The 547,665-nt window shown below is 49.4% G+C and overlaps 1 protein-coding gene across 1 annotated transcript; it reads right to left on the bottom strand.

Moving 5' to 3' along the window:
* Positions 1–258,400: 258,400 nt before the first annotated feature.
* Positions 258,401–544,491, bottom strand: LOC148519792 (inositol 1,4,5-triphosphate receptor associated 1-like). Its single transcript, XM_088476085.1, has 10 exons — positions 544,435–544,491; positions 542,075–542,215; positions 537,684–537,815; positions 537,463–537,604; positions 536,866–536,915; positions 531,865–531,987; positions 530,328–530,395; positions 471,441–471,563; positions 294,986–295,114; positions 258,401–258,658 (listed from the first exon to the last, which is right to left on the bottom strand). Exons 1-10 carry the CDS (start codon positions 544,489–544,491, stop codon positions 258,418–258,420), a joined length of 1,206 nt encoding a protein of 401 aa, XP_088332211.1. The 3' UTR covers positions 258,401–258,417.
* Between the last annotated feature and the right edge of the window lie 3,174 nt (positions 544,492–547,665).

Genomic DNA, 547,665 nt, shown 5'->3' with positions numbered 1-547,665 from the left:
TATACATCTGTAACATCAGCCACAGCTCAGCCAGCATAGAGACACCCACTACTGCTATCTCACATCTGTAATACCTCACAGTCCTGTGTATACATCTGTAACATCAGCCACAGCACAGCCAGCATAGAGACACCCACTACTGCTATCTCACATCTGTAATACCTCACAGTCCTGTGTATACATCTGTAACATCAACCACAGCACAGCCAGCATAGAGACACCCACTACTGCTATCTCACATCTGTAATACCTCACAGTCCTGTGTATACATCTGTAACATCAGCCACAGCTCAGCCAGCATAGAGACACCACTACTGCTATCTCACATCTGTAATACCTCACAGTCCTGTGTATACATCTGTAACATCAGCCACAGCTCAGCCAGCATAGAGACACCACTACTGCTATCTCACATCTGTAATACCTCACAGTCCTGTGTATACATCTGTAACATCAGCCACAGCACAGCCAGCATAGAGACACCCACTACTGCTATCTCACATCCGTAATACCTCACAGTCCTGTGTATACATCTGTAACATCAGCCACAGCACAGCCAGCATAGAGACACCCACTACTGCTATCTCACATCTGTAATACCTCACAGTCCTGTGTATACATCTGTAACATCAGCCACAGCACAGCCAGCATAGAGACACCCACTACTGCTATCTCACATCTGTAATACCTCACAGTCCTGTGTATACATCTGTAACATCAGCCACAGCACAGCCAGCATAGAGACCCCACGACTGCTATCTCACATCTGTAATACCTCACAGTCCTGTGTATACATCTGTAACATCAGCCACAGCAAAACCAGCATAGACACCCACTACTGCTATCTCACATCTGTAATACCTCACAGTCCTGTGTATACATCTGTAACATCAGTCACAGCATAGCCTGCATAGAGACGCCCACTACTGCTATCTCACATCTGTAATACCTCACAGTCCTGTGTATACATCTGTAACATCAGCCACAGCTCAGCCAGCATAGAGACACCCACTACTGCTATCTCACATCTGTAATACCTCACAGTCCTGTGTATACATCTGTAACATCAGCCACAGCACAGCCAGTATAGAGACACCCACTACTGCTATCTCACATCTGTATTACCTCACAGTCCTGTGTATACATCAGTAACATCAGCCACAGCACAGCCAGCATAGAGACACCCACTACTGCTATCTCACATCTGTAATACCTCACAGTCCTGTGTATACATCTGTAACATCAGCCACAGCACAGCCAGCATAGAGACCCCACGACTGCTATCTCACATCAGTAATACCTCACAGTCCTGTGTATACATCTATAACATCAGCCACAGCAAAACCAGCATAGACACCCGCTACTGCTATCTCACATCTGTAATACCTCACAATCCTGTGTATACATCTGTAACATCAGTCACAGCATAGCCTGCATAGAGATGCTCACTACTGCTATCTCACATCTGTAATACCTCACAGTCCTGTGTATACATCTGTAACATCAGCCACAGAACAGCCAGCATAGAGACACCCACTACAGCTATCTTACATCTGTAATACCTCACAGTCCTTTGTATACATCTGTAACATCAGCCACAGCACAGCCAGCATAGAGACACCCACTACTGCTATCTCACATCTGTAATACCTCACAGTCCTGTGTATACATCAGTAACATCAGCCACAGCACAGCCAGCATAGAGACCGCACTACTGCTATCTCACATCTGTAATACCTCACAGTCCTGTGTATACATCTGTAACATCAGCCACAGCACAGCCAGCATAGACACCCACTACTGCTATCTCACATCTGTAATACCTCACAGTCCTGTGTATACATCTGTAACATCAGCCACAGCATAGCCAGCATAGAGACACCCACTACTGCTATCTCACATCCGTAATACCTCACAGTCCTGTGTATACATCTGTAACATCAGCTACAGCACAGCCAGCATAGACACCCACTACTGCTATCTCACATCTGTAATACCTCACAGTCCTGTGTATACATCTGTAACATCAGCCACAGCACCGCCAGCATAGAGACATCCACTACTGCTATCTCACATCTGTAATACCTCACAGTCCTGTGTATACATCTGTAACATCAGCCACAGCACAGCCAGCATAGAGACACCCTCTACTGCTATCTCACATCTGTAATACCTCACAGTCCTGTGTATACATCTGTAACATCAGCCACAGCACAGCCAGCATAGAGACGCCCACTACTGCTATCTCACATCTGTAATACCTCACAGTCCTGTGTATACATCTGTAACATCAGCCACAGCACAGCCAGCATAGAGATACCCACTACTGCTATCTCACATCTGTAATACCTCACAGTCCAGTGTATACATCTGTAACATCAGCCACAGCACAGCCAGCATAGAGACCCCACTACTGCTATCTCACATCTGTAATACCTCACAGTCCTGTGTATACATCTGTAACATCAGCCACAGCTCAGCCAGCATAGAGACGCCCACTACTGCTATCTCACATCTGTAATACCTCACAGTCCTGTGTATACATCTGTAACATCAGCCACAGCACAACCAGCATAGAGACACCCACTACTGCTATCTCACATCTGTAATACCTAACAGTCCTGTGTATACATCTGTAACATCAGCCACAGCACAGCCAGCATAGAGACACCCACTTCTGCTATCTCACATCTGTAATACCTCACAGTCCTGTGTATACATCTGTAACATCAGCCACAGCTCAGCCAGCATGGAGACGCCCACTACTGCTATCTCACATCTGTAATACATCACAGTCCTGTGTATACATCTGTAACATCAGCCACAGCACAGCCAGCATAGAGACACCACTACTGCTATCTCACATCTGTAATACATCACAGTCCTGTGTATACATCTGTAACATCAGCCACAGCACAGCCAGCATAGAGACATCCACTACTGTTATCTCACATCTGTAATACCTCACAGTCCTGTGTATACATCTGTAACATCAGCCACAGCTCAGCCAGCATAGAGACACCACTACTGCTATCTCACATCTGTAATACCTCACAGTCCTCTGTATACATCTGTAACATCAGCCACAGCACAGCCAGCATAGAGACACCCACTACTGCTATATCACATCTGTAATACCTCACAGTCCTGTGTATACATCTGTAACATCAGCCAAAGCTCAGCCAGCATAGAGACACCCACTACTGCTATCTCACATCTGTAATACCTCACAGTCCTGTGTATACATCTGTAACATCAGCCGCAGCACAGCCAGCATAGAGACACCCACTACTTCTATCTCACATCTGTAATACCTCACAGTCCTGTGTATACATCTGTAACATCAGCCACAGCTCAGCCAGCATAGAGACAACACTACTGCTATCTCACATCTGTAATACCTCACAGTCCTGGGTATACATCTGTAACATCAGCCACAGCTCAGCCAGCATAGAGACGCCCACTACTGCTATCTCACATCTGTATTACTTCACAGTCCTGTATATACATCTGTAACATCAGCCACAGCTCAGCCTGCATAGAGACACCCACTACTGCTATCTCACATCTGTAATACCTCACAGTCCTGTGTATACATCTGTAACATCAGCCACAGCACAGCCAGCATAGAGACACCCACTACTTCTATCTCACATCTGTAATACCTCACAGTCCAGTGTATACATCTGTAACATCAGCCACAGCTCAGCCAGCATAGAGACATCACTACTGCTATCTCACATCTGTAATACCTCACAGTCCTGGGTATACATCTGTAACATCAGCCACAGCTCAGCCAGCATAGAGACGCCCACTACTGCTATCTCACATCTGTAATACTTCACAGTCCTGTATATACATCTGTAACATCAGCCACAGCTCAGCCAGCATAGAGACACCCACTACTGCTATCTCACATCTGTAATACCTCACAGTCCTGTGTATACATCTGTAACATCAGCCAGCATAGAGACCCCACTACTGCTATCTCACATCTGTAATACCTCACAGTCCTGTGTATACATCTGTAACATCAGCCAGCATAGAGACCCCACTACTGCTATCTCACATCCGTAATACCTCACAGACCTGTGTATACATCTGTAACATCATCCACAGCTCAGCCAGCATAGAGACACCCACTGTTGCTATCTCACATCTGTAATACCTCACAGTCCTGTGTATACATCTGTAACATCAGTCACAGCACAGCCAGCATAGAGACACCCACTACTGCTATCTCACATCTGTAATACCTCACAGTCATGTGTATACTTCAGTAACATCAGTCACAGCACAGCCAGCATAGAGATGCCCACTGCTGCCTTCTCACATCTTTAATACCTCACAGTCCAGTGTATACATCTGTAACATCAGTCACAGCACAGCCAGCATAGAGACGCCCACTGCTGCCTTCTCACATCTGTAATACATCACAGTCCTGTGTATACATCTGTAACATCAGCCACAGCACAGCTAGCATAGAGACACCCACTACTGCGATCTCACATCTGTAATAACTCACAGTCCTGTGTATACATCTGTAACATCAGCCACAGCACAGCCAGCATAGAGACACCCACTACTGCTATCTCACATCTGTAATACCTCACAGTCCTGTGTATACATCTGTAACATCAGCCGCAGCACAGCCAGCATAGAGACACCCACTACTTCTATCTCACATCTGTAATACCTCACAGTCCTGTGTATACATCTGTAACATCAGCCACAGCTCAGCCAGCATAGAGACAACACTACTGCTATCTCACATCTGTAATACCTCACAGTCCTGGGTATACATCTGTAACATCAGCCACAGCTCAGCCAGCATAGAGACGCCCACTACTGCTATCTCACATCTGTATTACTTCACAGTCCTGTATATACATCTGTAACATCAGCCACAGCTCAGCCTGCATAGAGACACCCACTACTGCTATCTCACATCTGTAATACCTCACAGTCCTGTGTATACATCTGTAACATCAGCCACAGCACAGCCAGCATAGAGACACCCACTACTTCTATCTCACATCTGTAATACCTCACAGTCCAGTGTATACATCTGTAACATCAGCCACAGCTCAGCCAGCATAGAGACAACACTACTGCTATCTCACATCTGTAATACCTCACAGTCCTGTGTATACATCTGTAACATCAGCCACAGCTCAGCCAGCATAGAGACGCCCACTACTGCTATCTCACATCTGTAATACTTCACAGTCCTGTATATACATCTGTAACATCAGCCACAGCTCAGCCAGCATAGAGACACCCACTACTGCTATCTCACATCTGTAATACCTCACAGTCCTGTGTATACATCTGTAACATCAGCCAGCATAGAGACCCCACTACTGCTATCTCACATCTGTAATACCTCACAGTCCTGTGTATACATCTGTAACATCAGCCAGCATAGAGACCCCACTACTGCTATCTCACATCCGTAATACCTCACAGACCTGTGTATACATCTGTAACATCATCCACAGCTCAGCCAGCATAGAGACACCCACTGTTGCTATCTCACATCTGTAATACCTCACAGTCCTGTGTATACATCTGTAACATCAGTCACAGCACAGCCAGCATAGAGACACCCACTACTGCTATCTCACATCTGTAATACCTCACAGTCATGTGTATACTTCAGTAACATCAGTCACAGCACAGCCAGCATAGAGATGCCCACTGCTGCCTTCTCACATCTTTAATACCTCACAGTCCAGTGTATACATCTGTAACATCAGTCACAGCACAGCCAGCATAGAGACGCCCACTGCTGCCTTCTCACATCTGTAATACATCACAGTCCTGTGTATACATCTGTAACATCAGCCACAGCACAGCTAGCATAGAGACACCCACTACTGCGATCTCACATCTGTAATACCTCACAGTCCTGTGTATACATCTGTAACATCAGCCACAGCACAGCCAGCATAGAGACACCCACTACTGCTATCTCACATCTGTAATACCTCACAGTCCTGTGTATACATCTGTAACATCAGCCACAGCACAGCCAGCATAGAGACCCCACTACTGCTATCTCACATCTGTAATACCTCACAGTCCTGTGTATACATCTGTAACATCAGCCACAGCTCAGCCAGCATGGACACCCACTACTGCTATCTCACATCTGTAAGACCTCACAGTCCTGTGTATACATCTGTAACATCAGCAACAGCACAGCCAGCATAGAGACACCCACTACTGCTATCTCACATCTGTAATACCTCACAGTCCTGTGTATACATCTGTAATATCAGCCACAGCACAGCCAGCATAGAGACACCCACTGCTGCTATCTCACATCTGTAATATCTCAGTCCTGTGTATACATCTGTAACATATGCCACAGCTCAGCCAGGATAGAGACGCCCTCTACTGCTATCTCACATCTGTAATACCTCACAGTCCTGTGTATACATCTGTAACATCAGCCACAGCAAAGCCAGCATAGAGCCTCCCACTACAGCTATCTCACATCTGTAATACCTCACAGTCCTGTGTATACATCTGTAACATCAGCCACAGCTCAGCCAGCATAGAGACCCTCACTACTGCTATCTCACATCTGTAATATCTCACAGTCCTGTGTATGCATCTGTAACATCAGCCACAGCTCAGCCAGCATGGACACCCACTACAGCTATCTCACATCTGTAATACCACACAGTCCTGTGTATACATCTGTAACATCAGCCACAGCACAGCCAGCATAGAGGTGCCCACTACTGCTATCTCACATCTGTAATACCTCACAGTCCTGTGTATATATCTGTAACATCATCCACAGCTCAGCCAGCATAGAGACACCCACTACTGCTATCTCACCTCTGTAATACCTCACAGTCCTGTGTATACATCTGTAACATCAGCCACAGCTCAGCCAGCATATAGACACCCACTACTGCTATCTCACATCTGTAATACCTCACAGTCCTGTGTATACATCTGTAACATCAGCCACAGCACAGCCAGCATAGAGACACCCACTACTGCTATCCCACATCTGTAATACCTCACAGTCCTGTATATTCATCTGTAACATCAGCCACAGCTCAGCCAGCATAGAGACACCCACTACTGCTATCTCACATCTGTAATACCTCACAGTCCTGTGTATACATCTGTAACATCAGCCAGCATAGAGACCCCACTACTGCTATCTCACATCTGTAATACCTCACAGTCCTTTGTATACATCTGTAACATCAGCCAGCATAGAGACCCCACTACTGCTATCTCACATCCGTAATACCTCACAGTCCTGTGTATACATCTGTAATATCAGCCAGCATAGAGACACCCACTGCTGCTATCTCACATCTGTAATATCTCAGTCCTGTGTATACATCTGTAACATCAGCCACAGCACAGCCAGCATAGAGATGCCTACTACTGCTATCTCACATCTGTAATACCTCACAGTCCTGTGTATACATCTGTAACATCAGCCACAGCTCAGCCAGCATAGAGATGCCTACTACTGCTATCTCACATCTGTAATACCTCACAGTCCTGTGTATACATCTGTAACATCAGCCACAGCACAGCCAGCATAGACTCCCACTACTGCTATCTCACATCTGTAATACCTCACAGTCCTGTGTATACATCTGTAACATCAGTCACAGCACAGCTAGCATAGAGACACCCACTACTGCTATCTCACATCTGTAATACCTCACAGTCCTGTGTATACAACTGTAACATCAGTCACAGCACAGCCAGCATAGAGACATCCACTACTGCTATCTCACATCTGTAATACCTCACAGTCCTGTGTATACATCTGTAACATCAGCCACAGCACAGCTAGCATAGAGACACCCACTACTGCGATCTCACATCTGTAATAACTCACAGTCCTGTGTATACATCTGTAACATCAGCCACAGCTCAGCCAGCATAGAGACACCCACTACTGCTATCTCACATCTGTAATACCTCACAGTCCTGTGTATACATCTGTAACATCAGCAACAGCACAGCCAGCATAGAGACACCCACTACTGCTATCTCACATCTGTAATACATCACAGTCCTGTGTATACATCTGTAATATCAGCCAGCATAGAGACACCCACTACTGCTATCTCACATCTGTAATACCTCACAGTCCTGTGTATACATCTGTAATATCAGCCGGCATAGAGACACCCACTGCTGCTATCTCACATCTGTAATATCTCAGTCCTGTGTATACATCTGTAACATATGCCACAGCTCAGCCAGCATAGAGACACCCACTACTGCTATCTCACATCTGTAACACCTCCCAGTCCTGTGTATACATCTGTAACATCAGCCACAGCTCAGCCAGCATAGAGACACCCACTACTGCTATCTCACATCTGTAATACCTCACAGTCCTTTGTATACATCTGTAACATCAGCCACAGCACAGCCAGCATAGAGACACCCACTACTGCTATCTCACATCTGTAACACCTCCCAGTCCTGTGTATACATCTGTAACATCAGCCACAGCTCAGCCAGCATAGAGACACCCACTACTGCTATCTCACATCTGTAATACCTCACAGTCCTGTGTATACATCTGTAACATCAGCCACAGCTCAGCCAGCATGGAGACACCCACTACTGCTATCTCACATCTGTAATACCTCACAGTCCTGTGTATACATCAGTAACATCAGCCACAGCACAGCCAGCATAGAGCCTCCCACTACAGCTATCTCACATCTGTAATACCTCACAGTCCTGTGTATACATCTGTAACATCAGCCACAGCTCAGCCAGCATAGAGACCCCCACTACTGCTATCTCACATCTGTAATATCTCACAGTCCTGTGTATGCATCTGTAACATCAGCCACAGCTCAGCCAGCATGGACACCCACTACAGCTATCTCACATCTGTAATACCACACAGTCCTGTGTATACATCTGTAACATCAGCCAGCATAGAGACCCCACTACTGCTATCTCACATCCGTAATACCTCACAGACCTGTGTATACATCTGTAACATCAGCCACAGCACAGCCAGCATAGAGATGCCTACTACTGCTATCTCACATCCGTAATACCTCACAGACCTGTGTATACATCTGTAACATCAGCCACAGCACAGCCAGCATAGAGACACCCACTACTGCTATCTCACATCAGTAATACCTCACTGTCCTGTGTATACTTCAGTAACATCAGTCACAGCACAGCCAGCATAGAGATGCCCACTGCTGCCTTCTCACATCTTTAATACCTCACAGTCCTGTGTATACATCTATAACATCAGTCACAGCACAGCCAGCATAGAGACGCCCACTGCTGCCTTCTCACATCTGTAATACCTCACAGTCCTGTGTATACATCTGTAACATCAGCCACAGCACAGCCAGCATAGAGACACCCACTACTGCGATCTCACATCTGTAATAACTCACAGTCCTGTGTATACATCTGTAACATCAGCCACAGCTCAGCCAGCATAGAGACACCCACTACTGCTTTCTCACATCTATAATACCTCACAGTCCTGTGTATACATCTGTAACATCAGCCACAGCTCAGCCAGCATAGAGACACCCACTACTGCTATCTCACATCTGTAAAACCTCACAGTCCTGTGTATACATCTGTAACATCAGCAACAGCACAGCCAGCATAGAGACACCCACTACTGCTATCTCACATCTGTAATACCTCACAGTCCTGTGTATACATCTGTAATATCATCCTGCATAGAGACACCCACTACTGCTATCTCACATCTGTAATACCTCACAGTCCTGTGTATACATCTGTAACATCAGCCACAGCTCAGCCAGCATGGACACCCACTACTGCTATCTCACATCTGTAATACCTCACAGTCCTGTGTATACATCTGTAACATCAGCCACAGCACAGCTAGCATAGAGACACCCACTACTGCGATCTCACATCTGTGATAACTCACAGTCCTGTGTATACATCTGTAACATCAGCCACAGGTCAGCCAGCATAGAGACACCCACTACTGCTTTCTCACATCTATAATACCTCACAGTCCTGTGTATACATCTGTAACATCAGCCATAGCACAGCCAGCATAGAGACACCCACTACTGCTATCTCACATCTGTAATACCTCACAGTCCTGTGTATACATCTGTAATATCAGCCACAGCACAGCCAGCATAGAGACTCCCACTACTGCTATCTCACATCTGTAATACCTCACAGTCCTGTGTATCCATCTGTATCAGCCACAGCTCAGCCAGCATAGAGACACCCACTACTGCTATCTCACATCTGTAATACCTCACAGTCCTGTGTATACATCTGTAATATCAGCCAGCATAGAGACACCCACTGCTGCTATCTCACACCTGTAATATCTCAGTCCTGTGTATACATCTGTAACATATGCCACAGCTCAGCCAGGATAGAGACACCCACTACTGCTATCTCACATCTGTAATACCTCACAGTCCTGTGTATACATCTGTAACATCAGCCACAGCACAGCCAGCATAGAGACACCCACTACTGCTATCTCACATCTGTAATACCTCACAGTCCTGTGTATACATCTGTAACATCAGCCACAGCACAGCCAGCATAGAGACACCCACTACTGCTATCTCACATCTGTAATACATCACAGTCCTGTGTATACATCTGTAACATCAGCCACAGCTCAGCCAGCATAGAGACACCCACTACTGCTATCTCACATCTGTAACACCTCACAGTCCTGTGTATACATCTGTAACATCAGCCACAGCTCAGCCAGCATAGAGACACCCACTACTGCTATCTCACATCTGTAATACATCACAGTCCTGTGTATACATCAGTAACATCAGCCACAGCACAGCCAGCATAGATACACCCACTACTGCTATCTCACATCCGTAATACCTCACAGTCCTGTGTATACATCTGTAACATCAGCCACAGCTCAGACAGAATAGAGACATCCACTACTGCTATCTCACATCTGTAATACCTCACAGTCCTGTGTATACATCTGTAACATCAGCCACAGCACAGCCAGCATAGAGACACCCACTACTGCTATCCCACATCTGTAATACCTCACAGTCCTGTGTATACATCTGTAACATCAGCCACAGCTCAGCCAGCATAGAGACACCCACTACTGCTATCTCACATCTGTAATACCTCACAGTCCTGTGTATACATCTGTAACATCAGCCAGCATAGAGACCCCACTACTGCTATCTCACATCTGTAATACCTCACAGTCCTGTGTATACATCTGTAACATCAGCCAGCATAGAGACCCCACTACTGCTATCTCACATCCGTAATACCTCACAGACCTGTGTATACATCTGTAACATCATCCACAGCTCAGCCAGCATAGAGATACCCACTACTGCTATCTCACATCTGTAATACCTCACAGTCATGTGTATACATCTGTAACATCAGCCACAGCTCAGCCAGCATAGAGACACCCACTGTTGCTATCTCACATCTGTAATACCTCACAGTCCTGTGTATACATCTGTAACATCAGCCACAGCACAGCCAGCATAGAGATGCCTACTACTGCTATCTCACATCTGTAATACCTCACAGTCCTGTGTATACATCTGTAACATCAGCCACAGCACAGCCAGCATAGAGCCTCCCAGTACTGCTATCTCACATCTGTAATACCTCACAGTCCTGTGTATACATCTGTAACATCAGTCACAGCACAGCCAGCATAGAGACACCCACTACTGCTGCCTTCTCACATCTGTAATACCCAACTGTCCTGTGTATACATCTGTAACATCAGCCACAGCACAGCGAGCATAGACTCCCACTACTGCTATCTCACATCTGTAATACCTCACAGTCCTGTGTATACATCTGTAACATCAGTCACAGCTCAGCCAGCATAGAGACACCCACTACTGCTATCTCACATCTGTAATACCTCACAGTCCTGTGTATACATCTGTAACATTAGCCACAGCACAGCCAGCATAGAGACACCCACTACTGCTATCTCACATCTGTAATACCTCACAGTCCTGTGTATACATCTGTAACATCAGCCACAGCACAGCCAGCATAGAGACACCCACTACTGCTATCTCACATCTGTTATACCTCACAGTCCTGTGTATACATCTGTAACATCAGCCACAGCACAGCCAGCATAGAGACGCCCACTACTGCTATCTCACATCTGTAATACCTCACTGTCCTGTGTATACTTCAGTAACATCAGTCACAGCACAGCCAGCATAGAGACACCCACTACTGCTATCTCACATCTGTAATACCTCACAGTCCTGTGTATACATCTGTAACATCAGCCACAGCTCAGCCAGCATGGACACCCACTACTGCTATCTCACATCTGTAAAACCTCACAGTCCTGTGTATACATCTGTAACATCAGCCACAGCTCAGCCAGCATAGAGACACCCACTACTGCTTTCTCACATCTATAATACCTCACAGTCCTGTGTATACATCTGTAACATCAGCCACAGCTCAGCCAGCATAGAGACACCCACTACTGCTATCTCACATCTGTAATACCTCAGAGTCCTGTGTATACATCTGTAATATCAGCCACAGCACAGCCAGCATAGAGACTCCCACTACTGCTATCTCACATCTGTAATATCTCAGTCCTGTGTATACATCTGTAACATATGCCACAGCTCAGCCAGGATAGAGACACCCACTACTGCTATCTCACATCTGTAATACCTCACAGTCCTGTGTATACATCTGTATCAGCCACAGCTCAGCCAGCATAGAGACACCCACTACTGCTATCTCACATCTGTAATATCTCAGTCCTGTGTATACATCTGTAACATATGCCACAGCTCAGCCAGGATAGAGACACCCACTACTGCGATCTCACATCTGTAATAACTCACAGTCCTGTGTATACATCTGTAACATCAGCCACAGCACAGCCAGCATAGAGACACCCACTACTGCTATCTCACATCTGTAATACATCACAGTCCTGTGTATACATCTGTAACATCAGCCACAGCTCAGCCAGCATAGAGACACCCACTACTGCTATCTCACATCTGTAACACCTCACAGTCCTGTGTATACATCTGTAACATCAGCCACAGCTCAGCCAGCATAGAGACACCCACTACTGCTATCTCACATCTGTAATACCTCACAGTCCTGTGTATACATCAGTAACATCAGCCACAGCACAGCCAGCATAGATACACCCACTACTGCTATCTCACATCCGTAATACCTCACAGTCCTGTGTATACATCTGTAACATCAGCCACAGCTCAGACAGAATAGAGACATCCACTACTGCTATCTCACATCTGTAATACCTGACAGTCCTGTGTATACATCTGTAACATCAGACACAGCACAGCCAGCATAGAGACGCCCACTACTGCTATCTCACATCTGTAATACCTCACAGTCCTGTGTATACATCTGTAACATCAGCCACAGCACAGCCAGCATAGAGCCTCCCACTACAGCTATCTCACATCTGTAATACCTCACAGTCCTGTGTATACATCTGTAACATCAGCCACAGCTCAGCCAGCATGGACACCCACTACAGCTATCTCACATTTGTAATACCACACAGTCCTGTGTATACATATGTAACATCAGCCACAGCTCAGACAGCATAGAGACACCCACTACTGCTATCTCACCTCTGTAATACCTCACAGTCCTGTGTATACATCTGTAACATCAGCCACAGCACAGCCAGCATATAGACACCCACTACTGCTATCTCACCTCTGTAATACCTCACAGTCCTGTGTATACATCTGTAACATCAGCCACAGCTCAGCCAGCATATAGACACCCACTACTGCTATCTCACATCTGTAATACCTCACAGTCCTGTGTATATATCTGTAACATCAGCCACAGCTCAGCCAACATAGAGACACCCACTACTGCTATCTCACATCTGTAATACCTCACAGTCCTGTGTATACATCAGTAACATCAGCCACAGCACAGCCAGCATAGAGCCTCCCACTACAGCTATCTCACATCTGTAATACCTCACAGTCCTGTGTATACATCTGTAACATCAGCCACAGCTCAGCCAGCATAGAGACACCCACTACTGCTATCTCACATCTGTAAAACCTCACAGTCCTGTGTATACATCTGTAACATCAGCAACAGCACAGCCAGCATAGAGACACCCACTACTGCTATCTCACATCTGTAATACCTCACAGTCCTGTGTATACATCTGTAATATCAGCCACAGCACAGCCAGCATAGAGACTCCCACTACTGCTATCTCACATCTGTAATACCTCACAGTCCTGTGTATACATCTGTATCAGCCACAGCTCAGCCAGCATAGAGACACCCACTACTGCTATCTCACATCTGTAATATCTCAGTCCTGTGTATACATCTGTAACATATGCCACAGCTCAGCCAGGATAGAGACACCCACTACTGCTATCTCACATCTGTAATACCTCACAGTCCTGTGTATACATCTGTAACATCAGCCACAGCACAGCCAGCATAGAGACACCCACTACTGCTATCTCACATCTGTAATACATCACAGTCCTGTGTATACATCTGTAACATCAGCCACAGCTCAGCCAGCATAGAGACACCCACTACTGCTATCTCACATCTGTAACACCTCACAGTCCTGTGTATACATCTGTAACATCAGCCACAGCTCAGCCAGCATAGAGACCCCCACTACTGCTATCTCACATCTGTAATATCTCACAGTCCTGTGTATGCATCTGTAACATCAGCCACAGCTCAGCCAGCATGGACACCCACTACAGCTATCTCACATCTGTAATACCACACAGTCCTGTGTATACATATGTAACATCAGCCACAGCTCAGACAGCATAGAGACACCCACTACTGCTATCTCACCTCTGTAATACCTCACAGTCCTGTGTATACATCTGTAACATCAGCCACAGCTCAGCCAGCATATAGACACCCACTACTGCTATCTCACATCTGTAATACCTCACAGTCCTGTGTATATATCTGTAACATCAGCCACAGCTCAGCCAACATAGAGACACCCACTACTGCTATCTCACATCTGTAATACCTCACAGTCCTGTGTATATATCTGTAACATCAGCCACAGCTCAGCCAGCATAGAGACACCCACTACTGCTATCTCACATCTGTAAAAAAATCACAGTCCTGTATATTCATCTGTAACATCAGACACAGCTCAGCCAGCATAGAGACACCCACTACTGCTATCTCACATCTGTAATACCTCACAGTCCTGTGTATACATCTGTAACATCAGCCACAGCTCAGCCAGCATAGAGACACCCACTGCTGCTATCTCACATCTGTAATACCTCACAGTCCTGTGTATACATCTGTAACATCAGCCACAGCTCAGCCAGCATAGAGACACCCACTGCTGCTATCTCACATCTGTAATACCTCACAGTCCTGTGTATACATCTGTAACATCAGCCACAGCACAGCCAGCATAGAGATGCCTACTACTGCTATCTCACATCTGTAATGCCTCACAGTCCTGTGTATACATCTGTAACATCAGCCACAGCACAGCCAGCATAGAGCCTCCCAGTACTGCTATCTCACATCTGTAATACTTCTCAGTCCTGTGTATACATCTGTAACATCAGTCACAGCACAGCCAGCATAGAGACGCCCACTGCTGCCTTCTCACATCTGTAATACCTCACCGTCCTGTGTATACATCTGTAACATCAGTCACAGCACAGCCAATATTGAAACGCCCACTGCTGCCTTCTCACATCTGTAATACCTCAGAGTCCTGTGTATACATCTGTAACATCAGCCACAGCACAGCCAGCATAGAGACACCCACTACTGCTATCTCACATCTGTAATACCTCACAGTCCAGTGTATACATCTGTAACATCAGCCACAGCACAGCCAGCATAGAGACACCCACTACTGCTATCTCACATCTGTAATACCTCACAGTCCAGTGTATACATCTGTAACATCAGCCACAGCACAGTCAGCATAGAGACACCCACTACTGCTATCTCACATCTGTAATACCTCACAGTCCTGTGTATACATCTGTAACATCAGCCACAGCTCAGAAAGCATAGAGACCCCCACTACTGCTATCTCACATCTGTAATACCTCACAGTCCTGTGTATACATCTGTAACATCAGCCGCAGCTCAGCTAGCATGGACACCCACTACAGCTATCTCACATCTGTAATACCACACAGTCCTGTGTATAGATCTGTAACATCAGCCACAGCACAGCCAGCATAGAGACACCCACTACTGCTATCTCACATCTGTACTACCTCACAGTCCTTTGTATACATCTGTAACATCAGCCACAGCACAGCCAGCATAGAGATGCCCACTACTGCTATCTCACATCTGTAATACCTCACAGTCCTCTGTATACATCTGTAACATCAGCCACAGCACAGCCAGCATAGAGACACCCACTACTGCGATCTCACATCTGTAATAACTCACAGTCCTGTGTATACATCTGTAACATCAGCCACAGCTCAGCCAGCATAGAGACACCCACTACTGCTTTCTCACATCTATAATACCTCACAGTCCTGTGTATACATCTGTAACATCAGCCACAGCTCAGCCAGCATAGAGACACCCACTACTGCTATCTCACATCTGTAAAACCTCACAGTCCTGTGTATACATCTGTAACATCAGCAACAGCACAGCCAGCATAGAGACACCCACTACTGCTATCTCACATCTGTAATACCTCACAGTCCTGTGTATACATCTGTAACATCAGCCACAGCACAGCTAGCATAGAGACACCCACTACTGCGATCTCACATCTGTAATAACTCACAGTCCTGTGTATACATCTGTAACATCAGCCACAGCTCAGCCAGCATAGAGACACCCACTACTGCTATCTCACATCTGTAATACCTCACAGTCCTGTGTATACATCTGTAATATCAGCCACAGCACAGCCAGCATAGAGACTCCCACTACTGCTATCTCACATCTGTAATACCTCACAGTCCTGTGTATACATCTGTATCAGCCACAGCTCAGCCAGCATAGAGACACCCACTACTGCTATCTCACATCTGTAATACCTCACAGTCCTGTGTATACATCTGTAATATCAGCCAGCATAGAGACACCCACTACTGCTTTCTCACATCTATAATACCTCACAGTCCTGTGTATACATCTGTAACATCAGCCATAGCACAGCCAGCATAGAGACACCCACTACTGCTATCTCACATCTGTAATACCTCACAGTCCTGTGTATACATCTGTAATATCAGCCACAGCACAGCCAGCATAGAGACTCCCACTACTGCTATCTCACATCTGTAATACCTCACAGTCCTGTGTATACATCTGTATCAGCCACAGCTCAGCCAGCATAGAGACACCCACTACTGCTATCTCACATCTGTAATACCTCACAGTCCTGTGTATACATCTGTAATATCAGCCAGCATAGAGACACCCACTGCTGCTATCTCACACCTGTAATATCTCAGTCCTGTGTATACATCTGTAACATATGCCACAGCTCAGCCAGGATAGAGACACCCACTACTGCTATCTCACATCTGTAATACCTCACAGTCCTGTGTATACATCTGTAACATCAGCCACAGCACAGCCAGCATAGAGACACCCACTACTGCTATCTCACATCTGTAATACCTCACAGTCCTGTGTATACATCTGTAACATCAGCCACAGCACAGCCAGCATAGAGACACCCACTACTGCTATCTCACATCTGTAATACCTCACAGTCCTGTGTATACATCTGTAACATCAGCCACAGCTCAGCCAGCATAGAGACACCCACTACTGCTATCTCACATCTGTAATACATCACAGTCCTGTGTATACATCAGTAACATCAGCCACAGCACAGCCAGCATAGATACACCCACTACTGCTATCTCACATCCGTAATACCTCACAGTCCTGTGTACACATCTGTAACATCAGCCACAGCTCAGACAGAATAGAGACATCCACTACTGCTATCTCACATCTGTAATACCTCACAGTCCTGTGTATACATCTGTAACATCAGCCACAGCACAGCCAGCATAGAGACACCCACTACTGCTATCCCACATCTGTAATACCTCACAGTCCTGTGTATACATCTGTAACATCAGCCACAGCTCAGCCAGCATAGAGACACCCACTACTGCTATCTCACATCTGTAATACCTCACAGTCCTGTGTATACATCTGTAACATCAGCCAGCATAGAGACCCCACTACTGCTATCTCACATCTGTAATACCTCACAGTCCTGTGTATACATCTGTAACATCAGCCAGCATAGAGACCCCACTACTGCTATCTCACATCCGTAATACCTCACAGACCTGTGTATACATCTGTAACATCATCCACAGCTCAGCCAGCATAGAGATACCCACTACTGCTATCTCACATCTGTAATACCTCACAGTCATGTGTATACATCTGTAACATCAGCCACAGCTCAGCCAGCATAGAGACACCCACTGTTGCTATCTCACATCTGTAATACCTCACAGTCCTGTGTATACATCTGTAACATCAGCCACAGCACAGCCAGCATAGAGATGCCTACTACTGCTATCTCACATCTGTAATACCTCACAGTCCTGTGTATACATCTGTAACATCAGCCACAGCTCAGCCAGCATAGAGACACCCACTACTGCTGCCTTCTCACATCTGTAATACCTCACTGTCCTGTGTATACATCTGTAACATCAGCCACAGCACAGCGAGCATAGACTACCACTACTGCTATCTCACATCTGTAATACCTCACAGTCCTGTGTATACATCTGTAACATCAGTCACAGCTCAGCCAGCATAGAGACACCCACTACTGCTATCTCACATCTGTAATACCTCACAGTCCTGTGTATACATCTGTAACATCAGCCACAGCACAGCCAGCATAGAGACACCCACTACTGCTATCTCACATCAGTAATACCTCACTGTCCTGTGTATACTTCAGTAACATCAGTCACAGCACAGCCAGCATAGAGACGCCCACTGCTGCCTTCTCACATCTGTAATACTTCACAGTCCTGTGTATACATCTGTAACATCAGTCACAGCACAGCCAGCATAGAGACGCCCACTGCTGCCTTCTCACATCTGTAATACCTCACAGTCCTGTGTATACATCTGTAACATCAGTCACAGCACAGCCAGCATAGAGACGCCCACTGCTGCCTTCTCACATCTGTAATACCTCACAGTCCTGTGTATACATCTGTAACATTAGCCACAGCACAGCCAGCATAGAGACGCCCACTGCTGCCTTCTCACATCTGTAATACCTCACAGTCCTGTGTATACATCTGTAACATCAGCCACAGCTCAGCCAGCATAGAGACACCCACTACTGCGATCTCACATCTGTAATAACTCACAGTCCTGTGTATACATCTGTAACATCAGCCACAGCTCAGCCAGCATAGAGACACCCACTACTGCTTTCTCACATCTGTAATACCTCACTGTCCTGTGTATACATCTGTAACATCAGCAACAGCACAGCCAGCATAGAGACACCCACTACTGCTATCTCACATCTGTAATACCTCACTGTCCTGTGTATACATCTGTAACATCAGCAACAGCACAGCCAGCATAGAGACACCCACTACTGCTATCTCTCATCTGTAATACCTCACAGTCCTGTGTATACATCTGTAACATCAGCAACAGCACAGCCAGCATAGAGACACCCACTACTGCTATCTCACATCTGTAATACCTCACTGTCCTGTGTATACATCTGTAACATCAGCAACAGCACAGCCAGCATAGAGACACCCACTACTGCTATCTCACATCTGTAATACCTCACAGTCCTGTGTATACATCTGTAACATCAGCAACAGCACAGCCAGCATAGAGACACCCACTACTGCTATCTCTCATCTGTAATACCTCACAGTCCTGTGTATACATCTGTAACATCAGCAACAGCACAGCCAGCATAGAGACACCCACTACTGCTATCTCACATCTGTAATACCTCACAGTCCTGTGTATACATCTGTAATATCATCCTGCATAGAGACACCCACTACTGCTATCTCACATCTGTAATACCTCACAGTCCTGTGTATACATCTGTAACATCAGCCACAGCTCAGCCAGCATAGAGACACCCACTACTGCTATCTCACATCTATAAAACCTCACAGTCCTGTGTATACATCTGTAACATCAGCCACAGCTCAGCCAGCATAGAGACACCCACTACTGCTATCTCACATCTGTAATACCTCACAGTCCTGTGTATACATCTGTAACATCAGCCACAGCACAGCCAGCATAGAGACACCCACTACTGCGATCTCACATATGTAATAACTCACAGTCCTGTGTATACATCTGTAACATCAGCCACAGCTCAGCCAGCATAGAGACACCCACTACTGCTATCTCACATCTGTAATACCTCACAGTCCTGTGTATACATCTGTAATATCAGCCACAGCACAGCCAGCATAGAGACACCCACTACTGCTATCTCACATCTGTAATACCTCACAGTCCTGTGTATACATCTGTATCAGCCACAGCTCAGCCAGCATAGAGACACCCACTACTGCTATCTCACATCTGTAATATCTCAGTCCTGTGTATACATCTGTAACATATGCCACAGCTCAGCCAGGATAGAGACACCCACTACTGCTATCTCACATCTGTAATACCTCACAGTCCTGTGTATACATCTGTAACATCAGCCACAGCTCAGCCAGCATAGAGACACCCACTACTGCTATCTCACATCTGTAATACCTCACAGTCCTGTGTATACATCTGTAACATCAGCCACAGCTCAGCCAGCATAGAGACACCCACTACTGCTATCTCACATCTGTAATACCTCACAGTCCTGTGTATACATCAGTAACATCAGCCACAGCACAGCCAGCATAGATACACCCACTACTGCTATCTCACATCCGTAATACCTCACAGTCCTGTGTATACATCTGTAACATCAGCCACAGCTCAGACAGAATAGAGACATCCACTACTGCTATCTCACATCTGTAATACCTGACAGTCCTGTGTATACATCTGTAACATCAGACACAGCACAGCCAGCATAGAGACGCCCACTACAGCTATCTCACATCTGTAATACCTCACAGTCCTGTGTATACATCTGTAACATCAGCCACAGCACAGCCAGCATAGAGCCTCCCACTACAGCTATCTCACATCTGTAATACCTCACAGTCCTGTGTATACATCTGTAACATCAGCCACAGCTCAGCCAGCATAGAGACCCCCACTACTGCTATCTCACATCTGTAATATCTCACAGTCCTGTGTATGCATCTGTAACATCAGCCACAGCTCAGCCAGCATGGACACCCACTACAGCTATCTCACATCTGTAATACCACACAGTCCTGTGTATACATATGTAACATCAGCCACAGCTCAGACAGCATAGAGACACCCACTACTGCTATCTCACCTCTGTAATACCTCACAGTCCTGTGTATACATCTGTAACATCAGCCACAGCTCAGCCAGCATATAGACACCCACTACTGCTATCTCACATCTGTAATACCTCACAGTCCTGTGTATATATCTGTAACATCAGCCACAGCTCAGCCAACATAGAGACACCCACTACTGCTATCTCACATCTGTAATACCTCACAGTCCTGTGTATATATCTGTAACATCAGCCACAGCTCAGCCAGCATAGAGACACCCACTACTGCTATCTCACATCTGTAAAAAATCACAGTCCTGTATATTCATCTGTAACATCAGACACAGCTCAGCCAGCATAGAGACACCCACTACTGCTATCTCACATCTGTAATACCTCACAGTCCTGTGTATACATCTGTAACATCTGCCAGCATAGAGACCCCACAACTGCTATCTCACATCAGTAATACCTCACAGTCCTGTGTATACATCTGTAACATCAGGCAGCATAGAGACCCCACTACTGCTATCTCACATCCGTAATACCTCACAGTCCTGTGTATACATTTGTAACATCAGCCACAGCTCAGCCAGCATAGAGACACCCACTACTGCTATCTCACATCTGTATTACCTCACAGTCCTGTGTATACATCTGTAACATCAGCCACAGCTCAGCCAGCATAGAGACACCCACTACTGCTATCTCACATCTGTAATGCCTCACAGTCCTGTGTATACATCTGTAACATCAGCCACAGCACAGCCAGCATAGAGCCTCCCAGTACTGCTATCTCACATCTGTAATACTTCTCAGTCCTGTGTATACATCTGTAACATCAGTCACAGCACAGCCAGCATAGAGACACCCACTACTGCTGCCTTCTCACATCTGTAATACCTCACAGTCCTGTGTATACATCTGTAACATCAGTCACAGCACAGCCAGCATAGAGACGCCCACTGCTGCCTTCTCACATCTGTAATACCTCAATGTCCTGTGTATACATCTGTAACATCAGTCACAGCACAGCCAATATTGAAACGCCCACTGCTGCCTTCTCACATCTGTAATACCTCAGAGTCCTGTGTATACATCTGTAACATCAGCCACAGCACAGCCAGCATAGAGACACCCACTACTGCTATCTCACATCTGTAATACCTCACAGTCCAGTGTATACATCTGTAACATCAGCCACAGCACAGCTAGCATAGAGACACCCACTACTGCGATCTCACATCTGTAATACCTCACAGTCCTGTGTATACATCTGTAACATCAGCCACAGCTCAGCCAGCATAGAGACACCCACTACTGCTATCTCACATCTATAATACCTCACAGTCCTGTGTATACATCTGTAACATCAGCCACAGCTCAGAAAGCATAGAGACCCCCACTACTGCTATCTCACATCTGTAATACCTCACAGTCCTGTGTATACATCTGTAACATCAGCCACAGCTCAGCTAGCATGGACACCCACTACAGCTATCTCACATCTGTAATACCACACAGTCCTGTGTATAGATCTGTAACATCAGCCACAGCACAGCCAGCATAGAGACACCCACTACTGCTATCTCACATCTGTACTACCTCACAGTCCTTTGTATACATCTGTAACATCAGCCACAGCACAGCCAGCATAGAGACGACCACTACTGCTATCTCACATCTGTAATACCTCACAGTCCTCTGTATACATCTGTAACATCAGTCACAGCACAGCCAGCATAGAGACACCCACTACTGCTATCTCACATCTGTAATACCTCACAGTCCTGAGTATACATCTGTAACATCAGACACAGCTCAGCCAGCATAGAGACACACACTACTGCTATCTCACATCCGTAATACCTCACAGTCCTGTGTGTACATCTGTAACATCAGCCACAGCACAGCGAGCATAGAGACACCGACTACTGCTATCTCACATCTGTAATACCTCACAGTCCTCTGTATACATCTGTAATATCAGCCACAGCACAGCCAGCATAGAGACACCCACTACTGCTATCTCACATCTGTAATACCTCACAGTCCTGTGTATACATCTGTAACATCAGCCACAGCTCAGCCAGCATAGAGACACCCACTACTGCTATCTCACATCTGTAATACCTCACAGTCCTGTGTATACATCTGTGACATCAGCCACAGCTCAGCCAGCATAGAGACACCCACTACTGCTATCTCACATCTGTAATACCTCACAGTTCTGTGTATACATCTGTAACATCAGCCACAGCACCGCCAGCATAGAGACACCCACTACTTCTATCTCACATTTGTAATACTTCACAGTCCTGTGTATACATCTGTAACATCAGCCACAGCACAGCAAGCATAGAAACACCCACTACTGCTATCTCACATCTGTAATACCTCACAGTCCTGTGTATACATCTGTAACATCAGTCACAGCTCAGCCAGCATAGATACCCACTACTGCTATCTCACATCCATAATACCTCACAGTCCTGTGTATACATCTGTAACATCAGCCACAAAACAGCCAGCATAGAGACACCCACTACTGCTATCTCACATCTGTAATACCTCACAGTCCTGTGTATACATCTGTAACATCAGCCACAGCTCAGCCAGCATAGGGACACCCACTACTGCTATCTCACATCTGTAATACCTCACAGTCCTGTGTATAAATCTGTAACATCAGCCACAGCTCAGCCAGCATAGAGACACCCACTACTGCTATCTCACATCTGTAATACCTCACAGTCCTGTGTATACATCTGTAACATCAGCCACAGCACAGCCAGCATAGAAACACCCACTACTGCTATCTCACATCTTTAATACCTCACAGTCCTGTGTATACATCTGTAACATCAGCCACAGCTCAGCCAGCATAGAGACACCCACTACTGCTATCTCACATCTGTAATACCTCACAGTTCTGTGTATACATCTGTAACATCAGCCACAGCACAGCCAGCATAGAGACACCCACTACTGCTATCTCACATCTGTAATACCTCACAGTCCTGTGTATACATCTGTAACATCAGCCACAGCACAGCCAGCATAGAGACACCCACTACTGCTATCTCACATCTGTAATACCTCACAGTCCTGTGTATACATCTGTAATATCAGCCACAGCAGAGCCAGCATAGAGACACCCACTACTGCTATCTCACATCTGTAAGACCTCACAGTCCTGTGTATACATCTGTAACATCAGCCACAGCTCAACCAGCATAGAGACACCCACTACTGCTATCTCACATCTGTAATACCTCACAGTCCTGTGTATACATCTGTAACATCAGCCACAGCTCAGCCAACATAGAGACTCCCACTACTGTTATCTCACATCTGTAATACCTCACAGTCCTCTGTATACATCAGTAACATCAGCCACAGCACAGCCAGCATAGAGACACCCACTACTGCTATCTCACATCTGTAATACCTCACAGTCCTGTGTATACATCTGTAACATCAGCCACAGCTCAGCCAGCAAAGAGACACCCACTACTTCTATCTCACATCTGTAAAAAATCACAGTCCTGTATATTCATCTGTAACATCAGCCACAGCTCAGCCAGCATAGAGACACCCACTACTGCTATCTCACATCTGTAATACCTCACAGTCCTGTGTATACATCTGTAACATCTGCCAGCATAGAGACCCCACAACTGCTATCTCACATCTGTAATACCTCACAGTCCTGTGTATACATCTGTAACATCAGGCAGCATAGAGACCCCACTACTGCTATCTCACATCCGTAATACCTCACAGTCCTGTGTATACATCTGTAACATCAGCCACAGCTCAGCCAGCATAGAGACACCCACTACTGCTATCTCACATCTGTATTACCTCACAGTCCTGTGTATACATCTGTAACATCAGCCACAGCTCAGCCAGCATAGAGACACCCACTGCTGCTATCTCACATCTGTAATACCTCACAGTCCTGTGTATACATCTGTAACATCAGCCACAGCACAGCCAGCATAGAGATGCCTACTACTGCTATCTCACATCTGTAATACCTCACAGTCCTGTGTATACATCTGTAACATCAGCCACAGCACAGCCAGCATAGAGCCTCCCAGTACTGCTATCTCACATCTGTAATACTTCTCAGTCCTGTGTATACATCTGTAACATCAGTCACAGCACAGCCAGCATAGAGACACCCACTACTGCTGCCATCTCACATCTGTAATACCTCACAGTCCTGTGTATACATCTGTATCATCAGTCACAGCACAGCCAGCATAGAGACTCCCACTACTGCTATCTCACATCTGTAATACCTCACAGTCCTGTGTATACATCAGTAACATCAGTCACAGCACAGGCAGCATAGAGACACCCACTACTGCTATCTCACATCTGTACTACCTCACAGTCCTGTGTATACATCTGTAACATCAGCCACAGCTCAGCCAGCATAGAGACGCCCACTGCTGCCTTCTCACATCTGTAATACCTCACAGTCCTGTGTATACATCTGTAACATCAGTCACAGCACAGCCAGCATAGAGGCGCCCACTGCTGCCTTCTCACATCTGTAATACCTCACCGTCCTGTGTATACATCTGTAACATCAGTCACAGCACAGCCAATATTGAAACGCCCACTGCTGCCTTCTCACATCTGTAATACCTCAGAGTCCTGTGTATACATCTGTAACATCAGCCACAGCACAGCCAGCATAGAGACACCCACTACTGCTATCTCACATCTGTAATACCTCACAGTCCAGTGTATACATCTGTAACATCAGCCACAGCACAGCTAGCATAGAGACACCCACTACTGCGATCTCACATCTGTAATACCTCACAGTCCTGTGTATACATCTGTAACATCAGCCACAGCTCAGCCAGCATAGAGACACCCACTACTGCTATCTCACATTTATAATACCTCACAGTCCTGTGTATACATCTGTAACATCAGCCACAGCTCAGCCAGCATGGACACCCACTACAGCTATCTCACATCTGTAATACCACGCAGTCCTGTGTATAGATCTGTAACATCAGCCACAGCACAGCCAGCATAGAGACACCCACTACTGCTATCTCACATCTGTACTACCTCACAGTCCTTTGTATACATCTGTAACATCAGCCACAGCACAGCCAGCATAGAGATGCCCACTACTGCTATCTCACATCTGTAATACCTCACAGTCCTCTGTATACATCTGTAACATCAGCCACAGCTCAGCCAGCATAGAGACGCCCACTACTGCTATCTCACATCCGTAATACCTCACAGTCCTGTGTATACATCTGTAACATCAGTCACAGCTCATCCAGCATAGAGACACCCACTACTGCTATGTCACATCTGTAATACCTCACAGTCCTGTGTATACATCTGTAACATCAGTCACAGCACAGCCAGCATAGAGACACCCACTACTGCTATCTCACATCTGTAATACCTCACAGTCCTGAGTATACATCTGTAACATCAGACACAGCTCAGCCAGCATAGAGACACACACTACTGCTATCTCACATCCGTAATACCTCACAGTCCTGTGTGTACATCTGTAACATCAGCCACAGCACAGCGAGCATAGAGACACCGACTACTGCTATCTCACATCAGTAATACCTCACAGTCCTGTGTATACATCTGTAACATCAGGCAGCATAGAGACCCCACTACTGCTATCTCACATCCGTAATACCTCACAGTCCTGTGTATACATTTGTAACATCAGCCACAGCTCAGCCAGCATAGAGACACCCACTACTGCTATCTCACATCTGTATTACCTCACAGTCCTGTGTATACATCTGTAACATCAGCCACAGCTCAGCCAGCATAGAGACACCCACTACTGCTATCTCACATCTGTAATGCCTCACAGTCCTGTGTATACATCTGTAACATCAGACACAGCTCAGCCAGCATAGAGACACACACTACTGCTATCTCACATCCGTAATACCTCACAGTCCTGTGTGTACATCTGTAACATCAGCCACAGCACAGCGAGCATAGAGACACCGACTACTGCTATCTCACATCTGTAATACCTCACAGTCCTCTGTATACATCTGTAATATCAGCCACAGCACAGCCAGCATAGAGACACCCACTACTGCTATCTCACATCTGTAATACCTCACAGTCCTGTGTATACATCTGTAACATCAGCCACAGCTCAGCCAGCATAGAGACACCCACTACTGCTATCTCACATCTGTAATACCTCACAGTCCTGTGTATACATCTGTGACATCAGCCACAGCTCAGCCAGCATAGAGACACCCACTACTGCTATCTCACATCTGTAATACCTCACAGTTCTGTGTATACATCTGTAACATCAGCCACAGCACCGCCAGCATAGAGACACCCACTACTTCTATCTCACATTTGTAATACTTCACAGTCCTGTGTATACATCTGTAACATCAGCCACAGCACAGCAAGCATAGAAACACCCACTACTGCTATCTCACATCTGTAATACCTCACAGTCCTGTGTATACATCTGTAACATCAGTCACAGCTCAGCCAGCATAGATACCCACTACTGCTATCTCACATCCATAATACCTCACAGTCCTGTGTATACATCTGTAACATCAGCCACAAAACAGCCAGCATAGAGACACCCACTACTGCTATCTCACATCTGTAATACCTCACAGTCCTGTGTATACATCTGTAACATCAGCCACAGCTCAGCCAGCATAGGGACACCCACTACTGCTATCTCACATCTGTAATACCTCACAGTCCTGTGTATAAATCTGTAACATCAGCCACAGCTCAGCCAGCATAGAGACACCCACTACTGCTATCTCACATCTGTAATACCTCACAGTCCTGTGTATACATCTGTAACATCAGCCACAGCACAGCCAGCATAGAAACACCCACTACTGCTATCTCACATCTTTAATACCTCACAGTCCTGTGTATACATCTGTAACATCAGCCACAGCTCAGCCAGCATAGAGACACCCACTACTGCTATCTCACATCTGTAATACCTCACAGTTCTGTGTATACATCTGTAACATCAGCCACAGCACAGCCAGCATAGAGACACCCACTACTGCTATCTCACATCTGTAATACCTCACAGTCCTGTGTATACATCTGTAACATCAGCCACAGCACAGCCAGCATAGAGACACCCACTACTGCTATCTCACATCTGTAATACCTCACAGTCCTGTGTATACATCTGTAATATCAGCCACAGCAGAGCCAGCATAGAGACACCCACTACTGCTATCTCACATCTGTAAGACCTCACAGTCCTGTGTATACATCTGTAACATCAGCCACAGCTCAACCAGCATAGAGACACCCACTACTGCTATCTCACATCTGTAATACCTCACAGTCCTGTGTATACATCTGTAACATCAGCCACAGCTCAGCCAACATAGAGACTCCCACTACTGTTATCTCACATCTGTAATACCTCACAGTCCTCTGTATACATCAGTAACATCAGCCACAGCACAGCCAGCATAGAGACACCCACTACTGCTATCTCACATCTGTAATACCTCACAGTCCTGTGTATACATCTGTAACATCAGCCACAGCTCAGCCAGCAAAGAGACACCCACTACTTCTATCTCACATCTGTAAAAAATCACAGTCCTGTATATTCATCTGTAACATCAGCCACAGCTCAGCCAGCATAGAGACACCCACTACTGCTATCTCACATCTGTAATACCTCACAGTCCTGTGTATACATCTGTAACATCTGCCAGCATAGAGACCCCACAACTGCTATCTCACATCTGTAATACCTCACAGTCCTGTGTATACATCTGTAACATCAGGCAGCATAGAGACCCCACTACTGCTATCTCACATCCGTAATACCTCACAGTCCTGTGTATACATCTGTAACATCAGCCACAGCTCAGCCAGCATAGAGACACCCACTACTGCTATCTCACATCTGTATTACCTCACAGTCCTGTGTATACATCTGTAACATCAGCCACAGCTCAGCCAGCATAGAGACACCCACTGCTGCTATCTCACATCTGTAATACCTCACAGTCCTGTGTATACATCTGTAACATCAGCCACAGCACAGCCAGCATAGAGATGCCTACTACTGCTATCTCACATCTGTAATACCTCACAGTCCTGTGTATACATCTGTAACATCAGCCACAGCACAGCCAGCATAGAGCCTCCCAGTACTGCTATCTCACATCTGTAATACTTCTCAGTCCTGTGTATACATCTGTAACATCAGTCACAGCACAGCCAGCATAGAGACACCCACTACTGCTGCCATCTCACATCTGTAATACCTCACAGTCCTGTGTATACATCTGTATCATCAGTCACAGCACAGCCAGCATAGAGACTCCCACTACTGCTATCTCACATCTGTAATACCTCACAGTCCTGTGTATACATCAGTAACATCAGTCACAGCACAGGCAGCATAGAGACACCCACTACTGCTATCTCACATCTGTACTACCTCACAGTCCTGTGTATACATCTGTAACATCAGCCACAGCTCAGCCAGCATAGAGACGCCCACTGCTGCCTTCTCACATCTGTAATACCTCACAGTCCTGTGTATACATCTGTAACATCAGTCACAGCACAGCCAGCATAGAGACGCCCACTGCTGCCTTCTCACATCTGTAATACCTCACCGTCCTGTGTATACATCTGTAACATCAGTCACAGCACAGCCAATATTGAAACGCCCACTGCTGCCTTCTCACATCTGTAATACCTCAGAGTCCTGTGTATACATCTGTAACATCAGCCACAGCACAGCCAGCATAGAGACACCCACTACTGCTATCTCACATCTGTAATACCTCACAGTCCAGTGTATACATCTGTAACATCAGCCACAGCACAGCTAGCATAGAGACACCCACTACTGCGATCTCACATCTGTAATACCTCACAGTCCTGTGTATACATCTGTAACATCAGCCACAGCTCAGCCAGCATAGAGACACCCACTACTGCTATCTCACATTTATAATACCTCACAGTCCTGTGTATACATCTGTAACATCAGCCACAGCTCAGCCAGCATGGACACCCACTACAGCTATCTCACATCTGTAATACCACGCAGTCCTGTGTATAGATCTGTAACATCAGCCACAGCACAGCCAGCATAGAGACACCCACTACTGCTATCTCACATCTGTACTACCTCACAGTCCTTTGTATACATCTGTAACATCAGCCACAGCACAGCCAGCATAGAGATGCCCACTACTGCTATCTCACATCTGTAATACCTCACAGTCCTCTGTATACATCTGTAACATCAGCCACAGCTCAGCCAGCATAGAGACGCCCACTACTGCTATCTCACATCCGTAATACCTCACAGTCCTGTGTATACATCTGTAACATCAGTCACAGCTCATCCAGCATAGAGACACCCACTACTGCTATGTCACATCTGTAATACCTCACAGTCCTGTGTATACATCTGTAACATCAGTCACAGCACAGCCAGCATAGAGACACCCACTACTGCTATCTCACATCTGTAATACCTCACAGTCCTGAGTATACATCTGTAACATCAGACACAGCTCAGCCAGCATAGAGACACACACTACTGCTATCTCACATCCGTAATACCTCACAGTCCTGTGTGTACATCTGTAACATCAGCCACAGCACAGCGAGCATAGAGACACCGACTACTGCTATCTCACATCTGTAATACCTCACAGTCCTCTGTATACATCTGTAACATCAGCCACAGCACAGCCAGCATAGAGACACCCACTACTGCTATCTCACATCTGTAATACCTCACAGTCCTGTGTATACATCTGTAACATCAGCCACAGCTCAGCCAGCATAGAGACACCCACTACTGCTATCTCACATCTGTAACACCTCACAGTCCTGTGTATACATCTGTGACATCAGCCACAGCACCGCCAGCATAGAGACACCCACTACTTCTATCTCACATTTGTAATACTTCGCTGTCCTGTGTATACATCTGTAACATCAGCCACAGCACAGCAAGCATAGAAACACCCACTACTGCTATCTCACATCTGTAATACCTCACAGTCCTGTGTATACATCTGTAACATCAGTCACAGCTCAGCCAGCATAGATACCCACTACTGCTATCTCACATCCATAATACCTCACAGTCCTGTGTATACATCTGTAACATCAGCCACAAAACAGCCAGCATAGAGACACCCACTACTGCTATCTCACATCTGTAATACCTCACAGTCCTGTGTATACATCTGTAACATCAGCCACAGCTCAGCCAGCATAGGGACACCCACTACTGCTATCTCACATCTGTAATACCTCACAGTCCTGTGTATACATCTGTAACATCAGCCACAGCTCAGCCAGCATAGAGACACCCACTACTGCTATCTCACATCTGTAATACCTCACAGTCCTGTGTATACATCTGTAACATCAGCCACAGCACAGCCAGCATAGAGACACCCACTACTGCTATCTCACATCTGTAATACCTCACAGTCCTGTGTATACATCTGTAACATCAGCCACAGCTCAGCCAGCATAGAGACACCCACTACTGCTATCTCACATCTGTAATACCACACAGTTCTGTGTATACATCTGTAACATCAGCCACAGCACAGCCAGCATAGAGACACCCACTACTGCTATCTCACATCTGTAATACCTCACAGTCCTGTGTATACATCTGTAACATCAGCCACAGCACAGCCAGCATAGAGACACCCACTACTGCTATCTCACATCTGTAATACCTCACAGTCCTGTGTATACATCTGTAACATCAGCCACAGCAGAGCCAGCATAGAGACACCCACTACTGCTATCTCACATCTGTAAGACCTCACAGTCCTGTGTATACATCTGTAACATCAGCCACAGCTCAGCCAGCATAGAGACACCCACTACTGCTATCTCACATCTGTAATACCTCACAGTCCTGTGTATACATCTGTAACATCAGCCACAGCTCAGCCAACATAGAGACTCCCACTACTGCTATCTCACATCTGTAATACCTCACAGTCCTCTGTATACATCAGTAACATCAGCCACAGCACAGCCAGCATAGAGACACCCACTACTGCTATCTCACATCTGTAATACCTCACAGTCCTGTGTATACATCTGTAACATCAGCCACAGCACAGCCAGCATAGAGACACCACTACTGCTATCTCACATCTGTAATACCTCACAGTCCTGTGTATACATCTGTAACATCAGCCACAGCTCACCCATCATAGAGACGCCCACTACTGCTATCTCACATCTGTAATACCTCACAGTCCTGTGTATACATCTGTAATATTAGCCACAGCACAGCCAGCATAGAGACGCCCACTACTGCTATCTCACATCTGTAATACCTCACAGTCCTGTGTATACATCTGTAACATCAGCCACAGCACAGCCAGCATAGAGACACCCACTACTGCTATCTCACATCTGTAATACCTCACAGTCCTGTGTATACATCTGTAACATCAGCCACAGCACAGCCAGCATAGAGACACCCACTACTGCTATCTCACATCTGTAAACCTCACAGTCCTGTGTATACATCTGTAACATCAGCCACAGCTCAGCCAGCATTGAGACACCCACTACTGCTATCTCACATCTGTAATACCTCACAGTCCTGTGTTTACATTAGAAACATCAGCCACAGCTCAGCCAGCATGGACACCCACTACAGCTATCTCACATCTGCAATACCACACAGTCCTGTGTATACATCTGTAACATCAGCCACAGCACAGCCAGCATAGAGACACCACTACTGCTATCTCATATCTGAAATACCTCACAGTCCTGTGTATACATCTGTAACATCAGCAACAGCTCAGCCAGCATAGACACCCACTACTGCTATCTAACATCTGTAATACCTCACAGTCCTGTGTATACATCTGTAACATCAGCCACAGCACAGCCAGCATAGAGACACCCACTACTGCTATCTCACATCTGTAATACCTCACAGTCCTGTGTATACATCTGTAACATCAGCCACAGCTCAGCCAACATAGAGACTCCCACTACTGCTATACCACATCTGTAATACCTCACAGTCCTGTGTATACATCAGTAACTTCAGCCACAGCACAGCCAGCATAGAGACACCCACTACTGCTATCTCACATCTGTAATACCTCACAGTCCTGTGTATACATCTGTAACATCAGCCACAGCACAGCCAGCATAGAGACACCCACTACTGCTATCTCACATCTGTAAACCTCACAGTCCTGTGTATACATCTGTAACATCAGCCACAGCTCAGCCAGCATAGAGACACCCACTACTGCTATCTCACATCTGCAATACCACACAGTCCTGTGTATACATCTGTAACATCAGCCACAGCACAGCCAGCATAGAGACACCGACTACTGCTATCTCACATCTGTAATACCTCACAGTCCTGTGTATACATCTGTAACATCAGCCACAGCTCAGCCAGCATAGAGACACCACTACTGCTATCTCACATCTGTAATACCTCACAGTCCTGTGTATACATCTGTAACATCAGCCACAGCTCAGCCAGCATAGACACCCACTACTGCTATCTAACATCTGTAATACCTCACAGTCCTGTGTATACATCTGTAACATCAGCCACAGCACAGCCAGCATAGACACCCACTACTGCTATCTCACATCTGTAATATCTCACAGTCCTGTGTATACATCTGTAACATCAGCCACAGCACAGCCAGCATAGACACCCACTACTGCTATCTCACATCTGTAATACCTCACAGTGCTGTGTATACATCTGTAACATCAGACACAGCACAGCCAGCATAGACACCCACTACTGCTATCTCACATCTGTAATACCTCACAGTCCTGTGTATACATCTGTAACATCAGCCACAACACAGCCAGCATAGAGACACCCACTACTGCTATCTCACATCTGTAATACCTCACAGTCCTGTGTATACATCTGTAACATCAGCCACAGCTCAGCCAGCATAGAGACACCCACTACTGCTATCTCACATCTGTAATACCTCACAGTCCTGTGTATACATCTGTAACATCAGCCACAGCACAGCCAGCATAGAGACACCCACTACTGCTATCTCACATCTGTAATATCTCACAGTCCTGTGTATACATCTGTAACATCAGCCACAGCTCAGCCAGCATAGAGACACCCACTACTGCTATCTCACATCTGTAATACCTCACAGTCCCTACAGAACAATACAAAAGGTAATAGGCAGTGCTAAAGATAAATAATACATATAAAATGTAATAATATAATTCATATAAAACCAATAGCGATGATGAGCACATTTGGAAAAATTAGAGTAGATACATGTATCCAAACATCGATTTAAAAAATCATACAAAAGTCATACATAATATGCACCCTGTAGGCACTATGATAATGAATAGGACAATTCAAGGCACCAGACAGAAGTCTTTGAATGGCAAGTGTCCAGCAAAGAGAGTTTTAGTTCACCGGCTTGTAGTATAGCCTCAGAGTACTCCTTAATTAGCGATGGTCTCACACTGAAGATTATTCCAACGAAAGCATGCGGATCCTCATTATAGCCAGTAGCTGGAAATAATGCACAGTGCCCCAAATTCAGACAGTGCCACAAGATGCTGAGTTGTAAAGTGCCACTAATCAGGGTAAGTCCACCGACCGACGCTGATATTTGCTGCATATACACTACAAGCAGCAATATTTCTGTACCTTAAGTCAGTGATTTATACTGCCGGTTCCAGGCTTGTGCACGGCTGTTCTGATGGACAAATCCTGATGTACGTGTCCTACGTCCTTATATGAAAAATGGGGGGATGGGGGGCACCAGTGCTCTATCTGGCCAAATAGTCTAGTTACGGCATTGACTATCGCAAGCATCATCCATGTGAGCAGGGCAGTAACTAGGGTAGTGCGACTAGTGCCGTGGCACAGTGCACCGCAGGGCAGGGGGCGCTGTTTGGGCCTGTCAATTATCATTCTCACTTGTAGCTTCCTCTTCTTTTATCCCCAGCATCTCCTGGCCTCCCCTATCTCTTCCCTGGCCCTTCCCCATGAGGCCATGGCCCTCTCTCAGGTGCATTATATTATGTCCCTATTTATACCCAGCATCTCCTGGTCTCCCCTATCTCTTCCCTGGCCCTTCCCCATGAGGCCATGGCCCTCTCTCAGGTGCATTATATTATGTCCCTATTTATACCCAGCATCTCCTGGTCTCCCCTATCTCTTCCCTGGCCCTTCCCCATGAGGCCATGGCCCTCTCTCAGGTGCACTATATTATGTCCCTATTTATCCCCAGCATCTCCTGGCCTCTCCTATCTCTTCCCTGGCCCTTCCCCATGAGGCCATGGCCCTCTCTCAGGTGCACTATATTATGTCCCTATTTATCCCCAGCATCTCCTGGCCTCCCCTATCTCTTCCCTGGCCCTTCCCCATGAGGCCATGGCCCTCTCTCAGGTGCACTATATTATGTCCCTATTTATCCCCAGCATCTCCTGGCCTCCCCTATCTCTTCCCTGGCCCTTCCCCATGAGGCCATGGCCCTCTCTCAGGTGCACTATATTATGTCCCTATTTATCCCCAGCATCTCCTGGCCTCCCCTATCTCTTCCCTGGTCCTTCCCCATGAGGCCATGGCCCTCTCTCAGGTGCACTATATTATGTCCCTATTTATCCCCAGCATCTCCTGGCCTCCCCTATCTATTCCCTGTCCCTTCCCCATGAGGCCATGGTCCTCTCTCAGGTGCGCTACATTATGTCCCTATTTATCCCCAGCATCTCCTGGCCTCTCCTATCTCTTCCCTGGCCCTTCCCCATGAGGCCATGGCCCTCTCTCAGGTGCGCTATATTATGTCCCTATTTATCCCCAGCATCTCCTGGCCTTCCCTATCTCTTCCCTGGCCCTTCCCCATGAGGCCATGGCCCTCTCTCAGGTGCACTATATTATGTCCCTATGTATCCCCAGCGTCTCCTGGCCTCCCCTATCTCTTCCCTGCCCCTTCCCCATGAGGCCAGGGCCCTCTCTCAGGTGCACTATATTATGTCCCTATTTATCCCCAGCATCTCCTGGCCTCCCCTATCTCTTCCCTGGCCCTTCCCCATGAGGCCACAGCCCTCTCTCAGGTGCACTATATTATGTCCCTAATTATCCCCAGCATCTCCTGGCCTCCCCTATTTCTTCCCTGCCCCTTCCCCATGAGGCCATGGCCCTCTCTCAGGTGCACTATATTATGTCCCTATGTATCCCCAGCGTCTCCTGGCCTCCCCTATCTCTTCCCTGCCCCTTCCCCATGAGGCCATGGCCCTCTCTCAGGTGCACTATATTATGTCCCTATGTATCCCCAGCGTCTCCTGGCCTCCCCTATCTCTTCCCTGCCCCTTCCCCATGAGGCCAGGGCCCTCTCTCAGGTGCGCTATATTATGTCCCTATTTATCCCCAGCATCTCCTGGCCTCCCCTATCTCTTCCCTGGCCCTTCCCCATGAGGCCATGGCCCTCTCTCAGGTGCACTATAGCATGTCCCTATTTATCCCCAGCATCTCCTGGCCTCCCCTATCTCTTCCCTTGCCCTTCCCCATGAGGCCATGGCCCTCTCTCAGGTGCACTATATTATGTCCCTATGTATCCCCAGCGTCTCCTGGCCTCCCCTATCTCTTCCCTGCCCCTTCCCCATGAGGCCATGGCCCTCTCTCAGGTGCACTATATTATGTCCCTATGTATCCCCAGCATCTCCTGGCCTCCCCTATCTCTTCCCTGCCCCTTCCCCATGAGGCCAGGGCCCTCTCTCAGGTGCACTATATTATGTCCCTATTTATCCCCAGCATCTCCTGGCCTCCCCTATCTCTTCCCTGGCCCTTCCCCATGAGGCCACAGCCCTCTCTCAGGTGCACTATATTATGTCCCTATTTATCCCCAGCATCTCCTGGCCTCCCCTATCTCTTCCCTGCCCCTTCCCCATGAGGCCATGGCCCTCTCTCAGGTGCACTATATTATGTCCCTATGTATCCCCAGCGTCTCCTGGCCTCCCCTATCTCTTCCCTGCCCCTTCCCCATGAGGCCATGGCCCTCTCTCAGGTGCACTATATTATGTCCCTTTATATCCCCAGCATCTCCTGGCCTCCCCTATCTCTTCTCTGGCCATTCCTGATGAGGCCATGGCCCTCTCTCAGGTGCACTATATTATGTCCCTATGTATCCCCAGCGTCTCCTGGCCTCCCCTATCTCTTCCCTGCCCCTTCCCCATGAGGCCAGGGCCCTCTCTCAGGTGCACTATATTATGTCCCTATTGATCCCGAGCATCTCCTGGCCTCCCCTATCTCTTCCCTGGCCCTTCCCCATGAGGCCACAGCCCTCTCTCAGGTGCACTATATTATGTCCCTATTTATCCCCAGCATCTCCTGGCCTCCCCTATCTCTTCCCTGCCCCTTCCCCATGAGGCCATGGCCCTCTCTCAGGTGCACTATATTATGTCCCTATTTATCCCCAGCATCTCCCGGCCTCCCCTATCTCTTCCCTGGCCTTTCCCCATGAGGCCATGGCCCTCTCTCAGGTGCACTATATTATGTCCCTATGTATCCCCAGCGTCTCCTGGCCTCCCCTATCTCTTCCCTGCCCCTTCCCCATGAGGCCATGGCCCTCTCTCAGGTGCGCTATATTATGTCCCTATTTTTCCCCAGCATCTCCTGGCCTCTCCTATCTCTTCCCTGGCCCTTCCCCATGAGGCCATGGCCCTCTCTCAGGTGCGCTATATTATGTCCCTATGTATCCCCAGCGTCTCCTGGCCTCCCCTATCTCTTCCCTGCCCCTTCCCCATGAGGCCATGGCCCTCTCTCAGGTGCACTATATTATGTCCCTTTATATCCCCAGCATCTCCTGGCCTCCCCTATCTCTTCTCTGGCCATTCCCGATGAGGCCATGGCCCTCTCTCAGGTGCACTATATTATGTCCCTATTTATCCCCAGCATCTCCTGGCCTCCCCTATCTCTTCCCTGGCCCTTCCCCATGAGGCCATGGCTCTCTCTCTCAGGTGCACTATATTATGTCCCTATTTATCCCCAGCATCTCCTGGCCTCCCCTATCTCTTCCCTGCCCCTTCCCCATGAGGCCAGGGCCCTCTCTCAGGTGCACTATATTATGTCCCTATTTATCCCCAGCATCTCCTGGCCTCCCCTATCTCTTCCCTGGCCCTTCCCCATGAGGCCACAGCCCTCTCTCAGGTGCACTATATTATGTCCCTATGTATCCCCAGCGTCTCCTGGCCTCCCCTATCTCTTCCCTGCCCCTTCCCCATGAGGCCATGGCCCTCTCTCAGGTGCACTATATTATGTCCCTTTATATCCCCAGCATCTCCTGGCCTCCCCTATCTCTTCCCTGGCCATTCCCGATGAGGCCATGGCCCTCTCTCAGGTGCACTATATTATGTCCCTATTTATCCCTATCATCTCCTGGACTCCCCTATCTCTTCCCTGGCCCTTCCCCATGAGGCCAGGGCCCTCTCTCAGGTGCACTATATTATGTCCCTATTTATCCCCAGCATCTCCTGGCCTCCCCTATCTCTTCCCTGCCCCTTCCCCATGAGGCCATGGCCCTTGTTACCCTTCGTTACCAGATTTGTATTTGATATAAATTATCTATGCTAACCTGGGAAAGCCCATACTATGTAATGACAGTATTATACTTGGGGTGTATAGTGTTAGTGTATATTGTATTAGGATACAATTTCAATACATTACATTCCCAATCACTTATCTTTTCTTTCAGGTTCTGGCTCCTCAACAGTTTCTCTACATTCCTTCAGGTAAGTAAATCATGCAATATATATATATTAGTTATTCTTTTATCAAAGAAAATCACATATAGTTGCAAAAGTAACCTATGCTATTAAGTTTCAATTATAACACTCCTACCAATATAATTATACTATTATAACACTCCTACCAATATAATTATACTATTATAACACTCCTACCAATATAATTATACTATTATAACACTCCTACCAATATAATTATACTATTATAACACTCCTACCAATATAATTATACTATTATAACACTCCTACCAATATAATTATACTATTATAACACTCCTACCAATATAATTATACTATTATAACATCAAGCAGTATTTTGACAATATAACAATACACATATAAATATACAATTGATTGGATAAACTCTCGGGATTCCCTATAACTTATAATGTTCTTCTCACAGTTCTGGTTTCTTTTTGTTATAGTCACTTACTATATAAGTCAGAGTCTTGAATACGGCCTCCTGGCAGAATAGATAGTTCCCGTCGTCCTCTTTTACGGACCAAATAATATCTGCGCTTAAAGGTGAACCCTGTTCTCAGCTTACGGTATCAGTTACACTCTTATTAAACAGCATAAATATACAATATACAGGCTCCGATAGAGGGACAAAAGTCATAGTGAGAGTTTATAGGTGAAATATTTACAATATCCCCAGATTTCTGTAAAACTAATTCCTTACTAGTTGTTCCTCTCTCTCTGGGTCTGATGTCCATGAAAGATGTAATTGTTACATTGTTGCAGCCTTGAATCCTCTGTAGACTGAATAAGTGATTCTGTAACAAGTTATATTCAGCTGCATCAGAGTCTTATTTCATTAGGAGCCTTAACTCACCCTACTTTCCGCTGGTGTACTTCTGCTCCACTTTCTCTTTCACTATTATTGCTCCTCAGTGATATATATATATATAATCCACAGCAAACAAAGCAGCACTCAGGAGACTTTACACTGTGGTGAAATAACGTGTTTTACTTTAACGTTTTGGGATATGGAGAACCCGTCTTCAGGAACACACAGAAACATTGAAGTAAAACACGTTATTTCACCCCAGTGTAAAGTCTCCTGAGTGCCACTTTGTTTGCTGTGGATTAGATAGAGGGGAGTGATCTCCGCCTCATTGAGGGCACCTGGAGCAAGGTATTTGCCCAGCTTGGGGCTTATGGAGTGCCGGGACTTTCTCATGAATATATATATATATGTGTATTTAGCTATCAGTTTACATATGTTGGCAATAGGTGGTATATAAATGCTCAAAGAGAGTGGGCAACAATACTGTTTGAAGTATAAGTCACTATCACTATCCTAGCTGAGACAAATGAGGACTTCCCCTATATCTCTATATATTCTGGGTTGTTAACTTGCTCCTCTTTAATGGTCCTGGCCTTTGGCTGATCCCTCTGTTCTGTATTAGCAAAGCTTACTGGGCTTTTGTATAAGCAAAGTGATTTATATATGTTGGTACCCTCAATCGGTAAAGCAAGGTTGCTATACCTATCCAGGTCCCATGCAGCCTTTATGGCTACTACGGCTCTTAGATTAAACTGACTACTGCGGCTTGCACTTCACCGGCTTACATAACTGTCTGGCCAGCCGGCCATCTACTTCATTCACTCCCCCGGCCTGGAGTCTTCTCTGACGCGGCTGCCTGCCCTGGAAACCACGCCCCCTGGAGATCTCAGGCTACCTTAACAACTGCAGGCTCCCACCATCAAGCGCCTGCTGGGAGCCTCTTACTTCTCTTCCGCCACAAAGTCCAGCGACTACAGTTCGGCAGCTGCCACTGAAGATACCAGAAATACCAGAAAGCCCCACACTGGCCTGTCACTATCCGACTACTGGCTGCCGCTAGGTTTTTTCTCTCATCGCAGCGCTGGTAAGTCTGTTGTACAGCTCTGGAGGGGGGAACCACCAACTGACCCAACCACCGCTGTCACTTCCTGTACCCCTCCGGTCATCATGTGACCAGCTCCTTTCCTATGGCACTAACCTCTACCCTGAGTGTTTGTGCTCCAACAATGACTTTTACCACCCTGTACAAAATATACACATTTCCTATAACATCCTGTTATCTATATATACATTAACATAAATATAACATATTTTCTGTATTCAAAAGGGTTATTCTGTTTACCAATGACTGGTGCGGGTCCCTATTATAGGGGTAGTGTTGCTACCACCCAGCCCTTTTAGACTAAATACCCCAATGCTGGCTACACTCTCCCCCTGGTGATCAAATCAATTACATACTTTCTGTTACTAATTGATGATGAATCACCATACTAACCCCTGTTTCCCTTTCAGTTACTCAGTCTGACTGACTCTCATTTATCCTATAGTCTATCCCCCACATATCCAAAAAAAGGCCAGGTAAATATGTTTGGATGGATAATCCTAGTAGTGTTACTGGGTATTCCCAATTGATCATAAGTGAGTATCTGTGGGGGTCCACATTGTCTTTTCTCTTGATGCTGGGGAATACACTCCCTTTCTTCTTCCCTACAGCTTGGTAATGACTCTGGGGTATATGCAGAATCATTCTCAGCAATACTACTCTCAGGAGATTCACATTCACTTCTACCCTCTAGAACATTTTCACCCTCCGTAGTATCAGTACTATGATCAATCGTACCACTATCCTGATGTTCCGCTGTCAATGCTTCGGAGTAGAAATATCCCCCAGTATCCACATTTTCGTTATTAGGATCTATAATATCATGGTCCTCCGACTGATATTCATAATAGTTGTAAATGTTATTTCCTTTCTTCATTCGGGTAACTCCCGACCCAACACTCGTTCGGGAAGTAGAAGAGTCTTTCTCAGTGAACCGAACATCTTGACGTATAGGTAATAGATGTTGTCTATGATATGTCAGTACAGGTCCTGTCTGGGTTTCCGAAATTAATTGATATACAGGCAAATTAGGTAATTGTTTAACAACTACATAGGGAATTTCTCGCCAACGATTGGCTAACTTTTGTCTTCTGGGAATGCCTGTCTTATTAATACTCGATCTCCGGGAAGTAACAGATGTTCCTTAACCTTGGAATCATAATGTCTCTTTTTCTTTCTTTCTAACTTCCGGGCTGTTCTCTGCGCAGTATCGTAAGCTGTTTTTAAATCTTGCCGTAACTGAGAGATATATTTAGTGTAGGACGATGACTTCGGGGAAGATGATAAAGTTCCCAGACTTACATCTATAGGCAATTTAGCCTCTCACCCAAACATTAGAGCATATGGTGAGTATCCAGTGGCTTCGTTGGTGGTACAGTTATATGCATGCACCAGATGCGAGATAAGACGGCTCCATTGATATTTTTTCTTCTAATCTAGTGTACCCAGCATATTTAATAGAGTTCTATTGAATCGTTCAGGCTATGGGTCTCCCTGAGGGTGGTATGGCGTGGTACGAGATTTCTTTATACCACAGCATAGGCACAGTTCTTTTACAATTCGACTCTCAAAATCTCGTCCCTGGTCAGAATGAATGCGTGCAGGTAATCCATAATGGATAAAAAACTTTTCCCAAAGTGTTTTGGCGACGGTAATGGCCTTTTGATCACGAGTGAGGTAGGCCTGAGCATACCGAGTAAAATGATCAGTAATGATCAAAATTTGGTTTTCTTTCCGGTCGGGACCTTCTAGAGATAAAAAATCAATGCAAATGAGATCCATGGGTCCATTACTATTTATGTTCACAAGGGATGCAGAATGCATAGGCAAAGTCTTTCGGAGTAGACAATTACCACAAGTTTTGCAGTGAGTTTCTACATCATAATTCATATAAGGCCAATAAAACCTTTCTGCTATTAATCCTTGAGTTTTGTCATACCCTAAATGACCATGATGATCATGCAATTCAGTTAGAACAGTTTTTCGATATTTATATGGTAAAACTAGTTGATATCTATATTTCCCATTGGGCCTCTGAGTCTTTCTGTATAATACATTACTTTGGAATATTAATTTGGATTTCTGCCTAACCAAAACTTTTACCATTCCTGTCCTATCACTGGGAATAGTTTGCCCAGGATTTCCTTCTAGTAAGTTTATTACATGCATAATGTCAGGATCTTTACGTTGCTCCCTCGCCATCTCTCCTCTGGATACAACTTCTAACCCTCTCAATTCAGTGGTAGTCACTCTACAATACAGTACAGGTAATGCAGTATCTGCAGCTCCAAGTGCACTAATGAGTTCTCGTTCTGCCGAAACCATACAAGAAAGTTGATGACATAATCCCTGGACAGTAGAAGCAGGGACTTCAACCCATTCATCATTACCAGACAAGGGTTCCGTATTGGGTCAGCGAGAAAGGGCATCAGTCTCTACATTATTTACCCCGGGTTTATACTTGATGGTGAAATGATAGCTCGACAAAGCCACTAACCATCTATGTCCTGTGGCATCCAATTTAGCTGTGGTACTCACATAGGTAAGAGGGTTATTGTCAGTATGTATTGTGAAAGTAACTCCATATAGGTAATCATGAAATTTTTCTACTATGGCCCATTTTAATGCCAAGAATTCCAATTTATGCACTGGATAGCGTTTTTCACTGCAGGAGAGCCCCCTACTCACATAGTAGATGGGTTTCAAATGATCATCATATTTTTGGTATAACACTCCACCTAATCCGTCGAATGAAGCATCTACATGCACTTCATAAGGGAGTTCAGGATTGGCATAAGCCAAAATGGGTGATTCTGTTAAAAGTTGTTTCAATAGTTGGAAAGATCATTCACATGATTCACTCCACCTTTCTCCAAAAGTTTCCTGCGGTTTGAAATAACCAATGGTGCTATTATGGGTAGAGCCAGTAGAGATTGTTGTTGTTTTTTTTTATTATTGGGAGGATATCCTTTGGTGAGGTCCGTTAATGGTTTTGCAATGGTTGAGTAATGAGAGACAAACTTTATGTAATAACCGCAAAACCCCAAAAAGGATCTTAATTCTTTGAGATTTTTAGGACATGGCCATTGCTTCACAGCCTTTACCTTCTCAGGGTCAGTAGCAATCCCCTCTCTACTTACTACATGTCCCAGATACTTCACCGAGGGTTGACAGAACTTACATTTGTCAATGGAGAGTTTCAGTCCTCGTGTTTTCAACCGATCTAATACTTTAAGAAGCCGAGCATTGTGTTCCTCTAAAGTCTTCCCGAAAACAATAATGTCATCTAAATAGACCAACACTTCTCGGTAGCACATGTCTCCTATGGTTTTTTCCATGGTACGTTGAAAGGTAGCAGGGGCACCTTTTATGCCCTGAGGCATTTTCAAAAGCTCAAAAAACCCAATGGGACATATAAAAGCAGTCTTTTGGTGGTCCTCTGCACTCATTGGCATTTGGTAAAATCCACTTCGCAGGTCTAATACGGAAAACCATTTGCTTCCCTGTAGACAATCCAACGCCTCATCCACTTTAGGCACCGTATATTGATCGGGGACAGTACGATTGTTTAAAGTTCGGTAATCAATACACAATCTTATTTCACCCGTTTTCTTTCTGGCCATAACAAGAGGGACTCTCTGAATCAGCTATCACCTGATTTTACAGTAACATACGCAAATGTTGCCTTACGTCGTCAAAGTCAGCTGGGGCCAATCTGCGTGAACGTTCTCGGAAAGGGGTGTTATCCATTAATTTAATGTGATGTTCTACGTCGGTTGCTGTGCCTAAATCCCAATTCCCTAATGAAAAAGCTTGTTGTCTTTGTTGAATTTCATTAGCCAACCATTCCTGTTGACCATCCTCTATATCACTACCATAGAAACATGGTCTAATTAACTCTTTGAACCCGGTGTCCTTGCGATATTCTCTTTCCTTTTACTCCATGTTTTGATTTTGCCCAGAGATTTTTTTTACAAACTCCACTCTCCCTTGTAGAATGATCATTATTTGCAAGTAAGTAAGAACTACCTTTCTCATTACACCATTGGGTCAGTGCGTTGAATAAATAAGTGTTAGTTCCTACTATTACAGACACATCTCCTCTATCCCCTGGTGCGTTAGGACATACTAACGCAATCATGGGGACTGTTTCCGGGGGCATTAATTCTAAATTGGGAAAACTGATATGGATGATTACATAACCCAGATAGAGATACTTCTGCTCACTCAGCCCCCAAATGGTAAGTCCACTTAATGAGAGAAGTGGTACATCAGATAGATGGGAATGATACCAATCTTCAAAGATTATGGATACTTGAGACCCACTATCTAATAGAACATTACAGTCATACCCGTTAAGTAGAGCTTTCACAAGTGGAGCAGGTCCCATAATGCCTTCAGGTATAGTACCCATCCACGTAACACTCCCCATTACATCTATATTTATTGTCTGGGAGTCTGTGAGGGGCTCATAGACCTCCCTTCTGAGTTTCCCAAGTGTGAGTTATTCCTCCTTCCAAAGTAATTAGACTTTCTATGGGAATCTTCATTCTGGGGACATTCGAAAGACCGGTGTCCTAATTGTCCACATCGATAGCATGTGATGGGAGGCCTAGACTCCACTCTACGATTTACTCCCCTACCGAACCCAGATGGCAGATTAGTAGTGTTGTTACTATTAGTTTGCAGAGCAATTAATTGATCAAGTTTCTTATTTTGCTCCTCAATCAATTTGACTATACGGTTATCTAGGCTGGTGGTATCAGTGGAAGATAATACTATTTTGACTATCTTTAAATATTTCTCTCTATTTTCAACTTGAACCTCATCCAATTTGACATCTTTAATTAGATCATTTAAGGTAGGAGGGGAGGCCCTATGAATACTAAATCTTAGCCGCTGGGCCACAGGGTCCGTAGTCAAAGCTCCACGTAAGAATTGTTTCATATGACGCTCGTCCACATCAACTCTTTCCATACCCTCTTTCTCAACTATTTTATAAATTAATCTATCAATTCTATAAATATAGTTGGTTAGTGTTTCTCCAGGTTCTTGATATGTGCAATTTAATCTAGCCAACAAATCTCCTACATCTTCCAAGGTACCATAGGAATAATCCAATGCCTCAAAATAATCAATCAAGGTAGCATTAGAATTATATCTACGTGTAGCCTGGATTATTCGCATAGCTGGACCCCTTAAACTTTCAACTATTCTTTGTTTTTTGATATGTTCAGGGCACTGCCTTTCCTCGGAGTGTTGAATGGTGGCCTCTCTCCATGCATCATATATCTCTTCCCCAGCTGGTATCGGAACTATTGCTGAAAAAATCCGTAGCCTGCGATATCCACCTTCGTAATGCCACCTTTCAAAATGACTCACAACTTTATCTACAAAAGCTTCTACTTGTGACCCTAAATTTTCTTCTCCAGAAGAGGAAGGTTCATTATTTGATTGTACAGTGTTATCCCCTCCCTCAACCTGTAACTCATCTGTTCCTCCAGTATTATCTTCTGTGGCCTCTTCTCCATTTTCAATACCATCATTGGGCCACACTATTTGCCACCTTCTACCGGATATGCTAGCTACAGCTACTATGGCTGGGATAAGTTCGGACTTTAAATAATTTTTGTTATAGACTAAAAGAGCACAGGTCCCTCCATATTTCCCTTTCCATCTATCTATTACTCTTGGCTGATGTACTCCATACAACTTTTGTACTTGTTCCAGTACTTCTTCATCAGTCGAGTCGGTTACATTTCCACAAATTCCCATGCTACATTTGGGATCTACATCTCTTCTCCTACACCACAATAAGATATCCTTCCCATTGATAACCTCCATGACTACACTGAGTATTACTCTCGTCTCAGCAGTGCCTCCAAATGTAACCCTTCGTTACCAGTTAGTAAACAGTGCCTCCACCCAGATTTGTATTTGATATAAATTATCTATGCTAACCTGGGAAAGCCCATACTATGTAATGACAGTATTATACTTGGGGTGTATAGTGTTAGTGTATATTGTATTAGGATACAATTTCAATACATTACATTCCCAATCACTTATCTTTTCTTTCAGGTTCTGGCTCCTCAACAGTTTCTCTACATTCCTTCAGGTAAGTAAATCATGCAATATATATATATTAGTTATTCTTTTATCAAAGAAAATCACATATAGTTGCAAAAGTAACCTATGCTATTAAGTTTAAGTTATAACACTCCTACCAATATAATTATACTATTATAACACTCCTACCAATATAATTATACTATTATAACACTCCTACCAATATAATTATACTATTATAACACTCCTACCAATATAATTATACTATTATAACACTCCTACTAATATAATTATACTATTATAACACTCCTACCAATATAATTATACTATTATAACACTCCTACCAATATAATTATACTATTATAACACTCCTACCAATATAATTATACTATTATAACACTCCTACCAATATAATTATACTATTATAACATCAAGCAGTATTTTGACAATATAACAATACACATATAAATATACAATTGATTGGATAAACTCTCGGGATTCCCTATAACTTATAATGTTCTTCTCACAGTTCTGGTTTCTTTTTGTTATAGTCACTTACTATATAAGTCAGAGTCTTGAATACGGCCTCCTGGCAGAATAGATAGTTCCCGTCGGTCCTCTTTTACGGACCAAATAATATCTGCGCTTAAAGGTGAACCCTGTTCTCAGCTTACGGTATCAGTTACACTCTTATTAAACAGCATAAATATACAATATACAGGCTCCGATAGAGGGACAAAAGTCATAGTGAGAGTTTATAGGTGAAATATTTACAATATCCCCAGATTTCTGTAAAACTAATTCCTTACTAGATGTTCCTCTCTCTCTGGGTCTGATGTCCATGAAAGATGTAATTGTTACATTGTTGCAGCCTTGAATTCTCTGTAGACTGAATAAGTGATTCTGTAACAAGTTATATTCAGCTGCATCAGAGTCTTATTTCCTTCGGAACCTTAACTCACCCTACTTTCCACTGGTGTACTTCTGCTCCACTTTCTCTTTCACTATTATTGCTCCTCAGTGATAGCTAAATACATATATATATATATATATATATATATATATATATAGGCAGGGAAAACTATCTATTTCCTGAAAAGTTGTCATCGCAAAAATGACAGCTTTTCGGAATAGATAGTTATAGGGAGGAGGAATGATGGATTCCCCCGGTAATTAGGTTGAACGTTCTAAACCTAATTACCTCCCTCGATATTTTAGGGATGATGAATAGGCCCCTAAGGCTCTTTGATGTACGTCTGCCCCAGGGCCGGACTGGCCATCGGGCTCTGCTGGCATATGCCAGAAGGGCCAATGGCCTAAGGACCGGCTCGAGGAGGGGTGAAGCAAAAGACCCCCCACCCTCCACCCAATGGCTCTGAAATAATTAAGATTTCACGGAGACGGAAGGGGTGGAGGCATAGATGGTCCGGGGAGAGACGGGGGTGTGACTTGCGGAACGCTCCCTTGATTAAACCATGCCCCCCTTCACACGTGAATGCAGGGCGGACTGCCAGGGCTGAAATACAGCCCCAGTCCGTCCCTGGTCTGCCCTGATCATGGTGTCAGTTCCCAGTCTCCTCATGATTTTCTGAGTGTTTGCTGTGTTGGTTTCCTTGTATACTCCCAGTACCACCCAGATCACCTGCACTGCTCTATAGCATACTTACCTACTCTCCCAAATATTTGGGGAGCCACCCGCACCCCCGTAAGAGTATCCGGATCTCCTGCATTCTGCCCACTTCCTAGTGAAGCGGGTAGCCAGCTTTGGGCAGAGGCGGATTAAGGGGGGTGCCGTTGTTACCTCCAGGCCCCACTCTCTCAGGGGCCCCCTTACCCTCATACAGAAAAAAAACTGCTACACAGTTATGGACATAAAAGATTATGGATACAGTTACAAGTATGAGTGATGTATGGAACGAGTTTGTATCAGTTGTGGCTTAGATTCCCTAAAGGGCACGGCTCTAATTTCTTGGTGCTAATTTTAACATATTGTATTTATTCAATTTATTTTAGATATATGTTCAGTGTATGTATATGTAATTCTGTGTACATGGGTATATGTTGTTCAATTTTTATAGAATTTTTTTATTATTGTGAGTCTGAATAAAACCTATTTTGGGTTATAAAAACGGGTCTCATGTTCATTAATGAAGAGCAGATTTATTACCAAGAGATTCTATTAATGTAATTTATCCCACCTAAGCGCAGTAATCTATTTGTTTTCAATTTGTCTATGAGAGTTTTTTTCACCTTTTTGGTCTGAATGGGACCATTATGTGTGTGTGTATATATATGTGTGTGTGTGTGTGTGTATATATATTAAATATTTTTTTTTTTCAACAGCGCCCGGGTACAGGCACTTTGTGCTAGGGACAATACTTCCAAATGATGATGATAGCTCTCTTCCATGACATCTCTTCTACAGACACCCCAGCAATTTTACTGTCTACAGATGCTGAGAAGGCGTTTGATAGGATAGACTGGAGTTTTATGGCCGGGGTGCTGGGACACTTGGGACTGGATCCTGTACGCTTCCAGCGTATTCTGGCCCTTTATCGTTCCCCCTCTGCTAGGATTAGAATGAATGGATCCCTCTCTAACTCCTTTAAATTAACAATGGAATAAGACAAGGTTGCCCTTTGTCCCCCCTGATCCTCATCCTTTGCATGGAAGCTCTGGCAAATTCAATAAGGCTGAACCTGGATATTTCGGGTTTTATGTTGCACAACAAGTAGTATAAATTGGCTCTATTTGCCGATGATTTATTGGTCACGATCTCGAACCCCATAATTTCCCTACCAAATCTACTATAGGAATTCAAAGTCTTTGGTGACTTCTCTAATTTCAAAGTAAACTACTCTAATTTGGTAGCCTTGAATATTACGGCACCTCCTCAAATGGTTTCCACATTCCCCTTTACATGGCATGCTTCTCAACTAAAATATCTGGGTTGTTCTTACTAGAGATCTCTTCCGATTATTTGAGGTTAATTTTACCCCTCTCTTAAACAAAAAACACGCGGATTTACAGTCCTGGAAATACAGACCCTTTTTTTGGTTTGGGAGGTTGGGTATTCTTAAAATTTATTCCCTTCCTAAGATTCTATATCTATTGCAGACTTTGCCTATGAAAATACCTCCCAGATGGTTTTTGGACGTTCAGGCCCTGATTAGAGACTTTGGACCTCATTCAGAGTCTGTCATTGTGGCCGCACGGTCGTAAGGTAAAAGAGGCTGGATATGCAAATGAAGCGCTCGCAAGTTGCATCGTTAAGATGGGATCGTTAGCTGGACGAGCGAGGGGAGGATGCGGCCGTAAGACTAAAAAAACGCCCCCTTCTCGTTCCCATTACACGTCATCTCCAGGCATATAAGGATTAATCGAGACCATCGGAGCTGGTCGTAGACCTTAAGGTTGACCATACCCTCTCTTAAGCACTACGATCAGGTCAGTGTAAAATCCTCCCATGTCACATGTGCCATGACACTACTTAGTTAATTATGCACTCCCATAAAACGCCATTTGCATAGTCAGGCACGCCTGCGTTCGGATCTCCACACCCCCGTTCACAAGCACCTTCCCCTGTTACCACCCACAAACGCCTCATCCTGTCACTCAAACTAACGACCTGGTCAAGTTGAAGGAGAGAGCAATTTCTGATCATAATAGCTATTTTGCGCATGCGCATTGCAAATTGTACGCATGCGCAGTTTAGCGAACATCAGTGGCGTACGACCGTGCGGCCGCAACGACCGACTCTGAATGAGGTCCTTCGTGTGGGACGGTAATAGGCCCAACTAAGAGGCTAACAAATAAAGAAAAAAGAAAACAGCGCTGTGGGCCACAGAAAGAAAATAAATAACCGTAAACTAAATAAATGTGATGTATAGATAAATAAAAAGAAAAACCGTTATGACTTAAAGGTTATTTCAGTTTATTAATACATACACTACATCAATATCTTACATATAAAAAAACACCAAAAATTGATGCATATAAAAATACACTAGTGTGGGATCACCTAAAGATGTTATGTGGTATCTGCAGTCACATACCACAGCGGATAATATCACATATCACATACCACAGCGGATAATGCCACATATCACATACCACAGCGGATAATGCCACATACCACAGTGGATAATATCACATACCACAGTGGATAATATCACATACCACAGCGGATAATGCCACATATCACATACCACAGCGGATAATGCCACATATCACATACCACAGCGGATAATGTCACATACCACAGCGGATAATGTCACATACCACAGCGGATAATATCACATACCACAGCGGATAATATCACATACCACAGCGGATAATGCCACATAACACAGCGGATAATATCACATACCACAGCGGATAATATCACATACCACAGCGGATAATATCACATACCACAGCGGATAATATCACATACCACAGCGGAAAATATCACATACCACAGCGGATAATATCACATATCACAGCGGATAATATCACATACCACAGCGGATAATGCCACTTATCACATACCACAGCGGATAATATCACATACCACAGCTGATAATATCACATATCACATACCACAGCTGATAATATCACATACCACAGAGGATAATGCCACATATCACAGCGGATAATATCACATACCACAGCGGATAATGCCACATATCACAGCGGATAATGCCACATATCACAGCGGATAATATCACATACCACAGCGGATAATATCACATACCACAGCTGATAATATCACATACCACAGCGGATAATATCACATATCACAGCGGATAATATCACATACCACAGCGGATAATGTCACATACCACAGCGGATAATATCACATACCACAGCTGATAATACCACATATCACATACCACAGCGGATAATGCCACATATCACATACCACAGCTGATAATGCCACATATCACATACCACAGCTGCTAATACCACATATCACAGCGGATAATGCCACATATCACATACCACAGCTGATAATACCACATATCACAGCGGATAATATCACATACCACAGCGGATAATGCCACATATCACATACCACAGCGGATAATGCCACATATCACATACCACAGCAGATAATATCACATATCACAGCGGATAATATCACATACCACAGCGGATAATATCACATATCACATACCACAGCGGATAATATCACATACCACAGCTGATAATACCACATATCACATATCACAGCGGATAATATCACATGCCACAGCGGATAATGCCACATATCACATACCACAGCGGATAATATCACATATCACAGCGGATAATGGCCCTCATTCAGAGCCGTACGCTCTGAGCAGAGCGCACGCTCTGAATGAGGGCCGTCCTCCATAACTATGGAGCGTCCTCCTGGACGCTCGTATAGCTGTGTGTCACCACCCACAGCCTATACGAGCGTGCAGTTTGATGGGCGCGATGGTCTTGACCATCGCGACCATCGAAACTATGAGCCGGAGCCTGCGGTTGAGGTTTTCAACCGCAAGGCCCGGAGTGATTTTGGCTCTATCAGAGACAAAATCACTCCCACTGACATCACTAGTGATGTCGGTGGGCCGGCTTCTGATGGTAGGCGTTCCCTTAGGAACGCCCCCGTCAGGGAGGCACGCCCCCGGCACGCCCACCAAAGGGGGCGTGCTGTCAATCAACATCGACAGCACGCCCCCTTTGATCAGACACAACGAGCGAAGGACTTTCCTTCGCTCGTCGCGCCTGGCGCATGCGCACGACGGAGCTCCCTCCGTCATGTGCATGCTCAGTGCAGAACATCGACCCACTTGCGAGCGGACAGCCGCTCGCGAGTGGGTCTGAATCAGGCCCAATATCACATACCACAGCGGATAATATCACATATCACATACCACAGCGGATAATATCACATATCACATACCACAGCGGATAATATCACATATCACATACCACAGTGGATAATTTCACATACCACAGCTGATAATGCCACATATCACATACCACAGCGGATAATGCCACATATCACATACCACAGCGGATAATGCCACATACCACAGTGGATAATATCACATACCACAGTGGATAATATCACATACCACAGCGGATAATTCCACATATCACATACCACAGCGGATAATGCCACATATCACATACCACAGCGGATAATATCACATACCACAGCGGATAATGTCACATACCACAGCGGATAATATCACATACCACAGCGGATAATGCCACATATTACATACCACAGCAGATAATATCACATACCACAGCGGATAATGCCACATATCACATACCACAGCGGATAATATCACATACCACAGCGGATAATGCCACATATCACATACCACAGCGGATAATATCACATACCACAGCGGATAATATCACATACCACAGCGGATAAGATCACATTTTTCTTCTGTGTGTGCTTGGGTGTTAGGCTTAACCATATTAGCGCACAAGCAGATCCAGTGACTACAGTACAGTCGTGTTCAATCAAAAAAAAACAATACAAGTGTCACTGATTATATATATATATATTATTTTTTTTTTAATTATTTTTTTTCTTCTGTGTGTGCGTGGCTGTTAGGCTTAACCACATTAGCGCACAAGATACAGCGACTACAGTCATGTTCAATAAAAAGAAAAACAATGAAACAATGAAAGTGTCATATTTTTTTCTTGTTTGTGTGGGTGGGTTTTCAGCTTAACCCCATTAGTGCACAAGATCCAGAAAATAACGCTATTTGCAACCTTGTGCTGCCCGACTCCAGTCGTGATCAATTGTTACTCTGGGGCCAAGTTCTTCTGGAGCTGACACAAAATATAAATCATCATTTGTCATTGTTTCTAATATTTTTGTGTGTGCGCACGACTGCACGTGTGTTAATTTTGTAACCGCACCTTGGCTACACTATTGGTGATTGTGACACTGCTTCTAGACTGCAGAAAATATGGAGTGCTGTCACATGACAGGAGAGCAAGGCCAAGAACCACATGTTGTAGCTGCCGTCAGCAGTGCAAGGCCATCAACTTCCTCATCCTCTATGAAGGCCCATCCCCCAGGGCTTAAGTCACACCATCGATATGGTAAAGCAGGTTTTACTGAAATTAAGAAAAAAAATTGAAAGGATATTTGACTTTAGATAAACAAAAAATTGGCAATATGCCATTCACTACACGAAGTGGCACGGAAAGGATAATGCCCTGGCCTTCTTACTTTATGAAGAAGACTGCGGATTCTGATAGCCCTTCTGCTTGTAGTAGTAGTGGTGGTGGTCCAATTAAAAATTTTAAAGTTGTTAAGACAGCTCCAGAAAAACCAACTGTGTGCCCTGAGAAATCAAAATCACAAATCCCAGAGGAGAGTGCAAGTGTGTCCGTGTGTCCGCGGTTGCCATGTGTGAGCCCGACCTAAATACTAGTGTACTGGAGCCTCCAAGTTCCAACATTTGTGTTCCCTCTGTAAATGTGGGGAAGGGCAGTCAACATCTTGCTCACATAGTCATTGAGGATGCTTCTGTGGAATTGCACATGGAGGAGGAAGATATTTTGGTGGATGAAGGCGCTAAGGATGATGAGGATGTTGATGATGAAGGTGTTGGTGATGAGGATGTTGATGCCGAGGATGTCCTTTGTGTAAGTAAGGGAACAGCTATTGCCCATGGTTTGAAAAGCCAAAGCCCATTGCTGTCATGCCGGGACAAAAGACTTCTCACGTTTGGAATTATTTCCATCCCGATCCGGACAACAGTTGTCAAGCCATCTGTGCCCATTGTCATGCAAGAGTGAGTAGAGGGAGGGACCTAAACCACCTAGGAACCTCCTCCTTGTTACGTCACTCGGAGCGCATTCATCAAATATCAAAGTGTACGTTGCCAAGTTCCAAAACTTAAAACGTAACCACAAGTCCAGTGTCACCTACCTGCTCCCTGTCTGTGAGATCCAAGCACCTTCGATCTCCAACACCAACACCTGCATCATCAACATCCTCATTCGTCATCGGGAGTAGTCCTGCTGCATCCAATGTTTTTATTCCAAACATGATTGACTCCTCTCCTATCCGTGATTCCTCAGAAGGATTCTTGATGACTACGCATGTTGCTGCTACTGCTGCTGCTGTTGCTGTCAGTGGATCTTCATCCCAGAAGGGGACCAGGAGGGAGACTACTTGTAGCGTATCCTCCAAAAATCAATTAACTGTTAAACAATTGTTTGCAAGGGCAAACAAGTAGGACAGCAATCACACAGTTGCACAGCGGATTACTGACGCCATGACAGCTATGCTGGTATTAGATGTGCGTCCAGTATCCGACATTACTGCAGTGGGTTTTCAACAGTTAATTCAGGTTCTGTGTCCTCACTACCAGATCCCTTCTAGATTCCACTTCGCTAGAAGAGCAATTCCATATCTGTACAAAGATATTAAAAAAAACCTTATTAATGTCCTCAGAAATGCCGTTGTACCCACTGTCCACTTGACCACTGATATGTGGACAAGTGGGACAGGGCGAACTAAGGATTACATGACTGTGACAGCCCACTGGTTAGGTGTATTGCCTACAACAGCAGCAGCAACATCTTCCAAAAGACAGCTAATACAGAGGCAGCTACTCTTTGTATAACTGGTTTCACTAAGGGGCATACCACTGAGAACCTCTTAGAAAAACTCAGGGAAATCATTGCTAAACGGCTTACCCCAATTGGACTCTTCTCGGGATTTGTGATTTCGGACAATGCCACCAATATTGTGAGAGCATTACATCTGGGCGAATTCCAACACGTCCCATGATTTGCTCACACAATTAATTTGATGGTGCAACATTTTTTAAAAAGTGACAGGGGCGTGCAGGAGATGCTCTCGGTGGCACGCAAAATATCCGGACATTTTAGACATTAGGCGGCCGCTTGTCGAAGATTGCATGACCAGCAGGTACAGTTAAATTTGCCCTTCCATCAGCTGAAGCAAGAGGTAGTAGCTCGGTGGAATTCTACCCTCTATATGCTTCAGTAGATGGAGGAACAGCAAAAGGCCATCCAGGACCATCCAGGACTATACAGCGGACTATGACATAGGCCGTGGAGGGGGAATGCACCTTACTCAAGCGCAGTGAAATAATTTCTGTGTTGTGCAAGGTTCTCAAACCCTTTGAACTAGCCACACGTGAAGTTAGTTCAGACACTGCCAGCTTGAGTCAGGTCATTCCCCTCATCAGACTTTTGTAAAAACAGCTGGAGAAACTGAAGGAGGAGCTGAAATGGAGCGATTGCGCAAAGTATGTCGGACTGGTGGATCAAGCCCTTGATTCACTTCACCAGGATCCAAGAGTCGTCAATCTGTTGAAATCTGAAAAATATATTTTAGCCGCCATTCTGGATCCTAGGTTTAAATCCTACCTTTTGAGTTTTATTCCAAAAGACCAAAATCTAAAACTATGCAAAGAGCTGTTGGTCAAAAAATTGTCAGCTGCGCCGCATGTGAAACGCCTTCATCTCCTCCTTCAGTTTCTGCAGCTGCCAGTAAAAAAATAAATTTTCCTTACAGAATGCCTGCTGGTCATGCAGATCGTTCACCAAAAAATGACATCTGTTTGGGCCTGAGAGAACTGCATACTAGTGACATCTCTTCTACGGTGACTATGTGTGATACAGTCTCCATTCACAGAATGGTGGAGGACTATTTCAAAGATAACATCCTAATAGACATGTCAGACAGTCCCTTTCAGTTCTGGCAGGAAAAAGAGGCAATTTGGAGTTCCATACACAAAGTTGCCCACCCTCCAGTGTGTACTCCAAAAGAGTTTTCAGTGCAGCTGGCAACCTTGTCAGTGATCGGTGCAGGAGGTTACTTCCTCAAAATGTGGAAAAGATGATGTTCATTAAAATGAATTACAAATTCCACAAGGAAGACCTCTACCGACAATTACATAAAAAAATACAGAGGTGCCTATGGTGGAATCCAGCGGGGATGAATTAATATTGTGTGAAGGAGAGGATGTACACACTGATGGGGATGACGAGGATGAGGATGACAACTTGTAATGTAAAGCCAGTTTGTGTATGGGATCATTTTCTTTTCCATGTCCAAAGCACATTGGCAGCTTGTTTTATGGGGGTCCAAACAAACCAATCATTTCAGTGGCAATTGACAGTCCTTGTTGCTGAAATGATTGGTTTGTTAAACTGTGAAAGTCCTGTTACATATAAAACATAAGGGTGGGTGGAAGGGCCCAAGGACTATTCCATCTTGCACCTTTTTCCTTTCCATTATGTGCTGGTTGGGGCATTGCTGCTGACATTTTAAATTAATGTTATGGTTGGTTTAGGAACCAATGATTTTTTTAAATTAATTTATGATCAATTTAACAGCCAGGGGCTGCAACTAATTAATTGTTTTTTAATTAATTTATTATCAATTTTATACCAGGCTGTCACTGTCATCGGTGTAGCTGCACAGGGGTGCTGTGCTCCTGTCTGTTGAGGGGCTGCTGCCCAAAATAATAAATAAACATTTTTTATGTGCATGTCAGCCACACCTGTCATTGGCATAGCTGCGCAGGGGTGCTGTGCTGCTGTCTGGTAAGGGGCTGCATGAATATTGCAATGAAAACTTTTTTTTTAAGTTATTGGGTTACAAAAAGTTTATTTTGTTTTAATCTTAAACATAGCAGAAATGTTATCCTAACAGCTTATAAAGTTATATGCTCTAAAAAACTAAGGGGGAGATGTATTAACGGCAAAATGCGGTAAAACCCCCGAAAATGCCGTTTTCGGGGGTTTTACCGCATTCCCCGTATGTATTAAGCAGCAGAATGCAGCGCATTCTGCTGCTTCGCGTCGCTAGGTAACGCCACCTTCAGGAGGCGTTACCCAATAGAAGCCTATGGGCTTCTTAGCGCGACGCTCGGGGCCGGGAGGGATCCGATTGGATCCCTCCCATGAGCCCCCGCGGCCCGCGTCCTTCTGCGCATGCGCAGAAGGACTTCTGGGTGTTCAACCCGGAAGTCCCTCTGCCCAGCCGCATCGCAAAGGACAGCTCTCATCGAGAGGGCTGTCCTTTGTGAAATCCTTGGTACATACCGCGGTAATGAACCGCGGTTTTTACTCGAAGTCGGGGGGGATGTACCGCAACGGCGATGTCGTCGTTAATACATCTCCCCCTAAAGCCTATATTTATAATATTTGTAAAAAACTAAAGCCTAATTCAGCCAAAAGAGAGACAGACACCATGGCTAAACATAAGAGTCACCAGCTGGATGTGAATTGTCTCATTTGCATGGGGAAAACACAACCTCAACCCTCAGATGAGATGGATCTCAGCCAGTGGACAACATTGAAATCACCATTAAAAAGTCACAATGGAAGACTACAGTGTGGAGAATCTTTCTTCACAGTCAGGAGAGGCCTCAGAGAACATGAAAAAAGATGCTCTAGGTGCTGAACTTCAAGGGATTTCTCCATCATGTTCTGCAATGTGGAAAGGTTTCATTCACATGTTTTCTATAAAGCAGTTGAAAGTTACAGCCTTCAAAGTGTCTGGTAATTCCTGGCAAAGGTGGGTGTTATAGCCAAAGATTATTACAAGCAAAGTATTCATCTGTCCGGAATCTGTCTGGGAATTCATGGATCATATTTTGCCTGAATGCACTAAGACATCCAGTGATTCTGTCACTGTGTTCTGTAGCTGACTTTATTCCTACCTGAATGGCAAACTGAAATACGGAATAGTAAGCACAGATAACATGGAGGCCTTTGTTATTCCGCTGCCTGCATGTCAACCAATACCTACCAGACTACACCCACTGGGCTGACCAGGTCTTGATAATGACCATCCCCATCTGTTGCTAGGCCTTCTTCTTCCAAACCATCCATGCTGGACTTACTGTCCAAAAAGGGTAAGCAGGGTACAGAAAGAGGAGCTAGATGTCCCCAATGACATTTTTTTTCTTCTATCATAGATGATGTAGAGAGAATAAGAGCTTCAAATGTTAGACTAGGAACAGGGGCTCCCACCTATTTGGCTTCTGTCCAGAGAACAGAGCTCTGTTCCTCAGGAACTGTCTATGCCTGAGCTGATAGGTAGGTAGTCTCTGCCTGTTGGTAAACACCCTTCAGGAGATGGAAACCCAGAATAACAAAATCTATAATTAATGTGTCCACTGATATAACCAGCCTGATCCCTTAACAGCAACATACCCCATATGGCCAACTCATAACATGACACCCAGTTTGCAGCCTCCTCAAGTTATGACACTAATTCAGTTGCCATCGTTGCTCCAGTCCAAGAATAAGTGGACAGTGGGAACAATGGCAATTTGAAGGCCACTAACCAACTGTTTTTTTTAATGTATCTTTACAGGTTGGAAAATTCCGTTACAGAACAGAAGATTTATTTTTGGAAAGCACACTTCCTGGTCCCCTTCTGGGATGAAAAAAAATGCCAGCAAGCAGGCATGGCGCAGCCACACAACGTAATACTTAAACCTTAGGTCAGAAATGTTGCCTTTGCAAACACGGAGGTGAGGTTTTGGCAAAACCAATCCAGATCCAAAACTAGGGGAGATCCAGACCTAAAACCAAAACACGGGGGTCGGCGCACATCTCTATTCTGAACCACTGTTTATTTGCAGATTTCCGGTTCCATCGGCAAGGAAATCGCAACATGCGCCTGGGAATTATGGATCATAGAGAGATAGGCATTGAAATGTACTATGTTCATGTAATGTAATTAGAAAGTTTAGACTTGTTCTTCGGCGGGAAAATGGACACAAAGAAGCTGTTGGAGTCTGAACTATTACAATACAAACTGACCTATGAACTGCATCGTAACAGGAGAACCAGGAAGAAGAACCAATGGGATTATGCCAACTTCTTCTATTGTATTACCTATCTCTGCAAGGGTTTATATGCAAGCACCCTGAATCTGATAGTCAGTCATCTTTTCTTTGCTGTTAACGGAGGTTTCATAATTGATGCCGGGAATCTGGATTCAGAGCGCATGCGTATGTATTCGACTGTACCTAGTGATTGTATAATTTGTTTGCGCTAATTGTATTTAGATCACAGCGTGTAACTATCTGCTTTTTGGTGAATAATATCTTTTTGTGCTTTGGAAACACAAAGTCTGGAGAGTAATTATTTCCTGTGCGACTTATAACGCTAAATAGTGACATTTAGGGTGTATAGATAGGTAGGAATTCATAGCTTCATGGCTTCCCACCCTCCCCAATATCACCCATCCTACAGTAGGGACTACCTTAACTGATTGAGAACACTAAGAGTCCCCCTCAATATCCTCATTAGCTCCCTCCTATATGTCGTTTTTATTTAATGAACGGTTCCATCCTGGTACAGATATTAGAGCTTTTCAATTATTATATGATATGGGGCTTTTCTGAGTTGGACAGCTGGTGAGTGAGGGCAAAATTTTCCCTTCAGTGATTTACGTGATAAGTGGAAATTATCACTGGGAGAGAATTGGCGCTATCTACAGGTTTGCCATTTCCTACAATCTCTTGGTCCTCCGGCCAAGTTTATGGCTCCTGCACCTTTTGAAAAATTATTTGCCAACTCTGCCACTCCGGCACACGCCATTTCTTTGATTTATAATCTTTTGTCGGCAGATACTAACTTAACCCTTCCTCATTTCCCTAAACTCTGGGACCGTGAGACTGGTGAGGAATTGGGTGAGGGCCAGAGGGAAAAAATATTCCGATTGGCTCATGCCTGATTCTCCAGTGTGTGTGTTGCAGAGACCCAATACAAGTTGCTGTGCCGGTGGTGCAGATGCCCAGATAACGTTTCTAAGATGGGGATCGGAGGGCCTAATATTTGCTGGCGCTGTTCCAGTGGCCTGAGTAACCCGCTTCATATTTGTTGGCAATGCCCTAAACTTCAAAGCTTTTGGAAAGAGGAGCTCAACCTTTCTGCTAAAATGCTGGGTGAGTCTGTACCTGTGGAACATGGGCTGTTTCATTCATCATCTAGAGCCATCTGGAAATAATATAAGAAATCACTGTTATGCCATTTGAATAAGGTAGCTAAATCAGTAATTCCTGTATGCTGGCGCTGCTCCTCTCCTCCAACAGTGCTGTAATGAAAAAGAATGTTATATGGAAATGGATGATATTGTGACTTCTGCAGATGGGGCTAAACGTCCTTTAGAGACATCTGGTTCCGATGGATGGACTTCAAAAACTCCGCAGCCTTCAAAGTCATCCTTTCCTCCAACTCCAGTAATATTGGACCCGGCGCTAGCAGTAAGTGTCACAATGCTGCACACCTTGTGCCTGACACCATCCTTTCCTCCAACTCCAGTAATATTGGACCCGGCGCTAGCAGTAAGTGTCACAATGCTGCACACCTTGTGCCTGACACCATCCTTTCCTCCAACTCCAGTAATATTGGACCTGGCACTAGCAGTAAGTGTCACAATTCTCAACACCTTGTGCCTGACACCATCCTTTCCTCCAACTCCAGTAATATTGGACCCGGCGCTAGCAGTAAGTGTCACAATGCTGCACACCTTGTGCGTGACAACATCCTTTCCTCCAACTCCAGTAATATTGGACCCGGCGCTAGCAGTAAGTGTCACAATGCTGCACACCTTGTGCCTGACACCATCCTTTCCTCCAACTCCAGTAATATTGGACCTGGCACTAGCAGTAAGTGTCACAATGCTGCACACCTTGTGCGTGACAACATCCTTTCCTCCAACTCCAGTAATATTGGACCCGGCACTAGCAGTAAGTGTCACAATGCTGCACACCTTGTGCGTGACAACATCCTTTCCTCCAACTCCAGTAATATTGGACCTGGCACTAGCAGTAAGTGTCACAATGCTGCACACCTTGTGCGTGACAACATCCTTTCCTCCAACTCCAGTAATATTGGACCCGGCGCTAGCAGTAAGTGTCACAATGCTGCACACCTTGTGCCTGACACCATCCTTTCCTCCAACTCCAGTAATATTGGACCCGGCGCTAGCAGTAAGTGTCACAATGCTGCACACCTTGTGCCTGACACCATCCTTTCCTCCAACTCCAGTAAAATTGGACCCGGCGCTAGCAGTAAGTGTCACAATGCTGCACACCTTGTGCCTGACACCATCCTTTCCTCCAACTCCAGTAATATTGGACCCGGCGCTAGCAGTAAGTGTCACAGTGCTGCACAACTTGTGCCTGACACCATCCTTTCCTCCAACTCCAGTAATATTGGACCCGGCACTAGCAGTAAGTGTCACAATGCTGCACACCTTGTACCTGATACCATCCTTTCCTCCAACTCCAGTAATATTGGACCCAGCACTAGCAGTAAGTGTCACAATGCTGCACACCTTGTGCCTGACAGCATCCATTCCTCCAACTCCAGTAATATTGGACCTGGCACTAGCAGTAAGTGTCACAATGCTGCACACCTTGTGCCTGACACCATCCTTTCCTCCAACTCCAGTAATATTGGACCCGGCGCTAGCAGTAAGTGTCACAGTGCTGCACACCTTGTGCCTGACACCATCCTTTCCTCCAACTCCAGTAATATTGGACCCGGAGCTAGCAGTAAGTGTCACAATGCTGCACACCTTGTTCCTGACACCATCCTTTCCTCCAACTCCAGTAAAATTGGACCCGGCACTAGCAGTAAGTGTCACAATGCAGCACACTTTGTGCCTGACACCATCCTTTCCTCCAACTCCAGTAATATAGGACCCGGTGCTAGCAGTAAGTGTCGCAGTGCTGCACACCTTGTGCCTGACACCATCCATTCCTCCAACTCCAGTAATATTGGACCCGGCACTAGCAGTAAGTGTCACAATGCTGCACACCTTGTACCTGATACCATCCTTTCCTCCAACTCCAGTAATATTGGACCCAGCACTAGCAGTAAGTGTCACAATGCTGCACACCTTGTGCCTGACAGCATCCATTCCTCCAACTCCAGTAATATTGGACCTGGCACTAGCAGTAAGTGTCACAATGCTGCACACCTTGTGCCTGACACCATCCTTTCCTCCAACTCCAGTAATATTGGACCCGGCGCTAGCAGTAAGTGTCACAGTGCTGCACACCTTGTGCCTGACACCATCCTTTCCTCCAACTCCAGTAATATTGGACCCGGAGCTAGCAGTAAGTGTCACAATGCTGCACACCTTGTTCCTGACACCATCCTTTCCTCCAACTCCAGTAAAATTGGACCCGGCACTAGCAGTAAGTGTCACAATGCAGCACACTTTGTGCCTGACACCATCCTTTCCTCCAACTCCAGTAATATAGGACCCGATGCTAGCAGTAAGTGTCGCAGTGCTGCACACCTTGTGCCTGACACCATCCATTCCTCCAACTCCAGTAATATAGGACCCGGCTCTAGCAGTAAGTGTCACAATGCTGCACACCTTGTGCCTGACACCATCCTTTCCTCCAACTCCAGTAATATTGGATCCGGCAATAGCAGTAATTGTCGCAGTGCTGCACACCTTGTGCCTGACACCATCCATTCCTCCAACTCCAGTAATATTGGATCCGGCACTAGCAGTAAGTGTCACAGTGCTGCACACCTTGTGCCTGACACCATCCTTTCCTCCAACTCCAGTAATATTGGATCCGGCACTAGCAGTAAGTGTCACAATGCTGCACACCTTGTGCCTGACACCATCCTTTCCTCCAACTCCAGTAATATTGGACCCGGCGCTAGCTGTAAGTGTCACAGTGCTGCACACCTTGTGCCTGACACCATCCTTTCCTCCAACTCCAGTAATATTGGATCCGGCACTAGCAGTAAGTGTCACAGTGCTGCACACCTTGTGCCTGACACCATCCTTTCCTCCAACTCCAGTAATATTGGATCCGGCACTAGCAGTAAGTGTCACAGTGCTGCACACCTTGTGCCTGACACCATCCATTCCTCCAACTCCAGTAATATTGGACCCGGCGCTAGCAGGAAGTGTCACAATGCTGCACACCTTGTGCCTGACACCATCCTTTCCTCCAACTCCAGTAATATTGGACCTGGCACTAGCAGTAAGTGTCACAATGCTGCACACCTTGTGCCTGACACCATCCATTCCTCCAACTCCAGTAATATTGGACCCGGCACTAGCAGTAAGTGTCACAATGCTGCACACCTTGTGCCTGACACCATCCTTTCCTCCAACTCCAGTAATATTGGACCTGGCACTAGCAGTAAGTGTCACAATGCTGCACACCTTGTGCCTGACATCATCCTTTCCTCCAACTCCAGTAATATAGGACCCGGCGCTAGCAGTAAATGTCACAATGCTGCACACCTTGTGCCTGACACCATCCTTTCCTCCAACTCCAGTAATATTGGACCCGGCACTAGCAGTAAGTGTCACAATGCTGCACACCTTGTGCCTGACACCATCCATTCCTCCAACTCCAGTAATATTGGACCCGGCACTAGCAGTAAGTGTCACAATGCTGCATACCTTGTGCCTGACACCATCTTTTCCTCCAACTCCAGTAATATTGGACCCGGCACTAGCAGTAAGTGTCACAATGCTGCACACCTTGTGCCTGACACCATCTTTTCCTCCAACTCCAATAATATTGGACCAGGCACTAGCAGTAAGTGTCACAGTGCTGCACACCTTGTGCCTGACACCATCCTTTCCTCCAACTCCTGTAATATTAGACTCAGCGCTAGCAGTAAGTGTCACAATGCTGCACACCTTGTGCCTGACACCATCCTTTCCTCCAACTCCAGTAATATTGGATCCGGCAATAGCAGTAATTGTCGCAGTGCTGCACACCTTGTGCCTGACACCATCCATTCCTCCAACTCCAGTATTATTGGAACCGGCGCTAGCAGTAAGAGTCACAATGCTGCACACCTTGTGCCTGACACCATCCTTTCCTCCAACTCCAGTAATATTGGATCCGGCACTAGCAGTAAGTGTCTCAGTGCTGCACACCTTGTGCCTGACACCATCCTTTCCTCCAACTCCAGTAATATTGGATCCGGCACTAGCAGTAAGTGTCACAGTGCTGCACACCTTGTGCCTGACACCATCCATTCCTCCAACTCCAGTAATATTGGACCCGGCGCTAGCAGGAAGTGTCACAATGCTGCACACCTTGTGCCTGACACCATCCTTTCCTCCAACTCCAGTAATATTGGACCTGGCACTAGCAGTAAGTGTCACAATGCTGCACACCTTGTGCCTGACACCATCCTTTCCTCCAACTCCAGTAATATAGGACCCGGCGCTAGCAGTAAGTGTCACAATGCTGCACACCTTGTGCCTGACACCATCCTTTCCTCCAACTCCAGTAATATAGGACCCGGCGCTAGCAGTAAGTGTCACAATGCTGCACACCTTGTGCCTGACACCATCCTTTCCTCCAACTCCAGTAATATTGGACCCGGCACTAGCAGTAAGTGTCACAATGCTGCACACCTTGTGCCTGACACCATCCATTCCTCCAACTCCAGTAATATTGGACCCGGCACTAGCAGTAAGTGTCACAATGCTGCATACCTTGTGCCTGACACCATCTTTTCCTCCAACTCCAGTAATATTGGACCCGGCACTAGCAGTAAGTGTCACAATGCTGCACACCTTGTGCCTGACATCATCTTTTCCTCCAACTCCAGTAATATTGGACCAGGCACTAGCAGTAAGTGTCACAGTGCTGCACACCTTATGCCTGACACCATCCTTTCCTCCAACTCCAGTAATATTAGACTCGGCCCTAGCAGTAAGTGTCACAATGCTGCACACCTTGTGCCTGACACCATCCTTTCCTCCAACTCCAGTAATATTGGACCCGGCGCTAGCAGTAAGTGTCACAATGCTGCACACCTTGTGCCTGACACCATCCTTTCCTCCAACTCCAGGAATATTGGACCCGGCACTAGCAGTAAGTGTCACAATGCTGCACACCTTGTGCCTGACACCATCCTTTCCTCCAACTCCAGTGATATTGGACCTGGCACTAGCAGTAAGTGTCACAATGCTGCACACCTTGTGCCTGACACCATCCTTTCCTGCAACTCCAGTAATATTGGACCCGGCGCTAGCAGTAAGTGTCACAATGATGCACACCTTGTGCCTGACACCATCCTTTCCTCCAACTCCAGTAATATTGGACCCGGCACTAGCAGTAAGTGTCACAATGCTGCAAACCTTGTGACTGACACCATCCTTTCCTCCAACTCCAGTAATATTGGACCCGGCGCTAGCAGGAAGTGTCACAATGCTGCACACCTTGTGCCTGACACCATCCTTTCCTCCAACTCCAGTAATTTTGGACCCGGCGCTAGCAGTAAGTGTCACAGTGCTGAACACCTTGTGCCTGACACCATCCTTTCCTCCAACTCCAGTAATATTGGAACCGGCACTAGCAGTAAGTGTCACAATGCTGCACACCTTGTGCCTGACACCATCCATTCCTCCAACTCCAGTAATATTGGACCCGGCGCTAGCAGTAAGTGTCACAGTGCTGCACACCTTGTGCCTGACACCATCCTTTCCTCCAACTCCAGTAATATTGGACCCGGCGCTAGCAGTAAGTGTCACAATGCTGCACACCTTGTGCCTGACACTATCCTTTCCTCCAACTCCAGTAATATTGGACCCGGCGCTAGCAGTAAGTGTCACAATGCTGCACACCTTGTGCCTGACACCATCCTTTCCTCCAACTCCAGTAATATTGGACCCGGCGCTAGCAGTAAGTGTCACAATGCTGCACACCTTGTGCCTGACACCATCCTTTCCTCCAACTCCAGTAATATTGGACCCGGCGCTAGCAGTAAGTGTCACAATGTTGCACACCTTGTGCCTGACACCATCCTTTCCTCCATCTCCAGTAATATTGGACCTGACACTAGCAGTAAGTGTCACAGTGCTGCACACCTTGTGCCTGACACCATCCTTTCCTCCAACTCCAGTAATATTGGACCCGGCGCTAGCAGTAAGTGTCACAATGCTGCACACATTGTGCCTGACACCATCCTTTCCACCAACTCCAGTAATATTGGACCCGGCGCTAGCAGTAAGTGTCACAATGCTGCACACCTTGTGCCTGACACCATCCTTTCCTCCAACTCCAGTAATATTGGACCCGGTGCTAGCAGTAAGTGTCACAGTGCTGCACACCTTGTGCCTGACACCATCCTTTCTTCCAACTCCAGTAATATTGGACCCGGCACTAGCAGTAAGTGTCACAGTGCTGCACACCTTGTGCCTGACACCATCCTTTCCTACAACTCCAGTAATATTGGACCCGGCACTAGCAGTAAGTGTCACAATGCTGCACACCTTGTGCCTGACACCATCTTTTCCTCCAACTCCAGTAACATTGGTCCCGGCACTAGCAGTAAGTGTCACAGTGCTGCACACCTTGTGCCTGACACCATCCTTTCCTCCAACTCCAGTAATATTGAATCCGGCACTAGCAGTAAGTGTCACAATGCAGCACACCTTGTGCCTGACACCATCCTTTCCTCCAACTCCTGTAATATAGTACCCGGTGCTAGCAGTAAGTGTCACAATGCTGCACACCTTGTGCCTGACACCATCCTTTCCTCCAACTCCAGTAATATTGGACTTGGCACTAGCAGTAAGTGTCACAATGCTGCACACCTTGTGCCTGACACCATCCTTTCCTCCAACTCCAGTAATATTGGACCCGGCACTAGCAGTAAGTGTCACAGTGCTGCACACCTTGTGCCTGACACCATCCTTTCCTCCAACTCCAGTAATATTGGACACGGCACTAGCAGTAAGTGTCACAATGCTGCACACCTTGTGCCTGACACCATCCTTTCCTCCAACTCCAGTAATATTGGACCTGGCACTAGCAGTAAGTGTAACAATGCTGCACACCTTGTGCCTGACACCATCCTTTCCTCCAACTCCTGTAATATAGGACCCGGCACTAGCAGTAAGTGTCACAGTGCTGCACACCTTGTGCCTGACACCATCCTTTCCTCCAACTCCAGTAATATTGGACCCGGCACTAGCAGTAAGTGTCACAGTGCTGCACACCTTGTGCCTGACACCATCCTTTCCTCCAACTCCAGTAATATTGGACCTGGCACTAGCAGTAAGTGTCACAATGCTGCACACCTTGTGCCTGACACCATCCTTTCCTCCAACTCCTGTAATATAGGACCCGGCGCTAGCAGTAAGTGTCACAGTGCTGCACACCTTGTGCCTGACACCATCCTTTCCTCCAACTCCAGTAATATTGGACCCGGCACTAGCAGTAAGTGTCACAGTGCTGCACACCTTGTGCCTGACACCATCCTTTCCTCCAACTCCAGTAATATTAGACTCGGCCCTAGCAGTAAGTGTCACAATGCTGCACACCTTGTGCCTGACACCATCCTTTCCTCCAACTCCAGTAATATTGGACCCGGCACTAGCAGTAAGTGTCACAATGCTGCACACCTTGTGCCTGACACCGTCCTATCCTCCAACTCCAGTAATATTGGACCTGGCACTAGCAGTAAGTGTCACAATGCTGCACACCTTGTGCCTGACATCATCTTTTCCTCCAACTCCAGTAATATTGGACCCGGCACTAGCAGTAAGTGTCACAGTGCTGCACACCTTATGCCTGACACCATCCTTTCCTCCAACTCCAGTAATATTAGACTCGGCCCTAGCAGTAAGTGTCACAATGCTGCACACCTTGTGCCTGACACCATCCTTTCCTCCAACTCCAGTAATATTGGACCCGGCGCTAGCAGTAAGTGTCACAATGCTGCACACCTTGTGCCTGACACCATCCTTTCCTCCAACTCCAGGAATATTGGACCCGGCACTAGCAGTAAGTGTCACAATGCTGCACACCTTGTGCCTGACACCATCCTTTCCTGCAACTCCAGTAATATTGGACCCGGCGCTAGCAGTAAGTGTCACAATGATGCACACCTTGTGCCTGACACCATCCTTTCCTCCAACTCCAGTAATATTGGACCCGGCACTAGCAGTAAGTGTCACAATGCTGCAAACCTTGTGCCTGACACCATCCTTTCCTCCAACTCCAGTAATTTTGGACCCGGCGCTAGCAGTAAGTGTCACAGTGCTGAACACCTTGTGCCTGACACCATCCTTTCCTCCAACTCCAGTAATATTGGACCCGGCGCTAGCAGTAAGTGTCACAATGCTGCACACCTTGTGCCTGACACCATCCATTCCTCCAACTCCAGTAATATTGGACCCGGCGCTAGCAGTAAGTGTCACAGTGCTGCACACCTTGTGCCTGACACCATCCTTTCCTCCAACTCCAGTAATATTGGACCCGGCGCTAGCAGTAAGTGTCACAATGCTGCACACCTTGTGCCTGACACTATCCTTTCCTCCAACTCCAGTAATATTGGACCCGGCGCTAGCAGTAAGTGTCACAATGCTGCACACCTTGTGCCTGACACCATCCTTTCCTCCAACTCCAGTAATATTGGACCCGGCGCTAGCAGTAAGTGTCACAATGCTGCACACCTTGTGCCTGACACCATCCTTTCCTCCAACTCCAGTAATATTGGACCCGGCGCTAGCAGTAAGTGTCACAATGTTGCACACCTTGTGCCTGACACCATCCTTTCCTCCAACTCCAGTAATATTGGACCCGGTGCTAGCAGTAAGTGTCACAATGCTGCACACCTTGTGCCTGACACCATCCTTTCCTCCAACTCCAGTAATATTGGACCAGGCGCTAGCAGTAAGTGTCACAGTGCTGCACACCTTGTGCCTGACACCATCCTTTCCTCCAACTCCAGTAATATTGGACCCGGCGCTAGCAGTAAGTGTCATAATGCTGCACACCTTGTGCCTGACACCATCCTTTCCTCCAACTCCAGTAATATTGGACCCGGCGCTAGCAGTAAGTGTCACAATGCTGCACACCTTGTGCCTGACACCATCCTTTCCTCCAACTCCAGTAATATTGGACCCGGTGCTAGCAGTAAGTGTCACAGTGCTGCACACCTTGTGCCTGACACCATCCTTTCTTCCAACTCCAGTAATATTGGACCCGGCACTAGCAGTAAGTGTCACAGTGCTGCACACCTTGTGCCTGACACCATCCTTTCCTACAACTCCAGTAATATTGGACCCGGCACTAGCAGTAAGTGTCACAATGCTGCACACCCTGTGCCTGACACCATCTTTTCCTCCAACTCCAGTAACATTGGTCCCGGCACTAGCAGTAAGTGTCACAGTGCTGCACACCTTGTGCCTGACACCATCCTTTCCTCCAACTCCAGTAATATTGAATCCGGCACTAGCAGTAAGTGTCACAATGCAGCACACCTTGTGCCTGACACCATCCTTTCCTCCAACTCCTGTAATATAGTACCCGGTGCTAGCAGTAAGTGTCACAATGCTGCACACCTTGTGCCTGACACCATCTTTTCCTCCAACTCCAGTAATATTGGACCCGGCGCTAGCAGTAAGTGTCACAATGCTGCACACCTTGTGCCTGACACCATCCTTTCCTCCAACTCCAGTAATATTGGACCTGGCGCTAGCAGTAAGTGTCACAATGCTGCACACCTTGTGCCTGACACCATCCTTTCCTCCAACTCCAGTAATATTGGACTTGGCACTAGCAGTAAGTGTCACAATGCTGCACACCTTGTGCCTGACACCATCCTTTCCTCCAACTCCAGTAATATTGGACCCGGCACTAGCAGTAAGTGTCACAGTGCTGCACACCTTGTGCCTGACACCATCCTTTCCTCCAACTCCAGTAATATTGGACCCGGCACTAGCAGTAAGTGTCACAATGCTGCACACCTTGTGCCTGACACCATCCTTTCCTCCAACTCCAGTAATATTGGACCTGGCACTAGCAGTAAGTGTCACAATGCTGCACACCTTGTGCCTGACACCATCCTTTCCTCCAACTCCAGTAATATTGGACCCGGCACTAGCAGTAAGTGTCACAATGCTGCAAACCTTGTGCCTGACACCATCCTTTCCTCCAACTCCAGTAATATTGGTCCCGGCGCTAGCAGTAAGTGTCACAATGCTGCACACCTTGTGCCTGACACCATCCTTTCCTCCAACTCCAGTAATATTGGACCCGGCGCTAGCAGTAAGTGTCACAATGCTGCACACCTTGTGCCTGACACCATCCTTTCCTCCAACTCCAGTAATATTGGACCTGGCACTAGCAGTAAGTGTCACAGTGCTGCACACCTTGTGCCTGACATCATCCTTTCCTCCAACTCCAGTAATATTGGACCCGGCGCTAGCAGTAAGTGTCACAGTGCTGCACACCTTGTGCCTGACACCATCCTTTCCTCCAACTCCAGTAATATTGGACCCGGCAGTAGCAGTAAGTGTCACAATGCTGCACACCTTGTGCCTGACACCATCCTTTCCTCCAACTCCAGTAATATTGGACCCGGCACTAGCAGTAAGTGTCACAATGCTGCACACCTTGTGCCTGACACCATCCTTTCCTCCAACTCCAGTAATATTGGACCCGGCACTAGCAGTAAGTGTCACAATGCTGCACACCTTGTGCCTGACACCGTCCTATCCTCCAACTCCAGTAAAATTGGACCCGGCACTAGCAGTAAGTGTCACAGTGCTGCTCACCTTGTGCCTGACACCATCCTTTCCTCCAACTCCAGTAATATTGGACCCGGTGCTAGCAGTAAGTGTCACAATGCTGCACACCATGTGCGTGACAACATCCTTTCCTCCAACTCCAGTTATATTGGACTTGGCACTAGCAGTAAGTGTCACAATGCTGCACACCTTGTGCCTGACACCATCCTTTCCTCCAACTCCAGTAATATAGGACCCGGCGCTAGCAGTAAATGTCACAATGCTGCACACCTTGTGCCTGACACCATCCTTTCCTCCAACTCCAGTAATATTGGACCCGGCACTAGCAGTAAGTGTCACAATGCTGCACACCTTGTGCCTGACACCATCCATTCCTCCAACTCCAGTAATATTGGACCCGGCACTAGCAGTAAGTGTCACAATGCTGCATACCTTGTGCCTGACACCATCTTTTCCTCCAACTCCAGTAATATTGGACCCGGCACTAGCAGTAAGTGTCACAATGCTGCACACCTTGTGCCTGACACCATCTTTTCCTCCAACTCCAGTAATATTGGACCAGGCACTAGCAGTAAGTGTCACAGTGCTGCACACCTTGTGCCTGACACCATCCTTTCCTCCAACTCCTGTAATATTAGACTCAGCGCTAGCAGTAAGTGTCACAATGCTGCACACCTTGTGCCTGACACCATCCTTTCCTCCAACTCCAGTAATATTGGATCCGGCAATAGCAGTAATTGTCGCAGTGCTGCACACCTTGTGCCTGACACCATCCATTCCTCCAACTCCAGTATTATTGGAACCGGCGCTAGCAGTAAGAGTCACAATGCTGCACACCTTGTGCCTGACACCATCCTTTCCTCCAACTCCAGTAATATTGGATCCGGCACTAGCAGTAAGTGTCTCAGTGCTGCACACCTTGTGCCTGACACCATCCTTTCCTCCAACTCCAGTAATATTGGATCCGGCACTAGCAGTAAGTGTCACAGTGCTGCACACCTTGTGCCTGACACCATCCATTCCTCCAACTCCAGTAATATTGGACCCGGCGCTAGCAGGAAGTGTCACAATGCTGCACACCTTGTGCCTGACACCATCCTTTCCTCCAACTCCAGTAATATTGGACCTGGCACTAGCAGTAAGTGTCACAATGCTGCACACCTTGTGCCTGACACCATCCTTTCCACCAACTCCAGTAATATAGGACCCGGCGCTAGCAGTAAGTGTCACAATGCTGCACACCTTGTGCCTGACACCATCCTTTCCTCCAACTCCAGTAATATAGGACCCGGCGCTAGCAGTAAGTGTCACAATGCTGCACACCTTGTGCCTGACACCATCCTTTCCTCCAACTCCAGTAATATTGGACCCGGCACTAGCAGTAAGTGTCACAATGCTGCACACCTTGTGCCTGACACCATCCATTCCTCCAACTCCAGTAATATTGGACCCGGCACTAGCAGTAAGTGTCACAATGCTGCATACCTTGTGCCTGACACCATCTTTTCCTCCAACTCCAGTAATATTGGACCCGGCACTAGCAGTAAGTGTCACAATGCTGCACACCTTGTGCCTGACATCATCTTTTCCTCCAACTCCAGTAATATTGGACCAGGCACTAGCAGTAAGTGTCACAGTGCTGCACACCTTATGCCTGACACCATCCTTTCCTCCAACTCCAGTAATATTAGACTCGGCCCTAGCAGTAAGTGTCACAATGCTGCACACCTTGTGCCTGACACCATCCTTTCCTCCAACTCCAGTAATATTGGACCCGGCGCTAGCAGTAAGTGTCACAATGCTGCACACCTTGTGCCTGACACCATCCTTTCCTCCAACTCCAGGAATATTGGACCCGGCACTAGCAGTAAGTGTCACAATGCTGCACACCTTGTGCCTGACACCATCCTTTCCTCCAACTCCAGTGATATTGGACCCGGCACTAGCAGTAAGTGTCACAATGCTGCACACCTTGTGCCTGACACCATCCTTTCCTGCAACTCCAGTAATATTGGACCCGGCGCTAGCAGTAAGTGTCACAATGATGCACACCTTGTGCCTGACACCATCCTTTCCTCCAACTCCAGTAATATTGGACCCGGCACTAGCAGTAAGTGTCACAATGCTGCAAACCTTGTGACTGACACCATCCTTTCCTCCAACTCCAGTAATATTGGACCCGGCGCTAGCAGGAAGTGTCACAATGCTGCACACCTTGTGCCTGACACCATCCTTTCCTCCAACTCCAGTAATTTTGGACCCGGCGCTAGCAGTAAGTGTCACAGTGCTGAACACCTTGTGCCTGACACCATCCTTTCCTCCAACTCCAGTAATATTGGACCCGGCACTAGCAGTAAGTGTCACAATGCTGCACACCTTGTGCCTGACACCATCCTTTCCTCCAACTCCAGTAATATTGGAACCGGCACTAGCAGTAAGTGTCACAATGCTGCACACCTTGTGCCTGACACCATCCATTCCTCCAACTCCAGTAATATTGGACCCGGCGCTAGCAGTAAGTGTCACAGTGCTGCACACCTTGTGCCTGACACCATCCTTTCCTCCAACTCCAGTAATATTGGACCCGGCGCTAGCAGTAAGTGTCACAATGCTGCACACCTTGTGCCTGACACTATCCTTTCCTCCAACTCCAGTAATATTGGACCCGGCGCTAGCAGTAAGTGTCACAATGCTGCACACCTTGTGCCTGACACCATCCTTTCCTCCAACTCCAGTAATATTGGACCCGGCGCTAGCAGTAAGTGTCACAATGCTGCACACCTTGTGCCTGACACCATCCTTTCCTCCAACTCCAGTAATATTGGACCCGGCGCTAGCAGTAAGTGTCACAATGTTGCACACCTTGTGCCTAACACCATCCTTTCCTCCATCTCCAGTAATATTGGACCTGACACTAGCAGTAAGTGTCACAGTGCTGCACACCTTGTGCCTGACACCATCCTTTCCTCCAACTCCAGTAATATTGGACCCGGCGCTAGCAGTAAGTGTCACAATGCTGCACACATTGTGCCTGACACCATCCTTTCCACCAACTCCAGTAATATTGGACCCGGCGCTAGCAGTAAGTGTCACAATGCTGCACACCTTGTGCCTGACACCATCCTTTCCTCCAACTCCAGTAATATTGGACCCGGTGCTAGCAGTAAGTGTCACAGTGCTGCACACCTTGTGCCTGACACCATCCTTTCTTCCAACTCCAGTAATATTGGACCCGGCACTAGCAGTAAGTGTCACAGTGCTGCACACCTTGTGCCTGACACCATCCTTTCCTACAACTCCAGTAATATTGGACCCGGCACTAGCAGTAAGTGTCACAATGCTGCACACCTTGTGCCTGACACCATCTTTTCCTCCAACTCCAGTAACATTGGTCCCGGCACTAGCAGTAAGTGTCACAGTGCTGCACACCTTGTGCCTGACACCATCCTTTCCTCCAACTCCAGTAATATTGAATCCGGCACTAGCAGTAAGTGTCACAATGCAGCACACCTTGTGCCTGACACCATCCTTTCCTCCAACTCCTGTAATATAGTACCCGGTGCTAGCAGTAAGTGTCACAATGCTGCACACCTTGTGCCTGACACCATCCTTTCCTCCAACTCCAGTAATATTGGACTTGGCACTAGCAGTAAGTGTCACAATGCTGCACACCTTGTGCCTGACACCATCCTTTCCTCCAACTCCAGTAATATTGGACCCGGCACTAGCAGTAAGTGTCACAGTGCTGCACACCTTGTGCCTGACACCATCCTTTCCTCCAACTCCAGTAATATTGGACACGGCACTAGCAGTAAGTGTCACAATGCTGCACACCTTGTGCCTGACACCATCCTTTCCTCCAACTCCAGTAATATTGGACCTGGCACTAGCAGTAAGTGTCACAATGCTGCACACCTTGTGCCTGACACCATCCTTTCCTCCAACTCCTGTAATATAGGACCCGGCACTAGCAGTAAGTGTCACAGTGCTGCACACCTTGTGCCTGACACCATCCTTTCCTCCAACTCCAGTAATATTGGACCCGGCACTAGCAGTAAGTGTCACAGTGCTGCACACCTTGTGCCTGACACCATCCTTTCCTCCAACTCCAGTAATATTGGACCTGGCACTAGCAGTAAGTGTCACAATGCTGCACACCTTGTGCCTGACACCATCCTTTCCTCCAACTCCTGTAATATAGGACCCGGCGCTAGCAGTAAGTGTCACAGTGCTGCACACCTTGTGCCTGACACCATCCTTTCCTCCAACTCCAGTAATATTGGACCCGGCACTAGCAGTAAGTGTCACAATGCTGCACACCTTGTGCCTGACACCATCCTTTCCTCCAACTCCAGTAATATTGGACCCGGCGCTAGCAGTAAGTGTCACAATGCTGCACACCTTGTGCCTGACACCATCCTTTCCTCCAACTCCAGTAATATTGGACCCGGCACTAGCAGTAAGTGTCACAGTGCTGCACACCTTGTGCCTGACACCATCCTTTCCTCCAACTCCAGTAATATTGGACCTGGCACTAGCAGTAAGTGTCACAATGCTGCACACCTTGTGCCTGACACCATCCTTTCCTCCAACTCCAGTAATATTGGACCTGGCACTAGCAGTAAGTGTCACAATGCTGCACACCTTGTGCCTGACACCATCCTTTCCTCCAACTCCAGTAATATAGGACCCGGCGCTAGCAGTAAGTGTCACAATGCTGCACACCTTGTGCCTGACACCATCCTTTCCTCCAACTCCAGTAATATTGGACCCGGCACTAGCAGTAAGTGTCACAATGCTGCACACCTTGTGCCTGACACCGTCCTATCCTCCAACTCCAGTAATATTGGACCTGGCACTAGCAGTAAGTGTCAGAATGCTGCACACCTTGTGCCTGACATCATCTTTTCCTCCAACTCCAGTAATATTGGACCCGGCGCTAGCAGTAAGTGTCACAGTGCTGCACACCTTATGCCTGACACCATCCTTTCCTCCAACTCCAGTAATATTAGACTCGGCCCTAGCAGTAAGTGTCACAATGCTGCACACCTTGTGCCTGACACCATCCTTTCCTCCAACTCCAGTAATATTGGACCCGGCGCTAGCAGTAAGTGTCACAATGCTGCACACCTTGTGCCTGACACCATCCTTTCCTCCAACTCCAGGAATATTGGACCCGGCACTAGCAGTAAGTGTCACAATGCTGCACACCTTGTGCCTGACACCATCCTTTCCTGCAACTCCAGTAATATTGGACCCGGCGCTAGCAGTAAGTGTCACAATGATGCACACCTTGTGCCTGACACCATCCTTTCCTCCAACTCCAGTAATATTGGACCCGGCACTAGCAGTAAGTGTCACAATGCTGCAAACCTTGTGCCTGACACCATCCTTTCCTCCAACTCCAGTAATTTTGGACCCGGCGCTAGCAGTAAGTGTCACAGTGCTGAACACCTTGTGCCTGACACCATCCTTTCCTCCAACTCCAGTAATATTGGACCCGGCGCTAGCAGTAAGTGTCACAATGCTGCACACCTTGTGCCTGACACCATCCATTCCTCCAACTCCAGTAATATTGGACCCGGCGCTAGCAGTAAGTGTCACAGTGCTGCACACCTTGTGCCTGACACCATCCTTTCCTCCAACTCCAGTAATATTGGACCCGGCGCTAGCAGTAAGTGTCACAATGCTGCACACCTTGTGCCTGACACTATCCTTTCCTCCAACTCCAGTAATATTGGACCCGGCGCTAGCAGTAAGTGTCACAATGCTGCACACCTTGTGCCTGACACCATCCTTTCCTCCAACTCCAGTAATATTGGACCCGGCGCTAGCAGTAAGTGTCACAATGCTGCACACCTTGTGCCTGACACCATCCTTTCCTCCAACTCCAGTAATATTGGACCCGGCGCTAGCAGTAAGTGTCACAATGTTGCACACCTTGTGCCTGACACCATCCTTTCCTCCAACTCCAGTAATATTGGACCCGGTGCTAGCAGTAAGTGTCACAATGCTGCACACCTTGTGCCTGACACCATCCTTTCCTCCAACTCCAGTAATATTGGACCAGGCGCTAGCAGTAAGTGTCACAGTGCTGCACACCTTGTGCCTGACACCATCCTTTCCTCCAACTCCAGTAATATTGGACCCGGCGCTAGCAGTAAGTGTCACAATGCTGCACACCTTGTGCCTGACACCATCCTTTCCTCCAACTCCAGTAATATTGGACCCGGCGCTAGCAGTAAGTGTCACAATGCTGCACACCTTGTGCCTGACACCATCCTTTCCTCCAACTCCAGTAATATTGGACCCGGTGCTAGCAGTAAGTGTCACAGTGCTGCACACCTTGTGCCTGACACCATCCTTTCTTCCAACTCCAGTAATATTGGACCCGGCACTAGCAGTAAGTGTCACAGTGCTGCACACCTTGTGCCTGACACCATCCTTTCCTACAACTCCAGTAATATTGGACCCGGCACTAGCAGTAAGTGTCACAATGCTGCACACCCTGTGCCTGACACCATCTTTTCCTCCAACTCCAGTAACATTGGTCCCGGCACTAGCAGTAAGTGTCACAGTGCTGCACACCTTGTGCCTGACACCATCCTTTCCTCCAACTCCAGTAATATTGAATCCGGCACTAGCAGTAAGTGTCACAATGCAGCACACCTTGTGCCTGACACCATCCTTTCCTCCAACTCCTGTAATATAGTACCCGGTGCTAGCAGTAAGTGTCACAATGCTGCACAACCTGTGCCTGACACCATCTTTTCCTCCAACTCCAGTAATATTGGACCCGGCGCTAGCAGTAAGTGTCACAATGCTGCACACCTTGTGCCTGACACCATCCTTTCCTCCAACTCCAGTAATATTGGACCTGGCGCTAGCAGTAAGTGTCACAATGCTGCACACCTTGTGCCTGACACCATCCTTTCCTCCAACTCCAGTAATATTGGACTTGGCACTAGCAGTAAGTGTCACAATGCTGCACACCTTGTGCCTGACACCATCCTTTCCTCCAACTCCAGTAATATTGGACCCGGCACTAGCAGTAAGTGTCACAGTGCTGCACACCTTGTGCCTGACACCATCCTTTCCTCCAACTCCAGTAATATTGGACCCGGCACTAGCAGTAAGTGTCACAATGCTGCACACCTTGTGCCTGACACCATCCTTTCCTCCAACTCCAGTAATATTGGACCTGGCACTAGCAGTAAGTGTCACAATGCTGCACACCTTGTGCCTGACACCATCCTTTCCTCCAACTCCAGTAATATTGGACCCGGCACTAGCAGTAAGTGTCACAATGCTGCAAACCTTGTGCCTGACACCATCCTTTCCTCCAACTCCAGTAATATTGGTCCCGGCGCTAGCAGTAAGTGTCACAATGCTGCACACCTTGTGCCTGACACCATCCTTTCCTCCAACTCCAGTAATATTGGACCCGGCGCTAGCAGTAAGTGTCACAATGCTGCACACCTTGTGCCTGACACCATCCTTTCCTCCAACTCCAGTAATATTGGACCTGGCACTAGCAGTAAGTGTCACAGTGCTGCACACCTTGTGCCTGACATCATCCTTTCCTCCAACTCCAGTAATATTGGACCCGGCGCTAGCAGTAAGTGTCACAGTGCTGCACACCTTGTGCCTGACACCATCCTTTCCTCCAACTCCAGTAATATTGGACCCGGCACTAGCAGTAAGTGTCACAATGCTGCACACCTTGTGCCTGACACCATCCTTTCCTCCAACTCCAGTAATATTGGACCCGGCACTAGCAGTAAGTGTCACAATGCTGCACACCTTGTGCCTGACACCATCCTTTCCTCCAACTCCAGTAATATTGGACCCGGCACTAGCAGTAAGTGTCACAATGCTGCACACCTTGTGCCTGACTCCGTCCTATCCTCCAACTCCAGTAAAATTGGACCCGGCACTAGCAGTAAGTGTCACAATGCTGCACACCATGTGCGTGACAACATCCTTTCCTCCAACTCCAGTTATATTGGACCCGGCACTAGCAGTAAGTGTCACAATGCTGCACACCTTGTGCCTGACACCATCCTTTCCTCCAACTCCAGTTATATTGGACCCGGCACTAGCAGTAAGTGTCACAATGCTGCACACCTTGTGCCTGACACCATCCTTTCCTCCAACTCCAGTAATATTGGACCCGGCGCTAGCAGTAAGTGTCACAGTGCTGCACACCTTGTGCCTGACACCATCCTTTCCTCCAACTCCAGTAATATTGGACCCGGCACTAGCAGTAAGTGTCACAATGCTGCACACCTTGTGCCTGACACCATCCTTTCCTCCAACTCCAGTAATATTGGACCCGGCACTAGCAGTAAGTGTCACAATGCTGCACACCTTGTGCCTGACACCATCCTTTCCTCCAACTCCAGTAATATTGGACCCGGCACTAGCAGTAAGTGTCACAATGCTGCACACCTTGTGCCTGACACCGTCCTATCCTCCAACTCCAGTAAAATTGGACCCGGCACTAGCAGTAAGTGTCACAGTGCTGCTCACCTTGTGCCTGACACCATCCTTTCCTCCAACTCCAGTAATATTGGACCCGGTGCTAGCAGTAAGTGTCACAATGCTGCACACCATGTGCGTGACAACATCCTTTCCTCCAACTCCAGTTATATTGGACCCGGCACTAGCAGTAAGTGTCACAATGCTGCAAACCTTGTGCCTGACACCATCCTTTCCTCCAACTCCAGTAATATTGGACCCGGCGCTAGCAGTAAGTGTCACAGTGCTGCACACCTTGTGCCTGACACCATCCTTTCCTCCAACTCCAGTAATATTGGACCCGGCACTAGCAGTAAGTGTCACAATGCTGCACACCTTGTACCTGATACCATCCTTTCCTCCAACTCCAGTAATATTGGACCCAGCACTAGCAGTAAGTGTCACAATGCTGCACACCTTGTGCCTGACACCATCCTTTCCTCCAACTCCAGTAATATTGGACCTGGCACTAGCAGTAAGTGTCACAATGCTGCACACCTTGTGCCTGACAACATCCTTTCCTCCAACTCCAGTAATATTGGACCCGGCGCTAGCAGTAAGTGTCACAGTGCTGCACACCTTGTGCCTGACACCATCCTTTCCTCCAACTCCAGTAATATTGGACCCGGAGCTAGCAGTAAGTGTCACAATGCTGCACACCTTGTTCCTGACACCATCCTTTCCTCCAACTCCAGTAAAATTGGACCCGGCACTAGCAGTAAGTGTCGCAGTGCTGCACACCTTGTGCCTGACACCATCCATTCCTCCAACTCCAGTAATATAGGACCCGGCACTAGCAGTAAGTGTCACAATGCTGCACACCTTGTGCCTGACACCATCCTTTCCTCCAACTCCAGTAATATTGGATCCGGCAATAGCAGTAATTGTCGCAGTGCTGCACACCTTGTGCCTGACACCATCCATTCCTCCAACTCCAGTAATATTGGATCCGGCACTAGCAGTAAGTGTCACAGTGCTGCACACCTTTTGCCTGACACCATCCTTTCCTCCAACTCCAGTAATATTGGATCCGGCACTAGCAGTAAGTGTCACAATGCTGCACACCTTGTGCCTGACACCATCCTTTCCTCCAACTCCAGTAATATTGGACCCGGCGCTAGCTGTAAGTGTCACAGTGCTGCACACCTTGTGCCTGACACCATCCTTTCCTGCAACTCCAGTAATATTGGATCCGGCACTAGCAGTAAGTGTCACAATGCTGCACACCTTGTGCCTGACACCATCCTTTCCTCCAACTCCAGTAATATTGGATCCGGCACTAGCAGTAAGTGTCACAGTGCTGCACACCTTGTGCCTGACACCATCCATTCCTCCAACTCGAGTAATATTGGACCCGGCGCTAGCAGGAAGTGTCACAATGCTGCACACCTTGTGCCTGACACCATCCTTTCCTCCAACTCCAGTAATATTAGACTCGGCCCTAGCAGTAAGTGTCACAATGCTGCACACCTTGTGCCTGACACCATCCTTTCCTCCAACTCCAGTAATATTGGACCCGGCGCTAGCAGTAAGTGTCACAATGCTGCACACCTTGTGCCTGACACCATCCTTTCCTCCAACTCCAGGAATATTGGACCCGGCACTAGCAGTAAGTGTCACAATGCTGCACACCTTGTGCCTGACACCATCCTTTCCTGCAACTCCAGTAATATTGGACCCGGCGCTAGCAGTAAGTGTCACAATGCTGCAAACCTTGTGCCTGACACCATCCTTTCCTCCAACTCCAGTAATTTTGGACCCGGCGCTAGCAGTAAGTGTCACAGTGCTGAACACCTTGTGCCTGACACCATCCTTTCCTCCAACTCCAGTAATATTGGACCCGGCGCTAGCAGTAAGTGTCACAATGCTGCACACCTTGTGCCTGACACCATCCTTTCCTCCAACTCCAGTAATATTGGAACCGGCACTAGCAGTAAGTGTCACAATGCTGCACACCTTGTGCCTGACACCATCCATTCCTCCAACTCCAGTAATATTGGACCCAGCGCTAGCAGTAAGTGTCACAGTGCTGCACACCTTGTGCCTGACACCATCCTTTCCTCCAACTCCAGTAATATTGGACTCGGCGCTAGCAGTAAGTGTCACAATGCTGCACACCTTGTGCCTGACACTATCCTTTCCTCCAACTCCAGTAATATTGGACCCGGCGCTAACAGTAAGTGTCACAATGCTGCACACCTTGTGCCTGACACCATCCTTTCCTCCAACTCCAGTAATATTGGACCCGGCGCTAGCAGTAAGTGTCACAATGCTGCACACCTTGTGCCTGACACCATCCTTTCCTCCAACTCCAGTAATATTGGACCCGGCGCTAGCAGTAAGTGTCACAATGTTGCACACCTTGTGCCTGACACCATCCTTTCCTCCAACTCCAGTAATATTGGACCCGGTGCTAGCAGTAAGTGTCACAATGCTGCACACCTTGTGCCTGACACCATCCTTTCCTCCAACTCCAGTAATATTGGACCCGGAGCTAGCAGTAAGTGTCACAATGCTGCACACCTTGTGCCTGACAACATCCTTTCCTCCAACTCCAGTAATATTGGACCCGGCGCTAGCAGTAAGTGTCACAGTGCTGCACACCTTGTGCCTGACACCATCCTTTCCTCCAACTCCAGTAATATTGGACCCGGAGCTAGCAGTAAGTGTCACAATGCTGCACACCTTGTTCCTGACACCATCCTTTCCTCCAACTCCAGTAAAATTGGACCCGGCACTAGCAGTAAGTGTCGCAGTGCTGCACACCTTGTGCCTGACACCATCCATTCCTCCAACTCCAGTAATATAGGACCCGGCACTAGCAGTAAGTGTCACAATGCTGCACACCTTGTGCCTGACACCATCCTTTCCTCCAACTCCAGTAATATTGGATCCGGCAATAGCAGTAATTGTCGCAGTGCTGCACACCTTGTGCCTGACACCATCCATTCCTCCAACTCCAGTAATATTGGATCCGGCACTAGCAGTAAGTGTCACAGTGCTGCACACCTTTTGCCTGACACCATCCTTTCCTCCAACTCCAGTAATATTGGATCCGGCACTAGCAGTAAGTGTCACAATGCTGCACACCTTGTGCCTGACACCATCCTTTCCTCCAACTCCAGTAATATTGGACCCGGCGCTAGCTGTAAGTGTCACAGTGCTGCACACCTTGTGCCTGACACCATCCTTTCCTGCAACTCCAGTAATATTGGATCCGGCACTAGCAGTAAGTGTCACAATGCTGCACACCTTGTGCCTGACACCATCCTTTCCTCCAACTCCAGTAATATTGGATCCGGCACTAGCAGTAAGTGTCACAGTGCTGCACACCTTGTGCCTGACACCATCCATTCCTCCAACTCGAGTAATATTGGACCCGGCGCTAGCAGGAAGTGTCACAATGCTGCACACCTTGTGCCTGACACCATCCTTTCCTCCAACTCCAGTAATATTAGACTCGGCCCTAGCAGTAAGTGTCACAATGCTGCACACCTTGTGCCTGACACCATCCTTTCCTCCAACTCCAGTAATATTGGACCCGGCGCTAGCAGTAAGTGTCACAATGCTGCACACCTTGTGCCTGACACCATCCTTTCCTCCAACTCCAGGAATATTGGACCCGGCACTAGCAGTAAGTGTCACAATGCTGCACACCTTGTGCCTGACACCATCCTTTCCTGCAACTCCAGTAATATTGGACCCGGCGCTAGCAGTAAGTGTCACAATGCTGCAAACCTTGTGCCTGACACCATCCTTTCCTCCAACTCCAGTAATTTTGGACCCGGCGCTAGCAGTAAGTGTCACAGTGCTGAACACCTTGTGCCTGACACCATCCTTTCCTCCAACTCCAGTAATATTGGACCCGGCGCTAGCAGTAAGTGTCACAATGCTGCACACCTTGTGCCTGACACCATCCTTTCCTCCAACTCCAGTAATATTGGAACCGGCACTAGCAGTAAGTGTCACAATGCTGCACACCTTGTGCCTGACACCATCCATTCCTCCAACTCCAGTAATATTGGACCCGGCGCTAGCAGTAAGTGTCACAGTGCTGCACACCTTGTGCCTGACACCATCCTTTCCTCCAACTCCAGTAATATTGGACTCGGCGCTAGCAGTAAGTGTCACAATGCTGCACACCTTGTGCCTGACACTATCCTTTCCTCCAACTCCAGTAATATTGGACCCGGCGCTAACAGTAAGTGTCACAATGCTGCACACCTTGTGCCTGACACCATCCTTTCCTCCAACTCCAGTAATATTGGACCCGGCGCTAGCAGTAAGTGTCACAATGCTGCACACCTTGTGCCTGACACCATCCTTTCCTCCAACTCCAGTAATATTGGACCCGGCGCTAGCAGTAAGTGTCACAATGTTGCACACCTTGTGCCTGACACCATCCTTTCCTCCAACTCCAGTAATATTGGACCCGGTGCTAGCAGTAAGTGTCACAATGCTGCACACCTTGTGCCTGACACCATCCTTTCCTCCAACTCCAGTAATATTGGACCAGGCGCTAGCAGTAAGTGTCACAGTGCTGCACACCTTGTGCATGACACCATCCTTTCCTCCAACTCCAGTAATATTGGACCCGGCGCTAGCAGTAAGTGTCACAATGCTGCACACCTTGTGCCTGACACCATCCTTTCCTCCAACTCCAGTAATATTGGACCCGGCGCTAGCAGTAAGTGTCACAGTGCTGCACACCTTGTGCCTGACACCATCCATTCTTCCAACTCCAGTAATATTGGACCCGGCACTAGCAGTAAGTGTCACAGTGCTGCACACCTTGTGCCTGACACCATCCTTTCCTACAACTCCAGTAATATTGGACCCGGCACTAGCAGTAAGTGTCACAATGCTGCACACCCTGTGCCTGACACCATCTTTTCCTCCAACTCCAGTAACATTGGTCCCGGCACTAGCAGTAAGTGTCACAGTGCTGCACACCTTGTGCCTGACACCATCCTTTCCTCCAACTCCAGTAATATTGAATCCGGCACTAGCAGTAAGTGTCACAATGCAGCACACCTTGTGCCTGACACCATCCTTTCCTCCAACTCCTGTAATATAGTACCCGGTGCTAGCAGTAAGTGTCACAATGCTGCACACCTTGTGCCTGACACCATCTTTTCCTCCAACTCCAGTAATATTGGACCAGGCGCTAGCAGTAAGTGTCACAATGCTGCACACCTTGTGCCTGACACCATCCTTTCCTCCAACTCCAGTAATATTGGACCTGGCGCTAGCAGTAAGTGTCACAATGCTGCACACCTTGTGCCTGACACCATCCTTTCCTCCAACTCCAGTAATATTGGACTTGGCACTAGCAGTAAGTGTCACAATGCTGCACACCTTGTGCCTGACACCATCCTTTCCTCCAACTCCAGTAATATTGGACCCGGCACTAGCAGTAAGTGTCACAGTGCTGCACACCTTGTGCCTGACACCATCCTTTCCTCCAACTCCAGTAATATTGGACCCGGCACTAGCAGTAAGTGTCACAATGCTGCACACCTTGTGCCTGACACCATCCTTTCCTCCAACTCCAGTAATATTGGACCTGGCACTAGCAGTAAGTGTCACAATGCTGCACACCTTGTGCCTGACACCATCCTTTCCTCCAACTCCAGTAATATTGGACCCGGCACTACCAGTAAGTGTCACAATGCTGCAAACCTTGTGCCTGACACCATCCTTTCCTCCAACTCCAGTAATATTGGTCCCGGCGCTAGCAGTAAGTGTCACAATGCTGCACACCTTGTGCCTGACACCATCCTTTCCTCCAACTCCAGTAATATTGGACCCGGCGCTAGCAGTAAGTGTCACAATGCTGCACACCTTGTGCCTGACACCATCCTTTCCTCCAACTCCAGTAATATTGGACCTGGCACTAGCAGTAAGTGTCACAGTGCTGCACACCTTGTGCCTGACATCATCCTTTCCTCCAACTCCAGTAATATTGGACCCGGCGCTAGCAGTAAGTGTCACAGTGCTGCACACCTTGTGCCTGACACCATCCTTTCCTCCAACTCCAGTAATATTGGACCCGGCACTAGCAGTAAGTGTCACAATGCTGCACACCTTGTGCCTGACACCATCCTTTCCTCCAACTCCAGTAATATTGGACCCGGCACTAGCAGTAAGTGTCACAATGCTGCACACCTTGTGCCTGACACCATCCTTTCCTCCAACTCCAGTAATATTGGACCCGGCACTAGCAGTAAGTGTCACAATGCTGCACACCTTGTGCCTGACTCCGTCCTATCCTCCAACTCCAGTAAAATTGGACCCGGCACTAGCAGTAAGTGTCACAATGCTGCACACCATGTGCGTGACAACATCCTTTCCTCCAACTCCAGTTATATTGGACCCGGCACTAGCAGTAAGTGTCACAATGCTGCACACCTTGTGCCTGACACCATCCTTTCCTCCAACTCCAGTAATATTGGACCCGGCGCTAGCAGTAAGTGTCACAATGCTGCACACCTTGTGCCTGACACCATCCTTTCCTCCAACTCCAGTAATATTGGACCCGGCGCTAGCAGTAAGTGTCACAGTGCTGCACACCTTGTGCCTGACACCATCCTTTCCTCCAACTCCAGTAATATTGGACCCGGCACTAGCAGTAAGTGTCACAATGCTGCACACCTTGTGCCTGACACCATCCTTTCCTCCAACTCCAGTAATATTGGACCCGGCACTAGCAGTAAGTGTCACAATGCTGCACACCTTGTGCCTGACACCATCCTTTCCTCCAACTCCAGTAATATTGGACCCGGCACTAGCAGTAAGTGTCACAATGCTGCACACCTTGTGCCTGACACCGTCCTATCCTCCAACTCCAGTAAAATTGGACCCGGCACTAGCAGTAAGTGTCACAGTGCTGCTCACCTTGTGCCTGACACCATCCTTTCCTCCAACTCCAGTAATATTGGACCCGGTGCTAGCAGTAAGTGTCACAATGCTGCACACCATGTGCGTGACAACATCCTTTCCTCCAACTCCAGTTATATTGGACCCGGCACTAGCAGTAAGTGTCACAATGCTGCACACCTTGTGCCTGACACCATCCTTTCCTCCAACTCCAGTAATATTGGACCCGGCGCTAGCAGTAAGTGTCACAGTGCTGCACACCTTGTGCCTGACACCATCCTTTCCTCCAACTCCAGTAATATTGGACCCAGCACTAGCAGTAAGTGTCACAATGCTGCACACCTTGTGCCTGACACCATCCTTTCCTCCAACTCCAGTAATATTGGACCTGGCACTAGCAGTAAGTGTCACAATGCTGCACACCTTGTGCCTGACAACATCCTTTCCTCCAACTCCAGTAATATTGGACCCGGCGCTAGCAGTAAGTGTCACAGTGCTGCACACCTTGTGCCTGACACCATCCTTTCCTCCAACTCCAGTAATATTGGACCCGGAGCTAGCAGTAAGTGTCACAATGCTGCACACCTTGTTCCTGACACCATCCTTTCCTCCAACTCCAGTAAAATTGGACCCGGCACTAGCAGTAAGTGTCACAATGCAGCACACTTTGTGCCTGACACCATCCTTTCCTCCAACTCCAGTAATATAGTACCCGGTGCTAGCAGTAAGTGTCGCAGTGCTGCACACCGTGTGCCTGACACCATCCATTCCTCCAACTCCAGTAATATAGGACCCGGCACTAGCAGTAAGTGTCACAATGCTGCACACCTTGTGCCTGACACCATCCTTTCCTCCAACTCCAGTAATATTGGATCCGGCAATAGCAGTAATTGTCGCAGTGCTGCACACCTTGTGCCTGACACCATCCATTCCTCCAACTCCAGTAATATTGGATCCGGCACTAGCAGTAAGTGTCACAGTGCTGCACACCTTTTGCCTGACACCATCCTTTCCTCCAACTCCAGTAATATTGGATCCGGCACTAGCAGTAAGTGTCACAATGCTGCACACCTTGTGCCTGACACCATCCTTTCCTCCAACTCCAGTAATATTGGACCCGGCGCTAGCTGTAAGTGTCACAGTGCTGCACACCTTGTGCCTGACACCATCCTTTCCTCCAACTCCAGTAATATTGGATCCGGCACTAGCAGTAAGTGTCACAATGCTGCACACCTTGTGCCTGACACCATCCTTTCCTCCAACTCCAGTAATATTGGACCCGGCGCTAGCTGTAAGTGTCACAGTGCTGCACACCTTGTGCCTGACACCATCCTTTCCTCCAACTCCAGTAATATTGGATCCGGCACTAGCAGTAAGTGTCACAATGCTGCACACCTTGTGCCTGACACCATCCTTTCCTCCAACTCCAGTAATATTGGATCCGGCACTAGCAGTAAGTGTCACAGTGCTGCACACCTTGTGCCTGACACCATCCATTCCTCCAACTCCAGTAATATTGGACCCGGCGCTAGCAGGAAGTGTCACAATGCTGCACACCTTGTGCCTGACACCATCCTTTCCTCCAACTCCAGTAATATTAGACTCGGCCCTAGCAGTAAGTGTCACAATGCTGCACACCTTGTGCCTGACACCATCCTTTCCTCCAACTCCAGTAATATTGGACCCGGCGCTAGCAGTAAGTGTCACAATGCTGCACACCTTGTGCCTGACACCATCCTTTCCTCCAACTCCAGGAATATTGGACCCGGCACTAGCAGTAAGTGTCACAATGCTGCACACCTTGTGCCTGACACCATCCTTTCCTCCAACTCCAGTAATATTGGACCCGGCACTAGCAGTAAGTGTCACAATGCTGCAAACCTTGTGCCTGACACCATCCTTTCCTCCAACTCCAGTAATTTTGGACCCGGCGCTAGCAGTAAGTGTCACAGTGCTGAACACCTTGTGCCTGACAACATCCTTTCCTCCAACTCCAGTAATATTGGACCCGGCGCTAGCAGTAAGTGTCACAATGCTGCACACCTTGTGCCTGACACCATCCTTTCCTCCAACTCCAGTAATATTGGAACCGGCACTAGCAGTAAGTGTCACAATGCTGCACACCTTGTGCCTGACACCATCCATTCCTCCAACTCCAGTAATATTGGACCCGGCGCTAGCAGTAAGTGTCACAGTGCTGCACACCTTGTGCCTGACACCATCCTTTCCTCCAACTCCAGTAATATTGGACCCGGCGCTAGCAGTAAGTGTCACAATGCTGCACACCTTGTGCCTGACACTATCCTTTCCTCCAACTCCAGTAATATTGGACCCGGCGCTAGCAGTAAGTGTCACAATGCTGCACACCTTGTGCCTGACACCATCCTTTCCTCCAACTCCAGTAATATTGGACCCGGCGCTAGCAGTAAGTGTCACAATGCTGCACACCTTGTGCCTGACACCATCCTTTCCTCCAACTCCAGTAATATTGGACCCGGCGCTAGCAGTAAGTGTCACAATGTTGCACACCTTGTGCCTGACACCATCCTTTCCTCCAACTCCAGTAATATTGGACCCGGTGCTAGCAGTAAGTGTCACAATGCTGCACACCTTGTGCCTGACACCATCCTTTCCTCCAACTCCAGTAATATTGGACCAGGCTCTAGCAGTAAGTGTCACAGTGCTGCACACCTTGTGCCTGACACCATCCTTTCCTCCAACTCCAGTAATATTGGACCCGGCGCTAGCAGTAAGTGTCACAATGCTGCACACCTTGTGCCTGACACCATCCTTTCCTCCAACTCCAGTAATATTGGACCAGGCGCTAGCAGTAAGTGTCACAATGATGCACACCTTGTGCCTGACACCATCCTTTCCTCCAACTCCAGTAATATTGGACCCGGTGCTAGCAGTAAGTGTCACAGTGCTGCACACCTTGTGCCTGACACCATCCTTTCTTCCAACTCCAGTAATATTGGACCCGGCACTAGCAGTAAGTGTCACAGTGCTGCACACCTTGTGCCTGACACCATCCTTTCCTACAACTCCAGTAATATTGGACCCGGCACTAGCAGTAAGTGTCACAATGCTGCACACCTTGTGCCTGACACCATCCTTTCCTCCAACTCCAGTAATATTGGATCCGGCACTAGCAGTAAGTGTCACAGTGCTGCACACCTTGTGCCTGACACCATCCTTTCCTCCAACTCCAGTAATATTAGACTCGGCCCTAGCAGTAAGTGTCACAATGCTGCACACCTTGTGCCTGACACCATCCTTTCCTCCAACTCCAGTAATATTGGACCCGGCGCTAGCAGTAAGTGTCACAATGCTGCACACCTTGTGCCTGACACCATCCTTTCCTCCAACTCCAGGAATATTGGACCCGGCACTAGCAGTAAGTGTCACAATGCTGCACACCTTGTGCCTGACACCATCCTTTCCTGCAACTCCAGTAATATTGGACCCGGCGCTAGCAGTAAGTGTCACAATGATGCACACCTTGTGCCTGACACCATCCTTTCCTCCAACTCCAGTAATATTGGACCCGGCACTAGCAGTAAGTGTCAAAATGCTGCAAACCTTGTGCCTGACACCATCCTTTCCTCCAACTCCAGTAATTTTGGACCCGGCGCTAGCAGTAAGTGTCACAGTGCTGAACACCTTGTGCCTGACACCATCCTTTCCTCCAACTCCAGTAATATTGGACCCGGCGCTAGCAGTAAGTGTCACAATGCTGCACACCTTGTGCCTGACACCATCCTTTCCTCCAACTCCAGTAATATTGGAACCGGCACTAGCAGTAAGTGTCACAATGCTGCACACCTTGTGCCTGACACCATCCATTCCTCCAACTCCAGTAATATTGGACCCGGCGCTAGCAGTAAGTGTCACAGTGCTGCACACCTTGTGCCTGACACCATCCTTTCCTCCAACTCCAGTAATATTGGACCCGGCGCTAGCAGTAAGTGTCACAATGCTGCACACCTTGTGCCTGACACTATCCTTTCCTCCAACTCCAGTAATATTGGACCCGGCGCTAGCAGTAAGTGTCACAATGCTGCACACCTTGTGCCTGACACCATCCTTTCCTCCAACTCCAGTAATATTGGACCCGGCGCTAGCAGTAAGTGTCACAATGCTGCACACCTTGTACCTGACACCATCCTTTCCTCCTACTCCAGTAATATAGGACCCGGTGCTAGCAGTAAGTGTCACAATGTTGCACACCTTGTGCCTGACACCATCCTTTCCTCCAACTCCAGTAATATTGGACTCGGTGCTAGCAGTAAGTGTCACAATGCTGCACACCTTGTGCCTGACACCATCCTTTCCTCCAACTCCAGTAATATTGGACCAGGCGCTAGCAGTAAGTGTCACAGTGCCGCACACCTTGTGCCTGACACCATCCTTTCCTCCAACTCCAGTAATATTGGACCCGGCGCTAGCAGTAAGTGTCACAATGCTGCACACCTTGTGCCTGACACCATCCTTTCCTCCAACTCCAGTAATATTGGACCCGGCGCTAGCAGTAAGTGTCACAATGCTGCACACCTTGTGCCTGACACCATCCTTTCCTCCAACTCCAGTAATATTGGACCCGGTGCTAGCAGTAAGTGTCACAGTGCTGCACACCTTGTGCCTGACACCATCCTTTCTTCCAACTCCAGTAATATTGGACCCGGCACTAGCAGTAAGTGTCACAGTGCTGCACACCTTGTGCCTGACACCATCCTTTCCTACAACTCCAGTAATATTGGACCCGGCACTAGCAGTAAGTGTCACAATGCTGCACACCCTGTGCCTGACACCATCTTTTCCTCCAACTCCAGTAACATTGGTCCCGGCACTAGCAGTAAGTGTCACAGTGCAGCACACCTTGTGCCTGACACCATCCTTTCCTCCAACTCCAGTAATATTGAATCCGGCACTAGCAGTAAGTGTCACAATGCAGCACACCTTGTGCCTGACACCATCCTTTCCTCCAACTCCTGTAATATAGTACCCGGTGCTAGCAGTAAGTGTCACAATGCTGCACACCTTGTGCCTGACACCATCTTTTCCTCCAACTCCAGTAATATTGGACCCGGCGCTAGCAGTAAGTGTCACAATGCTGCACACCTTGTGCCTCACACCATCCTTTCCTCCAACTCCAGTAATATTGGACCTGGCGCTAGCAGTAAGTGTCACAATGCTGCACACCTTGTGCCTGACACCATCCTTTCCTCCAACTCCAGTAATATTGGACCCGGCACTAGCAGTAAGTGTCACAATGCTGCACACCTTGTGCCTGACACCATCCTTTCCTCCAACTCCAGTAATATTGGACCCGGCACTAGCAGTAAGTGTCACAGTGCTGCACACCTTGTGCCTGACACCATCCTTTCCTCCAACTCCAGTAATATTGGACCCGGCACTAGCAGTAAGTGTCACAATGCTGCACACCTTGTGCCTGACACCATCCTTTCCTCCAACTCCAGTAATATTGGACCCGGCACTAGCAGTAAGTGTCACAATGCTGCAAACCTTGTGCCTGACACCATCCTTTCCTCCAACTCCAGTAATATTGGTCCCGGCGCTAGCAGTAAGTGTCACAATGCTGCACACCTTGTGCCTGACACCATCCTTTCCTCCAACTCCAGTAATATTGGACCCGGCGCTAGCAGTAAGTGTCACAATGCTGCACACCTTGTGCCTGACACCATCCTTTCCTCCAACTCCAGTAATATTGGACCTGGCACTAGCAGTAAGTGTCACAGTGCTGCACACCTTGTGCCTGACATCATCCTTTCCTCCAACTCCAGTAATATTGGACCCGGCGCTAGCAGTAAGTGTCACAGTGCTGCACACCTTGTGCCTGACACCATCCTTTCCTCCAACTCCAGTAATATTGGACCCGGCACTAGCAGTAAGTGTCACAATGCTGCACACCTTGTGCCTGACACCATCCTTTCCTCCAACTCCAGTAATATTGGACCCGGCACTAGCAGTAAGTGTCACAATGCTGCACACCTTGTGCCTGACACCATCCTTTCCTCCAACTCCAGTAATATTGGACCCGGCACTAGCAGTAAGTGTCACAATGCTGCACACCTTGTGCCTGACTCCGTCCTATCCTCCAACTCCAGTAAAATTGGACCCGGCACTAGCAGTAAGTGTCACAATGCTGCACACCATGTGCGTGACAACATCCTTTCCTCCAACTCCAGTTATATTGGACCCGGCACTAGCAGTAAGTGTCACAATGCTGCACACCTTGTGCCTGACACCATCCTTTCCTCCAACTCCAGTAATATTGGACCCGGCGCTAGCAGTAAGTGTCACAATGCTGCACACCTTGTGCCTGACACCATCCTTTCCTCCAACTCCAGTAATATTGGACCCGGCGCTAGCAGTAAGTGTCACAGTGCTGCACACCTTGTGCCTGACACCATCCTTTCCTCCAACTCCAGTAATATTGGACCCGGCACTAGCAGTAAGTGTCACAATGCTGCACACCTTGTGCCTGACACCATCCTTTCCTCCAACTCCAGTAATATTGGACCCGGCACTAGCAGTAAGTGTCACAATGCTGCACACCTTGTGCCTGACACCATCCTTTCCTCCAACTCCAGTAATATTGGACCCGGCACTAGCAGTAAGTGTCACAATGCTGCACACCTTGTGCCTGACACCGTCCTATCCTCCAACTCCAGTAAAATTGGACCCGGCACTAGCAGTAAGTGTCACAGTGCTGCTCACCTTGTGCCTGACACCATCCTTTCCTCCAACTCCAGTAATATTGGACCCGGTGCTAGCAGTAAGTGTCACAATGCTGCACACCATGTGCGTGACAACATCCTTTCCTCCAACTCCAGTTATATTGGACCCGGCACTAGCAGTAAGTGTCACAATGCTGCACACCTTGTGCCTGACACCATCCTTTCCTCCAACTCCAGTAATATTGGACCCGGCACTAGCAGTAAGTGTCACAGTGCTGCACACCTTGTGCCTGACACCATCCTTTCCTCCAACTCCAGTAATATTGGACCCGGCACTAGCAGTAAGTGTCACAATGCTGCACACCTTGTACCTGATACCATCCTTTCCTCCAACTCCAGTAATATTTGACCCAGCACTAGCAGTAAGTGTCACAGTGCTGCACACCTTGTGCCTGACACCATCCTTTCCTCCAACTCCAGTAATATTGGACCCGGCACTAGCAGTAAGTGTCACAATGCTGCACACCTTGTACCTGATACCATCCTTTCCTCCAACTCCAGTAATATTTGACCCAGCACTAGCAGTAAGTGTCACAATGCTGCACACCTTGTGCCTGACACCATCCTTTCCTCCAACTCCAGTAATATTGGACCTGGCACTAGCAGTAAGTGTCACAATGCTGCACACCTTGTGCCTGACAACATCCTTTCCTCCAACTCCAGTAATATTGGACCCGGCGCTAGCAGTAAGTGTCACAGTGCTGCACACCTTGTGCCTGACACCATCCTTTCCTCCAACTCCAGTAATATTGGACCCGGAGCTAGCAGTAAGTGTCACAATGCTGCACACCTTGTTCCTGACACCATCCTTTCCTCCAACTCCAGTAAAATTGGACCCGGCACTAGCAGTAAGTGTCACAATGCAGCACACTTTGTGCCTGACACCATCCTTTCCTCCAACTCCAGTAATATAGGACCCGGTGCTAGCAGTAAGTGTCGCAGTGCTGCACACCTTGTGCCTGACACCATCCATTCCTCCAACTCCAGTAATATAGGACCCGGCACTAGCAGTAAGTGTCACAATGCTGCACACCTTGTGCCTGACACCATCCTTTCCTCCAACTCCAGTAATATTGGATCCGGCAATAGCAGTAATTGTCGCAGTGCTGCACACCTTGTGCCTGACACCATCCATTCCTCCAACTCCAGTAATATTGGATCCGGCACTAGCAGTAAGTGTCACAGTGCTGCACACCTTTTGCCTGACACCATCCTTTCCTCCAACTCCAGTAATATTGGATCCGGCACTAGCAGTAAGTGTCACAATGCTGCACACCTTGTGCCTGACACCATCCTTTCCTCCAACTCCAGTAATATTGGACCCGGCGCTAGCTGTAAGTGTCACAGTGCTGCACACCTTGTGCCTGACACCATCCTTTCCTCCAACTCCAGTAATATTGGATCCGGCACTAGCAGTAAGTGTCACAATGCTGCACACCTTGTGCCTGACACCATCCTTTCCTCCAACTCCAGTAATATTGGATCCGGCACTAGCAGTAAGTGTCACAGTGCTGCACACCTTGTGCCTGACACCATCCATTCCTCCAACTCCAGTAATATTGGACCCGGCGCTAGCAGGAAGTGTCACAATGCTGCACACCTTGTGCCTGACACCATCCTTTCCTCCAACTCCAGTAATATTGGACCTGGCACTAGCAGTAAGTGTCACAATGCTGCACACCTTGTGCCTGACATCATCCTTTCCTCCAACTCCAGTAATATAGGACCCGGCGCTAGCAGTAAATTTCACAATGCTGCACACCTTGTGCCTGACACCATCCTTTCCTCCAACTCCAGTAATAGTGGACCCGGCACTAGCAGTAAGTGTCACAATGCTGCACACCTTGTGCCTGACACCATCCATTCCTCCAACTCCAGTAATATTGGACCCGGCACTAGCAGTAAGTGTCCAATGCTGCATACCTTGTGCCTGACACCATCTTTTCCTCCAACTCCAGTAATATTGGACCCGGCACTAGCAGTAAGTGTCACAATGCTGCACACCTTGTGCCTGACACCATCTTTTCCTCCAACTCCAGTAATATTGGACCAGGCACTAGCAGTAAGTGTCACAGTGCTGCACACCTTGTGCCTGACACCATCCTTTCCTCCAACTCCAGTAATATTGGATCCGGCAATAGCAGTAATTGTCGCAGTGCTGCACACCTTGTGCCTGACACCATCCATTCCTCCAACTCCAGTAATATTGGACCCGACACTAGCAGTAAGTGTCACAATGCTGCACACCTTGTGCCTGACACCATCCTTTCCTCCAACTCCAGTAATATTGGATCCAGCAATAGCAGTAATTGTCGCAGTGCTGCACACCTTGTGCCTGACACCATCCATTCCTCCAACTCCAGTAATATTGGATCCGGCACTAGCAGTAAGTGTCACAGTGCTGCACACCTTGTGCCTGACACCATCCTTTCCTCCAACTCCAGTAATATTGGATCTGGCACTAGCTGTAAGTGTCACAGTGCTGCACACCTTGTGCCTGACACCATCCTTTCCTCCAACTCCAGTAATATTGGATCCGGCACTAGCAGTAAGTGTCACAGTGCTGCACACCTTGTGCCTGACACCATCCTTTCCTCCAACTCCAGTAATATTGGATCCGGCACTAGCAGTAAGTGTCACAGTGCTGCACACCTTGTGCCTGACACCATCCTTTCCTCCAACTCCAGTAATATTGGATCCGGCACTAGCAGTAAGTGTCACAGTGCTGCACACCTTGTGCCTGACACCATCCATTCCTCCAACTCCAGTAATATTGGACCCGGCGCTAGCAGGAAGTGTCACAATGCTGCACACCTTGTGCCTGACACCATCCTTTCCTCCAACTCCAGTAATATTGGACCTGGCACTAGCAGTAAGTGTCACAATGCTGCACACCTTGTGCCTGACACCATCCTTTCCTCCAACTCCTGTAATATAGGACCCGGCACTAGCAGTAAGTGTCACAATGCTGCACACCTTGTGCCTGACATCATCCTTTCCTCCAACTCCAGTAATATAGGACCCGGCGCTAGCAGTAAATGTCACAATGCTGCACACCTTGTGCCTGACACCATCCTTTCCTCCAACTCCAGTAATATTGGACCCGGCACTAGCAGTAAGTGTCACAATGCTGCACACCTTGTGCCTGACACCATCCATTCCTCCAACTCCAGTAATATTGGACCCGGCACTAGCAGTAAGTGTCACAATGCTGCACACCTTGTGCCTGACACCATCCTTTCCTCCAACTCCAGTAATATTGGACCCGGCACTAGCAGTAAGTGTCACAATGCTGCACACCTTGTGCCTGACACCATCCTTTCCTCCAACTCCAGTAATATTGGACCCGGCACTAGCAGTAAGTGTCACAATGCTGCACACCTTGTGCCTGACACCATCCATTCCTCCAACTCCAGTAATATTGGACCCGGCACTAGCAGTAAGTGTCACAATGCTGCACACCTTGTGCCTGACACCATCTTTTCCTCCAACTCCAGTAATATTGGACCCGGCACTAGCAGTAAGTGTCACAATGCTGCACACCTTGTGCCTGACACCATCTTTTCCTCCAACTCCAGTAATATTGGACCAGGCACTAGCAGTAAGTGTCACAGTGCTGCACACCTTGTGCCTGACACCATCTTTTCCTCCAACTCCAGTAATATTGGACCCGGCGCTAGCAGTAAGTGTCACAGTGCTGCACACCTTGTGCCTGACACCATCCTTTCCTCCAACTCCTGTAATATTAGACTCAGCGCTAGCAGTAAGTGTCACAATGCTGCACACCTTGTGCCTGACACCATCCTTTCCTCCAACTCCAGTAATATTGGATCCGGCAATAGCAGTAATTGTCGCAGTGCTGCACACCTTGTGCCTGACACCATCCATTCCTCCAACTCCAGTATTATTGGAACCGGCGCTAGCAGTAAGAGTCACAATGCTGCACACCTTGTGCCTGACACCATCCTTTCCTCCAACTCCAGTAATATTGGATCCGGCACTAGCAGTAAGTGTCACAGTGCTGCACACCTTGTGCCTGACACCATCCTTTCCTCCAACTCCAGTAATATTGGATCCGGCACTAGCAGTAAGTGTCACAGTGCTGCACACCTTGTGCCTGACACCATCCATTCCTCCAACTCCAGTAATATTGGACCCGGCGCTAGCAGGAAGTGTCACAATGCTGCACACCTTGTGCCTGACACCATCCTTTCCTCCAACTCCAGTAATATTGGACCTGGCACTAGCAGTAAGTGTCACAATGCTGCACACCTTGTGCCTGACACCATCCTTTCCTCCAACTCCAGTAATATAGGACCCGGCGCTAGCAGTAAGTGTCACAATGCTGCACACCTTGTGCCTGACACCATCCTTTCCTCCAACTCCAGTAATATTGGACCTGGCACTAGCAGTAAGTGTCACAATGCTGCACACCTTGTGCCTGACACCATCCTTTCCTCCAACTCCAGTAATATAGGACCCGGCGCTAGCAGTAAGTGTCACAATGCTGCACACCTTGTGCCTGACACCATCCTTTCCTCCAACTCCAGTAATATTGGACCCGGCACTAGCAGTAAGTGTCACAATGCTACACACCTTGTGCCTGACACCATCCATTCCTCCAACTCCAGTAATATTGGACCCGGCACTAGCAGTAAGTGTCACAATGCTGCATACCTTGTGCCTGACACCATCTTTTCCTCCAACTCCAGTAATATTGGACCCGGCACTAGCAGTAAGTGTCACAATGCTGCACACCTTGTGCCTGACATCATCTTTTCCTCCAACTCCAGTAATATTGGACCAGGCACTAGCAGTAAGTGTCACAGTGCTGCACACCTTATGCCTGACACCATCCTTTCCTCCAACTCCAGTAATATTAGACTCGGCCCTAGCAGTAAGTGTCACAATGCTGCACACCTTGTGCCTGACACCATCCTTTCCTCCAACTCCAGTAATATTGGACCCGGCGCTAGCAGTAAGTGTCACAATGCTGCACACCTTGTGCCTGACACCATCCTTTCCTCCAACTCCAGGAATATTGGACCCGGCACTAGCAGTAAGTGTCACAATGCTGCACACCTTGTGCCTGACACCATCCTTTCCTCCAACTCCAGTGATATTGGACCCGGCACTAGCAGTAAGTGTCACAATGCTGCACACCTTGTGCCTGACACCATCCTTTCCTGCAACTCCAGTAATATTGGACCCGGCGCTAGCAGTAAGTGTCACAATGATGCACACCTTGTGCCTGACACCATCCTTTCCTCCAACTCCAGTAATATTGGACCCGGCACTAGCAGTAAGTGTCACAATGCTGCAAACCTTGTGACTGACACCATCCTTTCCTCCAACTCCAGTAATATTGGACCCGGAGCTAGCAGGAAGTGTCACAATGCTGCACACCTTGTGCCTGACACCATCCTTTCCTCCAACTCCAGTAATTTTGGACCCGGCGCTAGCAGTAAGTGTCACAGTGCTGAACACCTTGTGCCTGACACCATCCTTTCCTCCAACTCCAGTAATATTGGACCCGGCGCTAGCAGTAAGTGTCACAATGCTGCACACCTTGTGCCTGACACCATCCTTTCCTCCAACTCCAGTAATATTGGAACCGGCACTAGCAGTAAGTGTCACAATGCTGCACACCTTGTGCCTGACACCATCCATTCCTCCAACTCCAGTAATATTGGACCCGGCGCTAGCAGTAAGTGTCACAGTGCTGCACACCTTGTGCCTGACACCATCCTTTCCTCCAACTCCAGTAATATTGGACCCGGCGCTAGCAGTAAGTGTCACAATGCTGCACACCTTGTGCCTGACACTATCCTTTCCTCCAACTCCAGTAATATTGGACCCGGCGCTAGCAGTAAGTGTCACAATGCTGCACACCTTGTGCCTGACACCATCCTTTCCTCCAACTCCAGTAATATTGGACCCGGCGCTAGCAGTAAGTGTCACAATGCTGCACACCTTGTGCCTGACACCATCCTTTCCTCCAACTCCAGTAATATTGGACCCGGCGCTAGCAGTAAGTGTCACAATGTTGCACACCTTGTGCCTGACACCATCCTTTCCTCCATCTCCAGTAATATTGGACCTGACACTAGCAGTAAGTGTCACAATGCTGCACACCTTGTGCCTGACACCATCCTTTCCTCCAACTCCAGTAATATTGGACCAGGCGCTAGCAGTAAGTGTCACAGTGCTGCACACCTTGTGCCTGACACCATCCTTTCCTCCAACTCCAGTAATATTGGACCCGGCGCTAGCAGTAAGTGTCACAATGCTGCACACCTTGTGCCTGACACCATCCTTTCCTCCAACTCCAGTAATATTGGACCCGGCGCTAGCAGTAAGTGTCACAATGCTGCACACCTTGTGCCTGACACCATCCTTTCCTCCAACTCCAGTAATATTGGACCCGGTGCTAGCAGTAAGTGTCACAGTGCTGCACACCTTGTGCCTGACACCATCCTTTCTTCCAACTCCAGTAATATTGGACCCGGCACTAGCAGTAAGTGTCACAGTGCTGCACACCTTGTGCCTGACACCATCCATTCCTACAACTCCAGTAATATTGGACCCGGCACTAGCAGTAAGTGTCACAATGCTGCACACCTTGTGCCTGACACCATCTTTTCCTCCAACTCCAGTAACATTGGTCCCGGCACTAGCAGTAAGTGTCACAGTGCTGCACACCTTGTGCCTGACACCATCCTTTCCTCCAACTCCAGTAATATTGAATCCGGCACTAGCAGTAAGTGTCACAATGCAGCACACCTTGTGCCTGACACCATCCTTTCCTCCAACTCCTGTAATATAGTACCCGGTGCTAGCAGTAAGTGTCACAATGCTGCACACCTTGTGCCTGACACCATCTTTTCCTCCAACTCCAGTAATATTGAATCCGGCACTAGCAGTAAGTGTCACAATGCAGCACACCTTTTGCCTGACACCATCCTTTCCTCCAACTACTGTAATATAGTACCCGGTGCTAGCAGTAAGTGTCACAATGCTGCACACCTTGTGCCTGACACCATCCTTTCCTCCAACTCCAGTAATATTGGACCTGGCGCTAGCAGTAAGTGTCACAATGCTGCACACCTTGTGCCTGACACCATCCTTTCCTCCAACTCTAGTAATATTGGACCTGGCGCTAGCAGTAAGTGTCACAATGCTGCACACCTTCTGCCTGACACCATCCTTTCCTCCAACTCCAGTAATATTGGACTTGGCACTAGCAGTAAGTGTCACAATGCTGCACACCTTGTGCCTGACACCATCCTTTCCTCCAACTCCAGTAATATTGGACCCGGCACTAGCAGTAAGTGTCACAGTGCTGCACACCTTGTGCCTGACACCATCCTTTGCTCCAACTCCAGTAATATTGGACCCGGCACTAGCAGTAAGTGTCACAATGCTGCACACCTTGTGCCTGACACCATCCTTTCCTCCAACTCCAGTAATATTGGACCTGGCACTAGCAGTAAGTGTCACAATGCTGCACACCTTGTGCCTGACACCATCCTTTCCTCCAACTCCAGTAATATTGGACCCGGCACTTGCAGTAAGTGTCACAATGCTGCACACCTTGTGCCTGACACCATCCTTTCCTCCAACTCCAGTAATATTGGACCTGGCACTAGCAGTAAGTGTCACAATGCTGCACACCTTGTGCCTGACACCATCCTTTCCTCCAACTCCAGTAATATTGGACCCGGCACTAGCAGTAAGTGTCACAGTGCTGCACACCTTGTGCCTGACACCATCCTTTCCTCCAACTCCAGTAATATTGGACCTGGCACTAGCAGTAAGTGTCACAATGCTGCACACCTTGTGCCTGACACCATCCTTTCCTCCAACTCCAGTAATATTGGACCTGGCACTAGCAGTAAGTGTCACAATGCTGCACACCTTGTGCCTGACACCATCCTTTCCTCCAACTCCAGTAATATAGGACCCGGCGCTAGCAGTAAGTGTCACAATGCTGCACACCTTGTGCCTGACACCATCCTTTCCTCCAACTCCAGTAATATAGGACCCGGCGCTAGCAGTAAGTGTCACAATGCTGCACACCTTGTGCCTGACACCATCCTTTCCTCCAACTCCAGTAATATTGGACCCGGCACTAGCAGTAAGTGTCACAATGCTGCACACCTTGTGCCTGACACCATCCATTCCTCCAACTCCAGTAATATTGGACCCGGCACTAGCAGTAAGTGTCACAATGCTGCACACCTTCTGCCTGACATCATCCTTTCCTCCAACTCCAGTAATATTGGATCAGGCACTAGCAGTAAGTGTCACAGTGCTGCACACCTTGTGCCTGACACCATCTTTTCCTCCAACTCCTGTAATATTGGACCTGGCACTAGCAGTAAGTGTCACAGTGCTGCACACCTTGTGCCTGACACCATCTTTTCCTCCAACTCCAGTAATATTGGACCCGGCACTAGCAGTAAGTGTCACAATGCTGCACACCTTGTGCCTGACATCATCTTTTCCTCCAACTCCAGTAATATTGGACCAGGCACTAGCAGTAAGTGTCACAGTGCTGCACACCTTATGCCTGACACCATCCTTTCCTCCAACTCCAGTAATATTAGACTCGGCCCTAGCAGTAAGTGTCACAATGCTGCACACCTTGTGCCTGACACCATCCTTTCCTCCAACTCCAGGAATATTGGACCCGGCACTAGCAGTAAGTGTCACAATGCTGCACACCTTGTGCCTGACACCATCCTTTCCTCCAACTCCAGTGATATTGGACCCGGCACTAGCAGTAAGTGTCACAATGCTGGACACCTTGTGCCTGACACCATCCTTTCCTGCAACTCCAGTAATATTGGACCCGGCGCTAGCAGTAAGTGTCACAATGATGCACACCTTGTGCCTGACACCATCCTTTCCTCCAACTCCAGTAATATTGGACCCGGCACTAGCAGTAAGTGTCACAATGCTGCAAACCTTGTGACTGACACCATCCTTTCCTCCAACTCCAGTAATATTGGACCCGGCGCTAGCAGGAAGTGTCACAATGCTGCACACCTTGTGCCTGACACCATCCTTTCCTCCAACTCCAGTAATTTTGGACCCGGCGCTAGCAGTAAGTGTCACAGTGCTGAACACCTTGTGCCTGACACCATCCTTTCCTCCAACTCCAGTAATATTGGACCCGGCGCTAGCAGTAAGTGTCACAATGCTGCACACCTTGTGCCTGACACCATCCTTTCCTCCAACTCCAGTAATATTGGAACCGGCACTAGCAGTAAGTGTCACAATGCTGCACACCTTGTGCCTGACACCATCCATTCCTCCAACTCCAGTAATATTGGACCCGGCGCTAGCAGTAAGTGTCACAGTGCTGCACACCTTGTGCCTGACACCATCCTTTCCTCCAACTCCAGTAATATTGGACCCGGCGCTAGCAGTAAGTGTCACAATGCTGCACACCTTGTGCCTGACACTATCCTTTCCTCCAACTCCAGTAATATTGGACCCGGCGCTAGCAGTAAGTGTCACAATGCTGCACACCTTGTGCCTGACACCATCCTTTCCTCCAACTCCAGTAATATTGGACCCGGCACTAGCAGTAAGTGTCACAATGCTGCACACCTTGTGCCTGACACCATCCTTTCCTCCAACTCCAGTAATATTGGACCCGGCGCTAGCAGTAAGTGTCACAATGTTGCACACCTTGTGCCTGACACCATCCTTTCCTCCATCTCCAGTAATATTGGACCTGACACTAGCAGTAAGTGTCACAATGCTGCACACCTTGTGCCTGACACCATCCTTTCCTCCAACTCCAGTAATATTGGACCAGGCGCTAGCAGTAAGTGTCACAGTGCTGCACACCTTGTGCCTGACACCATCCTTTCCTCCAACTCCAGTAATATTGGACCCGGCGCTAGCAGTAAGTGTCACAATGCTGCACACCTTGTGTGAGGAGACAAGGGAAAAGGACTTCTAGGACTTGCCTGCATGTTGAAAAGAGTTATGACCCAGTTCTGTGTTCTTAAATTGAAACCCTCAGTCTGCATGTCTCATACAGGAAGTTTGCCAGCAGCAGACAGCAAAGGTGTGTTCCTATTACAGCCCTCCTTCCTCTCTGCAACGACTGACACCTGAGCCCACCAATGAGTGAGAGAGAGGGAAGTAGGGTGGTGCAGCAAGAGGAATTGTGGGATAGTGTGTGACTACAGTGTGACTCTGAAGGTTGGGGTGTTGTCCCCTCTCAGTGTCTTTAGATATATAGCAGCTCTGTGTTCCCTGTTACAGCTGACCAGGTAGGGAAGAGATATACAGCAGCTGGAAAAGACTTTGCTGAACTCTGAGTGGACTGTAATGATATAACCCTGCTTACTGTTTGCTGAATTTCTGTGTCTCCATGAATAAAGTTCATCATTCCTTCATTATAACCTGCTCCACTGTGTGATCCCTGAACCCCAGGATACCCAGGACACCCGGTATCCTCACATTTGGCGGCAGCGGTGGGACGTCACACAGTTCCTGCAGTAATTCCAGGGGAGTGAGTAGAAGCAACGCTAATACCAGAGAATATCAGCATGGAGAGTCAGCAGTTGCAACCGGCGGCCAAATTGAAAACGTCATGAGAGAGCAGGAGAAGTTTTACCGGACAGCCCGGAAACCGCACCTGCAAGGATTTTGCAGGATGAAGGGAATTGCTTATAATGGGACTGACACCCGGGAGATTCTGGTACTACGGTTGTTGGAGTGGGATCGTGCACACCCAGAGGATCCCGACCACCTGAGTGATGATGAAGAAGGACCGACAGGCAGTGGAAGCACTTCCAGTCGGTTACCCGAGTCAACCACCGCTACTCCCGCCCTACTACAGAGCTGGCTGGGGGCACTAGGTGAAAGTGCAACTACACAAGAGAGAGCTGGAGTGATCCAAGCAATATTAGGGGTACAAATCCCTACTAGCAGCGGAACTGTGCTGTCGCCCAGAGGGGCTGAACAAGAGAACCGGCGCTTGGGATTTAAGGATGTTCCCACATTTTGAGAGAATGAAACTGACATTGACACTCACCTGCAGATCTTTGAGAATCTCATGGGAGTGCACGGGATAGAGCCAGCTGAATGGCCCAAGTACTTGGGGCCAAGTCTCACCGGTAGGGCTTTGGAAGCCTACAGGGCTCTAACTTCCCAGGAATGTGGAATCTACACCTGCATAAAGAAGGCATTGCTGGCTAAGTTTCAGATCACTGCAGAATCTTATCGTCTCAAATTCAGGACACTGAGCAAAAGTGGGACTGCTTCCTACCAAGAGTTTGCCAGTCAGCTACGGCAAGCTTGTGGAAAATGGCTCGAGGGTAGACAGGCCTCTACCGTGGAGCAGATCATCAACCTAATTGTGGTAGAACAACTAATGATTAAGATGGCACCAGAGATACAGGAGTGGGTCGCAGACCGGAAGCCCAGCACGCCTGAACAAGCTGCAGAATGGGCTGATGAATATATAGCTAACCGTCCTCAATGGAGAGTCTTCAGTGCAACAGGTGGTACAAGAACCCCACGAGCGGAGAAGCTCCCTGACAGAGAACCACGCATAAATGATAGTAGTAAAGGAGGCCCTATCAAAAACATTTCTTATCAACCACCCAGATTCAAAGTGGCTAACCCAGAACCTCGGAAGTGCTACCGCTGCAATCAACCAGGACACTTGTTGAGGGACTGTCCACGCACGCGAGGGCCATTCCCTGGGGCTAGACCGGCCCCAGTCTCTGTGGTATGTTACCCCATGGAGGATTATTGCGAGGAGGTCATCCATTCAGATGCGACCGAGATGATGGATGGGGTGTATATTGTAGACCTGGTTCTGGGGGAGGAGCAGGCAACTCCTCAGAATATGCAGGGGCACTTACAGCCTGTGTTGGTAGAGGACCAGCGGGTACAGGGCCTACGAGATTCTGGGGCCTCACTCACATTGATTGAGCCAGACCTGATTCCCACCTCCCGGGTGATTCCTGGACAGTATGTACGAATTGCCACCGCCGGGGGACAACAGACCGATATCCCCGTCGCCAAGATACATCTCGACTGGGGAGCTGATCAAGGAATCGTGGAGGTCGGAGTACTCAAGGGGCTACCAGCCAAGGTCATCCTCGGGAATGATCTGGGACAGGGACTGGTGACACACTTCGTTCAAGTGGTGACCCGGAGCCAAACCCAAAGAGCAGTGACCCAGGTGACAGATTCAGAACAGAACCAACCTACCCCGACCACAATGGTGAGTGAAGTACTGGACAAGAAACTGGAATCAGAGTTAGACTTGGGGGAGGTGGACCGGAGCGAGTTTCGACAGGCCCAACGGACAGACCCTTCCCTAAGTAAATTAAGGAGTGCAGCCGACCTGGGGTTGGAAACAGCTGATGGGAGCAAGATAGTTTGGGAAGAGGAATTGCTGTACCGAGTGGTCGTTCTTCAGTCTGGACAGGAAACAGTAATGCCTACTAAACAGTTGGTGGTACCTACACCGTACAGAGCACAATTACTAGCCCTTGCTCATGACATTCCAGCGGCCGGGCATTTTGGCACCCGTAAAACACTGGCACGATTGTTGCGGAATTTCTTCTGGCCACGAATCTCTAGAGACGTTAAGCAGTATCGAGACACCTGCAATACCTGCCAGAGGCTCGGGAAGCCCCAGCGAAAAGCTCCTCTGCACCCATTACCTATTATAGGGGAGCCCTTTGCCCGTGTTGCCATAGACCTAATTGGACCATTAGCTATTCCCAGTCATACGGGAAAGAAGTACATCCTAACACTGGTGGACTTTGCTACACGCTATCCTGAGGCTGTGGCCCTATCATCTATTGACACAGAACACGTTGCGCAAGCATTAACAGACATATTCAGTCGGCTTGGATACCCACAGGAAGTCATCACAGATCAAGGGCCCCAATTCCAAGGTGAACTAATGCAAACCCTGTGGGAAAAGTGGGGGGTTCGACCTCTTCGGACCACCTCTTACCATCCACAGACCAACGGACTCTGTGAACGTTTCAATGGGACGCTAAAAAGACTTCTACAAGCTTAGGTGCTGTCCGAGGGGAGGGACTGGGAGAGAGCCCTTCAACAGCTTCTCTTCGCTTATCGGGAAGTCCCACAGGCGTCTACTGGATATTCCCCATTTGAACTTTTGTACGGCCGGAAAGTGCGGGGGCCTCTAGACCTGGTCAAAGAGAGCTGGGAGGGAACTTTCCAAGAACACCAGCAGCCCATTTTACAATATGTAGAGAATATGCGGAACCGCATGAGAAGATTGCTACAGTTAACCCAAGAGCATCTCAGGGAATCACAAGAGAGACAAAAGGAATGGTATGACGCCCATGCTCAAGACCGAGAGTTGCATCCAGGGCAAAAAGTAATGGTGCTTATCCCAGTGCGAAGAAACAAACTGCAGGCTACGTGGGAAGGACCGTATACCGTGGTAAGGCGCACCGGGCCGGTCAATTACGTGATTGCCCTGGATAAGGGAGGGAAGTACCTACGCACCTTCCATATAAATCGAATTAAGGCCTATCGTGATCGTCAAGTAGTAACAATGGCGGTATGTTGTCCTCCGATGGAGGCACCAGAAACTGATCCATTGCTTGACCTTTTGGGAGCTGCTAAAGAGAAGAAAGGAGTGGAATCAGTCCAGGTGGGACAACAGTTGAATGCAGCCCAGCAGCAAGAGATGTGGAGGATCTTAGAGGCTGAACAGGCCCAGTTTTCTTGTCTACCTGGTCGAACTCATCTGACCGCCCACCATGTGGACACTGGGAGTGCTAGGCCCATCCGACAAGTCGCTTACCGGATGACTCCAGGTGTTATGAGGCAGGTAAAGGCTGAGATCGAGGAGATGCTAGCTTTGGGGGTCATAGTGCCATCTAAAAGCCCATGGGCTGCTGGGGTTGTGTTGGTTCCCAAGAAAGATGGGACCACACGGTTTTGTGTGGACTATCGCAAATTGAACGAAGTCACCACCACTGATGCTTACCCTATGCCCCGTGTTGATGAGCTACTGGATCGGATTGGAGGGGCTGAGTTTGTCTCAACATTGGATTTGAGCAAAGGCTACTGGCAAATCCCACTTACCAAAGAGGCCCAGGAGCGTTCTGCCTTCATCACACCGGAAGGACTCTTTGAGTGGACTACAATGCCTTTCGGGATGAAGAACGCCCCTGCCACATTCCAGCGAATGGTTAATGACCTCTTGGAGGGGTGTCAAGACTTTTCCCAAGCCTACTTAGATGACATTGCCATCTTCAGCCATACCTGGGAGGAGCATTTAATTCAGGTGACAGAAGTGCTGAAGAGGATTAGACAGGCTGGACTCACCATACGCCCAGATAAGTGTCAAATGGGGATGGCTGAGGTTCAGTACCTAGGACATCGGGTCGGAGGAGGTGCTATCAGACCTGATCCGGCAAAGGTGGAGGCTATTTCCAATTGGCCCCAACCTGTCAACCAAAAACAAGTGCGGGCGTTCCTTGGAGTCGCTGGCTATTACAGGAAATTTATACCACATTACAGCACTGTGGCCAAGGCTCTGACAGACTTGACCAAAAAGAGATATGCTCGGAATATTGAATGGACTGTTGAATGTGAGCAAGCTTTCAACACCTTAAAAGACTTGCTGACTCGAGCCCCAGTGTTGGCTGCCCCTGACTACAACAGAAAGTTTATTGTGCAGACAGACGCATCAGGGTGTGGACTTGGGGCAGTGTTGAGTCAAGTTGGAGCAGATGGTAGGGAACATCCAATTGTGTATCTATCCCGTAAACTAGCTGACCGAGAGATAGCCTACGCCACTATTGAAAAAGAATGTCTAGCCATAGTCTGGGCCTTAAAGAAGCTACAACCATATCTTTATGGGAAAGAATTTACTGTTGTCACTGACCATAACCCGTTGTATTGGCTAAACAGAACCTCGGGGGAAAATGGGAGGTTGTTGAGGTGGAGTCTGGCGTTACAAAGTTTCAACTTTTCCATTTCTCACAAAAAGGGACGAGAACATCACAATGCTGATGGGCTATCCAGATGTGAGGAAACAAATATCAAGCTTCGCAGACCCTCGGGCCGAGTCGACAGTCAGGACTCCAACATTGGGACCATGTCTGTCTCCTCGATTTAAGAAGGGGGAGGTATGTGAGGAGACAAGGGAAAAGGACTTCTAGGACTTGCCTGCATGTTGAAAAGAGTTATGACCCAGTTCTGTGTTCTTAAATTGAAACCCTCAGTCTGCATGTCTCATACAGGAAGTTTGCCAGCAGCAGACAGCAAAGGTGTGTTCCTGTTACAGCCCTCCTTCCTCTCTGCAACGACTGACACCTGAGCCCACCAATGAGTGAGAGAGAGGGAAGTAGGGTGGTGCAGCAAGAGGAATTGTGGGATAGTGTGTGACTACAGTGTGACTCTGAAGGTTGGGGTGTTGTCCCCTCTCAGTGTCTTTAGATATATAGCAGCTCTGTGTTCCCTGTTACAGCTGACCAGGTAGGGAAGAGATATACAGCAGCTGGAAAAGACTTTGCTGAACTCTGAGTGGACTGTAATGATATAACCCTGCTTACTGTTTGCTGAATTTCTGTGTCTCCATGAATAAAGTTCATCATTCCTTCATTATAACCTGCTCCACTGTGTGATCCCTGAACCCCAGGATACCCAGGACACCCGGTATCCTCACACCTTGTGCCTGACACCATCCTTTCCTCCAACTCCAGTAATATTGGACCCGGTGCTAGCAGTAAGTGTCACAATGCTGCACACCTTGTGCCTGACACCATCCTTTCCTCCAACTCCAGTAATATTGGACCCGGCGCTAGCAGTAAGTGTCACAATGTTGCACACCTTGTGCCTGACACCATCCTTTCCTCCATCTCCAGTAATATTGGACCTGACACTAGCAGTAAGTGTCACAATGCTGCACACCTTGTGCCTGACACCATCCTTTCCTCCAACTCCAGTAATATTGGACCAGGCGCTAGCAGTAAGTGTCACAGTGCTGCACACCTTGTGCCTGACACCATCCTTTCCTCCAACTCCAGTAATATTGGACCCGGCGCTAGCAGTAAGTGTCACAATGCTGCACACCTTGTGCCTGACACCATCCTTTCCTCCAACTCCAGTAATATTGGACCCGGTGCTAGCAGTAAGTGTCACAATGCTGCACACCTTGTGCCTGACACCATCCTTTCCTCCAACTCCAGTAATATTGGACCCGGCACTAGCAGTAAGTGTCACAATGCAGCACACCTTGTGCCTGACACCATCCTTTCCTCCAACTCCTGTAATATAGTACCCGGTGCTAGCAGTAAGTGTCACAATGCTGCACACCTTGTGCCTGATACCATCTTTTCCTCCAACTCCAGTAATATTGGACCCGGCACTAGCAGTAAGTGTCACAATGCTGCACACCTTGTGCCTGACACCATCCTTTCCTCCAACTCCAGTAATATTGGACCTGGCGCTAGCAGTAAGTGTCACAGTGCTGCACACCTTGTGCCTGACACCATCCTTTCCTCCAACTCCAGTAATATTGGACCCGGCGCTAGCAGTAAGTGTCACAATGCTGCACACCTTGTGCCTGACACCATCCTTTCCTCCATCTCCAGTAATATTGGACTTGGCACTAGCAGTAAGTGTCACAATGCTGCACACCTTGTGCCTGACACCATCTTTTCCTCCAACTCCAGTAATATTGGACCCGGCACTAGCAGTAAGTGTCACAGTGCTGCACACCTTGTGCCTGACACCATCCTTTCCTCCAACTCCAGTAATATTGGACCCGGCACTAGCAGTAAGTGTCACAATGCTGCACACCTTGTGCCTGACACCATCCTTTCCTCCAACTCCAGTAATATTGGACCTGGCACTAGCAGTAAGTGTCACAATGCTGCACACCTTGTGCCTGACACCATCCTTTCCTCCAACTCCAGTAATATTGGACCCGGCACTAGCAGTAAGTGTCACAATGCTGCACACCTTGTGCCTGACACCATCCATTCCTCCAACTCCAGTAATATTGGACCCGGCACTAGCAGTAAGTGTCACAATGCTGCATACCTTGTGCCTGACACCATCTTTTCCTCCAACTCCAGTAATATTGGACCCGGCACTAGCAGTAAGTGTCACAATGCTGCACACCTTGTGCCTGACATCATCTTTTCCTCCAACTCCAGTAATATTGGACCAGGCACTAGCAGTAAGTGTCACAGTGCTGCACACCTTATGCCTGACACCATCCTTTCCTCCAACTCCAGTAATATTAGACTCGGCCCTAGCAGTAAGTGTCACAATGCTGCACACCTTGTGCCTGACACCATCCTTTCCTCCAACTCCAGTAATATTGGACCCGGCGCTAGCAGTAAGTGTCACAATGCTGCACACCTTGTGCCTGACACCATACTTTCCTCCAACTCCAGGAATATTGGACCCGGCACTAGCAGTAAGTGTCACAATGCTGCACACCTTGTGCCTGACACCATCCTTTCCTCCAACTCCAGTGATATTGGACCCGGCACTAGCAGTAAGTGTCACAATGCTGCACACCTTGTGCCTGACACCATCCTTTCCTGCAACTCCAGTAATATTGGACCCGGCGCTAGCAGTAAGTGTCACAATGATGCACACCTTGTGCCTGACACCATCCTTTCCTCCAACTCCAGTAATATTGGACCCGGCACTAGCAGTAAGTGTCACAATGCTGCAAACCTTGTGACTGACACCATCCTTTCCCCCAACTCCAGTAATATTGGACCCGGCGCTAGCAGGAAGTGTCACAATGCTGCACACCTTGTGCCTGACACCATCCTTTCCTCCAACTCCAGTAATTTTGGACCCGGCGCTAGCAGTAAGTGTCACAGTGCTGAACACCTTGTGCCTGACACCATCCTTTCCTCCAACTCCAGTAATATTGGACCCGGCGCTAGCAGTAAGTGTCACAATGCTGCACACCTTGTGCCTGACACCATCCTTTCCTCCAACTCCAGTAATATTGGAACCGGCACTAGCAGTAAGTGTCACAATGCTGCACACCTTGTGCCTGACACCATCCATTCCTCCAACTCCAGTAATATTGGACCCGGCGCTAGCAGTAAGTGTCACAGTGCTGCACACCTTGTGCCTGACACCATCCTTTCCTCCAACTCCAGTAATATTGGACCCGGCGCTAGCAGTAAGTGTCACAATGCTGCACACCTTGTGCCTGACACTATCCTTTCCTCCAACTCCAGTAATATTGGACCCGGCGCTAGCAGTAAGTGTCACAATGCTGCAAAATTGTGCCTGACACCATCCTTTCCTCCAACTCCAGTAATATTGGACCCGGCGCTAGCAGTAAGTGTCACAATGCTGCACACCTTGTGCCTGACACCATCCTTTCCTCCAACTCCAGTAATATTGGACCCGGCGCTAGCAGTAAGTGTCACAATGTTGCACACCTTGTGCCTGACACCATCCTTTCCTCCATCTCCAGTAATATTGGACCTGACACTAGCAGTAAGTGTCACAATGCTGCACACCTTGTGCCTGACACCATCCTTTCCTCCAACTCCAGTAATATTGGACCAGGCGCTAGCAGTAAGTGTCACAGTGCTGCACACCTTGTGCCTGACACCATCCTTTCCTCCAACTCCAGTAATATTGGACCCGGCGCTAGCAGTAAGTGTCACAATGCTGCACACCTTGTGCCTGACACCATCCTTTCCTCCAACTCCAGTAATATTGGACCCGGTGCTAGCAGTAAGTGTCACAGTGCTGCACACCTTGTGCCTGACACCATCCTTTCTTCCAACTCCAGTAATATTGGACCCGGCACTAGCAGTAAGTGTCACAGTGCTGCACACCTTGTGCCTGACACCATCCTTTCCTACAACTCCAGTAATATTGGACCCGGCACTAGCAGTAAGTGTCACAATGCTGCACACCTTGTGCCTGACACCATCTTTTCCTCCAACTCCAGTAACATTGGTCCCGGCACTAGCAGTAAGTGTCACAGTGCTGCACACCTTGTGCCTGACACCATCCTTTCCTCCAACTCCAGTAATATTGAATCCGGCACTAGCAGTAAGTGTCACAATGCAGCACACCTTGTGCCTGACACCATCCTTTCCTCCAACTCCTGTAATATAGTACCCGGTGCTAGCAGTAAGTGTCACAATGCTGCACACCTTGTGCCTGACACCATCTTTTCCTCCAACTCCAGTAATATTGAATCCGGCACTAGCAGTAAGTGTCACAATGCAGCACACCTTGTGCCTGACACCATCCTTTCCTCCAACTCCTGTAATATAGTACCCGGTGCTAGCAGTAAGTGTCACAATGCTGCACACCTTGTGCCTGACACCATCCTTTCCTCCAACTCCAGTAATATTGGACCTGGCGCTAGCAGTAAGTGTCACAATGCTGCACACCTTGTGCCTGACACCATCCTTTCCTCCAACTCCAGTAATATTGGACCTGGCGCTAGCAGTAAGTGTCACAATGCTGCACACCTTCTGCCTGACACCATCCTTTCCTCCAACTCCAGTAATATTGGACTTGGCACTAGCAGTAAGTGTCACAATGCTGCACACCTTGTGCCTGACACCATCCTTTCCTCCAACTCCAGTAATATTGGACCCGGCACTAGCAGTAAGTGTCACAATGCTGCACACCTTGTGCCTGACACCATCCTTTCCTCCAACTCCAGTAATATTGGACCTGGCACTAGCAGTAAGTGTCACAATGCTGCACACCTTGTGCCTGACACCATCCTTTCCTCCAACTCCAGTAATATTGGACCCGGCACTAGCAGTAAGTGTCACAGTGCTGCACACCTTGTGCCTGACACCATCCTTTCCTCCAACTCCAGTAATATTGGACCTGGCACTAGCAGTAAGTGTCACAATGCTGCACACCTTGTGCGTTACACCATCCTTTCCTCCAACTCCAGTAATATTGGACCTGGCACTAGCAGTAAGTGTCACAATGCTGCACACCTTGTGCCTGACACCATCCTTTCCTCCAACTCCAGTAATATAGGACCCGGCGCTAGCAGTAAGTGTCACAATGCTGCACACCTTGTGCCTGACACCATCCTTTCCTCCAACTCCAGTAATATAGGACCCGGCGCTAGCAGTAAGTGTCACAATGCTGCACACCTTGTGCCTGACACCATCCTTTCCTCCAACTCCAGTAATATTGGACCCGGCACTAGCAGTAAGTGTCACAATGCTGCACACCTTGTGCCTGACACCATCCATTCCTCCAACTCCAGTAATATTGGACCCGGCACTAGCAGTAAGTGTCACAATGCTGCACACCTTGTGCCTGACACCATCTTTTCCTCCAACTCCTGTAATATTGGACCTGGCACTAGCAGTAAGTGTCACAGTGCTGCACACCTTGTGCCTGACACCATCTTTTCCTCCAACTCCAGTAATAATGGACCCGGCACTAGCAGTAAGTGTCACAATGCTGCACACCTTGTGCCTGACATCATCTTTTCCTCCAACTCCAGTAATATTGGACCAGGCACTAGCAGTAAGTGTCACAGTGCTGCACACCTTATGCCTGACACCATCCTTTCCTCCAACTCCAGTAATATTAGACTCGGCCCTAGCAGTAAGTGTCACAATGCTGCACACCTTGTGCCTGACACCATCCTTTCCTCCAACTCCAGTAATATTGGACCCGGCGCTAGCAGTAAGTGTCACAATGCTGCACACCTTGTGCCTGACACCATCCTTTCCTCCAACTCCAGGAATATTGGACCCGGCACTAGCAGTAAGTGTCACAATGCTGCACACCTTGTGCCTGACACCATCCTTTCCTCCAACTCCAGTGATATTGGACCCGGCACTAGCAGTAAGTGTCACAATGCTGGACACCTTGTGCCTGACACCATCCTTTCCTGCAACTCCAGTAATATTGGACCCGGCGCTAGCAGTAAGTGTCACAATGATGCACACCTTGTGCCTGACACCATCCTTTCCTCCAACTCCAGTAATATTGGACCCGGCACTAGCAGTAAGTGTCACAATGCTGCAAACCTTGTGACTGACACCATCCTTTCCTCCAACTCCAGTAATATTGGACCCGGCGCTAGCAGGAAGTGTCACAATGCTGCACACCTTGTGCCTGACACCATCCTTTCCTCCAACTCCAGTAATTTTGGACCCGGCGCTAGCAGTAAGTGTCACAGTGCTGAACACCTTGTGCCTGACACCATCCTTTCCTCCAACTCCAGTAATATTGGACCCGGCGCTAGCAGTAAGTGTCACAATGCTGCACACCTTGTGCCTGACACCATCCTTTCCTCCAACTCCAGTAATATTGGAACCGGCACTAGCAGTAAGTGTCACAATGCTGCACACCTTGTGCCTGACACCATCCATTCCTCCAACTCCAGTAATATTGGACCCGGCGCTAGCAGTAAGTGTCACAGTGCTGCACACCTTGTGCCTGACACCATCCTTTCCTCCAACTCCAGTAATATTGGACCCGGCGCTAGCAGTAAGTGTCACAATGCTGCACACCTTGTGCCTGACACTATCCTTTCCTCCAACTCCAGTAATATTGGACCCGGCGCTAGCAGTAAGTGTCACAATGCTGCACACCTTGTGCCTGACACCATCCTTTCCTCCAACTCCAGTAATATTGGACCCGGCGCTAGCAGTAAGTGTCACAATGCTGCACACCTTGTGCCTGACACCATCCTTTCCTCCAACTCCAGTAATATTGGACCCGGCGCTAGCAGTAAGTGTCACAATGCTGCACACCTTGTGCCTGACACCATCCTTTCCTCCATCTCCAGTAATATTGGACCCGGCGCTAGCAGTAAGTGTCACAATGTTGCACACCTTGTGCCTGACACCATCCTTTCCTCCATCTCCAGTAATATTGGACCTGACACTAGCAGTAAGTGTCACAATGCTGCACACCTTGTGCCTGACACCATCCTTTCCTCCAACTCCAGTAATATTGGACCAGGCGCTAGCAGTAAGTGTCACAGTGCTGCACACCTTGTGCCTGACACCATCCTTTCCTCCAACTCCAGTAATATTGGACCCGGCACTAGCAGTAAGTGTCACAATGCTGCACACCTTGTGCCTGACACCATCCTTTCCTCCAACTCCAGTAATATTGGACCCGGTGCTAGCAGTAAGTGTCACAATGCTGCACACCTTGTGCCTGACACCATCCTTTCCTCCAACTCCAGTAATATTGGACCAGGCGCTAGCAGTAAGTGTCACAGTGCTGCACACCTTGTGCCTGACACCATCCTTTCTTCCAACTCCAGTAATATTGGACCCGGCACTAGCAGTAAGTGTCACAATGCAGCACACCTTGTGCCTGACACCATCCTTTCCTCCAACTCCTGTAATATAGTACCCGGTGCTAGCAGTAAGTGTCACAATGTTGCACACCTTGTGCCTGATACCATCTTTTCCTCCAACTCCAGTAATATTGGACCCGGCACTAGCAGTAAGTGTCACAATGCTGCACACCTTGTGCCTGACACCATCCTTTCCTCCAACTCCAGTAATATTGGACCTGGCGCTAGCAGTAAGTGTCACAGTGCTGCACACCTTGTGCCTGACACCATCCTTTCCTCCAACTCCAGTAATATTGGACCCGGCGCTAGCAGTAAGTGTCACAATGCTGCACACCTTGTGCCTGACACCATCCTTTCCTCCATCTCCAGTAATATTGGACTTGGCACTAGCAGTAAGTGTCACAATGCTGCACACCTTGTGCCTGACACCATCTTTTCCTCCAACTCCAGTAATATTGAACCCGGCACTAGCAGTAAGTGTCACAGTGCTGCACACCTTGTGCCTGACACCATCCTTTCCTCCAACTCCAGTAATATTGGACCCGGCACTAGCAGTAAGTGTCACAATGCTGCACACCTTGTGCCTGACACCATCCTTTCCTCCAACTCCAGTAATATTGGACCTGGCACTAGCAGTAAGTGTCACAATGCTGCACACCTTGTGCCTGACACCATCCTTTCCTCCAACTCCAGTAATATTGGACCCGGCACTAGCAGTAAGTGTCACAATGCTGCAAACCTTGTGCCTGACACCATCCTTTCCTCCAACTCCAGTAATATTGGACCCGGCGCTATCAGTAAGTGTCACAATGCTGCAAACCTTGTGCCTGACACCATCCTTTCCTCCAACTCCAGTAATATTGGTCCCGGCGCTAGCAGTAAGTGTCACAATGCTGCACACCTTGTGCCTGACACCATCCTTTCCTCCAACTCCAGTAATATTGGACCCGGCGCTAGCAGTAAGTGTCACAATGCTGCACACCTTGTGCCTGACATCATCCTTTCCTCCAACTCCAGTAATATTGGACCCGGCGCTAGCAGTAAGTGTCACAGTGCTGCACACCTTGTGCCTGACACCATCCTTTCCTCCAACTCCAGTAATATTGGACCCGGCACTAGCAGTAAGTGTCACAATGCTGCACACCTTGTGCCTGACACCATCCTTTCCTCCAACTCCAGTAATATTGGACCCGGCACTAGCAGTAAGTGTCACAATGCTGCAAACCTTGTGCCTGACACCATCCTTTCCTCCAACTCCAGTAATATTGGTCCCGGCGCTAGCAGTAAGTGTCACAATGCTGCACACCTTGTGCCTGACACCATCCTTTCCTCCAACTCCAGTAATATTGGACCCGGCGCTAGCAGTAAGTGTCACAATGCTGCACACCTTGTGCCTGACATCATCCTTTCCTCCAACTCCAGTAATATTGGACCCGGCGCTAGCAGTAAGTGTCACAGTGCTGCACACCTTGTGCCTGACACCATCCTTTCCTCCAACTCCAGTAATATTGGACCCGGCACTAGCAGTAAGTGTCACAATGCTGCACACCTTGTGCCTGACAACATCCTTTCCTCCAACTCCAGTTATATTGGACCCGGCACTAGCAGTAAGTGTCACAATGCTGCACACCTTGTGCCTGACACCATCCTTTCCTCCAACTCCAGTAATATTGGACCCGGCACTAGCAGTAAGTGTCACAATGCTGCACACCTTGTGCCTGACACCATCCTTTCCTCCAACTCCAGTAATATAGGACCCGGCGCTAGCAGTAAGTGTCACAATGCTGCACACCTTGTGCCTGACACCATCCTTTCCTCCAACTCCAGTAATATTGGACCCGGCGCTAGCAGCAAGTGTCACAATGCTGCATACCTTGTGCCTGACACCATCCTTTCCTCCAACTCCAGTAATATTGGACCCGGCGCTAGCAGTAAGTGTCACAATGCTGCACACCTTGTGCCTGACATCATCCTTTCCTCCAACTCCAGTAATATTGGACCCGGCGCTAGCAGTAAATGTCACAGTGCTGCACACCTTGTGCCTGACACCATCCTTTCCTCCAACTCCAGTAATATTGGACCCGGCACTAGCAGTAAGTGTCACAATGCTGCACACCTTGTGCCTGACACCATCCTTTCCTCCAACTCCAGTAATATTGGACCCGGCACTAGCAGTAAGTGTCACAATGCTGCACACCATGTGCCTGACACCATCCTTTTCTCCAACTCCTGTAATATTGGACCTGGCTCTAGCAGTAAGTGTCACAATGCTGCACACCTTGTGCCTGACACCATCCTTTTCTCCAACTCCTGTAATATTGGACCTGGCTCTAGCAGTAAGTGTCACAATGCTGCACACCTTGTGCCTGACACCATCCTTTCCTCCAACTCCTGTAATATTGGACCTGGCACTAGCAGTAAGTGTCACAATGCTGCACACCTTGTGCCTGACACCATCCTTTCCTACAACTCCAGTAATATTGGACCCGGCACTAGCAGTAAGTGTCACAATGCTGCACACCTTGTGCCTGACACCATCCTTTCCTCCAACTCCAGTAATATAGGACCCGACGCTAGCAGTAAGTGTCACAATGCTGCACACCTTGTGCCTGACACCATTCTTTCCTCCAACTCCAGTAATATTGGACCCGGCGCTAGCAGTAAGTGTCACAATGCTGCACACCTTGTGCCTGACACCATCCTTTCCTCCAACTCCAGTAATATAGGACCCGACGCTAGCAGTAAGTGTCACAATGCTGCACACCTTGTGCCTGACACCATTCTTTCCTCCAACTCCAGTAATATTGGACCCGGCGCTAGCAGTAAGTGTCACAATGCTGCACACCTTGTGCCTGACACCATCCTTTCCTCCAACTCCAGTAATATTGGACCCGGCGCTAGCAGTTAGTGTCACAATGCTGCACACCTTGTGCCTGACATCTTCCTTTCCTCCAACTCCAGTAATATTGGACCCGGCACTAGCAGTAAGTGTCACAATGCTGCACACCTTGTGCCTGACACCATCCTTTCCTCCAACTCCAGTAATATAGGACCCGACGCTAGCAGTAAGTGTCACAATGCTGCACACCTTGTGCCTGACACCATTCTTTCCTCCAACTCCAGTAATATTGGACCCGGCGCTAGCAGTAAGTGTCACAATGCTGCACACCTTGTGCCTGACACCATCCTTTCCTCCAACTCCAGTAATATTGGACCCGGCGCTAGCAGTAAGTGTCACAATGCTGCACACCTTGTGCCTGACATCTTCCTTTCCTCCAACTCCAGTAATATTGGACCCGGCGCTAGCAGTAAGTGTCACAGTGCTGCACACCTTGTGCCTGACACCATCCTTTCCTCCAACTCCAGTAATATTGGACCCGGCACTAGCAGTAAGTGTCACAATGCTGCACACCTTGTGCCTGACACCATCCTTTCCTCTGACACCATCCTTTCCTCCAACTCCAGTAATATTGGACCCGGCGCTAGCAGTAAGTGTCACAATGCTGCACACCTTGTGCCTGACACCATAATTTCCTCCAACTGAGTAATATTGGACTTGGCACTAGCAGTAAGTGTCACAATGATGCACACCTTGTGCCTGACACCATCTTTTCCTCCAACTCCAGTAATATTGGTCCCGTCGCTAGCAGTAAGTGTCACAGTGCTGCACACCTTGTGCCTGACATCATCCTTTCCTCCAACTCCAGTAATATTGGACCCGGCGCTAGCAGTAAGTGTCACAATGCTGCACACCTTGTGCCTGACACCATCCTTTCCTCCAACTCCTGTAATATAGGACCCGGTGCTAGCAGTAAGTGTCACAATGCTGCACACCTTGTGCCTGACACCATCCTTTCCTACAACTAAAGTAATATAGGACCCGGTGCTAGCAGTAAGTGTCACAATGCTGCACAACTTGTGCCTGACACCATCCTTTCCTCTGACACCATCCTTTCCTCCAACTCCAGTAATATTGGACCCTGCACTAGTAGTAAGTGTCACAATGCTGCACACCTTGTGCCTGACACCATACTTTCCTCCAACTCCAGTAATATTGGACCCGGCACTAGCAGTAAGTGTCACAATGCTGCACACCTTGTGCCTGACACCATCCTTTCCTCCAACTCCAGTAATATTGGACCCAGCGCTAGCAGTAAGTGTCACAATGCTGCACACCTTGTGCCTGACACCATCCTTTCCTCCAACTCCAGTAATATTGGACCCAGCGCTAGCAGTAAGTGTCACAGTGCTGCTCACCTTGTGCCTGACACCATCCTTTCCTCCAACTCCAGTAATATTGGACCTGGCACTAGCAGTAAGTGTCACAATGCTGCACACCTTGTGCCTGACACCATCCTTTCCTCCAACTCCAGTAATATTGGACCTGGCATTAGCAGTAAGTGTCACAATGCTGCACACCTTGTGCCTGACACCATCCTTTCCTCCAACTCCAGTATTATTGGACCCGGCGCTAGCAGTAAGTGTCACAATGCTGCACACCTTGTGCCTGACACCATCCTTTCCTCCAACTCTAGTAATATTGGACCCGGTGCTAGCAGTAAGTGTCACAATGATGCACACCTTGTGCCTGACACCATCTTTTCCTCCAACTCCAGTAATATTGGTCCCGGCACTAGCAGTAAGTGACACAGTGCTGCACACCTTGTGCCTGACACCATCCTTTCCTCCAACTCCTATAATATTGAATCCGGCACTAGCAGTAAGTGTCACAATGCAGCACACCTTGTGCCTGAAACACCATCTTTTCCTCCAACTCCAGTAATATTGGTCCCGGCACTAGCAGTAAGTGTCACAATGCTGCACACCTTGTGCCTGACATCATCCTTTCCTCCAACTCCAGTAATATTGGACCCGGCGCTAGCAGTAAGTGTCACAATGCTGCACACCTTGTGCCTGACACCATCCTTTCCTCCAACTCCAGTAATATTGGACCCGGCACTAGCAGTAAGTGTCACAATGCTGCACACCTTGTGCCTGACACCATCCTTTCCTCCAACTCCAGTAATATAGGACCCGGTGCTAGCAGTAAGTGTCACAATGCTGCACACCTTGTGCCTGACACCATCCTTTCCTCCAACTCCAGTAATATAGGACCCGGCGCTAGCAGTAAGTGTCACAATGCTGCACACCTTGTGCCTGACACCATCCTTTCCTCCAACTCCAGTAATATTGGACCCGGCGCTAGCAGTAAGTGTCACAATGATGCACACCTTGTGCCTGACACCATCTTTTCCTCCAACTCCAGTAATATTGGACCCGGCGCTAGCAGTAAGTGTCACAGTGCTGCACACCTTGTGCCTGACACCATACTTTCCTCCAACTCCAGTAATATTGAATCCGGCACTAGCAGTAAGTGTCGCAGTGCTGCTCACCTTGTGCCTGACACCATCCTTTCCTCTGACACCATCCTTTCCTCCAACTCAAGTAATATTGGACCCGGCGCTAGTAGTAAGTGTCACAATGCTGCACACCTTGTGCCTGACACCATCTTTTCCTCCAACTCCAGTAATATTGGACCCGGCGCTAGCAGTAAGTGTCACAATGCTGCACACCTTGTGCTTGACACCATCCTTTCCTCTAACTCCTGTAATATAGGACCCGGTGCTAGCAGTAAGTGTCACAATGCTGCACACCTTGTGCCTGACACCATCCTTTCCTCCAACTCCAGTAATATAGGACCCGGTGCTAGCAGTAAGTGTCACAATGCTGCACACCTTGTTCCTGACACCATCCTTTCCTCCAACTCCAGTAATATTGGACCTGGCACTAGCAGTAAGTGTCACAATGCTGCACACCTTGTGCCTGACACCATCCTTTCCTCCAACTCCTGTAATATAGTACCCGGTGCTAGCAGTAAGTGTCACAATGCTGCACACCTTGTTCCTGACACCATCCTTTCCTCCAACTCCAGTAATATAGGACCCGGTGCTAGCAGTAAGTGTCACAATGCTGCACACCTTGTTCCTGACACCATCCTTTCCTCCAACTCCAGTAATATTGGACCTGGCACTAGCAGTAAGTGTCACAATGCTGCACACCTTGTGCCTGACACCATCCTTTCCTCCAACTCCTGTAATATTGGACCCAGCGCTAGCAGTAAGTGTCACAATGCTGCACACCTTGTGCCTGACACCATCCTTTCCTCCAACTCCAGTAATATAGGACCCGGCGCTAGCAGTAAGTGTCACAATGCTGCACACTTTGTGCCTGACACCATCCTTTCCTCCAACACCAGTAATATTGGACCCGGCACTAGCAGTAAGTGTCACAATGCTGCACACCTTGTGCCTGACACCATCCTTTCCTCCAACTCCAGTAATATTGGACCCGGCGCTAGCAGTAAGTGTCACAGTGCTGCACACCTTGTGCCTGACACCATCCTTTCCTCCAACTCCAGTAATATTGGACCCAGCGCTAGCAGTAAGTGTCGCAGTGCTGCTCACCTTGTGCCTGACACCATCCTTTCCTCTGACACCATCCTTTCCTCCAACTCCAGTAATATTGGACCCGGCGCTAGCAGTCAGTGTCACAATGCTGCACACCTTGTGCCTGACACCATCCTTTCCTCCAACTCCAGTAATATAGGACCCGGCGCTAGCAGTAAGTGTCACAATGCTGCACACCTTGTGCCTGACACCATCCATTCATCCAACTCCAGTAATATAGGACCCGGCGCTAGTAGTAAGTGTCACAGAGCTGCACACCTTGTGCCTGACACCATCCTTTCCTCCAACTCCAGTAATATAGGACCCGGGGCTAGCAGTAAGTGTCACAGTGCTGCACACCTTGTGCCTGACACCATCCATTCCTCCAACTCCAGTAATATAGGACCCGGCACTAGCAGTAAGTGTCACAGTGCTGTACAGCTTGTGCCTGACACCATCCTTTCCTCCAACTCCTGTAATACTGGACCCGGCGCTAGCAGTAAGTGTCACAATGCTGCACACCTTGTGCCTGACACCATCCTTTCCTCCAACTCCAGTAATATTGGACCCGGCATTAGCAGTAAGTGTCACAATGCTGCACACCTTGTGCCTGACATCATCCATTCCTCCAACTCCAGTAATATTGGACCCGGCGCTAGCAGTAAGTGTCACAATGACGCACACCTTGTGCCTGACACCATCTTTTCCTCCAACTCCAGTAATATTGGACCCGGCACTAGCAGTAAGTGTCACAATGCTGCACACCTTCTGCCTGACACCATCCTTTCCTCTGACACCATCCTTTCCTCCAACTCCAGTAATATTGGACCCGGCGCTAGCAGTAAGTGTCACAATGCTGCACACCTTGTGCCTGCCACCATCCTTTCCTCCAACTCCAGTAATATTGGACCCGGCACTAGCAGTAAGTGTCACAATGCTGCACACCTTCTGCCTGACACCATCCTTTCCTCCAACTCCAGTAATATTGGACCCGGTGCTAGCAGTAAGTGTCACAGTGCTGCACACCTTGTGCCTGACACCATCCTTTCCTCCAACTCCAGTAATATTGGACCCGGTGCTAGCAGTAAGTGTCAAAGTGCTGCACACCTTGTGCCTGACACCATCCTTTCCTCTGACACCATCCTTTCCTCCAACTCCAGTAATATTGGACCCGGCGCTAGCAGTAAGTGTCACAATGCTGCACACCTTGTGCCTGCCACCATCCTTTCCTCCAACTCCAGTAATATTGGACCCGGCGCTAGTAGTAAGTGTCACAATGCTGCACACCTTGTGCCTGACACCATCCTTTCCTCCAACTCCAGTAATATTGGACCCGGCGCTAGCAGTAAGTGTCACAATGCTGCACACCTTGTGCCTGACACCATCCTTTCCTCCAACTCCAGTAATATAGGACCCGGCGCTAGTAGTAAGTGTCACAGTGCTGCACACCTTGTGCCTGACACCATCCTTTCCTCCAACTCCAGTAACATTGGACCCTGCGCTAGCAGTAAGTGTCACAATGCTGCACACCTTCTGCCTGACACCATCCTTTCCTGCAACTACAGTAATATTGGACCCGGCGCTAGCAGTAAGTGTCACAATGCTGCACACCTTGTGCCTGACACCATCCATTCCTCCAACTCCAGTAATATTGGACCCGGCGCTAGCAGTGTCACAATGCTGCACACCTTGTGCCTGACACCATCCATTACTCCAACTCCAGTAATATTGGACCCGGCGCTAGCAGTAAGTGTCACAATGACGCACACCTTGTGCCTGACACCATCTTTTCCTCCAACTCCAGTAATATTGGACCCGGCACTAGCAGTAAGTGTCCCAGTGCTGCACACCTTGTGCCTGACACCATCCTTTCCTCCAACTCCAGTAACATTGGTCCCGGCGCTAGCAGTAAGTGTCACAATGCTGCACACCTTCTGCCTGACACCATCCTTTCCTGCAACTACAGTAATATTGGACCCGGCGCTAGCAGTAAGTGTCACAATGCTGCACACCTTGTGCTTGACACCATCCTTTCCTCCAGCTCCAGTAATATAGGACCTGGCACTAGCAGTAAGTGTCACAGTGCTGCACACCTTGTGCCTGACACCATCCTTTCCTCCAACTCCAGGAATTTTGGACCCGGCGCTAGCAGTAAGTGTCACAGTGCTGCACACCATGTGCCTGACACCATCCTTTCCTCCAACTCCAGTAATATTGGACCCGGCGCTAGCAGTAAGTGTCACAGTGCTGCACACCTTGTGCCTGACACCATCCTTTCCTCCAACTCCAGTAATATTGGACCCGGCGCTAGCAGTAAGTGTCTCAATGCTGCACACCTTGTGCCTGACACCATCCTTTCCTCCAATTCCAGTAATATTGGACCCGGCGCTAGCAGTAAGTGTCACAGTGCTGCACACCTTGTGCCTGACATCATCCTTTCCTCCAACTCCAGTTATATTGGACCCGGCGCTAGCAGTAAGTGTCACAATGCTGCACACCTTGTGCCTGACATCATCCTTTCCTCCAACTCCAGTAATATTGGACCCGGCGCTAGCAGTAAGTGTCACAGTGCTGCACACCTTGTGCCTCACACCATCCTTTCCTCCAACTCCAGTTATATTGGACTCGGTGCTAGCAGTAAGTGTCACAGTGCTGTACACCTTGTGCCTGACACCATCCTTTCCTCCAACTCCAGTAATATTGGACCCGGCGCTAGCAGTAAGTGTCACAGTGCTGCACACCTTGTGCCTGACACCATCTTTTCCTCCAACTCCAGAATTATTGGTCCCGGCACTAGCAGTAAGTGTCACAGTGCTGCACACCTTGTGCCTGACACCATCCTTTCCTCCAATTCCAGTAATATTGGACCCGGGTCTAGCAGTAAGTGTCACAATGCTGCACACCTTGTGCCTGACACCATCCTTTCCTCCAATTCCAGTAATATTGGACCCGGCGTTAGCAGTAAGTGTCACAGTGCTGCACACCTTGTGCCTGACACCATCCTTTCCTCCAATTCCAGTAATATTGGACCCGGGTCTAGCAGTAAGTGTCACAATGCTGCACACCTTGTGCCTAACACCATCCTTTCCTCCAACTCCAGTAATATTGGACCCGGGTCTAGCAGTAAGTGTCACAATGCTGCACACCTTGTGCCTGACATCATCCTTTCCTCCAACTCCAGTAATATTGGACCCGGCGCTAGCAGTAAGTGTCACAGTGCTGCACACCTTGTGCCTCACACCATCCTTTCCTCCAACTCCAGTTATATTGGACCCGGCGTTAGCAGTAAGTGTCACAATGCTGCACACCTTGTGCCTGACATCATCCTTTCCTCCAACTCCAGTAATATTGGACCCGGCGCTAGCAGTAAGTGTCACAGTGCTGCACACCTTGTGCCTCACACCATCCTTTCCTCCAACTCCAGTTATATTGGACCCGGCGCTAGCAGTAAGTGTCACAGTGCTGCACACCTTGTGCCTGACACCATCTTTTCCTCCAACTCCAGAATTATTGGTCCCGGCATTAGCAGTAAGTGTCACAATGCTGCACACCTTGTGCCTGACACCATCCTTTCCTCCAACTCCAGTAATATTGGACCCGGCGCTAGCAGTAAGTGTCACAGTGCTGCACACCTTGTGCCTGACACCATCCTTTCCTCCAACTCCAGTAATATTGGACCCGGCGCTAGCAGTAAGTGTCACAATGCTGCACACCTTGTGCCTGACACCATCCTTTCCTCCAACTCCAGTAATATTGGACCCGGCGTTAGCAGTAAGTGTCACAATGCTGCACACCTTGTGCCTCACACCATCCTTTCCTCCAACTCCAGTTATATTGGACCCGGCGTTAGCAGTAAGTGTCACAATGCTGCACACCTTGTGCCTGACATCATCCTTTCCTCCAACTCCAGTAATATTGGACCCGGCGCTAGCAGTAAGTGTCACAGTGCTGCACACCTTGTGCCTCACACCATCCTTTCCTCCAACTCCAGTTATATTGGACCCGGCGCTAGCAGTAAGTGTCACAGTGCTGCACACCTTGTGCCTCACACCATCCTTTCCTCCAACTCCAGTTATATTGGACCCGGCGCTAGCAGTAAGTGTCACAGTGCTGCACACCTTGTGCCTGACACCATCCTTTCCTCCAACTCCAGTAATATTGATTCCGGGACTAGCAGTAAGTGTCACAATGCAGCACACCTTGTGCCTGACACCATCCTTTTTCTCCAACTCCAGTAATATAGGACCCGGTGCTAGCAGTAAGTGTCACAATGCTGCACACCTTGTGCCTGACACCATCCTTTCCTCCAACTCCAGTAATATTGGACCTGGCACTAGCAGTAAGTGTCACAGTGCTGCACACCTTATGCCTGACACCATCCTTTCCTCCAACTCCAGTAATATTGGACCTGGCACTAGCAGTAAGTGTCACAATGCTGCACACCTTGTGCCTGACACCATCCTTTCCTCCAACTCCAGTAATATTGGACCTGGCACTAGCAGTAAGTGTCACAATGCTGCACACCTTGTGCCTGACACCATCCTTTCCTCCAACTCCAGTAATATTGGACCCGGCGCTAGCAGTAAGTGTCACAGTGCTGCACACCTTGTGCCTGACACCATCCTTTCCTCCAAATCCAGTAATGAAGGACCCGGCGCTAGCAGTAAGTGTCACAATGCTGCACACCTTGTGCCTGACACCATCCTTTCCTCCAACTCCAGTAATATTGGACCCGGCGCTAGAAGTAAGTGTCACAGTGCTGCACACCTTGTGCCTCACACCATCCTTTCCTCCAACTCCAGTAATATTGGACACGGCGCTAGCAGTAAGTGTCACAATGCTGCACACCTTGTGCCTGACATCATCCTTTCCTCCAACTCCAGTAATATTGGACCCGGCGCTAGCAGTAAGTGTCACAATGCTGCACACCTTGTGCCTGACACCATCCTTTCCTCCAACTCCAGTAATATTGGACACGGCGCTAGCAGTAAGTGTCACAATGCTGCACACCTTGTGCCTGACACCATCCTTTCCTCCAACTCCAGTAATATTGGACCCGGCGCTAGCAGTAAGTGTCACAATGCTGCACACCTTGTGCCTGACACCATCCTTTCCTCCAACTCCAGTAATATTGGACCCGGCGCTAGCAGTAAGTGTCACAATGCTGCACACCTTGTGCCTGACATCATCCTTTCCTCCAACTCCAGTAATATTGGACCCGGCGCTATCAGTAAGTGTCACAGTGCTGCACACCTTGTGCTTGACACCATCCTTTCCTCCAACTCCAGTAATATTGGACCCGGTGCTAGCAGTAAGTGTCAAAGTGCTGCACACCTTGTGCCTGACACCATCCTTTCCTCCAACTCCAGTAATATTGGACCCGGCGCTATCAGTAAGTGTCACAGTGCTGCACACCTTGTGCTTGACACCATCCTTTCCTCCAACTCCAGTAATATTGGACCCGGTGCTAGCAGTAAGTGTCAAAGTGCTGCACACCTTGTGCCTGACACCATCCTTTCCTCTGACACCATCCTTTCCTCCAACTCCAGTAATATTGGACCCGGGGCTAGCAGTAAGTGTCAAAGTGCTGCACACCTTGTGCCTGACACCATCCTTTCCTCTGACACCATCCTTTCCTCCAACTCCAGTAATATTGGACCCGGCGCTAGCAGTAAGTGTCACAATGATGCACACCTTGTGCCTGACACCATCCTTTCCTCCAACTCCAGTAATATTGAATCCGGCACTAGCAGTAAGTGTCACAGTGCTGCACACCTTGTGCCTGACACCATCCTTTCCTCCAACTCCTGTAATATTGGACCCGGCACTAGCAGTAAGTGTCACAATGCTGCACACCTTGTGCCTGACACCATCCTTTCCTCCAACTCCAGTAATATTGGACCCGGCAATAGCAGTAAGTGTCACAATGCTGCACACCTTGTGCCTGACACCATCCTTTCCTCCAACTCCAGTAATATTGGACCCGGCAATAGCAGTAATTGTCGCAGTGCTGCACACCTTGTGCCTGACACCATCCATTCCTCCAACTCCAGTAATATTGGATCCGGCACTAGCAGTAAGTGTCACAGTGCTGCACACCTTGTGCCTGACACCATCCTTTCCTCCAACTCCAGTAATATTGGACCCGGCGCTAGCAGGAAGTGTCACAATGCTGCACACCTTGTGCCTGACACCATCTTTTCCTCCAACTCCAGTAATATAGGACCCGGCACTAGCAGTAAGTGTCACAGTGCTGCACACCTTGTGCCTGACACCATCCTTTCCTCCAACTCCAGTAATATTGGACCCGGCACTAGCAGTAAATGTCACAATGCTGCACACCTTTTGCCTGACATCATCCTTTCCTCCAACTCCAGTAATATTGGACCCGGCGCTATTAGTAAGTGTCACAGTGCTGCACACCTTGTGCCTGACACCATCCTTTCCTCCAACTCCAGTAATATTGGACCCGGCACTTGCAGTAAATGTCACAATGCTGCACACCTTGTGCCTGACACCATCCTTTCCTCCAACTCCAGTAATATAGGACCCGGCGCTAGCAGTAAGTGTCACAATGCTTCACACCTTGTGCCTGACACCATCCTTTCCTCCAACTCCTGTAATTTTGGTCCCGGCACTAGCAGTAAGTGTCACAATGCTGCACACCTTGTGCCTGACACCATCCTTTCCTCCAACTCCAGTAATATTGGACCCGGCACTAGCAGTAAGTGTCACAGTGCTGCACACCTTGTGCCTGACACCATCCTTTCCTCCAACTCCAGTAACTTTGGACCCGGCGCTAGCAGTAAGTGTCACAATGCTGCACACCTTCTGCCTGACACCATCCTTTCCTGCAACTCCAGTAACATTGGACCCGGCGCTAGCAGTAAGTGTCACAATGCTGCACACCTTGTGCCTGACACCATCCTTTCCTCCAACTCCAGTAATATTGGTCCCGGCGCTAGCAGTAAGTGTCACAATGCTGCACACCTTGTGCCTGACACCATCCTTTCCTCCAACTCCATTAATATTGGACCCGGCGCTAGCAGTAAGTGTCACAATGCTGCACACCTTGTGCATGACACCATCCTTTCCACCAACTCCAGTAATATAGGACCCAGCGCTTGCAGTAAGTGTCACAATACTGCACACCTTGTGCCTGACACCATCCTTTCCTCCAACTCCAGTAATATTGGACCCGGCGCTAGCAGTAAGTGTCACAATGCTGCACACCTTGTTCCTGACACCATCCTTTCCTCCAACTCCAGTAATATTGGACCCGGCGCTAGCAGTAAGTGTCACAATGCTGCACACCTTGTGCCTGACATCATCCTTTCCTCCAACTCCAGTAATATTGGACCCGGCGCTATCAGTAAGTGTCACAGTGCTGCACACCTTGTTCTTGACACCATCCTTTCCTCCAACTCCAGTAATATTGGACCCGGCACTAGCAGTAAGTGTCACAATGCTGCACACCTTGTGCCTGACACCATCCTTTCCTCCAACTCCAGTAATATTGGACCCGGTGCTAGCAGTAAGTGTCACAGTGCTGCACACCTTGTGCCTGACACCATATTTTCCTCTGACACCATCCTTTCCTCCAACTCCAGTAATATTGGACCTGGCGCTAGCAGTAAGTGTCACAATGCTGCACACCTTGTGTCTGACACCATCCTTTCCTCCAACTCCAGTAATATTGGACCCGGTGCTAGCAGTAAGTGTCAAAGTGCTGCACACCTTGTGCCTGACACCATCCTTTCCTCTGACACCATCCTTTCCTCCAACTCCAGTAATATTGGACCCGGCGCTAGCAGTAAGTGTCACAATGATGCACACCTTGTGCCTGACACCATCCTTTCCTCCAACTCCAGTAATATAGGACCCGGTGCTAGCAGTAAGTGTCACAATGCTGCACACCTTGTGCCTGACACCATCCTTTCCTCCAACTCCAGTAATATTGGACCTGGCACTAGCAGTAAGTGTCACAATGCTGCACACCTTGTGCCTGACACCATCCTTTCCTCCAACTCCTGTAATATAGGACCCGGCACTAGCAGTAAGTGTCACAATGCTGCACACCTTGTGCCTGACACCATCCTTTCCTCCAACTCCAGTAATATTGGACCCGGCGCTAGCAGTAAGTGTCACAATGCTGCACACCTTGTGCCTGACACCATCCTTTCCTCCAACTCCAGTAATATTGGACCCGGCGCTAGCAGTAAGTGTCACAATGCTGCACACCTTGTGCCTGACTCCATCCTTTCCTCCAACTCCAGTAATATTGGACCCGGCGCTAGCAGTAAGTGTCACAATGCTGCACACCTTGTGCCTGACTCCATCCTTTCCTAAAAACTCCAGTAATATAGGACCCGGCGCTAGCAGAAAGTGTCACAATGCTGCACACCTTGTGCCTGACACCATCCTTTCCTCCAACTCCAGTAATATTGGACCCAGCGCTAGCAGTAAGTGTCGCAGTGCTGCTCACCTTGTGCCTGACACCATCCTTTCCTCTGACACCATCCTTTCCTCCAACTCCAGTAATATTGGACCCTGCGCTAGCAGTAAGTGTCACAGTGCTGCACACCTTGTGCCTGACACCATCCTTTCCTCCAACACCAGTAATATTGGACCCGGCACTAGCAGTAAGTGTCACAATGCTGCACACCTTGTGCCTGACACCATCCTTTCCTCTGACACCATCCTTTCCTCCAACTCCAGTAATATTGGACCCTGCGCTAGCAGTAAGTGTCACAGTGCTGCACACCTTGTGCCTGACACCATCCTTTCCTCCAACTCCAGTAATATTGGACCCGGCGCTAGCAGTAAGTGTCACAATGCTGCACACATTGTGCCTGACACCATCCTTTCCTCCAACTCCAGTAATATTGGAACCAGCGCTAGCAGTAAGTGTCGCAGTGCTGCTCACCTTGTGCCTGACACCATCCTTTCCTCTGACACCATCCTTTCCTAAAAACTCCAGTAATATAGGACCCGGCGCTAGCAGAAAGTGTCACAATGCTGCACACCTTGTGCCTGACTCCATCCTTTCCTCCAACTCCAGTAATATTGGACCCGGCACTAGCAGTAAGTGTCACAGTGCTGCACACCTTGTGCCTGACACCATCCTTTCCTCCAACTCCAGTAATATTGGACCCGGCACTAGCAGTAAGTGTCACAATGCTGCACACCTTGTGCCTGACACCATCCTTTCCTCCAACTCCAGTAATATTGGACCCGGCACTAGCAGTAAGTGTCACACTGCTGCACACCTTGTGCCTGTCACCATCCATTCCTCCAACTCCAGTAATATTGGACCCGGCATTAGCAGTAAGTGTCACAATGCTGCACACCTTGTGCCTGACACCAGCCATTCCTCCAACTCCAGTAATATTGGACCCGGCGCTAGCAGTATGTGTCACAATGATCCACACCTTGTGCCTGACACCATCTTTTCCACCAACTCCAGTAATATTGGACCCGGCACTAGCAGTAAGTGTCACAGTGCTGCACACCTTGTGCCTGACACCATCCTTTCCTCCAACTCCAGTAACATTGGACCCGGCGCTAGCAGTAAGTGTCACAATGCTGCACACCTTCTGCCTGACACCATCCTTTCCTCCAACTCCAGTAATATTGGACCCGGCGCTAGCAGTAAGTGTCACAATGCTGCACACCTTCTGCCTGACACCATCCTTTCCTCCAACTCCAGAAAAATTGGACCCGGCGCTAGCAGTAAGTGTCACAATGCTGCACACCTTCTGCCTGACACCATCCTTTCCTCCAACTCCAGTAACATTGGACCCGGAGCTAGCAGTAAGTGTCACAATGCTGCACACCTTGTGCCTGACACCATCCTTTCCTGCAACTCCAGTAATATTGGACCCGGCGCTAGCAGTAAGTGTCACAATGCTGCACACCTTGTGCCTGACACCATCCATTCCTCCAACTCCAGTAATATTGGACCCGGCGCTAGCAGTAAGTGTCACAATGCTGCACACCTTGTACCTGACACCATCCTTTCCTCCTACTCCAGTAAAATTGGACCCGGAGCTAGCAGTAAGTGTCACAATGCTGCACACCTTGTGCATGACACCATCCATTCCACCAACTCCAGTAATATAGGACCCGGCGCTAGCAGTAAGTGTCACAATGCTGCACACCTTGTGCCTGACACCATCCTTTCCTCCAACTCCAGTAATATTGGACCCGGCACTAGCAGTAAGTGTCACAGTGCTGCACACCTTGTGCCTGACACCATCCTTTCCTCCAACTCCAGTAATATTGGACCCGGCGCTAGCAGTAAGTGTCACAATGCTGCACACCTTGTGCATGACACCATCCTTTCCACCAACTCCAGTAATATAGGACCCGGCGCTAGCAGTAAGTGCCACAATGCTGCACACCTTGTGCCTGACACCATCCTTTCCTCCAACTCCAGTAATATTGGACCCGGCACTAGCAGTAAGTGTCACAGTGCTGCACACCTTGTTCCTGACACCATCCTTTCCTCCAACTCCAGAAATATTGGACCCGGCACTTGCAGTAAGTGTCACAATGCTGCACACCTTGTGCCTGACACCATCCTTTCCTCCAACTCCAGTAATATTGGACCCGGCGCTAGCAGTAAATGTCACAATGCTGCACACCTTGTGCCTGACACCATCCTTTCCTCCAACTCCAGTAATATTGGACCCGGCGCTATTAGTAAGTGTCACAGTGCTGCACACCTTGTGCCTGACACCATCCTTTCCTCCAACTCCAGTAATATTGGACCCGGCACTTGCAGTAAGTGTCACAATGCTGCACACCTTGTGCCTGACACCATCCTTTCCTCCAACTTCAGTAATATTGGTCCCGGCACTAGCAGTAAGTGTCACAATGCTGCACACCTTGTGCCTGACACCATCCTTTCCTCCAACTCCAGTAATATTGGACCCGGCGCTAGCAGTAAGTGTCACAATGCTGCACACCTTGTGCTTGACACCATCCTTTCCTCCAACTCCAGTAATATTGGACCCAGCGCTAGCAGTAAGTGTCACAATGCTGCACACCTTGTGCCTGACACCATCCTTTCCTCCAACTCCAGTAATATTGGACCCGGCGCTAGCAGTAAGTGTCACAGTGCTGCACACCTTGTGTCTGACACCATCCTTTCCTCCAACTCCTGTAATATTGGACCCGGTGCTAGCAGTAAGTGTCAAAGTGCTGCACACCTTGTGCCTGACACCATCCTTTCCTCCAACTCCAGTAATATTGGACCCGGTGCTAGCAGTAAGTGTCAAAGTGCTGCACACCTTGTGCCTGACACCATCCTTTCCTCTGATACCATCCTTTCCTCCAACTCCAGTAATATTGGACCCGGCGCTAGCAGTAAGTGTCACAATGATGCACACCTTGTGCCTGACACCATCCTTTCCTCCAACTCCAGTAATATTGAATCCGGCACTAGCAGTAAGTGTCACAATGCAGCACACCTTGTGCCTGACACCATCCTTTCCTCCAACTCCTGTAATATAGGACCCGGTGCTAGCAGTAAGTGTCACAATGCTGCACACCTTGTGCCTGACACCATCCTTTCCTCCAACTCCAGTAATATAGGACCCGGCGCTAGCAGTAAGTGTCACAATGCTGCACACCTAGTGCCTGACACCATCTTTTCCTCCAACTCCAGTAATATTGGACCCGGCACTAGCAGTAAGTGTCACACTGCTGCACACCTTGTGCCTGTCACCATCCTTTCCTCCAACTCCAGTAATATTGGACCCGGCGCTAGCAGTAAGTGTCACAATGCTGCACACCTTGTGCCTGACACCAGCCATTCCTCCAACTCCAGTAATTTTGGACCCGGCGCTAGCAGTATGTGTCACAATGATCCACACCTTGTGCCTGACACCATCTTTTCCACCAACTCCAGTAATATTGGACCCGGCACTAGCAGTAAGTGTCACAGTGCTGCACACCTTGTGCCTGACACCATCCTTTCCTCCAACTCCAGTTACATTGGACCCGGCGCTAGCAGTAAGTGTCACAATGCTGCACACCTTCTGCCTGACACCATCCTTTCCTCCAACTCCAGTAATATTGGACCCGGCGCTAGCAGTAAGTGTCACAATGCTGCACACCTTCTGCCTGACACCATCCTTTCCTCCAACTCCAGTAACATTGGACCCGGCGCTAGCAGTAAGTGTCGCAGTGCTGCACACCTTGTGCCTGACACCATCCATTCCTCCAACTCCAGTAATATAGGACCCGGCTCTAGCAGTAAGTGTCACAATGCTGCACACCTTGTGCCTGACACCATCCTTTCCTCCAACTCCAGTAATATTGGATCCGGCAATAGCAGTAATTGTCGCAGTGCTGCACACCTTGTGCCTGACACCATCCATTCCTCCAACTCCAGTAATATTGGATCCGGCACTAGCAGTAAGTGTCACAGTGCTGCACACCTTGTGCCTGACACCATCCTTTCCTCCAACTCCAGTAATATTGGATCCGGCACTAGCAGTAAGTGTCACAATGCTGCACACCTTGTGCCTGACACCATCCTTTCCTGCAACTCCAGTAATATTGGACCCGGCGCTAGCAGTAAGTGTCACAATGCTGCACACCTTGTGCCTGACACCATCCATTCCTCCAACTCCAGTAATATTGGACCCGGCGCTAGCAGTAAGTGTCACAATGCTGCACACCTTGTGCATGACACCATCCATTCCACCAACTCCAGTAATATAGGACCGGCGCTAGCAGTAAGTGCCACAATGCTGCACACCTTGTGCCTGACACCATCCTTTCCTCCAACTCCAGTAATATTGGACCCGGCACTAGCAGTAAGTGTCACAGTGCTGCACACCTTGTGCCTGACACCATCCTTTCCTCCAACTCCAGTAATATTGGACCCGGCGCTAGCAGTAAGTGTCACAATGCTGCACACCTTGTGCATGACACCATCCTTTCCACCAACTCCAGTAATATAGGACCCGGCGCTAGCAGTAAGTGCCACAATGCTGCACACCTTGTGCCTGACACCATCCTTTCCTCCAACTCCAGTAATATTGGACCTGGCACTAGCAGTAAGTGTCACAGTGCTGCACACCTTGTGCCTGACACCATCCTTTCCTCCAACTCCAGTAATATTGGACCCGGCACTAGCAGTAATTGTCACAATGCTGCACACCTTGTGCCTGACACCATCCTTTCCTCCAACTCCAGTAATATTTGACCCGGCGGTAGCAGTAAGTGTCACAATGCTGCACACCTTGTGCCTGACACCATCCTTTCCTCCAACTCCAGTAATATTGGACCCGGCGCTAGCAGTAAATGTCACAATGCTGCACACCTTGTGCCTGACATCATCCTTTCCTCCAACTCCAGTAATATTGGACCCGGCGCTATTAGTAAGTGTCACAGTGCTGCACACCTTGTGCCTGACACCATCCTTTCCTCCAACTCCAGTAATATAGGACCCGGTGCTAGCAGTAAGTGTCACAATGCTGCACACCTTGTGCCTGACACCATCCTTTCCTCCAACTCCAGTAATATAGGACCCGGCGCTAGCAGTAAGTGTCACAATGCTGCACACCTTGTGCCTGACACCATCCTTTTCTCCAACTCCTGTAATATTGGTCTCGGCACTAGCAGTAAGTGTCACAATGCTGCACACCTTGTGCCTGACACCATCCTTTCCTCCAACTCCAGTAATATTGGACCCGGCGCTAGCAGTAAGTGTCACAATGCTGCACACCTTGTGCTTGACACCATCCTTTCCTCCAACTCCAGTAATATTGGACCCAGCGCTAGCAGTAAGTGTTGCAGTGCTGCACACCTTGTGCCTGACACCATCCTTTCCTCTGACACCATCCTTTCCTCCACCTCCAGTAATATTGGACCCGGCGCTAGCAGTAAGTGTCACAGTGCTGCACACCTTGTGCCTGACCCCATCCTTTCCACCAACTCCAGTAATATTGGACCCGGTGCTAGCAGTAAGTGTCACAGTGCTGCACACCTTGTGCCTGACACCATCCTTTCCTCCAACTCCTGTAATATTGGACCCGGTGCTAGCAGTAAGTGTCAAAGTGCTGCACACCTTGTGCCTGACACCATCCTTTCCTCCAACTCCTGTAATATTGGACCCGGTGCTAGCAGTAAGTGTCAAAGTGCTGCACACCTTGTGCCTGACACCATCCTTTCCTCTGACACCATCCTTTCCTCCAACTCCAGTAATATTGGACCCGGTGCTAGCAGTAAGTGTCAAAGTGCTGCACACCTTGTGCCTGACACCATCCTTTCCTCTGACACCATCCTTTCCTCCAACTCCAGTAATATTGGACCCGGCGCTAGCAGTAAGTGTCACAATGATGCACACCTTGTGCCTGACACCATCCTTTCCTCCAACTCCAGTAATATTGAATCCGGCACTAGCAGTAAGTGTCACAATGATGCACACCTTGTACATGACACCATCCTTTCCTCCAACTCCAGTAATATAGGACCCGGTGCTAGCAGTAAGTGTCACAATGCTGCACACCTTGTGCCTGACACCATCCTTTCCTCCAACTCCAGTAATATAGGACCCGGCGCTAGCAGTAAGTGTCACAGTGCTGCACACCTAGTGCCTGACACCATCTTTTCCTCCAACTCCAGTAATATTGGACCCGGCACTAGCAGTAAGTGTCACAGTGCTGCACACCTTGTGCCTGACACCATCCTTTCCTCCAACTCCAGTAACTTTGGACCCGGCGCTAGCAGTAAGTGTCACAATGCTGCACACCTTCTGCCTGACACCATCCTTTCCTGCAACTCCAGTAACATTGGACCCGGCGCTAGCAGTAAGTGTCACAATGCTGCACACCTTGTGCCTGACACCATCCATTCCTCCAACTCCAGTAATATTGGACCCGGCGCTAGGAGTAAGTGTCACAATGCTGCACACCTTGTGCCTGACACCATCCTTTCCTCCAACTCCAGTAATATTGGTCCCGGCGCTAGCAGTAAGTGTCACAATGCTGCACACCTTGTGCCTGACACCATCCTTTCCTCCAACTCCAGTAATATTGGACCCGGCGCTAGCAGTAAGTGTCACAATGCTGCACACCTTGTGCCTGACACCATCCTTTCCTCCAACTCCAGTAATATTGGACCCGGCGCTAGCAGTAAGTGTCACAATGCTGCACACCTTGTGCCTGACATCATCCTTTCCTCCAACTCCAGTAATATTGGTCCCGGCACTAGCAGTAAGTGTCACAGTGCTGCACACCTTGTGCTTGACACCATCCTTTCCTCCAACTCCAGTAATATTGGACCCGGCGCTATCAGTAAGTGTCACAGTGCTGCACACCTTGTGCTTGACACCATCCTTTCCTCCAACTCCAGTAATATTGGACCCGGCACTAGCAGTAAGTGTCACAATGCTGCACACCTTGTGCCTGACACCATCCTTTCCTCTGACACCATCCTTTCCTCTAACTCCAGTAATATTGGACCCGGCGCTAGCAGTAAGTGTCACAATGCTGCACACCTTGTGCCTGACACCATCCTTTCCTCCAACTCCAGTAATATAGGACCCGGCGCTAGCAGTAAGTGTCACAGTGCTGCACACCTTGTGCCTGACACCATCCTTTCCTCCAACTCCAGTAATATAGGACCCGGCGCTAGCAGTAAGTGTCACACTGCTGCACACCTTGTGCCTGTCACCATCCTTTCCTCCAACTCCAGTAATATTGGACCCGGCATTAGCAGTAAGTGTCACAATGCTGCACACCTTGTGCCTGACACCATCCTTTCCTCCAACTCCAGTAATATTGGACCCGGCGCTAGCAGTAAGTGTCACAATGCTGCACACCTTGTGCCGGACACCAGCCATTCCTCCAACTCCAGTAATATTGGACCCGGCGCTAGCAGTATGTGTCACAATGATCCACACCTTGTGCCTGACACCATCTTTTCCACCAACTCCAGTAATATTGGACCCGGCACTAGCAGTAAGTGTCACAGTGCTGCACACCTTGTGCCTGACACCATCCTTTCCTCCAACTCCAGTAACATTGGACCCGGCGCTAGCAGTAAGTGTCACAATGCTGCACACCTTCTGCCTGACACCATCCTTTCCTCCAACTCCAGTAATATTGGACCCGGCGCTAGCAGTAAGTGTCACAATGCTGCACACCTTCTGCCTGACACCATCCTTTCCTCCAACTCCAGTAACATTGGACCCGGCGCTAGCAGTAAGTGTCACAATGCTGCACACCTTGTGCCTGACACCATCCTTTCCTGCAACTCCAGTAATATTGGACCCGGCGCTAGCAGTAAGTGTCACAATGCTGCACACCTTGTGCCTGACACCATCCATTCCTCCAACTCCAGTAATATTGGACCCGGCGCTAGCAGTAAGTGTCACAGTGCTGCACACCTTGTGCCTGACACCGTCCTATCCTCCAACTCCAGTAAAATTGGACCCGGCACTAGCAGTAATTGTCACAATGATGCACACCTTGTGCCTGACACCATCCTTTCCTCCAACTCCAGTAATATTGGACCCGGCGCTAGCAGTAAGTGTCACAATGCTGCACACCTTGTGCCTGACACCATCCTTTCCTCCAACTCCAGTAATATTGGACCCGGCGCTAGCAGTAAGTGTCACAATGATGCACACCTTGTGCCTGACACCATCCTTTCCTCCAACTCCAGTAATATTGGACCCGGCGCTAGCAGTAAGTGTCACAGTGCTGCACACCTTGTGCCTGACACCGTCCTATCCTCCAACTCCAGTAAAATTGGACCCGGCACTAGCAGTAAGTGTCACAATGATGCACACCTTGTGCCTGACACCATCCTTTCCTCCAACTCCAGTAATATTGGACCTGGCGCTAGCAGTAAGTGTCACAATGCTGCACACCTTGTGCCTGACACCATCCTTTCCTCCAACTCCAGTAATATTGGACCCGGCGCTAGCAGTAAGTGTCACAATGCTGCACACCTTGTGCCTGACACCATCCTTTCCTCCAACTCCAGTAATATTGGACCCGGCGCTATTAGTAAGTGTCACAGTGCTGCACACCTTGTGCCTGACACCATCCTTTCCTCCAACTCCAGTAATATTGGACCCGGCACTTGCAGTAAGTGTCACAATGCTGCACACCTTGTGCCTGACACCATCCTTTCCTCCAACTCCAGTAATATAGGACCCGGCGCTAGCAGTAAGTGTCACAATGCTGCACACCTTGTGCCTGACACCATCCTTTCCTCCAACTCCAGTAATATTGGACCCAGCGCTAGCAGTAAGTGTTGCAGTGCTGCACACCTTGTGCCTGACACCATCCTTTCCTCCAACTCCAGTAATATTGGACCCGGCGCTAGCAGTAAGTGTCACAATGCTGCACACCTTGTGCTTGACACCATCCTTTCCTCCAACTCCAGTAATATTGGACCCAGCGCTAGCAGTAAGTGTTGCAGTGCTGCACACCTTGTGCCTGACACCATCCTTTCCTCTGACACCATCCTTTCCTCCACCTCCAGTAATATTGGACCCGGCGCTAGCAGTAAGTGTCACAGTGCTGCACACCTTGTGCCTGACCCCATCCTTTCCACCAACTCCAGTAATATTGGACCCGGTGCTAGCAGTAAGTGTCACAGTGCTGCACACCTTGTGCCTGACACCATCCTTTCCTCCAACTCCTGTAATATTGGACCCGGTGCTAGCAGTAAGTGTCAAAGTGCTGCACACCTTGTGCCTGACACCATCCTTTCCTCCAACTCCTGTAATATTGGACCCGGTGCTAGCAGTAAGTGTCAAAGTGCTGCACACCTTGTGCCTGACACCATCCTTTCCTCTGACACCATCCTTTCCTCCAACTCCAGTAATATTGGACCCGGCGCTAGCAGTAAGTGTCACAATGATGCACACCTTGTGCCTGACACCATCCTTTCCTCCAACTCCAGTAATATTGAATCCGGCACTAGCAGTAAGTGTCACAATGATGCACACCTTGTACATGACACCATCCTTTCCTCCAACTCCAGTAATATAGGACCCGGTGCTAGCAGTAAGTGTCACAATGCTGCACACCTTGTGCCTGACACCATCCTTTCCTCCAACTCCAGTAATATTGGACCCGGCGCTAGCAGTAAGTGTCACAATGCTGCACACCTTGTGCATGACACCATCCTTTCCACCAACTCCAGTAATATAGGACCCGGCGCTAGCAGTAAGTGCCACAATGCTGCACACCTTGTGCCTGACACCATCCTTTCCTCCAACTCCAGTAATATTGGACCTGGCACTAGCAGTAAGTGTCACAGTGCTGCACACCTTGTGCCTGACACCATCCTTTCCTCCAACTCCAGTAATATTGGACCCGGCACTAGCAGTAATTGTCACAATGCTGCACACCTTGTGCCTGACACCATCCTTTCCTCCAACTCCAGTAATATTTGACCCGGCGGTAGCAGTAAGTGTCACAATGCTGCACACCTTGTGCCTGACACCATCCTTTCCTCCAACTCCAGTAATATTGGACCCGGCGCTAGCAGTAAATGTCACAATGCTGCACACCTTGTGCCTGACATCATCCTTTCCTCCAACTCCAGTAATATTGGACCCGGCGCTATTAGTAAGTGTCACAGTGCTGCACACCTTGTGCCTGACACCATCCTTTCCTCCAACTCCAGTAATATAGGACCCGGCGCTAGCAGTAAGTGTCACAATGCTGCACACCTTGTGCCTGACACCATCCTTTTCTCCAACTCCTGTAATATTGGTCTCGGCACTAGCAGTAAGTGTCACAATGCTGCACACCTTGTGCCTGACACCATCCTTTCCTCCAACTCCAGTAATATTGGACCCGGCGCTAGCAGTAAGTGTCACAATGCTGCACACCTTGTGCTTGACACCATCCTTTCCTCCAACTCCAGTAATATTGGACCCAGCGCTAGCAGTAAGTGTTGCAGTGCTGCACACCTTGTGCCTGACACCATCCTTTCCTCTGACACCATCCTTTCCTCCACCTCCAGTAATATTGGACCCGGCGCTAGCAGTAAGTGTCACAGTGCTGCACACCTTGTGCCTGACCCCATCCTTTCCACCAACTCCAGTAATATTGGACCCGGTGCTAGCAGTAAGTGTCACAGTGCTGCACACCTTGTGCCTGACACCATCCTTTCCTCCAACTCCTGTAATATTGGACCCGGTGCTAGCAGTAAGTGTCAAAGTGCTGCACACCTTGTGCCTGACACCATCCTTTCCTCCAACTCCTGTAATATTGGACCCGGTGCTAGCAGTAAGTGTCAAAGTGCTGCACACCTTGTGCCTGACACCATCCTTTCCTCTGACACCATCCTTTCCTCCAACTCCAGTAATATTGGACCCGGTGCTAGCAGTAAGTGTCAAAGTGCTGCACACCTTGTGCCTGACACCATCCTTTCCTCTGACACCATCCTTTCCTCCAACTCCAGTAATATTGGACCCGGCGCTAGCAGTAAGTGTCACAATGATGCACACCTTGTGCCTGACACCATCCTTTCCTCCAACTCCAGTAATATTGAATCCGGCACTAGCAGTAAGTGTCACAATGATGCACACCTTGTACATGACACCATCCTTTCCTCCAACTCCAGTAATATAGGACCCGGTGCTAGCAGTAAGTGTCACAATGCTGCACACCTTGTGCCTGACACCATCCTTTCCTCCAACTCCAGTAATATAGGACCCGGCGCTAGCAGTAAGTGTCACAGTGCTGCACACCTAGTGCCTGACACCATCTTTTCCTCCAACTCCAGTAATATTGGACCCGGCACTAGCAGTAAGTGTCACAGTGCTGCACACCTTGTGCCTGACACCATCCTTTCCTCCAACTCCAGTAACTTTGGACCCGGCGCTAGCAGTAAGTGTCACAATGCTGCACACCTTCTGCCTGACACCATCCTTTCCTGCAACTCCAGTAACATTGGACCCGGCGCTAGCAGTAAGTGTCACAATGCTGCACACCTTGTGCCTGACACCATCCATTCCTCCAACTCCAGTAATATTGGACCCGGCGCTAGGAGTAAGTGTCACAATGCTGCACACCTTGTGCCTGACACCATCCTTTCCTCCAACTCCAGTAATATTGGTCCCGGCGCTAGCAGTAAGTGTCACAATGCTGCACACCTTGTGCCTGACACCATCCTTTCCTCCAACTCCAGTAATATTGGACCCGGCGCTAGCAGTAAGTGTCACAATGCTGCACACCTTGTGCCTGACACCATCCTTTCCTCCAACTCCAGTAATATTGGACCCGGCGCTAGCAGTAAGTGTCACAATGCTGCACACCTTGTGCCTGACATCATCCTTTCCTCCAACTCCAGTAATATTGGTCCCGGCACTAGCAGTAAGTGTCACAGTGCTGCACACCTTGTGCTTGACACCATCCTTTCCTCCAACTCCAGTAATATTGGACCCGGCGCTATCAGTAAGTGTCACAGTGCTGCACACCTTGTGCTTGACACCATCCTTTCCTCCAACTCCAGTAATATTGGACCCGGCACTAGCAGTAAGTGTCACAATGCTGCACACCTTGTGCCTGACACCATCCTTTCCTCTGACACCATCCTTTCCTCTAACTCCAGTAATATTGGACCCGGCGCTAGCAGTAAGTGTCACAATGCTGCACACCTTGTGCCTGACACCATCCTTTCCTCCAACTCCAGTAATATAGGACCCGGCGCTAGCAGTAAGTGTCACAGTGCTGCACACCTTGTGCCTGACACCATCCTTTCCTCCAACTCCAGTAATATAGGACCCGGCGCTAGCAGTAAGTGTCACACTGCTGCACACCTTGTGCCTGTCACCATCCTTTCCTCCAACTCCAGTAATATTGGACCCGGCATTAGCAGTAAGTGTCACAATGCTGCACACCTTGTGCCTGACACCATCCTTTCCTCCAACTCCAGTAATATTGGACCCGGCGCTAGCAGTAAGTGTCACAATGCTGCACACCTTGTGCCGGACACCAGCCATTCCTCCAACTCCAGTAATATTGGACCCGGCGCTAGCAGTATGTGTCACAATGATCCACACCTTGTGCCTGACACCATCTTTTCCACCAACTCCAGTAATATTGGACCCGGCACTAGCAGTAAGTGTCACAGTGCTGCACACCTTGTGCCTGACACCATCCTTTCCTCCAACTCCAGTAACATTGGACCCGGCGCTAGCAGTAAGTGTCACAATGCTGCACACCTTCTGCCTGACACCATCCTTTCCTCCAACTCCAGTAATATTGGACCCGGCGCTAGCAGTAAGTGTCACAATGCTGCACACCTTCTGCCTGACACCATCCTTTCCTCCAACTCCAGTAACATTGGACCCGGCGCTAGCAGTAAGTGTCACAATGCTGCACACCTTGTGCCTGACACCATCCTTTCCTGCAACTCCAGTAATATTGGACCCGGCGCTAGCAGTAAGTGTCACAATGCTGCACACCTTGTGCCTGACACCATCCATTCCTCCAACTCCAGTAATATTGGACCCGGCGCTAGCAGTAAGTGTCACAGTGCTGCACACCTTGTGCCTGACACCGTCCTATCCTCCAACTCCAGTAAAATTGGACCCGGCACTAGCAGTAATTGTCACAATGATGCACACCTTGTGCCTGACACCATCCTTTCCTCCAACTCCAGTAATATTGGACCCGGCGCTAGCAGTAAGTGTCACAATGCTGCACACCTTGTGCCTGACACCATCCTTTCCTCCAACTCCAGTAATATTGGACCCGGCGCTAGCAGTAAGTGTCACAATGATGCACACCTTGTGCCTGACACCATCCTTTCCTCCAACTCCAGTAATATTGGACCCGGCGCTAGCAGTAAGTGTCACAGTGCTGCACACCTTGTGCCTGACACCGTCCTATCCTCCAACTCCAGTAAAATTGGACCCGGCACTAGCAGTAAGTGTCACAATGATGCACACCTTGTGCCTGACACCATCCTTTCCTCCAACTCCAGTAATATTGGACCTGGCGCTAGCAGTAAGTGTCACAATGCTGCACACCTTGTGCCTGACACCATCCTTTCCTCCAACTCCAGTAATATTGGACCCGGCGCTAGCAGTAAGTGTCACAATGCTGCACACCTTGTGCCTGACACCATCCTTTCCTCCAACTCCAGTAATATTGGACCCGGCGCTATTAGTAAGTGTCACAGTGCTGCACACCTTGTGCCTGACACCATCCTTTCCTCCAACTCCAGTAATATTGGACCCGGCACTTGCAGTAAGTGTCACAATGCTGCACACCTTGTGCCTGACACCATCCTTTCCTCCAACTCCAGTAATATAGGACCCGGCGCTAGCAGTAAGTGTCACAATGCTGCACACCTTGTGCCTGACACCATCCTTTCCTCCAACTCCAGTAATATTGGACCCAGCGCTAGCAGTAAGTGTTGCAGTGCTGCACACCTTGTGCCTGACACCATCCTTTCCTCCAACTCCAGTAATATTGGACCCGGCGCTAGCAGTAAGTGTCACAATGCTGCACACCTTGTGCTTGACACCATCCTTTCCTCCAACTCCAGTAATATTGGACCCAGCGCTAGCAGTAAGTGTTGCAGTGCTGCACACCTTGTGCCTGACACCATCCTTTCCTCTGACACCATCCTTTCCTCCACCTCCAGTAATATTGGACCCGGCGCTAGCAGTAAGTGTCACAGTGCTGCACACCTTGTGCCTGACCCCATCCTTTCCACCAACTCCAGTAATATTGGACCCGGTGCTAGCAGTAAGTGTCACAGTGCTGCACACCTTGTGCCTGACACCATCCTTTCCTCCAACTCCTGTAATATTGGACCCGGTGCTAGCAGTAAGTGTCAAAGTGCTGCACACCTTGTGCCTGACACCATCCTTTCCTCCAACTCCTGTAATATTGGACCCGGTGCTAGCAGTAAGTGTCAAAGTGCTGCACACCTTGTGCCTGACACCATCCTTTCCTCTGACACCATCCTTTCCTCCAACTCCAGTAATATTGGACCCGGCGCTAGCAGTAAGTGTCACAATGATGCACACCTTGTGCCTGACACCATCCTTTCCTCCAACTCCAGTAATATTGAATCCGGCACTAGCAGTAAGTGTCACAATGATGCACACCTTGTACATGACACCATCCTTTCCTCCAACTCCAGTAATATAGGACCCGGTGCTAGCAGTAAGTGTCACAATGCTGCACACCTTGTGCTTGACACCATCCTTTCCTCCAACTCCAGTAATATAGGACCCGGCGCTAGCAGTAAGTGTCACAGTGCTGCACACCTAGTGCCTGACACCATCTTTTCCTCCAACTCCAGTAATATTGGACCCGGCACTAGCAGTAAGTGTCACAGTGCTGCACACCTTGTGCCTGACACCATCCTTTCCTCCAACTCCAGTAACTTTGGACCCAGCGCTAGCAGTAAGTGTCACAATGCTGCACACCATCTGCCTGACACCATCCTTTCCTGCAACTCCAGTAACATTGGACCCGGCGCTAGCAGTAAGTGTCACAATGCTGCACACCTTGTGCCTGACACCATCCATTCCTCCAACTCCAGTAATATTGGACCCGGCGCTAGGAGTAAGTGTCACAATGCTGCACACCTTGTGCCTGACACCATCCTTTCCTCCAACTCCAGTAATATTGGACCCAGCGCTAGCAGTAAGTGTTGCAGTGCTGCACACCTTGTGCCTGACCCCATCCTTTCCACCAACTCCAGTAATATTGGACCCGGTGCTAGCAGTAAGTGTCACAGTGCTGCACACCTTGTGCCTGACACCATCCTTTCCTCCAACTCCTGTAATATTGGACCCGGTGCTAGCAGTAAGTGTCAAAGTGCTGCACACCTTGTGCCTGACACCATCCTTTCCTCTGACACCATCCTTTCCTCCAACTCCAGTAATATTGGACCCGGTGCACGCAGTAAGTGTCAAAGTGCTGCACACCTTGTGCCTGACACCATCCTTTCCTCTGATACCATCCTTTCCTCCAACTCCAGTAATATTGGACCCGGCGCTAGCAGTAAGTGTCACAATGATGCACACCTTGTGCCTGACACCATCCTTTCCTCCAACTCCAGTAATATTGAATCCGGCACTAGCAGTAAGTGTCACAATGCAGCACACCTTGTGCCTGACACCATCCTTTCCTCCAACTCCTGTAATATAGGACCCGGTGCTAGCAGTAAGTGTCACAATGCTGCACACCTTGTGCCTGACACCATCCTTTCCTCCAACTCCAGTAATATAGGACCCGGTGCTAGCAGTAAGTGTCACAATGCTGCACACCTTGTGCCTGACACCATCCTTTCCTCCAACTCCAGTAATATAGGACCCGGCGCTAGCAGTAAGTGTCACAGTGCTGCACACCTAGTGCCTGACACCATCTTTTCCTCCAACTCCAGTAATATTGGACCCGGCACTAGCAGTAAGTGTCACAGTGCTGCACACCTTGTGCCTGACACCATCCTTTCCTCCAACTCCAGTAATATTGGACCCGGCGCTAGCAGTAAGTGTCACAATGCTGCACACCTTGTGCCTGACACCAGCCATTCCTCCAACTCCAGTAATATTGGACCCGGCGCTAGCAGTATGTGTCACAATGATCCACACCTTGTGCCTGACACCATCTTTTCCACCAACTCCAGTAATATTGAACCCGGCACTAGCAGTAAGTGTCACAGTGCTGCACACCTTGTGCCTGACACCATCCTTTCCTCCAACTAGAGTAACATTGGACCCGGCGCTAGCAGTAAGTGTCACAATGCTGCACACCTTCTGCCTGACACCATCCTTTCCTCCAACTCCAGTAACATTGGACCCGGCGCTAGCAGTAAGTGTCACAATGCTGCACACCTTGTGCCTGACACCATCCTTTCCTGCAACTCCAGTAATATTGGACCCGGCGCTAGCAGTAAGTGTCACAATGCTGCACACCTTGTGCCTGACACCATCCATTCCTCCAACTCCAGTAATATTGGACCCGGCGCTAGCAGTAAGTGTCACAATGCTGCACACCTTGTACCTGACACCATCCTTTCCTCCTACTCCAGTAAAATTGGACCCGGAGCTAGCAGTAAGTGTCACAATGCTGCACACCTTGTGCATGACACCATCCATTCCACCAACTCCAGTAATATAGGACCCGGCGCTAGCAGTAAGTGCCACAATGCTGCACACCTTGTGCCTGACACCATCCTTTCCTCCAACTCCAGTAATATTGGACCCGGCACTAGCAGTAAGTGTCACAGTGCTGCACACCTTGTGCCTGACACCATCCTTTCCTCCAACTCCAGTAATATTGGACCCGGCGCTAGCAGTAAGTGTCACAATGCTGCACACCTTGTGCATGACACCATCCTTTCCACCAACTCCAGTAATATAGGACCCGGCGCTAGCAGTAAGTGCCACAATGCTGCACACCTTGTGCCTGACACCATCCTTTCCTCCAACTCCAGTAATATTGGACCCGGCACTAGCAGTAAGTGTCACAGTGCTGCACACCTTGTGCCTGACACCATCCTTTCCTCCAACTCCAGTAATATTGGACCCGGCACTAGCAGTAAGTGTCACAGTGCTGCACACCTTGTGCCTGACACCATCCTTTCCTCCAACTCCAGTAATATTGGACCCGGCACTAGCAGTAAGTGTCACAGTGCTGCTCACCTTGTGCCTGACACCATCCTTTCCTCCAACTCCAGTAATATTTGACCCGGCGCTAGCAGTAAGTGTCACAATGCTGCACACCTTGTGCCTGACACCATCCTTTCCTCCAACTCCAGTAATATTGGACCCGGCGCTAGCAGTAAGTGTCACAGTGCTGCACACCTTGTGCCTGACATCATCCTTTCCTCCAACTCCAGTAATATTGGACCCGGCGCTATTTGTAAGTGTCACAGTGCTGCACACCTTGTGCCTGACACCATCCTTTCCTCCAACTCCAGTAATATTGGACCCGGCACTAGCAGTAAGTGTCACAATGCTGCACACCTTGTGCCTGACACCATCCTTTCCTCCAACTCCAGTAATATAGGACCCGGCGCTAGCAGTAAGTGTCACAATGCTGCACACCTTGTGCCTGACACCATCCTTTCCTCCAACTCCAGTAACATTGGACCTGGCGCTAGCAGTAAGTGTCACAGTGCTGCACACCTTCTGCCTGACACCATCCTTTCCTGCAACTCCAGTAATATTGGACCCGGCGCTAGCAGTAAGTGTCACAATGCTGCACACCTTGTGCCTGACACCATCCTTTCCTCCAACTCCAGTAATATTGGACCCGGCGCTAGCAGTAAGTGTCACAATGCTGCACACCTTGTGCCTGACACCATCCTTTCCTCCAACTCCAGTAATATTGGAACCGGCACTAGCAGTAAGTGTCACAATGCTGCACACCTTGTGCCTGACACCATCCATTCCTCCAACTCCAGTAATATTGGACCCGGCGCTAGCAGTAAGTGTCACAGTGCTGCACACCTTGTGCCTGACACCATCCTTTCCTCCAACTCCTGTAATATTGGTCCCGCACTAGCAGTAAGTGTCACAATGCTGCACACCTTGTGCCTGACACCATCCTTTCCTCCAACTCCAGTAATATTGGACCCGGCGCTAGCAGTAAGTGTCACAATGCTGCACACCTTGTGCCTGACACCATCCTTTCCTCCAACTCCAGTAATATTGGACCCGGCGCTAGCAGTAAGTGTCACAATGCTGCACACCTTGTGCTTGACACCATCCTTTCCTCCAACTCCAGTAATATTGGACCCAGCGCTAGCAGTAAGTGTTGCAGTGCTGCACACCTTGTGCATGACACCATCCTTTCCTCTGACACCATCCTTTCCTCCAACTCCAGTAATATTGGACCCGGCGCTAGCAGTAAGTGTCACAGTGCTGCACACCTTGTGCCTGACCCCATCCTTTCCACCAACTCCAGTAATATTGGACCCGGTGCTAGCAGTAAGTGTCACAGTGCTGCACACCTTGTGCCTGACACCATCCTTTCCTCCAACTCCTGTAATATTGGACCCGGCACTAGCAGTTAGTGTCAAAGTGCTGCACACCTTGTGCCTGACACCATCCTTTCCTCTGACACCATCCTTTCCTCCAACTCCAGTAATATTGGACCCGGTGCTAGCAGTAAGTGTCAAAGTGCTGCACACCTTGTGCCTGACACCATCCTTTCCTCTGACACCATCCTTTCCTCCAACTCCAGTAATATTGGACCCGGCACTAGCAGTAAGTGTCACAATGCTGCACACCTTGTGCCTGACACCATCCTTTCCTCCAACTCCAGTAATATTGGACCCGGAGCTAGCAGTAAGTGTCACAATGCAGCACACCTTGTGCCTGACACCATCCTTTCCTCCAACTCCTGTAATATAGGACCCGGTGCTAGCAGTAAGTGTCACAATGCTGCACACCTTGTGCCTGACACCATCCTTTCCTCCAACTCCAGTAATATAGGACCCGGTGCTAGCAGTAAGTGTCACAATGCTGCACACCTTGTGCCTGACACCATCCTTTCCTCCAACTCCAGTAATATAGGACCCGGCGCTTGCAGTAAGTGTCACAGTGCTGCACACCTTGTGCCTGACACCATCCTTTCCTCCAACTCCAGTAATATAGGACCCGGCGCTTGCAGTAAGTGTCACAATGCTGCACACCTAGTGCCTGACACCATCTTTTCCTCCAACTCCAGTAATATTGGACCCGGCACTAGCAGTAAGTGTCACAGTGCTGCACACCTTGTGCCTGACACCATCCTTTCCTCCAACTCCAGTAATATTGGTCCCGGCGCTAGCAGTAAGTGTCACAATGCTGCACACCTTGTGCCTGACACCATCCTTTCCTCCAACTCCAGTAATATTGGACACGGCGCTAGCAGAAAGTGTCTCAATGCTGCACACCATGTGCATGACACCATCCTTTCCACCAACTCCAGTAATATTGGATCCGGCACTAGCAGTAAGTGTCACAATGCTGCACACCTTGTGCCTGACACCATCCTTTCCTCCAACTCCAGTAATATTGGACCCGGCGCTAGCAGTAAGTGTCACAATGCTGCACACCTTGTGCCTGACACCATCCTTTCCTCCAACTCCAGTAATATTGGACCCGGCGCTAGCAGTAAGTGTCACAATGCTGCACACCTTGTGCCTGACTCCATCCTTTCCTCCAACTCCAGTAATATTGGACCCGGCGCTAGCAGTAAGTGTCACAATGCTGCACACCTTGTGCCTGACACCATCCTTTCCTCCAACTCCAGTAATATTGGACCCGGCACTAGCAGTAAGTGTCACAATGCTGCACACCTTGTGCCTGACACCATCCTTTCCTCCAACTCCAGTAATATTGGACCCGGCACTAGCAGTAAGTGTCACAGTGCTGCACACCTTGTGCCTGACACCATCCTTTCCTCCAACTCCAGTAATATTGGAACCAGCGCTAGCAGTAAGTGTCGCAGTGCTGCTCACCTTGTGCCTGACACCATCCTTTCCTCTGACACCATCCTTTCCTCCAACTCCAGTAATATTGGACCCGGCACTAGCAGTAAGTGTCACAATGCTGCACACCTTGTGCCTGACACCATCCTTTCCTCCAACTCCAGTAATATTGGACCCGGCACTAGCAGTAAGTGTCACAATGCTGCACACCTTGTGCCTGACACCATCCTTTCCTCCAACTCCAGTACTATTGGACCCGGCGCTAGCAGTAAGTGTCACAATGCTGCACACCTTGTGCCTGACACCATCCTTTCCTCCAACTCCAGTAATATTGGACCCGGCGCAAGCAGTAAGTGTCACAATGCTGCACACCTTGTGCCTGACACCATCCTTTCCTCCAACTCCAGTAATATAGGACCCGGCGCTAGCAGTAAGTGTCACAGTGCTGCACACCTTGTGCCTGACTCCATCCTTTCCTCCAACTCCAGTAATATAGGACCCGGCGCTAGCAGTAAGTGTCACACTGCTGCACACCTTGTGCCTGTCACCATCCTTTCCTCCAACTCCAGTAATATTGGACCCGGCATTAGCAGTAAGTGTCACAATGCTGCACACCTTGTGCCTGACACCATCCTTTCCTCCAACTCCAGTAATATTGGACCCGGCGCTAGCAGTAAGTGTCACAGTGCTGCACACCTTGTGCCTGACACCAGCCATTCCTCCAACTCCAGTAATATTGGACCCGGCGCTAGCAGTAAGTGTCACACTGCTGCACACCTTGTGCCTGTCACCATCCTTTCCTCCAACTCCAGTAATATTGGACCCGGCATTAGCAGTAAGTGTCACAATGCTGCACACCTTGTGCCTGACACCATCCTTTCCTCCAACTCCAGTAATATAGGACCCGGCGCTAGCAGTAAGTGTCACAGTGCTGCACACCTTGTGCCTGACACCAGCCATTCCTCCAACTCCAGTAATATTGGACCCGGCATTAGCAGTAAGTGTCACAATGCTGCACACCTTGTGCCTGACACCATCTTTTCCTCCAACTCCAGTAATATTGGACCCGGCACTAGCAGTAAGTGTCACAGTGCTGCACACCTTGTGCCTGACACCATCCTTTCCTCCAACTCCAGTAACATTGGACCTGGCGCTAGCAGTAAGTGTCACAGTGCTGCACACCTTCTGCCTGACACCATCCTTTCCTGCAACTCCAGTAATATTGGACCCGGCGCTAGCAGTAAGTGTCACAATGCTGCACACCTTGTGCCTGACACCATCCAATCCTCCAACTCCAGTAATATTGGACCCGGCGCTAGCAGTAAGTGTCACAATGCTGCACACCTTGTACCTGACACCATCCTTTCCTCCTACTCCAGTAAAATTGCACCCGGAGCTAGCAGTGTGTCACAATGCTGCACACCTTGTGCATGACACCATCCTTTCCACCAACTCCAGTAATATAGGACCCGGCGCTAGCAGTAAGTGCCACAATGCTGCACACCTTGTGCCTGACACCATCCTTTCCTCCAACTCCAGTAATATTGGACCCGGCACTAGCAGTAAGTGACACAGTGCTGCACACCTTGTGCCTGACACCATCCTTTCCTCCAACTCCAGTAATATTGGACCCGGCGCTAGCAGTAAGTGTCACAATGCTGCACACCTTGTGCATGACACCATCCTTTCCACCAACTCCAGTAATATTGGACCCGGTGCTAGCAGTAAGTGTCACAATGCTGCACACCTTGTGTCTGACACCATCCTTTCCTCCAACTCCAGTAATATTGGACCCGGTGCTAGCAGTAAGTGTCACAATGCTGCACACCTTGTGCCTGACACCATCCTTTCCTCCAACTCCAGTAATATTGGACCCGGCGCTAGCAGTAAGTGTCACAATGCTGCACACCTTGTGCCTGACACCATCCTTTCCTCCAACTCCAGTAATATTGGACCCGGCGCTAGCAGTAAGTGTCACAATGCTGCACACCTTGTGCCTGACACCATCCTTTCCTCCAACTCCAGTAATATTGGACCCGGCACTAGCAGTAAGTGTCACAATGCTGCACACCTTGTGCCTGACACCATCCTTTCCTCCAACTCCAGTAATATAGGACCCGGTGCTAGCAGTAAGTGTCACAATGCTGCACACCTTGTGCCTGACACCATCCTTTCCTCCAACTCCAGTAATATTGGACCTGGCACTAGCAGTAAGTGTCACATTGCTGCACACCTTGTGCCTGACACCATCCTTTCCTCCAACTCCAGTAATATTGGTCCCGGCACTAGCAGTAAGTGTCACAATGCTGCACACCTTGTGCCTGACACCATCCTTTCCTCCAACTCCAGTAATATTGGACCCGGCACTAGCAGTAAGTGTCACAATGCTGCACACCTTGTGCCTGACACCATCCTTTCCTCCAACTCCAGTAATATTGGACCCGGCACTAGCAGTAAGTGTCACAGTGCTGCACACCTTGTGCCTGACACCATCCTTTCCTCCAACTCCAGTAATATTGGAACCAGCGCTAGCAGTAAGTGTCGCAGTGCTGCTCACCTTGTGCCTGACACCATCCTTTCCTCTGACACCATCCTTTCCTCCAACTCCAGTAATATTGGACCCGGCACTAGCAGTAAGTGTCACAATGCTGCACACCTTGTGCCTGACACCATCCTTTCCTCCAACTCCAGTAATATTGGACCCGGCACTAGCAGTAAGTGTCACAATGCTGCACACCTTGTGCCTGACACCATCCTTTCCTCCAACTCCAGTACTATTGGACCCGGCGCTAGCAGTAAGTGTCACAATGCTGCACACCTTGTGCCTGACACCATCCTTTCCTCCAACTCCAGTAATATTGGACCCGGCGCAAGCAGTAAGTGTCACAATGCTGCACACCTTGTGCCTGACACCATCCTTTCCTCCAACTCCAGTAATATAGGACCCGGCGCTAGCAGTAAGTGTCACAGTGCTGCACACCTTGTGCCTGACTCCATCCTTTCCTCCAACTCCAGTAATATAGGACCCGGCGCTAGCAGTAAGTGTCACACTGCTGCACACCTTGTGCCTGTCACCATCCTTTCCTCCAACTCCAGTAATATTGGACCCGGCATTAGCAGTAAGTGTCACAATGCTGCACACCTTGTGCCTGACACCATCCTTTCCTCCAACTCCAGTAATATTGGACCCGGCGCTAGCAGTAAGTGTCACAGTGCTGCACACCTTGTGCCTGACACCAGCCATTCCTCCAACTCCAGTAATATTGGACCCGGCGCTAGCAGTAAGTGTCACAATGCTGCACACCTTGTGCCTGACACCATCTTTTCCTCCAACTCCAGTAATATTGGACCCGGCACTAGCAGTAAGTGTCACAGTGCTGCACACCTTGTGCCTGACACCATCCTTTCCTCCAACTCCAGTAACATTGGACCTGGCGCTAGCAGTAAGTGTCACAGTGCTGCACACCTTCTGCCTGACACCATCCTTTCCTGCAACTCCAGTAATATTGGACCCGGCGCTAGCAGTAAGTGTCACAATGCTGCACACCTTGTGCCTGACACCATCCAATCCTCCAACTCCAGTAATATTGGACCTGACACTAGCAGTAAGTGTCACAGTGCTGCACACCTTGTGCCTGACACCATCCATTCCTCCAACTCCAGTAATATTGGACCCGGCACTAGCAGTAAGTGTCACAATGCTGCACACCTTGTACCTGACACCATCCTTTCCTCCTACTCCAGTAAAATTGCACCCGGAGCTAGCAGTGTGTCACAATGCTGCACACCTTGTGCATGACACCATCCTTTCCACCAACTCCAGTAATATAGGACCCGGCGCTAGCAGTAAGGGCCACAATGCTGCACACCTTGTGCCTGACACCATCCTTTCCTCCAACTCCAGTAATATTGGACCCGGCACTAGCAGTAAGTGTCACAGTGCTGCACACCTTGTGCCTGACACCATCCTTTCCTCCAACTCCAGTAATATTGGACCCGGCACTTGCAGTAAGTGTCACAATGCTGCACACCTTGTGCCTGACACCATCCTTTCCTCCAACTCCAGTAATATTGGACCCGGCGCTAGCAGTAAGTGTCACAATGCTGCACACCTTGTGCCTGACACCATCCTTTCCTCCAACTCCAGTAATATTGGACCCGGCGCTAGCAGTAAATGTCACAATGCTGCACACCTTGTGCCTGACATCATTCTTTCCTCCAACTCCAGTAATATTGGACCTGGCGCTATTAGTAAGTGTCACAGTGCTGCACACCTTGTGCCTGACACCATCCTTTCCTCCAACTCCAGTAATATTGGTCCCGGCACTAGCAGTAAGTGTCACAATGCTGCACACCTTGTGCCTGACACCATCCTTTCCTCCAACTCCAGTAATATTGGTCCCGGCACTAGCAGTAAGTGTCACAGTGCTGCACACCTTGTGCCTGACACCATCCTTTCCTCCAACTCCAGAAATATTGGACCCGGCGCTAGCAGTAATTGTCACAATGCTGCACACCTTGTGCCTGACACCATCCTTTCCTCCAACTCCAGTAATATTGGACCCGGTGCTAGCAGTAAGTGTCACAGTGCTGCACACCTTGTGCCTGACACCATCCTTTCCTCCAACTCCAGTAATATTGGACCCGGCGCTAGCAGTAATTGTCACAATGCTGCACACCTTGTGCCTGACACCATCCTTTCCTCCAACTCCAGTAATATTGGACCCGGCGCTAGCAGTAAGTGTCACAGTGCTGCACACCTTGTGCCTGACACCATCCTTTCCTCCAACTCCAGTAATATTGGACCCGGCGCTAGCAGTAAGTGTCACAGTGCTGCACACCTTGTGCTTGACACCATCCTTTCCTCCAACTCCAGTAATATTGGACCCAGCGCTAGCAGTAAGTGTCACAATGCTGCACACCTTGTGCCTGACACCATCCTTTCCTCTGACACCATCCTTTCCTCCAACTCCAGTAATATTGGACCCGGCGCTAGCAGTAAGTGTCACAGTGCTGAACACCTTATGCCTGACCCCATCCTTTCCACAAACTCCAGTAATATTGGACCCGGCGCTAGCAGTAAGTGTCACAATGCTGCACACCTTGTGCCTGACACCATCCTTTCCTCCAACTCCTGTAATATTGGACCCGGCGCTAGCAGTAAGTGTCACAATGCTGCACACCTTGTGCCTGACACCATCCTTTCCTCCAACTCCAGTAATATAGGACCCGGCGCTAGCAGTAATTGCCACAATGCTGCACACCTTGTGCCTGACACCATCCTTTCCTCCAACTCCAGTAATATTGGACCCGGCACTAGCAGTAAGTGTCACAATGCTGCACACCTTGTGCCTGACACCATCCTTTCCTCCAACTCCAGTAATATTGGACGCGGCGCTAGCAGTAAGTGTCACAATGCTGCACACCTTGTGCCTGACACCATCCTTTCCTCCAACTCCAGTAATATTGGACCCGGCGCTAGCAGTAAGTGTCACAATGCTGCACACCTTGTGCCTGACATCATCCTTTCCTCCAACTCCAGTAATATTGGACCCGGCGCTATTAGTAAGTGTCACAGTGCTGCACACCTTGTGCCTGACACCATCCTTTCCTCCAACTCCAGTAATATTGGACCCAGCAATAGCAGTAAGTGTCACAATGCTGCACACCTTGTGCCTGACACCATCCTTTCCTCCAACTCCAGTAATATTGGTCCCGGCACTAGCAGTAAGTGTCACAATGCTGCACACCTTGTGCCTGACACCATCCTTTCCTCCAACTCCAGTAATATTGGACCCGGCGCTAGCAGTAAGTGTCACAATGCTGCACACCTTGTGCCTGCCACCATCCTTTCCTCCAACTCCTGTAATATTGGTCCCGGCACTAGCAGTAAGTGTCACAATGCTGCACACCTTGTGCCTGACACCATCCTTTCCTCCAACTCCAGTAATATTGGACCCGGCGCTAGCAGTAAGTGTCACAATGCTGCACACCTTGTGCCTGACACCATCCTTTCCTCCAACTCCAGTAATATTGGACCCGGCGCTAGCAGTAAGTGTCACAATGCTGCACACCTTGTGCTTGACACCATCCTTTCCTCCAACTCCAGTAATATTGGACCCAGCGCTAGCAGTAAGTGTTGCAGTGCTGCACACCTTGTGCCTGACCCCATCCTTTCCACCAACTCCAGTAATATTGGACCCGGTGCTAGCAGTAAGTGTCACAGTGCTGCACACCTTGTGCCTGACACCATCCTTTCCTCCAACTCCTGTAATATTGGACCCGGCACTAGCAGTTAGTGTCAAAGTGCTGCACACCTTGTGCCTGACACCATCCTTTCCTCTGACACCATCCTTTCCTCCAACTCCAGTAATATTGGACCCGGTGCTAGCAGTAAGTGTCAAAGTGCTGCACACCTTGTGCCTGACACCATCCTTTCCTCTGACACCATCCTTTCCTCCAACTCCAGTAATATTGGACCCGGAGCTAGCAGTAAGTGTCACAATGATGCACACCTTGTGCCTGACACCATCCTTTCCTGCAACTCCAGTAACATTGGACCCGGCGCTAGCAGTAAGTGTCACAATGCTGCACACCTTGTGCCTGACACCATCCATTCCTCCAACTCCAGTAATATTGGACCCGGCGCTAGCAGTAAGTGTCACAATGCTGCACACCTTGTGCCTGACACCATCCTTTCCTCCAACTCCAGTAATATTGGTCCCGGCGCTAGCAGTAAGTGTCACAATGCTGCACACCTTGTGCCTGACACCATCCTTTCCTCCAACTCCAGTAATATTGGACACGGCGCTAGCAGTAAGTGTCTCAATGCTGCACACCTTGTGCATGACACCATCCTTTCCACCAACTCCAGTAATATAGGACCCAGCGCTTGCAGTAAGTGTCACAATGCTGCACACCTTGTGCCTGACACCATCCTTTCCTCCAACTCCAGTAATATTGGATCCGGCACTAGCAGTAAGTGTCACAATGCTGCACACCTTGTGCCTGACACCATCCTTTCCTCCAACTCCAGTAATATTGGACCCGGCGCTAGCAGTAAGTGTCACAATGCTGCACACCTTGTGCCTGACACCATCCTTTCCTCCAACTCCAGTAATATTGGACCCGGCGCTAGCAGTAAGTGTCACAATGCTGCACACCTTGTGCCTGACACCATCCTTTCCTCCAACTCCAGTAATATTGGACCCGGCGCTAGCAGTGTCACAATGCTGCACACCTTGTGCCTGACATCATCCTTTCCTCCAACTCCAGTAATATTGGACCCGGCGCTATCAGTAAGTGTCACAGTGCTGCACACCTTGTGCTTGACACCATCCTTTCCTCCAACTCCAGTAATATTGGACCCGGCACTAGCAGTAAGTGTCACAATGCTGCACACCTTGTGCCTGACACCATCCTTTCCTCCAACTCCAGTAATATTGGACCCGGTGCTAGCAGTAAGTGTCACAGTGCTGCACACCTTGTGCCTGACACCATCCTTTCCTCCAACTCCAGTAATATTGGACCCGGTGCTAGCAGTAAGTGTCAAAGTGCTGCACACCTTGTGCCTGACACCATCCTTTCCTCTGACACCATCCTTTCCTCCAACTCCAGTAATATTGGACCCGGCGCTAGCAGTAAGTGTCACAATGCTGCACACCTTGTGTCTGACACCATCCTTTCCTCCAACTCCAGTAATATTGGACCCGGTGCTAGCAGTAAGTGTCAAAGTGCTGCACACCTTGTGCCTGACACCATCCTTTCCTCTGACACCATCCTTTCCTCCAACTCCAGTAATATTGGACCCGGCGCTAGCAGTAAGTGTCACAATGCTGCACACCTTGTGTCTGACACCATCCTTTCCTCCAACTCCAGTAATATTGGACCCGGTGCTAGCAGTAAGTGTCACAATGCTGCACACCTTGTGCCTGACACCATCCTTTCCTCCAACTCCAGTAATATTGGACCCGGCACTAGCAGTAAGTGTCACAATGCTGCACACCTTGTGCCTGACACCATCCTTTCCTCCAACTCCAGTAATATAGGACCCGGTGCTAGCAGTAAGTGTCACAATGCTGCACACTTTGTGCCTGACACCATCCTTTCCTCCAACTGCAGTAATATTGGACCTGGCACTAGCAGTAAGTGTCACATTGCTGCACACCTTGTGCCTGACACCATTCTTTCCTCCAACTCCAGTAATATTGGACCCGGCGCTAGCAGTAAGTGTCACAGTGCTGCACACCTTGTGCCTGACAACATCCTTTCCTCCAACTCCAGTAATATTGGACCCGGCGCTAGCAGTAAGTGTCACAATGCTGCACACCTTGTGCCTGACTCCATCCTTTCCTCCAACTCCAGTAATATTGGACCCGGCGCTAGCAGTAAGTGTCACAATGCTGCACACCTTGTGCCTGACACCATCCTTTCCTCCAACTCCAGTAATATTGGTCCCGGCACTAGCAGTAAGTGTCACAATGCTGCACACCTTGTGCCTGACACCATCCTTTCCTCCAACTCCAGTAATATTGGACCCGGCACTAGCAGTAAGTGTCACAATGCTGCACACCTTGTGCCTGACACCATCCTTTCCTCCAACTCCAGTAATATTGGACCCGGCACTAGCAGTAAGTGTCACAATGCTGCACACCTTGTGCCTGACACCATCCTTTCCTCCAACTCCAGTAATATTGGACCCGGCACTAGCAGTAAGTGTCACAATGCTGCACACCTTGTGCCTGACACCATCCTTTCCTCCAACTCCAGTAATATTGGACCCGGCGCTAGCAGTAAATGTCACAATGCTGCACACCTTGTGCCTGACATCATCCTTTCCTCCAACTCCAGTAATATTGGACCCGGCGCTATTAGTAAGTGTCACAGTGCTGCACACCTTGTGCCTGACACCATCCTTTCCTCCAACTCCAGTAATATTGGTCCCGGCACTAGCAGTAAGTGTCACAATGCTGCACACCTTGTGCCTGACACCATCCTTTCCTCCAACTCCAGTAATATTGGACCCGGCGCTAGCAGTAATTGTCACAATGCTGCACACCTTGTGCCTGACACCATCCTTTCCTCCAACTCCAGTAATATTGGACCCGGCGCTAGCAGTAAGTGTCACAATGCTGCACACCTTGTGCTTGACACCATCCTTTCCTCCAACTCCAGTAATATTGGACCCAGCGCTAGCAGTAAGTGTCGCAGTGCTGCACACCTTGTGCCTGACACCATCCTTTCCTCTGACACCATCCTTTCCTCCAACTCCAGTAATATTGGACCCGGCGCTAGCAGTAAGTGTCACAGTGCTGAACACCTTGTGCCTGACCCCATCCTTTCCACAAACTCCAGTAATATTGGACCCGGCACTAGCAGTAAGTGTCACAATGCTGCACACCTTGTGCCTGACACCATCCTTTCCTCCAACTCCTGTAATATTGGACCCGGCGCTAGCAGTAAGTGTCACAATGCTGCACACCTTGTGCCTGACACCATCCTTTCCTCCAACTCCAGTAATATAGGACCCGGCGCTAGCAGTAATTGCCACAATGCTGCACACCTTGTGCCTGACACCATCCTTTCCTCCAACTCCAGTAATATTGGACCCGGCACTAGCAGTAAGTGTCACAATGCTGCACACCTTGTGCCTGACACCATCCTTTCCTCCAACTCCAGTAATATTGGACCCGGCGCTAGCAGTAAGTGTCACAATGCTGCACACCTTGTGCCTGACACCATCCTTTCCTCCAACTCCAGTAATATTGGACCCGGCGCTAGCAGTAAGTGTCACAATGCTGCACACCTTGTGCCTGACATCATCCTTTCCTCCAACTCCAGTAATATTGGACCCGGCGCTATTAGTAAGTGTCACAGTGCTGCACACCTTGTGCCTGACACCATCCTTTCCTCCAACTCCAGTAATATAGGACCCGGCGCTTGCAGTAAGTGTCACAATGCTGCACACCTAGTGCCTGACACCATCTTTTCCTCCAACTCCAGTAATATTGGACCCGGCACTAGCAGTAAGTGTCACAGTGCTGCACACCTTGTGCCTGACACCATCCTTTCCTCCAACTCCAGTAATATTGGTCCCGGCGCTAGCAGTAAGTGTCACAATGCTGCACACCTTGTGCCTGACACCATCCTTTCCTCCAACTCCAGTAATATTGGACACGGCGCTAGCAGTAAGTGTCTCAATGCTGCACACCTTGTGCATGACACCATCCTTTCCACCAACTCCAGTAATATTGGATCCGGCACTAGCAGTAAGTGTCACAATGCTGCACACCTTGTGCCTGACACCATCCTTTCCTCCAACTCCAGTAATATTGGACCCGGCGCTAGCAGTAAGTGTCACAATGCTGCACACCTTGTGCCTGACACCATCCTTTCCTCCAACTCCAGTAATATTGGACCCGGCGCTAGCAGTAAGTGTCACAATGCTGCATACCTTGTGCCTGACACCATCCTTTCCTCCAACTCCAGTAATATTGGACCCGGCGCTAGCAGTAAGTGTCACAATGCTGCACACCTTGTGCCTGACATCATCCTTTCCTCCAACTCCAGTAATATTGGACCCGGCGCTATCAGTAAGTGTCACAGTGCTGCACACCTTGTGCTTGACACCATCCTTTCCTCCAACTCCAGTAATATTGGACCCGGCACTAGCAGTAAGTGTCACAATGCTGCACACCTTGTGCCTGACACCATCCTTTCCTCCAACTCCAGTAATATTGGACCCGGTGCTAGCAGTAAGTGTCACAGTGCTGCACACCTTGTGCCTGACACCATCCTTTCCTCCAACTCCAGTAATATTGGACCCGGTGCTAGCAGTAAGTGTCAAAGTGCTGCACACCTTGTGCCTGACACCATCCTTTCCTCTGACACCATCCTTTCCTCCAACTCCAGTAATATTGGACCCGGCGCTAGCAGTAAGTGTCACAATGCTGCACACCTTGTGTCTGACACCATCCTTTCCTCCAACTCCAGTAATATTGGACCCGGTGCTAGCAGTAAGTGTCAAAGTGCTGCACACCTTGTGCCTGACACCATCCTTTCCTCTGACACCATCCTTTCCTCCAACTCCAGTAATATTGGACCCGGCGCTAGCAGTAAGTGTCACAATGCTGCACACCTTGTGTCTGACACCATCCTTTCCTCCAACTCCAGTAATATTGGACCCGGTGCTAGCAGTAAGTGTCACAATGCTGCACACCTTGTGTCTGACACCATCCTTTCCTCCAACTCCAGTAATATTGGACCCGGTGCTAGCAGTAAGTGTCACAATGCTGCACACCTTGTGCCTGACACCATCCTTTCCTCCAACTCCAGTAATATTGGACCCGGCGCTAGCAGTAAGTGTCACAATGCTGCACACCTTGTGTCTGACACCATCCTTTCCTCCAACTCCAGTAATATTGGACCCGGTGCTAGCAGTAAGTGTCACAATGCTGCACACCTTGTGTCTGACACCATCCTTTCCTCCAACTCCAGTAATATTGGACCCGGTGCTAGCAGTAAGTGTCACAATGCTGCACACCTTGTGCCTGACACCATCCTTTCCTCCAACTCCAGTAATATAGGACCCGGTGCTAGCAGTAAGTGTCACAATGCTGCACACCTTGTGCCTGACACCATCCTTTCCTCCAACTCCAGTAATATTGGACCTGGCACTAGCAGTAAGTGTCACATTGCTGCACACCTTGTGCCTGACACCATTCTTTCCTCCAACTCCAGTAATATTGGACCCGGCGCTAGCAGTAAGTGTCACAATGTTGCACACCTTGTGCCTGACACCATCCTTTCCTCCAACTCCAGTAATATTGGACCCGGCGCTAGCAGTAAGTGTCACAATGCTGCACACCTTGTGCCTGACTCCATCCTTTCCTCCAACTCCAGTAATATTGGACCCGGCGCTAGCAGTAAGTGTCACAATGCTGCACACCTTGTGCCTGACACCATCCTTTCCTCCAACTCCAGTAATATTGGTCCCGGCACTAGCAGTAAGTGTCACAATGCTGCACACCTTGTGCCTGACACCATCCTTTCCTCCAACTCCAGTAATATTGGACCCGGCACTAGCAGTAAGTGTCACAATGCTGCACACCTTGTGCCTGACACCATCCTTTCCTCCAACTCCAGTAATATTGGACCCGGCACTAGCAGTAAGTGTCACAGTGCTGCACACCTTGTGCCTGACACCATCCTTTCCTCCAACTCCAGTAATATTGGAACCAGCGCTAGCAGTAAGTGTCGCAGTGCTGCTCACCTTGTGCCTGACACCATCCTTTCCTCTGACACCATCCTTTCCTCCAACTCCAGTAATATTGGACCCGGCACTAGCAGTAAGTGTCACAATGCTGCACACCTTGTGCCTGACACCATCCTTTCCTCCAACTCCAGTAATATTGGACCCGGCACTAGCAGTAAGTGTCACAATGCTGCACACCTTGTGCCTGACACCATCCTTTCCTCCAACTCCAGTACTATTGGACCCGGCGCTAGCAGTAAGTGTCACAATGCTGCACACCTTGTGCCTGACACCATCCTTTCCTCCAACTCCAGTAATATTGGACCCGGCGCAAGCAGTAAGTGTCACAATGCTGCACACCTTGTGCCTGACACCATCCTTTCCTCCAACTCCAGTAATATAGCACCCGGCGCTAGCAGTAAGTGTCACAGTGCTGCACACCTTGTGCCTGACTCCATCCTTTCCTCCAACTCCAGTAATATAGGACCCGGCGCTAGCAGTAAGTGTCACACTGCTGCACACCTTGTGCCTGTCACCATCCTTTCCTCCAACTCCAGTAATATTGGACCCGGCATTAGCAGTAAGTGTCACAATGCTGCACACCTTGTGCCTGACACCATCCTTTCCTCCAACTCCAGTAATATTGGACCCGGCGCTAGCAGTAAGTGTCACAGTGCTGCACACCTTGTGCCTGACACCAGCCATTCCTCCAACTCCAGTAATATTGGACCCGGCGCTAGCAGTAAGTGTCACACTGCTGCACACCTTGTGCCTGTCACCATCCTTTCCTCCAACTCCAGTAATATTGGACCCGGCATTAGCAGTAAGTGTCACAATGCTGCACACCTTGTGCCTGACACCATCCTTTCCTCCAACTCCAGTAATATAGGACCCGGCGCTAGCAGTAAGTGTCACAGTGCTGCACACCTTGTGCCTGACACCAGCCATTCCTCCAACTCCAGTAATATTGGACCCGGCATTAGCAGTAAGTGTCACAATGCTGCACACCTTGTGCCTGACACCATCTTTTCCTCCAACTCCAGTAATATTGGACCCGGCACTAGCAGTAAGTGTCACAGTGCTGCACACCTTGTGCCTGACACCATCCTTTCCTCCAACTCCAGTAACATTGGACCTGGCGCTAGCAGTAAGTGTCACAGTGCTGCACACCTTCTGCCTGACACCATCCTTTCCTGCAACTCCAGTAATATTGGACCCGGCGCTAGCAGTAAGTGTCACAATGCTGCACACCTTGTGCCTGACACCATCCAATCCTCCAACTCCAGTAATATTGGACCCGGCGCTAGCAGTAAGTGTCACAATGCTGCACACCTTGTACCTGACACCATCCTTTCCTCCTACTCCAGTAAAATTGCACCCGGAGCTAGCAGTGTGTCACAATGCTGCACACCTTGTGCATGACACCATCCTTTCCACCAACTCCAGTAATATAGGACCCGGCGCTAGCAGTAAGTGCCACAATGCTGCACACCTTGTGCCTGACACCATCCTTTCCTCCAACTCCAGTAATATTGGACCCGGCACTAGCAGTAAGTGTCACAATGCTGCACACCTTGTGCCTGACACCATCCTTTCCTCCAACTCCAGCAATATTGGACCCGGCGCTAGCAGTAATTGTCACAATGCTGCACACCTTGTGCCTGACACCATCCTTTCCTCCAACTCCAGTAATATTGGACCCGGCGCTAGCAGTAAGTGTCACAATGCTGCACACCTTGTGCTTGACACCATCCTTTCCTCCAACTCCAGTAATATTGGACCCAGCGCTAGCAGTAAGTGTCGCAGTGCTGCACACCTTGTGCCTGACACCATCCTTTCCTCTGACACCATCCTTTCCTCCAACTCCAGTAATATTGGACCCGGCGCTAGCAGTAAGTGTCACAGTGCTGAACACCTTGTGCCTGACCCCATCCTTTCCACAAACTCCAGTAATATTGGACCCGGTGCTAGCAGTAAGTGTCACAATGCTGCACACCTTGTGCCTGACACCATCCTTTCCTCCAACTCCAGTAATATAGGACCCGGCGCTAGCAGTAATTGCCACAATGCTGCACACCTTGTGCCTGACACCATCCTTTCCTCCAACTCCAGTAATATTGGACCCGGCACTAGCAGTAAGTGTCACAATGCTGCACACCTTGTGCCTGACACCATCCTTTCCTCCAACTCCAGTAATATTGGACCCGGCGCTAGCAGTAAGTGTCACAATGCTGCACACCTTGTGCCTGACACCATCCTTTCCTCCAACTCCAGTAATATTGGACCCGGCGCTAGCAGTAAGTGTCACAATGCTGCACACCTTGTGCCTGACATCATCCTTTCCTCCAACTCCAGTAATATTGGACCCGGCGCTATTAGTAAGTGTCACAGTGCTGCACACCTTGTGCCTGACACCATCCTTTCCTCCAACTCCAGTAATATAGGACCCGGCGCTTGCAGTAAGTGTCACAATGCTGCACACCTAGTGCCTGACACCATCTTTTCCTCCAACTCCAGTAATATTGGACCCGGCACTAGCAGTAAGTGTCACAGTGCTGCACACCTTGTGCCTGACACCATCCTTTCCTCCAACTCCAGTAATATTGGTCCCGGCGCTAGCAGTAAGTGTCACAATGCTGCACACCTTGTGCCTGACACCATCCTTTCCTCCAACTCCAGTAATATTGGACACGGCGCTAGCAGTAAGTGTCTCAATGCTGCACACCTTGTGCATGACACCATCCTTTCCACCAACTCCAGTAATATTGGATCCGGCACTAGCAGTAAGTGTCACAATGCTGCACACCTTGTGCCTGACACCATCCTTTCCTCCAACTCCAGTAATATTGGACCCGGCGCTAGCAGTAAGTGTCACAATGCTGCACACCTTGTGCCTGACACCATCCTTTCCTCCAACTCCAGTAATATTGGACCCGGCGCTAGCAGTAAGTGTCACAATGCTGCATACCTTGTGCCTGACACCATCCTTTCCTCCAACTCCAGTAATATTGGACCCGGCGCTAGCAGTAAGTGTCACAATGCTGCACACCTTGTGCCTGACATCATCCTTTCCTCCAACTCCAGTAATATTGGACCCGGCGCTATCAGTAAGTGTCACAGTGCTGCACACCTTGTGCTTGACACCATCCTTTCCTCCAACTCCAGTAATATTGGACCCGGTGCTAGCAGTAAGTGTCACAGTGCTGCACACCTTGTGCCTGACACCATCCTTTCCTCCAACTCCAGTAATATTGGACCCGGTGCTAGCAGTAAGTGTCAAAGTGCTGCACACCTTGTGCCTGACACCATCCTTTCCTCTGACACCATCCTTTCCTCCAACTCCAGTAATATTGGACCCGGCACTAGCAGTAAGTGTCACAATGCTGCACACCTTGTGCCTGACACCATCCTTTCCTCCAACTCCAGTAATATTGGACCCGGTGCTAGCAGTAAGTGTCACAGTGCTGCACACCTTGTGCCTGACACCATCCTTTCCTCCAACTCCAGTAATATTGGACCCGGTGCTAGCAGTAAGTGTCAAAGTGCTGCACACCTTGTGCCTGACACCATCCTTTCCTCTGACACCATCCTTTCCTCCAACTCCAGTAATATTGGACCCGGCGCTAGCAGTAAGTGTCACAATGCTGCACACCTTGTGTCTGACACCATCCTTTCCTCCAACTCCAGTAATATTGGACCCGGTGCTAGCAGTAAGTGTCAAAGTGCTGCACACCTTGTGCCTGACACCATCCTTTCCTCTGACACCATCCTTTCCTCCAACTCCAGTAATATTGGACCCGGCGCTAGCAGTAAGTGTCACAATGCTGCACACCTTGTGTCTGACACCATCCTTTCCTCCAACTCCAGTAATATTGGACCCGGTGCTAGCAGTAAGTGTCACAATGCTGCACACCTTGTGTCTGACACCATCCTTTCCTCCAACTCCAGTAATATTGGACCCGGTGCTAGCAGTAAGTGTCACAATGCTGCACACCTTGTGCCTGACACCATCCTTTCCTCCAACTCCAGTAATATTGGACCCGGCGCTAGCAGTAAGTGTCACAATGCTGCACACCTTGTGTCTGACACCATCCTTTCCTCCAACTCCAGTAATATTGGACCCGGTGCTAGCAGTAAGTGTCACAATGCTGCACACCTTGTGTCTGACACCATCCTTTCCTCCAACTCCAGTAATATTGGACCCGGTGCTAGCAGTAAGTGTCACAATGCTGCACACCTTGTGCCTGACACCATCCTTTCCTCCAACTCCAGTAATATTGGACCCGGCACTAGCAGTAAGTGTCACAATGCTGCACACCTTGTGCCTGACACCATCCTTTCCTCCAACTCCAGTAATATAGGACCCGGTGCTAGCAGTAAGTGTCACAATGCTGCACACCTTGTGCCTGACACCATCCTTTCCTCCAACTCCAGTAATATTGGACCTGGCACTAGCAGTAAGTGTCACATTGCTGCACACCTTGTGCCTGACACCATTCTTTCCTCCAACTCCAGTAATATTGGACCCGGCGCTAGCAGTAAGTGTCACAATGTTGCACACCTTGTGCCTGACACCATCCTTTCCTCCAACTCCAGTAATATTGGACCCGGCGCTAGCAGTAAGTGTCACAATGCTGCACACCTTGTGCCTGACTCCATCCTTTCCTCCAACTCCAGTAATATTGGACCCGGCGCTAGCAGTAAGTGTCACAATGCTGCACACCTTGTGCCTGACACCATCCTTTCCTCCAACTCCAGTAATATTGGTCCCGGCACTAGCAGTAAGTGTCACAATGCTGCACACCTTGTGCCTGACACCATCCTTTCCTCCAACTCCAGTAATATTGGACCCGGCACTAGCAGTAAGTGTCACAATGCTGCACACCTTGTGCCTGACACCATCCTTTCCTCCAACTCCAGTAATATTGGACCCGGCACTAGCAGTAAGTGTCACAGTGCTGCACACCTTGTGCCTGACACCATCCTTTCCTCCAACTCCAGTAATATTGGAACCAGCGCTAGCAGTAAGTGTCGCAGTGCTGCTCACCTTGTGCCTGACACCATCCTTTCCTCTGACACCATCCTTTCCTCCAACTCCAGTAATATTGGACCCGGTACTAGCAGTAAGTGTCACAATGCTGCACACCTTGTGCCTGACACCATCCTTTCCTCCAACTCCAGTAATATTGGACCCGGCACTAGCAGTAAGTGTCACAATGCTGCACACCTTGTGCCTGACACCATCCTTTCCTCCAACTCCAGTACTATTGGACCCGGCGCTAGCAGTAAGTGTCACAATGCTGCACACCTTGTGCCTGACACCATCCTTTCCTCCAACTCCAGTAATATTGGACCCGGCGCAAGCAGTAAGTGTCACAATGCTGCACACCTTGTGCCTGACACCATCCTTTCCTCCAACTCCAGTAATATAGGACCCGGCGCTAGCAGTAAGTGTCACAGTGCTGCACACCTTGTGCCTGACTCCATCCTTTCCTCCAACTCCAGTAATATAGGACCCGGCGCTAGCAGTAAGTGTCACACTGCTGCACACCTTGTGCCTGTCACCATCCTTTCCTCCAACTCCAGTAATATTGGACCCGGCATTAGCAGTAAGTGTCACAATGCTGCACACCTTGTGCCTGACACCATCCTTTCCTCCAACTCCAGTAATATTGGACCCGGCGCTAGCAGTAAGTGTCACAGTGCTGCACACCTTGTGCCTGACACCAGCCATTCCTCCAACTCCAGTAATATTGGACCCGGCGCTAGCAGTAAGTGTCACACTGCTGCACACCTTGTGCCTGTCACCATCCTTTCCTCCAACTCCAGTAATATTGGACCCGGCATTAGCAGTAAGTGTCACAATGCTGCACACCTTGTGCCTGACACCATCCTTTCCTCCAACTCCAGTAATATAGGACCCGGCGCTAGCAGTAAGTGTCACAGTGCTGCACACCTTGTGCCTGACACCAGCCATTCCTCCAACTCCAGTAATATTGGACCCGGCATTAGCAGTAAGTGTCACAATGCTGCACACCTTGTGCCTGACACCATCTTTTCCTCCAACTCCAGTAATATTGGACCCGGCACTAGCAGTAAGTGTCACAGTGCTGCACACCTTCTGCCTGACACCATCCTTTCCTGCAACTCCAGTAATATTGGACCCGGCGCTAGCAGTAAGTGTCACAATGCTGCACACCTTGTGCCTGACACCATCCAATCCTCCAACTCCAGTAATATTGGACCCGGCGCTAGCAGTAAGTGTCACAATGCTGCACACCTTGTACCTGACACCATCCTTTCCTCCTACTCCAGTAAAATTGCACCCGGAGCTAGCAGTGTGTCACAATGCTGCACACCTTGTGCATGACACCATCCTTTCCACCAACTCCAGTAATATAGGACCCGGCGCTAGCAGTAAGTGCCACAATGCTGCACACCTTGTGCCTGACACCATCCTTTCCTCCAACTCCAGTAATATTGGACCCGGCACTAGCAGTAAGTGTCACAGTGCTGCACACCTTGTGCCTGACACCATCCTTTCCTCCAACTCCAGTAATATTGGAACCAGCGCTAGCAGTAAGTGTCGCAGTGCTGCTCACCTTGTGCCTGACACCATCCTTTCCTCTGACACCATCCTTTCCTCCAACTCCAGTAATATTGGACCCGGTACTAGCAGTAAGTGTCACAATGCTGCACACCTTGTGCCTGACACCATCCTTTCCTCCAACTCCAGTAATATTGGACCCGGCACTAGCAGTAAGTGTCACAATGCTGCACACCTTGTGCCTGACACCATCCTTTCCTCCAACTCCAGTACTATTGGACCCGGCGCTAGCAGTAAGTGTCACAATGCTGCACACCTTGTGCCTGACACCATCCTTTCCTCCAACTCCAGTAATATTGGACCCGGCGCAAGCAGTAAGTGTCACAATGCTGCACACCTTGTGCCTGACACCATCCTTTCCTCCAACTCCAGTAATATAGGACCCGGCGCTAGCAGTAAGTGTCACAGTGCTGCACACCTTGTGCCTGACTCCATCCTTTCCTCCAACTCCAGTAATATAGGACCCGGCGCTAGCAGTAAGTGTCACACTGCTGCACACCTTGTGCCTGTCACCATCCTTTCCTCCAACTCCAGTAATATTGGACCCGGCATTAGCAGTAAGTGTCACAATGCTGCACACCTTGTGCCTGACACCATCCTTTCCTCCAACTCCAGTAATATTGGACCCGGCGCTAGCAGTAAGTGTCACAGTGCTGCACACCTTGTGCCTGACACCAGCCATTCCTCCAACTCCAGTAATATTGGACCCGGCGCTAGCAGTAAGTGTCACACTGCTGCACACCTTGTGCCTGTCACCATCCTTTCCTCCAACTCCAGTAATATTGGACCCGGCATTAGCAGTAAGTGTCACAATGCTGCACACCTTGTGCCTGACACCATCCTTTCCTCCAACTCCAGTAATATAGGACCCGGCGCTAGCAGTAAGTGTCACAGTGCTGCACACCTTGTGCCTGACACCAGCCATTCCTCCAACTCCAGTAATATTGGACCCGGCATTAGCAGTAAGTGTCACAATGCTGCACACCTTGTGCCTGACACCATCTTTTCCTCCAACTCCAGTAATATTGGACCCGGCACTAGCAGTAAGTGTCACAGTGCTGCACACCTTGTGCCTGACACCATCCTTTCCTCCAACTCCAGTAACATTGGACCTGGCGCTAGCAGTAAGTGTCACAGTGCTGCACACCTTCTGCCTGACACCATCCTTTCCTGCAACTCCAGTAATATTGGACCCGGCGCTAGCAGTAAGTGTCACAATGCTGCACACCTTGTGCCTGACACCATCCAATCCTCCAACTCCAGTAATATTGGACCCGGCGCTAGCAGTAAGTGTCACAATGCTGCACACCTTGTACCTGACACCATCCTTTCCTCCTACTCCAGTAAAATTGCACCCGGAGCTAGCAGTGTGTCACAATGCTGCACACCTTGTGCATGACACCATCCTTTCCACCAACTCCAGTAATATAGGACCCGGCGCTAGCAGTAAGTGCCACAATGCTGCACACCTTGTGCCTGACACCATCCTTTCCTCCAACTCCAGTAATATTGGACCCGGCACTAGCAGTAAGTGACACAGTGCTGCACACCTTGTGCCTGACACCATCCTTTCCTCCAACTCCAGTAATATTGGACCCGGCGCTAGCAGTAAGTGTCACAATGCTGCACACCTTGTGCATGACACCATCCTTTCCTCCAACTCCAGTAATATAGGACCCGGCGCTAGCAGTAAGGGCCACAATGCTGCACACCTTGTGCCTGACACCATCCTTTCCTCCAACTCCAGTAATATTGGACCCGGCACTAGCAGTAAGTGTCACAGTGCTGCACACCTTGTGCCTGACACCATCCTTTCCTCCAACTCCAGTAATATTGGACCCGGCACTTGCAGTAAGTGTCACAATGCTGCACACCTTGTGCCTGACACCATCCTTTCCTCCAACTCCAGTAATATTGGACCCGGCGCTAGCAGTAAGTGTCACAATGCTGCACACCTTGTGCCTGACACCATCCTTTCCTCCAACTCCAGTAATATTGGACCCGGCGCTAGCAGTAAATGTCACAATGCTGCACACCTTGTGCCTGACATCATTCTTTCCTCCAACTCCAGTAATATTGGACCTGGCGCTATTAGTAAGTGTCACAGTGCTGCACACCTTGTGCCTGACACCATCCTTTCCTCCAACTCCAGTAATATTGGTCCCGGCACTAGCAGTAAGTGTCACAATGCTGCACACCTTGTGCCTGACACCTTCCTTTCCTCCAACTCCAGAAATATTGGACCCGGCGCTAGCAGTAATTGTCACAATGCTGCACACCTTGTGCCTGACACCATCCTTTCCTCCAACTCCAGTAATATTGGACCCGGCGCTAGCAGTAAGTGTCACAGTGCTGCACACCTTGTGCCTGACACCATCCTTTCCTCCAACTCCAGTAATATTGGACCCGGCGCTAGCAGTAAGTGTCACAATGCTGCACACCTTGTGCTTGACACCATCCTTTCCTCCAACTCCAGTAATATTGGACCCAGCGCTAGCAGTAAGTGTCACAATGCTGCACACCTTGTGCCTGACACCATCCTTTCCTCTGACACCATCCTTTCCTCCAACTCCAGTAATATTGGACCCGGCGCTAGCAGTAAGTGTCACAGTGCTGAACACCTTGTGCCTGACCCCATCCTTTCCACAAACTCCAGTAATATTGGACCCGGCGCTAGCAGTAAGTGTCACAATGCTGCACACCTTGTGCCTGACACCATCCTTTCCTCCAACTCCTGTAATATTGGACCCGGCGCTAGCAGTAAGTGTCACAATGCTGCACACCTTGTGCCTGACACCATCCTTTCCTCCAACTCCAGTAATATAGGACCCGGCGCTAGCAGTAATTGCCACAATGCTGCACACCTTGTGCCTGACACCATCCTTTCCTCCAACTCCAGTAATATTGGACGCGGCGCTAGCAGTAAGTGTCACAATGCTGCACACCTTGTGCCTGACACCATCCTTTCCTCCAACTCCAGTAATATTGGACCCGGCGCTAGCAGTAAGTGTCACAATGCTGCACACCTTGTGCCTGACATCATCCTTTCCTCCAACTCCAGTAATATTGGACCCGGCGCTATTAGTAAGTGTCACAGTGCTGCACACCTTGTGCCTGACACCATCCTTTCCTCCAACTCCAGTAATATTGGACCCGGCAATAGCAGTAAGTGTCACAATGCTGCACACCTTGTGCCTGACACCATCCTTTCCTCCAACTCCAGTAATATTGGACCCGGCATTAGCAGTAAGTGTCACAATGCTGCACACCTTGTGCCTGACACCATCCTTTCCTCCAACTCCAGTAATATTGGACCCGGCGCTAGCAGTAAGTGTCACAGTGCTGCACACCTTGTGCCTGACACCAGCCATTCCTCCAACTCCAGTAATATTGGACCCGGCGCTAGCAGTAAGTGTCACACTGCTGCACACCTTGTGCCTGTCACCATCCTTTCCTCCAACTCCAGTAATATTGGACCCGGCATTAGCAGTAAGTGTCACAATGCTGCACACCTTGTGCCTGACACCATCCTTTCCTCCAACTCCAGTAATATAGGACCCGGCGCTAGCAGTAAGTGTCACAGTGCTGCACACCTTGTGCCTGACACCAGCCATTCCTCCAACTCCAGTAATATTGGACCCGGCATTAGCAGTAAGTGTCACAATGCTGCACACCTTGTGCCTGACACCATCCTTTCCTCCAACTCCAGTAACATTGGACCTGGCGCTAGCAGTAAGTGTCACAGTGCTGCACACCTTCTGCCTGACACCATCCTTTCCTGCAACTCCAGTAATATTGGACCCGGCGCTAGCAGTAAGTGTCACAATGCTGCACACCTTGTGCCTGACACCATCCAATCCTCCAACTCCAGTAATATTGGACCCGGCGCTAGCAGTAAGTGTCACAATGCTGCACACCTTGTACCTGACACCATCCTTTCCTCCTACTCCAGTAAAATTGCACCCGGAGCTAGCAGTGTGTCACAATGCTGCACACCTTGTGCATGACACCATCCTTTCCACCAACTCCAGTAATATAGGACCCGGCGCTAGCAGTAAGTGCCACAATGCTGCACACCTTGTGCCTGACACCATCCTTTCCTCCAACTCCAGTAATATTGGACCCGGCACTAGCAGTAAGTGTCACAGTGCTGCACACCTTGTGCCTGACACCATCCTTTCCTCCAACTCCAGTAATATTGGAACCAGCGCTAGCAGTAAGTGTCGCAGTGCTGCTCACCTTGTGCCTGACACCGTCCTTTCCTCTGACACCATCCTTTCCTCCAACTCCAGTAATATTGGACCCGGTACTAGCAGTAAGTGTCACAATGCTGCACACCTTGTGCCTGACACCATCCTTTCCTCCAACTCCAGTAATATTGGACCCGGCACTAGCAGTAAGTGTCACAATGCTGCACACCTTGTGCCTGACACCATCCTTTCCTCCAACTCCAGTACTATTGGACCCGGCGCTAGCAGTAAGTGTCACAATGCTGCACACCTTGTGCCTGACACCATCCTTTCCTCCAACTCCAGTAATATTGGACCCGGCGCAAGCAGTAAGTGTCACAATGCTGCACACCTTGTGCCTGACACCATCCTTTCCTCCAACTCCAGTAATATAGGACCCGGCGCTAGCAGTAAGTGTCACAGTGCTGCACACCTTGTGCCTGACTCCATCCTTTCCTCCAACTCCAGTAATATAGGACCCGGCGCTAGCAGTAAGTGTCACACTGCTGCACACCTTGTGCCTGTCACCATCCTTTCCTCCAACTCCAGTAATATTGGACCCGGCATTAGCAGTAAGTGTCACAATGCTGCACACCTTGTGCCTGACACCATCCTTTCCTCCAACTCCAGTAATATTGGACCCGGCGCTAGCAGTAAGTGTCACAGTGCTGCACACCTTGTGCCTGACACCAGCCATTCCTCCAACTCCAGTAATATTGGACCCGGCGCTAGCAGTAAGTGTCACACTGCTGCACACCTTGTGCCTGTCACCATCCTTTCCTCCAACTCCAGTAATATTGGACCCGGCATTAGCAGTAAGTGTCACAATGCTGCACACCTTGTGCCTGACACCATCCTTTCCTCCAACTCCAGTAATATAGGACCCGGCGCTAGCAGTAAGTGTCACAGTGCTGCACACCTTGTGCCTGACACCAGCCATTCCTCCAACTCCAGTAATATTGGACCCGGCATTAGCAGTAAGTGTCACAATGCTGCACACCTTGTGCCTGACACCATCTTTTCCTCCAACTCCAGTAATATTGGACCCGGCACTAGCAGTAAGTGTCACAGTGCTGCACACCTTGTGCCTGACACCATCCTTTCCTCCAACTCCAGTAACATTGGACCTGGCGCTAGCAGTAAGTGTCACAGTGCTGCACACCTTCTGCCTGACACCATCCTATCCTGCAACTCCAGTAATATTGGACCCGGCGCTAGCAGTAAGTGTCACAATGCTGCACACCTTGTGCCTGACACCATCCAATCCTCCAACTCCAGTAATATTGGACCCGGCGCTAGCAGTAAGTGTCACAATGCTGCACACCTTGTACCTGACACCATCCTTTCCTCCTACTCCAGTAAAATTGCACCCGGAGCTAGCAGTGTGTCACAATGCTGCACACCTTGTGCATGACACCATCCTTTCCACCAACTCCAGTAATATTGGACCCGGCGCTAGCAGTAAGTGCCACAATGCTGCACACCTTGTGCCTGACACCATCCTTTCCTCCAACTCCAGTAATATTGGACCCGGCACTAGCAGTAAGTGACACAGTGCTGCACACCTTGTGCCTGACACCATCCTTTCCTCCAACTCCAGTAATATTGGACCCGGCGCTAGCAGTAAGTGTCACAATGCTGCACACCTTGTGCATGACACCATCCTTTCCACCAACTCCAGTAATATAGGACCCGGCGCTAGCAGTAAGGGCCACAATGCTGCACACCTTGTGCCTGACACCATCCTTTCCTCCAACTCCAGTAATATTGGACCCGGCGCTAGCAGTAAGTGTCACAATGCTGCACACCTTGTGCCTGACACCATCCTTTCCTCCAACTCCAGTAATATTGGACCCGGCGCTAGCAGTAAATGTCACAATGCTGCACACCTTGTGCCTGACATCATTCTTTCCTCCAACTCCAGTAATATTGGACCTGGCGCTATTAGTAAGTGTCACAGTGCTGCACACCTTGTGCCTGACACCATCCTTTCCTCCAACTCCAGTAATATTGGTCCCGGCACTAGCAGTAAGTGTCACAATGCTGCACACCTTGTGCCTGACACCATCCTTTCCTCCAACTCCAGAAATATTGGACCCGGCGCTAGCAGTAATTGTCACAATGCTGCACACCTTGTGCCTGACACCATCCTTTCCTCCAACTCCAGTAATATTGGACCCGGCGCTAGCAGTAAGTGTCACAGTGCTGCACACCTTGTGCCTGACACCATCCTTTCCTCCAACTCCAGTAATATTGGACCCGGCGCTAGCAGTAAGTGTCACAATGCTGCACACCTTGTGCTTGACACCATCCTTTCCTCCAACTCCAGTAATATTGGACCCAGCGCTAGCAGTAAGTGTCACAATGCTGCACACCTTGTGCCTGACACCATCCTTTCCTCTGACACCATCCTTTCCTCCAACTCCAGTAATATTGGACCCGGCGCTAGCAGTAAGTGTCACAGTGCTGAACACCTTGTGCCTGACCCCATCCTTTCCACAAACTCCAGTAATATTGGACCCGGCGCTAGCAGTAAGTGTCACAATGCTGCACACCTTGTGCCTGACACCATCCTTTCCTCCAACTCCTGTAATATTGGACCCGGCGCTAGCAGTAAGTGTCACAATGCTGCACACCTTGTGCCTGACACCATCCTTTCCTCCAACTCCAGTAATATAGGACCCGGCGCTAGCAGTAATTGCCACAATGCTGCACACCTTGTGCCTGACACCATCCTTTCCTCCAACTCCAGTAATATTGGACGCGGCGCTAGCAGTAAGTGTCACAATGCTGCACACCTTGTGCCTGACACCATCCTTTCCTCCAACTCCAGTAATATTGGACCCGGCGCTAGCAGTAAGTGTCACAATGCTGCACACCTTGTGCCTGACATCATCCTTTCCTCCAACTCCAGTAATATTGGACCCGGCGCTATTAGTAAGTGTCACAGTGCTGCACACCTTGTGCCTGACACCATCCTTTCCTCCAACTCCAGTAATATTGGACCCGGCAATAGCAGTAAGTGTCACAATGCTGCACACCTTGTGCCTGACACCATCCTTTCCTCCAACTCCAGTAATATTGGTCCCGGCACTAGCAGTAAGTGTCACAATGCTGCACACCTTGTGCCTGACACCATCCTTTCCTCCAACTCCAGTAATATTGGACCCGGCGCTAGCAGTAAGTGTCACAATGCTGCACACCTTGTGCCTGACACCATCCTTTCCTCCAACTCCTGTAATATTGGTCCCGGCACTAGCAGTAAGTGTCACAAAGCTGCACACCTTGTGCCTGACACCATCCTTTCCTCCAACTCCAGTAATATTGGACCCGGCGCTAGCAGTAAGTGTCACAATGCTGCACACCTTGTGCCTGACACCATCCTTTCCTCCAACTCCAGTAATATTGGACCCGGCGCTAGCAGTAAGTGTCACAATGCTGCACACCTTGTGCTTGACACCATCCTTTCCTCCAACTCCAGTAATATTGGACCCAGCGCTAGCAGTAAGTGTTGCAGTGCTGCACACCTTGTGCCTGACCCCATCCTTTCCACCAACTCCAGTAATATTGGACCCGGTGCTAGCAGTAAGTGTCACAGTGCTGCACACCTTGTGCCTGACACCATCCTTTCCTCCAACTCCTGTAATATTGGACCCGGCACTAGCAGTTAGTGTCAAAGTGCTGCACACCTTGTGCCTGACACCATCCTTTCCTCTGACACCATCCTTTCCTCCAACTCCAGTAATATTGGACCCGGTGCTAGCAGTAAGTGTCAAAGTGCTGCACACCTTGTGCCTGACACCATCCTTTCCTCTGACACCATCCTTTCCTCCAACTCCAGTAATATTGGACCCGGAGCTAGCAGTAAGTGTCACAATGATGCACACCTTGTGCCTGACACCATCCTTTCCTGCAACTCCAGTAACATTGGACCCGGCGCTAGCAGTAAGTGTCACAATGCTGCACACCTTGTGCCTGACACCATCCATTCCTCCAACTCCAGTAATATTGGACCCGGCGCTAGCAGTAAGTGTCACAATGCTGCACACCTTGTGCCTGACACCATCCTTTCCTCCAACTCCAGTAATATTGGTCCCGGCGCTAGCAGTAAGTGTCACAATGCTGCACACCTTGTGCCTGACACCATCCTTTCCTCCAACTCCAGTAATATTGGACACGGCGCTAGCAGTAAGTGTCTCAATGCTGCACACCTTGTGCATGACACCATCCTTTCCACCAACTCCAGTAATATAGGACCCAGCGCTTGCAGTAAGTGTCACAATGCTGCACACCTTGTGCCTGACACCATCCTTTCCTCCAACTCCAGTAATATTGGATCCGGCACTAGCAGTAAGTGTCACAATGCTGCACACCTTGTGCCTGACACCATCCTTTCCTCCAACTCCAGTAATATTGGACCCGGCGCTAGCAGTAAGTGTCACAATGCTGCACACCTTGTGCCTGACACCATCCTTTCCTCCAACTCCAGTAATATTGGACCCGGCGCTAGCAGTAAGTGTCACAATGCTGCACACCTTGTGCCTGACACCATCCTTTCCTCCAACTCCAGTAATATTGGACCCGGCGCTAGCAGTAAGTGTCACAATGCTGCACACCTTGTGCCTGACATCATCCTTTCCTCCAACTCCAGTAATATTGGACCCGGCGCTATCAGTAAGTGTCACAGTGCTGCACACCTTGTGCTTGACACCATCCTTTCCTCCAACTCCAGTAATATTGGACCCGGCACTAGCAGTAAGTGTCACAATGCTGCACACCTTGTGCCTGACACCATCCTTTCCTCCAACTCCAGTAATATTGGACCCGTTGCTAGCAGTAAGTGTCACAGTGCTGCACACCTTGTGCCTGACACCATCCTTTCCTCCAACTCCAGTAATATTGGACCCGGTGCTAGCAGTAAGTGTCAAAGTGCTGCACACCTTGTGCCTGACACCATCCTTTCCTCTGACACCATCCTTTCCTCCAACTCCAGTAATATTGGACCCGGCGCTAGCAGTAAGTGTCACAATGCTGCACACCTTGTGTCTGACACCATCCTTTCCTCCAACTCCAGTAATATTGGACCCGGTGCTAGCAGTAAGTGTCAAAGTGCTGCACACCTTGTGCCTGACACCATCCTTTCCTCTGACACCATCCTTTCCTCCAACTCCAGTAATATTGGACCCGGCGCTAGCAGTAAGTGTCACAATGCTGCACACCTTGTGTCTGACACCATCCTTTCCTCCAACTCCAGTAATATTGGACCCGGTGCTAGCAGTAAGTGTCACAATGCTGCACACCTTGTGTCTGACACCATCCTTTCCTCCAACTCCAGTAATATTGGACCCGGTGCTAGCAGTAAGTGTCACAATGCTGCACACCTTGTGCCTGACACCATCCTTTCCTCCAACTCCAGTAATATTGGACCCGGCACTAGCAGTAAGTGTCACAATGTTGCACACCTTGTGCCTGACACCATCCTTTCCTCCAACTCCAGTAATATAGGACTCGGTGCTAGCAGTAAGTGTCACAATGCTGCACACCTTGTGCCTGACACCATCCTTTCCTCCAACTCCAGTAATATTGGACCTGGCACTAGCAGTAAGTGTCACATTGCTGCACACCTTGTGCCTGACACCATTCTTTCCTCCAACTCCAGTAATATTGGACCCGGCACTAGCAGTAAGTGTCACAATGCTGCACACCTTGTGCCTGACACCATCCTTTCCTCCAACTCCAGTAATATAGGACCCGGTGCTAGCAGTAAGTGTCACAATGCTGCACACCTTGTGCCTGACACCATCCTTTCCTCCAACTCCAGTAATATTGGACCTGGCACTAGCAGTAAGTGTCACATTGCTGCACACCTTGTGCCTGACACCATTCTTTCCTCCAACTCCAGTAATATTGGACCCGGCACTAGCAGTAAGTGTCACAATGCTGCACACCTTGTGCCTGACACCATCCTTTCCTCCAACTCCAGTAATATTGGACCCGGCGCTAGCAGTAAATGTCACAATGCTGCACACCTTGTGCCTGACATCATCCTTTCCTCCAACTCCAGTAATATTGGACCCGGCGCTATTAGTAAGTGTCACAGTGCTGCACACCTTGTGCCTGACACCATCCTTTCCTCCAACTCCAGTAATATTGGTCCCGGCACTAGCAGTAAGTGTCACAATGCTGCACACCTTGTGCCTGACACCATCCTTTCCTCCAACTCCAGTAATATTGGACCCGGCGCTAGCAGTAATTGTCACAATGCTGCACACCTTGTGCCTGACACCATCCTTTCCTCCAACTCCAGTAATATTGGACCCGGCGCTAGCAGTAAGTGTCACAATGCTGCACACCTTGTGCTTGACACCATCCTTTCCTCCAACTCCAGTAATATTGGACCCAGCGCTAGCAGTAAGTGTCGCAGTGCTGCACACCTTGTGCCTGACACCATCCTTTCCTCTGACACAATCCTTTCCTCCAACTCCAGTAATATTGGACCCGGCACTAGCAGTAAGTGTCACAGTGCTGAACACCTTGTGCCTGACCCCATCCTTTCCACAAACTCCAGTAATATTGGACCCGGCGCTAGCAGTAAGTGTCACAATGCTGCACACCTTGTGCCTGACACCATCCTTTCCTCCAACTCCTGTAATATTGGACCCGGCGCTAGCAGTAAGTGTCACAATGCTGCACACCTTGTGCCTGACACCATCCTTTCCTCCAACTCCAGTAATATAGGACCCGGCGCTAGCAGTAATTGCCACAATGCTGCACACCTTGTGCCTGACACCATCCTTTCCTCCAACTCCAGTAATATTGGACCCGGCACTAGCAGTAAGTGTCACAATGCTGCACACCTTGTGCCTGACACCATCCTTTCCTCCAACTCCAGTAATATTGGACCCGGCGCTAGCAGTAAGTGTCACAATGCTGCACACCTGGTGCCTGACACCATCCTTTCCTCCAACTCCAGTAATATTGGACCCGGCGCTAGCAGTAAGTGTCACAATGCTGCACACCTTGTGCCTGACATCATCCTTTCCTCCAACTCCAGTAATATTGGACCCGGCGCTATTAGTAAGTGTCACAGTGCTGCACACCTTGTGCCTGACACCATCCTTTCCTCCAACTCCAGTAATATTGGACCCGGCAATAGCAGTAAGTGTCACAATGCTGCACACCTTGTGCCTGACACCATCCTTTCCTCCAACTCCAGTAATATTGGTCCCGGCACTAGCAGTAAGTGTCACAATGCTGCACACCTTGTGCCTGACACCATCCTTTCCTCCAACTCCAGTAATATTGGACCCGGCGCTAGCAGTAAGTGTCACAATGCTGCACACCTTGTGCATGACACCATCCTTTCCACCAACTCCAGTAATATAGGACCCGGCGCTAGCAGTAAGTGTCACAATGCTGCACACCTTGTGCATGACACCATCCTTTCCTCCAACTCCAGTAATATTGGACCCGGCAATAGCAGTAAGTGTCACAATGCTGCACACCTTGTGCATGACACCATCCTTTCCACCAACTCCAGTAATATTGGACCCGGCGCTAGCAGTAAGTGTCACAATGCTGCACACCTTGTGCATGACACCATCCTTTCCTCCAACTCCAGTAATATTGGACCCGGCAATAGCAGTAAGTGTCACAATGCTGCACACCTTGTGCCTGACACCATCCTTTCCTCCAACTCCAGTAATATTGGTCCCGGCACTAGCAGTAAGTGTCACAATGCTGCACACCTTGTGCCTGACACCATCCTTTCCTCCAACTCCAGTAATATTGGACCCGGCACTAGCAGAAAGTGTCACAATGCTGCACACCTTGTGCCTGACACCATCCTTTCCTCCAACTCCAGTAATATTGGACCCGGCTCTAGCAGTAATTGTCACAATGCTGCACACCTTGTGCCTGACACCATCCTTTCCTCCAACTCCAGTAATATTGGACCCGGCGCTAGCAGTAAGTGTCACAATGCTGCACACCTTGTGCCTGACACCATCCTTTCCTCCAACTCCTGTAATATTGGACCCGGCGCTAGCAGTAAGTGTCACAATGCTGCACATCTTGTGCCTGACACCATCCTTTCCTCCAACTCCAGTAATATAGGACCCGGCGCTAGCAGTAAGTGTCACAGTGCTGCACACCTTGTGCCAGACACCATCCTTTCCTCCAACTCCAGTAATATTGGACCCGGCACTAGCAGTAAGTGTCACAATGCTGCACACCTTGTGCCTGACACCATCCATTCCTCCAACTCCAGTAATATTGGACCCGGCGCTAGCAGTAAGTGTCACAGTGCTGCACACCTTGTGCCTGACACCATCCTTTCCTCCAACTCCAGTAATATTGGACCCGGCGCTAGCAGTAAGTGTCACAATGCTGCACACCTTGTGCCTGACACCATCCTTTCCTCCAACTCCAGTAATATTGGACCCGGCACTAGCAGTAAGTGTCACAATGCTGCACACCTTGTGCCTGACACCATCCTTTCCTGCAACTCCAGTAATATTGGTCCCGGCAATAGCAGTAAGTGTCACAATGCTGCACACCTTGTGCCTGACAGCATCCATTCCTCCAACTCCAGTAATATTGGTCCCGGCACTAGCAGTAAGTGTCACAATGCTGCACACCTTGTGCCTGACACCATCCTTTCCTCCAACTCCAGTAATATTGGACCCGGCACTAGCAGTAAGTGTCACAATGCTGCACACCTTGTGCCTGACACCATCCTTTCCTCCAACTCCAGTAATATTGGACCCGGCACTAGCAGTAAGTGTCACAATGCTGCACACCTTGTGCCTGACACCATCCTTTCCTCCAACTCCAGTAATATTGGTCCCGGCAATAGCAGTAAGTGTCACAGTGCTGCACACCTTGTGCCTGACACCATCCTTTCCTCCAACTCCAGTAATATTGGACCCGGCGCTAGCAGTATGTGTCACAATGCTGCACACCTTGTGCCTGACACCATCCTTTCCTCCAACTCCAGTAATATTGGACCCGGCGCTAGCAGTAAGTGTCACAATGCTGCACACCTTGTGCCTGACACCATCCTTTCCTCCTACTCCTGTAATATTGGACCCGGCGCTAGCAGTAAGTGTCACAGTGCTGCACACCTTGTGCCTGACACCATCCTTTCCTCCAACTCCAGTAATATTGGACCCGGCGCTAGCAGTAAGTATCACAATGCTGCACACCTTGTGCCTGACACCATCCTTTCCTCCAACTCCAGTAATATTGGACCTGGCACTAGCCGTAAGTGTCACAGTGCTGCACACCTTGTGCCTGACACCATCCTTTCCTCCAACTCCAGTAATATTGGACCCGGCGCTAGCAGTAAGTATCACAATGCTGCACACCTTGTGCCGGACACCATCCTTTCCTCCAACTCCAGTAATATAGGACCCGGCGCTAGCAGTAAGTGTCACAATGCTGCACACCTTGTGCCGGACACCATCCTTTCCTCCAACTCCAGTAATATTGGACCTGGCACTAGCAGTAAGTGTCACAATGATGCACACCTTATGCCTGACACCATCCTTTCCTCTGACACCATCCTTTCCTGCAACTCCAGTAATATTGGACCTGGCACTAGCAGTAAGTGTCACAATGCTGCACACCTTGTGCCTGACACCATCCTTTCCTCCAACTCCAGTAATATTGGACCCGGCGCTAGCAGTAAGTGTCACAGTGCTGCACACCTTGTGCCTGACACCATCCTTTCCTCCAACTCCAGGAATATTGGACCCGGCGCTAGCAGTAAGTGTCACAATGCTGCACACCTTGTGCCTGACACCATCCTTTCCTCCAACTCCAGTAATATAGGACCCGGCGCTAGCAGTAAGTGTCACAATGCTGCACACCTTGTGCCTGACACCATCCTTTCCTCCAACTCCAGTAATATTGGACCTGGCACTAGCAGTAAGTGTCACAATGATGCACACCTTGTGCCTGACACCATCCTTTCCTCCAACTCCAGTAATATTGGACCTGGCACTAGCAGTAAGTGTCACAATGATGCACACCTTGTGCCTGACACCATCCTTTCCTCTGACACCATCCTTTCCTCCAACTCCAGCAATATTGGACCTGGCACTAGCAGTAAGTGTCACAATGATGCACACCTTGTGCCTGACACCATCCTTTCCTCTGACACCATCCTTTCCTCCAACTCCAGCAATATTGGACCCGGCACTAGCAGTAAGTGTCACAGTGCTGCACACCTTGTGCCTGACACCATCCTTTCCTCCAACTCCAGTAATATTGGACCCGGCGCTAGCAGTATGTGTCACAATGCTGCACACCTTGTGCCTGACACCATCCTTTCCTCCAACTCCAGTAATATTGGACCCGGCGCTAGCAGTAAGTGTCACAATGCTGCACACCTTGTGCCTGACACCATCCTTTCCTCCAACTCCTGTAATATTGGACCCGGCGCTAGCAGTAAGTGTCACAGTGCTGCACACCTTGTGCCTGACACCATCCTTTCCTCCAACTCCAGTAATATTGGACCCGGCGCTAGCAGTAAGTGTCACAATGCTGCACACCTTGTGCCTGACACCATCCTTTCCTCCAACTCCAGTAATATTGGACCTGGCACTAGCCGTAAGTGTCACAGTGCTGCACACCTTGTGCCTGACACCATCCTTTCCTCCAACTCCAGTAATATTGGACCCGGCGCTAGCAGTAAGTATCACAATGCTGCACACCTTGTGCCGGACACCATCCTTTCCTCCAACTCCAGTAATATAGGACCCGGCGCTAGCAGTAAGTGTCACAATGCTGCACACCTTGTGCCGGACACCATCCTTTCCTCCAACTCCAGTAATATTGGACCTGGCACTAGCAGTAAGTGTCACAATGATGCACACCTTATGCCTGACACCATCCTTTCCTCTGACACCATCCTTTCCTGCAACTTCAGTAATATTGGACCTGGCACTAGCAGTAAGTGTCACAATGCTGCACACCTTGTGCCTGACACCATCCTTTCCTCCAACTCCAGTAATATTGGACCCGGCGCTAGCAGTAAGTGTCACAATGCTGCACACCTTGTGCCTGACACCATCCTTTCCTCCAACTCCAGTAATATAGGACCCGGCGCTAGCAGTAAGTGTCACAATGCTGCACACCTTGTGCCTGACACCATCCTTTCCTCCAACTCCAGTAATATTGGACCTGGCACTAGCAGTAAGTGTCACAATGATGCACACCTTGTGCCTGACACCATCCTTTCCTCCAACTCCAGTAATATTGGACCTGGCACTAGCAGTAAGTGTCACAATGATGCACACCTTGTGCCTGACACCATCCTTTCCTCTGACACCATCCTTTCCTCCAACTCCAGTAATATTGGACCAGGCGCTAGCAGTAAGTGTCACAATGCTGCACACCTTGTGCCTGACACCATCCTTTCCTCCAACTCCAGTAATATTGGACCCGGCGCTAGCAGTAAGTGTCACAATGCTGCACACCTTGTGTGAGGAGACAAGGGAAAAGGACTTCTAGGACTTGCCTGCATGTTGAAAAGAGTTATGACCCAGTTCTGTGTTCTTAAATTGAAACCCTCAGTCTGCATGTCTCATACAGGAAGTTTGCCAGCAGCAGACAGCAAAGGTGTGTTCCTGTTACAGCCCTCCTTCCTCTCTGCAACGACTGACACCTGAGCCCACCAATGAGTGAGAGAGAGGGAAGTAGGGTGGTGCAGCAAGAGGAATTGTGGGATAGTGTGTGACTACAGTGTGACTCTGAAGGTTGGGGTGTTGTCCCCTCTCAGTGTCTTTAGATATATAGCAGCTCTGTGTTCCCTGTTACAGCTGACCAGGTAGGGAAGAGATATACAGCAGCTGGAAAAGACTTTGCTGAACTCTGAGTGGACTGTAATGATATAACCCTGCTTACTGTTTGCTGAATTTCTGTGTCTCCATGAATAAAGTTCATCATTCCTTCATTATAACCTGCTCCACTGTGTGATCCCTGAACCCCAGGATACCCAGGACACCCGGTATCCTCACATTTGGCGGCAGCGGTGGGACGTCACACAGTTCCTGCAGTAATTCCAGGGGAGTGAGTAGAAGCAACGCTAATACCAGAGAATATCAGCATGGAGAGTCAGCAGTTGCAACCGGCGGCCAAATTGAAAACGTCATGAGAGAGCAGGAGAAGTTTTACCGGACAGCCCGGAAACCGCACCTGCAAGGATTTTGCAGGATGAAGGGAATTGCTTATAATGGGACTGACACCCGGGAGATTCTGGTACTACGGTTGTTGGAGTGGGATCGTGCACACCCAGAGGATCCCGACCACCTGAGTGATGATGAAGAAGGACCGACAGGCAGTGGAAGCACTTCCAGTCGGTTACCCGAGTCAACCACCGCTACTCCCGCCCTACTACAGAGCTGGCTGGGGGCACTAGGTGAAAGTGCAACTACACAAGAGAGAGCTGGAGTGATCCAAGCAATATTAGGGGTACAAATCCCTACTAGCAGCGGAACTGTGCTGTCGCCCAGAGGGGCTGAACAAGAGAACCGGCGCTTGGGATTTAAGGATGTTCCCACATTTTGAGAGAATGAAACTGACATTGACACTCACCTGCAGATCTTTGAGAATCTCATGGGAGTGCACGGGATAGAGCCAGCTGAATGGCCCAAGTACTTGGGGCCAAGTCTCACCGGTAGGGCTTTGGAAGCCTACAGGGCTCTAACTTCCCAGGAATGTGGAATCTACACCTGCATAAAGAAGGCATTGCTGGCTAAGTTTCAGATCACTGCAGAATCTTATCGTCTCAAATTCAGGACACTGAGCAAAAGTGGGACTGCTTCCTACCAAGAGTTTGCCAGTCAGCTACGGCAAGCTTGTGGAAAATGGCTCGAGGGTAGACAGGCCTCTACCGTGGAGCAGATCATCAACCTAATTGTGGTAGAACAACTAATGATTAAGATGGCACCAGAGATACAGGAGTGGGTCGCAGACCGGAAGCCCAGCACGCCTGAACAAGCTGCAGAATGGGCTGATGAATATATAGCTAACCGTCCTCAATGGAGAGTCTTCAGTGCAACAGGTGGTACAAGAACCCCACGAGCGGAGAAGCTCCCTGACAGAGAACCACGCATAAATGATAGTAGTAAAGGAGGCCCTATCAAAAACATTTCTTATCAACCACCCAGATTCAAAGTGGCTAACCCAGAACCTCGGAAGTGCTACCGCTGCAATCAACCAGGACACTTGTTGAGGGACTGTCCACGCACGCGAGGGCCATTCCCTGGGGCTAGACCGGCCCCAGTCTCTGTGGTATGTTACCCCATGGAGGATTATTGCGAGGAGGTCATCCATTCAGATGCGACCGAGATGATGGATGGGGTGTATATTGTAGACCTGGTTCTGGGGGAGGAGCAGGCAACTCCTCAGAATATGCAGGGGCACTTACAGCCTGTGTTGGTAGAGGACCAGCGGGTACAGGGCCTACGAGATTCTGGGGCCTCACTCACATTGATTGAGCCAGACCTGATTCCCACCTCCCGGGTGATTCCTGGACAGTATGTACGAATTGCCACCGCCGGGGGACAACAGACCGATATCCCCGTCGCCAAGATACATCTCGACTGGGGAGCTGATCAAGGAATCGTGGAGGTCGGAGTACTCAAGGGGCTACCAGCCAAGGTCATCCTCGGGAATGATCTGGGACAGGGACTGGTGACACACTTCGTTCAAGTGGTGACCCGGAGCCAAACCCAAAGAGCAGTGACCCAGGTGACAGATTCAGAACAGAACCAACCTACCCCGACCACAATGGTGAGTGAAGTACTGGACAAGAAACTGGAATCAGAGTTAGACTTGGGGGAGGTGGACCGGAGCGAGTTTCGACAGGCCCAACGGACAGACCCTTCCCTAAGTAAATTAAGGAGTGCAGCCGACCTGGGGTTGGAAACAGCTGATGGGAGCAAGATAGTTTGGGAAGAGGAATTGCTGTACCGAGTGGTCGTTCTTCAGTCTGGACAGGAAACAGTAATGCCTACTAAACAGTTGGTGGTACCTACACCGTACAGAGCACAATTACTAGCCCTTGCTCATGACATTCCAGCGGCCGGGCATTTTGGCACCCGTAAAACACTGGCACGATTGTTGCGGAATTTCTTCTGGCCACGAATCTCTAGAGACGTTAAGCAGTATCGAGACACCTGCAATACCTGCCAGAGGCTCGGGAAGCCCCAGCGAAAAGCTCCTCTGCACCCATTACCTATTATAGGGGAGCCCTTTGCCCGTGTTGCCATAGACCTAATTGGACCATTAGCTATTCCCAGTCATACGGGAAAGAAGTACATCCTAACACTGGTGGACTTTGCTACACGCTATCCTGAGGCTGTGGCCCTATCATCTATTGACACAGAACACGTTGCGCAAGCATTAACAGACATATTCAGTCGGCTTGGATACCCACAGGAAGTCATCACAGATCAAGGGCCCCAATTCCAAGGTGAACTAATGCAAACCCTGTGGGAAAAGTGGGGGGTTCGACCTCTTCGGACCACCTCTTACCATCCACAGACCAACGGACTCTGTGAACGTTTCAATGGGACGCTAAAAAGACTTCTACAAGCTTAGGTGCTGTCCGAGGGGAGGGACTGGGAGAGAGCCCTTCAACAGCTTCTCTTCGCTTATCGGGAAGTCCCACAGGCGTCTACTGGATATTCCCCATTTGAACTTTTGTACGGCCGGAAAGTGCGGGGGCCTCTAGACCTGGTCAAAGAGAGCTGGGAGGGAACTTTCCAAGAACACCAGCAGCCCATTTTACAATATGTAGAGAATATGCGGAACCGCATGAGAAGATTGCTACAGTTAACCCAAGAGCATCTCAGGGAATCACAAGAGAGACAAAAGGAATGGTATGACGCCCATGCTCAAGACCGAGAGTTGCATCCAGGGCAAAAAGTAATGGTGCTTATCCCAGTGCGAAGAAACAAACTGCAGGCTACGTGGGAAGGACCGTATACCGTGGTAAGGCGCACCGGGCCGGTCAATTACGTGATTGCCCTGGATAAGGGAGGGAAGTACCTACGCACCTTCCATATAAATCGAATTAAGGCCTATCGTGATCGTCAAGTAGTAACAATGGCGGTATGTTGTCCTCCGATGGAGGCACCAGAAACTGATCCATTGCTTGACCTTTTGGGAGCTGCTAAAGAGAAGAAAGGAGTGGAATCAGTCCAGGTGGGACAACAGTTGAATGCAGCCCAGCAGCAAGAGATGTGGAGGATCTTAGAGGCTGAACAGGCCCAGTTTTCTTGTCTACCTGGTCGAACTCATCTGACCGCCCACCATGTGGACACTGGGAGTGCTAGGCCCATCCGACAAGTCGCTTACCGGATGACTCCAGGTGTTATGAGGCAGGTAAAGGCTGAGATCGAGGAGATGCTAGCTTTGGGGGTCATAGTGCCATCTAAAAGCCCATGGGCTGCTGGGGTTGTGTTGGTTCCCAAGAAAGATGGGACCACACGGTTTTGTGTGGACTATCGCAAATTGAATGAAGTCACCACCACTGATGCTTACCCTATGCCCCGTGTTGATGAGCTACTGGATCGGATTGGAGGGGCTGAGTTTGTCTCAACATTGGATTTGAGCAAAGGCTACTGGCAAATCCCACTTACCAAAGAGGCCCAGGAGCGTTCTGCCTTCATCACACCGGAAGGACTCTTTGAGTGGACTACAATGCCTTTCGGGATGAAGAACGCCCCTGCCACATTCCAGCGAATGGTTAATGACCTCTTGGAGGGGTGTCAAGACTTTTCCCAAGCCTACTTAGATGACATTGCCATCTTCAGCCATACCTGGGAGGAGCATTTAATTCAGGTGACAGAAGTGCTGAAGAGGATTAGACAGGCTGGACTCACCATACGCCCAGATAAGTGTCAAATGGGGATGGCTGAGGTTCAGTACCTAGGACATCGGGTCGGAGGAGGTGCTATCAGACCTGATCCGGCAAAGGTGGAGGCTATTTCCAATTGGCCCCAACCTGTCAACCAAAAACAAGTGCGGGCGTTCCTTGGAGTCGCTGGCTATTACAGGAAATTTATACCACATTACAGCACTGTGGCCAAGGCTCTGACAGACTTGACCAAAAAGAGATATGCTCGGAATATTGAATGGACTGTTGAATGTGAGCAAGCTTTCAACACCTTAAAAGACTTGCTGACTCGAGCCCTAGTGTTGGCTGCCCCTGACTACAACAGAAAGTTTATTGTGCAGACAGACGCATCAGGGTGTGGACTTGGGGCAGTGTTGAGTCAAGTTGGAGCAGATGGTAGGGAACATCCAATTGTGTATCTATCCCGTAAACTAGCTGACCGAGAGATAGCCTACGCCACTATTGAAAAAGAATGTCTAGCCATAGTCTGGGCCTTAAAGAAGCTACAACCATATCTTTATGGGAAAGAATTTACTGTTGTCACTGACCATAACCCGTTGTATTGGCTAAACAGAACCTCGGGGGAAAATGGGAGGTTGTTGAGGTGGAGTCTGGCGTTACAAAGTTTCAACTTTTCCATTTCTCACAAAAAGGGACGAGAACATCACAATGCTGATGGGCTATCCAGATGTGAGGAAACAAATATCAAGCTTCGCAGACCCTCGGGCCGAGTCGACAGTCAGGACTCCAACATTGGGACCATGTCTGTCTCCTCGATTTAAGAAGGGGGAGGTATGTGAGGAGACAAGGGAAAAGGACTTCTAGGACTTGCCTGCATGTTGAAAAGAGTTATGACCCAGTTCTGTGTTCTTAAATTGAAACCCTCAGTCTGCATGTCTCATACAGGAAGTTTGCCAGCAGCAGACAGCAAAGGTGTGTTCCTGTTACAGCCCTCCTTCCTCTCTGCAACGACTGACACCTGAGCCCACCAATGAGTGAGAGAGAGGGAAGTAGGGTGGTGCAGCAAGAGGAATTGTGGGATAGTGTGTGACTACAGTGTGACTCTGAAGGTTGGGGTGTTGTCCCCTCTCAGTGTCTTTAGATATATAGCAGCTCTGTGTTCCCTGTTACAGCTGACCAGGTAGGGAAGAGATATACAGCAGCTGGAAAAGACTTTGCTGAACTCTGAGTGGACTGTAATGATATAACCCTGCTTACTGTTTGCTGAATTTCTGTGTCTCCATGAATAAAGTTCATCATTCCTTCATTATAACCTGCTCCACTGTGTGATCCCTGAACCCCAGGATACCCAGGACACCCGGTATCCTCACACCTTGTGCCTGACACCATCCTTTCCTCCAACTCGCCCTAGTTTCGCTGGCTCTGCCCTTATTTGCAGGAATATGTTGCACTTGCAAATAATGTGAGTATTGAGTCTCTATGGCAGCATTGTGTTCAACCCATTTCTTTTATATTGGTTCTGGTTATCGCTAATACTGTATATACCATCTCTGATTCAGAGCAATTTCATTTTCATCTCTTTTTCTTGCTTGTCTTCCTACACTCTTTCTTCCTCTCTATTCCTCTCCGCCTATCTCTTACTTTCCTTTTCTCATGATTTTATTGTTTTTATTTTTCTATTCACTTATAAAGATTCACATACATGTATTAAAAGACCATATAAGACTCGCTGATCTTGTTTTTTCATATATTTCACTGTATTTAATATATAATCCAGTGTATGTGCACCTTCTGATGTTATTTATGTGGACCCTGTCTGTTTCTGAAAATAGGTTTTCCTTTTTTTTATGCTAAACTTGAATACAAATATTTTTACACTACAATGTGCATCTTATTTGCATTAATAAAGTTACTGGGAGTGATAAAACTACATTGCTAGATTACACTGATCATCTGTCTGTGTGCTACTGAGTCTCTGTATAGGAAGTGCTGTTATATTAGATTACACTGATCATCTGTCTGTGTGCTACTGAGTCTCTGTATAGGAAGTGCTGTTATATTGGATTACACTGATCATCTGTCTGTGTGCTACTGAGTCTCTGTATAGGAAGTGCTGTTATACTAGATTACACTGATCATCTGTCTGTGTGCTACTGAGTCTCTGTATAGGAAGTGCTGTTATACTAGATTACACTGATCATCTGTCTGTGTGCTACTGAGTCTCTGTATAGGAAGTGCTGTTTTGCTAGATTACACTGATCATCTGTCTGTGTGCTACTGAGTCTCTGTATAGGAAGTGCTGTTATACTAGATTACACTGATCATCTGTCTGTGTGCTACTGAGTCTCTGTATAGGAAGTGCTGTTATACAAGATTACACTGATCATCTGTCTGTGTGCTACTGAGTCTCTGTATAGGAAGTGCTGTTATACTAGATTACACTGATCATCTGTCTGTGTGCTACTGAGTCTCTGTATAGGAAGTGCTGTTATACTAGATTACACTGATCATCTGTCTGTGTGCTACTGAGTCTCTGTATAGGAAGTGCTGTTATACTAGATTACACTGATCATCTGTCTGTGTGCTACTGAGTCTCTGTATAGGAAGTGCTGTTATACTAGATTACACTGATCATCTGTCTGTGTGCTACTGAGTCTCTGTATAGGAAGTGCTGTTATACTAGATTACACTGATCATCTGTCTGTGTGCTACTGAGTCTCTGTATAGGAAGTGCTGTTATATTAGATTACACTGATCATCTGTCTGTGTGCTACTGAGTCTCTGTATAGGAAGTGCTGTTATATTAGATTACACTGATCATCTGTCTGTGTGCTACTGAGTCTCTGTATAGGAAGTGCTGTTATATTAGATTACACTGATCATCTGTCTGTGTGCTACTGAGTCTCTGTATAGGAAGTGCTGTTATATTAGATTACACTGATCATCTGTCTGTGTGCTACTGAGTCTCTGTATAGGAAGTGCTGTTATACTAGATTACACTGATCATCTGTCTGTGTGCTACTGAGTCTCTGTATAGGAAGTGCTGTTATACTAGATTACACTGATCATCTGTCTGTGTGCTACTGAGTCTCTGTATAGGAAGTGCTGTTTTGCTAGATTACACTGATCATCTGTCTGTGTGCTACTGAGTCTCTGTATAGGAAGTGCTGTTATACTAGATTACACTGATCATCTGTCTGTGTGCTACTGAGTCTCTGTATAGGAAGTGCTGTTATACAAGATTACACTGATCATCTGTCTGTGTGCTACTGAGTCTCTGTATAGGAAGTGCTGTTATACTAGATTACACTGATCATCTGTCTGTGTGCTACTGAGTCTCTGTATAGGAAGTGCTGTTATACTAGATTACACTGATCATCTGTCTGTGTGCTACTGAGTCTCTGTATAGGAAGTGCTGTTATACTAGATTACACTGATCATCTGTCTGTGTGCTACTGAGTCTCTGTATAGGAAGTGCTGTTATACTAGATTACACTGATCATCTGTCTGTGTGCTACTGAGTCTCTGTATAGGAAGTGCTGTTATACTAGATTACACTGATCATCTGTCTGTGTGCTACTGAGTCTCTGTATAGGAAGTGCTGTTATACTAGATTACACTGATCATCTGTCTGTGTGCTACTGAGTCTCTGTATAGGAAGTGCTGTTATATTAGATTACACTGATCATCTGTCTGTGTGCTACTGAGTCTCTGTATAGGAAGTGCTGTTATATTAGATTACACTGATCATCTGTCTGTGTGCTACTGAGTCTCTGTATAGGAAGTGCTGTTATATTAGATTACACTGATCATCTGTCTGTGTGCTACTGAGTCTCTGTATAGGAAGTGCTGTTATACTAGATTACACTGATCATCTGTCTGTGTGCTACTGAGTCTCTGTATAGGAAGTGCTGTTATACTAGATTACACTGATCATCTGTCTGTGTGCTACTGAGTCTCTGTATAGGAAGTGCTGTTTTGCTAGATTACACTGATCATCTGTCTGTGTGCTACTGAGTCTCTGTATAGGAAGTGCTGTTATACTAGATTACACTGATCATCTGTCTGTGTGCTACTGAGTCTCTGTATAGGAAGTGCTGTTATACAAGATTACACTGATCATCTGTCTGTGTGCTACTGAGTCTCTGTATAGGAAGTGCTGTTATACTAGATTACACTGATCATCTGTCTGTGTGCTACTGAGTCTCTGTATAGGAAGTGCTGTTATACTAGATTACACTGATCATCTGTCTGTGTGCTACTGAGTCTCTGTATAGGAAGTGCTGTTATACTAGATTACACTGATCATCTGTCTGTGTGCTACTGAGTCTCTGTATAGGAAGTGCTGTTATACTAGATTACACTGATCATCTGTCTGTGTGCTACTGAGTCTCTGTATAGGAAGTGCTGTTATACTAGATTACACTGATCATCTGTCTGTGTGCTACTGAGTCTCTGTATAGGAAGTGCTGTTATACTAGATTACACTGATCATCTGTCTGTGTGCTACTGAGTCTCTGTATAGGAAGTGCTGTTATACTAGATAACACTGATCATCTCTCTGTGTGCTACTGAGTCTCTGTATAGGAAGTGCTGTGATGCTAGATTACACTGATCATCTGTCTGTGTGCTACTGAGTGTCTGTATAGGAAGTGCTGCGATACTAGATTACACTGATCATCTGTCTGTGTGCTACTGAGTCTCTGTATAGGAAGTGCTGCGATACTAGATTACACTGATCATCTGTCTGTGTGCTACTGAGTCTCTGTATAGGAAGTGCTGTTATGCTAGATTACACTGATCATCTGTCTGTGTACTACTGAGTGTCTGTATAGGAAGTGCTGCAATACTAGATTACACTGATCATCTGTCTGTGTGCTACTGAGTCTCTGTATAGGAAGTGCTGCGATACTAGATTACACTGATCATCTGTCTGTGTGCTACTGAGTCTCTGTATACGAAGTGCTGTTATACTAGATAACACTGATCATCTGTCTGTGTGCTACTGAGTCTCTGTATAGGAAGTGCTGTGATGCTAGATTACACTGATCATCTGTCTGTGTGCTACTGAGTCTCTGTATAGGAAGTGCTGCAATACTAGATTACACTGATCATCTGTCTGTGTGCTACTGAGTCTCTGTATAGGAAGTGCTGTGATGCTAGATTACACTGATCATCTGTCTGTGTGCTACTGAGTCTCTGTATAGGAAGTGCTGCAATACTAGATTACACTGATCATCTGTCTGTGTGCTACAGAGTCTTTGTATAGGAAGTGCTGCGATGCTAGATTACACTGATCATCTGTCTGTGTGCTTCTGAGTCTCTGTATAGGAAGTGCTGTTATATTAGATTACACTGATCATCTGTCTGTGTGCTACTGAGTCTCTGTATAGGAAGTGCTGTTATATTAGATTACACTGATCATCTGTCTGTGTGGTACTGAGGACCTCATTCAGAGTCGGTTATTGTGGCTGCACGGTCGTACGCCACCGATGTTCGCTAAACTGCGCATGCATAAAATTCACAATGCGTGTGCGCAAACTAGCTATTACGATCAGAAATTGCTCTCTCTTTCAACTTCGCCAGGTCGTTAGTTTGAGTGACAGAATGAGGTGTTTGTGGGTGGTAACAGGGGAAGGTGCTTGTGAATAGGGGTGTGGAGATCTGAACGCAGGCGTGCCTGACTATGCAAACGGTGTTTTATGGGAGTGCATAATTAACTAAATAGTGTCATGACACATGTGACATGGGAGGTTTTTACTTGATCGTAGTGCTTAAGAGTGCTTGTAACGTAGCCCCAGCTCCACACTGAACTGTAATAATCTCTGCGCACGTGTGTGAGTTCGCTTGTAACGTAGCCCCAGCGTCTAGTACACTGAGGGAGGGAATAATGTTGCAGCCCAGCGTCTAGTACACTGAGGGCTGGAATAATGTTGCAGCCCAGCGTCTAGTACACTGAGGGCGGGAATAATGTTGCAGCCCAGCATCTAGTACACTGAGGGAGGGAATAATGTTGCAGCCCAGCGTCTAGTACACTGAGGGTGGAAATAATGTTGCAGCCCAGCATCTAGTACACTGAGGGAGGGAATAATGTTGCAGCCCAGCGTCTAGTACACTGAGGGCAGGAATAATGTTGCAGCCCAGCGTTTAGTACACTGAGGGTGGAAATAATGTTGCAGCCCAGCATCTAGTACACTGAGGGTGGAAATAATGTTGCTGCCCAGCGTCTAGTACACTGAGGGTGGAAATAATGTTGCAGCCCAGCATCTAGTACACTGAGGGCAGGAATAATGTTACAGCCCAGCATCTAGTACACTGAGGGTGGGAATAATGTTGCAGCCCAGCATCTAGTACACTGAGGGTGGAAATAATGTTGCAGCCCAGCGTCTAGTAGACTGAGGGTGGGAATAATGTTGCAGCTCAGCGTCTAGTAGACTGAGGGTGGGAATAATGTTGCAGCTCAGCGTCTAGTACACTGAGGGAGGGAATAATGTTGCAGCCCAGCGTCTAGTACACTGAGGGAGGGAATAATGTTGCAGCCCAGCGTCTAGTAGACTGAGGGTGGGAATAATGTTGCAGCTCAGCGTCTAGTACACTGAGGGAGGGAATAATGTTGCAGCCCAGCGTCTAGTACACTGAGGGAGGGAATAATGTTGCAGCCCAGCGTCTAGTAGACTGAGGGTGGGAATAATGTTGCAGCTCAGCGTCTAGTACACTGAGGGTGGGAATAATGTTGCAGCCCAGCGTCTAGTACACTGAGGGAGGGAATAATGTTGCAGCCCAGCATCTAGTACACTGAGGGAGGGAATAATGTTGCAGCCCAGCTTCTAGTACTCTGAGGGAGAGATGTACTAAATGGTGAAATGGGAGGTTTGACTGGATATCCATATGCACCAGCTCCACGATACGATACATTCCAGAGCTTGGACCGGGTGGGGATCGCCATCTGTAGAGCTGTTACCCAATAGCAGGTTATATTCTTCCTGTATTTCCCCCTGAGAGGGATCCATTTGGGTCCATCCCATCACCCCCGTGGTGCACACATACTTCAGCACATATAGATTAGGATCACATCATATTGCTGCCTCTGATTATTATTATGGGTGAATACAAAATTAGTGGCACTGTTATTATTTAATTATTCAGTAATGTAAATTACCTGCAACCATTGTATCATTCACACACTTCCCATAATTGATCTCACAGCAATATGTAATGTAATAATCTCTGTGCGCGTGTGTGAGTGCACTTGTAACGTAGCCCCAGCTCCACACTGTACTGTAATAATCTCTGCGCACGTGTGTGAGTGAGCGTGTAACGTAGCCCAAGCTCCACACTGTACTATAATAATCTCAGCGCACGTGTGTGAGTGCGCTTGTAACGTAGCCCCAGCTCCACACTATACTGTAATAATCTCTGCGCACGTGTGTGAGTGCGCTTGTAGCGTAGCCCAAGCTCCACACTGTACTGTAATAATCTCTGTGCGCGTGTGTGAGTGAGCATGTAACGTAGCCCCAGCTCCACACTGTACTGTAATAATCTCTGTGCGCGTGAGTGAGTGCGCGTGTAACGTAGCCCCAGCTCCACACTGTACTGTAATAATCTCTGTGCGCGTGTGTGAGTGAGAGTGTAACGTAGCCCCAGCTCCACACTGTACTGTAATAATCTCTGTGCGCGTGTGTGAGTGCGCGTGTAACGTAGCCCCAGCTCCACACTGTACTGTAATAATCTCTGTGCACGTGTGTGAGTGCGCGTGTAACGTAGCCCCAGCTCCACACTGTACTGTAATAATCTCTGTGCGCGTGTGTGAGTGCGCGTGTAACGTAGCCCCAGCTCCACACTGTACTGTAATAATCTCTGTGCGCGTGTGTGAGTGCGCGTGTAACATAGCCCCAGCTCCACACTGGACTGTAATAATCTCTTTGCGCGTGTGTGAGTGCGCTTGTAACGTAGCCCCAGCTCCACACTGTACTGTAATAATCTCTGCGTGCGTGTGTGAGTGCGCATGTAACGTAGCCCCAGCTCCACACTGTACTGTAATAATCTCTGTGCGCATGTGTGAGTGCGCGTGTAATGTAGCCCCAGCTCCACACTGTACTGTAATAATCTCTGCGCACTTGTGTGAGTGCACTTGTAACGTAGCCCCAGCTCCACACTGTACTGTAATAATCTCTGTGCACCTGTGTGAGTGCGCTTGTAACGTAGCGCCAGCTCCACACTGTACTGTAATCGTCTCTGCGCACGTGTGTGAGTGCGCGTGTAACATAGCCCCAGCTCCACACTGTACTGTAATAATCTCTGTGCGCATGTGTGAGTGAGCGTGTAACGTAGCCCCAGCTCCACACTGTACTGTAATAATCTCTGCGTGCGTGTGTGAGTGCGCATGTAATGTAGCCCCAGCTCCACACTGTACTGTAATAATCTCTGTGCGCGTGTGTGAGTGCATGTGTAACGTAGCCCCAGCTCCACACTGTACTGTAATAATCTCTGTGCACTTGTGTGAGTGCGCTTGTAATGTAGCCCCAGCTCCACACTGTACTGTAATAATCTCTGCGCGTGTGTGAGTGTGCTTGTAACATAGCCCCAGCTCCACACTGTACTGTAATAATCTCTGTGGACGTGTGTGAGTGAGCGTGTAACGTAGCCCCAGCTCCACACTGTACTGTAATAATCTCTGCGCACGTGTGTGAGTGCGCTTGTAATGTAGCCCCAGCTCCACACTGTACTGTAATAATCTCTGCGCGTTTGTGAGTGCGCTGGTAACATAGCCCCAGCTCCACACTGTACTGTAATAATCTCTGTGCACGTGTGTGAGTAAGCATGTAACATAGCCCCAGCTCCACACTGTACTGTTATAATCTATGTGCGCGTGTGTGAGTGCGCTTGTAATGTAGCCCCAGCTCCACACTGTACTGTAATAATCTCTGTGCGCGTGTGTGAGTGCGCTTGTAACATAGCCCCAGCTCCACACTGTACTGTAATAATCTCTGTGCGCGTGTGTGAGTGCGCTTGTAACGTAGCCCCAGCTCCACACTGTACTGTAATAATCTCTGTGCGCGTGTGTGAGTGCATGTGTAACGTAGCCCCAGCTCCACACTGTACTGTAATAATCTCTGTGCACGTGTGTGAGTGCGCTTGTAATGTAGCCCCAGCTCCACACTGTACTGTAATAATCTCTGCGCGTGTGTGAGTGCGCTTGTAACATAGCCCCAGCTCCACAATGTACTGTAATAATCTCTGTGCACGTGTGTGAGTGAGCGTGTAACGTAGCCCCAGCTCCAAACTGTACTGTAATAATCTCTGTGCACGTGTGTGAGTGCGCTTGTAACATAGCCCCAGCTCCACACTGTACTGTAATAATCTCTGTGCACATGTGTGAGTGCACGTGTAATGTAGCCCCAGCTCCACACTGTACTGTAATAATCTCTGCGCACGTGTGTGAGTGCGCGGGTAACGTAGCCCCAGCTCCACACTGGACTGTAATAATCTCTGCGCACGTGTGTGAGTGCGCGTGTAACGTAGCCCCAGCTCCACACTGGACTGTAATAATCTCTGGGCACGTGTGTGAGTGCACGTGTAATGTAGCCCCAGCTCCACACTGTACTGTAATAATCTCTGCGCACGTGTGTGAGTGCGCGTGTAACGTAGCCCCAGCTCCACACTGTACTGTAATAATCTCTGCGCACGTGTGTGAGTGCGCGTGTAACGTAGCCCCAGCTCCACACTGTACTGTAATAATCTCTGCGCACGTGTGTGAGTGCGCGTGTAACGTAGCCCCAGCTCCACACTGTACTGTAATAATCTCTGCGCACGTTTGTGAGTGCGCGTGTAATGTAGCCCCAGCTCCACACTGTACTGTAGTAATCTCTGCACACGTGTGTGAGTGCACGTGTAATGTAGCCCCAGCTCCACACTGGACTGTAATAATCTCTGTGCACCTGTGTGAGTGCGCATGTAACGTAGCCCCAGCTCCACACTGTACTGTAATAATCTCTGTGCATGTGTGTGAGTGCGCTAGTAACGTAGCCCCAGCTCCACACTGTACTGTAATCATCTCTGCGCACGTGTGTGAGTGCGCATGTAACATAGCCCCAGCTCCACACTGTACTGTAATAATCTCTGTGCACGTGTGTGAGTGCGCTTGTAACGTAGCCCCAGCTCCACACTGGACTGTAATAATCTCTGTGCGCGTGTGTGAGTGCGCTTGTAACGTAGCCCCAGCTCCACTCTGGACTGTAATAATCTCTGTGCGCGTGTGTGAGTGCGCTTGTAACGTAGCCCCAGCTCCACACTGTACTGTAATAATCTCTTTGCGCGTGTGTGAGTGCATGTGTAACGTAGCCCCAGCTCCACACTGTACTGTAATAATCTCTTTGCGCGTGTGTGAGTGCGCTTGTAACGTAGCCCCAGCTCCTCACTGGACTGTAATAATCTCTGTGCGCGTGTGTGAGTGCGCTTGTAACGTAGCCCCAGCTCCACACTGTACTGTAATAATCTATGCGCGTGTGTGAGTGCGCTTGTAACGTAGCCCCAGCTCCACACTGTACTGTAATAATCTCTGTGTGCGTGTGTGAGTGCGCGTGTAACGTAGCCCCAGCTCCACACTGTACTGTAATCATCTCTGTGCGCGTGTGTGAGTGAGCATGTATCGTAGCCCCAGCTCCACATTGTACTGTAATAATCTCTGCGCACGTGTGTGAGTGCGCATGTAACGTAGCCCCAGCTCCACACTGTACTGTTATAATCTCTGTGCGCTTGTGTGAGTTCGCTTGTAACGTAGCCCCAGCTCCACACTGTACTGTAATAATCTCTGTGCGCGTGTGTGAGTGCGTGTGTAACGTAGCCCCAGCTCCACACTGTACTGTAATCATCTCTGTGCGTGTGTGTGAGTGCGCGTGTAAAGTAGCCCCAGCTCCACACTGTACTGTAATCATCTCTGTGCGCGTGTGTGAGTGCGCGTGTAACGTAGCCCCAGCTCCACACTGTACTGTAATTATCTCTGTGCGTGTGTGTGAGTGCGCATGTAACATAGCCCCAGCTCCACACTGTACTGTAATAATCTCTGTGCGCGTGTGTGAGTGCGCGTGTAATGTAGCCCCAGCTCCACAGTGTACTGTAATAATCTCTGCGCACGTGTGTGAGTGCGCTTGTAACGTAGCCCCAGCTCCACACTGTACTGTAATAATCTCTGTGTGCGTGTGTGCGTGTGTGAGTGCGCTTGTAACGTAGCCCCAGCTCCACACTGTACTGTAATAATCTCTGTGCCTGATTCAGAGCCTCCTGGCCGCTCGCATAGCTGTGGGTGACCATTTTATGAAACACAGCCTGTAAAGTGACAGTTAGGAACTGATTGGTTGGTACTTTATCTTCTCCAAGGCTTAGTACATCTGCCCATAACCACTTACCCTCCAGGGCTCTATCTATAGATTTTTCTTTCTACATAACATTTCATTTATTTACCTTTTCCTTTGAGAGATAAAACATTGGTCAGTGATTGACATCTCGAGTAGCCAATCTGGAATGTCATTCATGAAAATGAGACTCACAAGCTGCCAATCATTGCGTTGTTGTGAAATCCGTCACAGAGGTCTCTGGGCCTGATTCAGAGCCGGACGCTATTTGCGCTCGCTCGTTCAGAAAAAGGGGCCGGCTATTTAAATTGAGCGCTCGCTCTTTGTGGTCTGTTGACGCCTCTATGTGTGAGCGAGTGAACGAAACATGCGCTCGCTATTTTGTAAAGATGCCCCCTGGCCGCTCGCATCCTACGTCATCTCCGCTATTTATTAGATTAATCGAGTACATCGAAAGGCGTCTGAACTGCTCGCAGTGCTTGTGGTTGGATTTTCCTACCGCAATCATGCGAGCAGTTCAGGCTAAAAGACAACCAAGTGACGTGGTCGATGACGCTGCTTTGTTAATTATGCGCACCCTTAAAACGCCCGTTTTGACCATTTGGCACGCCTGCGTTCGGATCTCCACTCCCCGTTTTCAAGCACCTTCCCCTGTTACCACCCACAAACGCCTCATCCTGTCAGTCAAATTAGCAGGCACTCGCTATTTTGCGAGCACTCGATTTCCGACCGCACTGACTGGTTGGCGCATGCGCATTACGACCCATACGCATGCGCAGATGTGCGAACATCGCTCGGAGCGAACGAGCGGCCGCTTATGAGCGGCTCTGAATCAGGCCCTCTATTACCATGTTATAATAGTGCATTATATCTATAATAAAACCACAGTGTCTACATATAAATTATAGCTTAATAGAATCTCTACTACTCTCTTCTCGCTGTTCATTAACCATTTAATCTGACTAATATTTTTTCCAAAAAGTCCTCAAAATTGTTGATTTTTAAAAAAAATCAAATTATGGAATTAATAGCTATTTAAACCTGATTCAGTATACATTGTTTCTTTATTAAAAAATAAGCAGATTTGTTAATAAAATTTATACTGAACTAGGGTTAAAAAGGTATTTACATGATTTGATTAAACCGTTTTTGTAAAGTGGCCCCAAAATGTCGTTTTTAACTGTATAAAATATATATATGATATTTAACATTTAAAAAAAATATATATATATTTAAATTTTAACTATATAAAACATTTTACCTACACTTCTTACGAGAGCATCCAGCAGTAGGGGGCGATCCTGAGGATGACTCGCTGCTGACTGGGAGAGGGAGAGCGCAGGGAGAGGCGGTAGGGAGACTGCAGCGCACTCAGTTTAGGCTGGTGGGTGATCCGATCAGAAGATCCAATCCCAGCCGCCCCCGGCAGCGTCTGTAGCTGGGAGAGACAGAAGCCTCAGCTTCCCTGAGCCCGTCCTGCAGGAAGACCGCAGCAGATGCCACAGGTATCTCTGACACTGTCGCATCTGATGTGACCACGTCAGGCAACTGGATAAATCTCTGTTTTAGTGAGAGTGCCTATAATTTATGGACCAGTGTGATCATAGTCAGAGCCGTAGCTAGACTTTTTGGTGCCCTGTGCCAGAAAGAGCATTGGCGCTCCCCTATTTTTTCTAAGGGACATAATGCACCCAATAAAGGGGAATTTACTCATGGGGAAGGGCCAGAGAAGAGATAGGGGAGGCCAGGAGATGCTGGGGATAAATAGGGACATAATATAGAGCACCTGAGAGAGGGCCATGGCCTCATGGGGAAGGGCCAGGGAAGATATAGGGGAGGCCAGGAGATGCTGGGGATAAATAGGGACATAATATAGTGCACCTGAGAGAGGGCCATGGCCTCATGGGGAAGGGCCAGGGAAGAGATAGGGGAGGCCAGGAGATGCTGGGGATATATAGGGACATAATATAGCGCACCTGAGAGAGGGCCATGTCCTCATGGGGAAGGGGCAAGGGAAGAGATAGGGGAGGCCAGGAGATGCTGGGGATAAATAGGGACATAATATAGCGCACCTGAGAGAGGGCCATGGCCTCATGGGGAAGGGCCAGGGAAGAGATAGGGGAGGCCAGGAGATGCTGGGGATAAATAGGGACATAATATAGTGCACCTGAGAGAGGGCCATGGCCTCATGGGGAAGGGCCAGGGAAGAGATTGGGGAGGCCAGGAGATGCTGGGGATAAATAGGGACATAATATAGTGCACCTGAGAGAGGGCCATGGCCTCATGGGGAAGGGCCAGGGAAGAGATTGGGGAGGCCAGGAGATGCTGGGGATAAATAGGGACATAATATAGTGCACCTGAGAGAGGGCCATGGCCTCATGGGGAAGGGCCAGGGAAGAGATAGGGGAGGCCAGGAGATGCTGGGGATAAATAGGGACATAATATAGCGCACCTGAGAGAGGGCCATGTCCTCATGGGGAAGGGGCAGGGAAGAGATAGGGGAGGCCAGGAGATGCTGGGGATAAATAGGGACATAATATAGCGCACCTGAGAGAGGGCCATGGCCTCATGGGGAAGGGCCAGGGAAGAGATAGGGGAGGCCAGGAGATGCTGGGGATAAATAGGGACATAATATAGCGCACCTGAGAGAGGGCCATGGCCTCATGGGGAAGGGCCAGGGAAGAGATAGAGGAGGCTAGGAGAAGCTGGGGATAAATAGGGACATAATATAGTGCACCTGAGAGAGGGCCATGGCCTCATGGGAAGGGCCAGGGAAGAGATAGGGGAGGCCAGGACATGCTGGGGATAAATAGGGACATAATATAGTGCACCTGAGAGAGGGCCATGGCCTCATGGGGAAGGGGCAGGGAAGAGATAGGGGAGGCCAGGAAATGCTGGGGATAAATAGGGACATAATATAGTGCACCTGAGAGAGGGCCATGGCCTCATGGGGAAGGGCCAGGGAAGAGATAGGGGAGGCCAGGAGATGCTGGGGATAAATAGGGACATAATATAGTGCACCTGAGAGAGGGCCATGGCCTCATGGGGAAGGGCCAGGGAAGAGATAGAGGAGGCCAGGAGATGCTGGGGATAAATAGGGACATAATATAGTGCACCTGAGAGAGGGCCATGGCCTCATGGGGAAGGGCCAGGGAAGAGATAGGGGAGGCCAGGACATGCTGGGGATAAATAGGGACATAATATAGCGCACCTGAGAGAGGGCCATGGCCTCATGGGGAAGGGCCAAGGAAGAGATAGGGGAGGCCAGGAGATGCTGGGGATATATAGGGACAAAATATAGCGCACCTGAGAGAGGGCCATGGCCTCATGGGGAAGGGCCAGGGAAGAGATAGGGGAGGCCAGGAGATGCTGGGGATAAATAGGGACATAATATAGTGCACCTGAGAGAGGGCCATGGCCTCATGGGGAATGGCCAGGGAAGAGATAGGGGAGGCCAGGAGATGCTGGGGATAAATAGGGACATAATATATTGCACCTGAGAGAGGGCCATGGCCTCATGGGGAAGGGGCAGGGAAGAGATAGGGGAGGCCAGGAAATGCTGGGCATAAATAGGGACGTAATATAGCGCACCTGAGAGGGGGCCATGGCCTCATGGGGAAGAGCCAGGGAAGAGATAGGGGAGGCCAGGAGATGCTGGGGATAAATAGGGACATAATATAGTGCACCTGAAAGAGGACCATGGCCTCATGGGGAAGGGGCAGGGAAGAGATAGGGGAGGCCAGGAAATGCTGGAGATAAATAGGGATATAATATAGCGCACCTGAGAGAGGGCCATGGCCTCATGGGGAAGGGACAGGGAAGAGATAGGGGAGGCCAGGAGACGCTGGGGATAAATAGGGACATAATATAGCGCACCTGAGAGAGGGCCATGGCCTCATGGGGAAGGGACAGGGAAGAGATAGGGGAGGCCAGGAGATGCTGGGGATAATTAGGGACATAATATAGTGCACCTGAGAGAGGGCCATGGCCTCATGGGGAAGGGCCAGGGAAGAGATGGGAGAGGCCAGGAGATGCTGGGGATAAATAGGGACATAATATAGTGCACCTGAGAGAGGGCCATGGCCTCATGGGGAAGAGCCAGGGAAGAGATAGGGGAGGCCAGGAGATGCTGGGGATAAATAGGGAGATAATATAGGTCACCTGAGAGAGGGCCATGGCTTCATGGGGAAGGGCCAGGGAAGAGATAGGGGAGGTCAGGAGACGCTGGGGATAAATAGGGACATAATATAGTGTACCTGAGTGAGGGCTATGGCCTCATGGGGAAGGGACAGGGAAGAGATAGGGGAGGCCAGGAGATGCTGGGGATAAATAGGGACATAATATAGTGCACCTGAGAGAGGGCCATGGCCTCATGGGGAAGAGCCAGGGAAGAGATAGGGGAGGCCAGGAGATGCTGGGGATAAATAGGGACATAATATAGGTCACCTGAGAGAGGGCCATGGCCTCATGGGGAAGAGCCAGGGAAGAGATAGGGGAGGCCAGGAGCTGCTGGGGATATATAGGGACATAATATAGTGCACCTGAGAGAGGGCCATGGCCTCATGGGGAAGAGCCAGGGAAGAGATAGGGGAGGCCAGGAGATGCTGGGGATAAATAGGGACATAATATAGTGCACCTGAGAGAGGGCCATGGTATCATGGGGAAGGGCCAGGGAAGAGATAGGAGAGGCCAGGAGATGCTGGGGATAAATAGGGACATAATATAGTGCACTTGAGAGAGGGCCATGGCCTCATGGGGAAGGGCCAGGGAAGAGATAGAGGAGGCCAGGAGACGCTTTGGATAAATAGGGACATAATATAGTGTACCTGAGAGAGGGCCATGGCTTCATGGGGAAGGGCCAGGGAAGAGATAGGGGAGGCCAGGAGATGCTGGGGATAAATAGGGACATAATATAGTGCACCTGAGAGAGGGCCATGGCCTCATGGGGAAGGGCCAGGGAAGAGATAGGGGAGGCCAGGAGATGCTGGGGATAAATAGGGACATAATATAGTGCACCTGAGAGAGAGCCATGGCCTCATGGGGAAGGGCCAGGGAAGAGATAGGGAAGGCCAGGAGATGCTGGGGATAAATAGGGACATAATATAGTGCACCTCAGAGAGGACCATAGCCTCATGGGGAAGAGCCAGGGAAGGCCAGGAGATGCTGGGGATAAATAGGGACATAATATAGTGCACCTGAGAGAGGGCCAATGCCTCATGGGGAAGGGCCAGGGAAGAGATAGGGGAGACCAGGAGATGCTGGGGATGAAATAAGAGGAAGCTACAAGTGAGAATGATAATAAACAGAAATTTCACAGACCCAAACAACACCCCTGACCTGTGGTGCCCTGTGCCATGGCACCGGACGCACTACCCTAGCTACGGCCCTGATCATAGTCCAGGAGTGTCCAGACTATAAGGACCTGTCCATTGCCAATTGTCCTGTGTTACTGAAGTATTTTCCGCGAGTTGCAACAGCAGCAGATATAATGCAACCGAAGCAACACAATATTACTCAGGGCTGTATTTATTAACATTATTTTTACTAAAATAAAGTGAAAAAGGGTGTTTTCACACCCTTTTCACATTATTTTAGTTTCACCTGTAGTTATTACAGGGCAATTGGAGTAGAATTAGTAAAATTCTACTCCAACCCCTAGTATCACTTATTTTTAGTAAAGCAGATCGCATTTCCCATAATTGTAATGGGAAATGTGATCCCACCATAGTTACTAAAAATAAATTGTAAAAAAATACCGGGGGAAGCCCTGTGTTAATAACGCCACCTGGAGGTGGCGTTATCCAGGGTCTCCCCCGGTTATCGGGCTCCCACTCTGCTCTAACGGGGAGAGCAGAGCCGGGAGCCGGTACCAGTAATCAGCTATGTGGTCTAAACAGACCGCAAGCTGATTGCTGTAAAAAAAAGAAAAAAAAAAAATGAAAATTTTTTTTTTCCTTACCTGACTCCAGGGACCGGTGATCGGGCCTCCGGTGATGGCTCCTCTCCGGTCAGCTGGTCTCCCACAGTGCACTGCTGCCCGGTCATCAGGTGATCGGGCACCAGTGCAGTATGGGAGATCACCTGATCGGGAAGCCCGGAGAAGATCACCGGAGGCCAGGAGGATGCAGGTAAGTGAGGGGGGGTCGTGGGGGTCCGCGATCGCGGGGGCGGGGCTTAGCATCGGGGGCGGGGCTTAACGTCGGTGGGGGCAGCAGCGACGATGGGTCGGCGCATGCGCGGGCTCTTAGTAGCGGTATTTTTTCCGAAAATACCGCGACTAGAGTGCGGATGGGATCCGCAGGGACAGAGCTTTATCGCAAGCTCTGTCCCTGCAAGGGATTTATAGTAAATCCCTGTGATATTGCCTGAATTCGCAATCGAATTCACTCGGTAATATCACACTACAATCCGCATTCAGTATGCGGATTGTAGTAAATAGAGCCCTCAGAGAGCTTACACTGATAACACCACTGCTATGTAGTCTGCAATTTGCAATCGATTGAAAAAGGGAAAGACTTTTATACACAATCGATTGCAAATGGCAGAATTGCTGATGTATGGGGCCTCTACCTACTGCTGCACAATTATGAACAGAGTTTACCATGAAACCACAACCAGCACCCTAAACGCCCCTTCTTGCTGCCACCACGGAGGAGAAATGCCCTTTAATGCAGGTGTATGTGAACAGGGACAGTTCTAGACCAAATGGAGCCCAAGGCAAAAATTTCCTTTGGTGCCCCCCTCCCCCCCCCCCTAAAAACAAAACAAAACAGACATAGGGCGACAGGGAGAGGCAGTGGGTAACAAGGGTAATGTCACAACTCACGGAAGGGTATTGGATTTTGCCCCATAATCGAGATCGGCGAAGACCTAGAACAGAGACGTGAAGTCTAACTAGCCGATGGTATTCACCAGGCAGGGCCGTAACTAGGGTGGAGCGGCCAGTGTACCCGCACAGAGCGCACATGCCCTATGAGCGGAACCCGCCGCCTGCACCTGCAATCATCCCCTCTAACGCGCCTCAGTCTGATCTTCTGTGGCTGCCCGCTGCAATGTATAATAGTAGCGGTGTGCCCGGCTCTTTCTCTGCAGGGCGCATCGCTACTGATATACATTACAGCCGGCAGCTGCCTTCCTCCGGTGCTCAGCCTACTCCCCTATCTCCTGCAGTGTCTTTAGGGATAGGAGAGACATCATGAAGTCTCTCCCAGTCCATTTCCATGGTGCCCTGTGTACTGTGCAGCATAATGTGTAAGGGGGGCTTTGTACTGTGCAGCATAATGTGTAAGGGGGGCTTTGTACTGTGCAGCATAATGTGAAAGGGGGGGGCTTTGTACTGTGCAGCATAATGTGTAAGGGGGGCTTTGTACTGTGCAGCATAATGTGTAAGGGGGGCTTTGTACTGTGCAGCATAATATGTAAGGGGGGGGCTTTGTACTGTGCAGCATAATGTGTAAGGGGGGCTTTGTACTGTGCAGCATAATGTGAAAGGGGGGGGCTTTGTACTGTGCAGCATAATGTGTAAGGGGGGCTTTGTACTGTGCAGCATAATGTGTAAGGGGGGCTTTGTACTGTGCAGCATAATATGTAAGGGGGGGATTTGTACTGTGCAGCATAATGTGTAAGGGGGGCTTTGTACTGTGCAGCATAATGTGTAGGGGGGGCTTTGTACTGTGCAGCATAATGTGTAAGGGGGGCTTTGTACTGTGCAGCATAATATGTAAGGGGGGCTTTGTGCTGTGCAGTATAATGTGTAAGGGGGGCTTTGTGCTGTGCAGCATAATGTGTAACGGGGGCTTTGTACTGTGCAGTATAATGTGTAAGGAAGGGGGCTTTGTACTGTGCAGTATAATATATAAGGGGGCTTTGTACTGTGCAGTATAATGTGTAAGGAAGGGGGCTTTGTACTGTGCAGTATAATGTGTAAGGAAGGAGACTTTGTACTGTGCAGTATAATGTGTAAGGGAGGGGGCTTTGTACTGTGCAGTATAATGTGTAAGGGGGGGGCTTTGTACTGTGCAGTATAATGTGTAAGGAAGGAGACTTTGTACTGTGCAGCATAATGTGTAAGGGGGGGCTTTGTACTATGCAGTATAATGTGTAAGGGGGGGGCTTTGTACTGTGCAGCATAATGTGTAAGGGGGGGCTTTGTACTGTGCAGCATAATGTGTAAGGGGGGCTTTGTACTATGCAGTATAATGTGTAAGGAAGGAGACTTTGTACTGTGCAGTATAATGTGTAAGGGGGGGGGCTTTGTACTGTGCAGTATAATGTGTTAGGGGGGCATTGTACTGTGCAGCATAATGTGTAAGGGGGGCATTGTACTGTGCAGTATAATGTGTAAGGGGGGGCTTTGTACTGTGCAGTATAATGTGTAAGGAAGGGGGCTTTGTACTGTGCAGTATAATGTGTAAGGGGGGGCTTTGTACTGTGCAGTATAATGTGTAAGGGAGGGGGCTTTGTACTGTGCAGTATAATGTGTAAGGAAGGGGGCTTTGTACTGTGCAGCATAATGTGTAAGGAAGGGGGCTTTGTACTGTGCAGCATAATGTGTAAGGAAGGGGGCTTTGTACTGTGCAGTATAATGTGTAAGGGGGGGGCTTTGTACTGTGCAGTATAATGTGTAAGGGGGGGCTTTGTACTGTGCAGTATAATGTGTAAGGAAGGGGGCTTTGTACTGTGCAGTATAATGTGTAAGGGGGGGGGCTTTGTACTGTGCAGTATAATATGTAAGGGGGGGGCTTTGTGCTGTGCAGCATAATGTGTAAGGGGGCTTTGTACTATGCAGTATAATGTGTAAGGAAGGGGGCTTTGTACTGTGCAGTATAATGTGTAAGGGGGGGGCTTTGTACTGTGCAGTATAATGTGTAAGGGGGGGGGATTTGTACTGTGCAGCATAATGTGTAAGGAAGGGGGCTTTGTACTGTGCAGCATAATGTGTAAGGAAGGCGGCTTTGTACTGTGCAGTATAATGTGTAAGGGGGGGCTTTGTACTGTACAGTATAATGTGTAAGGGGGGGCTTTGTACTATGCAGTATAATGTGTAAGGAAGGAGACTTTGTACTGTGCAGTATAATGTGTAAGGGGGGATTTGTACTGTGCAGCATAATGTGTAAGGAAGGGGGCTTAGTTCTGGGCAGTATAATGTGTATGGGGGGGGCTTTGTACTGTGCAGTATAATGTGTAAGGGGGGGCTTTGTACTGTGCAGTATAATGTGTAAGGGGGGGCTTTGTACTGTGCAGTATAATGTGTAAGGAAGGGGGCTTTGTACTGTGCAGTATAATGTGTAAGGGGGGGCTTTGTACTGTGCAGTATAATGTGTAAGGGAGGGGGCTTTGTACTGTGCAGTATAATGTGTAAGGAAGGGGGCTTTGTACTGTGCAGCATAATGTGTAAGGAAGGGGGCTTTGTACTGTGCAGTATAATGTGTAAGGGGGGCTTTGTACTGTGCAGCATAATGTGTAAGGAAGGGGGCTTTGTACTGTGCAGTATAATGTGTAAGGGGGGATTTGTACTGTGCAGCATAATGTGTAAGGAAGGGGGCTTTGTACTGTGCAGTATAATGTGTAAGGGGGGGGCTTTGTACTGTGCAGTATAATATGTAAGGGGGGGCTTTGTACTGTGCAGTATAATGTGTAAGGAAGGGGGCTTTGTACTGTGCAGTATAATGTGTAAGGGGGGGGCTTTGTACTGTGCAGTATAATATGTAAGGGGGGGGCTTTGTGCTGTGCAGCATAATGTGTAAGGGGGCTTTGTACTATGCAGTATAATGTGTAAGGGGGGGGGCTTTGTACTGTGCAGCATAATGTGTAAGGAAGGGGGCTTTGTACTGTGCAGTATAATGTGTAAGAGGGGGGCTTTGTACTATGCAGTATATTGTGTAAGGGGGGGGCTTTGTACTGTGCAGCATAATGTGTAAGGGGGGGCTTTGTACTGTGCAGCATAATGTGTAAGGGGGGGCATTGTACTATGCAGTATAATGTGTAAGGGGGGGGCTTTGTACTGTGCAGCATAATGTGTAAGGAAGGAGACTTTGTACTGTGCAGCATAATGTGTAAGGGGGGGCTTTGTATTGTGCAGTATAATGTATAAGGAAGGGGGCTTTGTACTGTGCAGCATAATGTGTAAGGGGAGCTTTGTACTGTGCAGTATAATGTGTAAGGGGGGGGCTTTGTACTGTGCAGTATAATGTGTAAGGGGGGGGGATTTGTACTGTGCAGCATAATGTGTAAGGAAGGGGGCTTTGTACTGTGCAGCATAATGTGTAAGGGGGGCTTTGTACTGTGCAGTATAATGTGTAAGGGGGGGCTTTGTACTGTACAGCATAATGTGTAAGGGGGGCTTTGTACTGTGCAGCATAATGTGTAAGGAAGGGGGCTTTGTACTGTGCAGCATAATGTGTAAGGAAGGGGGCTTTGTACTGTGCAGTATAATGTGTAAGGGGGGGCTTTGTACTGTGCAGTATAATGTGTAAGGGGGGCTTTGTACTGTGCAGCATAATGTGTAAGGAAGGGGGCTTTGTACTGTGCAGCATAATGTGTAAGGGGGGGCTTTGTACTGAGCAGTATAATGTGTAAGGGGGGGCTTTGTACTGAGCAGTATAATGTGTAAGGAAGGGGGCTTTGTACTGTGCAGCATAATGTGTAAGGAAGGGGGCTTTGTACTGTGCAGTATAATGTGTAAGGGGGGGCTTTGTACTGTGCAGTATAATGTGTAAGGGGGGGCTTTGTACTGTACAGTATAATGTGTAAGGAAGGGGGCTTTGTACTGTGCAGTATAATGTGTAAGGGGGGGGCTTTGTGCTGTGCAGCATAATGTGTAAGGAAGGGGGCTTTGTACTGTGCAGTATAATGTGTAAGGAAGGGGGCTTCGTACTGAGCAGTATAATGTGTAAGGGGGGCTTTGTACTGTGCAGCATAATGTGTAAGGAAGGGGGCTTTGTACTGTGCAGTATAATGTGTAAGGGGGGCTTTGTACTGTGCAGCATAATGTGTAAGGAAGGGGGCTTTGTACTGAGCAGTATAATGTGTAAGGAAGGGGGCTTTGTACTGTACAGTATAATGTGTAAGGGGGGCTTTGTACTGTGCATTATAATGTGTAAGGAAGGAGGCTTTGTACTGTGCAGTATAATGTGTAAGGGGGGGTTTTGTACTGTGCATTATAATGTGTAAGGAAGGGGGCTTTGAACTGTGCAGTATAATGTGTAAGGGGGGGCTTTGAACTGTGCAGCATAATGTGTGAGGAAGGGGGCTTTGTACTGTGCAGTATAATGTGAAAGGGGGGCTTTGTACTGTGCAGTATAATGTGTAAGGGGGGCTTTGTACTGTGCAGCATAATGTGTAAGGGGGGGCTTTGTACTGTGCAGCATAATGTGTAAGGAAGGGGGCTTTGCACGGTGCAGCATAATATGTAAGGGGGGCTTTGTACTGTGCAGCATAATGTGTAAGGGGGGCTTTGTACTGTGCAGCAAAATGTGTAAGGGGGGCTTTGTAATCTGAAGCATAATGTGTAGGGAAGGGGGCTTTGTACTGTGCAGCATAATGTGTAAGGGGGGTTTTGTACTGTGCAGCATAATGTGTAAGGGGGGTTTTGTACTGTGCAGCATAATATGTAAGGGGGGTTTTGTACTGTGCAGCATAATATGTAAGGGGGGCTTTGTACGGTGCAGCATAATATGTAAGGAAGGAGACTGTACTGTGCAGCATAATATGTAAGGGGGGCTTTGTACTGTGAAGCATAATGTGTAAGGGGGGCTTTGTACTGTGCAGCATATTGTGAAAGGAAGGGGGCTTTGTACGGTGCAGCATAATATATAAGGGGGGCTTTGTACTGTGCAGTATAATGTGTAAGGAAGGAGACTTTGTACTGTGCAGTATAATGTGTAAGGAAGGGGGCTTTGTACTGTGCAGTATAATGTGTAAGGGGGGCTTTGTACTGTACAGTATAATGTGTAAGGAAGGGGGCTTTGTACTGTGCAGTATAATGTGTAAGGAAGGGGGCTTTCTACTGTGCAGTATAATGTGTAAGGAAGGGGGCTTTGTACTGTGCAGTATAATGTGTTAGGGGGGCATTGTATTGTGCAGTATAATTTGTAAGGGGGGCTTTGTACTGTGCAGCATAATGTGTAAGGGGGGCATTGTACTGTGCAGTATAATGTGTAAGGGGGGCTTTGTTCTGTGCAGCATAATGTGTAAGGAAGGAGACTTTGTACTGTGCAGTATAATGTGTAAGGGGGGCATTGTACTGTGCAGTATAATGTGTAAGGGGGGCTTTGTACTGTGCAGCATAATGTGTAAGGAAGGGGGCTTTGTACTGTGCAGTATAATGTGTAAGGGGGGGTTTGTACTGTGCAGTATAATGTGTTAGGGGGGGCTTTGTACTGTGCAGTATAATGTGTAAGGAAGGGGGCTTTGTACTGTGCAGTATAATGTGTAAGGGGGTCTTTGTACTGTGCAGTATAATGTGTAAGGAAGGGGGCTTTGTACTGTGCAGTATAATGTGTAAGGGGGGCTTTGTACTGTGCAGTTTAATGTGTAAGGAAGGGGGCTTTGTACTGTGCAGCATAATGTGTAAGGGGGGCTTTGTACTGTGCAGCATAATGTGTAAGGGGGGCTTTGTACTGTGCAGTATAATGTGTAAGGAAGGAGACTTTGTACTGTGCAGCATAATGTGTAAGGAAGGGGGCTTTGTACTGTGCAGCATAATGTCTAAGGAAGGGGGCTTTGTACTGTGCCATATAATGTGTAAGGGGGGGCTTTGTACTGTGCAGTATAATGTGTAAGGAAGGGGGCTATGTACTGTACCATATAATGTGTAAGGGGGGGCTTTGTACTGTGCAGTATAATGTGTAAGGGGGGCTTTGTACTGTGCAGTATAATGTGTAAGGGGGGCTTTGTACTGTGCAGTATAATGTGTAAGGGGAGGCTTTGTACTGTGTAGTATAATGTGTAAGGGGGGCTTTGTACTGTGCAGTATAATGTGTAAGGGGGGCTTTGTACTGTGCAGTATAATGTGTAAGGGGAGACTTTGTACTGTGCAGCATAATGTGTAAGGGGGGCTTTGTACTGTGTAGCATAATGTATAAGGGGGGCTTTGTACTGTGAAGCATAATGTGTAAGGAAGGAGACTGTACTGTGCAGCATAATATGTAAGGGGGGGCTTTGTACTGTGAAGCATAATGTGTAAGGGGGGCTTTGTACTGTGCAGTATAATGTGTAAGGAAGGAGACTGTACTGTGCAGCATAATATGTAAGGGGGGCTTTGTACTGTGAAGCATAATGTGTAAGGGGGGCTTTGTACTGTGCAGTATAATGTGTAAGGAAGGAGACTGTACTGTGCAGCATAATATGTAAGGGGGGCTTTGTACTGTGAAGCATAATGTGAAAGGAAGGGGGCTTTGTACGGTGCAGCATAATATGTAAGGGGGGCTTTGTACTGTGCAGCATATTGTGAAAGGAAGGGGGCTTTGTACGGTGCAGCATAATATGTAAGGGGGGCTTTGTACTGTGCAGTATAATGTGTAAGGAAGGAGACTTTGTACTGTGCAGTATAATGTGTAAGGAAGGGGGCTTTGTACTGTGCAGTATAATGTGTAAGGGGGCTTTGTACTGTACAGTATAATGTGTAAGGAAGGGGGCTTTGTACTGTGCAGTATAATGTGTAAGGAAGGGGGCTTTCTACTGTGCAGTATAATGTGTAAGGATGGGGGCTTTGTACTGTGCAGTATAATGTGTTAGGGGGGCATTGTACTGTGCAGCATAATGTGTAAGGGGGGCATTGTACTGTGCAGTATAATGTGTAAGGGGGGCTTTGTTCTGTGCAGCATAATGTGTAAGGAAGGAGACTTTGTACTGTGCAGTATAATGTGTAAGGGGGGCTTTGTACTGTGCAGTTTAATGTGTAAGGGGGGGCTTTGTACTGTGCAGTATAATGTATAAGGGGGGCTTTGTACTGTGCAGTTTAATGTGTAAGGGGGGCTTTGTACTGTGCAGTATAATGTGTAAGGAAGGGGGCTTTGTACTGTGCAGTATAATGTGTAAGGGGGGCTTTGTACTGTGCAGTTTAATGTGTAAGGAAGGGGGCTTTGTACTGTGCAGCATAATGTGTAAGGGGGGCTTTGTACTGTGCAGCATAATGTGTAAGGGGGGCTTTGTACTGTGCAGTATAATGTGTAAGGAAGGAGACTTTGTACTGTGCAGCATAATGTGTAAGGAAGGAGGTTTTGTACTGTGCCATATAATGTGTAAGGGGGGGCTTTGTACTGTGCAGCATAATGTGTAAGGAAGGGGGCTTTGTACTGTGCCATATAATGTGTAAGGGGGGGCTTTGTACTGTGCAGCATAATGTGTAAGGAAGGGGGCTTTGTACTGTGCAGCATAATGTCTAAGGAAGGGGGCTTTGTACTGTGCCATATAATGTGTAAGGGGGGGCTTTGTACTGTGCAGTATAATGTGTAAGGAAGGGGGCTTTGTACTGTGCAGCATAATGTCTAAGGAAGGGGGCTTTGTACTGTGCCATATAATGTGTAAGGGGGGGCTTTGTACTGTGCAGTATAATGTGTAAGGGGGGCTTTGTACTGTGCAGTATAATGTGTAAGGGGGGCTTTGTACTGTGCAGTATAATGTGTAAGGGGAGGCTTTGTACTGTGTAGTATAATGTGTAAGGAAGGGGGCTTTGTACTGTGCAGCATAATGTATAAGGGGGGCTTTGTACTGTGAAGCATAATGTGTAAGGGGGGCTTTGTACTGTGCAGCATAATGTGTAAGGAAGGGGGCTTTGTACTGTGCAGCATAATGTGTAAGGGGGGCTTAGTACTGTGAAGCATAATGTGTAAGGGGGGCTTTGTACTGTGCAGCATAATATGTAAGGAAGGAGACTGTACTGTGCAGCATAATATGTAAGGGGGGCTTTGTACTGTGAAGCATAATGTGTAAGGGGGGCTTTGTACTGTGCAGTATAATGTGTAAGGAAGGAGACTGTACTGTGCAGCATAATATGTAAGGGGGGCTTTGTACTGTGAAGCATAATGTGTAAGGGGGGCTTTGTACTGTGCAGTATAATGTGTAAGGAAGGAGACTGTACTGTGCAGCATAATATGTAAGGGGGGTTTGTACTGTGAAGCATAATGTGTAAGGGGGGCTTTGTACTGTGCAGCATATTGTGAAAGGAAGGGGGCTTTGTACGGTGCAGCATAATATGTAAGGGGGGCTTTGTACTGTGCAGTATAATGTGTAAGGAAGGAGACTTTGTACTGTGCAGTATAATGTGTAAGGAAGGGGGCTTTGTACTGTGCAGTATAATGTGTAAGGAAGGGGGCTTTCTACTGTGCAGTATAATGTGTAAGGATGGGGGCTTTGTACTGTGCAGTATAATGTGTTAGGGGGGCATTGTACTGTGCAGCATAATGTGTAAGGGGGGCATTATACTGTGCAGTATAATGTGTAAGGGGGGCTTTGTTCTGTGCAGTATAATGTGTTAGGGGGGCATTGTACTGTGCAGCATAATGTGTAAGGGGGGCATTGTACTGTGCAGCATAATGTGTAAGGGGGGCATTGTACTGTGCAGTATAATGTGTAAGGGGGGCTTTGTTCTGTGCAGCATAATGTGTAAGGAAGGAGACTTTGTACTGTGCAGTATAATGTGTAAGGGGGGCTTTGTACTGTGCAGTTTAATGTGTAAGGGGGGCTTTGTACTGTGCAGCATAATGTGTAAGGAAGGGGGCTTTGTACTGTGCAGTATAATGTGTAAGGGGGGCTTTGTACTGTGCAGTATAATGTGTTAGGGGGGGCTTTGTACTGTGCAGTATAATGTATAAGGGGGGCTTTGTACTGTGCAGTTTAATGTGTAAGGGGGGCTTTGTACTGTGCAGTATAATGTGTAAGGAAGGGGGCTTTGTACTGTGCAGTATAATGTGTAAGGGGGGCTTTGTACTGTGCAGTTTAATGTGTAAGGAAGGGGGCTTTGTACTGTGCAGCATAATGTGTAAGGGGGGCTTTGTACTGTGCAGCATAATGTGTAAGGGGGGCTTTGTACTGTGCAGTATAATGTGTAAGGAAGGAGACTTTGTACTGTGCAGCATAATGTGTAAGGGGGGCTTTGTACTGTGCAGCATAATGTCTAAGGAAGGGGGCTTTGTACTGTGCCATATAATGTGTAAGGGGGGGCTTTGTACTGTGCAGTATAATGTGTAAGGGGGGCTTTGTACTGTGCAGTATAATGTGTAAGGGGGGCTTTGTACTGTGCAGTATAATGTGTAAGGGGAGGCTTTGTACTGTGTAGTATAATGTGTAAGTAAGGGGGCTTTGTACTGTGCAGCATATTGTGTAAGGGGGGGGCTTTGTACTGTGTAGTATAATGTGTAAGGAAGGGGGCTTTGTACTGTGAAGCATAATGTGTAAGGGGGGCTTTGTACTGTGCAGCATAATGTGTAAGGAAGGGGGCTTTGTACTGTGCAGCATAATGTGTAAGGGGGGCTTAGTACTGTGAAGCATAATGTGTAAGGGGGGCTTTGTACTGTGCAGCATAATGTGTAAGGAAGGGGGCTTTGTACGGTGCAGCATAATATGTAAGGAAGGAGACTGTACTGTGCAGCATAATATGTAAGGGGGGCTTAGTACTGTGAAGCATAATGTGTAAGGGGGGGCTTTGTACTGTGAAGCATAATGTGTAAGGGGGCTTTGTACTGTGCAGCATAATATGTAAGGGGGGCTTTGTACTGTGAAGCATAATGTGTAAGGGGGGCTTTGTACTGTGCAGCATATTGTGAAAGGAAGGGGGCTTTGTACGGTGCAGCATAATATGTAAGGGGGGCTTTGTACTGTGCAGTATAATGTGTAAGGAAGGAGACTTTGTACTGTGCAGTATAATGTGTAAGGAAGGGGGCTTTGTACTGTGCAGTATAATGTGTAAGGGGGGCTTTGTACTGTACAGTATAATGTGTAAGGAAGGGGGCTTTGTACTGTGCAGTTTAATGTGTAAGGAAGGGGGCTTTCTACTGTGCAGTATAATGTGTAAGGATGGGGGCTTTGTACTGTGCAGTATAATGTGTTAGGGGGGCATTGTATTGTGCAGTATAATTTGTAAGGGGGGCTTTGTACTGTGCAGTATAATGTGTAAGGGGGTTTTGTTCTGTGCAGCATAATGTGTAAGGAAGGAGACTTTGTACTGTGCAGTATAATGTGTAAGGGGGGCTTTGTACTGTGCAGTTTAATGTGTAAGGGGGGCTTTGTACTGTGCAGCATAATGTGTAAGGAAGGGGGCTTTGTACTGTGCAGTATAATGTGTAAGGGGGGCTTTGTACTGTGCAGTATAATGTGTTAGGGGGGCTTTGTACTGTGCAGTATAATGTGTAAGGGGGGCTTTGTACTGTGCAGTTTAATGTGTAAGGGGGGCTTTGTACTGTGCAGTATAATGTGTAAGGAAGGGGGCTTTGTACTGTGCAGTATAATGTGTAAGGGGGGCTTTGTACTGTGCAGTTTAATGTGTAAGGAAGGGGGCTTTGTACTGTGCAGCATAATGTGTAAGGGGGGCTTTGTACTGTGCAGTATAATGTGTAAGGAAGGAGACTTTGTACTGTGCAGCATAATGTGTAAGGAAGGGGGCTTTGTACTGTGCAGCATAATGTCTAAGGAAGGGGGCTTTGTACTGTGCCATATAATGTGTAAGGGGGGGCTTTGTACTGTGCAGTATAATGTGTAAGGAAGGGGGCTATGTACTGTGCCATATAATGTGTAAGGGGGGGCTTTGTACTGTGCAGTATAATGTGTAAGGGGGGCTTTGTACTGTGCAGTATAATGTGTAAGGGGAGGCTTTGTACTGTGTAGTATAATGTGTAAGGAAGGGGGCTTTGTACTGTGCAGCATAATGTGTAAGGGGGGGGCTTTGTACTGTGTAGTATAATGTGTAAGGAAGGGGGCTTTGTGCTGTGAAGCATAATGTGTAAGGGGGGCTTTGTACTGTGCAGCATAATGTGTAAGGAAGGGGGCTTTGTACTGTGCAGCATAATGTGTAAGGGGGGCTTAGTACTGTGAAGCATAATGTGTAAGGGGGGCTTTGTACTGTGCAGCATAATGTGTAAGGAAGGGGGCTTTGTACGGTGCAGCATAATATGTAAGGAAGGAGACTGTACCGTGCAGCATAATATGTAAGGGGGGCTTTGTACTGTGAAGCATAATGTGTAAGGGGGGCTTTGTACTGTGCAGTATAATGTGTAAGGAAGGAGACTGTACTGTGCAGCATAATATGTAAGGGGGGCTTTGTACTGTGAAGCATAATGTGTAAGGGGGGCTTTGTACTGTGCAGCATAATATGTAAGGGGGGCTTTGTACTGTGAAGCATAATGTGTAAGGGGGGCTTTGTACTGTGCAGCATATTGTGAAAGGAAGGGGGCTTTGTACGGTGCAGCATAATATGTAAGGGGGGCTTTGTACTGTGCAGCATAATGTGTAAGGGGGGCTTTGTACTGTGCAGCATAATGTGTAAGGGGGTTTTGTACTGTGCAGCATAATATGTAAGGGGGGCTTTGTACTGTGCAGCATAATGTGTAAGGAAGGAGACTTTGTACTGTGTAGTATAATGTGTAAGGGGGGCTTTGTACTGTGCAGCATAATGTGTAAGGGGGGCTTTGTACTGTGCAGCATAATGTGAAAGGGGGGGGCTTTGTACTGTGCAGCATAATGTGTAAGGGGGGCTTTGTACTGTGCAGCATAATGTGTAAGGGGGGCTTTGTACTGTGCAGCATAATATGTAAGGGGGGGCTTTGTACTGTGCAGCATAATGTGTAAGGGGGGCTTTGTACTGTGCAGCATAATGTGTAAGGGGGGGGCTTTGTACTGTGCAGCATAATGTGTAAGGGGGGCTTTGTACTGTGCAGCATAATATGTAAGGGGGGCTTTGTGCTGTGCTGTATAATGTGTAAGGGGGGCTTTGTACTGTGCAGTATAATATGTAAGGGGGCTTTGTACTGTGCAGTATAATGTGTAAGGAAGGGGGCTTTGTACTGTGCAGTATAATGTGTAAGGGGGGATTTGTACTGTGAAGCATAATACGTAAGGGGGGCTTTGTGCTGTGCAGCATAATGTGTAAGGGGGGCTTTGTACTGTGCAGTATAATGTGTAAGGGGGGCTTTGTACTGTGCAGTGTAATGTGTAAGGAAGGAGACTTTGTACTGTGCAGCATAATGTGTAAGGGGGGCTTTGTACTGTGCAGTATAATGTGTAAGGGGGGCTTTGTACTGTGCAGTATAATGTGTAAGGAAGGGGGCTTTGTACTGTGCAGTATAATATATAAGGGGGGCTTTGTACTGTGCAGTGTAATGTGTAAGGAAGGGGGCTTTGTACTGTGCAGTATAATGTGTAAGGGGGGCTTTGTACTGTGCAGTATAATGTGTAAGGGAGGGGGCTTTGTACTGTGCAGTATAATGTGTAAGGGGGGGGCTTTGTACTGTGCAGTATAATGTGTAAGGAAGGAGACTTTGGCAGTCATTCAGAGCCGTACGCTCTGAGTAGAGCGCACGCTCTGAATGAGGGCCGGGCTCCATTTTCATGGAGCGTCCTCCTGGACGCTCGTATAGCTGTGGGTCACCACCCACAGGCTATACGAGCGTGCTTTGTGATGGCCGCGATGGTCGTGACCATCTCGACCATCGAAATTGCGAGCCGGAGCCTGCGGTTGAGGTTTTCAACTGCAAGCTCCGGAGTGATTTTGGCTCTATCAGAGCCAAAATCTCTCCCACTGACATCACTAGTGATGTCAGTGGGCCGGCTTCTGACGGGAGGCGTTCCCGTGGGAACGCCCCCGTCAGGGAGGCACGCCCCCGGCACGCCCACCAAAGGGGGCGTGCTGTCAATCAACATTGACAGCACGGCCCCTTTGATCGGACACAACGAGCGAAGGACATTCCTTTGCTCGTCGCGTCTGGCTCATGCGCACGACGGAGCTCCCTCCGTCGTGCGCATGCTCAGTGCATAACATCGACCCACTTGCGAGCGGACAGCCGCTCGCGAGTGGGTCTGAATCAGGCCCTTTGTTCTGTGCAGTATAATGTGTAAGGGGGGGCTTTGTACTGTGCAGTATAATGTGTAAGGAAGGGGGCTTTGTACTGTGCAGTTTAATGTGTAAGAGGGGGGCTTTGTACTATGCAGTATAATGTGTAAGGGGGGGGCTTTGTACTGTGCAGCATAATGTGTAAGGGGGGGCTTTGTACTGTGCAGCATAATGTGTAAGGGGGGGCTTTGTACTGTGCAGCATAATGTGTAAGGGGGGGCTTTGTACTGTGCAGTATAATGTGTAAGGAAGGGGGCTTTGTACTGTGCAGTTTAATGTGTAAGAGGGGCTTTGTACTATGCAGTATAATGTGTAAGGGGGGCTTTGTACTATGCAGTATAATGTGTAAGGGGGGGGCTTTGTACTGTGCAGCATAATGTGTAAGGGGGGGCTTTGTACTGTGCAGCATAATGTGTAAGGGGGGGCTTTGTACTATGCAGTATAATGTGTAAGGGGGGCTTTGTACTGTACATTATATTGTGTAAGGGGGGATTTGTACTGTGAAGCATAATACGTAAGGGGGGCTTTGTGCTGTGCAGCATAATGTGTAAGGGGGGCTTTGTACTGTGCAGCATAATGTGTAAGGGGGGCTTTGTACTGTGCAGTATAATGTGTAAGGAAGGAGACTTTGTACTGTGCAGTATAATGTGTAAGGAAGGAGACTTTGTACTGTGCAGTATAATGTGTAAGGGGGGCTTTGTACTGTGCAGTATAATGTGTAAGGAAGGGGGCTTTGTACTGTGCAGCATAATGTGTAAGGAAGGGGGCTTTGTACTGTGCAGTATAATGTGTAAGGAAGGGGGATTTGTACTGTGCAGCATAATGTGTAAGGGGGGCTTTGTACTGTGCAGTATAATGTGTAAGGGGGGCTTTGTACTGTGCAGCATAATGTGTAAGGGGGGCTTTGTACTGTGCAGCATAATGTGTAAGGAAGGGGGCTTTGTACTGTGCAGTATAATGTGTAAGGGGGGGCTTTGTACTGTGCAGCATAAAGTGTAAGGAAGGGGGCTTTGTACTGTGCAGCATAATGTGTAAGGGGGGTGCTTTGTACTGTGCAGTATAATGTGTAAGGGGGGGCTTTGTACTGTGCAGTATAATGTGTAAGGGAGGGGGCTTTGTACTGTGCAGTATAATGTGTAAGGAAGGGGGCTTTGTATTGTGCAGCATAATGTGTAAGGAAGGGGGCTTTGTACTGTGCAGTATAATGTGTAAGGGGGGCTTTGTACTGTGCAGCATAATGTGTAAGGAAGGGGGCTTTGTACTGTGCAGTATAATGTGTAAGGGGGGCTTTGTACTGTGCAGTATAATGTGTAAGGAAGGAGACTTTGTACTGTGCAGTATAATGTGTAAGGAAGGGGGCTTTGTACTGTGCAGTATAATGTGTAAGGAAGGGGGCTTTGTACTGTGCAGCATAATGTGTAAGGAAGGGGGCTTTGTACTGTGCAGTATAATGTGTAAGGAAGGGGGCTTTGTACTGTGCAGTATAATGTGTAAGGAAGGGGGCTTTGTACTGTGCAGCATAATGTGTAAGGAAGGGGGCTTTGTACTGTGCAGTATAATGTGTAAGGGGGGGCTTTGTACTGTGCAGTATAATGTGTAAGGGGGGTGCTTTGTACTGTGCACTATAATGTGTAAGGGGGGGCTTTGTACTGTGCAGTATAATGTGTAAGGAAGGAGGCTTTGTACTGTGCAGTATAATGTGTAAGGGGGGCTTTGTACTGTGCAGCATAATGTGTAAGGAAGGGGGCTTTGTACTGTGCAGTATAATGTGTAAGGGGGGCTTTGTACTGTGCAGTATAATGTGTAAGGAAGGAGACTTTGTACTGTGCAGTATAATGTGTAAGGGGGGTGCTTTGTACTGTGCAGTATAATGTGTAAGGGGGGGCTTTGTACTGTGCAGTATAATGTGTAAGGAAGGAGGCTTTGTACTGTGCAGTATAATGTGTAAGGAAGGGGGCTTTGTACTGTGCAGCATAATGTGTAAGGGGGGCTTTGTACTGTGCAGTATAATGTGTAAGGGGGGCTTTGTACTGTGCAGCATAATGTGTAAGGGGGGCTTTGTACTGTGCAGCATAATGTGTAAGGAAGGGGGCTTTGTACTGTGCAGCATAATGTGTAAGGAAGGGGGCTTTGTACTGTGCAGCATAATGTGTAAGGAAGGGGGCTTTGTACTGTGCAGTATAATGTGTAAGGAAGGGGGCTTTGTACTGTGCAGTATAATGTGTAAGGAAGGGGGCTTTGTACTGTGCAGCATAATGTGTAAGGAAGGGGGCTTTGTACTGTGCAGTATAATGTGTAAGGAAGGGGGCTTTGTACTGTGCAGCATAATGTGTAAGGAAGGGGGCTTTGTACTGTGCAGCATAATGTGTAAGGAAGGGGGCTTTGTACTGTGCAGTATAATGTGTAAGGGGGGCTTTGTACTGTGCAGTATAATGTGTACGGAAGGGGGCTTAGTTCTGGGCAGTATAATGTGTAAGGGGGGCTTTGTACTGTGCAGCATAATGTGTAAGGAAGGAGGCTTTGTACTGTGCAGCATAATGTGTAAGGAAGGGGGCTTTGTACTGTGCAGCATAATGTGTAAGGAAGGGGGCTTTGTACTGTGCAGCATAATGTGTAAGGAAGGGGGCTTTGTACTGTGCAGTATAATGTGTAAGGGGGGCTTTGTACTGTGCAGTATAATGTGTAAGGAAGGAGGCTTTGTACTGTGCAGTATAATGTGTAAGGAAGGGGGCTTTGTACTGTGCAGCATAATGTGTAAGGGGGGCTTTGTACTGTGCAGTATAATGTGTAAGGGGGGCTTTGTACTGTGCAGCATAATGTGTAAGGGGGGCTTTGTACTGTGCAGCATAATGTGTAAGGAAGGGGGCTTTGTACTGTGCAGCATAATGTGTAAGGAAGGGGGCTTTGTACTGTGCAGCATAATGTGTAAGGAAGGGGGCTTTGTACTGTGCAGTATAATGTGTAAGGGGGGCTTTGTACTGTGCAGTATAATGTGTACGGAAGGGGGCTTAGTTCTGGGCAGTATAATGTGTAAGGGGGGATTTGTACTGTGCAGTATAATGTGTAAGGAAGGAGGCTTTGTACTGTGCAGTATAATGTGTAAGGAAGGGGGCTTTGTACTGTGCAGCATAATGTGTAAGGGGGGGCTTTGTACTGTGCAGCATAATGTGTAAGGAAGGGGGCTTTGTACTGTGCAGTATAATGTGTAAGGGGGGCTTTGTACTGTGCAGCATAATGTGTAAGGAAGGGGGATTTGTACTGTGCAGCATAATGTGTAAGGGGGGCTTTGTACTGTGCAGTATAATGTGTAAGGGGGGCTTTGTACTGTGCAGTATAATGTGTAAGGAAGGGGGCTTTGTACTGTGCAGTATAATGTGTAAGGGGGGCTTTGTACTGTGCAGCATAATGTGTAAGGAAGGGGGCTTTGTACTGTGCAGTATAATGTGTAAGGGGGGCTTTGTACTGTGCAGCATAATGTGTAAGGAAGGGGGATTTGTACTGTGCAGCATAATGTGTAAGGGGGGCTTTGTACTGTGCAGTATAATGTGTAAAGGGGGCTTTGTACTGTGCAGTATAATGTGTAAGGAAGGGGGCTTTGTACTGTGCAGTATAATGTGTAAGGGGGGTGCTTTGTACTGTGCAGTATAATGTGTAAGGGGGGGCTTTGTACTGTGCAGTATAATGTGTAAGGAAGGGGGCTTTGTACTGTGCAGTATAATGTGTAAGGGGGGCTTTGTACTGTGCAGTATAATGTGTAAGGGGGGCTTTGTACTGTGAAGCATAATGTGTAAGGAAGGGGGCTTTGTACTGTGCAGTATAATGTGTAAGGGGGGCTTTGTACTGTGCAGTATAATGTGTAAGGAAGGGGGCTTTGTACTGTGCAGTATAATGTGTAAGGAAGGTGGGCTTTGTACTGTGCAGTATAATATGTAAGGGGGGCTTTGTACTGTGCAGCATAATGTGTAAGGAAGGGGGCTTTTTACTGTACATTATATTGTGTAAGGAAGGAGACTTTGTACTGTGCAGCATAATGTGTAAGGAAGGGGGCTTTGTACTGTACATTATATTGTGTAAGGAAGGAGGGTTTGTACTGTGCAGTATAATGTGTAAGGAAGGAGACTTTGTACTGTGCAGTATAATGTGTAAGGAAGGAGGCTTTGTACTGTGCAGTATAATGTGTAAGGAAGGAGGCTTTGTACTGTGCAGCATAATGTGTAAGGGGGGCTTTGTACTGTGCAGCATAATGTGTATGGAAGGAGGCTTTGTACTGTGCAGTATAATGTGTAAGGAAGGAGGCTTTGTACTGTGCAGCATAATGTGTAAGGGGGGCTTTGTACTGTGCAGCATAATGTGTAAGGGGGGCTTTGTACTGTGCAGCATAATATGTAAGGGGGGCTTTGTACTGTGCAGCATAATGTGTAAGGAAGGAGGCTTTGTACTGTGCAGTATAATGTGTATGGAAGGAGGCTTTGTACTGTGCAGTATAATGTGTAAGGAAGGGGGCTTTGTACTGTGCAGCATAATGTGTAAGGAAGGGGGCTTTGTACTGTGCAGTATAATGTGTAAGGGGGGCTTTGTACTGTGCAGCATAATGTGTAAGGAAGTGGGCTTTGTACTGTGCAGTATAATGTGTAAGGGGGGCTTTGTACTGTGCAGTATAATGTGTAAGGAAGGGGGCTATGTACTGTACAGTATAATGTGTAAGGGGGGTGCTTTGTACTGTGCAGTATAATGTGTAAGGGGGGCTTTGTACTGTGCAGTATAATGTGTAAGGAAGGGGGCTTTGTACTGTGCAGCATAATGTGTAAGGAAGGGGGCTTTGTACTGTGCAGTATAATGTGTAAGGAAGGAGACTTTGTACTGTGCAGTATAATGTGTAAGGGGGGGCTTTGTACTGTGCAGTATAATGTGTAAGGGGGGTGCTTTGTACTGTGCAGTATAATGTGTAAGGGGGGCTTTGTACTGTGCAGTATAATGTGTAAGGAAGGGGGCTTTGTACTGTGCAGTATAATGTGTAAGGGGGGTGCTTTGTACTGTGCAGTATAATGTGTAAGGGGGGCTTTGTACTGTGCAGTATAATGTGTAAGGAAGGGGGCTTTGTACTGTGCAGCATAATGTGTAAGGAAGGGGGCTTTGTACTGTGCAGTATAATGTGTAAGGAAGGAGACTTTGTACTGTGCAGTATAATGTGTAAGGGGGGGCTTTGTACTGTGCAGTATAATGTGTAAGGAAGGAGGCTTTGTACTGTGCAGTATAATGTGTAAGGAAGGAGGCTTTGTACTGTGCAGTATAATGTGTAAGGAAGGGGGCTTTGTACTGTGCAGTATAATGTGTAAGGGGGGCTTTGTACTGTGCAGTATAATGTGTAAGGGGGGCTTTGTACTGTGAAGCATAATGTGTAAGGAAGGGGGCTTTGTACTGTGCAGTATAATGTGTAAGGGGGGCTTTGTATTGTGCAGTATAATGTGTAAGGAAGGGGGCTTTGTACTGTGCAGTATAATGTGTAAGGAAGGGGGGCTTTGTACTGTGCAGTATAATGTGTAAGGAAGGTGGGCTTTGTACTGTGCAGTATAATATGTAAGGGGGGCTTTGTACTGTGCAGCATAATGTGTAAGGAAGGGGGCTTTTTACTGTACATTATATTGTGTAAGGAAGGAGACTTTGTACTGTGCAGTATAATGTGTATGGAAGGGGGCTTTGTACTGTGCAGTATAATGTGTAAGGGGGGGCTTTGTACTGTGCAGTATAATGTGTAAGGAAGGAGGCTTTGTACTGTGCAGCATAATGTGTAAGGAAGGGGGCTTTGTACTGTGCAGTATAATGTGTAAGGGGGGGCTTTGTACTGTGCAGTATAATGTGTAAGGAAGGAGGCTTTGTACTGTGCAGTATAATGTGTAAGGAAGGGGGCTTTGTACTGTGCAGCATAATGTGTAAGGGGGGCTTTGTACTGTGCAGTATAATGTGTAAGGGGGGCTTTGTACTGTGCAGCATAATGTGTAAGGGGGGCTTTGTACTGTGCAGCATAATGTGTAAGGAAGGGGGCTTTGTACTGTGCAGCATAATGTGTAAGGAAGGGGGCTTTGTACTGTGCAGCATAATGTGTAAGGAAGGGGGCTTTGTTCTGTGCAGTATAATGTGTAAGGAAGCGGGCTTTGTACTGTGCAGTATAATGTGTAAGGGGGGCTTTGTACTGTGCAGTATAATGTGTAAGGGGGGGCTTTGTACTGTGCAGTATAATGTGTAAGGAAGGGGGCTTTGTACTGTGCAGCATAATGTGTAAGGAAGGGGGCTTTGTACTGTGCAGTATAATGTGTAAGGGGGGGCTTTGTACTGTGCAGTATAATGTGTAAGGAAGGAGGCTTTGTACTGTGCAGTATAATGTGTAAGGAAGGGGGCTTTGTACTGTGCAGCATAATGTGTAAGGGGGGCTTTGTACTGTGCAGTATAATGTGTAAGGGGGGCTTTGTACTGTGCAGCATAATGTGTAAGGGGGGCTTTGTACTGTGCAGCATAATGTGTAAGGAAGGGGGCTTTGTACTGTGCAGCATAATGTGTAAGGAAGGGGGCTTTGTACTGTGCAGCATAATGTGTAAGGAAGGGGGCTTTGTACTGTGCAGTATAATGTGTAAGGAAGGGGGCTTTGTACTGTGCAGTATAATGTGTAAGGGGGGCTTTGTACTGTACAGTATAATGTGTAAGGAAGGGGGCTTAGTTCTGGGCAGTATAATATGTAAGGGGGCTTTGTACTGTGCAGCATAATGTGTAAGGAAGGAGGCTTTGTACTGTGCAGCATAATGTGTAAGGAAGGAGGCTTTGTACTGTGCAGCATAATGTGTAAGGAAGGAGGCTTTGTACTGTGCAGCATAATGTGTAAGGAAGGGGGCTTTGTACTGTGCAGTATAATGTGTAAGGAAGGAGGCTTTGTACTGTGCAGCATAATGTGTAAGGAAGGAGGCTTTGTACTGTGCAGCATAATGTGTAAGGAAGGAGGCTTTGTACTGTGCAGCATAATGTGTAAGGAAGGGGGCTTTGTACTGTGCAGTATAATGTGTAAGGAAGGAGGCTTTGTACTGTGCAGTATAATGTGTATGGAAGGAGGCTTTGTACTGTGCAGCATAATGTGTAAGGAAGGAGGCTTTGTACTGTGCAGCATAATGTGTAAGGAAGGGGGCTTTGTACTGTGCAGTATAATGTGTAAGGAAGGAGGCTTTGTACTGTGCAGTATAATGTGTAAGGAAGGGGGCTTTGTACTGTGCAGCATAATGTGTAAGGGGGGCTTTGTACTGTGCAGTATAATGTGTAAGGGGGGCTTTGTACTGTGCAGTATAATGTGTATGGAAGGAGGCTTTGTACTGTGCAGTATAATGTGTAAGGAAGGGGGCTTTGTACTGTGCAGCATAATGTGTAAGGAAGGGGGCTTTGTACTGTGCAGTATAATGTGTAAGGGGGGCTTTGTACTGTGCAGCATAATGTGTAAGGAAGGGGGATTTGTACTGTGCAGCATAATGTGTAAGGGGGGCTTTGTACTGTGCAGTATAATGTGTAAGGAAGGGGGCTTTGTACTGTGCAGTATAATGTGTAAGGGGGGCTTTGAACTGTGCAGCATAATGTGTAAGGAAGGGGGATTTGTACTGTGCAGCATAATGTGTAAGGGGGGCTTTGTACTGTGCAGTATAATGTGTAAGGGGGGCTTTGTACTGTGCAGTATAATGTGTAAGGAAGGGGGCTTTGTACTGTGCAGTATAATGTGTAAGGGGGGTGCTTTGTACTGTGCAGTATAATGTGTAAGGAAGGAGACTTTGTACTGTGCAGTATAATGTGTAAGGGGGGGCTTTGTACTGTGCAGTATAATGTGTAAGGAAGGAGACTTTGTACTGTGCAGTATAATGTGTAAGGGGGGGCTTTGTACTGTGCAGTATAATGTGTAAGGAAGGAGGCTTTGTACTGTGCAGTATAATGTGTAAGGAAGGAGGCTTTGTACTGTGCAGTATAATGTGTAAGGAAGGGGGCTTTGTACTGTGCAGTATAATGTGTAAGGGGGGCTTTGTACTGTGAAGCATAATGTGTAAGGAAGGGGGCTTTGTACTGTGCAGTATAATGTGTAAGGGGGGCTTTGTACTGTGCAGTATAATGTGTAAGGAAGGGGGCTTTGTACTGTGCAGTATAATGTGTAAGGAAGGGGGGCTTTGTACTGTGCAGTATAATGTGTAAGGAAGGTGGGCTTTGTACTGTGCAGTATAATATGTAAGGGGGGCTTTGTACTGTGCAGCATAATGTGTAAGGAAGGGGGCTTTTTACTGTACATTATATTGTGTAAGGAAGGAGACTTTGTACTGTGCAGCATAATGTGTAAGGAAGGGGGCTTTGTACTGTACATTATATTGTGTAAGGAAGGAGGGTTTGTACTGTGCAGTATAATGTGTAAGGAAGGAGGGTTTGTACTGTGCAGTATAATGTGTATGGAAGGAGGCTTTGTACTGTGCAGCATAATGTGTAAGGGGGGCTTTGTACTGTGCAGCATAATGTGTAAGGGGGGCTTTGTACTGTGCAGCATAATATGTAAGGGGGGCTTTGTACTGTGCAGTATAATGTGTAAGGAAGGAGGCTTTGTACTGTGCAGTATAATGTGTAAGGGGGGGCTTTGTACTGTGCAGTATAATGTGTATGGAAGGAGGCTTTGTACTGTGCAGTATAATGTGTATGGAAGGAGGCTTTGTACTGTGCAGCATAATGTGTAAGGAAGGGGGCTTTGTACTGTGCAGTATAATGTGTATGGAAGGAGGCTTTGTACTGTGCAGTATAATGTGTAAGGGGGGCTTTGTACTGTGAAGCATAATGTGTAAGGAAGGGGGCTTTGTACTGTGCAGTATAATGTGTAAGGGGGGCTTTGTACTGTGCAGTATAATGTGTAAGGAAGGGGGCTTTGTACTGTGCAGTATAATGTGTAAGGAAGGGGGGCTTTGTACTGTGCAGTATAATGTGTAAGGAAGGTGGGCTTTGTACTGTGCAGTATAATATGTAAGGGGGGCTTTGTACTGTGCAGCATAATGTGTAAGGAAGGGGGCTTTTTACTGTACATTATATTGTGTAAGGAAGGAGACTTTGTACTGTGCAGCATAATGTGTAAGGAAGGGGGCTTTGTACTGTACATTATATTGTGTAAGGAAGGAGGGTTTGTACTGTGCAGTATAATGTGTAAGGAAGGAGGGTTTGTACTGTGCAGTATAATGTGTATGGAAGGAGGCTTTGTACTGTGCAGCATAATGTGTAAGGGGGGCTTTGTACTGTGCAGCATAATGTGTAAGGGGGGCTTTGTACTGTGCAGCATAATATGTAAGGGGGGCTTTGTACTGTGCAGTATAATGTGTAAGGAAGGAGGCTTTGTACTGTGCAGCATAATGTGTAAGGAAGGAGGCTTTGTACTGTGCAGTATAATGTGTATGGAAGGAGGCTTTGTACTGTGCAGTATAATGTGTAAGGAAGGGGGCTTTGTACTGTGCAGTATAATGTGTAAGGAGGGGGCTTTGTACTGTGCAGTATAATGTGTAAGGAAGGGGGCTTTGTACTGTGCAGTATAATGTGTAAGGAAGGGGGCTTTGTACTGTGCAGCATAATGTGTAAGGAAGGGGGCTTTGTACTGAGCAGTATAATGTGTAAGGAAGGGGGCTTTGTACTGTGCAGTATAATGTGTAAGGAAGGGGGCTTTGTACTGTGCAGTATAATGTGTAAGGGGGGCTTTGTACTGTGCAGCATAATGTGTAAGGAAGGGGGCTTTGTACTGTGCAGTATAATGTGTAAGGGGGGCTTTGTACTGTGCAGTATAATGTGTAAGGAAGGGGGCTTTGTACTGTGCAGTATAATGTGTAAGGGGGGTGCTTTGTACTGTGCAGTATAATGTGTAAGGGGGGCTTTGTACTGTGCAGTATAATGTGTAAGGAAGGAGACTTTGTACTGTGCAGTATAATGTGTAAGGGGGGTGCTTTGTACTGTGCAGTATAATGTGTAAGGGGGGCTTTGTACTGTGCAGTATAATGTGTAAGGAAGGAGGCTTTGTACTGTGCAGTATAATGTGTAAGGAAGGGGGCTTTGTACTGTGCAGCATAATGTGTAAGGAAGGGGGCTTTGTACTGAGCAGTATAATGTGTAAGGAAGGGGGCTTTGTACTGTGCAGTATAATGTGTAAGGAGGGGGCTTTGTACTGTGCAGTATAATGTGTAAGGAAGGGGGCTTTGTACTGTGCAGTATAATGTGTAAGGAAGGGGGCTTTGTACTGTGCAGCATAATGTGTAAGGAAGGGGGCTTTGTACTGAGCAGTATAATGTGTAAGGAAGGGGGCTTTGTACTGTGCAGTATAATGTGTAAGGGAGGGGGCTTTGTACTGTGCAGTATAATGTGTAAGGAAGGGGGCTTTGTACTGTGCAGTATAATGTGTAAGGGGGGCTTTGTACTGTGCAGCATAATGTGTAAGGAAGGGGGCTTTGTACTGTGCAGTATAATGTGTAAGGGTGGCTTTGTACTGTGCAGTATAATGTGTAAGGAAGGGGGCTTTGTACTGTGCAGTATAATGTGTAAGGGGGGTGCTTTGTACTGTGCAGTATAATGTGTAAGGGGGGCTTTGTACTGTGCAGTATAATGTGTAAGGAAGGAGACTTTGTACTGTGCAGTATAATGTGTAAGGGGGGTGCTTTGTACTGTGCAGTATAATGTGTAAGGGGGGCTTTGTACTGTGCAGTATAATGTGTAAGGAAGGAGGCTTTGTACTGTGCAGTATAATGTGTAAGGAAGGGGGCTTTGTACTGTGCAGTATAATGTGTAAGGGGGGCTTTGTACTGTGCAGTATAATGTGTAAGGGGGGCTTTGTACTGTGAAGCATAATGTGTAAGGAAGGGGGCTTTGTACTGTGCAGTATAATGTGTAAGGGGGGCTTTGTACTGTGCAGTATAATGTGTAAGGAAGGGGGCTTTGTACTGTGCAGTATAATGTGTAAGGAAGGGGGGCTTTGTACTGTGCAGTATAATGTGTAAGGAAGGGGGCTTTGTACTGTGCAGTATAATATGTAAGGGGGGCTTTGTACTGTGCAGCATAATGTGTAAGGAAGGAGACTTTGTACTGTGCAGTATAATGTGTAAGGAATGGGGCTTTGTACTGTGCAGTATAATGTGTAAGGGGGGGGCTTTGAACTGTGCAGTATAATGTGTGAGGAAGGGGGCATTGTACTGTGCAGTATAATATGTAAGGAAGGGGGCTTTGTACTGTGCAGTATAATGTGAAAGAGGGGCTTTGTACTGTGCAGTATAATGTGTAAGGGGGGGCTTTGTACTGTGCAGTATAATGTGTAAGGGGGGCTTTGTACTGTGCAGCATAATGTGTAAGGGGGGCTTTGTACTGTGCAGCATAATGTGTAAGGAAGGGGGCTTTGTACTGTGCAGTATAATGTGCAAGGAAGGGGGCTTTGTACGGTGCAGCATAATATGTAAGGGGGGCTTTGTAATGTGAAGCATAATGTGTAGGGAAGGGGGCTTTGTACTGTGCAGCATAATGTATAAGGGGGGCTTTGTACTGTGCAGCAAAATGTGTAAGGAAGGGGGCTTTGTACGGTGCAGCATAATATGTAAGGGGGGCTTTGTAATGTGAAGCATAATGTGTAGGGAAGGGGGCTTTGTACTGTGCAGCATAATGTGTAAGTGGGGCTTTGTACTGTGCAGTATAATGTGTAAGGGGGGCTTTGTACTGTGCAGCAAAATGTGTAAGGAAGGGGGCTTTGTACTGTGCAGCATAATGTGTAAGGGGGGCTTTGTAATGTGAAGCATAATGTGTAAGGGGGGCTTTGTACTGTGCAGCATAATGTGTAAGGGGGGTTTTGTACTGTGCAGCATAATATGTAAGGGGGGCTTTGTACTGTGCAGCATAATGTGTAAGGGGGGCTTTGTACTGTAAAGCATAAAATGTAAGGGGGGCTTTGTACTGTGCAGTATAATGTGTAAGGAAGGAGACTTTGTACTGTGCAGTATAATGTGTAAGGAAGGGGGCTTTGTACTGTGCAGTAGAATGTGTAAGGAAGGGGGCTTTGTACTGTGCAGTATAATGTGTAAGGGGGGCTTTGTACTGTGCAGTATAATGTGTAAGGAAGGGGGCTTTATACTGTGCAGTATAATGTGTAAGGATGGGGGCTTTGTACTGTGCAGTATAATGTGTTAGGGGGGCATTGTATTGTGCAGTATAATGTGTAAGGATGGGGGCTTTGTACTGTGCAGTATAATGTGTTAGGGGGCATTGTATTGTGCAGTATAATGTGTAAGGGGGGCTTTGTACTGTGCAGCATAATGTGTAAGGGGGGCATTGTACTGTGCAGTATAATGTGTAAGGGAGGGGGCTTTGTACTGTGCAGTATAATGTGTAAGGAAGGAGACTTTGTACTGTGCAGTATAATGTGTAAGGGGGGCTTTGTACTGTGCAGTTTAATGTGTAAGGGGGGCTTTGTACTGTGCAGCATAATGTGTAAGGAAGGGGGCTTTGTACTGTGCAGTATAATGTGTAGGGGGGCTTTGTACTGTGCAGCATAATGTGTAAGGGGGGCTTTGTACTGTGCTGTATAATGTGTAAGGAAGGGGGCTTTGTACTGTGCAGTATAATGTGTAGGGGGGCTTTGTACTGTGCAGCATAATGTGTAAGGGGGGCTTTGTACTGTGCAGCATAATGTGTAAGAAAGGAGACTTTGTACTGTGCAGCATAATGTGTAAGGGGGGCTTTGTACTGTGCAGCATAATGTGTAAGGGGGGCTTTGTACTGTGCCATATAATGTGTAAGGGGGGGCTTTGTACTGTGCAGCATAATGTGTAAGGGGGGCTTTGTACTGTGCAGTATAATGTGTAAGGGGGGCTTTGTACTGTGCAGCATAATGTGTAAGGAAGGGGGCTTTGTACTGTGCAGTGTAATGTGTAAGGAAGGGGGCTTTGTACTGTGCCATATAATGTGTAAGGGGGGGCTTTGTACTGTGTAGTATAATGTGTAAGGGGAGGCTTTGTACTGTGTAGTATAATGTGTAAGGAAGGGGGCTTTGTACTGTGCAGCATAATGTGTAAGGGGGGCTTTGTACTGTGAAGCATAATGTGTAAGGGGGGCTTTGTACTGTGCAGCATAATGTGTAAGGAAGGGGGCTTTGTACTGTGCAGCATAATGTGTAAGGGGGGCTTTGTACTGTGAAGCATAATGTGTAAGGGGGGCTTTGTACTGTGCAGCATAATGTGTAAGGAAGGGGGCTTTGTACTGTGTAGTATAATGTGTAAGGGGGGCTTTGTACTGTGCAGCATAATGTGTAAGGAAGGAGACTTTGTACTGTGTAGTATAATGTGTAAGGGGGGCTTTGTACTGTGCAGTATAATGTGTAAGGGGGGCTTTGTACTGTGCAGTATAATGTGTAAGGAAGGGGTCTTTGTACTGTGCAGTATAATGTGTAAGGAAGGGGTCTTTGTACTGTGCAGTATAATGTGTAAGGAAGGGGGCTTTGTACTGTGCAGCATAATGTGTAAGGGGGGCTTTGTACTGTGCAGTATAATGTGTAAGGAAGGGGGCTTTGTACTGTGCAGTATAATATGTAAGGAAGGGGGCTTTGTACTGTGCAGTATAATGTGTAAGGGGGGCTTTGTACTGTGCTGTATAATGTGTAAGGGGGCTTTCTACTGTGCAGCATAATGTGTAATGAAGGGGGCTTTGTACTGTGCAGCATAATGTGTAATGAAGGGGGCTTTGTACTGTGCAGCATAATGTGAAAGGGGGGCTTTGTACTGTGCAGTATAATGTGTAAGGAAGGGGGCTTTGTACTGTGCAGTATAATGTGTAAGGGGGGCTTTGTACTGTGCAGTATAATGTGTAAGGGGTGGCTTTGTACTGTGCAGTATAATGTGTAAGGGGGGCTTTGTACTGTGCAGTATAATGTGTAAGGGGGGCTTTGTACTGTGCAGTATAATGTGTAAGGGGGGCTTTGTACTGTGCAGCATAATGTGTAATGAAGGGGGCTTTGTACTGTGCAGTATAATATGTAAGGAAGGGGGCTTTGTACTGTGTCGTATAATGTGTAAGGGGTGGCTTTGTACTGTGCAGTATAATGTGTAAGGGGGGCTTTGTACTGTGCAGTATAATGTGTAAGGGGAGGCTTTGTACTGTGCAGCATAATGTGTAATGAAGGGGGCTTTGTACTGTGCAGCATAATGTGTAATGAAGGGGGCTTTGTACTGTGCAGCATAATGTGTAAGGGGGGCTTTGTACTGTGCAGTATAATGTGTAAGGAAGGGGGCTTTGAACTGTGCAGTATAATGTGTAAGGGGGGCTTTGTACTGTGCAGTATAATGTGTAATGAAGGGGGCTCTGTACTACGCAGTATAATGTGTAAGGAAGGGGGCTTTGTACTGTGCAGTATAATGTGTAAGGAAGGAGACTTTGTACTGTGCAGTATAATGTGTAAGGAAGGAGACTTTGTACTGTGCAGTATAATGTGTAAGGAAGGGGGCTTTGTACTGTGCAGTATAATGTGTAAGGAAGGAGACTTTGTACTGTGCAGTATAATGTGTAAGGGGGGCTTTGTACTGTGCAGTATAATGTGTAAGGAAGGGGGCTTTGTACTGTGCAGTATAATGTGTAAGGAAGGGGGCTTTGTACTGTGCAGTATAATGTGTAAGGAAGGGGGCTTTGTACTGTGCAGTATAATGTGTAAGGAAGGGGGCTTTGTACTGTGCAGTATAATATGTAAGGAAGGGGGCTTTATACTGTGCCGTATAATGTGTAAGGGGGGGCTTTGTACTGTGCAGTATAATGTGTAAGGGGGGCTTTGTACTGTGCAGTATAATGTGTAAGGGGGGCTTTGTACTGTGCAGTATAATGTGTAAGGAAGGGGTCTTTGTACTGTGCAGTATAATGTGTAAGGAAGGGGGCTTTGTACTGTGCCGTATAATGGGTAAGGAAGGGGGCTTTGTACTGTGCCGTATAATGTGTAAGAGGGGGCTTTGTACTGTGCAGTATAATGTGTAAGGTGGGCTTTGTACTGTGCAGTATAATGTGTAAGGAAGGTGGCTTTGTACTGTGCAGTATAATGTGTAAGGTGGGCTTTGTACTGTGCAGTATAATGTGTAAGGGGGGCTTTGTACTGTGCAGTATAATGTGTAAGGAAGGATACTTTGTACTGTGCAGTATAATGTGTAAGGGGGGGTTGTACTGTGCAGCATAATGTGTAAGGAAGGGGGCTTTGTACTGTGCAGTACAATGTGTAAGGGGGGCTTTGTTCTGGGCAGTATAATGTGTAAGGGGGGCTTTGTACTGTGTAGTATAATGTGTAAGGAAGGGGGCTTTGTACTGTGCAGCAAAATGTGTAAGGAAGGGGGCTCTGTACTGTGCAGCATAATAAGTAAGGGGGGCTTTGTACTGTGCAGCATAATGTGTAAGGAAGGGGGCTTTGTACTGTGCAGCATAATGTGTAAGGGGGGCTTTGCACTGTGAAGCATAATGTGTAAGGGGGCTTTGTACTGTGCAGCATAATGTGTAAGGAAGGGGGCTTTGTACGGCGCAGCATAATGTGTAAGGGGGGCTTTGTACTGTGCAGCATAATGTGTAAGGGGGGCTTTGTACTGTGAAGCATAATGTGTAAAGGGGACTTTGTGCTGTGCAGCATAATGTGTAAGGGGGGCTTTGTGCTGTGCAGCAAAATATGTAAGGGGGGGCATTATACTGTGCAGCATAATATGTAAGGAAGGGGGCTTTGTACTGTGCAGTATAATGTGTAAGGGGGCTTTGTACTGTGCAGCACAAAGTGTAAGGGGGGTTTTGTACTGTGCAGCATAATGTGTAAGGGGGGCTTTGTACTGTGCAGCATAATGTGTAAGGAAGGGGGCTTTGTACTGTGCAGTATAATATGTAAGGGGGGGCTTTTTACTGTGCAGCATAATATGTAAGGAAGGGGGCTTTGTACTGTGCCGTATAATGTGTAAGGGGGGGCTTTGTACTGTGCAGTATAATGTGTAAGGGGGGCTTTGTACTGTGCAGTATAATGTGTAAGGAAGGTGGCTTTGTACTGTGCAGTATAATGTGTAAGGGGGGCTTTGTACTGTGTAGTATAATGTGTAAGGAAGGAGGCTTAGTACTGTGCAGTATAATGTGTAAGGGGGGGCTTTGTACTGTGCAGTATAATGTGTAAGGAAGGGGGCTTTGTACTGTGCAGCATAATGTGTAAGGAAGTGGGCTTTGTACTGTGCAGCATAATGTGTAAGGGGGGCTTTGTACTGTGAAGCATAATGTGTAAGGGGGGCTTTGTACTGTGCAGCATAATGTGTAAGGAAGGGGGCTTTGTACTGTGCAGCATAATGTGTAAGGGGGGGCTTTGTACTGTGCAGCATAATGTGTAAGGGGGGCTTTGTACTGTGCAGCATAATGTGTAAGGGGGGCTTTGTACTGTGCAGCATAATGTGTAAGGAAGGGGGCTCTGTACTGTGCAGTATAATGTGTAAGGGGAGGCTTTGTACTGTGCAGTATAATGTGTAAGGGGAGGCTTTGTACTGTGCAGTATAATGTGTAAGGGGGGGCTTTGTACTGTGCAGTATAATGTGTAAGGAAGGGGGCTTTGTACTGTGCAGTATAATGTGTAAGGGGGGGCTTTGTACTGTGCAGCATAATGTGTAAGGAAGGGGGCTTTGTACTGTGCAGTATAATGTGTAAGGGGGGGCTTTGTACTGTGCAGCATAATGTGTAAGGGGGGCTTTGTACTGTGCAGCATAATGTGTAAGGAAGGGGGCTTTGTACTGTGCAGTATAATGTGTAAGGGAGGGGGCTTTGTACTGTGCAGTATAATGTGTAAGGAAGGGGGCTTTGTACTGTGCAGCATAATGAGTAAGGGGGGCTTTGTACTGTGCAGTATAATGTGTAAGGAAGGGGGCTTTGTACTGTACAGTATAATGTGTAAGGAAGGGGGCTTTGTACTGTGCAGCATAATGTGTAAGGAAGGGGGCTTTGTACTGTGCAGTATAATGTGTAATGAAGGGGCCTTTGTACTGTACAGTATAATGTGTAAGGAAGGAGGCTTTGTACTGTGGAGCATAATGTGTAAGGGGGGGCTTTGTACTGTGCAGCATAATGTGTAAGGAAGGGGGCTTTGCACTGTGCAGCATAATGTGTAAGGGGGGCTTTGTACTGTGCAGCATAATGTGTAAGGAAGGGGGCTTTGTACGGTGCAGCATAATATGTAAGGGGAGCTTTGTACGGTGCAGTATAATGTGTAAGGGGGGCTTTGTACTGTGCAGTATAATGTGTAAGGGGAGGCTTTGTACTGTGCAGTATAATGTGTAAGGAAGGGGGCTTTGTACTGTGCAGTATAATGTGTAAGGAAGGAGGCTTTGTACTGTACAGTATAATGTGTAAGGAAGGGGGCTTTGTACTGTGCAGCATAATGTGTAAGGGGGGCTTTGTACTGTGCAGCATAATGTGTAAGGAAGGGGGCTTTGTACTGTGCAGCATAATGTGTAAGGAAGGGGGCTTTGTACTGTGCAGCATAATGTGTAAGGAACGGGGCTTTGTACTGTGCAGCATAATGTGTAAGGAAGGGGGCTTTGTACTGTGCAGCATAATGTGTAAGGGGGGCTTTGTACTGTGAAGCATAATGTGTAAGGAAGGGGGCTTTGTACTGTGCAGCATAATGTGTAAGGGGGGCTTTGTACTGTGCAGCATAATGTGTAAGGGGGGCTTTGTACTGTGCAGCATAATAAGTAAGGGGGGCTTTGTACTGTGCAGCATAATGTGTAGGGGGGCTTTGTACTGTGAAGCATAATATGTAAGGGGGACTTTGTGCTGTGCAGTATAATGTGTAAGGGGGGCTTTGTACTGTGAAGCATAATATGTAAAGGGGGCTTTGTACAGTGCAGCATAACATGTAAGGGGGGCTTTGTACTGTGCAGCATAATGTGTAAGGGGGGGTTTGTACTGTGCAGCATAATGTGTAAGGGGGGCTTTGTACTGTGCAGTATAATGTGTAAGGAAGGGGGCTTTGTACTGTGCAGTATAATGTGTAAGGGGGGCTTTGTACTGTGCAGCATAATGTGTAAGGGGGGGCTTTGTACTGTGCAGCATAATATGTAAGGAAGGGGGCTTTGTACTGTGCAGTATAATGTGTAAGGGGGGCTTTGTTCTGTGCAGCATAATGTGTAAGGAAGGGGGCTTTGTACTGTGCAGTATAATATGTAAGGAAGGGGGCTTTGTACTGTGCAGTATAATGTGTAAGGGGGGCTTTGTACTGTGCAGTATAATGTGTAAGGAAGGGGGCTTTGTACTGTGCAGTATAATGTGTAAGGGGGGCTTTGTTCTGTGCAGCATAATGTGTAAGGGGGGCTTTGTACTGTGCAGTATAATGTGTAAGGGGAGGCTTTGTACTGAGCAGCATAATGTGTAAGGGGGGCTTTGTACTGTGCAGCATAATGTGTAAGGAAGGGGGCTTTGTACGGTGCAGCATAATATGTAAGGGGGGCTTTGTACGGTGCAGCATAATGTGTAAGGAAGGAGACTTTGTACTGTGCAGCTTAATGTGTAAGGGGGGCTTTGTACTGTGAAGCATAATGTGTAAGGGGGGCTTTGTACTGTACAGTATAATGTGTAAGGAAGGCGGCTTTGTACTGTGCAGCATAATGTGTAAGGGGGGCTTTGTACTGTGCAGCATAATGTCTAAGGAAGGGGGCTTTGTACAGTGCAGCATAATATGTAAGGAAGGGGGCTTTGTACGGTGCAGTATAATGTGTAAGGGGGGCTTTGTACTGTGCAGCATAATGTGTAAGGGGGGCTTTGTACTGTGAAGCATAATGTGTAAGGGGGCTTTGTACTGTGCAGCATAATATCTAAGGGGGGCTTTGTACTGTGCAGCATAATATGTAAGGAAGGGGGCTTTGTACTGTGCAGTATAATGTGTAAGGAAGGGGGCTTTGTACTGTGCAGTATAATGTGTAAGGGGGGCTTTGTTCTGTGCAGCATAATGTGTAAGGAAGGGGGCTTTGTACTGTGCAGTATAATATGTAAGGAAGGGGGCTTTGTACTGTACAGTATTATGTGTAAGGGGGGGCTTTCTACTGTGCAGTATAATGTGTAAGGGGGGCTTTGTACTGTGCAGTATAATGTGTAAGGAAGGGGGCTTTGTACTGTACAGTATAATGTGTAAGGGGGGGCTTTCTACTGTGCAGTATAATGTGTAAGGGGGGCTTTGTACTGTGCAGTATAATGTGTAAGGGGAGGCTTTGTACTGTGCAGCGTAATGTGTAAGGAAGGGGGCTTTGTACTGTACAGTATAATGTGTAAGGAAGGGGGCTTTGTACTGTGCAGCATAATGTATAACGGGGGCTTTGTACTGTGCAGCATAATATGTAAGGGGGGCTTTGTACTGTGCAGCATTATATGTAAGGGGGGCTTTGTACTGTGCAGCATAATATCTAAGGGGGGCTTTGTACTGTGCAGTATAATGTGTAAGGGGGGCTTTGTACTGTGCAGCATAATGTGTAAGGGGGGCTTTGTACTGTGAAGCATAATGTGTAAGGGGGGCTTTGTACTGTGCAGCATAATGTGTAAGGAAGGGGGCTTTGAACTGTGCAGTATAATGTGTAAGGGGGGCTTTGTACTGTGCAGTATAATGTGTAAGGGGGGGCTTTGTACTGTGCAGTATAATGTGTAAGGAAGGGGGCTTTGTACTGTGAAGCATAATGTGAAAGGAAGGGGGCTTTGTACTGTGCAGCATAATGTGAAAGGGGGGCTTTGTACTGTGCAGCATAATGTGTAAGGAAGGGGGCTTTGAACTGTGCAGTATAATGTGTAAGGGGGGCTTTGTACTGTGCAGTATAATGTGTAAGGGGGGCTTTGTACTGTGCAGTATAATGTGTAAGGAAGGGGGCTTTGTACTGTGCAGTATAATGTGAAAGGAAGGGTGCTTTGTACTGTGAAGCATAATGTGTAAGGAAGGGGGCTTTGCACTGTGCAGCATAATGTGAAAGGAAGGGGGCTTTGTACTGTGCAGCATAATATGTAAGGGGGGCTTTGTACTGTGAAGCATAATGTGTAAGGGGGGCTTTGTTCTGTGCAGCATAATGTGTAAGGAAGGGGGCTTTGTACGGTGCAGCATAATATGTAAGGGGGACTTTGTACTGTGCAGCATAATGTGTAAGGGGGGCTTTGTACTGTGCAGCATAATGTGTAAGGGGGGTTTTGTACTGTGCAGCATAATATGTAAGGGGGGCTTTGTACTGTGCAGCATAATGTGGAAGGGGGGCTTTGTAATGTGAAGCATAATATGTAAGGGGGGCTTTGTACTGTGCAGCATAATGTGGAAGGGGGGCTTTGTACTGTGCAGTATAATGTGTAAGGGGGGCTTTGTACTGTGCAGTATAATGTGTAAGGAAGGGTGCTTTGTGCTGTGCAGCATAATGTGTAAGGGGGGCTTTGTACTGTGCAGTATAATGTGTAAGGGAGGAGACTGTACTGTGCAGCATAATGTGTAAGGGGGGCTTTGTACTGTGCAGTATAATGTGTAAGGAAGGGGGCTTTGTACTGTGCAGCATAATGTGTAAGGGGGGCTTTGTACTGTGCAGCATATTGTGTAAGGAATGAGACTGTACTGTGCAGTATAATGTGTAAGGAAGGGGGCTTTGTACTGTCCAGCATAATGTGTAAGGGGGGCTTTGTACTGTGCAGCATATTGTGTAAGGAAGGAGACTGTACTGTACAGTATAATGTGTAAGGGGGGGTTTGTACTGTACAGTATAATGTGTAAGTGGGGGCCTTTGTACTGTGCAGCATAATATGTAAGGGGGGCTTTGTACTGTGCAGTATAATGTGTAAGGGGGGCTTTGTAATATGCAGTAGAATGTGTAAGGAAGGGGGCTTTGTACTGTGCAGCATAATAAGTAAGGGGGGCTTTGTACTGTGCAGCATAATGTGTAAGGAAGGAGACTGTACTGTGCAGCATAATGTGTAAGGGGGGGGTTTGTACTGTACAGTATAATGTGTAATTGGGGGTCTTTGTTCTGTGCAGTATAATGTGTAAGGGGGGCTTTGTAATATGCAGTATAATGTGTAAGGAAGGGGGCTTTGTAATATGCAGTATAATGTGTAAGGAAGGGGGCTTTGTACTGTGCAGTATAATGTGCAAGGGGGGGCTTTGTACTGTACAGTATAATGTGTAAGGAAGGAGACATTGTACTGTGCAGTATAATGTGTAAGGGGGGCTTTGTACTGTACAGTATAATGTGTAAGGAAGGGGGCTTTGTACTGTGCAGCATAATGTGTAAGGGGGGGCTTTGTACTGTGCAGTATAATGTGTAAGGGGGGCTTTGTACTGTACAGTATAATGTGTAAGGAAGGGGGCTTTGTACTGTGCAGCATAATGTGTAAGGGGGGGCTTTGTACTGTGCTGTATCATGTGTAAGGAAGGGGGCTTTGTACTGTGCAGCATAATGTGTAAGGGGGGGCTTTGTACTGTGCAGTATAATATTTTTAAGGGGGGCTTTGTACTGTACAGTATAATGTGTAAGGAAGGGGGCTTTGTACTGTGCTGTACAATGTGTAAGGAAGGGGGCTTTGTACTGTGCCGTATAATGTGTGAGGGGGTGCTTTGTACTGTGCAGTATAATGTGTAGGGGGGGGCTTTGTACTGTGCAGTATAATGTGTAAGGGGGGTTTTGTACTGTGCAGTATAATGTGTAAGGAAGGGGGCTTTGTACTGTGCAGTATAATGTGTAAGGATGGAGACTGTACTGTGCAGCATAATATGTAAGGGGGGCTTTGTACTGTGCAGCATAATGTGTAAGGGGGGCTTTGTACTGTGCAGCATAATGTGTAAGGAAGGGGGCTTTGTACTGTGCAGTATAATGTGTAAGGGGGGCTTTGTACAGTGCAGTATAATGTGTAAGGAAGGGGGCTTTGTACTGTGCAGCATAATGTGTAAGGGGGGCTTTGTACTGTGCAGCATATTGTGTAAGGAAGGGGGCTTTGTACTGTGCAGCATAATGTGTAAGGGGGGGGGCTTTGTACTGTACAGCATAATGTGTAAGGAAGGAGACTTTGTACTGTGCAGTATAATGTGTAAGGGGGGCTTTGTACTGTGCAGTATAATGTGTAAGGAAGGGGGATTAGTTCTGGGCAGTATAATGTGTAAGGGGGGGCTTTGTACTGTGCAGTATAATGTGTAAGGGGGGGGCTTTGTACTGTGCAGCATAATGTGTAAGGGGGGCTTTGTATTGTGCAGCATAATGTGTAAGGGGGGGCTTTGTACTGTGCAGCATAATGTGTAAGGAAGGGGGCTTTGTACTGTGCAGCATAATGTATAAGGGGGGCTTTGTACTGTGCAGCATAATGTGTAAGGGGGGCTTTGTACTGTGCAGCATAATATGTAAGGGGGGCTTTGTGCTGTGCAGTATAATGTGTAAGGGGGGCTTTGTACTCTGCAGCATAATGTGTAAGGGGGGTGCTTTGTACTGTGCAGCATAATGTGTAAGGAAGGGGGCTTTGTACTGTGCAGCATAATGTGTAAGGGGGGCTTTGTACTGTGCAGTATAATGTGTAAGGAAGGTGGCTTTGTACTGTGCAGCATAATGTGTAAGGGGGGGCTTTGTACTGTGCAGCATAATGTGTAAGGAAGGGGGCTTTGTACTGTGCAGCATAATGTATAAGGGGGGCTTTGTACTGTGCAGTATAATGTGTAAGGGGGGCTTTGTACTGTGCAGTATAATGTGTAAGGAAGGGGGCTTTGTACTGTGCAGTATAATGTGTAAGGAAGGGGGCTTTGTACTGTGCAGCATAATGTGTAAGGGGGGCTTTGTACTCTGTAGCATAATGTGTAAGGAAGGGGGATTTGTACTGTGCAGCATAATGTGTAAGGGGGGGGCTTTGTACTGTGCAGCATAATGTGTAAGGAAGGGGGCTTTGTACTGTGCAGCATAATGTATAAGGGGGGCTTTGTACTGTGCAGCATAATGTGTAAGGGGGGCTTTGTACTGTGCAGCATAATATGTAAGGGGGGCTTTGTGCTGTGCAGTATAATGTGTAAGGGGGGATTTGTACTCTGCAGCATAATGTGTAAGGGGGATGCTTTGTACTGTTCAGCATAATGTGTAAGGAAGGGGGCTTTGTACTGTGCAGCATAATGTGTAAGGGGGGGCTTTGTACTGTGCAGCATAATGTGTAAGGAAGGGGGCTTTGTACTGTGCAGCATAATGTGTAAGGGGGGGCTTTGTACTGTGTAGCATAATGTGTAAGGAAGGGGGCTTTGTACTGTGCAGCATAATGTATAAGGGGGGCTTTGTACTGTGCAGCATAATGTGTAAGGGGAGCTTTGTACTGTGAAGCATAATATGTAAGGGGGGCTTTGTGCTGTGCAGTATAATGTGTAAGGTGGGCTTTGTACTCTGCAGCATAATGTGTAAGGGGGGGGGCTTTGTACTGTGCAGCATAATGTGTAAGGAAGGGGGCTTTGTACTGTGCAGTATAATGTGTAAGGAAGGGGGCTTTGTACTGTGCAGCATAATGTGTAAGGGGGGGCTTTGTACTGTGCAGCATAATGTGTAAGGAAGGGGGCTTTGTACTGTGCAGCATAATGTGTAAGGGGGGGCTTTGTACTGTGCAGCATAATGTGTAAGGAAGGGGGCTTTGTACTGTGCAGCATAATGTGTAAGGGGGGCTTTGTACTGTGCAGCATATTGTGTAAGGAAGTGGGCTTTGTACTGTGCAGCATAATGTGTAAGGGGGGGGGGCTTTGTACTGTACAGCATAATGTGTAAGGAAGGAGACTTTGTACTGTGCAGTATAATGTGTAATGGGGGCTTTGTACTGTGCAGTATAATGTGTAAGGAAGGAGACTTTGTACTGTGCAGTATAATGTGTAATGGGGGCTTTGTACTGTGCAGTATAATGTGTAAGGAAGGGGGCTTAGTTCTGGGCAGTATAATGTGTAAGGGGGGGGCTTTGTACTGTGCAGTATAATGTGTAAGGGGGGGGCTTTGTACTGTGCAGCATAATGTGTAAGGGGGGCTTTGTATTGTGCAGCATAATGTGTAAGGGGGGGCTTTGTACTGTGCAGCATAATGTGTAAGGAAGGGGGCTTTGTACTGTGCAGCATAATGTATAAGGGGGGCTTTGTACTGTGCAGCATAATGTGTAAGGGGGGCTTTGTACTGTGCAGCATAATATGTAAGGGGGGCTTTGTGCTGTGCAGTATAATGTGTAAGGGGGGCTTTGTACTCTGCAGCATAATGTGTAAGGGGGGTGCTTTGTACTGTGCAGCATAATGTGTAAGGAAGGGGGCTTTGTACTGTGCAGCATAATGTGTAAGGGGGGGCTTTGTACTGTGCAGTATAATGTGTAAGGAAGGTGGCTTTGTACTGTGCAGCATAATGTGTAAGGGGGGGGCTTTGTACTGTGCAGCATAATGTGTAAGGAAGGGGGCTTTGTACTGTGCAGCATAATGTATAAGGGGGGCTTTGTACTGTGCAGCATAATGTGTAAGGGGGGCTTTGTACTGTGCAGCATAATATGTAAGGGGGGCTTTGTGCTGTGCAGTATAATGTGTAAGGGGGGCTTTGTGCTGTGCAGCATAATGTGTAAGGGGGGGCTTTGTACTGTGCAGCATAATGTGTAAGGAAGGGGGCTTTGTACTGTGCAGTATAATGTGTAAGGAAGGGGGCTTTGTACTGTGCAGCATAATGTGTAAGGGGGGCTTTGTACTCTGTAGCATAATGTGTAAAGAAGGGGGATTTGTACTGTGCAGCATAATGTGTAAGGGGGGGCTTTGTACTGTGCAGTATAATGTGTAAGGAAGGTGGCTTTGTACTGTGCAGCATAATGTGTAAGGGGGGGGCTTTGTACTGTGCAGCATAATGTGTAAGGAAGGGGGCTTTGTACTGTGCAGCATAATATGTAAGGGGGGCTTTGTGCTGTGCAGTATAATGTGTAAGGGGGGCTTTGTACTCTGCAGCATAATGTGTAAGGGGGGGGGCTTTGTACTGTGCAGCATAATGTGTAAGGGGGGCTTTGTACTGTGAAGCATAATATGTAAGGGGGGCTTTGTACTCTGCAGCATAATGTGTAAGGGGGGCTTTGTACTCTGCAGCATAATGTGTAAGGGGGGGGGCTTTGTACTGTGCAGCATAATGTGTAAGGAAGGGGGCTTTGTACTGTGCAGTATAATGTGTAAGGAAGGGGGCTTTGTACTGTGCAGCATAATGTGTAAGGGGGGCTGTGTACTGTGTAGCATAATGTGTAAGGAAGGGGGATTTGTACTGTGCAGCATAATGTGTAAGGGGGGGCTTTGTACTGTGCAGTATAATGTGTAAGGAAGGGGGATTTGTACTGTGCAGCATAATGTGTAAAGGGGGGGCTTTGTACTGTGCAGTATAATGTGTAAGGAAGGGGGCTTTGTACTGTGCAGCATAATGTGTAAGGGGGGGCTTTGTACTGTGCAGCATAATGTGTAAGGGGGGGCTTTGTACTGTGCAGCATAATGTGTAAGGGGGGGGCTTTGTACTGTGCAGTATAATGTGTAAGGAAGGGGGCTTTGTACTGTGCAGCATAATGTGTAAGGGGGGGGGCTTTGTACTGTGCAGCATAATGTGTAAGGGGGGGGCTTTGTACTGTGCAGTATAATGTGTAAGGAAGGGGGCTTTGTACTGTGCAGTATAATGTGTAAGGAAGTGGGCTTTGTACTCTGCAGCATAATGTGTAAGGGGGGGGCTTTGTACTGTGCAGCATAATGTGTAAGGAAGGGGGCTTTGTACTGTGCAGCATAATGTGTAAGGGGGGCTTTGTACTCTGTAGCATAATGTGTAAGGAAGGGGGCTTTGTACGGTGCAGCATAATGTGTAAGGGGGGGGCTTTGTACTGTGCAGCATAATGTGTAAGGAAGGGGGCTTTGTACTGTGCAGTATAATGTGTAAGGAAGGGGGCTTTGTACTGTGCAGCATAATGTGTAAGGGGGGCTTTGTACTCTGTAGCATAATGTGTAAGGAAGGGGGCTTTGTACTGTGCAGCATAATGTATAAGGGGGGCTTTGTACTGTGCAGCATAATGTGTAAGGGGGGCTTTGTACTGTGCAGCATAATATGTAAGGGGGGCTTTGTGCTGTGCAGTATAATGTGTAAGGGGGGCTTTGTACTCTGCAGCATAATGTGTAAGGGGGGTGCTTTGTACTGTGCAGCATAATGTGTAAGGAAGGGGGCTTTGTACTGTGCAGCATAATGTGTAAGGGTGGGCTTTGTACTGTGCAGTATAATGTGTAAGGAAGGTGGCTTTGTACTGTGCAGCATAATGTGTAAGGAAGGGGGCTTTGTACTGTGCAGCATAATGTATAAGGGGGGCTTTGTACTGTGCAGCATAATGTGTAAGGGGGGCTTTGTACTGTGCAGCATAATATGTAAGGGGGGCTTTGTGCTGTGCAGTATAATGTGTAAGGGGGGCTTTGTACTCTGCAGCATAATGAGTAAGGGGGGGGCTTTGTACTGTGCAGCATAATGTGTAAGGAAGGGGGCTTTGTACTGTGCAGTATAATGTGTAAGGAAGGGGGCTTTGTACTGTGCAGCATAATGTGTAAGGGGGGCTTTGTACTCTGTAGCATAATGTGTAAGGAAGGGGGATTTGTACTGTGCAGCATAATGTGTAAGGGGGGGGCTTTGTACTGTGCAGCATAATGTGTAAGGAAGGGGGCTTTGTACTGTGCAGCATAATGTATAAGTCGGGCTTTGTACTGTGCAGCATAATGTGTAAGGGGGGCTTTGTACTGTGCAGCATAATGTGTAAGGGGGGATTTGTACTCTGCAGCATAATGTGTAAGGGGGGTGCTTTGTACTGTGCAGCATAATGTGTAAGGAAGGGGGCTTTGTACTGTGCAGCATAATGTGTAAGGGGGGGCTTTGTACTGTGCAGTATAATGTGTAAGGAAGGGGGCTTTGTACTGTGCAGCATAATGTGTAAGGGGGGGGCTTTGTACTGTGCAGCATAATGTGTAAGGAAGGGGGCTTTGTACTGTGCAGCATAATGTATAAGGGGGGCTTTGTACTGTGCAGCATAATGTGTAAGGGGGGCTTTGTTCTGTGAAGCATAATATGTAAGGGGGGCTTTGTGCTGTGCAGTATAATGTGTAAGGGGGGCTTTGTACTCTGCAGCATAATGTTTAAGGGGGGGCTTTGTACTGTGCAGCATAATGTGGAAGGAAGGGGGCTTTGTACTGTGCAGTATAATGTGTAAGGAAGGGGGCTTTGTACTGTGGAGTATAATGTGTAAGGAAGGGGGCTTTGTACTGTGCAGCATAATGTGTAAGGGGGGCTTTGTACTGTGTAGCATAATGTGTAAGGAAGGGGGATTTGTACTGTGCAGCATAATGTGTAAGGGGGGCTTTGTACTGTAAAGCATAATGTGTAAGGGGGGGGCTTTGTACTGTGCAGTATAATGTGTAAGGAAGGGGGCTTTGTACTGTGCAGCATAATGTGTAAGGGGGGCTTTGTACTGTGTAGCATAATGTGTAAGGGGGTGCTTTGTACTGTACAGCATAATGTGTAAGGGGGGCTTTGTACTGTACAGTATAATGTGTAAGGAAGGGGGCTTTGTACTGTGCAGCATAATGTGTAAGGGGGGGCTTTGTACTGTGCAGCATAATGTGTAAGGAAGGGGGCTTTGTACTGTGCAGCATAATGTGTAAGGGGGGCTTTGTACTGTTCAACATAATGTGTAAGGGGGGGCTTTGTACTGTGCAGTATAATGTTTAAGGAAGGGGGCTTTGTACTGTGCAGCATAATGTGTAAGGTGGGGCTTTGTACTGTGCAGCATAATGTGTAAGGTGGGCTTTGTACTGTGTAGCATAATGTGTAAGGAAGGGGGATTTGTACTGTGCAGCATAATGTGTAAGGGGGAGCTTTGTACTGTACAGCATAATGTGTAAGGGGGGGGCTTTGTACTGTGCAGTATAATGTGTAAGGGGGGGCTTTGTACTGTGCAGTATAATGTGTAAGGGGGGGTTGTACTGTACAGCATAATGTTTAAGGGGGGGCTTTGTACTGTGCAGCATAATGTGTAAGGGGGGTCTTTGTACTGTGCAGCATAATGTGTAAGGAAGGAGACTTTGTACTGTGCAGTATAATGTGTAAGGAAGGGGGCTTTGAACTGTGCAGCATAATGTGTAAGGGGGGGCTTTGTACTGTGCAGCATAATGTGTAAGGAAGGGTGCTTTGTACTGTACAGTATAATGTGTAAGGGGGGGCTTTGTACTGTACAGCATAATGTGTAAGGGGGGTCTTTGTACTGTGCAGCATAATGTGTAAGGAAGGAGACTTTGTACTGTGCAGTATAATGTGTATGGAAGGGGGCTTTGTACTGTGCAGCATAATGTGTAAGGGGGGGCTTTGTACTGTGCAGCATAATGTGTAAGGAAGGGTGCTTTGTACTGTACAGTATAATGTGTAAGGGGGGGCTTTGTACTGTACAGCATAATGTGTAAGGGGGGGCTTTGTACAGTGCAGCATAATGTATAAGGGGGGGCTTTGTACTGTGCTGCATAATGTGTAAGGAAGGGTGCTTTGTACTGTACAGTATAATGTATAAGGGGGCTTTGTACTGTGCAGAATAATGTGTAAGGGGGGGGCTTTGTACTGTGCAGCATAATGTGTAAGAAAGGGGGCTTTGTACTGTGCAGTATAATGTGTAAGGGGGGGCTTTGTACTGTGCAGCATAATGTGTAAGGAAGGGGGCTTTGTGCTGTGCAACATTATGTGTAAGGGGGGGCTTTGTACTGTACAGCATAATGTGTAAGGGGGGGCTTTGTACTGTGCAGCATAATGTGTAAGGAAGGGGGCTTTGTACTGTGCAGCATAATGTGTAAGGGGGGCTTTGTACTGTGGAACATAATGTGTAAGGAAGGGGGCTTTGTACTGTGCAGCATAATGTGTAAGGGGGGGCTTTGTACTGTGCAGCATAATGTGTAAGGAAGGGGGCTTTGTACTGTGCAGCATAATGTGTAAGGGGGGGCTTTGTACTGTGCAGCATAATGTGTAAGGAAGGGGGCTTTGTACTGTGCAGCATAATGTGTAAGGGGGGGCTTTGTACTGTGCAGCATAATGTGTAAGGAAGGGGGCTTTGTACTGTGCAGCATAATGTGTAAGGGGGGCTTTGTACTGTGCAACATAATGTGTAAGGGGGGGCTTTGTACTGTGCAGTATAATGTGTAAGGAAGGGGGCTTTGTACTGTGCAGCATAATGTGTAAGGAAGGGGGCTTTGTACTGTGCAACATTATGTGTAAGGGGGGGCTGTGTACTGTACAGCATAATGTGTAAGGGGGGGGCTTTGTACTGTGCAGCATAATGTGTAAGGAAGGGGGCTTTGTACTGTGCAGTATAATGTGTAAGGGGGGCTTTGTACTGTACAGCATAATGTGTAAGGGGGTGGACTTTGTACTGTGCAGTATAATGTGTAAGTGGGGGGCTTTGTACTGTGCAGCATAATGTGTAAGGGGGGCTTTGTACTATACAGCATATTGTGTAAGGGGGGGCTTTGTACTGTGCAGCATAATGTGTAAGGAAGGGGGCTTTGTACTGTGCAGTATAATGTGTAAGGAAGGGGGCTTTGTACTGTGCAGTATAATGTGTAAGGAAGGGGGCTTTGTACTGTGCAGCATAATGTGTAAGGGGGGCTTTGTACTGTACAGCGTAATGTGTAAGGGGGGGCTTTGTACTGTGCAGCATGATGTGTAAGGGGGGCTTTGTATTGTGCAGCATAATGTGTAAGGGGGGCTTTGTATTGTGCAGCATAATGTGTAAGGGGGGGCTTTGTACTGTGCAGTATAATGTGTAAGGGGGGCTTTGTACTGTGCAGCATAATGTGTAAGGGGGGCTTTGTATTGTGCAGCATAATGTGTAAGGGGGGGCTTTGTACTGTGCAGCATAATGTGTAAGGAAGGGGGCTTTGTACTGTGCAGTATAATGTGTAAGGGGGGGCTTTGTACTGTGCAGTATAATGTGTAAGGGGGGGCTTTGTACTGTGCAGCATAATGTGTAAGGGGGGGGCTTTGTACTGTGCAGCATAATGTGTAAGGAAGGGGGCTTTGTACTGTACAGTATAATGTGTAAGGGGGGCTTTGTACTGTGCAGCATAATGTGTAAAGGGGGGGCTTTGTACTGTACAGCATAATGTGTAAGGGGGGGCTTTGTACTGTACAGTATAATGTGTAAGGGGGGCTTTGTACTGTGCAGCATAATGTGTAAGGAAGGGGGCTTTGTACTGTACAGTATAATGTGTAAGGGGGTCTTTGTACTGTGCAGCATAATGTGTAAGGGGGGGATGGGGCTTTGTTCTGTACAGGTCACAAGGAGTAGCCAAGGTCAGGAACAATAGCACAAGATCAGGGTACGCTGGAGCAAGGTGTGAGCTTATACTCAGGCACTGGAGTGCTCCCAGGAACTTCCTTATATAGGTCAAGGTTCAATTCTGGTGACAATCAATTTCCCCCACTCAGTGCCTGGCCATTTAAATCTAAAACACAGAGGTGCGCACGCCATATGGGAGCCGCGACCGCCTGCATGCAGTAGCCGGAGGAGAGGCAGAAGAGACGCTGACAGCGGGCCCTGGGATCTCTAGTCCGCTGTCCCCTGCTGGCCAGGACCCCAGTGTCGCCGGACCCAGTAAGTGATTGCTGGTGGGGTGACTGCGGCTGCGCCTCCAGGACACTGTGCCCTGGGCAATAGCCCTGCCAGCCTGCCCTTGGAAGTGAATAAACACAGATACGGCGTTTAAACTACACTCAGTTTATTTTCACAGTCAAGTACGTGGTATTTTACAGTACAACACCGGCATGGCTTGTGCAACATTCAACTCTACTAAAAATTTAAATATTCTTTACAAAAATGTGACTTCTGTTTTCAGATCAATAAAATTCAGTGCTGTGCAGGTCAGGAACATCAATAAATCAGTAATAACAATACATGGTTATAAATCGGCAAATAATTAAATATCTGACATAGAGGAAGACTTTGGGCAAGTCCCAAATAATAGTAACAGGCGGCAATTGTTTGGACCACTGACATTAAAATGCAGATTGCTGCACAGGTGAGAAGTCCACACGCTGAATATCTTGATGACCATTTTGGTCTGAAAGAAGATGCAACAATTACTCCAGAAGGGGGTCATTGGGATGTGCCCCCCACAATATTGTTAGTTAGAATGAAGATGTTGTTTTTGGCTGGAAATATTTAAATTTGTTGGTAACAAAATACAGATTCTAATTCCATTGGGAGAAACGCTGGACTCGAAGGTCGGGCTCTGCTAAAGCAGCCAAATCTCATTTCAACACAATATCACTGTTTAATTATGTTTACTGACTGAATTATACAGCTGTTCTCATATTGCTGATTGCTCCTGGGGCAAATAATAAATATATATACAAAGGGCCAGATTAACATTGGGGCACATGGAGCTACAACTCAAGGCCTCCGCATAAAAATTGGCCACATAGGCAGCTGGTTGCCATGATGATGTGGCTAACAGTCACCATAAATCATAAGTATTACATTGAGAAAATGGGAGAGGGAGGAAGAGAGAGAGAGAGAAAGCGAGATGGAGAGAAGGACGGGGAGAGAGGGAGATAGTGAGAAGGAGGAAGAGGGATAGAGAAAGCAAGACAGAGAAGGAGGAGGGGGGGAAGAGAGTGAGAAGGAGAGAGAGTGTGGAATGGAGAGAGAGAAAGCAAGATGGAGAGAAGGAGGAGAGGAAAGGGGAGGGAGAGAGAGAAGAGGATGAGAGAGGGGGAGAGGAAGGGGTTGGGAGTAAGTGAGTAGGACAGAGGAAGGGGAAGTGTGAGAGGAAGGGGGAGTGAGCAGGAAGGAGAGAGGAATTAGGAGGGAGGGAGAGAGAAAGAAAGAAGAAATCTGAGGGATAAAGAGGAAGGGGGTGGGAGAAAAAGGAAGAGAGCAAGATGAGAGAGAGGAATGGGGAGGGAGAGTAGGAGAGAAAGGCAGAGGGAGAGAGAAAGGGGGAGCGAGAACAAGGAGAGAAAGGAGGACAAGAGGAGAGAAAGGCAGAGAGAAAGGGGGAGCGAGAACAAGGAGAGAAAGGAGGACAAGAGGAGAGAAAGGCAGAGAGAAAGGGGGAGCGAGAACAAGGAGAGAAAGGAGGACAAGAGAAGGAGAGAAAGGCAGAGAGAAAGGGGGAGCGAGAACAAGGAGAGAAAGGAGGACAAGAGAAGGAGAGAAAGGCAGAGAGAAAGGGGGAGCGAGAGCAAGGCGAGAAAGGAGGACAAGAGAAGGAGAGAAAGGCAGAGAGAAAGGGGGAGCGAGAACAAGGAGATAAAGGAGGACAAGAGAAGGAGAGAAAGGCAGAGAGAAAGGGGGAGCGAGAACAATGAGAGAAAGGAGGACAAGAGAAGGAGAGAAAGGCAGAGGGAAAGGGGGAGCGAGAACAAGGAGAGAATGGAGGACAAGAGAAGGAGAGAAAGGCAGAGGGAGAAAGGGGAAACGAGAACAAGGAGAGAAAGGAGGACAAGAGAAGGAGAGAAAGGCAGAGAGAAAGGGGGAGCGAGAACAAGGAGAGAAAGGAGGACAAGAGGAGAGAAAGGCAGAGAGAAAGGGGGAGCGAGAACAAGGCAAGAAAGGAGGACAAGAGGAGAGAAAGGCAGAGAGAAAGGGGGAGCGAGAACAAGGAGAGAAAGGAGGACAAGAGGAGAGAAAGGCAGAGAGAAAGGGGGAGCGAGAACAAGGAGAGAAAGGAGGACAAGAGAAGGAGAGAAAGGCAGAGAGAAAGGGGGAGCGAGAACAAGGAGATAAAGGAGGACAAGAGAAGGAGAGAAAGGCAGAGAGAAAGGGGGAGCGAGAGCAAGGCGAGAAAGGAGGACAAGAGAAGGAGAGAAAGGCAGAGAGAAAGGGGGAGCGAGAACAAGGAGATAAAGGAGGACAAGAGAAGGAGAGAAAGGCAGAGAGAAAGGGGGAGCGAGAACAATGAGAGAAAGGAGGACAAGAGAAGGAGAGAAAGGCAGAGGGAAAGGGGGAGCGAGAACAAGGAGAGAATGGAGGACAAGAGAAGGAGAGAAAGGCAGAGGGAGAAAGGGGAAACGAGAACAAGGAGAGAAAGGAGGACAAGAGAAGGAGAGAAAGGCAGAGAGAAAGGGGGAGCGAGAACAAGGAGAGAAAGGAGGACAAGAGGAGAGAAAGGCAGAGAGAAAGGGGGAGCGAGAACAAGGCAAGAAAGGAGGACAAGAGGAGAGAAAGGCAGAGAGAAAGGGGGAGCGAGAACAAGGAGAGAAAGGAGGACAAGAGGAGAGAAAGGCAGAGAGAAAGGGGGAGCGAGAACAAGGAGAGAAAGGAGGACAAGAGAAGGAGAGAAAGGCAGAGAGAAAGGGGGAGCGAGAACAAGGCAAGAAAGGAGGACAAGAGAAGGAGAGAAAGGCAGAGAGAAAGGGGGAGCGAGAACAAGGAGAGAAAGGAGGACAAGAGAAGGAGAGAAAGGCAGAGAGAAAGGGGGAGCGAGAACAAGGCAAGAAAGGAGGACAAGAGAAGGAGAGAAAGGCAGAGAGAAAGGGGGAGCGAGAACAAGGAGAGAAAGGAGGACAAGAGAAGGAGAGAAAGGCAGAGGGAAAGGGGGAGCGAGAACAAGGAGAGAAAGGAGGACAAGAGAAGGAGAGAAAGGCAGAGGGAGAGAGAAAGAAAGAGTGAGCGAGGGGGGCCATTTGGAGAGAATTACCCCAGGGAACGCGGGGGACAACAGCTAGTATATATAACAGTTTACACTTTTAATGCTGAAACAATTTATATTTTAGGGTTAGTGATAGTTTAAATTAAATGTGGTCTTAAAAACTGTGTGTGTACATTGCTATATACAGTACAAGTATCTGATCCATGCACCATCGGGGTGCCACCATGGTTCTAGCTGGTGTGATAGAAAGTCCAGCCTTTTATTACATTATTATAGCTACCAGTGTTGCCCCTAACATAGTAAATACACAGCTCTAGTCTAGTGCAATAGTAGGAAAAGCCATTGACCATCTACACGTAGAACCATCAGCCATGGTAACCTCATGGTGCTTAGCCCCGCCCTCCTTCTCTGATTGGCCCACCACATTCACGTGTCTTCCAGCTAGTGATGCCCATTAATGGCTCTCTGTTTTCCTGCCATTGATGTAAAATACCAATGACGGGCAGATCTGCGGTGAAATTGTGGCGGCGTCATTTTGTTGGCGATTTCTGGGGTCCCAGCGGAGACGTTGGTATACTCAGTGGGTGCAGGGTGTTTAGTGTGGGACTCACTGGACCCAGGGGCCCGTGTACACTTCACAATGATAGGGATCTCTAAACTATCGGAGCGGTGAATGGTACGGGACATTTAGCATTATAAGGGCTCAATTCAATTAGGTGTGTCTATGCCTGTGAGTAAGTGCAGCTCTATGCAGCCCTGCGCACAAAAATGCACAAGTCTGGGGCGAGAATGGGTTGCGAGTGAGGTGATTTCCACTGCCTGTGTCGCTGTTTCTGCGCCATTGCAACAGCAACTCACTCCCCTCACTTGAACGGAGGGCCTGATTCAGATCCGTACGCTCTGACAGAGCGCTCGCTCTGAGGGCCGTCCTTGCACTCAGCGTCACTTGCTCTGCACCAGCCCCTGTATGTACAGTATATAGTGCAGCATAGCACTCAGCGTCACTTGCTCTGCACCAGCCCCTGTATGTACAGTATATAGTGCAGCATAGCACTCAGTGTCACTTGCTCTACACCAGCCCCTGTATGTACAGTATATAGTGCAGCATAGCACTCAGTGTCACTTGCTCTGCACCAGCCCCTGTATGTACAGTATATAGTGCAGCATAGCACTCAGTGTCACTTGCTCTGCACCAGCCCCTGTATGTACAGTATATAGTGCAGCATAGCACTCAGTGTCACTTGCTCTGCACCACCCCCTGTATGTACAGTATATAGTGCAGCATAGCACTCAGTGTCACTTGCTCTGCACCAGCCCCTGTATGTACAGTATATAGTGCAGCATAGCACTCAGTGTCACTTACTCTGCACCAGCCCCTGTATGTACAGTATATAGTGCAGCACACGTCCATCTTGTGTATTTACAACAATAGGTGGGATTATGAGCAACAACAAATGTGTTAATGGGTAAATTGCTGGGGCTACATACAATGGGGGCTACATACAATGGGGGCTATACATAGAAGTGCCTTACTGCCACGTGAGTGGGGTATTTATGGCTGTGCTGCACTATATCTGCAGCACATTAGGCAGAAGCCTCCTCTGACTATTTTACTGACGTGGAGATGGGGCCTTACTCAGAATTACGCTCCAATAATGACCTTAACAACTTTCCAACATACACTACACCTCTCAGCCTGTCCCCAGCGTTTGTCTCTGCGCCCTGGACAACCATTGCCATGAGGACACTTTCCTTCTGTGTGAGCTGATTGAAGATGATCACTGACATATGTAATAAGTGATATAAGTTACACTGTAGTTACACATATGTAATAAGTGATATAAGTTACAGTGTAGTTACACATATGTAATAAGTGATATAAGTTACACTGTAGAATGCATCTATCGCTTATTACATATATTACTTTCCAGCCGCTTCTCCTACATTCTTTATCTGACTAATTGGAACCTACAACTTCCATAATCTCACTGTGCACTGTCCGCTAGAACACACTGTAGAAGTTATATATAACATTATCCATGTTATACGTGTCACATTTTCTCTTCCTGCTTTATATATTAGTGAACTAAAACTCATTACGTTGGTGAATTATTACAACCAGGTGAAATGGAGACTTGACGTCAGACGCCGCAGTACCTGTGAGATTCCTATGTGTCCCTTAGTACAGGGATGAGGTGGCCACGCTAGGCACATACATTACACAGGAGGCGCTGGTGTGATAGAGACTCATGGCATCAGTACTGGAAATGGGCCGGGCGGTGACTGGGAGGTGACACCTGGTCCTTATCGCCACAACATCTGGCCAGGTTGGCAGCTAAATGACAAATCTTGAAAAGCTCTTTATTAATGATAGTGGGTTCAAACCCAGGGACATCGGGATTGTGAAGTGCTCAGGGGGGGGGGGGGCTCAGGATAGTCAGGGGACTGCATATCAAGAGCCTGTTGAATAAGGTCTCACTACAAATGTATCTATCCAATAGTTAGATAAAGGATACGTATTATATTTGCTAAATATATCCTTTGGAACTTGACGATGATTGATGTTCAGTCGTATTATTTTAGTACAATGCCCACATGTCTGTCACCCTGCCTTAAATATACAATGAGAGATGCACTTTTTGCAATGTATCTGGAACCCCCCCTATGGCAGTGCAGGTCAGCTTTGGTCAGGGGTCACTGCATGGCCAGGCCCTATTGGTAATATATTAGGGAGAGCCCAGCATTGCAGCTCCAGCCTCCCAAGCCCCGCTCTTAGTAGAGCAATAGGGTCTACTGAACTTGAGCTGGAACCCTGAGAGGTCGTCCTGGCAGGACCCAAAGCGGCACAGTAGGAAAACCACTGGCTTTAATTTATACACACAGCCTTAAAGGAGACAAAGTAGACTCAAACAACGTACAGTAGGGAGCAGTCTTAGACTCTTTGACCCATGGCTTCCACCATTATATTGTTCTGGATGACCTGAGCATTAGAGGCCAGACACCCCAAATGTGGTCATGACAAAGACTTTTTCTCATTATATTTGTGATGAAGCAAAATTTTGTCTTGTGCAAGAAATTGGAATATAATCTAAAAATAACCCTATTTGTCCAACCATTTATCCGACCATACACAGTTGTCATTCCACAGTGTTGTATGGTCCCGTCTTGTGAACACCTGGTGCTACCACCGCCACGTACACCTAGTGTCTTCTACTGCCTCCGTTGTTTGTGCTGAGAACCTGAAGTCCACCAGGAATATTTCTGAGACACGGAGCAGGTGGCCTTGCCGTGGCCACCATCTGGCATTTCAGTGCATGAAGAGAAGGAATTGTAAATACTCAGCAGGACGGCCAGGAGGACTATCCCAGCTGCCAGAATGGAGAAGACGCTCCAGTGCTTGAGTAGTTTGGGATACAGCATATGCAAATAGTCAATGCATTCCTCCATTATACTGAAAAACAGCAATACGGACATCATGTAAATGACAATTTACAGATTATTAGATAGCCTGCTATTATTTCATTTATTTTTCTGTGATGACCAGATCTGAATATTGAAGCCCCAAATCTCTCCTTTGCTTTTCCTTATCATATTATATGTGTCCTATATTAATGTCCCCAAGAAACAAGGACCTGGGGTAACACTGATCAGGCGGCACTGGTTGGCTTCGTATTAACAGCTGATACAGGTGTCGGGATTCCGGCGCCAGTATTCTAAGCGCCAGCATCGCATGTGCTGGGATATTAACCGTATCCCATATTTCCATATAATAATTGTTCTTACAATATCTATGAATCCTACATCAATGAGATAAAACTTCACAAGTAGATATGAGATGAAAAAAACCTGGTGATACAAGTAAGTTCCTTGTGAAGTTTAGGAGCAGACACCCACTTTCCACCACAAAGGACGGGAATTTGGCCAAACGCTTCCAATGTTTATGTTGCACATTGGTAAGAAGTATATTTCTAGGTGTACTCCAAGCAATGTAATAAGAAATGTGCCAAGTGTAACATACACAGTGTCCTAGAGAAGTACAGACCTGTGCATTCATACTACCAGCTAGGATTTGCGCAACCAATAATAAGGGCTCAGAGTTTAACGTACTAGTGGTTTTCACCAGGGACCGTCACATGGTGTTTTGGGCTTCGCTGCACCCTGTTGTGGCCCCCTAAGCTGGTTCCTATTGGTAGGCAGAAGAAGTCTAAGCAAACAAAAGAATGGCCGGGTTAGGTCAGGAACAGACCAGGTCTAAGAGAGCCAGTAAGCGCTGGAGCCGGGGTATGGAGGCAGATTTCTGCGCAGGACGCCAGCAAGGAGGAGATCCCACAGATTCATCAGAGCGGGGAGAGCTTGCAGGCAGAAAGCAGCGTTGGATCTTCCCAAATCCCTCCCCCATACCCCCTCTTGTTCCCTCTCAGACATTTTGTTCTGTCAGCCATTTTCCTTGGTCTTTGATGTTTTAGTAATGGAGTCGCCTCTCCCAATGAGATCGGCTCCTTATTGGTTTCCTTTTCTGGCTTAACGCCGCGCTATTGTTCTGTTCTGGTTTTGCTTCAAAATTAATAACAATTACATTGTAAAAAAAATAAAGCAACGTTGGATGTGATAAATGCCCACTAAGCTCAGCGCTACCTGACACACAGGTTCCCCAACTCTCATCAATGAATATGTCACCTAAAGAAAGTGAATAGTATTTTGTGAGTCACACAGGAATATAAAACTGTGTATGTGGCTGCTTAGCTTATAGATCATTTCTTACTCCTCTCACCCTGTGTATTCTCATCTGTGCTAATAATAGTACCAGGACAGAGGTGGGAGATATGTACGTACACCAGGTACAGGGCAGAGATAGGAGATATGTACGTACACCAGGCACAGGGCAGAGAAGGGAGATATGTACGTACACCAGGCACCGGGCAGAGATGGGAGATATGTACGTACACCAGGCACAGGGCAGAGGTGGGAGATATGTACGTACACCAGGCAGAGGGCAGAAGTGGGAGATATGTACGTACACCAGGTACAGGGCAGAGATAGGAGATATGTACGTACACCAGGTACAGGGCAGAGATAGGAGATATGTACGTACACCAGGCACAGGGCAGAGAAGGGAGATATGTACGTACACCAGGCACCGGGCAGAGATGGGAGATATGTACGTACACCAGGCACAGGGCAGAGGTGGGAGATATGTACGTACACCAGGTACAGGGCAGAGAAGGGAGATATGTACGTACACCAGGTACAGGGCAGAGAAGGGAGATATGTACGTACACCAGGCAGAGGGCAGAAGTGGGAGATATGTACGTACACTAGGTACAGGGCAGAGAAGGGAGATATGTACGTACACCAGGCACAGGGCAGAGATAGGAGATATGTACGTACACCAGGCACAGGGCAGAGAAGGGAGATATGTACGTACACCAGGCACCGGGCAGAGATGGGAGATATGTACGTACACCAGGCACAGGGCAGAGGTGGGAGATATGTACGTACACCAGGTACAGGGCAGAGAAGGGAGATATGTACGTACACCAGGTACAGGGCAGAGAAGGGAGATATGTACGTACACCAGGCACAGGGCAGAGGTGGGAGATATGTACGTACAACAGGCACAGGGCAGAGGTGGGAGATATGTACGTACACCAGGCACAGGGCAGAAGTGTGAGATATGTACGTACACCAGGCACAGGGCAGAGATGGGAGATATGTACGTACACCAGGCAGAGGGCAGAAGTGGGAGATATGTACGTACACCAGGCACAGGACAGAGGTGGGAGATATGTACGTACACCAGGTACAGGGCAGAGGTGGGAGATATGTACGTACAACAGGCACAGGGCAGAGGTGGGAGATATGTACGTACACCAGGCACAGGACAGAGGTGGGAGATATGTACGTACAACAGGCACAGGGCAGAGGTGGGAGATATGTACGTACACCAGGCAGAGGGCAGAAGTGGGAGATATGTACGTACACCAGGCACAGGACAGAGGTGGGAGATATGTACGTACACCAGGTACAGGGCAGAGAAGGGAGATATGTACGTACACCAGGCACAGGGCAGAGGTGGGAGATATGTACGTACAACAGGCACAGGGCAGAGGTGGGAGATATGTACGTACACCAGGCACAGGGCAGAAGTGGGAGATATGTACGTACACCAGGCAGAGGGCAGAAGTGGGAGATATGTACGTACACCAGGCACAGGGCAGAGATGGGAGATATGTACGTACACCAGGCACAGGGCAGAGGTGGGAGATATGTACGTACACCAGGCACAGGGCAGAGATAGGAGATATGTACGTACACCAGGTACAGGGCAGAGATGGGAGATATGTACGTACACCAGGCACAGGGCAGAGAAGGGAGATATGTACGTACACCAGGCACCGGGCAGAGATGGGAGACATGTGTACACCAGGCACAGGGCAGAGATGGGAGATATGTACATACACCAGGCACAGGGCAGAGATGGGAGATATGTACGTACAACAGGCACAGGGCAGAGGTGGGAGATATGTACGTACACCAGGCACAGGGCAGAGAAGGGAGATATGTACGTACACCAGGCACAGGGCAGAGGTGGGAGATATGTACATACACCAGGCACAGGGCAGAGATGGGAGATATGTGTACACCAGGCACAGGGCAGAGATGGGAGATATGTACATACACCAGGCACAGGGCAGAGATGGGAGATATGTAAGTACAACAGGCACAGGGCAGAGGTGGGAGATATGTACGTACACCAGGCACCGGGCAGAGATAGGAGAGACGTGTGTACACCAGGCACAGGGCAGAGATGGGAGATATGTACATACACCAGGCACAGGGCAGAGATGGGAGATATGTACGTACACCAGGCACAGGGCAGAGGTGGGAGATATGTACGTACACCAGGCACCGGGCAGAGATGGGAGACATGTGTACACCAGGCACAGGGCAGAGATGGGAGATTTGTACGTACACCAGGCACAGGGCAGAGGTGGGAGATATGTACGTACACCAGGCACAGGGCAGAGGTGGGAGATATGTACATTCACCAGGCACAGGGCAGAGGTGGGAGAGACGTGTGTACACCAGGCACAGGAAAGAGGTGGGAGATATGTACGTACACCAGGCCCAGGGCAGAGATGGGAGATATGTATACGTACACCAGGCACAGGGCAGAGATGGGAGACATGTGTACACCAGGCACAGGGCAGAGATGGGAGACATGTGTACAACAGGCACAGGGCAGAGGTGGGAGATATGTACGTACACCAGGCACAGGGCAGAGGTGGGAGATATGTACGTACACCAGGCACAGGACAGAGGTGGGAGATATGTACGTACACCAGGCACAGGGCAGAGGTGGGAGATATGTATGTACACCAGGCACAGGGCAGAGGTGGGAGAGACGTGTGTACACCAGGCACAGGGCAGAGAAGGGAGATATGTACGTACACCAGGCACAGGGCAGAGGTGAGAGATATGTACGTACACCAGGCACAGGGCAGAGATGGGAGATATGTACGTACACCAGGGACAGGGCAGAGGTGGGAGATATGTATGTACACCAGGCGCAGGGCAGAGATGGTAGAAATGTACATACACCAGGCGCAGGGCAGAGATGGGAGATATGTACGTACACCAGGCACAGCGCAGAGAAGTATGTACGTACACCAGGCACAGGGCAGAGAAGGGAGATATGTACGTACACCAGGCACAGGGCAGAGATCGGAGATATGTACGTACACCAGGCACAGGGCAGAGGTGGGAGATATGTACATACACCAAGCGCAGGGCAGAGATGGGAGATATGTACGTACAGCAGGCACAGGGCAGAGATGGGAGAGACGTGTGTACACCAGGCACAGGGCAGAGGTGGGAGATATGTACGTACACCAGGCACAGGGCAGAGGTGGGAGAGACGTGTGTACACCAGGAGCAGGGCAGAGATGGGAGATATGTACGTACACCAGGCACAGGGCAGAGGTGGGAGATATGTACATACACCAGACACAGGGCAGAGATGGGAGATATGTACGTACACCAGGCACAGGGCAGAGGTGGGAGATATGTACGTACACCAGGCACAGGGCAGAGGTGGGAGATATGTACGTACACCAGGCACAGGGCAGAGATGGGAGAAATGTACGTACACCAGGCACAGGGCAGAGATGGGAGATATGTACGTACACCAGGCACAGGGCAGAGGAAGGAGATATGTACGTACACCAGGCACAGGGCAGATATGGGAGAGACGTGTGTACACCAGGCACAGGGCAGAGGTGGGAGAGAAGTGTGTACACCAGGAGCAGGGCAGAGGTGGGAGATATGTACGTACACCAGGCACAGGGCAGAGGTGGGAGAGACGTGTTTACACCAGGAGCATGGCAGAGGTGGGAGATATGTACGTACACCAGGCACAGGGCAGAGATGGGAGATATGTACGTACACCAGGCACAGGGCAGAGATGGGAGATATGTACGTACACCAGGTACAGGGCAGAGATGGGAGATATGTACGTACACCAGGCACAGGGCAGAGGTGGGAGAGACGTGTTTACACCAGGAGCATGGCAGAGGTGGGAGATATGTACGTACACCAGGCACAGGGCAGAGGTGGGAGATATGTACGTACACCAGGCACAGGGCAGAGATAGGAGATATGTACGTACACCAGGTACAGGGCAGAGATGGGAGATATGTACGTACACCAGGCACAGGGCAGAGAAGGGAGATATGTACGTACAACAGGCACAGGGCAGAGGTGGGAGATATGTACGTACACCAGGCACAGGGCAGAGGTGGGAGATATGTACGTACACCAGGCACCGGGCAGAGATGGGAGACATGTGTACACCAGGCACAGGGCAGAGATGGGAGATATGTACGTACACCAGGTACAGGGCAGAGATAGGAGATATGTACGTACACCAGGTACAGGGCAGAGATGGGAGATATGTACGTACACCAGGCACAGGGCAGAGAAGGGAGATATGTACGTACAACAGGCACAGGGCAGAGGTGGGAGATATGTACGTACACCAGGCACAGGGCAGAGGTGGGAGATATGTACGTACACCAGGCACCGGGCAGAGATGGGAGACATGTGTACACCAGGCACAGGGCAGAGATGGGAGATATGTACATACACCAGGCACAGGGCAGAGATGGGAGATATGTACGTACAACAGGCACAGGGCAGAGGTGGGAGATATGTACGTACACCAGGCACCGGGCAGAGATAGGAGAGACGTGTGTACACCAGGCACAGGGCAGAGATGGGAGATATGTACATACACCAGGCACAGGGCAGAGATGGGAGATATGTACGTACACCAGGCACAGGGCAGAGGTGGGAGATATGTACGTACACCAGGCACCGGGCAGATATGGGAGACATGTGTACACCAGGCACAGGGCAGAGATGGGAGATATGTACGTACACCAGGCACAGGGCAGAGGTGGGAGATATGTACGTACACCAGGCACAGGGCAGAGGTGGGAGATATGTACATTCACCAGGCACAGGGCAGAGGTGGGAGAGACGTGTGTACACCAGGCACAGGAAAGAGGTGGGAGATATGTACGTACACCAGGCACAGGGCAGAGAAGGGAGATATGTACGTACAACAGGCACAGGGCAGAGGTGGGAGATATGTACGTACACCAGGCACAGGGCAGAGGTGGGAGATATGTACGTACACCAGGCACCGGGCAGAGATGGGAGACATGTGTACACCAGGCACAGGGCAGAGATGGGAGATATGTACATACACCAGGCACAGGGCAGAGATGGGAGATATGTACGTACACCAGGCACAGGGCAGAGGTGGGAGATATGTACGTACACCAGGCACAGGGCAGAGGTGGGAGATATGTACATTCACCAGGCACAGGGCAGCGGTGGGAGAGACGTGTGTACACCAGGCACAGGAAAGAGGTGGGAGATATGTACGTACACCAGGCCCAGGGCAGAGATGGGAGATATGTATACGTACACCAGGCACAGGGCAGAGATGGGAGACATGTGTACACCAGGCACAGGGCAGAGATGGGAGACATGTGTACAACAGGCACAGGGCAGAGATGGGAGATATGTACGTACACCAGGCACAGGGCAGAGGTGGGAGATATGTACGTACACCAGGCACAGGGCAGAGGTGGGAGATATGTACGTACACCAGGCACAGGGCAGAGGTGGGAGATATGTACGTACACCAGGCACAGGGCAGAGGTGGGAGATATGTATGTACACCAGGCACAGGGCAGAGATGGGAGATATGTACGTACACCAGGCACAGGGCAGAGGTGAGAGATATGTACGTACACCAGGCACAGGGCAGAGATGGGAGATATGTACGTACACCAGGGACAGGGCAGAGGTGGGAGATATGTATGTACACCAGGCGCAGGGCAGAGATGGTAGAAATGTACATACACCAGGCGCAGGGCAGAGATGGGAGATATGTACGTACACCAGGCACAGCGCAGAGAAGTATGTACGTACACCAGGCCCAGGGCAGAGAAGGGAGATATGTACGTACACCAGGCCCAGGACAGAGAAGGGAGATATGTACGTACACCAGGCACAGGGCAGAGGTGGGAGATATGTACATACACCAGGCACAGGGCAGAGGTGGGAGATATGTACATACACCAGGCACAGGGCAGAGATGGGAGATATGTACATACACCAGGCACAGGGCAGAGGTGGGAGATATGTACGTACACCAGGCGCAGGGCAGAGATGGTAGATATGTACGTACACCAGGCACAGGGCAGAGATGGGAGATATGTACGTACACCAGGCACAGGGCAGAGGTGGGAGATATGTATGTACACCAGGCACAGGGCAGAGGTGGGAGATATGTACGTACACCAGGCACAGGGCAGAGGTAGGAGATATGTACGTACACCAGGCACAGGGCAGATATGGGAGAGACGTGTGTACACCAGGCACAGGGCAGAGGTGGGAGAGACGTGTGTACACCAGGAGCAGGGCAGAGATGGGAGATATGTACGTACACCAGGCACAGGGCAGAGATCGGAGATATGTACGTACACCAGGCACAGGGCAGAGGTGGGAGATATGTACATACACCAAGCGCAGGGCAGAGATGGGAGATATGTACGTACAGCAGGCACAGGGCAGAGATGGGAGAGACGTGTGTACACCAGGCACAGGGCAGAGGTGGGAGATATGTACGTACACCAGGCACAGGGCAGAGGTGGGAGAGACGTGTGTACACCAGGAGCAGGGCAGAGATGGGAGATATGTACGTACACCAGGCACAGGGAAGAGGTGGGAGATATGTACATACACCAGACACAGGGCAGAGGTGGGAGATATGTACGTACACCAGGCACAGGGCAGAGATGGGAGAAATGTACGTACACCAGGCACAGGGCAGAGATGGGAGATATGTACGTACACCAGGCACAGGGCAGAGGAAGGAGATATGTACGTACACCAGGCACAGGGCAGAGGTGGGAGATATGTACGTACACCAGGCACAGGGCAGAGATGGGAGATATGTACGTACACCAGGCACAGGGCAGAGATGGGAGAGATGTGTGTACACCAGGCACAGGGCAGAGGTGGGAGAGACATGTGTACACCAGGACCAGGGCAGAGGTGGGAGATATGTACGTATACCAGGCACAGGGCAGAGGTGAGAGATATGTACGTATACCAGGCACAGGGCAGAGGTGGGTGCCAGAGGTGGGAGATATGTACGTACACCAGGCACAGGGCAGAGATGGGAGAGACGTGTGTACACCAGGCACAAGGCAGAGGTAGGAGAGTCGTGTGTACACCAGGCACAGGGCAGAGATAGGAGAGATGTGTGTACACCAGGCACAGGGCAGAGATGGGAGAGACGTGTGTACACCAGGCACAGGGCAGAGGTGGGAGAGACGTGTGTAAACCAGGCACAAGGCAGAGGTGGGAGAGACGTGTGTACACCAGGCACAGGGCAGAGGTAGGAGAGACGTGTGTACACCAGGCACAGGGCAGAGGTGGGAGAGTCGTGTGTACACCATTCACATGGCAGAGATAGGAGAGACGTGTGTACACCAGGCACAGGGCAGAGGTGGGAGAGACGTGTATACACCAGGCACAGGGCAGAGGTGGGAGATATGTACGAACACCAGGCACAGGGCAGAGGTGGGAGATATGTACGTACACCAGGCACAGGGCAGAGGTGGGAGATATGTATGTACACCAGGCACAGGGCAGAGAAGGGAGAGACGTGTGTACACCAGGCGCAGGGAAGAGATAAGAGATATGTACGTACACCAGGCACAGGGCAGAGGAGGGAGAGACGTGTGTACACCAGGCACAGGGCAGAGATGGGAGAGACGTGTGTACACCTGGCGCAGGACAGAGGTAGGAGAGACGTGTGTACACCAGGCACAGGGCAGAGGTGGGAGAGACATGTGTACACCAGGAGCAGGGCAGAGGTTGGAGATATGTACGTACACCAGGCACAGGGCAGAGGTGGGAGATATGTACGTATACCAGGCACAGGGCAGAGGTGGGAGATATGTACGTACACCAGGCGCAGGGCAGAGATGGTAGATATGTACGTACACCAGGCACAGGGCAGAGGTGGGAGATATGTACGTACACCAGGCACAGGGCAGAGGTGGGAGATATGTACGTACACCAGGCACAGGGCAGAGGTAGGAGATATGTACGTACACCAGGCACAGGGCAGATATGGGAGAGACGTGTGTACACCAGGCACAGGGCAGAGGTGGGAGAGACGTGTGTACACCAGGAGCAGGGCAGAGATGGGAGATATGTACGTACACCAGGCACAGGGCAGAGATCGGAGATATGTACGTACACCAGGCACAGGGCAGAGGTGGGAGATATGTACATACACCAAGCGCAGGGCAGAGATGGGAGATATGTACGTACAGCAGGCACAGGGCAGAGATGGGAGAGACGTGTGTACACCAGGCACAGGGCAGAGGTGGGAGATATGTACGTACACCAGGCACAGGGCAGAGGTGGGAGAGACGTGTGTACACCAGGAGCAGGGCAGAGATGGGAGATATGTACATACACCAGGCACAGGGCAGAGGTGGGAGATATGTACATACACCAGACACAGGGCAGAGATGGGAGATATGTACGTACACCAGGCACAGGGCAGAGGTGGGAGATATGTACGTACACCAGGCACAGGGCAGAGGTGGGAGATATGTACGTACACCAGGCACAGGGCAGAGATGGGAGAAATGTACGTACACCAGGCACAGGGCAGAGATGGGAGATATGTACGTACACCAGGCACAGGGCAGAGGAAGGAGATATGTATGTACACCAGGCACAGGGCAGATATGGGAGAGACGTGTGTACACCAGGCACAGGGCAGAGGTGGGAGAGAAGTGTGTACACCAGGAGCAGGGCAGAGGTGGGAGATATGTACGTACACCAGGCACAGGGCAGAGTTGGGAGAGACGTGTTTACACCAGGAGCATGGCAGAGGTGGGAGATATGTACGTACACCAGGCACAGGGCAGAGATGGGAGATATGTACGTACACCAGGCACAGGGCAGAGATCGGAGATATGTACGTACACCAGGCACAGGGCAGAGGTGGGAGATATGTACATACACCAAGCGCAGGGCAGAGATGGGAGATATGTACGTACAGCAGGCACAGGGCAGACATGGGAGAGACGTGTGTACACCAGGCACAGAGCAGAGGTGGGAGAGATGTGTGTACACCAGGCACAGGGCAGAGATGGGAGAGACGAGTATACACCAGGCACAGGGCAGAGATGGGAGATATGTACGTACACCAGGCACAGGGCAGAGATGGGAGATATGTACGTACACCAGGCACAGGGCAGAGATGGGAGAGACGTGTGTGCACCAGGCGCAGGGCAGAGGAGGGAGATATGTACATACACCAGGCACAGGGCAGAGGTGGGAGATATGTACGTACACCAGGCACAGGGCAGAGATGGGAGAGACGTGTGTACACCAGGCACAGGGCAGAGGTTGGAGAGACGTGTGTACACCAGGAGCAGGGCAGAGGTGGGAGATATGTACGTACACCAGGCACAGGGCAGAGATGGGAGATATGTACGTACACCAAGCACAGGGCAGAGATGGGAGATATGTACGTACACCAGACACAGGGCAGAGGTGGGAGATATGTACGTACACCAGGCGCAGGGCAGAGATGGGAGATATGTACGTAATCCAGGCACACGGCAGAGATAGGAGAGACGTGTGTACACCAGGCACAGGGCAGAGATAGGAGAGACGTGTGTACACCAGGCACAGGGCAGAGGTGGGAGAGACGTGTGTACACACGGCACAGGGCAGAGATGGGAGAGACGTGTGTACACCAGGCACAGGGCAGAGATGGGAGAGACGTGTGTACACCAGGCACAGGGCAGAGGTGGGAGTGAAGTGTGTACACCATGCACAGGGCAGAGGTGGGAGAGACGTGTGTACACCAGGCACAGGGCAGAGATAGGAGATATGTACGTACACCAGGCACAGGGCAGAGGTGGGAGATATGTACATACACCATGCACAGGGCTGAGGTGGGAGATATGTACGTACACCAGGCACAGGGCAGAGATGGAAGAGACGGGTGTACACCAGGCACAGGGCAGAGAGGGGATATATGTACGTACACCAGGCACAGGGCAGAGGTGGGAGATATGTACGTACACCAGGCACAGGGCAGAGATGGGATATATGTACGTACACCAGGCGCAGGGCAGAGATAAGAGATATGTACGTACACCAGGCACAGGGCAGAGGTGGGAGAGACGTGTGTACACCAGGCACAGGGCAGAGATGTGAGAGACGTGTGTACACCAGGCGCAGGACAGAGGTAGGAGAGACGTGTGTACACCAGGCACAGGGCAGAGGTGGGAGATATGTACGTACACCAGGCACAGGGCAGAGGTGGGAGATATGTACGTACACCAGGCACAGGGCAGAGGTGGGAGAGATGTGTGTACACCAGGCACAGGGCAGAGGTGGGAGAGACATGTGTACACCAGGACCAGGGCAGAGGTGGGAGATATGTACGTATACCAGGCACAGGGCAGAGGTGAGAGATATGTACGTATACCAGGCACAGGGCAGAGGTGGGAGAGACGTGTGTACACCAGGCACAAGGCAGAGGTAGGAGAGTCGTGTGTACACCAGGCACAGGGCAGAGATAGGAGAGACGTGTGTACACCAGGCACAGGGCAGAGGTGGGAGAGACGTGTGTACACACGGCACAGGGCAGAGATGGGAGAGACGTGTGTACACCAGGCACAGGGCAGAGATGGGAGAGACGTGTGTACACCAGGCACAGGGCAGAGGTGGGAGTGAAGTGTGTACACCATGCACAGGGCAGAGGTGGGAGAGACGTGTGTACACCAGGCACAGGGCAGAGATAGGAGATATGTACGTACACCAGGCACAGGGCAGAGGTGGGAGATATGTACATACACCATGCACAGGGCAGAGGTGGGAGATATGTACGTACACCAGGCACAGGGCAGAGATGGAAGAGACGTGTGTACACCAGGCACAGGGCAGAGAGGGGATATATGTACGTACACCAGGCACAGGGCAGAGGTGGGAGATATGTACGTACACCAGGCACAGGGCAGAGATGGGATATATGTACGTACACCAGGCGCAGGGCAGAGATAAGAGATATGTACGTACACCAGGCACAGGGCAGAGGTGGGAGAGACGTGTGTACACCAGGCACAGGGCAGAGATGTGAGAGACGTGTGTACACCAGGCGCAGGACAGAGGTAGGAGAGACGTGTGTACACCAGGCACAGGGCAGAGGTGGGAGATATGTACGTACACCAGGCACAGGGCAGAGGTGGGAGATATGTACGTACACCAGGCACAGGGCAGAGGTGGGAGAGATGTGTGTACACCAGGCACAGGGCAGAGGTGGGAGAAACATGTGTACACCAGGACCAGGGCAGAGGTGGGAGATATGTACGTATACCAGGCACAGGGCAGAGGTGAGAGATATGTACGTATACCAGGCACAGGGCAGAGGTGGGTGCCAGAGGTGGGAGATATGTACGTACACCAGGCACAGGGCAGAGATGGGAGAGACGTGTGTACACCAGGCACAAGGCAGAGGTAGGAGAGTCGTGTGTACACCAGGCACAGGGCAGAGATAGGAGAGATGTGTGTACACCAGGCACAGGGCAGAGATGGGAGAGACGTGTGTACACCAGGCACAGGGCAGAGGTGGGAGAGACGTGTGTACACCAGGCACAGGGCAGAGGTGGGAGAGACGTGTGTAAACCAGGCACAAGGCAGAGGTGGGAGAGACGTGTGTACACCAGGCACAGGGCAGAGGTAGGAGAGACGTGTGTACACCAGGCACAGGGCAGAGGTGGGAGAGTCGTGTGTACACCATTCACATGGCAGAGATAGGAGAGACGTGTGTACACCAGGCACAGGGCAGAGGTGGGAGATATGTACGTACACCAGGCACAGGGCAGAGGTGGGAGATATGTATGTACACCAGGCACAGGGCAGAGAAGGGAGAGACGTGTGTACACCAGGCGCAGGGAAGAGATAAGAGATATGTACGTACACCAGGCACAGGGCAGAGGAGGGAGAGACGTGTGTACACCAGGCACAGGGCAGAGATGGGAGAGACGTGTGTACACCTGGCGCAGGACAGAGGTAGGAGAGACGTGTGTACACCAGGCACAGGGCAGAGGTGGGAGAGACATGTGTACACCAGGAGCAGTGCAGAGGTTGGAGATATGTACGTACACCAGGCACAGGGCAGAGGTGGGAGATATGTACGTATACCAGGCACAGGGCAGATGTGGGTGCCAGATGTGGGAGATATGTACGTACACCAGGCACAGGGCAGAGGTGGGAGATATGTACGTACACCAGGCACAGGGCAGAGATGGGAGAGACGTGTGTACACCAGGCACAAGGCAGAGGTGGGAGAGACTTGTGTACACCAGGCGCAGGGCAGAGGTGGGAGAGACGTGTGTACACCAGGCGCAGGGCAGAGGTGGGAGAGATGTGTGTACACCAGGCGCAGGGCAGAGGTGGGAGAGACGTGTGTACTCCAGGCACAGGGCAGAGATAGGAGAGACGTGTGTACACCAGACACAGGGCAGAGATGGGAGATATGTACGTACAACAGGCACAGGGCAGAGGTGGGAGATATGTACGTACACCAGGCACAGGGCAGAGGTGGGAGATATGTACGTACACCAGGCACAGGGCAGAGGTGGGAGATATGTACGTACACCAGGCACAGGGCAGAGGTGGGAGATATGTACGTACACCAGGCACAGGGTAGAGTTGGGAGATATGTACGTACACCAGGCACAGGGCAGAGATGGGAGAGACGTGTGTACTCCAGGCACAGGGCAGAGGTGGGAGATATGTACGTACACCAGGCACAGGGCAGAGATGGGCGATATGTATGTACACCAGGCACAGGGCAGAGGTGGGAGATATGTACGTACACCAGGCACAGGGCAGAGGTGGGAGATATGTAGGGCAGAGATGGGAGATATGTACGTACACCAGGCACAGGGCAGAGATGGGAGATATGTACGTACACCAGGCACAGGGCAGAGATGGGAGATACACCAGGCACAGGGCAGAGGTGGGAGATATGTACGTACACCAGGCACAGGGCAGAGATAGGAGATATGTACGTACACCAGGCACAGGGCAGAGATAGGAGATATGTACGTACACCAGGCACAGGGCAGAGGTTGGAGAAATGTACATACACCAGGCACAGGGCAGAGGAGGGAGAGACATACGTACACCAGGCACAGGGCAGAGGAGGGAGAGACGTACATACACCAGGCACAGGGCAGAGGTGGGAGAGACGTGTGTACACCAGGCACAGGGCAGAGGTGGGAGAGACGTGTGTACACCAGGCACAGGGCAGAGGCAGAGGTGGGAGAGAGGCACAGGCAGAGATGGGAGATATGTACATACACCAGGCACAGGGCAGAGATGGGCGATACGTACGTACACCAGGCACAGGGCAGAGGTGGGAGATATGTACGTAAACCAGGCACAGGGCAACGGTGGGAGATATGTACGTACACCAGGCACATGGCAGAGATGGGAAATATTTACGTACACCAGGCACAGGGCAGAGGTGGGAGATATGTACGTACACCAGGCACAGGGCAGAGGAGGGACATATGTACGTACACCAGGCACAAGGCAGAGATGGGAGATATGTACGTACACCAGGCACAGGGCAGAGGTAGGAGAAATGTACGTACACCAGGCACAGGGCAGAGGAGGGAGATATGTACATACACCAGGCACAGGGCAGAGGTGGGAGAGACGTACATACACCAGGCACAGGGCAGAGGTGGGAGAGACGTGTGTACACCAGGCCCAGGGCAGAGATGGGAGAGATGTGTGTACACCAGGCGCAGGGCAGAGGTGGGAGATATGTACGTACACCAGGCGCAGGGCAGAGGTGGGAGATATGTACGTACACAAGGCACAGGGCAGAGGTGGGAGAGACGTGTGTACACCAGGCACAGAGCAGAGATGGGAGATATGTACGTACACCTGGCCCACGGCAGAGGTAGGAGATATGTACGTACACCAGGCACAGGGCAGAGATGGGAGATATGTACGTACACCAGGCGCAGGGCAGAGGTGGGTGAAATGTACGTACACCAGGCGCAGGTCCGAGATGGGAGATATGTACGTACACCAGGCACAGGGCAGAGATGGGAGAGACGTGTGTACACCAGGCACAGGGCAGAGGCAGAGGTGGGAGAGAGGCACAGGCAGAGATGGGAGATATGTACATACACCAGGCACAGGGCAGAGATGGGCGATACGTACGTACACCAGGCACAGGGCAGAGGTGGGAGATATGTACGTAAACCAGGCACAGGGCAACGGTGGGAGATATGTACGTACACCAGGCACATGGCAGAGATGGGAGATATGTACGTACACCAGGCACAGGGCAGAGGTGGGAGATATGTACGTACACCAGGCACAGGGCAGAGGAGGGACATATGTACGTACACCAGGCACAAGGCAGAGATGGGAGATATGTACGTACACCAGGCACAGGGCAGAGGTAGGAGAAATGTACGTACACCAGGCACAGGGCAGAGGAGGGAGATATGTACATACACCAGGCACAGGGCAGAGGTGGGAGAGACGTACATACACCAGGCACAGGGCAGAGGTGGGAGAGACGTGTGTACACCAGGCCCAGGGCAGAGATGGGAGAGATGTGTGTACACCAGGCGCAGGGCAGAGGTGGGAGATATGTACGTACACCAGGCGCAGGGCAGAGGTGGGAGATATGTACGTACACAAGGCACAGGGCAGAGGTGGGAGATATGTACGTACACCAGGCGCAGGGCCGAGATGGGAGATATGTACGTACAGCAGGCACAGGGCAGAGATGGGAGAGACGTGTGTACACCAGGCACAGAGCAGAGATGGGAGATATGTACGTACACCTGGCCCACGGCAGAGGTAGGAGATATGTACGTACACCAGGCACAGGGCAGAGATGGGAGATATGTACGTACACCAGGCACAGGGCAGAGGTGGGAGATATGTACGTACACCAGGCGCAGGGCAGAGGTGGGTGAAATGTACGTACACCAGGCGCAGGTCCGAGATGGGAGATATGTACGTACACCAGGCACAGGGCAGAGATGGGAGAGACGTGTGTACACCAGGCACAGGGCAGAGGTGGGAGATATGTACGTACACCAGGCACAGGGCAGAGATGGGAGATATGTACGTACACCAGGCACAGGGCAGAGGTGGGAGAGATGTGTGTACACCAGGCACAGGGCAGAGGTGGGAGAGACATGTGTACACCAGGAGCAGGGCAGAGGTGGGAGATATGTATGTACACCAGGCACAGGGCAGAGGTGGGAGATATGTACGTATACTAGGCACAGGGCAGAGGTGGGAGATATGTACGTACACCAGGCACAGGGCAGAAGTGGTAGATATGTACGTACACCAGGCACAGGGCAGAGATGGGAGAGACGTGTGTACACCAGGCACAGGGTAGAGGTGGGAGAGACGTGTGTACACCAGGCACAGGGCAGAGGTGGGAGAGACGTGTGTACACCAGGCACTGGGCAGAGGTAGGAGAGACTTGTGTACACCAGGCACAGGGCAGAGGTGGGAGAGACGTGTGTACACCAGGCACAGGGCAGAGGTGGGAGATATGTACGTACACCAGGCACAGGGCAGAGGTGGGAGATATGTACGTACACCAGGCACAGGGCAGAGATGGGAGAGACGTGTGTACACCAGGCGCAGGGCAGAGGTAGGAGAGACGTGTGTACACCAGGCACAGGGCAGAGGTGGGAGATATGTGCGTACACCAGGCACAGGGCAGAGATGGGAGATATGTACATACACCAGGCACAGGGCAGAGGTGGGAGATATGTACGTACACCAGGCACAGGGCAGAGATAGGAGAGACGTGTGTACACCAGACACAGGGCAGAGATGGGAGATATGTACGTACACCATGCACAGGGCAGAGGTGGGAGATATGTACGTACACCAGGCACAGGGCAGAGGTGGGAGATATGTACGTACACCAGGCACAGGGCAGATGTGGGAGATATGTATGTACACCAGGCACAGGGCAGAGGCGGGAGATATGTACGTACACCAGGCACAGGGCAGAGGCGGGAGATATGTACGTACACCAGGCACAGGGCAGAGGTGGGAGATATGTACGTACACCAGGCACAGGGTAGAGGTGGGAGATATGTACGTACACCAGGCACAGGGCAGAAGTGGGAGATATGTACGTACACCAGGCACAGGGCAGAGATGGGTGAGACGTGTGTACACCAGGCACAGGGCAGAGGTGGGAGATATGTACGTACTCCACGCACAGGGCAGAGATGGGCGATATGTATGTACACCATGCACAGGGCAGAGGTGGGAGATATGTACGTACACCAGGCACAGGGCAACGGTGGGAGATATGTACGTACACCAGGCACAGGGCAGAGATGGGAGATATGTACGTATACCAGGCACAGGGCAGAGATGGGAGATATGTACGTACACCAGGCACAGGGCTGAGATGGGAGATATGTACGTACACCAGGCACAGGGCAGAGGTGGGAGATATGTACGTACACCAGGCACAGGGCAGAGGTGGGAGATATGTACGTACACCAGGCACAGGGCAGAGGTGGGAGATATGTACGTACACCAGGCACAGGGCAGAGGTGGTAGATATGTACGTACACCAGGCACAGGGCAGAGGTGGGAGATATGTACGTACACCAGGCACAGGGCAGAGGAGGGAGATATGTACGTACACCTGGCACAGGACAGAGGTGGGAGATATGTACGTACACCAGGCACAGGGCAGAGGTGGGAGATATGTACGTACACCAGGCACAGGGCAGAGGAGGGAGAGACGTACGTACACCAGGCACAGGGCAGAGGAGGGAGAGACGTACGTACACCAGGCACAGGGCAGAGGTGGGAGAGACGTGTGTACACCAGGCACAGGGCAGAGGCAGAGGTGGGAGAGAGGCACAGGGCAGAGATGGGAGATATGTACATACACCAGGCACAGGGCAGAGATGGGCGATACGTGCGTACACCAGGCACAGGGCAGAGGTGGGAGATATGTACATACACCAGGCACAGGGCAACGGTGGGAGATATGTACGTACACCAGGCACAGGGCAGAGATGGGAGATATGTACGTACACCAGGCACAGGGCAGAGGTGGGAGATATGTATGTACACCAGGCACAGGGCAGAGGTGGGAGATATGTACGTACACCAGGCACAGGGCAGAGATGGGAGATATGTACGTACACCAGGCACAGGGCAGAGGTAGGAGAAATGTACGTACACCAGGCACAGGGCAGAGGAGGGAGAGACGTACATACACCAGGCACAGGGCAGAGGTGGGAGAGACGTACATACACCAGGCACAGGGCAGAGGTGGGAGAGACGGGTGTACACCAGGCCCAGGGCAGAGATGGGAGAGATGTGTGTACACCAGGCACAGCGCAGAGATGGGAGAGACGTGTGTACACCAGGAGCAGGGCAGAGGTGGGAGATATGTACGTACACCAGGTGCAGGGCAGAGGTGGGAGATATGTACGTACACAAGGCACAGGGCAGAGGTGGGAGATATGTACGTACACCAGGCGCAGGGCCGAGATGGGAGATATGTACGTACAGCAGGCACAGGGCAGAGATGGGAGAGACGTGTGTACACCAGGCACAGAGCAGATGTGGGAGAGACGTGTGTACACCAGGCACAGGGCAGAGATAGGAGATATGTATGTACACCAGGCACAGAGCAGATGTGGGAGAGACGTGTGTACACCAGGCACAGGGCGGAGGTGGGAGAGACGTGTGTACACCAGGCACAGGGCGGAGATGGGAGAGACGTGTGTACACCAGGCACAGGGCAGAGGTGGGAGAGACGTGTGTACACCAGGAGCAGGGCAGAGGTGGGAGATATGTACGTACACCAGGCGCAGGGCAGAGGTGGGAGATATGTACGTACACAAGGCACAGGGCAGAGGTGGGAGATATGTACGTACACCAGGCGCAGGGCAGAGGTGGGAGATATGTACGTACACCAGGCGCAGGGCCGAGATGGGAGATATGTACGTACTGCAGGCACAGGGCAGAGATGGGAGAGATGTGTGTACACCAGGCACAGAGCAGAGGTGGGAGAGATGTGTGTACACCAGGCACAGGGCAGATGTGGGAGAGACTTGTATACACCAGGCACAGGGCAGAGATAGGAGATATGTACGTACACCAGGCACAGGGCAGAGGTGGGAGATATGTACGTACACCAGGCATAGGGCAGAGGTGGGAGATATGTACGTACACAAGGCACAGGGTAGAGATGGGAGATATGAACGTACACCAGGCACAGGGCAGAGGTGGGAGATATGTACGTACACCAGGCGCAGGGGAGAGATGGGAGATATGTACGTACACCAGGCGCAGGGCAGAGGTGGGAGATATGTGTGTACACCAGGCGCAGGGCAGAGATGGGAGATATGTACGTACACCAGGCGCAGGGCAGAGGTGGGAGATATGTACGTACACCAGGCACAGGGCAGAGGTGGGAGATATGTACGTACACCAGGCACAGGGCAGAGGTGGGAGATATGTACGTACACCAGGCGCAGGGCAGGGAGGGAGATATGTACGTACACCAGGCGCAGGGCAGAGATGGGAGATATGTACGTACACCAGGCGCAGGGCAGAGATGGGAGATATGTACGTACACCAGGCGCAGGGCAGAGGTGGGAGATATGTACGTACACCAGGCGCAGGGCAGAGGTGGGAGAAATGTACGTACACCAGGCGCAGGTCAGAGATGGGAGATATGTACGTACACCAGGCACAGGGCAGAGATGGGAGAGACGTGTGTACACCAGGCACAGGGCAGAGGTGGGAGATATGTACGTACACCAGGCACAGGGCAGAGATGGGAGAGACGTGTGTACACCAGGCACAGGGCAGAGATGGGAGAGACGTGTGTACTCCAGGCACAGGGCAGAGATGGGAGAGACGTGTGTACACCAGGCACAGGGCAGAGATGGGAGAGACGTGTGTACACCAGGCACAGGGCAGAGATGGGAGAGACGTGTGTACACCAGGCACAGGGCAGAGGTGGGAGAGACGTGTGTACACCAGGCACAGGGCAGTGGTGGGAGAGACGTGTGTACACCAGGCGCAGGACAGAGGTAGGAGAGACGTGTGTACACCAGGCGCAGGGCAGAGGTGGGAGATATGTACGTACACCAGGCACAGGGCAGAGGTGGGAGAGATGTGTGTACACCAGGCACAGGGCAGAGGTGGGAGAGACATGTGTACACCAGGAGCAGGGCAGAGGTGGGAGATATGTATGTACACCAGGCACAGGGCAGAGGTGGGAGATATGTACGTATACCAGGCACAGGGCAGAGGTGGGAGATATGTACGTACACCAGGCACAGGGCAGAAGTGGTAGATATGTACGTACACCAGGCACAGGGCCGAAGTGGGAGATATGTACGTACACCAGGCACAGGGCAGAGATGGGAGGGACGTGTGTACACCAGGCAGAAGGCAGAGATGGGAGAGACGTGTGTACACCAGGTGCAGGGCAGAGATGGGAGATATGTACGTACACCAGGCACAGAACAGAGGTGGGAGAGATGTGTGTACACCAGGCACAGGGCAGAGACAGGAGAGACGTGTGTACACCAGGCACAGGGCAGAAATGGGAGAGACGTGTGTACACCAGGCACAAGGCAGAGGTAGGAGAGACGTGTGTACACCAGGCACAGGGCAGAGATGGGAGAGACGTGTGTACACCAGGCACAGGGTAGAGGTGGGAGAGGCGTGTGTACACCAGGCACAGGGCAGAGGTGGGAGAGACGTGTGTACACCAGGCACAGGGCAGAGTTGGGAGAGACGTGTGTACACCAGGCACAGGGCAGAGGTGGGAGAGACGTGTGTACACCAGGCACAGGGCAGAGGTGGGAGAGACGTGTGTACACCAGGCACAGGGCAGAGGTGGGAGATATGTTCGTACACCAGGCACAGGGTAGAGGTGGGAGAAATGTACGTACACCAGGCACAGGGCAGAGGTGGGAGATATGTACGTACACCAGGCACAGGGCAGAGATGGGAGAGACGTGTGTACACCAGGCGCAGGGCAGAGATAAGAGATATGTATGTACACCAGGCACAGGGCAGAGGTGGGAGCGACGTGTGTACACCAGGCACAGGGCAGAGATGGGAGGGACGTGTGTACACCAGGCGCAGGACAGAGGTAGGAGAGACGTGTGTACACCAGGCACAGGGCAGAGGTGGGAGATATGTACGTACACCAGGCACAGGGCATAAATGGGAGATATGTACGTACACCAGGCACAGGGCAGAGGTGGGAGAGATGTGTGTAAACCAGGCACAGGGCAGAGGTGGGAGAGACATGTGTACACCAGGAGAAGGACAGAGGTGGGAGATTTGTACGTACACCAGGCACAGGGCAGAGGTGGGAGATATGTACGTATACCAGGCACAGGGCAGAGGTGGGTGCCAGAGGTGGGAGATATGAACCTACACCACGCACAGGGCAGAAGAGGGAGATATGTACGTACACCACCATCAGGGCAGAGATGGGAGAGACGTGTGTACACCAGGCAAAGGGCATAGGTGGGTGACACGGGTGTACACCAGGCACAGGGCAGAGATGGGAGAGACGTGTATACACCAGGCACAGGGCAGAGGTGGGTGCCAGAGGTGGGAGATATGTACATACACCCGGCACAGGGCAGAAGTGGGAGATATGTACGTACACCAAGCACAGGGCAGAGGTAGGATAGACGTGTGTACACCAGGCACAGGGCAGAGATGGGAGAGACGTGTGAACACCAGGCACAAGGCGGAGGTAGGAGAGACGTGTGTACACCAGGCACAGGGAAGAGATGGGAGAGACGTGTGTACACCAGGCACAGGGCAGAGGTGGGTGCCAGAGGTGGGAGAAATGTACGGACACCAGACACAGGGCAGAAGTTGGAGATATGTATGTACACCAGGCACAGGGCAGAAATGGGAGAGACGTGTGTACACCAGGCACAGGGCAGAGATAGGAGAGACGTGTGTACACCAGGCACAGGGCAGAGGTGGGAGAGACGTGTGTACACCAGGCACAGGGCAGAGGTGGGAGAGACGTGTGTACACCAGGCACAGGGCAGAGGTGGGAGAGACGTGTGTACACCAGGCACAGGGCAGAGGTAGTAGAGACGTGTGTACACCAGGCACAGGGCAGAGGTAGGAGAGACGTGTGTACACCAGGCACAGGGCAGAGGTGGGAGAAACGTGTGTACACCAGGCACAGGGCAGAGATGGGAGAGACGTGTGTACACCAGGCACAGGGCAGAGATGGGAGAGACGTGTGTACACCAGGCACAGGGCAGAGATGGGAGAGACGTGTGTACACCAGGCACAGGGCAGAGGTGGGAGAGACGTGTATACACCAGGCACAGGGCAGAGATAGGAAATATTTAGTACACCAGGCACAGGGCAGAGGTGGGAGATATGTACGTACACCAGGCACAGGGCAGAGGTGGGAGATATCTACGTACACCAGGCACAGGGCAGAGGTGGGAGAGACGTGTGTACACCAGGTGCAGGGCAGAGATAAGAGATATGTACGTACACCAGGCACAGGGCAGAGATGGGAGAGACGTGTGTACACCAGGCACAGGGCAGAGATGGGAGAGACGTGTGTACACCAGGCACAGGGCAGAGGTGGGAGATATGTACGTACACCAGGCACAGGGCAGAGATGGGAGATATGTACGTACACCAGGCACAGGGCAGAGGTGGGAGAGATGTGTGTACACCAGGCACAGGGCAGAGGTGGGAGAGACATGTGTACACCAGGAGCAGGGCAGAGGTGGGAGATATGTACGTACACCAGGCACAGGGCAGAGGTGGGAGATATGTACGTATACCAGGCACAGGGCAGAGGTGGGTGCCAGAGGTGGGAGATATGTACGTACACCAGGCACAGGGCAGAATTAGGAGATATGTACATACACCAGGCACAGGGCAGAGATGGGAGAGACGTGTGTACACCAGGCACAAGGCAGAGGTAGGAGAGACGTGTGTACACCAGGCATAGGGCAGAGATAGGAGAGACGTGTGTACACCAGGCACAGGGCAGCGATGGGAAAGACGTGTGTACACCAGGCACAGGGCAGAGGTGGGAGAGACGTGTGTACACCAGGCACAGGGCAGAGGTGGGAGAGACGGGTGTACACCAGGCACAGGGCAGAGATAGGAGAGACGTGTGCACACCAGGCACAGGGCAGAGATGGGAGAGACCTGTGTACACCAGGCACAGGGCAGAGGTGGGAGAGACGTGTATACACCAGGCACAGGGCAGAGATAGGAGATGTGTACGTACACCAGGCACAGGGCAGAGGTGGGAGATATGTACGTACACCAGGCACAGAGCAGAGGTGGGAGATATGTACGTACACCAGGCACAGAACAGAGGTGGGAGAGATGTGTGTACACCAGGCACAGGGCAGAGGTGGGAGAGACGTGTGTACACCAGGAGCTGGGCAGAGGTGGGAGATATGTACGTACACCAGTCACAGGGCAGAGGTGGGAGATATGTACGTACACCAGGCACAGGGCCGAAGTGGGAGATATGTACGTACACCAGGCACAGGGCAGAGATGGGAGGGACGTGTGTACACCAGGCAGAAGGCAGAGATGGGAGAGACGTGTGTACACCAGGTGCAGGGCAGAGATGGGAGATATGTACGTACACCAGGCACAGAACAGAGGTGGGAGAGATGTGTGTACACCAGGCACAGGGCAGAGGTGGGAGATATGTACGTATACCAGGCACAGGGCAGAGGTGGGAGATATGTATGTACACCAGGCACAGGGCAGAAGTGGGAGATATGTACGTACACCAGGCACAGGGCAGAGATGGGAGGGACGTGTGTACACCAGGCACAAGGCAGAGGTAGGAGAGACATGTGTACACCAGGCACAGGGCAGAGATGGGAGAGACGTGTGTACACCAGGCACAGGGCAGAGGTAGGAGAGATGTGTGTACACCAGGCACAGGGCAGAGGTGGGAGAGACGTGTGTACACCAAGCCCAAGGCAGAGGTGGGAGAGACGTGTGTATACCAGGCACAGCTCAGAGGTAGGAGACGTGTGTACACCAGGCACAGGGCAGAGGTGGGAGAGACCGGTGTGCACCAGGCACAGGGCAGAGATAGGAGAGACGTGTGTACACCAGGCACAGGGCAGAGATAGGAGAGACGTGTGTACACCAGGCACAGGGCAGAGATGGGAGAGATGTGTGTACACCAGGCACAGGGCAGAGGTGGGAGAGATGTGTATATACCAGGCACAGGGCAGAGATAGGAGATATGTACGTACACCAGGCACAGGGCAGAGGTGGGAGATATGTACGTACACCAGGCACAGGGCAGAGGTGGGAGATATGTACGTACACCAGGCACAGGGCAGAGATGGGAGAGACGTGTGTACACCAGGCACAGTGCAGAGGTAGGAGAGACATGTGTTCACCAGGCACAGGGCAGAGATAGGAGAGACGTGTGTACACCAGGCACAGCTCAGAGGTAGGTGAGACGTGTGTACACCAGGCACAGGGCAGAGGTGGGAGAGACGTGTGTGCACCAGGCACAGGGCAGAGATGGGAGAGACGTGTGTACACCAGGCACAGGGCAGAGATAGGAGAGACGTGTGTACACCAGGCACAGGGCAGAGATGGGAGAGACGTGTGTACACCAGGCACAGGGCAGAGTTGGGAGAGACGTGTATACACCAGGCACAGGGCAGAGATAGGAGAGATGTGTGTACACCAGGCACAGGGCAAAGATAGGAGAGACGTGTGTACACCAGGCACAGGGCAGAGATGGGAGAGACGTGTGTACACCAGGCACAGGGCAGAGGTGGGAGAGACGTGTGTACACCAGGCACAGGGCAGAGATAGGAGATATGTACGTACACCAGGCACAGGGCAGAGGTGGGAGATATGTACGTACACCAGGCACAGGGCAGAAGTGGGAGATATGTACGTACACCAGGCACAGGGCAGAGATGGGAGAGACGTGTGTACACCAGGCACAAGGCAGAGGTGGGAGAGACGTGTGTACACCAGGCACAGGGCAGAGATGGGAGAGACGTGTGTACACCAGGCACAGGGCAGAGGTAGGAGAGACGTGTGTTCACCAGGCACAGGGCAGAGGTGGGAGAGACGTGTGTACACCAGGCACAGGGCAGAGGTAGGAGAGACGTGTGTACACCAGGCACAGCTCAGAGGTAGGAGAGACGTGTGTACACCTGGCACAGGGCAGAGGTGGGAGAGACGTGTGTGCACCAGGCACAGGGCAGAGATAGGAGAGACGTGTGTACACCAGGCACAGGGCAGAGATAGAAGAGATATGTGTGTACACCTGGCACAGGGCAGAGAAGGGAGAGAGACTTGTGTACACCAGGCACAGGGCAGAGGTGGGAGAGACATGTATACACCAGGCACAGGGCAGAGATAGGAGATATGTACGTACACCAGGCACAGGGCAGAGGTGGGAGAGACATGTGTACACCAGGCACAGGGCAGAGGTAGGAGAGACGTGTGTACACCAGGCACAGGGCAGAGATGGGAGATATGGACGTACACCAGGCACAGGGCAGAGATGGGAGATATGTATGTATACCAGGCACAGGGCAGAGGTAGGAGAGACGTGTATACACCAGGCACAGGGCAGAGATAGGAGAGATGTGTGTACACCAGGCACAGGGTAGAGGTGGGAGAGAAGTGTGTACACCAGGCACAGGGCAGATGTAGGAGAGATGTGTGTACACCAGGCACAGGGCAGAGATAGGAGAGACGTGTGTACACCAGGCACAGGGCAGAGATGGGAGAGACGTGTGTACACCAGGCACAGGGCAGAGATGGGAGATATGTACGTACACCAGGCACAGGGCATAGGTAGGAGAGACATGTGTACACCAGGTGCAGGTCAGAGGTAGGAGAGATGTGTGTACACCAGGCGCAGGGCAGAGATGGGAGAGACGCGTGTACACCAGGAGCAGGGCAGAGGTGGGAGATATGTACGTACACCAGGCACAGGGCAGAGATAGGAGATATTTAGTATACCAGGCACAGGGCAGAGGTGGGATATATGTACCTACACCAGGTACAGGGCAGAGGTGGGAGATATCTACGTACACCAGGCACAGGGCAGAGGTGGGAGAGACGTGTGTACACCAGGTGCAGGGCAGAGATAAGAGATATGTACGTACACCAGGCACAGGGCAGAGATGGGTGAGACGTGTGTACACCAGGCACAGGGCAGAGATGGGAGAGACGTGTGTACACCAGGCACAGGGCAGAGGTGGGAGATATGTACGTACACCAGGCACAGGGCAGAGATGGGAGATATGTACGTACACCAGGCACAGGGCAGAGGTGGGAGAGATGTGTGTAGACCAGGCACAGGGCAGAGGTGAGAGATATGTACGTATACCAGGCACAGGGCAGAGGTGGGTTCCAGAGGTGGGAGATATGTACGTACACCAGGCACAGGGCAGAGATGGGAGATATGTATGTATACCAGGCACAGGGCAGAGGTAGGAGAGACGTGTATACACCAGGGACAGGGCAGAGATAGGAGAGATGTGTGTACACCAGGCACAGGGTAGAGGTGGGAGAGAAGTGTGTACACCAGGCACAGGGCAGATGTAGGAGAGATGTGTGTACACCAGGCACAGGGCAGAGATGGGAGAGACGCGTGTACACCAGGAGCAGGGCAGAGGTGGGAGATATGTACGTACACCAGGCACAGGGCAGAGATAGGAGATATTTAGTACACCAGGCACAGGGCAGAGGTGGGAGATATGTACCTACACCAGGCACAGGGCAGAGGTGGGAGATATCTACGTACACCAGGCACAGGGCAGAGGTGGGAGAGACGTGTGTACACCAGGTGCAGGGCAGAGATAAGAGATATGTACGTACACCAGGCACAGAGCAGAGATGGGTGAGACGTGTGTACACCAGGCACAGGGCAGAGATGGGAGAGACGTGTGTACACCAGGCACAGGGCAGAGGTGTTAGATATGTACGTACACCAGGCACAGGGCAGAGATGGGAGATATGTACTTACACCAGGCACAGGGCAGAGGTGGGAGAGATGTGTGTACACCAGGCACAGGGCAGAGGTGAGAGATATGTACGTATACCAGGCACAGGGCAGAGGTGGGTTCCAGAGGTGGGAGATATGTACGTACACCAGGCACAGGGCAGAAGTGGGAGATATGTAAGTACACCAGGCACAGGGCAGAGGTAGGAGAGACGTGTGTACACCAGGCACAGGGAAGAGATGGGAGAGACGTGTGTACACCAGGCACAGGGCAGAGGTGGGTGCCAGAGGTGGGAGAAATGTACGTACACCAGACACAGGGCAGAAGTGGGAGATATGTATGTACACCAGGCACAGGGCAGAAATGGGAGAGACGTGTGTACACCAGGCACAAGGAAGAGGTTTGAGAGACGTGTGTACACCAGGCACAGGGCAGAGATAGGAGAGACGTGTGTACACCAGGCACAGGGCAGAGGTGGGAGAGACGTGTGTACACCAGGCACAGGGCAGAGGTGGGAGAGACGTGTGTACACCAGGCACAGGGCAGAGGTGGGAGAGACGTGTGTACACCAGGCACAGGGCAGAGGTGGGAGAGACGTGTGTACACCAGGCACAGGGCAGAGGTAGGAGAGACTTGTGTACACCAGGCACAGTGCAGAGGTGGGAGAGACGTGTGTACACCAGGCACAGGGCAGAAATGGGAGAGACGTGTGTACACCAGGCACAGGGCAGAGATGGGAGAGACGTGTGTACACCAGGCACAGGGCAGAGGTGGGAGAGACGTGTATACACCAGGCACAGGGCAGAGATAGGAGATATTTAGTACACCAGGCACAGGGCAGAGGTGGGAGATATGTACCTACACCAGGCACAGGGCAGAGGTGGGAGATATCTACGTACACCAGGCACAGGACAGAGGTGGGAGAGACGTGTGTACACCAGGTGCAGGGCAGAGATAAGAGATATGTACGTACACCAGGCACAGGGCAGAGATGGGAGAGATGTGTGTACACCAGGCACAGGGCAGAGATGGGAGAGACGTGTGTACACCAGGCACAGGGCAGAGGTGGGAGATATGTACGTACACCAGGCACAGGGTAGAGATGGGAGATATGTACGTACACCAGGCACAGGGCAGAGGTGGGAGAGATGTGTGTACACCAGGCACAGGGCAGAGGTGGGAGAGACATGTGTACACCAGGAGCAGGGCAGAGGTGGGAGATATGTACGTATACCAGGCACAGGGCAGAGGTGGGTGCCAGAGGTGGGAGATATGTACGTACACCAGGCACAGGGCAGAATTAGGAGATATGTACATACACCAGGCACAGGGCAGAGATGGGAGATATCTATGTACACCAGGCACAGGGCAGAGGTGGGAGAGACGTGTGTACACCAGGTGCAGGGCAGAGATAAGAGATATGTACGTACACCAGGCACAGGGCAGAGATGGGAGAGACGAGTGTACACCAGGCACAGGGCAGAGATGGGAGAGACTTGTGTACACCAGGCACAGGGCAGAGGTGGGAGATATGTATGTACACCAGGCACAGGGCAGAGATGGGAGATATGTACGTACACCAGGCACAGGGCAGAGGTGGCAGAGATGTGTGTAAACAAGGCACAGGGCAGAGGTGAGAGATATGTACGTATACCAGGCACAGGGCAGAGGTGGGTTCCAGAGGTGGGAGATATGTACGTACACCAGGCACAGGGCAGAAGTGGGAGATATGTAAGTACACCAGGCACAGGGCAGAGGTAGGAGAGACGTGTGTACACCAGGCACTGGGAAGAGATGGGAGAGACGTGTGTACACCAGGCACAGGGCAGAGGTGGGTGCCAGAGGTGGGAGAAATGTACGTACACCAGACACAGGGCAGAAGTGGGAGATATGTATGTACACCAGGCACAGGGCAGAAATGGGAGAGACGTGTGTACACCAGGCACAAGGAAGAGGTTTGAGAGACGTGTGTACACCAGGCACAGGGCAGAGATAGGAGAGACGTGTGTACAGCAGGCACAGGGCAGAGGTGGGAGAGACGTGTGTACACCAGGCACAGGGCAGAGGTGGGAGAAACGTGTGTACACCAGGCACAGGGCAGAGGTGGGAGAGACGTGTGTACACCAGGCACAGGGCAGAGGTAGGAGAGACGTGTGTACACCAGGCACAGGGCAGAGGTAGGAGAGACGTGTGTACACCAGGCACAGTGCAGAGGTGGGAGAGACGTGTGTACACCAGGCACAGGGCAGAGATGGGAGAGACGTGTGTACACCAGGCACAGGGCAGAGATGGGAGAGACGTGTGTACACCAGGCACAGGGCAGAGATGGGAGAGACGTGTGTACACCAGGCACAGGGCAGAGGTGGGAGAGACGTGTATACACCAGGCACAGGGCAGAGATAGGAGATATTTAGTACACCAGGCACAGGGCAGAGGTGGGAGATATGTACCTACACCAGGCACAGGGCAGAGGTGGGAGATATCTACGTACACCAGGCACAGGGCAGAGGTGGGAGAGACGTGTGTACACCAGGTGCAGGGCAGAGATAAGAGATATGAACGTACACCAGGCACAGGGCAGAGATGGGAGAGACGTGTGTACACCAGGCACAGGGCAGAGATGGGAGAGACGTGTGTACACCAGGCACAGGGCAGAGGTGGGAGATATGTACGTACACCAGGCACAGGGTAGAGATGGGAGATATGTACGTACACCAGGCACAGGGCAGAGGTGGGAGAGATGTGTGTACACCAGGCACAGGGCAGAGGTGGGAGTGACATGTGTACACCAGGAGCAGGGCAGAGGTGGGAGATATGTACGTACACCAGGCACAGGGCAGAGGTGGGAGATATGTACGTATACCAGGCACAGGGCAGAGGTGGGTGCCAGAGATGGGAGATATGTACGTACACCAGGCACAGGGCAGAGGTTGGAGATATGTACGTATACCAGGCACAGGGCAGAGGTGGGAGATATGTACGTACACCAGGCACAGGGCAGAAGTGGGAGATATGTACGTACACCAGGCACAGGGCAGAGATGGGAGGGACGTGTGTACACCAGGCACAAGGCAGAGGTAGGAGAGACATGTGTACACCAGGCACAGGGCAGAGATGGGAGAGACGTGTGTACACCAGGCACAGGGCAGAGGTAGGAGAGATGTGTGTACACCAGGCACAGGGCAGAGGTGGGAGAGACGTGTGTACACCAAGCCCAAGGCAGAGGTGGGAGAGACATGTGTATACAAGGCACAGCTCAGAGGTAGGAGACGTGTGTACACCATGCACAGGGCAAAGGTGGGAGAGACCGGTGTGCACCAGGCACAGGGCAGAGATAGGAGAGACGTGTGTACACCAGGCACAGGGCAGAGATAGGAGAGACGTGTGTACACCAGGCACAGGGCAGAGATGGGAGAGACGTGTGTACACCAGGCACAGGGCAGAGGTGGGAGAGACGTGTGTACACCAGGCACAGGGCAGAGATAGGAGATATGTACGTACACCAGGCACAGGGCAGAGGTGGGAGATATGTACGTACACCAGGCACAGGGCAGAGGTGGGAGATATGTACGTACACCAGGCACAGGGCAGAGATAGGAGAGACGTGTGTACACCAGGCACAGGGCAGAGGTAGGAGAGACGTGTGTACACCAGGCACAGGGCAGAGATAGGAGAGATGTGTGTACACCAGGCACAGCTCAGAGGTAGGAGAGACGTGTGTACACCAGGCACAGGGCAGAGATAGGAGAGACGTGTGTACACCAGGCACAGGGCAGAGATGGGAGAGACGTGTGTACACCAGGCACAGGGCAGAGGTGGGAGAGACGTGTATACACCAGGCACAGGGCAGAGATAAGAGAGACGTGTGTACACCAGGCACAGGGCAGAGATAGGAGAGACGTGTGTACACCAGGCACAGGGTAGAGGTGGGAGAGAAGTGTGTACACCAGGCACAGGGCAGATGTAGGAGAGATGTGTGTACACCAGGCACAGGGCAGAGATAGGAGAGACGTGTGTACACCAGGCACAGGGCAGAGATGGGAGAGACGTGTGTACACCAGGCACAGGGCAGAGATGGGAGATATGTACGTACACAAGGCACAGGGCATAGGTAGGAGAGACATGTGTACACCAGGTGCAGGTCAGAGGTAGGAGAGATGTGTGTACACCAGGCGCAGGGCAGAGATGGGAGAGATGCGTGTACACCAGGAGCAGGGCAGAGGTGGGAGATATGTACGTACACCAGGCACAGGGCAGAGATAGGAGATATTTAGTACACCAGCCACAGGGCAGAGGTGGGAGATATGTAACTACACCAGGCACAGGGCAGAGGTGGGAGATATCTACGTACACCAGGCACAGGGCAGAGGTGGGAGAGACGTGTGTACACCAGGTGCAGGGCAGAGATAAGAGATATGTACGTACACCAGGCACAGGGCAGAGATGGGAGAGACGTGTGTACACCAGGCACAGGGCAGAGATGGGAGAGACGTGTGTACACCAGGCACAGGGCAGAGGTGGGAGATATGTACGTACACCAGGCACAGGGCAGAGATGGGAGATATGTACGTACACCAGGCACAGGGCAGAGGTGGGAGAGATGTGTGTACACCAGGCACAGGGCAGAGGTGAGAGATATGTACGTATACCAGGCACAGGGCAGAGGTGGGTGCCAGAGGTGGGAGATATGTACGTACACCAGGCACAGGGCAGAAGTGGGAGATATGTAAGTACACCAGGCACAGGGCAGAGGTAGGAGAGACGTGTGTACACCAGGCACAGGGAAGAGATGGGAGAGACGTGTGTACACCAGGCACAGGGCAGAGGTGGGTGCCAGAGGTGGGAGAAATGTACGTACACCAGACACAGGGCAGAAGTGGGAGATATGTATGTACACCAGGCACAGGGCAGAAATGGGAGAGACGTGTGTACACCAGGCACAAGGAAGACGTTTGAGAGACGTGTGTACACCAGGCACAGGGCAGAGGTGGGAGAGACGTGTGTACACCAGGCACAGGGCAGAGGTGGGAGAGACGTGTGTACACCAGGCACAGGGCAGAGATGGGAGAGACGTGTGTACACCAGGCACAGGGCAGAGGTAGGAGAGACGTGTGTACACCAGGCACAGGGCAGAGGTAGGAGAGATGTGTGTACACCAGGCACAGGGCAGAGGTGGGAGAGACGTGTGTACACCAGGCACAGGGCAGAGATGGGAGAGACGTGTGTACACCAGGCACAGGGCAGAGATGGGAGAGACGTGTGTACACCAGGCACAGGGCAGAGATGGGAGAGACGTGTGTACACAAGGCACAGGGCAGAGGTGGGAGAGACGTGTATACACCAGGCACAGGGCAGAGATAGGAGATATTTAGTACACCAGGCACAGGGCAGAGGTGGGAGATATGTACCTACACCAGGCACAGGGCAGAGGTGGGAGATAACTACGTAGACCAGGCACAGGGCAGAGGTGGGAGAGACGTGTGTACACCAGGTGCAGGGCAGAGATAAGAGATATGTACATACACCAGGCACAGGGCAGAGATGGGAGAGACGTGTGTACACCAGGCACAGGGCAGAGGTCGGAGAGACGTGTGTACACCAGGCACAGGGCAGAGATGGGAGAGACGTGTGTACACCAGGTGCAGGGCAGAGATAAGAGATATGTACGTACACCAGGCACAGGGCAGAGATGGGAGAGACGTGTGTACACCAGGCACAGGGCAGAGATGGGAGAGACGTGTGTACACCAGGCACAGGGCAGAGGTGGGAGATATGTACGTACACCAGGCACAGGGCAGAGATGGGAGATATGTACGTACACCAGGCACAGGGCAGAGGTGGGAGAGATGTGTGTACACCAGGCACAGGGCAGAGGTGAGAGATATGTACGTATACCAGGCACAGGGCAGAGGTGGGTGCCAGAGCTGGGAGATATGTATGTACACCAGGCACAGGGCAGAAGTGGGAGATATGTAAGTACACCAGGCACAGGGCAGAGGTAGGAGAGACGTGTGTACACCAGGCACAGGGAAGAGATGGGAGAGACGTGTGTACACCAGGCACAGGGTAGAGGTGGGTGCCAGAGGTGGGAGAAATGTACGTACACCAGACACAGGGCAGAAGTGGGAGATATGTATGTACACCAGGCACAGGGCAGAAATGGGAGAGACGTGTGTACACCAGGCACAAGGAAGAGGTTTGAGAGACGTGTGTACACCAGGCACAGGGCAGAGATAGGAGAGACGTGTGTACACCAGGCACAGGGCAGAGGTGGGAGAGACGTGTGTACACCAGGCACAGGGCAGAGGTGGGAGAGACGTGTGTACACCAGGCACAGGGCAGAGATGGGAGAGACGTGTGTACACCAGGCACAGGGCAGAGGTAGGAGAGACGTGTGTACACCATGCACAGGGCAGAGGTAGGAGAGACGTGTGTACACCAGGCCCAGGGCAGAGGTGGGAGAGACGTGTGTACACCAGGCACAGGGCAGAGATGGGAGAGACGTGTGTACACCAGGCACAGGGCAGAGATGGGAGAGACGTGTGTACACCAGGCACAGGGCAGAGATGGGAGAGACGTGTGTACACCAGGCACAGGGCAGAGGTGGGAGAGACGTGTATACACCAGGCACAGGGCAGAGATAGGAGATATTTAGTACACCAGGCACAGGGCAGAGGTGGGAGATATGTACCTACACCAGGCACAGGGCAGAGGTGGGAGATATCTACGTAGACCAGGCACAGGGCAGAGGTGGGAGAGACGTGTGTACACCAGGTGCAGGGCAGAGATAAGAGATATGTACGTACACCAGGCACAGGGCAGAGATGGGAGAGACGTGTGTACACCAGGCACAGGGCAGAGATGGGAGAGACGTGTGTACACCAGGCACAGGGCAGAGGTGGGAGATATGTACGTACACCAGGCACAGGGCAGAGATGGGAGATATGTACGTACACCAGGCACAGGGCAGAGATGGGAGAGATGTGTGTACACCAGGCACAGGGCAGAGGTGGGAGAGACATGTGTACACCAGGAGCAGGGCAGAGGTGGGAGATATGTACGTACACCAGGCACAGGGCAGAGGTGGGAGATATGTACGTATACCAGGCACAGGGCAGAGGTGGGTGCCAGAGGTGGGAGATATGTACATACACCAGGCACAGGGCAGAATTAGGAGATATGTACATACACCAGGCACAGGGCAGAGATGGGAGAGACGTGTGTACACCAGGCACAAGGCATAGGTAGGAGAGACGTGTGTACACCAGGCATAGGGCAGAGATAGGAGAGACGTGTGTACACCAGGCACAGGGCAGAGATGGGAAAGACGTGTGTACACCAGGCACAGGGCAGAGATAGGAGAGACGTGTGTAAACCAGGCACAGGGCAGAGATAGGAGAGACGTGTGTACACCAGGCACAGGGCAGAGATGGGAGAGACATGTGTACACCAGGCTCAGGGCAGAGGTGGGAGAGACGTGTATACACCAGGCACAGGGCAGAGATAGGAGATATGTACGTACACCAGGCACAGGGCAGAGGTTGGAGATATGTACATATACCAGGCACAGGGCAGAGGTGGGAGATATGTACGTACACCAGGCACAGGGCAGAAGTGGGAGATATGTACGTACACCAGGCACAGGGCAGAGATGGGAGAGACGTGTGTACACCTGGCACAAGGCAGAGGTGGGAGAGACGTGTGTACACCAGGCACAGGGAAGAGATGGGAAAGACGTGTGTACACCAGGCACAGGGCAGAGGTAGGAGAGACATGTGTTCACCAGGCACAGGGCAGAGGTGGGAGAGACGTGTGTACACCAGGCACAGGGCAGAGGTAGGAGAGACGTGTGTACACCAGGCACAGCACAGAGGCAGGAGAGACGTGTGTACACCAGGCACAGGGCAGAGGTGGGAGAGACGTGTGTGCACCAGTCACAGGGCAGAGATAGGAGAGACGTGTGTACACCAGGCACAGGGCAGAGATAGAAGAGATATGTGTGTACACCAGGCACAGGGCAGAGATGGGAGAGACGTGTGTACACCAGGCACAGGGCAGAGGTGGGAGAGACATGTATACACCAGGCACAGGGCAGAGATAGGAGATATGTACGTACACCAGGCACAGGGCAGAGGTGGGAGATATGTACGTACACCAGGCACAGGGCAGAGGTGGGAGATATGTACGTACACCAGGCAAAGGGCAGAGATGGGAGAGACATGTGTACACCAGGCACAGGGCAGAGGTAGGAGAGACGTGTGTACACCAGGCACAGGGCAGAGATAGGAGAGACGTGTGTACACCAGGCACAGGGCAGAGAAGGGAGATATGGACGTACACCAGGCACAGGGCAGAGATGGGAGATATGTATGTACACCAGGCACAGGGCAGAGGTAGGAGAGACGTGTATACACCAGGCACAGGGCAGAGATAGGAGAGACGTGTGTACACCAGGCACAGGGCAGAGGTGGGACAGACGTGTGTACACCAGGCACAGGGCAGAGATGGGAGATATGTACGTACACCAGGCACAGGGCATAGGTAGGAGAGACATGTGTACACCAGGCGCAGGTCAGAGGTAGGAGAGATGTGTGTACACCAGGCGCAGGGCAGAGATGGGAGAGACGCGTGTACACCAGGAGCAGGGCAGAGGTGGGAGATATGTACGTACACCAGGCACAGGGCAGAGATGGGAGATATGTACGTACACCAGGCACAGGGCAGAGGTGGGAGAGATGTGTGTACACCAGGTACAGGGCAGAGGTGGGAGAGACGTGTGTACACCAGGCGCAGGGCAATGGTGGGAGAGACGTGTGTACACCAGGCGCAGGGCAGAGGTAGGAGAGACGTGTGTACACCAGGCGCAGGGCAAAGGTGGGAGAGACGTGTGTACACCAGACGCAGAGGCAGAGGTAGGAGAGACGTGTGTACACCAGGCGCAGGGCAATGGTGGGAGAGACGTGTGTACACCAGGTGCAGTGACACAAGCACAATGTTACACACTTGGGAGTCGCCTCAGAATTTGCTATGTGATTATTACACATATATATTACATAGTTATTACGTTGGAGTCCCACCTGCCCCTCAGCTTGGGGAAGTCGTCTTTCTCTTCTTCTTTACACTCCGCTGGATTTTCACTTATCTTCTCCTCATCTTCCTCTTTAAATTCCTGAAGAACTTGAACCTTTTTCAAACCTTCTTGATACCTTATGAGATGGAGGATAAATTGAGGGTGAGAGAGAACCTCACTGGCATAGAGACCTATAGCACCAGTCAGAAAATATTAAACTAACATTCTAATTCTAGACACCGGGCATAATTCAGAGTTATAGGCTAATGCTGGCGCAACTGCGGATATGCAAAGTTATGCTAATGCCACAGCGGCCGGGACTGAGGCGCCCACCTCTGCCATCGCAGCTGTCTGCAACTACATACACATACGCAGCATCTGACGCCAACCATGCAAACATCGACTTCCTGAGTGAGTCTATGAGCACTGAGAATGGGCGCCATAACTGAGACGCCAGCGAACTGGATCACAGGCGCAGGATGTCACAAACACGAAACGGTCTCAAAACACTATATCTCCCCCAAATGCTCCTGACGGTCACTCACAAAGCAAAAAAAATCTTACAGCGAGTGACTACAGTAATAAACCCCAACGCATATGCAGTGCGATCGGACATGTGCGCAGTGGCAAAACAATCGCTCTATTTGCTTAAGCAGCAGCAAAGTGTACAACTCTAAATCACGCCCATTGTACGCTGAGACCAGATTCAGTCATCGTCTGCTCAGACCGTATCTATGTGACGTCAATTAGCAGCTGCAAGATATATAGGAATGTTCTATGTAACTGGTCAAGCAGGAAGTAACGGTCTCTCCTACCAGTGTGTGATCACACGGTCTCTCCTACCAGTGTGTGATCACACGGTCTCTCCTACCAGTGTGTGATCACACGGTCTCTCCTACCAGAGTGTGATCAAACGGTCTCTCCTACCAGTGTGTGTTCACACGGTCTCTAATATCAGTGTGTGATCACACGGTCTCTCCTACCAGTGTGTGATCACACGGTCTCTCCTACCAGTGTGTGATCACACGGTCTCTCCTACCAGTGTGTGTTCACACGGTCTCTAATACCAGTGTGTGATCACACGGTCTCTCCTATCAGTGTGCGATCACACGGTCTCTCCTACCAGTGTGCGATCACAAGGTCTCTCCTACCAGTGTGCGATCACACGGTCTCTCCTACCAGTGTGCGATCACACGGTCTCTCCTACCAGTGTGCGATCACACGGTCTCTCCTACCAGTGTGCGATCACACGGTCTCTCCTACCAGTGTGCGATCACACGGTCTCTCCTACCAGTGTGCGATCACACGGTCTCTCCTACCAGTGTGAGTTCACACGGTCTCTCCTACCAGTGGGCGATCACACGGTCTCTCCTACCAGTGTGTGATCAAACGGTCTCTCCTACCAGTGTGTGATCACACGGTCTCTCCTACCAGTGTGTGATCACACGGTCTCTCCTACCAGAGTGTGATCACATGGTCTCTCCTACCAGTGTGTGATCACACGGTCTCTCCTACCAGTGTGTGATCACACGGTCTCTCCTACCAGTGTGTGATCACACGGTCTCTCCTACCAGTGTGTGATCAAACGGTTTCCTACCAGTGTGTGATCACACGGTCTCTCCTACCAGTGTGTGATCACACGGTCTCTCCCACCAGTGTGTGATCACACGGTCCGTCCCACCAGTGTGTGATCACACGGTCTCTCCTACCAGTGTGTGATCAAACGGTCTCTCCTACCAGTGTGTGATCACACGGTCTCTCCTACCAGTGTGTGATCAAACGGTCTCTCCTACCAGTGTGTGATCACACGGTCTCTCCTACCAGTGTGCGATCAAACGGTCTCTCCTACCAGTGTGCGATCACACGGTCTCTCCTACCAGTGTGTGATCACACGGTCTCTCCTACCAGTGTGTGATCACACGGTCTCTCCTACCAGTGTGTGATCACACGGACTCTCCTACCAGTGTGTGATCACACGGTCTCTCCTACCACTGTGTGATCAAACGGTTCCTACCAGTGTGTGATCACACGGTCTCTCCTACCAGTGTGTGATCAAACGGTCTCTCCTACCAGTGTGTGATCACACGGTCTCTCCTACCAGTGTGTGATCACACGGTCTCTCCTACCAGTGTGAGTTCACACGGTCTCTAATACCAGTGTGCGATCACACGGTCTCTCCTACCAGTGTGCGATCACACGGTCTCTCCTACCAGTGTGCGATCACACGGTCTCTCCTTCCAGTGTGCGATCACACGGTCTCTCCTACCAGTGTGCGATCACACGGTCTCTCCCACCAGTGTGTGATCACACGGTCCGTCCCACCAGTGTGTGATCACACGGTCTCTCCTACCAGTGTGTGATCAAACGGTCTCTCCTACCAGTGTGTGATCACACGGTCTCTCCTACCAGTGTGTGATCAAACGGTCTCTCCTACCAGTGTGTGATCACACGGTCTCTCCTACCAGTGTGTGATCAAATGGTCTCTCCTACCAGTGTGTGATCACACGGTCTCTCCTACCAGTGTGTGATCACACGGTCTCTCCTACCAGTGTGTGATCACACGGTCTCTCCTACCAGTGTGTGATCACACGGTCTCTCCTACCAGTGTGTAATAAAATGGTCTCTCCTACCAGTGTGTGATCACACGGTCTCTCCTACCAGTGTGTGATCACACGGTTTATTACCAGTGTGTGATCACACGTTCTCTCCTACCAGTGTGTGATCACATGGTCTCTCCTACCAGTGTGTGATAAAACGGTCTCTCCTACCAGTGTGTGATAAAACGGTCTCTCCTACCAGTGTGTGATAAAACGGTCTCTCTTACCAGTGTGTGATCACACGGTCTCTCCTACAAGTGTGTGATCACATGGTCTCTCCTACCAGTGTGTGATCACACGGTCTCTCCTACCAGTGTGTGATCACACGGTCTCTCCTACCAGTGTGTGATCAAATGGTCTCTCCTACCAGTGTGTGATAAAACGGTCTCTCCTACCAGTGTGTGATAAAACGGTCTCTCCTACCAGTGTGTGATAAAACGGTCTCTCCTACCAGTGTGTGATAAAACGGTCTCTCCTACCAGTGTACGATAAAACGGTCTCTCCTACCAGTGTGCGATCACACGGTCTCTCCTACCAGTGTGTTATAAAATGTTCTCTCCTACCAGTGTGTGATCACACGGTCTCTCCTACCAGTGTGTGATCACACGGTCTCTCCTACCAGTGTGTGATCACACGGTCTCTCCTACCAGTGTGTGATCACACGGTCTCTCCTACCAGTGTGTGATCACACTGTCTCTCCTACCAGAGTGTGATCAAACGGTCTCTCCTACCAGTGTGCGATCACACGGTCTCACCTACCAGTGTGTGATCACACGGTCTCTCCTACCAGAGTGTGATCAAACGGTCTCTCCTACCAGTGTGTGATCACACGGTCTCTAATACCAGTGTGTGATCACACGGTCTCTCCTACCAGTGTGTGATCACACGGTCTCTCCTACCAGTGTGTGATCACACGGTCTCTCCTACCAGTGTGTGTTCACACGGTCTCTAATACCAGTGTGCGATCACACGGTCTCTCCTACCAGTGTGCGATCACACGGTCTCTCCTACCAGTGTGCGATCACACGGTCTCTCCTACCAGTGTGCGATCACACGGTCTCTCCTACCAGTGTGCGATCACACGGTCTCTCCTACCAGTGTGAGTTCACACGGTCTCTCCTACCAGTGTGCGATCACACGGTCTCTCCTACCAGTGTGCGATCAAACGGTCTCTCCTACCAGTGTGCGATCACACGGTCTCTCCTACCAGTGTGTGATCACACGGTTTCTCCTACCAGTGTGTGATCACACGGTCTCTCCTACCAGTGTGTGATCACACGGTCTCTCCTACCAGTGTGTGATCAAACGGTTCCTACCAGTGTGTGATCACACAGTCTCTCCTACCAGTGTGTGATCACACGGTCTCTCCTACCAGTGTGTGATCACACGGTCTCTCCTACCAGTGTGTGATCACACGGTCTCTCCGACCAGTGTGAGATCACACGGTCTCTCCTACCAGTGTGCGATCACACGGTCTCTCCTACCAGTGTGCGATCACACGGTCTCTCCTACCAGTGTGCGATCACACGGTCTCTCCTTCCAGTGTGCGATCACACGGTCTCTCCTACCAGTGTGTGATCACACGGTCTGTCCCACCAGTGTGTGATCACACGGTCTCTCCTACCAGTGTGTGATCAAACGGTCTCTCCTACCAGTGTGTGATCACACGGTCTCTCCTATTAGTGTGTGATCAAACGGTCTCTCCTACCAGTGTGTGATCACATGGTCTCTCCTACCAGTGTGTGATCAAATGGTCTCTCCTACCAGTGTGCGATCACACGGTCTCTCCTACCAGTGTGTGATCACACGGTCTCTCCTACCAGTGTGTGATCAAACGGTTTCCTACCAGTGTGTGATCACACGGTCTCTCCTACCAGTGTGTGATCACATGGTCTCTCCTACCAGTGTGTGATCAAATGGTCTCTCCTACCAGTGTGTGATCACACGGTCTCTCCTACCAGTGTGTGTTATCACACGGTCTCTCCTACCAGTGTGTGATCACACGGTCTCTCCTACCAGTGTGTAATAAAATGGTCTCTCCTACCAGTGTGTGATCACACGGTCTCTCCTACCAGTGTGTGATCACACGGTTTATTACCAGTGTGTGATCACACGTTCTCTCCTACCAGTGTGTGATCACATGGTCTCTCCTACCAGTGTGTGATAAAACGGTCTCTCCTACCAGTGTGTGATAAAACGGTCTCTCCTACCAGTGTGTGATAAAATGGTCTCTCTTACCAGTGTGTGATCACACGGTCTCTCCTACCAGTGTGTGATCACATGGTCTCTCCTACCATTGTGTGATCACACGGTCTCTCCTACCAGTGTGTGATCAAATGGTCTCTCCTACCAGTGTGTGATAAAACGGTCTCGCCTACCAGTGTCAGTGTGTGATCAGACGGTCTCTCCTACCAGTGTGTGATCAGACGGATTCTCCTACCAGAGTGGGATCAAACGGTCTCTACTACCAGTGTGCGATCAAACGGTCTCTCCTATCAGTGTGCGATCAAACGGTCTCTCCTATCAGTGTGCGATCAAACGGTCTCTCCTACCAGTGTGCGATAAAACGGTCTCTCCTACCAGTGTGCGATCACACGGTCTCTCCTACCAGTGTGCGATCACACGGTCTCTCCTACCAGTGTGCGATCACACGGTCTCTCCTACCAGTGTGTGATCAAACGGTCTCTCCTACCAGTGTGTGATCACACGGTCTCTCCTACCAGTGTGTGATCAAACGGTCTCTCCTACCAGTGTGTGATCACACGGTCTCTCCTACCAGTGTGTGATCACACGGTCTCTCCTACCAGTGTGCTATAAAATGGTCTCTGCTACCAGTGTGCGATCACACGGTCTCTCCTACCAGTGTGCGATCAAACGGTCTCTCCTATCAGTGTGCGATCAAAGGGTCTCTCCTACCAGTGTGCGATCAAACGGTCTCTCCTACCAGTGTGCGATAAAACGGTCTCTCCTACCAGTGTGCGATCACACGGTCTCTCCTACCAGTGTGCGATCACACTGTCTCTCCTACCAGTGTGCGATCACACGGTCTCTCCTACCAGTGTGCGATCACACGGTCTCTCCTACCAGTGTGCGATCACACGGTCTCTCCTACCAGTGTGCGATCAAACGGTCTCTCCTACCAGTGTGTGATCACACGGTCTCTCCTACCAGTGTGTGATCACACGGTCTCTCCTACCAGTGTGTGATCACACGGTCTCTCCTACCAGTGTGTGATCAAACGGTCTCTCCTACCAGTGTGTGATCAAACGGTCTCTCCTTCCAGAGTGGGAACAAATGGTCTCTCCTACCAGTGTGCGATCAAACGGTCACTCCTACCAGTGTGCGATCAAACGGTCTCTCCTAGCAGTGTGCGATCAAACGGTCTCTCCTACCAGTGTGCGATAAAACGGTCTCTCCTACCAGTGTGCGATAAAAGGGTCTCTCCTACCAGTGTGCGATAAAATGGTCTCTCCTACCAGTGTGCGATCAAACGGTCTCTCCTACCAGTGTGCGATCAAACGGTCTCTCCTATCAGTGTGTGATAAATCGGTCTCTCCTATCAGTGTGTGATAAATCGGTCTCTCCTACCAGTGTGCGATAAAACGGTCTCTCCTACCAGTGTGCGATCAAACGGTCTCTCCTACCAGTGTGCGATCACACGGTCTCTCCTACCAGTGTGTGGTCAAACGGTCTCTCCTACCAGTGTGTAATAAAACGGTCTCTCCTACCAGTGTGTGATCACACGGTCTCTCCTACTAGTGTGCGATCAAACGGTCTCTCCTACCAGTGTGCGATTAAACGGTCTCTCCTACCAGTGTGCGATCAAACGGTCTCTCCTGCCAGTGTGCGATCAAACGGTCTCTCCTGCCAGTGTGCGATCACACGGTCTCTCCTACCAGTGTGCGATCACACGGTCTCTCCTACCAGTGTGCGATCACACGGTCTCTCCTACCAGTGTGTGATCAAACGATCTCTCCTACCAGTGTGTGATCACACGGTCTCTCCTACCAGTGTGTGATCACACGGTCTCTCCTACCAGTGTGTGATCAAACGGTCTCTCCTACCAGTGTGTGATCAAACGGTCTCTCCTTCCAGAGTGGGAACAAACGGTCTCTCCTACCAGTGTGCGATCCAACGGTCACTCCTACCAGTGTGCGATCAAACGGTCTCTCCTACCAGTGTGCGATCAAACGGTCTCTCCTACCAGTGTGCGATAAAACGGTCTCTCCTACCAGTGTGCGATCTCCTACCAGTGTGCGATCAAACGGTCTCTCCTACCAGTGTGCGATAAAACGGTCTCTCCTACCAGTGTGTTACAAAACGGTCTCTCTTACCAGTGTGTGATCACACGGTCTCTCCTACCAGTGTGTGAACACACGGTCCCTCCTACCAGTGTGTGATCACACGGTCTCTCCTACCAGTGTGTGATCACACGGTCTCTCCTACCAGTGTGTGATCAAACGGTCTCTCCTACCAGTGTGTGATTACACGGTCTCTCCTACCAGTGTGTGATCACACGGTCTCTCCTACCAGTGTGCGATCAAACGGTCTCTCCTACCAGTGTGCGATCACCCGGTCTCTCCTCCCAGTGTGTGGTCAAACGGTCTCTCCTACCAGTGTGTAATAAAACGGTCTCTCCTACCAGTGTGTGATCACACGGTCTCTCCTACTAGTGTGCGATCAAACGGTCTCTCCTACCAGTGTGCGATTAAACGGTCTCTCCTACCAGTGTGCGATCAAACGGTCTCTCCTGCCAGTGTGCGATCAAACGGTCTCTCCTGCCAGTGTGCGATCACACGGTCTCTCCTACCAGTGTGCGATCACACGGTCTCTCCTACCAGTGTGCGATCACACGGTCTCTCCTACCAGTGTGCGATCAAACGGTCTCTCCTAGCAGTGTGCGATCAAACCTTCTCTCCTACCAGTGTGCGATAAAACGGTCTCTCCTACCAGTGTGCGATAAAACGGTCTCTCATACCAGTGTGTGATAAAACGGTCTCTCCTACCAGTGTGTGATCAAACGGCCTCTCCTACCAGTGTGTGATCAAATGGCCTCTCCTACCAGTGTGTGATCAAATGGCCTCTCCTACCAGTGTGTGATAAAATGGTCTCTCCTACCAGTGTGCGATCACACGGTCTCTCCTACCAGTGTATGATCACACGGTCTCTCCTACCAGTGTGTGATCACACGGTCTCTCCTACCAGTGGGTGATCACACGGTCTCTCCTACCAGTGGGTGATCACACGGTCTCTCCTACCAGTGTGTGATCACACGGTCTCTCCTACCAGTGTGTGATCAAACGGTCTCTCCTACCAGTGTGTGATCACACGGTCTCTCCTACCAGTGTGTGATAAAACGGTCTCTCCTACCAGTGTGCGATCACACGGTCTCTCCTACCAGTGTGCGATCACACGGTCTCTCCTACCAGTGTGCGATCACACGGTCTCTCCCACCAGTGTGCGATCACACGGTCTCTCCCTCCAGTGTGCGATCACACGGTCTCTCCCACCAGTGTGCGATCACACGGTCTCTCCCACCAGTGTGTGATCACACGGTCTGTCCCACCAGTGTGTGATCACACGGTCTCTCCTACCAGTGTGTGATCAAACGGTCTCTCCTACCAGTGTGTGATCACACGGTCTCTCCTACCAGTGTGTGATCAAACGGTCTCTCCTACCAGTGTGTGATCACACGGTCTCTCCTACCAGTGTGTGATCAAATGGTCTCTCCTACCAGTGTGTGATCACACGGTCTCTCCTACCAGTGTGTGATCACATGGTCTCTCCTACCAGTGTGTGATCAAACGGTTTCCTACCAGTGTGTGATCACACGGTCTCTCCTACCAGTGTGTGATCACACGGTCTCTCCTACCAGTGTGTGATCAAATGGTCTCTCCTACCAGTGTGTGATCACACGGTCTCTCCTACCAGTGTGTGATCACACGGTCTCTCCTACCAGTGTGTGATCACACGGTCTCTCCTACCAGTGTGTGATCACACGGTCTCTCCTACCAGTGTGTAATAAAATGGTCTCTCCTACCAGTGTGTGATCACACGGTCTCTCCTACCAGTGTGTGATCACACGGTTTATTACCAGTGTGTGATCACACGTTCTCTCCTACCAGTGTGTGATCACATGGTCTCTCCTACCGGTGTGTGATAAAACGGTCTCTCCTACCGGTGTGTGATAAAACGGTCTCTCCTACCAGTGTGTGATAAAACGGTCTCTCTTACCAGTGTGTGATCACACAGTCTCTCCTACCAGTGTGTGATCATACGGTCTCTCCTACCAGTGTGTGATCACACGGTCTCTCCTACCAGTGTGTGATAAAACGGTCTCTCCTACCAGTGTGTGATAAAACGGTCTCTCCTACCAGTGTGTGATAAAACGGTCTCTCCTACCAGTGTGTGATAAAACGGTCTCTCCTACCAGTGTACGATAAAACGGTCTCTCCTACCAGTGTGCGATCACACGGTCTCTCCTACCAGTGTGTTATAAAACGTTCTCTCCTACCAGTGTGCGATAAAATGGTCTCTCCTACCAGTGTGCGATAAAATGGTCTCTCCTACCAGTGTGCGATCACACGGTCTCTCCTACCTGTGTGCGATCAAACGGTCTCTCCTACCAGTGTGTGATCAAACGGCCTCTCCTACCAGTGTGTGATCAAATGGCCTCTCCTACCAGTGTGTGATCAAATGGCCTCTCCTACCAGTGTGTGATCAAATGGCCTCTCCTATCAGTGTGTGATCAAACGGTCTCTCCTTCCAGTGTGTGATCAAACTGTCTCTCCTACCAGTGTGTGATCAAACTGTCTCTCCTACCAGTGTGCGATCAAACTGTCTCTCCTACCAGTGTGCGATCAAACGGTCTCTCCTACCAGTGTGCGATCAAACGGTCTCTCCTACTAGTGTGCGATCAAACGGTCTCTCCTACCAGTGTGCGATTAAACGGTCTCTCCTACCAGTGTGCGATCAAACGGTCTCTCCTGCCAGTGTGCGATCAAACGGTCTCTCCTGCCAGTGTGCGATAAAACGGTCTCTCCTACCAGTGTGCGATCACACGGCCTCTCCTACCAGTGTGCGATCACACGGTCTCTCCTACCAGTGTGCGATCACACGGTCTCTCCTACCAGTGTGCGATCAAACGGTCTCTCCTAGCAGTGTGCGATCAAACCTTCTCTCCTACCAGTGTGCGATCAAACGGTCTCTCCTACCAGTGTGCGATAAAACGGTCTCTCATACCAGTGTGTGATAAAACGGTCTCTCCTACCAGTGTGTGATCAAACGGCCTCTCCTACCAGTGTGTGATCAAATGGCCTCTCCTACCAGTGTGTGATCAAATGGCCTCTCCTACCAGTGTGTGATAAAATGGTCTCTCCTACCAGTGTGCGATCACACGGTCTCTCCTACCAGTGTATGATCACACGGTCTCTCCTACCAGTGTGTGATCACACGGTCTCTCCTACCAGTGGGTGATCACACGGTCTCTCCTACCAGTGTGTGAACACACGGTTTCTCCTACCAGTGTGTGATCAAACGGTCTCTCCTACCAGCGTGTGATCACATGGTCTCTCCTACCAGCGTGTGATCAAACGGTCTCTCCTACCAGTGTGTGGTCAAACGGTCTCTCCTACCAATGTGTAATAAAACGGTCTCTCCTACCAGTGTGTGATCACACGGTCTCTCCTACCAGTGTGTGATCACACGGTTTATTACCAGTGTGTGATCACACGTTCTCTCCTACCAGTGTGTGATCACACGGTCTCTCCTACCAGTGTGTGATCAAACGGTCTCTCCTACCAGTGTGTGATCACACGGTCTCTCCTACCAGTGTGTGATCAAACTATCTCTCCTACCAGTGTGTAATAAAACGGTCTATCCTACCAGTGTGTGATCACACGGTCTCTCCTACCAGTGTATGATCACACGGTCTCTCCTACCAGTGTGTGATCACACGGACTCTCCTACCAGAGTGTGATCAAATGGTCTCTCCTACCAGTGTGTGATCACACGGTCTCTAATACCAGTGTGTGATCACACGGTCTCTCCTACCAGTGTGTGATCACACGGTCTCTCCTACCAGTGTGTGATCACACGGTCTCTCCTACCAGTGTGTGTTCACACAGTCTCTAATACCAGTGTGCGATCACACGGTCTCTCCTACCAGTGTGCGATCAAACGGTCTCTCCTACCAGTGTGCGATCACACGGTCTCTCCTACCAGTGTGTGATCACACGGTCTCTCCTACCAGTGTGTGATCACACGGCCTCTCCTACCAGTGTGTGATCACACGGTCTCTCCTACCAGTGTGTGATCACACGGTCTCTCCTACCAGTGTGTGATCAAACGGTTCCTACCAGTGTGTGATCACACGGTCTCTCCTACCAGTGTGTGATCAAACGGTCTCTCCTACCAGTGTGTGATCACACGGTCTCTCCTACCAGTGTGTGATCACATGGTCTCTCCTACCAGTGTGAGTTCACACGGTCTCTAATACCAGTGTGCGATCACACGGTCTCTCCTACCAGTGTGCGATCACACGGTCTCTCCTACCAGTGTGCGATCACACGGTCTCTCCTACCAGTGTGCGATCACACGGTCTCTCCTACCAGTGTGCGATCACAGTGTCTCTCCTACCAGTGTGCGATCACACGGTCTCTCCCACCAGTGTGTGATCACACGGTCTGTCCCACCAGTGTGTGATCACACTGTCTCTCCTACCAGTGTGTGATCAAACGGTCTCTCCTACCAGTGTGTGATCACACGGTCTCTCCTACCAGTGTGTGATCAAACGGTCTCTCCTACCAGTGTGTGATCACACGGTCTCTCCTACCAGTGTGTGATCAATTGGTCTCTCCTACCAGTGTGCGATCACACGGTCTCTCCTACCAGTGTGTGATCACATGGTCTCTCCTACCAGTGTGTGATCAAACAGTTTCCAACCAGTGTGTGATCAAACGGTCTCTCCTACCAGTGTGCGATCAAACGGTCTCTCCTACCAGTGTGCGATAAAACGGTCTCTCCTACCAGTGTGCGATCACACGGTCTCTCCTACCAGTGTGCGATCACACGGTCTCTCCTACCAGTGTGCTATCACACGGTCTCTCCTACCAGTGTGTGATCAAACGGTCTCTCCTACCAGTGTGTGATCACACGGTCTCTCCTACCAGTGTGTGATCAAATGGTCTCTCCTACCAGTGTGTGATCACACGGTCTCTGCTACCAGTGTGTGATCACACGGTTTCTCCTACCAGTGTGCTATAAAACGGTCTCTGCTACCAGTGTGCGATCACACGGTCTCTCCTACCAGTGTGCGATCAAACGGTCTCTCCTACCAGTGTGCGATCAAAGGGTCTCTCCTACCAGTGTGCGATCAAATGGTCTCTCCTACCAGTGTGCGATAAAATGGTCTCTCCTACCAGTGTGCGATCACACGGTCTCTCCTACCAGTGTGCGATCACACGGTCTCTCCTACCAGTGTGCGATCACACGGTCTCTCCTACCAGTGTGCGATCACACGGTCTCTCCTACCAGTGTGTGATCAAACGGTCTCTCCTACCAGTGTGTGATCACACGGTCTCTCCTACCAGTGTGTGATCACACGGTCTCTCCTACCAGTGTGTGATCAAACGGTCTCTCCTACCAGTGTGTGATCAAACGGTCTCTCCTTCCAGAGTGGGAACAAACGGTCTCTCCTACCAGTGTGCGATCCAACGGTCACTCCTACCAGTGTGCGATCAAACGGTCTCTCCTACCAGTGTGCGATCAAACGGTCTCTCCTACCAGTGTGTGATAAAACGGTCTCTCCTACCAGTGTGTGATCAAACGGCCTCTCCTACCAGTGTGTGATCAAACGGCCTCTCCTACCAGTGTGTGATCAAATGGCCTCTCCTACCAGTGTGTGATCAAATGGCCTCTCCTACCAGTGTGTGATCAAATGGCCTCTCCTACCAGTGTGCGATCAAACGGTCTCTCCTTCCAGTGTGCGATCAAACGGTCTCTCCTACCAGTGTGCGATCAAACTGTCTCTCCTACCAGTGTGCGATCAAACTGTCTCTCCTACCAGTGTGCGATCAAACGGTCTCTCCTACCAGTGTGCGATCAAACGGTCTCTCCTACCAGTGTGCGATCAAACGGTCTCTCCTACCAGTGTGCGATTAAACGGTCTCTCCTACCAGTGTGCGATCAAACGGTCTCTCCTACCAGTGTGCGATCAAACGGTCTCTCCTACCAGTGTGCGATAAAACGGTCTCTCCTACCAGTGTGCGATCTCCTACCAGTGTGCGATCAAACGGTCTCTCCTACCAGTGTGCGATAAAACGGTCTCTCCTACCAGTGTGTTATAAAACGGTCTCTCTTACAAGTGTGTGATCACACGGTCTCTCCTACCAGTGTGTGAACACACGGTCCCTCCTACCAGTGTGTGATCACACGGTCTATCCTACCAGTGTGTGATCACACGGTCTCTCCTACCAGTGTGTGATCAAACGGTCTCTCCTACCAGTGTGTGATTACACGGTCTCTCCTACCAGTGTGTGATCACACGGTCTCTCCTACCAGTGTGTGATCAAACGGTCTCTCCTACCAGTGTGTGATCACACGGTCTCTCCTACCAGTGTGTGATCAAACGGTCTCCCCTACAAGTGTGTGATCAAACGGTCTCCCCTACCAGTGTGTGATCAAACGGTCTCCCCTACCAGTGTGTGATCAAACGGTCTCCCCTACCAGTGTGTGATCAGACGGTCTCTCCTACCAGTGTGTGATCAGACGGTTTCTCCTACCAGAGTGGGATCAGACTGTCTCTACTACCAGTGTGCGATCAAACGGTCTCTCCTATCAGTGTGCGATCAAACGGTCTCTCCTACCAGTGTGCGATCAAACGGTCTCTCCTACCAGTGTGCGATAAAACGGTCTCTCCTACCAGTGTGCGATCACACGGTCTCTCCTACCAGTGTGTGATCACATGGTTTATTACCAGTGTGTGATCACACGTTCTCTCCTACCAGTGTGTGATCACATGGTCTCTCCTACCAGTGTGTGATAAAACGGTCTCTCCTACCAGTGTGTGATAAAACGGTCTCTCCTACCAGTGTGTGATAAAACGGTCTCTCTTACCAGTGTGTGATCACACGGTCTCTCCTACCAGTGTGTGATCACACGGTCTCTCCTACCAGTGTGTGATCACACGGTCTCTCCTACCAGTGTGTGATCAAATGGTCTCTCCTACCAGTGTGTGATAAAACGGTCTCTCCTACCAGTGTCAGTGTGTGATCAGACGGTCTCTCCTACCAGTGTGTGATCAGACGGATTCTCCTACCAGAGTGGGATCAAACGGTCTCTACTACCAGTGTGCGATCAAACGGTCTCTCCTATCAGTGTGCGATCAAACGGTCTCTCCTACCAGTGTGCGATCAAACGGTCTCTCCTACCAGTGTGCGATAAAACGGTCTCTCCTACCAGTGTGCGATCACACGGTCTCTCCTACCAGTGTGCGATCACACGGTCTCTCCTACCAGTGTGCGATCACACGGTCTCTCCTACCAGTGTGCGATCACACGGTCTCTCCTACCAGTGTCTGATCAAACGGTCTCTCCTACCAGTGTGTGATCACACGGTCTCTCCTACCAGTGTGTGATCAAACGGTCTCTCCTACCAGTGTGTGATCACACGGTCTCTCCTACCAGTGTGTGATCACACGGTCTCTCCTACCAGTGTGCTATAAAATGGTCTCTGCTACCAGTGTGCGATCACACGGTCTCTCCTACCAGTGTGCGATCAAACGGTCTCTCCTATCAGTGTGCGATCAAAGGGTCTCTCCTACCAGTGTGCGATCAAATGGTCTCTCCTACCAGTGTGCAATCACACGGTCTCTCCTACCAGTGTGCGATCACACGGTCTCTCCTACCAGTGTGCGATCACACGGTCTCTCCTACCAGTGTGCGATCACACTGTCTCTCCTACCAGTGTACGATCACACGGTCTCTCCTACCAGTGTGCGATCACACGGTCTCTCCTACCAGTGTGCGATCACACGGTCTCTCCTACCAGTGTGCGATCAAACGGTCTCTCCTACCAGTGTGTGATCACACGGTCTCTCCTACCAGTGTGTGATCACACGGTCTCTCCTACCAGTGTGTGATCACACGGTCTCTCCTACCAGTGTGTGATCAAACGGTCTCTCCTACCAGTGTGTGATCAAACGGTCTCTCCTTCGAGAGTGGGAACAAACGGTCTCTCCTACCAGTGTGCGATCAAACGGTCTCTCCTGCCAGTGTGCGATCAAACGGTCTCTCCTACCAGTGTGCGATCACACGGTCTCTCCTACCAGTGTGCGATCACACGGTCTCTCCTACCAGTGTGCGATCACACGGTCTCTCCTACCAGTGTGCGATCAAACGGTCTCTCCTAGCAGTGTGCGATCAATCCTTCTCTCCTACCAGTGTGCGATAAAACGGTCTCTCCTACCAGTGTGCGATAAAACGGTCTCTCATACCAGTGTGTGATAAAACGGTCTCTCCTACCAGTGTGTGATCAAACGGCCTCTCCTACCAGTGTGTGATCAAATGGCCTCTCCTACCAGTGTGTGATCAAATGGCCTCTCCTACCAGTGTGTGATAAAATGGTCTCTCCTACCAGTGTGCGATCACACGGTCTACCAGTGTGTGATCACACGGTCTCTCCTACCAGTGTGTGATCAAATGGTCTCTCCTACCAGTGTGTGATCAAACGGTCTCTCCTACCAGTGTGTGATCACACGGTCTCTCCTACCAGTGTGTGAACACACGGTTTCTCCTACCAGTGTGTGATCAAACGGTCTCTCCTACCAGCGTGTGATCACATGGTCTCTCCTACCAGCGTGTGATCAAACGGTCTCTCCTACCAGTGTGTGGTCAAACGGTCTCTCCTACCAGTGTGTAATAAAACGGTCTCTCCTACCAGTGTGTGATCACACGGTCTCTCCTACCAGTGTGCGATCAAACGGTCTCTCCTACCAGTGTGCGATCACACGGTCTCTCCTACCAGTGTGTGATCACACGGTCTCTCCTACCAGTGTGTGATCACACGGTCTCTCCTACCAGTGTGTGATCACACGGTCTCTCCTACCAGTGTGTGATCACACGGTCTCTCCTACCAGTGTGTGATCAAACGGTTCCTAACAGTGTGTGATCACACGGTCTCTCCTACCAGTGTGTGATCAAACGGTCTCTCCTACCAGTGTGTGATCACACGGTCTCTCCTACCAGTGTGTGATCACATGGTCTCTCCTACCAGTGTGAGTTCACACGGTCTCTAATACCAGTGTGCGATCACACGGTCTCTCCTACCAGTGTGCGATCACACGGTCTCTCCTACCAGTGTGCGATCACACGGTCTCTCCTACCAGTGTGCGATCACAGTGTCTCTCCTACCAGTGTGCGATCACACGGTCTCTCCCACCAGTGTGTGATCACACGGTCTGTCCCACCAGTGTGTGATCACACTGTCTCTCCTACCAGTGTGTGATCAAACGGTCTCTCCTACCAGTGTGTGATCACACGGTCTCTCCTACCAGTGTGTGATCAATTGGTCTCTCCTACCAGTGTGCGATCACACGGTCTCTCCTACCAGTGTGTGATCACATGGTCTCTCCTACCAGTGTGTGATCAAACAGTTTCCAACCAGTGTGTGATCAAACGGTCTCTCCTACCAGTGTGCGATCAAACGGTCTCTCCTACCAGTGTGCGATAAAACGGTCTCTCCTACCAGTGTGCGATCACACGGTCTCTCCTACCAGTGTGCGATCACACGGTCTCTCCTACCAGTGTGCTATCACACGGTCTCTCCTACCAGTGTGTGATCAAACGGTCTCTCCTACCAGTGTGTGATCACACGGTCTCTCCTACCAGTGTGTGATCAAACGGTCTCTCCTACCAGTGTGTGATCACACGGTCTCTGCTACCAGTGTGTGATCACACGGTTTCTCCTACCAGTGTGCTATAAAACGGTCTCTGCTACCAGTGTGCGATCACACGGTCTCTCCTACCAGTGTGCGATCAAACGGTCTCTCCTATCAGTGTGCGATCAAAGGGTCTCTCCTACCAGTGTGCGATCAAATGGTCTCTCCTACCAGTGTGCGATAAAACGGTCTCTCCTACCAGTGTGCGATCACACGGTCTCTCCTACCAGTGTGCGATCACACGGTCTCTCCTACCAGTGTGCGATCACACGGTCTCTCCTACCAGTGTGCGATCACACGGTCTCTCCTACCAGTGTGTGATCAAACGGTCTCTCCTACCAGTGTGTGATCAAACGGTCTCTCCTACCAGTGTGTGATCACACGGTCTCTCCTACCAGTGTGTGATCACACGGTCTCTCCTACCAGTGTGTGATCAAACGGTCTCTCCTACCAGTGTGTGATCAAACGGTCTCTCCTTCCAGAGTGGGAAAAAACGGTCTCTCCTACCAGTGTGCGATCCAACGGTCACTCCTACCAGTGTGCGATCAAACGTTCTCTCCTACCAGTGTGCGATCAAACGGTCTCTCCTACCAGTGTGTGATAAAACGGTCTCTCCTACCAGTGTGTGATCAAACGGCCTCTCCTACCAGTGTGTGATCAAACGGCCTCTCCTACCAGTGTGTGATCAAATGGCCTCTCCTACCAGTATGTGATCAAATGGCCTCTCCTACCAGTGTGTGATCAAACGGCCTCTCCTACCAGTGTGTGATCAAACGGTCTCTCCTTCCAGTGTGCGATCAAACGGTCTCTCCTACCAGTGTGCGATCAAACTGTCTCTCCTACCAGTGTGCGATCAAACTGTCTCTCCTACCAGTGTGCGATCAAACGGTCTCTCCTACCAGTGTGCGATCAAACGGTCTCTCCTACCAGTGTGCGATCAAACGGTCTCTCCTACCAGTGTGCGATTAAACGGTCTCTCCTACCAGTGTGCGATCAAACGGTCTCTCCTACCAGTGTGCGATCAAACGGTCTCTCCTACCAGTGTGCGATAAAACGGTCTCTCCTACCAGTGTGCGATCTCCTACCAGTGTGTGATCAAACGGTCTCTCCTACCAGTGTGCGATAAAACGGTCTCTCCTACCAGTGTGTTATAAAACGGTCTCTCTTACCAGTGTGTGATCACACGGTCTCTCCTACCAGTGTGTGAACACACGGTCCCTCCTACCAGTGTGTGATCACACGGTCTCTCCTACCAGTGTGTGATCACACGGTCTCTCCTACCAGTGTGTGATCAAACGGTCTCTCCTACCAGTGTGTGATTACACGGTCTCTCCTACCAGTGTGTGATCACACGGTCTCTCCTACCAGTGTGTGATCAAACGGTCTCTCCTACCAGTGTGTGATCACACGGTCTCTCCTACCAGTGTGTGATCAAACGGTCTCCCCTACAAGTGTGTGATCAAACGGTCTCCCCTACCAGTGTGTGATCAAACGGTCTCCCCTACCAGTGTGTGATCAAACGGTCTCCCCTACCAGTGTGTGATCAGACGGTCTCTCCTACCAGTGTGTGATCAGACGGTTTCTCCTACCAGAGTGGGATCAGACGGTCTCTACTACCAGTGTGCGATCAAACGGTCTCTCCTATCAGTGTGCGATCAAACGGTCTCTCCTACCAGTGTGCGATCAAACGGTCTCTCCTACCAGTGTGCGATAAAACGGTCTCTCCTACCAGTGTGCGATCACATGGTCTCTCCTACCAGTGTGTGATCACACGGTTTATTACCAGTGTGTGATCACACGTTCTCTCCTACCAGTGTGTGATCACATGGTCTCTCCTACCAGTGTGTGATAAAACGGTCTCTCCTACCAGTGTGTGATAAAACGGTCTCTCCTACCAGTGTGTGATAAAACGGTCTCTCTTACCAGTGTGTGATCACACGGTCTCTCCTACCAGTGTGTGATCACACGGTCTCTCCTACCAGTGTGTGATCACACGGTCTCTCCTACCAGTGTGTGATCAAATGGTCTCTCCTACCAGTGTGTGATAAAACGGTCTCTCCTACCAGTGTCAGTGTGTGATCAGACGGTCTCTCCTACCAGTGTGTGATCAGACGGATTCTCCTACCAGAGTGGGATCAAACGGTCTCTACTACCAGTGTGCGATCAAACGGTCTCTCCTATCAGTGTGCGATCAAACGGTCTCTCCTATCAGTGTGCGATCAAACGGTCTCTCCTACCAGTGTGCGATAAAACGGTCTCTCCTACCAGTGTGCGATCACACGGTCTCTCCTACCAGTGTGCGATCACACGGTCTCTCCTACCAGTGTGTGATCAAAGGTCTCTCCTACCAGTGTGTGATCACACGGTCTCTCCTACCAGTGTGTGATCAAACGGTCTCTCCTACCAGTGTGTGATCACACGGTCTCTCCTACCAGTGTGTGATCACACGGTCTCTCCTACCAGTGTGCTATAAAATGGTCTCTGCTACCAGTGTGCGATCACACGGTCTCTCCTACCAGTGTGCGATCAAACGGTCTCTCCTATCAGTGTGCGATCAAAGGGTCTCTCCTACCAGTGTGCGATCAAACGGTCTCTCCTACCAGTGTGCGATCACACGGTCTCTCCTACCAGTGTGCGATCACACGGTCTCTCCTACCAGTGTGCGATCACACTGTCTCTCCTACCAGTGTGCGATCACACGGTCTCTCCTACCAGTGTGCGATCACACGGTCTCTCCTACCAGTGTGCGATCACACGGTCTCTCCTACCAGTGTGCGATCAAACGGTCTCTCCTACCAGTGTGTGATCACACGGTCTCTCCTACCAGTGTGTGATCACACGGTCTCTCCTACCAGTGTGTGATCACACGGTCTCTCCTACCAGTGTGTGATCAAACGGTCTCTCCTACCAGTGTGTGATCAAACGGTCTCTCCTTCCAGAGTGGGAACAAACGGTCTCTCCTACCAGTGTGCGATCAAACGGTCACTCCTACCAGTGTGCGATCAAACGGTCTCTCCTAGCAGTGTGCGATCAAACGGTCTCTCCTACCAGTGTGCGATAAAACGGTCTCTCCTACCAGTGTGCGATAAAATGGTCTCTCTTACCAGTGTGCGATAAAATGGTCTCTCCTACCAGTGTGCGATCAAACGGTCTCTCCTACCAGTGTGCGATCAAACGGTCTCTCCTATCAGTGTTTGATCACCCGGTCTCTCCTATCAGTGTGCGATAAATCGGTCTCTCCTACCAGTGTGCGATAAAACGGTCTCTCCTACCAGTGTGCGATCAAACGGTCTCTCCTACCAGTGTGCGATCACACGGTCTCTCCTACCAGTGTGTGGTCAAACGGTCTCTCCTACCAGTGTGTAATAAAACGGTCTCTCCTACCAGTGTGTGATCACACGGTCTCTCCTACCAGTGTGTGATCACACGGTCTCTCCTACCAGTGTGCGATCACACGGTCTCTCCTACCAGTGTGTGATCACACGGTCTCTCCTACCAGTGTGCGATCACACGGTCTCTCCCTCCAGTGTGCGATCACACGGTCTCTCCCACCAGTGTGCGATCACACGGTCTCTCCCACCAGTGTGTGATCACACGGTATGTCCCACCAGTGTGTGATCACACGGTCTCTCCTACCAGTGTGTGATCAAACGGTCTCTCCTACCAGTGTGTGATCACACGGTCTCTCCTACCAGTGTGTGATCAAACGGTCTCTCCTACCAGTGTGTGATCACACGGTCTCTCCTACCAGTGTGTGATCAAATGGTCTCTCCTACCAGTGTGTGATCACACGGTCTCTCCTACCAGTGTGTGATCACATGGTCTCTCCTCCCAGTGTGTGATCAAACGGTTTCCTACCAGTGTGTGATCACACGGTCTCTCCTACCAGTGTGTGATCACACGGTCTCTCCTACCAGTGTGTGATCAAATGGTCTCTCCTACCAGTGTGTGATCACACGGTCTCTCCTACCAGTGTGTGATCACACGGTCTCTCCTACCAGTGTGTGATCACACGGTCTCTCCTACCAGTATGTGATCACACGGTCTCTCCTACCAGTGTGTAATAAAATGGTCTCTCCTACCAGTGTGTGATCACACGGTCTCTCCTACCAGTGTGTGATCACACGGTTTATTACCAGTGTGTGATCACACGTTCTCTCCTACCAGTGTGTGATCACATGGTCTCTCCTACCAGTGTGTGATAAAACGGTCTCTCCTACCAGTGTGTGATAAAACGGTCTCTCCTACCAGTGTGTGATAAAACGGTCTCTCTTACCAGTGTGTGATCACACGGTCTCTCCTACCAGTGTGTGATCATACGGTCTCTCCTACCAGTGTGTGATCACACGGTCTCTCCTACCAGTGTGTGATAAAACGGTCTCTCCTACCAGTGTGTGATAAAACGGTCTCTCCTACCAGTGTGTGATAAAACGGTCTCTCCTACCAGTGTGTGATAAAACGGTCTCTCCTACCAGTGTACGACAAAACGGTCTCTCCTACCAGTGTGCGATCACACGGTCTCTCCTACCAGTGTGTTATAAAACGTTCTCTCCTACCAGTGTGCGATAAAATGGTCTCTCCTACCAGTGTGCGATAAAACGGTCTCTCCTACCAGTGTGCGATCACACGGTCTCTCCTACCTGTGTGCAATCAAACGGTCTCTCCTACCAGTGTGTGATCAAACGGCCTCTCCTACCAGTGTGTGATCAAATGGCCTCTCCTACCAGTGTGTGATCAAATGGCCTCTCCTACCAGTGTGTGATCAAACGGCCTCTCCTACCAGTGTGTGATCAAATGGCCTCTCCTACCAGTGTGTGATCAAATGGCCTCTCCTATCAGTGTGTGATCAAACGGTCTCTCCTTCCAGTGTGTGATCAAACTGTCTCTCCTACCAGTGTGTGATCAAACTGTCTCTCCTACCAGTGTGCGATCAAACTGTCTCTCCTACCAGTGTGCGATCAAACGGTCTCTCCTACCAGTGTGTGATCAAACGGTCTCTCCTACTAGTGTGCGATCAAACGGTCTCTCCTACCAGTGTGCGATTAAACGGTCTCTCCTACCAGTGTGCGATCAAACGGTCTCTCCTGCCAGTGTGCGATCAAACGGTCTCTCCTGCCAGTGTGCGATAAAACGGTCTCTCCTACCAGTGTGCGATCACACGGTCTCTCCTACCAGTGTGCGATCACACGGTCTCTCCTACCAGTGTGCGATCACACGGTCTCTCCTACCAGTGTGCGATCAAACGGTCTCTCCTAGCAGTGTGCGATCAAACCTTCTCTCCTACCAGTGTGCGATAAAACGGTCTCTCCTACCAGTGTGCGATAAAACGGTCTCTCATACCAGTGTGTGATAAAACGGTCTCTCCCAAAAGTGTGTGATCAAACGGCCTCTCCTACCAGTGTGTGATCAAATGGCCTCTCCTACCAGTGTGTGATCAAATGGCCTCTCCTACCAGTGTGTGATAAAATGGTCTCTCCTACCAGTGTGCGATCACACGGTCTCTCCTACCAGTGTGTGATCACACGGTCTCTCCTACCAGTGTGTGATCACACGGTCTCTCCTACCAGTGGGTGATCACACGGTCTCTCCTACCAGTGGGTGATCACACGGTCTCTCCTACCAGTGGGTGATCACACGGTCTCTCCTACCAGTGTGTGATCACACGGTCTCTCCTACCAGTGTGTGATCAAACGGTCTCTCCTACCAGTGTGTGATCACACGGTCTCTCCTACCAGTGTGTGATCAAACGGTCTCTCCTACCAGTGTGTGATCACACGGTCTCTCCTACCAGTGTGTGGTCAAACGGTCTCTCCTACCAGTGTGTAATAAAACGGTCTCTCCTACCAGTGTGTGATCACACGGTCTCTCCTACCAGTGTGTGATCACACGGTTTATTACCAGTGTGTGATCACACGTTCTCTCCTACCAGTGTGTGATCACACGGTCTCTCCTACCAGTGTGTGATCAAACGGTCTCTCCTACCAGTGTGTGATCACACGGTCTCTCCTACCAGTGTGTGATCAAACGGTCTCTCCTACCAGTGTGTAATAAAACGGTCTCTCCTACCAGTGTATGATCACATGGTCTCTCCTACCAGTGTGTGATCACACGGACTCTCCTACCAGAGTGTGATCAAACGGTCTCTCCTACCAGTGTGTGATCACACGGTCTCTAATACCAGTGTGTGATCACACGGTCTCTCCTACCAGTGTGTGATCACACGGTCTCTCCTACCAGTGTGTGATCACACGGTCTCTCCTACCAGTGTGTGTTCACACGGTCTCTAATACCAGTGTGCGATCACACGGTCTCTCCTACCAGTGTGCGATCACACGGTCTCTCCTAAAAGTGTGCGAACACACGGTCTCTGCTACCAGTGTGCGATCACACAGTCTCTCCTACCAGTGTGCGATCACACGGTCTCTCCTACCAGTGTGAGTTCACACGGTCTCTCCTACCAGTGTGCGATCACACGGTCTCTCCTACCAGTGTGCGATCAAACGGTCTCTCCTACCAGTGTGCGATCACACGGTCTCTCCTACCAGTGTGTGATCACACGGTCTCTCCTACCAGTGTGTGATCACACGGTCTCTCCTACCAGTGTGTGATCACACGGTCTCTCCTACCAGTGTGTGATCACATGGTCTCTCCTACCAGTGTGTGATCAAACGGTTCCTACCAGTGTGTGATCACACGGTCTCTCCTACCAGTGTGTGATCAAACGGTCTCTCCTACCAGTGTGTGATCACACGGTCTCTCCTACCAGTGTGTGATCACATGGTCTCTCCTACCAGTGTGAGTTCACACGGTCTCTAATACCAGTGTGTGATCACACGGTCTCTCCTACCAGTGTGCGATCACACGGTCTCTCCTACCAGTGTGCGATCACACGGTCTCTCCTACCAGTGTGCGATCACAGTGTCTCTCCCACCAGTGTGCGATCACACGGTCTCTCCCACCAGTGTGTGATCACACGGTCTGTCCCACCAGTGTGTGATCACACTGTCTCTCCTACCAGTGTGTGATCAAACGGTCTCTCCTACCAGTGTGTGATCACACGGTCTCTCCTACCAGTGTGTGATCAAACGGTCTCTCCTACCAGTGTGTGATCACACGGTCTCTCCTACCAGTGTGTGATCAATTGGTCTCTCCTACCAGTGTGTGATCACACGGTCTCTCCTACCAGTGTGTGATCACATGGTCTCTCCTACCAGTGTGTGATCAAACAGTTTCCAACCAGTGTGTGATCAAACGGTCTCTCCTACCAGTGTGCGATCAAACGGTCTCTCCTACCAGTGTGCGATAAAACGGTCTCTCCTACCAGTGTGCGATCACACGGTCTCTCCTACCAGTGTGCGATCACACGGTCTCTCCTACCAGTGTGCTATCACACGGTCTCTCCTACCAGTGTGTGATCAAACGGTCTCTCCTACCAGTGTGTGATCACACGGTCTCTCCTACCAGTGTGTGATCAAACGGTCTCTCCTACCAGTGTGTGATCACACGGTCTCTGCTACCAGTGTGTGATCACACGGTCTCTCCTACCAGTGTGCTATAAAACGGTCTCTGCTACCAGTGTGCGATCACACGGTCTCTCCTACCAGTGTGCGATCAAACGGTCTCTCCTATCAGTGTGCGATCAAAGGGTCTCTCCTACCAGTGTGCGATCAAATGGACTCTCCTACCAGTGTGCGATAAAACGGTCTCTCCTACCAGTGTGCGATCACACGGTCTCTCCTACCAGTGTGCGATCACACGGTCTCTCCTACCAGTGTGCGATCACACGGTCTCTCCTACCAGTGTGCGATCACACGGTCTCTCCTACCAGTGTGTGATCAAACGGTCTCTCCTACCAGTGTGTGATCACACGGTCTCTCCTACCAGTGTGTGATCACACGGTCTCTCCTACCAGTGTGTGATCAAACGATCTCTCCTACCAGTGTGTGATCAAACGGTCTCTCCTTCCAGAGTGGGAACAAACGGTCTCTCCTACCAGTGTGCGATCCAACGGTCACTCCTACCAGTGTGCGATCAAACGGTCTCTCCTACCAGTGTGCGATCAAACGGTCTCTCCTACCAGTGTGTGATAAAACGGTCTCTCCTACCAGTGTGTGATCAAACGGCCTCTCCTACCAGTGTGTGATCAAACGGCCTCTCCTACCAGTGTGTGATCAAATGGCCTCTCCTACCAGTGTGTGATCAAATGGCCTCTCCTACCAGTGTGTGATCAAATGGCCTCTCCTACCAGTGTGTGATCAAACGGTCTCTCCTTCCAGTGTGTGGTCAAACGGTCTCTCCTGCCAGTGTGCGATCAAACTGTCTCTCCTGCCAGTGTGCGATCAAACTGTCTCTCCTACCAGTGTGCGATCAAACTGTCTCTCCTACCAGTGTGCGATCAAACGGTCTCTCCTACCAGTGTGCGATCAAACGGTCTCTCCTACCAGTGTGCGATCAAACGGTCTCTCCTACCAGTGTGCGATTAAACGGTCTCTCCTACCAGTGTGCGATCAAACGGTCTCTCCTACCAGTGTGCGATCAAACGGTCTCTCCTACCAGTGTGCGATAAAACGGTCTCTCCTACCAGTGTGCGATCTCCTACCAGTGTGCGATCAAACGGTCTCTCCTACCAGTGTGCGATAAAACGGTCTCTCCTACCAGTGTGTTATAAAACGGTCTCTCTTACCAGTGTGTGATCACACGGTCTCTCCTACCAGTGTGTGAACACACGGTCCCTCCTACCAGTGTGTGATCACACGGTCTCTCCTACCAGTGTGTGATCACACGGTCTCTCCTACCAGTGTGTGATCAAACGGTCTCTCCTACCAGTGTGTGATCACACGGTCTCTCCTACCAGTGTGTGATCACACGGTCTCTCCTACCAGTGTGTGATCAAACGGTCTCTCCTACCAGTGTGTGATCACACGGTCTCTCCTACCAGTGTGTGATCAAACGGTCTCCCCTACAAGTGTGTGATCAAACGGTCTCCCCTACCAGTGTGTGATCAAACGGTCTCCCCTACCAGTGTGTGATCAAACGGTCTCCCCTACCAGTGTGTGATCAGACGGTCTCTCCTACCAGTGTGTGATCAGACGGTTTCTCCTACCAGAGTGGGATCAGACGGTCTCTACTACCAGTGTGCGATCAAACGGTCTCTCCTATCAGTGTGCGATCAAACGGTCTCTCCTACCAGTGTGCGATCAAACGGTCTCTCCTACCAGTGTGCGATAAAACGGTCTCTCCTACCAGTGTGCGATCACACGGTCTCTCCTACCAGTGTGCGATCACACGGTCTCTCCTACCAGTGTGCGATCACACGGTCTCTCCTACCAGTGTGTGATCAAACGGTCTCTCCTACCAGTGTGTGATCACACGGTCTCTCCTACCAGTGTGTGATCATACGGTCTCTCCTACCAGTGTGTGATCACACGGTCTCTCCTACCAGTGTGTGATCACACGGTCTCTCCTACCAGTGTGCTATAAAACGGTCTCTGCTACCAGTGTGCGATCACACGGTCTCTCCTACCAGTGTGCGATAAAACGGTCTCTCCTATCAGTGTGCGATCAAAGGGTCTCTCCTACTAGTGTGCGATCAAACGGTCTCTCCTACCAGTGTGCGATAAAACGGTCTCTCCTACCAGTGTGCGATCACACGGTCTCTCCTATCAGTGTGCGATCAAAGGGTCTCTCCTACCAGTGTGCGATGAAACGGTCTCTCCTACCAGTGTGCGATAAAACGGTCTCTCCTACCAGTGTGCGATCACACGGTCTCTCCTACCAGTGTGCGATCACACGGTCTCTCCTACCAGTGTGCGATCAAACGGTCTCTCCTACCAGTGTGCGATCACACGGTCTCTCCTACCAGTGTGTGATCAAATGGCCTCTCCTACCAGTGTGTGATCAAATGGCCTCTCCTACCAGAGTGTGATCAAACTGTCTCTCCTACCAGTGTGTGATCACACGGTCTCTCCTACCAGTGTGTGATCACACGGTCTCTCCTACCAGTGTGTGTTCACACGGTCTCTAATACCAGTGTGCGATCACACGGTCTCTCCTACCAGTGTGTGATCACACGGTCTCTCCTACCAGTGTGCGATCACACGGTCTCTCCTACCAGTGTGCGATCACACGGTCTCTCCTACCAGTGTGAGTTCACACGGTCTCTCCTACCAGTGTGCGATCACACGGTCTCTCCTACCAGTGTGCGATCAAATGGTCTCTCCTACCAGTGTGCGATCACACGGTCTCTCCTACCAGTGTGCGATCACACGGCCTCTCCTACCAGTGTGTGATCACACGGTCTCTCCTACCAGTGTGTGATCACACGGTCTCTCCTACCAGTGTGTGATCACACGGTCTCTCCTACCAGTGTGTGATCACACGGTCTCTCCTACCAGTGTGTAATAAAACGGTCTCTCCTACCAGTGTGTGATCACACGATCTCTCCTACCATTGTGTGATCACACGGTTTATTACCAGTGTGTGATCACACGTTCTCTCCTACCAGTGTGTGATCACACGGTCTCTCCTACCAGTGTGTGATAAAACGGTCTCTCCTACCAGTGTGTGATAAAACGGTCTCTCCTACCAGTGTGTGATAAAACGGTCTCTCCTACCAGTGTGTGATCACACGGTCGTTCCTACCAGTGTGTGATCACACGGTCTCTCCTACCAGTGTGTGATCACACGGTCTCTCCTACCAGTGTGTGATCAAACGGTCTCTCCTACCAGTGTGTGATAAAACGGTCTCTCCTACCAGTGTGTGATAAAACGGTCTATCCTACCAGTGTGTGATAAAACGGTCTCTGCTACCAGTGTACGATAAAACGGTCTCTCCTACCAGTGTGCGATCACACGGTCTCTCCGAACCAGTGTGTTATAAAACATTCTTTCCTACCAGTGTGCGATAAAACGGTCTCTCCTACCAGTGTGCGATAAAACGGTCTCTCCTACCAGTGTGTGATCACACGGTCTCTCCTACCAGTGTGCTATAAAACGGTCTCTGCTACCAGTGTGCGATCACACGGTCTCTCCTACCAGTGTGCGATAAAACGGTCTCTCCTATCAGTGTGCGATCAAAGGGTCTCTCCTACCAGTGTGCGATCCAACGGTCTCTCCTACCAGTGTGCGATAAAACGGTCTCTCCTACCAGTGTGCGATCACACGGTCTCTCCTACCAGTGTGCGATCACACGGTCTCTCCTACCAGTGTGCGATCACACGGTCTCTCCTACCAGTGTGTGATCAAACGGTCTCTCCTACCAGTGTGTGATCACACGGTCTCTCCTACCAGTGTGTGATCACACGGTCTCTCCTACCAGTGTGTGATCACACGGTCTCTCCTACCAGTGTGTGATCACACGGTCTCTCCTACCAGTGTGTGATCAAACGGTTCCTACCAGTGTGTGATCAAACGGTCTCTCCTACCAGTGTGTGATCAAACGGTCTCTCCTACCAGTGTGTGATCAAACGGTCTCTCCTACCAGTGTGTGATCAAACGGTCTCTCCTACCAGTTTGTGATCAACCGGTCTCTCCTACCAGTGTGTGATCAAACGGTCTCTCCTACTAGTGTGTGATCACACGGTCTCTCCTTCCAGAGTGGGAACAAACGGTCTCTCCTACCAGTGTGCGATCAAACGGTCTCTCCTACCAGTGTGCGATCAAACGGTCTCTCCTAGCAGTGTGCGATCAAACGGTCTCTCCTACCAGTGTGCGATAAAACGGTCTCTCCTACCAGTGTGCGATAAAATGGTCTCTCCTACCAGTGTGCGATAAAATGGTCTCTCCTACCAGTGTGCGATCAAACGGTCTCTCCTACCAGTGTGCGATCAAACGGTCTCTCCTATCAGTGTGTGATCACACGGTCTCTCACACGGTCTCTCCTACCAGTGTGCGATCACACGGTCTCTCCTACCAGTGTGTGATCAAACGGTCTCTCCTACCAGTGTGTGATCACACGGTCTCTCCTACCAGTGTGTGATCACACGGTCTCTCCTACCAGTGTGTGATCACACGGTCTCTCCTACCAGTGTGCTATAAAACGGTCTCTGCTACCAGTGTGTGATCACACGGTCTCTCCTACCAGTGTGCGATCAAACGGTCTCTCCTATCAGTGTGCGATCAAAGGGTCTCTCCTACCAGTGTGCGATCAAACGGTCTCTCCTACCAGTGTGCGATAAAACGGTCTCTCCTACCAGTGTGCGATCACACGGTCTCTCCTACCAGTGTGCGAAAACGCGGTCTCTCCTGCAGTGTGCGATCACGCGGTCTCTCCTATCAGTGTGCGATCAAAGGGTCTCTCCTACCAGTGTGCGATCAAACGGTCTCTCCTACCAGTGTGCGATAAAACGGTCTCTCCTACCAGTGTGCGATCACACGGTCTCTCCTACCAGTGTGCGATCACACGGTCTCTCCTACCAGTGTGCGATCACACGGTCTCTCCTACCAGTGTGTGATCACACGGTCTCTCCTACCAGTGTGTGATCACACGGTCTCTCCTACCAGTGTGTGATCACACGGCCTCTCCTACCAGTGTGTGATCACACGGTCTCTCCTACCAGTGTGTGATCACACGGTCTCTCCTACCAGTGTGTGATCAAACGGTTCCTACCAGTGTGTGATCAAACGGTCTCTCCTACCAGTGTGTGATCAAACGGTCTCTCCTACCAGTGTGTGATCAAACGGTCTCTCCTACCAGTGTGTGATCAAACGGTCTCTCCTACCAGTGTGTGATCACACGGTCTCTCCTACCAGAGTGTGATCACACGGTCTCTCCTACCAGTGTGTGATCAAACGGTCTCTCCTACCAGTGTGTGATCACACGGTCTCTCCTACCAGTGTGTGATCACACGGTCTCTCCTACCAGTGTGTGATCAAACGGTCTCTCCTACCAGTGTGTGATCACACGGTCTCTCCTACCAGTGTGTGATCACACGGTCTCTCCTACCAGTGTGCTATAAAACGGTCTCTGCTACCAGTGTGCGATCACACGGTCTCTCCTACCAGTGTGCGATCAAACGGTCTCTCCTACCAGTGTGCGATCAAACGGTCTCTCCTACCAGTGTGCGATCAAACGGTCTCTTCTACCAGTGTGTAATCAAATGGCCACTCCTACCAGTGTGTGATCAAATGGCCTCTCCTACCAGAGTGTGATCAAACTGTCTCTCCTACCAGTGTGTGATCACACGGTCTCTCCTACCAGTGTGTGATCACACGGTCTCTCCTACCAGTGTGTGATCACACGGTCTCTCCTACCAGTGTGTGTTCACACGGTCTCTAATACCAGTGTGCGATCACACGGTCTCTCCTACCAGTGTGCGATCACACGGTCTCTCCTACCAGTGTGCGATCACACGGTCTCTCCTACCAGTGTGAGTTCACACGGTCTCTCCTACCAGTGTGCGATCACACGGTCTCTCCTACCAGTGTGCGATCAAATGGTCTCTCCTACCAGTGTGCGATCACATGGTCTCTCCTACCAGTGTGTGATCACACGGCCTCTCCTACCAGTGTGTGATCAGACGGTCTCTCCTACCAGTGTGTGATCACACGGTCTCTCCTACCAGTGTGTGATCACACGGTCTCTCCTACCAGTGTGTGATCAAACGATTCCTACCAGTGTGTGATCACACGGTCTCTCCTACCAGTGTGTGATCAAACGGTCTCTCCTACCAGTGTGTGATCACACGGTCTCTCCTACCAGTGTGTGATCACACGGTCTCTCCTACCAGTGTGAGTTCACACGGTCTCTAATACCAGTGTGCGATCACACGGTCTCTCCTACCAGTGTGCGATCACACGGTCTCTCCTACCAGTGTGCGATCACACGGTCTCTCCCACCAGTGTGCGATCACATGGTCTCTCCCACCAGTGTGCGATCACACGGTCTCTCCCACCAGTGTGTGATCACAAGGTCTGTCCCACCAGTGTGTGATCACACGGTCTCTCCTACCAGTGTGTGATCAAACAGTCTCTCCTACCAGTGTGCGATCACACGGTCTCTCCTACCAGTGTGCGATCAAATGGTCTCTCCTACCAGTGTGTGATCAAACGGTCTCTCCTACCAGTGTGCGATCACATGGTCTCTCCTACCAGTGTGCGATAAAATGGTCTCTCCTACCCGTGTGTGATCACATGGTTTATTACCAGTGTGTGATCACACGTTCTCTCCTACCAGTGTGTGATCAAACGGTCTCTCCTACCAGTGTGTGATCACACGGTCTCTCCTACCAGTGTGTGATCACACGGTCTCTCATACCAGTGTGTGATCACACGGTCTCTCCTACCAGTGTGTGATCACATGGTCTCTCCTACCAGCGTGTGATCAAACGGTCTCTCCTACCAGTGTGTGGTCAAACGGTCTCTCCTACTAGTGTGTAATAAAACCGTCTCTCCTACCAGTGTGTGATCACACGGTCTCTCCTACCAGTGTGTGATCACACGGTTAATTACCAGTGAGTGATCACACGTTCTCTCCTACCAGTTTGTGATCACACGGTCTCTCCTACCAGTGTGTGATCAAACGGTCTCTCCTACCAGTGTGTGATCACACGGTCTCTCCTACCAGTGTGTGATCAAACGGTCTCTCCTACCAGTGTGTGATCACACGGTCTCTCCTACCAGTGTGTGATCAAACGGTCTCTCCTACCAGTGTGTAATAAAACGGTCTCTCCTACCAGTGTGTGATCACACGGTCTCTCCTACCAGTGTGCGATCACACGGTTTCCTACCAGTGTGCGATCACACGTTCTCTCCTACCAGTGTGCGATCAAACGGTCTCTCCTAGCAGTGTGCGATCAAACGGTCTCTCCTAGCAGTGTGCGATCAAACGGTCTCTCCTAGCAGTGTGCGATCAAACGGTCTCTCCTACCAGTGTGCGAAAAAACGGTCTCTCCTACCAGTGTGCGATCAAACGGTCTCTCCTACCAGTGTGCGATCAAATGGTCTCTCCTACCAGTGTGCGATCAAACGGTCTCTCCTACCAGTGTGTGATCACCCGGTCTCTCCTACCAGTGTGTGATAAAACGGTCTCTCCTACCAGTGTGTGATAAAACGGTCTCTCCTACCAGTGTGCGATCAAACGGTCTCTCCTACCAGTGTGCGATCAAACGGTCTCTCCTACCAGTGTGCGATCAAACAGTCTCTCCTACCAGTGTGCGATCACATGGTCTCTCCTACCAGTGTGCGATCAAAAGGTCTCTCCTACCAGTGTGAGATCAAACGCTCTCTCCTACCAGTGTGTGATAAAACGCTTTCTCCTACCAGTGTGTGATCACACGGTCTCTCCTATCAGTGTGTGATAAAACGGTCTCTCCTACCAGTGTGTGATAAAACGGTCTCTCTTACCAGTGTGTGATAAAACGGTCTCTCCTACCAGTGTGTGATAAAACGGTCTCTCCTACCAGTGTGTGATCACATGGTCTCTCCTACCAGTGTGTGATCAAACGGTCTCTCCTACCAGTGTGCGATAAAACGGTCTCTCCTACCAGTGTGCGATAAAACGGTCTCTCCTACCAGTGTGCGATCACACGGTCTCTCCTACCAGTGTGCGATCAAACGGTCTCTCCTACCAGTGTGCGATCAAACGGTCTCTCCTACCAGTGTGCGATCAAACGGTCTCTCCTACCAGTGTGCGATCAAACGGTCTCTCCTACCAGTGTGCGATCAAACGTTCTCTCCTACCAGTGTGCGATCAAACGGTCTCTCCCAGCAGTGTGCGATCAAACGGTCTCTCCTACCAGTGTGCGAAAAAACGGTCTCTCCTACCAGTGTGCGATCAAACGGTCTCTCCTACCAGTGTGCGATCAAACGGTCTCTCCTACCAGTGTGCGATCAAACGGTCTCTCCTACCAGTGTGCGAACAAACGGTCTCTCCTATCAGTGTGTGATCACCCGGTCTCTCCTATCAGTGTGTGATCACACGGTCTCTCCTACCAGTGTGTGATCAAACGGTCTCTCATACCAGTGTGTAATAAAACGGTCTCTCCTACCAGTGTGTGATCACACGGTCTCTCCTACCAGTGTGCGATCACATGGTTTCCTACCAGTGTGCGATCACACGTTCTCTCCTACCAGTGTGCGATCAAACGGTCTCTCCTACCAGTGTGCGATCAAACGGTCTCTCCTACCAGTGTGCGATCAAACGGTCTCTCCTACCAGTGTGCGATCAAACGGTCTCTCCTACCAGTGTGCGATAAAACGGTCTCTCCTACCAGTGTGCGATAAAACGGTCTCTCCTACCAGTGTGCGATAAAACGGTCTCTCCTACCAGTGTGTGATCACACGGTCTCTCCTACCAGTGTGTGATCAAACGGTCTCTCCTACCAGTGTGTGATCACACGGTCTCTCCTACCAGTGTGTGATCACACGGTCTCTCCTACCAGTGTGCGATCAAACGGTCTCTCCTACCAGTGTGCGAACAAACGGTCTCTCCTATCAGTGTGTGATCACCCGGTCTCTCCTATCAGTGTGTGATCACACGGTCTCTCCTACCAGTGTGTGATCAAACGGTCTCTCATACCAGTGTGTAATAAAACGGTCTCTCCTACCAGTGTGTGATCACACGGTCTCTCCTACCAGTGTGCGATCACATGGTTTCCTACCAGTGTGCGATCACACGTTCTCTCCTACCAGTGTGCGATCAAACGGTCTCTCCTACCAGTGTGCGATCAAACGGTCTCTCCTACCAGTGTGCGATCAAACGGTCTCTCCTACCAGTGTGCGATCAAACGGTCTCTCCTACCAGTGTGCGATAAAACGGTCTCTCCTACCAGTGTGCGATAAAACGGTCTCTCCTACCAGTGTGCGATAAAACGGTCTCTCCTACCAGTGTGTGATCACACGGTCTCTCCTACCAGTGTGTGATCAAACGGTCTCTCCTACCAGTGTGTGATCACACGGTCTCTCCTACCAGTGTGTGATCACACGGTCTCTCCTACCAGTGTGTGATCAAACGGTCTCTCCTACCAGTGTGTGATCAAACGGTCTCTCCTACCAGTGTGTGATCAAACGGTCTCTCCTACCAGTGTGGGATCAAACGGTCTCTCCTACTAGTGTGTGATCACACGGTCTCTCCTTCCAGAGTGGGATCAAACGGTCTCTCCTACCAGTGTGTGATAAAACGGTCTCTCCTACCAGTGTGTGATCACACGGTCTCTCCTACCAGTGTGTGATCAAACGGTTTCCTACCAGTGTGTGATCACACGGTCTCTCCTACCAGTGTGAGATCACACGGTCTCTAATACCAGTGTGCGATCACATGGTCTCTCCTACCAGTGTGTAATAAAACGGTCTCTCCTACCAGTGTGTGATCACACGGTCTCTCCTACCAGTGTGCGATCACACGGTTTCCTACCAGTGTGCGATCACACGTTCTCTCCTACCAGTGTGTGATCAAACGGTCTCTCCTAGCAGTGTGCGATCAAACGGTCTCTCCTACCAGTGTGTGATCAAACGATTCCTACCAGTGTGTGATCACACGGTCTCTCCTACCAGTGTGTGATCAAACGGTCTCTCCTACCAGTGTGTGATCACACGGTCTCTCCTACCAGTGTGTGATCACACGGTCTCTCCTACCAGTGTGAGTTCACACGGTCTCTAATACCAGTGTGCGATCACACGGTCTCTCCTACCAGTGTGCGATCACACGGTCTCTCCTACCAGTGTGCGATCACACGGTCTCTCCCACCAGTGTGCGATCACACGGTCTCTCCCACCAGTGTGCGATCACACGGTCTCTCCCACCAGTGTGTGATCACAAGGTCTGTCCCACCAGTGTGTGATCACACGGTCTCTCCTACCAGTGTGTGATCAAACGGTCTCTCCTACCAGTGTGCGATCACACGGTCTCTCCTACCAGTGTGTGATCACACGGTCTCTCCTACCAGTGTGTGATCACACGGTCTCTCCTACCAGTGTGTGATCACATGGTCTCTCCTACCAGTGTGCGATAAAATGGTCTCTCCTACCCGTGTGTGATCACACGGTTTATTACCAGTGTGTGATCACACGTTCTCTCCTACCAGTGTGTGATCAAACGGTCTCTCCTACCAGTGTGTGATCACACGGTCTCTCCTACCAGTGTGTGATCACACGGTCTCTCATACCAGTGTGTGATCACACGGTCTCTCCTACCAGTGTGTGATCAAACGGTCTCTCATACCAGTGTGTAATAAAACGGTCTCTCCTACCAGTGTGTGATCACACGGTCTCTCCTACCAGTGTGCGATCACATGGTTTCCTACCAGTGTGCGATCACACGTTCTCTCCTACCAGTGTGCGATCAAATGGTCTCTCCTACCAGTGTGCGAACAAACGGTCTCTCCTATCAGTGTGTGATCACCCGGTCTCTCCTATCAGTGTGTGATCACACGGTCTCTCCTACCAGTGTGTGATCAAACGGTCTCTCCTACCAGTGTGTGATCACACGGTTAATTACCAGTGAGTGATCACACGTTCTCTCCTACCAGTTTGTGATCACACGGTCTCTCCTACCAGTGTGTGATCAAACGGTCTCTCCTACCAGTGTGTGATCACACGGTCTCTCCTACCAGTGTGTGATCAAACTGTCTCTCCTACCAGTGTGTGATCACACGGTCTCTCATACCAGTGTGTAATAAAACGGTCTCTCCTACCAGTGTGTGATCACACGGTCTCTCCTACCAGTGTGCGATCACATGGTTTCCTACCAGTGTGCGATCACACGTTCTCTCCTACCAGTGTGCGATCAAATGGTCTCTCCTACCAGTGTGCGATCAAACGGTCTCTCCTACCAGTGTGCGATCAAACGGTCTCTCCTACCAGTGTGCGATCAAACGGTCTCTCCTACCAGTGTGCGATCAAACGGTCTCTCCTACCAGTGTGCGATAAAACGGTCTCTCCTACCAGTGTGTGATCACACGGTCTCTCCTACCAGTGTGTGATCACACGGTCTCTCCTACCAGTGTGTGATCAAACGGTCTCTCCTGCCAGTGTGTGATCAAACGGTCTCTCCTACCAGTGTGTGATCAAACGGTCTCTCCTACCAGTGTGTGATCAAATGGTCTCTCCTACCAGTGTGTGATCAAACGGTCTCTCCTACTAGTGTGTGATCACACGGTCTCTCCTTCCAGAGTGGGATCAAACGGTCTCTCCTACCAGTGTGTGATAAAACGGTCTCTCCTACCAGTGTGTGATCACACGGTCTCTCCTACCAGTGTGTGATCACACGGTCTCTCCTACCAGTGTGTGATCAAATGGTCTCTCCTACCAGTGTGTGATCACACGGTCTCTCCTACCAGTGTGTGATCACACGGTCTCTCCTACCAGTGTGTGATCACACAGTCTCTCCTACCAGTGTGTGATCAAACGGTCTCTCCTACCAGTGTGTGATCACACGGTCTCTCCTACCAGTGTGTGATCAAACTGTCTCTCCTACCAGTGTGTGATCACATGGTCTCTCCTACCAGCGTGTGATCAAACGGTCTCTCCTACCAGTGTGTGGTCAAACGGTCTCTCCTACCAGTGTGTAATAAAACCGTCTCTCCTACCAGTGTGTGATCATACGGTCTCTCCTACCAGTGTGTGATCACACGGTTAATTACCAGTGAGTGATCACACGTTCTCTCCTACCAGTTTGTGATCACACGGTCTCTCCTACCAGTGTGTGATCAAACGGTCTCTCCTACCAGTGTGTGATCACACGGTCTCTCCTACCAGTGTGTGATCAAACTGTCTCTCCTACCAGTGTGTGATCACACGGTCTCTCCTACCAGTGTGTGATCAAACGGTCTCTCCTACCAGTGTGTAATAAAACGGTCTCTCCTACCAGTGTGTAATAAAACGGTCTCTCCTACCAGTGTGTGATCACACGGTCTCTCCTACCAGTGTGCGATCACATGGTTTCCTACCAGTGTGCGATCACACGTTCTCTCCTACCAGTGTGCGATCAAACGGTCTCTCCTACCAGTGTGCGATCAAACGGTCTCTCCTACCAGTGTGCGATCAAACGGTCTCTCCTACCAGTGTGCGATCAAACGGTCTCTCCTACCAGTGTGCGATCAAACGGTCTCTCCTACCAGTGTGCGATCAAACGTTCTCTCCTACCAGTGTGCGATCAAACGGTCTCTCCCAGCAGTGTGCGATCAAACGGTCTCTCCTACCAGTGTGCGAAAAAACGGTCTCTCCTACCAGTGTGCGATCAAACGGTCTCTCCTACCAGTGTGCGATCAAACGGTCTCTCCTACCAGTGTGCGATCAAACGGTCTCTCCTACCAGTGTGCGAACAAACGGTCTCTCCTATCAGTGTGTGATCACCCGGTCTCTCCTATCAGTGTGTGATCACACGGTCTCTCCTACCAGTGTGTGATCAAACGGTCTCTCATACCAGTGTGTAATAAACCGGTCTCTCCTACCAGTGTGTGATCACACGGTCTCTTCTACCAGTGTGCGATCACATGGTTTCCTACCAGTGTGCGATCACACATTCTCTCCTACCAGTGTGCGATCAAACGGTCTCTCCTACCAGTGTGCGATCAAACGGTCTCTCCTACCAGTGTGCGATCAAACGGTCTCTCCTACCAGTGTGCGATCAAACGGTCTCTCCTACCAGTGTGCGATAAAACGGTCTCTCCTACCAGTGTGCGATAAAACGGTCTCTCCTACCAGTGTGCGATAAAACGGTCTCTCCTACCAGTGTGTGATCACACGGTCTCTCCTACCAGTGTGTGATCAAACGGTCTCTCCTACCAGTGTGTGATCACACGGTCTCTCCTACCAGTGTGTGATCACACGGTCTCTCCTACCAGTGTGCGATCAAACGGTCTCTCCTACCAGTGTGCGAACAAACGGTCTCTCCTATCAGTGTGTGATCACCCGGTCTCTCCTATCAGTGTGTGATCACACGGTCTCTCCTACCAGTGTGTGATCAAACGGTCTCTCATACCAGTGTGTAATAAAACGGTCTCTCCTACCAGTGTGTGATCACACGGTCTCTCCTACCAGTGTGCGATCACATGGTTTCCTACCAGTGTGCGATCACACGTTCTCTCCTACCAGTGTGCGATCAAACGGTCTCTCCTACCAGTGTGCGATCAAACGGTCTCTCCTACCAGTGTGCGATCAAACGGTCTCTCCTACCAGTGTGCGATCAAACGGTCTCTCCTACCAGTGTGCGATAAAACGGTCTCTCCTACCAGTGTGCGATAAAACGGTCTCTCCTACCAGTGTGCGATAAAACGGTCTCTCCTACCAGTGTGTGATCAAACGGTCTCTCCTACCAGTGTGTGATCACACGGTCTCTCCTACCAGTGTGTGATCACACGGTCTCTCCTACCAGTGTGTGATCAAACGGTCTCTCCTACCAGTGTGTGATCAAACGGTCTCTCCTACCAGTGTGTGATCAAACGGTCTCTCCTTCCAGAGTGGTATCAAACGGTCTCTCCTACCAGTGTGTGATAAAACGGTCTCTCCTACCAGTGTGGGATCACACGGTCTCTCCTACCAGTGTGTGATCAAACGGTTTCCTACCAGTGTGTGATCACACGGTCTCTCCTACCAGTGTGAGATCACACGGTCTCTCCTACCAGTGTGTGATCAAATGGTCTCTCCTACCAGTGTGTGATCACACGGTCTCTCCTACCAGTGTGTGATCACACGGTCTCTCCTACCAGTGTGTGATCACACGGTCTCTCCTACCAGTGTGTGATCACACGGTTTCTCCTACCAGTGTGTGATCACACGGTCTCTCCTACCAGTGTGTGATCACACGGTCTCTCCTACCAGTGTGTGATCAAACGGTCTCTCCTACCAGTGTGTGATCACACGGTCTCTCCTACCAGTGTGTGATCACACGGTCTCTCCTACCAGTGTGTGATCACACGGTCTCTCCTACCAGTGTGTGATCACACGGTCTCGCCTACCAGTGTGTGATCACATGGTTAATTACCAGTGAGTGATCACATGTTCTCTCCTACCAGTTTGTGATCACACGGTCTCTCCTACCAGTGTGTGATCAAACGGTCTCTCCTACCAGTCTGTGATCACACGGTCTCTACTACCAGTGTGTGATCAAACGGTCTCTCCTACCAGTGTGTGATCACACGGTCTCTCCTACCAGTGTGTGATCAAACGGTCTCTCCTACCAGTGTGTAATAAAACGGTCTCTCCTACCAGTGTGTGATCACACGGTCTCTCCTACCAGTGTGCGATCACACGGTTTCCTACCAGTGTGCGATCACACGTTCTCTCCTACCAGTGTGTGATCAAACGGTCTCTCCTAGCAGTGTGCGATCAAACGGTCTCTCCTACCAGTGTGCGAAAAAACGGTCTCTCCTACCAGTGTGCTATCAAACGGTCTCTCCTACCAGTGTGCGATCAAACGGTCTCTCCTAGCAGTGTGCGATCAAACGGTCTCTCCTACCAGTGTGCGATCAAACGGTCTCTCCTATCAGTGTGTGATCACCCGGTCTCTCCTATCAGTGTGTGTTAAAACGGTCTCTCCTACCAGTGTGCGATAAAACGGTCTCTCCTACCAGTGTGCGATCAAACGGTCTCTCCTACCAGTGTGCGATCAAACGGTCTCTCCTACCAGTGTGCGATCAAACGGTCTCTCCTACCAGTGTGCGATCACACGGTCTCTCCTACCAGTGTGCGATCAAACGGTCTCTCCTACCAGTGTGAGATCAAACGCTCTCTCCTACCAGTGTGTGATAAAACGCTCTCTCCTACCAGTGTGTGATCACACGGTCTCTCCTATCAGTGTGTGATAAAACGGTCTCTCCTACCAGTCTGTGATAAAACGGTCTCTCCTACCAGTGTGTGATAAAACGGTCTCTCCTACCAGTGTGTGATAAAACGGTCTCTCCTACCAGTGTGTGATCACATGGTCTCTCCTACCAGTGTGTGATCAAACGGTCTCTCCTACCAGTGTGCGATAAAACGGTATCTCCTACCAGTGTGCGATCACACGGTCTCTCCTACCTGTGTGCGATCACATGGTTTCCTACCAGTGTGCGATCACATGTTCTCTCCTACCAGTGTGCGATCAAACGGTCTCTCCTACCAGTGTGCGATCAAACGGTCTCTCCTACCAGTGTGCCATCAAACGGTCTCTCCTACCAGTGTGCCATCAAACGGTCTCTCCTACCAGTGTGCGATCACACGGTCTCTCCTACCAGTGTGCGATAAAACGGTCTCTCCTACCAGTGTGCGATAAAACGGTCTCTCCTACCAGTGTGTGATCACATGGTCTCTCCTACCAGTGTGTGATCAAACGGTCTCTCCTACCAGTGTGTGATCAAACGGTCTCTCCTACCAGTGTGTGATCAAACGGTCTCTCCTACCAGTGTGTGATCAAACGGTCTCTCCTACCAGTGTGTGATCAAACGGTCTCTCCTACTAGTGTGTGATCACAAGGTCTCTCCTTCCAGAGTGGGATCAAACGGTCTCTCCTACCAGTGTGTGATCACACGGTCTCTCCTACCAGTGTGTGATCAAACGGTTTCCTACCAGTGTGTGATCACACGGTCTCTCCTACCAGTGTGTGATCACACGGTCTCTCCTACCAGTGTGTGATCAAATGGTCTCTCCTACCAGTGTGTGATCACACGGTCTCTCCTACCAGTGTGTGATCACACGGTCTCTCCTACCAGTGTGTGATCACACGGTCTCTCCTACCAGTGTGTGATCACACGGTCTCTCCTACCAGTGTGTGATCAAACGGTCTCTCCTACCAGTGTGTGATCACACGGTCTCTCCTACAAGTGTGTGATCAAACGGTCTCTCCTACCAGTGTGTGATCACATGGTCTCTCCTACCAGCGTGTGATCAAACGGTCTCTCCTACCAGTGTGTGGTCAAACGGTCTCTCCTACTAGTGTGTAATAAAACCGTCTCTCCTACCAGTGTGTGATCACACGGTCTCTCCTACCAGTGTGTGATCACACGGTTAATTACCAGTGAGTGATCACACTTTCTCTCCTACCAGTTTGTGATCACACGGTCTCTCCTACCAGTGTGTGATCAAACGGTCTCTCCTACCAGTGTGTGATCACACGGTCTCTCCTACCAGTGTGTGATCAAACGGTCTCTCCTACCAGTGTGTGATCACACGGTCTCTCCTACCAGTGTGTGATCAAACGGTCTCTCCTACCAGTGTGTAATAAAACGGTCTCTCCTACCAGTGTGTGATCACACGGTCTCTCCTACCAGTGTGCGATCACACGGTTTCCTACCAGTGTGCGATCACACGTTCTCTCCTACCAGTGTGCGATCAAACGGTCTCTCCTAGCAGTGTGCGATCAAACGGTCTCTCCTAGCAGTGTGCGATCAAACGGTCTCTCCTAGCAGTGTGCGATCAAACGGTCTCTCCTACCAGTGTGCGAAAAAACGGTCTCTCCTACCAGTGTGCGATCAAACGGTCTCTCCTACCAGTGTGCGATCAAACGGTCTCTCCTACCAGTGTGCGATCAAACGGTCTCTCCTACCAGTGTGTGATCACCCGGTCTCTCCTACCAGTGTGTGATAAAACGGTCTCTCCTACCAGTGTGTGATAAAACGGTCTCTCCTACCAGTGTGCGATCAAACGGTCTCTCCTACCAGTGTGCGATCAAACGGTCTCTCCTACCAGTGTGCGATCAAACAGTCTCTCCTACCAGTGTGCGATCACATGGTCTCTCCTACCAGTGTGCGATCAAACGGTCTCTCCTACCAGTGTGAGATCAAACGCTCTCTCCTACCAGTGTGTGATAAAACGCTTTCTCCTACCAGTGTGTGATCACACGGTCTCTCCTATCAGTGTGTGATAAAACGGTCTCTCCTACCAGTGTGTGATAAAACGGTCTCTCCTACCAGTGTGTGATAAAACGGTCTCTCCTACCAGTGTGTGATAAAATGGTCTCTCCTACCAGTGTGTGATCACATGGTCTCTCCTACCAGTGTGTGATCAAACGGTCTCTCCTACCAGTGTGCGATAAAACGGTCTCTCCTACCAGTGTGCGATAAAACGGTCTCTCCTACCAGTGTGCGATCACACGGTCTCTCCTACCAGTGTGCGATCAAACGGTCTCTCCTACCAGTGTGTTATAAAACGTTCTCTCCTACCAGTGTGTGATAAAACGGTCTCTCCTACCAGTGTGTGATAAAACGGTCTCTCCTACCAGTGTGCGATCACACGGTCTCTCCTACCAGTGTGCGATCAAACGGTCTCTCCTAGCAGTGTGCGATAAAATGGTCTCTCCTACCAGTGTGAGATCAAACGGCCTCTCCTACCAGTGTGCGATCAAACGGTCTCTCCTACCAGTGTGCGATCAAACGGTCTCTCCTACCAGTGTGCGATCACACGGTCTCTCCTACCAGTATGCGATCAAACGGTCTCTCCTACCAGTGTGAGATCAAACGCTCTCTCCTACCAGTGTGTGATCAAACTGTATCTCCTACCAGTGTGTGATCAAACTGTCTCTCCTACCAGTGTGTGATCAAACGGTCTCTCCTACCAGTGTGTGATCAAACGGTCTCTCCTACCAGTGTGTGATCAAACGGTCTCTCCTACCAGTGTGTGATCAAACGGTCTCTCCTACCAGTGTGTGATCAAACGGTCTCTCCTACTAGTGTGTGATCAAATGGTCTCTCCTACCAGTGTGTGATCAAACGGTCTCTGCTACCAGTGTGTGATTAAACGGTCTCTCCTACCAGTGTGTGATCACACGGTCTCTCCAACCAGTGTGTGATCAAACGGTCTCTCCTACCAGTGTGTGATCACATGGTCTCTCCTACAAGTGTGTGATCACACGGTCTTTCCTACAAGTGTGTGATCACACGGTCTCTCCTACCAGTGTGTGATCACACGGTCTCTCCTACCAGTGTGTGATCACACGGTCTCTCCTACCAGTGTGTGATCACATGGTCTCTCCTACCAGTGTGTGATCACACGGTCTCTCTTACCAGTGTGTGATCACACGGTCTCTCCTACCAGTGTGTGATCAAACGGTCTCTCCTACCAGTGTGTGATCAAATGGTCTCTCCTACCAGTGTGTGATAAAACGGTCTCTCCTACCAGTGTGTGATAAAACTGTCTCTCCTACCAGTGTACGATAAAACGGTCTCTCCTACCAGTGTGCGATCACACGGTCTCTCCTACCAGTGTGTTATAAAACGTTCTCTCCTACCAGTGTGCGATAAAACGGTCTCTCCTACCAGTGTGCGAAAAAAATGTCTCTCCTACAAGTGTGCGATCACACGGTCTCTCCTACCAGTGTGCGATCAAACGGTCTCTCCTACCAGTGTGTGATCACACGGTCTCTCCTACCAGTGTGTGATCAAACGGTCTCTCCTACCAGTGTGTGATCACACGGTCTCTCCTACCAGTGTGTGATCAAACAGTCTCTCCTACCAGTGTGTGATCAAACGGTCTCTCCTACCAGTGTGTGATCAAACGGTCTCTCCTACCAGTGTGTGATCAAACGGTCTCTCCTACTAGTGTGTGATCACAAGGTCTCTCCTTCCAGAGTGGGATCAAACGGTCTCTCCTACCAGTGTGTGATCACACGGTCTCTCCTACCAGTGTGTGATCAAACGGTTTCCTACCAGTGTGTGATCACACGGTCTCTCCTACCAGTGTGTGATCACACGGTCTCTCCTACCAGTGTGTGATCAAATGGTCTCTCCTACCAGTGTGTGATCACACGGTCTCTCCTACCAGTGTGTGATCACACGGTCTCTCCTACCAGTGTGTGATCACATGGTCTCTCCTACCAGTGTGTGATCACACGGTCTCTCCTACCAGTGTGTGATCAAACGGTCTCTCCTACCAGTGTGTGATCACACAGTCTCTCCTACCAGTGTGTGATCAAACGGTCTCTCCTACCAGTGTGTGATCACATGGTCTCTCCTACCAGCGTGTGATCAAACGGTCTCTCCTACCAGTGTGTGGTCAAACGGTCTCTCCTACCAGTGTGTAATAAAACCGTCTCTCCTACCAGTGTGTGATCACACGGTCTCTCCTACCAGTGTGTGATCACACGGTTAATTACCAGTGAGTGATCACACGTTCTCTCCTACCAGTTTGTGATCACACAGTCTCTCCTACCAGTGTGTGATCAAATGGTCTCTCCTACAAGTGTGTGATCACACGGTCTCTCCTACCAGTGTGTGATCAAACGGTCTCTCCTACCAGTGTGTGATCACACGGTCTCTCCTACCAGTGTGTGATCAAACGGTCTCTCCTACCAGTGTGTAATAAAACGGTCTCTCCTACCAGTGTGTGATCACACGGTCTCTCCTACCAGTGTGCGATCACACGGTTTCCTACCAGTGTGCGATCACACGTTCTCTCCTACCAGTGTGCGATCAAACGGTCTCTCCTAGCAGTGTGCGATCAAACGGTCTCTCCTAGCAGTGTGCGATCAAACGGTCTCTCCTACCAGTGTGCGAAAAAACGGTCTCTCCTACCAGTGTGCGATCAAACGGTCTCTCCTACCAGTGTGCGATCAAACGGTCTCTCCTACCAGTGTGTGATCACCCGGTCTCTCCTATCAGTGTGTGATAAAACGGTCTCTCCTACCAGTGTGTGATAAAACGGTCTCTCCTACCAGTGTGCGATCAAACGGTCTCTCCTACCAGTGTGCGATCAAACGGTCTCTCCTACCAGTGTGCGATCAAATAGTCTCTCCTACCAGTGTGCGATCACACGGTCTCTCCTACCAGTGTGCGATCAAACGGTCTCTCCTACCAGTGTGAGATCAAACGCTCTCTCCTACCAGTGTGTGATAAAATGCTTTCTCCTACCAGTGTGTGATCACACGGTCTCTCCTATCAGTGTGTGATAAAACGGTCTCTCCTACCAGTGTGTGATAAAATGGTCTCTCCTACCAGTGTGTGATAAAATGGTCTCTCCTACCAGTGTGTGATAAAACGGTCTCTCCTACCAGTGTGTGATCACATGGTCTCTCCTACCAGTGTGTGATCAAACGGTCTCTCCTACCAGTGTGTGATCAAACGGTCTCTCCTACCAGTGTGCGATAAAACGGTCTCTCCTACCAGTGTGCGATAAAACGGTCTCTCCTACCAGTGTGCGATCACACGGTCTCTCCTACCAGTGTGCGATCAAACGGTCTCTCCTACCAGTGTGTTATAAAACGTTCTCTCCTACCAGTGTGTGATCAAACGGTCTCTCCTACCAGTGTGTGATCAAACGGTCTCTCCTACCAGTGTGTGATCAAACGGTCTCTGCTACCAGTGTGTGATTAAACGGTCTCTCCTACCAGTGTGTGATCACACGGTCTCTCCTACCAGTGTGTGATCAAACGGTCTCTCCTACCAGTGTGTGATCACACGGTCTCTCCTACCAGTGTGTGATCACATGGTCTCTCCTACAAGTGTGTGATCACACGGTCTTTCCTACCAGTGTGTGATCACACGGTCTCTCCTACCAGTGTGTGATCACACGGTCTCTCCTACCAGTGTGTGATCACACGGTCTCTCCTACCAGTGTGTGATCACACGGTCTCTCCTACCAGTGTGTGATCACACGGTCTCTCCTACCAGTGTGTGATCACACGGTCTCTCCTACCAGTGTGTGATCACACGGTCTCTCCTACCAGTGTGCGATCAAATGGTCTCTCCTATCAGTGTGTGATCACCCGGTCTCTCCTATCAGTGTGTGATAAATCGGTCTCTCCTACCAGTGTGTGATAAAACTGTCTCTCCTACCAGTGTACGATAAAACGGTCTCTCCTACCAGTGTGCGATCACACGGTCTCTCCTACCAGTGTGTTATAAAACGTTCTCTCCTACCAGTGTGCGATAAAATGGTCTCTCCTACCAGTGTGCGAAAAAACGGTCTCTCCTACAAGTGTGCGATCACACGGTCTCTCCTACCAGTGTGCGATCAAACGGCCTCTCCTACCAGTGTGCAATAAAACGGTCTCTCCTACCAGTGTGTGATCAAACGGCCTCTCCTACCAGTGTGTGATCAAACGGCCTCTCCTACCAGTGTGTGATCAAATGGCCTCTCCTACCAGTGTGTGATCAAATGGCATCTCCTACCAGTGTGTGATCAAATGGCCTCTCCTTCCAGTGTGTGATCAAACTGTCTCTCCTACCAGTGTGTGATCAAACTGTCTCTCCTACCAGTGTGCGATCAAACGGTCTCTCCTACCAGTGTGTGATCAAACGGTCTCTCCTACCAGTGTGTAATAAAACGGTCTCTCCTACCAGTGTGTGATCACACGGTCTCTCCTGCCAGTGTGCGATCACACGGTTTCCTACCAGTGTGCGATCACACGTTCTCTCCTACCAGTGTGTGATCAAACGGTCTCTCCTAGCAGTGTGCGATCAAACGGTCTCTCCTACCAGTGTGCGAAAAAACGGTCTCCCCTACCAGTGTGCGATCAAACGGTCTCTCCTACCAGTGTGCGATCAAACGGTCTCTCCCACCAGTGTGCGATCAAACGGTCTCTCCCACCAGTGTGCGATCACACGGTCTCTCCTTCCAGTGTGTGATCAAACTGTCTCTCCTACCAGTGTGTGATCAAACTGTCTCTCCTACCAGTGTGCGATCAAATGGTCTCTCCTACCAGTGTGCGATCAAACGGTCTCTCCTACCAGTGTGCGATCAAACGGTCTCTCCAACCAGTGTGCTATTAAATGGTCTCTCCTACCAGTGTGCGATCAAATGGTCTCTCCTACCAGTGTGCGATCAAACGGTCTCTCCTTCCAGTGTGCGATCAAATGGTCTCTCCTACCAGTGTGCGATCAAACGGTCTCTCCTACCAGTGTGCGATAAAACGGTCTCTCCTACCAGTGTGTTATAAAACGGTCTCTCTTACCAGTGTGTGATCACACGGTCTCTCCTACCAGTGTGTGAACACACGGTCCCTCCTACCAGTGTGTGATCACACGGTCTCTCCTACCAGTGTGTGATCACACGGTCTCTCCTACCAGTGTGTGATCAAACGGTCTCTCCTAAATGTGTGTGATCACACGGTCTCTCCTACCAGTGTGTGATCACACGGTCTCTCCTACAAGTGTGCGATCAAACGGTCTCTCCTACCAGTGTGCGATCAAACGGTCTCCCCTACCAGTGTGCGATCAAACGGTCTCTCCTATCAGTGTGCGATCAAACGGTCTCTCCTACCAGTGTGCGATCAAACGGTCTCTCCTACCAGTGTGCGATCAAACGGTCTCTCCTACCAGTGTGCGATCACACGGTCTCTCCTACCAGTGTGCGATCACACGGTCTCTCCTACCAGTGTGTGAACAAATGGTCTCTCCTACCAGTGTGTGATCACACGGTCTCTCCTACCAGTGTGTGATCAAACGGTCTCTCCTACCAGTGTGTGATCACACGGTCTCTCCTACCAGTGTGTGATCACACGGTCTCTCCTACCAGTGTGCTATAAAACGGTCTCTGCTACCAGTGTGCGATCACACGGTCTCTCCTACCAGTGTGCGATCAAACGGTCTCTCCTACCAGTGTGCGATCAAAGGGTCTCTCCTACCAGTGTGTGATCAAACGGTCTCTCCTACCAGTGTGTGATCAAACGGTCTCTCCTACCAGTGTGTGATCAAACGGTCTCTCCTACCAGTGTGTGATCAAATGGTCTCTCCTACTAGTGTGTGATCACACGGTCTCTCCTTCCAGAGTGGGAACAAACTGTCTCTCCTACCAGTGTGCGATCAAACGGTCTCTCCTACCAGTGTGCGATCAAACGGTCTCTCCTAGCAGTGTGCGATCAAACGGTCTCTCCTACCAGTGTGCGATAAAACGGTCTCTCCTACCAGTGTGTGATAAAATGGTCTCTCCTACAAGTGTGCGATAAAATGGTCTCTCCTACCAGTGTGCGTTCAAACAGTCTCTCCTACCAGTGTGCGATCAAATGGTCTCTCCTATCAGTGTGTGATCACCCGGTCTCTCCTATCAGTGTGTGATAAATCGGTCTCTCCTACCAGTGTGTGATAAAACGGTCTCTCCTACCAGTGTGCGATCAAACGGTCTCTCCTTCCAGTGTGCGATCACACGGTCTCTCCTACCAGTGTGTTTTAAAACGTTTTCTCCTACCAGTGTGCGATAAAACGGAATCTCCTACCAGTGTGCGATCAAACGGTCTCTCCTACCAGTGTGTTATAAAACGGTCGCTCCTACCAGTGTGTTATAAAACGGTCTCTCCTACCAGTGTGCGATCAAACGGTCTCTCCTACCAGTGTGCGATCAAACGGTCTCTCCTACCAGTGTGTGATCACACGGTCTCTCCTACAAGTGTGTGATCAAACGGTCTCTCCTACCAGTGTGTGATCAAACGGTCTCTCCTACCAGTGTGTGATCACACGGTCTCTCCTACCAGTGTGTGACCAAACGGTTTCCTACCAGTGTGTGATCACATGGTCTCTCCTACCAGTGTGTGATCACACGGTCTCTCCTACCAGTGTGTGATCAAACGGTCTCTCCTACCAGTGTGCGATCAAATGGTCTCTCCTACCAGTGTGTGATCACACGGTCTGTCCTACCAGTGTGTGATCACACGGTCTCTCCTACCAGTGTGTGATCACACGGTCTCTCCTACCAGTGTGTGATCACACGGTCTCTCCTACCAGTGTGCGATCAAACTGTCTCTCCTACCAGTGTGCGATCAAACGGTCTCTCCTACCAGTGTGCGATCAAACGGTCTCTCCTACCAGTGTGCGATCAAACGGTCTCTCCTACCAGTGTGCGATCAAACGGTCTCTCCTACCAGTGTGTTATAAAATGGTCTCTCCTACCAGTGTGTTTTAAAACGGTCTCTCTTACCAGTGTGTGATCACACGGTCTCTCCTACCAGTGTGTAAACACACGGTCCCTCCTACCAGTGTGTGATCACACGGTCTCTCCTACCAGTGTGCGATCACACGGTCTCTCCTACCAGTGTGCGATCAAACGGTCTCTCCTACCAGTGTGCGATCAAACGGTCTCTCCTACCAGTGTGCGATCAAACGGTCTCTCCTACCAGTGTGCGATCAAACGGTCTCTCCTACCAGTGTGCGATCAAACGGTCTCTCCTACCAGTGTGCGATCAAACGGTCTCTCCTACCAGTGTGTGATCAAACGGTCTCTCCTACCAGTGTGTGATCACATGGTCTCTCCTACCAGTGTGCGATAAAATGGTCTCTCCTACCCGTGTGTGATCACACGGTTTATTACCAGTGTGTGATCACACGTTCTCTCCTACCAGTGTGTGATCAAACGGTCTCTCCTACCAGTGTGTGATCACACGGTCTCTCCTACCAGTGTGTGATCAAACGGTCTCTCCTACCAGTGTGTGATCACACGGTCTCTCCTACCAGTGTGTGATCAAACGGTCTCTCATACCAGTGTGTAATAAAACGGTCTCTCCTACCAGTGTGTGATCACATGGTCTCTCCTACCAGTGTGCGATCACATGGTTTCCTACCAGTGTGCGATCACACGTTCTCTCCTACCAGTGTGCGATCAAACGGTCTCTCCTACCAGTGTGCGATCAAACGGTCTCTCCTACCAGTGTGCGATCAAACGGTCTCTCCTACCAGTGTGCGATCAAACGGTCTCTCCTACCAGTGTGCGATAAAACGGTCTCTCCTACCAGTGTGCGATAAAACGGTCTCTCCTACCAGTGTGTGATCACACGGTCTCTCCTACCAGTGTGTGATCAAACGGTCTCTCCTACCAGTGTGTGATCACACGGTCTCTCCTACCAGTGTGTGATCAAACGGTCTCTCCTACCAGTGTGTGATCAAACGGTCTCTCCTACCAGTGTGTGATCAAACGGTCTCTCCTACCAGTGTGTGATCAAACGGTCTCTCCTACCAGTGTGTGATCAAACGGTCTCTCCTACTAGTGTGTGATCACACGGTCTCTCCTTCCAGAGTGGGATCAAACGGTCTCTCCTACCAGTGTGTGATAAAACGGTCTCTCCTACCAGTGTGTGATCACACGGTCTCTCCTACCAGTGTGTGATCAAACGGTTTCCTACCAGTGTGTGATCACACGGTCTCTCCTACCAGTGTGTGATCAAACAGTCTCTCCTACCAGTGTGTGATCAAACGGTCTCTCCTACCAGTGTGTGATCAAACGGTCTCTCCTACCAGTGTGTGATCAAACGGTCTCTCCTACCAGTGTGTGATCAAACGGTCTCTCCTACTAGTGTGTGATCACACGGTCTCTCCTTCCAGAGTGGGATCAAACGGTCTCTCCTACCAGTGTGTGATCAAATGGTCTCTCCTACTAGTGTGTGATCACACGGACTCTCCTTCCAGAGTGGGAACAAACTGTCTCTCCTACCAGTGTGCGATCAAACGGTCTCTCCTACCAGTGTGCGATCAAACGGTCTCTCCTAGCAGTGTGCGATCAAACGGTCTCTCCTACCAGTGTGCGATAAAACGGTCTCTCCTACCAGTGTGTGATAAAATGGTCTCTCCTACAAGTGTGCGATAAAATGGTCTCTCCTACCAGTGTGCGTTCAAACAGTCTCTCCTACCAGTGTGCGATCAAATGGTCTCTCCTATCAGTGTGTGATCACCCGGTCTCTCCTATCAGTGTGTTATAAATCGGTCTCTCCTACGAGTGTGTGATAAAACGGTCTCTCCTACCAGTGTGCGATCAAACGGTCTCTCCTTCCAGTGTGCGATCACACGGTCTCTCCTACCAGTGTGTTTTAAAACGTTCTCTCCTACCAGTGTGCGATAAAACGGAATCTCCTACCAGTGTGTGATCAAACGGTCTCTCCTACCAGTGTGTTATAAAACGGTCGCTCCTACCAGTGTGTTATAAAACGGTCTCTCCTACCAGTGTGCGATCAAACGGTCTCTCCTACCAGTGTGCGATCAAACGGTCTCTCCTACCAGTGTGTGATCACACGGTCTCTCCTACAAGTGTGTGATCAAACGGTCTCTCCTACCAGTGTGTGATCAAACGGTCTCTCCTACCAGTGTGTGATCACACGGTCTCTCCTACCAGTGTGTGACCAAATGGTTTCCTACCAGTGTGTGATCACATGGTCTCTCCTACCAGTGTGTGATCACACGGTCTCTCCTACCAGTGTGTGATCAAACGGTCTCTCCTACCAGTGTGCGATCAAATGGTCTCTCCTACCAGTGTGCGATCACACGGTCTCTCCTACCAGTGTGTGATCACACGATCTGTCCTACCAGTGTGTGATCACACGGTCTCTCCTACCAGTGTGTGATCAAACGGTTTCCTACCACTGTGTGATCACATGGTCTCTCCTACCAGTGTGTGATCACACGGTCTCTCCTACCAGTGTGCGATCAAACTGTCTCTCCTACCAGTGTGCGATCAAACGGTCTCTCCTACCAGTGTGTTATAAAATGGTCTCTCCTACCAGTGTGTTTTAAAACGGTCTCTCCTACCAGTGTGCGATCAAACGGTCTCTCCTACCAGTGTGCGATCAAACAGTCTCTCCTACCAGTGTGCGATCAAACGGTCTCTCCTACCAGTGTGTGATCAAACGGTCTCTCCTACCAGTGTGCGATCACATGGTCTCTCCTACCAGTGTGCGATAAAATGGTCTCTCCTACCCGTGTGTGATCACACGGTTTATTACCAGTGTGTGATCACACGTTCTCTCCTACCAGTGTGTGATCAAACGGTCTCTCCTACCAGTGTGTGATCACACGGTCTCTCCTACCAGTGTGTGATCAAACGGTCTCTCCTACCAGTGTGTGATCACACGGTCTCTCCTACCAGTGTGTGATCAAACGGTCTCTCATACCAGTGTGTAATAAAACGGTCTCTCCTACCAGTGTGTGATCACACGGTCTCTCCTAACAGTGTGCGATCACATAGTTTCCTACCAGTGTGCGATCACACGTTCTCTCCTACCAGTGTGCGATCAAACGGTCTCTCCTACCAGTGTGCGATCAAACGGTCTCTCCTACCAGTGTGCGATCAAACGGTCTCTCCTACCAGTGTGCGATCAAACGGTCTCTCCTACCAGTGTGCGATAAAACGGTCTCTCCTACCAGTGTGCGATAAAACGGTCTCTCCTACCAGTGTGTGATCACACGGTCTCTCCTACCAGTGTGTGATCAAACGGTCTCTCCTACCAGTGTGTGATCACACGGTCTCTCCTACCAGTGTGTGATCAAACGGTCTCTCCTACCAGTGTGTGATCAAACGGTCTCTCCTACCAGTGTGTGATCAAACGGTCTCTCCTACCAGTGTGTGATCAAACGGTCTCTCCTACCAGTGTGTGATCAAACGGTCTCTCCTACCAGTGTGTGATCAAACGGTCTCTCCTACTAGTGTGTGATCACACGGTCTCTCCTTCCAGAGTGGGATCAAACGGTCTCTCCTACCAGTGTGTGATAAAACGGTCTCTCCTACCAGTGTGTGATCACACGGTCTCTCCTACCAGTGTGTGATCAAACGGTTTCCTACCAGTGTGTGATCACACGGTCTCTCCTAAAAGTGTGTGATCACACGGTCTCTACTACCAGTGTGTGATCACACGGTCTCTCCTACCAGTGTGTGATCACACGGTCTCTCCTACCAGTGTGTGATCACACGGTCTCTCCTACCAGTGTGTGATCACACGGTCTCTCCTACCAGTGTGTGATCAAACGGTCTCTCCTACCAGTGTGTGATCACACGGTCTCTCCTACCAGTGTGTGATCACACGGTCTCTCCTACCAGTGTGTGATCAAATGGTCTCTCCTACCAGTGTGTGATCACACGGTCTCTCCTACCAGTGTGTGATCACACGGTCTCTCCTACCAGTGTGTGATCACATGGTCTCTCCTACCAGTGTGTGATCAAACGGTCTCTCCTACCAGTGTGTGATCACACGGTCTCTCCTACCAGTGTGTGATCAAACGGTCTCTCCTACCAGTGTGTGATCACACGGTTAATTACCAGTGAGTGATTACACGTTCTCTCCTACCAGTTTGTGATCACACGGTCTCTCCTACCAGTGTGTGATCAAACGGTCTCTCCTACCAGTGTGTGATCACACGGTCTCTCCTACCAGTGTGTGATCAAACGGTCTCTCCTACCAGTGTGTGATCACACGGTCTCTCCTACCAGTGTGTGATCACACGGTCTCTCCTACCAGTGTGTGATCAAACGGTCTCTCCTACCAGTGTGTAATAAAACGGTCTCTCCTACCAGTGTGTGATCACACGGTCTCTCCTACCAGTGTGCGATCACACGGTTTCCTACCAGTGTGCGATCACACGTTCTCTCCTACCAGTGTGTGATCAAACGGTCTCTCCTAGCAGTGTGCGATCAAACGGTCTCTCCTACCAGTGTGCGATCAAACGGTCTCTCCTACCAGTGTGCGATCAAACGGTCTCTCCTACCAGTGTGAGATCAAACAGTCTCTCCTACCAGTGTGCGATCAAACGGTTTCTCCTATCAGTGTGTGATCACCCGGTCTCTCCTATCAGTGTGTGATAAAACGGTCTCTCCTACCAGTGTGTGATAAAACGGTCTCTCCTACCAGTGTGCGATCAAACGGTCTCTCCTACCAGTGTGCGATCAAACGGTCTCTCCTACCAGTGTGCGATCAAACGGCCTCTCCTACCAGTGTGTGATCAAACGGCCTCTCCTACCAGTGTGTGATCAAACTGTCTCTCCTACCAGTGTGTGATCAAACTGTCTCTCCTACCAGTGTGTGATCAAACGGTCCCTCCTACCAGTGTGTGATCAAACGGTCTCTCCTACCAGTGTGTGATCAAACGGTCTCTCCTACCAGTGTGTGATCAAACGGTCTCTCCTACCAGTGTGTGATAAAACGGTCTCTCCTACCAGTGTGTGATAAAACGGTCTCTCCTACCAGTGTGTGATAAAACGGTCTCTCCTACCAGTGTACGATAAAACGGTCTCTCCTACCAGTGTGCGATCACACGGTCTCTCCTACCAGTGTGTTATAAAATGTTCTCTCCTACCAGTGTGCGATAAAATGGTCTCTCCTACCAGTGTGCGAAAAAACGGTCTCTCCTACAAGTGTGCGATCACACGGTCTCTCCTACCAGTGTGCGATCAAACGGTCTCTCCTACCAGTGTGTGATAAAACGGTCTCTCCTACCAGTGTGTGATCAAACGGCCTCTCCTACCAGTGTGTGATCAAATGGCCTCTCCTACCAGTGTGTGATCAAATGGCCTCTCCTACCAGTGTGTGATCAAATGGCCTCTCCTACCAGTGTGTGATCAAACGGTCTCTCCTTCCAGTGTGTGATCAAACTGTCTCTCCTACCAGTGTGCGATCAAACTGTCTCTCCTACCAGTGTGCGATCAAACGGTCTCTCCTACCAGTGTGTGATCAAACGGTCTCTCCTACCTGTGTGTGATCACACGGTCTCTCCTACCAGTGTGCGATCACATGGTTTCCTACCAGTGTGCGATCACACGTTCTCTCCTACCAGTGTGCGATCAAACGCTCTCTCCTACCAGTGTGCGATCAAACGGTCTCTCCTACCAGTGTGTGATCAAATGGTCTCTCCTACCAGTGTGTGATCAAACGGTCTCTCCTACCAGTGTGTGATCAAACGGTCTCTCCTACCAGTGTGTGATCAAACGGTCTCTCCTACTAGTGTGTGATCACACGGTCTCTCCTTCCAGAGTGGGATCAAACGGTCTCTCCTACCAGTGTGTGATCACACGGTCTCTCCTACCAGTGTGTGATCACATGGTCTCTCCTACCAGTGTGTGATCACACGGTCTCTCCTACCAGTGTGTGATCACACGGTCTCTCCTACCAGTGTGTGATCACACGGTCTCTCCTACCAGTGTGTGATCAAATGGTCTCTCCTACCAGTGTGTGATCACACGGTCTCTCCTACCAGTGTGTGATCACACGGTCTCTCCTACCAGTGTGTGATCACACGGTCTCTCCTACCAGTGTGTGATCACACGGTCTCTCCTACCAGTGTGTGATCAAACGGTCTCTCCTACCAGTGTGTGATCACACGGTCTCTCCTACCAGTGTGTGATCACACGGTCTCTCCTACCAGTGTGTGATCAAATGGTCTCTCCTACCAGTGTGTGATCACACGGTCTCTCCTACCAGTGTGTGATCACACGGTCTCTCCTACCAGTGTGTGATCACACGGTCTCTCCTACCAGTGTGTGATCACATGGTCTCTCCTACCAGTGTGTGATCAAACGGTCTCTCCTACCAGTGTGTGATCAAACGGTCTCTCCTACCAGTGTGTGATCAAACGGTCTCTCCTACCAGTGTGTGATAAAACGGTCTCTCCTACCAGTGTGTGATAAAACGGTCTCTCCTACCAGTGTACGATAAAACGGTCTCTCCTACCAGTGTGCGATCACACGGTCTCTCCTACCAGTGTGTTATAAAACGTTCTCTCCTACCAGTGTGCGATAAAATGGTCTCTCCTACCAGTGTGCGAAAAAACGGTCTCTCCTACAAGTGTGCGATCACACGGTCTCTCCTACAAGTGTGCGATCACACGGTCTCTCCTACCAGTGTGCGATCAAACGGTCTCTCCTACCAGTGTGTGATAAAACGGTCTCTCCTACCAGTGTGTGATCAAACGGCCTCTCCTACCAGTGTGTGATCAAACGGCCTCTCCTACCAGTGTGTGATCAAATGGCCTCTCCTACCAGTGTGTGATCAAATGGCCTCTCCTACCAGTGTGTGATCAAACTGTCTCTCCTACCAGTGTGCGATAAAACGGTCTCTCCTACCAGTGTGCGATCACACGGTCTCTCCTACCAGTGTGTTATAAAACGTTCTCTCCTACCAGTGTGCGATAAAATGGTCTCTCCTACCAGTGTGCGAAAAAACGGTCTCTCCTACAAGTGTGCGATCACACGGTCTCTCCTACAAGTGTGCGATCACACGGTCTCTCCTACCAGTGTGCGATCAAACGGTCTCTCCTACCAGTGTGTGATCAAATGGCCTCTCCTACCAGTGTGTGATCAAACGGTCTCTCCTACCAGTGTACGATAAAACGGTCTCTCCTACCAGTGTGCGATCACACGGTCTCTCCTACCAGTGTGTTATAAAACGTTCTCTCCTACCAGTGTGCGATAAAATGGTCTCTCCTACCAGTGTGCGAAAAAACGGTCTCTCCTACAAGTGTGCGATCACACGGTCTCTCCTACAAGTGTGCGATCACACGGTCTCTCCTACCAGTGTGCGATCAAACGGTCTCTCCTACCAGTGTGTGATAAAACGGTCTCTCCTACCAGTGTGTGATCAAACTGTCTCTCCTACCAGTGTGCGATCAAACGGTCTCTCCTACCAGTGTGCGATCAAACGTTCTCTCCTACCAGTGTGCGATCAAACGGTCTCTCCTACCAGTGTGCGATCAAACGGTCTCTCCTACCAGTGTGCGATCAAACGGTCTCTCCTACCAGTGTGCGATCAAACGGTCTCTCCTACCAGTGTGCGATAAAACGGTCTCTCCTACCAGTGTGCGATAAAACGGTCTCTCCTACCAGTGTGTGATCACACGGTCTCTCCTACCAGTGTGTGATCAAACGGTCTCTCCTACCAGTGTGTGATCACACGGTCTCTCCTACCAGTGTGTGATCAAACGGTCTCTCCTACCAGTGTGTGATCAAACGGTCTCTCCTACCAGTGTGTGATCAAACGGTCTCTCCTACCAGTGTGTGATCAAACGGTCTCTCCTACCAGTGTGTGATCAAACGGTCTCTCCTACCAGTGTGTGATCAAACGGTCTCTCCTACTAGTGTGTGATCACACGGTCTCTCCTTCCAGAGTGGGATCAAACGGTCTCTCCTACCAGTGTGTGATCAAACGGTCTCTCCTACCAGTGTGTGATAAAACGGTCTCTCCTACCAGTGTGTGATCACACGGTCTCTCCTACCAGTGTGTGATCAAACGGTTTCCTACCAGTGTGTGATCACACGGTCTCTCCTAAAAGTGTGTGATCACACGGTCTCTACTACCAGTGTGTGATCACACGGTCTCTCCTACCAGTGTGTGATCACACGGTCTCTCCTACCAGTGTGTGATCACACGGTCTCTCCTACCAGTGTGTGATCACACGGTCTCTCCTACCAGTGTGTGATCAAACGGTCTCTCCTACCAGTGTGTGATCACACGGTCTCTCCTACCAGTGTGTGATCACACGGTCTCTCCTACCAGTGTGTGATCAAATGGTCTCTCCTACCAGTGTGTGATCACACGGTCTCTCCTACCAGTGTGTGATCACACGGTCTCTCCTACCAGTGTGTGATCACATGGTCTCTCCTACCAGTGTGTGATCAAACGGTCTCTCCTACCAGTGTGTGATCACACGGTCTCTCCTACCAGTGTGTGATCAAACGGTCTCTCCTACCAGTGTGTGATCACACGGTTAATTACCAGTGAGTGATTACACGTTCTCTCCTACCAGTTTGTGATCACACGGTCTCTCCTACCAGTGTGTGATCAAACGGTCTCTCCTACCAGTGTGTGATCACACGGTCTCTCCTACCAGTGTGTGATCAAACGGTCTCTCCTACCAGTGTGTGATCACACGGTCTCTCCTACCAGTGTGTGATCACACGGTCTCTCCTACCAGTGTGTGATCAAACGGTCTCTCCTACCAGTGTGTAATAAAACGGTCTCTCCTACCAGTGTGTGATCACACGGTCTCTCCTACCAGTGTGCGATCACACGGTTTCCTACCAGTGTGCGATCACACGTTCTCTCCTACCAGTGTGTGATCAAACGGTCTCTCCTAGCAGTGTGCGATCAAACGGTCTCTCCTACCAGTGTGCGATCAAACGGTCTCTCCTACCAGTGTGCGATCAAACGGTCTCTCCTACCAGTGTGAGATCAAACAGTCTCTCCTACCAGTGTGCGATCAAACGGTTTCTCCTATCAGTGTGTGATCACCCGGTCTCTCCTATCAGTGTGTGATAAAACGGTCTCTCCTACCAGTGTGTGATAAAACGGTCTCTCCTACCAGTGTGCGATCAAACGGTCTCTCCTACCAGTGTGCGATCAAACGGTCTCTCCTACCAGTGTGCGATCAAACGGCCTCTCCTACCAGTGTGTGATCAAACGGCCTCTCCTACCAGTGTGTGATCAAACTGTCTCTCCTACCAGTGTGTGATCAAACTGTCTCTCCTACCAGTGTGTGATCAAACGGTCCCTCCTACCAGTGTGTGATCAAACGGTCTCTCCTACCAGTGTGTGATCAAACGGTCTCTCCTACCAGTGTGTGATCAAACGGTCTCTCCTACCAGTGTGTGATAAAACGGTCTCTCCTACCAGTGTGTGATAAAACGGTCTCTCCTACCAGTGTGTGATAAAACGGTCTCTCCTACCAGTGTACGATAAAACGGTCTCTCCTACCAGTGTGCGATCACACGGTCTCTCCTACCAGTGTGTTATAAAATGTTCTCTCCTACCAGTGTGCGATAAAATGGTCTCTCCTACCAGTGTGCGAAAAAACGGTCTCTCCTACAAGTGTGCGATCACACGGTCTCTCCTACCAGTGTGCGATCAAACGGTCTCTCCTACCAGTGTGTGATAAAACGGTCTCTCCTACCAGTGTGTGATCAAACGGCCTCTCCTACCAGTGTGTGATCAAATGGCCTCTCCTACCAGTGTGTGATCAAATGGCCTCTCCTACCAGTGTGTGATCAAATGGCCTCTCCTACCAGTGTGTGATCAAACGGTCTCTCCTTCCAGTGTGTGATCAAACTGTCTCTCCTACCAGTGTGCGATCAAACTGTCTCTCCTACCAGTGTGCGATCAAACGGTCTCTCCTACCAGTGTGTGATCAAACGGTCTCTCCTACCTGTGTGTGATCACACGGTCTCTCCTACCAGTGTGCGATCACATGGTTTCCTACCAGTGTGCGATCACACGTTCTCTCCTACCAGTGTGCGATCAAACGCTCTCTCCTACCAGTGTGCGATCAAACGGTCTCTCCTACCAGTGTGTGATCAAATGGTCTCTCCTACCAGTGTGTGATCAAACGGTCTCTCCTACCAGTGTGTGATCAAACGGTCTCTCCTACCAGTGTGTGATCAAACGGTCTCTCCTACTAGTGTGTGATCACACGGTCTCTCCTTCCAGAGTGGGATCAAACGGTCTCTCCTACCAGTGTGTGATCACACGGTCTCTCCTATCAGTGTGTGATCACATGGTCTCTCCTACCAGTGTGTGATCACACGGTCTCTCCTACCAGTGTGTGATCACACGGTCTCTCCTACCAGTGTGTGATCACACGGTCTCTCCTACCAGTGTGTGATCAAATGGTCTCTCCTACCAGTGTGTGATCACACGGTCTCTCCTACCAGTGTGTGATCACACGGTCTCTCCTACCAGTGTGTGATCACACGGTCTCTCCTACCAGTGTGTGATCACACGGTCTCTCCTACCAGTGTGTGATCAAACGGTCTCTCCTACCAGTGTGTGATCACACGGTCTCTCCTACCAGTGTGTGATCACACGGTCTCTCCTACCAGTGTGTGATCAAATGGTCTCTCCTACCAGTGTGTGATCACACGGTCTCTCCTACCAGTGTGTGATCACACGGTCTCTCCTACCAGTGTGTGATCACACGGTCTCTCCTACCAGTGTGTGATCACACGGTCTCTCCTACCAGTGTGTGATCACATGGTCTCTCCTACCAGTGTGTGATCAAACGGTCTCTCCTACCAGTGTGTGATCAAACGGTCTCTCCTACCAGTGTGTGATCAAACGGTCTCTCCTACCAGTGTGTGATAAAACGGTCTCTCCTACCAGTGTGTGATAAAACGGTCTCTCCTACCAGTGTACGATAAAACGGTCTCTCCTACCAGTGTGCGATCACACGGTCTCTCCTACCAGTGTGTTATAAAACGTTCTCTCCTACCAGTGTGCGATAAAATGGTCTCTCCTACCAGTGTGCGAAAAAACGGTCTCTCCTACAAGTGTGCGATCACACGGTCTCTCCTACAAGTGTGCGATCACACGGTCTCTCCTACCAGTGTGCGATCAAACGGTCTCTCCTACCAGTGTGTGATAAAACGGTCTCTCCTACCAGTGTGTGATCAAACGGCCTCTCCTACCAGTGTGTGATCAAACGGCCTCTCCTACCAGTGTGTGATCAAATGGCCTCTCCTACCAGTGTGTGATCAAATGGCCTCTCCTACCAGTGTGTGATCAAACTGTCTCTCCTACCAGTGTGCGATCAAACGGTCTCTCCTACCAGTGTGCGATCAAACGGTCTCTCCTACCAGTGTGTAATAAAACGGTCTCTCCTACCAGTGTGTAATAAAACGGTCTCTCCTACCAGTGTGCGATCACACGGTCTCTCCTACCAGTGTGCGATCACACAGTTTCCTACCAGTGTGCGATCTCACGTTCTCTCCTACCAGTGTGCGATCAAACGGTCTCTCCTAGCAGTGTGCGATCAAACGGTCTCTCCTACCAGTGTGCGAAAAAACGGTCTCCCCTACCAGTGTGCGATCAAACGGTCTCTCCTACCAGTGTGCGATCAAACGGTCTCTCCTACCAGTGTGCGATCAAACGGTCTCTCCTTCCAGTGTGTGATCAAACTGTCTCTCCTACCAGTGTTCTCTCCTACCAGTGTGCGATCAAACGGTCTCTCCTACCAGTGTGTGATCAAATGGTCTCTCCTACCAGTGTGTGATCAAACGGTCTCTCCTACCAGTGTGTGATCAAACGGTCTCTCCTACCAGTGTGTGATCAAACGGTCTCTCCTACTAGTGTGTGATCACACGGTCTCTCCTTCCAGAGTGGGATCAAACGGTCTCTCCTACCAGTGTGTGATCACACGGTCTCTCCTACCAGTGTGTGATCACACGGTCTCTCCTACCAGTGTGTGATCAAACGGTTTCCTACCAGTGTGTGATCACACGGTCTCTCCTACCAGTGTGTGATCAAACGGTCTCTCCTACCAGTGTGTGATCAAACGGTCTCTCCTACCAGTGTGTGATCAAATGGTCTCTCCTACCAGTGTGTGATCACACGGTCTCTCCTACTAGTGTGTGATCACACGGTCTCTCCTACCAGTGTGTGATCACACGGTCTCTCCTACCAGTGTGTGATCACACGGTCTCTCCTACCAGTGTGTGATCAAACGGTCTCTCCTACCAGTGTGTGATCACACGGTCTCTCCTACCAGTGTGTGATCACACGGTCTCTCCTACCAGTGTGTGATCACACGGTCTCTCCTACCAGTGTGTGATCACACGGTCTCTCCTACCAGTGTGTGATCACACGGTCTCTCCTACCAGTGTGTGATCACACGGTCTCTCCTACCAGTGTGTGATCAAACGGTCTCTCCTACCAGTGTGTGATCAAACGGTCTCTCCTACCAGTGTGTGATCAAACGGTCTCTCCTACCAGTGTGTGATAAAACGGTCTCTCCTACCAGTGTGTGATAAAACGGTCTCTCCTACCAGTGTACGATAAAACGGTCTCTCCTACCAGTGTGCGATCACACGGTCTCTCCTACCAGTGTGTTATAAAACGTTCTCTCCTACCAGTGTGCGATAAAATGGTCTCTCCTACCAGTGTGCGAAAAAACGGTCTCTCCTACAAGTGTGCGATCACACGGTCTCTCCTACCAGTGTGTGATAAAAAGGTCTCTCCTACCAGTGTGTGATCAAACGGCCTCTCCTACCAGTGTGTGATCAAACGGTCTCTCCTACCAGTGTGTGATCACACGGTCTCTCCTACCAGTGTGTGATCACACGGCCTCTCCTACCAGTGTGTGATCACACGGTCTCTCCTACCAGTGTGTGATCACACGGTCTCTCCTACCAGTGTGTGATCACACGGTCTCTCCTACCAGTGTGTGATCACACGGTCTCTCCTACCAGTGTGTGATCAAACGGTCTCTCCTACCAGTGTGCGATCAAACGGTCTCTCCTATCAGTGTGTGATCACCCGGTCTCTCCTATCAGTGTGTTATAAATCGGTCTCTCCTACCAGTGTGTGATAAAACGGTCTCTCCTACCAGTGTGCGATCAAACGGTCTCTCCTTCCAGTGTGCGATCACACGGTCTCTCCTACCAGTGTGTTTTAAAACGTTCTCTCCTACCAGTGTGCGATAAAACGGAATCTCCTACCAGTGTGTGATCAAACGGTCTCTCCTACCAGTGTGTTATAAAACGGTCGCTCCTACCAGTGTGTTATAAAACGGTCTCTCCTACCAGTGTGCGATCAAACGGTCTCTCCTACCAGTGTGCGATCAAACGGTCTCTCCTACCAGTGTGTGATCACACGGTCTCTCCTACAAGTGTGTGATCAAACGGTCTCTCCTACCAGTGTGTGATCAAACGGTCTCTCCTACCAGTGTGTGATCACACGGTCTCTCCTACCAGTGTGTGACCAAATGGTTTCCTACCAGTGTGTGATCACATGGTCTCTCCTACCAGTGTGTGATCACACGGTCTCTCCTACCAGTGTGTGATCAAACGGTCTCTCCTACCAGTGTGCGATCAAATGGTCTCTCCTACCAGTGTGCGATCACACGGTCTCTCCTACCAGTGTGTGATCACACGATCTGTCCTACCAGTGTGTGATCACACGGTCTCTCCTACCAGTGTGTGATCAAACGGTTTCCTACCACTGTGTGATCACATGGTCTCTCCTACCAGTGTGTGATCACACGGTCTCTCCTACCAGTGTGCGATCAAACTGTCTCTCCTACCAGTGTGCGATCAAACGGTCTCTCCTACCAGTGTGTTATAAAATGGTCTCTCCTACCAGTGTGTTTTAAAACGGTCTCTCCTACCAGTGTGCGATCAAACGGTCTCTCCTACCAGTGTGCGATCAAACAGTCTCTCCTACCAGTGTGCGATCAAACGGTCTCTCCTACCAGTGTGTGATCAAACGGTCTCTCCTACCAGTGTGCGATCACATGGTCTCTCCTACCAGTGTGCGATAAAATGGTCTCTCCTACCCGTGTGTGATCACACGGTTTATTACCAGTGTGTGATCACACGTTCTCTCCTACCAGTGTGTGATCAAACGGTCTCTCCTACCAGTGTGTGATCACACGGTCTCTCCTACCAGTGTGTGATCAAACGGTCTCTCCTACCAGTGTGTGATCACACGGTCTCTCCTACCAGTGTGTGATCAAACAGTCTCTCATACCAGTGTGTAATAAAACGGTCTCTCCTACCAGTGTGTGATCACACGGTCTCTCCTAACAGTGTGCGATCACATAGTTTCCTACCAGTGTGCGATCACACGTTCTCTCCTACCAGTGTGCGATCAAACGGTCTCTCCTACCAGTGTGCGATCAAACGGTCTCTCCTACCAGTGTGCGATCAAACGGTCTCTCCTACCAGTGTGCGATCAAACGGTCTCTCCTACCAGTGTGCGATAAAACGGTCTCTCCTACCAGTGTGCGATAAAACGGTCTCTCCTACCAGTGTGTGATCACACGGTCTCTCCTACCAGTGTGTGATCAAACGGTCTCTCCTACCAGTGTGTGATCACACGGTCTCTCCTACCAGTGTGTGATCAAACGGTCTCTCCTACCAGTGTGTGATCAAACGGTCTCTCCTACCAGTGTGTGATCAAACGGTCTCTCCTACCAGTGTGTGATCAAATGGTCTCTCCTACCAGTGTGTGATCAAACGGTCTCTCCTACCAGTGTGTGATCAAACGGTCTCTCCTACTAGTGTGTGATCACACGGTCTCTCCTTCCAGAGTGGGATCAAACGGTCTCTCCTACCAGTGTGTGATAAAACGGTCTCTCCTACCAGTGTGTGATCACACGGTCTCTCCTACCAGTGTGCGATCACACGGTTTCCTACCAGTGTGCGATCACACGTTCTCTCCTACCAGTGTGTGATCAAACGGTCTCTCCTAGCAGTGTGCGATCAAACGGTCTCTCCTACCAGTGTGCGATCAAACGGTCTCTCCTACCAGTGTGCGATCAAACGGTCTCTCCTACCAGTGTGAGATCAAACAGTCTCTCCTACCAGTGTGCGATCAAACGGTTTCTCCTATCAGTGTGTGATCACCCGGTCTCTCCTATCAGTGTGTGATAAAACGGTCTCTCCTACCAGTGTGTGATAAAACGGTCTCTCCTACCAGTGTGCGATCAAACGGTCTCTCCTACCAGTGTGCGATCAAACGGTCTCTCCTACCAGTGTGCGATCAAACGGCCTCTCCTACCAGTGTGTGATCAAACGGCCTCTCCTACCAGTGTGTGATCAAACTGTCTCTCCTACCAGTGTGTGATCAAACTGTCTCTCCTACCAGTGTGTGATCAAACGGTCCCTCCTACCAGTGTGTGATCAAACGGTCTCTCCTACCAGTGTGTGATCAAACGGTCTCTCCTACCAGTGTGTGATCAAACGGTCTCTCCTACCAGTGTGTGATAAAACGGTCTCTCCTACCAGTGTGTGATAAAACGGTCTCTCCTACCAGTGTGTGATAAAACGGTCTCTCCTACCAGTGTACGATAAAACGGTCTCTCCTACCAGTGTGCGATCACACGGTCTCTCCTACCAGTGTGTTATAAAATGTTCTCTCCTACCAGTGTGCGATAAAATGGTCTCTCCTACCAGTGTGCGAAAAAACGGTCTCTCCTACAAGTGTGCGATCACACGGTCTCTCCTACCAGTGTGCGATCAAACGGTCTCTCCTACCAGTGTGTGATAAAACGGTCTCTCCTACCAGTGTGTGATCAAACGGCCTCTCCTACCAGTGTGTGATCAAATGGCCTCTCCTACCAGTGTGTGATCAAATGGCCTCTCCTACCAGTGTGTGATCAAATGGCCTCTCCTACCAGTGTGTGATCAAACGGTCTCTCCTTCCAGTGTGTGATCAAACTGTCTCTCCTACCAGTGTGCGATCAAACTGTCTCTCCTACCAGTGTGCGATCAAACGGTCTCTCCTACCAGTGTGTGATCAAACGGTCTCTCCTACCTGTGTGTGATCACACGGTCTCTCCTACCAGTGTGCGATCACATGGTTTCCTACCAGTGTGCGATCACACGTTCTCTCCTACCAGTGTGCGATCAAACGCTCTCTCCTACCAGTGTGCGATCAAACGGTCTCTCCTACCAGTGTGTGATCAAATGGTCTCTCCTACCAGTGTGTGATCAAACGGTCTCTCCTACCAGTGTGTGATCAAACGGTCTCTCCTACCAGTGTGTGATCAAACGGTCTCTCCTACTAGTGTGTGATCACACGGTCTCTCCTTCCAGAGTGGGATCAAACGGTCTCTCCTACCAGTGTGTGATCACACGGTCTCTCCTACCAGTGTGTGATCACATGGTCTCTCCTACCAGTGTGTGATCACACGGTCTCTCCTACCAGTGTGTGATCACACGGTCTCTCCTACCAGTGTGTGATCACACGGTCTCTCCTACCAGTGTGTGATCAAATGGTCTCTCCTACCAGTGTGTGATCACACGGTCTCTCCTACCAGTGTGTGATCACACGGTCTCTCCTACCAGTGTGTGATCACACGGTCTCTCCTACCAGTGTGTGATCACACGGTCTCTCCTACCAGTGTGTGATCAAACGGTCTCTCCTACCAGTGTGTGATCACACGGTCTCTCCTACCAGTGTGTGATCACACGGTCTCTCCTACCAGTGTGTGATCAAATGGTCTCTCCTACCAGTGTGTGATCACACGGTCTCTCCTACCAGTGTGTGATCACACGGTCTCTCCTACCAGTGTGTGATCACACGGTCTCTCCTACCAGTGTGTGATCACACGGTCTCTCCTACCAGTGTGTGATCACATGGTCTCTCCTACCAGTGTGTGATCAAACGGTCTCTCCTACCAGTGTGTGATCAAACGGTCTCTCCTACCAGTGTGTGATCAAACGGTCTCTCCTACCAGTGTGTGATAAAACGGTCTCTCCTACCAGTGTGTGATAAAACGGTCTCTCCTACCAGTGTACGATAAAACGGTCTCTCCTACCAGTGTGCGATCACACGGTCTCTCCTACCAGTGTGTTATAAAACGTTCTCTCCTACCAGTGTGCGATAAAATGGTCTCTCCTACCAGTGTGCGAAAAAACGGTCTCTCCTACAAGTGTGCGATCACACGGTCTCTCCTACAAGTGTGCGATCACACGGTCTCTCCTACCAGTGTGCGATCAAACGGTCTCTCCTACCAGTGTGTGATAAAACGGTCTCTCCTACCAGTGTGTGATCAAACGGCCTCTCCTACCAGTGTGTGATCAAACGGCCTCTCCTACCAGTGTGTGATCAAATGGCCTCTCCTACCAGTGTGTGATCAAATGGCCTCTCCTACCAGTGTGTGATCAAACTGTCTCTCCTACCAGTGTGTGATCAAACTGTCTCTCCTACCAGTGTGCGATCAAACGGTCTCTCCTACCAGTGTGTGATCAAACGGTCTCTCCTACCAGTGTGTAATAAAACGGTCTCTCCTACCAGTGTGTAATAAAACGGTCTCTCCTACCAGTGTGCGATCACACGGTCTCTCCTACCAGTGTGCGATCACACAGTTTCCTACCAGTGTGCGATCTCACATTCTCTCCTACCAGTGTGCGATCAAACGGTCTCTCCTAGCAGTGTGCGATCAAACGGTCTCTCCTACCAGTGTGCGAAAAAACGGTCTCCCCTACCAGTGTGCGATCAAACGGTCTCTCCTACCAGTGTGCGATCAAACGGTCTCTCCTACCAGTGTGCGATCAAACGGTCTCTCCTTCCAGTGTGTGATCAAACTGTCTCTCCTACCAGTGTGTGATCAAACTGTCTCTCCTACCAGTGTGCGATCAAACGGTCTCTCCTACCAGTGTGCGATCAAACGGTCTCTCCTACCAGTGTGTGATCAAATGGTCTCTCCTACCAGTGTGTGATCAAACGGTCTCTCCTACCAGTGTGTGATCAAACGGTCTCTCTTACCAGTGTGTGATCAAACGGTCTCTCCTACTAGTGTGTGATCACACGGTCTCTCCTTCCAGAGTGGGATCAAACGGTCTCTCCTACCAGTGTGTGATCACACGGTCTCTCCTACCAGTGTGTGATCACACGGTCTCTCCTACCAGTGTGTGATCAAACGGTTTCCTACCAGTGTGTGATCACACGGTCTCTCCTACCAGTGTGTGATCAAACGGTCTCTCCTACCAGTGTGTGATCAAACGGTCTCTCCTACCAGTGTGTGATCAAATGGTCTCTCCTACCAGTGTGTGATCACACGGTCTCTCCTACTAGTGTGTGATCACACGGTCTCTCCTACCAGTGTGTGATCACACGGTCTCTCCTACCAGTGTGTGATCACACGGTCTCTCCTACCAGTGTGTGATCAAACGGTCTCTCCTAACAGTGTGTGATCACACGGTCTCTCCTACCAGTGTGTGATCACACGGTCTCTCCTACCAGTGTGTGATCACACGGTCTCTCCTACCAGTGTGTGATCACACGGTCTCTCCTACCAGTGTGTGATCACACGGTCTCTCCTACCAGTGTGTGATCACACGGTCTCTCCTACCAGTGTGTGATCAAACGGTCTCTCCTACCAGTGTGTGATCAAACGGTCTCTCCTACCAGTGTGTGATCAAACGGTCTCTCCTACCAGTGTGTGATAAAACGGTCTCTCCTACCAGTGTGTGATAAAACGGTCTCTCCTACCAGTGTACGATAAAACGGTCTCTCCTACCAGTGTGCGATCACACGGTCTCTCCTACCAGTGTGTTATAAAACGTTCTCTCCTACCAGTGTGCGATAAAATGGTCTCTCCTACCAGTGTGCGAAAAAACGGTCTCTCCTACAAGTGTGCGATCACACGGTCTCTCCTACCAGTGTGTGATAAAAAGGTCTCTCCTACCAGTGTGTGATCAAACGGCCTCTCCTACCAGTGTGTGATCAAACGGCCTCTCCTACCAGTGTGTGATCAAATGGCCTCTCCTACCAGTGTGTGATCAAATGGCCTCTCCTACCAGTGTGTGATCAAATGGCCTCTCCTTCCAGTGTGTGATCAAACTGTCTCTCCTACCAGTGTGTGATCAAACTGTCTCTCCTACCAGTGTGCGATCAAATGGTCTCTCCTACCAGTGTGTGATCAAACGGTCTCTCCTACCAGTGTGTAATAAAACGGTCTCTCCTACCAGTGTGTAATAAAACGGTCTCTCCTACCAGTGTGCGATCACACGGTCTCTCCTACCAGTGTGCGATCACACGGTTTCCTACCAGTGTGCGATCACACGTTCTCTCCTACCAGTGTGTGATCAAACGGTCTCTCCTAGCAGTGTGCGATCAAACGGTCTCTCCTACCAGTGCGAAAAAACGGTCTCCCCTACCAGTGTGTGATCAAACGGTCTCTCCTACCAGTGTGCGATCAAACGGTCTCTCCTACCAGTGTGCGATCAAACGGTCTCTCCCACCAGTGTGTGATCACACGGTCTCTCCTTCCAGTGTGTGATCAAACTGTCTCTCCTACCAGTGTGTGATCAAACTGTCTCTCCTACCAGTGTGCGATCAAACGGTCTCTCCTACCAGTGTGCGATCAAACGGTCTCTCCTACCAGTGTGCGATCAAACGGTCTCTCCTACCAGTGTGCTATTAAATGGTCTCTCCTACCAGTGTGCGATCAAACGGTCTCTCCTACCAGTGTGCGATCAAACGGTCTCTCCTACCAGTGTGCGATCAAACGGTCTCTCCTACCAGTGTGCGATCAAATGGTCTCTCCTACCAGTGTGCGATAAAACGGTCTCTCCTACCAGTGTGTTATAAAACGGTCTCTCTTACCAGTTTGTGATCACACAGTCTCTCCTACCAGTGTGTGAACACACGGTCCCTCCTACCAGTGTGTGATCACACGGTCTCTCCTACCAGTGTGTGATCACACGGTCTCTCCTACCAGTGTGTGATCAAACGGTCTCTCCTAAAAGTGTGTGATCACACGGTCTCTTCTACCAGTGTGTGATCACACGGTCTCTCCTACAAGTGTGCGATCAAACGGTCTCTCCTACCAGTGTGCGATCAAACGATCTCTCCTACCAGTGTGCGATCAAACGGTCTCTCCTACCAGTGTGCGATAAAACGGTCTCTCCTACCAGTGTGCGATCACACGGTCTCTCCTACCAGTGTGCGATCACACGGTCTCTCCTACCAGTGTGCGATCACACGGTCTCTCCTACCAATGTGCGATCAAACGGTCTCTCCTACCAGTGTGTGATCACACGGTCTCTCCTACCAGTGTGTGATCAAACGGTCTCTCCTACTAGTGTGTGATCACACGGTCTCTCCTACCAGTGTGTGATCACACGGTCTCTCCTACCAGTGTGCTATAAAACGGTCTCTGCTACCAGTGTGCGATCACACGGTCTCTCCTACCAGTGTGCGATCAAAGGGTCTCTCCTACCATTGTGCGATCAAACGGTCTCTCCTACCAGTGTGCGATAAAACGGTCTCTCCTACCAGTGTGCGATAAAACGGTCTCTCCTACCAGTGTGCGATCACACGGTCTCTCCTACCAGTGTGCGATCACACGGACTCTCCTACCAGTGTGCGATCACACGGTCTCTCCTACCAGTGTGCGATCAAACGGTCTCTCCTACCAGTGTGTGATCACACGGTCTCTCCTACCAGTGTGTGATCACACGGTCTCTCCTACCAGTGTGTGATCACACGGTCTCTCCTACCAGTGTGTGATCACACGGTCTCTCCTACCAGTGTGTGATCAAACGGTTCCTACCAGTGTGTGATCAAATGGTCTCTCCTACCAGTGTGTGATCAAACGGTCTCTCCTACCAGTGTGTGATCAAACGGTCTCTCCTACCAGTGTGTGATCAAACGGTCTCTCCTACCAGTGTGTGATCAAACGGTCTCTCCTACCAGTGTGTGATCAAATGGTCTCTCCTACTAGTGTGTGATCACACGGTCTCTCCTTCCAGAGTGGGAACAAACGGTCTCTCCTACCAGTGTGCGATCAAACGGTTTCTCCTACCAGTGTGCGATCAAACGGTCTCTCCTAGCAGTGTGCGATCAAACGGTCTCTCCTACCAGTGTGCGATAAAACGGTCTCTCCTACCAGTGTGCGATAAAATGGTCTCTCCTACAAGTGTGCGATAAAATGGTCTCTCCTAAAAGTGTGCGTTCAAATGGTCTCTCCTACCAGTGTGCGATCAAACGGTCTCTCCTATCAGTGTGTGATCACCCGGTCTCTCCTATCAGTGTGTGATAAATCGGTCTCTCCTACCAGTGTGTGATAAAACGGTCTCTCCTACCAGTGTGCGATCAAACGGTCTCTCCTTCTAGTGTGCGATCACACGGTCTCTCCTACCAGTGTGTTTTAAAACGTTCTCTCCTACCAGTGTGCGATAAAACGGAATCTCCTACCAGTGTGCGATCAAACGGTCTCTCCTACCAGTGTGTTATAAAACGGTCTCTCCTACCAGTGTGTTATAAAACGGTCTCTCCTACCAGTGTGCGATCAAATGGTCTCTCCTACCAGTGTGCGATCAATCGGTCTCTCCTACCAGTGTGTGATCACACGGTCTCTCCTACAAGTGTGTGATCAAACGGTCTCTCCTACCAGTGTGTGATCAAACGGTCTCTCCTACCAGTGTGTGATCACACGGTCTCTCCTACCAGTGTGTGACCAAACGGTTTCCTACCAGTGTGTGATCACACGGTCTCTCCTACCAGTGTGTGATCACACGGTCTCTCCTACCAGTGTGTGATCAAACGGTCTCTCCTACCAGTGTGCGATCAAATGGTCTCTCCTACCAGTGTGCGATCACACGGTCTCTCCTACCAGTGTGTGATCACACGGTCTGTCCTACCAGTGTGCGATAAAATGGTCTCTCCTACCAGTGTGTGATCAAACGGTTTCCTACCACTGTGTGATCACACGGTCTCTCCTACCAGTGTGTGATCACACGGTCTCTCCTACCAGTGTGCAATCAAACTGTCTCTCCTACCAGTGTGCGATCAAACGGTCTCTCCTACCAGTGTGCGATCAAACGGTCTCTCCTACCAGTGTGCGATCAAACGGTCTCTCCTACCAGTGTGTTATAAAATGGTCTCTCCTACCAGTGTGTTATAAAACGGTCTCTCCTACCAGTGTGCGATCAAACGGTCTCTCCTACCAGTGTGCAATCAAACGGTCTCTCCTACCAGTGTGCGATCAAACGGTCTCTCCTACCAGTGTGTGATCAAACGGTCTCTCCTACCAGTGTGCGATCACATGGTCTCTCCTACCAGTGTGCGATAAAATGGTCTCTCCTACCCGTGTGTGATCACACGGTTTATTAACAGTGTGTGATGACACGTTCTCTCCTACCAGTGTGTGATCAAACGGTCTCTCCTACCAGTGTGTGATCACACGGTCTCTCCTACCAGTGTGTGATCAAACGGTCTCTCCTACCAGTGTGTGATCACACGGTCTCTCCTACCAGTGTGTGATCAAACGGTCTCTCCTACCAGTGTGTAATAAAACGGTCTCTCCTACCAGTGTGTGATCACACGGTCTCTCCTACCAGTGTGCGATCACATGGTTTCCTACCAGTGTGCAATCACACGTTCTCTCCTACCAGTGTGCGATCAAACGGTCTCTCCTACCAGTGTGCGATCAAACGGTCTCTCCTACCAGTGTGCGATCAAACGGTCTCTCCTACAAGTGTGCGATCAAACGGTCTCTCCTACCAGTGTGCGATCAAACGGTCTCTCCTACAAGTGTGCGATCAAACGGTCTCTCCTACCAGTGTGCGATCAAACGGTCTCTCCTACCAGTGTGCGATAAAACGGTCTCTCCTACCAGTGTGTGATCACACGGTCTCTCCTACCAGTGTGTGATCAAACGGTCTCTCCTACCAGTGTGTGATCACACGGTCTCTCCTACCAGTGTGTGATCAAACGGTCTCTCCTACCAGTGTGTGATCAAACGGTCTCTCCTGCCAGTGTGTGATCAAACGGTCTCTCCTACCAGTGTGCGATCAAACGGTCTCTCCTACAAGTGTGCGATCAAACGGTCTCTCCTACCAGTGTGCGATCAAACGGTCTCTCCTACAAGTGTGCGATCAAACGGTCTCTCCTACCAGTGTGCGATAAAACGGTCTCTCCTACCAGTGTGCGATAAAATGGTCTCTCCTACCAGTGTGTGATCACACGGTCTCTCCTACCAGTGTGTGATCAAACGGTCTCTCCTACCAGTGTGTGATCACATGGTCTCTCCTACCAGTGTGTAATAAAACGGTCTCTCCTACCAGTGTGCGATCACACGGTCTCTCCTACCAGTGTGCGATCACATGGTTTCCTACCAGTGTGCGATCACACGTTCTCTCCTACCAGTGTGTGATCAAACGGTCTCTCCTAGCAGTGTGCGATCAAACGGTCTCTCCTACCAGTGCGAAAAAACGGTCTCCCCTACCAGTGTGTGATCAAACGGTCTCTCCTACCAGTGTGCGATCAAACGGTCTCTCCTACCAGTGTGCGATCAAACGGTCACTCCCACCAGTGTGTGATCACACGGTCTCTCCTTCCAGTGTGTGATCAAACTGTCTCTCCTACCAGTGTGTGATCAAACTGTCTCTCCTACCAGTGTGCGATCAAATGGTCTCTCCTACCAGTGTGCGATCAAACGGTCTCTCCTACCAGTGTGCGATCAAACGGTCTCTCCTACCAGTGTGCTATTAAATGGTCTCTCCTACCAGTGTGCGATCAAACGGTCTCTCCTACCAGTGTGCGATCAAATGGTCTCTCCTACCAGTGTGCGATCAAACGGTCTCTCCTACCAGTGTGCGATCAAACGATCTCTCCTACCAGTGTGCGATCAAACGGTCTCTCCTACCAGTGTGCGATAAAACGGTCTCTCCTACCAGTGTGCGATCACACGGTCTCTCCTACCAGTGTGCGATCACACGGTCTCTCCTACCAGTGTGCGATCACACGGTCTCTCCTACCAATGTTCGATCAAACGGTCTCTCCTACCAGTGTGTGATCACACGGTCTCTCCTACCAGTGTGTGATCAAACGGTCTCTCCTACTAGTGTGTGATCACACGGTCTCTCCTACCAGTGTGTGATCACACGGTCTCTCCTACCAGTGTGCTATAAAACGGTCTCTGCTACCAGTGTGCGATCACACGGTCTCTCCTACCAGTGTGCGATCAAAGGGTCTCTCCTACCATTGTGCGATCAAACGGTCTCTCCTACCAGTGTGCGATAAAACGGTCTCTCCTACCAGTGTGCGATCACACGGTCTCTCCTACCAGTGTGCGATCACACGGTCTCTCCTACCAGTGTGCGATCACACGGTCTCTCCTACCAGTGTGCGATCAAACGGTCTCTCCTACCAGTGTGTGATCACACGGTCTCTCCTACCAGTGTGTGATCACGCGGTCTCTCCTACCAGTGTGTGATCACACGGTCTCTCCTACCAGTGTGTGATCACACGGTCTCTCCTACCAGTGTGTGATCAAACGGTTCCTACCAGTGTGTGATCAAATGGTCTCTCCTACCAGTGTGTGATCAAACGGTCTCTCCTACCAGTGTGTGATCAAACGGTCTCTCCTACCAGTGTGTGATCAAACGGTCTCTCCTACCAGTGTGTGATCAAACGGTCTCTCCTACCAGTGTGTGATCAAATGGTCTCTCCTACTAGTGTGTGATCACACGGTCTCTCCTTCCAGAGTGGGAACAAACGGTCTCTCCTACCAGTGTGCGATCAAACGGTTTCTCCTACCAGTGTGCGATCAAACGGTCTCTCCTAGCAGTGTGCGTTCAAACGGTCTCTCCTACCAGTGTGCGATAAAACGGTCTCTCCTACCAGTGTGCGATAAAATGGTCTCTCCTACAAGTGTGCGATAAAATGGTCTCTCCTAAAAGTGTGCGTTCAAATGGTCTCTCCTACCAGTGTGCGATCAAACGGTCTCTCCTATCAGTGTGTGATCACCCGGTCTCTCCTATCAGTGTGTGATAAATCGGTCTCTCCTACCAGTGTGTGATAAAACGGTCTCTCCTACCAGTGTGCGATCAAACGGTCTCTCCTTCTAGTGTGCGATCACACGGTCTCTCCTACCAGTGTGTTTTAAAACGTTCTCTCCTACCAGTGTGCGATAAAACGGAATCTCCTACCAGTGTGCGATCAAACGGTCTCTCCTACCAGTGTGTTATAAAACGGTCTCTCCTACCAGTGTGTTATAAAACGGTCTCTTCTACCAGTGTGCGATCAAATGGTCTCTCCTACCAGTGTGCGATCAATCGGTCTCTCCTACCAGTGTGTGATCACACGGTCTCTCCTACAAGTGTGTGATCAAACGGTCTCTCCTACCAGTGTGTGATCAAACGGTCTCTCCTACCAGTGTGTGATCACACGGTCTCTCCTACCAGTGTGTGACCAAACGGTTTCCTACCAGTGTGTGATCACACGGTCTCTCCTACCAGTGTGTGATCACACGGTCTCTCCTACCAGTGTGTGATCAAACGGTCTCTCCTACCAGTGTGCGATCAAATGGTCTCTCCTACCAGTGTGCGATCACACGGTCTCTCCTACCAGTGTGTGATCACACGGTCTGTCCTACCAGTGTGCGATAAAATGGTCTCTCCTACCAGTGTGTGATCAAACGGTTTCCTACCACTGTGTGATCACACGGTCTCTCCTACCAGTGTGTGATCACACGGTCTCTCCTACCAGTGTGCAATCAAACTGTCTCTCCTACCAGTGTGCGATCAAACGGTCTCTCCTACCAGTGTGCGATCAAACGGTCTCTCCTACCAGTGTGCGATCAAACGGTCTCTCCTACCAGTGTGTTATAAAATGGTCTCTCCTACCAGTGTGTTATAAAACGGTCTCTCCTACCAGTGTGCGATCAAACGGTCTCTCCTACCAGTGTGCGATCAAACGGTCTCTCCTACCAGTGTGCGATCAAACGGTCTCTCCTACCAGAGTGTGATCAAACGGTCTCTCCTACCAGTGTGCGATCACATGGTCTCTCCTACCAGTGTGCGATAAAATGGTCTCTCCTACCCGTGTGTGATCACACGGTTTATTAACAGTGTGTGATGACACGTTCTCTCCTACCAGTGTGTGATCAAACGGTCTCTCCTACCAGTGTGTGATCACACGGTCTCTCCTACCAGTGTGTGATCAAACGGTCTCTCCTACCAGTGTGTGATCACACGGTCTCTCCTACCAGTGTGTGATCAAACGGTCTCTCCTACCAGTGTGTAATAAAACGGTCTCTCCTACCAGTGTGTGATCACACGGTCTCTCCTACCAGTGTGCGATCACATGGTTTCCTACCAGTGTGCAATCACACGTTCTCTCCTACCAGTGTGCGATCAAACGGTCTCTCCTACCAGTGTGCGATCAAACGGTCTCTCCTACCAGTGTGCGATCAAACGGTCTCTCCTACAAGTGTGCGATCAAACGGTCTCTCCTACCAGTGTGCGATCAAACGGTCTCTCCTACAAGTGTGCGATCAAACGGTCTCTCCTACCAGTGTGCGATCAAACGGTCTCTCCTACCAGTGTGCGATAAAACGGTCTCTCCTACCAGTGTGTGATCACACGGTCTCTCCTACCAGTGTGTGATCAAACGGTCTCTCCTACCAGTGTGTGATCACACGGTCTCTCCTACCAGTGTGTGATCAAACGGTCTCTCCTACCAGTGTGTGATCAAACGGTCTCTCCTACCAGTGTGTGATCAAACGGTCTCTCCTACCAGTGTGCGATCAAACGGTCTCTCCTACAAGTGTGCGATCAAACGGTCTCTCCTACCAGTGTGCGATCAAACGGTCTCTCCTACAAGTGTGCGATCAAACGGTCTCTCCTACCAGTGTGCGATAAAACGGTCTCTCCTACCAGTGTGCGATAAAATGGTCTCTCCTACCAGTGTGTGATCACACGGTCTCTCCTACCAGTGTGTGATCAAACGGTCTCTCCTACCAGTGTGTGATCACATGGTCTCTCCTACCAGTGTGTAATAAAACGGTCTCTCCTACCAGTGTGCGATCACACGGTCTCTCCTACCAGTGTGCGATCACACGGTTTCCTACCAGTGTGCGATCACACGTTCTCTCCTACCAGTGTGTGATCAAAGGGTCTCTCCTAGCAGTGTGCGATCAAACGGTCTCTCCTACCAGTGCGAAAAAACGGTCTCCCCTACCAGTGTGTGATCAAACGGTCTCTCCTACCAGTGTGCGATCAAACGGTCTCTCCTACCAGTGTGCGATCAAACGGTCACTCCCACCAGTGTGTGATCACACGGTCTCTCCTTCCAGTGTGTGATCAAACTGTCTCTCCTACCAGTGTGTGATCAAACTGTCTCTCCTACCAGTGTGCGATCAAATGGTCTCTCCTACCAGTGTGCGATCAAACGGTCTCTCCTACCAGTGTGCGATCAAACGGTCTCTCCTACCAGTGTGCTATTAAATGGTCTCTCCTACCAGTGTGCGATCAAACGGTCTCTCCTACCAGTGTGCGATCAAATGGTCTCTCCTACCAGTGTGCGATCAAACGGTCTCTCCTACCAGTGTGCGATCAAACGATCTCTCCTACCAGTGTGCGATCAAACGGTCTCTCCTACCAGTGTGCGATAAAACGGTCTCTCCTACCAGTGTGCGATCACACGGTCTCTCCTACCAGTGTGTGATCACACGGTCTCTCCTACCAGTGTGCGATCACACGGTCTCTCCTACCAATGTGCGATCAAACGGTCTCTCCTACCAGTGTGTGATCACACGGTCTCTCCTACCAGTGTGTGATCAAACGGTCTCTCCTACCAGTGTGTGATCACACGGTCTCTCCTACCAGTGTGTGATCACACGGTCTCTCCTACCAGTGTGCTATAAAACGGTCTCTGCTACCAGTGTGCGATCACACGGTCTCTCCTACCAGTGTGCGATCAAACGGTCTCTCCTACCAGTGTGCGATCAAAGGGTCTCTCCTACCATTGTGCGATCAAACGGTCTCTCCTACCAGTGTGCGATAAAACGGTCTCTCCTACCAGTGTGCGATCACACGGTCTCTCCTACCAGTGTGCGATCACACGGTCTCTCCTACCAGTGTGCGATCACACGGTCTCTCCTACCAGTGTGCGATCAAACGGTCTCTCCTACCAGTGTGTGATCACACGGTCTCTCCTACCAGTGTGTGATCACACGGTCTCTCCTACCAGTGATTGATCACACGGTCTCTCCTACCAGTGTGTGATCAAACAGTTCCTACCAGTGTGTGATCAAATGGTCTCTCCTACCAGTGTGTGATCAAACGGTCTCTCCTACCAGTGTGTGATCAAACGGTCTCTCCTACCAGTGTGTGATCAAACGGTCTCTCCTACCAGTGTGTGATCAAACGGTCTCTCCTACCAGTGTGTGATCAAATGGTCTCTCCTACTAGTGTGTGATCACACGGTCTCTCCTTCCAGAGTGGGAGCAAACGGTCTCTCCTACCAGTGTGCGATCAAACGGTCTCTCCTACCAGTGTGCGATCAAACGGTCTCTCCTAGCAGTGTGCGATCAAACGGTCTCTCCTACCAGTGTGCGATAAAACGGTCTCTCCTACCAGTGTGCGATAAAATGGTCTCTCCTACAAGTGTGCGATAAAATGGTCTCTCCTACCAGTGTGCGTTCAAATGGTCTCTCCTACCAGTGTGCGATCAAACGGTCTCTCCTATCAGTGTGTGATCACCCGGTCTCTCCTATCAGTGTGTGATAAATCGGTCTCTCCTACCAGTGTGTGATAAAACGGTCTCTCCTACCAGTGTGCGATCAAACGGTCTCTCCTTCTAGTGTGCGATCACACGGTCTCTCCTACCAGTGTGTTTTTAAACGTTCTCTCCTACCAGTGTGCGATAAAACGGAATCTCCTACCAGTGTGCGATCAAACGGTCTCTCCTACCAGTGTGTTATAAAACGGTCTCTCCTACCAGTGTGTTATAAAACGGTCTCTCCTACCAGTGTGCGATCAAATGGTCTCTCCTACCAGTGTGCGATCAAACGGTCTCTCCTACCAGTGTGTGATCACATGGTCTCTCCTACAAGTGTGTGATCAAACGGTCTCTCCTACCAGTGTGTGATCAAACGGTCTCTCCTACCAGTGTGTGATCACACGGTCTCTCCTACCAGTGTGTGACCAAACGGTTTCCTACCAGTGTGTGATCACACGGTCTCTCCTACCAGTGTGTGATCACGCGGTCTCTCCTACCAGTGTGTGATCAAACGGTCTCTCCTACCAGTGTGCGATCAAATGGTCTCTCCTACCAGTGTGCGATCACACGGTCTCTCCTACCAGTGTGTGATCACACGGTCTGTCCTACCAGTGTGCGATAAAATGGTCTCTCCTACCAGTGTGTGATCAAACGGTTTCCTACCACTGTGTGATCACACGGTCTCTCCTACCAGTGTGTGATCACACGGTCTCTCCTACCAGTGTGCGATCAAACTGTCTCTCCTACCAGTGTGCGATCAAACGGTCTCTCCTACCAGTGTGCGATCAAACGGTCTCTCCTACCAGTGTGCGATCAAACGATCTCTCCTACCAGTGTGCGATCAAACGGTCTCTCCTACCAGTGTGCGATAAAACGGTCTCTCCTACCAGTGTGCGATCACACGGTCTCTCCTACCAGTGTGCGATCACACGGTCTCTCCTACCAGTGTGCGATCACACGGTCTCTCCTACCAATGTGCGATCAAACGGTCTCTCCTACCAGTGTGTGATCACACGGTCTCTCCTACCAGTGTGTGATCAAACGGTCTCTCCTACCAGTGTGTGATCACACGGTCTCTCCTACCAGTGTGTGATCACACGGTCTCTCCTACCAGTGTGCTATAAAACGGTCTCTGCTACCAGTGTGCGATCACACGGTCTCTCCTACCAGTGTGCGATCAAACGGTCTCTCCTACCAGTGTGCGATCAAAGGGTCTCTCCTACCATTGTGTGATCAAACGGTCTCTCCTACCAGTGTGCGATAAAACGGTCTCTCCTACCAGTGTGCGATCACATGGTCTCTCCTACCAGTGTGCGATCACACGGTCTCTCCTATCAGTGATTGATCACACGGTCTCTCCTACCAGTGTGTGATCAAACGGTTCCTACCAGTGTGTGATCAAATGGTCTCTCCTACCAGTGTGTGATCAAACGGTCTCTCCTACCAGTGTGTGATCAAACGGTCTCTCCTACCAGTGTGTGATCAAACGGTCTCTCCTACCAGTGTGTGATCAAACGGTCTCTCCTACCAGTGTGTGATCAAATGGTCTCTCCTACTAGTGTGTGATCACACGGTCTCTCCTTCCAGAGTGGGAACAAACGGTCTCTCCTACCAGTGTGCGATCAAACGGTCTCTCCTAGCAGTGTGCGATCAAACGGTCTCTCCTAGCAGTGTGCGATCAAACGGTCTCTCCTACCAGTGTGCGATAAAACGGTCTCTCCTACCAGTGTGCGATAAAATGGTCTCTCCTACAAGTGTGCGATAATATGGTCTCTCCTACCAGTGTGCGTTCAAATGGTCTCTCCTACCAGTGTGCGATCAAACGGTCTCTCCTATCAGTGTGTGATCACCCGGTCTCTCCTATCAGTGTGTGATAAATCGGTCTCTCCTACCAGTGTGTGATAAAACAGTCTCTCCTACCAGTGTGCGATCAAACGGTCTCTCCTTCTAGTGTGCAATCACACGGTCTCTCCTACCAGTGTGTTTTAAAACGTTCTCTCCTACCAGTGTGCGATAAAACGGAATCTCCTACCAGTGTGCGATCAAACGGTCTCTCCTACCAGTGTGTTATAAAACGGTCTCTCCTACCAGTGTGTTATAAAACGGTCTCTCCTACCAGTGTGCGATCAAATGGTCTCTCCTACCAGTGTGCGATCAAACGGTCTCTCCTACCAGTGTGTGATCAAACGGTCTCTCCTACCAGTGTGTGACCAAACGGTTTCCTACCAGTGTGTGATCACACGGTCTCTCCTACCAGTGTGTGATCACGCGGTCTCTCCTACCAGTGTGTGATCAAACGGTCTCTCCTACCAGTGTGCGATCAAATGGTCTCTCCTACCAGTGTGCGATCACACGGTCTCTCCTACCAGTGTGTGATCACACGGTCTGTCCTACCAGTGTGCGATAAAATGGTCTCTCCTACCAGTGTGTGATCAAACGGTTTCCTACCACTGTGTGATCACACGGTCTCTCCTACCAGTGTGTGATCACACGGTCTCTCCTACCAGTGTGCGATCAAACTGTCTCTCCTACCAGTGTGCGATCAAACGGTCTCTCCTACCAGTGTGCGATCAAACGGTCTCTCCTACCAGTGTGCGATCAAACGGCCTCTCCTACCAGTGTGTTATAAAATGGTCTCTCCTACCACTGTGTTATAAAACGGTCAATCCTACCAGTGTGCGATCAAACGGTCTCTCCTACCAGTGTGCGATCAAACGGTCTCTCCTACCAGTGTGCGATCAAACGGTCTCTCCTACCAGTGTGTGATCAAACGGTCTCTCCTACCAGTGTGCGATCACATGGTCTCTCCTACCAGTGTGTGATAAAATGGTCTCTCCTACCCGTGTGTGATCACACGGTTTATTACCAGTGTGTGATGACACGTTCTCTCCTACCAGTGTGTGATCAAACGGTCTCTCCTACCAGTGTGTGATCACACGGTCTCTCCTACCAGTGTGTGATCAAACGGTCTCTCCTACCAGTGTGTGATCACACGGTCTCTCCTACCAGTGTGTGATCAAACGGTCTCTCATACCAGTGTGTGATCACACGGTCTCTCCTACCAGTGTGTGATCAAACGGTCTCTCCTACCAGTGTGTGATCACACGGTCTCTCCTACCAGTGTGTAATAAAACGGTCTCTCCTACCAGTGTGCGATCACACGGTCTCTCCTACCAGTGTGCGATCACACGGTTTCCTACCAGTGTGCGATCACACGTTCTCTCCTACCAGTGTGTGATCAAACGGTCTCTCCTACCAGTGTGTGATCACACGGTCTCTCCTACAAGTGTGCGATCAAACGGTCTCTCCTACCAGTGTGCGATAAAACGGTCTCTCCTACCAGTGTGCGATAAAACGGTCTCTCCTACCAGTGTGTGATCACACGGTCTCTCCTACCAGTGTGTGATCAAACGGTCTCTCCTACCAGTGTGTGATCACACGGTCTCTCCTACCAGTGTGTGATCAAACGGTCTCTCCTACCAGTGTGTGATCAAACGGTCTCTCCTACCAGTGTGTGATCAAACGGTCTCTCCTACCAGTGTGTGATCAAACGGTCTCTCCTACCAGTGAGTGATCAAACGGTCTCTCCTACTAGTGTGCGATCACACGGTCTCTCCTACCAGTGTGCGATCAAACGGTCTCTCCTACCAGTGTGTGATCACACGGTCTCTCCTACCAGTGTGTGATCACACGGTCTCTCCTACCAGTGTGTGATCACACGGTCTCTCCTACCAGTGTGTGATCAAACGGTTCCTACCAGTGTGTGATCAAATGGTCTCTCCTACTAGTGTGTGATCACACGGTCTCTCCTTCCAGAGTGGGAACAAACGGTCTCTCCTACCAGTGTGCGATCAAACGGTCTCTCCTACCAGTGTGCGATCAAACGGTCTCTCCTAGCAGTGTGCGATCAAACGGACTCTCCTACCAGTGTGCGATAAAACGGTCTCTCCTACCAGTGTGCGATAAAATGGTCTCTCCTACAAGTGTGCGATAAAATGGTCTCTCCTACCAGTGTGCGTTCAAATGGTCTCTCCTACCAGTGTGCGATCAAACGGTCTCTCCTATCAGTGTGTGATCACCCGGTCTCTCCTATCAGTGTGTGATAAATCGGTCTCTCCTACCAGTGTGTGATAAAACGGTCTCTCCTACCAGTGTGCGATCAAACGGTCTCTCCTTCTAGTGTGCGATCACACGGTCTCTCCTACCAGTGTGTTTTAAAACGTTCTCTCCTACCAGTGTGCGATAAAACGGAATCTCCTACCAGTGTGCGATCAAACGGTCTCTCCTACCAGTGTGTTATAAAACGGTCTCTCCTACCAGTGTGTTATAAAACGGTCTCTCCTACCAGTGTGCGATCAAATGGTCTCTCCTACCAGTGTGCGATCAAACGGTCTCTCCTACCAGTGTGTGATCACACGGTCTCTATTACAAGTGTGTGATCAAACGGTCTCTCCTACCAGTGTGTGATCAAACGGTCTCTCCTACCAGTGTGTGATCACACGGTCTCTCCTACCAGTGTGTGACCAAACGGTTTCCTACCAGTGTGCGATCAAATGGTCTCTCCTACCAGTGTGCGATCAAACGGTCTCTCCTACCAGTGTGTGATCACACGGTCTCTCCTACCAGTGTGTGATCAAACGGTTTCTCCTACCATTGTGAGATCAAACGGTCTCTCCTACCAGTGTGCGATCAAACGGTCTCTCCTACCAGTGTGTGATAAATCGGTCTTTCCTACCAGTGTGTTATAAAACGGTCTCTCCTACCAGTGTGCGATCAAACGGTCTCTCCTACCAGTGTGCGATCAAACGGTCTCTCCTACCAGTGTGTGATCACACGGTCTCCTTTACCAGTGTGTGATCACACGGTCTCTTCTACCAGTGTGTGATCACACGGTCTCTCCTACAATTGTGTGTGATCAAACGGTCTCTCCTACCAGTGTGTGATCAAACGGTCTCTCCTACCAGTGTGTGATCACACGGTCTCTCCTACCAGTGTGTGATCAAACGGTTTCCTACCAGTGTGTGATCACATGGTCTCTCCTACCAGTGTGTGATCACACGGTCTCTCCTACCAGTGTGTGATCAAACGGTCTCTCCTACCAGTGTGTGATCACACGGTCTCTCCTACCAGTGTGTGATCACACGGTCTCTCCTACCAGTGTGTGATCACACGGTCTCTCCTACCAGTGTGTGATCACACGGTCTCTCCTACCAGTGTGTGATCACACGGTCTCTGCTACCAGTGTGTGATCAAACGGTCTCTCCTACCAGTGTGTGATCACACGGTCTCTCCTACCAGCGTGTGATCAAACGGTCTCTCCTACCAGTGTGTAATAAAACGGTCTCTCCTACCAGTGTGTGATCACACGGTCTCTCCTACCAGTGTGTGATCACATGGTTTATTACCAGTGTGTGATCACACGTTCTCTCCTACCAGTGTGTGATCACACGGTCTCTCCTACCAGTGTGTGATCAAATGGTCTCTCCTACCAGTGTGTGATCACACGGTCTCTCCTACCACTGTGTGATCAAACGGTCTCTCCTACCAGTGTGTAATAAAACGTTCTCTCCTACCAGTGTGTGATCACACGGTCTCTCCTACCAATGTGTGATCACACGGTTTCCTACCAGTGTGTGATCACATGTTCTCTCCTACCAGTGTGTGATCACACGGTCTCTCCTACCAGTGTGTGATCAATCAGTCTCTCCTACCAGTGTGTGATCACACGGTCTCTCCTACCAGTGTGTGATCACACGGTCTCTCCTACCAGTGTGTGATCACACGGTCTCTCCTACCAGTGTGTGATCACACGGTCTCTCCTACCAGTGTGTGATCCAATGGTCTCTCCTACCAGTGTGTGATCACACGGTCTCTCCTACCAGTGTGTGATCAAACGGTCTCTCCTACCAGTGTGTGATCAAACGGTCTCTCCTACCAGTGTGTGATCAAACGGTCTCTCCTACCAGTGTGTGATCAAACGGTCTCTCCTACCAGTGTGTGATCACACGGTTTCTCCTACCAGAGTGGGATCAAACGGTCTCTCCTTCCAGTGTGCGATCAAACGGTCTCTCCTACCAGTGTGCGATCAAACGGTCTCTCCTACCAGTGTGTGATCACATGGTCTCTCCTACCAGTGTGTGATCACACGGTCTCTCCTACCAGTGTGTGATCAAACGGTTTCCTACCAGTGTGTGATCACACGGTCTCTCCTACCAGTGTGTGATCAAATGGTCTCTCCTACCAGTGTGTGATCAAATGGTCTCTCTTACCAGTGTGTGATCACTCGGTCTCTCCTACCAGTGCGTTATCAAATGGTCTCTCTTACCAGTGTGTGATCACACGGCCTCTCCTACCAGTGTGTGATCAAACGGTCTCTCCTACCAGTGTGTGATCACACGGTCTCTCCTACCAGTGTGTGATCACACGGTCTCTCCTACCAGTGTGTGATCACACGGTCTCTGCTACCAGTGTGTGATCAAACGGTCTCTCCTACCAGTGTGTGATCACTCGGTCTCTCCTACCAGCGTGTGATCAAACGGTCTCTCCTACCAGTGTGTAATAAAACGGTCTCTCCTACCAGTGTGTGATCACACGGTCTCTCCTACCAGTGTGTGATCACATGGTTTATTACCAGTGTGTGATCACACGTTCTCTCCTACCAGTGTGTGATCACATGGTCTCTCCTACCAGTGTGTGATCAAACGGTCTCTCCTACCAGTGTGTGATCAAACGGTCTCTCCTACCAGTGTGTGATCACACGGTCTCTCCTACCAGGGTGTGATCAAACGGTCTCTCCTACCAGTGTGTAATAAAACGTTCTCTCCTACCAGTGTGTGATCACACGGTCTCTCCTACCAGTGTGTGATCACACGGTTTCCTACCAGTGTGTGATCACATGTTCTCTCCTACCAGTGTGTGATCACACGGTCTCTCCTACCAGTGTGTGATCACACGGTCTCTCCTACCAGTGTGTGATCAAACGGTCTCTCCTACCAGTGTGTGATCACACGGTCTCTCCTACCAGTGTGTGATCCAACGGTCTCTCCTACCAGTGTGTGATCCAATGGTCTCTCCTACCAGTGTGTGATCAAACGGTCTCTCCTACCAGTGTGTTATAAAACGGTCTCTCCTACCAGTGTGTTATAAAACGGTCTCTCCTACCAGTGTGTTATAAAATGGTCTCTCCTACCAGTGTGTGATCACACGGTCTCTCCTACCAGTGTGTGATCACACGGTCTCTCCTACCAGTGTGTGATCACACGGTCTCTCCTACCAGTGTGTGATCAAACGGTCTTCCTACCAGTGTGTGATGAAATGGTCTCTCCTACCAGTGTGTGATCAAATGGTCTCTCCTACCAGTGTGTGATCAAATGGTCTCTCTTACCAGTGTGTGATCACTCGGTCTCTCCTACCAGTGCGTGATCAAATGGTCTCTCTTACCAGTGTGTGATCACACGGTCTCTCCTACCAGTGTGTGATCACACGGTCCCTCCTACCAGTGTGTGATCACACGGTCTCTCCTACCAGTGTGTGATCACACGGTCTCTCCTACCAGTGTGTGATCAAACGGTCTATCCTACCAGTGTGTGATCACACGGTCTCTCCTACCAGTGTGTGATCACACGGTCTCTCCTACCAGTGTGCGATCAAACGGTCTCTCCTACCAGTGTGCGATCAAACGGTCTCTCCTACAAGTGTGCGATCAAACGGTCTCTCCTACCAGTGTGCGATCAAACGGTCTCTCCTACCAGTGTGCGATCAAACGGTCTCTCCTACCAGTGTGCGATCAAACGGTCTCTCCTACCAGTGTGCGATCAAACGGTATCTCCTACCAGTGTGCGATCAAACGGTCTCTCCTACCAGTGTGCGATAAAACGGTCTCTCCTACCAGTGTGTGATCACACGGTCTCTCCTACCAGTGTGTGATCAAACGGTCTCTCCTACCAGTGTGTGATCACATGGTCTCTCCTACCAGTTTGTGATGAAACGGTCTCTCCTACAAGTGTGTGATCAAACGGTCTCTCCTACCAGTGTGCGATCAAACGGTCTCTCCTACCAGTGTGTGATCAAACGGTCTCTCCTACCAGTGTGTGATCAAATGGTCTCTCCTACCAGTGTGTGATCACACGGTCTCTTCTACCAGTGTGTGATCACACGGTCTCTCCTACCAGTGTGTGATCACACGGTCTCTCCTACCAGTGTGTGATCAAACGGTTTCTCCTACCAGTGTGTGATCACACGGTCTCTCCTACCAGTGTGTGATCACACGGTCTCTCCTACCAGTGTGTGATCAAATGGTCTCTCCTACCAGTGTGTGATCACACGGTCTCTCCTACCAGTGTGTGATAAAACGGTCTCTACTACCAGTGTGTGATCACACGGTCTCTCCTACCAGTGTGTGATCACACGGTCTCTCCTACCAGTGTGTGATCAAACGGTCTCTCCTACCAGTGTGTGATCACACGGTCTCTCCTACCAGTGGGTGATCAAACGGTCTCTCCTACAAGTGTGAGATCAAACGTCTCTCCTACCAGTGTGCGATCAAACGGTCTCTCCTACCAGTGTGTGATCACACGGTCTCTCCTACCAGTGTGTGATCACACGGTCTCCTTTACCAGTGTGTGATCACACGGTCTCTTCTACCAGTGTGTGATCACATGGTCTCTCCTACCAGTGTGTGATCACACGGTCTCTCCTACCAGTGTGTGATCAAACGGTTTCTCCTACCAGTGTGTGATCACACGGTCTCTCCTACCAGTGTGTGATCACACGGTCTCTCCTACCAGTGTGTGATCAAATGGTCTCTCCTACCAGTGTGTGATCACACGGTCTCTCCTACCAGTGTGTGATAAAACGGTCTCTCCTACCAGTGTGTGATCACATGGTCTCTCCTACCAGTGTGTGATCACACGGTCTCTCCTACCAGTGTGTGATCAAACGGTCTCTCCTACCAGTGTGTGATCACACGGTCTCTCCTACCAGTGTGTTATCAAACGGTCTCTCCTACCAGTGTGAGGTCAAACGGTCTCTCCTACCAGTGTGCGATCAAACGGTCTCTCCTTCCAGTGTGCGATAAATCGGTCTCTCCTACCATTGTGTTATAAAACGGTCTCTCCAACCAGTGTGCGATCAAACGGTCTCTCCTACCAGTGTGCGATCAAACGGTCTCTCCTACCAGTGTGTGATCAAACGGTCTCTCCTACCAGTGTGTGATCACAAGGTCTCTCTTACCAGTGTGTGATCAAACGGTCTCTCCTACCAGTGTGTAATAAAATGTTCTCTCCAACCAGTGTGTGATCACACGGTCTCTCCTACCAGTGTGTGATCACACGGTTTCCTACCAGTGTGTGATCACATGTTCTCTCCTACCAGTGTGTGATCACACGGTCTCTACTACCAGTGTGTGATCAATCAGTCTCTCCTACCAGTGTGTGATCACATGGTCTCTCCTACCAGTGTGTGATCACACGGTCTCTCCTACCAGTGTGTGATCCAACGGTCTCTCCTACCAGTGTGTGATCCAATGGTCTCTCCTACCAGTGTGTGATCAAACGGTCTCTCCTACCAGTGTGTGATCACACGGTCTCTCCTACCAGTGTGTGATCAAACGGTCTCTCCTACCAGTGTGTGATCAAACGGTCTCTCCTACCAGTGTGTGATCAAACGGTCTCTCCTACCAGTGTGTGATCAAACGGTCTCTGCTACCAGTGTGTGATCACACGGTTTCTCCTACCAGAGTGGGATCACACCTTCTCTCCTTCCAGTGTGCGATCAAACGGTCTCTCCTACCAGTGTGCGATCAAACGGTCTCTCCTACCAGTGTGCGATCAAACGGTCTCTCCTACCAGTGTGCGATCAAATGGTCTCTCCTACCAGTGTGCGATCACACCGTCTCTCCTACCAGTGTGTTATAAAACGGTCTCTCCTACCACTGTGTTATAAAACGGTCTCTCCTACCAGTGTGTTATAAAACGGTCTCTCCTACCAGTGTGTAATCACACGGTCTCTCCTACCAGTGTGTGATCACACGGTCTCTCCTACCAGTGTGTGATCAAACGGTCTTCCTACCAGTGTGTGATCAAATGGTCTCTCCTACCAGTGTGTGATCACACGGTCTCTCCTACCAGTGTGTGATCACACGGTCTCTCCTACCAGTGTGTGATCACACGGTCTCTCCTACCAGTGTGTGATCAAACGGTTTCCTACCAGTGTGTGATCACACGGTCTCTCCTACCAGTGTGTGATCAAATGGTCTCTCCTACCAGTGTGTGATCAAATGGTCTCTCTTACCAGTGTGTGATCACACGGTCTCTCCTACCAGTGTGTGATCAAATGGTCTCTCTTACCAGTGTGTGATCACACGGTCTCTCCTACCAGTGTGTGATCACACGTTCCCTCCTACCAGTGTGTGATCACACGGTCTCTCCTACCAGTGTGTGATCACATGGTCTCTCCTACCAGTGTGTGATCACACGGTCTCTCCTACCAGTGTGTGATCACACGGTCTCTCCTACCAGTGTGTGATCAAACGGTCTCTCCTACCAGTGTGTGATCAAACGGTCTCTCCTACCAGTGTGTGATCACACGGTCTCTCCTACCAGTGTGTGATCAAACGGTCTCTCCTACCAGTGTGTGATCACATGGTCTCTCCTACCAGTGTGTGATCAAACGGTCTCTCCTACCAGTGTGTAATAAAACGGTCTCTCCTACCAGTGTGTGATCACACGGTCTCTCCTACCAGTGTGTGATCACACGGCCTCTCCTACCAGTGTGTGATCACACGGTCTCTCCTACAAGTGTGTGATCCAACGGTCTCTCCTACCAGTGTGTGATCAAACGGTCTCTCCTACCAGTGTGTGATCACACGGTCTCTCCTACCAGTGTGTGATCAAACGGTTTGCTACCAGTGTGTGATCACACGGTCTCTCCTACCAGTGTGTGATCACACTGTCTCTCCTACCAGTTTGTGATCAAACGGTTTCCTACCAGTGTGTGATCACACGGTCTCTCCTACCAGTGTGTGATCACACGGTCTCTCCTACCAGTGTGTGATCAAACGGTCTCCCCTACCAGTGTGTGATCACACGGTCTCTCCTACCAGTGTGTGATCACACGGTCTCTCCTACCAGTGTGTGATCACACGGTCTCTCCTACCAGTGTGTGATCAAACGGTCTCTCCTACCAGTGTGTGATCACACGGTCTCTCCTACCAGCGTGTGATCAAACGGTCTCTCCTACCAGCGTGTGATCACACGGTCTCTCCTACCAGCGTGTGATCAAACGGTCTCTCCTACCCGTGTGTGATCACACGGTCTCTCCTACCCGTGTGTGATCAAATGGCCTCTCCTACCCGTGTGTGATCAAACTGTCTCTCCTACCAGTGCGTGATCAAACTGTCTCTCCTACCAGTGCGTGATCAAACTGTCTCTCCTACCAGTGTGCGATCAAACGGTCTCTACTACCAGTGTGCGATCAAACGGTCTCTACTACCAGTGTGCGATCAAACAGTCTCTCCTACCAGTGTGCGATCAAACGGTCTCTCCTACCAGTGTGCGATCAAATGGTCTCTCCTACCAGTGTGCGATCAAACGGTCTCTCCTACCAGTGTGCGATCAAACGGTCTCTCCTACCAGTGTGCGATCAAACGGTCTCTCCTAAAAGTGTGCGATCAAACGGTCTCTCCTACCAGTGTGCGATCAAACGGTCTCTCCTACCAGTGTGTGATCACACGGTCTCTCCTACCAGTGTGTGATCAAACGGTTTCCTACCAGTGTGTGATCACATGGTCTCTCCTACCAGTGTGTGATCACACGGTCTCTCCTACCTGTGTGTGATCACACGGTCTCTCCTACCAGTGTGTGATCAAACGGTCTCTCCTACCAGTGTGTGATCAAATGGTCTCTCCTACCAGTGTGTGATCACACGGTGTCTCCTACCAGTGTGTGATCACACGGTCTCCTTTACCAGTGTGTGATCACATGGTCTCTTCTACCAGTGTGTGATCACATGGTCTCTCCTACCAGTGTGTGATCACACGGTCTCTCCTACCAGTGTGTGATCAAACGGTTTCTCCTACCAGTGTGTGATCACACGGTCTCTCCTACCAGTGTGTGATCACACGGTCTCTCCTACCAGTGTGTGATCAAATGGTCTCTCCTACCAGTGTGTGATCACACGGTCTCTCCTACCAGTGTGTGATCACACGGTCTCTCCTACCAGTGTGTGATCACACGGTCTCTCCTACCAGTGTGTGATCAAACGGTCTCTCCTACCAGTGTGTGATCAAACGGTCTCTCCTACCAGTGTGTGATCACACGGTCTCTCCTACCAGCGTGTGATCAAACGGTCTCTCCTACCAGCATGTGATCACACGGTCTCTCCTACCAGCGTGTGATCAAACGGTCTCTCCTACCAGTGTGTGATCACACGGTCTCTCCTACCCGTGTGTGATCAAATGGCCTCTCCTACCCGTGTGTGATCAAACTGTCTCTCCTACCAGTGCGTGATCAAACTGTCTCTCCTACCAGTGCGTGATCAAACTGTCTCTCCTACCAGTGTGCGATCAAACGGTCTCTACTACCAGTGTGCGATCAAACGGTCTCTACTACCAGTGTGCGATCAAACGGTCTCTCCTACCAGTGTGCGATCAAACGGTCTCTCCTACCAGTGTGCGATCAAATGGTCTCTCCTACCAGTGTGCGATCAAACGGTCTCTCCTACCAGTGTGCGATCAAACGGTCTCTCCTACCAGTGTGCGATCAAACGGTCTCTCCTAAAAGTGTGCGATCAAACGGTCTCTCCTACCAGTGTGCGATCAAACGGTCTCTCCTACCAGTGTGTGATCACACGGTCTCTCCTACCAGTGTGTGATCAAACGGTTTCCTACCAGTGTGTGATCACATGGTCTCTCCTACCAGTGTGTGATCACACGGTCTCTCCTACCTGTGTGTGATCACACGGTCTCTCCTACCAGTGTGTGATCAAACGGTCTCTCCTACCAGTGTGTGATCAAATGGTCTCTCCTACCAGTGTGTGATCACACGGTGTCTCCTACCAGTGTGTGATCACACGGTCTCCTTTACCAGTGTGTGATCACATGGTCTCTTCTACCAGTGTGTGATCACATGGTCTCTCCTACCAGTGTGTGATCACACGGTCTCTCCTACCAGTGTGTGATCAAACGGTTTCTCCTACCAGTGTGTGATCACACGGTCTCTCCTACCAGTGTGTGATCACACGGTCTCTCCTACCAGTGTGTGATCAAATGGTCTCTCCTACCAGTGTGTGATCACACGGTCTCTCCTACCAGTGTGTGATAAAACGGTCTCTCCTACCAGTGTGTGATCACACGGTCTCTCCTACCAGTGTGTGATCACACGGTTTCCTACCAGTTTGTGATCACACGGTCTCTCCTACCAGTGTGTGATCACACGGTCTCTCCTACCTGTGTGTGATCACACGGTCTCTCCTACCAGTGTGTGATCAAACGGTCTCTCCTACCAGTGTGTGATCAAATGGTCTCTCCTACCAGTGTGTGATCAAACGGTCTCTCCTACCAGTGTGTGATCACATGGTCTCCTTTACCAGTGTGTGATCACACGGTCTCTTCTACCAGTGTGTGATCACACGGTCTCTCCTACCAGTGTGTGATCAAACTGTCTCTACCAGTGCGCGATCAAACTGTCTCTCCTACCAGTGCGTGATCACATGGTCTCTCCTACCAGTGTGTGATCACACGGTCTCTCCTACCAGTGTGTGATCAAACGGTTTCTCCTACCAGTGTGTGATCACACGGTCTCTCCTACCAGTGTGTGATCACACGGTCTCTCCTACCAGTGTATGATCAAATGGTCTCTCCTACCAGTGTGTGATCACACGGTCTCTCCTACCAGTGTGTGATAAAACGGTCTCTCCTACCAGTGTGTGATCACACGGTCTCTCCTACCAGTGTGTGATCACACGGTTTCCTACCAGTTTGTGATCACACGGTCTCTCCTACCAGTGTGTGATCACACGGTCTCTCCTACCTGTGTGTGATCACACGGTCTCTCCTACCAGTGTGTGATCAAACGGTCTCTCCTACCAGTGTGTGATCAAATGGACTCTCCTTCCAGTGTGTGATCACACGGTCTCTCCTACCAGTGTGTGATCACACGGTCTCCTTTACCAGTGTGTGATCACACGGTCTCTTCTACCAGTGTGTGATCACACGGTCTCTCCTACCAGTGTGTGATCACACGGTTTCTCCTACCAGTGTGTGATCACACGGTCTCTCCTACCAGTGTGTGATCACACGGTCTCTCCTACCAGTGTGTGATCACACGGTCTCTCCTACCAGTGTGTGATAAAACGGTCTCTCCTACCAGTGTGTGATCACACGGTCTCTCCTACCAGTGTGTGATCACACGGTCTCTCCTACCAGTGTGTGATCAAACGGTCTCTCCTACCAGTGTGTGATCACACGGTCTCTCCTACCAGTGTGTGATCAAACGGTCTCTCCTACCAGTGTGAGATCAAACGGTCTCTCCTACCAGTGTGCGATCAAACGGTCTCTCCTACCAGTGTGTGATAAATCGGTCTCTCCTACCAGTGTGTTATAAAACGGTCTCTCCTACCAGTGTGCGATCAAACGGTCTCTCCTACCAGTGTGCGATCAAACGGTCTCTCCTACCAGTGTGTGATCACACGGTCTCCTTTACCAGTGTGTGATCACACGGTCTCTCCTACCAGTGTGTGATCACACGGTCTCTCCTACCAGTGTGTGATCACAAGGTCTCTCCTACAAGTGTGTGATCAAACGGTCTCTCCTACCAGTGTGTGATCACACGGTCTCTCCTACCAGTGTGTGATCACACGGTCTCTCCTACCAGTGTGTGATCACACGGTCTCTCCTACCAGTGTGTGATCAAACGGTCTCTCCTACCAGTGTGTGATCAAACGGTCTCTCCTACCAGTGTGTGATCAAATGGTCTCTCCTACCAGTGTGTGATCACACGGTCTCTCCTACCAGTGTGTGATCACACAGTCTCTCCTACCAGTGTGTGATCACACGGTCTCTCCTACCAGTGTGTGATCACATGGTCTCTCCTACCAGTGTGTGATCACACGGCCTCTCCTACCAGTGTGTGATCAAACGGTCTCTCCTACCAGTGTGTGATCACACGGTCTCTCCTACCAGTGTGTGATCCAACGGTCTCTCCTACCAGTGTGTGATCAAATGGTCTCTCCTACCAGAGTGGGATCAAACGGTCTCTCCTACCAGTGTGCGATAAAACGGTCTCTCCTACCAGTGTGCGATCAAACGGTCTCTCCTACCAGTGTGCGATCAAACGGTCTCTCCTACCAGTGTGCGATCACACGGTCTCTCCTACCAGTGTGTTATAAAACGGTCTCTCATACCAGTGTGTTATGAAACGGTCTCTCCTACCAGTGTGTTATAAAACGGTCTCTCCTACCAGTGTGTGACAAAAAGGTTTCCTACCAGTGTGTGATCGCACGGTCTCTCCTACCAGTGTGTGATCACACGGTCTCTCCTACCAGTGTGTGATCACACGGTCTCTCCTACCAGTGTGTGATCACACGGTCTCTCCTACCAGTGTGTGATCAAATGGACTTCCTACCAGTGTGTGATCAAATGGTCTCTCCTACCAGTGTGTGATCACACGGTCTCTCCTACCAGTGTGTGATCACACGGTCTCTCCTACCAGTGTGTGATCAAACGGTTTCCTACCAGTGTGTGATCACACGGTCTCTCCTATCAGTGTGTGATCAAATGGTCTCTCCTACCAGTGTGTGATCAAATGGTCTCTCTTACCAGTGTGTGATCACACGGTCTCTCCTACCAGTGCGTGATCAAATGGTCTCTCTTACCAGTGTGTGATCACACGGTCTCTCCTACCAGTGTGTGATCACACGGTCCCTCCTACCAGTGTGTGATCACACGGTCTCTCCTACCAGTGTGTGATCACACGGTCTCTCCTACCAGTGTGCGATCAAACGGTCTATCCTACCAGTGTGTGATCACACGGTCTCTCCTACCAGTGTTTGATCACACGGTCTCTCCTTCCAGTGTGTGATCAAACGGTCTCTCCTACCAGTGTGTGATCACATGGTCTCTCCTACCAGTGTGCGATCACATGGTCTCTCCTACCTGTGTGCGATCAAACGGTCTCTCCTACAAGTGTGCGATCAAACGGTCTCTCCTACCAGTGTGCGATCAAACGGTCTCTCCTACCAGTGTGCGATCAAACGGTCTCTCCTACCAGTGTGCGATCAAACGGTCTCTCCTACCAGTGTGTGATAAAACGGTCTCTCCTACCAGTGTGTGATCACACGGTCTCTCCTACCAGTGTGTGATCACACGGTCTCTCCTACCAGTGTGTGATCAAACGGTCTCTCCTACCAGTGTATGATCACACGATCTCTCCTACCAGTGTGTGATCAAACGGTCTCTCCTACCAGTGTGAGATCAAACGGTCTCTCCTACCAGTGTGCGATCAAACGGTCTCTCCTACCAGTGTGCGATAAATCGGTCTCTCCTACCAGTGTGTTATAAAACGGTCTCTCCTACCAGTGTGCGATCAAACGGTCTCTCCTACCAGTGTGCGATCAAACGGTCTCTCCTACCAGTGTGTGATCACACGGTCTCCTTTACCTGTGTGTGATCACACGGTCTCTTCTACCAGTGTGTGATCACACGGTCTCTCCTACCAGTGTGTGATCACACGGTCTCTCCTACAAGTGTGTGATCAAATGGTCTCTCCTACCAGTGTGTGATCAAACGGTCTCTCCTACCAGTGTGTGATCACACGGTCTCTCCTACCAGTGTGTGATCAAACGGTTTCCTACCAGTGTGTGATCACACGGTCTCTCCTACCAGTGTGTGGTCACACGGTCTCTCCTACCAGTGTGTGATCAAACGGTCTCCCCTACCAGTGTGTGATCACACGGTCTCTCCTACCATTGTGTGATCACATGGTCTCTCCTACCAGTGTGTGATCACACGGTCTCTCCTACCAGTGTGTGATCACACGGTCTCTCCTACCAGTGTGTGATCAAACGGTCTCTCCTACCAGTGTGTGATCCCACGGTCTCTCCTACCAGTGTGTGATCAAACGGTCTCTCCTACCAGTGTGTGATCACATGGTCTCTCCTACCAGCGTGTGATCAAACGGTCTCTCCTACCAGTGTGTAATAAAACGGTCTCTCCTACCAGTGTGTGATCACACGGTCTCTCCTACCAGTGTGTGATCACATGGTTTATTACTAGTGTGTGATCACACATTCTCTCCTACCAGTGTGTGATCACACGGTCTCTCCTACCAGTGTGTGATCAATCAGTCTCTCCTACCAGTGTGTGATCACACGGTCTCTCCTACCAGTGTGTGATCATACGGTCTCTCCTACCAGTGTGTGATCACACGGTCTCTCCTACCAGTGTGTGATCACACGGCCTCTCCTACCAGTGTGTGATCACACGGTCTCTCCTACAAGTGTGTGATCAAACGGTCTCACCTACCAGTGTGTGATCAAACGGTCTCTCCTACCAGTGTGTGATCACATGGTCTCTCCTACCAGTGTGTGATCAAACGGTTTCCTACCAGTGTGTGATCACACGGTCTCTCCTACCAGTGTGTGATCACATGGTCTCCCCTACCAGTGTGTGATCAAACGGTCTCCCCTACCAGTGTGTGATCACACGGTCTCTCCTACCAGTGTGTGATCACACGGTCTCTCCTACCAGTGTGTGATCACACGGTCTCTCCTACCAGTGTGTGATCACACGGTCTCTCCTACCAGTGTGTGATCACATGGTCTCTCCTACCAGTGTGTGATCAAACGGTCTCTCCTACCAGTGTGTGATCAAACGGTCTCTCCTACCAGTGTGTGATCACACGGTCTCTCCTACCAGTGTGTGATCAAACGGTCTCTCCTACCAGTGTGTGATCACATGGTCTCTCCTACCAGCGTGTGATCAAACGGTCTCTCCTTCCAGTGTGTAATAAAACGGTCTCTCCTACCAGTGTGTGATCACACGGTCTCTCCTACCAGTGTGTGATCAAATGGCCTCTCCTACCAGTGTGTGATCAAACTGTCTCTCCTACCAGTGTGCGATCAAACGGTCTCTGCTACCAGTGTGCGATTAAACGGTCTCTCCTACCAGTGTGCGATCAAACGGTCTCTCCTACTAGTGTGCGATCAAACGGTCTCTCCTACCAGTGTGCGATCAAACGGTCTCTCCTACCAGTGTGCGATCAAACGGTCTCTCCTACCAGTGTGCGATCAAACGGTATCTCCTACCAAACGGTCTCTCCTACCAGTGTATGATCAAACGGTCTCTCCTACCAGTGTGTTATAAAACGGTCTCTCCTACCAGTGTGTTATAAAACGGTCTCTCCTACCAGTGTGTTATAAAACGGTCTCTCCTACCAGTGTGTGACCAAACGGTTTCCTACCAGTGTGTGATCACACGGTCTCTCCTACCAGTGTGTGATCAAATGGTCTCTCTTACCAGTGTGTGATCACACGGTCTCTCCTACCAGTGTGTGATCACACTGTCCCTCCTACCAGTGTGTGATCACACGGTCTCTCCTACCAGTGTGTGATCACACGGTCTCTCCTACCAGTGTGTGATCACACGGTCTCTCCTACCAGTGTGTGATCAAACGGTCTCTCCTACCAGTGTGTGATCAAACGGTCTCTCCTACCAGTGTGCGATCAAACGGTCTCTCCTACCAGTGTGCGATCAAACGGTCTCTCCTACCAGTGTGCGATCAAACGGTCTCTCCTACCAGTGTGCGATCAAACGGTCTCTCCTACCAGTGTGCGATCAAACGGTGTCTCCTACCAGTGTGCGATCAAACGGTCTCTCCTACCAGTGTGCGATCAAATGGTCTCTCCTACCAGTGTGTTATAAAATGGTCTCTCCTACCAGTGTGTTATAAAACGTTCTCTCCTACCAGTGTGTTATAAAACGGTCTCTCCTACCAGTGTGTGACCAAACAGTTTCCTACCAGTGTGTGATCACACGTTCTCTCCTACCAGTGTGTGATCACACGGTCTCTCCTACCAGTGTGTTATCACACGGTCTCTCCTACCAGTGTGTGATCAAACGGTCTTCATACCAGTGTGTGATCAAATGGTCTCTCCTACCAGTGTGTGATCACACGGTCTCTCCTACCAGTGTGTGATCACACGGTCTCTCCTACCAGTGTGTGATCACACGGTCTCTCCTACCAGTGTGTGATCACACGGTCTCTCCTACCAGTGTGTGATCAAACGGATTCCTACCAGTGTGTGATCACACGGTCTCTCCTACCAGTGTGTGATCAAATGGTCTCTCCTGCCAGTGTGTGATCAAATGGTCTCTCTTACCAGTGTGTGATCAAATGGTCTCTCTTACCAGTGTGTGATCAAATGGTCTCTCTTACCAGTGTGTGATCACACGGTCTCTCCTACCAGTGTGTGATCACACGGTCCATCCTACCAGTGTGTGATCACACGGTCTCTCCTACCAGTGTGTGATCACACGGTCTCTCCTACCAGTGTGTGATCACACGGTCTCTCCTACCAGTGTGTGATCACACGGTCTCTCCTACCAGTGTGTGATCAAACGGTCTCTCCTACCAGTGTGTGATCAAATGGTCTCTCCTACCAGTGTGTGATCACACTGTCTCTCCTACCAGTGTGTGTTCAAACGGTTTCCTACCAGTGTGTGATCACACGGTCTCTCCTACCAGTGTGTGATCAAATGGTCTCTCCTACCAGTGTGTGATCAAATGGTCTCTCTTACCAGTGTGTGATCACACGGTCTCTCCTACCAGTGTGTGATCAAATGGTCTCTCTTACCAGTGTGTGATCACACGGTCTCTCCTACCAGTGTGTGATCACACGGTCCCTCCTACCAGTGTGTGATCACACGGTCTCTCCTACCAGTGTGTGATCACACGATCTCTCCTACCAGTGTGATCACACGGTCTCTCCTACCAGTGTGTGATCAAACGGTCTCTCCTACCAGTGTGTGATCAAACGGTCTCTCCTACCAGTGTGTGATCACACGGTCTCTCCTACCAGTGTGTGATCACACGATCTCTCCTACCAGTGTGATCACACGGTCTCTCCTACCAGTGTGTGATCAAACGGTCTCTCCTACCAGTGTGTGATCAAACGGTCTCTCCTACCAGTGTGTGATCACACGGTCTTTCCTACCAGCGTGTGATCACATGGTCTCTCCTACCAGCGTGTGATCAAACGGTCTCTCCTACCAGTGTGTAATAAAACGGTCTCTCCTACCAGTGTGTGATCAAACGGTCTCTCCTACCAGTGTGTGATCACACGGTCTCTCCTACCAGTGTGTGATCAAACGGTCTCTCCTACCAGTGTGTGATCACACGGTCTCTCCTACCAGTGTGTGATCACACGGTCTCTCCTACCAGTGTGTGATCAAACGGTCTCTCCTACCAGTGTGTGATCACATGGTCTCTCCTACCAGTGTGTGATCAAACGGTCTCTCCTACAAGTGTGCGATCAAACGGTCTCTCCTACCAGTGTGCGATCAAACGGTCTCTCCTACCAGTGTGCGATCAAACGGTCTCTCCTAAAAGTGTGCGATCAAACGGTCTCTCCTACCAGTGTGCGTTCAAACGGTCTCTCCTACCAGTGTGCGATAAAACGGTCTCTCCTACCAGTGTGTGATCACACGGTCTCTCCTACCAGTGTGTGATCAAACGGTTTCCTACCAGTGTGTGATCACACGGTCTCTCCTACCAGTGTGTGATCACACGGTCTCTCCTACCTGTGTGTGATCACACGGTCTCTCCTACCAGTGTGTGATCAAATGGTCTCTCCTACCAGTGTGTGATCAAATGGTCTCTCCTACCAGTGTGTGATCACACGGTCTCTCCTACCAGTGTGTGATCACACGGTCTCCTTTACCAGTGTGTGATCACACGGTCTCTCCTACCAGTGTGTGATCACACGGTCTCTCCTACCAGTGTGTGATCACACGGTCTCTCCTACCAGTGTGTGATAAAACGGTCTCTCCTACCAGTGTGTGATCACACGGTCTCTCCTACCAGTGTGTGATCACACGGTTTCCTACCAATGTTTGATCACACGGTCTCTCCTACCAGTGTGTGATCACATGGTCTCTCCTACCTGTGTGTGATCACACGGTCTCTCCTACCAGTGTGTGATCAAACAGTCTCTCCTACCAGTGTGTGATCAAATGGTCTCTCCTACCAGTGTGTGATCACACGGTCTCTCCTACCAGTGTGTGATCACACGGTCTCCTTTACCAGTGTGTGATCACACGATATCTTCTACCAGTGTGTGATCACACGGTCTCTCCTACCAGTGTGTGATCACATGGTCTCTCCTACCAGTGTGTGATCAAATGGTTTCTCCTACCAGTGTGTGATCACACGGTCTCTCCTACCAGTGTGTGATCAAACGGTCTCTCCTACCAGTGTGTGATCACACGGTCTCTCCTACCAGTGTGTGATCAAACGGTCTCTCCTACCAGTGTGAGATCAAACGGTCTCTCCTACCAGTGTGCGATAAATCGGTCTCTCCTACCAGTGTGTTATAAAACGGTCTCTCCTACCAGTGTGCGATCAAACGGTCTCTCCTACCAGTGTGCGATCAAACCGTCTCTCCTACCAGTGTGTGATCACACGGTCTCCTTTACCAGTGTGTGGTCACACGGTCTCATCTACCAGTGTGTGATCACACGGTCTCTCCTACCAGTGTGTGATCACACGGTCTCTCCTACAAGTGTGTGATCAAACGGTCTCTCCTACCAGTGTGTGATCAAACGGTCTCTCCTACCAGTGTGTGATCACACGGTCTCTCCTACCAGTGTGTGATCAAACGGTTTCCTACCAGTGTGTGATCACACGGTCTCTCCTACCAGTGTGTGATCACACGGTCTCTCCTACCAGTGTGTGATCAAATGGTCTCCCCTACCAGTGTGTGATCACACGGTCTCTCCTACCAGTGTGTGATCACACGGTCTCTCCTACCAGTGTGTGATCACACGGTCTCTCCTACCAGTGTGTGATCAAACGGTCTCTCCTACCAGTGTGTGATCACACGGTCTCTCCTACCAGTGTGTGATCAAACGGTCTCTCCTACCAGTGTGTGATCACATGGTCTCTCCTACCAGCGTGTGATCAAACGGTCTCTCCTACCAGTGTGTAATAAAACGGTCTCTCCTACCAGTGTGTGATCACATGGTTTATTACCAGTGTGTGATCACACGGTCTCTCCTACCAGTGTGTGATCACACGGTCTCTCCTACCAGTGTGTGATCAAACGGTCTCTCCTACCAGTGTGTGATCAAACGGTCTCTCCTACCAGTGTGTGATCACACGGTCTCTCCTACCAGTGTGTGATCAAACGGTATCTCCTACCAGTGTGTAATAAAACGTTCTCTCCTACCAGTGTGTGATCACACGGTCTCTCTTACCAGTGTGTGATCACACGGTTTCCTACCAGTGTGTGATCACACGTTCTCTCCTACCAGTGTGTGATCACACGGTCTCTCCTACCAGTGTGTGATCAATCGGTCTCTCCTACCAGTGTGTGATCACACAGTCTCTCCTACCAGTGTGTGATCACACGGTGTCTCCTACCAGTGTGTGATCACACGGCCTCTCCTACCAGTGTGTGATCAAACGGTCTCTCCTACCAGTGTGTGATCACACGGTCTCTCCTACCAGTGTGTGATCCAATGGTCTCTCCTACCAGTGTGTGATCCAATGGTCTCTCCTACCAGTGTGTGATCAAATGGTCTCTCCTACCAGTGTGTGATCACACGGTCTCTCCTACCAGTGTGTGATCAAACGGTCTCTCCTACCAGTGTGTGATCAAACGGTCTCTCCTACCAGTGTGTGATCAAACGGTCTCTCCTACCAGTGTGTGATCAAACGGTCTCTCCTACCAGTGTGTGATCACACGGTTTCTCCTACCAGAGTGGGATCAAACAGTCTCTCCTTCCAGTGTGCGATCAAACGGTCTCTCCTACCAGTGTGCGATAAAACGGTCTCTCCTACCAGTGTGCGATCAAACGGTCTCTCCTACCAGTGTGTGATCACATGGTTTATTACCAGTGTGTGATCACACGTTCTCTCCTACCAGTGTGTGATCACACGGTCTCTCCTACCAGTGTGTGATCAACCGGTCTCTCCTACCAGTGTGTGATCAAACGGTTTCTCCTACCAGTGTGTGATCACATGGTTTATTACCAGTGTGTGATCACACGTTCTCTCCTACCAGTGTGTGATCACACGGTCTCTCCTACCAGTGTGTGATCAAACGGTCTCTCCTACCAGTGTGTGATCAAACGGTCTCTCCTACCAGTGTGTGATCACACGGTCTCTCCTACCAGTGTGTGATCAAACGGTCTCTCCTACCAGTGTGTAATAAAACGTTCTCTCCTACCAGTGTGTGATCACACGGTCTCTCCTACCAGTGTGTGATCACACGGTTTCCTACCAGTGTGTGATCACACGTTCTCTCCTACCAGTGTGTGATCACACGGTCTCTCCTACCAGTGTGTGATCAATCAGTCTCTCCTACCAGTGTGTGATCACACGGTCTCTCCTACCAGTGTGTGATCACATGGTCTCTCCTACCAGTGTGTGATCACACGGCCTCTAATACCAGTGTGTGATCACACGGCCTCTCCTACCAGTGTGTGATCAAACGGTCTCTCCTACCAGTGTGTGATCACACGGTCTCTCCTACCAGTGTGTGATCCAACGGTCTCTCCTACCAGTGTGTGATCCAATGGTCTCTCCTACCAGTGTGTGATCAAACGGTCTCTCCTACCAGTGTGTGATCACACGGTCTCTCCTACCAGTGTGTGATCAAACGGTCTCTCCTACCAGTGTGTGATCAAATGGTCTCTCCTACCAGTGTGTGATCAAACGGTCTCTCCTACCAGTGTGTGATCAAACGGTCTCTCCTACCAGTGTGTGATCACACTGTTTCTCCTACCAGAGTGGGATCAAACGGTCTCTCCTTCCAGTGTGCGATCAAACGGTCTCTCCTACCAGTGTGCAATAAAACGGTCTCTCCTACCAGTGTGCGATCAAACGGTCTCTCCTACCAGTGTGCGATCAAACGGTCTCTCCTACCAGTGTGCAATCAAACGGTCTCTCCTACCAGTGTGCGATCAAACGGTCTCTCCTACCAGTGTGCGATCACACGGTCTCTCCTACCAGTGTGTTATAAAACGGTCTCTCCTACCAGTGTGTTATAAAACGGTCTCTCCTACCAGTGTGTTATAAAACGGTCTCTCCTACCAGTGTGTGACCAAATGGTTTCCTACCAGTGTGTGATCACACGGTCTCTCCTACCAGTGTGTGATCACACGGTCTCTCCTACCAGTGTGTGATCACACTGTCTCTCCTACCAGTGTGTGATCAAATGGTCTTCCTACCAGTGTGTGATCAAATGGTCTCTCCTACCAGTGTGTGATCACACGGTCTCTCCTACCAGTGTGTGATCACACGGTCTCTCCTACCAGTGTGTGATCACACGGTCTCTCCTACCAGTGTGTGATCAAATGGTCTCTCCTACCAGTGTGTGATCAAATGGTCTCTCTTACCAGTGTGTGATCACACGGTCTCTCCTACCAGTGTGTGATCAAATGGTCTCTCTTACCAGTGTGTGATCACACGGTCTCTCTAACCAGTGTGTGATCACACGGTCCCTCCTACCAGTGTGTGATCAAACGGTCTCTCCTACCAGTGTGTGATCACACGGTCTCTCCTACCAGTGTGTGATCAAACGGTCTCTCCTACCAGTGTGTGATCACACGGTCTCTCCTACCAGTGTGTATTCACACGGTCTCTCCTACCAGTGTGTGATCAAACGGTCTCTCCTACCAGTGTGTGATCACATGGTCTCTCCTACCAGTGTGTGATCAAACGGTCTCTCCTACAAGTGTGTGATCAAACGGTCTCTCCTACCAGTGTGAGATCAAACGGTCTCTCCTACCAGTGTGCGATCAAACGGTGTCTCCAACCAGTGTGCGATCAAACGGTCTCTCCTACCAGTGTGCGATCAAACGGTCTCTCCTACCAGTGTGCGATAAAACGGTCTCTCCTACCAGTGTGTGATCACACGGTTTCCTACCAGTGTGTGATCACACGGTCTCTCCTACCTGTGTGTGATCACACGGTCTCTCCTACCAGTGTGTGATCAAACGGTCTCTCCTACCAGTGTGTGATCAAATGGTCTCTCCTACCAGTGTGTGATCACACGGTCTCTCCTACCAGTGTGTGATCACACGGTCTCCTTTACCAGTGTGTGATCACACGGTCTCTTCTACCAGTGTGTGATCACACGGTCTCTCCTACCAGTGTGTGATCACACGGTCTCTCCAACCAGTGTGTGATCAAACGGTTTCTCCTACCAGTGTGTGATCACATGGTCTCTCCTACCAGTGTGTGATCACACGGTCTCTCCTACCAGTGTGTGATCAAATGGCCTCTCCTACCAGTGTGTGATCACATGGTCTCTCCTACCAGTGTGTGATAAAACGGTCTCTCCTACCAGTGTGTGATCACATGGTCTCTCCTACCAGTGTGTGATCACATGGTATCTCCTACCAGTGTGTGATCAAACGGTCTCTCCTACCAGTGTGTGATCACACGGTCTCTCCTACCAGTGTGTGATCAAACGGTCTCTCCTACCAGTGTGGGATCAAACGTTCTCTCCTACCAGTGTGCGATCAAACGGTCTCTCCTACCAGTGTGCGATAAATCGGTCTCTCCTACCAGTGTGTTATAAAACGGTCTCTCCTACCAGTGTGCGATCAAACGGTCTCTCCTACCAGTGTGTAATAAAACGGTCTCTCCTACCAGTGTGTGATCACACGGTCTCTCCTACCAGTGTGTGATCACATGGTATATTACCAGTGTGTGATCACACGTTCTCTCCTACCAGTGTGTGATCACACGGTCTCTCCTACCAGTGTGTGATCAAACGGTCTCTCCTACCAGTGTGTGATCAAACGGTCTCTCCTACCAGTGTGTGATCACACGGTCTCTCCTACCAGTGTGTGATCAAACGGTCTCTCCTACCAGTGTGTAATAAAACGGTCTCTCCTACCAGTGTGTGATCACACGGTCTCTCCTACCAGTGTGTGATCACACGGTTTCCTACCTGTGTGTGATCACACGTTCTCTCCTACCAGTGTGTGATCACACGGTCTCTCCTACCAGTGTGTGATCAATCAGTCTCTCCTACCAGTGTGTGATCACACGGTCTCTCCTACCAGTGTGTGATCACACGCTCTCTCCTACCAGTGTGTGATCACACGGTCTCTCCTACCAGTGTGTGATCACACGGCCTCTCCTACCAGTGTGTGATCAAACGGTCTCTCCTACCAGTGTGTGATCACACGGTCTCTCCTACCAGTGTGTGATCCAACGGTCTCTCCTACCAGTGTGTGATCCAACGGTCTCTCCTACCAGTGTGTGATCAAATGGTCTCTCCTACCAGTGTGTGATCACACGGTCTCTCCTACCAGTGTGTGATCAAACGGTCTCTCCTACCAGTGTGTGGTCAAACGGTCTCTCCTACCAGTGTGTGATCAAACGGTCTCTCCTACCAGTGTGTGATCACACGGTTTCTCCTACCAGAGTGGGATCAAACGTTCTCTCCTTCCAGTGTGCGATCAAACGGTCTCTCCTACCAGTGTGCGATAAAACGGTCTCTCCTACCAGTGTGCGATCAAACGGTCTCTCCTACCAGTGTGCGATCAAACGGTCTCTCCTACCAGTGTGCGATCAAACGGTCTCTCCTACCAGTGTGCGATCAAACGGTCTCTCCTACCAGTGTGTGATCACACGGTCTCTCCTACCAGTGTGTGATCAAACGGTCTCTCCTACCAGCGTGTGATCACATGGTCTCTCCTACCAGCGTGTGATCAAACGGTCTCTCCTACCACTGTGTGATCAAACGGTCTCTCCTACCAGTGTGTGATCACACGGTCTCTCCTACCAGTGTGTGATCAAACGGTCTCTCCTACCAGTGTGTGATCAAACGGTCTCTCCTACCAGTGTGTGATCACACGGTCTCTCCTACCAGTGTGTGATCAAACGGTTTCCTACCAGTGTGTGATCACACGGTCTCTCCTACCAGTGTGTGATCACACGGTCTCTCCTACCAGTGTGTGATCAAACGGTCTCCCCTACCAGTGTGTGATCACACGGTCTCTCCTACCAGTGTGTGATCACACGGTCTCTCCTACCAGTGTGTGATCACACGGTCTCTCCTACCAGTGTGTGATCAAACGGTCTCTCCTACCAGTGTGTGATCACACGGTCTCTCCTACCAGTGTGTGATCAAACGGTCTCTCCTACCAGTGTGTGATCACATGGTCTCTCCTACCAGCGTGTGATCAAACGGTCTCTCCTACCAGTGTGTAATAAAACGGTCTCTCCTACCAGTGTGTGATCACATGGTTTATTACCAGTGTGTGATCACACGTTCTCTCCTACCAGTGTGTGATCACACGGTCTCTCCTACCAGTGTGTGATCAAACGGTCTCTCCTACCAGTGTGTGATCAAACGGTCTCTCCTACCAGTGTGTGATCACACGGTCTCTCCTACCAATGTGTGATCAAACGGTATCTCCTACCAGTGTGTAATAAAACGTTCTCTCCTACCAGTGTGTGATCACACGGTCTCTCTTACCAGTGTGTGATCACACGGTTTCCTACCAGTGTGTGATCACACGTTCTCTCCTACCAGTGTGTGATCACACGGTCTCTCCTACCAGTGTGTGATCAATCGGTCTCTCCTACCAGTGTGTGATCACACAGTCTCTCCTACCAGTGTGTGATCACACGGTCTCTCCTACCAGTGTGTGATCACACGGCCTCTCCTACCAGTGTGTGATCAAACGGTCTCTCCTACCAGTGTGTGATCACACGGTCTCTCCTACCAGTGTGTGATCCAATGGTCTCTCCTACCAGTGTGTGATCCAATGGTCTCTCCTACCAGTGTGTGATCAAATGGTCTCTCCTACCAGTGTGTGATCACACGGTCTCTCCTACCAGTGTGTGATCAAACGGTCTCTCCTACCAGTGTGTGATCAAACGGTCTCTCCTGCCAGTGTGTGATCAAACGGTCTCTCCTACCAGTGTGTGATCAAACGGTCTCTCCTACCAGTGTGTGATCACACGGTTTCTCCTACCAGAGTGGGATCAAACAGTCTCTCCTTCCAGTGTGCGATCAAACGGTCTCTCCTACCAGTGTGCGATAAAACGGTCTCTCCTACCAGTGTGCGATCAAACGGTCTCTCCTACCAGTGTGTGATCACATGGTTTATTACCAGTGTGTGATCACACGTTCTCTCCTACCAGTGTGTGATCACACGGTCTCTCCTACCAGTGTGTGATCAAACGGTCTCTCCTACCAGCGTGTGATCAAACGGTCTCTCCTACCAGTGTGTAATAAAACGGTCTCTCCTACCAGTGTGTGATCACATGGTTTATTACCAGTGTGTGATCACACGTTCTCTCCTACCAGTGTGTGATCACACGGTCTCTCCTACCAGTGTGTGATCAAACGGTCTCTCCTACCAGTGTGTGATCAAACGGTCTCTCCTACCAGTGTGTGATCACACGGTCTCTCCTACCAGTGTGTGATCAAACGGTATCTCCTACCAGTGTGTAATAAAACGTTCTCTCCTACCAGTGTGTGATCACACGGTCTCTCTTACCAGTGTGTGATCACACGGTTTCCTACCAGTGTGTGATCACACGTTCTCTCCTACCAGTGTGTGATCACACGGTCTCTCCTACCAGTGTGTGATCAATCGGTCTCTCCTACCAGTGTGTGATCACACAGTCTCTCCTACCAGTGTGTGATCAAACGGTCTCTCCTACCAGTGTGTGATCACACGGTCTCTCCTACCAGTGTGTGATCCAATGGTCTCTCCTACCAGTGTGTGATCCAATGGTCTCTCCTACCAGTGTGTGATCAAATGGTCTCTCCTACCAGTGTGTGATCACTTGGTCTCTCCTACCAGTGTGTGATCAAACGGTCTCTCCTACCAGTGTGTGATCAAACGGTCTCTCCTACCAGTGTGTGATCAAACGGTCTCTCCTACCAGTGTGTGATCAAACGGTCTCTCCTACCAGTGTGTGATCACACGGTTTCTCCTACCAGAGTGGGATCAAACAGTCTCTCCTTCCAGTGTGCGATCAAACGGTCTCTCCTACCAGTGTGCGATAAAACGGTCTCTCCTACCAGTGTGCGATCAAACGGTCTCTCCTACCAGTGTGTGATCACATGGTTTATTACCAGTGTGTGATCACACGTTCTCTCCTACCAGTGTGTGATCACACGGTCTCTCCTACCAGTGTGTGATCAAACGGTCTCTCCTACCAGTGTGTGATCAAACGGTCTCTCCTACCAGTGTGTGATCACATGGTTTATTACCAGTGTGTGATCACACGTTCTCTCCTACCAGTGTGTGATCAAACGGTCTCTCCTACCAGTGTGTGATCAAACGGTCTCTCCTACCAGTGTGTGATCAAACGGTCTCTCCTACCAGTGTGTGATCACACGGTCTCTCCTACCAGTGTGTGATCAAACGGTATCTCCTACCAGTGTGTAATAAAACGTTCTCTCCTACCAGTGTGTGATCACACGGTCTCTCTTACCAGTGTGTGATCACACGGTTTCCTACCAGTGTGTGATCACACGTTCTCTCCTACCAGTGTGTGATCACACGGTCTCTCCTACCAGTGTGTGATCAATCGGTCTCTCCTACCAGTGTGTGATCACACAGTCTCTCCTACCAGTGTGTGATCAAACGGTCTCTCCTACCAGTGTGTGATCACACGGTCTCTCCTACCAGTGTGTGATCCAATGGTCTCTCCTACCAGTGTGTGATCCAATGGTCTCTCCTACCAGTGTGTGATCAAATGGTCTCTCCTACCAGTGTGTGATCACTTGGTCTCTCCTACCAGTGTGTGATCAAACGGTCTCTCCTACCAGTGTGTGATCAAACGGTCTCTCCTACCAGTGTGTGATCAAACGGTCTCTCCTACCAGTGTGTGATCAAACGGTCTCTCCTACCAGTGTGTGATCACACGGTTTCTCCTACCAGAGTGGGATCAAACAGTCTCTCCTTCCAGTGTGCGATCAAACGGTCTCTCCTACCAGTGTGCGATAAAACGGTCTCTCCTACCAGTGTGCGATCAAACGGTCTCTCCTACCAGTGTGTGATCACATGGTTTATTACCAGTGTGTGATCACACGTTCTCTCCTACCAGTGTGTGATCACACGGTCTCTCCTACCAGTGTGTGATCAAACGGTCTCTCCTACCAGTGTGTGATCAAACGGTCTCTCCTACCAGTGTGTGATCACATGGTTTATTACCAGTGTGTGATCACACGTTCTCTCCTACCAGTGTGTGATCAAACGGTCTCTCCTACCAGTGTGTGATCAAACGGTCTCTCCTACCAGTGTGTGATCAAACGGTCTCTCCTACCAGTGTGTGATCACACGGTCTCTCCTACCAGTGTGTGATCAAACGGTCTCTCCTACCAGTGTGTAATAAAATGTTCTCTCCTACCAGTGTGTGATCACACGGTCTCTCCTACCAGTGTGTGATCACACGGTTTCCTACCAGTGTGTGATCACACATTCTCTCCTACCAGTGTGTGATCACACGGTCTCTCCTAGCAGTGTGTGATCAATCAGTCTCTCCTACCAGTGTGTGATCACACGGTCTCTCCTACCAGTGTGTGATCACATGGTCTCTCCTACCAGTGTGTGATCACACGGCCTCTAATACCAGTGTGTGATCACACGGCCTCTCCTACCAGTGTGTGATCAAACGGTCTCTCCTACCAGTGTGTGATCACACGGTCTCTCCTACCAGTGTGTGATCCAACGGTCTCTCCTACCAGTGTGTGATCCAATGGTCTCTCCTACCAGTGTGTGATCAAACGGTCTCTCCTACCAGTGTGTGATCACACGGTCTCTCCTACCAGTGTGTGATCAAACGGTCTCTCCTACCAGTGTGTGATCAAACGGTCTCTCCTACCAGTGTGTGATCAAACGGTCTCTCCTACCAGTGTGTGATCAAACGGTCTCTCCTACCAGTGTGTGATCACACTGTTTCTCCTACCAGAGTGGGATCAAACGGTCTCTCCTTCCAGTGTGCGATCAAACGGTCTCTCCTGCCAGTGTGCGATAAAACGGTCTCTCCTACCAGTGTGCGATCAAACGGTCTCTCCTACCAGTGTGCGATCAAACGGTCTCTCCTACCAGTGTGCGATCAAACGGTCTCTCCTACCAGTGTGCGATCACACGGTCTCTCCTACCAGTGTGTTATAAAACGGTCTCTCCTACCAGTGTGTTATAAAACGGTCTCTCCTACCAGTGTGTTATAAAACGGTCTCTCCTACCAGTGTGTGACCAAATGGTTTCCTACCAGTGTGTGATCACACGGTCTCTCCTACCAGTGTGTGATCACTTGGTCTCTCCTACCAGTGTGTGATCAAACGGTCTCTCCTACCAGTGTGTGATCAAACGGTCTCTCCTACCAGTGTGTGATCAAACGGTCTCTCCTACCAGTGTGTGATCAAACGGTCTCTCCTACCAGTGTGTGATCACACGGTTTCTCCTACCAGAGTGGGATCAAACAGTCTCTCCTTCCAGTGTGCGATCAAACGGTCTCTCCTACCAGTGTGCGATAAAACGGTCTCTCCTACCAGTGTGCGATCAAACGGTCTCTCCTACCAGTGTGTGATCACATGGTTTATTACCAGTGTGTGATCACACGTTCTCTCCTACCAGTGTGTGATCACACGGTCTCTCCTACCAGTGTGTGATCAAACGGTCTCTCCTACCAGTGTGTGATCAAACGGTCTCTCCTACCAGTGTGTGATCACATGGTTTATTACCAGTGTGTGATCACACGTTCTCTCCTACCAGTGTGTGATCAAACGGTCTCTCCTACCAGTGTGTGATCAAACGGTCTCTCCTACCAGTGTGTGATCAAACGGTCTCTCCTACCAGTGTGTGATCACACGGTCTCTCCTACCAGTGTGTGATCAAACGGTCTCTCCTACCAGTGTGTAATAAAATGTTCTCTCCTACCAGTGTGTGATCACACGGTCTCTCCTACCAGTGTGTGATCACACGGTTTCCTACCAGTGTGTGATCACACATTCTCTCCTACCAGTGTGTGATCACACGGTCTCTCCTAGCAGTGTGTGATCAATCAGTCTCTCCTACCAGTGTGTGATCACACGGTCTCTCCTACCAGTGTGTGATCACATGGTCTCTCCTACCAGTGTGTGATCACACGGCCTCTAATACCAGTGTGTGATCACACGGCCTCTCCTACCAGTGTGTGATCAAACGGTCTCTCCTACCAGTGTGTGATCACACGGTCTCTCCTACCAGTGTGTGATCCAACGGTCTCTCCTACCAGTGTGTGATCCAATGGTCTCTCCTACCAGTGTGTGATCAAACGGTCTCTCCTACCAGTGTGTGATCACACGGTCTCTCCTACCAGTGTGTGATCAAACGGTCTCTCCTACCAGTGTGTGATCAAACGGTCTCTCCTACCAGTGTGTGATCAAACGGTCTCTCCTACCAGTGTGTGATCAAACGGTCTCTTCTACCAGTGTGTGATCACACTGTTTCTCCTACCAGAGTGGGATCAAACGGTCTCTCCTTCCAGTGTGCGATCAAACGGTCTCTCCTGCCAGTGTGCGATAAAACGGTCTCTCCTACCAGTGTGCGATCAAACGGTCTCTCCTACCAGTGTGCGATCAAACGGTCTCTCCTACCAGTGTGCGATCAAACGGTCTCTCCTACCAGTGTGCGATCACACGGTCTCTCCTACCAGTGTGTTATAAAACGGTCTCTCCTACCAGTGTGTTATAAAACGGTCTCTCCTACCAGTGTGTTATAAAACGGTCTCTCCTACCAGTGTGTGACCAAATGGTTTCCTACCAGTGTGTGATCACACGGTCTCTCCTACCAGTGTGTGATCACACGGTCTCTCCTACCAGTGTGTGATCACACTGTCTCTCCTACCAGTGTGTGATCAAATGGTCTTCCTACCAGTGTGTGATTAAATGGTCTCTCCTACCAGTGTGTGATCACACGGTCTCTCCTACCAGTGTGTGATCACACGGTCTCTCCTACCAGTGTGTGATCACACGGTCTCTCCTACCAGTGTGTGATCAAATGGTCTCTCCTACCAGTGTGTGATCAAATGGTCTCTCTTACCAGTGTGTGATCACACGGTCTCTCCTACCAGTGTGTGATCAAATGGTCTCTCTTACCAGTGTGTGATCACACGGTCTCTCCTACCAGTATGTGATCACACGGTCCCTCCTACCAGTGTGTGATCAAACGGTCTCTCCTACCAGTGTGTGATCACACGGTCTCTCCTACCAGTGTGTGATCAAACGGTCTCTCCTACCAGTGTGTGATCACACGGTCTCTCCTACCAGTGTGTATTCACACGGTCTCTCCTACCAGTGTGTGATCAAACGGTCTCTCCTACCAGTGTGTGATCACATGGTCTCTCCTACCAGTGTGTGATCAAACGGTCTCTCCTTCAAGTGTGTGATCAAACGGTCTCTCCTACCAGTGTGCGATCAAACGGTCTCTCCTACCAGTGTGCGATCAAATGGTCTCTCCAACCAGTGTGCGATCAAACGGTCTCTCCTACCAGTGTGCGATCAAACGGTCTCTCCTACCAGTGTGCGATAAAACCGTCTCTCCTACCAGTGTGTGATCACACGGTTTCCTACCAGTGTGTGATCACACGGTCTCTCCTACCTGTGTGTGATCACACGGTCTCTCCTACCAGTGTGTGATCAAACGGTCTCTCCTACCAGTGTGTGATCAAATGGTCTCTCCTACCAGTGTGTGATCACACGGTCTCTCCTACCAGTGTGTGATCACACGGTCTCCTTTACCAGTGTGTGATCACACGGTCTCTTCTACCAGTGTGTGATCACACGGTCTCTCCTACCAGTGTGTGATCACACGGTCTCTCCAACCAGTGTGTGATCAAACGGTTTCTCCTACCAGTGTGTGATCACACGGTCTCTCCTACCAGTGTGTGATCACACGGTCTCTCCTACCAGTGTGTGATCAAATGGCCTCTCCTACCAGTGTGTGATCACATGGTCTCTCCTACCAGTGTGTGATAAAACGGTCTCTCCTACCAATGTGTGATCACACGGTCTCTCCTACCAGTGTGTGATCACATGGTATCTCCTACCAGTGTGTGATCAAACGGTCTCTCCTACCAGTGTGTGATCACACGGTCTCTCCTACCAGTGTGTGATCAAACGGTCTCTCCTACCACTGTGAGATCAAACGTTCTCTCCTACCAGTGTGCGATCAAACGGTCTCTCCTACCAGTGTGCGATAAATCGGTCTCTCCTACCAGTGTGTTATAAAACGGTCTCTCCTACCAGTGTGCGATCAAACGGTCTCTCCTACCAGTGTGTAATAAAATGGTCTCTCCTACCAGTGTGTGATCACACGGTCTCTCCTACCAGTGTGTGATCACATGGTATATTACCAGTGTGTGATCACACGTTCTCTCCTACCAGTGTGTGATCACACGGTCTCTCCTACCAGTGTGTGATCAAACGGTCTCTCCTACCAGTGTGTGATCAAACGGTCTCTCCTACCAGTGTGTGATCACACGGTCTCTCCTACCAGTGTGTGATCAAACGGTCTCTCCTACCAGTGTGTAATAAAACGGTCTCTCCTACCAGTGTGTGATCACACGGTCTCTCCTACCAGTGTGTGATCAATCAGTCTCTCCTACCAGTGTGTGATCACACGGTCTCTCCTACCAGTGTGTGATCACACGGTCTCTCCTACCAGTGTGTGATCAATCAGTCTCTCCTACCAGTGTGTGATCACACGGTCTCTCCTACCAGTGTGTGATCAATCAGTCTCTCCTACCAGTGTGTGATCACACGGTCTCTCCTACCAGTGTGTGATCACACGGTCTCTCCTACCAGTGTGTGATCAATCAGTCTCTCCTACCAGTGTGTGATCACACGGTCTCTCCTACCAGTGTGTGATCACACGGTCTCTCCTACCAGTGTGTGATCACACGGTCTCTCCTACCAGTGTGTGATCACACGGCCTCTCCTACCAGTGTGTGATCAAACGGTCTCTCCTACCAGTGTGTGATCACACGGTCTCTCCTACCAGTGTGTGATCCAACGGTCTCTCCTACCAGTGTGTGATCCAACGGTCTCTCCTACCAGTGTGTGATCAAACGGTCTCTCCTACCAGTGTGTGATCACACGGTCTCTCCTACCAGTGTGTGATCAAACGGTCTCTCCTACCAGTGTGTGATCAAACGGTCTCTCCTACCAGTGTGTGATCAAACGGTCTCTCCTACCAGTGTGTGATCACACGGTTTCTCCTACCAGAGTGGGATCAAACGTTCTCTCCTTCCAGTGTGCGATCAAATGGTCTCTCCTACCAGTGTGCGATAAAACGGTCTCTCCTACCAGTGTGCGATCAAACGGTCTCTCCTACCAGTGTGCGATCAAACGGTCTCTCCTACCAGTGTGCGATCAAATGGTCTCTCCTACCAGTGTGCAATCAAACGGTCTCTCCTACCAGTGTGCGATCACACGGTCTCTCCTATCAGTGTGTGATAAAACGGTCTCTCTTACCAGTGGGCTATAAAACGGTCTCTCCTACCAGTGGGCGATAAAACAGTCTCTCCTACCAGTGTGCGATCAATCGGTCTCTCCTACCAGTGTGCGATCAAACGGTCTCTCCTACCAGTGTGTGATCACACGGTCTCTCCTACCAGTGTGTGATCAAACGGTCTCTCCTACCAGTGTGTGATCAAATGGTCTCTCCTACCAGTGTGTGATCACACGGTCTCTCCTATCAGTGTGTGATCAAACGGTCTCTCCTACCAGTGTGTAATAAAACGTTCTCTCCTACCAGTGTGTGATCACACGGTCTCTCCTACCAGTGTGTGATCACACAGTTTCCTACCAGTGTGTGATCACACGTTCTCTCCTACCAGTGTGTGATCACACGGTCTCTCCTACCAGTGTGTGATCAATCAGTCTCTCCTACCAGTGTGTGATCACACGGTCTCTCCTACCAGTGTGTGATCAAACGGTCTCTCCTACCAGTGTGTGATCACACGGTCTCTCCTACCAGTGTGTGATCCAACGGTCTCTCCTACCAGTGTGTGATCCAATGGTCTCTCCTACCAGTGTGTGATCAAACGGTCTCTCCTACCAGTGTGTGATCACACGGTCTCTCCTACCAGTGTGTGATCAAACGGTCTCTCCTACCAGTGTGTGATCAAACGGTCTCTCCTACCAGTGTGTGATCAAACGGTCTCTCCTACCAGTGTGTGATCAAACGGTCTCTCCTACCAGTGTGTGATCACACGGTTTCTCCTACCAGAGTGGGATCACACAGTTTCCTACCAGTGTGTGATCACACGTTCTCTCCTACCAGTGTGTGATCACACGGTCTCTCCTACCAGTGTGTGATCAATCAGTCTCTCCTACCAGTGTGTGATCACACGGTCTCTCCTACCAGTGTGTGATCAAACGGTCTCTCCTACCAGTGTGTGATCACACGGTCTCTCCTACCAGTGTGTGATCCAACGGTCTCTCCTACCAGTGTGTGATCCAATGGTCTCTCCTACCAGTGTGTGATCAAACGGTCTCTCCTACCAGTGTGTGATCACACGGTCTCTCCTACCAGTGTGTGATCAAATGGTCTCTCCTACCAGTGTGTGATCAAACGGTCTCTCCTACCAGTGTGTGATCAAACGGTCTCTCCTACCAGTGTGTGATCAAACGGTCTCTCCTACCAGTGTGTGATCACACGGTTTCTCCTACCAGAGTGGGATCAAATGGTCTCTCTTTCCAGTGTGCGATCAAACGGTCTCTCCTACCAGTGTGCGATAAAACGGTCTCTCCTACCAGTGTGCGATCAAACGGTCTCTCCTACCAGTGTGCGATTAAACGGTCTCTCCTACCAGTGTGCGATCAAACGGTCTCTCCTACCAGTGTGCGATCAAACGGTCTCTCCTACCAGTGTGCGATCACACGGTCTCTCCTACCAGTGTGTTATAAAACGGTCTCTCCTACCAGTGTGTTATAAAACGGTCTCTCCTACCAGTGTGTTATAAAACGGTCTCTCCTACCAGTGTGTGACCAAACGGTTTCCTACCAGTGTGTGATCACACGGTCTCTCCTACCAGTGTGTGATCACACGGTCTCTTCTACCAGTGTGTGATCAAACGGTCTTCCTACCAGTGTGTGATCAAATGGTCTCTCCTACCAGTGTGTGATCACACGGTCTCTCCTACCAGTGTGTGATCACACGGTCTCTCCTACCAGTGTGTGATCACACGGTCTCTCCTACCAGTGTGTGATCAAACGGTTTCCTACCAGTGTGTGATCACACGGTCTCTCCTACCAGTGTGTGATCAAATGGTCTCTCCTACCAGTGTGTGATCAAATGGTCTCTCTTACCAGTGTGTGATCACACGGTCTCTCCTACCAGTGTGTGATCAAATGGTCTCTCTTACCAGTGTGTGATCACACGGTCTCTCCTACCAGTGTGCGATCAAACGGTCTCTCCTACCAGTGTGCGATCAAACGGTCTCTCCTACCAGTGTGCGATCAAACGGTCTCTCCTACCAGTGTGCGATAAAACGGTCTCTCCTACCAGTGTGTGATCACACGGTCTCTCCTACCAGTGTGTGATCAAACGGTTTCCTACCAGTGTGTGATCACACGGTCTCTCCTACCAGTGTGTGATCACACGGTGTCTCCTACCTGTGTGTGATCACACGGTCTCTCCTACCAGTGTGTGATCAAACGGTCTCTCCTACCAGTGTGTGATCAAATGGTCTCTCCTACCAGTGTGTGATCACACGGTCTCTCCTACCAGTGTGTGATCACACGGTCTCCTTTACCAGTGTGTGATCACACGGTCTCTTCTACCAGTGTGTGATCACACGGTCTCTCCTACCAGTGTGTGATCACATGGTCTCTCCTACCAGTGTGTGATCAAACGGTTTCTCCTACCAGTGTGTGATCACACGGTCTCTCCTTCCAGTGTGTGATCACACGGTCTCTCCTACCAGTGTGTGATCAAATGGCCTCTCCTACCAGTGTGTGATCACACGGTCTCTCCTACCAGTGTGTGATAAAACGGTCTCTCCTACCAGTGTGTGATCACACGGTCTCTCCTACCAGTGTGTGATCACACGGTATCTCCTACCAGTGTGTGATCAAACGGTCTCTCCTACCAGTGTGTGATCACACGGTCTCTCCTACCAGTGTGTGATCAAACGGTCTCTCCTACCAGTGTGAGATCAAACGTTCTCTCCTACCAGTGTGCGATCAAACGGTCTCTCCTACCAGTGTGCGATAAATCGGTCTCTCCTACCAGTGTGTTATAAAACGGTCTCTCCTACCAGTGTGCGATCAAACGGTCTCTCCTACCAGTGTGTAATAAAACGGTCTCTCCTACCAGTGTGTGATCACACGGTCTCTCCTACCAGTGTGTGATCACATGGTATATTACCAGTGTGTGATCACACGTTCTCTCCTACCAGTGTGTGATCACACGGTCTCTCCTACCAGTGTGTGATCAAACGGTCTCTCCTACCACTGTGTGATCAAACGGTCTCTCCTACCAGTGTGTGATCACACGGTCTCTCCTACCAGTGTGTGATCAAACGGTCTCTCCTACCAGTGTGTAATAAAACGGTCTCTCCTACCAGTGTGTGATCACACGGTCTCTCCTACCAGTGTGTGATCACACGGTTTCCTACCTGTGTGTGATCACACGTTCTCTCCTACCAGTGATCACACGGTCTCTCCTACCAGTGTGTGATCACACGGTCTCTCCTACCAGTGTGTGATCACACGGTCTCTCCTACCAGTGTGTGATCACACGGCCTCTCCTACCAGTGTGTGATCAAACGGTCTCTCCTACCAGTGTGTGATCACACGGTCTCTCCTACCAGTGTGTGATCCAACGGTCTCTCCTACCAGTGTGTGATCCAACGGTCTCTCCTACCAGTGTGTGATCCAACGGTCTCTCCTACCAGTGTGTGATCACACGGTCTCTCCTACCAGTGTGTGATCAAACGGTCTCTCCTACCAGTGTGTGATCAAACGGTCTCTCCTACCAGTGTGTGATCACACGGTTTCTCCTACCAGAGTGGGATCAAACGTTCTCTCCTTCCAGTGTGCGATCAAACGGTCTCTCCTACCAGTGTGCGATAAAACGGTCTCTCCTACCAGTGTGCGATCAAACGGTCTCTCCTACCAGTGTGCGATCAAACGGTCTCTCCTACCAGTGTGCGATCAAACGGTCTCTCCTACCAGTGTGCGATCACACGGTCTCTCCTATCAGTGTGTGATAAAACGGTCTCTCTTACCAGTGGGCTATAAAACGGTCTCTCCTACCAGTGGGCGATATAACAGTCTCTCCTACCAGTGTGCGATCAATCGGTCTCTCCTACCAGTGTGCGATCAAACGGTCTCTCATACCAGTGTGTGATCACACGGTCTCTCCTACCAGTGTGTGATCAAACGGTCTCTCCTACCAGTGTGTGATCAAATGGTCTCTCCTACCAGTGTGTGATCACACGGTCTTTCCTACCAGTGTGTGATCAAATGGTCTCTCCTACCAGTGTGTAATAAAACATTCTCTCCTACCAGTGTGTGATCACACAGTCTCTCCTACCAGTGTGTGATCACACGGTTTCCTACCAGTGTGTGATCACACGTTCTCTCCTACCAGTGTGTGATCACACGGTCTCTCCTACCAGTGTGTGATCAATCAGTCTCTCCTACCAGTGTGTGATCACACGGTCTCTCCTACCAGTGTGTGATCAAACGGTCTCTCCTACCAGTGTGTGATCACACGGTCTCTCCTACCAGTGTGTGATCCAACGGTCTCTCCTACCAGTGTGTGTTCCACTGGTCTCTCCTACCAGTGTGTGATCAAACGGTCTCTCCTACCAGTGTGTGATCACACGGTCTCTCCTACCAGTGTGTGATCAAACGGTCTCTCCTACCAGTGTGTGATCAAACGGTCTCTCCTACCAGTGTGTGATCAAACGGTCTCTCCTACCAGTGTGTGATCAAACGGTCTCTCCTACCAGTGTGTGATCACACGGTTTCTCCTACCAGAGTGGGATCAAATGGTCTCTCTTTCCAGTGTGCGATCAAACGGTCTCTCCTACCAGTGTGCGATAAAACGGTCTCTCCTACCAGTGTGCGATCAAACGGTCTCTCCTACCAGTGTGCGATCAAACGGTCTCTCCAACCAGTGTGCGATCAAACGGTCTCTCCTACCAGTGTGCGATCACACGGTCTCTCCTACCAGTGTGTTATAAAACCGACTCTCCTACCAGTGTGTTATAAAACGGTCTCTCCTACCAGTGTGTTATAAAACGTTCTCTCCTACCAGTGTGTGACCAAACGGTTTCCTACCAGTGTGTGATCACACGGTCTCTCCTACCAGTGTGTGATCACACAGTCTCTTCTACCAGTGTGTGATCAAACGGTCTTCCTACCAGTGTGTGATCAAATGGTCTCTCCTACCAGTGTGTGATCACACGGTCTCTCCTACCAGTGTGTGATCACACGGTCTCTCCTACCAGTGTGTGATCACACGGTCTCTCCTACCAGTGTGTGATCAAACGGTTTCCTACCAGTGTGTGATCACACGGTCTCTCCTACCAGTGTGTGATCAAATGGTCTCTCCTACCAGTGTGTGATCAAATGGTCTCTCTTACCAGTGTGTGATCACACGGTCTCTCCTACCAGTGTGTGATCAAATGGTCTCTCTTACCAGTGTGTGATCACACGGTCTCTCCTACCAGTGTGTGATCACACGGTCTCTCCTACCAGTGTGCGATCAAACGGTCTCTCCTACCAGTGTGCGATCAAACGGTCTCTCCTACCAGTGTGCGATCAAACGGTCTCTCCTACCAGTGTGCGATAAAACGGTCTCTCCTACCAGTGTGTGATCACATGGTCTCTCCTACCAGTGTGTGATCAAACGGTTTCCTACCAGTGTGTGATCACACGGTCTCTCCTACCAGTGTGTGATCACACGGTCTCTCCTACCAGTGTGTGATCAAATGGTCTTCCTACCAGTGTGTGATCAAATGGTCTCTCCTACCAGTGTGTGATCACACGGTCTCTCCTACCAGTGTGTGATCACACGGTCTCTCCTACCAGTGTGTGATCACACTGTCTCTCCTACCAGTGTGTGATCAAATGGTCTTCCTACCAGTGTGTGATCAAATGGTCTCTCCTACCAGTGTGTGATCACACGGTCTCTCCTACCAGTGTGTGATCACACGGTCTCTCCTACCAGTGTGTGATCACACGGTCTCTCCTACCAGTGTGTGATCAAATGGTCTCTCCTACCAGTGTGTGATCAAATGGTCTCTCTTACCAGTGTGTGATCACACGGTCTCTCCTACCAGTGTGTGATCAAATGGTCTCTCCTACCAGTGTGTGATCACACGGTCTCTCCTACCAGTGTGTGATCACACGGTCCCTCCTACCAGTGTGTGATCAAACGGTCTCTCCTACCAGTGTGTGATCACACGGTCTCTCCTACCAGTGTGTGATCAAACGGTCTCTCCTACCAGTGTGTGATCACACGGTCTCTCCTATCAGTGTGTGATCACACGGTCTCTCCTACCAGTGTGCGATCAAACGGTCTCTCCAACCAGTGTGCGATCAAACGGTCTCTCCTACCAGTGTGCGATCAAACGGTCTCTCCTACCAGTGTGCGATAAAACGGTCTCTCCTACCAGTGTGTGATCACACGGTTTCCTACCAGTGTGTGATCACACGGTCTCTCCTACCTGTGTGTGATCACACGGTCTCTCCTACCAGTGTGTGATCAAACGGTCTCTCCTACCAGTGTGTGATCACACGGTCTCTCCTACCAGTGTGTGATCACACGGTCTCCTTTACCAGTGTGTGATCACACGGTCTCTTCTACCAGTGTGTGATCACACGGTCTCTCCTACCAGTGTGTGATCACACGGTCTCTCCAACCAGTGTGTGATCAAACGGTTTCTCCTACCAGTGTGTGATCACACGGTCTCTCCTACCAGTGTGTGATCACACGGTCTCTCCTACCAGTGTGTGAACAAATGGCCTCTCCTACCAGTGTGTGATCACATGGTCTCTCCTACCAGTGTGTGATAAAACGGTCTCTCCTACCAGTGTGTGATCACACGGTCTCTCCTACCAGTGTGTGATCACATGGTATCTCCTACCAGTGTGTGATCAAACGGTCTCTCCTACCAGTGTGTGATCACACGGTCTCTCCTACCAGTGTGTGATCAAACGGTCTCTCCTACCAGTGTGAGATCAAACGTTCTCTCCTACCAGTGTGCGATCAAACGGTCTCTCCTACCAGTGTGCGATAAATCGGTCTCTCCTACCAGTGTGTTATAAAACGGTCTCTCCTACCAGTGTGCGATCAAACGGTCTCTCCTACCATTGTGTAATAAAACGGTCTCTCCTACCAGTGTGTGATCACACGGTCTCTCCTACCAGTGTGTGATCACATGGTATATTACCAGTGTGTGATCACACGTTCTCTCCTACCAGTGTGTGATCACACGGTCTCTCCTACCAGTGTGTGATCAAACGGTCTCTCCTACCAGTGTGTGATCAAACGGTCTCTCCTACCAGTGTGTGATCACACGGTCTCTCCTACCAGTGTGTGATCAAACGGTCTCTCCTACCAGTGTGTAATAAAACGGTCTCTCCTACCAGTGTGTGATCACACGGTCTCTCCTACCAGTGTGTGATCACATGGTTTCCTACCTGTGTGTGATCACACGTTCTCTCCTACCAGTGTGTGATCACACGGTCTCTCCTACCAGTGTGTGATCAATCAGTCTCTCCTACCAGTGTGTGATCACACGGTCTCTCCTACCAGTGTGTGATCACACGGTCTCTCCTACCAGTGTGTGATCACACGGCCTCTCCTACCAGTGTGTGATCAAACGGTCTCTCCTACCAGTGTGTGATCACACGGTCTCTCCTACCAGTGTGTGATCCAACGGTCTCTCCTACCAGTGTGTGATCCAACGGTCTCTCCTACCAGTGTGTGATCAAACGGTCTCTCCTACCAGTGTGTGATCACACGGTCTCTCCTACCAGTGTGTGATCAAACGGTCTCTCCTACCAGTGTGCGATCAAACGGTCTCTCCTACCAGTGTGCGATCAAACGGTCTCTCCTACCAGTGTGCGATCACACGGTCTCTCCTACCAGTGTGCGATCAAACGGTCTCTCCTACCAGTGTGCGATCAAACGGTCTCTCCTGCCAGTGTGCGATCACACGGTCTCTCCTATCAGTGTGTGATAAAACAGTCTCTCTTAACAGTGGGCTATAAAACGGTCTCTCCTACCAGTGGGCGATAAAACAGTCTCTCCTACCAGTGTGCGATCAATCGGTCTCTCCTACCAGTGTGCGATCAAACGGTCTCTCCTACCAGTGTGTGATCACACGGTCTCTCCTACCAGTGTGTGATCAAACGGTCTCTCCTACCAGTGTGTGATCAAATGGTCTCTCCTACCAGTGTGTGATCACACGGTCTCTCCTATCAGTGTGTGATCAAACGGTCTCTCCTACCAGTGTGTAATAAAACGTTCTCTCCTACCAGTGTGTGATCACACGGTCTCTCCTACCAGTGTGTGATCACAGTTTCCTACCAGTGTGTGATCACACGTTCTCTCCTACCAGTGTGTGATCACACGGTCTCTCCTACCAGTGTGTGATCAATCAGTCTCTCCTACCTTTGTGTGATCACACGGTCTCTCCTACCAGTGTGTGGTCAAACGGTCTCTCCTACCAGTGTGTGATCACACGGTCTCTCCTACCAGAGTGTGATCCAACGGTCTCTCCTACCAGTGTGTGATCCAATGGTCTCTCCTACCAGTGTGTGATCAAACGGTCTCTCCTACCAGTGTGTGATCACACGGTCTCTCCCACCAGTGTGTGATCAAATGGTCTCTCCTACCAGTGTGTGATCAAACGGTCTCTCCTACCAGTGTGTGATCAAACGGTCTCTCCTACCAGTGTGTGATCAAACGGTCTCTCCTACCAGTGTGTGATCACACGGTTTCTCCTACCAGAGTGGGATCAAATGGTCTCTCTTTCCAGTGTGCGATCAAACGGTCTCTCCTACCAGTGTGCGATAAAACGGTCTCTCCTACCAGTGTGCGATCAAACGGTCTCTCCTACCAGTGTGCGATTAAACGGTCTCTCCTACCAGTGTGCGATCAAACGGTCTCTCCTACCAGTGTGCGATCAAACGGTCTCTCCTACCAGTGTGCGATCACACGGTCTCTCCTACCAGTGTGTTATAAAACGGTCTCTCCTACCAGTGTGTTATAAAACGGTCTCTCCTACCAGTGTGTTATAAAACGGTCTCTCCTACCAGTGTGTGACCAAACGGTTTCCTACCAGTGTGTGATCACACGGTCTCTCCTACCAATGTGTGATCACACGGTCTCTTCTACCAGTGTGTGATCAAACGGTCTTCCTACCAGTGTGTGATCAAATGGTCTCTCCTACCAGTGTGTGATCACACGGTCTCTCCTACCAGTGTGTGATCACACGGTCTCCCCTACCAGTGTGTGATCACACGGTCTCTCCTACCAGTGTGTGATCAAACGGTTTCCTACCAGTGTGTGATCACACGGTCTCTCCTACCAGTGTGTGATCAAATGGTCTCTCCTACCAGTGTGTGATCAAATGGTCTCTCTTACCAGTGTGTGATCACACGGTCTCTCCTACCAGTGTGTGATCAAATGGTCTCTCTTACCAGTGTGTGATCACACGGTCTCTCCTACCAGTGTGCGATCAAACGGTCTCTCCTACCAGTGTGCGATCAAACGGTCTCTCCTACCAGTGTGCGATCAAACGGTCTCTCCTACCAGTGTGCGATAAAACGGTCTCTCCTACCAGTGTGTGATCACACGGTCTCTCCTACCAGTGTGTGATCAAACGGTTTCCTACCAGTGTGTGATCACACGGTCTCTCCTACCAGTGTGTGATCACACGGTGTCTCCTACCTGTGTGTGATCACACGGTCTCTCCTACCAGTGTGTGATCAAACGGTCTCTCCTACCAGTGTGTGATCAAATGGTCTCTCCTACCAGTGTGTGATCACACGGTCTCTCCTACCAGTGTGTGATCACACGGTCTCCTTTACCAGTGTGTGATCACATGTTCTCTTCTACCAGTGTGTGATCACACGGTCTCTCCTACCACTGTGTGATCACATGGTCTCTCCTACCAGTGTGTGATCAAACGGTTTCTCCTACCAGTGTGTGATCACACGGTCTCTCCTACCAGTGTGTGATCACACGGTCTCTCCTACCAGTGTGTGATCAAATGGCCTCTCCTACCAGTGTGTGATCACACGGTCTCTCCTACCAGTGTGTGATAAAACGGTCTCTCCTACCAGTGTGTGATCACACGGTCTCTCCTACCAGTGTGTGATCACACGGTATCTCCTACCAGTGTGTGATCAAACGGTCTCTCCTACCAGTGTGTGATCACACGGTCTCTCCTACCAGTGTGTGATCAAACGGTCTCTCCTACCAGTGTGAGATCAAACGTTCTCTCCTACCAGTGTGCGATCAAACGGTCTCTCCTACCAGTGTGCGATAAATCGGTCTCTCCTACCAGTGTGTTATAAAACGGTCTCTCCTACCAGTGTGCGATCAAACGGTCTCTCCTACCAGTGTGTAATAAAACGGTCTCTCCTACCAGTGTGTGATCACACGGTCTCTCCTACCAGTGTGTGATCACATGGTATATTACCAGTGTGTGATCACACGTTCTCTCCTACCAGTGTGTGATCACACAGTCTCTCCTACCAGTGTGTGATCAAACGGTCTCTCCTACCAGTGTGTGATCAAACGGTCTCTCCTACCAGTGTGTGATCACACGGTCTCTCCTACCAGTGTGTGATCAAATGGTCTCTCCTACCAGTGTGTAATAAAACGGTCTCTCCTACCAGTGTGTGATCACACGGTCTCTCCTACCAGTGTGTGATCACACGGTTTCCTACCTGTGTGTGATCACACGTTCTCTCCTACCAGTGTGTGATCACACGGTCTCTCCTACCAGTGTGTGATCACACGGTCTCTCCTACCAGTGTGTGATCACACGGTCTCTCCTACCAGTGTGTGATCACACGGCCTCTCCTACCAGTGTGTGATCAAACGGTCTCTCCTACCAGTGTGTGATCCAACGGTCTCTCCTACCAGTGTGTGATCCAACGGTCTCTCCTACCAGTGTGTGATCAAAAGGTCTCTCCTACCAGTGTGTGATCACACTGTCTCTCCTACCAGTGTGTGATCAAATGGTCTCTCCTACCAGTGTGTGATCAAACGGTCTCTCCTACCAGTGTGTGATCAAACGGTCTCTCCTACCAGTGTGTGATCACACGGTTTCTCCTACCAGAGTGGGATCAAACGTTCTCTCCTTCCAGTGTGCGATCAAACGGTCTCTCCTACCAGTGTGCGATAAAACGGTCTCTCCTACCAGTGTGCGATCAAACGGTCTCTCCTACCAGTGTGCGATCAAACGGTCTCTCCTACCAGTGTGCCTTCAAATGGTCTCTCCTACCAGTGTGCGATCAAACGGTCTCTCCTACCAGTGTGCGATCACACGGTCTCTCCTATCAGTGTGTGATAAAACGGTCTCTCTTACCAGTGGGCTATAAAACGGTCTCTCCTACCAGTGGGCGATAAAACAGTCTCTCCTACCAGTGTGCGATCAATCGGTCTCTCCTACCAGTGTGCGATCAAACAGTCTCTCCTACCAGTGTGTGATCACACGGTCTCTCCTACCAGTGTGTGATCAAACGGTCTCTCCTACCAGTGTGTGATCAAATGGTCTCTCCTACCAGTGTGTGATCACACGGTCTCTCCTACCAGTGTGTGATCAAACGGTCTCTCCTACCAGTGTGTAATAAAACATTCTCTCCTACCAGTGTGTGATCACACAGTCTCTCCTACCAGTGTGTGATCACACGGTTTCCTACCAGTGTGTGATCACACGTTCTCTCCTACCAGTGTGTGATCACACGGTCTCTCCTACCAGTGTGTGATCAATCAGTCTCTCCTACCAGTGTGTGATCACACGGTCTCTCCTACCAGTGTGTGATCAAACGGTCTCTCCTACCAGTGTGTGATCACACGGTCTCTCCTACCAGTGTGTGATCCAACGGTCTCTCCTACCAGTGTGTGTTCCAATGGTCTCTCCTACCAGTGTGTGATCACACGGTCTCTCCTACCAGTGTGTGATCAAACGGTCTCTCCTACCAGTGTGTGATCAAACGGTCTCTCCTACCAGTGTTTGATCAAACGGTCTCTCCTACCAGTGTGTGATCAAACGGTCTCTCCTACCAGTGTGTGATCACACGGTTTCTCCTACCAGAGTGGGATCAAATGGTCTCTCTTTCCAGTGTGAGATCAAACGTTCTCTCCTACCAGTGTGCGATCAAACGGTCTCTCCTACCAGTGTGCGATAAATCGGTCTCTCCTACCAGTGTGTTATAAAACGGTCTCTCCTACCAGTGTGCGATCAAACGGTCTCTCCTACCAGTGTGTAATAAAACGGTCTCTCCTACCAGTGTGTGATCACACGGTCTCTCCTACCAGTGTGTGATCACATGGTATATTACCAGTGTGTGATCACACGTTCTCTCCTACCAGTGTGTGATCACACGGTCTCTCCTACCAGTGTGTGATCAAACGGTCTCTCCTACCAGTGTGTGATTAAACGGTCTCTCCTACCAGTGTGTGATCACACGGTCTCTCCTACCAGTGTGTGATCAAACGGTCTCTCCTACCAGTGTGTAATAAAACGGTCTCTCCTACCAGTGTGTGATCACACGGTCTCTCCTACCAGTGTGTGATCACTCGGTTTCCTACCTGTGTGTGATCACACGTTCTCTCCTACCAGTGTGTGATCACACGGTCTCTCCTACCAGTGTGTGATCACACGGTCTCTCCTACCAGTGTGTGATCACACGGTCTCTCCTACCAGTGTGTGATCACACGGCCTCTCCTACCAGTGTGTGATCAAACGGTCTCTCCTACCAGTGTGTGATCACACGGTCTCTCCTACCAGTGTGTGATCCAACGGTCTCTCCTACCAGTGTGTGATCCAACGGTCTCTCCTACCAGTGTGTGATCAAACGGTCTCTCCTACCAGTGTGTGATCACACGGTCTCACCTACCAGTGTGTGATCAAACGGTCTCTCCTACCAGTGTGTGATCAAACGGTCTCTCCTACCAGTGTGTGATCAAACGATCTCTCCTACCAGTGTGTGATCACACGGTTTCTCCTACCAGAGTGGGATCAAACGTTCTCTCCTTCCAGTGTGCGATCAAACGGTCTCTCCTACCAGTGTGCGATAAAACGGTCTCTCCTACCAGTGTGCGATCAAACGGTCTCTCCTACCAGTGTGCGATCAAACGGTCTCTCCTACCAGTGTGCGATCAAACGGTCTCTCCTACCAGTGTGCGATTACACGGTCTCTCCTATCAGTGTGTGATAAAACGGTCTCTCTTACCAGTGGGCTATAAAACGGTCTCTCCTACCAGTGGGCGATAAAACAGTCTCTCCTACCAGTGTGCGATCAATCGGTCTCTCCTACCAGTGTGCGATCAAAGGGTCTCTCCTACCAGTGTGTGATCACACGGTCTCTCCTACCAGTGTGTGATCAAACGGTCTCTCCTACCAGTGTGTGATCAAATGGTCTCTCCTACCAGTGTGTGATCACACGGTCTCTCCTACCAGTGTGTGATCAAACGGTCTCTCCTACCAGTGTGTAATAAAACATTCTCTCCTACCAGTGTGTGATCACACAGTCTCTCCTACCAGTGTGTGATCACACGGTTTCCTACCAGTGTGTGATCACACGTTCTCTCCTACCAGTGTGTGATCACACGGTCTCTCCTACCAGTGTGTGATCAATCAGTCTCTCCTACCAGTGTGTGATCACACGGTCTCTTCTACCAGTGTGTGATCAAACGGTCTCTCCTACCAGTGTGTGATCACACGGTCTCTCCTACCAGTGTGTGATCCAACGGTCTCTCCTACCAGTGTGTGTTCCAATGGTCTCTCCTACCAGTGTGTGATCAAACGGTCTCTCCTTCCAGTGTGTGATCACACGGTCTCTCCTACCAGTGTGTGATCAAACGGTCTCTCCTACCAGTGTGTGATCAAACGGTCTCTCCTACCAGTGTGTGATCAAACGGTCTCTCCTACCAGTGTGTGATCACACGGTTTCTCCTACCAGAGTGGGATCAAATGGTCTCTCTTTCCAGTGTGCGATCAAACGGTCTCTCCTACCAGTGTGCGATCAAACGGTCTCTCCGACCAGTGTGCGATCAAACGGTCTCTCCTACCAGTGTGCGATCAAACGGTCTCTCCAACCAGTGTGCGATAAAACGGTCTCTCCTACCAGTGTGCGATCAAACGGTCTCTCCTACCAGTGTGCGATCACACGGTCTCTCCTACCAGTGTGTTATAAAACCGTCTCTCCTACCAGTGTGTTATAAAACGGTCTCTCCTACCAGTGTGTTATAAAACGGTCTCTCCTACCAGTGTGTGACCAAACGGTTTCCTACCAGTGTGTGATCACACGGTCTCTCCTACCAGTGTGTGATCACACGGTCTCTTCTACCAGTGTGTGATCAAATGGTCTTCCTACCAGTGTGTGATCAAATGGTCTCTCCTACCAGTGTGTGATCACACGGTCTCTCCTACCAGTGTGTGATCACACGGTCTCTCCTACCAGTGTGTGATCACACGGTCTCTCCTACCAGTGTGTGATCAAAAGGTTTCCTACCAGTGTGTGATCACACGGTCTCTCCTACCAGTGTGTGATCAAATGGTCTCTCCTACCAGTGTGTGATCAAATGGTCTCTCTTACCAGTGTGTGATCACACGGTCTCTCCTACCAGTGTGTGATCAAATGGTCTCTCTTACCAGTGTGTGATCACACGGTCTCTCCTACCAATGTGTGATCACACGGTCTCTCCTACCAGTGTGCGATCAAACGGTCTCTCCTACCAGTGTGCGATCAAACGGTCTCTCCTACCAGTGTGCGATCAAACGGTCTCTCCTACCAGTGTGCGATAAAACGGTCTCTCCTACCAGTGTGTGATCACATGGTCTCTCCTACCAGTGTGTGATCAAACGGTTTCCTACCAGTGTGTGATCACACGGTCTCTCCTACCAGTGTGTGATCACACGGTCTCTCCTACCTGTGTGTGATCACATGGTCTCTCCTACCAGTGTATGATCAAACGGTCTCTCCTACCAGTGTGTGATCAAATGGTCTCTCCTACCAGTGTGTGATCACACGGTCTCTCCTGCCAGTGTGTGATCACACGGTCTCCTTTACCAGTGTGTGATCACACGGTCTCTTCTACCAGTGTGTGATCACACGGTCTCTCCTACCAGTGTGTGATCACATGGTCTCTCCTACCAGTGTGTGATCAAACGGTTTCTCCTACCAGTGTGTGATCACACGGTCTCTCCTACCAGTGTGCGATCAAACGGTCTCTCCTACCAGTGTGCGATCAAACGGTCTCTCCTACCAGTGTGCGATCAAACGGTCTCTCCTACCAGTGTGCGATCACACGGTCTCTCCTATCAGTGTGTGATAAAACGGTCTCTCTTACCAGTGGGCTATAAAACGGTCTCTCCTACCAGTGGGCGATAAAACAGTCTCTCCTACCAGTGTGCGATCAATCGGTCTCTCCTACCAGTGTGCGATCAAACGGTCTCTCCTACCAGTGTGTGATCACACGGTCTCTCCTACCAGTGTGTGATCAAATGGTTTCCTACCAGTGTGTGATCACACGGTCTCTCCTACCAGTGTGTGATCAAATGGTCTCTCCTACCAGTGTGTGATCAAATGGTCTCTCTTACCAGTGTGTGATCACACGGTCTCTCCTACCAGTGTGTGATCAAATGGTCTCTCTTACCAGTGTGTGATCACACGGTCTCTCCTACTAATGTGTGATCACAAGGTCTCTCCTACCAGTGTGCGATCAAACGGTCTCTCCTACCAGTGTGCGATCAAACGGTCTCTCCTACCAGTGTGCGATCAAACAGTCTCTCCTACCAGTGTGCGATAAAACGGTCTCTCCTACCAGTGTGTGATCACGTGGTCTCTCCTACCAGTGTGTGATCAAACGGTTTCCTACCAGTGTGTGATCACACGGTCTCTCCTACCAGTGTGTGATCACACGGTCTCTCCTACCTGTGTGTGATCACACGGTCTCTCCTACCAGTGTATGATCAAACGGTCTCTCCTACCAGTGTGTGATCAAATGGTCTCTCCTACCAGTGTGTGATCACACGGTCTCTCCTGCCAGTGTGTGATCACACGGTCTCCTTTACCAGTGTGTGATCACACGGTCTCTTCTACCAGTGTGTGATCACACGGTCTCTCCTACCAGTGTGTGATCACACAGTCTCTCCTACCAGTGTGTGATCACACGGTCTCTCCTACCAGTGTGTGATCAAATGGCCTCTCCTACCAGTGTGTGATCACACGGTCTCTCCTACCAGTGTGTGATAAAACGGTCTCTCCTACCAGTGTGTGATCACACGGTCTCTCCTACCAGTGTGTGATCACACGGTATCTCCTACCAGTGTGTGATGAAACGGTCTCTCCTACCAGTGTGTGATCACACGGTCTCTCCTACCAGTGTGTGATCAAACGGTCTCTCCTACCAGTGTGAGATCAAACGGTCTCTCCTAGCAGTGTGTGATCAAACGGTCTCTCCTACCAGTGTGCGATAAATCGGTCTCTCCTACCAGTGTGCGATCAAACGGTCTCTCCTACCAGTGTGCGATCAAACGGTCTCTCCTACCAGTGTGTGATCACACGGTCTCCTTTACCAGTGTGTGATCACACGGTCTCTTCTACCAGTGTGTGATCACACGGTCTCTCCTACCAGTGTGTGATCACACGGTCTCTCCTACCAGTGTGTGATCACACGGTTTCCTACCTGTGTGTGATCACACGTTCTCTCCTACCAGTGTGTGATCACACGGTCTCTCCTACCAGTGTGTGATCACACGGTCTCTCCTACCAGTGTGTGATCACACGGTCTCTCCTACCAGTGTGTGATCACACGGCCTCTCCTACCAGTGTGTGATCAAACGGTCTCTCCTACCAGTGTGTGATCACACGGTCTCTCCTACCAGTGTGTGATCCAACGGTCTCTCCTACCAGTGTGTGATCCAACGGTCTCTCCTACCAGTGTGTGATCAAACGGTCTCTCCTACCAGTGTGTGATCACACGGTCTCTCCTACCAGTGTGTGATCAAACGGTCTCTCCTACCAGTGTGTGATCAAACGGTCTCTCCTACCAGTGTGTGATCAAACGGTCTCTCCTACCAGTGTGTGATCACACGGTTTCTCCTACCAGAGTGGGATCAAACGTTCTCTCCTTCCAGTGTGCGATCAAACGGTCTCTCCTACCAGTGTGCGATAAAACGGTCTCTCCTACCAGTGTGCGATCAAACGGTCTCTCCTACCAGTGTGCGATCAAACGGTCTCTCCTACCAGTGTGCGATCAAACGGTCTCTCCTACCAGTGTGCGATCAAACAGTCTCTCCTACCAGTGTGCGATCACACGGTCTCTCCTATCAGTGTGTGATAAAATGGTCTCTCTTACCAGTGGGCTATAAAACGGTCTCTCCTACCAGTGGGCGATAAAACAGTCTCTCCTACCAGTGTGTGATCAATCGGTCTCTCCTACCAGTGTGCGATCAAACGGTCTCTCCTACCAGTGTTTGATCACACGGTCTCTCCTACCAGTGTGTGATCAAATGGTCTCTCCTACCAGTGTGTGATCAAATGGTCTCTCCTACCAGTGTGTGATCACACGGTCTCTCCTACCAGTGTGTGATCAAACGGTCTCTCCTACCAGTGTGTAATAAAACATTCTCTCCTACCAGTGTGTGATCACACAGTCTCTCCTACCAATGTGTGATCACACGGTTTCCTACCAGTGTGTGATCACACGTTCTCTCCTACCAGTGTGTGATCACACGGTCTCTCCTACCAGTGTGTGATCAATCAGTCTCTCCTACCAGTGTGTGATCACACGGTCTCTCCTACCAGTGTGTGATCAAACGGTCTCTCCTACCAGTGTGTGATCACACGGTCTCTCCTACCAGTGTGTGATCCAACGGTCTCTCCTACCAGTGTGTGTTCCAATGGTCTCTCCTACCAGTGTGTGATCAAACGGTCTCTCCTACCAGTGTGTGATCACACGGTCTCTCCTACCAGTGTGTGATCAAACGGTCTCTCCTACCAGTGTGTGATCAAACGGTCTCTCCTACCAGTGTGTGATCAAACGGTCTCTCCTACCAGTGTGTGATCACACGGTCTCTCCTACCAGTGTGTGATCAAACGGTCTCTCCTACCAGTGTGAGATCAAACGGTCTCTCCTAGCAGTGTGTGATCAAACGGTCTCTCCTACCAGTGTGCGATAAATCGGTCTCTCCTACCAGTGTGCGATCAAACGGTCTCTCCTACCAGTGTGCGATCAAACGGTCTCTCCTACCAGTGTGTGATCACACGGTCTCCTTTACCAGTGTGTGATCACACGGTCTCTTCTACCAGTGTGTGATCACACGGTCTCTCCTACCAGTGTGTGATCACACGGTCTCTCCTACCAGTGTGTGATCACACGGTTTCCTACCTGTGTGTGATCACACGTTCTCTCCTACCAGTGTGTGATCACACGGTCTCTCCTACCAGTGTGTGATCACACGGTCTCTCCTACCAGTGTGTGATCACACGGTCTCTCCAACCAGTGTGTGATCACACGGCCTCTCCTACCAGTGTGTGATCAAACGGTCTCTCCTACCAGTGTGTGATCACACGGTCTCTCCTACCAGTGTGTGATCCAACGGTCTCTCCTACCAGTGTGTGATCCAACGGTCTCTCCTACCAGTGTGTGATCAAACGGTCTCTCCTACCAGTGTGTGATCACACGGTCTCTCCTACAAGTGTGTGATCAAACGGTCTCTCCTACCAGTGTGTGATCAAACGGTCTCTCCTACCAGTGTGTGATCAAACGGTCTCTCCTACCAGTGTGTGATCACACGGTTTCTCCTACCAGAGTGGGATCAAACGTTCTCTCCTTCCAGTGTGCGATCAAACGGTCTCTCCTACCAGTGTGCGATAAAACGGTCTCTCCTACCAGTGTGCGATCAAACGGTCTCTCCTACCAGTGTGCGATCAAACGGTCTCTCCTACCAGTGTGCGATCAAACGGTCTCTCCTACCAGTGTGCGATCAAACAGTCTCTCCTACCAGTGTGCGATCACACGGTCTCTCCTATCAGTGTGTGATAAAATGGTCTCTCTTACCAGTGGGCTATAAAACGGTCTCTCCTACCAGTGGGCGATAAAACAGTCTCTCCTACCAGTGTGCGATCAATCGGTCTCTCCTACCAGTGTGCGATCAAACGGTCTCTCCTACCAGTGTTTGATCACACGGTCTCTCCTACCAGTGTGTGATCAAACGGTCTCTCCTACCAGTGTGTGATCAAATGGTCTCTCCTACCAGTGTGTGATCACACGGTCTCTCCTACCAGTGTGTGATCAAACGGTCTCTCCTACCAGTGTGTAATAAAACATTCTCTCCTACCAGTGTGTGATCACACAGTCTCTCCTACCAGTGTGTGATCACACGGTTTCCTACCAGTGTGTGATCACACGTTCTCTCCTACCAGTGTGTGATCACACGGTCTCTCCTACCAGTGTGTGATCAATCAGTCTCTCCTACCAGTGTGTGATCACACGGTCTCTCCTACCAGTGTGTGATCAAACGGTCTCTCCTACCAGTGTGTGATCACACGGTCTCTCCTACCAGTGTGTGATCCAACGGTCTCTCCTACCAGTGTGTGTTCCAATGGTCTCTCCTACCAGTGTGTGATCAAACGGTCTCTCCTACCAGTGTGTGATCACACGGTCTCTCCTACCAGTGTGTGATCAAACGGTCTCTCCTACCAGTGTGTGATCAAACGGTCTCTCCTACCAGTGTGTGATCAAACGGTCTCTCCTACCAGTGTGTGATCAAACGGTCTCTCCTACCAGTGTGTGATCACACGGTTTCTCCTACCAGAGTGGGATCAAATGGTCTCTCTTTCCAGTGTGCGATCAAACGGTCTCTCCTACCAGTGTGCGATAAAACGGTCTCTCCTACCAGTGTGCGATCAAACGGTCTCTCCTACCAGTGTGCGATCAAACGGTCTCTCCAACCAGTGTGCGATCAAACGGTCTCTCCTACCAGTGTACGATCAAACGGTCTCTCCTACCAGTGTGCGATCACACGGTCTCTCCTACCAGTGTGTTATAAAACCGTCTCTCCTACCAGTGTGTTATAAAACGGTCTCTCCTACCAGTGTGTTATAAAACGGTCTCTCCTACCAGTGTGTGACCAAACGGTTTCCTACCAGTGTGTGATCACACGGTCTCTCCTACCAGTGTGTGATCACACGGTCTCTTCTACCAGTGTGTGATCAAACGGTCTTCCTACCAGTGTGTGATCAAATGGTCTCTCCTACCAGTGTGTGATCACACGGTCTCTCCTACCAGTGTGTGATCACATGGTCTCTCCTACCAGTGTGTGATCACACGGTCTCTCCTACCAGTGTGTGATCAAAAGGTTTCCTACCAGTGTGTGATCACACGGTCTCTCCTACCAGTGTGCGATAAAACGGTCTCTCCTACCAGTGTGTGATCACATGGTCTCTCCTACCAGTGTGTGATCAAACGGTTTCCTACCAGTGTGTGATCACACGGTCTCTCCTACCAGTGTGTGATCACACGGTCTCTCCTACCTGTGTGTGATCACACGGTCTCTCCTACCAGTGTGTGATCAAACGGTCTCTCCTACCAGTGTGTGATCAAATGGTCTCTCCTACCAGTGTGTGATCACACGGTCTCTCCTGCCAGTGTGTGATCACACGGTCTCCTTTACCAGTGTGTGATCACACGGTCTCTCCTACCAGTGTGTGATCAAATGGCCTCTCCTACCAGTGTGTGATCACACGGTCTCTCCTACCAGTGTGTGATAAAACGGTCTCTCCTACCAGTGTGTGATCACACGGTCTCTCCTACCAGTGTGTGATCACACGGTATCTCCTACCAGTGTGTGATCAAACGGTCTCTCCTACCAGTGTGTGATCACACGGTCTCTCCTACCAGTGTGTGATCAAACGGTCTCTCCTACCAGTGTGAGATCAAACGGTCTCTCCTACCAGTGTGTGATCAAACGGTCTCTCCTACCAGTGTGCGATAAATCGGTCTCTCCTACCAGTGTGCGATCAAACGGTCTCTCCTACCAGTGTGTGATCACACGGTCTCCTTTACCAGTGTGTGATCACACGGTCTCTCCTACCAGTGTGTGATCACACGGTCTCTCCTACCAGTGTGTGATCACACGGTCTCTCCTACAAGTGTGTGATCAAACGGTCTCTCCTACCAGTGTGTGATCAAACGGTCTCTCCTACCAGTGTGTGATCACACGGTCTCTCCTACCAGTGTGTGATCAAACGGTTTCCTACCAGTTTGTGATCACACGGTCTCTCCTACCAGTGTGTGATCACACGGTCTCTCCTACCAGTGTGTGATCAAACGGTCTCCCCTACCAGTGTGTGATCACACGGTCTCTCCTACCAGTGTGTGATCACACGGTCTCTCCTACCAGTGTGTGATCACACGGTCTCTCCTACCAGTGTGTGATGACACGGTCTCTCCTACCAGTGTGTGATCAAACGGTCTCTCCTACCAGTGTGTGATCACACGATCTCTCCTACCAGTGTGTGATCAAACGGTCTCTCCTACCAGTGTGTGATCACATGGTCTCTCCTACCAGCGTGTGATCAAACGGTCTCTCCTACCAGTGTGTAATAAAATGGTCTCTCCTACCAGTGTGTGATCACACAGTCTCTCCTACCAGTGTGTGATCACATGGTATATTACCAGTGTGTGATCACACGTTCTCTCCTACCAGTGTGTGATCACACGGTCTCTCCTACCAGTGTGTGATCAAACGGTCTCTCCTACCAGTGTGTGATCACACGGTATCTCCTACCAGTGTGTGATCAAACGGTCTCTCCTACCAGTGTGTGATCACACGGTCTCTCCTACCAGTGTGTGATCAAACGGTCTCTCCTACCAGTGTGAGATCAAACGTTCTCTCCTACCAGTGTGTGATCAAACGGTCTCTCCTACCAGTGTGCGATAAATCGGTCTCTCCTACCAGTGTGCGATCAAACGGTCTCTCCTACCAGTGTGCGATCAAACGGTCTCTCCTACCAGTGTGTGATCACACGGTCTCCTTTACCAGTGTGTGATCACACGGTCTCTCCTACCAGTGTGTGATCACACGGTCTCTCCTACCAGTGTGTGATCACACGGTCTCTCCTACAAGTGTGTGATCAAACGGTCTCTCCTACCAGTGTGTGATCAAACGGTCTCTCCTACCAGTGTGTGATCACACGGTCTCTCCTACCAGTGTGTGATCAAACGGTTTCCTACCAGTTTGTGATCACACGGTCTCTCCTACCAGTGTGTGATCACACGGTCTCTCCTACCAGTGTGTGATCAAATGGTCTCCCCTACCAGTGTGTGATCACACGGTCTCTCCTACCAGTGTGTGATCACACGGTCTCTCCTACCAGTGTGTGATCACACGGTCTCTCCTACCAGTGTGTGATGACATGGTCTCTCCTACCAGTGTGTGATCAAACGGTCTCTCCTACCAGTGTGTGATCACACGATCTCTCCTACCAGTGTGTGATCAAACGGTCTCTCCTACCAGTGTGTGATCACATGGTCTCTCCTACCAGCGTGTGATCAAACGGTCTCTCCTACCAGTGTGTAATAAAATGGTCTCTCCTACCAGTGTGTGATCACACAGTCTCTCCTACCAGTGTGTGATCACATGGTATATTACCAGTGTGTGATCACACGTTCTCTCCTACCAGTGTGTGATCACACGGTCTCTCCTACCAGTGTGTGATCAAACGGTCTCTCCTACCAGTGTGTGATCACACGGTATCTCCTACCAGTGTGTGATCAAACGGTCTCTCCTACCAGTGTGTGATCACACGGTCTCTCCTACCAGTGTGTGATCAAACGGTCTCTCCTACCAGTGTGAGATCAAACGTTCTCTCCTACCAGTGTGTGATCAAACGGTCTCTCCTACCAGTGTGCGATAAATCGGTCTCTCCTACCAGTGTGCGATCAAACGGTCTCTCCTACCAGTGTGCGATCAAACGGTCTCTCCTACCAGTGTGTGATCACACGGTCTCCTTTACCAGTGTGTGATCACACGGTCTCTCCTACCAGTGTGTGATCACACGGTCTCTCCTACCAGTGTGTGATCACACGGTCTCTCCTACAAGTGTGTGATCAAACGGTCTCTCCTACCAGTGTGTGATCAAACGGTCTCTCCTACCAGTGTGTGATCACACGGTCTCTCCTACCAGTGTGTGATCAAACGGTTTCCTACCAGTTTGTGATCACACGGTCTCTCCTACCAGTGTGTGATCACACGGTCTCTCCTACCAGTGTGTGATCAAATGGTCTCCCCTACCAGTGTGTGATCACACGGTCTCTCCTACCAGTGTGTGATCACACGGTCTCTCCTACCAGTGTGTGATCACACGGTCTCTCCTACCAGTGTGTGATGACATGGTCTCTCCTACCAGTGTGTGATCAAACGGTCTCTCCTACCAGTGTGTGATCACACGATCTCTCCTACCAGTGTGTGATCAAACGGTCTCTCCTACCAGTGTGTGATCACATGGTCTCTCCTACCAGCGTGTGATCAAACGGTCTCTCCTACCAGTGTGTAATAAAATGGTCTCTCCTACCAGTGTGTGATCACACAGTCTCTCCTACCAGTGTGTGATCACATGGTATATTACCAGTGTGTGATCAAACGGTCTCTCCTACCAGTGTGTGATCACACGATCTCTCCTACCAGTGTGTGATCAAACGGTCTCTCCTACAAGTGTGTGATCAAACGGTCTCTCCTACCAGCGTGTGATCAAACGGTCTCTCCTTCCAGTGTGTGATCAAACGGTCTCTCCTACCAGTGTGTGATCAAACGGTCTCTCCTACCAGTGTGTGATCACACGGTTTCTCCTACCAGAGTGGGATCAAACGTTCTCTCCTTCCAGTGTGCGATCAAATGGTCTCTCCTACCAGTGTGCGATAAAACGGTCTCTCCTACCAGTGTGCGATCAATCGGTCTCTCCTACCACTGTACGATCAAACTGTCTCTCCTACCAGTGTGCGATCAAACGGTCTCTCCTACCAGTGTGCGATCAAACGGTCTCTCCTACCAGTGTGCGATCACACGGTCTCTCCTATCAGTGTGTGATAAAACGGTCTCTCTTACCAGTGGGCTATAAAACGGTCTCTCCTACCAGTGGGCGATAAAACGGTCTCTCCTGCCAGTGTGTGATCACACGGTCTCCTTTACCAGTGTGTGATCACACGGTCTCTTCTACCAGTGTGTGATCACACGGTCTCTCCTACCAGTGTGTGATCACATGGTCTCTCCTACCAGTGTGTGATCAAACGGTTTCTCCTACCAGTGTGTGATCACACGGTCTCTCCTACCAGTGTGTGATCACACGGTCTCTCCTACCAGTGTGTGATCAAATGGCCTCTCCTACCAGTGTGTGATCACACGGTCTCTCCTACCAGTGTGTGATCAAACGGTCTCTCCTACCAGTGTGTGATCACACGGTCTCTCCTACCAGTGTGTGATCAAACGGTCTCTCCTACCAGTGTGAGATCAAACGGTCTCTCCTACCAGTGTGTGATCAAACGGTCTCTCCTACCAGTGTGCGATAAATCGGTCTCTCCTACCAGTGTGCGATCAAACGGTCTCTCCTACCAGTGTGCGATCAAACGGTCTCTCCTACCAGTGTGTGATCACACGGTCTCCTTTACCAGTGTGTGATCACACGGTCTCTTCTACCAGTGTGTGATCACACGGTCTCTCCTACCAGAGTGTGATCACACGGTCTCTCCTACAAGTGTGTGATCAAACGGTCTCTCCTACCAGTGTGTGATCAAACGGTCTCTCCTACCAGTGTGTGATCACACGGTCTCTCCTACCAGTGTGTGATCAAACGGTTTCCTACCAGTGTGTGATCACACGGTCTCTCCTACCAGTGTGTGATCACACGGTCTCTCCTACCAGTGTGTGATCAAACGGTCTCCCCTACCAGTGTGTGATCACACGGTCTCTCCTACCAGTGTGTGATCACACGGTCTCTCCTACCAGTTTGTGATCACACGGTCTCTCCTACCAGTGTGTGATGACACGGTCTCTCCTACCAGTGTGTGATCAAACGGTCTCTCCTACCAGTGTGTGATCACACGATCTCTCCTACCAGTGTGTGATCAAACGGTCTCTCCTACCAGTGTGTGATCACATGGTCTCTCCTACCAGCGTGTGATCAAACGGTCTCTCCTACCAGTGTGTAATAAAATGGTCTCTCCTACCAGTGTGTGATCACACGGTCTCTCCTACCAGTGTGTGATCATATGGTATATTACCAGTGTGTGATCACACGTTCTCTCCTACCAGTGTGTGATCACACGGTCTCTCCTACCAGTGTGTGATCACACGGTCTCTCCTACCAGTGTGTGATCACACGGCCTCTCCTACCAGTGTGTGATCAAATGGTCTCTCCTACCAGTGTGTGATCACACGGTCTCTCCTACCAGTGTGTGATCCAACGGTCTCTCCTACCAGTGTGTGATCCAACGGTCTCTCCTACCAGTGTGTTATCAAACGGTCTCTCCTACCAGTGTGTGATCACACGGTCTCTCCTACCAGTGTGTGATAAAATGGTCTCTCCTACCAGTGTGTGATCAAACGGTCTCTCCTACCAGTGTGTGATCAAACGGTCTCTCCTACCAGTGTGTGATCAAACGGTCTCTCCTACCAGTGTGTGATCACACGGTTTCTCCTACCAGAGTGGGATCAAACGTTCTCTCCTTCCAGTGTGCGATCAAATGGTCTCTCCTACCAGTGTGCGATAAAACGGTCTCTCCTACCAGTGTGCGATCAATCGGTCTCTCCTACCACTGTACGATCAAACGGTCTCTCCTACCAGTGTGCGATCAAACGGTCTCTCCTACCAGTGTGCGATCAAACGGTCTCTCCTACCAGTGTGCGATCACACGGTCTCTCCTATCAGTGTGTGATAAAACGGTCTCTCTTACCAGTGGGCTATAAAACGGTCTCTCCTACCAGTGGGCGATAAAACGGTCTCTCCTACCAGTGTGCGATCAAACGGTCTCTCCTACCAGTGTGCGATCAAACGGTCTCTCCTACCAGTGTGTGATCACATGGTCTCTCCTACCAGTGTGTGATCAAACGGTCTCTCCTACCAGTGTGTGATCAAATGGTCTCTCCTACCAGTGTGTGATCACACGGTCTCTCCTACCAGTGTGTGATCAAACGGTCTCTCCTACCAGTGTGTAATAAAACGTTCTCTCCTACCAGTGTGTGATCACACGGTCACTCCTACCAGTGTGTGATCACACGGTTTCCTACCAGTGTGTGATTACACGTTCTCTCCTACCAGTGTGTGATCACACGGTCTCTCCTACCAGTGTGTGATCAATCAGTCTCTCCTACCAGTGTGTGATCACACGGTCTCTTCTACCAGTGTGTGATCAAACGGTCTCTCCTACCAGTGTGTGATCACACGGTCTCTCCTACCAGTGTGTGATCCAACGGTCTCTCCTACCAGTGTGTGATCCAATGGTCTCTCCTACCAGTGTGTGATCAATTGGTCTTTCCTACCAGTGTGTGATCACACGGTCTCTCCTACCAGTGTGTGATCAAACGGTCTCTCCTACCAGTGTGTGATCAAACGGTCTCTCCTACCAGTGTGTGATCAAACGGTCTCTCCTACCAGTGTGTAATCAAACGGTCTCTCCTACCAGTGTGTGATCACATGGTTTCTCCTACCAGAGTGGGATCAAATGGTCTCTCTTTCCAGTGTGCGATCAAACGGTCTCTCCTACCAGTGTGCGATAAAACGGTCTCTCCTACCAGTGTGCGATCAAACGGTCTCACCTACCAGTGTGCGATCAAACGGTCTCTCCTACAAGTGTGCGATCAAACGGTCTCTCCTACCAGTGTGCGATCACACGGTCTCTCCTACCAGTGTGTTATAAAACGGTGTCTCCTACCAGTGTGTTATAAAACGGTCTCTCCTACCAGTGTGTTATAAAACGGTCTCTCCTACCAGTGTGTGACCAAACGGTTTCCTACCAGTGTGTGATCACATGGTCTCTCCTACCAGTGTGTGATCACACGGTCTCTTCTACCAGTGTGTGATCAAACGGTCTTCCTACCAGTGTGTGATCAAATGGTCTCTCCTACCAGTGTGTGATCACACGGTCTCTCCTACCAGTGTGTGATCACACGGTCTCTCCTACCAGTGTGTGATCACACGGTCTCTCCTACCAGTGTGTGATCAAACGGTTTCCTACCAGTGTGTGATCACACGGTCTCTCCTACCAGTGTGTGATCAAATGGTCTCTCCTACCAGTGTGTGATCAAATGGTCTCTCTTACCAGTGTGTGATCACACGGTCTCTCCTACCAGTGTGTGATCAAATGGTCTCTCTTACCAGTGTGTGATCACACGGTCTCTCCTACCAGTGTGTGATCACACGGTCCCTCCTACCCGTGTGTGATCACATGGTCTCTCCTACCAGTGGGTGATCAAACGGTCTCTCCTACCAGTGTGTGATCACACGGTCTCTCCTACCAGTGTGTGATCACATGGTCTCTCCTACCAGTGTGTGATCACACGGTCTCTCCTACCAGTGTGTGATCACATGGTATATTACCAGTGTGTGATCACACGTTCTCTCCTACCAGTGTGTGATCACACGGTTTCTCCTACCAGTGTGTGATCAAACGGTCTCTCCTACCAGTGTGTGATCAAACGGTCTCTCCTACCAGTGTGTGATCACACGGTCTCTCCTACCAGTGTGTGATCAAACGGTCTCTCCTACCAGTGTGTAATAAAACGGTCTCTCCTACCAGTGTGTGATCACACTGTTTCTCTCCTACCAGTGTGTGATCACACGGTTTCCAACCTGTGTGTGATCACACGTTCTCTCCTACCAGTGTGTGATCACACGGTCTCTACTACCAGTGTGTGATCACACGGTCTCTCCTACCAGTGTGTGATCACACGGTCTCTCCTACCAGTGTGTGATCACACGGCCTCTCCTACCAGTGTGTGATCAAACGGTCTCTCCTACCAGTGTGTGATCACACGGTCTCTCCTACCAGTGTGTGATCCAACGGTCTCTCCTACCAGTGTGTGATCCAATGGTCTCTCCTACCAGTGTGTGATCAAACGGTCTCTCCTACCAGTGTGTGATCACACGGTCTCTCCTACCAGTGTGTGATCAAACGGTCTCTCCTACCAGTGTGTGATCAAACGGTCTCTCCTACCAGTGTGTGATCAAACGGTCTCTCCTACCAGTGTGTGATCACACGGTTTCTCCTACCAGAGTGGGATCAAACGTTCTCTCCTTCCAGTGTGCGATCAAACGGTCTCTCCTACCAGTGTGCGGTAAAACGGTCTCTCCTACCAGTGTGCGATCAAACGGTCTCTCCTACCAGTGTGCGATCAAACGGTCTCTCCTACCAGTGTGCCTTCAAACGGTCTCTCCTACCAGTGTGCGATCAAACGGTCTCTCCTACCAGTGTGCGATCACACGGTCTCTCCTATCAGTGTGTGATAAAACGGTCTCTCTTACCAGTGGGCTATAAAACGGTCTCTCCTACCAGTGGGCGATAAAACAGTCTCTCCTACCAGTGTGCGATCAATCGGTCTCTCCTACCAGTGTGCGATCAAACAGTCTCTCCTACCAGTGTGTGATCACACGGTTTCTCCTACCAGTGTGTGATCAAACGGTCTCTCCTACCAGTGTGTGATCAAATGGTCTCTCCTACCAGTGTGTGATCACACGGTTTCCTACCAGTGTGTGATCACACGTTCTCTCCTACCAGTGTGTGATCACACGGTCTCTCCTACCAGTGTGTGATCAATCAGTCTCTCATACCAGTGTGTGATCACACGGTCTCTCCTACCAGTGTGTGATCAAGCGATCTCTCCTACCAGTGTGTGATCACACGGTCTCTCCTACCAGTGTGTGATCCAACGGTCTCTCCTACCAGTGTGTGTTCCAATGGTCTCTCCTACCAGTGTGTGATCAAACGGTCTCTCCTACCAGTGTGTGATCACACGGTCTCTCCTACCAGTGTGTGATCAAACGGTCTCTCCTACCAGTGTGTGATCAAACGGTCTCTCCTACCAGTGTGTGATCAAACGGTCTCTCCTACCAGTGTGTGATCAAACGGTCTCTCCTACCAGTGTGTGATCACACGGTTTCTCCTACCAGAGTGGGATCAAATGGTCTCTCTTTCCAGTGTGAGATCAAACGTTCTCTCCTACCAGTGTGCGATCAAACGGTCTCTCCTACCAGTGTGCGATAAATCGGTCTCTCCTACCAGTGTGTTATAAAACGGTCTCTCCTACCAGTGTGCGATCAAACGGTCTCTCCTACCAGTGTGTAATAGAACGGTCTCTCCTACCAGTGTGTGATCACACGGTCTCTCCTACCAGTGTGTGATCACATGGTATATTACCAGTGTGTGATCACACGTTCTCTCCTACCAGTGTGTGATAACGCGGTCTCTCCTACCAGTGTGTGATCAAACGGTCTCTCCTACCAGTGTGTGATCAAACGGTCTCTCCTACCAGTGTGTGATCACACGGTCTCTCCTACCAGTGTGTGATCAAACGGTCTCTCCTACCAGTGTGTAATAAAACGGTCTCTCCTACCAGTGTGTGATCACACGGTCTCTCCTACCAGTGTGTGATCACACGGTTTCAAACCTGTGTGTGATCACACGTTCTCTCCTACCAGTGTGTGATCACACGGTCTCTCCTACCAGTGTGTGATCACACGGTCTCTCCTACCAGTGTGTGATCACACGGTCTCTCCTACCAGTGTGTGATCACACGGCCTCTCCTACCAGTGTGTGATCCAACGGTCTCTCCTACCAGTGTGTGATCACATGGTCTCTCCTACCAGTGTGTGATCCAACGGTCTCTCCTACCAGTGTGTGATCCAACGGTCTCTCCTACCAGTGTGTGATCAAACGGTCTCTCCTACCAGTGTGTGATCACACGGTCTCTCCTACCAGTGTGTGATCAAACGGTCTCTCCTACCAGTGTGTGATCAAACGGTCTCTCCTACCAGTGTGTGATCAAACGGTCTCTCCTACCAGTGTGTGATCACACGGTTTCTCCTACCAGAGTGGGATCAAACGTTCTCTCCTTCCAGTGTGCGATCAAACGGTCTCTCCTACCAGTGTGCGATAAAACGGTCTCTCCTACCAGTGTGCGATCAAACGGTCTCTCCTACCAGTGTGCGATCAAACGGTCTCTCCTACCAGTGTGCGATCAAATGGTCTCTACTACCAGTGTGCGATCAAACGGTCTCTCCTACCAGTGTGCGATTACACGGTCTCTCCTATCAGTGTGTGATAAAACGGTCTCTCTTACCAGTGGGCTATAAAACGGTCTCTCCTACCAGTGGGCGATAAAACAGTCTCTCCTACCAGTGTGCGATCAATCGGTCTCTCCTACCAGTGTGCGATCAAACGGTCTCTCCTACCAGTGTGTGATCACACGGTCTCTCCTACCAGTGTGTGATCAAACGGTCTCTCCTACCAGTGTGTGATCAAATGGTCTCTCCTACCAGTGTGTGATCAAACGGTCTCTCCTACCAGTGTTTAATAAAACATTCTCTCCTACCAGTGTGTGATCACACAGTCTCTCCTACCAGTGTGTGATCACACGGTTTCCTACCAGTGTGTGAACACACGTTCTCTCCTACCAGTGTGTGATCACACGGTCTCTCCTACCAGTGTGTGATCAATCAGTCTCTCCTACCAGTGTGTGATCACACGGTCTCTCCTACCAGTGTGTGATCAAACGGTCTCTCCTACCAGTGTGTGATCACACGGTCTCTCCTACCAGTGTGTGATCCAACGGTCTCTCCTACCAGTGTGTGTTCCAATGGTCTCTCCTACCAGTGTGTGATCAAACGGTCTCTCCTTCCAGTGTGTGATCACACGGTCTCTCCTACCAGTGTGTGATCAAACGGTCTCTCCTACCAGTGTGTGATCAAACGGTCTCTCCTACCAGTGTGTGATCAAACGGTCTCTCCTACCAGTGTGTGATCAAACGGTCTCTCCTACCAGTGTGTGATCACACGGTTTCTCCTACCAGAGTGGGATCAAATGGTCTCTCTTTCCAGTGTGCGATCAAACGGTCTCTCCTACCAGTGTGCGATAAAACGGTCTCTCCGACCAGTGTGCGATCAAACGGTCTCTCCTACCAGTGTGCGATCAAACGGTCTCTCCAACCAGTGTGCGATCAAACGGTCTCTCCTACCAGTGTGCGATCAAACGGTCTCTCCTACCAGTGTGCGATCACACGGTCTCTCCTACCAGTGTGTTATAAAACCGTCTCTCCTACCAGTGTGTTATAAAACGGTCTCTCCTACCAGTGTGTTATAAAACGGTCTCTCCTACCAGTGTGTGACCAAACGGTTTCCTACCAGTGTGTGATCACAGGGTCTCTCCTACCAGTGTGTGATCACACGGTCTCTTCTACCAGTGTGTGATCAAACGATCTTCCTACCAGTGTGTGATCAAATGGTCTCTCCTACCAGTGTGTGATCACATGGTCTCTCCTACCAGTGTGTGATCACACGGTCTCTCCTACCAGTGTGTGATCACACGGTCTCTCCTACCAGTGTGTGATCAAACGGTCTCTCCTACCAGTGTGTGATCACACGGTCTCTCCTACCAGTGTGTGATCAAACGGTCTCTCCTACCAGTGTGAGATCAAACGGTCTCTCCTACCAGTGTGTGATCAAATGGTCTCTCCTACCAGTGTGCGATAAATCGGTCTCTCCTACCAGTGTGCGATCAAACGGTCTCTCCTACCAGTGTGCGATCAAACGGTCTCTCCTACCAGTGTGTGATCACACGGTCTCCTTTACCAGTGTGTGATCACACGGTCTCTTCTACCAGTGTGTGATCACACGGTCTCTCCTACCAGTGTGTGATCACACGGTCTCTCCTACCAGTGTGTGATCACACGGTTTCCTACCTGTGTGTGATCACACGTTCTCTCCTACCAGTGTGTGATCACACGGTCTCTCCTACCAGTGTGTGATCACACGGTCTCTCCTACCAGTGTGTGATCACACGGTCTCTCCTACCAGTGTGTGATCACACGGCCTCTCCTACCAGTGTGTGATCAAACGGTCTCTCCTACCAGTGTGTGATCACACGGTCTCTCCTACCAGTGTGTGATCCAACGGTTTCTCCTACCAGTGTGTGATCCAACGGTCTCTCCTACCAGTGTGTGATCAAATGGTCTCTCCTACCAGTGTGTGATCACACGGTCTCTCCTACCAGTGTGTGATCAAACGGTCTCTCCTACCAGTGTGTGATCAAACGGTCTCTCCTACCAGTGTGTGATCAAACGGTCTCTCCTACCAGTGTGTGATCACACGGTTTCTCCTACCAGAGTGGGATCAAACGTTCTCTCCTTCCAGTGTGCGATCAAACGGTCTCTCCTACCAGTGTGCGATAAAACGGTCTCTCCTACCAGTGTGCGATCAAACGGTCTCTCCTACCAGTGTGCGATCAAACGGTCTCTCCTACCAGTGTGCGATCAAACGGTCTCTCCTACCAGTGTGCGATCACACGGTCTCTCCTATCAGTGTGTGATAAAACGGTCTCTCTTACCAGTGGGCTATAAAACGGTCTCTCCTACCAGTGGGCGATAAAACAGTCTCTCCTACCAGTGTGCGATCAATCGGTCTCTCCTACCAGTGTGCGATCAAACGGTCTCTCCTACCAGTGTGTGATCACACGGTCTCTCCTACCAGTGTGTGATCAAACGGTCTCTCCTACCAGTGTGTGATCAAATGGTCTCTCCTACCAGTGTGTGATCACACGGTCTCTCCTACCAGTGTGTGATCAAACGGTCTCTCCTACCAGTGTGTAATAAAACATTCTCTCCTACCAGTGTGTGATCACACAGTCTCTCCTACCAGTGTGTGATCACACGGTTTCCTACCAGTGTGTGATCACACGTTCTCTCCAACCAGTGTGTGATCACACGGTCTCTCCTACCAGTGTGTGATCAATCAGTCTCTCCTACCAGTGTGTGATCACACGGTCTCTCCTACCAGTGTGTGATCAAACGGTCTCTCCTACCAGTGTGTGATCACACGGTCTCTCCTACCAGTGTGTGATCCAACGGTCTCTCCTACCAGTGTGTGTTCCAATGGTCTCTCCTACCAATGTGTGATCAAACGGTCTCTCCTACCAGTGTGTGATCACACAGTCTCTCCTACCAGTGTGTGATCAAACGGTCTCTCCTACCAGTGTGTGATCAAATGGTCTCTCCTACCAGTGTGTGATCAAACGGTCTCTCCTACCAGTGTGTGATCAAACGGTCTCTCCGACCAGTGTGTGATCACACGGTTTCTCCTACCAGAGTATGATCAAATGGTCTCTCTTTCCAGTGTGCGATCAAACGGTCTCTCCTACCAGTGTGCGATAAAACGGTCTCTCCTACCAGTGTGCGATCAATCGGTCTCTCCTACCAGTGTGCGATCAAACGGTCTCTCCAACCAGTGTGCGATCAAACGGTCTCTCCTACCAGTGTGCGATCAAACGGTCTCTCCTACCAGTGTGCGATCACACGGTCTCTCCTACCAGTGTGTTATAAAACCGTCTCTCCTACCAGTGTGTTATAAAACGGTCTCTCCTACCAGTGTGTTATAAAACGGTCTCTCCTACCAGTGTGTGACCAAACGGTTTCCTACCAGTGTGTGATCACACGGTCTCTCCTACCAGTGTGTGATCACACGGTCTCTCCTACCAGTGTGTGATCACACGGTTTCTCCTACCAGAGTATGATCAAATGGTCTCTCTTTCCAGTGTGCGATCAAACGGTCTCTCCTACCAGTGTGCGATAAAACGGTCTCTCCTACCAGTGTGCGATCAAACGGTCTCTCCTACCAGTGTGCGATCAAACGGTCTCTCCAACCAGTGTGCGATCAAACGGTCTCTCCTACCAGTGTGCGATCAAACGGTCTCTCCTACCAGTGTGCGATCACACGGTCTCTCCTACCAGTGTGTTATAAAACGGTCTCTCCTACCAGTGTGTTATAAAACGGTCTCTCCTACCAGTGTGTTATAAAACGGTCTCTCCTACCAGTGTGTGACCAAACGGTTTCCTACCAGTGTGTGATCACACGGTCTCTCCTACCAGTGTGTGATCACACGGTCTCTTCTACCAGTGTGTGATCAAACGGTCTTCCTACCAGTGTGTGATCAAATGGTCTCTCCTACCAGTGTGTGATCACACGGTCTCTCCTACCAGTGTGTGATCACACGGTCTCTCCTACCAGTGTGTGATCACACGGTCTCTCCTACCAGTGTGTGATCAAAAGGTTTCCTACCAGTGTGTGATCACACGGTCTCTCCTACCAGTGTGTGATCAAATGGTCTCTTCTACCAGTGTGTGATCAAATGGTCTCTCTTACCAGTGTGTGATCACACGGTCTCTCCTACCAGTGTGTGATCAAATGGTCTCTCTTACCAGTGTGTGATCACACGGTCTCTCCTACCAGTGTGTGATCACACGGTCTCTTCTACCAGTGTGTGATCAAACGGTCTTCCTACCAGTGTGTGATCAAATGGTCTCTCCTACCAGTGTGTGATCACACGGTCTCTCCTACCAGTGTGTGATCAAATGGTCTCTCCTACCAGTGTGTGATCAAATGGTCTCTCTTACCAGTGTGTGATCACACGGTCTCTCCTACCAGTGTGTGATCAATGGTCTCTCTTACCAGTGTGTGATCACACGGTCTCTCCTACCAATGTGTGATCACACGGTCTCTCCTACCAGTGTGCGATCAAACGGTCTCTCCTACCAGTGTGCGATCAAACGGTCTCTCCTACCAGTGTGCGATCAAACGGTCTCTCCTACCAGTGTGCGATAAAACGGTCTCTCCTACCAGTGTGTGATCACATGGTCTCTCCTACCAGTGTGTGATCAAACGGTTTCCTACCAGTGTGTGATCACACTGTCTCTCCTACCAGTGTGTGATCACACGGTCTCTCCTACCTGTGTGTGATCACACGGTCTCTCCTACCAGTGTATGATCAAACGGTCTCTCCTACCAGTGTGTGATCAAATGGTCTCTCCTACCAGTGTGTGATCACACGGTCTCTCCTGCCAGTGTGTGATCACACGGTCTCCTTTACCAGTGTGTGATCACACGGTCTCTTCTAACAGTGTGTGATCACACGGTCTCTCCTACCAGTGTGTGATCACATGGTCTCTCCTACCAGTGTGTGATCAAACGGTTTCTCCTACCAGTGTGTGATCACACGGTCTCTCCTACCAGTGTGTGATCACACGGTCTCTCCTACCAGTGTGTGATCAAATGGCCTCTCCTACCAGTGTGTGATCACACGGTCTCTCCTACCAGTGTGTGATAAAACGGTCTCTCCTACCAGTGTGTGATCACACGGTCTCTCCTACCAGTGTGTGATCACACGGTATCTCCTACCAGTCTGTGATCAAACGGTCTCTCCTACCAGTGTGTGATCACACGGTCTCTCCTACCAGTGTGTGATCAAACGGTCTCTCCTACCAGTGTGAGATCAAACGGTCTCTCCTACCAGTGTGTGATCAAACGGTCTCTCCTACCAGTGTGCGATAAATCGGTCTCTCCTACCAGTGTGCGATCAAACGGTCTCTCCTACCAGTGTGTGATCACACGGTCTCCTTTACCAGTGTGTGATCACACGGTCTCTTCTACCAGTGTGTGATCACACGGTCTCTCCTACCAGTGTGTGATCACACGGTCTCTCCTACCAGTGTGTGATCACACGGTTTCCTACCTGTGTGTGATCACACGTTCTCTCCTACCAGTGTGTGATCACACGGTCTCTCCTACCAGTGTGTGATCACACGGTCTCTCCTACCAGTGTGTGATCACACGGTCTCTCCTACCAGTGTGTGATCACACGGTCTCTCCTACCAGTGTGTGATCACACGGCCTCTCCTACCAGTGTGTGATCAAACGGTCTCTCCTACCAGTGTGTGATCACACGGTCTCTCCTACAAGTGTGTGATCCAACGGTCTCTCCTACCAGTGTGTGATCCAACGGTCTCTCCTACCAGTGTGTGATCACATGGTCTCTCCTACCAGTGTGTGATCAAACGGTTTCTCCTACCAGTGTGTGATCACACGGTCTCTCCTACCAGTGTGTGATCACACGGTCTCTCCTACCAGTGTGTGATCAAATGGCCTCTCCTACCAGTGTGTGATCACACGGTCTCTCCTACCAGTGTGTGATAAAACGGTCTCTCCTACCAGTGTGTGATCACACGGTCTCTCCTACCAGTGTGTGATCACACGGTATCTCCTACCAGTCTGTGATCAAACGGTCTCTCCTACCAGTGTGTGATCACACGGTCTCTCCTACCAGTGTGTGATCAAACGGTCTCTCCTACCAGTGTGAGATCAAACGGTCTCTCCCACCAGTGTGTGATCAAACGGTCTCTCCTACCAGTGTGCGATAAATCGGTCTCTCCTACCAGTGTGCGATCAAACGGTCTCTCCTACCAGTGTGTGATCACACGGTCTCCTTTACCAGTGTGTGATCACACGGTCTCTTCTACCAGTGTGTGATCACATGGTCTCTCCTACCAGTGTGTGATCACACGGTCTCTCCTACCAGTGTGTGATCACACGGTTTCCTACCTGTGTGTGATCACACGTTCTCTCCTACCAGTGTGTGATCACACGGTCTCTCCTACCAGTGTGTGATCACACGGTCTCTCCTACCAGTGTGTGATCACACGGTCTCTCCTACCAGTGTGTGATCACACGGCCTCTCCTACCAGTGTGTGATCAAACGGTCTCTCCTACCAGTGTGTGATCACACGGTCTCTCCTACCAGTGTGTGATCCAACGGTCTCTCCTACCAGTGTGTGATCCAACGGTCTCTCCTACCAGTGTGTGATCAAACGGTCTCTCCTACCAGTGTGTGATCACACGGTCTCTCCTACCAGTGTGTGATCAAACGGTCTCTCCTACCAGTGTGTGATCAAACGGTCTCTCCTACCAGTGTGTGATCAAACGGTCTCTCCTACCAGTGTGTGATCAAACGGTCTCTCCTACCAGTGTGTGATCACACGGTTTCTCCTACCAGAGTGGGATCAAACGTTCTCTCCTTCCAGTGTGCGATCAAACGGTCTCTCCTACCAGTGTGCGATAAAACGGTCTCTCCTACCAGTGTGCGATCAAACGGTCTCTCCTACCAGTGTGTGATCAAATGGCCTCTCCTACCAGTGTGTGATCACACGGTCTCTCCTACCAGTGTGTGATAAAACGGTCTCTCCTACCAGTGTGTGATCACACGGTCTCTCCTACCAGTGTGTGATCACACGGTATCTCCTACCAGTCTGTGATCAAACGGTCTCTCCTACCAGTGTGTGATCACATGGTCTCTCCTACCAGTGTGTGATCAAACGGTCTCTCCTACCAGTGTGAGATCAAACGGTCTCTCCCACCAGTGTGTGATCAAACGGTCTCTCCTACCAGTGTGCGATAAATCGGTCTCTCCTACCAGTGTGCGATCAAACGGTCTCTCCTACCAGTGTGTGATCACACGGTCTCCTTTACCAGTGTGTGATCACACGGTCTCTTCTACCAGTGTGTGATCACATGGTCTCTCCTACCAGTGTGTGATCACACGGTCTCTCCTACCAGTGTGTGATCACACGGTTTCCTACCTGTGTGTGATAACACGTTCTCTCCTACCAGTGTGTGATCACACGGTCTCTCCTACCAGTGTGTGATCACACGGTCTCTCCTACCAGTGTGTGATCACACGGTCTCTCCTACCAGTGTGTGATCACACGGCCTCTCCTACCAGTGTGTGATCAAACGGTCTCTCCTACCAGTGTGTGATCACACGGTCTCTCCTACCAGTGTGTGATCCAACGGTCTCTCCTACCAGTGTGTGATCCAACGGTCTCTCCTACCAGTGTGTGATCAAACGGTCTCTCCTACCAGTGTGTGATCACACGGTCTCTCCTACCAGTGTGTGATCAAACGGTCTCTCCTACCAGTGTGTGATCAAATGGTCTCTCCTACCAGTGTGTGATCAAACGGTCTCTCCTACCAGTGTGTGATCACACGGTTTCACCTACCAGAGTGGGATCAAACGTTCTCTCCTTCCAGTGTGCGATCAAACGGTCTCTCCTACCAGTGTGCGATAAAACGGTCTCTCCTACCAGTGTGCGATCAAACGGTCTCTCCTACCAGTGTGCGATCAAACGGTCTCTCCTACCAGTGTGCGATCAAACGGTCTCTCCTACCAGTGTGCGATCAAACGGTCTCTCCTACCAGTGTGCGATCACACGGTCTCTCCTATCAGTGTGTGATAAAACGGTCTCTCTTACCAGTGGGCTATAAAACGGTCTCTCCTACCAGTGGGCGATAAAACAGTCTCTCCTACCAGTGTGCGATCAATCGGTCTCTCCTACCAGTGTGCGATCAAACGGTCTCTCCTACCAGTGTGTGATCACACGGTCTCTCCTACCAGTGTGTGATCAAACGGTCTCTCCTTCCAGTGTGTGATCAAATGGTCTCTCCTACCAGTGTGTGATCACACGGTCTCTCCTACCAGTGTGTGATCAAATGGTCTCTCCTACCAGTGTGTAATAAAACATTCTCTCCTACCAGTGTGTGATCACACAGTCTCTCCTACCAGTGTGTGATCACACGGTTTCCTACCAGTGTGTGATCACACGTTCTCTCCAACCAGTGTGTGATCACACGGTCTCTCCTACCAGTGTGTGATCAATCAGTCTCTCCTACCAGTGTGTGATCACACGGTCTCTCCTACCAGTGTGTGATCAAACGGTCTCTCCTACCAGTGTGTGATCACATGGTCTCTCCTACCAGTGTGTGATCCAACGGTCTCTCCTACCAGTGTGTGTTCCAATGGTCTCTCCTACCAGTGTGTGATCAAACGGTCTCTCCTACCAGTGTGTGATCACACGGTCTCTCCTACCAGTGTGTGATCAAACGGTCTCTCCTACCAGTGTGTGATCAAATGGTCTCTCCTACCAGTGTGTGATCAAACGGTCTCTCCTACCAGTGTGTGATCAAACGGTCTCTCCTACCAGTGTGTGATCACACGGTTTCTCCTACCAGAGTATGATCAAATGGTCTCTCTTTCCAGTGTGCGATCAAACGGTCTCTCCTACCAGTGTGCGATAAAACGGTCTCTCCTACCAGTGTGCGATCAAACGGTCTCTCCTACCAGTGTGCGATCAAACGGTCTCTCCAACCAGTGTGCGATCAAACGGTCTCTCCTACCAGTGTGCGATCAAACGGTCTCTCCTACCAGTGTGCGATCACACGGTCTCTCCTACCAGTGTGTTATAAAACCGTCTCTCCTACCAGTGTGTTATAAAACGGTCTCTCCTACCAGTGTGTTATAAAACGGTCTCTCCTACCAGTGTGTGACCAAACGGTTTCCTACCAGTGTGTGATCACACTGTCTCTCCTACCAGTGTGTGATCACACGGTCTCTTCTACCAGTGTGTGATCAAACGGTCTTCCTACCAGTGTGTGATCAAATGGTCTCTCCTACCAGTGTGTGATCACACGGTCTCTCCTACCAGTGTGTGATCACACGGTCTCTCCTACCAGTGTGTGATCACACGGTCTCTCCTACCAGTGTGTGATCAAAAGGTTTCCTACCAGTGTGTGATCACACGGTCTCTCCTACCAGTGTGTGATCAAATGGTCTCTCCTACCAGTGTGTGATCAAATGGTCTCTCTTACCAGTGTGTGATCACACGGTCTCTCCTACCAGTGTGTGATCAAATGGTCTCTCTTACCAGTGTGTGATCACACGGTCTCTCCTACCAGTGTGTGATCACACGGTCTCTCCTACCAGTGTGCGATCAAACGGTCTCTCCTACCAGTGTGCGATCAAACGGTCTCTCCTACCAGTGTGCGATCAAACGGTCTCTCCTACCAGTGTGCGATAAAACGGTCTCTCCTACCAGTGTGTGATCACATGGTCTCTCCTACCAGTGTGTGATCAAACGGTTTCCTACCAGTGTGTGATCACACGGTCTCTCCTACCAGTGTGTGATCACACGGTCTCTCCTACCTGTGTGTGATCACACGGTCTCTTCTACCAGTGTGTGATCAAACGGTCTCTCCTACCAGTGTGTGATCAAATGGTCTCTCCTACCAGTGTGTGATCACACGGTCTCTCCTGCCAGTGTGTGATCACACGGTCTCCTTTACCAGTGTGTGATCACACGGTCTCTTCTACCAGTGTGTGATCACACGGTCTCTCCTACCAGTGTGTGATCACATGGTCTCTCCTACCAGTGTGTGATCAAACGGTTTCTCCTACCAGTGTGTGATCACACGGTCTCTCCTACCAGTGTGTGATCACACGGTCTCTCCTACCAGTGTGTGATCAAATGGCCTCTCCTACCAGTGTGTGATCACACGGTCTCTCCTACCAGTGTGTGATAAAACGGTCTCTCCTACCAGTGTGTGATCACACGGTCTCTCCTACCAGTGTGTGATCACACGGTATCTCCTACCAGTGTGTGATCAAACGGTCTCTCCTACCAGTGTGTGATCACACGGTCTCTCCTACCAGTGTGTGATCAAACGGTCTCTCCTACCAGTGTGAGATCAAACGGTCTCTCCTACCAGTGTGTGATCACACGGTCTCTCCTACCAGTGTGCGATAAATCGGTCTCTCCTACCAGTGTGCGATCAAACGCTCTCTCCTACCAGTGTGCGATCAAACGGTCTCTCCTACCAGTGTGTGATCACACGGTCTCCTTTACCAGTGTGTGATCACACGGTCTCTTCTACCAGTGTGTGATCACACGGTCTCTCCTACCAGTGTGTGATCACACGGTCTCTCCTACAAGTGTGTGATCAAACAGTCTCTCCTACCAGTGTGTGATCAAACGGTCTCTCCTACCAGTGTGTGATCACACGGTCTCTCCTACCAGTGTGTGATCAAACGGTTTCCTACCAGTTTGTGATCACACGGTCTCTCCTACCAGTGTGTGATCACACGGTCTCTCCTACCAGTGTGTGATCAAACGGTCTCCCCTACCAGTGTGTGATCACACGGTCTCTCCTACCAGTGTGTGATCACACGGTCTCTCCTACCAGTGTGTGATGACACGGTCTCTCCTACCAGTGTGTGATCAAACGGTCTCTCCTACCAGTGTGTGATCACACGATCTCTCCTACCAGTGTGTGATCAAACGGTCTCTCCTACCAGTGTGTGATCACATGGTCTCTCCTACCAGCGTGTGATCAAACGGTCTCTCCTACCAGTGTGTAATAAAACAGTCTCTCCTACCAGTGTGTGATCACACGGTCTCTCCTACCAGTGTGTGATCACATGGTATATTACCAGTGTGTGATCACACGTTCTCTCCTACCAGTGTGTGATCACACGGTCTCTCCTACCAGTGTGTGATCACACGGTCTCTCCTACCAGTGTGTGATCACACGGCCTCTCCTACCAGTGTGTGATCAAACGGTCTCTCCTACCAGTGTGTGATCACACGGTCTCTCCTACCAGTGTGTGATCCAACGGTCTCTCCTACCAGTGTGTGATCCAATGGTCTCTCCTACCAGTGTGTTATCAAACGGTCTCTCCTACCAGTGTGTGATCACACGGTCTCTCCTACCAGTGTGTGATAAAATGGTCTCTCCTACCAGTGTGTGATCAAACGGTCTCTCCTACCAGTGTGTGATCAAACGGTCTCTCCTACCAGTGTGTGATCAAACGGTCTCTCCTACCAGTGTGTGATCACACGGTTTCTCCTACCAGAGTGGGATCAAACGTTCTCTCCTTCCAGTGTGCGATCAAATGGTCTCTCCTACCAGTGTGCGACAAAACGGTCTCTCCTACCAGTGTGCGATCAACCGGTCTCTCCTACCACTGTACGATCAAACGGTCTCTCCTACCAGTGTGTGATCAAATGGTCTCTCCTACCAGTGTGCGATCAAATGGTCTCTCCTACCAGTGTGCGATCACACGGTCTCTCCTATCAGTGTGTGATAAAACGGTCTCTCTTACCAGTGGGCTATAAAACGGTCTCTCCTACCAGTGGGCGATAAAACGGTCTCTCCTACCAGTGTGCGATCAAACGGTCTCTCCTACCAGTGTGCGATCAAACGGTCTCTCCTACCAGTGTGTGATCACACGGTCTCTCCTACCAGTGTGTGATCAAACGGTCTCTCCTACCAGTGTGTGATCAAATGGTCTCTCCTACCAGTGTGTGATCACACGGTCTCTCCTACCAGTGTGTGATCAAACGGTCTCTCCTACCAGTGTGTAATAAAACGTTCTCTCCTACCAGTGTGTGATCACACGGTCACTCCTACCAGTGTGTGATCACACGGTTTCCTACCAGTGTGTGATCACACGTTCTCTCCTACCAGTGTGTGATCACACGGTCTCTCCTACCAGTGTGTGATCAATCAGTCTCTCCTACCAGTGTGTGATCACACGGTCTCTCCTACCAGTGTGTGATCAAACGGTCTCTCCTACCAGTGTGTGATCACACGGTCTCTCCTACCAGTGTGTGATCCAACGGTCTCTCCTACCAGTGTGTGATCCAATGGTCTCTCCTACCAGTGTGTGATCAAACGGTCTCTCCTACCAGTGTGTGATCACACGGTCTCCTACCAGTGTGTGATCAAACGGTCTCTCCTACCAGTGTGTGATCAAACGGTCTCTCCTACCAGTGTGTAATCAAACGGTCTCTCCTACCAGTGTGTGATCACACGGTCTCTCCTACCAGTGTGTGATCAAACGGTCTCTCCTACCAGTGTGTGATCACACGGTCTCTCCTACCAGTGTGTGATCCAACGGTCTCTCCTACCAGTGTGTGTTCCAATGGTCTCTCCTACCAGTGTGTGATCAAACGGTCTCTCCTACCAGTGTGTGATCACACGGTCTCTCCTACCAGTGTGTGATCAAACGGTCTCTCCTACCAGTGTGTGATCAAATGGTCTCTCCTACCAGTGTGCGATCAAATGGTCTCTCCTACCAGTGTGCGATCACACGGTTTCTCCTACCAGAGTTTGATCAAATGGTCTCTCTTTCCAGTGTGCGATCAAACGGTCTCTCCTACCAGTGTGCGATCAACCGGTCTCTCCTACCACTGTACGATCAAACGGTCTCTCCTACCAGTGTGTGATCAAATGGTCTCTCCTACCAGTGTGCGATCAAATGGTCTCTCCTACCAGTGTGCGATCACACGGTCTCTCCTATCAGTGTGTGATAAAACGGTCTCTCTTACCAGTGGGCTATAAAACGGTCTCTCCTACCAGTGGGCGATAAAACGGTCTCTCCTACCAGTGTGCGATCAAACGGTCTCTCCTACCAGTGTGCGATCAAACGGTCTCTCCTACCAGTGTGTGATCACACGGTCTCTCCTACCAGTGTGTGATCAAACGGTCTCTCCTACCAGTGTGTGATCAAATGGTCTCTCCTACCAGTGTGTGATCACACGGTCTCTCCTACCAGTGTGTGATCAAACGGTCTCTCCTACCAGTGTGTAATAAAACGTTCTCTCCTACCAGTGTGTGATCACACGGTCACTCCTACCAGTGTGTGATCACACGGTTTCCTACCAGTGTGTGATCACACGTTCTCTCCTACCAGTGTGTGATCACACGGTCTCTCCTACCAGTGTGTGATCAATCAGTCTCTCCTACCAGTGTGTGATCACACGGTCTCTCCTACCAGTGTGTGATCAAACGGTCTCTCCTACCAGTGTGTGATCACACGGTCTCTCCTACCAGTGTGTGATCCAACGGTCTCTCCTACCAGTGTGTGATCCAATGGTCTCTCCTACCAGTGTGTGATCAAACGGTCTCTCCTACCAGTGTGTGATCACACGGTCTCCTACCAGTGTGTGATCAAACGGTCTCTCCTACCAGTGTGTGATCAAACGGTCTCTCCTACCAGTGTGTAATCAAACGGTCTCTCCTACCAGTGTGTGATCACACGGTCTCTCCTACCAGTGTGTGATCAAACGGTCTCTCCTACCAGTGTGCGATAAAACGGTCTCTCCTACCAGTGTGTGATCACATGGTCTCTCCTACCAGTGTGTGATCAAACGGTTTCCTACCAGTGTGTGATCACACGGTCTCTCCTACCAGTGTGTGATCACACGGTCTCTCCTACCTGTGTGTGATCACACGGTCTCTTCTACCAGTGTGTGATCAAACGGTCTCTCCTACCAGTGTGTGATCAAATGGTCTCTCCTACCAGTGTGTGATCACACGGTCTCTCCTGCCAGTGTGTGATCACACGGTCTCCTTTACCAGTGTGTGATCACACGGTCTCTTCTACCAGTGTGTGATCACACGGTCTCTCCTACCAGTGTGTGATCACATGGTCTCTCCTACCAGTGTGTGATCAAACGGTTTCTCCTACCAGTGTGTGATCACACGGTCTCTCCTACCAGTGTGTGATCACACGGTCTCTCCTACCAGTGTGTGATCAAATGGCCTCTCCTACCAGTGTGTGATCACACGGTCTCTCCTACCAGTGTGTGATAAAACGGTCTCTCCTACCAGTGTGTGATCACACGGTCTCTCCTACCAGTGTGTGATCACACGGTATCTCCTACCAGTGTGTGATCAAACGGTCTCTCCTACCAGTGTGTGATCACACGGTCTCTCCTACCAGTGTGTGATCAAACGGTCTCTCCTACCAGTGTGAGATCAAACGGTCTCTCCTACCAGTGTGTGATCACACGGTCTCTCCTACCAGTGTGCGATAAATCGGTCTCTCCTACCAGTGTGCGATCAAACGCTCTCTCCTACCAGTGTGCGATCAAACGGTCTCTCCTACCAGTGTGTGATCACACGGTCTCCTTTACCAGTGTGTGATCACACGGTCTCTTCTACCAGTGTGTGATCACACGGTCTCTCCTACCAGTGTGTGATCACACGGTCTCTCCTACAAGTGTGTGATCAAACAGTCTCTCCTACCAGTGTGTGATCAAACGGTCTCTCCTACCAGTGTGTGATCACACGGTCTCTCCTACCAGTGTGTGATCAAACGGTTTCCTACCAGTTTGTGATCACACGGTCTCTCCTACCAGTGTGTGATCACACGGTCTCTCCTACCAGTGTGTGATCAAACGGTCTCCCCTACCAGTGTGTGATCACACGGTCTCTCCTACCAGTGTGTGATCACACGGTCTCTCCTACCAGTGTGTGATGACACGGTCTCTCCTACCAGTGTGTGATCAAACGGTCTCTCCTACCAGTGTGTGATCACACGATCTCTCCTACCAGTGTGTGATCAAACGGTCTCTCCTACCAGTGTGTGATCACATGGTCTCTCCTACCAGCGTGTGATCAAACGGTCTCTCCTACCAGTGTGTAATAAAACAGTCTCTCCTACCAGTGTGTGATCACACGGTCTCTCCTACCAGTGTGTGATCACATGGTATATTACCAGTGTGTGATCACACGTTCTCTCCTACCAGTGTGTGATCACACGGTCTCTCCTACCAGTGTGTGATCACACGGTCTCTCCTACCAGTGTGTGATCACACGGCCTCTCCTACCAGTGTGTGATCAAACGGTCTCTCCTACCAGTGTGTGATCACACGGTCTCTCCTACCAGTGTGTGATCCAACGGTCTCTCCTACCAGTGTGTGATCCAATGGTCTCTCCTACCAGTGTGTTATCAAACGGTCTCTCCTACCAGTGTGTGATCACACGGTCTCTCCTACCAGTGTGTGATAAAATGGTCTCTCCTACCAGTGTGTGATCAAACGGTCTCTCCTACCAGTGTGTGATCAAACGGTCTCTCCTACCAGTGTGTGATCAAACGGTCTCTCCTACCAGTGTGTGATCACACGGTTTCTCCTACCAGAGTGGGATCAAACGTTCTCTCCTTCCAGTGTGCGATCAAATGGTCTCTCCTACCAGTGTGCGACAAAACGGTCTCTCCTACCAGTGTGCGATCAACCGGTCTCTCCTACCACTGTACGATCAAACGGTCTCTCCTACCAGTGTGTGATCAAATGGTCTCTCCTACCAGTGTGCGATCAAATGGTCTCTCCTACCAGTGTGCGATCACACGGTCTCTCCTATCAGTGTGTGATAAAACGGTCTCTCTTACCAGTGGGCTATAAAACGGTCTCTCCTACCAGTGGGCGATAAAACGGTCTCTCCTACCAGTGTGCGATCAAACGGTCTCTCCTACCAGTGTGCGATCAAACGGTCTCTCCTACCAGTGTGTGATCACACGGTCTCTCCTACCAGTGTGTGATCAAACGGTCTCTCCTACCAGTGTGTGATCAAATGGTCTCTCCTACCAGTGTGTGATCACACGGTCTCTCCTACCAGTGTGTGATCAAACGGTCTCTCCTACCAGTGTGTAATAAAACGTTCTCTCCTACCAGTGTGTGATCACACGGTCACTCCTACCAGTGTGTGATCACACGGTTTCCTACCAGTGTGTGATCACACGTTCTCTCCTACCAGTGTGTGATCACACGGTCTCTCCTACCAGTGTGTGATCAATCAGTCTCTCCTACCAGTGTGTGATCACACGGTCTCTCCTACCAGTGTGTGATCAAACGGTCTCTCCTACCAGTGTGTGATCACACGGTCTCTCCTACCAGTGTGTGATCCAACGGTCTCTCCTACCAGTGTGTGATCCAATGGTCTCTCCTACCAGTGTGTGATCAAACGGTCTCTCCTACCAGTGTGTGATCACACGGTCTCCTACCAGTGTGTGATCAAACGGTCTCTCCTACCAGTGTGTGATCAAACGGTCTCTCCTACCAGTGTGTAATCAAACGGTCTCTCCTACCAGTGTGTGATCACACGGTCTCTCCTACCAGTGTGTGATCAAACGGTCTCTCCTACCAGTGTGTGATCACACGGTCTCTCCTACCAGTGTGTGATCCAACGGTCTCTCCTACCAGTGTGTGTTCCAATGGTCTCTCCTACCAGTGTGTGATCAAACGGTCTCTCCTACCAGTGTGTGATCACACGGTCTCTCCTACCAGTGTGTGATCAAACGGTCTCTCCTACCAGTGTGTGATCAAATGGTCTCTCCTACCAGTGTGCGATCAAATGGTCTCTCCTACCAGTGTGCGATCACACGGTTTCTCCTACCAGAGTTTGATCAAATGGTCTCTCTTTCCAGTGTGCGATCAAACGGTCTCTCCTACCAGTGTGCGATCAACCGGTCTCTCCTACCACTGTACGATCAAACGGTCTCTCCTACCAGTGTGTGATCAAATGGTCTCTCCTACCAGTGTGCGATCAAATGGTCTCTCCTACCAGTGTGCGATCACACGGTCTCTCCTATCAGTGTGTGATAAAACGGTCTCTCTTACCAGTGGGCTATAAAACGGTCTCTCCTACCAGTGGGCGATAAAACGGTCTCTCCTACCAGTGTGCGATCAAACGGTCTCTCCTACCAGTGTGCGATCAAACGGTCTCTCCTACCAGTGTGTGATCACACGGTCTCTCCTACCAGTGTGTGATCAAACGGTCTCTCCTACCAGTGTGTGATCAAATGGTCTCTCCTACCAGTGTGTGATCACACGGTCTCTCCTACCAGTGTGTGATCAAACGGTCTCTCCTACCAGTGTGTAATAAAACGTTCTCTCCTACCAGTGTGTGATCACACGGTCACTCCTACCAGTGTGTGATCACACGGTTTCCTACCAGTGTGTGATCACACGTTCTCTCCTACCAGTGTGTGATCACACGGTCTCTCCTACCAGTGTGTGATCAATCAGTCTCTCCTACCAGTGTGTGATCACACGGTCTCTCCTACCAGTGTGTGATCAAACGGTCTCTCCTACCAGTGTGTGATCACACGGTCTCTCCTACCAGTGTGTGATCCAACGGTCTCTCCTACCAGTGTGTGATCCAATGGTCTCTCCTACCAGTGTGTGATCAAACGGTCTCTCCTACCAGTGTGTGATCACACGGTCTCCTACCAGTGTGTGATCAAACGGTCTCTCCTACCAGTGTGTGATCAAACGGTCTCTCCTACCAGTGTGTAATCAAACGGTCTCTCCTACCAGTGTGTGATCACACGGTCTCTCCTACCAGTGTGTGATCAAACGGTCTCTCCTACCAGTGTGTGATCACACGGTCTCTCCTACCAGTGTGTGATCCAACGGTCTCTCCTACCAGTGTGTGTTCCAATGGTCTCTCCTACCAGTGTGTGATCAAACGGTCTCTCCTACCAGTGTGTGATCACACGGTCTCTCCTACCAGTGTGTGATCAAACGGTCTCTCCTACCAGTGTGTGATCAAATGGTCTCTCCTACCAGTGTGTGATCAAACGGTCTCTCCTACCAGTGTGTGATCAAACGGTCTCTCCTACCAGTGTGTGATCACACGGTTTCTCCTACCAGAGTTTGATCAAATGGTCTCTCTTTCCAGTGTGCGATCAAACGGTCTCTCCTACCAGTGTGCGATAAAACGGTCTCTCCTACCAGTGTGCGATCAAACGGTCTCTCCAACCAGTGTGCGATCAAACGGTCTCTCCTACCAGTGTGCGATCAAACGGTCTCTCCTACCAGTGTGCGATCACACGGTCTCTCCTACCAGTGTGTTATAAAACCGTCTCTCCTACCAGTGTGTTATAAAACGGTCTCTCCTACCAGTGTGTTATAAAACGGTCTCTCCTACCAGTGTGTGACCAAACGGTTTCCTACCAGTGTGTGATCACACGGTCTCTCCTACCAGTGTGTGATCACACGGTCTCTTCTACCAGTGTGTGATCAAACGGTCTTCCTACCAGTGTGTGATCAAATGGTCTCTCCTACCAGTGTGTGATCACACGGTCTCTCCTACCAGTGTGTGATCACACGGTCTCTCCTACCAGTGTGTGATCACACGGTCTCTCCTACCAGTGTGTGATCAAAAGGTTTCCTACCAGTGTGTGATCACACGGTCTCTCCTACCAGTGTGTGATCAAATGGTCTCTCCTACCAGTGTGTGATCAAATGGTCTCTCTTACCAGTGTGTGATCACACGGTCTCTCCTACCAGTGTGTGATCAAATGGTCTCTCTTACCAGTGTGTGATCACACGGTCTCTCCTACCAGTGTGTGATCACACGGTCTCTCCTACCAGTGTGCGATCAAACGGTCTCTCCTACCAGTGTGCGATCAAACGGTCTCTCCTACCAGTGTGCGATCAAACGGTCTCTCCTACCAGTGTGCGATAAAACGGTCTCTCCTACCAGTGTGTGATCACATGGTCTCTCCTACCAGTGTGTGATCAAACGGTTTCCTACCAGTGTGTGATCACACGGTCTCTCCTACCAGTGTGTGATCACACGGTCTCTCCTACCTTTGTGTGATCACACGGTCTCTTCTACCAGTGTGTGATCAAACGGTCTCTCCTACCAGTGTGTGATCAAATGGTCTCTCCTACCAGTGTGTGATCACACGGTCTCTCCTGCCAGTGTGTGATCACACGGTCTCCTTTACCAGTGTGTGATCACACGGTCTCTTCTACCAGTGTGTGATCACACGGTCTCTCCTACCAGTGTGTGATCACATGGTCTCTCCTACCAGTGTGTGATCAAACGGTTTCTCCTACCAGTGTGTGATCACACGGTCTCTCCTACCAGTGTGTGATCACACGGTCTCTCCTACCAGTGTGTGATCAAATGGCCTCTCCTACCAGTGTGTGATCACACGGTCTCTCCTACCAGTGTGTGATAAAACGGTCTCTCCTACCAGTGTGTGATCACACGGTCTCTCCTACCAGTGTGTGATCACACGGTATCTCCTACCAGTGTGTGATCAAACGGTCTCTCCTACCAGTGTGTGATCACACGGTCTCTCCTACCAGTGTGTGATCAAACGGTCTCTCCTACCAGTGTGAGATCAAACGGTCTCTCCTACCAGTGTGTGATCACACGGTCTCTCCTACCAGTGTGCGATAAATCGGTCTCTCCTACCAGTGTGCGATCAAACGGTCTCTCCTACCAGTGTGCGATCAAACGGTCTCTCCTACCAGTGTGCGATAAAACGGTCTCTCCTACCAGTGTGTGATCACATGGTCTCTCCTACCAGTGTGTGATCAAACGGTTTCCTACCAGTGTGTGATCACACGGTCTCTCCTACCAGTGTGTGATCACACGGTCTCTCCTACCTTTGTGTGATCACACGGTCTCTTCTACCAGTGTGTGATCAAACGGTCTCTCCTACCAGTGTGTGATCAAATGGTCTCTCCTACCAGTGTGTGATCACACGGTCTCTCCTGCCAGTGTGTGATCACACGGTCTCCTTTACCAGTGTGTGATCACACGGTCTCTTCTACCAGTGTGTGATCACACGGTCTCTCCTACCAGTGTGTGATCACATGGTCTCTCCTACCAGTGTGTGATCAAACGGTTTCTCCTACCAGTGTGTGATCACACGGTCTCTCCTACCAGTGTGTGATCACACGGTCTCTCCTACCAGTGTGTGATCAAATGGCCTCTCCTACCAGTGTGTGATCACACGGTCTCTCCTACCAGTGTGTGATAAAACGGTCTCTCCTACCAGTGTGTGATCACACGGTCTCTCCTACCAGTGTGTGATCACACGGTATCTCCTACCAGTGTGTGATCAAACGGTCTCTCCTACCAGTGTGTGATCACACGGTCTCTCCTACCAGTGTGTGATCAAACGGTCTCTCCTACCAGTGTGAGATCAAACGGTCTCTCCTACCAGTGTGTGATCACACGGTCTCTCCTACCAGTGTGCGATAAATCGGTCTCTCCTACCAGTGTGCGATCAAACGCTCTCTCCTACCAGTGTGCGATCAAACGGTCTCTCCTACCAGTGTGTGATCACACGGTCTCCTTTACCAGTGTGTGATCACACGGTCTCTTCTACCAGTGTGTGATCACACGGTCTCTCCTACCAGTGTGTGATCACACGGTCTCTCCTACAAGTGTGTGATCAAACGGTCTCTCCTACCAGTGTGTGATCAAATGGTCTCTCCTACCAGTGTGTGATCACACGGTCTCTCCTACCAGTGTGTGATCAAACGGTTTCCTACCAGTTTGTGATCACACGGTTTCTCCTACCAGTGTGTGATCACACGGTCTCTCCTACCAGTGTGTGATCAAACGGTCTCCCCTACCAGTGTGTGATCACACGGTCTCTCCTACCAGTGTGTGATCACACGGTCTCTCCTACCAGTGTGTGATCACACGGTCTCTCCTACCAGTGTGTGATGACACGGTCTCTCCTACCAGTGTGTGATCAAACGGTCTCTCCTACCAGTGTGTGATCACACGATCTCTCCTACCAGTGTGTGATCAAACGGTCTCTCCTACCAGTGTGTGATCACATGGTCTCTCCTACCAGCGTGTGATCAAACGGTCTCTCCTACCAGTGTGTAATAAAACAGTCTCTCCTACCAGTGTGTGATCACACGGTCTCTCCTACCAGTGTGTGATCACATGGTATATTACCAGTGTGTGATCACACGGTCTCTCCTACCAGTGTGTGATCACATGGTATATTACCAGTGTGTGATGACACGGTCTCTCCGACCAGTGTGTGATCACACGGTCTCTCCTACCAGTGTGTGATCACACGGTCTCTCCTACCAGTGTGTGATCAAATGGCCTCTCCTACCAGTGTGTGATCACACGGTCTCTCCTACCAGTGTGTGATAAAACGGTCTCTCCTACCAGTGTGTGATCACACGGTCTCTCCTACCAGTGTGTGATCACACGGTATCTCCTACCAGTGTGTGATCAAACGGTCTCTCCTACCAGTGTGTGATCACACGGTCTCTCCTACCAGTGTGTGATCAAACGGTCTCTCCTACCAGTGTGAGATCAAACGGTCTCTCCTACCAGTGTTTGATCACACGGTCTCTCCTACCAGTGTGCGATAAATCGGTCTCTCCTACCAGTGTGCGATCAAACGCTCTCTCCTACCAGTGTGCGATCAAACGGTCTCTCCTACCAGTGTGTGATCACACGGTCTCCTTTACCAGTGTGTGATCACACGGTCTCTTCTACCAGTGTGTGATCACACGGTCTCTCCTACCAGTGTGTGATCACACGGTCTCTCCTACAAGTGTGTGATCAAACGGTCTCTCCTACCAGTGTGTGATCAAACGGTCTCTCCTACCAGTGTGTGATCACACGGTCTCTCCTACCAGTGTGTGATCAAACGGTTTCCTACCAGTTTGTGATCACACGGTCTCTCCTACCAGTGTGTGATCACACGGTCTCTCCTACCAGTGTGTGATCAAACGGTCTCCCCTACCAGTGTGTGATCACACGGTCTCTAATACCAGTGTGTGATCACACGGTCTCTCCTACCAGTGTGTGATCACACGGTCTCTCCTACCAGTGTGTGATGACACGGTCTCTCCTACCAGTGTGTGATCAAACGGTCTCTCCTACCAGTGTGTGATCACACGATCTCTCCTACCAGTGTGTGATCAAACGGTCTCTCCTACCAGTGTGTGATCACATGTTCTCTCCTACCAGCATGTGATCAAACGGTCTCTCCTACCAGTGTGTAATAAAACAGTCTCTCCTACCAGTGTGTGATCGCACGGTCTCTCCTACCAGTGTGTGATCACATGGTATATTACCAGTGTGTGATCACACGTTCTCTCCTACCAGTGTGTGATCACACGGTCTCTCCTACCAGTGTGTGATCACACGGTCTCTCCTACCAGTGTGTGATCACACGGCCTCTCCTACCAGTGTGTGATCAAACGGTCTCTCCTACCAGTGTGTGATCACACGGTCTCTCCTACCAGTGTGTGATCCAACGGTCTCTCCTACCAGTGTGTGATCCAATGGTGTCTCCTACCAGTGTGTTATCAAACGGTCTCTCCTACCAGTGTGTGATCACACGGTCTCTCCTACCAGTGTGTGATAAAATGGTCTCTCCTACCAGTGTGTGATCAAACGGTCTCTCCTACCAGTGTGTGATCAAACGGTCTCTCCTACCAGTGTGTGATCAAACGGTCTCTCCTACCAGTGTGTGATCACACGGTTTCTCCTACCAGAGTGGGATCAAACGTTCTCTCCTTCCAGTGTGTGATCAAATGGTCTCTCCTACCAGTGTGCGACAAAACGGTCTCTCCTACCAGTGTGCGATCAACCGGTCTCTCCTACCACTGTACGATCAAACGGTCTCTCCTACCAGTGTGCGATCAAACGGTCTCTCCTACCAGTGTGCGATCAAACGGTCTCTCCTACCAGTGTGCGATCACACGGTCTCTCCTATCAGTGTGTGATAAAACGGTCTCTCTTACCAGTGGGCTATAAAACGGTCTCTCCTACCAGTGGGCGATAAAACGGTCTCTCCTACCAGTGTGCGATCAAACGGTCTCTCCTACCAGTGTGCGATCAAACGGTCTCTCCTACCAGTGTGTGATCACACGGTCTCTCCTACCAGTGTGTGATCAAACAGTCTCTCCTACCAGTGTGTGATCAAATGGTCTCTCCTACCAGTGTGTGATCACACGGTCTCTCCTACCAGTGTGTGATCAAACGGTCTCTCCTACCAGTGTGTAATAAAACGTTCTCTCCTACCAGTGTGTGATCACACGGTCACTCCTACCAGTGTGTGATCACACGGTTTCCTACCAGTGTGTGATCACACGTTCTCTCCTACCAGTGTGTGATCACACGGTCTCTCCTACCAGTGTGTGATCAATCAGTCTCTCCTACCAGTGTGTGATCACACGGTCTCTCCTACCAGTGTGTGATCAAACGGTCTCTCCTACCAGTGTGTGATCACACGGTCTCTCCTACCAGTGTGTGATCCAACGGTCTCTCCTACCAGTGTGTGATCCAATGGTCTCTCCAACCAGTGTGTGATCAAACGGTCTCTCCTACCAGTGTGTGATCACACAGTCTCCTACCAGTGTGTGATCAAACGGTCTCTCCTACCAGTGTGTGATCAAACGGTCTCTCCTACCAGTGTGTAATCAAACGGTCTCTCCTACCAGTGTGTGATCACACGGTTTCTCCTACCAGAGTGGGATCAAATGGTCTCTCTTTCCAGTGTGCGATCAAACGGTCTCTCCTACCAGTGTGCGATAAAACGGTCTCTCCTACCAGTGTGCGATCAAACGGTCTCACCTACCAGTGTGCGATCAAACGGTCTCTCCTACCAGTGTGCGATCAAACGGTCTCTCCTACCAGTGTGCGATCACACGGTCTCTCCTACCAGTGTGTTATAAAACGGTGTCTCCTACAAGTGTGTTATAAAACGGTCTCTCCTACCAGTGTGTTATAAAACGGTCTCTCCTACCAGTGTGTGACCAAACGGTTTCCTACCAGTGTGTGATCACACGGTCTCTCCTACCAGTGTGTGATCACACGGTCTCTCCTACCAGTGTGTGATCACACGGTCTCTTCTACCAGTGTGTGATCAAACGGTCTTCCTACCAGTGTGTGATCAAATGGTCTCTACTACCAGTGTGTGATCACACGGTCTCTCCTACCAGTGTGTGATCACACGGTCTCTCCTACCAGTGTGTGATCACACGGTCTCTCCTACCAGTGTGTGATCAAACGGTTTCCTACCAGTGTGTGATCACACGGTCTCTCCTACCAGTGTGTGATCAAATGGTCTCTCCTACCAGTGTGTGATCAAATGGTCTCTCTTACCAGTGTGTGATCACACGGTCTCTCCTACCAGTGTGTGATCAAATGGTCTCTCTTACCAGTGTGTGATCACACGGTCTCTCCAACCAGTGTGTGATCACACGGTCCCTCCTACCCGTGTGTGATCACACGGTCTCTCCTACCAGTGTGTGATCAAACGGTCTCTCCTACCAGTGTGTGATCACACGGTCTCTCCTACCAGTGTGTGATCACACGGTCTCTCCTACCAGTGTGTGATCAAACGGTCTCTCCTACCAGTGTGTGATCAAACGGTCTCTCCTACCAGTGTGTGATCACATGGTCTCTCCTACCAGTGTGTGATCAAACGGTCTCTCCTACAAGTGTGCGATCAAACGGTCTCTCCTACCAGTGTGCGATCAAACGGTCTCTCCTACCAGTGTGCGATCAAACGGTCTCTCCTACCAGTGTGCGATCAAACGGTCTCTCCTACCAGTGTGCAATAAAACGGTCTCTCCTACCAGTGTGTGATAAAACGGTCTCTCCTACCAGTGTGTGATCACACGGTCTCTCCTACCAGTGTGTGATCAAACGGTTTCCTACCAGTGTGTGATCACACGGTCTCTCCTACCAGTGTGTGATCACACGGTCTCTCCTACCAGTGTGTGATCACACAGTCTCCTTTACCAGTGTGTGATCACACGGTCTGTTCTACCAGTGTGTGATCACACGGTCTCTCCTACCAGTGTGTGATCACATGGTCTCTCCTACCAGTGTGTGATAAAACGGTCTCTCCTACCAGTGTGTGATCACACGGTCTCTCCTACCAGTGTGTGATCACACAGTATCTCCTACCAGTGTGTGATCAAACGGTGTCTCCTACCAGTGTGTGATCACACGGTCTCTCCTACCAGTGTGTGATCAAACGGTCTCTCCTACCAGTGTGAGATCAAACGGTCTCTCCTACCAGTGTGTGATCAAACGGTCTCTCCTACCAGTGTGCGATAAATCGGTCTCTCCTACCAGTGTGTTATAAAACGGTCTCTCCTACCAGTGTGCGATCAAACGGTCTCTCCTACCAGTGTGCGATCAAACGGTCTCTCCTACCAGTGTGTGATCACACGGTCTCCTTTACCAGTGTGTGATCACACGGTCTGTTCTACCAGTGTGTGATCACACGGTCTCTCCTACCAGTGTGTGATCACATGGTCTCTCCTACCAGTGTGTGATAAAACGGTCTCTCCTACCAGTGTGTGATCACACGGTCTCTCCTACCAGTGTGTGATCACACGGTATCTCCTACCAGTGTGTGATCAAACGGTGTCTCCTACCAGTGTGTGATCACACGGTCTCTCCTACCAGTGTGTGATCAAACGGTCTCTCCTACCAGTGTGAGATCAAACGGTCTCTCCTACCAGTGTGTGATCAAACGGTCTCTCCTACCAGTGTGCGATAAATCGGTCTCTCCTACCAGTGTGTTATAAAACGGTCTCTCCTACCAGTGTGCGATCAAACGGTCTCTCCTACCAGTGTGCGATCAAACGGTCTCTCCTACCAGTGTGTGATCACACGGTCTCCTTTACCAGTGTGTGATCACACGGTCTCTTCTACCAGTGTGTGATCACACGGTCTCTCCTACCAGTGTGTGATCACACGGTCTCTCCTGCAAGTGTGTGATCAAACGGTCTCTCCTACCAGTGTGCGATCAAACGGTCTCTCCTACCAGTGTGCGATCACACGGTCTCTCCTACCAGTGTGTGATCAAACGGTTTCCTACCAGTGTGTGATCACATGGTCTCTCCTACCAGTGTGTGATCACACTGTCTCTCCTACCAGTGTGTGATCAAATGGTCTCCCCTACCAGTGTGTGATCACACGGTCTCTCCTACCAGTGTGTGATCAAATGGTCTCTCCTACCAGTGTGTGATCACATGGTCTCTCCTACCAGTGTGTGATCACACTGTCTCTCCTACCAGTGTGTGATCAAATGGTCTCCCCTACCAGTGTGTGATCACACGGTCTCTCCTACCAGTGTGTGAACACACGGTCTCTCCTACCAGTGTGTGATCACACGGTCTCTCCTACCAGTGTGTGATCACACGGTCTCTCCTACCAGTGTGTGATCAAACGGTCTCTCCTACCAGTGTGTGATCACACGATCTCTCCTACCAGTGTGTGATCAAACGGTCTCTCCTACCAGTGTGTGATCACACGGTCTCTCCTACCAGTGTGTGATCACACGTTCTCTCCTACCAGTGTGTGATCACACGGTCTCTCCTACCAGTGTGTGATCAAACGGTCTCTCCTACCAGTGTGTGATCAAACGGTCTCTCCTATAAGTGTGTGATCTCACGGTCTCTCCTACCAGTGTGTGATCATACGGTCTCTCCTACCAGTGTATAATAAAATGGTCTCTCCTACCAGTGTGTGATCACATGGTCTCTCCTACCAGTGTGTGATCACACGGATTCCTACCAGTGTGTGATCACACGTTCTCTCCTACCAGTGTGTGATCACACGGTCTCTCCTACCAGTGTGTGATCAATCAGTCTCTCCTACCAGTGTGTGATCACACGGTCTCTCCTACCAGTGTGTGATCACATGGTCTCTCCTACCAGTGTGTGATCACACGGTCTCTCCTACCAGTGTGTGATCACACGGCCTCTCCTACCAGTGTGTGATCAAACGGTCTCTCCTACCAGTGTGTGATCACACGGTCTCTCCTACCAGTGTGTGATCCAACGGTCTCTCCTACCAGTGTGTGATCCAACGGTCTCTCCTACCAGTGTGTGATCAAACGGTCTCTCCTACCAGTGTGTGATCACACGGTCTCTCCTACCAGTGTGTGATCAAACGGTCTCTCCTACCAGTGTGTGATCAAACGGTCTCTCCTACCAGTGTGTGATCAAACGGTCTCTCCTACCAGTGTGTGATCAAACGGTCTCTCCTACCAGTGTGTGATCAAACGGTCTCTCCTACCAGTGTGTAATCAAACGGTCTCTCCTACCAGTGTGTGATCACACGGTTTCTCCTACCAGAGTGGGATCAAATGGTCTCTCTTTCCAGTGTGCGATCAAACGGTCTCTCCTACCAGTGTGCGATAAAACGGTCTCTCCTACCAGTGTGCGATCAAACGGTCTCTCCTACCAGTGTGCGATCAAACGGTCTCACCTACCAGTGTGCGATCAAACGGTCTCTCCTACCAGTGTGCGATCAAACGGTCTCTCCTACCAGTGTGCGATCACACGGTCTCTCCTACCAGTGTGTTATAAAACGGTGTCTCCTACAAGTGTGTTATAAAACGGTCTCTCCTACCAGTGTGTTATAAAACGGTCTCTCCTACCAGTGTGTGACCAAACGGTTTCCTACCAGTGTGTGATCACACGGTCTCTCCTACCAGTGTGTGATCACACGGTCTCTCCTACCAGTGTGTGATCACACGGTCTCTTCTACCAGTGTGTGATCAAACGGTCTTCCTACCAGTGTGTGATCAAATGGTCTCTCCTACCAGTGTGTGATCACACGGTCTCTCCTACCAGTGTGTGATCACACGGTCTCTCCTACCAGTGTGTGATCACACGGTCTCTCCTACCAGTGTGTGATCAAACGGTTTCCTACCAGTGTGTGATCACACGGTCTCTCCTACCAGTGTGTGATCAAATGGTCTCTCCTACCAGTGTGTGCTCAAATGGTCTCTCTTACCAGTGTGTGATCACACGGTCTCTCCTACCAGTGTGTGATCAAATGGTCTCTCTTACCAGTGTGTGATCACACGGTCTCCCCTACCAGTGTGTGATCACACGGTCCCTCCTACCCGTGTGTGATCACACGGTCTCTCCTACCAGTGTGTGATCAAACGGTCTCTCCTACCAGTGTGTGATCACACGGTCTCTCCTACCAGTGTGTGATCACACGGTCTCTCCTACAAGTGTGCGATCAAACGGTCTCTCCTACCAGTGTGCGATCAAACGGTCTCTCCTACCAGTGTGCGATCAAACGGTCTCTCCTACCAGTGTGCGATAAAACGGTCTCTCCTACCAGTGTGTGATAAAACGGTCTCTCCTACCAGTGTGTGATCACACGGTCTCTCCTACCAGTGTGTGATCAAACGGTTTCCTACCAGTGTGTGATCACACGGTCTCTCCTACCAGTGTGTGATCACACGGTCTCTCCTACCAGTGTGTGATCACACAGTCTCCTTTACCAGTGTGTGATCACACGGTCTGTTCTACCAGTGTGTGATCACACGGTCTCTCCTACCAGTGTGTGATCACATGGTCTCTCCTACCAGTGTGTGATAAAACGGTCTCTCCTACCAGTGTGTGATCACACGGTCTCTCCTACCAGTGTGTGATCACACGGTATCTCCTACCAGTGTGTGATCAAACGGTGTCTCCTACCAGTGTGTGATCACACGGTCTCTCCTACCAGTGTGTGATCAAACGGTCTCTCCTACCAGTGTTAGATCAAACGGTCTCTCCTACCAGTGTGTGATCAAACGGTCTCTCCTACCAGTGTGCGATAAATCGGTCTCTCCTACCAGTGTGTTATAAAACGGTCTCTCCTACCAGTGTGCGATCAAACGGTCTCTCCTACCAGTGTGCGATCAAACGGTCTCTCCTACCAGTGTGTGATCAAACGGTCTCTCCTATAAGTGTGTGATCACACGGTCTCTCCTACCAGTGTGTGATCATACGGTCTCTCCTACCAGTGTATAATAAAATGGTCTCTCCTACCAGTGTGTGATCACATGGTCTCTCCTACCAGTGTGTGATCACACGGATTCCTACCAGTGTGTGATCACACGTTCTCTCCTACCAGTGTGTGATCACACGGTCTCTCCTACCAGTGTGTGATCAATCAGTCTCTCCTACCAGTGTGTGATCACACGGTCTCTCCTACCAGTGTGTGATCACATGGTCTCTCCTACCAGTGTGTGATCACACGGTCTCTCCTACCAGTGTGTGATCACACGGCCTCTCCTACCAGTGTGTGATCAAACGGTCTCTCCTACCAGTGTGTGATCACACGGTCTCTCCTACCAGTGTGTGATCCAATGGTCTCTCCTACCAGTGTGTGATCCAACGGTCTCTCCTACCAGTGTGTGATCAAACGGTCTCTCCTACCAGTGTGTGATCACACGGTCTCTCCTACCAGTGTGTGATCAAACGGTCTCTCCTACCAGTGTGTGATCAAACGGTCTCTCCTACCAGTGTGTGATCAAACGGTCTCTCCTACCAGTGTGTGATCAAACGGTCTCTCCTACCAGTGTGTGATCACACGGTTTCTCCTACCAGAGTGGATTCAAACGTTCTCTCCTTCCAGTGTGTGATCACACGGTCTCTCCTGCAAGTGTGTGATCAAACGGTCTCTCCTACCAGTGTGTGATCAAACGGTCTCTCCTATAAGTGTGTGATCACACGGTCTCTCCTACCAGTGTGTGATCATACGGTCTCTCCTACCAGTGTATAATAAAATGGTCTCTCCTACCAGTGTGTGATCACATGGTCTCTCCTACCAGTGTGTGATCACACGGATTCATACCAGTGTGTGATCACACGTTCTCTCCTACCAGTGTGTGATCACACGGTCTCTCCTACCAGTGTGTGATCAATCAGTCTCTCCTACCAGTGTGTGATCACACGGTCTCTCCTACCAGTGTGTGATCACATGGTCTCTCCTACCAGTGTGTGATCACACGGTCTCTCCTACCAGTGTGTGATCACACGGCCTCTCCTACCAGTGTGTGATCAAACGGTCTCTCCTACCAGTGTGTGATCACACGGTCTCTCCTACCAGTGTGTGATCCAATGGTCTCTCCTACCAGTGTGTGATCCAACGGTCTCTCCTACCAGTGTGTGATCAAACGGTCTCTCCTACCAGTGTGTGATCACACGGTCTCTCCTACCAGTGTGTGATCAAACGGTCTCTCCTACCAGTGTGTGATCAAACGGTCTCTCCTACCAGTGTGTGATCAAACGGTCTCTCCTACCAGTGTGTGATCAAACGGTCTCTCCTACCAGTGTGTGATCACACGGTTTCTCCTACCAGAGTGGATTCAAACGTTCTCTCCTTCCAGTGTGCGATCAAACGGTCTCTCCTACCAGTGTGCGATAAAACGGTCTCTCCTACAAGTGTGCGATCAAACGGTCTCTCCTACCAGTGTGCGATCAAACGGTCTCTCCTACCAGTGTGCGATCAAACGGTCTCTCCTACCAGTGTGCGATCAAACGGTCTCTCCTACCAGTGTGCGATCACACGGTCTCTCCTACCAGTGTGAGATCAAACGGTCTCTCCTACAAGTGTGTGATAAAACGGTCTCTCCTACCAGTGTGTGATCACATGGTCTCTCCTACCAGTGTGTGATCACATGGTCTCTCCTATCAGTGTGTGATCAAACGGTCTCTCCTACCAGTGTGTGATCAAACGGTCTCTCCTACCAGTGTGTGATCACACGGTCTCTCCTACCAGTGTGTGATCAAACGGTCTCTCCTACTAGTGTGTAATAAAATGGTCTCTCCTACCAGTGTGTGATCACACGGTCTCTCCTACCAGTGTGTGATCACACGTTTTCCTACCAGTGTGCGATCACACGGTCTCTCCTACCAGTGTGCGATCACACGGTCTCTCCTACCAGTGTGTGATAAAACAGTCTCTCCTACCAGTGTGTGATAAAACAGTCTCTCAAACCAGTGTGTGATCAAACGGCCTCTCCTACCAGTGTGTGATCAAATGGCCTCTCCTACCAGTGGGTGATCAAACGGTCTCTCTTACCAGTGGGCTATAAAATGGTCTCTCCTACCAGTGGGCGATAAAACAGTCTCTCCTACCAGTGTGCGATTAAACGGTCTCTCCTACCAGTGTGCGATCAAACGGTTTCTCCTACCAGTGTGCGATCACACGGTCTCTCCTACCAGTGTGAGATCAAACGGTCTCTCCTACCAGTGTGTGATAAAACGGTCTCTCCTACAAGTGTGTGATCACATGGTCTCTCCTACCAGTGTGTGATCACACGGTCTCTCCTATCTGTGTGTGATCAAACGGTCTCTCCTACCAGTGTGTGATCACACGGTCTCTCCTACCAGTGTGTGATCAAACGGTCTCTCCTACCAGTGTGTGATCACACGGTCTCTCCTACCAGTGTGTGATCAAATGGTCTCTCCTACCAGTGTGTAATAAAATGGTCTCTCCTACCAGTGTGTGATCACATGGTCTCTCCTACCAGTGTGTGATCACACGGTTTCCTACCAGTGTGCGATCACACGGTCTCTCCTACCAGTGTGCGATCACACGGTCTCTCCTACCAGTGTGTGATAAAACAGTCTCTCCTACCAGTGTGTGATAAAACAGTCTCTCAAACCAGTGTGTGATCAAACGGCCTCTCCTACCAGTGTGTGATCAAATGGCCTCTCCTACCAGTGTGTGATCAAACGGTCTCTCCTACCAGTGTGTGTTCAAACTGTCTCTCCTACCAGTGTGTGATCAAACTGTCTCTCCTACCAGTGTGTGATCAAACTGTCTCTCCTACCAGTGTGTGATCAAACGGTCTCTCCTACCAGTGTGTGATCAAATGGTCTCTCCTACCAGTGTGTGATCAAACGGTCTCTCCTACCAGTGTGTGATCAAACGTTCTCTCCTACCAGTGTGTGATCACACGGTCTCTCCTACCAGTGTGTGATCAAACGGTCTCTCCTACCAGTGTGCGATCAAACGGTCTCTCCTTCCAGTGTGCGATCAAACGGTCTCTCCTACCAGTGTGCGATCACACGGTCTCTCCTACCAGTGTGCGATAAAACGGTCTCTCCTACCAGTGTGTTATAAAACGGTCTCTCCTACCAGTGTGCAATAAAACGGTCTCTCCTACCAGTGTGCGATAAAACGGTTTCTCTCCTACCAGTGTGCGATAAAACGGTCTCTCCTACCAGTGTGCGATCAAACGGTCTCTCCTACCAGTGTGCGATCACACGGTCTCTCCTACCAATGTGTGATAAAACGGTCTCTCCTACCAGTGTGTTATAAAACGGTCTCTCCTACCAGTGTGCGATCAAACGGTCTCTCCTACCAGTGTGTGATAAAACAGTCTCTCCTACCAGTGTGTGATAAAAGTCTCTCCTACCAGTGTGTGATAAAACAGTCTCTCCTACCAGTGTGTGATAAAACAGTCTCTCCTACCAGTGTGTGATAAAACGGTCTCTCCTACCAGTGTGCGATCAAACGGTCTCTCCTACCAGTGTGCGATCAAACGGTCTCTCCTACCAGTGTATGATAAAACGGTCTCTCCTACCAGTGTGTGATCACACGGTCTCTCCTACCTGTGTGTGATCACACGGTCTCTCCTACCAGTGTGTTATAAAACGGTCTCTCCTACCAGTGTGTGATCAAACGGTCTCTCCTACCAGTGTGTGATCAAACTGTCTCTACTACCAGTGTGTGATCACACGGTCTCTCCTACCAGTGTGTGTTAAACTTTGAGACACGATGGCTGTTTTCCAGTTATTAAAAGGTCAACATGTAGCGTGACTGCCTATTGTTCTGTAATGTCCAGAAGACTCCAGAATTAGGGCCTGATTCAGAGCCGCTCATAAGCGGCCTCTCATTCGCTCTGAGTGATGTTTGCCCAACTGCGCATGCATACGGATCGTTATACGCATGCGCGAACCAGTCAGTGCGGTTGAAATTCTTGCGCTCGCAAAATAGCGAATGCCTGATAATTTGAGTGACAGAATGAGGCGTATGTGGGTGGTAACAGGGGAAGGTGCTTGAAAACGGGGAGTGGAGATCAGAACGCAGGCGTGCTTAAAGGTCAAAACGGTTTATGGGTGTGCATAATTAAAACAGCAGCGTCATTGACCACGTCACTGGGTTATTTTATAGCCAGAACTGCTCGCATGATTGTGGTAGCAAAAACCAACCACAAGAATAGCGAGCAGTTCATACGCTGGTCGATGTACTCGATTAATCTAATAAATAGCGGACATGACGTAGGATGCGAGCAAGTTTTGTTCGCTCGTTCAGACCTAGAGGCGTGAACAGACCGAAAAGAGCGAACGGTTCATTTGAATAGCCACCCCTATTTTCTGGACGAGCGAATTGCATCCGGCTCTGAATCCGGCCCTTAGTGTTAGACCTCCCAAACTCCCAAGAGATCAGGCAAAGCTCCCATAATAGCGACTGCATGCCTGCAACAGGATGCATCTGACTTCATGCAGCCGCACCAACCAAGAGGCCTGATGATGCAGCAATATTTTTCTGGCCCTCACAGGATCATCTAGGGGCCCGTCAGATTAAAAATAGTCATTTGATTTCTATCAGCACTACAGGATTGATAAAATATATAGTATCAATGTACTACTTTAATAAATCTACAGGCCCTGTGTTAGTAGGATGCTGTTACCCCTTGTTGAAAGCCTCCTCCTCAATCTTAGCCTTAATCTCGGCACTGATGTCCTCTGGACAATTGGCTCCCGTCATCGGCATCTGCATCTCAGAACCATCTGTATCCACAGCTGACTTTCCACTGGTGAAATGAAAGTGAAACACATTAGTTATATATCACTATACACAGTAATTAAATTGCAGAAACATATCATTATACTGAATATCTATTCTCATATACAGGTGGTGGCCAATATCCCATGGGTACATGAGGGACACCAGGCTTATTGGGAGCAAGGTCTTCCAGATAGGTTATAGCTCAGGTGCTAATTATACAAAAAACATCTCAGCATGATCAGGTTTCTGTACAGAATGCTGGATAAGTTCGGATGGCACAGCTGCCGAGGAGAACTCTGGGAGAGTGGTAGAAGCATGGAACTCAGAGGGAAAATCAATGGAAAGCAATGAACAGACCAGGAACCTCAGGCTTATGCATTAATGTGAATAAGAAGGCAAACCAGAAGAGCAAGGAGCGGAAAATGTCACACTGATAAGAGCAGTAGAAGTAAAAAGGTTTTGCAAATCTTAGCTGGGTTGCATAACACAGATAATGGGCTACAGAGGAAGACCATTATTCGGTGATCCAGCTCTTGTGCACAAACTGTGAATGAGGCATCGGCTAGTGACACCCACTTCCATTGTGTCTCCTTTTCTGTCTGCTCCCATATTGAATTACCATGTACTGGCCTGGACTGTTTACAGACCCCATTTTGCCATTCGCTTCTCAATACTGGACATTTCTTTGGATTACTCACTAAAAGTTTGTAGCTGCTCCTGAGCATCTCACCCACTATATTTCATATGGACAGAGCTTGTTGTACCCATACCTGTCCTATGGTCCCAGCTTGTTCTATCCATACCTGTCCTATGGTCCCAGCTTGTTCTATCCATTCCTGTCCTATGGATCCAGCTTGTTGTACCCATACCTGTCCTACGGACCCAGCTTGTTGTACCCATACCTGTCCTATGCACCCAGCTTGTTGTACCCATACCTGTCCTATGGACCCAGCTTGTTTTACCCATACCTGTCCTATGGACCCAGCTTTTTGTACCCATACCTGTCCTATGGACCCAGCTTGTTGTACCCATACCTGTCCTATGGACCCAGCTTGTTGTACCCATACCTGTCCTATGGACCCAGCTTGTTGTACCCATACCTGTCCTATGGACCCAGCTTGTTGTACCCATACCTGTCCTATGGACCCAGCTTGTGGTACCCATACCTGTCCTTCTGACCCAGCTTGTTGTACCCATGCCTGTCCTATGGACCCAGCTTGTTGTACACATACCTGTCCTATGGACCCAGCTTGTTGTACCCATACCTGTCCTATGGACCCAGCATGTTCTATCCATACCTGTCCTATGGACCCAGCTTGTTGTACCCATACCTGTCCTATGGACCCAGCTTGTTGTACCCATACCTGTCCTATGGACCCAGCTTGTTGTACCAATACCTGTCCTTCTGACCCAGCTTGTTGTACCCATACCTGTCCTATGGGCCCAGCTTGTTGTACACATACCTGTCCTATGGACCCAGCTTGTACTATCCATACCTTTCCTATGGACCCAGCTTGTTGTATCCATAATTGTCCTATGGACCCAGCTTGTTGTACACATACCTGTCCTATGGACCCAGCTTGTTGTACCCATACCTGTCCTATGGACCCAGCTTGTTGTACCCATACCTGTCTTATGGACCCAGCTTGTTGTACCTATGCCTGTTCTATGGACCCTGCTTCTTGTACCCATACCTGTCCTATGGACCCAGCTTGTTGTACACATACCTGTCCTATGGATCCAGCTTCTTGGACCCATACCTGTCGTATGGACCCAGCTTGTTCTTCCCATACCTGTCCTATGGACCCAGCTTGTTGTTCCCATACCTGTCCTATGGACCCAGCTTGTTGTTCCCATGCCTGTACTATGGACCTAGCTTGTTGTACCCATGCCTGTCCTATGGACACAGCTTGTTCTATCCACACCTGTCCTATGGACCCAGCTTGTTGTACCCATACCTGTCCTATGGACCCAGCTTGTTGTACCCACGCTTGTCCTATGGACAAAGCTTGTTCTATCCACACCTGTCCTATGGACCCAGCTTGTTTTACCCATACCTGTCCTATGGACCCAGCTTGTTGTACCCATGCCTGTCCTATGGACCCAGCTTGTTGTACCTATACCTGTCCTATGGACCCAGCTTGTTGTACCCATACCTGTCCTATGGACCCAGCTTGTTGTACCCATGCTTGTCCTATGGACCCAGCTTGTTGTACCCACGCTTGTCCTATGGACCCAGCTTGTTGTACCCACGCTTGTCCTATGGACCCAGCTTGTTGTACCTATGCATGTCCTATGGACCCAGCTTGTTGTACCCATGCTTGTCCTATGGACCCAGCTTGCTGTACCCATGCTTGTCCTTTGGACCCAGCTTGATCTATCCATATCTGTCCTATGGAGCCAGCTTGTTCTTTCCATACCTGTCCTATGGAGCCAGCTTGTTCTATCCATACCTGTCCTATGGATCCAGCTTGTAGTACCCATACCTGTCCTACGGACCCAGCTTGTTGTACCCATACCTGTCCTATGCACCCAGCTTGTTGTACCCATACCTGTCCTATGGACCCAGCTTGTTGTACCCATACCTGTCCTATGGACACAGCTTGTTCTATCCATACCTGTCCTATGGTCCCAGCTTGTTCTATCCATACCTGTCCTATGGACCCAGCTTGTTCTATCCATACCTGTCCTATGGATCCAGCTTGTTGTACCCATACCTGTCGTATGGACCCAGCTTGTTGTACCCATACCTTTCCTATGGATCCAGCTTGTTGTACCCATACCTGTCCTATGGACCCAGCTTGTTGTACCCATACCTGTCCTATGGACCCAGCTTGTTGTACAATACCTGTCCTATGGACCCAGCTTGTTGTACCCATACCTGTCCTATGGACACAGCTTGTTGTACCCATACCTGTCCTATGGACCCAGCTTGTTGTACCCATACCTGTCCTATGGACCCAGCTTGTTGTACCTATGCCTGTCTTTCTGACCCAGCTTATTGTATCCATATCTGTCCTATGGACCCAGCTTGTTGTACTCATACCTGTCCTATGGACCCAGCTTGTTGTACCAGTGCCTGTCCTAAAGACCCAGCTTGTTGTACCCATGCTTGTCTTATGGACCCAGCTTGTTGTACCCATGCTTGTCCTATGGACCCAGCTTGTTGTACCCACATCTGTCTTTTACCAATGGGGGTCAATTGACCATTGGGTTTTTCTTTCCATTGTTTACTCTTACAGTATGTCAAGATTCAATGATATTTTTACAATACCAGTGTTAAACTACATGTTTCTAGAGGTGACGAGGAATATGGGTAGGAAAAAAGTGTAATTATCTACACTGCAAAACATTACTGTTTTTTAAAAATGTTCAGTAATTGTTACAAAATACAGTAACCTGTTTTGAAAACAAGAACAAACAAGAAAGAAGAACAAGGAGGGATGAAACCCCATACCTGTCCTATGGACCCAGCTTGTTCTATCCATACCTGTCCTATGGACCCAGCTTGTTGTACCCATTCCTGTCCTATGGACCCAGCTTGTTCTATCCATACTTGTCCTATGGACCCAGCTTGTTGTACCCACGCTTGTCCTATGGACCCAGCTTGTTGTACCTATGCATGTCCTATGGACCCAGCTTGTTGTACCCATGCTTGTCCTATGGACCCAGCTTGCTGTACCCATGCTTGTCCTTTGGACCCAGCTTGATCTATCCATATCTGTCCTATGGACCCAGCTTGTTCTTTCCATACCTGTCCTATGGACCCAGCTTGTTCTATCCATACCTGTCCTATGGATCCAGCTTGTAGTACCCATACCTGTCCTACGGACCCAGCTTGTTGTACCCATACCTGTCCTATGCACCCAGCTTGTTGTACCCATACCTGTCCTATGGACCCAGCTTGTTGTACCCATACCTGTCCTATGGACACAGCTTGTTCTATCCATACCTGTCCTATGGTCCCAGCTTGTTCTATCCATACCTGTCCTATGGACCCAGCTTGTTCTATCCATACCTGTCCTATGGATCCAACTTGTTGTACCCATACCTGCCGTATGGACCCAGCTTGTTGTACCCATACCTGTCCTATGGATCCAGCTTGTTGTACCCATACCTGTCCTATGGACCCAGCTTGTTGTACCCATACCTGTCCTATGGACCCAGCTTGTTGTACAATACCTGTCCTATGGACCCAGCTTGTTGTACCCATACCTGTCCTATGGACCCAGCTTGTTGTACCCATACCTGTCCTATGGACCCAGCTTGTTGTACCCATACCTGTCCTATGGACCCAGCTTGTTGTACCTATGCCTGTCTTTCTGACCCAGCTTATTGTATCCATATCTGTCCTATGGACCCAGCTTGTTGTACTCATACCTGTCCTATGGACCCAGCTTGTTTTACCAGTGCCTGTCCTAAAGACCCAGCTTGTTGTACCCATGCTTGTCTTATGGACCCAGCTTGTTGTACCCATGCTTGTCCTATGGACCCAGCTTGTTGTACCCACATCTGTCTTTTACCAATGGGGGTCAATTGACCATTGGGTTTTTCTTTCCATTGTTTACTCTTACAGTATGTCAAGATTCAATGATATTTTTGACAATACCAGTGTTAAACTACATGTTTCTAGAGGTGACGAGGAATATGGGTAGGAAAAAAGTGTAATTATCTACACTGCAAAAAATTACTGTTTTTTAAAAATGTTCAGTAATTGTTACAAAATACAGTAACCTGTTTTGAAAACAAGAAGAAACAAGAAAGAAGAACAAGGAGGGATGAAACCCCATACCTGTCCTATGGACCCAGCTTGTTCTATCCATACCTGTCCTATGGACCCAGCTTGTTGTACCCATTCCTGTCCTATGGACCCAGGTTGTTCTATCCATACCTGTCCTATGGACCCAGCTTGTTGTACCCACGCTTGTCCTATGGACCCAGCTTGGTCTATCCACACCTGTCCTATGGACCCAGCTTGATTTACCCATACCTGTCCTATGGACCCAGCTTGTTGTACCCATGCCTGTCCTATGCACCCAGCTTGTTGTACCTATACCTGTCCTATGGACCCAGCTTGTTGTACCCATACCTGTCCTATGGACCCAGCTTGTTGTACCCATGCTTGTCTTATGGACCCAGCTTGTTGTACCCACGCTTGTTCTATGGACCCAGCTTGTTGTACCCACGCTTGTCCTATGGACCCAGCTTGTTGTACCTATGCATGTCCTATGGACCCAGCTTGTTGTACCCATGCTTGTCCTATGGACCCAGCTTGCTGTACCCATGCTTGTCCTTTGGACCCAGCTTGATCTATCCATATCTGTCCTATGGACCCAGCTTGTTCTTTCCATACCTGTCCTATGAACCCAGCTTGTTCTATCCATACCTGTCCTATGGATCCAGCTTGTTGTACCCATACCTGTCCTACGGACCCAGCTTGTTGTATCCATACCTGTCCTATGCACCCAGCTTGTTATACCCATACCTGTCCTATGGACCCAGCTTGTTGTACCCATACCTGTCCTATGGACCCAGCATGTTCTATCCATACCTATCCTATGGTCCCAGCTTGTTCTATCCATACCTGTCCTATGGACCCAGCTTGCTCTATCCATACCTGTCCTATGGATCCAGCTTGTTGTACCCATACCTGTCGTATGGACCCAGCTTGTTGTACCCATACCTGTCCTATGGATCCAGCTTGTTGTACCCATACCTGTCCTATGGACCCAGCTTGTTGTACCCATACCTGTCCTATGGACCCAGCTTGTTGTACCCATACCAGTCCTATGGACCCAGCTTGTTGTACCCATACCTGTCCTATGGACCCAGCTTGTTGTACCCATACCTGTCCTATGGACCCAGCTTGTTGTACCTATGCCTGTCTTTCTGACCCAGCTTATTGTATCCATATCTGTCCTATGGACCCAGCTTGTTGTACTCATACCTGTCCTATGGACCCAGCTTGTTGTACCCATGCTTGTCCTATGGACCCAGCTTGTTGTACCCACATCTGTCTTTTACCAATGGGGGTCAATTGACCATTGGCTTTTTCTTTCCATTGTTGACTCTTACAGTATGTCAAGATTCAATGATATTTTTGACAATACCAGTGTTAAACTACATGTTTCTAGAGGTGACGAGGAATATGGGTAGGAAAAAAGTATAATTATCTACACTGCAAAAAATTACTGTTTTTTAAAAATGTTCAGTAATTGTTACAAAATACAATAACCTGTTTTGAAAACAAGAAGAAACAAGAAAGAAGAACAAGGAGGGATGAAACCCCATACCTGTCCTATGGACCCAGCTTCTTCTATCCATACCTGTCCTATGGACCCAGCTTGTTGTACCCATTACTGTCCTATGGACCCAGCTTGTTGTACCCATATCTGTCCTATGGACCCAGCTTGTTCTTTCCATACCTGTCCTATGGACCCAGCTTGTTCTACCATACCTGCCCTATGGATCCAGCTTGTTGTACCCATACCTGTCCTTTGGACCCAGCTTGTTCTTTCCATACCTGTCCTATGGACCCAGCTTGTTCTACCATACCTGCCCTATGGATCCAGCTTGTTGTACCCATACCTGTCCTATGGACCCAGCTTGTTGTACCCATACCTGTCCTATGGACCCAGCTTGTTGTAACCATTCCTGTCCTATGGACCCAGCTTGTTGTACCCATACCTGTCCTATGGACCCAGCTTGTTCTATTCATACCTGTCCTATGGACACAGCTTGTTCTATCCATACCTGTCCTATGGATCCAGCTTGTTGTACCCTTACCTGTCGTATGGACCCAGCTTGTTGTACCCATACCTGTCCTATGGACCCAGCTTGTTGTACCCATACCTGTCCTATGGACACAGCTTGTTGTACCCATACCTGTCCTTTGGACCCAGCTTGTTGTACCCATACCTGTCCTATGGACCCAGCTTGTTGTACCCATACCTGTCCTATGGACCCCGCTTGTTGTACCCTTACCTGTCCTTCTGACCCAGCTTGTTGTACCCATGCCTGTCCTATGGACCCAGCTTGTTGTACACATACCTGTCCTATGGATCCAGCTTGTTCTATCCATACCTGTCCTATGGACCCAGCTTGTTGTACCCATACCTGTCCTATGGACCCAGCTTGTTGTACCCATACCTGTCCTATGGACCTAGCTTGTTCTATCCATACCTGTCGTATGGACCCAGCTTGTTGTACCCATACCTGTCCTATGGACCCAGATTGTTGTACCCATACCTGTCCTATTGACCCAGCTTGTTGTACCCATACCTGTCCTTCTGACCCAGCTTGTTGTACCCATACCTGTCCTATGGGCTCAGCTTGTTGTACACATACCTGTCCTATGGACCCAGCTTGTACTATCCATACCTTTCATATGGACCCAGGTTGTTGTATCCATAATTGTCCTATGGACCCAGCTTATTGCACACATACCTGTCCTATGGACCCAGCTTGTTGTACCCATACCTGTCCTATGGACCCAGCTTGTTGTACCCATACCTGTCTTATGGACCCAGCTTGTTGTACCTATGCCTGTTCAATGGACCCTGCTTGTTGTACCCATACCGGTCCTATGGACCCAGCTTGTTGTACCCATACCTGTCATATAGATCCAGCCTCTTGGACCCATTCCTGTTGTATGGACCCAGCTTGTTCTACCCATACCTGTCCCATGGACCCAGCTTGTTGTTCCCATGCCTGTTCTATGGACCCTGCTTGATGTACCCACACCTGTCTTATGGATCCAGCTTGTTGAAACCATACCTGTCGTATGGACCCAGCTTGTTGTACCCATACCTGTCCTATGGATCCAGCTTGTTGTACCCATACCTGTCCTATGGACCCTGCTTGTTGTACCCATACCTGTCCTATGGACCCAGCTTGTTGTACAATACCTGTCCTATGGACCCAGCTTGTTGTACCCATACCGGTCCTATGGACCCAGCTTGTTGTACCTATGCCTGTCTTTCGGACCCAGATTGTTGTATCCATATCTGTCCTATGGACCCAGCTTGTTGTACTCATACCTGTCCTATGGACCCAGCTTGTTGTACCAGTGCCTGTCCTAAAGACCCAGCTTGTTGTACCCATGCTTGTCTTATGGACCCAGCTTGTTGTACCCATACCTGTCCTATGGACCCAGCTTGTTGTTCCCATACCTATCTTATGGACCCAGCTTGTTGTACCTATGCCTGTTCTATGGACCCTGCTTGTTGTACCCATACCGGTCCTATGGACCCAGCTTGTTGTACCCATACCTGTACTATAGATCCAGCCTCTTGGACCCATACCTGTTGTATGGACCCAGCTTGTTCTATCCATATCAGTCCTGTGGACCCAGCTTGTTCTTTCCATACCTGTCCTATGGACCCAGCTTGTTCTATCCATACCTGTCCTATGGATCCAGCTTGTTGTACCCATACCTGTCCTACGGAACCAGCTTGTTGTACCCATACCTGTCCTATGGACCCAGCTTGTTGTACCCATACCTGTCCTATGGACCCAGCTTGTTGTACCCATTCCTGTCCTATGGACCCAGCTTGTTGTACCCATACCTGTCCTATGGACCCAGCTTGTTCTATCCATACCTGTCCTATGGACCCAGCTTGTTCTATCCATACCTGTCCTATGGACCCAGCTTGTTGTACCCATACCTGTCCTATGGACCCAGCTTGTTGTACCCATACCTGTCCCATGGACCCAGCTTGTTGTAACCATTCCTGTCCTATGGACCCAGCTTGTTGTACCCATACCTGTCCTATGGACCCAGCTTGTTCTATCCATACCTGTCCTATGGACACAGCTTGTTCTATCCATACCTGTCCTATGGATCCAGCTTGTTGTACCCATACCTGTCCTATGGACCCAGCTTGTTGTACCCATACCTGTCCTATGGACCCAGCTTGTTGTACCCATACCTGTCCTATGGACACAGCTTGTTGTACCCATACCTGTCCTTTGGACCCAGCTTGTTGTACCCATACCTGTCCTATGGACCCAGCTTGTTGTACCCATACCTGTCCTATGGACCCCGCTTGTTGTACCCTTACCTGTCCTTCTGACCCAGCTTGTTGTACCCATGCCTGTCCTATGGACCCAGCTTGTTGTACACATACCTGTCCTATGGATCCAGCTTGTTCTATCCATACCTGTCCTATGGACCCAGCTTGTTGTACCCATACCTGTCCTATGGACCCAGCTTGTTGTACCCATACCTGTACTATTGACCTAGCTTGTTCTATCCATACCTGTCGTATGGACCCAGCTCGTTGTACCCATACCTGTCCTATGGACCCAGATTGTTGTACCCATACCTGTCCTATGGACCCAGCTTGTTGTACCCATACCTGTCCTTCTGACCCAGCTTGTTGTACCCATACCTGTCCTATGGGCTCAGCTTGTTGTACACATACCTGTCCTATGGACCCAGCTTGTACTATCCATACCTTTCATATGGACCCAGGTTGTTGTATCCATAATTGTCCTATGGACCCAGCTTATTGCACACATACCTGTCCTATGGACCCAGCTTGTTGTACCCATACCTGTCCTATGGACCCAGCTTGTTGTACCCATACCTGTCTTATGGACCCAGCTTGTTGTACCTATGCCTGTTCAATGGACCCTGCTTGTTGTACCCATACCGGTCCTATGGACCCAGCTTGTTGTACCCATACCTGTCATATAGATCCAGCCTCTTGGACCCATTCCTGTTGTATGGACCCAGCTTGTTCTACCCATACCTGTCCCATGGACCCAGCTTGTTGTTCCCATGCCTGTTCTATGGACCCTGCTTGTTGTACCCACACCTGTCTTATGGATCCAGCTTGTTGAAACCATACCTGTCGTATGGACCCAGCTTGTTGTACTCATACCTGTCCTATGGATCCAGCTTGTTGTACCCATACCTGTCCTATGGACCCTGCTTGTTGTACCCATACCTGTCCTATGGACCCAGCTTGTTGTACAATACCTGTCCTATGGACCCAGCTTGTTGTACCCATACCGGTCCTATGGACCCAGCTTGTTGTACCTATGCCTGTCTTTCGGACCCAGATTGTTGTATCCATATCTGTCCTATGGACCCAGCTTGTTGTACTCATACCTGTCCTATGGACCCAGCTTGTTGTACCAGTGCCTGTCCTAAAGACCCAGCTTGTTGTACCCATGCTTGTCTTATGGACCCAGCTTGTTGTACCCATACCTGTCCTATGGACCCAGCTTGTTGTTCCCATACCTATCTTATGGACCCAGCTTGTTGTACCTATGCCTGTTCTATGGACCCTGCTTGTTGTACCCATACCGGTCCTATGGATCCAGCTTGTTGTACCCATACCGGTCCTATAGATCCAGCCTCTTGGACCCATACCTGTTGTATGGACCCAGCTTGTTCTATCCATATCAGTCCTGTGGACCCAGCTAGTTCTTTCCATACCTGTCCTATGGACCCAGCTTGTTCTATCCATACCTGTCCTATGGATCCAGCTTGTTGTACCCATACCTGTCCTACGGAACCAGCTTGTTGTACCCATACCTGTCCTATGGACCCAGCTTGTTGTACCCATACCTGTCCTATGGACCCAGCTTGTTGTACCCATTCCTGTCCTATGGACCCAGCTTGTTGTACCCATACCTGTCCTTTGGACCCAGCTTGTTCTATCCATACCTGTCCTATGGACCCAGCTTGTTCTATCCATACCTGTCCTATGGACCCAGCTTGTTCTATCCATACCTGTCCTATGGACCCAGCTTGTTCTATCCATACCTGACCTATGGATCCAGCTTGTTGTACCCATACCTGTCGTATGGACCCAGCTTGTTGTACCCATACCTGTCCTATGGATCCAGCTTGTTGTACCCATACCTGTCCTATGGACCCAGCTTGTTGTACCCATACCTGTCCTATGGACCCAGCTTGTTGTACAATACCTGTCCTATGGACCCAGCTTGTTGTACCCATACCTGTCCTATGGACCCAGCTTGTTGTACCCATACCTGTCCTATGGACCCAGCTTGTTGTACCTATGCCTGTCTTTCTGACCCAGATTGTTGTATCCATATCTGTCCTATGGACCCAGCTTGTTGTACTCATACCTGTCCTATGGACCCAGCTTGTTGTACCAGTGCCTGTCCTAAAGACCCAGCTTGTTGTACCCATGCTTGTCTTATGGACCCAGCTTGTTGTACCCATGCTTGTCCTATGGACCCAGCTTGTTGTACCCACATCTGTCTTTTACCAATGGGGGTCAATTGACCATTGGGTTTTTCTTTCCATTGTTTACTCTTACAGTATGTCAAGATTCAATGATATTTTTGACAATACCAGTGTTAAACTACATGTTTCTAGAGGTGACGAGGAATATGGGTAGGAAAAAAGTGTAATTATCTACACTGCAAAAAATTACTGTTTTTTAAAAATGTTCAGTAATTGTTACAAAATACAATAACCTGTTTTGAAAACAAGAAGAAACAAGAAAGAAGAACAAGGAGGGATGAAACCCCATACCTGTCCTATGGACCCAGCTTGTTCTATCAATACCTGTCCTATGGACCCAGCTTGTTGTACCCATTCCTGTCCTATGGACCCAGCTTGTTCTATCCATACCTGTCCTATGGACCCAGCTTGTTGTACCCACGCTTGTCCTATGGACCCAGCTTGGTCTATCCACACCTGTCCTATGGACCCAGCTTGTTTTACCCATACCTGTCCTATGGACCCAGCTTGTTGTACCCATGCCTGTCCTATGGACCCAGCTTGTTGTACCTATACCTGTCCTATGGACGCAGCTTGTTGTACCCATACCTGTCCTATGGACCCAGCTTGTTGTACCCATGCTTGTGCTATGGACCCAGCTTGTTGTACCCACGCTTGTCCTATGGACCCAGCTTGTTGTACCCACGCTTGTCCTATGGACCCAGCTTGTTGGACCTATGCATGTCCTATGGACCCAGCTTGTTGTACCCATGCTTGTCCTATGGACCCAGCTTACTGTACCCATGCTTGTCCTTTGGACCCAGCTTGATCTATCCATATCTGTCCTATCGACCCAGCTTGTTCTTTCCATACCTGTCCTATGGACCCAGCTTGTTCTATCCATACCTGTCCTATGGATCCAGCTTGTTGTACCCATACCTGTCCTACGGACCCAGCTTGTTGTACCCATACCTGTCCTTTGCACCTAGCTTGTTGTACCCATACCTGTCCTATGGACCCAGCTTGTTGTACCCATACCTGTCCTATGGACCCAGCTTGTTCTATCCATACCTGTCCTATGGTCCCAGCTTGTTCTATCCATACCTGTCCTTTGGACCCAGCTTATTCTATCCATACCTGTCCTATGGATCCAGCTTGTTGTACCCATACCTGTCGTATGGACCCAGCTTGTTGTACCCATACCTGTGCTATGGATCCAGCTTGTTGTACCCATACCTGTCCTATGGACCCAGCTTGTTGTACCCATACCTGTCCTATGGACCCAGCTTGTTGTACAATACCTGTCCTATGGACCCAGCTTGTTGTACCCATACCTGTCCTATGGACCCAGCTTGTTGTACCCATACCTGTCCTATGGACCCAGCTTTTTGTACCTATGCCTGTCTTTCTGACCCAGCTTATTGTATCCATATCTGTCCTATGGACCCAGCTTGTTGTACTCATACCTGTCCTATGGACCCAGCTTGTTGTACCAGTGCCTGTCCTAAAGACCCAGCTTGTTGTACCCATGCTTGTCCTATGGACCCAGCTTGTTGTACCCATGCTTGTCCTATGGGCCCAGCTTGTTGTACCCACATCTGTCTTTTACCAATGGGGGTCAATTGACCATTGGCTTTTTCTTTCCATTGTTGACTCTTACAGTATGTCAAGATTCAATTATATTTTTGACAATACCTGTGTTAAACTACATGTTTCTAGAGGTGACGAGGAATATGGTTAGGAAAAAAGTATAATTTTCTACACTGCAAAAAATTACTGTTTTTTAAAAATGTTCAGTAATTGTTACAAAATACAATAACCTGTTTTGAAAACAAGAAGAAACAAGAAAGAAGAACAAGGAGGGATGAAACCCCATACCTGTCCTATGGACCCAGCTTGTTCTATCCATACCTGTCCTATGGACCCAGCTTGTTGTACCCATTCCTGTCCTATGAACCCAACTTGTTGTACCCATATCTGTCCTATGGACCCAGCTTGTTCTTTCCATACCTGTCCTATGGACCCAGCTTGTTCTACCATACCTGCCCTATGGATCCAGCTTGTTGTACCCATACCTGTCCTATGGAACCAGCTTGTTGTAACCATACCTGTCCTATGGACCCAGCTTGTTGTACCCATACCTGTCCTATGGACCCAGCTTGTTGTACCCATTCCTGTCCTTTGGACCCAGCTTGTTGTACCCATACCTGTCCTATGGACCCAGCTTGTTCTATCCATACCTGTCCTATGGACCCAGCTTGTTCTATCCATACCTGTCCTATGGACCCAGCTTGTTCTATCCATACCTGTCCTATGGACCCGGCTTGTTCTATCCATAACTGTCCTATGGATCCAGCTTGTTGTACCCATACCTGTCGTATGGACCCAGCTTGTTGTATCCATACCTCTCCTATGGATCCAGCTTGTTGTACCCATACCTGTCCTATGGACCCAGCTTGTTGTACCCATACCTGTCCTATGGACCCAGCTTGTTGTACCCATACCTGTCCTATGGACCCAGCTTGTTCTACCCATACCTGTCCTATGGACCCAGCTTGTTGTTCCCATGCCTGTTCTATGGACCCTGCTTGTTGTACCCACACCTGTCTTATGGATCCAGCTTGTTGTAACCATACCTGTCGTATGGACCCAGCTTGTTGTACCCATACCTGTCCTATGGATCCAGCTTGTTGTACCCATACCTGTCCTATGGACCCTGCTTGTTGTACCCATACCTGTCCTATGGACCCAGCTTGTTGTACAATACCTGTCCTATGGACCCAGCTTGTTGTACCCATACTGGTCCTATGGACCCAGCTTGTTGTACCTATGCCTGTCTTTCGGACCCAGCTTGTTGTACCCATACCTGTCCTATCGACCCAGCTTGTTGTACCCATACCTGTCCTATGGACCCAGCTTGTTCTATCCATACCTGTCCTATGGACCCAGCTTGTTGTACCCATTCCTGTCCTATGGACCCACCTTGTTGTACCCATACCTGTCCTATGGACCCAGCTTGTTCTATCCATACCTGTCCTATGGACCCAGCTTGTTCTATCCATACCTGTCCTATGGACCCAGCTTGTTCTATCCATACCTGTCCTATGGACGCAGCTTGTTCTATCCATACCTGTCCTATGGATCCAGCTTGTTGTACCCATACCTGTCGTATGGACCCAGCTTGTTGTACCCATACCTGTCCTATGGATCCAGCTTGTTGTACCCATATCTGTCCTATGGACCCAGCTTGTTGTACCCATACCTGTCCTATGGACCCAGCTTGTTGTACAATACCTGTCCTATGGACCTAGCTTGTTGTACCCATACCTGTCCTATGGACCCAGCTTGTTGTACCCATACCTGTCCTATGGACCCAGCTTGTTGTACCTATGCCTGTCTTTCTGACCCAGATTGTTGTATCCATATCTGTCCTATGGACCCAGCTTGTTGTACTCATACCTGTCCTATGGACCCAGCTTGTTGTACCAGTGCCTGTCCTAAAGACCCAGCTTGTTGTACCCATGCTTGTCTTATGGACCCAGCTTGTTGTACCCATGCTTGTCCTATGGACCCAGCTTGTTGTACCCACATCTGTCTTTTACCAATGGGGGTCAATTGACCATTGGGTTTTTCTTTCCATTGTTGACTCTTACAGTATGTCAAGATTCAATGATATTTTTGACAATACCAGTGTTAAACTACATGTTTCTAGAGGTGACGAGGAATATGGGTAGGAAAAAAGTGTAATTATCTACACTGCAAAAAATTACTGTTCTTTAAAAATGTTCAGTAATTGTTACAAAATACAATAACCTGTTTTGAAAACAAGAAGAAACAAGAAAGAAGAACAAGGAGGGATGAAACCCCATACCTGTCCTATGGACCCAGCTTGTTCTATCCATACCTGTCCTATGGACCCAGCTTGTTGTACCCATTCCTGTCCTATGGACCCAGCTTGTTCTATCCATACCTGTCCTATGGACCCAGCTTGTTGTACCCACGCTTGTCCTATGGATCCAGCTTGGTCTATCCACACCAGTCCTATGGACCCAGCTTGTTTTACCCATACCTGTCCTATGGACCCAGCTTGTTGTACCCATGCCTGTCCTATGGACCCAGCTTGTTGTACCTATACCTGTCCTATGGACGCAGCTTGTTGTACCCATATCTGTCCTATGGACCCAGCTTGTTGTACCCATGCTTGTCCAATGGACCCAGCTTGTTGTACCCACGCTTGTCCTATGGACCCAGCTTGTTGTACCCACGCTTGTCCTATGGACCCAGCTTGTTGTACCTATGCATGTCCTATGGACCCAGCTTGTTGTACCCATGCTTGTCCTATGGACCCAGCTTGCTGTACCCATGCTTGTCCTTTGGACCCAGCTTGATCTATCCATATCTGTCCTATGGACCCAGCTTGTTCTTTCCATACCTGTCCTATGGACCCAGCTTGTTCTATCCATACCTGTCCTATGGATCCAGCTTGTTGTACCCATACCTGTCCTACGGACCCAGCTTGTTGTACCCATACCTGTCCTTTGCACCTAGCTTGTTGTACCCATACCTGTCCTATGGACCCAGCTTGTTGTACCCATACCTGTCCTATGGACCCAGCTTGTTCTATCCATACCTGTCCTATGGTCCCAGCTTGTTCTATCCATACCTGTCCTTTGGACCCAGCTTGTTCTATCCATACCTGTCCTATGGATCCAGCTTGTTGTACCCATACCTGTCGTATGGACCCAGCTTGTTGTACCCATACCTGTCCTATGGATCCAGCTTGTTGTACCCATACCTGTCCTATGGACCCAGCTTGTTGTACCCATCCTGTCCTATGGACCCAGCTTGTTGTACAATACCTGTCCTATGGACCCAGCTTGTTGTACCCATACCTGTCCTATGGACCCAGCTTGTTGTACCCATACCTGTCCTATGGACCCAGCTTTTTGTACCTATGCCTGTCTTTCTGACCCAGCTTATTGTATCCATATCTGTCCTATGGACCCAGCTTGTTGTACTCATACCTGTCCTATGGACCCAGCTTGTTGTACCAGTGCCTGTCCTAAAGAACCAGCTTGTTGTACCCATGCTTGTCCTATGGACCCAGCTTGTTGTACCCATGCTTGTCCTATGGACCCAGCTTGTTGTACCCACATCTGTCTTTTACCAATGGGGGTCAATTGACCATTGGCTTTTTCTTTCCATTGTTGACTCTTACAGTATGTCAAGATTCAATGATATTTTTGACAATACCAGTGTTAAACTACATGTTTCTAGAGGTGACGAGGAATATGGTTAGGAAAAAAGTATAATTATCTACACTGCAAAAAATTACTGTTTTTTAAAAATGTTCAGTAATTGTTACAAAATACAATAACCTGTTTTGAAAACAAGAAGAAACAAGAAAGAAGAACAAGGAGGGATGAAACCCCATACCTGTCCTATGGACCCAGCTTGTTCTATCCATACCTGTCCTATGGACCCAGCTTGTTGTACCAATTCCTGTCCTATGGACCCAGCTTGTTGTACCCATATCTGTCCTATGGACCCAGCTTGTTCTTTCCATACCTGTCCTATGGACCCAGCTTGTTCTACCATACCTGCCCTATGGATCCAGCTTGCTGTACCCATACCTGTCCTATGGACCCAGCTTGTTGTACCCATACCTGTCCTATGGACCCAGCTTGTTGTACCCATACCTGTCCTATGGACCCAGCTTGTTGTACCCATTCCTGTCCTATGGACCCAGCTTGTTGTACCCATACCTGTCCTATGGACGCAGCTTGTTCTATCCATACCTGTCCTATGGACCCAGCTTGTTCTATCCATAGCTGTCCTATGGACCCAGCTTGTTCTATCCATACCTGTCCTATGGATCCAGCTTGTTGTACCCATACCTGTCGTATGGACCCAGCTTGTTGTACCCATACCTGTCCTATGGATCCAGCTTGTTGTACCCATACCTGTCCTATGGACCCAGCTTGTTGTACCCATACCTGTCCTATGGACTCAGCTTGTTGTACAATACCTGTCCTATGGACCCAGCTTGTTGTACCCATACCTGTCCTATGGACCCAGCTTGTTGTACCCATACCTGTCCTATGGACCCAGCTTGTTGTACCTATGCCTGTCTTTCTGACCCAGATTGTTGTATCCATATCTGTCCTATGGACCCAGCTTGTTGTACTCATACCTGTCCTATGGACCCAGCTTGTTGTACCAGTGCCTGTCCTAAAGACCCAGCTTGTTGTACCCATGCTTGTCTTATGGACCCAGCTTGTTGTACCCATGCTTGTCCTATGGACCCAGCTTGTTGTACCCACATCTGTCTTTTACCAATGGGGGTCAATTGACCATTGGGTTTTTCTTTCCATTGTTTACTCTTACAGTATGTCAAGATTCAATGATATTTTTGACAATACCAGTGTTAAACTACATGTTTCTAGAGGTGACGAGGAATATGGGTAGGAAAAAAGTGTAATTATTTACAATGCAAAAAATTACTGTTTTTTAAAAATGTTCAGTAATTGTTACAAAATACAATAACCTGTTTTGAAAACAAGAAGAAGCAAGAAAGAAGAACAAGGAGGGATGAAACCCCATACCTGTCCTATGGACCCAGCTTGTTCTATCCATACCTGTCCTATGGACCCAGCTTGTTGTACCCATTCCTGTCCTATGGACCCAGCTTGTTCTATCCATACCTGTCCTATGGACCCAGCTTGTTGTACCCACGCTTGTCCTATGGACCCAGCTTGGTCTATCCACACCAGTCCTATGGACCCAGCTTGTTTTACCCATACCTGTCCTATGGACCCAGCTTGTTGTACCCATGCCTGTCCTATGGACCCAGCTTGTTGTACCTATACCTGTCCTATGGACGCAGCTTGTTGTACCCATATCTGTCCTATGGACCCAGCTTGTTGTACCCATGCTTGTCCAATGGACCCAGCTTGTTGTACCCACGCTTGTCCTATGGACCCAGCTTGTTGTACCCACGCTTGTCCTATGGACCCAGCTTGTTGTACCTATGCATGTCCTATGGACCCAGCTTGTTGTACCCATGCTTGTCCTATGGACCCAGCTTGCTGTACCCATGCTTGTCCTTTGGACCCAGCTTGATCTATCCATATCTGTCCTATGGACCCAGCTTGTTCTTTCCATACCTGTCCTATAGACCCAGCTTGTTCTATCCATACCTGTCCTATGGATCCAGCTTGTTGTACCCATACCTGTCCTACGGACCCAGCTTGTTGTACCCATACCTGTCCTTTGCACCTAGCTTGTTGTACCCATACCTGTCCTATGGACCCAGCTTGTTGTACCCATACCTGTCCTATGGACCCAGCTTGTTCTATCCATACCTGTCCTATGGTCCCAGCTTGTTCTATCCATACCTGTCCTTTGGACCCAGCTTGTTCTATCCATACCTGTCCTATGGATCCAGCTTGTTTTACCCATACCTGTCGTATGGACCCAGCTTGTTGTACCCATACCTGTCCTATGGATCCAGCTTGTTGTACCCATACCTGTCCTATGGACCCAGCTTGTTGTACCCATCCTGTCCTATGGACCCAGCTTGTTGTACAATACCTGTCCTATGGACCCAGCTTGTTGTACCCATACCTGTCCTATGGACCCAGCTTGTTGTACCCATGCTTGTCCTATGGACCCAGCTTGTTGTACCCACATCTGTCTTTTACCAATGGGGGTCAATTGACCAATGGCTTTTTCTTTCCATTGTTGACTCTTACAGTATGTCAAGATTCAATGATATTTTTGACAATACCAGTGTTAAACTACATGTTTCTAGAGGTGACGAGGAATATGGTTAGGAAAAAAGTATAATTATCTACACTGCAAAAAATTACTGTTTTTTAAAACTGTTCAGTAATTGTTACAAAATACAATAACCTGTTTTGAAAACAAGAAGAAACAAGAAAGAAGAACAAGGAGGGATGAAACCCCATACCTGTCCTATGGACCCAGCTTGTTCTATCCATACCTGTCCTATGGACCCAGCTTGTTGTACCAATTCCTGTCCTATGGACCCAGCTTGTTGTACCCATATCTGTCCTATGGACCCAGCTTGTTCTTTCCATACCTGTCCTATGGACCCAGCTTGTTCTACCATACCTGCCCTATGGATCCAGCTTGTTGTACCCATACCTGTCCTATGGACCCAGCTTGTTGTACCCATACCTGTCCTATGGACCCAGCTTGTTGTACCCATACCTGTCCTATGGACCCAGCTTGTTGTACCCATTCCTGTCCTATGGACCCAGCTTGTTGTACCCATACCTGTCCTATGGACCCAGCTTGTTCTATCCATACCTGTCCTATGGACCCAGCTTGTTCTATCCATACCTGTCCTATGGACCCGGCTTGTTCTATCCATAACTGTCCTATGGATCCAGCTTGTTGTACCCATACCTGTCGTATGGACCCAGCTTGTTGTACCCATACCTCTCCTATGGATCCAGCTTGATGTACCCATACCTGTCCTATGGACCCAGCTTGTTGTACCCATACCTGTCCTATGGACCCAGCTTGTTGTACCCATACCTGTCCTATGGACCCAGCTTGTTCTACCCACACCTGTCTTATGGATCCAGCTTGTTGTAACCATACCTGTCGTATGGACCCAGCTTGTTGTACCCATACCTGTCCTATGGATCCAGCTTGTTGTACCCATACCTGTCCTATGGACCCTGCTTGTTGTACCCATACCTGTCCTATGGACCCAGCTTGTTGTACAATACCTGTCCTATGGACCCAGCTTGTTGTACCCATACCGGTCCTATGGACCCAGCTTGTTGTACCTATGCCTGTCTTTCTGACCCAGCTTATTGTATCCATATCTGTCCTATGGACCCAGCTTGTTGTACTCATACCTGTCCTATGGACCCAGCTTGTTGTACCAGTGCCTGTCCTAAAGAACCAGCTTGTTGTACCCATGCTTGTCCTATGGACCCAGCTTGTTGTACCCATGCTTGTCCTATGGACCCAGCTTGTTGTACCCACATCTGTCTTTTACCAATGGGGGTCAATTGACCATTGGCTTTTTCTTTCCATTGTTGACTCTTACAGTATGTCAAGATTCAATGATATTTTTGACAATACCAGTGTTAAACTACATGTTTCTAGAGGTGACGAGGAATATGGTTAGGAAAAAAGTATAATTATCTACACTGCAAAAAATTACTGTTTTTTAAAAATGTTCAGTAATTGTTACAAAATACAATAACCTGTTTTGAAAACAAGAAGAAACAAGAAAGAAGAACAAGGAGGGATGAAACCCCATACCTGTCCTATGGACCCAGCTTGTTCTATCCATACCTGTCCTATGGACCCAGCTTGTTGTACCAATTCCTGTCCTATGGACCCAGCTTGTTGTACCCATATCTGTCCTATGGACCCAGCTTGTTCTTTCCATACCTGTCCTATGGACCCAGCTTGTTCTACCATACCTGCCCTATGGATCCAGCTTGCTGTACCCATACCTGTCCTATGGACCCAGCTTGTTGTACCCATACCTGTCCTATGGACCCAGCTTGTTGTACCCATACCTGTCCTATGGACCCAGCTTGTTGTACCCATTCCTGTCCTATGGACCCAGCTTGTTGTACCCATACCTGTCCTATGGACGCAGCTTGTTCTATCCATACCTGTCCTATGGACCCAGCTTGTTCTATCCATACCTGTCCTATGGACCCAGCTTGTTCTATCCATACCTGTCCTATGGATCCAGCTTGTTGTACCCATACCTGTCGTATGGACCCAGCTTGTTGTACCCATACCTGTCCTATGGATCCAGCTTGTTGTACCCATACCTGTCCTATGGACCCAGCTTGTTGTACCCATACCTGTCCTATGGACTCAGCTTGTTGTACAATACCTGTCCTATGGACCCAGCTTGTTGTACCCATACCTGTCCTATGGACCCAGCTTGTTGTACCCATACCTGTCCTATGGACCCAGCTTGTTGTACCTATGCCTGTCTTTCTGACCCAGATTGTTGTATCCATATCTGTCCTATGGACCCAGCTTGTTGTACTCATACCTGTCCTATGGACCCAGCTTGTTGTACCAGTGCCTGTCCTAAAGACCCAGCTTGTTGTACCCATGCTTGTCTTATGGACCCAGCTTGTTGTACCCATGCTTGTCCTATGGACCCAGCTTGTTGTACCCACATCTGTCTTTTACCAATGGGGGTCAATTGACCATTGGGTTTTTCTTTCCATTGTTTACTCTTACAGTATGTCAAGATTCAATGATATTTTTGACAATACCAGTGTTAAACTACATGTTTCTAGAGGTGACGAGGAATATGGGTAGGAAAAAAGTGTAATTATTTACAATGCAAAAAATTACTGTTTTTTAAAAATGTTCAGTAATTGTTACAAAATACAATAACCTGTTTTGAAAACAAGAAGAAGCAAGAAAGAAGAACAAGGAGGGATGAAACCCCATACCTGTCCTATGGACCCAGCTTGTTCTATCCATACCTGTCCTATGGACCCAGCTTGTTGTACCCATTCCTGTCCTATGGACCCAGCTTGTTCTATCCATACCTGTCCTATGGACCCAGCTTGTTGTACCCACGCTTGTCCTATGGACCCAGCTTGGTCTATCCACACCAGTCCTATGGACCCAGCTTGTTTTACCCATACCTGTCCTATGGACCCAGCTTGTTGTACCCATGCCTGTCCTATGGACCCAGCTTGTTGTACCTATACCTGTCCTATGGACGCAGCTTGTTGTACCCATATCTGTCCTATGGACCCAGCTTGTTGTACCCATGCTTGTCCAATGGACCCAGCTTGTTGTACCCACGCTTGTCCTATGGACCCAGCTTGTTGTACCCACGCTTGTCCTATGGACCCAGCTTGTTGTACCTATGCATGTCCTATGGACCCAGCTTGTTGTACCCATGCTTGTCCTATGGACCCAGCTTGCTGTACCCATGCTTGTCCTTTGGACCCAGCTTGATCTATCCATATCTTTCCTATGGACCCAGCTTGTTCTTTCCATACCTGTCCTATAGACCCAGCTTGTTCTATCCATACCTGTCCTATGGATCCAGCTTGTTGTACCCATACCTGTCCTACGGACCCAGCTTGTTGTACCCATACCTGTCCTTTGCACCTAGCTTGTTGTACCCATACCTGTCCTATGGACCCAGCTTGTTGTACCCATACCTGTCCTATGGACCCAGCTTGTTCTATCCATACCTGTCCTATGGTCCCAGCTTGTTCTATCCATACCTGTCCTTTGGACCCAGCTTGTTCTATCCATACCTGTCCTATGGATCCAGCTTGTTTTACCCATACCTGTCGTATGGACCCAGCTTGTTGTACCCATACCTGTCCTATGGATCCAGCTTGTTGTACCCATACCTGTCCTATGGACCCAGCTTGTTGTACCCATCCTGTCCTATGGACCCAGCTTGTTGTACAATACCTGTCCTATGGACCCAGCTTGTTGTACCCATACCTGTCCTATGGACCCAGCTTGTTGTACCCATGCTTGTCCTATGGACCCAGCTTGTTGTACCCACATCTGTCTTTTACCAATGGGGGTCAATTGACCAATGGCTTTTTCTTTCCATTGTTGACTCTTACAGTATGTCAAGATTCAATGATATTTTTGACAATACCAGTGTTAAACTACATGTTTCTAGAGGTGACGAGGAATATGGTTAGGAAAAAAGTATAATTATCTACACTGCAAAAAATTACTGTTTTTTAAAACTGTTCAGTAATTGTTACAAAATACAATAACCTGTTTTGAAAACAAGAAGAAACAAGAAAGAAGAACAAGGAGGGATGAAACCCCATACCTGTCCTATGGACCCAGCTTGTTCTATCCATACCTGTCCTATGGACCCAGCTTGTTGTACCAATTCCTGTCCTATGGACCCAGCTTGTTGTACCCATATCTGTCCTATGGACCCAGCTTGTTCTTTCCATACCTGTCCTATGGACCCAGCTTGTTCTACCATACCTGCCCTATGGATCCAGCTTGTTGTACCCATACCTGTCCTATGGACCCAGCTTGTTGTACCCATACCTGTCCTATGGACCCAGCTTGTTGTACCCATACCTGTCCTATGGACCCAGCTTGTTGTACCCATTCCTGTCCTATGGACCCAGCTTGTTGTACCCATACCTGTCCTATGGACCCAGCTTGTTCTATCCATACCTGTCCTATGGACCCAGCTTGTTCTATCCATACCTGTCCTATGGACCCGGCTTGTTCTATCCATAACTGTCCTATGGATCCAGCTTGTTGTACCCATACCTGTCGTATGGACCCAGCTTGTTGTACCCATACCTCTCCTATGGATCCAGCTTGATGTACCCATACCTGTCCTATGGACCCAGCTTGTTGTACCCATACCTGTCCTATGGACCCAGCTTGTTGTACCCATACCTGTCCTATGGACCCAGCTTGTTCTACCCACACCTGTCTTATGGATCCAGCTTGTTGTAACCATACCTGTCGTATGGACCCAGCTTGTTGTACCCATACCTGTCCTATGGATCCAGCTTGTTGTACCCATACCTGTCCTATGGACCCTGCTTGTTGTACCCATACCTGTCCTATGGACCCAGCTTGTTGTACAATACCTGTCCTATGGACCCAGCTTGTTGTACCCATACCGGTCCTATGGACCCAGCTTGTTGTACCTATGCCTGTCTTTCTGACCCAGCTTATTGTATCCATATCTGTCCTATGGACCCAGCTTGTTGTACTCATACCTGTCCTATGGACCCAGCTTGTTGTACCAGTGCCTGTCCTAAAGAACCAGCTTGTTGTACCCATGCTTGTCCTATGGACCCAGCTTGTTGTACCCATGCTTGTCCTATGGACCCAGCTTGTTGTACCCACATCTGTCTTTTACCAATGGGGGTCAATTGACCATTGGCTTTTTCTTTCCATTGTTGACTCTTACAGTATGTCAAGATTCAATGATATTTTTGACAATACCAGTGTTAAACTACATGTTTCTAGAGGTGACGAGGAATATGGTTAGGAAAAAAGTATAATTATCTACACTGCAAAAAATTACTGTTTTTTAAAAATGTTCAGTAATTGTTACAAAATACAATAACCTGTTTTGAAAACAAGAAGAAACAAGAAAGAAGAACAAGGAGGGATGAAACCCCATACCTGTCCTATGGACCCAGCTTGTTCTATCCATACCTGTCCTATGGACCCAGCTTGTTGTACCAATTCCTGTCCTATGGACCCAGCTTGTTGTACCCATATCTGTCCTATGGACCCAGCTTGTTCTTTCCATACCTGTCCTATGGACCCAGCTTGTTCTACCATACCTGCCCTATGGATCCAGCTTGCTGTACCCATACCTGTCCTATGGACCCAGCTTGTTGTACCCATACCTGTCCTATGGACCCAGCTTGTTGTACCCATACCTGTCCTATGGACCCAGCTTGTTGTACCCATTCCTGTCCTATGGACCCAGCTTGTTGTACCCATACCTGTCCTATGGACGCAGCTTGTTCTATCCATACCTGTCCTATGGACCCAGCTTGTTCTATCCATACCTGTCCTATGGACCCAGCTTGTTCTATCCATACCTGTCCTATGGATCCAGCTTGTTGTACCCATACCTGTCGTATGGACCCAGCTTGTTGTACCCATACCTGTCCTATGGATCCAGCTTGTTGTACCCATACCTGTCCTATGGACCCAGCTTGTTGTACCCATACCTGTCCTATGGACTCAGCTTGTTGTACAATACCTGTCCTATGGACCCAGCTTGTTGTACCCATACCTGTCCTATGGACCCAGCTTGTTGTACCCATACCTGTCCTATGGACCCAGCTTGTTGTACCTATGCCTGTCTTTCTGACCCAGATTGTTGTATCCATATCTGTCCTATGGACCCAGCTTGTTGTACTCATACCTGTCCTATGGACCCAGCTTGTTGTACCAGTGCCTGTCCTAAAGACCCAGCTTGTTGTACCCATGCTTGTCTTATGGACCCAGCTTGTTGTACCCATGCTTGTCCTATGGACCCAGCTTGTTGTACCCACATCTGTCTTTTACCAATGGGGGTCAATTGACCATTGGGTTTTTCTTTCCATTGTTTACTCTTACAGTATGTCAAGATTCAATGATATTTTTGACAATACCAGTGTTAAACTACATGTTTCTAGAGGTGACGAGGAATATGGGTAGGAAAAAAGTGTAATTATTTACAATGCAAAAAATTACTGTTTTTTAAAAATGTTCAGTAATTGTTACAAAATACAATAACCTGTTTTGAAAACAAGAAGAAGCAAGAAAGAAGAACAAGGAGGGATGAAACCCCATACCTGTCCTATGGACCCAGCTTGTTCTATCCATACCTGTCCTATGGACCCAGCTTGTTGTACCCATTCCTGTCCTATGGACCCAGCTTGTTCTATCCATACCTGTCCTATGGACCCAGCTTGTTGTACCCACGCTTGTCCTATGGACCCAGCTTGGTCTATCCACACCAGTCCTATGGACCCAGCTTGTTTTACCCATACCTGTCCTATGGACCCAGCTTGTTGTACCCATGCCTGTCCTATGGACCCAGCTTGTTGTACCTATACCTGTCCTATGGACGCAGCTTGTTGTACCCATATCTGTCCTATGGACCCAGCTTGTTGTACCCATGCTTGTCCAATGGACCCAGCTTGTTGTACCCACGCTTGTCCTATGGACCCAGCTTGTTGTACCCACGCTTGTCCTATGGACCCAGCTTGTTGTACCTATGCATGTCCTATGGACCCAGCTTGTTGTACCCATGCTTGTCCTATGGACCCAGCTTGCTGTACCCATGCTTGTCCTTTGGACCCAGCTTGATCTATCCATATCTTTCCTATGGACCCAGCTTGTTCTTTCCATACCTGTCCTATAGACCCAGCTTGTTCTATCCATACCTGTCCTATGGATCCAGCTTGTTGTACCCATACCTGTCCTACGGACCCAGCTTGTTGTACCCATACCTGTCCTTTGCACCTAGCTTGTTGTACCCATACCTGTCCTATGGACCCAGCTTGTTGTACCCATACCTGTCCTATGGACCCAGCTTGTTCTATCCATACCTGTCCTATGGTCCCAGCTTGTTCTATCCATACCTGTCCTTTGGACCCAGCTTGTTCTATCCATACCTGTCCTATGGATCCAGCTTGTTTTACCCATACCTGTCGTATGGACCCAGCTTGTTGTACCCATACCTGTCCTATGGATCCAGCTTGTTGTACCCATACCTGTCCTATGGACCCAGCTTGTTGTACCCATCCTGTCCTATGGACCCAGCTTGTTGTACAATACCTGTCCTATGGACCCAGCTTGTTGTACCCATACCTGTCCTATGGACCCAGCTTGTTGTACCCATGCTTGTCCTATGGACCCAGCTTGTTGTACCCACATCTGTCTTTTACCAATGGGGGTCAATTGACCAATGGCTTTTTCTTTCCATTGTTGACTCTTACAGTATGTCAAGATTCAATGATATTTTTGACAATACCAGTGTTAAACTACATGTTTCTAGAGGTGACGAGGAATATGGTTAGGAAAAAAGTATAATTATCTACACTGCAAAAAATTACTGTTTTTTAAAACTGTTCAGTAATTGTTACAAAATACAATAACCTGTTTTGAAAACAAGAAGAAACAAGAAAGAAGAACAAGGAGGGATGAAACCCCATACCTGTCCTATGGACCCAGCTTGTTCTATCCATACCTGTCCTATGGACCCAGCTTGTTGTACCAATTCCTGTCCTATGGACCCAGCTTGTTGTACCCATATCTGTCCTATGGACCCAGCTTGTTCTTTCCATACCTGTCCTATGGACCCAGCTTGTTCTACCATACCTGCCCTATGGATCCAGCTTGTTGTACCCATACCTGTCCTATGGACCCAGCTTGTTGTACCCATACCTGTCCTATGGACCCAGCTTGTTGTACCCATACCTGTCCTATGGACCCAGCTTGTTGTACCCATTCCTGTCCTATGGACCCAGCTTGTTGTACCCATACCTGTCCTATGGACCCAGCTTGTTCTATCCATACCTGTCCTATGGACCCAGCTTGTTCTATCCATACCTGTCCTATGGACCCGGCTTGTTCTATCCATAACTGTCCTATGGATCCAGCTTGTTGTACCCATACCTGTCGTATGGACCCAGCTTGTTGTACCCATACCTCTCCTATGGATCCAGCTTGATGTACCCATACCTGTCCTATGGACCCAGCTTGTTGTACCCATACCTGTCCTATGGACCCAGCTTGTTGTACCCATACCTGTCCTATGGACCCAGCTTGTTCTACCCACACCTGTCTTATGGATCCAGCTTGTTGTAACCATACCTGTCGTATGGACCCAGCTTGTTGTACCCATACCTGTCCTATGGATCCAGCTTGTTGTACCCATACCTGTCCTATGGACCCTGCTTGTTGTACCCATACCTGTCCTATGGACCCAGCTTGTTGTACAATACCTGTCCTATGGACCCAGCTTGTTGTACCCATACCGGTCCTATGGACCCAGCTTGTTGTACCTATGCCTGTCTTTCGGACCCAGATTGTTGTATCCATATCTGTCCTAAGGACCCAGCTTGTTGTACTCATACCTGTCCTATGGACCCAGCTTGTTGTACCAGTGCCTGTCCTAAAGACCCAGCTTGTTGTACCCATGCTTGTCTTATGGACCCAGCTTGTTGAACCCATACCTGTCCTATGGACCCAGCTTGTTGTACCCATACCTATCTTATGGACCCAGCTTGTTGTACCTATGCCTGTTCTATGGACCCTGCTTGTTGTACCCATACCGGTCCTATGGACCCAGCTTGTTGTACCCATACCTGTCCTATAGATCCAGCCTCTTGGACCCATAGCTGTTGTATGGACCCAGCTTGTTCTATCCATATCTGTCCTATGGACCCAGCTTGTTCTTTCCATACCTGTCCTATGGACCCAGCTTGTTCTATCCATACCTGTCCTATGGATCCAGCTTGTTGTACCCATACCTGTCCTACGGACCCAGCTTGTTGTACCCATACCTGTCCTATGGACCCAGCTTGTTGTACCCATACCTGTCCTATGGACCCAGCTTGTTGTACCCATTCCTGTCCTATGGACCCAGCTTGTTGTACCCATACCTGTCCTATGGACCCAGCTTGTTCTATCCATACCTGTCCTATGGACCCAGCTTGTTCTATCCATACCTGTCCTATGGACCCAGCTTGTTCTATCCATAAATGTCCTATGGACCCAGCTTGTTCTATCCATACCTGTCCTTTGGATCCAGCTTGTTGTACCCATACCTGTCCTATGGACCCAGCTTGTTGTACCCATACCTGTCCTATGGACCCAGCTTGTTGTACCCATACCTGTCCTATGGACCCCGCTTTTTGTACCCTTACCTGTCCTTCTGACCCAGCTTGTTGTACCCATGCCTGTCCTATGGACCCAGCTTGTTGTACACATACCTGTCCTATGGACCCAGCTTCTTCTATCCATACCTGTCCTATGGACCCAGCTTGTTGTACCCATACCTGTCCTATGGACCCAGCTTGTTGTACCCATACCTGTCCTATGGACCCAGCTTGTTCTATCCATACCTGTCCTATGGACCCAGCTTGTTGTACCCATACCTGTCCTATGGACCCAGATTGTTGTACCCATACCTGTCCTATGGACCCAGCTTGTTGTACCCATACCTGTCCTTCTGACCCAGCTTGTTGTACCCATACCTGTCCTTCTGACCCAGCTTGTTGTACCCATACCTGTCCTATGGGCCCAGCTTGTTGTACACATACCTTTCCTATTGACCCTGCTTGTACTATCCATACCTTTCGTATGGACCCAGGTTGTTGTATCCATAATTGTCCTATGGACCCAGCTTATTGCACACATACCTGTCCTATGGACCCAGCTTGTTGTACCCATACCTGTCCTATGGACCCAGCTTGTTGTACCCATACCTGTCTTATGGACCCAGCTTGTTGTACCTATGCCTGTTCAATGGACCCTGCTTGTTGTACCCATACCGGTCCTATGGACCCAGCTTGTTGTACCCATACCTGTCATATAGATCCAGCCTCTTGGACCCATTCCTGTTGTATGGACCCAGCTTGTTCTACCCATACCTGTCCCATGGACCCAGCTTGTTGTTCCCATGCCTGTTCTATGGACCCTGCTTGTTGTACCCACACCTGTCTTATGGATCCAGCTTGTTGTAACCATACCTGTCGTATGGACCCAGCTTGTTGTACCCATACCTGTCCTATGGATCCAGCTTGTTGTACCCATACCTGTCCTATGGACCCTGCTTGTTGTACCCATACCTGTCCTATGGACCCAGCTTGTTGTACAATACCTGTCCTATGGACCCAGCTTGTTGTACCCATACCGGTCCTATGGACCCAGTTTGTTGTACCTATGCCTGTCTTTCGGACCCAGATTGTTGTATCCATATCTGTCCTATGGACCCAGCTTGTTGTACTCATACCTGTCCTATGGACCCAGCTTGTTGTACCAGTGCCTGTCCTAAAGACCCATCTTGTTGTACCCATGCCTGTTCTATGGACCCTGCTTGTTGTACCCATACCGGTCCTATGGACCCAGCTTGTTGTACCCATACCTGTCCTATAGATCCAGCCTCTTGGACCCATACCTGTTGTATGGACCCAGCTTGTTCTATCCATATCTGTCCTATGGACCCAGCTTGTTCTTTCCATACCTGTCCTATGGACCCAGCTTGTTCTATCCATACCTGTCCTATGGATCCAGCTTGTTGTACCCATACCTGTCCTATGGAACTAGCTTGTTGTACCCATACCTGTCCTATGGACCCAGCTTGTTGTACCCATACCTGTCCTATGGACCCAGCTTGTTGTACCCATTCCTGTCCTATGGACCCAGCTTGTTGTACCCATACCTGTCCTATGGACCCAGCTTGTTCTATCCATACCTGTCCTATGGACCCAGCTTGTTCTATCCATACCTGTCCTATGGACCCAGCTTGTTCTATCCATACCTGTCCTATGGACCCAGCTTGTTCTATCCATACCTGTCCTATGGATCCAGCTTGTTGTACCCATACCTGTCGTATGGACCCAGCTTGTTGTACCCATACCTGTCCTATGGATCCAGCTTGTTGTACCCATACCTGTCCTATGGACCCAGCTTGTTGTACCCATACCTGTCCTATGGACCCAGCTTGTTGTACAATACCTGTCCTATGGACCCAGCTTGTTGTACCCATACCTGTCCTATGGACCCAGCTTGTTGTACCCATACCTGTCCTATGGACCCAGCTTGTTGTACCTATGCCTGTCTTTCTGACCCAGATTGTTGTATCCATATCTGTCCTATGGACCCAGCTTGTTGTACTCATACCTGTCCTATGGACTCAGCTTGTTGTACCAGTGCCTGTCCTAAAGACCCAGCTTGTTGTACCCATGCTTGTCTTATGGACCCAGCTTGTTGTACCCATGCTTGTCCTATGGACCCAGCTTGTTGTACCCACATCTGTCTTTTACCAATGGGGGTCAATTGACCATTGGGTTTTTCTTTCCATTGTTTACTCTTACAGTATGTCAAGATTCAATGATATTTTTGACAATACCAGTGTTAAACTACATGTTTCTAGAGGTGACGAGGAATATGGGTAGGAAAAAAGTGTAATTATCTACACTGCAAAAAATTACTGTTTTTTAAAAATGTTCAGTAATTGTTACAAAATACAATAACCTGTTTTGAAAACAAGAAGAAACAAGAAAGAAGAACAAGGAGGGATGAAACCCCATACCTGTCCTATGGACCCAGCTTGTTCTATCCATACCTGTCCTATGGACCCAGCTTGTTGTACCCATTCCTGTCCTATGGACCCAGCTTGTTCTATCCATACCTGTCCTATGGACCCAGCTTGTTGTACTAACGCTTGTCCTATGGACCCAGCTTGGTCTATCCACACCTGTCCTATGGACCTAGCTTGTTTTACCCATACCTGTCCTATGGACCCAGCTTGTTGTACCCATGCCTGTCCTATGGACCCAGCTTGTTGTACCTATACCTGTCCTATGGACGCAGCTTGTTGTACCCATACATGTCCTATGGACCCAGCTTGTTGTACCCATGCTTGTCCTATGGACCCAGCTTGTTGTACCCACGCTTGTCCTATGGACCCAGCTTGTTGTACCCACGCTTGTCCTATGGACCCAGCTTGTTGTACCTATGCATGTCCTATGGACCCAGCTTGTTGTACCCATGCTTGTCCTATGGACCCAGCTTGCTGTACCCATGCTTGTCCTTTGGACCCAGCTTGATCTATCCATATCTGTCCTATGGACCCAGCTTGTTTTTTCCATACCTGTCCTATGGACCCAGCTTGTTGTACCCATACCTGTCCTATGGACCCAGCTTGTTGTACCCATACCTGTCCTATGGACCCAGCTTGTTGTACCCATACCTGTCCTATGGACCCAGCTTGTTGTACCCATTCCTGTCCTATGGACCCAGCTTGTTGTACCCATACCTGTCCTATGGACCCAGCTTGTTGTTCCCATGCCTGTTCTATGGACCCTGCTTGTTGTACCCACACCTGTCTTATGGATCGAGCTTGTTGTAACCATACCTGTCATATGGACCCAGCTTGTTGTACCCATACCTGTCCTATGGATCCAGCTTGTTGTACCCATACCTGTCCTATGGACCCTGCTTGTTGTACCCATACCTGTCCTATGGACCCAGCTTGTTGTACAATACCTGTCCTATGGACCCAGCTTGTTGTACCCATACCGGTCCTATGGACCCAGCTTGTTGTACCTATGCCTGTCTTTCGGACCCAGATTGTTGTATCCATATCTGTCCTAAGGACCCAGCTTGTTGTACTCATACCTGTCCTATGGACCCAGCTTGTTGTACCAGTGCCTGTCCTAAAGACCCAGCTTGTTGTACCCATGCTTGTCTTATGGACCCAGCTTGTTGTACCCATACCTGTCCTATGGACCCAGCTTGTTGTACCCATACCTATCTTATGGACCCAGCTTGTTGTACCTATGCCTGTTCTATGGACCCTGCTTGTTGTACCCATACCGGTCCTATGGACCCAGCTTGTTGTACCCATACCTGTCCTATAGATCCAGCCTCTTGGACCCATAGCTGTTGTATGGACCCAGCTTGTTCTATCCATGTCTGTCCTATGGACCCAGCTTGTTCTTTCCATACCTGTCCTATGGACCCAGCTTGTTCTATCCATACCTGTCCTATGGATCCAGCTTGTTGTACCCATACCTGTCCTATGGACCCAGCTTGTTGTACCCATACCTGTCCTATGGACCCAGCTTTTTGTACCTATGCCTGTCTTTCTGACCCAGCTTATTGTATCCATATCTGTCCTATGGACCCAGCTTGTTGTACTCATACCTGTCCTATAGACCCAGCTTGTTGTACCAGTGCCTGTCCTAAAGACCCAGCTTGTTGTACCCATGCTTGTCCTATGGACCCAGCTTGTTGTACCCATGCTTGTCCTATGGACCCAGCTTGTTGTACCCACATCTGTCTTTTACCAATGGGGGTCAATTGACCAATGGCTTTTTCTTTCCATTGTTGACTCTTACAGTATGTCAAGATTCAATTATATTTTTGACAATACCAGTGTTAAACTACATGTTTCTAGAGGTGACGAGGAATATGGTTAGGAAAAAAGTATAATTATCTACACTGCAAAAAATTACTGTTTTTTAAAACTGTTCAGTAATTGTTACAAAATACAATAACCTGTTTTGAAAACAAGAAGAAACAAGAAAGAAGAACAAGGAGGGATGAAACCCCATACCTGTCCTATGGACCCAGCTTGTTCTATCCATACCTGTCCTATGGACCCAGCTTGTTGTACCAATTCCTGTCCTATGGACCCAGCTTGTTGTACCCATATCTGTCCTATGGACCCAGCTTGTTCTTTCCATACCTGTCCTATGGACCCAGCTTGTTCTACCATACCTGCCCTATGGATCCAGCTTGTTGTACCCATACCTGTCCTATGGACCCAGCTTGTTGTACCCATACCTGTCCTATGGACCCAGCTTGTTGTACCCATACCTGTCCTATGGACCCAGCTTGTTGTACCCATTCCTGTCCTATGGACCCAGCTTGTTGTACCCATACCTGTCCTATGGACCCAGCTTGTTCTATCCATACCTGTCCTATGGACCCAGCTTGTTCTATCCATACCTGTCCTATGGACCCGGCTTGTTCTATCCATAACTGTCCTATGGATCCAGCTTGTTGTACCCATACCTGTCGTATGGACCCAGCTTGTTGTACCCATACCTCTCCTATGGATCCAGCTTGATGTACCCATACCTGTCCTATGGACCCAGCTTGTTGTACCCATACCTGTCCTATGGACCCAGCTTGTTGTACCCATACCTGTCCTATGGACCCAGCTTGTTCTACCCATACCTGTCCTATGGACCCAGCTTGTTGTTCCCATGCCTGTTCTATGGACCCTGCTTGTTGTACCCACACCTGTCTTATGGATCCAGCTTGTTGTAACCATACCTGTCGTATGGACCCAGCTTGTTGTACCCATACCTGTCCTATGGATCCAGCTTGTTGTACCCATACCTGTCCTATGGACCCTGCTTGTTGTACCCATACCTGTCCTATGGACCCAGCTTGTTGTACAATACCTGTCCTATGGACCCAGCTTGTTGTACCCATACCGGTCCTATGGACCCAGCTTGTTGTACCTATGCCTGTCTTTCGGACCCAGATTGTTGTATCCATATCTGTCCTAAGGACCCAGCTTGTTGTACTCATACCTGTCCTATGGACCCAGCTTGTTGTACCAGTGCCTGTCCTAAAGACCCAGCTTGTTGTACCCATGCTTGTCTTATGGACCCAGCTTGTTGAACCCATACCTGTCCTATGGACCCAGCTTGTTGTACCCATACCTATCTTATGGACCCAGCTTGTTGTACCTATGCCTGTTCTATGGACCCTGCTTGTTGTACCCATACCGGTCCTATGGACCCAGCTTGTTGTACCCATACCTGTCCTATAGATCCAGCCTCTTGGACCCATAGCTGTTGTATGGACCCAGCTTGTTCTATCCATATCTGTCCTATGGACCCAGCTTGTTCTTTCCATACCTGTCCTATGGACCCAGCTTGTTCTATCCATACCTGTCCTATGGATCCAGCTTGTTGTACCCATACCTGTCCTACGGACCCAGCTTGTTGTACCCATACCTGTCCTATGGACCCAGCTTGTTGTACCCATACCTGTCCTATGGACCCAGCTTGTTGTACCCATTCCTGTCCTATGGACCCAGCTTGTTGTACCCATACCTGTCCTATGGACCCAGCTTGTTCTATCCATACCTGTCCTATGGACCCAGCTTGTTCTATCCATACCTGTCCTATGGACCCAGCTTGTTCTATCCATAAATGTCCTATGGACCCAGCTTGTTCTATCCATACCTGTCCTTTGGATCCAGCTTGTTGTACCCATACCTGTCCTATGGACCCAGCTTGTTGTACCCATACCTGTCCTATGGACCCAGCTTGTTGTACCCATACCTGTCCTATGGACCCCGCTTTTTGTACCCTTACCTGTCCTTCTGACCCAGCTTGTTGTACCCATGCCTGTCCTATGGACCCAGCTTGTTGTACACATACCTGTCCTATGGACCCAGCTTCTTCTATCCATACCTGTCCTATGGACCCAGCTTGTTGTACCCATACCTGTCCTATGGACCCAGCTTGTTCTATCCATACCTGTCCTATGGACCCAGCTTGTTGTACCCATACCTGTCCTATGGACCCAGATTGTTGTACCCATACCTGTCCTATGGACCCAGCTTGTTGTACCCATACCTGTCCTTCTGACCCAGCTTGTTGTACCCATACCTGTCCTTCTGACCCAGCTTGTTGTACCCATACCTGTCCTATGGGCCCAGCTTGTTGTACACATACCTTTCCTATTGACCCTGCTTGTACTATCCATACCTTTCGTATGGACCCAGGTTGTTGTATCCATAATTGTCCTATGGACCCAGCTTATTGCACACATACCTGTCCTATGGACCCAGCTTGTTGTACCCATACCTGTCCTATGGACCCAGCTTGTTGTACCCATACCTGTCTTATGGACCCAGCTTGTTGTACCTATGCCTGTTCAATGGACCCTGCTTGTTGTACCCATACCGGTCCTATGGACCCAGCTTGTTGTACCCATACCTGTCATATAGATCCAGCCTCTTGGACCCATTCCTGTTGTATGGACCCAGCTTGTTCTACCCATACCTGTCCCATGGACCCAGCTTGTTGTTCCCATGCCTGTTCTATGGACCCTGCTTGTTGTACCCACACCTGTCTTATGGATCCAGCTTGTTGTAACCATACCTGTCGTATGGACCCAGCTTGTTGTACCCATACCTGTCCTATGGATCCAGCTTGTTGTACCCATACCTGTCCTATGGACCCTGCTTGTTGTACCCATACCTGTCCTATGGACCCAGCTTGTTGTACAATACCTGTCCTATGGACCCAGCTTGTTGTACCCATACCGGTCCTATGGACCCAGCTTGTTCTATCCATACCTGTCCTATGGACCCAGCTTGTTCTATCCATAAATGTCCTATGGACCCAGCTTGTTCTATCCATACCTGTCCTTTGGATCCAGCTTGTTGTACCCATACCTGTCCTATGGACCCAGCTTGTTGTACCCATACCTGTCCTATGGACCCAGCTTGTTGTACCCATACCTGTCCTATGGACCCCGCTTTTTGTACCCTTACCTGTCCTTCTGACCCAGCTTGTTGTACCCATGCCTGTCCTATGGACCCAGCTTGTTGTACACATACCTGTCCTATGGACCCAGCTTCTTCTATCCATACCTGTCCTATGGACCCAGCTTGTTGTACCCATACCTGTCCTATGGACCCAGCTTGTTCTATCCATACCTGTCCTATGGACCCAGCTTGTTGTACCCATACCTGTCCTATGGACCCAGATTGTTGTACCCATACCTGTCCTATGGACCCAGCTTGTTGTACCCATACCTGTCCTTCTGACCCAGCTTGTTGTACCCATACCTGTCCTTCTGACCCAGCTTGTTGTACCCATACCTGTCCTATGGGCCCAGCTTGTTGTACACATACCTTTCCTATTGACCCTGCTTGTACTATCCATACCTTTCGTATGGACCCAGGTTGTTGTATCCATAATTGTCCTATGGACCCAGCTTATTGCACACATACCTGTCCTATGGACCCAGCTTGTTGTACCCATACCTGTCCTATGGACCCAGCTTGTTGTACCCATACCTGTCTTATGGACCCAGCTTGTTGTACCTATGCCTGTTCAATGGACCCTGCTTGTTGTACCCATACCGGTCCTATGGACCCAGCTTGTTGTACCCATACCTGTCATATAGATCCAGCCTCTTGGACCCATTCCTGTTGTATGGACCCAGCTTGTTCTACCCATACCTGTCCCATGGACCCAGCTTGTTGTTCCCATGCCTGTTCTATGGACCCTGCTTGTTGTACCCACACCTGTCTTATGGATCCAGCTTGTTGTAACCATACCTGTCGTATGGACCCAGCTTGTTGTACCCATACCTGTCCTATGGATCCAGCTTGTTGTACCCATACCTGTCCTATGGACCCTGCTTGTTGTACCCATACCTGTCCTATGGACCCAGCTTGTTGTACAATACCTGTCCTATGGACCCAGCTTGTTGTACCCATACCGGTCCTATGGACCCAGTTTGTTGTACCTATGCCTGTCTTTCGGACCCAGATTGTTGTATCCATATCTGTCCTATGGACCCAGCTTGTTGTACTCATACCTGTCCTATGGACCCAGCTTGTTGTACCAGTGCCTGTCCTAAAGACCCATCTTGTTGTACCCATGCCTGTTCTATGGACCCTGCTTGTTGTACCCATACCGGTCCTATGGACCCAGCTTGTTGTACCCATACCTGTCCTATAGATCCAGCCTCTTGGACCCATACCTGTTGTATGGACCCAGCTTGTTCTATCCATATCTGTCCTATGGACCCAGCTTGTTCTTTCCATACCTGTCCTATGGACCCAGCTTGTTCTATCCATACCTGTCCTATGGATCCAGCTTGTTGTACCCATACCTGTCCTACGGAACTAGCTTGTTGTACCCATACCTGTCCTATGGACCCAGCTTGTTGTACCCATACCTGTCCTATGGACCCAGCTTGTTGTACCCATTCCTGTCCTATGGACCCAGCTTGTTGTACCCATACCTGTCCTATGGACCCAGCTTGTTCTATCCATACCTGTCCTATGGACCCAGCTTGTTCTATCCATACCTGTCCTATGGACCCAGCTTGTTCTATCCATACCTGTCCTATGGACCCAGCTTGTTCTATCCATACCTGTCCTATGGATCCAGCTTGTTGTACCCATACCTGTCGTATGGACCCAGCTTGTTGTACCCATACCTGTCCTATGGATCCAGCTTGTTGTACCCATACCTGTCCTATGGACCCAGCTTGTTGTACCCATACCTGTCCTATGGACCCAGCTTGTTGTACAATACCTGTCCTATGGACCCAGCTTGTTGTACCCATACCTGTCCTATGGACCCAGCTTGTTGTACCCATACCTGTCCTATGGACCCAGCTTGTTGTACCTATGCCTGTCTTTCTGACCCAGATTGTTGTATCCATATCTGTCCTATGGACCCAGCTTGTTGTACTCATACCTGTCCTATGGACTCAGCTTGTTGTACCAGTGCCTGTCCTAAAGACCCAGCTTGTTGTACCCATGCTTGTCTTATGGACCCAGCTTGTTGTACCCATGCTTGTCCTATGGACCCAGCTTGTTGTACCCACATCTGTCTTTTACCAATGGGGGTCAATTGACCATTGGGTTTTTCTTTCCATTGTTTACTCTTACAGTATGTCAAGATTCAATGATATTTTTGACAATACCAGTGTTAAACTACATGTTTCTAGAGGTGACGAGGAATATGGGTAGGAAAAAAGTGTAATTATCTACACTGCAAAAAATTACTGTTTTTTAAAAATGTTCAGTAATTGTTACAAAATACAATAACCTGTTTTGAAAACAAGAAGAAACAAGAAAGAAGAACAAGGAGGGATGAAACCCCATACCTGTCCTATGGACCCAGCTTGTTCTATCCATACCTGTCCTATGGACCCAGCTTGTTGTACCCATTCCTGTCCTATGGACCCAGCTTGTTCTATCCATACCTGTCCTATGGACCCAGCTTGTTGTACCCACGCTTGTCCTATGGACCCAGCTTGGTCTATCCACACCTGTCCTATGGACCTAGCTTGTTTTACCCATACCTGTCCTATGGACCCAGCTTGTTGTACCCATGCCTGTCCTATGGACCCAGCTTGTTGTACCTATACCTGTCCTATGGACGCAGCTTGTTGTACCCATACATGTCTTATGGACCCAGCTTGTTGTACCCATGCTTGTCCTATGGACCCAGCTTGTTGTACCCACGCTTGTCCTATGGACCCAGCTTGTTGTACCCACGCTTGTCCTATGGACCCAGCTTGTTGTACCTATGCATGTCCTATGGACCCAGCTTGTTGTACCCATGCTTGTCCTATGGACCCAGCTTGCTGTACCCATGCTTGTCCTTTGGACCCAGCTTGATCTATCCATATCTGTCCTATGGACCCAGCTTGTTTTTTCCATACCTGTCCTATGGACCCAGCTTGTTGTACCCATACCTGTCCTATGGACCCAGCTTGTTGTACCCATACCTGTCCTATGGACCCAGCTTGTTGTACCCATACCTGTCCTATGGACCCAGCTTGTTGTACCCATTCCTGTCCTATGGACCCAGCTTGTTGTACCCATACCTGTCCTATGGACCCAGCTTGTTCTATCCATACCTGTCCTATGGGCCCAGCTTGTTCTATCCATACCTGTCCTATGGACCCGGCTTGTTCTATCCATAACTGTCCTATGGATCCAGCTTGTTGTACCCATACCTGTCGTATGGACCCAGCTTGTTGTACCCATACCTCTCCTATGGATCCAGCTTGATGTACCCATGCCTGTCCTATGGACCCAGCTTGTTGTACCCATACCTGTCCTATGGACCCAGCTTGTTGTACCCATACCTGTCCTATGGACCCAGCTTGTTCTACCCATACCTGTCCTATGGACCCAGCTTGTTGTTCCCATGCCTGTTCTATGGACCCTGCTTGTTGTACCCACACCTGTCTTATGGATCCAGCTTGTTGTAACCATACCTGTCGTATGGACCCAGCTTGTTGTACCCATACCTGTCCTATGGATCCAGCTTGTTGTACCCATACCTGTCCTATGGACCCTGCTTGTTGTACCCATACCTGTCCTATGGACCCAGCTTGTTGAACAATACCTGTCCTATGGACCCAGCTTGTTGTACCCATACCGGTCCTATGGACCCAGCTTGTTGTACCTATGCCTGTCTTTCGGACCCAGATTGTTGTATCCATATCTGTCCTAAGGACCCAGCTTGTTGTACTCATACCTGTCCTATGGACCCAGCTTGTTGTACCAGTGCCTGTCCTAAAGACCCAGCTTGTTGTACCCATGCTTGTCTTATGGACCCAGCTTGCTGTACCCATACCTGTCCTATGGACCCAGCTTGTTGTACCCATACCTATCTTATGGACCCAGCTTGTTGTACCTATGCCTGTTCTATGGACCCTGCTTGTTGTACCCATACCGGTCCTATGGACCCAGCTTGTTGTACCCATACCTGTCCTATAGATCCAGCCTCTTGGACCCATAGCTGTTGTATGGACCCAGCTTGTTCTATCCATATCTGTCCTATGGACCCAGCTTGTTCTTTCCATACCTGTCCTATGGACCCAGCTTGTTCTATCCATACCTGTCCTATGGATCCAGCTTGTTGTACCCATACCTGTCCTACGGACCCAGCTTGTTGTACCCATACCTGTCCTATGGACCCAGCTTGTTGTACCCATACCTGTCCTATGGACGCAGCTTGTTGTACCCATTCCTGTCCTATGGACCCAGCTTGTTGTACCCATACCTGTCCTATGGACCCAGCTTGTTCTATCCATACCTGTCCTATGGACCCAGCTTGTTCTATCCATACCTGTCCTATGGACCCAGCTTGTTCTATCCATAAATGTCCTATGGACCCAGCTTGTTCTATCCATACCTGTCCTTTGGATCCAGCTTGTTGTACCCATACCTGTCCTATGGACCCAGCTTGTTGTACCCATACCTGTCCTATGGACCCAGCTTGTTGTACCCATACCTGTCCTATGGACCCCGCTTGTTGTACCCTTACCTGTCCTTCTGACCCAGCTTGTTGTACCCATGCCTGTCCTATGGACCCAGCTTGTTGTACACATACCTGTCCTATGGACCCAGCTTCTTCTATCCATACCTGTCCTATGGACCCAGCTTGTTGTACCCATACCTGTCCTATGGACCCAGCTTGTTGTACCCATACCTGTCCTATGGACCCAGCTTGTTCTATCCATACCTGTCCTATGGACCCAGCTTGTTGTACCCATACCTGTCCTATGGACCCAGATTGTTGTACCCATACCTGTCCTATGGACCCAGCTTGTTGTACCCATACCTGTCCTTCTGACCCAGCTTGTTGTACCCATACCTGTCCTATGGGCCCAGCTTGTTGTACACATACCTTTCCTATTGACCCTGCTTGTACTATCCATACCTTTCGTATGGACCCAGGTTGTTGTATCCATAATTGTCCTATGGACCCAGCTTATTGCACACATACCTGTCCTATGGACCCAGCTTGTTGTACCCATACCTGTCCTATGGACCCAGGTTGTTGTACCCATACCTGTCTTATGGACCCAGCTTGTTGTACCTATGCCTGTTCAATGGACCCTGCTTGTTGTACCCATACCGGTCCTATGGACCCAGCTTGTTGTACCCATACCTGTCATATAGATCCAGCCTCTTGGACCCATTCCTGTTGTATGGACCCAGCTTGTTCTACCCATACCTGTCCCATGGACCCAGCTTGTTGTTCCCATGCCTGTTCTATGGACCTTGCTTGTTGTACCCACACCTGTCTTATGGATCCAGCTTGTTGTAACCATACCTGTCGTATGGACCCAGCTTGTTGTACCCATACCTGTCCTATGGATCCAGCTTGTTGTACCCATACCTGTCCTATGGACCCTGCTTGTTGTACCCATACCTGTCCTATGGACCCAGCTTGTTGTACAATACCTGTCCTATGGACCCAGCTTGTTGTACCCATACCGGTCCTATGGACCCAGCTTGTTGTACCTATGCCTGTCTTTCGGACCCAGATTGTTGTATCCATATCTGTCCTATGGACCCAGCTTGTTGTACTCATACCTGTCCTATGGACCCAGCTTGTTGTACCAGTGCCTGTCCTAAAGACCCATCTTGTTGTACCCATGCCTGTTCTATGGACCCTGCTTGTTGTACCCATACCGGTCCTATGGACCCAGCTTGTTGTACCCATACCTGTCCTATAGATCCAGCCTCTTGGACCCATACCTGTTGTATGGACCCAGCTTGTTCTATCCATATCTGTCCTATGGACCCAGCTTGTTCTTTCCATACCTGTCCTATGGACCCAGCTTGTTCTATCCATACCTGTCCTATGGATCCAGCTTGTTGTACCCATACCTGTCCTACGGAGCCAGCTTGTTGTACCCATACCTGTCCTATGGACCCAGCTTGTTGTACCCATACCTGTCCTATGGACCCAGCTTGTTGTACCCATTCCTGTCCTATGGACCCAGCTTGTTGTACCCATACCTGTCCTATGGACCCAGCTTGTTCTATCCATACCTGTCCTATGGACCCAGCTTGTTCTATCCATACCTGTCCTATGGACCCAGCTTGTTCTATCCATACCTGTCCTATGGACCCAGCTTGTTCTATCCATACCTGTCCTATGGATCCAGCTTGTTGTACCCATACCTGTCGTATGGACCCAGCTTGTTGTACCCATACCTGTCCTATGGATCCAGCTTGTTGTACCCATACCTGTCCTATGGACCCAGCTTGTTGTACCCATACCTGTCCTATGGACCCAGCTTGTTGTACAATACCTGTCCTATGGACCCAGCTTGTTGTACCCATACCTGTCCTATGGACCCAGCTTGTTGTACCCATACCTGTCCTATGGACCCAGCTTGTTGTACCTATGCCTGTCTTTCTGACCCAGATTGTTGTATCCATATCTGTCCTATGGACCCAGCTTGTTGTACTCATACCTGTCCTATGTACTCAGCTTGTTGTACCAGTGCCTGTCCTAAAGACCCAGCTTGTTGTACCCATGCTTGTCTTATGGACCCAGCTTGTTGTACCCATGCTTGTCCTATGGACCCAGCTTGTTGTACCCACATCTGTCTTTTACCAATGGGGGTCAATTGACCATTGGGTTTTTCTTTCCATTGTTTACTCTTACAGTATGTCAAGATTCAATGATATTTTTGACAATACCAGTGTTAAACTACATGTTTCTAGAGGTGACGAGGAATATGGGTAGGAAAAAAGTGTAATTATATACACTGCAAAAAATTACTGTTTTTTAAAAATGTTCAGTAATTGTTACAAAATACAATAACCTGTTTTGAAAACAAGAAGAAACAAGAAAGAAGAACAAGGAGGGATGAAACCCCATACCTGTCCTATGGACCCAGCTTGTTCTATCCATACCTGTCCTATGGACCCAGCTTGTTGTACCCATTCCTGTCCTATGGACCCAGCTTGTTCTATCCATACCTGTCCTATGGACCCAGCTTGTTGTACTAACGCTTGTCCTATGGACCCAGCTTGGTCTATCCACACCTGTCCTATGGACCTAGCTTGTTTTACCCATACCTGTCCTATGGACCCAGCTTGTTGTACCCATGCCTGTCCTATGGACCCAGCTTGTTGTACCTATACCTGTCCTATGGACGCAGCTTGTTGTACCCATACATGTCCTATGGTCCCAGCTTGTTGTACCCATGCTTGTCCTATGGACCCAGCTTGTTGTACCCACGCTTGTCCTATGGACCCAGCTTGTTGTACCCACGCTTGTCCTATGGACCCAGCTTGTTGTACCTATGCATGTCCTATGGACCCAGCTTGTTGTACCCATGCTTGTCCTATGGACCCAGCTTGCTGTACCCATGCTTGTCCTTTGGACCCAGCTTGATCTATCCATATCTGTCCTATGGACCCAGCTTGTTCTTTCCATACCTGTCCTATGGACCCAGCTTGTTCTATCCATACCTGTCCTATGGATCCAGCTTGTTGTACCCATACCTGTCCTACGGACCCAGCTTGTTGTACCCATACCTGTCCTTTGCACCTAGCTTGTTGTACCCATACCTGTCCTATGGACCCAGCTTGTTGTACCCATACCTGTCCTATGGACCCAGCTTGTTCTATCCATACCTGTCCTATGGTCCCAGCTTGTTCTATCCATACCTGTCCTTTGGACCCAGCTTGTTCTATCCATACCTGTCCTATGGATCCAGCTTGTTGTACCCATACCTGTCGTATGGACCCAGCTTGTTGTACCCATACCTGTCCTATGGATCCAGCTTGTTGTACCCATACCTGTCCTATGGACCCAGCTTGTTGTACCCATCCTGTCCTATGGACCCAGCTTGTTGTACAATACCTGTCCTATGGACCCAGCTTGTTGTACCCATACCTGTCCTATGGACCCAGCTCGTTGTACCCATACCTGTCCTATGGACCCAGCTTTTTGTACCTATGCCTGTCTTTCTGACCCAGCTTATTGTATCCATATCTGTCCTATGGACCCAGCTTGTTGTACTCATACCTGTCCTATGGACCCAGCATGTTGTACCAGTGCCTGTCCTAAAGACCCAGCTTGTTTTACCCATGCTTGTCCTATGGACCCAGCTTGTTGTACCCATGCTTGTCCTATGGACCCAGCTTGTTGTACCCACATCTGTCTTTTACCAATGGGGGTCAATTGACCATTGGCTTTTTCTTTCCATTGTTGACTCTTACAGTATGTCAAGATTCAATGATATTTTTGACAATACCAGTGTTAAACTACATGTTTCTAGAGGTGACGAGGAATATGGTTAGGAAAAAAGTATAATTATCTACACTGCAAAAAATTACTGTTTTTTAAAAATGTTCAGTAATTGTTACAAAATACAATAACCTGTTTTGAAAACAAGAAGAAACAAGAAAGAAGAACAAGGAGGGATGAAACCCCATACCTGTCCTATGGACCCAGCTTGTTCTATCCATACCTGTCCTATGGACCCAGCTTGTTGTACCAATTCCTGTCCTATGGACCCAGCTTGTTGTACCCATATCTGTCCTATGGACCCAGCTTGTTCTTTCCATACCTGTCCTATGGACCCAGCTTGTTCTACCATACCTGCCCTATGGATCCAGCTTGTTGTACCCATACCTGTCCTATGGACCCAGCTTGTTGTACCCATACCTGTCCTATGGACCCAGCTTGTTGTACCCATACCTGTCCTATGGACCCAGCTTGTTGTACCCATTCCTGTCCTAAGGACCCAGCTTGTTGTACCCATACCTGTCCTATGGACCCAGCTTGTTCTATCCATACCTGTCCTATGGACCCAGCTTGTTCTATCCATACTTGTCCTATGGACCCGGCTTGTTCTATCCATAACTGTCCTATGGATCCAGCTTGTTGTACCCATACCTGTCGTATGGACCCAGCTTGTTGTACCCATACCTCTCCTATGGATCCAGCTTGTTGTACCCATACCTGTCCTATGGACCCAGCTTGTTGTACCCATACCTGTCCTATGGACCCAGCTTGTTGTACCCATACCTGTCCTATGGACCCACCTTGTTCTACCCATACCTGTCCTATGGACCCAGCTTGTTGTTCCCATGCCTGTTCTATGGACCCTGCTTGTTGTACCCACACCTGTCTTATGGATCCAGCTTGTTGTAACCATACCTGTCGTATGGACCCAGCTTGTTGTACCCATACCTGTCCTATGGATCCAGCTTGTTGTACCCATACCTGTCCTATGGACCCTGCTTGTTGTACCCATACCTGTCCTATGGACCCAGCTTGTTGTACAATACCTGTCCTATGGACCCAGCTTGTTGTACCCATACCGGTCCTATGGACCCAGCTTGTTGTACCTATGCCTGTCTTTCGGACCCAGATTGTTGTATCCATATCTGTCCTATGGACCCAGCTTGTTGTACTCATACCTGTCCTATGGACACAGCTTGTTGTACCAGTGCCTGTCCTAAAGACCCAGCTTGTTGTACCCATGCTTGTCTTATGGACCCAGCTTGTTGTACCCATACCTGTCCTATGGACCCAGCTTGTTGTACCCATACCTATCTTATGGACCCAGCTTGTTGTACCTATGCCTGTTCTATGGACCCTGCTTGTTGTACCCATACCGGTCCTATGGACCCAGCTTGTTGTACCCATACCTGTCCTATAGATCCAGCCTCTTGGACCCATAGCTGTTGTATGGACCCAGCTTGTTCTATCCATATCTGTCCTATGGACCCAGCTTGTTCTTTCCATACCTGTCCTATGGACCCAGCTTGTTCTATCCATACCTGTCCTATGGATCCAGTTTGTTGTACCCATACCTGTCCTACGGACCCAGCTTGTTGTACCCATACCTGTCCTATGGACCCAGCTTGTTGTACCCATACCTGTCCTATGGACCCAGCTTGTTGTACCCATTCCTGTCCTATGGACCCAGCTTGTTGTACCCATACCTGTCCTATGGACCCAGCTTGTTCTATCCATACCTGTCCTATGGACCCAGCTTCTTCTATCCATACCTGTCCTATGGACCCAGCTTGTTCTATCCATACCTGTCCTATGGACCTAGCTTGTTCTATCCATACCTGTCCTATGGATCCAGCTTGTTGTACCCATACCTGTCGTATGGACCCAGCTTGTTGTACCCATACCTGTCCTATGGATCCAGCTTGTTGTACCCATACCTGTCCTATGGACCCAGCTTGTTGTACCCATACCTGTCCTATGGACCCAGCTTGTTGTACAATACCTGTCCTATGGACCCAGCTTGTTGTACCCATACCTGTCCTATGGACCCAGCTTGTTGTACCCATACCTGTCCTATGGACCCAGCTTGTTGTACCTATGCCTGTCTTTGTGACCCAGATTGTTGTATCTATATCTGTCCTATGGACCCAGCTTGTTGTACTCATACCTGTCCTATGGACCCAGCTTGTTGTACCAGTGCCTGTCCTAAAGACCCAGCTTGTTGTACCCATGCTTGTCTTATGGACCCAGCTTGTTGTACCCATGCTTGTCCTATGGACCCAGCTTGTTGTACCCACATTTTTCTTTTATCAATGGGGGTCAATTGACCATTGGGTTTTTCTTTCCATTGTTGACTCTTACAGTATGTCAAGATTCAATGATATTTTTGACAATACCAGTGTTAAAGTACATGTTTCTAGAGGTGACGAGGAATATGGGTAGGAAAAAAGTGTAGTTATCTACACTGCAAAATATTACTGTTTTTTGAAAATGTTCAGTAATTGTTACAAAATACAATAACCTGTTTTGAAAACAAGAAGAAACAAGAAAGAAGAACAAGGAGGGATGAAACCCCATACCTGTCCTATGGACCCAGCTTGTTCTATCCATACCTGTCCTATGGACCCAGCTTGCTGTACCCATTCCTGTCCTATGGACCCAGCTTGTTGTACCCATACCTGTCCTATGGACCCAGCTTGATCTATCCATATCTGTCCTATGGACCCAGCTTGTTCTTTCCATACCTGTCCTATGGACCCAGCTTGTTCTATCCATACCTGTCCTATGGATCCAGCTTGTTGTACCCATTCCTGTCCTATGGACCCAGCTTGTTGAACCCATACCTGTCCTATGGACCCAGCTTGTTCTATCCATACCTGTCCTATGGATCCAGCTTGTTGTACCCATACCTGTCGTATGGACCCAGCTTGTTGTACCCATACCTCTCCTATGGATCCAGATTGTTGTACCAATACCTGTCCTATGGACCCAGCTTGTTGTACCCATTCCTGTCCTATGGACCCAGCTTGTTGTTCCCATACCTGTCCTATGGACCCAGCTTGTTCTATCCATACCTGTCCTATGGACCCAGCTTGTTGTACCCATTCCTGTCCTATGGACCCAGCTTGTTGTACCCATACCTGTCCTATGGACCCATCTTGATCTATCCATATCTGTCCTATGGACCCAGCTTGTTCATTCCATACCTGTCCTATGGACCCAGCTTGTTCTATCCATACCTGTCCTATGGATCCAGCTTGTTGTACCCATACCTGTCGTATGGACCCAGCTTGTTGTACCCATACCTGTCCTATGGATCCAGCTTGTTGTACCCATACCTGTCCTATGGACCCAGCTTGTTGTACCCATACCTGTCCTATGGACCCAGCTTGTTGTACCCATACCTGTCCTATGGACCCAGCTTGTTGTACCCATACCTGTCCTATGGACCCAGCTTGTTGTACCCATACCTGTCCTATGGACCCAGCTTGTTGTACCTATGCCTGTCCTTCTGACCCAGCTTGTTGTATCCATATCTGTCCTATGGACCCGGCTTGTTGTACCCATGCTTGTCCTATGGACCCGGCTTGTTGTACCCATGCTTGTCCTATGGACCCAGCTTGTGGTACCCACATCTGTCTTTTACCAATGGGGGTCAATTGACCATTGGCTTTTTCTTTCCATTGTTGACTCTTACAGTATGTCAAGATTCAATGATATTTTTGACAATACCAGTATTAAACTACATGTTTCTAGAGGTGACGAGGAATATGGGTAGGAAAAAAGTGTAATTATCTACACTGCAAAAAATTACTGTTTTTTAAAAATGTTCAGTAATTGTTACAAAATACAATAACCTGTTTTGAAAACAAGAAGAAACAAGAAAGAAGAACAAGGAGGGATGAAACCCCATACCTGTCCTATGGACCCAGCTTGTTCTATCCATACCTGTCCTATGGACCCAGCTTGTTGTACCCATTCCTGTCCTATGGACCCAACTTGTTCTATCCATACCTGTCCTATGGACCCAGCTTGTTGTACCCATACCTGTCCTATGGACCCAGCTTGTTCTATCCATACCTGTCCTATGGACCCAGCTTGTTGTACCCATTCCTGTCCTATGGACCCAGCTTGTTGTACCCATACCTGTCCTATGGACCCAGCTTGTTCTATCCATACCTGTCCTATGGACCCAGCTTGTTGTACCCATACCTGTCCTATGGACCCAGCTTGTTGTACCCATGGTTGTCTTATGGACCCAGCTTGTTGTACCCATGCTTGTCCTATGGACCCAGCTTGTTGTACCCATGTTTCTCTTATGGACCCAGCTTGTTGTACCTATGCATGTCCTATGGACCCAGCTTGTTGTACCCATACCTGTCTTCTGACCCAGCTTATTGTACCCATATCACACAGATTTTTTATATATGTTGTACCCATACCTGTACTGTGGACCCAGCTATTTCTACATATACCTGTCCTATGAAACCAGCTTGTTGTACCAGTGCCTGTTCTAAGGACCCAGCTTGTTGTTCCCATGCCTGTCCTAAGGACCCAGCTTGTTCTACCTATGCTTGTCATATGGACCCAGCTTGTTGTACCCACGCTTGTCCTATGGAGCCAGCTTGTTGTACCTATGCATGTCCTATGGACCCAGCTTGTTGTACCCATACCTGTCCTATGGACCCAGCTTGTTGTACCCATACCTGTCCTATGGACCCAGCTTGTTGTACCCATAGCTGTCCTATGGACCCAGCTTGTACCCATTCCTGTCCTATGGACCCAGCTTGTTGTACCCATACCTGTCCTATGGACCCAGCTTGTTGTACCCATACCTGTCCTATGGTCCCAGCTTGTTGTACCCATACCTGTCCTATGGACCCAGTTTGTTCTATCCATACCTGTCCTATGGACCCAGCTTGTTCTATCCATACCTGTCCTATGGACCCAGCTTGTTCTATCCATACCTGTCCTATGGACCCAGCTTGTTCTATCCATATCTTTCCTATGGACCCAGCTTGTTGTACCCATACCTGTAGTATGGACCCAGCTATTTCTACTTGTACCTGTCCTAAGGACCCAGCTTGTTGTACCCATACCTGTCCTATGGACCCAGCTTGTTGTACCCATACCTGTCCTATGGACCAAGCTTGTTGTACCCATGCCTGTCCTATGGACCCAGCTTTTTGTACCCACATCTGTCTTTTACCAATGGGGGTCAATTGACCATTGGCTTTTTCCTTCCATTGTTGACTCTTGTGTCGAGATTCAATGATATTTTTGGGAATAACTACTTGTTTCTAGAGGTGATGAGGAATATGGGTCGGAAAGTGTAATTATCTACACTGCAAAAAATTACTGTTTATTAAAAATGTTCAGTAATTGTTACAAAATACAATAACCTGTTTTGAAAACAAGAAGAAACAAGAAAGAAGATCAAGGGATGAAACCCCATCATGACTGACAGTAGCGCATGAAGGGGTGGTTTCTGGGTACTTTTCTGGGTACTCGGAAACCCCCCCGACACACTGGAGTGCAGACAGCATGTTCTTAAGCCCCACCCACTCTCTGCAAATTGCCGTGATTCGGGCCAATATGGAGGACGTGGAGCCAATATGACATAATTTCATTAGAATCTAGTCATTTGGCTCTGCCCCCCCATCCGATTGACCAGTGAATAGCGGCATTTTCTTGTGAGGGGCCTAATTAAATGGTTCCTGTATCTGATCTGCTGCAAGGTAAGTTTGTTTGGAATATATATGTGACATATGTGTGTATGTATATATGTGTGTGCGTGTAAAGTATGTGTGACATACAGTATGTATGTGTGTGTATACATGTGCGTGTATGGATATGTGTATACACAAAAACATTATATATATAGGGATGACATTAAAACGTAGTTATGGGAGGCACTTTCAGGTGAGGTTTTTTTAAAACATTTTTGCAGACATTACTTTGGCATGTGCCACACACAGAGTTTTTATATTTGGGGCAGGTTATATCTTGGTTACAGAATCCTATTTGGCACCATTTGCATTTCACTGGTCTTCCTGAGGGGGGATGGTCAGCTGGCCCTTGCATCCCAGGAACATGCGACCAAGAAGAGCGGAAAGGTTCTGCTAAGTCCATGACAGCAAGGATGAATTTACGCCTTGATATCTTAGAGTTTGTCACTAGCTTGTAGACTGTTTGGGTATTTATCACAGCTAAATCTAAGACGTTGTAAAATAACATGCATGGTGTCTTTAAGGAGCTCGTACTGTACTCTCTTGTCGTCCGGTCTACAATACCAAGACCACATTTTGTGTCACTGTAAGAACGCACAGGGTCAGGAGTCTTTTTCTGCTTTGCTTCATCAATGAGGAAGCCCATATGAAAAGCGCTGGGGATCAACACGCTCTAGGTGACCTTGCCCTAATAAGATGTCAGTGTGCCCGGTGGTGTGCAGAGGATCCCCAGCATTTGTCACAAAGGGGGGTACCCCTCGCCTCGCTCTGCTCATAGTCCCAGCGATACTAGTGCTCTGCTTGCTCCACTCTTTATCCAAATTCAGGGATGTACTGAAGCTGTCAGTAGTGACATAGCTTCCCTTAGTTATATAGGGCCCTAGTAGGTCAGATAAAACCTATGATTCCCCTGCACAGGACAGGACTCTGAAGGCAATGTGGTGAGTGCAGTCTCTGCTCTTCTGCCTACACCCCTGAGGGGATGACGTAACTCCCTCCTAGGCGGGCCTGTTATCGGTAACAATGGCAGCAGCAGCTCCCGCTTCGCAGGAGATACTTTTCCATCGCGGTAAGTGACCCCTTAGTACACAGACCCCTGAGTCACTTGTACACAAAACCACAGCTGCCAGCCTCAGAAACTTGCACACGGCTGCATTGTTGCGGCTCAGCTCAGCCCTGTGGACGCAGTCTGTCACTACGCAGCTTTATGGAAACACGCTCAGCACAACAAATTTCACTTTGTCAGCTCCACAGAGATTTTTCGGAAGTCAGAGAGCGAGTTATTCACCTCCAGACATAATATATGGATTTGTAAACCACAAATGTGCAGCACGTGCAAGCATGTCGCTTCTTATGGTAATGTATAAATGCAGAGTATTTGCATTCAGTCTCTTTTAACAAAAATCTATGATTTATCCATATCAGACACGGTATTAGGTTACAAACAAAAATCAACAAACAAAATCAAATATTTCCAGTGTTACTGCAACAAAACATAGAAGCGGTTATATGACCACTCCTGTAAAGACAGGTAAAAAAGCTAAAATTAGATGTTATAATGGTATTTAAAAAAAATTTTTTATCACTTTTTTATATAATCACCCAAAATATTAAAAGCCACAAAATTTCGTAGATGAAAGTACCTAAAGAATAGAGCAGCAATGCTTCAAAATATGAAAAGCGTCAATTGACCTCCCTCAGTAAACCAGTGTTAAATGAATGAAACTCTATTAACGTCCAACTTCTGAAAAACACTCGGCTGTTTTCCCAAGATGTCCAGTGATCCGATGTCTTATCTCATCCCCCATATTCCATTTATTGTGACAAGTCAGCAAGTACATTTCTTCAGTGAAGCAACAACTTCCTGCACTGAGAATGAGAATGACCCGTAGCCATCAAGATTTGGGTGGGTCACATGTATTCCACAGTGTCTGGCATCCTGTGTTCCCAGTGGAAACCTCTGTCAAGTGGTTTCCAAGTGGAGGGCGAGTACAATGTAACAAAATAATATCACACTGGTGCCATTCAGCCAATTATCTCATCTAGTGCAGTCTGAAACTATATGATTGATAGATAGATAGATAGATAGATAGATAGATAGATAGATAGATAGATAGATAGATGTGAGATAGATATGAGATAGATATATATGAGATAGATAGATAGATAGATAGATAGATAGATAGATAGATAGATATGAGATAGATAGATATGAGATAGATGTGAGATAGATAGATATGAAATAGATAGATAGCTATGAGATAGATAGATGGATAGATATGAGATAGACAGAAAGACCCACCCACTGACCACTATCTCCTGAGGAAACCGTTGATATCTGTATAGGTGGAGAAACGCGTTGAATCCAAGTTTTCCTGACCCAGGATCCTGGACACTAGTGCCTATAACGCCTTTGACAGCACACAAATGGGGGGGTCGCAAGGCCGGTGTGGTGGCGGTGAGAGACATATGTATGTAAGCTGCTTTATGTTTTACTGCCCGTCAGCCTCACCTAAATATGACAGCATGTCAAACAAAGAACCCGCAGAGAGCAAGCAGAGTGCTCTAAGAGCTGCCCATACTGAGATTCATAGAAACCCTTAGACATGCTGCATGTGATTTAAGCACTGGTATACTTGACATATATAGTATACATAGCAGTTTTCTATATCTAGCGGAACACTCATATATACTGTGATTGAGAGTGTATATCTTACAATGTGTTATACATTCAATGGAAAACTGCTCTACTAAGATACCTCAAATTTAATAGGAAGTTACACTGATTTTGCATTGGATATAATTCTTTGCTGATTGCTACAGAGTAACAACCGTGGTGCTAATATTTTGGATACAAATTCTTCACGGGTGGATACAAATTATGTTCCTCTGGATATAACTACTAAACAACATATTTTGAATCAAATGCAATTTTTTCTAATCTTTTTTATTTTTTGATGCTGATTTAATCTATATATTTTTATGTGTCTGGATCCAGAACTTATTATAAAATCTTCAGGCTATTATATGCAAGTAAAGAAATTGAGAACACTCACCAGTGCTATAACAGGAAATTTAATCACTTTCTCGGTGGAAGCAGATGGGATAATTACTTACTCAGCAAAATAGATTAACTAATTTGTGCATGATTAAAGAAATCTGCAAAAACAGGATTTTTGTACGTACTGTACCACTAAAATCCCATTCTCCGACTCCATGGGGGACACTGGTGTATACATGGTGATGATGATGTTGGGAGCCTGGCACATTAAAACCTTGCTGATATGAACTTGGCTTCTCCCCCTGTATACCCCACCTCACCTCAAGCCCAAGCAAAGATGGAGAAGATAAAGCAAAAAAAAAAAAAACACAGTAAGAGGTTCCCTCAACCAAAGAAAAACACAGTAATCTATTGAAACCAAGAACAAACACAACCCAAGCAAAGGCTAAGAATGGAACAGCAGATGGAGGGCAGCCAGGTTCCCCAGAGAATCAGAGAATGGGATTTTACTGGTAATTTCAAAAATCCTGCTTTCTCCTTCATCCATGGGAGACACTTGAGTTACACTGGGAACGTCCCAAAACAATCCACACAGGAGAGAAGCTCTATAGATGCACGAAGCACCCTGCACCCAAATTAGCCTCCCTGGATGCAAATGTGTAAAATAATTAAAATTTTACAAAAATATGCACAGTGGACCAGAACTGAGTAGCTGAAGCCCCATGTGTGCATATCAAGAGGCACACACGACCCTGTGGAGTGAGCCAAAACAGTTTCAGGAACTAACCTTCCCTGGGTAACTTAAGATTGAATGATAGTTGCTTGGATCCATCAAGAAATTGTTTGCTTTAAAGCCAGGCAACCTTGTTTGGTAGAGTTATAGGAGCTAAACGAGTCATCAGTCTTTCGTAATGTAAAGGTTTGAGCTACATAAAATCGTAAAGCATGAACCACATGAAAGTAATGTACTGCAAAATACTGATTGAGGAGAACCACTATAGGCTGGTTAACGTTAAACCTGGAGACCACTGTAGGCAAAAAAAATGGCTTAGGAGAGAGCTTTACCTAGTCATATTGGAACACCAAATAAGGAGGATGACAAAACAAAGGCCCGAGATCGAAAACTCTCCTGGCCAAAGCAATCGCTGTCTTTCAAGAGGGGTACTTCAAGTCCACAGATTCAAGTGGCTCCAAAAAAATTTGATCCACTTGAATCGATTGTAGAAACTGAAGGAGGAACAAATGAAGGCTGAAATGGAGAATCACATGCATAATAGTCCGCAGTTCCAGTAATAAGGCTAGTTCATCCTACAGAAGATGTTGAAGGTTTGCACACCATGACCAACATGGCCAGTCCAGAGCCACCAGGATCACAAATACTTGTTCTTGCTTTTTCTTTTTTAGGAAGCAGCATAAATGGTGAAAACAGGAGGATGAGGATGAACCCCCACAGAATGGAGAGGGTATCTGCCACTAGAGCTTCCAAATCTCTTGTTCTGGAGCAATAAAGAGGAAGCTTGTGGTTCATTCGAGACACCATCAGATAGATGTACTGTAATCCCCATAATAACACCAGAGCCTAGAAGACATCTGCGTGAAGGGACCACTCGCATATGTGAAGCTCTTCACAACTGAGGTAGTCTGATTCCCAGTTGTCAACTCCGGGGATAAATAAGACTGTAATGGTCGGAACATGCTTTTCTGTCCACCTGAGAATGTGGACCATTTCCTACATTGCAAGTTGAGTTCTCATGCTGCCATGAGAATTGATTTAGGTCACTGCCATGGATTTTGCTGACTGAAATTTTATTGGGTGCCCCAAAGAAGCCAATGCACCACTGACAGAGCATTGAAGATCGATCGATCCAGGAGCCCTGATACTGATTCTGAAGTACTACTGACCCTCAGCCTTAGAGGCTGGCATCCATGGTCACTTAGGTCTTTTAACAAATCAGGCGAGTCTGATGAGAGAATTGAATCATCCTGGACAAGTAAAGGCGAGAGCCACTCCATTTGGACAGCAGGTCTATCTGAAACGCCCACAAGTAAAACCTGCCAAACTGAACCGCCTCAAAGGAAGATACACCATATTACCTAGAAGGTAAATGCACAGCAGGATAGTTTGCTGAGAACCAGTTTTGCCAAATACTGGATTGCTAGAATCTTTTTTTGAGAAAGAAAGATCCTCTGAAGGGTCATGTCAAATAACATGACCAGGAACAGCAGTCTCTGGGATGGAACCAGATTGGATTTTTTTAAATTCACAATCCACCCGTGGGATATGACCATCTGCTGATGAGTCAGTAGGACATGAGACCTGATGATCTCTGCTGTTGGAGCATTTATATGCAGATTGTCGAGGTAAGGGAAGATCGTTACCCCAAGCTTTCGAAGATGAGCTAACATTACCGCCATCACTTTGGTAAATGTGCATCTGGAGTATCAAAATGGAGTTCTTGCGCACAATAATAGCAACCATGGAAGTGGGAGAGTTCATAGTGTCACTGGAATTTTGAGATGCATACTGTACCTGCACACTTCCATCTGGGAACCTCACCAAGTGTTCCTACGATTCTTAATTTGGGACGCTCACTTTCATTTCAGAGCCCTTCCCTTTGGTCTCTCCTCCACTATGGAGGTGGTCGAATTAAATCATCTGGCTTTAGTACAAGAAAAAGATTAGAATAAAAGCCTTGAGATTTCTAACTCAGTGGAACTAGCACGACTACCCTTGTGAAAAGGAGTTTTCCACCACCTGAGCCAGGGCACTCCATTTTTGAGTGGCCGGAAACTGGTGGTAAAGAACCTCCTTGTAGGTTGGCCTACAGGATATTCTGAATCAAGGTGTCTGTACATGTCTTCAACCAGACACTCTGAAACTGATGAAGATGACCACCCACCATAGGGTCCTCTATGTGGGTAGGAAGCTAGTTTTTAAGCTGGCTTGGGATCAGGTCGATGGGAGGACCAAGATTGATTGCCTTTTGTCTTTCCATCTCTGAAAGATGAAAGCTGGGCCTTTGTCCTTCAAAACCACGTCTAAGTGGATGTACTGAAGAAGCGAAAGAAAGGCCCAGAATGAAAACTTCAATAAAACCGACATCACAAGAAAAAAAAAAAAAAAGAAACACCCAGAATAAGGTTTCCTAGGACTGGAAGAAGTGGAAAGTATGTGCTCTTTACTCCTGCAGCTAATGAAATTATCTTGTCTAATTCCTGACCAAATATTGCCTCCCCAGAAGAGGGAAGGGCTTCCTAGGATCCTTTTGATTCTGTGTCCATTTGCCAGGTCCTCAGCCAAAGATCCTGGTGGGTCGCAACAACTGAGATGGACACCCTTGAGAAAACCTGACCCGTGTCTAAGGCAGCCTCCCTCAAGCAAGTGAATGACTCTTTGATGTGTTGGACTAGAGGAATGAGGTGCGCCCAGGGAGTGCGCAAGCAAAGACCATCTGCCAGAAGGTCTGCCCATTGTTTTATTGCCTTGTTTACCCAGGTCAATATCAAAATGGGTCTCAGGAAAATTCCTGGAGCTACATAAATGGATTTCAGAGTAGCTTCCAGTTTACAATCAGATCCATCTCAGAGATATGTGGATCTCTTTGTGGAAATAATGGTGTGTTTGGACAATCTGGAAAAAGAGGGATCAACAAACTGAGGAGATTCCCACTTGGACTTTTTCCCTGGGGGCAATTGATAAAGCAAGAATAAGCGTCTGGATGTCTGGAATTTTTGGTCCGGATGAGTCCAAGCCTCTGCCAGTAAATCCTCTACATGTGGAGAGGAAGGAAAGGTTACCAGCTGTTTTTGCTTTCTTTTGAAGAGGGACATACTGTATCCTGTGGTTCTGAGGAATCTGAAGTGGAGATATTCAAGACCTGGTGTACTGCTTTAACTAAGGCTTCCATGTGCTGTGAGCGTCTGCCCCATCCTCCTCCTGCACTGACCTCCTGGTCTGAGTCTCCTAGAGTTTTGCCATCTTCCAGGGGTGAGACTTTAGAAGTAGATTCTTCCCATGACTCCAGCATTGTGGGCAATCACTGTTTCTGAGAAGGTGGACGTCTAGTTGAGTAATCTACCTATATACCTATCTACCTACCTATACCTAACTACCTATATACCTATCTACCTATATACCTATCTACCTACCTATATACCTAACTACCTACCTATATACCTAACTACCTCTTTACCAATCTACCTATATACCTATCTACCTACCTACCTATATACCTAACTACCTACAGTATATACATATATACCTATCTACCTATATACCTATATGACCAGGGAGCACCTTCCATTTGCCATGACCCATATAAAGGACTGCCTGAATAGATCATTACAAAATGACGTTTACAGGGTCTCCTGGGCATCAGACCCATCCTCTTACCCTATTCCCCTAAATACTTCATCTTTTAAAACGCAGCAGCCAGTAATGAATACAGGAGTGCTCCAAAAAGGAGACGTGGAAAACATGCACTGTTAGTGAGGACTTAATTTGAGAACCACTGAACTAAACATGTATATCGATACCTATGGCTAAATTTACCAAAGGTCGATGTGGGTCAATTTAAAAATCAATGTAAAATGATCAACATCGAAACGGATTTTGCAGTTCGAAAGTTGATTGATTTAGATTAGAAATTGATCAACATTGACTTTAAGTAAATGAACCCCCTCCAAAGGGTGACACCAACCGCCAGCTCCCCTGCAGTGACAGGAGCCGGGGGCTGCAGTGTAACATTCTCCCGCTTCACCCGGCTCCTGTCATAGAAGAGGAGCTGACAGCCCAGTCTCCGGGGGCAACCCAGGGTCTCCGGCCATGCCGAGGTGCCCCCGGAGTGAAGTCATTGGGGATCCCCTGCTAGGCCATGACCCTTTATTTTAGGCCACGCCTCTCTTTGAGTGTGGGTGCACCACCAGCGCGCAGGTATCGTCTGAAAGCGCAATGCGTGTCACTAGACTCAGTGACACCTCTGACCCCCTAACCTTATGACAACATAAAGATGACCCTATAGATTGGTCATGCATGTGTCCTGTGAGTGCAGAGTGTGAATGACCCTATAGATTGGTGGTGGATGTGTCCTGTGAGTGCAGAGTGTGAATGACCCTATAGATTGCAGTCACAGGACACATCCACCACCAGAGTGTGAATGACCCTATAGATTGCAGTCACAGGACACATCCACCACAGAGTGTGAATGACCCTATAGATTGGTGGTGGATGTGTCCTATGAGTGCAGAGTGTAAATGACCCTATAGATTGGTGGTGGATGTGTCCTGTGAGTGCAGAGTGTGAATGACCCTATAGATTGGTGGTGGATGTGTCCTGTGAGTGCAGAGTGTGAATGACCCTATAGATTGGTGGTGGATGTGTCCTGTGAGTGCAGAGTGTGAATGACCCTATAGATTGGTGGTGGATGTGTCCTGTGAGTGCAGAGTGTGAATGACCCTATAGATTGGTGGTGGATGTGTCCTGTGAGTGCAGAGTGTGAATGACCCTATAGATTGGTGGTGGATTTGTCCTGTGAGTGCAGAGTGTGAATGACCCTATAGATTGCAGTCACAGGACACATCCACCACCAGAGTGTAAATGACCCTATAGATTGGTGGTGGATGTGTCCTGTGAGTGCAGAGTGTGAATGACCCTATAGATTGGTGGTGGATGTGTCCTGTGAGTGCAGAGTGTGAATGACCCTATAGATTGCAGTCACAGTACACATCCACCACAAGAGTGTGAATGAACCATATTCAGTGTAAATTCTCTACTTACTTTTCTATCAGTGGAGACAGCGCCGTGGATGATCCTGTCAGACTGTTTCTACCACTGAGTGATTCCACCTCGAAAGAACAGAGAAAAATAAGTTTAATAAATTCACATCAGACCAGAACTCACAGATATCCAGATTCTCTCAGGACAAGTCAGAGACTTCAGTCTCCATATACACTGCCACCAGTCCCCAAGTTACTGAGACTGTCCCAGTATTCATGGTCTAAAATGGGTGAAGCTTTCTGTGTATTCTGGAGAAATGATTGGTTGGGGAATGGCCCATTGTACTGCACTGGAATGATGGTAAATATGTAACAGAATAAGGAGCATAAACCCCCCCCCCAAAATAAATTGTGCACAATCATAGGGAATTTCCATCCACATCAGCGGCATGTGCGCCTGGCTTACATCATCATCAGCGCGTCCTTCCATACGCCCCCTTACAGGGGTATATGCGTCTCTGCGTAGACACGTCTGTACATTGCAGATGTTACAAAGTACACACCCATTAGGGGGCACTAGAGAAACACGAGGCAGAACGTAGTAATCACAGCAACATCAGAGTTTGAAAGAGTAAATATCGATTTGCCTTAAACTGCGCTGCTCTTCTATTTATAATATCAGTGTGTGTTATACAGAATCTAAACTATACACTCCACTGTGCGTCGTGCCGCTGCCCAGGGTGCAAGACCTAGAGGGCAGCAGGGTCACTGCCCCAACAGCATCATGGAGATGCAGCCCACTACCCAGGGCCGTATTGAGGGCCACATGGGCCTGGAGCTGAAAATGAACAAGGGCCTATTATGAGAAGAGAGGAGGTGTGACCAGTGCTGTGTGGGTGTGACCAGTGCTGTGTGGGTGTGACCAGTGCCATGTGGGTGTGGCTAGTGCCATGTGGGCGTGTACACCCCTATACTCTCAGCCCCAATGTCTCCCCTAAATATGTAAAAGAAAAAAATGCTTCATTTTGTGAGGTAAATAGAAATACAATTTTTATACTTATGATTTATGGCTGAGCGTGTGGAGAGCAGATGGCCAGTCAACATCATGTTGTCATGACATTGGGCCTATTTGTATGTGGAGGCCTGGAGCTGTAGCTCCATCCACCCCATTGTTAATCTGGCCCTGCCACTACCCAGCTAACGGGGAGGCATCCTGCTGCATACAAAGGTGCAGCGTGAGTCCTTCGGGTCTTCCTGGCACCCAGTGATCCGCCGATGCTTGCTGTAGGCCCTTATGATGTCACATGTGGCATGTACCGTGGTACAGCACTAGGAGCAAGGGCTGATGTGAATGGCTCTGTAAAGCACTAATATGTTGGTACTATATAATAATAAAGAAAGTAATAAATAATCTCTACAGTTCCGCCTATGTACCCTGGCAGCAATATGTCCTCCTCCTACATGCTTAGAAGTAATCACCAAAAATCACTGATCCAGAATTACAGAATCAGAAAGTTACTTACAAGAGAGGACAGTGCCGGGATGGGAGAGGAGTTCGGAGACAGTGCCGGGATGGGAGAGGAGTTTGGAGACAGTGCCGGGATGGGAGAGGAATTCGGGGCCAGTGCCGGGATGGGAGAGGAGTTCGGGGACTGTCCCGGGATGTTCAGTAAATTAAACTTTGGGACCACAGCAACGCTCACTCTTCTGCGGGGCATGTTCTACAGAAAAAGAACAAAGACAGCATGTCATGCCACTGAAAAATGCACCCGAATTATGAACGCCCCTTCACACACATACATGCACACACGCATGCAAACACATATATGTACACACATATGAACACACATATATATGCGCATGCACAAAGAGTAGCTTCTTGTGAGTTTCTAGGCAATGTTGCCAACACAGATATTTAATTCAGGTAATAACTTATTCTTTGTTTATACACTGAGAAAATGGAACAAACAGATAATTATTAGTGTTATGAATAACATCATATATATGTGATAAATCCTTAGCACCAGATCTTTCCCTTAAAGCTATTTCTTCTTATTGGTACTCAGATGCCACCAGGACTTAAACACAGTAATCAGGACACTAATTTAGATCTATATGGGTCCCCCTATATTTAAAACCAGCACCGGACCCAAAATGTGCTGGTTTTAAATAAAGGGGGACTCCTACGCAATTTTTCATCCCTATATTTAAAACTAGCACTGGCCCTGCATCCAGGTGCTGGTTCCTAAATTATGAGGGAACCCTACTCGTTTTATTCCCCGTAATTATAGGAACCAGGACTGGCTGAGCAGTCCGGGGCCAGTTATGCTTTTGGGGGGGAACCTACGTAATTTTTTTAAAAATAAAAACACTTTACACTAGGTACACATGCAGAAACATACACAAATCACACTGATCTGTGTATGTTTCTGAAAAACTCGCAGCTCAGGAGGTGGTCTATTTGAAACTTCACATTCTCTGTGAGTTTGCTACATTCTCACCCAAGATTGTAATCTCGATTCTTGATAAATTCCTAAGTTGCATCTTTTTCATGAAAAGTACTTCAGGGTTTGGCCGATGGTGAATTGATTCGAGTTTGCAATCTCACCCGAGTTTTTCAGTGAAAAATGAAAACTCTCTCCAAACTCACACGAGTGTGTCTTTAGTAAATTTGCGAGATGAAAAACATACCTAAACTCACCCGAGATTGCAATCTCGACCAAACTCGAATCTTAGTAAATTTACCCCCTAGTATTTTGGGGGTCTGAGAGGGAGCTGCGGCCACAGAGGTAGCTCAGTCTGAATTGTTTTTCAGAACAGTATTGAAGTCTCCAATGAGAATGAGCTCCACTTGCCGCATTCGGGTAAGAAGAGAATCCAATTTAGAGAACTGATATTGATGTTGGCTAGAGACATAAATATTGGCCAGGGTGCATCATTTGTTATCAAGTTTGCCCACTAGAATAAGATGCACCCTGGCCAATATTTATGTCTCTAACCAATGTCAATATCAGTTTCTTTGTATGCAAGGGAGTCTAGGAGTTCAAAATTGAGATGGCAAGCAAACGGTCGTGACCTCACGTTTTTTAGAAGACAAGATCACCCTGTGTGGAGCTTAAGGGTGGCAAAAAGTTTTCCTCATTTCTGAGGGCTATTAGGCCCTTTTATATTAAAGAATAGTACCTGGAGTCCCATGAGTAGTGAAGTGATAAGAGGTTGTAGAAGAGAATAGAAAGAGAGTAGGAGGGAGGCATGATATGTGAATCAGAAGCAACGCTTTCAGAGTAGTACAGGGTGTATAGGGAGACAAGCGAAAAAATATGTGCAAAATAGTATCGTGGTCAGCTGGAAGGGGGAACGGTGTTGGATGAAGGTCCGGAAGGGGCGGTAAGGTGGTCCCTTGACAAAGTAGGCTAGGACCGATAGCGCTGATAGTGGGGAGGGTCATTTTGCAACCGAGAGTAACATACTTTAGGTCAGCTATGAGACTGAAAGCCCCAGGGGGTCATAGCAAAACAGCTGAGGGATGCATTGTGGTGAGCACAGGAGGAGGGCTAGGGTGCCCTCTTGGGGAACCTGAGGTAGTAGACTGGAAGTTGAACAAATAATAATGATCAGTCACAGCAACCAAATGGTGGAGCTGGGGGAAGGGGGCAGGATATAGGATAGAAGAGAGGCATGGGGTCAGGGAAAAGGAGGGTGGGTATACAAGATGTGGATGATGGCATGGTAGAGTAAATGGGTAAATGCATTCTAACATTATAGCAGATAAACTTAGTGATTTATGCATAAAACATGTAACAAACACATTAGGAGTAAGTTAAGCTAAACATCAGGGTGCTCTCATGTATCGTCCTCCGCAGTGAGCCAAGAATATGGCAGAGAGCACAAAATGATCAGGTGGGTGCTGAAAGAACAGCCCGCACATTCGTATTATCAGTGTAGTGCATGACATAGAGTAACATAAAATAAAGACTATCATACAGTATTAGGTAAAAAGTGTAGAGTGAGGGAGATTAAATTAAAGTAAATATATGGAGATTGCAATTCAAAATAAGGTATGGAGGGCCTGAAGATGGCCTCTAACAGGGGAGCACAACCTCTATTAATTGTTTAACAAAAAAGAAAATAACTGTTGCAGAAAGTCAAGTTCCAGAGAGTGGAGTATTAGAGGAAGCTGCAGGATTCTTAGAAGGTCTTTAGGGGAGGGGGCAGGAGGCAGCAGGATCACCGTCCCCAGTAGTGATTATTTACTATCTTCTGAATATATCGTGCCATGTTCTCTGACTCTTTTACATTGGGCGAGTTTCCATGTTCTCAGACTCTATTACATTGGGCGAGTTTCCCTGTTCTCGGACTCTATTACATTGGCTGAGTTTCCATGTTCTCTGACTCTATTACATTGGGGGAGTTTCCATGTTCTCTGACTATTACATTGGGCGAGTTTCCATGTTCTCGGACTCTATTACATTGGGCGAGTTTCCATGTTCTCTGACTCTATTACATTGGGCAAGTTTCCATCTTCTCGGACTCTATTACATTGGCTGAGTTTCCATGTTCTCTGACTCTATTACATTGGGCGAGTTTCCATGTTCTCGGACTCTATTACATTGGGCGAGTTTCCATGTTCTCGGACTCTATTACATTGGGTGAGTTTCCATCTTCTCGGACTCTATTACATTGGCTGAGTTTCCATGTTCTCTGACTCTATTATATTGGCTGAGTTTCCATGTTCTCTGACTCTATTACATTGGGGGAGTTTGCATGTTCTCTGACTATTACATTGGGCGAGTTTCCATGTTCTCGGACTCTATTACATTGGGCGAGTTTCCATGTTCTCTGACTCTATTACATTGGGCAAGTTTCCATGTTCTCTGACTCTATTACATTGGGTGAGTTTCCATGTTCTCTGACTCTATTACATTGGGCGAGTTTCCATGTTCTCTGACTCTATTACATTGGGGCGAGTTTCCATGTTCTCGGACTCTATTACATTGGGCAAATTTCCATGTTCTCGGACTCTATGACATTGGCCGAGTTTCCATGTTCTCTGACTATTACATTGGGAGAGTTTCCATGTTCTTGGACTCTATTACATTGGGCGAGTTTCCATGTTCTCTGACTCTATTACATTGGGGGAGTTTCCATGTTCTCGGACTCTATTACGTTGGCTGAGTTTCCATGTTCTCTGACTCTATTACATTGGGGGAGTTTCCATGTTCTCTGACTATTACAATGGGCGAGTTTCCATGTTCTCGGACTCTATTACATTGGGCGAGTTTCCATGTTTTCGGACTCTATGACATTGGCCGAGTTTCCATGTTCTCTGACTCTATTACATTGGGCGAGTTTTCATGTTCTGGGACTCTATTACATTGGGGGAGTTTCCATGTTCTCTGACTCTATTACATTGGGGGAGTTTCCATGTTCTCGGACTCTATTACATTGGCTGAGTTTCCATGTGTTCGGACTCTATTACATTGGGGGAGTTTCCATGTTCTCTGACTATTACAATGGGCAAGTTTCCATGTTCTCTGACTCTATTACATTGGGCGAGTTTCGATGTTCTCTGACTCTATAACATTGGGGGAGTTTCCATGTTCTCTGACTCTATTACATTGGGCGAGTTTCCATGTTCTCAGACTCTATTACATTGGGCGAGTTTCCATCTTCTCGGACTCTATTACATTGAGGGAGTTTCCATGTTCTCTGACTATTACATTGGGCGAGTTTCCATGTTTTCGGACTCTATTACATTGGGTGAGTTTCCATGTTCTCTATTACATTGGGCGAGTTTCCATGTTCTCAGACTCTATGACATTGGCCGAGTTTCCATGTTCTCTGACTCTATTACATTGGGCGAGTTTTCATGTTCTCGGACTCTATTACATTGGGGGAGTTTTCATGTTCTCTGACTCTATTACATTGGGCGAGTTTCCATGTTCACTGACTCTATTACATTGGGCGAGTTTCCATGTTCTCGGACTCTATTACATTGGGGGAGTTTCCATGTTCTCTGACTATTACATTGGGTGAGTTTCCATGTTCTCGGACTCTATTACATTGGGCGAGTTTCCATGTTCTCTGACTCTATTACATTGGGCGAGTTTCCATGTTCTCTGACTATTACATTGGGCGAGTTTCCATGTTCTCGGACTCTATTACATTGGGCGAGTTTCCATGTTCTCTGACTCTATTACAATGGGCGAGTTTCCATGTTCTCTGACTCTATTACATTGGGGGAGTTTCCATGTTTTCTGACTCTATTACATTGGGCGAGTTTCCATGTTCTCGGACTCTAATACATTGGGCGAGTTTAAACAGTGAGTAAAAACTCTCATCCTATTACATATGGACCATAAACCCTAAAGTCATTAGTAGAACTAGTGTAACTATGAAGCGATCAACTGCATCTTAATGAATCCTTATTTGTTATTAGTAGCTTTAATACTCCTTCTCTCAAGTCATTATCAGATCTATCTAGTTTTTAGTAATCTGTTGATTTATGTGATTTTCAGGCATCAGCTGCCTCTATTATGATCCTCAGGAACTATTAGATGGACATAAGTATTCTGCAATAGCTCCTCCTGGCGCCATACCTTGCCAATGGTCAGCGACATGGAGCGGGAGGAGCGAGACACGCCATCTTCTGAAATGACATCAAACAATGAGCACTTTAATTATACTTTCTACACAATTATAGATGATAGACAATTACTTAGTGTTTAGTGTGATACCACCTCATATAACATAATAGACATGCCATGTAGGCTGATAACATACACACAGAGCTGTATTTAGATTTGGGCATATATACACCCTAAATTAGTGCACCCCACTTATCTATTGTTCTTACTGATAGCAACAGATGGTTGGTGAAGATCCTGTCGGCAATGAAAACCACAGTGTACATAATGCTGCAATGTCAGCACTTCCCTTGCCGGTGACAGTATAAATATGTCCCATAGCGTAGGAAACGGAAATGTTTATTTTCAGCGATATAAGCTGTCGGAGATGAGGGAAAACAGATACATACAGCTGCAGACTGTCAGCGCGACGCAACCGTCTGTAATTAGACAGAAAAGTGTACCGATAACAACAGCCTTACTACACGTCTGTGTCTTTTTAGTTGTTTGAAGCACATGTACAAAGTGACGCTCATACGTGATGTTAGAAAGTAATCATGTCTGGATTACCGGATCCACTGTAATTGCGGCTGGAATTCTGATTGGCGAGTTTCCTGTATTCCATTAGTTCCGTGTGGTCTTTCTCATACGTCCTCTTTAAGTTCTCCACATACTGCATCATCACCTCGGTGGCCCTGGACATACGTTTCTCCTAGACAAAGACGCACAACTGCTAATTAGACACAGCTGTGTGACCGTGCACAACAGGCTCAATTCAGGGTGACGCGTACCTGTCGCACAGCTCCAACCATCTCCGCCCGGCTGGAGAGTCTGGTGGTGAGACGGTGAAGGACAGCAATGTCCTCCAGTAACTTCTGGTACTCCTCCCGGTGCTCACTATTCTGCCACAGTGACGCTGAGGACTGGAAGGACACCGGAGATAATACAGAATCCACCATGATATAACGGGTGTAAGAAGAGGAGAATTATACTGCAGCATTGAGTTATGTTTCCTGCGCATACTATTATATATAGTATACGCCCCTAACACTCCCATAACACACCCCTAACACTCCCATAACACACCCCTAACACTCCTAGAATGTGCCCCTAACACTCCCATAACATGCCCCCAATACTCCTATAATGTGCCCCTAACACTCCTCACATAACACGCCCCCAACACTCCATTAACGTGCCCCTAACACTCACATAACACGCCCCTAGCACTCCTATAATGTGCCCCTAACACTCCCATAACACGCCCCCAACACTCCTATAACGTGCCCCCAACACTCCCATAACACACCCCTAACACTCCTATAATGTGCCCCTAACACTCCCATAACACGCCCCTAACACTCCTATAACACGCCCCTAACACTCCCATAACACGCCCCTAACACTCCCATAACACGCCCCTAACACTCCTATAACATGCCCCTGACACACCCCTAACACACCGCTAACACTCCTATAACGTGCCCCCAACACTCCCATAACACGCCCCTAACACTCCCATAACACACCCCTCACACTCCCATAACACTTCCCCAACACTCCTATAAAGTGCCCCTAACACTCCCATAACATACCCCCAACACTCCTATAATGTGCCCCTAACACTCCTATAACATGCCCCCAACACTCCTATAATGTGCCCCTAACACTCCTATAACATGACCCTAACACTCCCATAACATGCCCCTAACACTCCAATAACATGCCCCTAACACTCCCATAACGTGCCCCTAACACTCCTATAATGTGCCCCTAACACTTTCATAACATGCCCCCAACACTCCTATAACACGCCCCTAACACTCCCATAACACGCCCCTAACACTCCTATAATGTGCCCCTAACACTCCCATAACATGCCCCTAACACTCCCATAACATGCCCCTAACACTCCCATAACATGCCCCCAACACTCCTATAACACGCCCCTAACACTCCCATAACACGCCCCTAACACTCCTATAATGTGCCCCTAACACTCCCATAACATGCCCCTAACACTCCTATAACATGCCCCCAACACTCCTATAACACGCCCCTAACACTCCCATAACACGCCCCTAGCACTCCCATAACATCCCCCTAACACTCCTCTAATGTGCCCCCAACACTCCCATAACATGCCCCTAACACTCACATAACATGCCCCCAACACTCCTATAACACGCCCCTAACACTCCCATAACACGCCCCTAACACTCCTATAACATGCCCCCAACACTCCTATAATGTGCCCCTAACTCTCCCATAACACGCCCCTAACACTCCTATAACACGCCCCTAACACTCCCATAACACGCCCCTAACACTCCTATAACGTGCCCCTAACACTCCCATAACACACCCCTAACACTCCCATAACACACCCCTAACACTCCCATAACACACCCCTAACACGCCCCCAACACTCCTATAACGTGCCCCTAACATGCCCCTAACACTCCTATAACGTGCCCCTAACACGCCCCTAACACTCCTATAACGTGCCCCTAACACTCCCATAACATGCACCCAACACTCCCATAACATGCCCCTAACACTCCTATAACACACCCCTAACACTCCTATAATGTGCCCCTAACACTCCCATAACATGCCCCCAACACTCCTATAATGTGCCCCTAACACTCCCTTAACATGCCCCTAACACTCCCATAACATGCCCCCAACACTCCCATAACATGCCCCTAACACTCCCATAACATGCCCTAACACTCCCATAACACGCCCCTAACACTCCTATAACACGCCCCTAACACTCCCATAACACGTCCCTAACACTCCCATAACACGCCCCTAACACTCCCATAACACACCCCAAACACTCCTATTACATGCCCCTAACACTGCCATAACATTCCCCTAACACTCCTATAACACACCCCTAACACTCCCATAACACACCCCTAACACTCCCATAACACCCCCCCAACACTCGTATAAAGTGCCCCTAACACTCCCATAACACACCCCTAACACTCCCACAACACACCCCCAACACGCCCCCAATACTCCTATAATGTGCCCCTAACACTCCCATAACACACCCCTAACACGCCCCCAACACTCCTATAACGTGCCCCTAACACTCCCATAACACACCCCTAACACGCCCCCAACACTCCTATAACGTGCCCCTAACACTCCTATAACACGTCCCTAACACTCCCATAACATGCCCCCAACACTCCTATAACGTGCCCCCAACACTCCTATAACGTACCCCTAACACTCCTATAACGTGCCCCTAACACTCCTATAACACGCCCCCAACACTCCTATAATGTGCCCCTAACACTCCCATTACATGCCCCTAACACTCCTATAACACGCACTTAACACTCCTATAACGTGCCCCTAACACTCCCATAACACACCCCTAACACTCCCATAACATGCCCCCAACACTCCTATAACGTGCCCCCAACACTCCTATAACACGCCCCTAATACTCCCATAAAACGCCCCTAACACTCCAATAACACACCCCTAACACTCCCATAACACGCCCCCAACACTCCTATAACGTGCCCCTAACACTCCCATAACACACACCTAACACTCCTATAACGTGCCCCTAACACTCCCATAACATGCCCCCAACACTCCTATAACATGCCCCCAACACTCCTATAACACACCCCTAGCACTCCCATAACATGCCCCTAACACTCCCCTAACACGCCCCCTAACACTCCCATAACACGCCCCTAACACTCATATAACACGCCCCTAACACTCCTATAACATGCCCCTAACACTCCCATAACACACCACTAACACTCCCATAACACACCCCCAACACTCCTATAACACGCCCCTAACACTCCCATAACACGCCCCTAACACTCCTATTACGTGCCCCTAAAGCCGTTACATATCTGTGCACATGAATAGCAACCTCCCAATCACAGGCAGGAATGCTCAATACGTCTCGGAGGCCGCGTGTCTCAGTGCGCCTTGTGACTCTGGGCCTGATTCAGAGACGGACGCTCTGAAAGAGCGCTCGCTCCGAATCAGGGCTTTTTTTGGTGCGGCCTCCTGGCCGCTCGCATAGCTGTGGGTGACCACCTACAGCTATTGCGAGCGGCCAGGATGATGGTCGCGATGGCCAAGACCATCGCGACCATCGGGCTTGCAACGAGACCCTTGCGGTAGGGTGTCGTTGCTGCAAGCCCAAGAGAGCTTCCGGCTCTAATAGAGCAAGAGACTCTCCCACTGACATCACTGGTGATGTCAGTGGGGCCGCCCACAAACGGCAGGTGTTCGCTTGGGAACGCCTCAGTTTGTGAAGCCACCCTCCCGCCATGTCTACAAAACGAGGCAAGCTGTCGATCAACATCGATAGCCGACCCTTTTGTAGTGAGCCACAGAGCGAGTGCTTTTTGCGCTCGCTCTGGGGCTTGCGCACGCGCAGTGCACACGCCGCGCACCATCGACCCACAAGCGAGCGGGTCTGAATCAGGCCCTCTGTACGCTAGCACCATGTTACGCATGCACGGCCTGACATTTTAGCGACTTAGGTAGTGATTCAGCTTAGGACAGAATTGCAAAGCTGCACGTAGGCACGTAGTAGGTGTATGACACCCCCTGCTGCCACTGCGATCCCAGCACCGCGACCGAGGTTACAGGCTGGTATCACCATCACGACCATCGTTCATACAGCCAACGAACAATATATCGTCCCGACCGTTGGCCTGATATATGCCTGATATATCTGTGAACCACGTTATTCACACATATATCGCATCGGCCATGCAGCACAGCAGATGCGCACAAGTCTGATATATCGCATCGGCCTGTGTGACCGACTGACACACCCATACGCTAGCCACAGGAATCGCGGACAATGACATCACAACTGCTTCCTGCGGCCAGACATAATGACCGGCCGATTGGTAAGTGTGCTTGCACAGCCGCACACTTACCAACATGATCAGTCGGTCAGCCAGTCAGCCAATCCGTCGGCAAAGTGTGTACGACACATAAGTCTTTACCTAGCTATGAGACCAGGAACATTTATCACAAAGCATTGACCGTAGAACCCAGCAGTCCTCCTATAGGAGATCATTAAGGTAAGAAGAAGTGGTATAGCATTCTCTCAGAAGTACCCTTATATAGCACCGGCATATTTATAGTGATATAATAACCGGCTTCTTACCACCACCGCTGCCTTAAAGCTCTCTAACTCCTTCTCATTATTCTCCTCAGTCAGGTTCCGCTCTCTCACAGCCTGAGTCAGCCGCGATTCCAGCGTGTAACTGTCATTGCGATACGCCAGGGAGAGCTGGACAAACACGTTCTGTAACATCGCACATTTACAGTACATTATGTTTGGCTGGTACAAGCAGATGGGGTCCTTACACAGACCTGTAACAAAGACGGAAGCTTCTCGGCAGACAAAGGGGCTGATTTACCAATCAGTGATAGGCCCTGTGCTCAGCAGAAATGGGTGTTTTCACTGGCTACCTTCTAGTATGGGTCAAACTACCATAGGTGCAAGAGGTGCAGCTGCTATGGGGCCCAGAACTTAGGGGGGCCCATACCTAGTTATTTCCCTGCTTTCTCGCTTACCACAAAAGATGAAAGGGTTCCTGCCGATAGTGTGCTTTTCCTGCTGATGATGGGCTATCCCTGTTTATGGTGGGCTATCCCTGTCTATGGTGGGCTATCCCTGTCTATGGTGGGCTATCCCTGTCAATGGTGGGCTATTCCTGCTGAAGGTGAGCTATCCCTGTCTATGGTGAGCTATACCTGTCTATTGTGGGCTATCCCTGCCGATAGTGGGTTATCCCTGTCTATGGTGGGCTCTCCCTGCCAATAGTGGGCTATCCCTGCCGATGGTGGGTTATCCCTGTCTATGGTGGGCTATCCCTGTCTATGGTGGGCTATTCCTGCTGAAGGTGAGCTATTACTGTCTATGGTGGGCTATCCTTGATGATGGTGAGCTATCCCTGCTGAGGGTGAGCGATCCCTGTCTATGGTGGGCTATCCCTGGCAATGGTGGGCTATACCTGCCGATGGTAGGCTATCCCTGTCTATGGAGGGCTATTCCTGCTGAGGGTGAGCTATCACTGTCTATGGTGGGCTATCCCTGCTGATGGTGGGCTATCCCTGTGCATGGTGGGCTATCCCTGCCGATGGTGGGCTATCCCTGTTTGTGGTAAGCTATTCCTGTCTATGGTGGGCTATCCCTGCCAAGGGTGGGCTATACCTGATGGAAGCCTATTTGACCTACAGTATTAGTATGTTTCTGGACAACACGCCATACTTGCCTACTCTTCCAGCACATCCATGAGTCTCACGCATTTCGGGGAGTTCTCCTGGTCGGCCCAGGAGAACCAACCAGCATTCAGGATCCCTCCCATTTTCCCAGTGAGTGCTGGCTGACGTGACCTCCCCTGCTGAGCAATGCCGTCACTGGTGTCACTCTATAGGGGGAGTGGCCATGGGATGCAGTTGACATCTCTAACCCCCCCCCTGCACCTCCCACCTGGAATCCCACCTTTAGGAACTTCCAGAGAGGAGCATTAAAATGACTTTTGCAGGTCTATATACTGGGTTCTGGATGCTCCACTCATACACTGGATTTAAACCAGGGGTGGGGAACCTTTTATCTGCTGAGGGCCTTTTTGATATAGATAACATTATTTGCGGGCCCGGTGCAGGCCACGCCCCCTCCATGTGACTTCACATAGGGGCGGGGCCACAATCGCCGGTGATTGCAGCAATACATGGAGCATCCTAGGGATGCTCCAGGCAGCACTGTTGCATAGTTTCTGGCTGCAGGGTGTCATTCTAGGCACCCTACTAGCCAGAAGGGGCTAGCAAAAAGAAGCTACGAGGGCCAGACCAAATGATTCCATGGGCCTAATACAGCCCCCGGGCCTAAGGTTCCCCATCCCTGATTTAAACACTGGAACTTCAGCAGAATGAGCTTTTCCTTTGATGTCACACACAGTAATAGGGTACAGTGCTGTATATATTTGGTCATGCACATAAAGAAAAAGAAATCCCAATTCCTGCAGATGATCGGTGCACACGGTTATACGTATACGCCATGTGCCATGCCAGGAGCTCACCCCCTACCCACCCTCAGGCGCTGACTAAGGGCAGAATAACATCCCACGGAAAGTAATGTTCTGCATCCAGTCATCACCCCACAAAGGAAACACAAACATTAGGACATTGTGTACAAGGCTCTGCAGACAAGCGAGGAACCTCCCCAATGTGCACTTTGCACCCCTGACATCTCTCCTCAGTATCATCACCTCATAAGTGAAATAGAATTGTTTTGCCTGTGGCAGCAGAATTAAAGGAATTACCACAGGCAACCGGCATCCCCTAAGGAACACCGCGCTCCGCCCTACTTACCAGGCAGGGGTTATCCCATACATGGAGTGTAATAGTGACAGAAAGATATAATATTCCATGTGCAGGGTAACATCTGGGGGGACATCACTATTATACGCACAATGGAGGATATTCTATGGGAGTTATAGTACGGTGCATGTCACTCACCTCTACTTCCTTCTCCGTCAGCGCTGGGGCACTAGAAGGGAAAAGATAATGTTCCATATGAGCGTTATGTACAGTAACATCCAGAAGAAACAGGAAACGGGAGCAGACTGGAGGGAACGAGACGTCCATGGAACACAGACTAGAGACACCCGGGTGAGGCCTTCAGGCAGCATCTCAGCTTCAGTACAATAATGCGTGACTCAGGGGGAGAGTTATCAAATCTTCTAAACAGGACAGGTGGAGGCGTCGTCATAGCAACCTATCTGCCTCTATCCTTTTATTCTTCTTATAAACTCATTATGTAAAAGTGTAGATAAAGTACAAGCGTTTGTGTGATACAGAGGGCCTGACGCTGAGCAGGATGCAGCAGCGTTGTCACACGTAGGAGAGCAATTTCTTTCTGCGCACACGTCCGCACAGAGGGGAAACTGAGGCACGGGAGACGCACGGTCTCAGTAACAGGGAGGAGGATAAGGGGGCGCACCAAGATGTCTTATGGGTCTGTGATGTGGGTGTCGCAGATAGGGGCCGCGTACAGGAGGCTCAGACACAGAATCTGCACCTGCCATAGGGTGGTGGTGCACGTGTCAATGGTGCGACTGATGATGGCGTCTAAAGCAGCACCAGCAGTATCTGAGCACCCGCAGATGATCAGCATCCTAGTCCCTACACATATGATGCTGCAGTGTCCGGCTCAGACCAATGCAGGGTACACACCTACCTGACATATCTGCAGGTGATGGTTGTTTATACACACTGACCAACCATCACCTTCCATCTGACCGCGGCTCCCGCTGGTCAACGGTCATGCCGTGACCCCCTCCCCACAGCAGCTGCTGCATGTGTACATCATTCACAGACATATCGCTGGTACACACTGGCCAACGGGCACCAGATTTATTAGCCGATGAATTGATCAGCCAATAAATCTGTCAGTGTGTAGCCAGCATCAGGCGCTATATGAGCAATATTCATTGTACATACAGGAGGAAGCACAACGCAACATATCACTGCTACTCTCCTACTAATATATAGGAATATAGGACTAGGAGAGAGAGAGGATAGAGAGAGAGAAAGGAGAGAGAGAGAGAGAGAGAGAGAGAGAGAGAGGAGAGGGAGAGGACAGAGAGAGAGAAAGGAGAGAGAGAGGACAGAGAGGGGAGAGAGAGAGGACAGAGAGAGAGAAAGGAGAGAGAGAGAGAGAGAGAGAGAGAGAGAGAGGGGAGAGGGAGAGAGAGGAGAGAGAGATAGAGAGAGACGGGGAGAGGAGAGAGGGAGAGGATAGAGAGAGGGAGAGAGGGGAGAGGGAGAGGAGAGAGAGAGGGGGAGAGGGAGAGGACAGAGAGAGAGAAAGGAGAGAGAGAGGATAGGGAGAGAGATAGAGGGGAGAGGGAGAGGACAGAGAGAGAGAAAGGAGAGAGAGAGAGACAGAGAGAGAGAGGGGAGAGGGAGAGAAAGGAGAGAGAGATAGAGAGAGAGGGGGAGAGGGGAGAGGGAGAGGATAGAGAGAGAGAAAGGAGAGAGAGAGAGGGGAGAGGGAGAGAAAGGAGAGAGAGAGAGGGGAGAGGGAGAGGACAGAGAGAGAGAAAGGAGAGAGAGGGAGAGAACAGAGAGAGAGAATGGAGAGAGAGATAGAGAGGAGAGGGAGAGGATAGAGAGAGAGAGAGGGAGAGGAGGAGAGAGAGAGGGAGGGGGAGAGGGAGAGGACAGAGAGAGAGGGGAGAGGGAGAGGACAGAGAGAGAGGGAGAGGAGGAGAGAGAGAGGGGGGAGAGGGAGAGGACAGAGAGAGAGAGAGAGGGGAGAGGGAGAGGACAGAGAGAGAGAGAGGGAGATAAAGGAGAGAGAGAGAGAGGGGGAGAGGGAGAGGACAGAGAGAGAGGGGAGAGGGAGAGGTCAGAGAGAGAGAAAGTAGAGAGAGGGGAGAGGGAGAGAAAGGAGAGAGATAGGGGAGAGGACAGAGTTATAGAGAGGGAGAGAAAGGAGAGAGAGAGGACAGAGAGAGAGAGAAGACAGAGAGAGAGAGAGAGAGGACAGAGAGAGAGAGAGGAGAGAGAGAGAGAGAGGGGAGAGGGAGAGACAGAGAGAGGGGAGAGGGAGAGAGAGAGAGAGAAAGGAAAGAGAGGACAGAGAGAAAGGACAGAGAGAGAGAGAAGGAGAGAGAGAGGGGGAGAAAGAGAGAGGACATAGAGAAAGAGAGAGGGAGAGAGAGGGAGAGAGAGAGGGAGAGAGAGAGAGAGAGAGGGAGAAAGGAGAGAGAGGACAGAGTGAGAGAACAAAGAGAGAGAGGACAGAGAGAGAGAGATGACAGAGAGAGAGATGACAGAGAGAGAGAGAGAGAAAGAGAGAGGACAGAGAGAGAGAGGACAGAGAGAGAGAGGAAGGGAGAGAGAGGGAGAGAGAGAGAGAAAGGAGAGAGAGAGGACAGAGAGAGAGACAAGGGAGAGGGAGAGAGGGAGAGAGAGAGAGAGAGGGGAGAAAGGAGAGAGAGGACAGAGAGAGAGGGAGAGAGGACAGAGAGAGGGAGAGGGAGAGAAAGGAGAGAGATAGGACAGAGAGAGGGAGAGAGAGAGGACAGAGAGAGAGAGGGAGAGAAAGGAGAGAGAGAGGACAGAGAGAGGGAGAGAGAGGACAGAGAGAAAGAGGCAGGAGAGAGAGTACAGAGAGAGAGAGAGAGGGGGGAGAGAGAGAGGAGAGAGAGAGGGAGAGAGAGGGGGGGAGAGAGATAGAGAGAGAGAGAGAGAGGGGGGAGAGAGGGAGAAAGAAGAGAGGGCAGAGAGAGAGAGGGGGGAGGGAGAGAGAGAGGGAGAGAGAGAGAGAGAGAAAGAGGGGGGGAGAGAGAGAGGGGGAGAGGGAGAAGAGAGAGAGAGGGGAGAGGACAGAGCGAGAGTGGGGGGAGAGAGAGAGGGGGGAGAGGGAGAGGAGAGAGAGAGAGGAGAGGGAGAGGACAGAGAGAGAGAGAGAAAGGAGAGAGAGAGGGAAGAGGGAGAAGGTAGAGAGAGGGAGAGAAAGGAGAGAGAGAGGAGCAGCGTTGTCACACGTAGGAGAGCAATTTCTTTCTGTGCACACGTCCGCACAGAGGGGCAACTGAGGCACGGGAGACGCACGGTCTCAGGAACAGGGAGGAGGCTAAGAGGGCGCACCAAGATGTCTTATGGGTCTGTGATGTGGGTGTCGCAGATAGGGGCCGCGTACAGGAGGCTCAGACACAGAATCTGCACCTGCCATAGGGT

Source organism: Taudactylus pleione, unplaced genomic scaffold (assembly GCF_031769625.1).
Source record: "Taudactylus pleione unplaced genomic scaffold, aTauple2 ptg000182l, whole genome shotgun sequence".
Taxonomy (NCBI): domain Eukaryota; kingdom Metazoa; phylum Chordata; class Amphibia; order Anura; family Myobatrachidae; genus Taudactylus; species Taudactylus pleione.
The sequence above is the reverse complement of the archived record's forward strand: the minus strand, read 5'-3'. Positions and strand labels throughout refer to the sequence as shown.

Bases quoted from the DNA above. Each gene is read 5' to 3' on its own strand.
- LOC148519792 (XM_088476085.1), bottom strand. From the start codon at position 544,491: ATGGAACATTATCTTTTCCCTTCTAGTGCCCCAGCGCTGACGGAGAAG. The intron at 536,916-537,462 runs GTAATCCAGACA...ATGTCATTTCAG, and splicing joins CCGCAATTACAGTGGATCCG to AAGATGGCGTGTCTCGCTCC. The intron at 295,115-471,440 runs GTAACAGCATCC...CCATCTCATAAG, and splicing joins GAGGAGGCTTTCAACAAGGG to GTATCAAGAAGGTTTGAAAA.